At 43.5% G+C, this 576,716-nt stretch overlaps 6 protein-coding genes across 12 annotated transcripts; all 6 read left to right on the top strand.

Moving 5' to 3' along the window:
- The first annotated feature begins 111,050 nt into the window (after nucleotides 1-111,050).
- On the top strand, nucleotides 111,051-338,126 carry MYRIP (myosin VIIA and Rab interacting protein). Of its 4 annotated transcripts, none has more exons than XM_027522735.1 (17): nucleotides 111,051-111,509; nucleotides 142,922-143,066; nucleotides 219,365-219,586; nucleotides 257,417-257,553; nucleotides 263,866-263,946; nucleotides 268,731-268,828; nucleotides 269,049-269,129; nucleotides 270,175-270,318; nucleotides 277,111-277,258; nucleotides 279,165-279,793; nucleotides 293,941-294,180; nucleotides 317,337-317,531; nucleotides 326,014-326,175; nucleotides 330,934-331,038; nucleotides 331,151-331,211; nucleotides 332,841-332,959; nucleotides 335,969-338,126. In XM_027522735.1, exons 2-17 carry the CDS (start codon nucleotides 142,957-142,959, stop codon nucleotides 335,999-336,001), a joined length of 2,565 nt encoding a protein of 854 aa, XP_027378536.1. In that variant the 5' UTR covers nucleotides 111,051-111,509; nucleotides 142,922-142,956; the 3' UTR covers nucleotides 336,002-338,126. The 4 variants fall into 4 exon arrangements, with proteins under 4 accessions (XP_027378536.1, XP_027378540.1, XP_027378539.1 ...); XM_027522736.1 differs by lacking the exon at nucleotides 111,051-111,509 and adding an exon at nucleotides 111,578-111,850; XM_027522739.1 differs by lacking the exon at nucleotides 317,337-317,531 and having other exon boundaries at nucleotides 111,290-111,509.
- Nucleotides 338,127-358,064: 19,938 nt separating this feature from the next.
- On the top strand, nucleotides 358,065-360,546 carry EIF1B (eukaryotic translation initiation factor 1B). Its single transcript, XM_027523143.1, has 4 exons — nucleotides 358,065-358,369; nucleotides 359,294-359,457; nucleotides 359,673-359,774; nucleotides 360,142-360,546. Exons 1-4 carry the CDS (start codon nucleotides 358,339-358,341, stop codon nucleotides 360,184-360,186), a joined length of 342 nt encoding a protein of 113 aa, XP_027378944.1. The 5' UTR covers nucleotides 358,065-358,338; the 3' UTR covers nucleotides 360,187-360,546.
- A 54,761-nt stretch (nucleotides 360,547-415,307) lies between these two features.
- On the top strand, nucleotides 415,308-449,780 carry ENTPD3 (ectonucleoside triphosphate diphosphohydrolase 3). 4 transcript variants are annotated; one of them, XM_027523234.1, is made up of 11 exons: nucleotides 415,308-415,389; nucleotides 416,186-416,237; nucleotides 420,318-420,445; nucleotides 428,336-428,453; nucleotides 436,493-436,643; nucleotides 438,974-439,133; nucleotides 440,079-440,312; nucleotides 445,047-445,319; nucleotides 445,482-445,592; nucleotides 446,443-446,580; nucleotides 448,422-449,780. In XM_027523234.1, exons 2-11 carry the CDS (start codon nucleotides 416,198-416,200, stop codon nucleotides 448,656-448,658), a joined length of 1,590 nt encoding a protein of 529 aa, XP_027379035.1. In that variant the 5' UTR covers nucleotides 415,308-415,389; nucleotides 416,186-416,197; the 3' UTR covers nucleotides 448,659-449,780. The 4 variants fall into 4 exon arrangements, with proteins under 4 accessions (XP_027379035.1, XP_027379037.1, XP_027379038.1 ...); XM_027523236.1 differs by lacking the exon at nucleotides 446,443-446,580; XM_027523237.1 differs by lacking the exons at nucleotides 446,443-446,580; nucleotides 448,422-449,780 and adding an exon at nucleotides 446,116-446,316.
- Nucleotides 449,781-480,495: 30,715 nt separating this feature from the next.
- Nucleotides 480,496-483,987, top strand: RPL14 (ribosomal protein L14). The gene is made up of 6 exons (XM_027523696.1): nucleotides 480,496-480,592; nucleotides 481,124-481,225; nucleotides 481,766-481,860; nucleotides 483,182-483,281; nucleotides 483,377-483,430; nucleotides 483,639-483,987. Exons 1-6 carry the CDS (start codon nucleotides 480,590-480,592, stop codon nucleotides 483,927-483,929), a joined length of 645 nt encoding a protein of 214 aa, XP_027379497.1. The 5' UTR covers nucleotides 480,496-480,589; the 3' UTR covers nucleotides 483,930-483,987.
- A 6,781-nt stretch (nucleotides 483,988-490,768) lies between these two features.
- Nucleotides 490,769-507,496, top strand: ZNF619 (zinc finger protein 619). The gene is given in 5 exon segments (XM_027523697.1): nucleotides 490,769-490,848; nucleotides 491,539-491,655; nucleotides 494,659-494,675; nucleotides 496,918-498,496; nucleotides 505,231-507,496. Coding segments are annotated over 4 exon segments (1,698 nt in total). The 3' UTR covers nucleotides 498,402-498,496; nucleotides 505,231-507,496.
- Nucleotides 507,497-512,960: 5,464 nt separating this feature from the next.
- ZNF621 (zinc finger protein 621) lies at nucleotides 512,961-561,303 on the top strand. The gene is made up of 10 exons (XM_027522645.1): nucleotides 512,961-513,336; nucleotides 513,802-513,885; nucleotides 521,144-521,270; nucleotides 521,813-521,917; nucleotides 523,264-524,261; nucleotides 548,142-548,297; nucleotides 548,762-548,845; nucleotides 556,141-556,267; nucleotides 556,809-556,913; nucleotides 558,045-561,303. The coding sequence occupies exons 2-10, from the start codon at nucleotides 513,862-513,864 to the stop codon at nucleotides 559,136-559,138; spliced, it is 2,820 nt and encodes a 939-aa protein (XP_027378446.1). The 5' UTR covers nucleotides 512,961-513,336; nucleotides 513,802-513,861; the 3' UTR covers nucleotides 559,139-561,303.
- Nucleotides 561,304-576,716: the final 15,413 nt, after the last annotated feature.

Genomic DNA, 576,716 nt, shown 5'->3' with positions numbered 1-576,716 from the left:
TGATGCATTATTAATAAAATTTCTTAAGACACAGAGAAAAATGAAATCACTCCTTATTAAAATTGAATTGCTGAAGTGAAATATGGAAAGTTTCATTATTAAACATAGATCTTTGGAGATTAGTTTATACTTTATAATCTAGTAAAATGGTTTACAAAGTTCATACATTCTCTGTCTGTCAATAACTCAGTCTTGGGAATATAGCATATTTGTGTTTTAAAAGACTCACACTCCTATAAATTTAATCAACTATAAACACCTTAAACTTTTAATGTTCAAAACAAATACATTGCAAACCATATATCTAATAAGGGAATTATATCCAGAACATAAAAAGGACTCCTGCACTCAACAGTTAAAAGAAAAAAAGATAACCCATTCAAAAATGGGCAAATAACTATTCTAGATAGCCAAGACATGGAAGCAACCTAAATGTGCATACACAGATGAATGGGTAAAGAAGATGTGCTGTATTACACACACAATGGGATATTACCCAGCCATAAAAGGAATGAAATAATGCCATTTTCAGCAACGGGGATGGACCTAGAGATGATCATACGAAGTGAAGTAAGTCACAAAGAGAGAGACAAATATATCATATCACTTATATGTGGCATCAAAAATACAACACAGGTGAACCTATGTATGAAACAGACTCACAGACGCAGAGAACAGAGTCGTGGTTCCTAAGGGGGAGTGGGAGAGGAAAGGACTGGGGGTTGGGATCAGCAGGTGCAAACTAGGATAGATAGGGTGGATAAACAACAGGGTCCTGCTGAATAGCACAGGAAGTATACTCAATGTTCTGTGATACACCATAATGAAATAGAATATATACATATAGAACTCAGTCACTTCTCTGTGCAGTAAAAATGAACACAACAGTGTAAATCAACTATACTTCAATAAAATTCTTTAAGTGGGCAAAGCATTTGAACAGATATTTCTTAAAAAAAAGCTATAAAAATGTCCAATAAGCACATGAAAAGATGTTCAACATTATTAGCCATCGGGAAAATGAAATAAAAACGACAGTGAGATACTCTCTTCATACACACTTGGATGGTTATAACCAAAAAGACAGATAATAATAAGTGTTGGTGACAATGTGAAGAAATTGGGATCCTCATACACTGTTGGTGGGAATGTAAAATGGTGCCCAACAACTGCACACCACAGTTTGGCAGTTCCTCAAACAGTTAAACAGTGATCATATTTTCTAGCAATTTCACTCCTAGATATACACTCAAGAGAAATGAAAATACGTGACCACATAAAACCTTTCCCAGGATGCTCCTAGCAGTATTAGTCACAATAGTAACAAAGTGGGAACAACCCAACGTCCATCAGCTGACGAATGAATACGTGCAACATGGCTTTATGTCCATGCAATGGAGTACCATCAGCAAGAGAAAGGAATGAAGGGCTGAAACATGCCACGAAGTGAATGAGCCTTGGAAGCACGATGCTCAGTGAAGAAGCCAAGACCCATTTGTATTGCTATTGTAGGATTCTATTTATATGAAATGTCCAGAACGGACAGATGTGTAGTGACAGAAAGTATATTAGCGGTTGCCGGGGGCTAGGATTGGGGAGGATTAGGAGTGACTTCCAGTGGATACGGCACCATGAAAACTAGGGCAGTTTCCAGAAATCCAGACAGATGAGGGTGGGCAGGGGTCCCAGACAGCAGAGTTTCTGTCACACCGTCACATATAACAATTTCTTATTTTCAGCTTTATTACTGCATTTATCACTATGTTTAGTCATCACCAAAATCTATTTCTTATACGACTGTTACCATCATAGGTAACACTTACTGGCTACTCACTATGTTCTGGGAGTACCTCTTCGTAGCTAATAGGATAGACTCTGGGGCAACATAAACTGGGTGAACGCCCAGCCGCCCAGCCCCATCACTTTCTATGTGACTCTCTGCAAGTTTTGTGAGTTGGGTGAATTATCCAAACTTGCTCTGGCTGTTTCTTCGATTGTAAAATGGGAACAGTAATAGCACTGATGTCTTAGGACTGTTGTGTTGGTGTGTGATAAGTGTTAGCTATTTTCCTTTGTTAATTGTTAACAGATTTTAGTCTTGTTTATTATTGATTCCCCAGCCCCCGGGGAAACCAGTGCATAACCTAATTCATCAGTTATATCTTATTATTTTCAATTAAAAATTGATAGGCTTTATATTTTATAGCATTGTAGTCTTACAGAAAAATTTAATAGTAAGTATAGAGTTTCCATACCTGTCCCTCCTTCCAACAAACAAGTTTTTCCCTTTAATAAACATCTTGCATTAGTGTGGTGCATCTGATACAGTTGATGAGCCTATACTAATAAATTATTCACTGAAGTCCACTGTTTATATTAGAATTCACTTTTAATATTATAGAGTTATGGGTTTTGACAAATGATAATGCCAGACATCCACCTTTACAATATCATATGGAACAGCTTCACTGCCCTAAGAATCTCCCACACTTCCTCTAGTCATTCCTTCCTCCCTGCCCCGATCCACTAGCAACCACTGATCTTTTTAGTGTCTCCAGAGTTTTACCTTTTCTGGGATGTTGGCACAGAGCTGGAATCATTCCGTACTTAAATGTTTTCAGAATGTCTTCTTTCACTTTCCCTTAGTAGTAACCATTCAACTTTTCTCTATGTCTTTTTGTGCTTTGATAGCTCCTTTCCTTTCATCATTGAATAATATTCTATTTTTTTGGATGTACCAGTTCGTCCATTCTCCTAAAAAAGTGCATCTTGGTTGTTTCCCAGTTCTGGAAATTACAAATAAATCTACTATATACCTTCATGTACAAGTGATTGTGTGTACATACATTTTCAGCTTATTTAGGTAAACGCCAAGGAACATGATTGCTGGATTGTATGGTAACTGAATTCTGCTTAGAGAATGCACCAGTCATAGCAAACACCCTTTTTCAACAACACACGAAATGACTTTACACATGGACATCACCAAATGGTCAATGCTGAAATCAAATTGATTACATTCTTTGTAGACAAAGATGGAGAAGCTGTACACAGGCAGCAAAATAAAGAGCTGGAGCTGACTGTGGCTCAGACCATCAGCTTCTCATAGCAAAATTCAGGCTTAAACTAAAGAAAGTGGGGGAAACTTTCTTTCAGGTACAGCCAGGTACCACTTAAATCAAATCTCCTATGAATATGCTGCAGAGGAGACAGACTGAAGGGATTAGATCCAGGAAACAGTGTGCCTGAAGAGCTATGGGTGGCGGGTGGTCTGTAATATTGTACAGGAAGCAGAGAAAAAGACCATCTCGAAGAAAAAGAAGAGCAGGAAGGCAGAGTGGTTGTTTGAGGAGGCCTTACAAATAGCTGAAGAAAAAGAGAAGCAAAAAGCAAGGAAGAGAGGGAAAGGTACATCCAACTAAATGCAGAGTTCCAGAGAATAGGAAGGAGAGACGAGAAGGGCTTCTTCAATGAACAGCACATAAAACTAGAAGGAAACAACAGAAGGGGAAAGAGCAGAGACCTCTTCAGGAAAATTGGAAATATCAAGGGAACATTTCACCCGAAGACGGGCCTAATAAAGTACAGAAAGGATAGAGATCTAGTAGACGCAGAATAGATCAAGAAGGGATGGAAAGAATACATGGAAGAACTGTACAAAAAGATCTTAATGAACTGGATAACCACGATGGTGTGGTCAGTCACCCAAAGCCAGACATTCTGGAGTGTGAAGTCAGGTGGGCCTTAGGAAGCCCTGCTGTCAATAAAGCTAGGGGATATGATGGAATTCCAGTGGAGATATTCAAAACCCGAAAGGATGATGCTATCAAAGTGTTGCACTCAATATGTCAGCAAATCTGGAAGACCCAGCAGTGGCCACAGGACTGGAAAAGGTCAATCCTCATCCCAATTCCCAAGAAGGTTAGTACTAAAGGTTAGTTCAAACCATAGGACAATTGCATTCATCTCCCGTGCTAGTAAGGACATGCTTAAAATCTTGCACGCTAGGCTTCAGCATTATGCAAACCAAGAACTTCCAGATGTTCTAGGTGGGTTTAGAAAAGTCAGAGGAACCAGAGATCAAATTGCCAGCAGTCACTGGATCATAGAGAAAGCAAGGGAATTTCAGAAAAAGATGACATCTACCTCTGCTTCATCAGCTGCACTAAAACCTTTGACTATGTGGATCATAACAAACTGTGAAAAGCTCTTAAAGAGATGGGAACACCAGACCATCTTACTTGTCTCCTAAGAAACCTGCAGATCAAGAAGCAACAGTTAGAATCCTGTATGAAACACTGATTGTTTCAGGATTGAGAAAGGAGAACGACAGGGCTGTCTGCTGTCACCCTGTTTATTTAACCTATACGCTGAGCACATCATGGGAAATGCTGGGCTGGTTGAGTTACAAGCTGGAATCAAGATAGGTAGGAGAAACATCAGCAGCCTCAGATATGTGGATGATACCACTGATGGCAGAAAGTGAAGAGGAACTAAAGAGCCTCTTAATAAGGGCGAAGGAGGAGACTGAAAGAGCTAGCTTAAAACTAAATATTAAAAAAACTAAGATCATGGCATCTGGCCCCATTGCTGCTAAGTCGCTTTAGTCGTGTCCGACTCTGTGCGACCCCATAGATGGCAGCCTACCAGGCTCCCCCGTCCCTGGGATCCTCCAGGCAAGAACACTTGAGTGGGTTGCCATTTCCTTCTCCAATTCATGAAAGTGAAAAGTGAAAGTGAAGTCGCTCAGTCGTGTCCCACTCCTAGCGACCCCATGGACTGCAGCCTACCAGGCTCCTCCATCCATGGGATTTTCCAGGCAAGAGTACTGGAGTGGGGTGCCATTGCCTTCTCTGGCGTCTGGCCCCATTACTTCATGGCAAACAGAAGGGGAAAATTTGGAAGTAGTGACAGATTTCCTCTTCTTGGGCTCTAAAGTCACTGTGGATGGTGGCTGCAGCCATGAAATCAGAAGACGATTGCTTCTTGGCAGGAAAGCTATGACAAACCTAGACAGCGTGTTGAAAAACAGAGACATTACACTGCCAATAAAGATTCATATAGTGAAGGCTATAATCTTCCCAGTGGTCACGCACAGTTGTGAGAGCTGGACCATAAAGAAGGCAGAGCACCAGAGAACTGATGCCTGCGAACTGTGGTGCTGGAGTAGACTCCTGAGAGTTCCTTGGACAGCAAGGAGATCAAACCTGTCAATCTTAAGGGAAATCAACCCTGAATACTCATTGGAAGGACTGATGCTGCAGCTGAAGCTCCAGTATTTTGGTCACCTGATGAGAAAAGCTGACTCATGGAAAAGTCCCTGATGCTAGGAAAGATTGAGGGCAGAAAGAGAAGAGGGTGTCACAGGATGAGATGGCTGGATGGCATCACCAATGCAATGGACATGAACTTGGGCAAACTTTGGGAGATGGTGAGGTACAGGGAGGCCTGGTGTGCTGCAGTCCATGGGCACAAAGAGTCGGACATAAGTGGGCGACTAAACAACAATAATGGTAAGAATCTGTTTAGTTTTCTAAGAAACTGCCAAACTGCTTTCCACAGTGGCTGTACCAGTTTGTATTCCTACCAGCAATGAATGAGAGTTCTTCTTGGTCCGCATCCTTACCACCATTTGGTGTTGTCAATGGTTTGGATTTTGGCCATTCTAATATGTGTGTAGTGGTACCTAATTATAGTCTTAATTTGCAATTCTCTGATAATATATAATATTGAATATCTTTTCATGTGCTTATTTGTCACCTGTATGTCTTCTCTGGTGAGGTGTCTGTTCAGATTTCTTTCCCATTTTTGAATTGGGTTGTTAATTTTTTTTTTTTTTTATTGTTGAGTCTTAAGAATTTCTGTATTTGGATATCAGTCCTCACTAGACATGTGTTTTGCAAAGACTCTCACCCTGTCTCTGGCTTGTCTTTTCATTCTCTTTATTTATTTGTTTTGTCAAATTCTTTAACATCTTCTTTAACCTTGATGTAATCTTCCTGTTCTTTTTCAGATTTGTTTTGTGTATTCTAACTTTGCAAGTTAAATGTTCACTAACAATGTTTTTATTTGCTTTTGTTTGAACATGAAAATATGCATCTTCTGTAGTTTCTTCTTGGTGCACGTTGGCTGAATTCCATATTTTTTTCATAAATAAGGTTTTTAAAATAATAATGAAAAGTGATAGATACATGGTAATTTTAAAAATAGTAAAATAACAAATGAAAGGAAAATATGTGCTATATGATGAAAAGTTATTCAAATTAACTGATAGGGAATGTCTACTTCCAGATATGATGCAGTCACTTGCAACAGACTGATGCTGTCCTAGGACTGACCAGAGAAGCCAGGGAAAATACGAAATTTCTTCTGTTTGGAGGCCACAGAGCACAGCTGAGCAAACAGAGCAGCTCTGGGCTGGATTTCGGAGGAACAGAACTGCAGATTGGTGAGCAGGCATTCTAGAATTGTTCTGCCTTCAGGGAACAGGCCAGCTCTTGGCACTGACCAAGGTAGAAGGAAAAGAAAGCTAGAGAGTCATTGTTTTTTAATTAAGTTTTGTTGGAGTATAATTGACTTACAATGTTGTGTTAGTTCCTGTTGTATAGCAAAGTGAATCAGTTATACATGAACATATATTCACTCTTTTTTAGATTCTTTTCCCATATAGTTCATTACAGAGTATTGAGTAGAGTTCCCAGTAGGTTCTTGTTATGAGTTTTACATACAGTAATGCATATATGTAAATCCCAATCTACCAATTTATCCCTCCCCCCCCACCCCCTTTAGAGAACCATTGTTTACAGAGAATCAAGCAGAAATTCTAACAGTATCACAGACGTGGGGAGGAAAAGTGGGGTGTGGGGGTGCCTAAACCGGCCCAAGACCCCGGTGAGAGAAGCCAGTACTTAGAAGTGAGTCTGATGCTGTCAGCTTTCCTGGAGGCATTTGTCAAATTCTTAAACTGCAAGGAAGAAAGACACTGGGAAGAAAGAAAAAGGGCAAAGCAGCATCTTCTGCACTGCTGTAGTACTAAGAAAATTAAAAACTGAAGTTAGAACTAATCATGAGAGAGAAGGCCAACTAACAGCCCAGGAGCTCAATCAGAAACCCCAAAGGACCACAGAGCAGAAGCAGGAGGGACCAGAGGTGGGCGAACTCATGCCCCAAGTGCAACCGAAGCCTGAACTGGCTCATTCCCTGCCTGGATTAAGGGGATCCACCACGTCACAATCTGCTTACCAGAGGAGACGTTGAGGGTTCTTAGTGAAAGAAATCATCATTCAGGGTTTCTACCCTCTGGCCCAATACACAGTGGTCAACAAGAGATCATAAAGCCTTCCGAAGAAACTGGACGGGAGAGAAACATGCAACAGCAGATTCACGGGTGTGATGTCACTGGATCTGTCAGAGAGGGACATTAAAATCTACATAAACGAACAGTATGTGCAGGACAAGACAACGCCACAAGAGAACTGGAATATACAAGCAACAGTCAAATAGTAATGCTGGAATTAAAAATTACCGAAATTGCCCCATGGCCCAAGAATTCTATTCCTAAATATATGTTGAGCAGAAATTTGTTCACATAGTCACTAAAGATCTGTATAAGAATATGTTTGTAAGCTTTAGTTCATAATAGTCCCAAACTGGAAACCACCCAAGTGTCCACAGTCAGTGAGTGAATAGACAAGCCATGCTGCAGCAGTATGATGAGACACTACTCAGCAGTGTAAAGGGAAGAACTATTGATACACCCCAAACTAAACCTTCCTTTCCACATGCCCTCTTATTCTCTATCAAGGTGCCCCTTCCCCTTTTTTTGGTCAGAGCAAAACTCATGTAGTCAATCTTGGCTACTTTGGTTCTTGCACAAATAGCAAATAAAGTTGACTCTGCTTTCACATCATGCTTTTTCAAAGTATCAGTTTCTTTCCTGACTGCCAGCCCTACCACACCTACATAAACTCTGACCATTTCTCTCCTAGAGCCTTCGGGTGAGCTGTAGGCACCAGTACTTGCTTCTCTACCACCCCTAGCTGTGGGCCTTCTGAAATGTGCATCTCGTCATTTACCCCACCCGCTCACGACCACCAGTGATGATAGAATTGCATCCTGACTTACAAGGCTCCACAGCATCTCTCTTCTCCCCCTGCCAAGCTTCAGATACACAGGCCTCCTTACCCCCAAACTTGCTCTCAGGAATTGTCTTTGCTCTCTATGACCTTCTTCTCAGAGTTGTTCTTGTTGAGAGTCTCCTCACCTGGAGATGCCCAGGAGGTTAATCCTCACTCTGGGGGCCCAACGATTGATATGGGACTACAAAACACTGTCTCCTTGCCTTAAGGTGGGGCAATGCTGGGGTGAGACACACACCCCAGAGCTGTGGATCAGGCTGGACTTGACCTGAGATCATGTTCCAGCTCAGCCACTTTCCCTGCCTCTTCTTGCTTCCCTCCATCCCCCTCTCCTAAGATCACTCCCCCAGTAAACCAATCAAATACCTATCGCTGACTCTGCTTCTAGTTAGCCTAACCTAAGCCACAGGGCTACCGCAGAAGAAAGTATAGTCATGTGGCTAAAGAAAAAGGCTTCAACAGCCAACTTCCTGTCCCACAGGAGTGGACGTTGCCCGTGCCATACAAAGTGTCCAGTTGGGGCTCACAGGTTTTGGAAATCCCAACCCCCAAATCTGCAACAAGTCTACTAGTTAATTAACAACTTTAAAAAAGAAATCAGCGTATGATAAGTAAGAGATAGACTCTCGGAAGTCACTGCAGTCAGGACAAAAGCCTCGGCCAACTGTTGATTTGGAGAGTTAACAATTCTAGAAACTTAAGCCAAAAGAGACAATACCAAGGTAAAAGGTTCATAAATCTAAGAGCAGAAGTTCTACCGAAAGGGTAAGGAGTAGTTTTTAAAAACAGCCTCCTTTGAGTAAGTCTACATTGAAAGTGGCTTAATGGAAAAATTCTAGGGAAAAAGGCCAAATGTTCTCAAGAGGAAAGGCACACAGCCTTGTCTAGATCCCATCCCTGGGGAGTGGGGGTTTTACCTCTCAGGCCACTGCTTGGTGAGGAAGTTTCCACCAGCCGAGGCTAATGTGGGGAGCTCACCCATGTAAGCCAGTGGCTGCAGCCCCGCAGTCACTGGTGGCAGGGGTGCCAGGTGGAAAAGGGAATTCAGGAGGCCAGTCACAGGGCCTCCATTAGAATCTGTTCAGACACTGGGACAGGCTTCCCAGGTGGCTTAGTGGCAAAGAGTCAGTTTGTCAAACAGGAGACATGGAGGGTTCGATCCCTGGGTCAGGAAGATCCCCTGGAGAAGGATATGGCAACCCACTGCAGTATTCTTGCCTGAGAAATCCCAGGGACAGAGGAGCCTGGTGGACTACACTCCATGGAGTTGCAAAAGATTGAGACATGACTCAGTGAATAAATGACAGCAACAAAGAAGGCAGTGGGACATGACTCTCTGGGGAAGCCAACTTCTTGCACGTCACTAAAAAATAAAGTAAATCAAGCAGGTCATCCAGGACCCCTGCCCTTGACCTCTCAGGGGGGTAGAGCTGGGAGATGAAGATGTGTTTGGAGACTTTTCCTTACAAATAGCCAATTCTTCCTTCTTGGGTTTCCCATGACCAGATTTGTTCCCCATCACCCTGTAACTGGGGCTATCATAAACTCCTTACTCTTCTCACCCGAAGTATTAATTCAGAGTAAGTTCAAGTTCTCACAGAAGCATATTCAGAGAAGTGTCTCCAGGCGAAGCTGACTGTCCTCCCCTGCTCATCTCACGACCTTCTCGGCCACATGACATACACTATCCCAGAGGTCTGCTATAAATCACAACTTCCTGGTGACTCACATATCAGCTCCTCCACTCTCTTTCTTACAGTTTAATTTTGTTTGACTCCAAGTAATACACTTAACACAGATTTAAAGATCAGAGCCCCCAGAGAAGAGTCTTCCAGTCTTTTCCCAAGATGTACAGGTTTGACACCAGAGCTCCCATACCAGCAGGAACTCAGTCCAAGAAGCGTCATCACCCAGAGTGCAAGCTTGACTCCTCTGTGCAACACCTCCCCCCATCCTCAGCGGGGCAGCCCTCCAGAGGGTTAATCTCCCTCCTTCTGCTAGCAGGCCCCTGGGCTGCTTGGGCTAAGGGGGCTGATCTGAGGTAGTGGGTTCTATCAGCTTCCTATTCAAACTAGCAGCAAATCCTTGTCAGCTTTACCCTACAGACCCCCCTCCTCACTTAGAGGTAACTGCTGTCCCTAATTCCCGCATCGTCCCTGGATTCTGTGCTGGCAGCTCATCACTTACTTCTTGTGACCGTCATCACTGGCAGCACCAGGTTTAAGATTTACCTGGTTAGCTAAGGCAGTTACCAGGTAACCATTTTATTTTCAGCCTTTCAAACTTCATAGAAATTTGTGTAATCTCTGGTTTTATGTGACCTAACTCCTGTTGTCTTTGTTCTTCTGAACTGAAGACCTTTTTATTCCTTAACTCTCACTTGAATGGAAATAGATATGGTCCTACTTCCAATTGAAAGTGAAAGTGAAGTCGCTCAGTCGTGTCCGACTCTTTGCGACCCCATGGACTGTAGCTTACCAGGCTCCTCCGTCCGTGGGATTCTCCAGGCAAGAATACTGGAGTGGGTTGCCGTTTCCTTCTCCAGGAGATCTTCCCAACCCAGGGATCGAACCCGGGTCTCCTGCATTGCAGGCAGATGCTTTACCATCTGAGCCACCAGGGAAGACTTCCAATTAGGTTACTTTCTAATTCTGAAGTGTAATCCCAGGGATAACCATTAGGGGGTGCAAAAATTTTAATGTAAGGTCCTCCGAAAGGCTACTTCTCAGAACTTTTTCATTTAATAAGCAAAGTGGACTTTTTCTTACGATTCTTAGAAAAAAACTTTTCAAACCACCACACATGTAAATATTTTTTGTTGGATTACCAAATGCAAAGAAAGAAAAACTAGTAATTAGACTGCCAGTCCATGTTTCAACATCAAACTTATTCATTCATCCGTTTAGCAAATATTTATTAAGCACCTACTACATACCAGGCACTGAACCAGATATTGGGAATTCAGCAATGAACATGTATTCATGCATGCCTCAACTTGCTTTCTCTCTTTCATATTTCTTACCTATAAGAATTCTTTAGTCATTCACAGACTTCTTACAGATGACATCAGAATATTTTAGGAGAAACTCTGTCTAAGGATCAGAGAAGAATCATTTTTCTTAGCTAGGTATCAAATGAACTAACAGGTACCTTTAAAAAGGTCATAAGGAGAAGATTTAGAACTTTAGAAACATCAGAAGATGTTTTTTGGACAAAATTCAATACTTTTCCTACTCTAGATACATTGGGTAAAAATTTGAAGATACCCTCCATTTTTTTCTCCACTTTCTGCTGGTGACACATCCACCCATCCTTTAATTGTTTCAAAGAGCAATTGTATCTAGGGATCACTCTACTCCCCATCTTAGGAGGAGACAAGTAAAAAGTTCCTTTACCATGAAGCATCACATACATGAACTAGTCAGCGCTTCTCCCCCAAGATACTCTGCATCCTTCTTTTATGTTCAGGATCACTGATGGTGACGATATCTTATTCTAGGTTCTCTTTATATTTGAGGCTTTGTATACTCTCTAAAAGGGGCTTTCCTAGTGGCTCAGATGGTAAAGAATCCGCCTGCAATGTGGGAAACCTGGGTTCAATCCTGGGTTGGGAAGATCCCCTGGAGAAGGGAATGGCAACCCACTCCAGTACTCTTGCATGGAGAATCCCCATGGACAGAGGAGCCTGGTGGGATACAGTCCATGGGGTTGAAAAGAGTCAGATATGACTGAGTGACTAAGCACAGCTTTGAAATACCTCTAACGGGGTATTTCAAAGCAGCAAGCCAGCAAAAATGTTATGTGATGGTGCAAGAACATGGCATTTATTCATTAATTCTCTGCCTTTGTCCTAACATAAAACTAATCTCAGGGTGGGAGGTAGGAGGGAGGTTCAAGAGGGAGGGGACATGTATGCCTACGGCTGTTTCATGTTGATGTATGGCAGAAACCAATACAATATTGCAAAGCAATTATCCTCCAATTAAAAACAAATTTTAAAAAAAATAAGCAGAAATCACAACTGTGCATAGCTTCAAATCAATCATACTATTGAAAAAAAAAAAAAAGAATCTCAAGGAAACAGACCAACCTATGCATTGCTGTATCCTGCTCTCCTGTTGAGAATTTATCATCTCATATGTTCCCAGATTAGGAAAGTCTTGCTGCTGCTGCTGCTGCTGCTAAGTCACTTCAGTCGTGTCCGACTCTGTGTGACCCCATAGACGGCAGCCCACCAGGCTCCCCCGTCCCTGGGATTCTCCAGGCAAGAACACTGGAGTGGGTTGCCATTTCCTCCTCCAATGCATCAAAGTGAAAAGTGAAAGTGAAATCGCTCAGTCGTGTCCGACCCTTAGCGACTCCATGGACTGCAGCCCACCAGGCTCCTCCGTCCATGGGGTTTTCCAGGCAAGAGTACTGGAGTGGGGTGCCATAAGTCTTAGCCTATGGCAAATGGTCCAGAAGCACTCTGGGCCTGACCAGGAAGGGCTGTGCTGGGATCCCAGACATATGCTCATTTTTGTATTGGCTTTGGTGGGAAATAGGGCAATGCTTATTAATTCTACCACTGGGAAGAAACTGATTAGCTTTCTCAGTTCCAATGAAAAATTAACTATAAATAAATAGATAAATGATCAGATGCTAGTGCTGGAATCAGCAATTGTGACTAGGGAGTGGAGCTGTGGTGGGATCTTGGATGGCAACACCTTGGCAGTGATGGAGGAGCAGTTCCCAGAAACAGGGACGTGTTCTCAGAATGGGCATGCTCTAAAGACCAGGTGATAAGTTTCCACTGTGGCAAAGTTCACTATCCCTTTTTATTGGGAAATTAATTCTGGCTTTTGAATACAGAGCTATTTTAGGCATAACTGATATGGAAAAAAACCTTGAACTTTTTTTCCAATTCAACAGAAATAGGCAAAACTTTCCAAGAATCAGTACAAATTTAAAATTATTTAGAATTACACTGGGAAATATTTGGAATCATCCTGTATAGCACACAAAAAGGTAAAATACCATCAAATATCACTGATTCCAGCAAACCTCAAAAATCAGTCTTTCATCTGGCAAAAACGAAACCTTGTACAATTCCTGGTGAAAGACACACTTCCTCTGACCCCATTTAATATCTTGTTTCCAAACCCCTTACATTCTCCACTTTGATATCTGAGGACTAGCGGCAGCTAGAACTGAAGGTCAGTTTTAATTGCCCCATCTATAGAAAGAAGGGTGATCTCTAGAGAGGCACAGGGCTTGAATGTATCTGAATTTAGCACCTTTAAATTATCAGGGCCCAACAGGCAGATCCCACATCTGGCAGGGGAAAGATTTTCAAATATGAAATTGAGTTCTTACAGTCTTTAAGAACTTTAAGTATAGCACTTTGAGAGAGACATGAAAGATCTGTGGCTGCTTTGTTTGCTGGAATTGGCTTTTGCTTTGTTTTTAAGAAAAGATTCATCCTTCAATTAACAAATGTTAAAAGGAATTTTAAAACAATTTAATTTCACATTCAATTTACCTTTGAATGTGAAATTAAAATGGCTTAATTCATATACCCAAAGATTAGAGCTAGATTTTATTTCTCAAAGACTGTTGCATAATACTTTACTTATAAATTTCTTTGAGGCTTAACATACATCTCAAGTATGCAGCTGGATGAATGTGTGCGTGTGTATATATATCTGTGTATGTATATATATTAATATATATCTGTGTGTATGTATGTATGTATAGGCATATATATATATGTATGTGTGTATATTTATTTATATAAATGGTCTTCCTGACCGAGGGATCAAACCCTAGTCTCCTGCATTGCAGTCAGGTTCTTTATCGTATGAGCCACCAGGAAGCCCGTGTATCAGTGTACATGTGTGTATATATGTGTGTCTGTGTATATATACATATCTCCATGTGGCACTACCCAGATCAAGCTCTATATCATCTCCAGCAACACAGAAGGCCTCTTCATGTCCCTATATGGTCCCGCGTCTACCCGTGATCCCAGAAGTAACTATTATCCAATCTTTATGACCATCTGAATTTCATTAAAATGCTAAAATTCAGTATAGATCCTTTTGTGTCTGGCTCCTTTCACTCAGTATTATTTCTCTGAGAGTCATCAGTGTTGTTTCATGTAGCAATGGTTCGTTTGTTCTCATTACTCGATATTATTTCATTGTATAAATAGCCCACAACTTCATTACCATCTATTGTCCTTGGTAGATGTATGTACTCCTTTATCTTAGATATACACTAGCAGTGAACTTGCTGAGTCACTGGGTAGGTAGCCAGTTAGCTTGACTAGATAATGCCAATTAGTTAGTTACCCAATATGATTGCACCAGTCACACTGCAGCAAGAAAGGAGAGTTGTGATTGTCTCACATTCTTAACACGTCTTGGGTGTAATCAGTCTCTGTCACTTTTGCTATTCTGGTGCTTGCTCATTCTGAGCATTTGGAAACAAAGCATCCTTGAATGGCAAACAGGTAAACCATGGTAGTGCTCAACCATGGAATACTACTTAGTGGTCAAGGGGACAAACAGAGCGATATCTTACTGTGGTTTTACTTCATATTTCTCTGAACCCAACTGATGCTATTATTCTTTCCCCATGCTCCCATAGTTATACAAAAGTCTCAGAGGGCTAAAAAGTCAAAGGTAATGCAAATCTCAACTACGTTATAGCCGCAACAGAAAATTTTGAGACATACAAAAAGCCATGCAAATGTAAGCGATAACCAGGAGGGAAAAAGTCAACTGAAACACACCCATACCAAATATATGTCCTGGAATTAACTGACAAGGATTTTTAAAGTTTATAAAAAAGCATTCAGGGATATAAAGAAAAAAAGAATGAGTGAACAGATGGGAGACTCAGTAAAGATATGGAAATTTCTTTGAAGAAGAACTAAATGGAAATTCAAGAACTGAAAATAAAATATTTAAAATTAAAAATTCACTAGGTGAGCTTATCATAGAGTGGACACTGGAAGAGAAACGATCAGTGAACTTGAAAATAGATCAATAGACACTATGCAAATTGAACAGAAAGAAAAGATATTTTAAAAAGAAATAATCTTTAGCAACTTAAGAGACAACATCCAGTGGTCTGATATATATCTAATTGGAATCCTAGAAAGATAGCAAGGAGGTTGGGCAGAAAAAAATGCTTGAAAATTTTCTAATTTTGATTAAAAAAATCATTTCAGAGATTCAAGAAGCTTAACAAATCTGAGAAGCTTACACACAAAGAAAATCACACCCAGACACATCATATTCAAATTGATAAAAACAAGAAAAAGACTAAATTTTGAAAGAAGCAGAGGAAAAACACACATTATATGTATGGAATAATGATAAGAATCTCTACTTATTTCTTATTAAACTCAAAGACAATGTAATAGCATCTTTTAAACTGCTGAAAGAATAAAATGCTCAACTTAAAACTATATATCGAGCATAAGGATCTTTTAAAAGTGAAGTACAAACCTTTCAGATCAACAAAAGCTAAGGGAATTTATTGCCAGCAGATTTGCACTGAAGGAAGACCTTCAGACAGAGGGGAAAATATTAAATAATACCAAATAGAAACCTCGATTTACATAAAGGAACAAAGATTGCTAGAAATGGTAAATATGTGGGTAAATAGAATTTTTTTCTCAATCATAATACGAAAAAGAAAAGAATCACAGTAATGTCTTGCAGGGTATACAGCTTATGTAGAAATAAAATGAGTGACTGGAAAGGGGGTCAATGAAAACATTTTGTTGTAAAATTCTTAGATTGGATGTGAAGGATTATAATATTAAAGCAAGATATACTGTGAATGGGATTTTCAGAGGCTCAGTGGTTAAAAAAAAAAAAAAAATCCCACCTGCAATGCAGGAGACGTGGGTTCAATCCCTCAGTTGGGAAGCCCCCTGGAGGAGCTCATGGCAACCCACTCCAGTGTTCTTGCCTAGGAAATCCCATGGACAGAAGGCCTGGTGGGCTACAGTCCATGGATTTGCAGAGGGTTGGACACGACTAAACAACAACAGTAATACTGTTAAGTAGCTACAGATATGGAGAAGGCAATGGCAACCCACTGCAGTACTCTTGCCTGGAAAATCCCATGGACTGAGGAGCCTGGTAGGCTGCAGACCCTGGGGTTGCTAAGAGTTGGACACGACTGAGCGACTTCACTTTCATTTTTCACTTTCATGCATTGGAGCAGGAAATGGCAACCCACTCCAGTGTTCCTGCCTGGAGAATCCCAAGGACGGGGGAGCCTGGTGGGCTGCCGTCTATGGGGTCGCACAGAGTCGGACACGACCGAAGTGACTTAGCAGCAGCAGCAGCTACAGATATGCAAACAGCACCATAAGAAAGGCAAAGTCTCTATATTCATATTAAAGTAGATTTCAAAACAAGAGTGATATTTCAGTTTATAAAGGGCATAACAACCCTAAATCATTATGCATCTATGATAAAGCAATTTGAAATACAGGAAACAAAAACCGACAGGGCTAAAAAAAAGAAATAAACGAGTCCGTAATTATAGTTGTAGACTTGACTCCTGTCTAGTTACTGTTAGAACAATTAAAACAGAAAGTAACGTATAGAGAACTTGCAATGCTCTCAAAAAATTTAGCACACTTGGTATTTAGAGAAAACTTCACCTAACAACTAAAGCATACCCCACCTTTCAAAGGGCACAGGGATCATTCACTAAGATACACCACTTGCTGGGCCCCGGAAAAGTCTCAATAAATTTAAAGGGATTGAAATCACATAGAATATGTTCTCTGACCACAATAGAATTAAAAACTGGTAAAAAAAAATAAATCAGTGAAAAGTATCCAAGTGTTTGGAAAATAAACAACACATTTTCATATGATCCATGTGTGTGCGTGTGAAGTCACTTCAGTCGTGCCCGACTCTGTGTGACCCCATGGAGTGTAGCCCCCCAGGTTCCTCTGTCCCAGGGGATTTCCCAGGCAAGAATACTGGAGTGGGTTGCCATGCCTTCCTCCGGGGGATCTTTCCAACCCAGGGATTGAACCCGTATCTCTCAGGTCTTCTGCATCGGCAGGCACGTTCTTTACCACTAGTACCACCTGGGAAGCCCATCTGATCCACAGGTCAAAGAAATAATCTAAAAGAAAACTGTGAAAGAGTTGAACTAATGACAATTTTAACAACTATATCAGATAAACAGCAAGGATTTACTGTATAGCACAATATCTGGTAATAAACTATCATGGAAAAGACTATAAAAAAGAAAATATATACATACATGTCTATATAACTGAATCACTTCGCTGTACCCATGAAACTAATACAATATTGCAGATCGACTATACTTCAAAACCAAAACAAAACAAAACCCTGCAATATATCAGCTGAAGAAGTCCTTAGGTGGGAATTTATAGCTTGAAATGCTTATATGAGAGAAAGTGAAAGTGAGAGTTGCTCAGTCGTGCCTAACTCTGCAACCCCATGGACTATGGAGTCCATGGAATTCTCCAGGCCAGAATACTAGAGGGGGAGCCTTTCCCTTCTCCAGGGGATCTTCCCAACCCAGGGATCGAATCCAGGTCTCCCACATTGCGAGTGGATTCTTTACCAGCTGAGCCACAAGGGAAGCCCAAGAATACCGGAGTGGGTAACCTATTCCTTCTCCAGTGGATCTTCCCAACCCAGGAATCAAACCGGGGTCTCCTGCATTGCAGGCAGATTCTTTACCAACTGAGCTATCAGGGAGGCCCCAGAATGTTATAAAATCAAGCATGTATATTCCTTCATGGCTGGAGTCGGGGGGTACTCTCAGCTCCAGGGGCCACCCCACATTTCTTGCCACATGGCCCTCTGTGTCTTCAATAGGAATCTCCCTCGAATTGAACCCCCATCATGCTTTGACTCTTTCTGACTTCTCAAACTCCTATCTCTAGATTCAGACTCGAAGGGTTCATGCGATTAGGTCAGGCCCACCTGGAAAATCTTCCCTTCTTAAAGACACATAAATAGGACCGAGCTGTGGAGTGAAATCCATCCTATTCACAGTCCTGGGGATTATAAAGGTTATGCACACTAGGGAGCAGGAAGCTTGGGCCCATCTTCAAATTCTACCCACTGCAATATCTACATCGATATGTAATCTTGGGCTTCCCTGGTGGCCCAGATGGTAAAGAATCCGCCTGCAAGGTGGGAGAGCTTAGATCGATTCTGGGTTAGGAAGATCCCCTGGAGAAGGAAAAGGCTACCCACTCCAGTATTCTTGCCTGGAGAAATCCATGGACAGAGAGACCTGGCATAATGTAGATAGGTAGATGGACAGGTAGATAGACACACAGAGTGTTTATTTCTGCAGCGTGTCTATGTTCACATATGGTCTACTAGAAATGACCAAATTCCCAAGTTTAGGCTAGGCATCCCATGGTATGTCAGGTAACAGAAAACTATCATTTCTCTGAGACACATTTCCTTATGTTCTGTGACATCCTTGCCCGTTTGCCACCTCTAATGTCACTGTCAGTGGAAAATGCCACAGGGAAGGAGGCATGCGCAGTGACAATAGGAATTGCAAGACGAGAATTACTACGAGGATCCGGTTGAAAATGAGGAAGACAGGGTTTTATTATTGTGTTGTTGTTGCAGGTGAGAAACAACAGACATCTTCAGATAAATAAATGGGCCTCTACTGTCTTTATCCTTTGGGGATTTCTGCCCACAACAGGCAAAATTTTCAAAATAATTGGGAGGAACTGGAATTAATTTGGCAAACGCATGCCATCTGTTGAAGCCAGACTCCCAGATCATTTCAAGGCTCTGTGAAGCTGCTTACAGAGGCAGGACTGCTGGGGGGCCGCGTTCCACAAGGAGGGGTACAGGGTCACCTCTCCAGGGCTCCCTCTAATGCAGCTCTTGTTCTGTTCATCTCTGCATCACCGATTGTGAGTGACAGCTGGAGTAAACACAAAATTCTTCTCTTTTCTCTTTAGGGTCCACCGTCCAAATTCCTTTCTCCTCCAGCTTCCAGGCCTGGGTCCTAGTTGCTGATTGATCCTTCCAGGCTTTAGGCGACCTTCCTTCACACTTCAGGCAGCGGTCTTCACTCCGCCTGCTTCACCCAACAGGCCTCCCTGTTGGAGGGCGAGTGGGGGAGTGAGGCCCGAAGCTCGCCTTCACACTTCACAGAGTTTGGTAAATGAGTTTTTCTTCCCAGCGGGAAAAACACCGGGATAAAGGGACTATGTTTGTTTGAAGCTTGTAATTCAGACATCCATCTTCTTGGTGAATTTGTGTTCTAAATTTTCTCAGAAACAACAGAATAAACTAAACTTCTCAGGAGACCCCCAGACTGCTTTCAAACAGCACAAGCTGGGAAACCGAGGTTCTGTGATGTTTACTCCTCAGCAACCTGCCAGCTCCTGCTCCCCACGGTTCCCCAGTTCATCCGATAACTCTTATAGCTCTTTTTCCCATTTCATAAGAATATTTTTAAGCTTAAAAAAAAAACTCTCCCTGTTCTTCCTACATGTCAGAAAGGGCTCTGAGAAGCAAAATCAATTTTCCTGCTCTGACATCTCAAGTACTTGAAATAAATGTGAGTGGGGTGAGAAGATCTTAATGAAACTGAAAGGCATAGAGATTTTTTGTTTTGATTTTTTTTCCACTCCAAAGTCTGGTTGCTGGCTTTCAATCAACACTGTTCTGCAGCTGTTCATAAATGTAGGCAGTGTGTTTAGGTCCACCACAATTGAGGTATTTTGTTTGAAAACTTCCTGGAATCTCCATTAATCTTCACAGCAAGTCTCTGGGGCAAATGCAACATCTCTGAACCTGAGATTCTCCAGGTTGGTGACTTACCCCATTTTTACAAATGAGAAGCAAGCCAGTAGAAGGGCCGGAACATAATTACTGAAAAAAAAAAAAGTTCTCCAAAATAAGACTTACGACATTTCCTCAAGAACATAAGAGAAAAAAAATGCAAAGACGGTTTGATGTTTAAGTGTAAAATGGAAAAGCTTTCTTTCCATTTGTTCAAAATGAAATGAAAAAACAGAATATGTCTTTATTGCATCCAGTCTAGAAAACAGTTCAGTAGTTTCTTCAAATATTAACCATATGCTTACCATATAATCCAACCAATCCTGGATGTTTACCCAAAATAAACAAAAGCATATGTCCACAGAGGGACTTGAAGATGAAGGTTCACAGTGGCTTTATTTGTAAGAGCCACAGACTGGAAACAGTCCAAATGTCCAGCAACAAGTGAATGAATAAGCAAACTGTGGTTCATAATACAATGGAAAGCTGCTCAGTAATAAAAAAAGATGAACAACTGACATACACAATGACATGGATGAGTAAAAAAAAAAAAAAGGATGTATGCTGAATGAAAGAAACCAAACAAAAAATACAAACTGAATGATACCATTTTTATGAAACATAAACTAATCTATAATGCAAATGACTTCTTGCTGGGGAAAGAAGTACGAGTTACTAGGTTCAAGGGAACTTTGAGGACAATTATCTTGATTGTGATGAGTGTTTTATGAATGTTATCAAATGGTACATTTTAAATATATGTCCTTCATTGTATCAACTATACCTCAATAAAGCCATAAAAACATAACAAGGATTCTTTTCTTCAATTTGATATGAAAAGAAAAAAAAAGAATATACCTGTGTGCTCAAGAATTCTGAGATAATTATGAAGCTTGTAATGAACAGCAGCATGCACTCTCTTCATCTGAATGTTTGGAGCTGGTTAGAAAAATAATTTCCACTGTTCAGGCTCTCAGATAATACTTAATTATCTGATTGGATGGTATTGAGCTGGGAATGAATTTTATGGCTTCAAGTGCTATGGTTTCTCATGGATGATGTGCTTAAAGAACAGGAGATATCTTTCAATTCCTGCTGCATATCTTCCTGACTTGGTCCATGGAACAGGATTTGTCAACATTTCTACTGCTCAGGAAGAGCTGGGGCAAAGCTTCTGCTCTTACCCCCTCTCCATAACAGGAGAAGTAACTTATCTCCTGGATGAGATGAAAAAAAGTGTCCCTCTCTCTGACCAGCATGGAGGCAGGCTATTTTCTTCCCTCTCCCTCTCCTTCTAGCTGCTAAGTACACCTATAAGGTGGGGCCTCTTGTCCATTTGACTTGATGCGGCTTAAGATACACTCAGATCCTTCATCCATGTGACTGGAGGAGTCACCTCTGAAGTCAGAACTCCCCCACTGTGTGGTGGCAAGGTTTAGATTTGAGTTGAGTTGGAAAGAGGTCACTGAAAGCTGAGTTTTGGCTCAGGTCTGACTCATATTCTATAATCTGGCTAATAATAAAGTGGATACTATGATTTAAGTCCAAGCTCTAAATTGGTTCAGAATCATAGAGGAGGGAGCTGTGATTAAACAGATGATGGGACCCTGCTTGGAGAAGGCAATGGCAACCCACTCTAGTACTCTTCCCTGCAAAATCCCATGGGCGGAGGAGCCTGGTAGGCTGCAGTCTATGGGGTTGCTGAGGGTTGGACACGACTGAGTGACTTCACTTTACTAGGTGGTGCTCTCCTATAGATAACATAAAAAGCAAGACTTCCAGTTATAAATATGTAATGGGGATGTCATGTACAGCATCATGACTACAGTAAACAATATTGGATATTTGAAAGCTCCTAAAAGCATAGATTTTAGAAGTTGACATCACAAGAAAAAGAATTTGTAACTGTATAAGTGCTGAGCAAGGGAGCACAAAAATTGGTAGCTACGTATGGTGATGGATACTAACTAGACTTACTGCGGTGATTATTTTGCAATATATACAAATATTGAATTGTTATGTTGTACCCATGAAACTAACATAATGCTCTATGTCAATTATATCTCAGTTTTTAAAAAGAATAAAAAAAGAGCCACTAAAAAAAGTAAGGGAAGACACAGGTGAATTTTTTGGTCACATACCTAAGTTAAAGTTTCTCTCATCTGGCATTTTGAAATGTCAATTATAAAAAGCGTTATACCTTTAAATCAATAGATACAAGGAAGAGATTAATCACACTTCTAAGATTAGAATGTCAAGGCTACTTGAGGGTATGCTATAAAATTTTAATATGTGAAGGTATTATTTTTTGTCATTCAGTTGCTAAATTGTCTAAGAATAATGTGGAAGAGGGAGTTGAAGATTTGGGGGAAGCATTCTTACATAATATTTAAATGATTAAACAACTTATTAGATGATTTTTTCCCCCTGAATTCTTCATGGTTTCAGTTCTTTAAAATGGAAAAACCCAAGGTCCAAAAAAAGGAGAGGGGTGATATGTAAAGCTACCAAGAGATTCTTTTTAGTTTATCACACATCTCCCCATTACTTTCTGAACGTGTCATGGTTGAGGAAGGGTTGGGAGATTTTTGCTCAGGTAGAGCCATAGAACAGAGATGTCACGTGCAGAGACAGAAATGAGAAATGATACTGAAGGGAATGACTTGTAGTATCAAATAAGAACTGACTGTTAGGATGCAGGCTCAGAGTACAGAAAAGACAGGTGTGACGGCCCCATGGAATGCTATACCCTCCCATCACACTATTTCTCACGTCATGGTGCATTCATGAGGAAGTTGAGGGACTAACAGTCTCAGTCAACGAGCTGCCCTCAGTTCTGCGAGCAGGTTTCATCACATACTTGCTGGAGTTCTCTCGTCATCTCCTGTCATCTGCCACTGAGCCTAGAACTGCCACAAGAGACTTCATGTCCCACAGCTTCGTGGATTCTCCATCCCTTTAACCATCTTTATTTTTAAACCAGCTCATCCAGTACCTTGGGCTTCCCACATGGCGCTAATGGTAAAGAATATGCCTGACAGGGCAGGAGACGTAAGAGACATGGGTTCAATCACTCAGGTGGGAAGATCCCCTGGAGGAGGGCATGGCAACCCACTCCAGTATTCTTGCCTGGGAAAATCCCATGGACAGAGGAGCCTGTAGGCTACAGTCGATAGGGTCGCACAGTGTTGGACATGACTGAAGTGACTTAGTACATGCATCCCATACCCAAGTTTGTTTGTTTGTTCTAAAGGGATTTGGGAAGGTCTCTCCAGGTGCAGTGGGGAGGGATTCCAAATTCTTGGGTTGGACAGGTGCCATCAAAATGTTTTACAATGCAATAGTCTATACTTCATGCTTTCCTGTATACTTCTAGTAAAACTGCTGTCCTAGAGCAAAGAGCCTGAAGAGGTTATTGGACTTACTCAAAAGCAACAGAGTTAGGATAACAGAGCCTTCATAAGAAAAATGAGGTTAACTTAGGTGCCTTTTCTTAAAGAGAGAAAGCTAGAGCCAGCCAAGGTTCGATCCCAGCTGTGTCTGAGTCCAGAACCACACTCTTTAACCACTGCTTTAAAGGATCTCCATTCTGAGGAAGAGTTTGCCATTACCAACCCTAAGTAGGTCAATACATGTAAGCATTTGTTTCTTACAGCTCTTTGTGAGCCTGGCTATCCATGACACTCTTTAGTCCTTCTCTTTTAGGAGTGATTCCTAGGGCCAAAGCCCTTCTAGTCTTCTAGGTACTATACTTATCTCAGGTATATCTGATAATTCAAGAAAGACTCCACGAGGCTTGCACTTCGATTCTTAGCGTAACTTATGGCTGCTCCTCCCATGTCCATTTGCCATGGGTACCCAGCCTTTGGTCTCACCCTAGACCAATCTTGCAACAGTATTTGTTTCTTTGTTTGTATCATTTCCAATACCAAATCTCATCCACAAATGTAGATTTAACTAAAGATTTTGTGAGAGAGGCAGAAGGGTATAGTTTATGTTGCACGACAGATAGCATTTCACTCAAAAACTCCAGGGTATCTCTTAATTCTCTCTTCTTGGACTTGCAGCCACCTGCCTTCCAGGCTTCTTATCATCTCTTCTTGGTTCATTTGTGGAGCAATTTAGCTCTCTCCATGTTTCCATATCCAAGTTTATACACCTCTTCAAAACCACTGAGAATATTGTCAAGTGGATCAAATGCTACTGTTTCTGAGCATAAGGGTTTTGTTTGAACTGAGCCAAGCAAGTTATTCTTAATGAACAGCAAACCATTTTAAAGACAGTGAAATATTGTAAATATTTAATGTAGAAAGAAGCAAGGTAACAGAACCAGTTAAAACTCGTCTTGTTCAGGAGAGATGGTTAGGTTTTTTCAAGAGTCACCTCTGAAGTCTTTACAAAGAATAAGCCTTTTGTTCTCATAGAAACATTGGTTCCTGGAGAGACTTCCTCACCTGAAAAATGAGGAAGATCTTCTCGGACAAATCATTCATCTGCATGAGGTATGATAGGGACCAATGGGGTTGAAATTCACGTGTCCGATGCCAGAAACCTAGTGGGAGAGTCAGTACTTCCCGAAGAGAGGACTCAAACTCGGTACAAACTTAGGTATAAAAGCCAATATCACATTTGCTTTTGAAATAGTTTTTAAGCAGCTAAGATTTTATGTCCAGCAAGGCAGAACAATGATAATGATAATGTGATAGAAGTCCATCCACGTGGACACACATGCTGGTGTCTTTTGTATTTATCAATACTGTCTCCTGCCATGCTGATGAGCCTTTGCACAACACTACACAGAGTACAGTAGCCTCTTAATACCTGGCTGTCTCCCTTTAGGGTCTCTCCCAGACTCCAAGTTCCTCATCCACTTTTCTTTCTAGCCTGAGTGAATTACAGAGGAGGCTCAGTGCTCTGATTGTAATGATTCAAGATTTGGTGTTCCTATTGGATAAGCAACTATAATGGAGGAATCTATTTGCTTCCAGCCATTCTAGGTCCAAATGTTGACCATTTTCTTCTCCCAACCACTGAAGATTCTTGGCTTGAGCTATATAAGTAAGAGCAAGCTCTCCCCATTCTGACCCAGGATAAGAACCTGAGAATCTGCATTACTCACAAACTCCAATAGCTGATTTTTATGCATATTAAAATGTGATAACTCCTCTGATATAGAAAATGATTGTAGATGGAAGCTAACAGAACGTATTGGGAAGGGTGCCGGGGTGGTGTTGGTATGTATGGGTCAGTGGTGGTTTGACAGCCTAGGATGCCTTTTCAGAACTGAGAAAGTTAGTCATCAATTTTTGGTGGTTCTTCCAGCACTTCTGTATCCCTTGTCCCCACTCTTCAACCTCAGGTTTGGGTTGACATAGGTTTGACTGGCTGCAAAGCAAGACCAGCTAAATTCAATTACTGCCCCCTTGCCTCCCTCTTGGCCCTAGACCCAGAGCTGCTGAGATGAGCTGGTTCACAGCCCTCTGAGGGTAGTGATGACACGTTTGTATTAACTTCTGTCCATCTGTCTCCAGACACAGTCTGAGTGGCCTCATTTAAGTAGAGGCTGCAGACTGGTGGCCTCCTAATTATCTCCTGCATCTGTGTGTGTGGTCTTGACAGCTGTTCTGGGGTCACAGGGGGCTGCCACAGGCCCTCACGGGTTCCCTGCCCATCTGTCAGCCTCTCCATCCCTACTCGACAGAGGAACTCAGCTGCAGCCAGAGCACTGAGATCAGGGCTTGAATTGGCCTCTATGAGCTCCATGATCATAGCCAGAAATGGAGAACAGCATCTTGAGTGAGTGTGCCTGGCTTTGCTGAGGCTCCCTACCTAGGAATCCTGAAAGCTCTTCCCTGGGAAGAAGAGACAAGATGCAGAGATAGCTGATGAACTCTTCAAAGTAGAGCAAAGTCAGAACTTTGAGTGGTGTGGCTCCTGGGGTCTGAGCCAATGAAAACTCAGACTAGACTTGGCAGCTATGGGGAAGGGGGCTTTAACTTCTGTTCCAAGGATATCTCCTGTCTTGTTAACTTTGTATATCAACCTCTTTTCAAGTTGAAGTGGGGAATGGTTTTCATTTTGTGGTAAACTCCCCTGGGAGCAAATTCTGCATTCGCTGGACTCCTATTGGCGGGGGCTGGGGTGGGGCGTTGGGGGGTGGGGGTGTGTGTGTGTGGGGGGGTGTTTGTCCTCAGGAAAGAGGAAAAGCATGTTCACTTTAGGGAACAAGGTTGGGCTCTGTGACCACAATCATTCCCAAGATCTTAGACTCAAAGATAAGCTTCTCTGATTCCTACTAATAGGATTCGTGAAAGACTGATGGATGTAGGGGGAAGGGAAGGGGAGAACAAAGGGCTTAGGCTCTTGGCCAGCAGAGGAGTGAAAAGTGCTAGAAAACTGTCCATAGTAAGAGTGGCATTGTGCTCTCAGATATGGGTTCATATGTCTCGAGCTGGGTTTCCTAGAACACAGCCTGTGAGAGACTCAAGATTATAGGATTACTGGGACATTAAGGGAATGTTCTTCATGAAAAACCTGTAAGTGTGGGAGGGAGCTAGGAAAGGGAGGGAGAAAGAGGTGAGGAAGGATGATGTCTCGGCCTGATCCATGGCAAGAAATACCTGCAATGCCCCGGGTTTGACTTCATTCCCCGAAGGCGCTCAACCCCTGCCTGACCTCAGCTCCACAGCCCTCACTGCGTGTGGAGGTGGACCAGCCCTGGAGATGGACAAGGCCCGTCTTGAAGGGCTCACAGTGGTCACCAATGCAGATAGGCAGGCAAGTATCTACGTTATCACACTTCTCGCTATCATGGTACTATTTCCATATCTTATCCCAGGAAGTGAGTTATTTCTAATCAATCCATCTTTGCTCTTCGGCACACCAATTTACAAATACATTTCACACCTAGTTTTCTAATGGTTCTCAAATCATTATTCCCCCAAGTTTTGCTCTGGGCTACAGTGATGAGTCATTACTCCCATTAAAAAGAACTGTAAGTTTTTTCCATTTAAATACCGACTTATGTTTATAAGCGGATTTCTTTTAATTTGATGTTTTAAAAATGATTAACACATTAAGGGTTTTGCTTTTGTAACTGAAGGTTAACTTCACTTCAATTAAGATGATAAAATCAATGTGTTTATGTCATAATTCAGAACATGGTAGTAAAATTAATTTTACTTTAAAATTAAAGATGAAAGCTTTAAATGTCATCTAACTTTTATACATATATGTCTAAGTGTATGTATAAACATATATTATAATTAATGAACATAGGAAGTTTATGGATAAGGAAGAAGAGAGAATTAGTAGCTTAAAACTGATGTTTGGTGTATTCAGTTGGGTCTTACTAAGAGGCGGTAAAGAGTTGTTCTCCACGTATTGTATGACCTGCCCAGAGGACATAGGTTCCTCATCTTCTAAAAAAAAAAAAAAACCCTCACTTGAGAGCTGAATAACTCCGGGTCTTGGTGATGACACCTGTCAAGCTTTGTACTTATTTTATAAGTAAACAATATAAGTTCCTTGCTTCTAAAAGAACTAGAGCTTCCAGATTACCTTCTACTATGTCTGTTTGAAACTCTTTTATTGCCATTCTGGTTAATAAAGGAGCCAGGCTACAAGCATTTTTTATCCTCAGGACCCTGTGCTCCTACCATAATCAAGTGGCCAATCTCTTGCAATAACTCTTTTTAACATTATGCTTACTTAACGAGTTGGATTGGAAGGCCCTGGGAGATTTGTTAAGGCTCTCTGTGGCAAAAATATGTTCTTACCTTCAGGGTACTAATTTGACCTGATCTGTATAAAATAGTCATGTGTACATGTTTTAACTGTGAAAGTATTCTATCATCCTCCACTCTTGTTCATCACTGGAACAACGTAGAGTCATTTTGTTTTGTCACCAACAAGTTGATCCTCTGCCATTCTCTTATTTTGCCTGAAGGTCTGTTATAAGCTACAGATTAGAAACTAGGTCTTCCTAGTCAGTTCAGTTCAGTTCAGTCACTCAGTCATGTCTGACTCTTTGTGACCCCATGAATCGCAGCACCGCAGGCCTCCCTGTCCATCACCAACTCCTGGAGTTCACGCAGACTCACGTCCATTGAGTCCGTGATGCCATCCAGCCATCTCATCCTCTGTCGTCCCCTTCTCCTCCTGCCCCCAATCCCTCCCAGCATCAGAGTCTTTTCCAATGAGTCAACTCTTCGCATGAGGTGGCCAAAGTACTGGAGTTTCAGCTTCAGCATCATTCCTTCCAAAGAAATCCCAGGGCTGATCTCCTTCAGAATGGACTGGTTGGATCTCCTTGCAGTCCAAGGGACTCTCAAGAGTCTTCTCCAACAGTTCAAAAGCAACAATTCTTCAGCACTCAGCTTTCTTCACAGTCCAACTCTCACATCCATACCTGACCACAGGAAAAACCATAGCCTTGACTAGACGGACCTTTGTTGGCAAAGTAATGTCTCTGCTTTTGAATATGCTATCTAGGTTGGTCATAACTTTCCTTCCAAGGAGTAAGCGTCTTTTAATTTCATGGCTGCAATCACCATCTGCAGTGATTTTGGAGCCCAAAATTATAAAGTCTGACACTGTTTCCATGTTTCCCCATCTATTTCCCATGAAGTGATGGGACCAGATGCCATGATCTTCGTTTTCTGAATGTTGAGCTTTAAGCCAACTTTTTCACTCTCTTCTTTCACTTTCATCAAGAGGCTTTTGAGTTCCTCTTCACTTTCTGCCATAAGGATGGTGTCATCTGCATATCTGAGGTTATTGATATTTCTCCTGGCAATCTTGATTCCAGCTTGTGCTTCTTCCAGTCCAGCATTTCTCATGATATACTCTGCATAGAAGTTAAACAAGCAGGGTGACAATATACAGCCTTGACGCACTCCTTTTCCTATTTGGAACCAGTCTATTGTTCCATGTCCAGTTCTAACTATTGCTTCCTGACCTGCATACAGATTTCTCAAGAGGCAGGTCAGGTATTCCCATCTCTTTCAGAATTTTCCACAGTTTATTGTGATCCACACAGTCAAAGGCTTTGGCATAGTCAATAAAACAGAAATAGATGTTTTTCTGGAACTCTCTTGCTTTTTCCATGATCCAGCGGATGTTGGCAATTTGATCTCTGGTTCCTCTGCCTTTTCTAAAACCAGCTTGAACATCAGAAAGTTCACAGTTCACATATTTCTGAAGCCTGGTTTGGAGAATTTTGAGCACGACTTTACTAGCATGTGAGATGAGTGCAATTGTGCGGTAGTTTGAGCATTCTTTGGCATTGCCTTTCTTTGGGATTGGAATGAAAACTGACCTTTTCCAGTCCTGTGGCCACTACTGAGTTTTCCAAATTTGCTGGCATATTGAGTGTAGCCCTTTCACAGCGTCATCTTTCAGGATTTGAAATAGCTCAACTGGAATTCCATCACTTCCACTAGCTTTGTTCACAGTGATGCTTTCTAAGGGCCACTTGACTTCACATTCCAGGATGTCTGGCTCTAGGTGAGTGATCACACCATTGTGATTATCTGGGTCGTGAAGATCTTTTTTGTACAGTTCTTCTGTGTATTTTTGCCACCTCTTCTTGATATCTTCTGCTTCTATTAGGTCCATACCTGTTCTGTCCTTTATTGAGCCCATCTTTGCATGAACTGTTCCCTTGGTATCTCTAATTTTCTTGAAGAGATCTCTAGTCTTTCCCTTTCTGTTGTTTTCCTCTATTTCTTTGCATTGATCGCTGAGGAAGGCTTTCTTATCTCTCCTTGATATTCTTTGGAACTCTGCATTCAGATGCTTATATCTTTCCTTTTCTCCTTTGCTTTTTGCTTCTCTTCTTTTCACAGCTATTTGTAAGGCCTCCCCAGACAGCCATTTTGCTTTTTTGCATTTCTTTTCCATGGGGATGGTCTTGATCCCTGTCTCCTGTACAATGTCACGAACCTCAGTCCATAGTTCATCAGGCATTCTGTCTATCAGATCGAGGCCCTTACATCTATTTCTCACTTCCACTGTATAATCATAAGGGATTTGATTTAGGTCATACCTGAATGGTCTAGTGGTTTTCCCTACTTTCTTCAATTTAAGTCTGAATTTGGCAATAAGGAGTTCATGATCTGAGCCACAGTCAGCTCCTGGTCTTGTTTTTGTTGACTGTATAGAGCTTCTCCATCTTTGGCTGCAAAGAATATAATCAATCTGATTTCGGTGTTGACCATCTGATGATGTCCATGTATAGAGTCTTCTCTTGTGTTGTTGGAAGAGGGTGGTTTGCTATGACCAGTGCATTTTCTTGGCAAAACTCTATTAGTCTTTGCCGTGCTTCATTCTGTATTGCGAGGCCAAATTTGCCTGTTACTTCAGGTGTTTCTTGACTTCCTACTTTTGCATTCCCGTCCCCTATAATGAAAAGGACATCTTTTTTGGGTGTTAGTTCTAAAAGGTCTTGTAGGTTTTCAAAGAACCGTTCAACTTCAGCTTCTTCAGCATTACTGGTTGGGGCACAGACTTGGATTACTATGATATTGAATGGTTTGCCTTGGAAACAAACAGAGATCATTCTGTCGTTTTTGAGATTGCATCCAAGTATTGCATTACAGACTCTTTTGTTGACCATGATGGCTACTCCATTTCTTCTGAGGGATTCCTGTTCACAGTAGTAGATGTAATGATCATCTGAGTTAAATTCACCCATTCCAGTCCATTTTAGTTTGCTGATTCCTAGAATGTCGACATTCACTCTTGCCATCTCTTGTCTGACCACTTCCAATTTGCCTTGATTCATGGACCTGACATTCCAGGTTCCTATGCAATATTGCTCTTTACAGCATCGGACCTTGCTTCTATCACCAGTCACATCCACAGCTGGGGTAACAACAAAAAAGGACAGGCTATAAGCACTGGCAGGAAGGACCAAACCAAATATGATAATCAGATAACTATCGATACTTCCAGGGATCTGCTCATGGCCACAGGTCTCCCAGAGAAGCTGACCTCGCTCCTGTGAGCAGACCTGTCAGACCATGCCAGGACATCAGGCAGAGCTTCCAGGACTCCTAAAACCCAGAATTAGATACATTATGAGAGCAGACAGCTGAACCATAGTTTGACGAAACAAAACCTGATTATGTAGACAGATGAAACAGATGACAGAAATACTATTGTATTTGTTTCTACTGTTCTATTTCTGAGGTGCATAAAAAGAAGCCCCTTTCCTGTATTCTTATTATGCCTTTAACCTTCAAAATAGCTAGCTGGAGTTGTGCAAACTGGAGTGAAACTGAGTGATGTCTTATCCCAACTGTCTCCTCAGAATTCACGAGAGACATTCTAAGGGAAATCTTAACACAGGTACAAGCTAAAGAATCACAGAAGACTGTAAGATGATGATGGTGCTGGTAATTGGAATGCAGATGAATGTTTTTACAATGGGCTATGCTTAGCGGCAATAATAGCACCTGTCTTTAACAGTGTTCTTGTGAGGATAAGACCACTAAACTCAAAAGGGTTTACTACAGTACTTGGCCTGAAGCAATTGCTCAATAAATGTTATTTCCTAAGGTTACTATCACTGATACAATTGCTTAATCCTCATGGTAACTCTGTGAGAAAGGAGTGTAAAATTGAGGTGAAAACCAGCCCACGGGAGTAAAAGGGATCTTCCCTCCATAAGCACGCTGCTGGTCCTATCTCAGTCACGAGCTGCTTCTGGGCCACAAGGGGATAAGTGCCCTCTGTGCTTAGGCAGGGCACAGCAGGCACAACTGTACCAATGTTTGTGTTCCTAGTTTAGAAGCTGACATTGGGTAAAAGTCTGATGCAAAAGCAAGTCTTGTGGGTATTTTAGAGAAGAGCATTCCAGGCAGAGGGAACAGCGTGGGCAAAGACCTCAGACAGGAACGTGCCTGGTGAGACCGAGAAGTGGCCAGGAGGCCAGTTTGGTAAGGGCGCTTGGGTGAGAGGCAGGGTAGATGGTGCTGAGAACCCGAGTCATAGGATGTTCTGACCATTTGTCTCCCTTGGTCCTGGTGGGGGTCTTTGGCTTTTACCTCGAGTAAGATGAGAGCCACTGGAGGTTTTGATCAGAAGGGTGTGAGTGTGAAGTTGCTCAGTCGTGTTTGACTCTTTGCGACCTGATGGACTGTAGCCTACCAGGCTCCTCCATCCATGGGATTCTCCAGGCAAGAATACTAGAGTGGGTTGCCATTTCCTTCTCCAGGGAATCTTCCCGACCCAGGGATCAAACCTGGGTCTCCTGCACTGTAGGCAGACACTTTACCATCTGGATCAGAGGGGTAAGTAACACTAAAAGCTCACTCAGGCTATTGTGGTAATGGCTCATTTTGTAATAAGGAGTCAGTATAGAAGCAGAGAAACCAGTTAGAAGGTTGGTGCAAAGGCCATCTTGAAGTTATAGGCACAGGATACAGCAACAAATAAAATCAGGCCAGACTTTATGTTTGCAGAGATGGACAGTAAGACAAAGGAGCCGGCTGAAATACAGCATGTCATGAAGACGAGTATGTAGAGGGTGATGGAAGGTGTCTGCCTCCAGCTGAGTTAGAACAGTGGCAGGTCAATGCTCCTACTATTAACTACCAAAATGGCCAGAAATGAACACTAGAAAGATGTTTTTGAACATAATCAAAATAGGGGGCAGAATCCTGTAGCTGGAATCACAGAGATATATTCATCAGCTGCTTTTATCTTTGGGCATTGGCCCAAGTGTCAGACAAGAGGTTCCATTAAAATATAAGCCAGATCACATCATTACTTTGGCTTTACACGAAGTGATATGCATCTCATTTCATGTAAAGCTAACATCTTTTAAATAACTACAGAGCCTTTTGGTGAAGGAGAAAGAGGAGAATGAAAAACCTGGATTAAAACTCAACATTAAAAAAACTAAGATCATGGCACCCAGTCCCATCACTTCATGGCAAATAGATGAGGAAACAATGGAAACAGTGACAGACTTTATTTCCTTGGGCTCCAAAATCACTGCAGATGGTGACTGGAGCTATAAAATTAAAAGATGCTTGCTACATGGAAGAAAAGCTATGACAAACCTAGATAGCATATTAAAAGCAGAGACATGACTTTGTGGACAAAGGTCCATATAGTCAAAACTATGGTTTTTCCAGTAGTCATGTATGGATGTGAGAGTTGGACCATAAAGAAGGCTGAAGAAGAAGTGAGAAGTGAGTCGCTCAGTTGTGTCTGACACTTTGCAACCCCATGGATCATACAGTTCAAGGAATTCTCTAGGCCAGAATTCTGGAGTGCGTAGCCTTTCCCTTCTCCAGGAGATCTTCCCAACCCAGGGATCAAACCCAGATCTCCCACGTTGCAGGTGGATTCTTTATCAGCTGAGCCACAAGGGAAGCCCAAAGAAGGCTGAGTGATGAAGAATTAATGCTTTCAAACTGTGGTGTTGGAGAAGACTTTTGAGAGTCCCTTGGACTCCAAAGAGATCAAACCAGTTAATCCTAAAGGAGATCAATCCTGAATATTCACTGGAAGGACTGATGCTGAAGCTGAGGCTCCAGTACTTTGGCCATCTGATGCGAAGACCCTGATGCTGGGAAAGATTGAAGGCAGGAGGAGAAGGGGATGACAGAGGATGAGATGGTTGGATGGCATCACCGACCATGGACATGAGTTTGGGCAAGCTCCAGGAGTTAGTGATGGACGGGGAAGCCTGGTGTGCTGCCGTCTTCGGGGTCACAAAGAGTCGGACACCACTGGGCAACTGAACAGCAACAACAGACCCTTCAGTTGGACCTCCTTATTAGCTCTCTAACCATTTCCTAGTATGATTTCCCTTTGCTCCTTCTGCTTCAGCCACCCTCAACATTTTGCTCCTCCTCAAAGCTGCCAAGCCATGGATGACTCAAAGCCTTTGCTTGCTGTGCATTTCATTTTAAAATTAATTTTTATTGGAGTATAGTTGTTGTACAATGCTGTGTTAGTTCTGCTGTACAGGAAAGTAAATCAACTGTATGTACACATATATCCCCTTTATGCTATGCATTATAGCTGGAATGCACTTCTTCCAGTGATTAGCACCCCCACCTCCCTTGTCCTCCTTTACTCACTGCTATCTTTTCAATGATTCCTTCCCTGACACACTATTCAAAAATTACAACAACATTCCCAGAGTTCCTTATACCCTTTCCTTGCTTTATTTTTCCTCCAGATCACTAATCACCATAGTCTTTATTACATACTTATTGCTGTTGATTACTCTTTCCTTCCCCTCCCTATGCTAAAGAGGGAATTTACTTTTATGTTTTGTTCACATTACTTAAAATAGGGACTGGCCCATTGTAGTGCCATGATAAATATATGTTGAAAATAAATGACTGACTGAATAAATGAATGATCCACATACCTGATAAGTTTCAATACTTATCTGAACAACAGTGATAAGTTTCAACCATATAGAGTTAAATTAACTTGAAATTGAAGGGGATGACAGAAGTTGATGCAAAACTGTCCTTTCTAGAAAGCTCAGAGTTATGGGAGAAGGTTCCAGCAAGCCTCACTAATAATCTCTTAAAATTTACAGTGAAAGCCTGAAGACATGGATGAACTGTTGGAAAGTCAGCAATAATCTTTGCCTGCTATAGATCAATCCAAAAGGGCTCAGAAGGAAAAGAATGTGGTCAGGCTATTTTTTTCTGACTTGTTTTCCAAAGGACAACTTGATCTAAGTTCAGTATCAGAGAAAGTCTCCTACCCTGGGTAGGAGAAATAATCTGCAGAAAGAAGTCTCAGTAAACAACCTCTCAGGAGTCATTTGCACACATGTGGAAAAACAAAAAGGTGATGAAAAATGTAAAATTTTCTGCAGTCTCATCAAATTGTCCACAAGACTTTTGAGTTCCTTTGTCATTCTTTTCCCACGTGCTCTGTTCACCTAAAAGTAGGGTATCTATCGTCAGTCCTAAATCACACCCCCCTCTACTGGATACAGTATTTCAACAACATACACTAAGTGTTCACTGAATTTTAGTTGAATGAGACTAAATGTACAGCACAGAGAACAAATGCATGTGCCCATGGTGATACTCACAATATTTAACAATACACACGGCTCAGAAAGAACAACTCCCATAAACAACCAGTACAGCTATACCAGAGAATATTGCCTGAAAGACACCCGTACATTTATCACCTCCCTCTCCCACCCCCAACACAGATTCAAACATCACTGTATGAGACGCTGTATCTAATCGTGACAATGTCTCTGACCCCTTGGTCTTCAGCCTTTCTTATCTCCTAATGTATTCATTCACTTAGAGAAAGTAAATTGAGTCACCTAAAAAGACCTACCTTTCTAGGATATAGGCTTCTTAATGTTTTGCTGACTTCTGAGTCCAAATTTTTCATCACCAGATATTAATTGTTTAGCACAAACATATCCAGGTTCTAGGCCAATAAGCCGATGGTGATGTGCATGCCTACCTAGTCTGATCTTTTTATTGTCTTAGGAAAAGTAATTTCTCATACATGTAACTTACTAATAATTTCTACTTTCATTATTCAAAGAGCTCTTATAAGTACAAGTGTCTCTTCAATGATATAAAACTTCCTTTACTTCAAGATTAAATGTAAAATTTTAATTAAAATACTCAAGGCAATAAAGTCAAATTCTAATTCCTTTATGTAGTCAATGAGATGGAATTAAAAGAGAGAAGAGTAGTGGATTTTTCTCAATGGTCCATTCAATCTTTCAAAAATTTTCATTATCTTCCAAAAAGTAAGTTATCTGAGATAATATGTTTCTTATTTATAGGAGGCAAAATTTTCCAATGAAATTGTTGTTATTCACTCAATCAGTATTAAAATAATCAGCTACAGGGAATGCTATGTCTACAAAATAAATTCCTGCTATTGGACACATTTCTTCTTTTTGCAGACTGCTTCTGTGCAGTTTCCTTTTATGTATGTCTATCTGATCTCAGTATTTATTATGGAAGCAGAGGCAATTTTCTACTTTTACTGACTACAAATATACCAGCAGTAAAGCAACCATGTAGATGTACAATTCAGCATTTGTTCTACAATATTTTAACACACACACATATCCCCAATTTCCCTCCCTACATCATAAAAAGTTGTCTGACCCAGCTGTCATGAAAAGTGCTAAAGTTCATTTGAAACTATGCACACATACACACACACACACACACACAATGGTAGGTTTTTCTCCATTGCCACAATTATGCTATTACTCATCTTGTGTCCTGTGAATAATAAATCAAACAATTGTAAGTTTCTCTTTGTGCATAAAGTTGCCAGTTCTCTCCTTTATAAGATAAGATTTTTAAAAACTAATATGTGGCTATGAAAAATTATAGCTAACAGAAGAACCATTATTCTGAAGATTAGAAGATAGAATAGTCTTTGAAAAAATGACTTACTGGAGACAATAAAACAAAACTTAAAAAACTGTCATGCTTTATGGAACAAAAAGAGAAAGCTAGCATCGTGAAATGGAGATAACAGTAACTTATTAATGAACACGTAATGGAGTATTTGCCTAATGCATGCCAAGTTGCTTCAGTTGTGTCCAACTCCTTGTGACCGCATGGACTGTAGCCTGCCAGGCTCCTCTGTCAATGGGATTCTCCAGGCAAGAATGCTGGAGTGGATCCAGGGGATCTTCCTGATCCAGGGATTGAACTTGTGTCTTTTATGTCTCCGGCATTGACAAGTGAGTTCTTTACCTCTAGCACCACCTGGGAAGCCCGTTTGCCACATAAGACTCACTAAATAAATATTTGTCAATTTAATAGTTAAAGAAAAAATTTCTGAAGTTACCCCAGGACATGCATATCAACATGAGACACTTCCTGGTAATTTTTTTTTTTTGTATTTAAAGAATGTATTTTTTGTATTTAAAGAATGAAAGGTAGATAGATAAATAAATGAAAAAGAGGAAGAAAGTTTTAAAGCACTGAGTAAAGGAAAAATAGTAGGAATAGAAATCAGAGTAGGCTCAGATTTCTCTGGAAATACCAAATTCCAAAGGACAATGAGGAAACTTCTAAAGAATTTAGGGAAAAGTTGTAACTTCCCCCAAATGTGTATCCTGCCAAACTTCTATGTATAACAGCAATAGAAAAATATTACATGCATTCTATTCTTAAAATCATCTTGAAATATTACATAAATATTTTACACCAGCAGTCTTCAGTATAAGGTACACTTACAGAATATACTAACTTTTTTCAAGGAGATGAATGGGCACAGATGGTTTTATGGGAATTGATTCCTAGAATCTGAACATATGTATTGCTTTTCAAAACTAGGTCACTTGGTTCTTCTTTCTAAACTCCCATTTAAAAATCATGCCTTTCCTACTTGACAAAAGTAAGATCAATCTCTCACCTGCCCAGGAAATCACCATTCTACATGAGTGCCTTTCGTGTAAATATCTCTGGGACAATTTAGAGCAATAGTATCAGGATTGAGAAAGTGAATGACTCTAAAGACTTAGCAAAAAACACGTTTGCAGATAAGGGAGGTAGCATCTGCTGTCTCTAAAAAATTGAATGTTAAGCTGATGATCGTTTAAAAAATTGTTTCATACCAGTGAATGTGATTTTTGGCTTCTAACACTGGAGTTCTAAAGAACTGAGTAGCATTGTTATAGAAAATACTTTCTATTCCTATCTGCTTAAACATTAGTTTGCATTTCCTTGAGTTTTATATAAATGTACTCTTTTCAGTCCAACTTCTTTAACTCAGCACAATACCTGGGAAACTCATGTGTGTTGTTACTTATATCAAATCATTCCTTTTCATTAATGAATGGTCTTCAATTATGTGGATATACTACAATTTCTTATCCACTCAGCTACTGTTGTACACTTAGGTTGTTCTTGGATATTACAAATAAAGTTGCTATGAACATTTGTGTACAAGTCTTTGTACGAACACATGTTCTAATAAGTATATAAGATGTAATAATGATTTTCTTTTGCATGAATATCTAGGAGTAGAATGGTTAGGTCATATGGTAGGTGTATATTTAATGTTTTAAGAAGCTGACAAACTATTTTCCAAAGAGGCTGTGCTGTTTTTTATTCTACCAGCATTGTGAATTCCAATGAGAATTCCAGTTCTGCCACGTTCTCATCAATATACTGTAAACAGAAGCTAAAGCAGTGCTTAGAGAAATTTTTATAGCTTAAATGCTTACTCTAGAAAAAGAAAGTTCTAAAATCAATAATCTACCCTTCCAATGTAAGAAACTAGAAGCCAAAGAGAAACTCATATCCAAAGCAAGCAGAAGGGAGTTAATACAGAGCAGAAACCAGTGAAATTAAAAACAGAAATACAGTAGGAGAAAAATCAATAAAATCAATGGCTGGTACTTGAAAAGCATTAATAAAATTGATAAATCAGATGTACTATGGAAATAAAGGGTACAAATTAACAAGATAAGGGGAAAAAAAGAGAGGCCATCACTACAGATCTGACAGACACTAAATAGACAGTAAATTCATCTGTGATAAAGATAATTAGATAATAGGGAATGAAAAATAAAATAAGGGAATATTACAAAAAAACAGTGTCCACAAATTTGACAATTTAGATGAAATGGATCAATTCCTTCAAAGACAAACTTCAACATTTGCTCAAGAAGTGTAGATAATTTGAATATTGCTATTCTTTAAAGAGATTGAATTCATGGCTATTGTTTTAAAGCAATAAAGAAGACTCCAGGCCTAGAAGAGTTCACTGGCAAATTCTATCAAACATTTAAGGAAGAAATAACACTGTTTCTACACAATTACTTTACAAAAGTAATAAAACACTTCTCAAAGACATGAGAAAACTACAGACCAATATCATTCATGAATACAGATACACCACCAACCCTAAATTAGCAAGTTAAATCCAGCTATATATAAAAAGGATAACACATCACAACCAAGTGGAATATATCATGGGAATGCAAGGTTGGCTAAACATTTTAAGAATAATCAATATTATTTACCATAATAATAGACTAAACAGAAAACTAATATGATCATCTTAACAGATGCAGAAAAAGAATTCTGTGCTTCCATCTCAATAATATCCAGCAGTAGCCTCAGGTCATCTGGCTGATATTTACATGGCCAGAGGTGAGTTGTGTTTGCTTATGTGTTATAAGCAACAAGTACTGCATGGGTATAAAGATATCACCCAGGTAATAATCTTTCCAAATAAAGCTCCTTGAGCCCTCTGTTACAGATGGAGGTAAGGAGACGGAAAAGTGGAACAGCATTTTACAAAGATCCAAGCATTAGACGAAAGGGAAAAAAAAGAGAGAGAGAGGAAAAGACTGGTATACCTCAGGGGCCTTTAAACTTTTGATAATATGTTAATGAGATTTATCAAACCCATTTTGTGACTTAGATAAGTCTTTCTGCTGAGAAGTTGAACAATACTTGTTTAGACTTCCTTATCTGTTACAAGACTGTTACAAGAGGGCATTGATAGGTTCCAAACATTTGCCTTGGTGAAATCCTTCTCTTTTCTTTGGAATGTTTTCCCCTCTAGCCTCAGGACCACAGGCTCTTATTCTGGCCTTTGAGAATAGTAGCAGAGTGTCTTCCAGTAATATCTGAAGCAGGGCTCACAGTGGATCCATTCTAATAACATGAAATGAAGTCGCTCAGTCATGTCCAGCCCTTTGCGACCCCATGGACCGTAGCCTACCAAGCTCCTCCATCCATGGGATTTTCCAGGCAAGAGTACTGGACTGGGTTGCCATTTCCTTCTCCAGGGATCTTCCTGATCCAGGGATTGAACCCAGGTCTCCCGCATTGCAGGCAGATGCTTTACCGTCTGAGCCACCAGGGAAGTTCCCCATTCTAATAATAATGGCTTGCAATTAACTGTAGTCCGTCTTTCACTACTCATGACTTCCACCAAAATGCGAGCACAGCCTGGCACTCTGTGACGACCTAGAGGGGTGGGATGGTGGGTAGGAGGGAGGCTTAAGAGGGAAGGGATACACACACACACACACACACACGCTTATGGCTGACTCACATTGTTGTACAGCAGCAATCCACACAACATTGTAAAGCAATTAATCTCCGATTAAAAAACAACAACAAAGTCACTAGGGTCCACAGGGCCCTAAGACTCTAATTCCTTCTCCTGTGATTCTGCCCCTTGCTCTCTAAGCTCCAGTCACAATTTCGGTTTCTTGAATTCATGCATGCATGCTTAGTTGCTCAGTCGTGTCCAACTCTCTGCAACCTCATGGACTGCGGGCAGCCAGGCTCCTCTGTCCATGGGGAGTCTCCAGGGAAGAATACTGGAGTGGGTTGCCATGTCCTCCTCCAGGGGATCATCCCAACCCAGGGATCAAACCAGTTCTCCCACATCGCAGGTGGATTCTTTACCATCTGAGCCACCAGGGAGGCCGAAGAGTACTGGAATGGGTAGCCTGTCCCTTCTCCAGGGGATCTTCCCAATCCAGGAATCGAGCCGGGGTCTCTTGCATTATAGGTGGATTCTTTACCAGCTGAGCTACCTCGAATTCATAAATCCTTCATAAAACTTACGCCTTCAGACACATTGTTCCCTCTATTTGAAATGTTCTTCTACTCACTCACTACCTGGTTAACCCCTATTCATACTTCAGTTCAGCTTAAGTGCCTTTCTTAGAGATATCTGTTCTGAAAACATCCCACTCCATCTAGGAATTATTCTCCATTACACTTTCTCTGAACACCTCATACTATTTCTTTATTGCTTGCAGCATGATGTGTTGTTTCATATCCACTTGTGTTCTTTTCCTTGGCATCCTACTCTTGCTAGGTTGTAAATTCTGTGAAGGCAGGAAAAATATTTCATATACTCAACTTCACATACTATTGTGTCTCCAATGCATAAACAATTCCTACCACATAGTAAATGCTCAGTAAATCTGTATTGAATACATGTTGAATATATGATCACTATCCTTCTGGACTCTAATATTTGATCCAAAGTGAGTGAACACCCCAGTTTTTAAGCCTTCTCAAAATATGTTACTATAATTAATTTTTAACAGCATAGCTTACCTATTAAAATTACATGGCATTACTAGAATGCTAATAAAAATATTGTTGCCTAAAAGAACAACACACAGTTTTGAATCTGAAGATAGATTGAAGCATTAGAGACTCAAGCAGCTTTACCACCTGTTTCATCCAGCATTATCACCATGGGTTGTGACCACATGTGATCAGATAGCTTAGAATAAAAACAGTTCTGTAACAATTTCCAATGAATTCCTTTTTTTTTTTTTTTTGTACTTTCCCCAAATGTTCCTTGATAAATGCTTGTGAAACAGAAAATAGTTAATAATTTTTTATTTTTTTAGTGGACTAACACGTGCTTGACTCAGTAATAATGATCAGCAAAGAGAATCTAAGAAGTGTGTAACAGGGACTGTCTCCTCAGTCACTAAATAGCGGATCATATATTTGTGTTCATTTGTTATCTCAGCATTTTTCATTTGGAATAGCATCCCAAAGCTAGGGTAACAAGGTTGAAATAACCAGTCTAACCTGGTATGGCAGCCCAGTCACACATTGCTACCTTCCATTTTTTAGTTGCTAGACATCTATTGTGTCTAGCTACAGTGTGACAATGATTAAAAAATAATAAGAATGTTGGCCACTTTTCTCCTAGCCTAATGCTTTAATTAATTTGTTGCCAGGCATAGCAAATACTATTTCAATGCTCTAAGACATCCACAATAGGGACAGAAATCTCTAAGAGACTCAGACTTCGTGAGCTAAATGGGATTTTATTTGAGATCAGCCTAAACTGTAACGACAGCATTATATCCTCAATATAAAGATAGAGAATTTGATAAACAATTTGGGGAACATTTATTCACAATTTTAAATTAGAATGGGTCCAGGAACTCTGGGAATCAAATTATCCTAGCTAAAATGTATAGAAGAGTCTTTTTCTCTTCTTTTAAGAAACCAGCAGCATAATGAATATTTCCAGCATCCAAAGCATCTTCCTGAGCAATAAAAAGTAAAGAAACAGGGAAATGAGTTAAGTTCATCTCCAGACCACTGGGGAATCAGGAAGAGGTCTGGCACAAGACCACAAGTAGAAGAAAAACCATCAAAAGCTTGCATGATGCCAGGATTCATAGAACTGGAAAAATTAGCAACCATGGCTAAGAATGATATGGCCACAGGTGGAAAAGATAGTCATGAAAAGGCGTCTGGTCATAGGGAGGATCAGAGGGATGCAGTACAATTCTCTGCCTGCTGGTGGGGGCGGGGGGGAGGTGAGCTTCTGCACGGGGCCCCTACATGTGAGGTGAGTTTTGTAAGCTTTCACCCAGAAATTCTAGTGGCTCCGTCAGTCAGTCAGTTCAGTCACTCAGTCGTGTCTGACTCTTTGTGACCCCATGAACCGCAGCACGCCAGGCCTCCCTGTCCATCACCAACTTCTGGAGTCTATCCAAACTCATGTCCATCAAGTCGGTGATGCCATCCAACCATCTCATCCTCTGTCATCCCCTTCTCCTCCTGACCTCAATCTTTCCCAGCATCAGGGTCTTTTCAAATGAGTCAGCTCTTCACCTACACATACATAGATAGATAAAAGACATTTTCACATATTGAGGTATGGGGAAGTCATACTAACTTACACATAAGTTGAATTTTAAGCTAACTAAAACCACCTGTTTGTGGCCTGTCAAACATACATTGTACATCTTCTTTCATTGTTAAGAAGAGGGCACACAGACCAGAATTAAAGAATGTCCATATTAAAAATAAAGTTTGTAAATGCCTCCTTTCTTGGGATGACAATGCGGATACTCCTTCAGTGATAAGACCCCCTTTCCAGGTGCCAAGCTCACAGTAACTCACTGTGTGCATGCTGCCTTCTGGGCTATAAAAAATCTGTTAGCTTCAATAAACTTCTGTTCTATTCCTATTGTAGATTGTTTATTGATTATTTCCACTGACTATACATACATATATATTTATGTGTGTGTGTATATACACACATACATACACACATTCTCTGCTACGTATTTATACATACATATATATATGATATTGTGTACATATATGGAGAGAGAGGGAGAGAAAGGGAAGTGTTTTCTGTTGTTTAAACACTGTTTCCTCATGTTTCAAATAATCTTCAAAGTGTTGGGAAAGAGGTTTGTAGTACCTGACAAATATCTATGAAAGTCATTGTTTTCTCTTCCACTCTCTCCTTTACTAGAGTAACATCAAATTTATTCACTTATTAACATAGCACCATTCTGCCCACACCCCTAATCCCTGAGTCTCCCTATTTTCAGATCCAGCTCCCTAAGTGGAGTTCCAGAAATCACTGTAGTTATAATTGTTGTAAATTATACAGTTGAGTTGGAGAAGGAAATGGCAACCCACTCCAGTAGTCTTGCCTGGAAAATCCCATGGACAGAGGAGCCTGGTGGGCTGCCATCTATGGGGTCGCACAGAGTCGGACACAACTGAAGCGACTTAGCAGCAGCAGCAGCAGCATACAGTTGAGTTACATTACTTCCAACAAATGACACTGAGGAATAGTTAGAGTTCCTTATGCTCATTCTTGGGGGAAAGAAAGCCATGCATTAGGCTGGCATAGTTGGTTTTGGGGTTGCCTGTCCCAGATCCCCTTTGTGGAGAAAGTGGCCCCACCTCCCAGCTCCTGTGAATGTTGGCCACAAGAAGAAGTGCTTTTGGCCAAAGGGACCTTGCTTTGGAATTTCCTGGAAGGCTGTGTTCTCTTCTCTCTCTAGGGATAGGCACCACTTCCTTACCATTGATGGGTGGTTAAATGAAGTTGTTGAAACTAGGGGAGAAAGCTGAGCAGGAGGATATACGAACTATCAAAAAGAGGATATTTCTTTCCCAGAGATCATCCTTCATGGCTTAACTGCCAGGAAGTTAAGCATGAAGTGTAACATTTATACCAACCCCACCCTCCACCATGGGGAGAGCGCATGCAACTGGCTAAGCAGGAAGCACAGAATTTAAAAGCTAAAAGAAAACCCTGAATGGCAAGAAAAGCCATTCCTGGGGGAAATAAATAGCCAGCAGCCAGAACTTTGGAGACAGCACTGAAGGATGCAATCCTCCTTAGGAAGAGAAAGGATGAAGACTCTGAGCTTAAAAATGCATTTGGAACAACTGTAGAAGCAGAACTAAAATTAGCTGCAATTGGTAATAAGAACCTTAACAGAAAAATAACAGCAATAAAAAGTAACAATAGCTACTGTTGATGGAGCACCTGCCAAGTGTGGGCTCAGTGCCAGGCTCTTTACATTTATTCGTCATAATCCCTGCAACAAAATCTGTAAGACTGGAATAAGTCCATCACCCATCTCCGCACAAGGCTTTGTTGCCTCTTATTCCATTACAAACTCACAGTAGGAAAGAATAGCCTGGAACAGGCAGGAAAAGAGAAATGGAACCCTTAGTGTAATAGGGCAGAACAAATCTAACTCTATATTGCATGTTTTTCTTTAACCCTTGTATTACAAAAATGTTGCCTATAGCCTGAAATGTACAAGACAGCCCAGCTCTCAAGGCTCTGACCTTTAAAGGTATAACACTTTTCCATTAATATAGAGATGAAAAGTTGCAGAACAGAGAATACCACTTGTCTTGTTGGAGGTTTACAGCAATGCTGTGATGGGACCTACATGGGTAGCCACGAGAGCAAAGGATTCCTATACCAGGAAGTTTGCAAGAACCATTCACACCACTCCTCTTTTAGTATAAAAGAAGCCCGAATTTGAACTCAGGGAAAATGGTTCATTGGGACACTAGTCCACAATCTTCTCAGCTGGCTAGCTTTCTGAATAAAGTTGCTAATCCTTACTCCAACAACTTATCTCTCAATTTGTTTCTCCTTAGCACACAGCACTGGAGAAGGCAATGGCACCCCACTCCAGTACTCTTGCCTGGCAAATCCCATGGACGTAGGAGCCTGGTAGGCTGCAGTCCCTGGGGTCGTGAAGAGTCGGACACGACTGAGCAACTTCCCTTTCACTTTTCACTTTCATGCATTGGAGAAGGAAATGGCAACCCACTCCAGTGTTCTTGCCTGGAGAATCCCAGGGACGGGGGAGCCTGGTGGGCTGCCGTCTATGGGGTCACACAGAGTCGGACACAACTGAAGTGACTTAGCAGCAGCAGCAGCACACAGCACAGTGCCTGGCACACAGTAGTCACTCAATAAATATTTGTGGCATGAATGGAAGAACAGAAATTTACATGCCAAAATTTTAACAAAGGTTAATTTGTGGGGGTGGGACCAGGAGACACATTTTCCTTTTTGTTTCCCCAAGATTTCTGAATTAAATTTATAGTCTCATAAATTGGAAAATTAAGAGTATATTTTAATATAACTATGCAATGTTTAAATATTTTGAAAATCATGATCAATTTAGTTCTTAAATGAAGAGGGCTTTTTTCCTGTATATAGAAAACCTTATTTAGATTTCCCATAGATCACTTTAGGCTGTAATTTATTGGTACACATAAATTCAAGGTTGCATAAATGCCTCTTAGAAATTGACTGCATTTCAGCATCTGCAGAATGCTACTGTGAAGGTGGCTCTGAATCCCAAATAGAGAGAAGGCTGCTGCAGCTTTTCACAAGGGAAGGGAGATGCTGTTTAGGGCACCTCTTCTGTTCTCTGAAAAGAGAACTTCTTTCATCTACACCCATACAGATATCTTAAAAAAAAAAAAAAAAGAGTCTTAAACATGTTCCTTAAATCACAGGCCTGTGCTTCATGTTGGGGAATGGAAAATTTTTGCCTCTACCTTTTCTAGGTTCTTCTGGCTGGTCTAAGAATTAAATTGACACAAGATAGACTAACAGGAGAAAATAAAATTTAGTTACACACTTACAGGGACCCCACAAGAAAAAAAAAAAAGGACAAGTCAGTTAATTGAGACTTATATGCCATCTGGGAGAAAAAGAGGGGATAGGGGCTTAGACTTCAAAGGGGAGGAAGGCAGTTCTACATGGAGATGGAAAAACAAATGTTTGGTAAACAAATGTTTGCTGTGCTATGCAGAGAGGACCCAGAGAGGACTTTGGCCTCCACACCCTGTTAAACTGCCCCTACCACACCTAAGTCCACATTCTTTGTCGATTTCTCTGGTTGCCGTGCTTTCCCGGACCAGACCCTTTATCTAAATTCTTTCAGGTAGTTAAGGGGGAGGGGGGAGAGTAAAAAGAAAGACTTCCTGTGTTTTTTGTTTCCTAAAAACAATCAGCCTAGAATAATCTTCATGCCCAAAAGACACATTTTGGGCTTCCCCTACTCAAGGCTTAGATGGTAGAGAATCCATCTGCAATGCAGAAGACCTGGGTTCCATCCCTGGGTCGGGAAGATCCCCCAGAGAAAGGAATGGCTACCCACTCCAGTATTCCTGCCTGGAGAGTTCCATGGACAGAGGAGCCTGGCGGGCTACAGTCCATGGGGTCTCAAAGAGTCGGACACGCCTGAGTGACTGACACTTACACTACATTCATAATAGCCAGCAGGGAACAAAGGAAACCCCAGCAAACACAGTGGCGCCCACATACAAACATTAGGACACTAAGAAATCTATTTAACATATGCTTCCATGTTGACTTAGTTTCTGGAATTATGCCCTAAAATTCTATCCTTAGGCGGGATAACAAAAATGCTCAGGAACATCAATATCTTTCCCCCAGTGAACCAATTTCTGATAAGTAATCTGGTCCTCTGCTAGCTGACCTTGACCCAGAAACTGTCTGAACTGCACTCTTATTTTACAGATGAAGAAATTGAGGCTCAGAGAACTCGAGCCGTCTGCCAAGGAGCACAGCTAGTTGAAAGCAAGTCTGAAATAGACAGCAGGTTTCCTGATTGTCTGAAGATATTTCTGGGGTACCCACTGCAGAAGAGAGTTTTCCAAGTCACTCCACACTCCCCTCTCATCCAGGTCCTCTTCAATCACACCATTACCACTCGCTCGCTAGGTTCTTCCTTCCTGGGCCTCCTGGGGAAGGGGTTCCTGCCTCTTAACTCCCTCTGCTGGTTCAGTTCAGTTCGGTTCAGTCATGTTCAACTCTTTGCAACCCTGTGGATAGCAATGCGCCAGGCTTCTCTGTCCATCACCAACACCCAGAGCTTGCTCAAACTCATGTTGAAGTCCCTTTCTCCTCCTGCCTTCAATCTTTCCCAGCACCAGGGTCTTTTCTAATGAGCCAGTTCTTCGATCAGGTGGCCAAAGTATTGGAGCTTCAGCTTCAGCATCAGTCCTTCCAATGAATATTCAGGATTGATTTCCTTTAGGATTGACTGGTTGGATCTCTTTGCAGTCCAAGGGACTCTCAAAAGTCCTCTCCTACACCACAGTTTAAAAGCATCAATTCTTCGGCACTCAGCTTTCATTATGGTCCAAATCACACCCATACATGACTACTGGAAAAACCGTATTTGACTATATGAACCTTTGTTGGCAAAGTAATGTCTCTACTTTTTAATATGCTGTCTAGGTTTGTCATAGCTTTTCTTCCAAGGAGCAAGTGTCTTTTAAATTTCATGGCTGCAGTCACCATCTGCAGTGATTTTGGAGCCCAAGAAAATAGTCTCTCACTGTTTCCATTTTTTCCCTGTCTATTGGCCATGAAGTGATGAGACCGGATGCCATGATCTTAATTTTTTGAATGTTGAGTTTTAAGCCAGGTTTTTCACTCTCCTCTTTCACTTTCATCAAGAGTCTCTTTAGCTCTTCTTTGGTTTCTGCCATAAGGGTAGTGTCATCTGCATATCTGAGGTTATTGATATTTCTCCCAGCAATCTTGATTCCAGCTTGTGCTTTATCTAGCCTGGCATTCCGCATGATGTACTCTGCATATAAGTTAAATAAGCAGGATGACAATATACAGCCTTGAGGTACTCCTTTCCCAACTTGGAGCCAGTCTGTTGTTCCATGTCCGCTTCTAACTGTTGCTTCTTGACCTGCATACCGATTTCTCAGGAGGCAGGTAAGGTGATCTGGTATTCTCATCTCTTAAAGAATTTTCCACAGTTCCAACGTGTGGATCACAGTTGTGATCCACACAGTCAAAGGCTTTAGTGTAGTCAATGAAGCAGAAGTACAAGTTTTTCTGGAACTCTCTTGCTTTTTCTGTGATCCAATGGATGCTGGCAAATTGACCTCTGGTTCTTTTGCCTTTTCTAAAACCAGCTTAAATATCTGGAAGTTCTCGGTTCACATACTGTTGAAATCTCACTTGGAGAATCTTGGCATTACTTTGCAATAATGTCAGATGAGTGCAACTGTGCATTAGTTTGAACATTCTTTGGCATTGCCTTTCTTTGGGATTGGAATGAAAACTGACCTTTTCCAGTCCTGTGGCCACTGCTGAGTTTTCCAGATATGCTGGCATATTGAGTGTAGCACTTTCACAGCATTACCTTTTAGGACTTGAAATAGCTCAGCTGGAATTCCATCACCTCCACTAGCTTTGTTCATAGTGATGCTTCCTAAGGCCCACTTGACTTCACACTCCAGGATGTCTGGCTCTAGGCGAGTGATCACACCATCGTGGTTGTCTGGGTCATGAAGATTTTTTTTTGGTAATAGTTCTTCTGTGTACTCTTGCCACCTCTTAATGTCTTCTGCTTCTGTTAGGTCCATACTGTTTCTGTCCTTTATTGTGCTCATCTGTGCATGAAATGTTCCCTTGGTATCTCTAATTTTCCTGAAGAAAGAAAAGCCCTGCTGGTTGCTGATTACATATTCGGTTAAACCACATGATCTTATTTGTGACTTACAAAAATGTCAATTTCACTTGATTTAACTTAATACAGGAAAGTCCTACATGAACACTTTTGAAGACACTCAACACTGTTGAATTATAACTGAGTGAAATCTGGAAGCAAGCTTGTCTTCCTGGAGTTGTACTTTCATTTATGGAGGACACGACTGGAAAGCAATAGAGTAATGTTGTACACTCTCAAGTATACATGTGACTGTGAGGGTGTGTGTGTGAGTGTGCATAAACACATATGTCTTAATACCTGCTCATGTTATTTTCACTGACTACCCTTTAATATGAGAACATACTTGGTTCTAATTAAAAACAAAGCTAAGGACCTAGATGTTGCACTCTCAGCAGACATGGAGGGCTCCTCTTCACAGCTCTGTCCTCAGTGGGCAGATTCCAGCAGGGACCACACTATTCAGAAGTCCTGAAGTGGACATGGCAGTCTTGTTCTGCCATAGGCTTGGTTCCCGGCCAAGGGAACAGCTAAGCTCCAGAACACAGAAGCCAGCACATGTGTGCTTGGGAGGAAGTGTTGGCTCAGTCAACGCAGAAGGTCTCAAAGTAAGGCTGGAGCAATTTGCAATTAGTTCTCATTTGCATTTTTCTGACTAACAGCTATTTAGAGAACTTTAGATATACTGGCTGATGATTCTGTGAGCTGGGCTTGCTTTTAGCGACAGAAGGCGGAAGGGATTTCAGCAGCCTTATCAACTTAAATACTTAAGGGAAAACACATAAAAAGCAGCTATTCCACCTCCTTCTTGTTAGTGATGGTGTATCTCTTCTCAGGACTATTTACTATGGCAGTCTCTGGATTCCTCTACATTATCTGGGTGATCTTATACAATGCACTCAACCTTTCTAAATTTCAGGTTCCTTATCTGTAAAAAGCGATAATAATGTGTTCCTTATAGGATTATTGTGAGGACTGTCTGAGATAATGTTCACTTTCTAATAGGGGAAGCAGACAACAAGAAATGATTCTACTAGTAAGTGGCAAGTCATTGTGATGCTGATGAAAAGGAAATATTCAAGGTACCAGAGAAGAGGGATCAGGGTTGGTCAGGAGCATCAGAGCAGGTTTCACATGTTAGGGAGGAGGTATTGAAGAATGAGGTCATTATTAGGTCATTATTCTATCTAGTTAGGAAAACACGAAATAAGCATCCTGAGATTATTGTACAAGTTCAGGTCCGGAATCCATGGTCTGGGGTAAGAATCAGTGGCTATCAATAGATACTTCCTTATTCTCTTATTGTTTCTATATGTGCTAGATTAAGCAAAATAAAGGAACTGAATAAATTAGAAGCAGGCTCTTACATCTGGTGCAGGGTTCTTAACTGTGGCCCTATCGACATTTTGGGTGGGATGTGTCTTTGTTGTGGGGGCCTGCCCTGTGCGTTTGTTTGTTCGTTTGTTTAATTGGAAGATAATTACTTTACAATATCGTGATGGTTTTTGCCATCCATCAACATGTACCTTTGTAGAATGTTTAGCAGCAGCCCTGGCATCTACGCACCGCCACCCTCCCTCTCCAGTTATGACATCCCCAAACGTCTCCAGACACTGCCAAATGTCCTCTGGTGAGCAAAATCACCCCTAGTTGAGAATTTCTGTTCTAGTGAATTCATCTGAGAATTACATAGCATTTGGAGTAGATAAATTATTAACAAATAGCCCCCCACCTTTAAGGACAGGTGGAGAATATATAAAAACAAAAACAAAGTCAGCCTGAGCCTTGGTCAGAGTCTGGGTGGGTCATTTGGGAAGATGAATTCTGCCCAAGATCTGACTGTACAGTCCTGCTGCCAGTGTCATTACTGGAACTAGCTTGCCCAGAAGCCCAATCCTGGGTGGCTCCAGTAAGGCTGGTCAAAAGATGGACCCTGGCACTTCCCTGGTGGTCCAGAGGCTGAGACGCCACCCACCCAATGCAGGGGGTGCGGGTTCAATCCCTGTTCAAAAAACTAGACCCTACACGCCACAACTAAGAGTTTGCATGCCACAACTAAAGATCCCACGTGCTGCAGCTAAAACCAGAGCAGCCAAATAAAAATACACATTAAAAAATAAGAGGGACCTGCACGAAATCCAGGAGGGGGGTGAAGCGCTGGTCATTACTCTCAGGACTTTGGTGTCTGATATGGTGATGGACAGTTGCACTGCTGACTCCAGCTAATTCTCATTCTCCTCTACTCCTTGTGCAGCTCTTCGCAACAGCAGGTCCTGCTGACCACCAGCAACGCCAGCTCCCCAGCAGAAACGTGACTGCAGAGTGCAGAGATGGGAGCCTCACAGTGACAGCTCTCCGTGACAGCTCTCTTTGGCTAACTCATTGGGTGTTCTCGGCTTCTCAGAGTTCACTGAAAGCTTGGACTTGTCCACCCATGATCCCTCTTTCAGAATCTCACTTTCCCATGAGAGAGTCATTTCCTAGGCAGGTTGATAGGGAGTCTAGGGGTCCCCAAGGAGAGAGGGGTCTGGAATTCTCAAGGAGGAAGAAAGGACAAACTTTTTTTCTTTCTCCACATTCCTTAGGATTATATAACAATAATGTATCCTGCCTGAGGACAGTCTCTGGATTAAGGACAGACTTTGGATTAAACCTTCTGGCTAATTCTGTTATCTTAAAATGTAAATTATGGGAGTAGGTCTGATGAAGTCTTTACAACCTCCAGACATTCTTTGGATTCACTGGAGAGTATATAACTTCATTGTTAACACTAGCAAGCGGGTACTCTTTCTGCCCCCTTCTGATGCCTATGTCAGAAGCTTTCTCTATCTCCTTTATACTTCAATAAAACTTTATTACACAAAAGCTCTGAGCGATCAAGCCTCGTCTCTGGCCCCGGATTGAATTCTTCTCCTCCGGGGGCCAAGAATCCTGGTGTATTCGCGTGATTCAACAACAACCTTTCATCTTGGGGGCTCGTCCGGGATCCTTCAGGACAAAGTAAGGAGGCTTGGAGCTTTAGTTCTTTGTTCTCTTAGCGAACACGTTTTCTGCCGTGCTTTACTAACTCTACCGTGTGCTTGTGTGAATGAATGGCATGCCCTGCGTGAAGCAAGTAAGGGGCCCTGCTCTGCGGTTCCATGGTGATCTCATATGGCTTATGGCAGAAACCTGTCGGGGCGTTATACCGACCTGCCAATGCCAAGAGGCACCCAATGTCTCCTTCGGGAACCGACCAGAAATGGGCAAAGCGTGTGGACCGAACTCTCCTTTCTCGGTCAAACTTTTCGGTCTCTTTGACCATTTCATAACGCCTTGGGAATTAGAAGTACTAACCTAATCTATCGGATCATAGACTTTCAAGGGACTTGTGATCTATACTGTTACTGTGTACTGTGGCTTAGGTCCCAAACTTGGATTGGTAGTCAAGAAAGTGTCTAGCCTCACTAGGAATCGAAAGTTCGGAAGCTAGATGGAGCTCTAGCTCCCAGAACATCTCTGAGGTTAAAGGTTACTCAGATTGGGACTGCGATGGGTTTTTTTTTCTTTGGTAATGCTAGCTCTTAGTGGATCAGAAGAGGCTGTTATACTGGTGTGGTGATGCTTGGAAAGAACATCTCAGTTTTATGTTCGTGTCGGTCTTATTGTGGTCAGGAAATACTCAGGGTCGTGCACAGGCACTCAGGTGACGAATGTTTCCCCTAGTAGTCTTAGCTTGGGAGGCATTCCGGAAGGTTACTCTGACTCACCCCGGGTGACATCAGAGGTAAGCAAGGTTAAGGGTGAAGAGCTGGACGTCAAGTAGGATGCTATCAAGTCTACCCCTGGTACATCCCCACCCCATCTCGGTGGTAGAACCGGGAGGGACGCGGACTGCGCCTGCGTCGGTAAGGGACAGACTAAGTCCGACCAGGAAGGAAAAGCTTTTGGTGTAACGTCTGTCTACACCCCCATCTAGAGCAGGGAGGGACGCCTCCGGTAGAAAAATGGCCTTGGTCGCTTTTTTTTCTCTCCTACAGATGGGAGTTAACAATTCCAGCCTCACTCCTTTGAACTGTATCCTGAAAAACTGGGATAGATTTGATCCCCAGGGCTTAAAAAAGACACACCTGGTCTTCCTATGTGATACTGCATGGCCACGGTATCCATTGGAGGACGGCGAACGGTGGCCAGTTGGAGGGTCTCTTAAGTATAATACTGTTCTACAATTAGACCGGTTCTGTAAGGAACAAGGGAAATGGGTAGAAGTAGCATATGTGTTGCCCTTTTTCTCTCTGCGAAATATGCCAGACTTATGTCCTAAGGGTATAGATTTGGGCGTGAAACCTTCAGCTCCCTCCTGTCCTCTTACTTTGCCCCCATACTTGGGACTCCAAACTGGGATTCAAACTGCCCACGTGGAGGTCCAAACAACTCCTGTCTCAGTACGACCTCAGACTACTCTGGTTTCAGTAGAAACTCAGACCATCGAAGTAAGAGATGAGATGGAGGACAGGAGACAAAGAGAAGAGGAAAAACAGGTTTCTCCAATCTATCCCTGGGATCATATGCGCAGAGCAGCCAGAGAGACTGAGGAACAGCCACACAAGCTGTTGCCTCTTTATGAAACACCCACCGGGAGAAATAGTCTGTGAGAGTTAATAAGCCTTTCTCTTATTAAGAAATACAAAGAATCAAGGAGGATCTGGGAGACTATTTAGAGGACCCAGAAAAATATATCAGAGCTTTTAAAGGTGTTACTCTGCCTTATGACCTCACTTGGAAGGATGTGATGTATATCTTGGGACAAACGCTGACTCCTGAGTCAAAGACTCGAGTTTTGGGAAAAGCGGTTGCTTATGGAGATGAGTGGCTTGGTAATGAATCAGTAGGGAAGAGGGAGAACGAGATAGCGGCCCTCCCCACTGGGAATCAGGCTGTCCCAACTATAGAACCAGACTGGGACTACAACACAGCTAAAGGAAGATGGGATCAGAGTCATTTTGTTAGATGTATTCTTGAAGGACTTAGGCAGGCGCGTTCTAAGCCTTTAAACTATGGCAAATTGGCAGATATAGAACAGGAAGAGAAAGAAGCTCCTGGTAAATTCCTAGATAGACTGAGAGAAGGCCTTCGCAGATTCACTGAGATTGATCCCGAAAGTGAAGAGGGAAAAGTGATCTTAAAAGATAGATTTCTCACTCAGTCGGCTCCAGATATCCGCCGTAAGCTATTAAAACAGGCGTATGGACCAAATCAGTCTTTAGATACTCTGTTACAACTGGCTCAGACAGTCTATTATGGTAGGGAATATGAGGAAAAGAAAGAAAGGCAAAAAAAGACAAAGGAAAAGGTGGAAGCCTTCGCCATGGCTATGAAAAACGTTCTTAAACAGCCTGAGAAAAATGCCCAGAGGGGCCCAGGTGAAAAGGGATGGGCTTGCTACTGCTGTGGAAAGGAGGGGCACCTCAAGCGGGATTGCCCTCAGGCATCTAAGCCTCCCCCGGCTCCATGTCCGGTCTGCAAAGGACCACACTGGAAGAGAGACTGCCCCCAGAGGTGTAGGTCTCCGGGTCAGACTCTCAAGACAATCAGGACTGAAGGTGCCCGGGGGTCCCCACACAAGCTCCCGTCCTAATTGCATCTGAAGAACCCCGGGTATTAATAGTTGTGGGGGGCCAATCCGTCAATTTCCTTTTAGATACTGGGGCAACTTATTCTGTGCTTACTGAAGCCCCTGGCCCACTTTCTTCCCGATCCGCTTCCGTAATGGGACTGTCTGGACGAGCCAAAAGGTATTATTTCAGTTATTCTTTATCTTGCAACTGGGATTCTGTGCTGTTTTCACACGAGTTTCTGATCATGCCAGAATCTCCCTCACCCCTTTTGGGAAGGGATATACTGAGCAAGGTCCATGCCTCTGTTTTCATGAATATGGAGCCCTCTCTTTCTCTCCCTTTAGTTGAACAAAATATAAATCCTAGAGTATGGGCTGATGGAAAATCTGTGGGTCGAGCACAAAATGCTATTCCTGTAGTTGTTAAGCTCAAAGACCCACACGTATTTCCACATAAGAAGCAGTATCCACTGAAACCTGAAGTTAAAGAAGGGTTAAAACCCATCATCAAAAATTTAAAAGAACAGGGACTATTAATTCCCTGTAACAGTCCTTGCAACACTCCTATTTTGGGTATAAAGAAATCAAATGGTAAATGGAGACTAGTTCAAGATTTACGAATAATAAATGAGGCTGTAGTTCCTTTACACCCCGTGGTGCCCAATCCTTATACTCTATTGTCTGAAATTCCTGAACGGGCCAAATATTTCTCAGTAATTGATTTAAAGGATGCCTTCTATTCAGTGCCTTTGGCGGAAGAAAGTCAATTCCTATTTGCCTTTGAAGACCCTACACAGCCAGCTTCTCAGTTAACCTGGACAGTTTTGCCCCAGGGATTTCGTGACAGTCCTCACTTATTCGGACAAAGTTTGTCACGGGATCTACAAAATTTTAATAGCTCTGAAGCAGTGGTGTTACAATATGTAGATGATATTTTGCTCTGTGCTGAGACAGAGGAAGCTGGTTCGTGAGCCTCAGAAGATTTCTTAAACTTTCTGGCAGACTGTGGTTACAAGGCATCAAAAGAAAAGGCTCAGCTTTGTCAACAATCTGGGCCTAATCATATCAGAAGGGACTAGGGCCATAGGCCCTGAGAAAATTAAACCTATACTAAATCACCCCCTACCTATGACTTTAAGACAATTGAGAGGATTTTTGGGAATCACAGGTTACTATCGCATTTGGATTCCGGGTTACGGGGAACTTGCCCGGCCTTTATATAAACTTATAGCTGAAACTCAGCAGGCCCAAACCGACAAACTGGTTTGGTCTCCAGAAGGTCTCAAAAGGCTTTTAAGGTTCTTCAGACTGCTCTCCTGCAAGCTCCAGCTCTGAGCTTGCCCACAGGGTCAAAATTTAATTTGTTTGTCACTGAAAGAAAAGGTGTGGCATTGGGAGTTCGGACACAACCCCGAGGGCCTCACCAGCAACCTATTGCTTATCTAAACAGAAAACTAGATGTAGTTTCACGTGGGTGGCCCCACTGCCTAAGAGTAATTGGGGCAGCGGCTTTATTAGCACCTGAAGCTTTAAAAATAATTAATGGACGAAACCTTACTGTACTGACTTCTCATGATGTGAGTGGAATCTTAAATTCTAAGGTTAATATTTGGATGACAGACAGTAGGCTTCTTAAGTATCAGTCATTGTTGTTAGAAGGACCAGAAGCTAAGCTTAAAGTTTGTGGAAATTTAAATCCTGGCACTTTCCTTCCTGAGAAGGAAAATGAAACACCTGATCACGATTGTTCTCAGTTCCTAACTTTAAACTATGCAGCTCGGGAGTATCTAAAGGATATCCCATTAGACAATCCTGACATGGAAATATTTACAGATGGCAGTTCTTTTGTTCAGGATGGAAAACGTAAAGCAGGTTACGCCGTGGTGACTGCTGAACAGGTTTTAGAAGCAAAATCTCTCCCCCAGGGAACCAGTGCTCAGTTAGCGGAGCTTGTGGCTCTGACCCGAACTCTAGAGTTAAGCAAAGGGCAGCGGATGGGCCTGATAATCTATGTGAGTCTACTTCTGCTGACTCCAAAAATCGTGAGTCTGCTGTTGGATCCTCAAGACAATGTCTTCCTGTCCTGGGCTCACTCTTATGCTGCATTCCACAATCGGTCTAACTGCTGGGTCTGCGGAGTGCTCCCCTCTTCGTCAGTGGAAGGCTTCCCGTGGTGGACATCCCCACTTCAAGGAAAAGACTTTCTCCAAGTCTGTGAATACCTTCGACAACAATCACATGCGATGCCTCTTCTTCATCTGATGACATCTACCAACCCTAAAATGGACTGGTGCAACACTTTGTACTTTAACTATGGACATAATGTGACTTTTAATTTTGATTCTGGTTGTTTTGTTCTTGCTGTTTGCTCCCTGCATCTGTAATTGTATAACTGAATTTATTTCTAGCCGCATGAAAGCTTTTAAGTTACAGATGGTTGCTCAAACTCCTGCCACTGCTGTAGCTTCCTCCAGCTACTATTTGGGGCCCCTGGATCAGATATCCTCAATATGAGGATTAGGAGAATATGTTGCCTCACCAATTTAGGGACAACGCCCCTTGTCAGCTCGGAAGTAGTTATGGAATGAGAACGACACCCCTTTTCCCTAGGCAACATACTTCTCCTAAAAGAAAAGGGGGGAATGAGAGAGTCATTTCCTAGGCAGGTTGATAGGGAGTCTAGGGGTCCCCAAGGAGAGAGGGGTCTGGAATTCTCAAGGAGGAAGAAAGGACAAACTTTTTTTCTTTCTCCACATTCCTTAGGATTATATAACAATAATGTATCCTGCCTGAGGACAGTCTCTGGATTAAGGACAGACTTTGGATTAAACCTTCTGGCTAATTCTGTTATCTTAAAATGTAAATTATGGGAGTAGGTCTGATGAAGTCTTTACAACCTCCAGACATTCTTTGGATTCACTGGAGAGTATATAACTTCATTGTTAACACTAGCAAGCGGGTACTCTTTCTGCCCCCTTCTGATGCCTATGTCAGAAGCTTTCTCTATCTCCTTTATACTTCAATAAAGCTTTATTACACAAAAGCTCTGAGCGATCAAGCCTCGTCTCTGGCCCCGGATTGAATTCTTCTCCTCTGGGGGCCAAGAATCCTGGTGTATTCGCGTGATTCAACAACAACCTTTCACCCATGTCCTCCCACAACTGAATAACATGCAATTTCTATCATGGCTTCCCTGGTGATTCAGACGGTAAAGAATCTGCCTGCAATGTAGGAGACCGGGGTTCGATCCCGGGGTTGGGAAGATCCCCTGGAGAAGGGAATAGCTACCCACTCCAGTATTCTTGCCTGGGGAATCCCATGGACAGAGGATCCTGGAGGGCTACAGTCCATGGGGTCACAAAGAGCAACTAACACAATTTCTATCATAAATCCAACCCCTTATTCTATAACACTCAGAGTAGCTGAGTGACTGACCCTTGATAACATCTCTCCATCCTTAAGGTCTTCCTCAGAACTGGAGTTTCAGAAGCCACCGACATCTAAGCCACTGTTAGTCACGTTCATCCCTAGGAAGGAAGCTCAGGACATGAATCATCACCCAGAACGGAGGCGGAGAGAAGCAGGACAAGCAGTCAACTTCCTTCCTAATTCAATGGGTCCTAATACATTTATCTTTACTATGCCTGTTCCAGGAGCTCAATTTGTTTTGTCTGCACTGGAATATTGTAGGCTAGAAGAAAATTAACTCATTGTAGGCTGAAAGAAGAAGGCTATCCCATGAGCATCCTCAAGTTTAGGATTTGAGCTGGGGTCGTAAGCTCAACCTGGTGGGTACAGTCCCCGGGGTCGCATGGAGTCGGACATGACCACGCGACTCACACACACACAAGTTCAGCAGAGCAGGGCCTCCACGTTGCCTGGAAGCAGTGAGCACAGCGCACCCCTGACGTTCCCCGTGCTTTACTTCAGGTTCCCCAGGAGCAGACCCAGAGACAAGGACATAAGACAACTTAAGAGATGTAGCTAGGAGACCCTGAGCAAGATGTGGGGCAGTGAGGCAGGGCAGGGCAGCCAGCTAATAAAAGGTCTGTTATCCAGCTGGTGACCACATGGGTTACCGAAAGTCATTTCCACTGGGGGTAGGGGTGGGCTCTGGAAACCAGGGTAGAATGCACTGAGTTATCCCACCTGGGGTTGATGACTCCTGGGAAGGAATTCTTGACATATTCTTCTGACCTGCCCTGCACATAGGCAGAAGACCTGAGCTACTAGAAGTGCAGATGCTGGCAGCTGGCCATTGGCCAGTGTGCACTAAAATGGTGAAGCCCAGGGGAGCACTCAAGGAGGCACTGACAGCATCTGTTACTCCCTGCAACACCAGATTCTGTGCTTAAGACTCAATACTCAGATAGAAACCAGATTTTAGAAAAGATGAACAGCAAAATATTGAAAAGGGTGTGTCCTGGGTCTTGCCTCTGGTCTCAGGAAGAGGTTGATAGCATTGTCTTTGAATCTTAAGTCCTGCAAAAGTCTGGAGTCTTCCCTCTTCACATTCAGGGTCAGTTTAGAACAATCTGGAACATATTCCATTTATTTGCCCGGCTCATTTATTTCCTATGCCTCCTCCTGTTTTTCCATCATTTTCAGACCTGAGGGTCACCCTGTTTTCTCTTTCATTGGCCCCACTAAACCAAATAGAGGAAAGGGGTCCAAGTTTGTTATTGGAAACTTCACAAGGTAACATCTGACCGGCGGTGCCCTTTGTATGCAGAATTAAGCTTCTTAGGGAAACGGATCCCACAACCTTCTGATCTACAGGAGGGCCTGCCTTAACATGTATGATGCTCAAAAGGGAACACCATAGAGATATGGCGCCCTACTTCCCTTCTCCACGCTGTGAGCTGACCATCTGACAGAAAAGACATAGAGATGGAAAGGACATAGAGATGGCAGGAGCATCATTGCACAGTCTTCTGCAGGAAGTGCCTTTTGCCTTTGAGGGTCGTCGGTACTAAATGGTTGAGGTGGACCAGGGCACAGCTCTGGAGAGCCGACTGTTGACTCTGGCACCTGAGGATTTGCTCAGGTAGAGACTTTCATGGAGGAGGGCCAAGGGTCTTGGAGGTTCCTATGTGGCCCAGGGTCACTCCAGAGCAGAACAATGTATAAAGGGATCCACAGGGAGAACCAAACTCAGCATGAAATGTACCTACAACTTCAGTGTCACTTGTCATAGAATTCAAAGGAGAGCGAGGGAGGTATGAAAGAAGGAAGAAGGGAAAAGAAAAGAGGAAGAAAGAAAGGATGGAGCGTGGAATGATAGTGTTTCCTGCTGCCCGGCCCATGAGATGGTGTCATCTTAATTTTGAGATAACATCCCTAAGCTCAGGGAGGTCAAGTGACTCTCCTAAGGTGACTGAGCTCATCAGTGAAAAAACTCAGATTCAAACCTGCTCTGACTTACTCCCAAACCAATATGTGCTCCACTTTGCTACTTGGCTGGCGGCTGGGTGGGGTGCAGCACTAACAGGAGTGAGGAGAACCCTATAAATGTGGCTATCCAAGAGTCACTCACTGCCTATTCTTTCACATTATTAACAATAACTGAGAAACAAATAACATTTGAGTAATTTTGTACACTATAATACTCTGCATGCCACTTAATCTTCAGAACAAGTCTGACAGCATATTAGAGAATGACTTAGGGAGCTTTTAAACATATGAACACTGGCTGGCCCCACCTGAAATTATATTAGACTTGCCTGGGGTTGAAACAGTACATTAGTATATTTTTAAAAGTCACCAGATACTTGTAATGACCAATCAGGGTAAAGAACCACTGCTTAGAACAGTGGTTTCTGGACTCTAACATGCATCAGAATGCCCTGGATGGTTGATTAAACAGATTTCTGGACGTCACTTTCAGAATTTATGATTCACCGAGGTAGGGACTACAGTTTCACATTTCAAACAAATCCCCAAGCAACACAGATGCTGCTGGTCTGGGGACCTCCCTTTGAGGACCAGTGATTTAGAACAGGGGCTTCCCAGGTGGCTCAGTGGTAAAGGATATGTCTGCCAATGTGAGAGACACGGAAGACGCTGGTTTCATCCCTGGGTTTTGGAAGATTACCTGGAGCAGGAAACGGCAACCTACTCCAGTATTCTTGCCTGCAGAATCCCACGGACAGAGGAGCCTGGCGGGCTACAGTCCATGGGGTTGTAGAGTCAGATGTGACTGAGTGACTGAGCATGCATAATTTAGAACAACACTGAGGATGGTGTTAGAGTGATTTCCACTTTTCACATTAATCAACTGAGGGCTGGTGATGACCAGGCCAGAACCTGCCCTCAGCTCTGTGACTCACATTCTTAAAATTGAGGCCCCATTTGCCTCGTCTTGTACACAAGTTGACCAGGCCTGACTTTACCAAACGTTTCACTGTAGATGAACCCCAGCACTGTAAAAGTCTGTCTGGTGGGCTGCATTAAATCAGTTCTAAATTCTTGCATGCTAGCTGTTAGGAAGAAGTATTAGAGATTACAAAGCTAATTTAGCTTCATTAATCAACATAACACTAATTGCTCCAGTCTTCTTAATGAAGGACAGCTAATGCATGCAAAAACACTTCATCGAAGACAGCTTCCAAGTACCTCCTCCAGGGCCTGTGCTCAGAGACCAAACTCTTCTGCATAAACGTTCTCTCCTGAATGGACTCAGCAACCTGTACTGCTCGCCTCAGCAGCTAGAATGTCCCTTGGAAAGTAAAACTCCTGTTCCAGGTAATCCCTGGGGCAAGCTTCAGGTGTCTCAGGAATGGATGACTTTGGCCTGTGTGGCACTCAGGATGGTCTCCCAGGTTGATTTAAATCCTTTGCAAATATCAGGAGGTACAGCCAAAGAGAACCATAAGTAAAATGATTACAAATTCAGTCTTCTCCAGCACTTTTTATTGCCATAAAGGTGAATGTCACAACCTCAAGAATTCAAGTGACTGCACTTTCAACTTGAATCAATTTCTAGGGACTTCCCTGTTGGCCTGGGAACAGTGGCTAAGACTCCAAGCTCCCAATACAGGGGCCCGAACTCAATCCCTTGTCAGGGAACTGGATCCCACATACCGTAACTAAGAGTTTGCATGCCGCAAGTAAAGCGCCGCAAGTAAAGCTCCTGCATGCCACGACTGAGATAGAAGATCCATGAGCCCCAATTAAGACCCAGAGGGCCAAATAAATAAACAATAAATAAAAAAAAATTTTTTTTAAATAAAAGCTATCAGAGGAAAAAGACATTATAATAAAACAAAGAAATGAGATTATCAGCAACACTAGAGTTCAGCAATGTGCTAAAGAAAAATAATTTAAAAAAAATTTTTTTTTTCTATTTAGCATCTAATGTAGACTGAGGGCCTCCAACATTCTTGGAGGAGGCCAGCCTTCTGTTTATACGCTCTCCCTCCCACACCCTCCCTCCATGCAGACTTTCTTTCTCCTTAGATAGTGGTCTTCTCACCGAGAAAAGGGGGATAGAGCTGAGAAATGCCTTGATAAGATTATTCCCTGACACTACTCTCTCCCTTCCATTTCTTCTGGCTCCATGATTTTTTCTGAGAGCCATACAATAAAGAAGCTGAGAATAAACACAGGAAATGGTCTTGCGTAGGTTCTCTAAAAGCAGAGCCTGAGATGGATTGCTGACCAAATGACTGAGGGACCCCTTTCAATTCAGCTCAGAAAAAAGGAAATCAGACAGAAGGGAAAGAAATGAACCAAAGTGTGAATTCAGCTGAAGTCTAACCTCAGCCTGATTCCACGAGGAGCTCCGGAGTGTGAGTTATATCAGGGTGTTCCTTTCTTGAGGCAAGGGGTCAGCCTTCTTTACCTTATATGATCAGTCAGAGATGGACTGTGGGTCACTGATGAGAAGGGCAGAATATCCCAGGCATTTCCAAAAAGTGGCCCCCAGCAGACCAAGGGCAAGTCTTAGAATAAAGGGATAGTTGTCTAATACTCACAGAAGCTGGTGACAGATAAATGGCATCTGGGCCCCAATGGCATCTACTGCAGGAGCCCTGCAGAGTCAAGGAGCCTCTTCCTCATGTGTATGTGTAGAAAGTGCAGCTCAGAGGTAGGTGATGGACTTGCTGGAGCCCTTGGGCGGCTTTTCCTCTCCCTGTACTCATACCTCTGCTGCAGCCCTTAGGTGTGTTAGCATGTTTTATGGTCAGTGCCTGTTTCCACATTGAGAGCAAGAGCTCCTTGTGAGCTGGGGCCCTGACCCACTCATCTTGTATCCTGAGAACTAGGGCAGCATCAGGCACAGGCAGGAACCCTCTAGTTTGCTAATGGCACAATGCAAAGATTTCCTGCCCCTCCTCTTCATTAATACCCCTCAGTTCAGTTCCGTCAAGGCCACTTTCAATGAAATGGACAACAATCAAGACCTTAAGAATGCCCATATCTGGAGCCTGGGAAGTGTCTCAATGTAATTGCAATTTTTGTTGATATAAAATAAAGACAGATGGTCTCTGTAAATAGATGACAATGCACACAGGGTTTAGTTCTTCTTGAACTCACTCTGGTCCAAAGAAAGACCCACTAATGATTCTGTAAAGCTAGAGACAACAACCTGTAAACAAGAAGGAATGTGTACCATTCTCCCAGGTATTAACTGCCACATTCAGAGACACTATTTTGCATAGCGGAGGTAGTTGTAAGGAATAAAGGCAGGACTACTTAGGAAAAGAAGCTCATTATGCAAAGCTAGTAACCTGTAAGTAGGCATCCCCCCAGCCATCATTACAATAAGTAGAAACTGTTTTCTTCAAATATATTACAAAACAATATCCTCTAGTTAAACTAAAGCTCTTTCCATTTATAAGCACGAAAAAGATCACTGCAATACAATATTCATAAGCAAAAAATAGCTTGCACAAAAGTGATGCAAATATTATTTCAAAAGAAAAGGTTGTATCATGATGGCAGACTGAATATATGGTTTTGCTTAAAATCCTCCAAGCTACACAAAAATAACAAAATCAAGTTCTTGATGTTGAGCAAGAAATGCTCCATCTAGACACAGTGTTTCTAAAAAGATCACGTGAATGCTGGAGGGGCTTCTCTCATTATGGAAGCCACTTAGCCACTGTGTTCTCTTCTAAGATATACGATTAATTGAAGCTGGGTGATGTGCCTGAACCTAGTACCATTTTTGTGGTCTTGGATGTCTCCACTGAAAGGTGATTCCCCTGAACCAAAGGCAGATCCTCTTGGCCTCCCCTGACCAGGTGCCACAGCCTCCTGAACAGGTAGAACACTGTACCAGAAGGAAAACTCTCCCTAGCACTCACGGCTCCCAGGGCTCTTTCAATAGGGTTCCACTCTCGCCCAGAATTCCTGGACTCCATTCCCTCTTTGGTTGTTGGTGGTGAGTTGGGGGAGGGAGTTTGGAGGGATTTATGGAGAATTGCTAAGGGATAGTATGGGGATGGGGCTGGGGAACTCTGAATACCACAATAAGCCATGGAAGGGTGATTCCTGGTTTTTTGGTTGTTAGGATTCCTGGGGTTCTAACCCAAGGACTGATCCTGGGAAGAAAGCATGTGTTTGCATCACTTCCCTCAATACAACCAGGGCCTGATGTGGGTGGTGTGTGGCATCAGTTGCTATTCCAGAGTCTGCTGCAGAGCTTTGGAATTAGCGAAAAACCTCATGGATCCTGGCAATCTGTCTAGTTTGTGGTATGTTACAGGGAATATGTGAAAGGTTGAGTCAGAAACTGCATGCTAGATGTCCTTTTTACACCAGAAACTAACTTTTTAGTGGAACGTAATTAATGTGCCTGCTTCCACCTCCAGCTTCTCATGACTAAGCCACTTGCATGCCTTACTATCTGATATCTTCCTTGCATATACTTGTGAAACATGAACAGTGCTCACCAACATTTTTTGGTCTGCTTTTAAAATGGTTTTCCAAAAAAAAAAAAAAAAATGGTTTTCCATAGGAGTTACTTTACCACACAAGAAAAATCTAAATGACCTGAAAAATACTTTTAATATTAATTTTTCTAGTTAATTTCAAATTTCCCCCCTATTTTAATAATTTTAGAAATTGAGCTCTAATTCACATATAATAAAATGCACAGTATTAAGTATACAGTTTGATTAGCTTCAACATATGTGCATATCAACCTAGGAAGTTTCCTCATGCCCCTCCCACACATTCCTTAAATCCCCCTCCTCCACAGGTAACCACAGTTCTCATTACTTTCACCACAGACTACCTTGGTCTTGAACTTCATATAAATGGATTCTATTTTGTGTCTAGTTTTTCTCATTTAACACTATTTACGGAGATTTATCCTTGGTTCTGCATGTATCATTAGCACAGCCTTTTTATTGCTGGGTGGTATTCTACTGTATTCTTTGAGATGAGTGCAATTGTGCAGTAGTTTGAACATTCTTTGGCATTGCCTTTCTTTGGGATTGGAATGAAAACTGACCTTTTCCAGTCCCTGTGGCCACTGCTGAGTTTTCCAAATTTGCTGGCATATTGAGTGCAGCACTTTCACAGCATCATCTTTCAGGATTTGGAATAGCTCCACTGGAATTCTAACACCTCCACTAGCTTTGTTCATAGTGATGCTTTCTAAGGCCCACTTGACTTCACATTCCAGGATGTCTGGCTCTAGGTGAGTGATCACAGCATCGTGATTATCTGGGTCGTGAAGATCTTTTTTGTACAGTTCTTCTGTGTATTCTTGCCATCTCTTCTTAATATCTTCTGCTTCTGTTAGGTCCATACCATTTCTGTCCTTTATCGAGCCCATCTTTGCATGAAATGTTCCCTTGGTATCTCTAATTTTCTTGAAGAGATCTCTAGTCTTTCCCATTCTGTTGTTTTCCTTTATTTCTTTGCACTGATCACTGAGGAAGGCTTTCTAATCTCTCCTTGCTATTTTTTGGAATTCTGCATTCAGAAAGCCGAGTGCTGAAGAATTGATGCTTTTGAACTGTGGTGTTGGAGAAGACTCTTGAGAGTCCCTTGGACTGCAAGGAGATCCAACCAGTCCATCCTAAAGGAGATCAGTCCTGGGTGTTCATTGGAAGGACTGATGCTACAGCTGAAACTCCAATACTTTGGCCACCTCATGTGAAGAGTTGACTCATTGGAAAAGACCCTGATGCTGGGAGGGACTGGGGGCAGGAGGAGAAGGGGATGACAGAGGATGAGATGGCTGGATGGCATCACCGACTTGATAGACATGAGTTTGAGTAAACTCCGGGAGTTGGTGATGGACAGGGAGGCCTGGCGTGCTGTGATTCATGGGGTCGCAAAGAGTCAGACACAACTGAGCGACTGAACTGAACTGATTCTATTGTATGAAAATCCCTGTCCTTTTGAGCATAAGCATTTCTGTTTTTCTTGAATAAATATTTAGGCGTGGAATTGTTGGATAATATAACAGGTGCGTGGAAATTACTTCCTGTTCCAAACGAAAGATGGTGTCACTGACAGTGGTAACAATAACTGATATCGAAAGCCACATGTTACAGAAACCTTACTTAGCCCCTCCTCATAATTGAGTTTAACTGTGGGCATGAACCAAAACGAACAGTGGCCAGCACATCCCTGTTCAACAGTAATAGTAGCTATGTAAGGAGAGCAATCAGAAATAGCCAACGGCCACCTCCAGACAGAGATTCCCTGGCGTTGGTATGCCTTTAGAACATGAAGAATTAGAAAAGAGGATTGAGGGAGTAAGGCTTGCTCTAGGCTACTGAAAATGGCATTCTGGATGAAACAATGTCGTGTGCGGTGTAGCTCTTTGCTGGGTGGGTTAGGGAATTTCCTGTGGTCCAGCCTGCCTCAGCCATAGGCGGGATGGCGCTAGATCACAAGGACTCTCATTTGTCAAGCCAAACAACTTGAATTTCAAGTTGAAGGCAACAGAAAACCATTGATGGCTCATAGGCTAGAAAGTTACCGTTTCAAATTTAGGTTACAGAATTATCTTTCTTATCCTGGTACGGACAACAGATTTACAAAGACACGCACTTGGAGGCAAGGAGATTAGCTGAGAAGATGAGGATGGCTATTATCCACATGAGAGCCAGGAGTGTCTGACACCAAGGCAGATGTAGGGAAAATGGGGAAGAGAAGACCAAATCTCCCCTGAAAACTGCGCTGGCAAAGCTGAGCAAAACAAGGCGGTAAGGATGACACTCGATTTCTGCCTTGGAAATGCCATTTGCTGCTTCCCAAGACAAAAGAGGAGGAGGACTTTTGGAGTGATGGAGACATAGATATGAGTTGAGTTTGCACATGTTGAGTTGGATATGTGCCCTGTGGGTCATCCAAGTAGAAGTAGCCAGGAGATGGTTAATATTCTGGTCTTTATGTCAGTAGCAGACCAGGCCTTATGGGTTTGCGACCTCTGCAGTCCCACAGGGACCCATGCGCTGAAGAATCCCTTGCTGGGCTTAATGACAGCTCAAGATGCTGTCACCATCTTGAAATTCATGATAATTTTAAAGCAAAGGACCAACATTGATAATTTTCACTGGGTCCCACCAATTCTGTAGCTGGTCCTACTGAGTAAATGATCCATTCTGGAGATGAGTTTGTGAGTAACTACAGTATACAGCCAATGGAGTAAAGAAGAGGAGCCACAGAAATTTACACAGGAAGAAAGTATAGAGTGAGAAGAGAAGAATCTAGGGGTGTCCTCTGAAGAAAGAAGCATTTAAAGGATGAATGAAAAAATTCCACAAAGGAGATGGAAAGGAGCATCCAGAGATATCAGAGAAGAAAGATGCCATAGACCCATGGACACAGCATCCAGCAAGGTGGACAAGTATAGGTACATTCCAGAATCCAGAGAAAATTATCAACAGCTTCTTACTTTTTCAGAATGCTATATACTGGTCTGTATGCAGACCTTGTCAACCATGTGTGAGTCCCTTTTCTCTGTTTTTCCTCCCTCTTCTTGCCCCAGGACCCACCTGTCTCTTCCACACCTCTGCTCTTCCTCCAGGGAGCTTGACTGTGAAGCAGACACGAGGTTCTGCAATTGGGACAGCAGGTCTTGATGACGAAAACCTAGGGTGGTGGGGAAGTGAGAGGCAGGGATGAAGGGGAAATTATAGCTCTAGGACATTTAGATTCTCGAGACTTGTATAATGATGCATTTGTTACTCAGGTCAAAAACAACTGATACCTGGAATTGACATCTAATCATATTCCATCATAGCTAATATTGGCTCAGTGGTTGTTACATGCTAGCCTAAGATCTTTATGTGCATTATTGCATTTAGCTCTCATTCACACAGGGGAGGTACTATTAGACCCCAAGTAAACCACTCTGAGGAGAAGGCGATGGCACCCCACTCCAGTACTCTTGCCTGGAAAATCCCATGGATGGAGGAGCCTGGTGGGCTGCAGTCCATGGGGTTGCAAAGAGTCGAACACGACCGAGTGACTTCACTTTCACTTTTCACTTTCACGCATTGGAGAAGGAAATGGTAACCCACTCCAGTGTTCTTGCCTGGAGAATCCCAAGGACAGGGGGTGCCTAGTGGGCTGCCATCTATGGGGTCGCACAGAGTTGGACACGACTTAAGCGACTTAGCAGCAGCAGCAAACCACTCTGAATCACAAAAAAGTGATGACTTCCAAACTTTCTGAAACCATTATCACTCAGATACAACACCCTCACAAAGAGCACATGCAAGAAGGAAGGAAGGAAGGAAGAAAGGTGGGAGGGGGGCAAGAAGGGACAGACCAATCTCACTTACAGTGGCAAAATATTACAGGCAGGAAAAATACAGGAATCCTTATTATCACTGTAGTTATACAACAAATACATGTAATATAACTAATACCCAATACAATTAGACAAGAGAAAGAACAAGAGATATAAATATCAGGATATCAAAAAGGCATAGGCAAAAATTACTATGTGTCAATGATATAATCTTATATCTGAAAGTTTAAGAGAATCCATTGTATTTTACAATGCAATAATATTTTTTTCCTTGAAGGCATTTTTTTTTCTAATCTAGATTTCTTTTCACTTTCCTTCATTTAAGCTTTACAGTCACAGTGGCTTTATATTGTTGCATCCGGATCTTCTGAGCTAGATGGTGAAAAAAACCAGTGAGTTCTCAGATGAAGGCTGCATGGCAGGACCACTGGTGAATGTTCTCAGAGGTGGGTTCCTGGGGCCTTCTCAGAGGTGGGTTCCTGGGGCCTGAGGTTAACTGAGCCACCCTTCCCTTTTCAAACTACTTCTGTGATTGATGGATATTTTAGATTTATCTGCGTATTAGTAAAATACAGCGTTGCCATCTGTGTCCCTTTCTATAACCAGGGCAAGCAATACATCTCCTCTGTTATGAGGGGGAAAAAAAGAGAGAGAAACATATAATAGCTTCCTTTTCTATGATTTGGGTGGTAATGTCAACTCCCTAATACATTAAACTGTAAAGATTTTGAAGGCAATATGCATCTCAGCTGGGAAATCTAAAGTAGGAATAAACAGAAGGAGTGTGGGATGGAAAGGAAGCAAATAATCATGCAGAGTATTTTCACCTCTCAAGAAAAATTTTTTTGAAAGTAAGCTTTGCCACAACAGGAACTATTAAGAGTTATTCCAAAGACCCATTAAACGTATCATCGACCTGTTTGAACAAAGCTGAGATTGCTTCCAGGAAGCAGTAATATTACCAGAAAATAAAAAGGTAAATATTCTTTTTGCCAGTTACTGCTAATATTGAGAAATAGCAATACAAACTAATTACAAACAAAAAGAAAAGATCATAAGAAAGATGGAAGGTATCAGGGTGCAAGTGTATTTTCCTAGTTTCTCCACTTGTTGAACCTAGAAAAGTTCAACTTCTCTGAGCTTTGACCTTTTAAAATGAAATTACTATGTATAATGTAATGATAGAATCTTATTAAAGCAAAAAAGCAAATGAAACAAAAGGCTATATATAGTACACTTCTTTGGGTGAGAGAAATAGTGAAATAAGACTCTACATATACACCTGTTTATTTTTGCAAAATGAAACACAAGAAAGATCAACTGAAAATGAATGCGGTAGCTTACCTAAAGGAGACGTGTGGAAAGAGGGGGGAAGGTTGGGGCACATGAACTGACGCTCCTCTGAGCATCTGGTTTTATGGAGTTTTGAATCTCGGAACTACGGTCCTGTTTTATATAAACAAAAAGAAAAAAACAACAAAAACTAACAAGGATGAGAAGGGAAGCCTTAATTGAAATATAAACAAAACCAAATACATTTAACTATACTTCAAATATTAATAACATAACCAATCTGAAAGGGAAAATAAAAAGAACTCATGTAACTTTGAACACAGTATTTTGACAATACTTCCTTAGACTAAACTAAAAAAGAACTTTAAACAAATATTGAGCTCTAGTCAATAGGAACCCTACCCCCCACAGTGGGGTGTGCTAGCAATTCTAAAGCAGCTCTTCATACATTCTAAGATTGAGAAAATAAGTAAATATATTAAAGATGGGGAAGCTAAAGTCAAATCTGTGGTTTTGGGGATTGAAACTGAAAATACCAGCATAAACTCATGGTTTCTAACATAGTAATAGGTAGGTAATAGATAGATGTGTGTATATGTAGGTTTTTATACATATATTTCCCAGTTCTGTGCACTGGGAGTCTAGAACCACATTATAAGAGCAGTGAGTGTATCCGATGCCCAGATTTTAGTTTCTAAATATCATCCTCTAATAAAAGAAACCAGAACTCCTTGGAGAAATGGCTGATTCCATGACTGGCACTAGGAGAGTACAAAATGAGCCTTGAACATTATGTTGTGCCAGAAAGCAAGAAAGTGCTCAAAGACGGATAGTCATGCTAAAATTACATAAGCGCTAACTCTAAGGTGTGCACCCGGTCAAATACGGGACAATTTGAGGACCAAATAGAATTATGACAGTACATGATGGATTGGAACACTGAATTAGAAAAGAACCTGTAACTCCACGTGTTAGCCAAAAATAGAGACATGAGGAGAAATCTCTTGTTTACCAATGTATGCTGGCTCACAGACGTAGAAGGAATAATCAAATTGGGGGAAGGGGAAATACCATTTTGCAACCTCAGTGTAATAATGGATTCACGCAAGAGTCACCAGTGAATACAAACATTATTCAGAGGAAAGTTCCTGGGAAACAGAACATTCAAACGGTTTTAAATTATCTCCCTGCAAACTACTCAGTTGCAAAGGGAAAAAATTATCTTTAGAATGGGGGATAGACAGAAACTACTTTTGTTTAAGGAAGTACCTTGATCAAACAGCATGTGTAAAGGAGAAGCTATCTTATTTAACACACAAGATTATAACATAGACCTCTATCACTGCGATAATAACAGAGATAGGGATATGAGATGTAAACATTTTTCTGAAAAGATTAAACTCTGTATGTTGATGATATGACTATGAGACTAGAAATTCAAGAGAATCAAATGAAAAACTGTTTTAACCACTAAGAGAATAATGTAGCCAGAAACAATCAACAGTCTAAAAATTTAATCACTTTCTACATATCAGAAAATGTAATAGAGAAAGAGATTGATTCACAAGGAAATAAAAACTTACAAATGACACTTAGAATATGTGCAAGACTCATACGGAGGAAACTATTCAATTATTCAGAAAGACACAGCCCATCAGGACGCTGATGGGACAACTCAATAATGTAGAGCTAACTATTCTTTCCAAACTAATCCATGATTTAATTCATTGCAAAGCAAAATCGATGTTAGTCAAAATCCTCAAAGTATTTATTTTAATTTTCCAAGTTTATCAGATGACAAAATCAGCAAAAGTTACCTACATATTTTTGGACAGCTTTATTGCTATGAAATTTACAAACGTAAATTTTACCTATTAAAGCATACATTTCAGGAGGTTTTTGGTAAATTTACTGAGCTATGAAACCATGGGAATATAAACTGGTGCATTTTTGGATAGCACTTTGGCAGCATCTATCAAAACTTTAACTTGGGATATTCTTTGGGACTCCCCAGGTGGCGCTAGCGGCAGAGAACCTGCATGTCAATGCAGGAGACAAAAAATGCAGTTTCCATCCCTGGGTCGGGAAGATCCCCTGGAGGGGGAAATGGCAACCCACTGCAGTATTCTTGCCTGGAGAATCCCATGGACAGAGGAGCCTGGCAGGCTACAGTCCACAGGGTCGCAAAAGAGTTGGACACGCAGAAGAGTTGGACACGACTGAGTGACTGAGCATACAGCACACGGGCATTCTTCATTGAACAATTCGACAACTGGGAAAACAGAGAGATGCTCTCACTCATGCACAAGGGTGTGTGTACAGGGACGCTAATCGTAAGTTTGGTTCAGAAAACTGTAAGCAATCTAAATGCCCACAAAAAGGGAAAATTTATTCAGAAAATTGAAAACAATCTTTCTAAAAAGAGGACATTTAAAAAAAAATAAATAAATAAAAAGAGGACATTTAAAATAAATAAGTGAATGAATATATGAAATAGCACACAAGTCTTAAAAGTAGGGAAGAGATAATAGATGGAAGATATAGATAGGTAGACAGATGGGGGGGATGTGCTTATTGTCTTCTCTTCCTTTAACATGATTATTATCCTTGTAATTTTAGAAATATAAGCAACTACCAAGAAAGATGAATGATGCAAATAATGAACTTTTTTCCTAACGACTTATTTGGCCAAGGTTTCTATATTTTGAGATCCTTTGTTCAGAAAACTAATTCTTTATAAATATCTGGACTTCATTAACCCCAAAAAGACCAGTATCTTCTTGTCCTTAACAATCTAGAAACAGAAAGAATATATCATTATTATTTTTATCTTAAATGAAATCAAGATACTCTGCATTCTGCATGAGCAATGCTTTCATGTGTTTCTTTGGAGGTTTGCATAGGTGTGTCTCTGTATGTATCTGGGGTTTTGTCTGTGTGCCTATGAGTGTCTGTGTGTCTGTGTGTGTTTTAAAGAGGTGCTGGCTCTCACTAGTCCAGGAATCGTACCATCCTCTGCTATCGTCTCTTTCTGGTCCCCTGTCTCATATGCTGCATTGGCATATGAACATATTTGTTCTGGGCAACCAATTCTGTCCAAGTGGCAACATTGATTGTTTTGAGCAGATGTGTCAAACTCTATCAGGGGCAAGGGAGAAAGCCTGCTTTCAAACCATACCAGACTAGTCTCTGTTCAAAATATTTCATTCCCCTTACAAATCAGAAAAACAAGCTTTGTCAGATAATATATCTCACTTAGAGGTTCAATAAATATGGCTGCTCAAACCATATGAGGGGATACTGTTCAGCATAAAATGGACCCATCTTCTAATACCGGCTGCCTCATGAATAAACCTAAAATAAATTCTGTTCAGTGAAAGAAAGCAAATAGAAAAGACCACATATTCTGTTCCCGTTTACATGAAATGTTCAGAAATGACTTTATGGAGACAGAAAGCAGATTAGTATTGCTAGAGGCTAGGTTGGGAGAACAGGTTTGCAAATGAGCAGGATAGACTTCTGGGGTGATAGGAATATTTTAAGATTATTGTGATGTTTGCACAACTCTGTAAATTTGTTAAAAATAACTGTACAGGTAAAACGAGTGACTGATGGTATGCAAATTATACCTCAATAAAGCTGTTAAAAATATTAATACAATATTGAAAAGACCAAACAATCAGACTGTCCTATATTCACATTGCTGGGGTCTGTATGGTAATGGATGCCTCACTGAAGTCTAAGACTAAATTACAACTGTATTCACCAAAAGAGAGTTGCTTCTCATTTGATGGCTTACTCATTTCCATAGGCATGTGGGAGCACTCACCAGGTAGAAATCCTTCCCTTTACACACTCCCTCTCCAATCCCGTATACTCACCAATCCATACACAACAAAATAACTGGAAAGAGAGTCCCAACCATTAATATCAATATACAAAGAGGTTTGGACAAGGTAGGCAAAAACATGATTAAGAAGAATCTGTTCACGTTATTACTGGACAAACAGCAAGCCCAGTTAGAACCATCCAACTTCTACTTTTTTTTTTTTTTGAGTAACAAGCAGTACCTTCTACAACAAAACTAAGGACAAAATAGCTTGCAAAAGAAAGGAGGAGAAAGTGTATGGGTTATTATAACAGACCCCACATCCCTGATCACAGAGACAGAGCTGTGGCCCACGGTGGGCTAATCCGTTATCGTTTGGGGACACTCCTTGGTGTAGGGGTGGCAATGTAACCAAGCTGTTTCCACAAAAAGTGTTTGACTGCAGCTAGAGGGAAATTGTTTTATCTTCTGTGATAACGGAGTGTTTGGCTGAGAGCCTGTAGGGACCAGGTCTGCAGTGAGAGAGAGGGACACTAACACAATGGCAGAAGGACAGGCAAGAGCCAGAGAGGGTTCTGATGGGACTGTACCCCCAGCTCCACACGCTCCTAGAGCTAGCTGCAATCTTGCTTCTCGGAGAGTTTGGTTACATCCCCCAGTTATCTTTAAACTACTCTGAGCTGGAGTTCCATCAGGTGCAACCAGAACCTTTTCTAATAGAAACTCACTTTGGAAAAAGAAGTCAAAGAGATCTGGGACTCGATGAAACAGAAATTAAAGAGACACAACACTTCAAATAAACAATAAAGCAACAGAATGGGATGTAAAGGTAATTGGAATAAAATAAAGGGAGGGCAGAGAAACTTTAAACTGTCTCAAAACGAAAACTTCAAAATAGAAGCAGCAAGAAGTAGCATTGACAGTACAGGGAACTATATCAGGGACATAGAGTACAGGCTTGATGGTGAAAATCACAGAGCATTCAGAAGGAAGGGATGAATAAAGCAAACTTGCTGAGATAAAAGGACAGTTTGTGCCTGCAGAGTGAACGGATCTATAGGTTCCAAGAGAACAAGGGGGAGCAACCTTGGAGCCGTCACCAACCTTTATATGCTCATGGGTAGCTTTGCAGAGGAAAATGAACTAGAGTAGCCTCAGAAGAGAACAGAGCAACACGTGCAGAGGGCAGAAGAGACGAGAGAAGATGACCAAGAATTCTACAGCCAGCGTCAGCCACACACCAAGAAGCTATAATGGAATTTAAAATGACACAGGGAGTATTGAGCACACGCTCTATTTTTTGTGTGTCCTGCGTTTATGACGTGTTAAATTCTGATATATTTGAAGGTGGATGCACACCTACCGGTTGTAACCCCGCACTAATTTGCCTTGTGTAACCAGGACTGGAATGTCCTCTGGTATGTAAATGGATTCAGAGATCTCTGCTGAAAAGGAACAAGTGAGAGTCACGCAAATGTGTATGGATGTGAGTCAAAAATAATCTAAAACTCAAATTTAGAGTGAGACAAATATGAAGAACAAAGAAATTCCAAAGGCATTAGGTCACAGGATTTACCAACTGATCTATCTCTGCTCAGGGGTTATTCAAGAACCTGCTCTAGGTAACCCTGTAAAGTGAAGGAATTAAAGACTTAAAGCCCTATTCCAATTCAAATGTATCCTTTGCTGTCTGTCTGTTGTGGTCTGATAGTTTTAGGACACACAACTGATGATCGAAATCGGCCTTCAGTGCCTTCCTAGATGAAAAATTATGGGATCCAGCAATGCCTGGGTGCCAAGATCAGATTGGAAAAGACACAGTTCTTCAAGATCGTGGAACTTCAACCAAAGGACCACTCTGTCTTGAAAAACGGGAAGGGGAAACAATGGAAACAGTGAGAAATTTTATTTTCTTGGGCTCCAAAACCACTGCAGTCATGAAATTAAAAGAAGCTTGCTACTTGGAAGAAAAGCTATGACAAACTTAGCATATTAAAAAGCAGAGACATCACTTTGCTGACAAAGGTCCATCTAGTCAAAGCTATGGCTTTTCCAGTAGTCATGTGTGGATGTGAGAGTTGGACCATAAAGAAAGCTGAGCACTGAAGAATTGATGCTTTTGAACTGTGGTGTTGGAGAAGGCTCTTGAGAGCCCCTTGGACTGCAAGGAGATCCAACCAGTCCATCCTAAAGGAGATCAGTCCTGAATATTCATTGGAAGGACTGATGTTGAGGCTGAAACTCCAATACTTCGGCCACCTGATGCGAAGAACTGACTCATTGGAAAAGACCCTGACGCTGGGAAAGATTGAAGGCAGGAGGAGAAGGGGACGACAGAGGATGAGATGGTTGGATGGCATCACTGACTTGATGGACATAAGTTTGAGTAGGCTCGAGGAGTTGGTGATGGACAGGGAGGCCTGGTGTTCTGCAGACCATGGGGTTGCAAAGAGTTGGACACAACTGAGCGACTGAACTGAGGAAAGAAACAGTAGGTGAGGTTGTATTATGATTTCAATAAATGTGTTGGTGCCCCAAAAGCCTGGGTGTCCACACAGCTCCATTCTATATATTTAAGGCTGACTGGGAAGGAAACATGAAATCTGTGACTCCACTCTGACCAAGGTCATCCACTAAAGAAGACCTGAGGAAGATGTGATCACACATGACAGGAAACCTAAAATCAATGCTCCCTAAATAAAGAATCTGCTTCCAGATACAACCCAGCTGTCTCAGGATGAGGGAGAAAGACAAGAAAGCAACAAATGGGTAAGAACTCACAATTGGAGAAGCTTGACATTAAAGGGCACAGGAGTTCTTGGCTCCATTTGAATATTATATAAAAATAGATATCTATGTATGATACATAGATATATTAATACACAAAGATATAATTATATATTATATAATTCAATATACACTTCAAGTCTAGAGTCACATTGATTATAAACATAATATATGTGTATAGTTCTTAAGTAAAAAGATGAATAAAATGAAAAACAACTTATCTTTAAGTTAAGAAACATAGCTCAGAGGATTCTGGCAAATCATGGTAAACGGACAAAGGTGGGAAGAAGAGCAAGTTGCTAATTTTCCCATCTTAATTGTGAGGCAACAGAAACGTCTTGGTTTCTGAAGTTGTTCCACTGGTGTTGGTGCTGAGGTTATTGACTTTAATAACCAAACTCCGGTCCAGTAATATCAAAGGCTCTCATGAAACGCCCGTTGGAGTATACCGTCACCACTTTTCTGGAGAGTAAAACGGCATAATGTAACAAAGGCCCCAAATGCCTTCATAACCTTTGACTCAGGAATTTTCCCTTTTGGAATCGATCCTATGGTAATCAGATGTACACACAACAATTTGTGTACAGTCCCAATCCTGTACCATCAGGAGGGTGGCAATGTAAGTCCCCGTTCAAACAAGACAATTTCTGAGAATGAAAGGCAGAGCTATTAAAAATACACCAGGATCATAGGTGCGAACGGGATGGGTGCCAAAAAACCCGGCACATATTATGAGACCATAAAAATGTATCATGTTTGTAATTAGGAAAAGAGGGTTACTTTAAAATCTACTAAATCGTAAAAGAAAACAAAAAGGTAGTGAACAGGAGTTGTGAAGGCTTCCAGCTCACACAGGCTGACATGCTGCCATTCTAGAATTGAAGGGACAGAGTAGCTTGGAAGACAGCGCGCCTGGCTCCCTCTCACGACTCTTCTTGCCCACACTCTGCTGTTGGACATGACACTTTTGTGACTCTCCGCTGTACACCTAGTTTTCTTAACTTTTAAGTCATTGGAGCAATCTAACACTATCTTAACTACATAATTCATCAAACATCCCATAAAAGAAAAGTTACTCAATAATAGGAAGCCACTCACATATGTCTGTTGATGCAGAAAGAAATGACCACACACAGAAGCTGCTGTAGAGTTTTGTCTCAGGTGTCATGAAGACGCAGAGGGTTGTTTCATTTGGCCAAACTTCCCTGAAAAAGACAAGATGAAGGAGGCTCTCCATGAGGAGGAAGACAGACTGAGGCAGAAGCTTAAAGGAAGCCTTCATGTTCATGGACAGCAAGGAATCTTAGTGTAGCTGGTGTATGAGATATGAGTTGAGAACCCAAAGGGAAGATTCCAGGAAGGGAAGATTGAGAAGGGTGCATGGGTCCTTCCACTCCCCCATCTCCCATGATAGCTCACAGATCTCAAGCTTGGTACCTGAAAAATCACCTCTGATTGTGTTAGGGTTGCAAGTGCTTTGCAGTGGTGAGAACTGATTTGATCTCCATATTGATGGCTTCCTTGGGCACAGATAACAATACAAGACATACAACTGCTCCAAGTCTCCTTTGTCCTAACTCTAATGTGTGTAGGATATGAAAACCCTATTGGTGTTTGTAGCTGCTAGGAGACTGGGGTGGCTGCTCTCTCAACTGCCATTGTCTATCCAAAGAGAAGCAGAATTAGTGGAATTAGCAAGTCTCTTACAAATGGGAGCTCTTTCAACTCTGCTCAGTACGTGCAGACACAGTGGGGCTAATCTATAAGAGTAGCGTTAACAGCAACAGGGCTGTCCAAGATCTCTGAGTTCAGCACTTAGAAGATAATCTCATTGTGGGTGGTGGTGTCATACAAAGGAGCTCAAGGGCGACATGATTAAAGGGTATCTTGTAGCTGATATAGGGGGCTTCCCTGTGGCTCAGAGGTTAAAGCATCTGCCTGCAATGCGGGAGACCTGGGTTCGATCCCTGGGTTGGGAAGATTCCCTGGAGAAGGAAATGGCAACCCACTCCAGTATTCTTGCCTGGAGAATCCCATGGATAGAGGAGCCTGGTGGGCTACAGTCCACGGGGTCAGAAAGAGTCAGACACGACTGAGCGACTTCACTTTCACTTTCACTTGTAGCTGCTGTGCAGATCCAAGGCTGACTTGCCTCCTCTCCCTGAAACCCTCTTATCATCAGAACACTGAAGGAGCATAACTCATGGGCATCTGGGCATCGCCATAAGCCAATTTTACTTTCTTTCCCACTGTCTCTTTAAAGTTTGCTCCATGGGAGAAATTCTCCACCCTGAGATAAAAACTAACTCAGAAAGTGCTCCATGGGAGAAATTCTCCACCCTGAGATAAAAACTAACTCAGAAAGCGCCCTCTTACCACAATTACCGAAGCCTGCAGGCCCTAGAGTCTGCTCTGAAACAGGAGAAGCCACCAAAGAAGCCTGAGCACCTCAACCAGAGAGTACCCCTCACTTACTACAACTAGAGAAAAAGCCCGCATAGCGACGAAGACCCAGCACAAATAATCAATAAATATTTTAAAAAACTAGCTCAGAAAGTTACTTTCAGGCCACTCATACATAATAAAAGATCCTATGAACATTTGACAGTTCTATGAAGACCTACAAGACCTTTTAGAACTAACACTCAAAAAAGATATCCTTTTCATTATAGGGGACTGGAATGCAAAAGTAGGAAGTCAAGAAACACCTGGAGTAACAGGCAAATTTGGCCTTGGAATACGGAATGAAGCAGGGCAAAGGCTAATAGAGTTTTGCCAAGAGAATGCACTGGTCATAGCAAATACCCTCTTCCAACAACACAAGAGAAGACTCTATACATGGACATCACCAGATGGTCAACACTGAAATCAGATTGATTATATTCTTTGCAGCCAAAGATGGAGAAGCTCTATACAGTCAGCAAAAACAAGACTGGGAGCTGACTGTGGCTCAGACCATGAACTCCTTATTGCCAAATTCAGACTTAAATTGAAGAAAGTGGGGAAAATCACTATACCATTCAGGTATGACCTAAATCAAATCCCTTATGATTATACAGTGGAAGTGACAAATAGATTTAAGGGACTAGATCTGATAGAGTGCCTGATGAACTATGGACAGAGGTTCACGACATTGTACAGGAGACAGGGATCAAGACCATCCCCATGGAAAAGAAATGCAAAAAAGCAAAATGGCTGTCTGGGGAGGCCTTACAAATAGCTGTGAAAAGAAGAGAAGCAAAAAGCAAAGGAGAAAAGGAAAGGTATAAGTATCTGAATGCAGAGTTCCAAAGAATAGCAAGGAGAGATAAGAAAGCCTTCCTCAGAGATCAGTGCAAAGAAATAGAGGAAAACAACAGAATGGGAAAGACTAGAGATCTCTTCAAGAAAATTAGAGATACCAAGGGAACATTTCATGCAAAGATGAGCTCGATAAAGGACAGAAATGGTATGGACCTAACAGAAGCAGAAGATATTAAGAAAAGGTGGCAAGAATACACAGAAAAACTGTACAAAAAAGATCTTCACCACCCAGATAATCACGATGCTGTGATCACTCACACTCACATTCCAGGATGTCTGGACATCCTGGAATGTGAAGTCAAGTGGGCCTTAGAAAGCATCACTATGAACAAAGCTAGTGGAGGTGATGGAATTCCAGTCAAGCTATTTCAAATCCTGACAGAGATGCTGTGAAAGTGCTGCCCTCAATATGCCAGCAAATTTGGAAAACTCAGCAGTGGCCACAGGACTGGAAAAGGTCAGTTTTCATTCCAATCCCAAAGGAAGGCAATGCCAAAGAATGCTCAACTGCTACTGCTGCTAAGTCACTTCAGTCGTGTCCGACTCTGTGTGACCCCATAAACGGCAGCCCACCAGGCTTCCCCGTCCCTGGGATTCTCCAGGCAAGAACACTGGAGTGGGTTGCCATTTTCTGCTCCAATGCATGAAAGTGAAAAGTGAAAGTGAAGTCACTCAGTGGTGCCCGACTCTTAGCGACCCCATGGACTGCAGCCTACCAGGCTCCTCCATCCATGGGATTTTCCAGGCAAGAGTACTGGAGTGGGGTGCCATTGCCTTCTCTGAAAGAATGCTCAAACTATCGAACAATTGCACTCATCTCACATGCTAGTAAAGTAATGCTCAAAATTCTCCAAGCCAGGCTTCAGCAATATGTGAACCGTGAACTTCCTGATGTTCAAGCTGGTTTTAGAAAAGGCAGAGGAACCAGAGATTAAATTTCCAATATCCCCTGGATCATGGAAAAAACAAGAGAGTTCCAGGAAAACATCTATTTCTGCTTTATTGACTATGCCAAAGCCTTTGACTGTGTAGATCACAATAAACTGTGGAAAATTCTGAAAGAGATGGGAATACCAGACCACCTGACCTGCCTCTTGAGAAACCTATATGCAGGTCAGGAAGCAACAATTAGAACTGGACATGGAACAACAGACTGGTTCCAAATAGGAAAAGGAGTTCGTCAAGGCTGTATATTGTCACCCTGCTTGTTTAACTTCTATGCAGAGTACATCATGAGATACGCTGGGCTGGAAGAAGCACAAGCTGGAATCAAGATTGCCAGGAGAAGTATCAATAACCTCAGATATGCAGATGACACCACCCTTATGGCAGAAAGTGAAGAGAAATTAAAAAGCCTCTTGATGAAAGTGAAAGTGGAGAGTGAAAAAGTTGGCTTAAAGCTCAACATTCAGAAAACTAAGATCATGGCATCCAGTCCCATCACTTCATGGGAAATAGATGGGGAAACAATGGAAACAGTGTCAGATTTTATTTATTTGGGCTCCAAAATCACTGCAGATGGTGATTGCAGCCATGAAATTAAAAGAAGGAAGGAAAGTTATGACCAACCTAGATAGCATATTCAAAAGCAGAGATATTACTGTGCCAACAAAGGTCCGTCTAGTCAAGGCTATGGTTTTTCCAGTGGTCATGTGTGGATGTGAGGGTTGGACTGTGAAGAAAGCTGAGTGCTGAAGAATTGATGCTTTTGAACTGTGGTGTTGGAGAAGACTCTTGAGAGTCCCTTGGACTGCAAGGTGGTCCAACTAGTCCATTCTGAAGGAGATCAGCCCTGGGTGTTCATTGGAAGGACTGATGCTAAAGCTGAAACTCCAGTATTTTGGCCACCTCATGTGAAGAGTTGACTCACTGGAAAAGACCCTGATGCTGGGAGGGATTGGGGGCAGGAGGAGAAGGGGATGACAGAGGATGAGATGGCTAGATGGCATCACCGACTCGATTAACATGAGTTTGAGTTAACTCCGGGAGTTGGTGTGGACAGGAAGGCCTGGCGTGCTGCGATTCATGGGGTTGCAAACAGTCGGACACGACTGAGGGACTGAACTGAACTGATGAACATTTAAAAGTAAAACAGAGTCTCAATTTAGAAATTCAAATTCTCATCCCATGTAATCATCCAGATTCCAGACTTGATTCAAAGTGAAATCTTGTGGACTTTCCTAATGAGGACCTTCTGTGATTGTTCCCTTCTATCTCTCCTTCTGCCCAGTAATCTGATTTCTGACCTATTCCATTTCCTTTGCCCTGACAAATTGCATTCAGAGCCTGATTACTAAGCAGCCACTTCAACCTGTCAGACAGCAGCCAGCCAGGCCTGTGTCTCATCCTTTGCTTTTTTGGGGGTCAGGCTCAGTCCATTTTTTGTCTCTCTAACAGTAGGCAACCCAGTGCTGTTGGAGAGTCCAGTGAAATTCTCTCTCTCGATTTGAGATTAAGAGGGACATAACCTCTGCACCTGACCCTTGCTCGTACTCAGTAACCTAACTCCCTGCAAATAAGTTCTATCCAAAATAAGCTTCTTCTGATGCCCAGAGACTCAATCCTTTTATACTCTCTGTGTCTATGCAGAGATGAAGAGTCATGCATTAATAACGGGTTTTTATTTATTTCCTTTGAAAATGTTCCTTTTGCCTTCACAGGTCACTTAAGTACCTCACTATTTAAATGTGGTCGAAGGACTGGAGGCATCAGCATCAGCGGGGAGCTTATTACTAACAGAGACGCTCAGGCCCCATCTCCCATCTACAAAATCAAAATCTGAATTTTAGCAAGATTTCCAGGTGATTTTGTATGCACATTAAATTTTGAAAAGCGTTGCCTTCTTTCAATTTTCTTGATGTCTCAAAATTTCCTACTTAATTTCTTGTTACCACATTTATAGATCAATATTCTACTGTAATTGTGTGGGTTCTAATTTCAGAAAGGAGGAGGGCCCATGTCTGACCTTTGCAAGTCCAGATCTCAAGCTGTTTAGAGAACTAACTTAAATGCCTTTCTGTCAAATTCAGATGTTCCTCTGTTACTTCAAATTCAACATAACCAATGTCATCAGTTTCCTCTTCTTGACTTATCTTACCTATAAAGCTTAAGGTTTTTTAAGACCTGATAAAGATCAAGCTTCTCCATGACTTGTTTTCTTGATCATTACAGCCCACACACTGATCACGGAGCCAGTCTCAACTCACATACCACGTCACTCTTCAGCACTTATTATGTCCTGCTATTTTTCATTTACCTTATACTGTCCTGAACTGACGGAGAAGGCAATGGCAACCCACTCCAGTACTCTTGCCTGGAAAATCCCATGGATGGAGGAGCCTGGAATGCTGCAGTCCATGGGGTCGCTGAGGGTCAGACACGACTGAGCGACTTCACTTTCACTTTTCACTTTCATGCACTGGAGAAGGAAATGGCAACCCACTCCAGTGTTCTTGCCTGGAGAATCCCAGAGACGGGGGAGCTGGTGGGCTGCCGTCTATGGAGTCGCACAGAGTCGGACATGACTGAAGTGACTTAGCAACAGCAAGCAACAGTCCTGAACTGAATTTTTCATTCATTCAATAATATTTATTGGACAATATCTATGTGCTTATCAATGTTCCAGGGGTTGGGGACACAGTAAAGAACAAAACAGATTAATTTTCTGACCTCATGAAACTCATATTCTTGGGGGAGAATGAGACAAAAACATAAACAGATAAAATATATAATCTCATATCATAGCAATGACTATCAAATTGAAATCAGCAGTCCAAACCTCTCCCTTTAATTGCAGCTCATGTATTCAACTCTCTGCTCAATATCTTTACTTGGATATATAAAATGCACCTGAAGTTTAACATAGCCCAAACTGAACTCTTGATTTTCCCTCAAACACCCTCTTTTTCCATCTCAGCAAATAGCATCCCCACCCCCACAATCTTCCCCTTTTCTCACACCTGACTTCCACTGCATCGGCAGATCCTGGTAACTCTATTTCTAAAATATTGCCACGTCTCTCCGCCTCCTCTGCTACAGCTCTGACCAGATCACCAACAGCTTACGTGGAGCACTGCTTCCAATTCCATCCCTCTACCACAGTACAGTAAGTGCTCTACATGGCAACCTGAGTAATCCACCCTTTTAGACAGTAAATCTGAGCATCCCTAATTCAAAACCCTCCAGTGGTTTCCACTGCTTGGCTTCCACTGTAAGAAGTAAATCCAGAAACCCTACAGACTCTGGAATCCTTGCTATAGCTCTGACTTCAACCCCCATCATTCTCTCTTTCCTGTCCCACCCTAACAACTTTGGTCCACTTTATGTTCTTTGAACTGCACAGTAGTCTCCCTCCTCAAGGTCTCTGCAATTGCTGGGACCATTTCCCCTTCCTCCCCCACCACAGGTTGCCTTCTCACTTCCTTCTGAACTCTCTCCACTCAAATACCACCTCCTCAGAGAGGTCTTTCCTGACTGATCTATTGAACAAAGCACTCTCTCATCTTCTCCTTTTATTCATGACATTTACCTGTAAACACTTCACCCTCACACACACTTGTAGATTCATCTGTTTACTGTCTCTTAACTAATATGTAATTACCCCTAAAATGTAATATCTATGTAGAGCAAGAACTCTTCATGTCCAGCATCTAGATCAATGTCCAGCATCTAGATCAATGTCCAGAGAGAGTAAACATTCAGTACATAGTTGTTGAGTGAATGCACAGCAACTCAAGTATCTAAGTTTGCAAATTTTTACTTGGTTTAATAACAGCCCAAACTGTCCCTGTAATTATGTCACTGCCACTAACTTGCATTTTAAAATACATCCTTAAATAGAATCACAGCTCGGAATTGACCCTCATCTGTCACAGCAGGAGAGTGTCATGCCCGTGAATACCATCCATCACACGTGTGGCAATAGAAGAAAAATGTGAGAACTATTGCTCTGAAACACAGTCTGCAGCCTCACTGGGCAGAAGTCTCTTTCTGGAGGCATTTGGTGACACTGTGTGGGGCACAGCCTCAGCAAGCTGTCCACTGACCCTTCTTGGAGAAGGTGAGAGGTGTTGCTGCCTATGTTCCATGAGGAATGTATATGCAAGCACCTTACGGGCAGCAGAGCAAACATATGGACATGTCTGACGGGGATGTCCTTTCTCTATGGCACTAGTTGTTAACCTTGACCGCATCTGAGATCCACACAAGAGCTTTTTTAAAATAGCACTGTATCGCCACTTCCCCAGAGATTCTGACTTCATTGCTCTGGGGGCACTTAAGCATTGGTAAAGCTTCCCTGGTGATTTTGATGTTCAGCTAGGTGACCAACTGCTGGTGTATAACCTAGTAGGGCCAGGGAAACACTGAACGAATGGACATTCTGGGCAGAGGCAATTACAAGGCACTTGGAGATGAGATTTCAATCCCTCTTGAAGGACTCACAGCCCTGGAGAGGGGGTCACAGTTACAGGATCACATCCCAGTTAGAATATAACATGAATACTGGTGTTTGATGATGACTCTAGAGGTGTGAAAAACTCAGGAAGGCTCAAGAATGAATGAAAAGATGTGAGGAGTTTGGAATACAAAATATGTGAGGCAAAGTCAAAAGTTATATTGATTTGACCCGGGAAAGTACAGTCGGTAGAAGTTCAGTTCAGTTGCTCAGTTGTGTCCAACTCGTTGTGACCCCATGGATTGCAGCACACCAGGCCTCCCTGTCCATCACTAACTCCCGGAGTTTACTCAAACTCATGTCTATTGAGTCGGTGATGCCATCTATCTCATCCTCTGTCATCCCCTTCTCCTCCTGCCCTCAATCTTTCCCAACATCAGGGTCTTTTCTAGTGAGTTGGCTCTTCGAATCAGGTGGCCAAAGTATTGGAGTTTCAGCTTCAGCATCAGTCCTTCCAATGAATATTCAGGACTGATTTCCTTTAGGATGGACTGGTTTGATCTCCTTGTTGTCAAAGGGACTCTCAAGACTCTTTTCCAACAACACAGTTCAAAAGCATCAATTCTTTGGCGCTCAGCTTTCTTTACAGTCCAACTCTCACATCCATACATGACTACTGGAAAAACCATAGCTTTGACTAGATGGACCTTTGTTGGCAAAGCAATGTCTCTGCTTTTTAATATGCTATCTAGGTTGGTCATAACTTTTCTTCCAAGTAGCAAGCTTCTTTTAATTTCATGGCTGCAGTCACCATCTGCCGTGATTTTGGAGCCCAGAAAAATAAAGTCTCTCACTGTTTCCCCATCTATTTTCCATGAAGTGATGGGACCAGATGCTGTGATCTTAGTTTTCTGAAAAAGGTAGAAGAGTTAGTAGTAAAATTTCTGACTGTCTTTAAGCAAATACATATATTCCACGTGAAGAAAAACCTGGTATGCAAAAAATTTTAATGTGTGAAATAGACACAAGAGGGGGTGATTATTTATACATGAACTACATTCACAAATTCATGCAGATTAGTGACAGGTTTACATATAATTTTCCATGGGCTGGATACTGTTCTAAGTTCTGTGTGAGGCTGTGCGTATATTGACTCATTTAGCCTTTATATTAATCCTATGAAATTGATATAAATATTATTCTTGTTTTAGAGTAAGAATTTGAGGCACTCAAAGGTTAAGTAACTTGCCTTTGTTACCATATAGATCTGGAATTTAAATCTAACTACACTGGTTGCAAAATGCCGGGCTGGATGAAGCACAAGCTGGAATCAAGATTGCCGGGAGAAATACCAATAACCTCAGATACACAGATGACATCACCCTTATGGCAGAAAGCGAAGAAGAACTAAAGAGCCTCTTGATGAAAGTGAAAGAGGAGAGTGAAAAAGCTGGCTTAAATTTAATATTAAAAAAACTAAGATCATGGCATCTGGTCCCATCACGTCATGGAAAATAGATGGGGAAACAATAGAAACATGAGAAACTTTATTTTCTTGGGCTCCAAAATCACTGCAGATGGTGACTGGACCTATGAAATTAAAAGACGCTTACTCCTTGGAAGAAAAGTTATGACCAATCTAGACAGCCAACAAAGGTCCATCTAGTCAAAGCTATGGTTTTTCCAGTAGTCATGTATGGATGTGAGAGTTGGACTGTAAAGAAAGCTGAGCGCCAAAGAATTGATGCTTTTGAACTGTGTTGTTGGAAAAGATTCTTGAGAGTCCCTTTGACAACAAGGAGATCAAACCAGTCCATCCTAAAGGAAGTCAGTCCTGAATATTCATTGGAAGGACTGATGCTGAAGCTGAGACTCCAGTACTTTGGCCACCTGATTCGAAGAGCCAACTCACTAGAAAAGACCCTGATGTTGGGAAAGATTGAGGGCAGGAGGAGAAGGGGATGACAGAGGATGAGATGGTTGGATGGCGTCACTGACTCAATAGACAGGAGTTTGAGCAAATTCCAGGAGATGGTGATGGACAGGGAAGTCTGGCGGTGCTGCAGTCCATGGGGTCACAAAGAGCTGGGCATGACTGAGTGACTGAATAACATTGGCTGCAAAGTCCATTCTCTGAACCATTCCTTTGTACTGTACTCATTGAATATATGTGTGCATGTGTGCACATATATGTACATGTTACACACGCTGTGCATGAGCACATGTGTGCCTAACATACTAGATAGGTACATATGTACTACATATGACTACACACACACAATATGTATATATGTATACATATAACAATATATATGTGTGTGTAGATTGTTACAATGACCATATATACACATTTTGCTTTACAAAAATATGCAGCTTCCTTTAAATAATAAATATACATATTTATATGATAATTTATAATATTGGAACTTACAAATAAGGAAGCAAGAAATTTAAAGAGAAAAACATTTGTTACCCTGTGATAACCCATCACAAATCCCTTGCAGTGACAGTTTTTTGAGACAGATTAACAGGAAGGCACAAGAAGTTCACTGAAAGGTCTCATATTTGTTCTGGGTCATTTTAGCATGTGATGAATAAATACAGTGAAAAATGTATTCATTTGGGATTTTGCTGCTGGACAAGAAACAAAAATAAGTCTGCCTTTTGAATATCAAGGCTGCAGTTCAGTGACTGAATGACTCATTGTACTTCTAATTGGCTAACTGGCCTTAGGGGGTTGGGGGTGGCGCTGGGGAGGCTGGCAGGTTCCAGCCTGCACAACAGGACCATTAAAAAGCTTGCGTGAGTTTGGGTTTGTTTTCTTTTGCTTTGACTGTTGTTTTTTTTTAATGAATTAGGCAAGATGCTTAAAGGATTGTCCAGTAAAGTAGCTGAAATATCATTTTCACAAATGCCATCTAAAATTTTCCTGGAAATAAGGCCTGGAATATTGCATGATCTACTCAACAATGAGGTAATAAAAGTGAACATATTCTTCCATTTCCTATTGATTTACTTAAGAGAAAATTTAGAAACTTTACTCTGTTGGATTGAAATTCTTTAATCTTTTTTGTATTTACAATTTGGTAATGATAATGAGACCTTAATTGAAAGGTTAATCCTAAATAAACTCAACATAATCTTCTGGTTGACTTAATTAAATGGTACTGAGTTTAAAGTGAAGTTAGTAATAATGAAGAAACAGAAATTGAGGAAGAGAAGTGCAAGTGTCAGAAGCGTGAGAAGAATTGTGAAATAAAATTCATATTTATGGCAACACAAGAAAAATTTAAACATAAAAGTTTTTCTCTGCCCATTGCCCTCCCCTATCCCACACCGTACATCGTGTGTTCACATTATGCATGGACCACCCCAGCCCCACCAACAGGAATACTTGCTCAGCCATAAACGGCAACATTCTCCCAGCACCAGCAAGACAACTCCTTAAATGATAACATTCCTGCTAGATGTTGACGCTCCAGTCTGGATGAAAGAAACTGTCAATAAGACGTCATCTAATGTAGAGCCCTCTGTCTCAAAAAACTTACATAAACCATGTCTTGACTTCTCATGGGTGGAACAGAGCTTTCTGAGATGCTCTTCCTGGGTTATAATCCTCAAATTTGGCTTGAATAAAATTTTCCCATTCTTTCTTAGATGGACTGACTAATTTTTGTTGACAGGACAAATAAGTAGGAAGGATGACACCTGTTCCACTGGCCTTAGTTTTCACTGTATTGAATTTGTAGATAGGAAAATAATTGAGCAGTAAAGATGAGACAGAGACACTTTACAGAATATTGATGATCAAACTCCTCTTGTAAAAGGACAGTTGCTTAACTTGGTTAAAACCTATTAAAGACCAAATTAGACTTTTTTTTTTTAAGAAGCCCTGCAGAGTCATTCTTTCTCTAGGATCACATTTCCTTTGTCTAGAAGGATGCATGCTATGAATGTAAATGAACATGTTAGACTTAGTTACGAATGGTTCCAGCCCCCTCTGTTAGCTGGGTTTCCTGGGGACTGTGTTGATCATTACTCCTCCCGTGCCCGTCCAGTCTCCCCTGTGACTAGAGCTGCTGGAAGACAGGGCACAGGTGTGCCTGCAGCCTGCACCCTGCCTAGTCTTGGCTAAAGTTTCTGTTCAAAACCTCTCCCTGTTTCCTTTCCCTGGTGAGAGGGACTATAACTCTAGGAACCCTGCTTTTAACCTTCTTGACGGAAACCTAAAGCAGGTACAGCTCCTGGCACTACTCACATCTTCTCGACCGAGGCAAACTTCCAAACAGGAAGTGCCATTAGATCATATCAGTCCTGGGAGAGAAACAGTGGCCAGCAATAGGAGGAAAGGGCTGACACACTTCTCAAAGGCACGGAACTTGTCTGCTCATCTTTACATCTCCAGAGCCACCAACGGTGCCTTCTAGTCATAGGTGTCCAGCAAACACCCGTTGCCCTGAACATGGGCTCCTCTTCCCCACCTCAATTTCATCTTCAGGATCAGTGGCCAATTGTGAGCTTCTTTATGAAGCTACCATTAAAAAAATACTTTATTCCAATGCCTAGCATGTGATTTAATACAGGTTAGCAAAATTTCCAAACCGTAGATGCCTTAACTGCAAATAAATAAATAAATAAATTTTAGATGGTATGCTATGTAATTCAGGATATAAAGTATGATAAGAAATAAATGGAGACTCCTTAAAAAACTGGAAATAGAACTGCCTTATGATCCAGCAATCCCACTGCTGGGCATACACACTGAGGAAACCAGAAGAGAAAGAGACACGTGTACCCCAGTGTTCATCGCAGCACTGTTTATAATAGCCAGGACATGGAAGCAACCTAGATGTCCATCAGCAGATGAATGGATAAGAAAGCTGTGGTACATATACACAATGGAGTATTACTCAGCCATTAAAAAGAATACATTTGAATCAGTTCTAATGAGGTGGATGAAACTGGAGCGTATTATACAGAGTGAAGTAAGCCAGAAGGAAAAACACCAATACAGTATACTAACGCATATATATGGAATTTAGAAAGATGGTAACAATAACCCTGTGTACGAGACAGCAAAAGAGACACTGATGTATAGAACAGTCTTATGGACTCTGTGGGAGAGGGAGAGGGTGGGAAGATTTGGGAGAATGGCATTGAAACATGTAAAATATCATGTATGAAACGAGATGCCAGTCCAGGTTCGATGCACGATACTGGATGCTTGGGGCTAGTGCACTGGGACGACCCAGAGGGATGGTATGGGGAGGGAGGAGGGAGGAGGGTTCAGGATGGGGAACACATGTATACCTGTGGAGGATTCATTTTGATATTTGGCAAAACTAATACAATTATGTAAAGTTTAAAAATAAAATAAAATTAAAAAAAAAGAAATAAATGAGTTTAAAAATAATATAATTAGTTTGAAACTAGCAGGGGGCTTCTCTGGCTACTCAGTGATAAAAAATCCACCTGCCAATGCAGGAGTCATGAGTTTGATCCCTGATCCGAGAAGATCCCACATGCCTCAGAGCGACTAAGCTCGTGCCCCACGACTATGAGCCTGTGCTCTAGAGCCATGTGCCGCAACTACCGAAGCCCGCACCTCCTAGAGCCAGTGCTCTGCAACAAGAGAAGCCATCACGATGAGAAGCTTGCACATTGCAACCAGAGAAAAGCCCCCAACAGCAACGAAGACCCAATACAGCCAAAATAAATAAATAGATACATATTATGTAAAAACAAAAACTAGCAGTTACCAAAATGCCCTTCAGTAGTTGAATGCATAAATAAATTGTGATATATTCCTGTCATGGAGTATTACATAGCAACAAGAATAAACAGTCTGCAGCTACACACAAAAATATGAGTGGCTATCACAAAGATAATAGTCACGGAGTGAAGCCAAATACAAGTGGAGTATTTATAGAAAGTAAAAAACAGGCTAAATTAATGTATGCTATTAGAAGTCATAATAATGGTTACCCTAGACACAGTGATTTTCAACAGGGTATAATTTGACTCACAAGGGATATCTGGCAATGTCTGGAAAGACACTTTTGGGTGTCTTACTGGGAAGGAGGGTTGCTACTGGCAGCTAGTGGGTAGAGCCCAGGGGTGGGGCTAAACATCCTGCAAGGCACAGGACAGCTCCCCACAGCAAGAACTGTCCAGCCTGAAACCTCAGTAATACTGAGGCTGGGAAGCCCTACCAACTATAGGGATAGTGGTAACATCCTGGTTTTTGATCTGCATGCTGTTCACACAAATGTGTGCAATTGGAAAACTCATCAAGTTACACACGTATGGTATGTGTACTTGTCTACAGGTATACTGTCTCTTAACAAAAAGCTTTCTGCTGCTGCTAAGTCGCTTCATTCGTGTCCGACTCTGTGCGACCCCATAGACGGCAGCCCACCAGGCTCCCCCGTCCCTGGGATTCTCCAGACAAGAACACTGGAGTGGGTTGCCATTTCCTTCTCCAATCAATTAATACTAGGACTCTACTAAATCTAGATTTAGTAGAAAACAAAAAAACCCTGACATTTTACAGAAAACCTTAAATTTTAATGATAAAACAGTGTGACTATTTCACTCATCAAATCTTGTACTAAACATCAAGATTTAGAATGTACTCTAAAATGGCAACCACAACTTCAAAAAAAAGCATCATGCACTAATAAAAAATGCATGAATGTTTTATTTACCAGAAAATCCTGGTGATCTGCAGATAGGAATCTGGCCAAGTCACTTAGAATCAGGATTTGTATTGTCAGCACCTGCAGAGACCAAAGAAGAAAACAGCTTCTTAAAGAATGCCTCCGTGCCTCTTGCTTGGACTGTCTCTGCAGCTTGCACATGTACGGACTCTCCTGCTCTGTGATGGTTTGCAAACTGGGCCCTGCATACAAAGGGCAAGGAGGGACTCAAAAAAGAGGAGGACCATTCTAGATCAGTAGTTGGCAGGTTCAACGAGCAAGGGAACTTACATAGGAGGCTTGTTTTGCCAGCTCAAGACGAGTAGATCTCAGATCTCATCTGCTTGCCAGAATGTTGAAAGTTTATATAGAAGCCTTAACTGGGCTCAATCACGTCAACTATCCAGATGGTCTCAACACCTTATGCTCTTAAGGCTGTATCCCTGAAACAGCTCCTGGTGTGGGAATGCTGGGCAGAACAAATATTCTAAGGTCAGGCCCAACTTGAGGCTCAACGCCACATCCTCTCAATGGCCTTCTCCAACAAGGATGGAGTCTTTTGCTCCTTGAAATTTACAAAGTTTTTCACAGCATGGTATACCTTGACATAGTATTTTGGATGAGAAAGTCCATTTTGGTCATTTTGTCCACATTTCTCATTTGTGTGTTGGGCGTGTCTTTTTATTCAATGGCCTCCAATCAAGGGAGGCCTCATGGCAGAATGTAGGTCCCCAGACTGTGGATCCCAATCCAGAGGGAAGGAGGTATAGGGAGGAGGTAAGGGTACTTTGCACAGGAAAAGGACATGAAAATTGTGGCCAGATGATGGACACATGGATGGAGATTATTCATAAGATGGCCATAACAATTTCCCTCCCTCTATCTAGGCCTCCATGTGATGTGACTTGATAGCTATTTCTACACAGAGATGAAGCTGATTTCTCCACTGCTCTAAATCTGGACTAGACTTGAGACTTATTTTGACAACTAGAATGCAGCGGGGAGCCTGAGGCCATCCCAGTTGACAATCTAGTCTTCAAGAGGCCCTGCATGGTACTGGTCACTTTTCTGGAACCATACCTCTGCCGTGTGAATAAGCCTGGGCTAGTTCACTGGATGGTGAGAGGCCACATGGACTAGACACAAGCCATCCCCAGTGAGGCCATCCTAGCCCAGCCAGGCCCCCTCATCTAGGGGCTGCCCATTCGTGTATGGGGCGAGTCCAGTCAAGGCCAGAAAAACCATGTAGCTGAGCCCAGCTCACGTTGTTGTTCAATCACTAAGTCGTGTCCGACTCTTGTGACCCCATGAACTGCAGCAAGCCAGGCTTCCCTGTCCTTCACTATCTCCCAAAGTTTGCTCCAACCCCTCCATTGAGTCGGTGATGCCATCCAACCATCTCATCCTCTGTTGCCCCCTTCTCCTCCTTCCCTGAATCTTTCCCAGAAACCCTGATGGGGTTTTTCCAGTGAGTTGGCTCTTTGCATCAGGTGGCCATGGTATTGGAGCTTTAGCACCAGTCCTTCCAATGAATATTCAGACTTGATTTCTTTTAGGGTTGACTGGTATGCTGCAGTCCATGGGGTCACAAAGAGTCGGACACAACTGAGCGACTGAACTGAACTGAGGGTTGACTGGTTTGATCTCTTTGCTGTTCAAGGGACTCTGAAGAGTCTTATGCAGCACCAAAGTTCGAAAGTATCAATTCTTTGGTGCTCAGCCTTCTTTTGGAGAAGGCAATGGCAACCCACTCCAGTACACTTGCCTGGAAAATCCCATGGACGGAGGAGCCTGGTGGGCTGCAGTCCATGGGGTTGCTAAGTGTCAGACATGACTGAGCAACTTCACTTTCACTTTTCACTTTCATGCATTGGAGAAGGAAATGGCAGCCCACTCCAGTGTTCTTGCCTGGAGAATCCCAGGGATGGTGGAGCCTGGTGGGCTGCCGTCTGTGGGGTGGCACAGAGTCGGACACGACTGAATCGATTTAGCAGCAGCAGCAGCAGCCTTCTTTATGGTCCAACTCTCATATCTGTACATGACTACTGGAAAAACCATAGCTTTGACTACATGGACTTTTCTCAGAAAAGTGATGTCTCTGCTTTTTAATACTCTGTCTAGGTTTGTCATAGCTTTCCTTCCAAGGACCTCACAATGGCAGCCCACAGAATCATGAACTAAGGAAGTTGGAATGATTTCTTATGCAGCACATGCCTTTGTTCTCAGAAAGATGGCTGTAAGCAGCTCTGGCATCTATTCTATTCATGTCAGGTCTGGTTTTATTAATAGTCTCTCTTTTTTAATAGTGGAGTGAAAGTCCCTCAACTGAATATCAGTGATCTTGCTTGGGTAATTAGCTCTACCACTGTGGCCAGGGGGTGAAACATGTGGTGGCCATACCTGGGTCCTTCCTAGAGGACTTGAGAAAGTGACAGTTGGCAAAATGTAAAAAATAATAATGTTCAATGCATGACACGCTCTGTATCTCACTGCCTCTAATGTGAGAATTTGGTTGCTGTGATGTTTCCAACTGATTGATCATTCATTGCTTTGTAGATTCTGCCATTATCACAGCACCAGAGCAAATTCACTCATTACTTTATTCTACTTGCATAATTTGAAACATAGAAGACCATGAGAAAAAAAATCCATTAAGAGCAAATTGTGTATTTTGGATGCTTTAGTATTTGTATTTCTGGATATCTTATCTCCTACCATATATTAGCCCTGAAACATACCAGAGCCCTTCATGATTTCTCCCCAGAGTAAAGGAGGGATGTGTTGGCCAATATTTTGCCCTCACATGTTATGGAATGAGATGCATCCATTTTTATATAAAGTAGAAGGACACTAAGCAAAATGTGAAGAAAGAAATGTTGCTAATCCTTGAATAAGTGTAGAAAGAATCAACAGTGGCCAAAAGAACACTAGTTCCTTTAATCTTACTTAATAAGCCTTGTCTTCAAGCGTTTTGATTTTCTCTAGCTGACTTGAGGACGTGCTTGACTTGAATTCATTTGCCTTCAAAAATAATGAAGACTGGGAGGTTGACATGGTATGTGAGTGGAAAATCCAATGGACAGAACTAACAGGGTTTAATAATTTTTCAGCAGAGGAAGACTGTTTGGGTTCCTTCTGCTAAAACACTGGTCTTATGATGGGTAAATAATGGGCTAGCCTGCAACTGTTAAAGTAGTGTTTCTAAGGAATATTAATTGACATGGATAAGTGTACACGATTCTTTGCCAAGTGAAAAATATTTCTAGACGTATATTATGTCATAGGTATGTATATGTGTATGAAACGAAATATGACCACTGGAGTTTCTAAAGACAGACAATTTGAGCACATTTCTCCCTTTAATGTCTCTTTATGTTTTACAGCCTCCCAATGTTATGAAGTGTCACTTCTGTAGTTATGAAACATAAAAATGAAAATGAAAAATACGTCAATTAACTATTGTAGTACTACATAGAAAATCATGCTGTCAAAATATTTGCAACCAGAATAAAACAGTTCTCTAGCTCCTCAAGATGTGTCCCTCTTGTGTGAGTTTTGAAATCAGCATTGCAGTCTGATGGCGATATTCTTCTGTGGACTGCCAGATCTAAGTGAAACTAACTAATTACTGACATCTACAGAATATCCCCTATATGCCAGGCCTTGTTCTAAATAGTTCACATGCTTAAATCCACGTGATACTTATAACATCCTATGAGGTAGTTACTATTATTACCACTTTATACATGAGAAAACTGAAGCACAGAGATTTCAGTTAAGATGGGGTGAAGTCAGACTCCAGAGTTCTTGCTCATGACTATTCTACAATTCTCTCCTGTCTTGTGAGAGAGGACATTCCAGGTACTACTCATCTTGAAAAGGAAGGGCTTCTCAGAGAGAAAAGCAGAACTGTGAGTGCAGAGTTCAGGTAGTCATGAGAAGGCCTTGAACTCCTTCCCTTTGTCTAATCAAAGAGTTCACCTTGAATTTTAAGGATAGCTGAAGGGGGATGTGGAAAAGAAGAGACTCCAGCACAATCTCTGCCTTATAGGATCCCATTTGTAATAGTTGAGATACAGTGTGTGTGTTAGTTGCTCAGTCATCTGACTCTTTGCGAGTGCAGCCCGCCAGGCTCCTCTGTCCATGGAGTTCTCCAGGCAAGAATACTGGAGTGGGTAGCTATTCCCTTCTCCAGGGGATCTTCCCGACTCAGGGATCGAAGCCAGGTCTCCTTCATGGTTGGCAGATTCTTTACCATCTGAGCCATTAGGGAAGAACATACAGTACAAGTGTCCAAACTGATATCACAAGACATGCTGTCCACAGAACACTGGTTATATACTAAAATAAAAGATTCTATGCTTTTGTAAACTTGAGAATCAGTGGATGAGGAAAAGCTAGAGGTCTGTTATAGGACTTCTCAGAGCCTTTGTTAGGCTCATGTTATGTTTTAGTATCTATGGAATATGTATAGTATATATCATTTTCCAACTTTGTTCAACCAAAAAGCATCTTTCTCATGGAACATCCTCTAATAGTTCCCCAAGTTAATATTCTGTGGAACAAAATTTGGGAAACATTGGTCTCAGATAATAGTACTCTCTTTATGATAGTTTCCACTTTCCTCTGATCTTTAATTTTTTTTTTTTAATCTTATCTCAAGTGTCCTCTGGAGGTAAGGAAAGGATTTGTATCCCTGTTTGGATATGTTTATTAGAGGAAGGGTAGCAATCTGTTGAGGTCAACATAATAGACAGAGCCACGAGCACCTACAGGAAATACATTTTGGTGACAGAATAGAATGATGTCTAAAATGTCACCCAGTCCTCCAGGATCTCTCTCTCTCCTTGTATAGTAAACCCTGGGAGCCTTTTTGTTAATGAAGCAGTGTTTCCTTCCAGTAATCTTAATTGAATTTGGTTCACTGAATTGTAGGACTTCCTTAATGATACACGCAGTTACCATATGGAAGAGCTCATCATTAGAGATTTAAGTCAAAAGACTTGATGGCCAAGTATTCTTTATCCATTCCTCTGTTGATGGACATTTAGGTTGCTTCCATGTCTGGCTATTGAAAATACTGTTGCAATAAACATTGGGATGCATGTATCTTTTAGAATTATGTTTTTTCCCAGGTATATGCTGAAGAGTGGAATTGCTGCTGCTGCTGCTGCTAAGTCACTTCATTCGTGTCCGACTCTGTGCGACCCCATAGATGGCAGCCCACCAGGCTCCCCCGTCCCTGGGATTCTCCAGGCAAGAATTCTGGAGTGGGTTGCCATTTCCTCCTCCAATGTATGAAAGTGAAAAGTGAAAGTGAAGTCGCTCAGTTGTGTCTGACTCGTAGCTACCCCATGGACTGCAGCCTACCAGACTTCTCCATCCATGGGATTTTCCAGGCAAGAGTACTGGAGTGGGGTGCCATTCCATCATCTATTACTTGTATGTGTAGCTTTTAAGAAGCCTCTGCACTGTTCTCTATAGTGGCTGTACCAATCCATATTCCCACCAACAGTGCAAGAGGGTTCCCTTTTCTCCACACCCTCTCCAGTATTTATTGCTCATAAGTTTTTTGAAAATGGCTAGCCATGAAATTAAAAGAGGCTTACTCCTTGGAAGGAAAGTTATGACCAACCTAGATAGCATATTCAAAAGCAGAGACATTACTTTGCCAACTAAGGTTCGTCTAGTCAAGGCTATGGTTTTTCCAGTAGTCATGTATGGATGTGAGAGTTGGACTGTGAAGAAAGCTGAGTGCCAAAGAATTGATGCCTTTGAACTGTGGTGTTAGAGAAGACTCTTGAGAGTCCCTTGGACTGCAAGGAGATCCAACCAGTCCATTCCAAAGGAAATCAGTCCTGGGTGTTCTTTGGAAGGACTGATGCTAAAGCTGAAACTCCAGTACTTTGGCCACCTCATGTGAAGAGTTGACTCATTCGAAAAGACTCTGATGCTGGGAGGGATTGGGGGCAGGAGGAGAAGGGGATGACAGAGGATGAGATGGCTGGATGGCATCATGGACTTGATGGACGTGAGTTTGGATAGACTCCAGAAGTTGGTGATGGACAGGGAGGCCTGGTGTGCTGCGATTCATGGGGTCACAATGAGTCAGACACTACTGAGCGATGGAACTGAGCTGAACTGATTCTGACTGATGTGTTGTAAAGCAACTATACTGCAATAAAACTTTTAAAACAGACATGATGGCCATTACATTCTCATTTATCATATGGCAAAGAAATAAGAGAACTTCAAATAACTCAAACGTCAGTGTGGACAGCCCTTCCCAGAGCCTGTTTCCTGCTCATCTTAAAAAATGTTGTAGAGTCTGTAGTGTGTTTCAGTTTTACGGTCATGCATGGAAAGATGTTGAAAATTCATGTTAGAAGGGGACGGCCAGGTAAGTTACAACTAGGAGCATCACTGTTATTAGCTGATAAATATTCAAAAAAGATTTATAATTGCCTTAAAATTGCAATCATGGTTTATTTTCAGAATAGTGGAGACAGAACAAAAATAGCAAAGGGAAAGCACAGAAAATCACTAAAATAACTGCCAGGTGAGCTTAGTGAGATCAGATCAGATGAGTCGCTCAGTCGTGTCTGACTCTTTGAGACCCCATGAACCGCAGCACACCAGGCCTCCCTGTCCTTCACCAACTCCCGGAGTTCACCCAGACTCATGTCCATCGAGTCCGTGATGCCATCCAGCCATCTCATCCTCTGTCATCCCCTTCTCCTCCTGCCCCCAATCCCTCCCAGCATCAGAGTCTTTTCCAATGAGTCAACTCTTCACATGAGGTGGCCAAAGTACTGGAGTTTCAGCTTTAGCATCATTCCCTCCAAAGAAATCCCAGGGCCGATCTCCTTCAGAATGGACTGGTTGGATCTCCTTGCAGTCCAAGGGACTCTCAAGAGTCTTCTCTAACACCACAGTTCAAAAGCATCAATTCTTCGGCGCTCACCCTTCTTCACAGTCCAACTCTCACATCCATACATGACCACAGGAAAAACCATAGCCTTGACTAGATGGACTTTTGTTGGCAAAGTAATGTCTCTGCTTTTGAATATGCTATCTAGGTTGGTCATAACTTTCCTTCCAAGGAGTAAGCATCTTTTAATTTCATGGCTGCAGTCACCATCTGCTTAGTGAGATAGGTCACCCTAGATCATCCAGCCACCAGTCAACCTGCTTCCTGAATGGACCTAGCAATACAAGTTGAGCCAGCCCAATTCAAAGAACCACTCAGCCAACGCATAGAATGATGAGCTAAATAAATGCTTACTGTTTTAAGTTGCTAAATTCTGAGATGATTTGTTATACAACAACTAATCAGTATTTGTGGCATGGTGAGGATCTGGGGTCTTTCCCTTGATGATTGAACCCCACTCTGGCTCTTAAGGTCATCATTGATCCTCCCTGCATCAGGTCCTGTGGCAAACCACCTCATATCTGCTACAGCAGTATTGTCCAGTCCCTCTCAGCAGTGGCCTCTACAAGCTTACTAGCTCTCAACTCCTGGTACCTTCCATACTCTTTCACAGGGAGTATATAGAGATTTATGAATTCCTTCTCTCCTGGATAAGAGCCAAGGGAGTACCAGGGTGCCACCTCCTGCTCTTTCTCACCTTCAGTCTGCCACAACTCCATTTCTATTTGGCAGCAGCTGCTCTGTGTTGCCAGATGGGATCCAAGTGAGGCCGTCTCTTTCTAGAATTCCAGATGGGGCTGTGGAAATAAGTTGAGACCATGTAAATAAGAATCCACCATAACCAGTGTTTGGTAGAATCAAGGCAGGCAGGAGTATAGAAAAGCTTCATACTAAAAGAAAAAAGGAAAGCTTTAAGAATGTGCTGACTGAAGGTTTTACTGGCATAGGAAATCTGGCTGCAGGCTAACTAGAAGTGGGAAGTCGATGTGGTTGGTTTGGAAAGCATATTTGGCTTTCTCTGGTTGGTCCTCGGTTGGAAGCTCGAGCAAAAAATAGAAAAGTTGGCAATTATTAGCTTAGTGCTAATTGTTCTATACCATTTGCTATAGAGTTTGTGTTTTCACTCCCTGAACTGGCTGCTGCAGAGGTTATGAGTCAATATTCTCCTGTCCTATTTCCTGCACCAGTCATTGTCTATTTGTATATTCAGCCTCTCAGTCCCCTTTTCGGTCATCCTTTCACTGCATGCTGTTCAGACCAATTTCAGGAAAGGCTACGTATCCAGAGTGTCACTGTTTAACGATTGTTCGATTATCTCCATGGTCAACTGTATTGTAAGATCATCCTGACCTTTTTGTTGTTGTAGCATCTTGGTGATTTGCTGGCAAGAGAGCAATTTATCCAGTTATGATCCTGGATAAAATGCCTTAGGCCAGTATTGTGATCTCTGACAAAGAAAAGAATAATTAACAGTCCCTATAAGATAAGATGGCTTAGAACCAAGAACCCAACTGCCCAATCTAGGCCAAGTGAATGAATCCCACTGGCCATGAAAAAAGCCAAGTAGTTTTTTTCTGAAGGCACTGTATCGCCTGTTCTACTTTGCCTGTTTCATTAATCTAAGTAGAGCAAGAAGTGTTAGCAATGGCACAGATGCCTCCATGACTAGCCAACAAGAAATCTAGAGCTGTGCAACTGTTCATCACTAACTTGTGCCAATGAGTTAAGATCAGTCTGTATTTCATTTAGGATGGAGATGGTGATGCTAATAACTTCTGCCAAAGTTAATAAGCTTCTTAGAGTACTTTCTACTTGAATGATTCACATCATTGGGAACACTGCTCTGATTGTTCACATAAACAATTAGTCAGTAATCTCCCCAGTTGGAATGCTTGAATCATCAAGGGTAGGCTCATTTGGGAACTTGCATCTGAGCTGGAATTTTCTAAATTGGTGATATATCAAATTAGGGTCTTCCTGTATAGGCAAGTCCTGAAGTGCTTGAGGTATTAGTCTGGGGAAAACAAGATCAGACATTCTGGTTGCAAGGGAAGTGGTACCCAGTAGGGGACACGTGGAAATCCAGGAGAAAAGGAGCTGTTGGCAACAGGAGATCAGTGACTGAGTTACAGGTTTAGATCTCTATGAATCTTTTCCAGGTGACAAATAGCTGACTCATCATTCCATAAAGGTTGTTGAATGCAAATGTAGAACCAACTGTAATAATTGGTCTTTTTCTTCGAGAGAGAACACTACCAAATTCACATGTTGATTTATTTAAGTTCATTTCATTATGTAGACGCAAAGGCCATTGGCCATGATTCCCTATAATCTTGCTCGATGAGACTGGAATTGTCCAAAGGTTTTTATCATGATGATCATGGTGATGGATGAAATATACAGCAGCCAGTAAGATTCAGGTTAGTGGCGACTATTTGGGTATTAGAAAGTGTGCTTTGATCTAAAAATTGTAATAAAGAAGAGAGAAAAGGGGCCAGGAGGGATGGACAACAATCAGGTAGAAAATGAGAAGACTAAACAAGTAGATGAATAACAAAATAGGAATTAGTTTGGGGTCTTAGCACCATACCTTGGTCAGAAGCTGTCTACTATCCTAAGTCATCCGCATATTCCAAAGGTCCTACGTCAACTATTTACTTCCAAAGGTTGGCTGTGAGTAGAGGATTTCTGAGAATCCTAAATGTAAGGTCCCTTATTGGAACAGCTTGCCAGCTTGTCAGCTATCTGGAATTCTGAATTAGGACCGACTCCCTGGAGTTTCACTGCCGTATTTGTTGTTACAGTACCTGATTAGGTCCTTTCCAATGAAGTTCAAGAGTAGGTTTTCTCTGATGTCTCTTCTAATACATGAAATCTCCTGGTTTCAGATCATGAGGAGGCTGAGGCTGTGTAGGAAGAAGATGCAGAAAGGTAGGTTTAACCTGTTGATGATAAGATTGAATGCATGAGTCCCTTGCAACATTTTGCCATCTCTGCACACAGCAGGGTAGAATACCAGAGATGAAATTTTGAAAGGCACGGGTCTTCCGGTTACTAGATCGTAGGGGGATAACTGGCGTGTCCCCGAGGGAGTAGATTGTATGGCCATAATCTTACAGTTTCATATTTTCTCTGTGTGCATGACTAAATTATCATCTAATTGAATTTTATTGAGAATGCTTTGGGTATGACTCTGAAATGGCGACCCACTCCAGTACTCTTGCCTGGAAAATCCCATGGATGGAGGAGCCTGGTAGGATACAGTCCATGGGGTCACAAAGAGTCGGACATGACTGAGTGACTTCACTTTCTTTTGACTCTTGAGTTTATTGTCAACAGAGGGACTCTGCAAATCCCTTTCTGCATTAGTTCAATCAGGTTTTGCCATCCAGGATCGAGCATATGAGATTTTAACCAACATGTGTACAAGTTAGCATAGTTCAAGTAACCCTGAGACATACGTATCCAAAGGAAGTCTAAATTCTACAAATAGCAGCTGGCCTTGTCTGGGTTAGGGCAATTCTGAATTACAACTGTTAATTCAGCTCAGGTCCAAGGCATACCTGACTCATGGGAGGGATGAATTTCATAAGCAATAGGTATATGGGGTTTTAGGAGAGTTGGTAGGAAAAGGGAGGGGGTCTGGACAAGGGAATGAAGAAGGAGGAGTTGACAGACTTGTGGAGATCAGAAGGATAAGGGGGAGGCGAGAGAGCTGGATACAAGGAAGCAACTGCAGGACAGAGTGGGAGATTTTATTCAGGAAACAAGTCTAGTTTGTTGTTGCTTAAGTCTGTCAGATCGCTTTTAGCTTTGGTCAAAGCACCTTTCAGTGAGGCAACTTTTAGATCAGAATTTCATTTGGAGGCCTCTGCATGAAAAAATACTGCCCATTAAAACTGAGAAATCTTAGTCCTTTATTTTCTAAGATGTCTCTCAAATGAACAATTTTGTTCAAGCCAAGTGTTCCCAGGGTGGCTACTGAAGATTCAAATCATCATGAAGTCACGCTACTTAGAACAATAGGTACAAAAATTAGGACTGTAACAAGAGCTCAGCAGAAAGGAGGAGCATCTTCTGGAAGAGGGGGAGAGGACTGAGACTTAAGTGATCCTTTGAGAGCAGGCAACAGTGAATCCAAGCAATGCATGCACACCTGTGTGTTAGACCCCCGGCCCCAACCCCCACCTGATGGTTGGCTGCCTTTGATCACAGGTGGAAAACCAAAGAGAACATTCTCTTGGGATAAATGCCAAGAACAAGCAAATGCTACAGAAGAAGAAGCACAACTAGTTTTATTTGCAACTTGGCAAAATTTGTTTAACTGGACTCTGGGTTGCTGAGAACCACAAATTTAAGTTTATAGGTCCTATGAGTGTGTTCTACACTGTGATTCTTCTTCATGCACTTGGGACACTTTTAGACGACACAATGCAAAATAGAACCACAAAAGAGAGCAATATGGGTTGGAAAAGAATGACCTGATTCCACCTAGGAAGCCAAACAAACGGGGACCACTAACAAAACCTAGGCACCAATGAACAAACATCTTCAGGAATTCAACACAGAGACAGCAGGATTCAGACGCAGGGCTGTCTTGCAATTGGTGAGAACGTGACAAGCCACAAGCAGCCCCTGTGGGTATTGAGCCTGGCTGAAGGTTGGGGTCCGTACTGATGAGCAATGCAGAATGTCTGGGTGGGAGCTTTAGGAAAACTGTGGAAATAAACGAAGACCACCAAATGAGAACAAATAGAAGTTTTTTATTTAGAGCTTGTGGTTGGGAGAAATTTAAAGACAAGTAGGGGACTAGGAAAGCTTTATAATGAGAAAAAGGGAAGTCTTCACTCTGATTAGTGGCTGTTGGCATGGGGAAGCTGAAAGTGGGTTAACTAGGAGCAGGGCAGACTGTATGATTCGTTTGGGTGCATATTTGGGTTTCTCTTAATTGGAAAGGTCAGTTTTCATTCCAATCCCAAGAAAGGCAATCCAAAGAATGCTCAAACTACTGCACAATTGCACTCATCTCACATGCTAGCAAAGTAATGCTCAAAATTCTTGAAACTAGTCTTCCAGATGTTCAAGCTGGAATATAAAAGGTAAAGGAACCAGAGATCAAATTGCCAACATCTGTCGGATCATAGAAAAAGCAAGAGAATTCCAGAAAAACATCTGCTTCTGCTTCATTGACTACGCTAAAGTCTTTGACTGTGTGGATCACAACAAACTGGAAAATTCTTCAAGAGATGGTATTACCAGACCACCTTGCCTCCCTCCTGAGAAATCTGTATGCAGTTCAAGAAGCAATAGTTAGAGGCAGACATGGGACAACAGACTGGTTCCAAATTGGAAAACGAGTACTTCAAGGCTGTATATTGTCATCCTGCTTATTTACCTTAGGTGCAGAATACCTCATGTTAATTGCTGGGCTGGATGAAGCACAAGCTGGAATCAAAATTGCTGGGAAAAATATCAATAATCTCAGATATGCAGAAGACACCATCCTTATGGCAGAAAGCGAAGAGGAATTAAAGAACCTCTTGATGAAAGTGAAAGAGGAGAGTGAAAAAGCTAGCTTAAAATTCAACATTCAAAAAGCTAAGATCATAGCATCTGGTCCCATCACTTCATGGCAAATAGATGGGCAAACGATGGAAACAGTGAGAGACTTTATTTTTTTGGACTCCAAAATCACTGCAGATGGTGACTGCAGCCATGAAATTAAAAGACACCTGCTCCTTGGGAAAAAGTTATGACAAACTTATACAGCATATTAAAAAGCAGAGACATCACCTTGCTGACAAAGGTCCATCTAGTCAAAGTTATGGTTTTTCCAGTAGTCATGTATGGATGTGAAAGTCGGACCGTAAACAAAGCTGAGCGCCGAAGAATTGATGCTTTTAAACTGTGGTGTTGGAGAAGACTCTTGAGAGTCCCTTGGACTGCAAGGAGATCCAACCAGTCCATCCTAAAGGAAATCAATCCCGAATATTCACTGAAAGGACTGACACTGAAGCAAAAGTTCCAATTCTTTGGCCACCTGATGTGAAGAACTGACTCATTGGAAAAGACCCAGATGCTGGGAAGGATTGAAGGCAGGAGGAGAAGGGGATGACAGAGGATGAGATGGTTGGATGGCATCACCAACTTGATGGACATGAGTCTGAGCTCGTTTCAGGAGTTGGTGATGGACAAGGAGGCCTGGCGTGCTGCAGTCCATGGGGTCTCAAAGAGTCAGACACGACTGAGTGACTGAATTGATGTAATTGGAAACAGGGGCTAAAAAATAAGAAAGCTGGTAGCCACTGACCAAGTTCACTGAGGACTGATTGCTACAGATGACATGGTCTGTCTTCCTGCGCTGGCTGCTGGAGAAGTCAAGGGTCAGAGTCCTGTTATCATATACGGTCTGGCTGTTGTCCATTTGTATTCAGTCTCTCAGCGGTTCAGCTCTACTAGCTCCTTCCGCAGCAGGGTCCATCTCAAATGTACTTTCATTTCCATTTTCTCACCACCCTCCCACATTTCTGAAAGCACCAAGAAAAGATTTAGCCTGAGATCCTTGGGAGAGTCAAATAGTGTTTTCCCAGGGTATTCATGTTCCTTCCAAATTACTCTCTTCCCCTTCTGCAAGAGAGAGTGCTTCTTTTTTTCCTCTCTTCCTACAGAGTAGGAGCTCCCCCTACATTAAGTCCTCTTTTCCCTCACCCTTAGAAATGTTTCTGTTCAGAACAGGATCCACGTTTCTGTCTCCTGGAGCCAGAAGCCTCTGGGCTCTTTCTTAAAGGTGGTGGTGATGCTGGTGGAAGGGGGAGTGCCGAGACCAGAAACATCTTCCAGCACAGCAATCAGCCTACAGATTCTTCACTTCTGGAAGGAACTTTAAAATACATGAAAACTCAGGTCATCTGCTTAACACACATCGGTATGAATATTCAGCATGCATAGAAGTCTCTGAACAGTTTTGAATTGTGAATGTGGTGTAAATTTTCCCTGACATCTTCGTTCATTCAGTACATATTTATCCAGCACTTTCTTTGTGCTCAGCTCCGTCCAGGGCACTTGGAGATATTTGAGAACAGAGCAAAGAGCCCTGTCCTCCTGTAGCTTACATTCCAGAAGGGGGAGGCAAACAATAAACAGGAAACAGAAAAAGAAAGTTAATAGTGTGTTAAAGGGTGACAAGGCCTATGGAATAAAGAAAATGCAGAGCAGGGTAGGGAGGATCAGGCAGAGGGAAAGAGGGCGCCTTCATCTATCTCCCTTTCTTTGGTGAGGCCTGCCTTTGCCATGTCAATAGCAACCTTATTGCTAAGTCTCAGTGAATAAGATCAAGACAATTAAACCAACCCTCAGGGTTTGAGTATTGTTATGAAGGAGATGCACGCTCACACAGAGAGGGCCCAGGCTAAGTTTGTGGGTATTACTGCTAATTTTATTAATCCTTAGCTTAGCTGCAGGCTGAGTCAGCTGCCAAGGATCTGAACTGATTCGGGATTCAGAGAAACAGTGTATCTGATTTGGCTGTAGAAGTTATAACCAACTCTGGGCTTCCTCTTAGGGACCCAATTTATAGTAAGAAAAATCCTAACAGGAGAGAATCACAAATCAAGACTTTGTAAGTCAGTAATCATCATATATGCCTGTAAAATAACACTGTTATTATCAGTACCTATCAGCAGCATCAGGATCCCTTATTAGATGCCCTAGTCAGTGAATGACAAATTTTCTATTATTACATCTACATTGTCCTTCCAAGATAGAATCAACTTGACTACAGAAAGCAGCAAAGCCTTTTAAAAGCTGTTATTTAGTAGCAAACAAATAGCTGTATAATAAAACATTAACTGTTCTTAAAAAATGGAAATAGTTCTAAAAAAAGAAAAATACTGTACTAGAAACAAATTCTTTTCTCTGCATTTCTATTTCTGTTTAGTCCAGTATGGAGCTGTTTCATAACTCAAGATATACATTTGGTCATATGGTTTTTATTTTTCTAATTCATCACTGAAGAGCAGAAAATTCAATATTTCCAGTTTGAAGTTTTTCACCTGCCTTGAGTTGTCAAAAGATGTCAGTGTATCCTTAGCCCAGTCAGGTCCATCTTGTTCCCTCATTCAACAAACAAACTAGATATGTGTCATGGTACTCTCCACTCTTGATATCTCAGGGTGGGGCTGTTGAGGGCTGGTCCTGTGTGACTTGGTTTGTGTAAACTTCTGTGTGAATATAAGTTTTCACTTCTTTAGGATAAATGCCCAAGGTGAAGGTACTGGGTTGTATGATAAGTCTGATTTTAGGTTAGTTTTTTCTTTGATAGGCAAGATGCAGATTTATTAATATAGGATGATTGTGAGAGATGCAAGCCAGCAGGCAAGGGGGGCTCCGCCCCAAGATTAAGTTGGCTTTGTGTGTGCATGGGTGATCAGTCGTGTCTGACTCTTTGTGACTCCATGGACTGACGCCCTCCTGGCTCCTCTGTCCATGGGATTTCCCAGGCAAGAATACTAGAGTGGGTTGCCATTTCCTCCTCCACTGATTTTAGTTTTAAAGCAAATAGCCAGACTCTTTTCCAGAGTGGTTGCACCATGTTACATTCCAACCAGCAATGCCTGAGTGATATGATTTATCTGTCTTTTCCCCCAGCATTAGGTGTCACTGGTTTTTATCTTACCCATTCTGATAGGTGGGGCTTCCCTCACCGCTCAGTTGGTAAAGAATCCGCCTGCAACGCAGGAGACTCTGGTTTGATTCCTGGGTTGGGAAGATCCGCTGGAGAAGGGATAGACTACCCACTCCAGTATTCTTGGTCTTCCCTTATGGCTCAGCTGGTAAAGAATCCGCCTGCAATGTGGGAGACCTGGGTTCGATCCCTGGGTTGGGAAGATCCCCTGGAGAAGGGAAAGGCTATCCACTCCAGGATTCTGGCCTGGAGAATTCCACGGACTATGCAAAGAGTCGGACATGACTGAGTAACTTCCACTTTCACTATTCTGATAGGTATGTAGTGATATCTTACAGTTCTACTTTACAGTTTCCTAATTGCTAATGATGTCGAGCATCTCTTCATGTGCTTATTTGCCAACTACATATACTAATATCTTGATGTCTTTTGCCCATTTTAAAATTGGCTTATTTGGGGGTTTATATTGCCAAATGTTGAGAGCTCTTTACATATTCTAGATACAAGTCCGGTGTCAAATGTTGTATGTCAAATGTTCCAGGTGCCCAGAGGAAACAAAGATGTGACGTGGTCCCAATCTCAATGCATTTCCAGTCTAGTTGGGAAGACTGGAGATATATCCAGATAACTCATATTATATAACAAGGGCTAAATGGCATTGAAGAGGGAGAGATACATTTTTTGGAAAATCAGATAGCATGCTTTAGCTGATAGGGAAGTAGTAGGTGATGGGCTCTCCATTTGTATGCCAGAGAATACCACAAAACAGCATAGAAATTTCCCTTATAAGCTAATTTTTACCCAGGTTAAAAATTACAATTTTTAGATAACTAACATATATTAAATCTCATCAGGTGCAATTTCATATACACTGTGTCAATTAATAACAATCTTATATTAATTAATTACAATTAAGGGCACTGGAGAGGATTACACTATACTTTACAGGTAGAAATCTGGGATTCAGCAAAGTTAAGTAACTTGCCCAAGCTCACAGATAGCAAGTGGTAAGGTCAGACTGGCACCCTGGTCTTGTGATTCTTTTAATTCTACCCAGAATCTTCCTGAGATATGTCCTTTCTGCCAGTATAAACTCATCAAACTTATGGCTAAGAAATGGACTGTCTGATTCACATTTTAAAAGAAGATGCAACACATTTCCTTGGAGCACAAAAGTCAACGAGCTCTTCTTGATAAAGGAAGGATCCATTAAAACTCTTACAGTGGTCAAGATCATGCAGAAAATGGAAAAGCAAGCATGGCTGCTGAGCCATGAGGGGCAAAAGAAGAGTCAGACATTGCTGGAACTCAGTAAAGTTTTGCTGGATAACAGCTCAGGATGGAGTCATCAAGGAGGTAGTATTTCAGGTCCTCTTGTTATCAGTTCATTGTAGCCAAATCATCTTCAAATGCCAAACCTTTCCTGGGGAATGCTTTTAAAAGATCAACAAGAGCTCGGCTCTGGAGAAGAACTAAAGCCATGCCTGTTTCTGACCTGAAAGTGAAAGTGTTAGTCACTCAGTCCTGTCTGACTCTTTGCCTCTCCATGGACCGTAGCCCACCAGGCTCCTCTGTCGATGGAACTCTCCAGGTAAGAATACTGGAGTGGATTGCTGTTCCCTTCTCCAGGGGATATTCCTGACCCAGAGATCAAACCTGGGTCTCCTGAATTGTGAGCAGATTGCTTTCCTTGTGGCTCAGCTGGTAAAGAATCCTCCTGCAGTGTGGAGACCTGGGTTTGATCCCTGGGTTGGGAAGATCTCCTGGAGAAGGGAAAGGCTACCCACTCCAGTATTCTGGCCTGGAGAATTCCATGGACTGTATAGTCCACGGAGTCACAAAGAGTCGGACACGACTGAGCGACTTTCACTATTTACTGTCTGAGCCACCAGGGAAGCCCCAAAGGACAACAAATAGGGAACTGGGGCTCTTTCTCACTCATAGTGTCTCTGGATATCCATCTGTACTTTCTTCCTATTTTATTTGTGCCCTTGCCCAAATCACTGAACTATTCCATACTTATTTGTCTTTCTTTTAAAATGTTTATAACTTAGGGAAGATGTTAGGACCTTGATTCTGAAACAGTCTATAAAGAGGTGAATTTACATATTAGGTCAGTTTTGCAAACACCTGTATGACATCAAATAACCTTTGAAGCCAGCTCCCATTCTGTCATGACGCAGCCACTGGCAGGCCATATGTGGAGAGTAATGCTTTCACATTCTACATGCTAAACTTTATCCTGCTGGCCTGGGATCCAGCTGCAGAAGCAGAGGTCTTCACAATGTCTGCACATAAATGAACATGAGCATTAACATGCAGCTGACTAGTGACCAGTCATGAACCGCCTGCAAACATATGGGCGAATTTACTCCCAACACAGTGTCCATCTCATTGTCGCTGCCGACAGTCAGAACCCCCCAGGCAAAGAAGCAGAATACCCAAGTCCCGGACTATTCAAGGGGTAAAGCATGACTGAAACAGGGCAAATGAGTCTTCGTGGGTGGTTTGAATGTGCATTCTGGGAAAGAAAAGACTGCGTCCTTCTTGAATTCTGACCACTGAGAGAAAAGACAAGCTGTCAGGGGCCACCATGGAGTAAGTCAGCTTAACAATGAAGCCCACAGTGGAAAGCAGACAGAAAAGGAGGGAGAGAGGAATTAAGAGTAGGGGCTGAGATCCCAGTTCTACTTCTGGCATCACTTGAGAGCTCCTGAATTCATCTGCATCTGTAGTTAGACCTACTATTTTGTATAACAAAAGGTAAAAATAAGAACATTAGAGAAATACATTTGGTTGTAGATTATCTCTAGGAGGGTACTCACGAAGGTGACAGCAATGGCTGTCACCAGGAAGAGAAATTGAGAGGCTGGGAGATAAGGGTAACAGCGAGTCTTGAGTCTTGTTAACTTTGTATTCATTTGCACCGTTAAATTCTCGTACCACTCCCAATGCTAATTAAGCACAGATAAGTAAAATTATAATTGAATGTAAATAAAATAGAAACAAAACACAAACTTTCTTTCACTTTACTAGTTTGTGGGTAAATAAAATCGGTTTGAGAGAGGAAACCCGATCTTTAGAGAAAACAACTCCTTTACCTTCCAAGTTCCCTTGTGTTTTTGGGGGGCTGCTGGACACAGGTCAGCAAATGAGCCGTCCATTTCTACTGCGCAAATTTACACGGAGAGAACAGGCTCAATCCACGGTCCTGAGAAAAGATTCCCAGGGTTTTAGGAATCACCCATGTAGCTTTACTCTGATAAAACTACTTCGTCAGAATAAAGATCTTTCGCTGCGACTTCCGTCCTGCAGCGAAAATTCATAAAGTAACAGCCGAGTTGTTGGGGCTGAGGCAGTCCGTCTTAGAAAGATTCCGGGTCCTGTGCCCTAATGGATGCAAAAGCAACGAAGCCCTGGCCTGGACGGGAACCTTTCAACTCCCAGTTTCTTCCGGCATCTGGAACTCCAGGCAAGAGCCCAAATGCAGTCCTCACTGGCAGCAATCGCTGGGCATCCTTCGACAGTGCGAGCTCACTAACCCTGCGGTGCGGCAGCTAAGGGGCTTTGGGGCATTTGGGAACACAAAAGCCTTGGCTCAGAGAGCCCAGCGTCAGACCAGTCAATGCGTGTTGAACGAAGGAGCGTCGCTAGCGCAGTAAATTCAGGAAATAACGAAAGGAACCCAGACCAGGGGATGGGTCACCACGGTGACTTTCAACACCCGGGCACTGTGAAGTGAGGAAGAGCTGTGTTTGGAGACCCGCCGGCTTCGGTGAGGCTGGGAAGGGAGGGTGCCCACACTCTGGAAGCCACGCCGGGCCGGGATTCGGGTGACCAGTCACTGGGAGGTCAGGGAGGGACTGGTCGCCCGGGCTGTAGGGGCAGGAAAACTCTTATTTCACGGTTGGGAATGACCTGGGGTCTGTCTGGGAACTCTGTGGCCGAGGCCCCAGCATCGCTCTAGGCTGGTGAGCAACGGGCAAGCGACTCCGTCCCCAGCGCGCAACCCGAGCCCCGCCTCCTGCTGCGCCCCGCCCCGCCCCTCCGGCGCGTGCCGTCTGCGTGCAGGGAGGAGGGCCTGAGCAGCCCGCTGGGCAGGCACCCTGGCCCCAGCGCAGGCGCGAGCACGCGCCCCCCTCCCGCCCGGTGCCCCGCACGCGCCCCCGCTCCCAGCGCCTCTGATTGGCCATCGGCCCGGCCAGCAGGTGTCGGCTGGGGCTGCGGGCCGCTGGTCCTCGCTGCCTGCGGCGCGGGCGCCTCCCTCGCACCCGCTACCGCCGCCGCGCTCCCGCCTCCCGCCCCTGCTCTGGGCTCCCGCTGCGGCTGCGGTTCTGGCGGCCGAGCCCCCGCGGCGGCGCTGCAGCTCAGATCACGCCGACAGACCCGCGCCCCTGCCTTGCTGCTCGCAGCTTCCTAATCCACGCGGTGCGCTGCGGCAGGTGCCCCAGGCATCCCAAAGCGCCGTGGCCGGAGCCCGGAGGCCATCGATGACCCCGGTCACGTATCTACTCTAGCCCGGCCACCCCGTGTGAGTACCGTCCCCTCCTCTCTGGCAGCTTTGCGCCATTCTGCTCCTTATGTTGCCGCAACTTCGGGGGTGGGTGTATGGAGGTGTTTCTCATGTCCCCGTAGTACACCCCGTGCGTGTCCTGAGCCAGGGCCCCCGGGCACGGCCAGTCAACCTCTGCGGAGGGGCATGGGCGGGGGCATCAAACTTGCTAGGGGGTCGTCACAGAATCGGGACCACCTTTTTCCTGCTGCCGGGTTGGAGCTCAGCTCTGCATTTCCTTCGAGGTTTGCGATTCCACTGGCCACGTAGCTCTCGGGCTGCGGTTCACCGCTCACCCACTACGCTTCTTAAACCGTCAGGTAAGCGCCGGGAGCAGCCCAGCGTGGCCGACTTGATTCTTTCCACTCTTAATTTCTGTAAAATGGGACTAATCGGGGACTTGCTCAAGGTCATGGCCAGTGCACAGTCTAAGAACCGGAGTCGATAGGAGTCTGGCAGCGTTCTCGGACTGCTTGGGGAGGGTTGGCTGTTGCAGGTCTGGGGGTGCTCACTTCAGCTTCACCCCCCACCCGCGTCTCCTTCCTGCTCCCTCCCCTCCAACTCCGCCGCTTTTGGAGAAGTCAGAAGCCAATTCTAAGGTATCCTTCAGAGGTTAGGAGGTAGCCGAGGAGGGCCTATGGGGAGTGCAGAGCGGTCCCGTGTTGGAAACCCAGGGACCTGCAGCATTAGCAGCATCCCCTCCGTTCCCTGTAACTTAATTTACTAACGACCCCGCAGAGTAGGGGAATTTGCTGGGTGCCTGAAAATTCCCCTGCTAGCGTCAGCCCTGTTCCGTTTCCTTCTCCCAAATAAACCCTATCCCCAGGGTAAGTATCTGAGAGACTCGAACTGCACACACCAGTCTGGGTCCCGGGACTTCCTAAGAGAAGCTGTAAGCTCTGCGCTGGGCTCCCATCTGCTCTTGGAAAATGCTTTATGTCTGGATTATTTCTGCCGGCTTCACTCCCTACCCCTTGATCTGGATGTTTCCCACTTTCCCAGGGGAAGGCGGAGCCTAGTCTCAGAATGTAAATATCGCTACACAGCTCCGGTGGGGCTGTGTGGGCGGTTCTCAGAGCTTTGGGTGGAGGAAAGGGTCGCCACTTCTCTTTGACATTATCACCCTGTCCCTCCAACTCAGTCTCCCTTGCCCCACCTCAGGGATAAAATGACCACGTAGGTAGCTTTGTGATATCTGACAAACATCTTGGCGCCTCAACTTTTAAAATCTAATTCTGCCCCCCCCCACCCCTTTTCCCAAAGCCTCTGGGGTTCAGGGTACCTGATAGATGTGAAAGTAAAAGGAAGACAGTCCAAGAGGATCTGAGCTGTAGATGGAAATGGGGGTGATTTAAATATATTTCCCAGCAACTTTGGGACTGTATTCATAGGTCTAAAAATCCTTGTTTCCCGACAAATTTCAGTTTAAGACTTTGAAAATATTACTTTCCATCTTCCTGTTGCTAATTCCTTGTCTGGCCATGGACAGCCCCCTCTTGCCTCATTAACCACCCTCCCCTCCCCTCCCCTCTATCCACCACATCTGTGGTTTGTCTCTATGGGCTGAAAGCTGGCTGCCCTCTGTGGGTCTGGGGCATGTGTCTGGAGTTGGGAGTTGAGTCTGGTGGTGGGGCGAAGCATGTGTGTGTGTGGAGGGGTGCTGTTTCTGTGGAGATGGTGTGTATCTCTGCGGCAGGATTCTCTTCGTGGTCTAGGTGTTGTGTGTGGAGGTGGAGGGGGAATGGTCTGCTCCAGGATCTGAGAAAGTCAACTGTTAACCACCCTCAGCAATTAAAGCTAACAGTGGTATTGATTGTGTCCTGTCTCCTTCCTCCCTGTCCAGAGGGACAGAAGGAGAGCTCGTCTGTGGCCACGGGCCTTAGAGCAATTGATACACAGACTGAAGTGCCTGGTGGAGAACTAGGCATGCCCTTCATTTTGCCTTCCTGGTTATTATTATGTTTGTCTCAAAGGCAAGGTAAGGAGTGTTGACTGAATGGTCAGATACTATCATCTCAGAAAACTGCACAGATCTGAAGATTTTCACAAACTGAACCCACCTGTGTGACAAGTGCCCAGATTAAGACCTAGAATATTCCCAGCTTCCAGATTATCCCCTGCAGAAACTATCAGTTCCCTTCCCCTGAAGGTAAACCACCAACCTGCTTAGTTTTGTCAGATCAGTTTTGTTTCTTATTTCTATTAGTTACCATTTTAGTTTCAAAGCCATCATTTTAGTTTCAAAACCCCTCGATGGTTTTCACCTCCTTTTTTTAAATATATGCAAACCAAAGGTAATTATACCTAAGCTAGTCCAAAAAACTCGAAGGAAGAATTTGGTCTTAAGATCTGGGTGGAATCTGATCTGGTTGCCCTCCGACAATCTGATCATCAGTTCTTGGGTGATGTAACAATCCCAACCTCACATATAACGGTGCTGACGCTGAGGATGGTTTATTCATAGAGCGTATTTGACTAATGCAAATCCAAAATAGTGATAATAAAATATGAAATGAAGAAAAGATATGAGTGAACTCATTTGACATATGAAAATAGAAGTATTTTGAATTCCTCAAAGTTAAAAGTTGGTAAAGAAGCACCGAATTTCAAGACTGAGTGAAATCATGAGCTGTTTGTGCTGTTGCCGCATGGTGGCGCCACATTGGCGGGGTAACTGACACATCCACCATCCTTTCGGAAATCCTCAGGAAAGAATCCCAGGAATAAAATTCCTCAGGATCTCCAAAAGTATCTCCAAAAGTGACTTACAAATACTGTGGTTTTTCCTGTATCTGGCAGACAGGCCTCCTCTCTGGTGCCTGCTACTAAGTCCTTGAATAGACCCCTATGCCAGCTTTTGAGAAGGGTGACTTGTGGGTTGGAGGCAGCTGTGTGTTGGAGGTGAGTGGACCTGAGACACTATTGCCTTCTAATACTGTGAAGCTGCAGTATGTCCTTGGAATTCTAAAGGGGTCAACCAAAAAGCTAACTTAGGTGTGTTGTGATCCTTCTGGTCTCATTTCACCCCAGAATTCTTCCAAGGGTGTGAGATAAGGAGTTCTTTATCTTGAGTCAGGTAGCTCTCTTGACAGAGCACTGTCTGTGGCGAACTCGGACGAATCAATAGGCCTGAGTGTAGCCAAACTGCTGCTAGAAAAAATGCCCTGTGTTCCACAGGGAGGGGGCCAAGTCACAGGGGAAACCCCTGGGGCTGGGCTGTTGGGTCCAGCTGTGGAGAGGGCTAAGTGGACCGGTTTAGCTCCCTCCTCCCATCCACTGCCTTTTCACCATCAGTGTGACTGAGACTCTGCTCAGAAGACCTTGTTCATGTGATGGCTGCTGTGCCTTTGACGGCTGAGCTGTTGAGTGCTTGTGTATGCTGGACACAGTCTATGTATTCACTTACTGTTCCAAACAGGAGGAGAGTGATGTTCTCACTTTAATGATGAGGGTACTGGGCCTTGGCAATTAAGCACTCTTGAGTTTTCACACTGTGTGAGCCAGAGTGAGGACTGAGAGCCAGTCTCTCAGACAGCTTCCCTAGCTGAGTGGTACCCTCTGCAGGGTGAGAGGAGTCTTGCATAATTCTCCTGTCCTCTCTGGCACCTGGTATAGCAGGTTGTAACTTCTTGTTACAGCTTCTTGTAGTAGCTTCTTGAGTCCAAGTGTGGGATTGCCATAAATAGAAACTTCTCTGCTGAGTGAGGGGGAAATCCACACAGTGAAGGATGGGGATTTGGAGCTGAGTCCATGCAGCCTGTAACACTGAGGCTAAGTGTGTGCCGGTCAGAATGTGTAGCCTTATTTTGTGTTTAAATTTTATGTACACGGAAATAAGACTCACAGATGTAAAAACCCAAACTTACAGTTACCAAAAGGGAAACTGTGAGGGAAGATAAATTAGGAATTTATGATTAACAGATACATACTACTATATATAAAATAGATAAACAGCAAGGACCTACTACTGTATAGCCCAGGGAACTATGTTCAATACCTGTAATAACCTATAATGGAAAAGAATCTGAAAAAGAATATATATATATTTGTGTGTGTGTATGTGTCTGTATAACTGAATCACTCTGCTATACACCTGAAATGAATATGACATTGTAAATCTACTATACTTCATTTATAAAAAAAGATGCTCTCAGAAGAACTCCATGTTTACCTGGAGGATTGAAGGTGGAAGGGAGAAATACATAGAGGACTATTTGTGCCCGTCCTTTAATAAAATGATGTATTAAAAATTAAAACAATAAACAGGGACTTTCTTGGTGGTCCAGTGGTTAAGACCCGGTGCTCCCAATGCAGCAGTCCTGGATTCAATCTCTGGTCAGGGAACTAGATCCTACATGCCACAGCTAAAGATCCTGCATGCCACAATTAAAGACCCCGTGTGCCAGAGCTAAGGCCTGGTGCAGCCAAACAAATAATAAAAATAAATATAAAAAGCCACAAACAGATACATTATAAAAAATTATAGGTTTCCTTGGTGGCTCAGTGGTAAAGAATCTGCTTGCCAATACAGGAGACACAGGTTCAATCCCTGATCCCAGAAGCTCCCACATGCCACAGAGCAACTAAGCCCGTGCCCCACAGCTACTGAGCCTGTGCTCTAGAGCCATGTGCCGCAACTGTTGAAGCCCATGCAGCCTGAAGCCCATGTTCTGCAACAAGAGAAGCCACCTCAATGAGAAGCCTGCGTACCACGCCTAGAGACTAGCCCCTGCTTACCACAACTTGAGAAAATCCCTTTTGCTATTGTCAAAAGTATTGCAGGGAATATTCTTGATAGGCTCTTGTAGAATGTACAGGAGTGTGTCTAAGGTATATATCCCTAGGAGTTGAGTAACTGGGTGATAGGATATCCTTTATAAGTGTCTTGCTGTTACTTCAGCCCTTTGAGGTTTTGCAAGTTGCCCTTTAGAGCTGCTGTATCACTTTACACTCCCACCAACACTGTCCTGGAGTTCTTTGTATGCCTGTATGTTTGAATACACAGAAGAACTGTACAAAAAAGATCTTCACGACCCAGATAATCACGATGGTGTGATCACTGACCTAGAGCCAGACATCCTGGAATGTGATGTCAAGTGGGCCTTAGAAAGCATCACTACGAACAAAGCTAGTGGAGGTGATGGAATTCCAGTTGAGCTATTCCAAATCCTGAAAGATGATGCTGTGAAAGTGCTGCACTCAATATGCCAGCAAATTTGGAAAACTCAGCAGTGGCCACAGGACTGGAAAAAGTCAGTTTTCATTCCAATCTCAAAGAAAGGCAATGCCAAAGAATGCTCAAACTACCGCACAATTGCACTCATCTCACACGCTAGTAAAGTCATGCTCAAAATTCTCCAAACCAGGCTTCAGGAATATGTGAACCGTGAACTTCCTGATGTTCAAGCTGGTTTTAGAAAAGGCAGAGGAACCAGAGATCAAATTGCCAACATCCGCTGGATCATGGAAAAAGCAAGAGAGTTCCAGAAAAACATCTATTTCTGTTTTATTGACTATGCCAAAGCCTTTGACTGCGTGGATCACAATAAACTGTGGAAAATTCTGAAAGAGATGGGAATACCAGACCACCTGATCTGCCTCTTGAGAAATTTGTATGCAGGTCAGGAAGCAACAGTTAGAACTGGACATGGAACAACAAACTGGTTCCAAAAAGGAAAAGGAGTTCATCAAGGCTGTATATTGTCACCCTCTTTATTTAACTTATATGCAGAGTACATCATGAGAAACGCTGGACTGGAATCAAGATTTCCGGGAGAAATATCAATAACCTTAGATATGCAGATGACACCACCCTTATAGCAGAAAGTGAAGAGGAACTCAAAAGCCTCTTGATGAAAGTGAAAGAGGAGAGTGAAAAAGTTGGCTTAAAGCTCAACATTTCAGAAAACGAAGATCTTGGCATCCGGTCCCATCACTTCATGGGAAATAGATGGGGAAACAGTGGAAACAGTGTCAGACTTTATTTTTCTGGGCTCCAAAATCACTACAGATGGTGACTGCAGCCATGAAATTAAAACACGCTTAGTCCTTGGAAGGAAAGTTATGACCAACCTAGATAGCATATTCAAAGCAGAGACATTACTTTGCCAACAAAGGTTCATCTAGTCAAGGCTATGGTTTTTCCTGTGGTCATGTATGGATGTGAGAGTTGGACTGTGAAGAAGGCTGAGCACCAAAGAATTGATGCTTTTGAACTGTGGTGTTGGAGAAGACTCTTGAGAGTCCCTTGGACTGCAAGGAGATCCAACCAGTCCATTCTGAAGGAGATCAGCCCTGGGATTTCTTTGGAAGGAATGATGCTGAAGCTGAAACTCCAGTACTTTGGCCACCTCATTCGAAGAGTTGACTCATTGGAAAAGACTCTGATGCTGGGAGGGATTGTGGGCAGGAGGAGAAGGGGACGACAGAGGATGAGATGGCTGGATGGCCTCACTGACTTGATGGACGTGAGTCTGAGTGAACTCTGGGAGTTGGTGAGGGACAGGGAGGCCTGGTGTGCTGTGATTCATGGGGTCGCAAAGAGTCGGACACGACTGAGTGACTGATCTGATCTGATCTGATCTGATATTTGGCTATGCCTGACATTAATTAGATGTTTTAATTTTGGTTATTTTGATAAGCCTGAAATGTATTTCACTGCTTTTCTTTTGCATTTCCCTTAGGGAGCTTTTAAAAATGTTTTGATTTCCAAGTTTCTTTTCTATACCTCACCATTTTTTAGTAAATAAAACTTTTAGATCTTAAAACTCATTTGACAATTATATTTCTGTACTGTGTGAGGCAGGGATCTAATGTTTTCCTTGTTGAAAACCATTACCACATTATCACTGAATATTTAACTATTTTCTCATTTATTCTGTTGCCACCTCTGCCATATACCAACTTTGGTTATTTTTTTTTTCTGGATCTTTTTCTTAACTCTGTTCTGTTCTGTTCTATTAATCTTTCTGTGATTCCTGAGCTAATATCACTTTCATTTAATTATTAAAGTTTTACAATAAATCTTCCTTTCTTAGCCTTTTTCTTCAAAATTGTCTTGGCTATTCTCGATCCTCTAGGCTTCAAATGAGTTTTAGGATCTATCCTAAATATCATTTCCTATGAAAAATCCTATTATCACAATTTGGTAAAATAGAAAATGAAAATGCGTTCTTTTGTTTCTTTTTCTTCAAATATGGTGCTAATCAAGCTTTTTTATTTCCCATTATTTAGTCTGAAATTTTGGTCCCCATCTTAAGAGGGTTTACTCTAAGTAACTCCTCTGTGGTACCAAAGATCCTTGAATAATAAGGATCAGATGAATATAATTGTTTTAAACACAAATGCAAAATTTCTTAACTCAACAAAATGTGAGCAGCATTAATGTCAATGATTATTCTTCTCTGTCATTATTTTTATTCTCTTAATAATCCATTTCATCTGTGTACTGTGATTTATTCAACAAAATCATTCTTTTAAAATATTAAGCACTTTATACTTTTTAATTATAGCCTAATCTTTGCACGTAATCTTTGCACGCATTTTTGTTTTCTTAGGATGAATTATTTTGTCAAAATTTACTTACTTTTCTTTAAATATTTGATACATATTGCCGAATGACTCTCCAGGAAAGTGTATAAATTTGTGTTGCCACTGCTGGTGTCTGAGTGGGCCAGATCCCCAGGCCTTGTTAGTAAGAGACATAATTATTCATCAGCTTTGTTAATTTCATAGGCAAAGGGAAAAAAAGAATCTTATTTTTACTTTGCTTTTCTTTTCTAGTGGGACAGAATATACTTGCACGTTTATTCATGGCCCACTTTGCTACAGAATTTTCCATAAGGGTGGTTTCTCTTTTACTTTCTGTGAAAGAATCTTGCATTATCACTTAGTGTTTTTGAGAGAACAATTGGATTGTTTTATACAGATTATATTTATATTTTTTAACTGTTAAACATCATTCCATCTTATGAAAATACTGTATTTTACCAATCTGTCTCCTCTATGATGGGTTTTAGCTTGTTTCTGTATTTCTTCTGTGGCTATGACACAGATGTGTGCAGTAAATGTCTTTGAAATGTATTCATGCACACCGAAAGAAATTCTTGAGAATGTATGCCCAAAAGTAGAAGAGAGGGGTCATATTTATAATATAAACTTACATATTCACATATGTAATATATGCATATTACATATTTATATATAAACTTGACTATCTGGTGCCAAATTGCTCCCCAAATGGTTATACTCACTTAAACATCCCTAGCAGTGTGTATGATAGTATCTGTCACTTTAAGGAAATAATAATAATACCAGAGAAGTAGAAACAAAGATGCTAAACTGAAAAGTATGCATATGTGTTTATAGTATATATAAATATCAAGTTCATTTAGAAATCTCAGAGTTCTTTTTTACCTTTTCATTTTGAATCCTGGTCATATAAATGATTAAGTATATAAGTCATAAACATCATGTAAATATTTACTTGGTTTAGGAGACGAGTTTAAAGGTGAGTGATTTTTACAGTGCCATTATTCGGGGCAGTCTATAAAATGGGGTGAGCACTTGACAACCAGAAAAGCACCTCCGCCCAGCTCTTTGCCTCTCCACCCAGGGCAGGCGCTCTAGCCTTCATCTCCTCTTTTAAAATTTCGAAGACCTTGGTTGGTAAGCCTGAGATAATAATGTACCATTAACACCATGTTGCTAATGACCTTATGTGATCAGTTACTAGTGACCATAAGACCAGAACAGCCTGAAACCACCAGATGGTTCTTGAGGAAAAGGCTCGAAGACAGATTTATTTGGGGACGGGCTGGTTACTTTATTGCCGGAAACCTCGCTCACTTCAGACTTAACTCTGAGAATCGATTCTGTGTTTGTGTAGAGAGAGTCCAAAGAGTTTGATGAAACTGCCTAAAATAAATGCTGTTTGGAAACCGCTTTTGGTGTCGTATTCAACCACGTGTTATTTGCCCCCATTACCTTCCCTAGGTAAATATGAGTTAAATTTTTTGGTGTATGTTTATATATCATCAGCTGAGAAAAGAAACCCACTCCAGGGAAAGTCCTTTTGTGGCTATGATTTACAGCGTAATGCCACCGATGTGACAGATATGTGATCTGCAGCTGGGATGCACAAATGCATCCTGTGGGCTGACAGTTTAATCTCACTGAGCAGACACTTGGGAGAAGAACACAAGAAGGTGAGAGAGGGGAAGGGGGTTGCCTACAAGACAGAGGTCATGGCCCCCTCTAGATCCATGTTCCCAGGATCTAGTGTGGCTATTTGCCAGAGTCTCCAAATAATCCCATACTGACTCATGGTTCAGATCATTGTTATCCTATATAGTTCTCCCTTTTTGGTATGAAATTTAACTACCAAAAGTATAGCGGGTCATTTCCTAGGCTTGGAAGCCTGGATATTCCTGGAGAAAAGGAAAATGACCCAAGCCGCTTTACATACTTTTTTTTTTTTCCTGAAGATAGTCCAATCTGCATAAGCAGTGCTTCCAGCCCCAAAGCTCTTCCTAACCTCCCCATGAAAACCTTTGTCTCAATCATCATTTTACTTTATCTGTGTAGCTCAGCCTCTGAGAATCTGGCAGGTTTTGTGTTTGTGTTATATAAATGTGGTTTTGTTGTTTTGCTTTCTTTGAAAAGCAATTTATTGATCATTAGGGACTTTGATTTACTAGAATGACATGTAAGCAGAGTATCTGAGATTCATCTCCTTCTTTTATGGCTAATTAGAAGAAAAATTTTAAATGCTGTTTTAATGGAATCCTTGTTGAAAACCTACTAGAAATCTGTCAGTGGGTCTTTCAGCTCCACCCACGGTTCAGTGAAGGTTGGGTACCTCTCCCAGGACTACAGATCTTGCAGTCTGGGTGCCTGCCACCCCCACCCCCCATCCTCTGTGCTCCCAGATCTGAATCCTTCCTCCCACAGCTTCCAGGTACCTGATGCTTGTTCTTTCCACTGCCACCACCCCGGCTTTCTGCCTCAGTTCCCCTCCCCTCAGACTGGTGCTGGTGGTGGATGCTGAAGTAATGCTAGTATTTCCCCTTCTCTTCCATAAATGATCCAAAAGCAACAAAGAGAATGAGAGAACCAAATATCACTTTTGGCAAATTTGGGAGATGGTTGGAAGATGGAAGAGGTGCCAGAAAAAGTGAGATCAAGTTGGGGTGCATGGGGAGAGGCATGGAGATGTGCCCTGCATGCTGTCACGAGCACTTCCCGGGAAGGCGGGGGCTCTCCTGGGGCACCACACTCAAGTGCCTTCTAAGCCCCGGTGGGGTGATGCCACCTGGTTCATCTCACCAGGGTTCTTACAGGCTCTTTTCAGACTTTACAAAGAAGGAACTTCTCACCTGTGTCATTATTTTTCATTTTATTTATTCTCTGTCCTCATCCTTATTACCTTCCTTATACTTTGTTTGCTTTATTCTTTTTCTCATCTCTTAAATGTACATGCTGCTGCTGCTAAGTCCAACTCTTAGCAACCCCATGGGCTGCAGCCCACCAGGCTCCTCAGTCCATGGGATTTTCCAGGCAAGAGTACTGGAGTGGGTTGCCATTTCCTTCTCCAATGCATGAAAGTGAAAAGTGAAGGTGAAGTCGCTCAGTAGTGTCCGACTCTGTGTGACCCCATAGACAGCAGCCCACCAGGCTCCCCCAGCCCTGGGATCCTGGGAACACTGGAGTGGGTTGCCATTTCCTTCTCCAATGCATGAAAGTGAAAAATGAAAGTGAAGTTGCTCAGTCGTGCCCCACTCTTAGCAACCCCATGGACTGCAGCCCATCAGGCTCCTCAGTCCATGGGATTTTCCAGGCAAGAGTACTGGAGTAGGGTGCCACTGCCTTCCCCGTAAATGTACATGGTTACTCATTTAATTCCAACTTTTCTTCTTTTACATGTATGCATTTAGCACAATAAATTTCCAAGTATTGCTTTAGCCATATTTGTATTCCACATGTTTTGTTACTGCTCACATATAGATTTTTAACATTTTCATGATGATTTTTTCTTTGGGTTATGACTTTTTGTAAGCTTTTATTTCAATTTATCTTTTAATTTCCAGAACCTGTTAACAATTATTTTTTCTTTAATTCTATCTTATTCTAGTTTAACATTTTTAATAATATCTACTTTAATTTTTTTATTTTAGATAACATTTTAAATTTTTTCCTATTTTTTATCTAAAATTTTTTTCTAGTTTAAATATTTTCTGTTTTAATAATGATTAGAGAATATGATCTACATGATTCCACTTCTTTGAAATTTGTTGAGACTTGTTTTGTGGCCTGGTACATAGTTTTCACAAATGTTCTATATTTCCATGAGGTTATTAGTTTGCAGTAATCCATATATTTTCATTAGCTTAAACTAGTTTTAATTGTGGTATTCAAATCTTCCATCTTCATTACTCATTTTTTTGAAGTTTGATTAGTCAGTTACTGAGGGAGAAATATAGAGAATTTCTCAGTTTAATCTTATGCTTTTTCAGTTTTTGCTTTGTAGTTTTTGAAGTGTTATGTTATTAGATACATTATAGTTTAACTTTTTCCTGGTCAGTTATGAAGCAACCCTCTTAATCTCTAGCAATGTTCTTGTTTTTAGATCTGAGAACAACTATCATATAATATCACTTATACGTGGAATCTAAAAAACAATGAAACAAATGAACTTATTTACAGAACAGAAATAGACTCATAGACATAGAAAACAAACTTATGGTGACCAAAGGGGATACTTGCAGCGGGAGGATGAATTAGGACCTTTGGGATTAACAGATACACACTACCAAAATAAGAGTCTGCTGTATATCACAGGGAACCATACTCAGTATCTTGTAATAAACCAGAACCCGAAAAAATATATATGTGTGTGTAAGACTGAATCACTTTCCTCTTTACCTGAAACCCTGTAAATCAACTATACTTCAATAAAAAATAAATCATTAAAAATAGACCTGTTTCTAATAGAGGTATACCAACTTTCTTTTACTTAGTACTTGCCTTTCTTATCATTTTCTTATCCTTTCACCATCAACAGTTCTGTACATTTTTATTTCACTTATATAAACAGAAACAGTTGTAAAGAGCATAAAGCAATAAAATTTGCTTTATTTTTCCAATCTGTAAGTTTTAATGTGAAAGTTATGTTCATTTACAATGCTGCTATTAATATGTTTGGATTTACCATTTTACTTTGTTCTCTTGACCTCTTTCATTGTCCCACTTTTAATATACTTGGTTATTTTATCTAATAGCTTCTTGTATTAATTTAGATTCTCTTTCCTACCCCACATCACATTTCCCTCGTCTCTACAGTCAAAAGCTTTACACTCTATTTCTATTTACTTGTATTTATTATATGGTAATTTTAGCGTATATATTCACCTTAACAAAATAGAAACTAAATCAGTCATTCTGTCCTCCTGAGCAAGTCAAGGACTTTATACTTAAAACTCTGATCACTCTGCACAATTTATATATTAACATTGTCTGGTGTTTTAGTCAGACTTTTAAAAAACTCCATCTATTTATTTTTTCCACATGGTAAGCAATTTGTTGACAATATGATTCCACTTGTCTTCCAGTTTTCATTGGTTCATTTTAAGAATTTATCTAGTGGTCTGATTATTGTTATTTTGCAGTAATCTATCTTTTCATTATGGGTGATTCGAGTTCCCTTTCTGTGTATTCGTTGTTCTGAGTTTCATGCTTCTCTTTAATTATCTCCCTCAGGATTTTCTGGACTTCATTCATGTGAGAATTGATGTCTAATTCATGTTCTGGAAAGTTCTCAGTCATTATTTCTTTGAATATTGCTTTTCCTCATTCTCTGCTCCTGGAACTCTAATTAGATATGCGGAATCTTTCTCCTACATCATCTGTGTCTTTTAATCTCTGTTCCACGTTTTTCTTCCTTTCTCAGCGCTGCGTTTGAGTTGTTATTTTAGCCCTGTCTGCCAGTTCCCCTCTCTTCTCTGTTCTGAGGAATAGACAGAATTTTACCATAGAGTGGTGCCCCATTGAGCCTACACAAAAAGACTGTTCAGTGGCCGGCCTGTTGGCATCTGTGCCGATTTTGCCATTCACGTGGCCTCACTATTTTGTTGTTGTTCTTCAACTAGATGCCTGCAAATGTGTCTCAGGGGCCTTAATATTATTAACCTTAAACGTAGTTATTTTATTTCTGGGGATCTGCCTGAAGGGGGAAAAATCCTTAATGTGGAAAACCCTTTATGCACAAAGATGTTTATCATAGTTTTCTATGAAGTAGTCCAGAATTGAAGTTAACCCAGAGGTTCACCACTAGGAACAGGTCAACAGGTATATCCACTTGATACAATATAATGGAGCCATTAGGAGTGAGACTTGAAAGTGATCTTGCTAACATGAAAAAACAAATACTGGAGATAAGAGTTTAGCAGAAATGAATGTATAGCGTACTTCTCTGTATAATAAGATATAAATGACAACAGTCCTTACAAAGAGTGGGGGAAATGAGACCTAAATGAACCAATGGGTTAGCACTAGTTGAACTTGTTTGATGATGTCAGGTGATTAATTTTCTTCTGTGATATTATCATATCTTTCCAATGTCCATAAATGGGAATTTGAGGTACTGAAAATGACACAAAAGCTCTAGAGGAAAAAGAATGAGGTGGGCAGACAGCAGTTAGAGGTTCTTACTGATGAGTGCCTGACTGGGATTATTCCCCTTCAGTAAGTGTTTTGCAGAATCGAGGGTCCAGAAGCAAGAGACAGTAAAGAGATGGCTCAGGAAAAGGGCCCTGGCCAGACCAGGTCGAAGGAGTACGTTGTTGGAGGCCCCGTGTCCCATCCCTGGCTGTGGAAATTTAGAGCAGGGCCACGTGCTTTATTTCTGGTTTCTCCTTTGGCATTGCTCTGGGTCCATATAGGGACCAAGCCGTGTTTGCTGACTTTAGAATCAGTGGGCAGAGACTATAGCAAATTCCACTGGCCACATTATAGAATATTTCCACTGTACTTTTAGTGTGTAAGTTACCTTTGGAGTTTTGAGAAAAAAAATGAAGACAATTTGGCTGGGAGGGTGTGGAGAAAAGGGAACCCTCTTATACTGTTGGTGGGAATGTAAATTGGTGCATCCACTATGAAGAACGGCATGGAGGTTTCTCAAAAAACTAGAGCTGGCATATGATCCAGCAGTCCCACTCCTGGGCAAATATCCAGACAGAACTATAAATCAGAAAGATACATGCACCTCTATGTTTGTATCAGCACTATTTACAATGGCCAGGACACAGAAACAACCTAAATGTCCATCAACAGATGAACGGATGAAGGTGTGTGTGTGTGTGTGTGTGTGTGTGTGTGTGGTAAAATATTACTTGGCCATGAAAAAGAATGAAATAATGCCATTTGCAGCAACCTGGATGCACCTAGAGATTATCATACTAAGAAAAGGAAGTCAGAAAGACAGATACCATATCACTTATATGAGGAATCTAAAATATGACACAAATAAATTTATCTATGACACAGACTCATAGACATGGAGAATAGATTTGTGACTGCCAAGGGCGAGATGGGTAGAGAAGCGAAGGATTGGGAGTTTGTGACTAGCAAATGCAAACTATGATGTATAGAATGGACAAACAAGGTCCTACTACATATACAGGGAAATATATTCACTGTCTTGTGATAAACCATAATGGAAAAGAATATGAAAAAGAAGATAAGTATAACTGAGCCACTTTGCTATACAACAGAAATTAATACAACATTGTAAATCAACTATACTTCAATAAAATTTTTAAAAATGAAGACAATTCGTTTTCCATTTCTATTCAATTTGAGTTAAATACCCATGGGCATTACTAGTCAATGCTCAACTACCTTCCCTGACATCCTTCTCAAATGCTGAACCACTTTATTTAAAATAAAGCAGTCGCTTTTTGGTTATCTTCTGCTTTAGAGTTCTGGAATCTTGTCTATAGATTTCTAAAACACACCTTTAATTATCTTTGAAGTATCTAACTTTAATTAAAAAGAAGTATATGTCTCTGAACCTCCTGCGGATGGGAAGACGTATTACTGAAGTATAGCTGGGTTGGTGAAACTTGCTGTGGAGCAGGCTAATGTTAAAGATCATTAAACAGTTTCCCTCCTGCCATGGTGTTGAATTGTAGATTTCTTTTTTTTTTTTTTTGCCTAGAGCAACTTTGCTGTCCTCTTTTTTTAATCTATCCAATAGGACATTATCTAGGATCAAATCTCTTTTTAATGTTATTGCTTATTTATCTTTGACTGTAACCACAGTTTGAAAGGCCTACTAGCTGAGCACAATATTTCATTGTAAGTGTTTCTTTTTGAAACTATTTTCATTTTGAAAAATGTACACTGCAGTCCAGTTCAAACATTTATTTCAACTTTCACTATATTGAGGCTTCAAAAAAGAAGAAAGAAACCTATTTATTCCACTTGGGCCTTGGGTCATTGTAGACACCACAGCATTCAAAAAGATCAGATCAGAGAGGTGTTTTGAAGATCACCTGGTTCAGAGGTAGAAAACTGGTGGATCAAAAGTCATCGGTAGATCTTCCCTCAAGCTCACCAGGTGATGTGGTACATCAGTGAGATGAGTGAATTCCATGGATGGAAGTCCATGGCCAAACTTCATTTGCTGTAAATGAGTTTCTTGGTCAATCACAACGTGCTGGGGGGGGAGCTGTGACCCCCAAGTATTCTGTAAGTGATGGGTAGAGGTGGAAGCAGAGATAGGAAGAGCATACATATGTGGTCCAGGAAGGACCCGCTCCATGACGGAAGGCCTAGTGAATCACTGCCAGCAGGTGGGTGACTAGATTCCTCCCCTCCACATCCAGGCGAGGCGCTCAGCACTGGTCTTTGCTGTCAGGAAGATGTGTCCCCAGACATTGGCGACAGGCAGATTAGGCCTGCAAAGAGGAAGTCTGTGAAACTGTACCCACGGGTAGCCACGTTGTTGGATCCATGTTCATTGCGTACAAGGACTCACTGAATAAACACAGGGGAATAGCCTTCCTCACCTGTGACTGAGAACTTCTGTAGAGATATTCAAATGACATCACACTCAGGTCCTCAGAAAGGTCTCCACACCCCTCTTCCTCAGACCTCCTTCTCACTGATCTCCCAACTCTGTTCTCTCCTATGCTGCCGTTCTGTTGGTTACTATCCGTGAATTGACGTCAGGCCCATTCTTCCAGACACCTCGTGGTCCAGACAAAGTGGAAGATCAATACCAGGCTTGAAATCCTGCCCACCAGCAGGATGACCCTCACTGCTATCTTTCAGAGCCACCGAGAGTGGGGCTGTAACACTACAGCTGTCCACTTCTGGTTGGTGTCAGTGATTCTTTACAGACTCATCCATGAATCCAGACTGAGGCTTTTCCTCTTACGTTGGTTGATCATCAAGGACTTCCTATAAGGATGTAGGTGTGCACTGAGGGAGTGGCGACAGAGCAGCAGACACAGATGCGGAGAAGTCCGAGTTACCTGCTCATGCAACTTAAACCTTCTGGAACTGATTGGGTCTGATTTCTTATATAGCATTTCCTCTTGACAGTGGGTCCATACTGTTCATGCAGAGCCTAACAAGAGGATCAAAGCTAGCTTCTCCTGGGCACATGGTCACTTGATGTCCTGTAGTTAGGCATTCAATACCAGGGCCTGGTAGCCAGCAGGAGCTAATTCTCAAACGGAGACCAGTTACCTGTGGAGGAGGGTGGCGCTCTGCTCTGACACCCTTGAAAGCCTTTGTGGTATTCCTCCTAGAGCTTCCCTGAGGCCCTGGATGGCATCTCTGTTTGCTGTAGGCACTTTGATGCCATTGGATCTGTTGGGTCCTGCATAAACCAAGAGACAGCCTCTGGCAGTACTGCCTGGCCTTGCAACAGAGCCATCTCTTGCTCTGGGCCCCTTTTGAAACTGGATGATGACAGTAAATGGCTGAGAGCAGCATACACGTATGTTTCCACATGTCATCTTCAAAATCCAAATTCTTTAAGATGTTATCTCCATTTCTTTGTCTTCCTTTCGCCTATTGAGGCCATTGTTCATTCATGTATAGACTATATCTTTGAGTTTCAAAGTCCTTTATCGAGTTTTAGACACTGAGTAGGCATTTTGGATAATCTTAATCGGGCACAGAGTAGCTGGCACTTACTAGCACCCCTTGTGGCAGGACCTGGTGAAATTTGGCAAGGGTTCTTTTTGATAGGCTGCTCTCAAATCAATCTGAATGTTGAGTTTTAAGCCAACTAAGATCATGGCTTCTGGTCCTATCACTTCATGGCAAATAGATGGGAAAAAGTGGATACAGTGGCATATTTTATTTTCTTGGGCTCCAAAATCACTGCGGATGGTGAATGCAGCCACAAAATTAAAAGACGCTTGCTCCTTGGAAGAGAACCTATGACAAACCTAGACAGTATATTTATAAGTGGCGACATTACTTTGCCAACAAAGGTCCTTATAGTCAAAGCAATGGTTTTTTCCAATAGTCATGTATGGATGTAAGAGTTGGACCATAAAAAAGGCTGAACGCCAAAGAAGTGATGCTTTCAAATTGTGCTGGAGAAGACTCTTTGGACTGTAAGGAGATCAAACCAGTCAGTCCTAAAGGAAATCAACCCTAAATATTCATTGGAAAGATTGATTTTGAAGCTGAAGCTCCAATACTTTGGCCTCCTGATAGAAGGAGGTAAAGGCCCTGATGCTGGGAAAGATGGAAAGCAGGAGGAGAAGGGGGCGACAGAGGATGAGATGGTTAGATAGCACCACCGACTCAATGGACATGAGTTTGAGCAAATTCCGGGAGACAGTGAAAGACAGGGAAGCCTGGTGTGCTGCAGTTCATGGGGTCACAAAGAGTCGGATGTGACTTAGCAACTGAACAACAACAGATCAATCAACAAACCAAGGCCATCAACTCATAAGTAACCACTGAGCATGCCACTTGTGACAAAGGACAGAGAAGACTGGTCTCCCTTTAGAGAGTTATAGTCCAGATGCCCGATGAACCCCATGGCAGGGCCCAGCCTGGAAAGGCTGTGTGTACTCGTCTTTATTGCCAAGAACAGTAAAGCCTTCCAGATCTTGGGAAGGAGGGAGAGGGAAGGAGCTGCCCACCGGGAGTTGAACTTTGACCTGCCTGAATATTTTCCAAGAGGAAAAAGTTTAACCTAGGAATAAATAGGCAGCTTTGAGTCATCGTCTCTGTTTTCTTCTCAATTTGGAGCTCCCACCTAGACCACGATAGTGGCTTCAGTTGCCTGCCTCTGTGCCTGTCCATCTCCACCCCAGCTTCCCATCACTACCTAAGTGACCCTGCTGCTGCTGCTTAGCCACTTCAGTCGTGTCTGACTCCGTGTGACCCCATGGACTCTAGCCCACCAGGCTCCTCTGTCCATGGGATTCTCCATGCAAAAGTACTGCAGTGGGTTGCCATGCTTTCCTCCACGTGATCTTCCTGGTCCAGGGATCGAACTGGGTCTCCTGCATTGCAGACAGATTCTTTACTGCTGAGCCCAAATGCTGGATCTCGGGTTGCTTGCTTATTTAGAACTCTGCAGTGACTCCCAGGGCCCTCAGGAGAAGTCGACGCTCTTTAACATGACTTCGCAGATGCCATCTGCAACCCTGCAGCAGACACGCTGAACCAATGCATGCATGTCGCCAAGGGAAGCCTCCCTCAGCCTGGATACCTACCAACCCTTGCCCGTCATGGCCAGGGCCCAGACAAGACCAACGCCAGGAAGCCTCTCCATCTCTGGCTCCTGCCCTCTCTCTTTCACCCAATCGAGGGGCAATGGCTCCCGGCTCACTCCTGAGGCAGACCTCACCACTGTGTGTCTGATTGTCCTTTATCTCTAGTTGTCCCAGCCTCTACTCAGTGAAGGTGTACACAGTGCTCAACCCAGGTCCTGAGATTAAGTTCCAGTGTAACCCTCTGAGGTTTGCATACTACAAACCCAGGCTCTACAGCTGTTATTTGCTTTCGCTGTAATTGTGCTATTTAGATATAAATTGATACTTCTCAGTAAGTACCTGATAATAATTTGCTCTCTTTAGAAGGTAAATATTCTCCTTTTCTCCCCTACTATTATTTTGTCTTAATCCCTTTGTTTTGAGAATAGTACATTTTAGCGTACTGTGTGATCACAAATTTGGAATTGATGAAGTCTGAATTAGTGAAGCTTTAATGTCCATTTTTTCATAGTCTTATGTGCTCAAGTTTGAAATGCAGCCAGTTGCCAACTCCTATCTTGACACACTTTTATTACAGTCAGAAGAAATCTACCAGATTTTATATAACAGAGGAAGCAGAGAGCATCATTATCTAGTTGAAACTGAAGAGGAAATTCTTAGTGGGTGAAGAGCTGTGTATTTTTGTCGAGTGTTCATTAGCTGTCGTCTGTGCAGGGGATCAACATGAAAACCCCCAAAGGATGGGAAGCAGTCAGATGAAAAAGTCCAAAAGGCAAGAGAGACATCACAGGGCTGCCACTGTGACCAAAGGCTCAGGAAACAAAAGTAGGGGGTTGTAGGCAGTGCTGTAACTCAAGATGGCAGAGAAATGCACTGAGCTCTTCTACAGACCTGTTAGTTTGGTCATTGCAGATGAGGACAGAAAAATGCAATCAAGGTATATAAACCAGGTCATTTTATTTGCCAATAACATGTAATGTGTTTCTGTGTCTATATTCACCAGAGTTTCCAGAAAAACAGAACCAACAGTATATGTGTGTCTATGTGTGTGTGTGTGTGTGTACATATGTATCAAACAAAAAGATTTATTATAAGAAATTGGATCACCTGATTATGTAGGCTCACAAATCCAAAGATAGGGAGCTGGAGACCCGGAGAGGCAGTGATTTAGTTTCTGTCTGAGCCCGAAGCCTGAGAACCAATGGTGTAATTTCAGTGTGCAGGCAATAGTGAAGTCCCCTTTGTGAACTCGTGGAGCCATACCTGGGGCTACTGGGAAGCACACAGGAAGAATCTGACCGCTGTGCAGCTTTCAGTTTAGATCAGGTTTTCTCAACCTTGGCATTGTTGACATTTTGGAATAGATAATTCTTTGTTGCCAAGAGCTGTCCTGTGCATTATTGGTGGCAACCCACTCCAGTACTCTTGCCTGGAAAATCCCATGGACAGAGGAGCCTGGTAGGCTGCAGTCCATGGGGTCGCTAAGAGTCGGGCACGACTGAGCTACTTCACTTTCACTTTTCACTTTCATGCATTGGAGAAGGAAATGGCAATCCACTCCAGTGTTCTTGCCTGGAGAACCCCAGGCAAGGGAGCCTCGTGGGCTGCCATCTATGGGGTCACACAGAGTCGGACACGACTGAAGCGACTTAGCAGCAGCAGCAGCACCTGGCCACTACCCAGTAGATGCCAGTAGCATACTCCCATTAGAAACAACTAAAAATCTGCCCAGACCTTGTTAATTATCTCCTGGGAGGCAATATAGGGTATTCAGTTGAGTACTGCTGATTTAGACTTCCATTTTATGTCCCCTCCACCCTTCTCTCCTGCTAACTCCATCTACTCTGTGATCAGCGGATGGGTGGGTATGTGTGTCCATCTAATACCATCTGAAATATCTCCCAATACCTGCTTTCACCATACTTAACTTCTGAAGAAGTTTCCATCAAGATCCAATAGGTAGAAAATAACATCAAATCTCAAATGGAGGGGGATAATGAGATCTCCCGACCTCCCACTAATTTTCAACTTCTAGAACTGCTCTCATTTGTCAGAAATAAAATTACAGTGTTAATTCTGTTTGGTGGGGGAGAAAGTTTTGCCTAAAATAGCATCAACTTGGAGCCTCCATGAGGTATCAGGAGGGTCAGTGGTTCAGATGGAGCTCATCGGGCTTATAGGAGCTGGTGCCTGGCAGTCTCAGAGTGATGGCATTCAGACTACAGGAAGTCATGGGTTCCCTCTTACACTGTTGGTGGGAACGTAAACTGGTACAGCCACTGTGGAGAACAGTACGCAGGTTCCTTAGAAAACTAAACGTAGAACTACCGTATGATCTGGCAATCCCATTCCTGGGAATGTATCTGGAGAAAACCATAATTTGAAAAGATACAGGTTGATTTGTGTATATTAATCTTGTATCTTGCAAATTTGCTGATCTCAGTTTTTTGGTTTTAATTGGTTTTGTGTATATGTATTCCTTTGAATTTTCTATATGGGACTATGTTTTCTCTGAATAGATGTGATCCCAATTTCCTTCCCAATTTAGATGCTTTTTAGTCCTCTTTCTTGCCTAATTGACCTGGCTAGAACCTCTAGTCAGAGAAGGCAATGGCACCCCACTCCAGTACTCTTGCCTGGAAAATCCCATGGGCAGAAGATCCTGGAAGGCTGCAGTCCATGGGGTCGCTGAGAGTCGGACACGACTGAGCGACTTCACTTTCACTTTTCACTTTCATGCATTGGAAAAGGAACTGGCAACCCACTCCAGTGTTCTTGCCTGGAGAATCCCAGGGATGGGGGAGCCTGGTGGGCTTCCGTCTATGGGGTCACACACAGTTGGACATGACTGAAGCGACTTAGCAGCAGCAGCAGAACCTCTAGTACTATACTGAATAGAAGTGGTAAGAGTGACAATCTTGTATTCATGACATTTGAGGGGAAGCATCTATTCATTCACATGAAGTATGATGTTGGCTGTGAGTTTTTGTAGACAGCCTTAATCCAAGAAAGTTCCCTTCTATGAAGCAACTGGCAAGGGATTACTCTCCAAAATATACAGACAGTTCATGCAGTTCAGTATAAAAAAAACAATCCAATCCAAAAAACGGGTGGAAGATCTACATGGACATTTCTCCAAAGACATGCAGATGGCTACGAAGCACAGGGAAAGACGCTCAACATCACTAATTATTAGAGAAATGGACGTCAAAACTACACTGCATTACCTCGCACCAGTCAGAATGGCCATCATCTAAAACCTAAGAACAATAAACACTGAAGGGGATGCAGGAAAAGGGGTACAGGGAAAAAGGATCCTGTACACTTGGTGGGAATATAAATTGGTGCAGACGCTATGAAGGACATATGGAGGCTCCCTAGAAAACTAAACAGAACTACGATACGATCCAGCAACCCCACTCCTAGGCTTATATCTAGAGAAAACCGTAATTCAAAAAGATACATGTACCCCAATGTTCACTGAAGCACTGTTTACAATAGCCAGGTCATAGAAGCAATCTAAATGTCTGTTGATGGAGGAGTGAATACAGAAGATGTGGTAATATATGCAATGGAATATTACTCACCTATAAAAAAGAATGAAATAATGCCATTTGCAGCAACATGGATGAACCTAGAGATTGTCATACTGAGTGAAGTAAGTCAGACAGGGAGAGCCAAATATCATATGATGTAGGTTATATGTGGAATCTAGGATAATGGTGCAAATGAGCTTACTTACAGAACAGAAATAAGAGTCACAGATGGAGAAAACATACATATTGTTACCAAGGGGGAAAGAGGATGGAGGAATAAATTGGGAGATTGGGATTTACATATACACACTACTATACATAAAATAGATAACTAATAAGAACACACCATGTATCATGGGGAACTCTACTCAATACTCTGTAATGACCTATATAGGAAAAGAATCTAAAAAAGAATGGATATAGGTATATGTATAATTGATTCACCTTACTCTACAGCAGAAACACAACATTGTAACTCATCTATTTTCCAATGAAACTTAATTTAAAAAAGAAAGCTCCCATCTATTCCTATATCAGAAAGTGTATTGGATATTATCAAACACGTTTCTGTATTTATTAAGAAGATTATGGGATCTTTGCCCTTTATATTCTATTCACATGCTACATTACATTGATTGATTTTCACATGTTCAACCAACCTTGCATTTGTGCCATAAATCCTTCTTTGTTAGCTGTACCTAATCCTTTTTTGTATGTGCTGGATTTTTGTTTGCTAATATGTTGTTGAGGATTTTTTCATCTGTATTCATAAGGGATATTGGTTTATAGGTTTATTTTATTGTGATATCCTTGTTTGCTTTTCATATCAGGATAATACTGGCTTCTTAAAATGGATTAAGAAGTATTTCCTCCTAGTCTACTTTTGGGGGAAGGGTTGGTGTTAATTTTTCTTTTTTTAATGTTTGATTTTCTTTGTGGAAGCTTTTATTATTAATTCATTATCTTTACTAGTTATAGTTCTATACATAATTTCTATTTCTTCTTGAGTCAGTTTTGGTGAGCTGTCTAGGATTTTTTTTTTCATTTCATCTAGGTTATCTAAATTTCTGGCATACAACTGTTCACAGTATTCCTTTATAATCCTTCTTATTTTTGTAAGGTCAGTATTGACGGCCCTCTTTCATTCTTGGTTTTAGTAATTTGAATCTTATGTTTTTTTTCTTGGTCAGTCTTGCCAAAGATTTGTCAATTTTGTTGATCTTTTCAAAGAACTGACTTTGGATTTTATTTTCTCTGTATTGTTTTTCCATTCCATTGGTTTCCTCTCTGGTCTTTATTATTTGCTTCCTTCTGCTTACTTGGGTTCAGTTTGCTTTCCTTTTTTTTAAAAATCTTTTAACGTAGAAGGTGAGGTTATAGATTTGTCATGGTTCCTTTTTAATATAGGTGTTTATATCTATAAATTTACCCTTAACACTACTTAGCTGCATTCCATAAGTTTTGGTATATGTGTTTTCATTTTATTTATCTCAAAGTGTTTTCTTATTTCTCTTGACCCCTTGGTTATTTATTTTTGTACATTGTTTAATTTCCATATATATGTAAATATACCAAATTTCTTTGTTATTAATTTCTAATTTCCTTCCATTGTAATTAGAGAATATATTTTATATTATTCAATTCCTTTAAATGTATTGAGATTTATTTTACAGCCTAATGTATGGTCTACCTGGAGAATATTCCATGTGTACTTAAGAGTGTATGTTCTGCCGTCATGTAGAGTGTTCTGTAGACGTCTGTAAGAGATATGTAGATTATAATATGGGTTAACTTTTCTATATCCTTGCTGATGTTTTGCTAATTGCTCTATTATTGAAAGTTGATATAGAAATCTCTATTATTGCTGAATTGTCCATTTCTTTTTTAAAATTCTGTCAGTCTTTGCTAAATAGACTTCTTTTAGTATTTCTTGTAAAGCAGGTCAGTTGGTGGTAAAATCTCTCCATTTTTGCTTATCTGGAATGTCTTGTCTTAATTTATCCTTAATTTTTGAAGGATACTTTTCTGGATACAGAATTCTTGGATAATAATCCTTTTCTTTCAGTTCTTTGAATATATCATCTCTCTGCCTTTTGACGTCAATGATTCCTGATAAGAAGTCAACAGTTGATCTTACTGAAGATCCTTGGTGTGTCATGAATCATTTTTCTCTTGTTACCATCAAGATTCTGTATTTTATTTGACTTTTGATTGACTATGATGTGTCTAGATGTGCATTCTTTGAATTTTTCCTACATAGAATTTGTTGGAGTTTCCCAGTTGGCTCAGTGGTAAAGAATCCACTTGCCAGTGCAGGAGACACAGGTTTGACCCCTGGGTCGGGAAGAGCCCCTGGAGAAGGAAATGGCAACCTACTCCAGCATTCTTGCCTGAGAAATCCCATAGACAGAGGAGCCTGACAGGCTCCAGTTCATGGGGTTGCAAGAGAGTCTGACACGACTTAGCAACTAAACAGCAATGAAGAGTTAGTGGAGCTTCCTGAATGAGAAGACTAACAGCACTTTTCATCACATTTGGAAAGTTATCTACCATAATTTATTCGCTATTTTTCTATTCCTTTTTCTCCCTCCTGTTAATATCATTCCCAAGAGAGAGATGTAACACCCCTGATCCAATCAACTATGCCCTGTTGGTATGACCATGTCTTCTCTGGGCCTTTCCTGTGTACAGGTAAAGAATGAGTCTCAGAGAGGGGGCTATTCGTGGCAGGGCTAACACCCTCGAAGGCGAAGGAATGAAAGTGAGTTCTACAGCACCACTTACCCCAAAGAAGTTGCAATGCAAGTACATCTCAGACCACTTGTGCTTTTCTTTCTTTCCTTCCCAAGCCAAGTTCTTTTCTTTCTTTTTTTTTTTACCACCAAATAACAAGAGTCTTAAATGGGACAGCCCTAACATTTTGATTCCTTTGTAGGAGAAATTTCTCTTCAGCTCTAGTCAAGATCTAGCGATGGCCAAAGAGGGAAGCCCCAGCAGTATTCACCCTTTATTGTTTTTAGGACTTTGGATATTCCAAGTTAATCTCTTTACCTCTCTCTGTGTATCAGGTGCATCACACACACAGTGGATTTGTAAAGATCCCAGTAATGCATTTGTCCTTTATCCATCTGTTCTAGGTTCCTTTCTAGAATGTCACTTGTGTAAACACTGACCCTTCATGATGAACTTCCTGTTGTGTGTGTATTGCATATTCTTGGAATGTCTGTTTTGTTTTTTTCATTTGCAAGGTCTGTGCTACCTAGTTTCCTATAGAATTATCTGTATTCTCCCTGTAGTTGTTCTGTTCAAGAACAGTGTAGACAATTCTACCTTTATTTTGGTTTTCTATGTGTAAAGTTGTATCCATCTGCTTTCCTTTTTAAGTCCTCAGCTTCTTCTAAAGCTCATATAACTCTGTAGTTTCCTATGATAATTGCATTTTAAAAACCCCAGCTAAATCAATTCAGTAATTATATTACAGTAGCTGCTGTAGTTTGTCATCATGGGATGGACTTACAGCAATAATTCTCAAATAGTCATTTCTTTGGATGTGAAGAGGCAGTTGTTATTAAAGAAAGAGGTGTCTGCAGACACATGCATTTGACGAATATAGAGTTAAACACAGACTGGCTGTTTAGTGACAGACTTCTTAGAGACTCTGATAAGCTTATATGCACTGTGCATCCCCAAGAGGGCATACAGTGTGAGGCATTCTTCTCTACTTTATTTCATCTCTGAGCTCCTTTCTCAGAACACTCAGAACAGGAACAGTGACCTGAGAAATACATGTTAGGGAAATGGTGATGTAATTAAATCTTGAAGTTTATTAATTTTCTCATTACTAAATCTTAAAATGTATTCTCTCTGCTACCTTCTTATTTGAGTATAAACCAGAGAAATCCAGGAGTGGGAGGACCAGGTCTAAAAGTCAGAGCATCTGAACCAGTTTTGTGTCTGGGAAATCATTTCCCTCTGGGCTTACACTCTCCCATCTGTAAATGAGAGAGTCAAACCTATGTGACCTCTGACTCATGGACGTTGAGGCTTTTCCAGCCCTACTGATGTTCTTTCTCCTATGATGCAGGAAATCTAATTGTGTTTACTGTAAAAAAGGGAAGACGCTTTTGCTATTTCCCCCAAAGGGTTTCTCATTATTCTCTGTCTTATCCATTTACAGCTACTTTGTTTATTTCTCTACAGAAACCATTTATGCCTCTTGAGTCCTGATCACTTAGATTTGATATGATCAAAGTTGCCACTTCTGTCCTGTCCAAACTGGGCATCTTAGAATCTCACTGTGAATTCTCAGAACCCAAAAGCCAGTGAAGTGAAGGGGGCAGACATATCACCTTCTGGGAGACTCCAAAGTGCCGTTATCACCTTTAATGAGGTGTTTTAAAGGGAGACGTCAGTCTGCATTTTCCCTGTGCTCCCTGATGTGTTTCTTCCTGCTCGTGGGGAGACTAGAAGATGGCAACTAAGAAGCCTCCCCTTTCTTGAGCAGCCCAGTGGTGGGGTCTTCTTCCTGATTCACTTCCTCAGACCAGCAGGTACTCCAGGCTCTCTTCCCACCCACATGTGATATGCCCAGCCAGATCTTCTCTCTCCTTCACAGAGGGCCCATTTTGTTCTGTATTGTTTTATCACATTCATTCTTAAAAATAAATATATGTGTTCTTGGCTTTCTGTGCTTTTGAACTTGATATAAAAATGAGTCATACAGTTTGCATGCTGTACATGCATATACATGTGGCTTGCCCCGATGCTGGGAGAGATTGGGGGCAGGAGGAGAAGGGGACGACAGAAGATGAGGTGGCTGGATGGCATCACTGACTCGATGGACGTGAGTCTGGGTGAACTCCGGGAGTTGGTGATGGATAGGGAGGCCTGGCGTGCTGCGATTCATGGGGTCGCAAAGAGTCGGACACGACTGAGCGACTGATCTGATCTGATCTGATCTGATCTGTCTGTCTCAACAGCACGTTTTATTAGAGATTCATGGATGTGGAATATACCTTTAGGATGTTCTTCTTCACTGCAGTGGAGTATTTCATTGGTATGAAACAAGCATATACACTATTTGTTTATCCTTCTTCCTGTTTATGATTGTTTGAGATGGTTTACAGGTTTTACTTATTTATATTTTTTGCTCTTTTGCGTGTTACTGTTACTAATGTTCTTCTGTTAGGATGAGCTATGTGAAATAGGAGTTTTTATAGGTTTTATTTCATATGATTCAACCCAATTCCTGTCTGTTGGTGCATATTTGCAAGATGATGTCTGAGAAATATACCTACAGAAATGCTGAGGTGACTGCATTTTCAGTTTTGAAAATGAGGCCTAATTGTGTTACAAAGAGACTGTACCAGTTTGTAGTCACTGTATCAAAATTGTCCCACCTCCTGGCAACACTGGATAAAGACAGTTTTGGTCTGTATGAAATACACATGTATTTCATACACATGTATGGTTTTAACTGCAATTCTATAACTACCAATGAAATTAGCATCTTTGTATGTGTATCTGCCATGTCTGTTTCTTCTTGTGTATAAAAATGTGGAAGTGACTTCAGAACTGGATGAGGGTAGAGCATGGAAGAGTTTTGAGTTGTATGTTAGAAAAAGTCTAGATTTCCCTTAGGAGACTGTTGGTAGAAAGAAAGAAAAAAAGAAAGAAAGAAAGAGAAGTAGCTCAGTCATGTCCGACTCTTTGCGACCCCGTGGACTGTAGCCTACCAGGCTCTTCCCTCCACGGGATTCTCCAGGCAAGAGTACTGGAGTGGGTTGCCATTTCCTTCTCCAGGGGATCTTCCCAACCCAGGGATCAAACCCGGGTCTCCCGCATGGCAGGCAGACGCTTTAATCTCTGACTCAGCAGCTCACAATTGATCTGCTGTTAGTAGAAATATGAATGTTAAAGGTGATTATAGTGAGGACTTGGGAAGAAAAGAGGAGAGATGGAGAGAAAGCTTCTCTTATATTAGAGAACGCATATATCATCATGAACAAAAAGTTGATAGAAATACGAATCTTCGCGGTGCCTACTGAGGTTTCAGAAAGTAATGAGAGATACATAATTGGAAACTGAAGGAAAGGCATTCTTGGTTATAAAGTGGCAGAGAATTTGGTCTAATGGCGTTCCAGTGTTTTATGTAAAGTAGAACTTGTCAGTGACTATGGACTTGGATAGTTACCTGAGAATTCTAAAATAAGTATTAAAGACTGGTTTATGCTTGCTGCTATAATGAGACGTGAGAGGAGAGAAGTAAACTGAAGACAGAATTGTTCCACAAAAGGAAGCAGAACTTGCAGATTTGGAAAATTCTCAGTATACTCATACTGCAAAAATGAGAAAGTCCGTCTATAGACAGCAAGCGGGGTGTGACTGGACAACCATTTGCTTATGAGATTAGACTGTGGCTCACAGATCCAGTCAACCATTGCAGCAGAAGCCGGAAACAGAGACGCTGTTACCCAGGACAGATCTGTAGATGGTCCTCCTGTCTGATGGCTTGGCCCCCTGAGAACTGTATGGGAAGCTGACAAAGTTTTGGAGAATTTACATCGACAGAAACACTGCCAGCTTAAACTAAATAGAGACAGGATAACTGAGGGAAGGCTGCTGGACTTCTGAGAGGCTACAGGATGGGCCAGTAGAGCTATTTGGCTACCAACATGCATCATCCATCGGGAAAAGGGAAGAATGATCCTGAAGATAAAATAGAGGTCTGCAGGGGTGTCAGTGTCCCCATGGCCTGGGGAGGGCACTGTCCCTCCTCAGTTACTGAGAGTGGGCCACGCTGCTGCGGCTACACCCAGGGCCAAGGGGGTGAGCCCGCCGCCCTGCTGCACTCGGAGGACAGAGCACGGAGCCAAAGAGAGCTATCCTTGAGCCTTAAACAAATGAAACAGAAGGAGACTCATCAATACAGGGAACAAACTGGTGGTTGCTGAAGGAGAGGGGGTGGAGGGAACAGATGAAATCGGCAAAGGGAATTATGAGGCACAAACCTCCAATTATAAAATAAGTCACAGAGATGTAAAGTACACATAGGTATAAAAATATTAAAAATAAACAAATAGTAGATTATGCATGAAAAAATGACAAATGGGGAATACAGTCAATAATATTGTAACAACTTTGGATGGTAACCGGACTTGTGGTGATTATCTCATAATGTATAAAAATATCGAATCACTGTGTGTTACAGCTGAAACTAATATAGTATAGTATGTCAAGTATAACTTAATTAAAAAAAAAACCTAATGGAATTTTCCCTGCTTTCAGACTTACTTGAGATCTAAGCCTTCTTTCTCCTTTCCAACCTCTCCCTGCTAGAATGGAATGTCTCTCCAAATGCCTGCCCTACTACTCTACTCCGATAGCAAATAACTTGTCTGCTTCCACAGGTTCACAAGGGGGAAGGATTTTTGCCTCAGGATGAATCACCTATACCTAATGGAGATGATAATGAGATGAGATTTTGGACTTCGAATTGATGCTGGAATAGGTTAAGACTTTTGTGGCTGTTGGGATGAAGTGATTGTAATGTACATGTGAGAAGGACGTGCTCTCTGGGGGAGGGGGGTGCAAAGGGTGAAGAGTTACAGGCTGAGACAAATTCATATGTTGGAGTCCTAACCTGAGCACCTCAGATTTTTACTGTATTTGGAGATAGAATATTTAAAGTGGCAGTTAAGTTAAAATGATGGTATTAGAGTGGACTCTACTCCAATGCAATTGGTAATCCTTATAAGAAGGAAAAATTAAGACATAGTTGTGCACAGAGGGAACTCCATGGGAAGATACGGGCAGAAGATGACCATCTGTAAATCATGGAGAGGGACTTCAGGAGAAGTCAGCTCTGCCAACATCCTGATCTCAGACTTCTAGCCTTTAAAACTGGGAGAAAATACATCTCTGTTATCTCAGCCAGCTCATCTGTGATGCTGTTACTAGACAGCTGTTACACCTACGTGTATGCCAATGCCACTCAGTCTTGATTAATGTAGCTGTATAATAAAGACATTCAGTATTGAGTGGAGGTGCTAAGAGTGGTCATTCTTGCCTTTTTCCGGATCTTAGGGGGAAACAGTCAGTCTTTCATCACTGAATTTGATGCTAATTGTAGGTTTTTGTTGTTTTTCTTTTTAAAACGCCTTTTATATGATGGAGGGAATATTCTCTAGTCTTAGTTTTCAGAGGGTTTCTATCATGAATGGGCACTGAAGTTTGTCAAATGCTTCTTCTGTATCTCTTGAAATGATTGGATGATTTTTCCCTTTTTTTTCTACGAACGTAGTGGATTACTCTGATTTTTTTACATTGCTTAGATAAAACTCACTTGGTTATGGTATGTAATAATGCTTTTGAAATCTTGCTGCATTGGTTCCACAGATATTTTTGTGGAGAATGTTTGAATTTATGTTTGTGATGCCCTTCAATTCTGGGCACTTTTCTGGAATTATTTAATTTTACCACTGGGTGCAACCATTCACTAAAAATTTTTTTTTTTTTTTAATGTGGTTTCCCATAATTTTTAGATATTCACCTCTGGGGAGGTGTTTCTTTGAAATATATTTTCTGGTGCTAAGAAAATGTCTAAAAGTATTATTTTACTTCTTTTTTTGCAGAAGAGAGTTTATCAATTTCTAGTTTGTATTTTAGTCATGTGATAAAAGCTTCAGGAGATATAGAGGATATTTTTTAAAGTATGATTTTTTTATCGTGCAATTATGTGTAATTACAATTTGAGACTTCAAATCACAGAACTTGAGAAGTTTTGGATATTGTCTTTTGGCGTTTTGCAGAAATTTACAGCAGATCTCATGTACACCTCATTTTATTGAAAAGAATAATTTATCGTTTTTTTTTTTCTAATTTAAGAACTGGGATAAATAGCAGTGTTGATGATCAGTTACTGTCACTTTTTCTCTGCAGCCTTGCTGAAGTTGTCTCTAAATATTTGCTGAGTATGAGAGCAGAGCAGGAAACCACCTTATATAAACACTGTGTTTAATTCTGTTTAATAACAACATTGGTTGATCTTACCCATGGAGAACTATTTTCTTGCCCTCAATTTGTGGTCTTTCCTTTGATTTCTCAGGTCTTGTCTCATCCGTCTGTGTTTGGTATTAAATCATGGGGAGGAAGCTGGACCTGTCTGGTCTGACGGACGATGAAACGGAGCATGTTCTCCAGGTGGTCCAGCGAGACTTCAATCTCCGAAAAAGAGAGGAAGAGCGTCTCAGGTGAGATGCTGTTTTGCGCCTGGGTACATTGAACCACGTGTGGACAAGTGAAACAGGCTTCCTGATGCTCCTTGCTGTCAGCCCTGTGTTCAAAGTGTTTATATCATGTAAACACATGTAAAAAGAATGCCCTTCCCTCCATAGTCACACTGACTGGCTTCACTGCTGGACATCACAATGTCAGCTCAGGAATGTGACTGTTCACACTGGCAGTCAACATTGTTGTTTGGCTGCCTACCTGATACATTATTAGCTGTGGAATGGATGGAGTTTGTGATGACAAGAGCTGCTTTGAGCTTGCTCCTGGCTTTTATTTTCTTGTCCAGGTACTCTTGAAGAATAACCCAAGTGTTATATAAATGGGAGAATTAGACTTATAGCTGTATACTCTTCTGTTAGAGCTCTTGGCTACTATGGCACAGAAAGAGAGCTCTGAACACCTGATTCAAGGAGAATGATCTCCAGGCTGGGATGGGAATACCTGACTCAACCTTGCCCCCTCATTTTATAGAAGGGAAAACTGAGACCCAGAGAGGGGGGCTTCTGACTCCTCTGCAGTTGATATTTTCTTGTGGGATGTTCTTGGAAGTACTGTGCTGCCTAAATTTGGAAGAAGTCACAATGATGGAAATGCGGTCATGTGCTGGGGTTTGTGTGTTAGAACCTGATGGCAAGTCCTCATGAGCTCCTGTCCTCCATAAACTTGTTTTTATGTTTGAATTTTTTTAAGGTTTCTTTTTTCTTTTTTATGTGGACCATTTTTTTTTAAGTCTTTATTGAATTTGTTACAATATTATTTCTGTTTTATGTTTTGGGTTTCTTATTTTTTGGCTACAAGGCATGTGGGATCTTCGTTCCCCAACCAGGGATCAAACTCATATACCCTGCCTTAGAAGATGAAGTCTTCAATACTAGCCTGCCAGGGAGACCCCCACAAACCTGTTATCTCTCAGGATCTCACAGGTTTGTCATGGTACTGTCTCCTTCCTTGGCCATTGAGTTCAAAACCTGTCTTTATAATTCCTCCCTGACTTGGTTCTCACGCAGGCTAGGGCCCGGCCTTGTTACTTCTGCCTCCTCCACATCTCTCCCAACCTGCTTCCAGTCCAGCTTTCATGACTCTCCATCCCAGTCACTGCAGTGACTTCTCCATGATCCTGTCTCTACTTCTCCAGAGTGGTGCCCCAGTTCAGTTCGAATCATGCCCTTTCCCACCCTGCTTAAAACTGACATGGGTTGTTTCCTTTTGCCCTTGGAGTTTCTCAGTCTTTCTGTTTCTGTAGAAGAGTAACCCCCATTTCTTGTAAGCACCCTCGTGTAATTAACTTTATTTCTACCATGTTTTTTCCCATATTGTATATATTCAATACGTGCTTGTTAGATGGAAGACAAGAAATATGTTAAATAGTTGATTTAAAAACCATGTGCCACGATGCTGGATGCTTGGGGCTGGTGCACTGGGATGGCCCAGAGGGATGGTATGGGGAGGGAGGAGGGAGGAGGGTTCGGGATGGGGAACACATGTATACCTGTGGCGGATTCATTTTGATATTTGGCAAAACTAATACAATTATGTAAAGTTTAAAAATAAAATAAAATTAGAAAAAAAAAAAAAACCATGTGCCATAGAAACAGACTATGAATCAATGGAACAGAATAGAGAGCCAAGAAATAAACCCACAGACCTCTGGTTAATCAATCTTCAACAAAGGAAGCAAGAGTATACAATGGGAAAAAAACAGTCTCTTCAGCAAGTAGAGTTGGGAAAATTGGGTGGGCACGTGTAAACTGAAATGAGAACATACCCTCACACTATACACAAAATAAACTCAAAATGACTTAAAGACTTAAATATAAGGTATGGTATCCTGAGATTCCTAGAAGAGATCATACGCAAAACATTCTCTGATATAAATCATACCAATGTTTTCTTAGGTCATTCTTCCAAGGCAATAGAAATAAAAACAAAACTAAGCAAATGGGACCTAATCAAACTTCCAAGCTTTTCCACAGCAAAGGAAACTATAAACAAAATGAAGACAACCTACAGAATAGGAGAAAATATTTGCCAGTGGTGTGACTGACAGGTGTATATTTCCAAAATATACAAATAGCTCATACAACTCAACAACAAAAAAACAAACAACTCAGTTGAAAAACGAGCAGAAGGCATTAATAGACATTTCTCCAAAGAAATAATATAAATGGCCAATAGGCACTTGAAAAGATGCTCAACATTGCTAATTATTCAGTTCAGTTCAGTTCAGTTCAGTCGCTCAGTCGTGTCTGACTCTTTGCGACCCCATGAACCGCAGCATGCCAGGCCTCTCTGTCCATCACCAACTCCCGGAGTTCACTCAGACTCACGTCCATCGAGTCAGTGATGCCATCCAGCCATCTCATCCTCTGTCGTCCCCTTCTCCTCCTGCCCCCAATCCCTCCCAGCATCAGAGTCTTTTCCAATGACTCAACTCTTTGCATGAGGTGGCCAAAGTACTGGAGTTTCAGAGAAACGCAAATCAAAACTACAGTGTGTATGACCTCACACTGGTCAGCATGACCATCATTAGAAAGTCTACAGATGACAAATGCTGGAGAGGATGTGGAAGAAAGGGAACTCTCTTGCACTGTTGGAGAATGTAAGTTGTTCCAGGCACTGTGGAAAGTAGTATTCTCAGAAAACTAAGAATAGAATTACCGTATGTCCAGCAATCCCACTCCTGGAATATATCTAGACAAAACTCAATCCAAAATGATACAAGCACCCCTGTGTTCCTAGAAATGCTATTCAAAATAGCCAAGACATGCAAACAAGTGGAGTGTCTGTTGACAGATGAGTGGATAACACAATGCAGTGCATATATATAATGAAATATAAGAAATGAAATGATGCCGTTTGCAGCAACATGGATGCGACTAGAAGTTAGCGTACTAGGTGAAGGAAGTCAGAAAGACAAGCACCGTATGATATCGCGTATACGTGGAATCTGAAATATGAGACAAACGAACCTATCTACAGAACAGAAACAGACTCTCAAACTTACAGAACAGACTTGTGGTTGCCCAGGGGGAGGGGGGTTGGGCGGGATGGTGTGGATGGGAGGTTGGGGTTAGCAGGTGTAAACTCTTGTATATGGAATGGATAAACAAGGTCCTACTATATAGCACAGAGAATTATATTCAATATACTATGATAAACCATAATGGAAAAGAATAGTTAAAAAGGAAAGTGTGTGTGTGTGTATGTGTGTGTGTATGTATAACTGAAGTCACTTTGCTATGCAGCGGAAATTAACACAACATTGTAAATCAACTACACTTAAAAAATCCCATGTGCCAGACACTGTTCTAGCTATTGGGTACATAACAGTGAGCCAAACGAGCCTTCACCCCATGGAGTTTATATTTCAGAGCTATACTACCCACACTATAGCCATCGACCACACATGGCTTTGTGCGCTTATAATGGGGTGAGTCTGCATTGACTTGCATTATAACTGTAACATACACACCAGATCTCCAAATTTTAGTACCAAAAAATGTAAGCTACCTCATTAATAATTTTTATGTTGACTACATTTTGAAACACCAATTTTTGGATACATGAGGTTAAAGAAGAAACATTAAAATTAATTTTCCCTGCTTGTGTTTACTTCTTTTTTAGTTTGGGTACTAGAAAATTTAAAATTAAACATGTCTCACATTATATTTCAATTGGCTAGTGCTGCCCTAGAGGGAGGGCAGAGAGAGAGGATGTAAATAAATAAAAATATACTTGTATGTATTAGGTGATGAGAGCCACGAAAAAGAATGAAGCGGACAAATGGGGGCAGAGATTGGCTGGGGATGGGCAGGGGGCTCTTTAGTGCATGGGCTGCTCAGGGAAGACCTCTGTGGTCTTGAAGGAGGTGAGGGAGTGCTGGGCTGTTCTCTGGGGTGACATCAAGCAGGGCGGAGGCAACAACAGATGTCGGCTTCTGATTCAGGAATGCCCTCTGTGTTTCCAGAGAAGCTAGAAGGGAGGGAGCTGGGGAGAGTGCAGTGGTGGAACAAAGTCCAAGCAGTATCCTAAGTTTGCACCACACGTAGGAAATCCAGACTCAAAACCACTGCAGTGGGCAAACCTTTCCTTGCCTCTCTGCATTGCCTGGGTTTAGGAGACGTGGAAGAGTCTTGGAAGCTATGATACAGAAGGTGTCTTGGAATTCTTTAATTTTTGCGGCAATGAGCATAAGATTCAGAATAGAATATTTTTCTTCTAAGATTTCAAATTGAATTGTGTTTCTTTTCTCCTGGACAGCTGCTCTTTATTTACCTAATTTCTCCGGTTAGGTTTTTGTGAGGGTAGGTGTCAGGTGTAGAGGTTACACAGTGTTTCTAATGATCTGTTCTTCAGTGCTGACATTAAGTGTGCTGAATATATAGGTGGTGAAAGTGTGAATTAAATGCCCTCAGAACACATGATGGTGAGACAGAGCGGGCAGGGGCTGAAGAGTTCAACACAATTAGGTCACTGAAATAAACTAATGGAAAGACAACTAGAAGACATGAAGCAGTCTGGGTGCACTGCAGTTTCCAGTATTATTATCCATCATTATTTCATTATTACTGATTCCTCATAGAAGTTCCCATAAGGAGGGTCCCCATGTACATGAAGGCACCAAAGCACAGAGAGGTTACAGAGCTTTCTCAGCATCACACAGTTAACTGGGATAAAGCCAATTCTGTTTCCCACATTCTCTGAATTATATAGATGGGATCAAGCCTTTTCAAAACTGTTCTTCAGTGCAAGTAGGAGACTCCTGTCTCCCACTCTCCACCGCACCCTCTAATGAGCAGAGTCACACCACCATTGGGTACATCAGCTCCTGCGCATATACACAGTCAGAGGTCTTCCTATATAACGTGACTCTGTGGGCCCCGTATCACTGAAACTATATGCTGAAGCACTGGGGATGTGGTATATCAAACATCTAATCCCATTAAAGACTATATGTATAGTAGGACAAGTTAGGGGGAAGGCAGAGGACTGGGCAGGCCTGAGAACTGTGGACGTGCAGCAGCAGCAGAGTACGGGGTACTTATGTACAACTTCAATACAGTGTTGATTTCCTTTTCTAGGACACACCATAGTATTAAAGCTATGGATGGAGCACATCAGAGAACAAAAGACATGTTGACCCTGCTCCTTCCTCCAGGTGCTTGGGGTCTAGATGAATCAGGTAAATGTGTAGAAAATACATATTATACTTGATTCATTTTATTCCTTGTCTTTCATCAGATGATTTCATGCAAATAGTAAAAAACAAAATGGTAAAGAACACTGAGATGAAAAGCGCCAGTCCTCTGCTCCATGTTTGATTAGTTTTATCCTTAATCCTGTAGTCCTCCTAGCCTTAAATTTAAATCTGTAAATTTAAAATATGTGGGTATGTTGCTATTTCTTGATGTATCAATTTTAGGTAGTCTTTCATTTTTCTGCTCTGAATAGTGGGGACTTTGCTTACTTACTTAGAGTACTTTACCTTTGGTTTCTTGCTTGTTATTATCTGTGGTTTGGTTTTCTATTGGTCATCTTTCAAATGTACATTTGAAACCTGTCCCGTTCCATGCATGTTCATGCTCCTTTCTTGGTCTGGCAGCACGAGGATTCATATGATGTTCCTACCTTCTGTCTACCACCCCTTCCAGTTTCTTCATCTCACATCTGTCCACGCGGTACCTTTATTCTTATGTATTCAAGGTTGAGGCCATTTGGGTGCTGTTCTGCAAACATAAATGTGAGCCTTTCTTGTTTTATTCAGAGGTTGACACTACTGTTGAAAATCAATAGTCATTATGATTGAAAATGGAGTTCGCTGCTTCCTCTTTCATAACTGCACTGAAATCTGTAGGTGGCTGATTGGTCTCCTCCTTTTCTGTTTACTTTTATGAATCAATTGCATTTGTATTTCCTTGCTGTCATTTTAAATAAGTCTTGGGAAGGCAGAAAGGCCACCAAGTGTTAAGTCTGCCATCTGGAACTCACTGGCCACAGCAACTTCCTTGCTGGTCAGGGCCACAGAGGAGCCTGGGGAGGTGCAGACATAAAGGGCTCCCTGTGTGCAGCCAGAGCATGGGGAGGTGCAGACATAAAGGGCTCCCTGTGTGACCAGAGCATGCTCGGGTCACACAGATGTGGACCTTAAAGGTCCTTCTACTGCTGTTTACCTCGTCGTTAGCTGGAGGGAGCCTGACCTCCAAAACACTGGATGGAGGGGAGTTTCTGATGACCAGCAGGGAACTTTGTGCTAGAAAGAAAAACTCTTGGTGAGATAAGTCACTGAGGCCTTGGGGTTTATTTGTTACAGCAGCATAGTCTAGTATGACTTTGACTAATACAGTTTCTGGGAGCTGAAAGGGACCTTGACTTTATGCCCCGACCCTTAACTTTATAGCTGTACAAGGAGGCTTGTGGGGTGAACACGTTGTTAGTGGGTAGAGCCTGGCCTGGACCCTCGGCTCCTGGTCTTCTGCCATCTCATATACTATAAGACACCTGTGGAAATATCTCCTGACTTACAGTAGGATCATAATTTATACTCTGTGATTTTATATTGTCAGGCACGTTTACAAAGTGGTTTTAAAAATGAGTGTTAATTGCATGGCACTCTGGTGTTCAGACTGAGATGTTTATGAGATAGCCACAGCGTTTAAAATTTCTCATTTAAAATGTGCTGGCCAGAAGCTAGTTAGCATCTGGATAACTTCCAAGGATTTGCTGCTGCTCTAATGGACTTGGTCTGTGGGGGAGCAGGGGTTAGATTTGATGAAATGGTTTCCCGTAATGCGACTGGCCATTAATTCTCAGGGTTTGCTGAACTGAGAGTGTTCTTCTGCCTGCCAAGGACTGCTGGGCTCAGGCAAGGCCAGGCCAGGGGAAGGAAGGGAGGGGAGGATGGAGCGTGAGTGGCAGGGCACTTCCCGTCTAGTCTTTCTCTGAGAGGCTCAGTGCCTGCAACCCAGCAGCTACAGTATGTAAATTCCTCCTCCTTTGGCCTGTGTTAAGAAGAGGATTAATGCACTTGGAGACCTGTTTCTGTCATTCACTTGCTGACATAGCCTGCACCCTCTCTGCACCTCGGTGACAGGGTGTGAGGGCAATCATCCATCCCCCAAGAGTCAGATCTAAGTGTTGTGAGAAAGTAACTAAAAGCTGCCAGGGCGTGTGGAAGGCCCACTGCAGGAAAGCAGAGCATCTCCCTCAATTAGAAAAGCTTTGTGTTTCTAGTCTGTTATACAGAAACCCCTTTAAGGTTCAGTTATGATTTTATTAAATAGAAAGAACACAGAGCTTTTAATGAAATGAGTTAGTGATCTTTCTTCATTCAAAATTCATTTTAAACAAATTAAAATTTTATCACACGAATTTAATTTTTCAAGAAGTTTCTTTTTCAAAAAGTAAAATGCCCTTGCTTTCAGGGTCCCTAGTCTGGACATTTACATTTATGGAATGAATTAACAAACACTCCTAGTCATGTCCTTCTTTGAAGCTGGAGGTCAGATTGCCTTGTCTTCACTCAGTTGGAATACATAGGCCCCGTGGTTTATGAAATTACCATGCATTCACAGAGTGCATCTGTCCTGCACTTCCTCACTGCCCTGGGTAGCCCCGGAGATGCTGCAGGAATGCTGTGGCATTCACCTATCCAGGTGATGCATCTGCTGCAGAGAGGGGGTGCTGCAAGGCAGGATTCCTTCCTCTGCACTGCTGGATCAGGTTGACTGGCCAGTCACCTGGCGGGGCTCCGAAATGACAGAGCCGAAAGCGGGTGCACTCTGTGGTCGAGTGGAAGGGCAGACACAGCTCTGTTTGAGTCACCTTTTGACGGGGAAGGCCCAGCAACGAAGAGACACTGGGAGCAGTCCCGGAGGCTTGTGTAGGGCAGGTGTGGGGACCTCAGAGTGGGACGTGAGTAGGATAAAGAGTATCAATCTCAAGCTATAAGGGACTGCACAGATTTTTTAAATCGCCTTTTTACTTAGTACTGATACTTTTAATAATGAAAAGGTCACATATATTAAATCAAAGCTATTGAATATCCATTCATTTGCTTCAAAATCATATACTGAATGTCAGGAGCCTCCTGGGGAAATGGGAGGGGGATGAAAGGGTAGGGGAGGGAGAGAAAGGTTCACAAAATTAGTAAGTGCCTTAACCCCTGGGGAAAAGTCCAGAAAGTGAACTAAGTCTGATATGAATAATTAGGATGCTATGCAGAGTGAGAAAAACAGACCCAAGGGAATACTTTCATCTTGGAGGTGGGAGGTAGGAGAAAGGAAGGACTTCCTCAAGGAGAGGTGCATTTGATTTGATCCTGGAAAACAGACAGGATTTTTAAAGTGGATTGAAACAAAGGTCTGGGCGGCAGGGAGCACCCTGTGTGTTACTCACTCTGTCGTGTCTGACTCTTTGCAACCCCACGGACTGTAGCCCACCAGGCTCCTCTGTCCATGGGATTCTGGAGAATACTAGAGTGGGTTGCCAGGCCCTCCTCCCGGGGATCTTCCTGACTCAGGGATCGAACCCAGGTCTCCCTCATTGCAGGCAGGTTTTTTTTGTTGTTGTTGTTGTTTTTTTTTTTTTTTTTTTTGCCATCTGAGCCTATTCCCTCTGCCAGGAATGCCAACAGGATAGAAAAAAGGACATGTTTCCTCAACCCAATCAGGACCTGTGGTGGGGGGCAATGGGCGAAGTGACTTGCCAACAGTTCTTTCTGCACCACAGCTAATCATGTGGAATAGAGTGTGGTGTTCCAGGAATATGACCTCTTCTCATTCCCAGCAAACTCTGGGAGAAGCACTGCTGCTGCTGCTGCTGCTAAGTCGCTTCAGTTGTGTCCGACTCTGTGCGACCCCATAGACGGCAGCCCACCAGGCTGCCCCGTCCCTGGGATTCTGCAGGCAAGAACGCTGGAGCGCGTTGCCATTTCCTGGGAGGAGCACTACGTCTACCCATTTCCAAAATGGGGAAAGTGAGTGTCTAAAAAGAAATTAAAAACTGGCCCAGGTTGTACACAGTGAAAGGTAGGATCAAACCTAGATAGTGCCACCCCAGAACTAGGACAGCACACTGCCTTGGTACTGAAAAAAAGGTGACCCAGGCGCCACGGGGACAGAATGGGTGAAATTAGGGCTGTCTTAGAAAATCTGGTACCTGTGCTTCCTAGAACCTGGGGTAAAATTCCCAAGGATGGGAACCTAGTAGGGTTTAAGTCAGGATACGGGGAAGTGTAGCTGGGGCATTACAGTAGTTATTAGCCACTTAATGTTTTGGCTTATCCAAATGTTAAGTGTAGTCTAGATGTGAAATACACTCTGGATTTCAAAGCTCTAGTTTGGAAAAGAATGTAAACTGTCACATCAATAATTTTATATTGAAAACACATTGCAATGAATCTAAAATTACATTTTAAGTAAAATGTATTGTTGTTATTCAGTCATTAAGTCATGTCCGACTCTTTGCAACCCCATGGACTGCAGTATGCCAGGCTTCCCTGTCCTTTACTATCTATTGGAGTTTGCTCAAATTCAGGTCCATTGAATCAGTGATGTTATCCAACCATGTCATTCTCTGCCACCCTCTTCTCCTTTTGCTTTCGATCTTTCCTAGCATCAGGGTCTTTTCCAATGAGTCAACTCTTTGCATCAGGTAGCCAAAGTATTGGAGCTTCAGCATCAGTCCTTCCAATGAACATTCAGGATTGATTTCCTTTAGGATTGACTGGTTTGATCTCCTTGCTGTCCAAGGGACTCTCACGAGTTTTCTCCAGCACCACAGTTCAAAAGCATCGGTTCTTCAGCACTCAGCCTATTTTATGGTCCAGCTCTCACATTCGTACGTGACTGCTGGAAAAACCACAGCTTTGACTATATGGACCTTTGTTAGCAAAGTGATGTCGCTGCCTTTATTTTTTTCCCCAAACTTTAAAGTTTTTGTTTCTGCTCTTTAATATGTTGTCTAGGTTTATCATAGCTTTCCTTCCAAGGAGCAAGTGCCTTTTAATTTCATGGCTGCAGTCACCATCTGCAGTGATTTTGGAGCCCAAGTCAGATGTAAAATAAAATTAAGTTCACCTGTTTCTTTTCTACTTTTTAAAACTATGACTACTAGAAGACCGTATATATATATATATATCTATATATATCTATATATATCTCACATTATATTTTTATTGGCCAACGCTAGTTTGGAATGCTGTGTTAAGCAATTTGGAATTTATAGGAGTAGAAAGTAAGCTTTCTTCCCCAATTTTGTTTAAGGCTAGTCCTTTCCTTTATGAGGTTCATAGGTATCTGAAAGATCCAGTGGAAGTCTTCACTACCTAACTGTGCACTGGCCTTTGCTCTGGAGAATTGTCATATCTGCCATGTGAAGGTGATCTCAGAATGATCGCCTGGTATTGGCTTTATTGTGCAGTTTGAAAGGACAGCACATTATGATCATGCCACATTCACCACGGAGAGTTTGCACATCTCAGCCTCACATCTCAGCCTCACATCTCACATCTCAGGAGAGAATAAATCCTTTAATACTTCTTTGGAATTAATGCTTGACGAAGTAAGTCTGTCAAGACTTTTGAAATAATGAAGTGGCCTTAGGATGGCCTCATATTCATAATTCATATAATGTCTCTGGCACCATAAAACCATAAGTTATCACATATTTGCCTGTGGGGGCCTGCTTTTAAGAATGGCCAAGAGAGTTAAAGGAATCTTAAATTCGCTAGATGCTGCAGATGTGCTTATAACATAGAAAAAGAATCATACTGATGCTCTTTTTAATTTGTCACCCTTCAAGATGTACAGTTACTAATTTGTCAGTTCTGGATACTTCCTCCCTATAATCCCATGTTCTTTAATAACAATAGTCTAGATTGCTTTTGTAGCTCAAATTTCCTGATATTATTTACTTTCCCACTCCCAATGTTAGAGGCTCAGCGCTGCTGGGCTCTGATAAAGCTTTTGTGGTGCGAATTCTTGGCTGGACTTTCATGCCTCAGATCTCTGGCTCCAGAAAGCATTTGTTTGGCGTTTGGTGTGCACAGAATTCAGGACTTGGAAGAGAGTAAGAAGGAATGTTTCTGCAGCTATTGTGAAGGCAGCTTCCTTCAGCCACAGTAATTCAGGCATAGCCACAAGCACTTAGCCAGAAATGGCCTGAAATGCAGAGTTGGTGAACACAAATGGGCCATATAGAAATCAGAGTTTCACCTTCCCCCTGTGCTACTGGAATGACAACTTCCTTGTCCCCATGACCTTCTTCAGTTCCTGGAAACAGGCCCCTGCCTTGGGGGCCCTGTCCCTTGCCTTCATCTCCTTACTCAGCTCCTGAAGAAAATAGGTCCATCTCAAACCCTCCTGTACTGTTGGTAGAAATGTTGAGTTGGTGCAGCTACTATGGAAAACAGTATGGAGGTTCCTCAGAAAACTACAAGTAGAATTACCGTATGACCCAGCATCCCCACTCCTGGGCATATCCCCAGACAAAACTATAATTAAAAGAGATACATGCACCCCTATGTTCAAGGCAGCACTATTCACGATAGCCAAGACACGGAAGCCACCTAAATGTCCATCAGCATATGAATAGATAAAGGAGATGTGATACAAGTCTCCAGTGAAATGCTGCTGCTGCTGCTGCTAAATCGCTTCAGTCATGTATGACTCTGTGCAACCCCATAGATGGCAGCCCACCAGGCTCCCCCGTCCCTGGGATTCTCCAGGCAAGAACACCAGAGTGGGTTGCCATTTCCTCCTCCAATGCATGAAAGTGAAAAGTGAAAGTGAAGTCGCTCAGTCGTGTCTGACTCTTAGCGACTCCATGGACTGCTCAGCCATAAAAAAGAATGAAATAATGCCATTTGCAGCAATATGGATGGACCTAGAGATCATCATATTAAGCGAAGCAAGACACGGAGAAACACAGGTATCGTGATATTGCCTGCATGTGGAAAAAATACGGCACAAATGAACTTATGTACAGGACAGAAACACTCTTGGATGTAGAGAACAGATTTGTGGTTGTCAAGGGATTGGGAGGCTGGGGCTAGCAGATGCAAACCATTATATATAGAATGGATAAATAGCAAGGTCCTACTGTATAGCACAGGGAACCATATTCAATATCCTGTGATAAACTATAGTGGGAAAGAATATTAAAAAAGAGTATATATGTATGTGCCTGTGTATGTGTGTGTGTGTGTATATATATCTGAATCACTTTACTGTTCAGCAGAAATTAACACAGCATTGTAAATCAACTATACTTCCAAAACATAAATGTCAGTGAAGATAGAGGGAAAAAAGAAAGTAGGCCCATCTCCTGGACCAGTTTCTAAGCTGATATCATAGTGAAGGAAATTTGTGAACCACTTTCTCTCTCAGAATAACTCTTTGAGTGCCTTCTTTGAGATGGGAGATTTCTGCTCCAGCCTTGAGATTCCTTTGCTGGATATCTGACTGATGCCTTAAAGTCCCAGAAGAGCTGGGGCCCAGAGGAAGTCCTAGTCCTCTGCAGTTCACCGGCCCCTGCTGGCCTGACTCATGGGCTCCCATCATGCATCAGCTATGCATGTGTGTGGGCCTAGGACCCAAGCCTCCTCTTCCGATTGATTCTTATCCCCTAGGCCTGAGGCTACTCAGAGTACTGGTTCCTATATATCTAGCTGGATCCTGGGTTTCCAGGTGTGGTGATCTTAGGAGGTTGGCGGGATCTGTGATTCCAGCCACCTCTGGAGTTAATACTAGAATGATGTATCCCTGGCCTCTCCCAGGTTCCCCCCAAAGTTCCTGTGTGTGTGGTCAGCCCCTGTATCTGTGACAGTTATCCATAGTCAGCTCCCACCTTGCCCTGCTCAGTTTACCTTTCCCATCTTCCTGGCTAAGCATCACACATCCACCAGGGTCCGTTCCCTGCACAGCCTGGGCTGTGATTTTGCCCCATTCCATGTCAGGTATGTACACGCCCGGAGCTCCGTCACTTCCCAAGGTGGCCTCGTTGGAGGGACAAGGTTTTGTGTTGCCTCCCAGATCCTACCTGCATGTTCCCCTGCCCCACTGCCCTCCTTCCCAGGGCTGGAGCCTACCTGAGTGCTCCTGCCAGATCTCCTCCCTGCCTGGAATCAGACCTCCCATGGCTGTGGGTTGTCTACGTCCCTGCACTACATCTCTGAGTCCCATTTCTGCAGGTCCTGGGCTTTCTCTTCTTCTTCCTCTTCCTAACCCAGGGATCGAATCCAAGTCTTCTGAGTTGGCAGGTGGATTCTTTACCAGCTGAGCCACAAGGGAAGCACATATCTATCTGCCTGGAATGTGGGGAGGTTAAATGAATCAGTAGATGTGAAGCCCCATGGACAAACCCGGGGAACATGGTAAAGACTCATGAGAACTCAGGTGAGGTCTGTTCTTGCCTTATTCTAGGCTGGTGTATCTGGTTCATCAATTAAATAAAGTTCTCTTTAAATATTCATATCTATTTGGTAAATTCAAATGGTTTTTATGGTTTAGCTTTTCCTAAAGCAAGACACTTTCCCCCTTTTTTGCTATCAGATGATTTTCTACAGGCAGAATAGAAATGCTTGTGTTTGTTTTGTAGCTGATGCTTAATTATTTAGACCTTTGATGTCTCTTTTCATTTGTACCTTCATTTGTGTGTTGACCTGCTGTGGCCAGAGAAGACTCTTGGCTGACAGGATGGTTTTGTTTTGTTTTTTCTTTAGACTCAGAAACTCTGATGCCTTTTATTTGGGATGGTGGTTCTGTGTATTTGTTTCCCCGCAGGCTTTCTGGTTTCTTTCTGATTATAGAAACAAAGCATTTCTGTATGAAATAGAAAATGGGCCAGTGGGCAGAGGAGTGAGTTTTGTGAAAATCACACTTTTCTTTTTTGACAGAATAAACACAAAGGGGAAACTTTTAAATAGAGGTAGAAGTTCTGAATATACACAGCCACCCTAGCAGGACTAACTGGCCTTAGATGCAGCCACTCAGAGTGTTTGCTTTCTCCTGGAGACATTTTTCTGCCATGAAAGTGGTTTCCAAAGTCTTGCATGTCGCAGACCCATAGTATGGCGGGCCTCCCTCCTGGGCTGCTGCTTCATGAATCACATAGGCCAGTCCCTACCCCTGAGCCCCTTCACTCTGCTCTAATCTGCCATGAAAGGCCGTAGTGTTGCTGATGTGCTTACCGTATCACCTGACACAGAGGAGATTCTGCTGAACTGCTGTCGTTATTGAGAATGGCGGAGGATGCCTCTGGTCAGAAAAACTTGACCTGTTCTTCATGCCTCCCCTTTAACTATTGGAACCCTGTCCTAGAACTGACAGTATCAAACTTTGAAGTTGAGAAAGAATATCCCAGGATAGATGATGGAATTTTAGAGCTAACATGAAACTTAAAAATCAGTCCTGAATTCAAGTATAACCTGCTTTATCAACGAAGCATCAAGTCTTTAGGAGTTAAGCATGTTACATAAAGCAACACAGCGAATGAACACTGGCAGTCTCATCCCGTTTCCTCAGCCGTGACAGTGTGTCTCTTGTTTAGGTTTTGTTTTCCAGTGTAGTTAAATATTCAGTTAAATGTCAGGAGATCTGCACCTTCCCTCCCCTCCACAATTAGTAGGAATATTTAAACTCACTGTATTGCTTAAATGCAACTCATCATCATTTAAAATAATCCAGATGACATGATATTATACATTGAAAAATCCAAAGACGCTACCAGAAAACTACTAGAGCTCATCAATGAATTCAGGAAAGTTGCAGGATACAAAATTAATACACAAAAATCTCTTGCATTTCTATACACTAACAACAAAAGACCAGAAAGAGGAATTAAGGAAGCAATCACATTTATCATCACATAGAAAAAGAATACCCAGGAATACACCTACCTAAGGAGACCAGTACTCTTGCCTGGAAAATCCCATGGATGGAGGAGCCTGGTAGGCTGCAGTCCATGGGGTCGCCAAGAGTCGGACACGACTGATCGACTTCACTTTCACTTTTCACTTTCATGCATTGGAGATGGAAATGGCAACCCACTCCAGTGTTCTTGCCTGGAGAATCCCAGGGATGGGGGAGCCTGGTGGGCTGCTGTCTATGTGGTCACACAGAGTCAGACACGACTGAAGTGACTTAGCAGCAGCAAGGAGACAATGGACTTGTCCTCTGAAAATTGTAAGACACTGATGGAAGAAATTGAAGATGACACAGATGGAAAGATATACCATGTTCTTGGATTAGAAGAATCACTACTGTCAAAATGACTATACTACCCAAGGAAACCTACAGATTCTATGTAATCCCTATTCCCCATGAACAGTATGAAAAGGCAAAATGATAGGATACTGAAAGAGAAACTCCCCAGGTCAGTAGGTGCCCAATATGCTACTGGTGATCAGTGGAGAAATAACTCCAGAAAGAATGAAGGGATGGAGCCAAAGCAAAAACAATACCCAGCTGTGGATGTGACTGGTGACAGAAGCAAGGTCTGATGCTGTAAAGAGCAATATTGCATAGGAACCTGGAATGTCAGGTCCATGAATCAAGGCAAATTGGAAGTGGTCAACAAGAGATGGCAAGAGTGAATGTCGACATTCTAGGAATCAGTGAACTGAAATGGACTGGAATGGGTGAATTTAACTCAGATGACCATTATATCTACTACTGCGGGCAGGAATCCCTCCGAAGAAATGGAGTAGCCATCATGGTCAACAAAAGAGTCTGTAATGCAGTACTTGGATGCAGTCTCAAAAACGACAGAATGATCTCTGTTTGTTTCCAAGGCAAACCATTCAATATCACAGTAATCCAAGTCTATGCCCCAACCAGTAACGCTGAAGAAGCTGAAGTTGAACGGTTCTATGAAGACCTACAAAACCTTTTAGAACTAACACCCAAAAAAGATGTCCTTTTCATTATAGGGGACTGGAATGCAAAAGTAGGAAGTCAAGAAACACCTGGAGTAACAGGCAAATTTGGCCTTGGAATACGGAATGAAGCAGGGCAAAGACTAATAGAGTTTTGCCAAGAAAATGCACTGGTCATAACAAACACCCTCTTCCAACAACACAAGAGAAGACTCTATACATGGACATCACCAGATGGTCAACACCGAAATCAGATTGATTATATTCTTTGCAGCCAAAGATGGAGAAGCTCTATACAGTCAGCAAAAACAAGACCAGGAGCTGACTGTGGCTCAGACCATGAACTCCTTATTGCCAAATTCAGACTTAAATTGAAGAAAGTAGGGAAAACCACTAGACCATTCAGGTATGACCTAAATCAAATCCCTTATGATTATACAGTGGAAGTGAGAAATAGATTTAAGGGCCTAGATCTGATAGATAGAGTGCCTGATGAACTATGGAATGAGGTTCGTGACATTGTACAGGAGACAGGGATCAAGACCATTCCCATAGAAAAGAAATGCAAAAAAGCAAAATGGCTGTCTGGGGAGGCCTTATAAATAGCTGTGAAAAGAAGAGAAGCAAAAAGCAAAGGAGAAAAGGAAAGATATAAACATCTGAATGCAGAGTTCCAAAGAATAGCAAGGAGACATAAGAAAGCCTTCTTCAGTGATCAATGCAAAGAAACAGAGGAAAACAACAGAATGGGAAAGACTAGGGATCTCTTCAAGAAAATCAGAGATACCAAAGGAACATTTCATGGAAAGATGAGCTCAATAAAGGACAGAAATGGTATGGACCTAACAGAAGCAGAAGATATTAAGAAGAGATGGCAATAATACACAGAAGAACTGTACAAAAAAGATCTTCACGACCCAGATAATCACGATGCTGTGATCACTCACCTAGAGCCAGACATCCTGGAATGTGAAGTCAAGTGGGCCTTAGAAAGCATCACTATGAACAAAGCTAGTGGAGGTGATGGAATTCCAGTTGAGCTATTCCAAATCCTGAAAGATGATGCTATGAAAGTGCTGCACTCAATATGCCAGCAAATTTGGAAAACTCAGCAGTGGCCACAGGACTGGAAAAGGTCAGTTTTCATTCCAATCCCAAAGAAAGGCAATGCCAAAGAATGCTCAAACTACCGCACAATTGCACTCATCTCACACGCTAGTAAAGTCATGCTCAAAATTCTCCAAGCCAGGCTTCAGGAATATGTGAACCGTGAACTTCCTGATGTTCAAGCTGGTTTTAGAAAAGGCAGAGGAACCAGAGATCAAATTGCCAACATCCGCTGGATCATAGAAAAAGCAAGAGAGTTCCAGAAAAACATCTATTTCTGTTTTATTGACTATGCCAAAGCCTTTGACTGCGTGGATCACAATAAACTGTGGAAAATTCTGAAAGAGATGGGAATACCAGACCACCTGACCAGAAATTTGTATGCAGGTCAGGAAGCAACAGTTAGAACTGGACATGGAACAACAGACTGGTTCCAAATAGGAAAAGGAGTTCATCAAGGCTGTATATTGTCACCCTCTTTATTTAACTTATATGCAGAGTACATCATGAGAAATGCTGGGCTGGAAGAAACACAAGCTGGAATCAAGACTGCTGGGAGAAATATCAATAACCTCAGATATGCAGATGATACCACCCTTATGGCAGAAAGTGAAGAGGAACTCAAAAGCCTCTTGATGAAAGTGAAAGTGGAGAGTGAAAAAGTTGGCTTAAAGCTCAACATTCAGAAAACAAAGATCATGGCATCCGGTCCCACCACTTCATGGGAAATAGATGGGGAAACAGTGCAAACAGTGTCAGATTTTATTTTTCTGGGCTCTAAAATCACTACAGATGGTGACTGCAGCCATGAAATTAAAAAGACGCTTACTCCTTGGAGGGAAAGTTATGATCAACCTAGATAGCATATTCAAAAGCAGAGACATTACTTTGCCAACAAATGTTCGTCTAGTCAAGGCTATGGTTTTTCCAGTGGTCATGTATGGATGTGAGAGTTGGACTGTGAAGAAGGCTGAGGGCTGAAGAGTTGATGCTTTTGAACTGTGGTGTTGGAGAAGACTCTTGAGAGTCCCTTGGACTGCAAGGAGATCCAACCAGTCCATTCTAAAGGAGATTAGCCCTGGGAATTTTTTGGAGGGAATGATGCTAAAGCTGAAACTCCAGTACTTTGGCCACCTCATGCAAAGAGCTGACTCATTGGAAAAGACTCTGATGCTGGGAGGGATTGAGGGCAGGAGGAGAAGGGGACGACAGAGGATGAGATGGCTGGTTGGCGTCACTGACTCGATGGATGTGAGTCTGAGTGAACTCCAGGAGTTGGTGATGGACAGGGAGGCCTGGCGTGCTGCGATTCATGGGGTCAAAAAGAGTCAGACACGACTGAGCGACTGATCTGATCTGATCTGATTAAATTATCAATGGCATTTTTCACAGAACTAGTACAAAAAATTTTCTTAATTTGTATGGAAACACAAACGACCCTGAATAGGCAAAGCAATCCTGAGAAAAAATCAGGAATCAGTTGTAGGAATCAGGGCCCCTGACTTTAGAATATACTGCAAAACTCCAATCATCGAAACACTATGGTACTGGCACAAAAACAGAAATATGCATCAGTGGAACAGGATAGAAAGCCCAGAAATAAACCAGTGTACCTATGGTCAGTTAATCTACAATGAAGGGGCAAGAATATACAGTGGAGAAAATACACTCTCGTCAGTAAGCGGTGCTGGGAAAACTGAACAGGTACATGTAAAAGAATGAAATTAGAACATTCTCCAACACAACACGCAGAAATAAACGCAAAATGAGTTAAAGATTTAAGTGTAAGACTAGAATCTATAAAACTCTTAGAGGAAAACATAGGCAGAACACCGACAAACTGCAGCATCTTTTTGGATCTCCCTCCCAGAGTCATGAATGAAAACAAAAATAAACAGGACCTCATTAAACTTAAAAACTTTTGCACAGCAAAGTAAACCATAAACTGAAAAGACAACCCACAGAATGGGAGAAAATATTTGTAAGTGAAGCAACTGACAAGGGATTAATCTTCAAAATATATAAGCAGCTTATGCAGCTCAGTATACACAGAAAACCAGTCAAAAATGGGCGGAAGATCTAAATAGGTTTTTCTCCAAAGATGACATACAGATGACAAAAAAAAAAAAGCACATGAAAAGATGCTTAATATCACTAATTATTAGAGAAATGCAAATCAAAATTACAGTGAGGTATCAATTCATAGTCAGAGTGGCCATCATCCAAAAGTCTACAAACAATAAATGCTGGAGAGGGTGTGGAGAAAAGGTGGTGGGAATGTAGAGTGTTATGGCCACAATGGAGAACACTATAGAGCTTCCTTAAAAAACTGAATCTAGAACTGCCATATGATCCAACAATCCCACTCTTGGGCATACATCTAGAGAAAACCACAATTCAAAAAGATTAAGATGTCAGCATTTTGCACAAGGCCAAAGAGTAAAATGTAAAGGAGAAACTAGTCTTGCAGTTCCTTCTGTCAAATTTTCTTGACTTTCACCATTAAGAAGGAACAGTGCAGCAGCTTAATGGATCAACATATAATTTGAAAAGGTCATCACAGATCAGACTGTTCTTTGTTCTTGCCCTTTCCTTTGCCGGTCACTGCTTGGCATGACAACCATGGCTGGGTTCTGGTCTACTCATCCTGAAGCTTCCTTATTCAGCCACAGTTTAAATCTGATGCATGAACCTATCCACTTCCCTAATAACAACAATGTGACTCTGGTGTGTTAGTCTTCCACAGACAGAGCTGCCTTCAGCATTCTTGGGGCAAGATGTTTGTTTGCCAGGACAACAGAAAGGGTGTTCCTTATGACTGGAATATTATCCCTATTGAAAAACAATCTTCTTTTCTTATAAGTCAGGGTCTTAGACATTCTCTCTTCACCGGGGTTTCTAGGCAGGGATCCAATGCATTTTGCTCACATCTTTGTCTCCAAACTTTCAAGAAGGAAGGGTGTGTGAACATCCAGAGTGCCTTTTCTGTGCCAGGCATCCCCTTGATAGCATCTCAGGCCCAGGGTGAAGCCCCTGGATTGGGGTTCAGACACACTCCTACTCTTTATCCGCAGAGACACACCTGTGGTCTTCTGTGTTCCAGGTCTGCCAACAATCAGAGGAATCGGAGGTACACAAGAACCAGGGGAGAGAAGGATGGAAAACAAAACAGAAAAGTACTCTGGCAGTTTAGTGTGAGAGGTGCTGTTATGAGGGAAATGCAGCCTTATAAAAATGTCTGCATGTGTACATCCAGTAGACAGATTTTTATAAAGCAAACTGGCATTCTGTGTACATAGTTTCCTCCTGCTTAATATTATATTAAGCAACATCCTGTGTCATTATATAAGGCTATCTTATACCATGAAGTGAAAGTCACTTAGTCATGTCCGATTCTTTGCAACCCCATGGACTGTAGCCCACCAGGCTCCTCTGTCCATGGAATTCTCCAGGCAGGAATACTGGAGAGGGTGGCCATTCCCTTCTCCAGGGGATCTTCCTAACTCAAGGATCGAACCCAGGTCTCCCACACTGCAGGCGGGGGATTCTTTATCATCTGAGACACCAGGGAAGCCCAACTATATGGTGATATCACATCATTTCATATCACATCATGTAAAATCATATGAATGTGTCTTAATCTAGTTAACCATGCCTTGATCACTGGATATTTGGGTTGTTTATGATTTTTATAATATAAAGAATGGCACAGGGAGCATCTCTGTATTTTGTGAAATTTTGTCATCTTCTCCAGTCTTTATCCTTAAAACCTATCCCTAAAAATAGGATGGCCAACTTAAATACGTGAAAGAAAAACTTCCCAGGCCACTGAGCCACACCACTGAGCTGGTTTCCAGAGGGTCGTGCCAGTTTTGTTTGCTCACTTGTGGTACGTTTCATGTTTGCTCCTGAAACTTGTGGACAGCATCCAAGCGCCTCGTGTTGAGTTCTTTATGGCAAGCACTATTTGGCAAAGGATCTCTGTTTATAGTCAATTAAGCAAATAGACAGCCGAGTTCCACGTCAGACCTAACAATGTTAACAGCCCAGTGGACTTAGTACCTCTCTGGTGCTTTCAGAATAGGAAACCTGTGTTAAGTACTGGTCAGAGTAACAGAAGAGAGCCACGCCACTCGAGTTTCCTTTGAATTCACTGAGTGTCAGGACTGAAAGGCAGAGGGGACCACCACAGACCTTCTCAGAAACAATGAGCCCTTGAGACTTGGTGCCAGAATAAAAAGTGTGCTCTCTGAACCCTGCTGAAAGCCTCGTGTGTTACATATCTCCTAGGAATTAGTGTTGTTCATTTCAGGCCCCACATGCCAGATGTCTGGATTTTATAGAAATGGGAATTAGATAATTTGTTTTGTATCTTAGGTATACAAAGGCAAAGACAAATCATCTTTTGAAAATTAAATGAGGCGCTTGTTTGCTCTGGAGCAGGTTTCCTGCTGTGGATATGGTGACGGAGCTGGTGTGAACAGACTTTTTGTTCTAATGACCTTGACTCTTGCATTCTAGGAGGTATCTAGGGCACCCTTGGCTGAGACTGTGTTTAAAGATAATGCTCTAGGAATATGGATGGGATTTATTCAGATTTGGATGACATAAACTTATTAAACTTGGGACATAATTGTTTGATGGCTGACTACAATATATGACATCCTCCTTTGGTCTACATTTTATTTTTTTATAAATCCTGTCCTTCTGTTTAATATTATAAAAGTTTTGAGGCCCCATCCGGTGAGGAAAAACAAATGGAAATGCCTCATCATGGTTTCATGTCCTTTTCACCAGGTGGAGGTCCTATTCTCGGAGCAGGTCTTTAGGGTTGGAGTGGAAGTGAGCGTCCTTTCCATGTGGGAGGAAGTCCTCAGCTAAGGATGGCTGCCCTGGGGGTGGGCTCTGGCCAGCATGACTCTGTGTGTTGTGGGGCTTCTGCCTAGTGCTCGGAGTCCAGTAGCTGGTCTCCTGGCTCCTTTCCTTAAGTTACCCGGTAGAAGACCATTGCCCTCGGAGATCTGTACATTCCCCTGGAATTACCTCTTAATTAACTTTTCTGGTGCTTAATCATCATAAGCCCTATTTAATATCTAGGCAGTGTAGGAAAGTGCCAGATGGGATTTCTTTTATTAGCAATAAGATAAGGTCCCCCGGAGCCTGTTAAATCAATTCTCATTAGACATTGATTCGTAGGGCCAAGAGTTTACCCGTTCTCTCTTGCTGTTACAATGCAGCTTAGCATTTAGATGGGCTTTGTAGAGACACTCAAATGTAATGGATCCTGGTCATTAGTATGGTCATAGATCATTTAGTATGTCTAAATTTGTGAATCTTTATAGCAACAGTGTGTGTTTGTCGTATTCATGTGCTTTGGGGAAAAGAAAGTGAAAGTTGCTCAGTCATGTCTGACTCTTTGCAACCCGATGAAATTCTCCAGGAAAAGAGAACCAGTATCATTTGGGACAAAAACCAGAACTCATCTGACTCATACTCCCATTCCAAATAATCCCACAAAACTAAAACAAAACAAATTGGGAATAGGAATTTGAAAGTCCCATGTAACATGCTTCGGAACTATTAAAAATCTTGCTCTAAGAGGCTCATATATTCCTGGGTTGGAGCATAAATTATTTCCTTTATGGAGAGCAACATGGCTGTAACTCTCATAATTACAAATGTGTATAGCCTGTGACCTAGTGATTTCATTTCTAAGATTTATCCTAGAGATATACTTCATACACGTTTGAAGTGATGTATGTTTGGGGTTATAACTGTAACATTGCTTAAAATATACACCAATAAGTTACTGAGAAAATAAATCATGGTATATCCAGACAATGGAATGCTAGTAGTTATTGAAAAAAAAAAAAACTGAGGAAGCATTTATACTGATTTACAAAGATCTCCAAGATACATTAAGTGAAAAATAAGCCTCAGGAAAATGGAATAATACAATTTCAATACAATAATACAATTTAAAAGGGACCAAAATTTTTTAAAAAGAAAAAACCAGAGAATAGAGACAGAGAAAAATAGGGAAACAAGGGAAAGGGAGGGGAAGGGAAGGAGAGATACTCTGTATATGTATGAAATATCTTTGGAAGGATACAGAACTTTGAGAGGATGGAAATTGGGTAGCAAAAAACAGAATTGAGAGTAAATTTTTCTATATTTTCTAAATTTTGAACCATATCAATATAAAACCTAGTGAAACATTTTTAAGTGGATCCTAAAAACCATTCATAAGTATCATAATTGCTTATTTGATGCTGCTAAATGAATACTGAGGGTTCATTAAAAGTATATTTCCTTTTCCCAACACTCGAAAATAATGTGGTTGTACATATATGTGAATGAAATATTATTTATGAGTTTCTACTTTTTCTTCTAAACAGGGCACTGAGAGAAATATTTGTTTTTTTATTTATTGTCCATCATTATGTAACCCTGAAACTTTAAACACGTCGTAGACTTCATTAATATTTTGCTGGAAATTAATTCTTCTGCTTTTATGGTGTCCATTAAATATTGGTATTTCTATGAGCTTCATAGAATCTTGACTAGAACACCTGGAAGAGTATCTGAACAAGCCTCCTTCCTATCTGTAAGGAAGGAGAGCTCAGAGAAGTTAAAGGATGTGTGTCAGGGCTGCAGCTAGGCAGGGATCACTGGGGGTTTTTATGTTTTCTTTGGCTACCTTAAGAATATGTCTTTGGCTCAAGAAATCACGAGTATCCATATGCATTTAACCTCCTTCCAAATGCCTGTTGAAATAATAGCTATTCCATCAACAAACCTGAAGCTCAGGGGTGGCGGGGGGCACTTTCCACTCTCAAACCAAAGGACTTCTCTGACATTCCAGAACTCAGAATTACTTAAAATTGTTCAGACAATGAAGAAATTCATCAAACCTCAGATTAAAGGAAAATGAAATATAAAATGATGAGTAATTAAACCTTTAAAATTTGAGTTAATGTTAAAAAATTGTTATGATTGTACAACTTAATGTGATATAAGAAATAATTCTTAAGCAAGAAAAAAGTATATCAAGCATTAATAATCAGAATTATAATGGTTACAATTCTTTTACTTGATGGGGGGCAAAAAGAGGAGAGAAAGTCACATGGACATATCTTTAGATTCTGTTTTTTTCTTTATGGGAATAGGGAGAGGAATATTAAATGTTTTAAAAATATGCAAGTCATTGCTTAAAAGTTTTAAGAGACTACATATTACTTCTGGATGACCACAGAAAGAGAAAAATAAAATCAAAGGAAGTTTTGATCCCTAAAGAAAAAGATATTGGGGTGGAGGGGTAGGAAGGACAATGGAGCAGCAAGAAGCACTAGATAAAATGACATAAGAAGACGAAATTTATTATTCCAGTCAATGTGAATTTGTTAAACTCATTTATTGAAACGTAAAGACCCTCAAATTTAATCATAATAAAAAAAATTAAGTGCAATCACTTTGAGAATACAGCTGACCAGCACTTTGCTTTCAGCCTTATGAGACCCTGAGCAGAGGCCTCAGCTAAAACATTCAGATTCCTGACCCACAGAAACCGAGATAATAAATTTAGCAGCAAAGCAGTATTGTTATAAGGTTAAAGAATGGGTTAGAGGCAACATTGGAAGAGATGAAAAGCTCCAATCAAGATTTTCAGGACACCAAAAATAAATCTATACCTAGACTCATTTAGTGAAGCTGTAGACCAGCAAAGACCAACAGAAGATCTCAAAAGTAGCCAGAGATAAAAGGTATGCTTCAGAAGACTAACAACCAAACTGACTCTTGATTGTCAGCAGCAGTGGAATGATGCCTTACATGTGTGGAGAGCTATTTTAATATAAAATTGGCAGGTTTTGGTGAGAGGTCATGGAGGAAACTTTTCAAGAGTAACTTTCAAGTTCCCAGAATGCACACAATACCTTCACTGAGAAAGGGAATAAAGAAAGTCAGGTTTGTAATGGAGACATTCATGAATTTGCTTTTGGATGAGTTTGAGATGCTTTGAGACATCCAAAAGAAGATACAGTTCCTTTCTGTCCATCTAGCTTGTCTAAAAACATATGATTGGACTTCCCTGGTGCCTCAGTGGTTAAGAATCTGCCTGCCAATGCAGAGGACATGGGTTCGATCCCTGGTCTGCGAAGATCCCCCATGCCATGGGGCAACTAAGCCCATGCACCACGGCTGCCGAGCCCATAATCTAGAGCCCGTGAGCTGCAGCTCCTGAGCCTGTGCACCCTAGAGCCCACGCTCTGCAACAAGAGAAGCCACCATAATGAGAAGTCCTCACACCACAAATAGAGAGTTGCCCCACTCACTGCAACCAGAGAAAGCCCGCATGCAGCAACGAAGACCCAGTGCAGCCAAAAAGAAAACAAATAAATATGAAAATAACATATGAAGAAGGACTTGGTCGAATGTCTTTGACCTTTTATTCCCAATGCTCTTTAGCCACCTATTTCATTAGCTGTCTTTCTAGAATGTTAGCAGGCATTGGTTTCAGGCTTTATATTTAAACAGAATCCACCTTCTTCTCTTATTTGAAAAGTAGAGTCATATTAACCTGATTCACAGCTTTGGATGCCTGTCCTCAGAGACTATTGACAGTGGTTGATTTGCAAGTTCTTTCTGGACCCTGGGATGTGATTTGGCTCCTGAAGGTGGGCAACTTGAAGTCAGTGTAAATAAGGCACCTGTGTGATTTTTTTTTTTTTCCATTTTAACTAATTCTGTCTCTTGTCTGGGGTTCCAGTTTCTTATTTTAACTGGAAAATAGTATCTTCAGTGGAGAAGATGGAAGAAAAAAAGATGTTGAAGAGTTCTGAATTTCCCACTAGCATCTGCTAAATAGCAATATACCATCTGTCCCAAGAAATACCACATTTTGTTTCTTATTTCTATTGCCCTGGAACATAATTTTAGACACCACTTCTTTTGAATGTCTTAGCTCATTCTGAACTTTTCTGTAAATATTCTTATAATCCTTGGCCATTAAAAAGCTTTTAGTATATACTTTTCAAAAATATGGGGTTTTCCACTTTTAGCTTGTACTTTTAAAAATATGACCTCATTAAGAGTATAACACTTTGCCCGTGACCAATTTTCCATGTTTGTTTGTGTGTGTGAATGAATTCAGTTCAGTTGCTTAGTCATGACCAACTCTTTGCAATCCCATGGACTGCAACACGCCAGGCTTCCCTATCCATCACCAATGCCTGGAGCTTACTCAAACTCAGGTCCATCGAGTCGGTGATGCCATCCAACCGTCTCATCCTCTGTCATCCCCTTCTCCTCCTGCCTTCAATCTTTTCCAGCATCAGGGTCTTTCCCAATGAGTCAGTTCTTCGCATCAGGTGGCCAAAATATTTTAGCTTCAGCTTCAACATCAGTCCTTCTAATGAATATTCAGGACTGATTTCCTTTAGGATTGACTGGTTTGATCTTGCAGTCCATGGGACTTTCAAGAGTCTTCTCCAACACCACAGAAGCATCAATTCAGAAGCATCAATTCTTCAGTGCTCAGTTTTATAATCCAACTCTTAGATCCATACATGACTATTGGAAAAACCATAGCTTTGACTAGATGGACCTTTGTCAGCAATGTGTGTGTGTGAATGAGTAGATGAAAGAATGAACCAGAGAATTTTTCATAGAGCCACATTGGTTAAGATTTCTTCCCCTTTCTTCCTTATAAAGGTTATTCACAATTATCAGTTTTCATTTCTATATTCTGTTCCTTTTTGAGTTGTATTCATTCCATCATGGGCTTGACCTTTTGATAATACACATTTTCCCACAGTGTTTTAGAAAAAAACGCACTTTCCTGAGGTCCTTTTATGCATTTAACTATTCCCAGATTTTCATTTCTTCGGGCTTCCCCGGTGGCTCAGATGGTAAAGAATCTGCATGCAATGCAGGAGACCTGGGTTCAGTCCCTGGGTTGAGAAGATCTCCTGAAGAAGAGACCAGCTACCCACTCCAGTATTCTTGCCTGGAGAATTCCATGGGCAGAGGAGCTGGCAGGTTACAGTCCACGGAGTCTCAAAGAGTTGGACACGACGAAGTAACTGTCACTTTCACTTTTCATTTCTTCACTGTTACGAATTCCAGGAGGACACAGTTCTTTTACTTCACCTTTCTGTCACTTCAGTATCATGGCTGGTTTCGGCTGGGATGCCTAGGCTTCTTATTCCTATTTGGTCTTTCATCCTGAGCTTCTTTACAGTGGGGGAGTCTCAGGATTTCAAGGAGGGCATGAGCAGAAGCTGCAAGAGCTCTTGAAATAAAAGATCAGGGTTAGACGAATAGACCCCCAACTCTTTTTCTTGGTTTAATTTTTTAATTGAAGTACAGTTGATTCACAGTGTTGTGTTAGTTTCTGGTGTGCAGCAAAGCGATTCAGTTATATACATATGTGTGTTTATACACATATATTATTTTTCATATTCTTTCCCATTATGGTTTATTACAGGATACTGAATATAGTTCCCTGTGCTCTATAGTAGGGCCTTGTTGTTTATTTTATATATAGTAGTTTGTATCTGCTAATTCCAAATTGCGAATTTATCCCTCCTCCACCCCCTTTTCCCTTTGGAACCATAACTTTGTTTTTAGAGTCTGAGTCTGTTTGTTTTGTAAATAAGCTCATTTATGTCTTTTTTTAGGCTTCACTTGTAAGTGGTATCATACGGTGTTCGTCTTCCTCTGATTTACTTCACTTAGTATGATAATCTCTATGCCCATATATGTTGTTGCAAAAGCTATTACTTCATTCTTTTTATGGCTGAGCAGTATTCCATTGTGTCTGTGGTGGGTATACACACACATATCTTCTTTATCCAGCCATCTGTAGATGGACACTTAGGTTGCCTCCACGTTCTGGCCATTGTGAATAGTGCGGCTATGAACACTGGGGTGCATGCCTCTTTTCAAATTAGAGTTTTCTCCTGATATGTGTCCAGGAGTGGAATTGCTGAATTACATGCTAACTCCAATAGACTCAACTCTTAATGAAAGTACATGCAGAAAACTGGTGGCCATATTTAATTTACCATATATGCCATTTGTCACCCATTTTCCCTCATTTTCTCAGTAGCTGTTGATTATATTGGGCTATATAACATAAACCTAAAATGAGTAAGAGCAGTGGAGTCATCAAAATCTTGCCATTCTACTAGACCATTTCCAATTATACCTTTAGTTTTCAGGTTTAGTGCTCTTAGCAGAAATCCTCCTTCTGGAAATGCTTTGCAGAGACAGACTGGTTATTAATGATAACCTTTTAATGTACTTTGGAAATATTGATTGAGGAACAGTGACCATATGGGTCTCCTTTCTTCAGGTGACAGAAGAACAAGGTAGTTTTGTCACAGATAGCCCCATTTAATCTGCCAGTGGTTTAGATTTATATCCCTGGTCTAAAGCTCTTTTGTTTACTAACTTTAAAACCTTGATGTGATTTCCGTGTGCATGTGTGCTAAGTTGCTTCAGTCGTGTCTGACTCTGTGTGACCCTATGGACTGTAGCCCGCCAGGCTCCTCTGTCCATGGGATTCTCCAGGCAACAATCCTGGAGTGGGTCTCCAAGGGATCTTTCTGACCCAGGGATCAAACCCGGGTCTCTCACGTCTCCTGCATTGGCAAGCAGGTTCTTTACCACTAGGGCCACCCGAGAAGTCCAGTGTATTAAAACTCCAGCGCCCTCATCTTAGCTCTATGGATGACCTAGAAGAGTAATCTTGAGTCCCAGTGAAACATTAAAATCACCTAGAGAGCTTTGCAAAAACCACACTGTCCCAAGATTGTCATGTAATTGGTCGCGGGAAGGGAGGGAAGTTGGTGGATGGTCAATCTGTTTACAGTGCTCCTCTCCTGCCTCTGCTCTTTCCTGCACACCCCATCTTGCTACCAAAAGTCCATCATATCAAAAGTGGGAGTCGGTTCTCACTGAGCGCTTATTCCTGCAACCCTCTTGTAACAGGCATGAACCCTGATAATAAAGCAATTATTTACTGTTACTTAGGGAGGCCAAGTTTAGTGATAGCATTTCCTTTATTTCCCTAATCATATGTAGTTCACTAAGTGGTTGACTTGCTTTCCTTCCTTCGTCCATCAAACAGAATTTTTAAGAAATCCGTCCAGCTTTGCAGAGGAGCAATAGCTTATGTCTCAGTGTATGTATTGGCACCACACGCACTTGTGTTTCTTTTGGCAAAATTATAACTTAAAAAAATTGAGTATTCTGGGCTACCATGTGGTGGTTTAGCCATAACAGGCTGCTAGCGAGGGAATCAAGACAGAGGCTGACGTTGCCTTAAATGTGAGCTTACATAAGTCACGTTCGTCAGCACTGGTTTCAAACAATTGTATTTCTTAGGAAGCCAGTGGTGGACTGTATCTTCCTCCTGGAAAGCGATGCCTTCCTCCTTGTGAGGGGTAGGCTGTGCAGGCAGGAGCCTCCTGGGGAGGGGAGGTGTCACTTTGATTGTTGCTGTGCTTTTAATGTCACGCTGAGTGCAATCTCTCATCCACAGCAGTTTCCCCTTCTCATTCAAATACAAGCATACAAACATTTCCCTAACTACTGTTTCAGACCATAATGTTTATCTGGCAGACCTGTGCATGTTGAATTCTGGAAGGAAACCTAGCTTAAAAAAAAAAAAAAAAAAAACCTTAGAACATTGTGTTCAGGACTGAAATCAAGGATCTAGTTTCCCGCATGTGTTGTTTTCCAGACAGTTTTTCTCAAGGTTTTTTTTTTTTTTTTTCTATTCCCTGAAGAACCTAGAATGGTTCTTGTAGGTAGAGGGGAAATGATACCAGGAGACCCAGAGAGCAAAGGAATCCACACACATCTCCCTGACTATTCTGTTCATTTACACTTCAGTCTCACTTCAGGAAGGATTTGAAGTGGCTTAGTGATGTTACCACAGTCCCTCCAGAAGAGCTGGCAAAGGGAAATAACAGTGGAAACGCAAGAGGGGCTCAGCTGACATTACTCTCAAGGGAGTCACTGGAGATTCCTGCCTCTCCAGCCCATGTTCCTCTGGGCTTCTGGGAGTCCAGGCAGGAAAGGAAAGTGTTGCATCTGGACAGTCGAGGGTCCAAGGGTCAGACACTGGCACGGGAGGACAAGACCAGCCACAACGCCCTCGTTTCCTGGCCTCACTCTCTGGAGGATTACAGAGGTGGGCTTTGAATGAATCCTTCCATTTCTAGCAGAGGTGTGTAGTGTCAGAGGGTCACAAAGCTCTATCTTTCAGTCCTATTGCATCATGCCTAGTTTTTGAATTAGCTCCTTCAGTCAGGCACACTTTCCTATTCTGCTGGGAGACACTTAATTCTCCTATAGCAGTCAGCCACATGTCTTGTAGTAGGCCTGTTAGATCAGAAAGTGGGGCATTAAAAGGAACTAAAGGCAAACGTTTCAGATAGGCCCAAGGCCTAAGGGCATTTGGATGGAGTATCAGGGTTTAAATGTTCATTGTGTGATTCTGTTTCATGAACGGAGAATGCACAGACTTTCGTGGAAGATTTCATGAGGCTAGTCATGAGCAGGGTAGTAGAGCATGCCCATGATGTCTAAGCTCCTTATTCATCGGGGTTCAAACTCTCAACTCACCATTTTTTAGTTATATGGCCCTAAACAAGTAACTTCATTTCTCAGAGCCTCAGTTTACCCATCTGTAAGATGACTGTAATAATGCCAATCTCAGAGTGGTTATGAGAGTCAAGCAGGCCTATGCACATGAAAACTTTGGGTATCATTGACGTGTGGTCATCCCCGGTTAATGCCAGTGGTTACTGTATGTAAAGTCCTGAACCTCTGGTTGTTGTTGTCACAGTGTAACTCTTCATTTTCATTGTTTGAAGAACTGACTAGTAAAAGGAATAAAATTGCCTGTCAGTCTGCTGGAAAACAGAGGTGGGAAGAACCCAGAAACACTAATTGTGTTTGTGTTCTCTGAGTGAGAGCTTTTTCACTTGTTCAGTGAAGGGATGGGAATGGAGCCCCTGTAAAGCCCTTTCTAACGTGGGTGAAGGGATGCTGTGTGCTTATCAGGAGACACATCTTCTCTAAGAAGGGCCTCAACTGCCCTCCAAAAGGAGGGGTCAGGGGGTCAGGTGGTCAGATGCAGGTACCTCTGCAGGAGACACTGTCCCAGAGCACTCCCCTACCCAGGACATCCCCGTCCCGGGAGGACGGACCAAAAGCATTCCTAAGTCTTGGATCAGGCCTCATGTTTTAAAACCCTAAAATTGTTGACTGTAGCCGTGACTTAGACTCACTGTGTAGGAAGATGGAAGAGTGTCTGCCAGCCATTTCTGGCTAAGATGCTCAGTTATAGAAGCCAAAATCATTTGCCTTAGAAACAACTTCTGTGTTAGAATGGTAGAATTATGGAGGATTGATTTTTTTCAATTTAGTTTCATATTATAAAGTTATACTTCAGTCTTCTAAGAAGACATATGCATAAGATGAGCCAAGGTAAATTAATACAGTTATGTGCAAATACTTAGATAAACCCTTATAGAAAGAGACCTCATAGCAACTAAATGCTGTACAAATGTGAACAGATAAAGCACATACTTTGTGTCAGAAAAGGCGTGGATTTGAACTCAGTTTCAGCACATTCTTAGCACCCAGTGCCCAGGTATGTCACTCCTGAGAACCTCAGTCTCTTTATCTGTTAAAGGCATGGTATTTGCCTGATTCACCAGTTGTGCAGACTAAATGAGACCACACATATGAACTGCCTGGCAATGTCAGTTTTCACCCCTTCCCTCCAGCCACGGTTGGAAAGGTGTAGGGGTTGCTTGATGTGAGGGGTGAGCTTTGGACAATTCATCAAGACTACTGAGGAAGTATGAGAGTGGAAAATGGGGGGAGAATTTTCACTTCATTTTCAGTTAGGCACGACAGGTCTCTTTTTATCCATCCACCTTATTTATTCATACATTTGTGCATTAATTCACTCATCCAGCCATTTTTCTATTGAGTATCTTGCAGTGTGCAAGATACTGTTGAGACAGAGATGAAGGAAAGAGCTGCGGGTTTTGGGGGAACTTTTTGGAATTGATTACATGAATGCAGAGATGGCACCCTGCTTCCTTAAGCACTATCTTGTGTGTTGGTGTTTAGGTATAAAAACATGACAACATTAAAAACATAAAGCTTAGCTGTAGAATCAAAGATACGAGAAGTTTGGTGTCCTACATATGTCCATAATTTAGTGTGTGTGTGTGTGTGTAAAAGACCTTGATGCTGGGAAAGAGAGGGCAGAAGGAAGAGGGGTTGACAGAGAATTAGATGGTTGGATAACATCACGGATGCAATGGACATGAGTTTGAGCAAACTCCAGGAGATAGGAAAGGACAGAGGAGCCTGACGCATTGCAGTTTATGGGATAGCAAAGAGTCAGACACGACTTAGTGACTGAACAACGAATATTAAAATTAAAAAGTACTGTTTTCCCATGTGGTCTCATTTGTTCATTGTTAACTGCTTATTTTACCAATCAGTCTTCATATTGTGTACTGGAAACCTACATCTTCATATTATGTACTAGAAATATACATCTTCAAAGATCAGTTATTTTATGCTTATGTTTAAGATTGAGACGAAGTCCAGAAAGATTGTATGTCTAGGCAATTACATGCTATTCCTAATTTTAAAATGTGCTATTAAAATGCTTTACTATCTTCCATCTGGAGCAGTATGTGGTGCTGAGCAGCTCTCATTGTTATAGATTTCTTCTTTAGCTGTGCATTTAAATTCCCTTCTTGTGCCAGAGCCTGACATTTCACCCGAGTGTGCCACCTGGCACGTTCAAGATGACAAAATATTCATTTCATCCTCCTATAGCTGGCTTCTCCCTGATGAATCTGTAGCTCTTAACTACCATTATGAACAACTTGGGTTCTGTTCTGTTCGTTTCACTTTAGAGAAAAAACTTAAAAACCAAACAGTTTCCAGAGTATTTCAAGTAGTATGAAGAGTTTTTCAGTGGTATACGTAAGATGGGTGCAGGTGGTTTAGTTGCTAAGTTGTGTCCAGCTCTTTGTGACCACATGGACTATAGCCCACCAGGCTCCTCTGTCCATGGCATTTCCCAGGCAAAAATACTGGAGTGGCTTGCCATTTCCTTCTCCAGGGGATCTTCCTGACCCCCCAGGGATTGAATTTGTATCTCCTGCATTGGCAAGTGGATTTTTTTTTTTTTTTTTACCACTGAACCACCATAGCAGCTAAGAAATTGCTGGTGTGAATTCCAGATGAAACGATAAAAGATCTTATGCAGTGGACCATTTAACAAAGACTTTGCAGCATGGGGCTCCTCACAACTGCATTTGTTATTCTAGCTTGAAAGTGAGAAGAGACAACTTCTCTATTCTCTGAGTCTTTTCTGTTATTAACAACTATTAAGTTGTAGATAATTCACAGTCTTCGGCGCCCCCCACTTTAAAGCTGGACGCAGGTTGAATTTTGCTCATGGCAAAATCTTGTTTGGATGTTAAACTGATGACAGGATCACTCTGAGGCCTGACTGGGGCGCTGCTTATGAAACCTTTCTTCAGGGTAAGGCTGCAGGTGAAAAACATCATCCAGAAGAACTTCTGTTTTTTCAAGAAATTGTCATGAAACTGATCCAAGAATAACTTGCAATTGTATACTGCTTTGGAGGACACTTTAGACTGCTGTAGACTTTCATCATAGTTTTTATGGGAGATGACAATGTGTGAATAAGCTTAAATTTTTCTTATCATCTTCATTTACTCTGTATATATCTGATCAGTGTAACTGCTTGGAGAATCATGCCAAGAATGAGTATTTTCAAGTCATTTTGATACAGAGATATTTTTAGTTTTGCAAAAAGAGGACTGGTATACTTGCTAGATATGGTAATAGAAAGTCAGTTTGCAAACTCACAATGTTTTAATACCATATCCTTTGAGACACTCTAGCTTTATAATAAAACTCATATTTTCAGCTACTTTGAGGTACAGGGTAACAATTTGTTATTTTATATATGAGTTTAGTGGAAATTATTCTTCATAATATTTTCTTCATGTCTTCCCATAAGTCCCTCAAGTGAACATGTTGCATATTAAATTTTGTTCTTTTGAATTGATTAGTATTATGACTCAATTGGATTTAACCCGCTTTATATACATAGTTTGGATTCCAGAAGCCTCTCAGTTCAGTTCAGTTTAGTCGCTCAGTCGTGTCCGACTCTTCTCAACCCCATGAATCGCAACACGCCAGGCCTCCCTGTCCATCACCAACTCCCGGAGTTCACTCAGACTCACGTCCATTGAGTCAGTGATACCATCCAGCCATCTCATCCTCTGTCGTCCCCTTCTCCTCCTGCCCCCAATCCCTCCCAACATCAGGGTCTTTTTCAATGAGTCAGCTCTTTGCATCAGGTGGCCAAAGTATTGGAGTTTCAACTTTAACATCAGTCCTTCCAATGAACACCCAGGACTGATCTTTAGGATAGACTGGTTGGATCTCCTTGCAGTCCAAGGGACTCTTCAAGAGTCTTCTCCAACACCACAGTTCAAAAGCATCAATTCTTCGGCGCTCAGCCTTCTTCACAGTCCAACTCTCACATCCATACATGACTACTGGAAAAACCATAGCCTTGACTAGACGGACCTTTGTTGGCAAAGTAATGTCTCTGCTTTTTAATATGCTGTCAGATTGGTCATAACTCTCCTTCCAAGGAGTAAGCGTCTTTTAATTTCATGGCTGCAGTCACCATCTGCAGTGATTTTGGAGCCCAGAAAAATAAAGTCAGCCACTGTTTCCCCGTCTATTTGCCATGAAGTGATGGGACTGGGTGCCATGATCTTCGTTTTCTGAATGTTGAGCTTTAAGCCAACTTTTTCACTCTCCTCTTTCACTTTCATCAAGAGGCTCTTTAGTTCTTCACTTTCTGCCATAAGGGTGGTGTCATCTGCATATCTGAGGTTACTGATATTTCTCCTGGCAATCTTGATTCCAGCTTGTGCTTCTTCCAGCCCAGTGTTTCTCATGATGTACTCTGAATATAAGTTAAATAAGCAGGGTGACAATATACAGCCTTGACATACTCCTTTTCCTATTTGGAACCAGTCTGTTGTTCCATGTCCAGTTCTAACTGTTGCTTCCTGACCTACATATAGGTTTCTCAAGAGGAAGGTCAGGTGGTCTGATATTCCCATCTCTTTCAGAATTTTCCACAGTTTATTGTGATCCATACAGTCAAAGGCTTGGCATAGTCAATAAAGCAGAAATAGATGTTTTTCTGGAACTCTCTTGCTTTTTCGATGATCCAGCAGATGTTGGAAATTTGATCTCTGGTTCCTCTGCCTTTTCTAAAGCCAGCTTGAACATCTGGAAGTTCACGGTTCATGTATTGCTGAAGCCTTGCTTGGAGGATTTTGAGCATTACTTTGCTAGCGTGTGAGATGAGTGCAATTGTGTCATAGTTTGAGCATTCTTTGGCATTGCCTTTCTTTGGGATAGGAATGAACTTATTTTGAAAGAATTCTTATACATTCCTTAAGACCATTTTATAAATGCCACATAACTCTGAATTGCATTAAAGTACATAAAGCATTTTATGAACTAAATGTGATTTCTGTTCATTTAAACTTTGCAATTTTCCCATTTGGAACACTTAATGATTTGCTGTTTTGTCCCCTCTTCCCTGGAATCAACTTTTTGTTTACTTAATTATAGCAATTAAGAATAGTTTTAGAATCTCAACTCTTTACTCTTTCTAGTAGATATTTGTATCAGCCAGCGTCAATTGGAGAGACAGTAACAATAGGGGATATATATTTATTGCAAAGACCTAGAACATGATTGCAAGAGCTGGATAGGCAAGTCCAAAACCCATATGGTGGATCATCATGAAGGGCAGGCTGAAACTCTCAGGCCTGAGCTGAACCTCCTGTCCACAGGCAGAATTTCTCCTTTCTTAGGGAAGCTTCAGTTCTGTTGCTAAGGCCTTTTAACTGATTAAGTCCACCCCAGATTATCTAAGATAATCTCCCTTACTTAAAGTCAACTGATTACTGGACTTACATCTACAAAATACCTTCACAGTGACAGCTAGATTAATGTTTGAATAACTAGAGACTGTTGCCTCACCAAGTTGACATGTAATTAACATGGACCATCATAACATGTAAAAACAAAACATTTCAAATTCAAGAAGACTGATACAGATTTGTGTGCTATTGTATTTCTTTGACATCAGTCGAATCCAGTTTTGTTCTTTTAGTGTTGCAGTGAAATGCACACTTGTAAACCTAAAAATTCAAGTCCCTCCTGTGTTGGCTGAGAGAATAGGGCAGTAGAGAGGTGACGTGGGTGGTTATCACAGAGACTCTCTGCCCTGCACACACAGCAGGCAGGCAGTTGGACAGTTACAGGATTTCAAGGTAAGTTCACCCCAGTGTGTTCTGTCTTCTCTCTAGCTCCTCAGAACTAGCCTTTCTGAAGAACTCTGTCTAATAAGAGAGCTTTCTTTGGCTGTTCAGAGTGTGTCTGTTGCTGACTGATTATCCAAAACTACCAGGCTTAAGCCTAGAAGCTTTGGAAATCAGGGGAAGGCACTCTGAGTTTTAGCAAGAATACCTGTGAAGTTGCCCCAAAAAGGGGGGATACAGGTACTGGGCTTTTGAAAACACTGAATGACTAGTAAATTTGTTTTCTTCTGCTCTACCTCTTTCCCTGAAGAAGAAAATGGTGACCCACTGCAGTATTCTTGCCTGGGAAATCCCATGGACAGAGAAGCCCGGCGGGCTGCAGCCTATGGGGTTGCGAAGAGTCAGACATGACTGAGTGACTGAGCATGCTCTAACTCTCAGAAAAAAAGTTTCTTGAAGACACAGACTCTACATCCTTAGAGCATGTGAATAGTATAGGTGTCACTTTGGATCCCAGCAGGAAACAAACAGGGCCCTCAAATTCGAGCAGTTTGAGGAAGGGTTAACAAAAAGGCCTATTTATAAAGGACTGAGCTCTAGGGAAACCCCCAGTGACATTATATAGTACCCAGTCACCACTGTGGGTGGTACCCAGTCTAGGATTAAGGGAGGAGAGATACTCGAAGTCTGAAGGCAAGGCTGGGATGAGGGGATACCCTCGTAGGTACTGTGACTCCTGCTTAGGTGATGAAACCAGTCCTCAGGAGAAGGAGCTGGGGGGACAGGAATGTCCTGACCCTGAAAATACAACTCCCTGTCTCCCTCTGTCACCTGTGTGGGTTCCCCAACGACTGAACCCATCAAAAGTCAGAGGGCCACAGAGTCTTCTAATGTGGTCCCTCCAAATTAGTTACCTGGTGGTTACAGTGAAGGGTAGGTCCGCAGGGGCAAGCCCTCCGTTAATGTTATAAACAGCTTCGAGTGCATGAACTTGAACTAGAGGTATAATTTCTCTGAGGCTCAGTTTTCTCATTTTAAATAGGGTAATTATAATTAGCTGGCTAAGTTAGTTTAGAGACAGATAGTACATGTAAATTTCCTTTAACAATAGGTGGCATTTAATGTAATAGCTGCTATTGTTTATTATAATTGACACCATTACTGTAATTGTTATAGATAGGAGGTTCACATGCCAGTAGGGAAAGAGAGAAGATATTCAAGAAGCATTTTAAACTGTTTTAGAGTAACTATAGCATCTTACATATAGTATATATTTATATATACTGTGTACTTTAACCTGGGCTTCCCTGGTGGCTCAGACAGTGAAGAATCTGCCTGCAATGCAGGACACCTGAGTCTGACCTAAACTCCAATAAGACAAAACTCCCATCTCCTCTTGGTGCTCCTGATGACCATACATTTTCACTTTTCCCTACCTATCTGCCTGAATAAAAAAGAACATTGGTAAACTACCCCGATTTGAATTCCTTTCCCCTCCTACCTACCTCATGGTGGAGAATTTAGGGACAAAGCAAATGGCTCCCAAATTTGGCATCAGTGGGGAGAAACTGAGACTCACGCACACTATCTGACTTTGCTGTTGCTGTCTTTTGAAGTGATGTCATAACACTGTGAGTATTAGGCAGGTAATAGTAGCACTGGGATATAATAAGTGTGCCCACATATGTAATTTCTCTTCTCTGTGGTATTTAGGATTATAAAAGAGGATATATAGATATAATAGCACAGACAGTAGCGCATCTATAGATAGTATAGATTACTACGCTTTGTGTGTCAGGATGATTCAGATCATATGTCACATGGAAACATCTCAGAAATTCATCTCAGAGGAAGTTCAAAGGGAATCCATCGTCTTTACAAGAAAAATCTGGACCATCAAGGTTCTGGGGACACCAGCAAGAGCATGCTGGTTGTGAAAAGAAATTCTTACTCATTCCTTATGGCAAGCATTCTGTGCTGTCTGCACGGATGAAGCTCCTGGCTTTGAATAAAACCAGGTCGGAGGTTTAGCAACAGTTTATCATATTGCACCTATGAATAATTCACAAGTCATCTGTTGACCATAAAGCCCGCTAAGGAATTCTAATAAATGCATGATTTCTACTTCCTGGGGTAAAGCAGCACTGGCATTTACAACCTTTCTGAACAATAAAATGCTGGTAAAAATATGACTGACAGTTATGGGTCTTTGCTATTCCTAAGCATTAATCACCTCGAAGGACAGTATCAGCTATCTGCATTTCTAGGACTGTTAGTTACAAAATGCTAGCAACATGTTAAAATCAGTTACTTCTTATAGTATCTCATGTTCACATGAGCAAGACTTAATGACTCACAAGACAGTTTGAAATAAATGTGGATATACACCCTGGAATTTTCTCTTTCAATGGCAATAATTATTAACAACACTAGTTTCAGAGGTAGTAATTTTTGGCAGTTTAGTTCTTATTCAGAGTGTACTGAAGATGTGATTATTATTAGTACCGCTGTCTTTCCCAGCATATAATTATTCCCATATTAACTTCTTTGTTATTGGGTGAAAATAGCACCATATTGGCAGAGGGAAATGATGTTAAAGGATCACTGATACAAAATGATTTTAACATAGAGTTAAACTTTGTGATGATTCTGAGTTACCTCACAAAATCATGAGTGTTGCCTTTTATGACATCCTTATCATGCTGGGAAAAAGAAAAAAAAAGAAAAGAAATACATTTTTAAAAAGTATCAAACCTGAATCAGACTTTTGCTATTCTGATATTTTAGTTTTGAATATCCTGTCTACTTTTTGGACATAGGCGTGTGTTCTGATTACCCTTTCACAGAAGAAAGTGAAGCTCACCTGAATGGATTAGGAAACAGAGGTGTGTGTAGTGCAGACCTCAGGGCTTGTCACTAGCCTTCCAGTCACTTCTCTTTCCTCCCGTGTTTTTCCTTCAGAAATGGCAGAATGGTATATTTAAAATGGATAACCAACAAGGACGTATTGTCTAGCACAGGGAACTCTGCTCAATGTTGTGTGGCAGCCTGGATGGGAGGGCAGTTTGCAGGAGAATGGATACATGTCTATGTATATGACTGAGTCACTCTGCTGTCCATCTGAAACTGTCACAACACTGTTAATTGGCTATACTTCAATATAAAATAAAAGGTTAAAAAAAAACAAAACAGAAAGAAGGAAAGAAATGGAAGAATGGACCCTTCCCTTCACAGCAGCAGTAAAGCTCTATTGCACTGGTGAGACATCTCCTTTGGACCAGAAGAAAAAAGTTCATGCTCTGCAAGTCTTGATTTTCTCTCTCATTTCAACTAAGGAGTGATGTGACTCTGTTGGACTGTCTTGATATTTTGAAAGTAAAGATAATCAAATACATATATAGCAAGACTTTGGTTTTGTAAATAGAGAATGTCTATATGTGTGTGTGTGTGATTTTTGTGTTGATTTTAGAAGTTCGGAGGGAGTATTGCTAAATATTGATAATGATTATCTCTAGGTTTGATTTTGCCTAGATAAGGGTGCTGGTGTAAAGGCACTGAATAGGCAGCTTTTAGTTTGATGCAATGTTCTAAGTGGATGATGTGCTCTGTGGCTTTGGGGTGCCTGCACTGTGAGGCTTGGCTGAAGTCTGGCGCAGCAGTCTGTCTTATCTGCCTGCCATTAGGGCTTTGCAAAGTGAGTTGCAGCCCTCTCTGACTAAATAGATCTCGTCTCTCTTAGTTTGTAAAAATTACTGTGGACTCTGTGTTCCACCCAGGATTTATGATTTCTCGATACTATATATTTGTTTTTGACATAAATAGTCTTCCCAGAAATTTGTCACAAGCCTGGCCATGTGCTGATTCTTAGAGATCACCAAGAAATCAATTCCAGCTCCAGCTTGATCACATCATTGTATTTGAGTTTAGCCTCTAATCTTTAAGTGGGTACTCCATAATCTTGTCAAAGGCATTAATTTGAAAGAAAAAAATGCTTTATAGCTTATCTTCGTGTTTTATTGAACTTTATTGATTTTTTTAAAATGTTATCAGAATCCTCACATATGTTACCTAAATCTCCAGCCTCTTTTATGTCCTAAGTTGTGGCATTTTGGGCTTCCCTGGTAGCTCAGCTGGTAAAGAATCCTCCTGCAATGCGGGAGACCTGGGTTCGATCCCTGGGTTGGGAAGATTCCCTGGAGAAGGGAAGGGCTACCCACTCCAGTATTCTGGCCTGGAGAATTCCATGGACTATATAGTCCATAGGGTTGCAAAGAGTCGGACGCGACTGAGTGACTTTCACTTTTAACTTTGTAGCATTTCCCCACTTTTGACCTGAGGTTTGATGCAGGAGTTGCTTATTACCCCCATTTTTTTAAAAAGGTGTAAAACAGGAGGAAATTACACAGGGGCAGAGAAAGGCTCTTCGTAGAAACGGCCTATGGGCCCATTTGACATTAGTGTCGACTGCTGTACGAAAACAAACTCAATAGCTATCCAGTACTTAAAGTCTAAATTTTTCATATACCGTTTGTGGGGAACTCAACCCAGATTTTTAATGAGTTTGTCCCTTTGGGGATTTGCAGGATGTAGTAATTAATACTAAGTACCTAGCTTGCCCAATATGGTCAGATGAAAAACCTTTTGCCACACATTCTACTGGAAGATGAAGGCAACATTTGATTTCATGGCATTTAACAGGTAATTTTTAAATGGCAAGTAAACGGGCAATGGACTATATTTTTCCAGTGAACACAACCACCACTTGTCTCCTCTAATTAGCATCAGTGCCATATTTTCATAATGAAAATCAATGTCAGTGGTGAAGAAGATTTTCACAAGATCTGTAAAGCTTTTGGTGGATGAAGATCACTGTGGCTGGTGCTGAGGAAACCAAAGTGAACAAAGATCTCTGATTAAAAATAAAATTAAAATAAGATGTAGTCTTAATTTCCAGTATTTTGACTAAATCGCAAATAAATTTTCTAGAAAAATAGAGACAAAAACATTTGACAGAAGAGATGAATAACTTCAAACCTGTGAACAGTGTTCAACTCACCACACAAAATAAACATAAGTTGTCTGTGAAGTCGCTTATCGTGTCCGACTCTTTGTGACCCACGGACTGTAGCCTACCAGGCTCTTCTGTCCATGGGAAATATAAGTTAAAACAGAAAAAAAAAAAGTGAACACAGGAGTTCACAGTCCGGTGGGAAGGCAAAAATCAGGCAAAGAAGCACAGAAGGAAGTGTAAAATTACAACTGTGGCACAGATTATGGAGGAGAAAGGTCATTATGCTGCTTAAGACCAGTTCTCTAGAAGCAGAGCCTGAGGCAGGGATTTCAGTGCCCATGATTTGTTGGGGGGAAGGGGTGCTCTTGGAAGAAGCCGATGTCCAGCTCAGGCTGAGGCATGGAGGAGTGAGGACTCAGCTGGACTGGATGTCAGCCTGATCCCATGGGGGCTCTGGGGCATGAGTTGTACCAGAGTTGCCTCATTTTAAGGCACAAGGCTGGCATCTTGCAATCTCCTCGACTTCATGCTAGTCAGACATGAGCCAGGGTCTGACCTGGGTTCAGTGAGTACAGCTCCTGGGCAAAGGGACTTCTGTAAGGCCAAGGGCAATGTTCCAGAGAAGAAAGGCAGTGACTAGGAGAATGAGTACACTGAGTCATGGGCGGGGGCCTGGGGGGCACCATAGACTCTGAGAGAACATATGATACCATGTTCTTCTTTGTTCAGAACCCACTGGTGGCCTCCCATCTCAAGCAGAAAATCTCTTGACAAAGACTCTCAAGACCCATGGGCACTGGTGCCCACTCTGACCTCACCTTATGAATGTCCTTGAGTCAATACTTGTTGTTGGACATGACACTCACTGTTACTCTAGTTAACCTGGCTCTGGCTGGGTTTTTGGTTATCTTTTTTTTTAAATTAATTTTTAAATTTTAATTGGAAGCTAATTACAATATTGTGGTGATTTTTGCCATACATTGACATGAATCAGCCACAGGTGTTAAAACAGCAATGTATATTTTGGGCATTACTTTGCACTTCATTACTCTGTGTTGAGGCTCCCAGGTGGGTGGTCACACATTTTTATTCCAAAGACTATACATGCCCTAGAATTTAAAGTTAAAACTTTTAACATACAATATGGCTTTTCTGGCTCCAGAGAAATCTCTTCTCCTAAACCAAACATGATCACATTACTATCTCCGTTTGAAATTGGCCCGGGATTGAGGATAGAAAAATAGAGAATCTTTAAGGTCAAATTCTGTGTATACATGTGGCGGGGGAAGGAGGGATGGGAAGGGATGTCTTAGTTCCCCAACCAGGGGTTGAACCTGGGCCTCCCACAGTGAAGTGTCAAGTCCTAACCACTGGACCATCAGGGAGTTTCCTCAAAACTTGCTTTTGATTTCACACAAAACGATGACTGGATACTGTGGGATTCCTTATCTGGGACCTAACTTCTGCCTTTGTCTGTCTCTAACATCTCTGCTGTCTTGGCTTTTTTCAGAACCTTGTCCAACATTCATATTTCATTATTTGGTATCAATTTTTTCCTCCTTGCATTCTTCACTTTTCTGAGTTCTATTTTTAGTTTCCATAATCAAGGGAGGTTTGGGGAACCTGGTTCTTTGTCAAAATAAGATGCTGCCTCCTAGCTGTTTCTGTTGTTGGGGTCAGGGTGCAGAGATTCCTCTCTTGATGACACTGTGATCTGATCCTCTGAGATGTTCTGAATCATTTTCAGGAACAGCCCAGAGGCTAGGTCTGAAACACTGCCAAGTTCCTGAAGAGACGATTTTATCTGACAATCTTTCCTCAATCACAGGAATGTATATTGCTTACAAAACATACATCAATGACTGATTTGACACTGGATGCTACCACATATCAGCAAATGGATGTGTTCTACTTGTGGGAAGACTTTGGCACATAGGAGGAGCTTGGGAAAATATACCTAGGTTAACTAAAAGTGAACTAGCTAGGATGGAGAACACAAGGATAAAAAAAAAACACATGACTATACTTCAGTTAACTCATCTATAAACTAGGGGCCAGACCTATCTTTGGAGAGTGTTAAATGAAAGGTTGCATATAAAATACTTAACAGAACGACAGACTTAATGATATCAGAACACTACTTAGTAAAGTTATATATAGCACAGGGTGAAAGTAATCAATTCTGTAGAGAGTAGTGTGGACAAGAGTATCTGAGAAAACTTAGTAGGTTGGTCTTGAGAATTGAACCAGATGTTGTGGGTCTATCACGTCCATCACAATCTGTGTTGGCAGCAACACCCGTGTCTGTTGGTGGTGTCATATACATTTGCGTAGGATGAGAAACTGGACCCTGGACCCTATAGATAGGGTTGGGGCTTCCCAGGTGACTCAGTGGGTAAAGAATCTGCCTGCAGTGCAGGAGATGCGAGTTTGACCCCTGGGTTGGGAAGAGCCCCCTGGAAGAGAGCATGGCAGCCCATTCTAGTTTTCTTGCCTGGAGAATCCCATGGACAGAGGAGCCTGGTGGGCTACAGTCCATGGGGTTGCCAAGAGTCAGACACAACTGAAGCGACTGAGCCCACAGATAGGTTTGATCCCCTAATATTGCTTGACATTTTTGTGAATCGAATAGACAGTTTTATTACCAAAGGAAATTATGAAAGGAACCACTTACAGCTTCAGTTAAGTATTACATTGAGTATTATAAACACTCGATGGCCTCTATTGTGTTAAACAACAATAATTGCTAATCATTGCATTTCAGAAATCCGGGGACTGCCAAGTCTCTTGGGAGTGACACAAAACATTTTCATTAAAATTTAGTAATTTCAACATCATAAAATACCTACTGGTGACATATAACCAGTAAACATTATTAATCTTTAAAAAAATATATTTTAAAGAAAGAGAGGTGTGTCGTTTTAGGATCTGCTCTAGAGACTACATTTTTTCAGTTTTTCAGTAACTTCAGCTCCACTTTTTTGTTGCTTAAATGATGATCCTAATTACTAGACCTTGTTTCCTCTGAAAATGGAATCTTAAAACCATTTTCTAACTTTTGAAAGAAAAATAGAAAGTGGTGTATTTGCAAAACCTCCTCAGGATTATTTACCCAGTAATGTCAAACTCACAGCTCCATTTTCCATAAGTCTGAGTCGTCTAGAGTAGTATGGAAGAGCGCTTACTGTGATGATGAATGGGTAGCAAGTGTTTAGCCAAAGATTAGAAATATTTAAAATCTAAAGCAATCACAGAAACTTATTTGTTCAGCAATCCTTTTGAAATTTTACTTCAGACAAGGCTTAATCCATAACCAAATAACATTGCTAAATATAAACCTGAAATACAGGTTTCTGATATTTGAAAAGGTGGGCCTGGGTTACATTTCAGTCTTTACATGATCCAGTTTCTTTATCCCTCCCAGTGCCCATGCAGTATATGGTGCACTTAACTAAACATCGTCAGGAAGCTGTGAAGTAGTCCTGCCACAGAAGAAAATCGAAAACAAACAGAAGGTAGTATTGGTTTCCTTGGTCAAAAATGTCTCCTTCGGCATATGTGTATATATTTATACTTCTTTGCTGTATAACATGATTTTTAATCCTAAAGTTTAAGTAATATGAGTTACTGATTAGGAATATTTTCTGTCACAAAGTATTCAGTTTATTATGCTTGACTATTTTGACTCTACTAATTTTAGTTCCTAAGGCCTCTCCTGCTATGATCACCATGACGCTTGACTCCTTCCAATTATCTATTTATTCAACAAATAGCCAACAGCCTTCTACTGGACTCTGTGGGAGGGCTGGGCCCTGCCCTTCTGGAGGTTATGTTCTAGTGGAGCAGACAATTAGCAAGTAAACACAGGAATAGATATGTAAAGTCATTTGTTACAGATTGTGATAAAGGATGGGAAAGAAAGAAACAGAGCTCCCTGATGGACATGAATGAGGATATGTTCTTTACAAAATGTTTGAGAACATGAACCTTTATGGCCCTTGATTCCCCAATATAAACAACCCATGAGAAATTTAACTGGGGTCTCCCACATTGTAGACAGACACTTTACCGTCTGAGCCACCAGGGAAGTCCAATTTAGAATTAGGTGCCAGGAAATGCTGCCTTTTGGTATGTCTATGATATAAGGCCACGTCCCGTGACCAAAGAAACGTTGAAAAACTGAAACATTGCTGAAAGCTTTCAGAGTGTCTTGTTATTCATTCTGATTGTTCTAGTCATCATGGCCCAATAGATGACACAGTCAGATTGCTAGGTGGCAGACCTTTTCCCATTTCTAAGTGCAGGGCTGCCCTCTAGTGGACTCTGAATAAATGTTACTTGAGGATAATAGGTTATAAAATACAAAACTTGCAGCCTAATGGCAAACTGTATGACGACTGGTCTGTCTAAGCTTCATTCTCGGCAAGCTTCTAAAGACAAACTCCTGTAACCAGTTGTCCTCAGGATATATGTCCCTATTGCCTTGAGGCTTGGGTTTTAGAACCAGACGGAAACTTAGTTCTCTGCTCCTACTTCTCATTTCTAGAGAAGAAACTCAGAATTCAGAGAGGTAAGATGACTTGGTCACTGTCCCAAGGTGAATGAGAACTAAACTGTAAACGTGATTCTTTCTCTGTAAATATCTCTCATTTATTTGATCAAATTTATTTAACTATTTGACTATCTTCCTGCCTCTCTCCCCTTCACTCACTTTTCCCTAGGCACCTTGTTCTCTTCTTGTTCCTCCAGCACACCGTGCAACGCTTCCCTGCCTGCCATGTTCTTCCCTGTACTGCCTTCAAGTCTTTGCTCAGATGTCACCTTTTCACTCTGACCATCCTATTTAATACACAGGCTCCCACCAGATTCTCTCTTTTCCCTGGTCTACTTTTTTTCTTTTTTTTCCATAGCGACTATCACCTGCTGCTGCTAAGTCGCTTCAGTCGTGTCCGACTCTGTGCGACGCCATAGACAGCAGCCCACCAGGCTCCTCCGTCCCTGGGATTCTCCAGGCAAGAACACTGGAGTGGGTTGCCATTTCCTTCTCCAGTGCATGAAAGTGAAAAGTGAAAGGGAAGTCACTCAGTCGGGCCCGACTCGTGCCCAATTCTTAGCGACCCCATGGACTGAAGCCTATCAGGCTCCTCTGTCCATGAGATTTTCCAGGCAAGAGTACTGGAGTGGGGTGCCGTTGCCTTCTCTGGACACACACAATACTGTCTTAGAATTAATTCTGAAATGTCACAGGTTCTGCCGAGCACATGAGAAAGGACAAGAATCCCTCAAGTGAAACTGAACATTAATGAGACCATTGGTTCCGAAAGACTAGTAGCAATTTCTAGTCTGTGGGGACTAACTTGGTATGAACATACTAGATTTTGGAATGCCAGGTGCTAATTTGCAGTGATAACAATTGGAGTATAATCTTTAAAAGCAATGTATGCTAAAAAAAAGTCATTTTACAGTCAGTTGATAATTTTTGGGACACCTAAGGATTTTGAATGGTGTGTTTTAAAACAAATTCCTGGTTTTTAAGTTTTTTTTGATGTGGACCAATTTTAAAGTCTTTATGGAACCTGTTTCAATATTGGTTCTGTTGTTTATACTCTAGATTTTGGCCACGAGGCATGTGGGATCTTAGCTCTCTGGCCAGGGATTGAACCATCTATCTATAATTTATGTATTCATTTTGTAATATAATGAATGTAAGTGCCTGACAGTGGAAATCTTTGTCTCTTTTGCTCTTTTGTCACATGGACATAGTCCATGTGCCTAGGATTGTGTGTAGCACACAAAAGGGACTTAGTAAACGTGTGTCAGATTAACCTTCCAAAATGAATATGTCACCTGATGGAAGGGCCTCTTGCTCCACCAGGGAAAGTCAGCTCTACACAATGGCTGGGAGAAGCTGAGCAGGTTTCCTATGCCTCATGAAAGACCAGGCCACTGTTGCCTAACTCTACCTACCACCCACCGTTGCCATCACCGTGGCCCAAGAGACCAGTTTAGACCTTCTGATTCTCTCTCCCCAAAGAGGTCTCCAGGACCCATCCCATCAAGCCTCTCACCACCCTATATCTGCCTCGTGTTCACGTCCATGTTCGTGTGCAAAGCCTCCTCGGTCTGTGGAATTTCTCCCCATGTGGTGCAGTTCAGTCTCTTTTCTGCCTCCATCTCTACCACCCCAGCTCTGCCCCCATCATCAGCAGAGCCAGCCTGTCCCTCAGCCTCTGAAAGCTGCCATGGCTCTTGCTCTGAAGTCTGCCCCTCCCCCAGAGACACCACTACCCCAGAGCTTTTTTTCAAATTGTGGCTGTTTCTTCCCTTCCCCACTGTAATTCCGGGACTGCTCCAGACCAGAACCTTGGGTCCTCTGAAGCACTTCCATGTGAATGTGATACCCACCACCCATCCTTGTTCCAGCCATCTGTCAGCATTATGGCCAGTCCCCCTCATTCACAGAACCTTTTATTACCTGGACATCCGGCTTAGTCTCACTCAACATTCCTGTGACTCTTCTACTTCTCTTTGGTGATTTCAGCTCCCCTTCAGTGACCCAGACAGCATCTTAGTCTCTCAGTTCTCTGCCTTCCATTCATCTTCCCATCCCTGGCCCTTCTCTAGTCCTCATCATCCTCGTCATTGCCCAGACTTCGAATTCTTGACCTCAAGCATCCTAGTCTCCACCCACTGCTTTCTGTCTTGTCGTGACCCCTCGTCCATAATTCTTCATCCCTGGCATCTAGTGACTTCTACTTTTTCATTGTTGAGGCCCCCTCCTGTCCTGACTTCACCTTTACTTAGCCTGGACTCCACGAGTCCTTTTCTTTGCATTCACCTTCAGTTCTTCTGCTTTTGTTCCTTCACCTGTTCTCACCTGGGTAACCTCCAGTCTCCCTCTGAATCTCCCCCTGCACCTGAGAAGCTGGGAGTGGATGGAGGGAAAGGTGCCACCGTGCTGTGGTTCTTCCATCATTTTCCTAGTCAGTCTCCACTCTCCAAGATGCCAATTATTCATGCCTCGTCCTCACTCTACAGCCCTCGTCACCCATCACCTCCTCACTCTCAGCTAATTAAACCTTTTCTTTTTTGGTCTGATGACAAACAGTATTTATTTATTTTGAACTCAGACATAAAGTTGATGTTTTATTAATAGAGGAGCCCCATCCTCCCAGACATGGTCGCTTCTGCTGCTGCTGCTAAGTCGCTTCAGTCGTGTCCGACTCTCTGCGACCCCAGAGATGGCAGCCCACCAGGCTCCCCCATCCCTGGGATTCTCCAGGCAAGAACACTGGAGTGGGTTGCCATTTCCTTCTCCAATGCATGAAAGTGAAAAGTGAAAGTGAACTCACTCAGTCGTGTCTGACTTAGTGACCCCATGGACTGCAGCCTACCAGGCTCCTCCGTCCATGGGATTTTCCAGGCAAGAGTACTGGAGGCGGGTGCCATTGCCTTCTCCCTAGACATGGTTACTTATTAATAATAATGAACCAATAATTGAAATTTCAACTGGAAGTAAATTGGCCCTAAAAGAAAAATCAGCCAGCCACCACTCAAAGTTTTCCTCCTTTACTGATTGTTTTAATAGAGAAATTAAGGCTTAAGTCACATTACTCTAATCTTTGCCTCTTTTCGGAGATGAGCAACTTCCACTTTAAAGAGAGTAGGGGCTACTTGCTAGCCAAAGAAAAACACTGTTAACATTTTGATCTGTATTATTCTAATGGTTTTTTTAAAATTAAATCTTTTCTTAATCCAGTAAGAAAACAGAAACAATTGAGAGCAAATGACTTCCTCTTTCCACCAAATCTGCTCTATCTTCCCACTAAGAGCAGATGAGCAGACATTAAGTGTGGGGGACAATGAAGCATCTGTAGGCAGATGCAGTAACCCCAGCATTTCAGGGCATGAGAGGGGTGGGTGCAACAGGCCTGGCCCTTTGTGTTATAAGATTTTTATTCTACTTAGTGCTAAATTAACTTAGTCTTCAAAGACTGTCAACCTTTCAGTTACTTCCTTTACCACGATTTCAGTTAAATTATGGCATCATCTTAGGTACTGGGAAAACTGGACAGCTAGATGTAAAAGAATAAAATTAGAACATTCTTTAACATCATACACCAAAATAAACTCAAAATGGATTAAAGACCTAAATGTAAGATCTGATACAATAGAACTCTTAGAGTAAAACATAAGCAGAACACTCTGACATAAATTGCAGCAATATCTTTTTCGATCCATCTCCTAAAGTAATGGAACTAAAAACAAAAATAAACAAATAAGACCCAATTAAACTCAAAAGCCTTTGCACAGCAAAGGAAACCATAGACAAAATGAAAAGACAACTTACAGAATGAGAGAAAATATTTGCAAATGGTGAGACTGACAAGGGATTAATTTTCAAAGTTTACAAACAGCTCATGCAACTCAATATTAAAAAAAAACAATCAAAAAGAAAGAAAACAAGCTGAAGAACTAAATAGACATCTCAACAAAGAAGACATACAGATAGTCAAGAGCACATGCAAAGATGCTCAACATTGCTGACTAGTAGAGAAATGCAAAGGAAAACTACCATGAGATATCACTTAACACCAGTCAGAATGGCCATCATCAAAAGGATAATAAATGCTGGAGAGGATGTGGAGAAGAGGGAACCTTCCTACATTGCTGGTGGGAATGTAAATCGGCACAGCCACTATGAAGAATGGTATGGAGTTTCTTAAAAAGAATTGAACTACCATATGACTGAGCAATCTCAATTCTGTATATAAAATGATCAGATCAGATCAGTTGCTCAGTCATGTCCAACTCTTTGCGACCCCATGAATTGCAGCACGCCAGGCCTCCCTGTCCATCACCAACTCCCAGAGTTCACTCAGACTCATGTCCATTGAGTCGGTGATGCCATCCAGCCATCTCATCCTCTGTTGTCCCCTTCTCCTCCTGCCCCCAATCCCTCCCAGCATCAGAGTCTTTTCCAATGAGTCAACTCTTCGCATGAGGTGGCCAAAATACTGGAGTTTCAGCTTCAGCATCATTCCTTCCAAAGAAATCCCAGGGCTGATCTCCTTCAGAATGGACTCGTTGGATCTCCTTGCAGTCCAAGGGACTCTCAAGAGTCTTCTCCAACACATTTCAAAAGCATCAATTCTTCAGTGCTCAGCTTTCTTCACAGTCCAACTCCCACATCCATACATGACCACAGGAAAAACCATAGCCTTGACTAGACGAACCTTTGTTGGCAAAGTAATGTCTCTGCTTTTGAATATGCTACCTAGGTTGGTCATAACTTTCCCTCCAAGGAGTAAACATCTTTTTAATTTCATGGCTGCAGTCACCATCTGCAGTGATTTTGGAGCCCAGAAAAATAAAGTCTGACACTGTTTCCACTGTTTCCCCATCTATTTCCCATGAAGTGATAGGAGCAGATGCCATGATCTTCGTTTTCTGAATGTTGAGCTTTAAGCCAACTTTTTCACTCTCCTTTTTCACTTTCATCAAGAGGCTCTTTAGTTCTTCTTCACTTTCTGCCATAAGGGTGGTGTCATCTGCATATCTGAGGTTATTGATATTTCTCCTGGCAATCTTGATTCCAGCTTGTGTTTCTTCCAGTCCAGCGTTTCTCATGATGTACTCTGCATATAAGTTAAATAAACAGGGTGACAATATACAGCCTTGATGTACTCCTTTTCCTATTTGGAACCAGTTTGTTGTTCCATGTCCAGTTCTAACTGTTGCTTCCTGACCTGCATACAAGTTCCTAATGTTCATTGCAATAGTCAAGACATGGAAGCAATCTTAAATGTCCATCAACAGACTGAATAAAGATGTGGTTCATATATACAATGGAATACTATTCTGCCATTAAAAAGCATGAAAGCGACATGGATGGACCTAGAGATTATCATGCTAAGTGAAGTAAGTCAGAGAAAAATGAATGTCCTGTGACACAGGACATTCTGCTTATATGCAGAATCTAAAAAAACCAAAATGATACATATGAGCTTATTTACAAAACAGAAACAAACTCACAGACTTAGGAAACAAACTTATGGTTACCAAAGGGGAAAGGGGGAAGAGATAAATTGAGAATTGGGGGTTGACATATATACACTGCTGCTGCTGCTGCTAAGTCGCTTCAGTCGTGTCCGACTCTGTGCGACCCCACAGACGGAAGCCCACCAGGCTACTATATTTAAAGTAGATAACCAACAAGGACCTACTGTATAGCACAGGGAACTCTGCTCAATATTCTGTAACAATTTGAAAAACAGCAGTTACGTGTATATGCATAACTGAAGCACTTTGCTGTACTCCTGCTGATGCTACTAAGTCGCTTCAGTCGTGTCCGACTCTGTGCGACCCCGTAGATGGCAGCCCACTAGGCTCCTCTGTCCCTGGGATTCTCCAGGCAAGAACACTCGAGTGGGTTGCCATTTCCTTCTCCAATGCATGAAAGGAAAAAGTGAAAGTAAAGTCGCTCAGTCATGCCCGACTCTTAGCGACCCCATGGACTGCAACCTACCAGGCTCCTCCGTCCATGGGATTTTCTAGGCAAGAGTACTGGAGTAGGGTGCCATTGCCTTCTCCGGCTGTACTCCTGAAATTAATACAATATTGTTTATCAACTGTACTCCAATATAAAATAATAATGACATAATTTTGAATCCTGAATCTGCCTGCTTTTAGCTTAATAATTGAAAAGATGATTTTGAGTATAACTTAAAGCATAAACACTTCTTTTATAAAAGTATTTTTTTAACAAAGTATAAATTTAACTGACTTGACTTCAAGTATAAACAAAGTGGAATGTCAAAGACAAAGAATTTTAAAAAGCAAAAAGAACTTTCAGGTGTAAACTTATAAATGTTATAAATAACTGTGTACTACTTGCTTACTGCAATCTGAAAAATTATCACCCATAAAGATGATTCTGAGTGTTTCCAAGTAAGTTGCTATTGACATCTCACTGTAGAAGCTATGCCACAAACAACATCTGTGCTTCCCAGAAAAGGCTCCATCCTTCCCAGGGCATGGCTGACTCGTGTCTTAAGTTCCAAAGTCAGAGAGTCAAGTAGAAAACCCATTCAGATGGCCCCTGGATCTCTCCAATCATACATGAAACTGGTCCCCAGGCCACGTCATGGGAAGTCTCAGTGTATCCTTACACACACACTCACCCTGGAGATACCCGTGGGACTTGAACCTGATGGTTTGTGTGTTGCTTTCTTTTCCTTCCTTAATTTTTTGTAAGTCTTCCTTTTGTGAGGTGAAAACCAGATTATAAACCAAGAAACCTGATAAGACTGTCTATTGTCTCCTCGTGTGGCTGGTCACCCCCACAGATGGCCGTGGGCAGGCCATGGCTGTGATGACAGGTATCCTGCAAGGGTTTCCAGGTAGACATGATATACGCTTGTCCGTTTTTTCTAACGGTGCTCTGAGATTAGAAACGTGTCTCCTTCCTCCTACCCTGGTTCTGAACATCTGGGAAACATTAGAAGCTTCTGCATTTCAGTCATATTTTCCATAAATTTCTTGTAGGAGCATTTCCCAAAGTACATAGCGTGTGGACTGTGTCTGGTAGTCCAGATGAATGTGGGTGGTGCAGGGCTAAACACTGTTTATATTAATAGCTATCTTTTTGTTTTAATGTATATTATTTAAAAAATTAAAATACATATCCAGTCCAGTATTTCATGGGTATAAATGCTGAGAATTAGTCAAAATGATGATATTTAAGATTTTGTAGGTGAGGTGCTTAAAAGAAAAATATTAGATAGTAATAAAGTTGATTCAGACTTTTGGCAAACTGTGAAAGTGGTTGCCTGTAGACTCACAATGAGAAAGTGATGTATGCTTAATGGACAGAGGCCTTCAGATAGTTTCTTAAATGCTAAAGGATGTGGAAACTCTTTGAGACAGTTCCATAAAACAGTAATAACTTGGCATAATCCCATATTGAGAGATTTTCGTCTCACTCAAGTTTCTCCCTCTGGAACAGTGCAGCTGCCAGTGATATTATCCACTTAGAGTGGAGGTTACTTTGCTTTTCTTACTGGGTTCTTGTCTCATAAAGAAATGGTAGGAAACATTGAGCTCTTTCACCTTCAGAGTGAGAGAATAAGCCTCATGATAACTACAGCTGAATTCCTCCAGTCAGTCATTCAACAAACACTGCTCAGCACCTTCTTGCGTCAGGCTCTGGGCCAGGTGCTGGGTTTAGAGCAGCGAGAAGGCCTGACATCATAAGATTTTAAGACTGGGAGTGACTTATCGTATCAGCATATCTGAAAGATCATCCTGCTGTCCCCATGACAGGCAGCAGAGCTGGCGTAGACTGACGAGACGTGGCGCGGTAGGTAACTTGCACCAGCATGGTGGCTGTGGCAGTGGAGAGAAATGAGCAGATTCAAGAGGTATTCCAGGGCGGGTCCAAAAGGCGATGGTGGCTGATTGGACATCACGGATCAGAGAAAGAGAGGAGCTGGGGAGAACGCTAGGTTTTTGGCTTCGGGAATCCCACGGAAGGTGATCCCAGGTCCTCGGAGCTCACACAGCACACACGGCTGGGGGTGCAGTAATAAACCATCTAGGAAATACTGCCGTCTGTGGCTAGTGTGCGTGTTCCTCCTCACAGGGACAAGTGGTGCCTTATTCTTCTGGCATGAGGCCAAGCATGTCAAAGGCATTTGATCCATGTTGACAAAAAGACAAGTTGAGAATTTGCAGCATAAGGACATAAGGGTGGTTGACCTATGGTGTAGAGTGCTCCCCTCTGCCCATTTAAAATTTCATTTTAAGGAAATGATTTTGAAACTGGACTCCATTATTACCCTACCACTATAAAGACCTACAAGCAAAGGCAACAGAAGCCATACCCTTCTGCCTCAGTGACATAAGAATGTGCTTCGTGACAGGCAGAGCTGAGACCAGGTGAGCAGAAGGAGTGTGTGTGTGTGAGTGTGAGTGTGAGTGTGTGTGTGTGTGTGTGTGTGTTAGTCACTCGGTCGTGTCCAACTCTGCGACCCCATGGACTGTAGCCTGCCTGGCTCCTCTGTCCATGGGATTCTCCAGGCAAGAATGCTGTAGTGAGTTGCCATTTCCTACTTCAGATAGTCCCTTCCCAGCAGTTGAACCCCTGTCTCCTGAATTGCAGGCAGACTCTACCATCTGAGCCACCAGGGAAGCCCATAGAGGGAAATTAAAGCCACTCCAGGTCATATATTAAAGCCAATCAATAGCCATAAACTATTAAAAGAAATATATATATATATATTTACATGTATATATGTATTTATAGCCATATATCAGTGCAAGCTCAGCCAGTCAGTCGTGTCCGACTCTTAGCGACCCTATGGACAGTAGCCTGCCAGGCTCCTCTGTCCATGGTATTTTCCAGGCAAGAATACTGGAATGGGTTGCCATTCTCTTCTCCAGGGGATCTTCCTGACCCAATGATTAAACCCAGGTCTCCTGCACTGCAGGCAGATTTTTACCACCTGAGCCACCAGGGAAGCCCTTAGATAGGTATTTCTTTCATTAGCACCATGAACGGAGAAGGCAATGGCACCCCACTCCAGTACTCTTGCCTGGAAAATCCCATGGGCAGAAGATCCTGGAAGGCTGCAGTCCATGGGGTTGCTGAGGGTCGGACACGACTGAGCGACTTCACTTTCACTTTTCACTTTCATGCATTGGAGAAGGAAATGGCAACCCACTCCAGTGTTCTTGCCTGGAGAATCCCAGGGATGGGGGAGCCTGGTGGGCTGCCGTCTGTGGGGTTGCACAGAGTCGGACACGACTAACGTGACTCAGCAGCAGCAGCAGCAGCACCATGAAACTAAACTCTAGCAATTACTAGCTGATGAAATGTCACCTCAGTTTCTCAGTTAATCCCTGTAAGTCATCCAACTGACTTACTGACAAGAATCTTAACTGATACATAGTCAGTTCAGGCAGGTAAATGGCATTTGGAAGCTAAAGAATGTGCAGCAAGAGTAGAATCAGACAGAGGATGACAAACTGGAACAAGGCAGAGAAGGTGAGAAAGAAACAATGTGCGAAATAACAGTTGAGAACAACCATTAGGAGAAATAAGGCAGCCGCCAGACCGGCATGTTTGTCCTGCTCTGCGTGGGAACTGGCGATCTCTCTCTTGAGTGGCAGCCCGTGAGGCGTCTTCAAGAACTGTCCAGAGTGTGGACATCTCCAGGTAACAGTGGGACCAAAGGAAGAAAACAGGCTTATGAATGAGAACCTCCTGGGGCATCCCCAGAAATGATAGGGGCACTGAAGACCTGCTTGTGCATAGGTTGAAACTCTTGACTCAGGGTTTCACTGATTCAGAATAGCTTCAGAGCTGGAGACCAGACTTAAGAAATTGGTCTGCTTGAGGCACTGAATATTTAACATACTGACTTACAATGATCGCTGTGGATAACGCATGGTGGCCTGGCTTCCCTAATGCACTTTTCTCCATTCCAACGCTGTTTGGAGAATCTATACCTTTGTGGCTTGCTCTTACATGCTCTTTCTCCTCACATCTTTGGCATACCCTGATGTGAATGAAGATGCCTCCCCAACCAAGACAGTTCAGTCCAGTTCAGTGGCTCAGTCGTGTCCTACTCTTTGCGACCCCATGAATCACAGCACGCCAGGCCTCCCTGTCCATCACCAACTCCTGGAGTTCACCCAAACTCATGTCCATCGAGTCGATGATGCCATCCAGCCATCTCATCCTCTGTTGTCCCCTTCTCCTCCTGCCCCCAACCCCTCCCAGCATCAGAGTCTTTTCCAATGAGTCAACTCTTCGTATGAGGTGGCCAAAGTATTGGAGTTTCAGCTTCAGCATCAGTCCTTCCAATGAACACCCAGGACTGATCTCCTTTAGGATGGACTGGTTGGATCTCCTTGCAGTCCAAGGGACTCTCAAGAGTCTTCTCCAACACCACAGTTCAAAAGCATCAATTCTTCGGTGCTCAGCTCTTTATAGTCCAACTCTCACATCCATACATGACCACTGGAAAAACCATAGCCTTGACTAGACGGACCTTTGTTGGCAAAGTAATGTCTCTGCTTTTGAATATGCTATCTAGGTTGGTCATAACTTTCCTTCCAAAGAGTAAGCATCCTTTAATTTCATGGCTGCAATCACCATCTGCAGTGATTTTGGAGCTCACCAAGACAGGACCGCACTCATTTAGTACTGGGAATCTTGTATTCTTGCTTCTGTTTCTGAAAAGCTCACACCTCTGGCCACATGGTGTAATTCAAACTGCTTTTCTGACCCTCCACAACTAAGGCTTGGAGGGGTTTGTACTTGAATAATTCGCCCAGGGCCAGGTAAGTGCGGCCTAGCTGATGCAGCCAGAGTCTGACTGTGACATTTATGAACTTCGTCCTCTTCCCATCTGCCATCTTTCCCTTTGGACATGTTTTATTATCATGCAAAAATTCCCAGACAATGTCAGAGAGCTTACAGCTGTCCTAGAGCTCTGCCTCTTGGAACCCCTTAGGTGTCCATGAGCATGATTCAGCCCAGTGGATTTCAGAGCAGGCATATCTGGCTCTGAGTTCCTAAACCTTCTGCTGCACCACCCTGATGACTTCTCTTCCAAACTCTTAAAGTACTATCCTCTTTAACCTTTATGTGAGGGTCTGACACTAGTCAAAGGAACCAGCGAAATGTTAAAAAGTGTCTATTTGATAGAACTTTGAGCCACAAAGCAGGAGCCTTGCCAGAAAGAAGTCTACAATGCCCAGGAAGGGTTTCCACCCTCTGTCCCTAATGCTGGGACAAGATGAAAGGGGTCTGTGCTATAGGCAATGGTCCCCAACCTTTTTTGGCACCAGGACTGATTTCATGGAAGACAATTTTTCCATGACTGGGGATGGGGGAGATGGTTTCAGGCACAGTAAATGTAATGTGCTTGCATCATCCTGAAGCCATCCCCTCCACTTTACTTCAAATCTAACGCCACCCCTGACCTGACAGCAGGTACCAGTTTGCAGCCTGGAGGCAGGGGACCCCTGCTGGAGGGTCAGAGCTCCACTGGGGGCTATCCGCCTTGTGTTGGGCTCAAGCCAGGTTGTCCACATCCTGCTTCTTCCCACTCCCCCGCCTTGTTTTGGGTCTTCCCTGTTTGTCTGCTCCTGTACATCGCAGGCTCCTGTCTTACTAAGCCAACTCTGTGACCCATAGTACCTGACCCTGTGCTATGAGAGAGTCAGTATCAAGTCAATACTTATTCAATGCATGAAATAACACTTGTTTATATCTCAGACCTCATTTTAGCATCAGGTGTTATTTCTATAATTAAGTATGTCCATTCTCTGGCCTCATTGGCCAGTACACTCTCTCTTTGTTCATGGCTCCAATGTCAAAGCAGATGCATGAAATTAATAAGTCAGAACGATCATGATTTTCAAAACTATACAGATGAGAGTATTAAAAGGTAGAAAACAGGCTTCATAGGCAAGTGATTTGAAACAATATGATTTGACTTCATGGGCATCCAAATGAAGAATTTTGTGATGGGAGCATAGCGGTGTAGCTCCTCGTGCCTAATGGCCCAGGTTTGAGCGTGCCGCGCGTGTTGGACACACATCATGCTCATCTGCTGAGTATCTCCACTATATTTTACAACATAGTAGGTGTAATATCATGCAATAGTTTGCAAATCTCCTTTGCAATGGAGTCTACAGTGGTGAAACAAACCAAATACACTAAAATGTAATGCACATACATACATTTATAATTAGAAATTGTGAAACGTCTGTCAAGGAGACAAGTGCTATGAGAGAGAATTACAAGAAGACTTAGTTCACTCTGAAGGATAAGGGAAGGCCTTCAGTGGGGAAATGGCGAAGAGCGAATGGACTTGGGCTGAGTGAACACTGGTGAGAGGAGCTTTCAAGATGAGAGATCATATGGAAACGCCTCAGAAAAGGCAAGACCAAGGCGTTTTCAAAGAACAGCCAGAAATTGAACAGGTGGTGTGTTTAGAGCATCAGGGGAGGGGGTGTGTTTGGAGGCAACAGGCCATGTGGGCTCCTAGTATATCTTGAGAAAAACTGAAATCTGTGAACATATGTTAAGCAGGTGGGTGACCCAATCAGATTTTCACTTTTAAAAGGTCCTCCTTTGCTGTAGTTTAGAGATGGAAATCAGGGGAAGATTAGGAAGTGTCTCCAGTTCAGAAAGAGGTTGTTGCCCTGGTCCCAGGGGAGATGAGACTGGATTAGACTGGGCGTGGGTGGTGACGGCAAAGATGGAGACAAGAAGATAGATGTCAGATTATTTTCTACTTAGGATCACGAATGTGTAGAACCTGGGCTGACTATGCTACGTAAGGAGAAGCCAGATCAAGAAGATCTCTGTGGCTTTAGCAGTTGGGGAAGATGGAGGAGGCCTCCACTGAGCTCAGCAAGCCTGGGATGAGAGCAGCTCTGCAGGGACAGAGCAACAATCTGAAACAGGTTAAACCTGAGGCCCCCAGGAGATGACATCCACGAACTCACCTGAGGGAGATGTGACTGAGCACCCACCCTTCCTAGAAGGTTTCCTGGTAGACATGAATCATGCTACCCCATCAGTCTAAAGACTAACAGGGTAACTCCGGAATGTCGTACACGTGCAGCAGGCACTGTCTAGCGTCTGCACTCACTGTGGGTTCTATCTGAGTCATGAGAACAGCCGTGTGCTTGAGTGGAAAATCACCATGGTGGTCTCCCTTACGTACCAGTGGAGTGGGGAACGTGTGCATGCGAGAGCCAGTTTCTCCTCTGCGTGTGTGTATGGCCTCAGCACATGTTTCAGGAAAATCTGTTTGCTTTGGAGAAATAACTCATATTGGTGTACCCTTCTGGGTCACTTGGAGACAGCGGCAGCCTCTATTTTTGGCAGAATTCTGTCTCAAGCTAATGCATCCAGCCATGGAGAAAGCAGTTTCAAAATAGACCTGATCAGCTGTCAGGGGACAATTCATCTTGAGATAATAGCCCTGAGGCCTTGGCCAGCCAGCGTTCCTCTATGAGCTACTGAGCAGGCTGTCCTCTGATTCTGCATTTGTTTAAATGTTTCAAAAATATGCACAGAGAGCCATTTTTAAAACAGGGGATCCTCAAGGGAGGGAAGGTATAGAGAGGCAAAGGTACAGGAACTCTCCCAGCCTAGCCAGGTGTCCTGTTCCCTTTAGTCTTCCTGACCTGGGTTCAAACCCTCTCTCATTCCTTAATTGACTCTGAGATGAGAGAAGGTTAAGTTCAACCTGCATGGACCTTGGTTTCTCCTGCTCATGCTGGTAAGGTGCCTAGGAAGCCTAACATGACTCCTTGCCGTAGGAGGATAGGTTCTCCAGAGAAACAGGACCAGAATGATGTGTAGTGTGTGTTTTGTGTGTGTAGAGAAAGAGAGAGTTTAAGGAAGAGACTCACATAACTATAGATCAGATCAGATCAGTCACTCAGTCATGTCCGACTCTTTGCGACCCCATGAATTGCAGCATGCCATAGAGACTTGGTAAATAGAAAATCTGCAGGGTGGGCTGGCAGGCTGGAGACCCAGGGAAGAGTTACAGCTCAAGTCCAAATTCAGTCTACTAGCAGAACTCCCTCTCCTCCATGGAAGGTCAGTCTTTCTGTTAAAAATCCAACTGATTAATGTATATACACTATTATATATAAAACAGATAATCAACAAGGACCTACTGCTTGGTACAGGGAACTCTACTCAATACTCTGTAATATAGAAGGGAATGAAATATAAGGGAAAAGAATCTGAAGAATAGATATATGTATATGAATAACTGAATCACTTTGCTGGACACTGGAAACACAACATAGTAAATCAACTATATCCCAATATAAAATAAAAATTAAAGATAAACCCAACGAATTGGATGAGGCCTACCCCCCCTACATTATGGAATCTACATTACCCAAAGGCTACTGATTCAGATGTTATAAAAAGTACTTTGATAGTGACATCAAGATGTGTTTTACCAAGTATCTGGGTACCCGGTGACCCAGCAAGTTGCCATCTAAGATTAACCATCACACAGGTCCTCAAAAATGCCATTTTAGACTTTTCCAGCTCTCCTTGCTCAGTTCCACCCTCAGAAGGGCCTTCAAGTAGAGTTCTCTTACTCCCTATTATCTACCTCATGATTCTCTCCTTTTAGGTCTGAATCACCTTGCATTTAGGATATTATATGTCACCAAGTAGCATCTCCATGTATGCTTAATAAAGGGCCACATAAATTATGTAAGATTCATTTATAAAAGCAAAGGATAGAAATGTCAACAGGGAAGAGCTTATTCTGTAAAAATGTTAAAGTAATGGATAAATGTAGATGTAGGCTTCAGGACACACATTTTACCATATTATTGAAACAGAAATCTATACCTGAAGGCTCTGCAGGCCATGAAACTAATACTGTCTTTCTTCCCCAAATGGTCTTTTGTGTATTCAATTTCAGACCCTGTTCTCTGGCTTAGCCAGGCTTTGAGTCCCCACTTTGGCCTCAGTTTTCTCTGTAGATAAACAGGGGAGTGCAGTAGGAAGGTGTGGGTAGGTAGGGAATGGACTGTCACTGTGACTCCAGAATGAAGAGGTGGCTCAGACACAAAGGCGCGTGGGTTGAAAGCAGAGCTGGGAAGAAAGCTCTTCAGCGGTGTTGGTAATTACAGCCGGACCCTGCAGGACAGCTGGCATCACAGCTCTCCATGCGAACACTCAACCTCAGGAGGTCTGACAGTTCCACAGCCAGAAAACACACTTATTCCAGTCAACACCCACAAACCTGCAGTATTATTAAGGGAATGAGCAGTGGACAGAATTTCAGATTCTCTACGGTCGGTTTTGCCTCTCATCTGAGCACAGGGAAACGAGGAGATAGGAGCTGGTGGCCTTCAGGGATGCAGACGTGGGCAGATGTTTCCGGCGGAGACTCCACCCAGTCAGTCTGCTTCCTGAGCCTTTTCTGTCTCCTTGCTGGAAGCTCCTGCTGCCCGTCTTGGCCCCAGGACTGGGAGTGGGGTGGCAGGACTCACTGTAGGGAAGCCAAGGCGATGGAAGGGTGGGATGGAAGGGGAAGAAGTAGCAGCACAGGGGCTCCTTGCTGGGGTGAGGCTTCCAGCAGGGTCACGAGCTGTGGTGTCATGCAGATGGGAGCTCAGAGCTGCACAGCCCCCGTGTGGAGCCAGCTGGACCCTTGTCCTGTGCAAGGTCACCACGGTGGAGGATGCCCCAGGGCTTCCTGAGTAGCCCTGCTGAGATACAGTCTGAGATGGGCTTCAAGGGGACATAGGTCTTCTGGACTGACAGGACTGTCTCCTGAGATCAGAAATCCCTCACATCACTGGAGATGCCATGTCCTAGAAAAACTGCCTTTCTCAGGGGTCCCATTAAAAGGTCATACTGATGCTACAAATATCATTACAGTGATTTTAAAAAATGGCAAGTGATTTTATCACATGCCCATGATGTACAAGTGCTATGAATGTGTATTTCTAGTCCTTGCAACAGTTCTGTGAGGTGAACCTTATTGGCCCCATGTTACAGAGGAGTAAAACTGAGGTCAGAGAACTGAAATACTGGCTCAGGATTCTCTCCTGGGCTTCCTGATGCCAGGCCTGTGCTCTTCACACAGCACTTTCTCAATAAAGATGATTTTCCTTTCTTCATCCAAGGGAGGATGAGCATAGGAAAGGGAACATTATCCTGGCAACTAGGAAGGAAAGATTGCAAAGGAGAAGAGTCCTGGGCAGATTGCCAGCCATTTAAGGGCAAACCAGTCAAGGGAGCTATATGTCCAGGCAGGGAGATGCTAGTGGGAACGGGACGGTGTGGTTGTTTTGAAGAACAGAGACGGAGGCTTTCTGGGAATTCTGCTGGACAGCAAGGCCAAGGAGAAAAAGGAGTGCCGAGACGTGAGGAGTTTGGCCACCAGGGACTCACGGGAAGCTGGCCTCAGGAAGCGGCTGCCAAGGTGATGGTGGAAATACCTCTGGCATCCAGTGCCTGGAGGGGAGGAGAATCAAGGCAGAGGAACTCTGGCCACTCTGCACATTCAAGAAGGAGCGAGTCAGAGAGGTGACAAGTAGCAGTGACCAGTGACAGACCCCAGAGGCCCATGAAGTGATGCTCCTGATGGACAGGCCACCATGCTTCCCTCTGGTTCCAGGAGGAGGACAGAGCAACCCCTTGTGAACGGTGAGCTAGGAGGTATCAGAGGCTCTTGAAAACAAAGCTGCCCATCTGTCTGGGTCACTTTTAGACCATCCTCACATCCAGCCCCACGCGGTGGTGGGTTTGGCCTGTTTCTACATACAACACTGTGCTTTGTCTTGGGCCCCCAGCCCAGTGGGGTGACTTCAAGCTGACATCCTTCCCCTGGGCCTGCCACCACTGTGGCGATACGTGGTCTTCACTATAGACTTGCGTCATCCCGCTTTCCTTTTCATCCCGACGCGCCCAGAGTCCTGCTGCTCTCAGCCTCATCACTCAGCCTCCCCTCCCCGTTTTGGCCCTCACTCTGCTTGACACCTGGCCCTGCCCTCCTTTCTCACAGTCAGGTCAATCTGTCTATAAGGGAAAAACCCAAAAGACCAATAGATACACAGTGATGAAACAGGGTGTTTCTTTCTCACATAGAAGAAATGCAACAGTGGGTTCAGAACTAGTGTGGTGGCTCCTCCACATCATGAGGACCCAAGAGCCTTTGTTTTTGATCCACACAGGTTCCCAAGGTCAAATCACAGATGGAGTTGGTGGCTAGAGCTTGTGCTGTCATGAACTTAGAGTGAGATGGGGAGGAATCGCAGAAAACCAGAGAGACCCCCTCCTGGCTGAGTGAGGTCCCTCTCAGTGCCTTGTGTACCGCACGTCCTTCCACTTTTATCTCACGGGCCAGAACTTAGTCACACAGCCCCATGCAGCTGCCAGGGGTGCTGGGAAGCCCGGTCTTGATTCTAGGAGGCAGTGGCTCAGCTCAAAGTCAGTGTTCTGTCAGTGAAGGACAGAAGACTGAGTGGTTGTCTTCCCTTTCCTCCTTCTGTCCCTCCTTCTCTGCAATGCCCATGCTTGCCATCAATCATGGTTTAGGTTTTTTTTTTTTTTTCCTGGGTTCAGTGTCTTAGACTGCTGAGAATGGGAGAAAATTAACACGTCTGACCTTAATGTAGCCCCAAGATTATAGCCAGGCCGTGAGCTTACCCCCCGCCACCCCCGCTCCTTGCAGTGACAGTGTCACTCCCGCCGTGCATGCCCAGACACCTGCCTGTGATTACGCTCAAGGGAGGCAAAGCGCTGCAGCAGCTGAAGGCAGCTGCAGTTTCTGTCCAGAGTGCTCTCCCTTTTTTGTTTAATGAACCAACCTTTACTGACAGAACTAAAAGCGAGAAAGTAGAAATTCTGGGGCATGGGGAAGATAAACAATCCCCACTCCAATGTTAGAAGCGCTTTTAGGCAAAAAAACAATTAAATACATAAAATGAGAAATCTCAAAAGCTACAGCCTTAAGGCATCCTCATGCAGTGACTTAAAATCTAAGTAAAGGGAACCATCTGAAAAATAAAACCTCAGGCTAGTTCCTAATATGTAAAGATATAAAAGCGGTTTTTTATTTTCATAAACTTACTTCACATTCAGATGTATAAATATTTACTTATGAAGCCCATGAGTTAATGAAATGAAGCCATATTAATGAGTGAAACTACCTGAAATCAGGACTTACAGATGTGGTCTAGTAATGATGTTAACAGCCTATTTACTTTGTATATATTTTCTCATACATAGTTCATAATATGATGAGATCTGGAGGCACATGGATTAGCACTTCTACATGGTCACCCTATTTCCAGGTTGTCTCACTTCAGTTACGCTCCTCTGTCCAGTGTAAACAGCAGGCACAGCTATCTTGTCAATCTGCCCAGCACACAATGGTCAGTGAGCCTGGATAGGTCAGGTTAACCTACCAATGGCTTCAAAATATTAAAATATAGTACATACTGTTACCAAAAGTGGAATTCAACAACTTACCACTCAAAAGCCAATAAAGAGGCAAAGTTGTTGGAAAGGGAAGTTTGCTTTCTTTTGGAGGCCAGCAAACGGATCGGCGGGGGGGTTGGGCCAGGGTGCAGACTCGGTGGCAGCTTATGTCATGGCTACAGTCTGGTCATCATGTACTTAACTTCTTCCACCTGGTGGGGGTTTCAATATTCACAGTACAGCTCCAAGGATATGACTTAGACTATTATCTATAGCCTTTGAGAAGGAACTAAAGGTTCCTAACTTTGCTTAATGACTAGACTATTATTATTGAATCTTGACTGCTTTGCTTTGGCTTTGCATTTTCTCACTTCTCTGATTAAACTTATTCTTTGGCTTAAGTTTTTCCATAGACAAAAGGCAAGTGGAGAACATGGAGGGGAAGGACCATAGGGTCCCACTCCATTTCAAACCCACCCTTTCTTTGATACTCCTCAGTCTTGAGGAGGGACAGGTGCAGAACCAGAAAGGGAATAAAGTGTTGGATAGAGAGGTTAATCATAAACTTTTTACAGGAACTTGGTGTTAGTTCCATGACTGTTCCAAGTTTTCCCCAAATCTTTGAGGGAATAGGGCAAAAACTGCTATGGATCCTTCCTGCCAAAGTGGGGCATAGTCCTGCATAATTTGGGGAATGGACACAGAGTTGGAAATAATCTTGAGTTTCAAGCTTAGCATCAGTATTTTGTATTATGAAAACACCTCTCTCTGTGATTACTTTGTCATAGTACCTGGACAAACATGTGAAAATTAGTAGACATATTACAATGAGGATAATAATCAAGATGCAGTTTTGGATTATTCTCTGAATGTGTTATTTCCCCCAAAATGGTTAAAGCAGATAAACAATTTATGTTTCAGTTCAGTTCAGTCACTCAGTCGTGTCTGACTCTTTGCGACCCCATGACTCACAGCACACCAGGCCTCCCTGTCCATCACCAACTCCCTGTCCATCACTCAAACTCATGTCCATCAAGTCGATGATGCCATCCAGCCATCTCATCCTCTGTCATCCCCTTCTTCTCCTGCCCCCAATCCCTCCCAGCATCAGAGTCTTTTCCAATGAGTCAACTCTTCGCATGAGGTGGCCAAAGTACTGGAGTTTCAGCTTCAGCATTAGTCCTTCCAATGAACACCCAGGACTGATCTCCTTTAGAATGGACTGGTTGGATCTTCTTGCAGTCCAAGGGACTCTCAAGAGTCTTCTCCAACACCACAGTTCAAAAACATCAGTTCTTCAGCACTCAGCTTTCTTCACAGTCCAACTCTCACATCCATACATGACCACTGGAAAAACCATAGCCTTGACTAGATGGACCTTTGTTGGCAAAGTAATGTCTCTGCTTTTGAATATGCTGTCTAGGTTGGTCATAACTTTCCTTCCAAGGAGTAAGCATCTTTTAATTCCATGGCTGCAGTCACCATCTGCAGTGATTTTGGAGCCCCCAAAAATAAAGTCTGACACTGTTTCCCCATCTATTTGCCATGAAGTGACGGGACCAGATGCGGTGATCTTAGTTTTCTGAATGTTGAGCTTTAAGCCAACTTTTTCACTCTCCTCTTTCACCTTCATCAAGAGGCTTTTTAGTTCCTCTTCACTTTCTGCCATAAGGGTGGTGTCATCTGCACATCTGAGGTTACTGATATTTCTCCCAGATCTTGATTCCAGCTTGTGCTTCTTCCAGCCCAGTGTTTCTCCTGATGTACTCTGCATGTAAGTTAAATAAGCGGGGCAACAATATACAGCCTTGACGTACTCCTTTTCCTATTTGGAACCAGTCTGTTGTTCCATGTCCAGTTCTAACTGTTGCTTCCTGACCTGCATATAGGTTTTTCAAGAGGCAGGTCAGGTGGTCTGGTATTCCCACCTCTTTCAGAATTTTCCACAGTTTATTGTGATCCACACAGTCAAAAGCTTTGGCATAGTCAATAAAGCAGAAATAGATGTTTTTCTAATAGGCCACAAACAGCCTGTTTTGGTTAGCCTAAATGTCACATTAAATCATGTATAAGCCAGGATGATTTCCCCATGCCTCAACATGTGAAAATTTCTTTCATCATTTTCCCCCTTTAATAGCACATCTTTCCATAGAAAGCACTGACAATCAATATATTTTTTCAACATTGCCAGAGTGGTTCAGTTGCCTGCTCTGGGTCTGTTCATGTCCCTCAGTGCTAGGCTTACTGTTTGTTTCTATTATGTATTGACTTAGTTATTCACATTGGGAGAAACCTGATCAGATGTAACACACCAGTACAGAGGTGTGCTGACGGGGAAACGTTTGATAGTATACGTTTTATCAGTTATACCCGATTGTCATACACACGTACACGTGCTTCAAGCAGGAGACTTAGAGCCGGCAGTGCTACACATCGTAAGTGGTTAAGTTACACCCTGCGACAACTTCACTAGACAATTTGTGACTAGAAATATGACTGACAACATAGTACCATATTGTACTATGTTGTACATATTCAAACTTTAGAAACATCATACAACTTCTAGAACACTTATATTAATGATATTTACCCATACAATATAACCTAAGAATGTTTATCATTTGACCATGTTTTCCATATAATTTAATACACCAAATAATCCTCATTCATTTAGAAAACCTTTGTTCTCTTAACAGAGAGAAACCCAAACTCAGTCTTGTATCAATTTAGTAATAGTAAAATTGATTTATTTAATTAAATTCAATCTATCTTAAAGTGCAAAGTTCTTTTCTCAGAGTTTCTTTTTTTATATATAAATCTTTTATCACTTTCTCCATATTAATTTGTCCCTTTTTTTCTCATCCAGAACCAGCTGAAGCTAAAATTATTGTTTTATTCCTCAGCAAAAATACTTTAGTTTTTTTATACTTTCTCTCACCAACACATAGCCTACTTGCTTTACACACTGAAATGCTTCCCTTATCATTTTTACATATTACAATTTTTAAACTTTCAAATATCTTAACAAAACCAAGAGACAAGTCATTGAACTATGTGTTATATCAGCATTCTCTGATTGGCAAACTTAAGAACATATTCCGTAATCTATAACATACATTTTTCTCATAACACAATTTCTCTTCAGTGTGGTATAAAATGTGGGTATATGAACCCAAACATCTTTCAAAGTTCTACTGATTAACCCAAGACTGAAGTCTTGGGCAGAGTGGGCTGTGTCTGTTATCTCAAGCACATGGTAAGAGTTAACGTCAAGCTTTCTCCTAGCCAGATTTTTGTTCTCTCGGGTCTCTCAGAAAACCGTATTTTATCAAACTAGCTGTCTCTAACTACATATGTAAAAAGAACCAGTTTTGGAGTTTCAAAAGAGTTTTTATCTTAACCAATTTTCTCTGGAGTCTGAAGAATACTGCTGGCCACACAATGGTTTTTGTTTGTTTGCTTGTTTTAAATCTTTCTTTTTCTTAGTCATAGTTGTGTAGGTAAACTTTTCTTAATGAACTGAACCTGAATTTCCCAGTTTACAAAAGGCAACGAGAATACCAATCACACAAATGGAACACACACACACCAGAAGACAGGACTATCACAAATCCCCCAAAATAATGACCAATAAGGAGTCCCAAATAAACACTTCCCAACACAAAGGGTCCTCCAAGTAGATATGACAGAACCGACTCACAAAAACACCGAGATAGAATCTCATAGTCACAAACCAAGGGTAGACACAGGTCAGAACCAAAGGGCAAAATGCCCAAATAGCAGCCCGTCCTCACAAACGACCCTCAACGTCAAATGCACGTCAGAACCGATGGCAGAAATACCCAAAGGACACTCTGCTCACAGACAGGCTTCAACATCAGACACACGTCGGAACCAGCTGGCAGAAAGCCCAAATAGCACTTCATGCTCAAAAGAGAAGTTAGCCAGGAGCACACCGGTGGACTTGGTCTTGGAGCTCGTCAGCTCGTCCAGAGGCATCTTTCCGTTCCACCAAGGATAAGCTCACATGCCGTTGGCAGTCAGTGCCCAGCATGGAAGAAACAGGGAGAATCCCTGAATCGGTTTCAGCCGCTGCTAGGAATGCCCCCCTAAATCCTTCTCCTGGGGTCAGTGAACCACGAGCAAGGGGCTTCTCACGGCTGCCCCAGGGCATCGTGATGGCAGCAGCTCTACTAAGGAAAACTCGCGGGAGCCAGATATCACGAGAGCGTGGCCTCACGTTGGGAGCCAAACTCTTAGTGAAAGTGGGCCCAGGTGGCTGTAAAGCCAATAAAGAGGCAAGTTTGGTGGAAAGGAGAGGTTGCTTTATTTTCTATTATTTATTTTTTTATTAATATCTAGAACAGTCTCTCTCCGCCTCCCTGATTTGCAGCCCCTGCACCTCCATTCTTCCTGAGAAGAAAAAGAGAGAAGTCATTCATAGCTATTAAGGAGGAGGTGGAAAGTATGATTGCCCTCCCTACTTTCCTGAGCTGTGAAGATAATGAGTGAAAAACTGGCTCTGTGAAGACCCAGGAGGGTCCTGCCCCAAGCCATCATGAGGTTTAGGAAGGCAGACACAGCTGGGGCTGTTTGGAGGTGAGGGGACGATCCTGGAATGTAAGTGAGCTGGGTCAGTAAGCAGCTTCAGGTGGGGATGTTTCTCCTAGACATTGCCCATCTGATCTGACAAGCCTACCACCATGGAGGTGTGACCCCTCTTGCAAGCTAGATGCCCTTTGGTTTTCCTTTTTCACATGCTCCCAGCCAGCCTGGGTTTGTAATGAAACTCTAATATACTGTGATATTGATGTGAGTCCAGAGCGTGAAGGTCTCAGCTTCTCTGGTGACCTGGCCATTCTTCTTTTCGAGAAAAGAATTATAATGCCCCCAGGGTGCCTTCGTTTGTTTTTCAATAACTCTGTCTGCTCAAGGTCAGGACAGATGTGTGTCTGATTTCACCATCTTCCCTCCAGATTGCAAATGAAAGTCAGTAAGCGACTTCCATAGTCTATTTTGAAACTGGGGGGATGTGGGAATTCCCTCATTTTATGAAACATAGAGCTTACTGTCTGTTTCCATTCTTTTTACTTACGTTCATGGATTCCACAGAGATGGTTTATATAAATGTGCATTCATTTTACAACATTTTTTTCTGAACTGTGATGGTAAATCCCTTCATAGATTATAGGCTAAAGATGTTAAATATAAACTATGACTCTCTTCAGTAACCCCACATTTTTCAATATCATTATTTTTTTTATATGGTGACGGTAACCAGCAAAAATGTGTCAAGATACAGGAAGGTTTTAACCATCCCAACCCTCACCACCTTGGGAGACCAAAAAAAAAAAATTAAAAATCACTAGTTCTTTTTAAAAATGACTGGAGACATTAATTTTTGTCTAAACCATACTTTCAATCAAATCATCTAGTTTCCTGACGTGGTATGGGCTAGCTGATTTCTGACAAATGACCTTTAGTCAAATATTCCTGAAGATGGGACTTCCCTGTGGTCCACTGGCTAAGACTCTGCCCTTCCAAATGCAGGAGGCTGGGTTCGATCCCTGGTCAGGGAAGTAGATCCTACATGCCACAACTAAAGATACTGGATGCTACAGTTAAAGAAAGAAAGAAAGAGCCTGAGTGCTGCAGCTAAAACCAGGTGCAACCAAATAAATAAATATATTTTTTTAAAACATCAAATATTCCAGAAGATCCAGTGGGGAAGTGGGAGCCTTTTCTAAGCACCTGCTGTGGGGCAGAAGCTTAGCGGGTTTGAACTGAAATAACATCAGACTTCTGTGGAGGCGCTTTGATTTTTTAGGCACCTACTGGTCTACTCAGTTACATTTTTCTCATTAACTTCTGCAACAGACATTTCAGGATACTGCTGCTATCCTTCTTTGACAAAGAAGAAAGAAAGAAATAGGTTTAGAAGAGCTGAGTAACTTGTAGCCATTAGGAGAAGAGTCAACATACCTCAGCACCCCCAACAGCCACCGTTTACTAAGCTGCCTGCAGAAATTCAGGTTGATGGGGCTCCCACAATTCCTTACAGACAATGCTCATATGAAACCTGATGCTCTGGTTTATGGGGCTAAAGGGACCATCGAAAGTTCTGGTTTAAAATGGTCTGCTTCCTTGCAGAGCTGGTAATCACCATGTACCTGGTGTGTGTCTATTAACTCTACCATCCAGAGGGAATCTTTAAGTGTTTATTTTCCGTACTGTGATATGCTGAACTCTATTAACCTTGAATGAATTTTGATAACACCATCAGGGGGCAGCAGAATGATTCTGCCTGAAATTACACAGTGAGAGGGAGATTACCCATGACATATTAAAAGCAAAACATACTTTTAAATGACCATGACTGTTATTATCCTATCAATTGGGCTCACCCTCTGGAGCCTGGCTCTTAAAAGCATTTATGACATTACTGGCAGAGGTATTCAGTGATTGATTCACTGCTTCACCTCCTGTTCACTCTGCAGCCCATGACAGTGACTCCTGCCCTACCCCCACACACCACCCCGCCACCGCAGTGAAATTGCTTTTGTCGGGGCCGCCCTTGACCTCCGTGTTGCCAGATCCAGTGCACCCTCCTCCACCCTCACGGTAGACACAGTCAGCCATTCCCTCTCTGAAACGTCTTCCTTTGGTGTCTTTCTCAGTCTCTTTGTCTGGCTTCACCTTGTCAATGTTTCAGCCTGAATGTAAACATTTGGGGTATCCGTGACTTGTTTCTAGGCCCTCTTGTTTTCCGCTTGATGCCCTGTCTCCCCTAGGGTGGCTCATCCATTCCCGTATTTATGGAGATGTGTGTGAAGAACACAGCTGGCCCAGATCTGTCCTCTGAGATGCACAAATACCTATCAGTTGTCCACGTGGCAAATCCCTTTAAATGCCTCACAGTTTTCACTAAAACATGCTTCCATCATCGTCATCTCCCCTTGATCCATAACTGGCTTCACTTGCTGCAAAAGCTGGGAACCTGAGACTGGCTCCTGGTTCATCCTTTCCCTCCACCTCTGTATCAGATCCTTCAGCAGGTGTGCCATGCATCTGTCCACCCCTCTCTGTCTCCTATCCTGGCCCAGACCTCACCCATCTACCTAGATGACTGCTCAGCCCTCATGCGAGGTTTCCTCACATGGCTGTCAAGAAGTCCACCTTAAGGTAACAGCAGCTGCTATTACAATGAAGAGTGGATTCTGCTCTGTTCCTGCTCACTAGCCTCATTAACCTCCCACTGCACGTAGGATAAAATCCAGACACTTTTCCAGGGGCTGTGTCTTATCTTCCCTCCCCTTTCTCCAACATTAAGCTCTTTCCTCTGCTGTTTTTTTTTCTCTTGGATTAGCCCCTTCTCAACTAAAATGTCACCTCCCCAGAGAGGACTTCTGTCAGCACACAGTCTAAAGTAGGTTGCCATGTCGTCCTCAGTCCTGCCTGTTCTGTTATTGAATGTCTTACAACTTATAATTGTTGTATAGTTTCTTTAGTTTTTAATCATTTGAATCCCTACTTTAATACATGTTTCATGAAGGGGAGGGACCTATGTCTTTTTATCCCTAGTGCCTAGAACAGTACTATGGGTTTCCCTGGTGGCTGTGCCATAAGGAGTCTGCTTGCAATGTAGGAGACACAGGAGATGCAGGTCCAATCCCTGGGTCGGGAAGATCCCCTGGATAAGGGCATGGCAACCCACTCCAGTATTCCCACCTGGAGAATCCCATGGACAGAGGAGCCTGGCGGGCTACAGTCCACAGGGTCACAAAGAGTCAGAAACACCTGAAGCGACTTGGCATGCACATGCACTAGAATAGTATTATAGCTACTCAGTGAGTGTGAGTTGAGTGAATAGTTGGCAATCTAGATAATAGTGCCTGTAACATGGAGAGTTGTAGCTATGGGCTAGAATTACTGTCTTTCTGATAGCAAACAAGTGACATATATGCCATCACTTCTCCCTGCTATGCCCACGCTAGATGCTGCTGAGTTATGACACTCTAGCCCCACTGAGCCTGCATGCAGTCTCAGCATGTGCTGAGAATCAGAATTGGCATGGCGGTGGACCCAGAAACCATGAAGTGTTGATAGCTTTTCATATATCCATCACAGAGTGATGTATTAAGAAGAGGCTAGGGTCTTCCCTGGCAGTCCTGTGGTTAAGACTCCACATTTTCACTGCAGGGGGTGTGGGTTTGATTCCTAGTTGGGGAACTAAGATCTCAGATGCTAAAAAGTAAAACAAAAAACCCTGAAACCACAGTTAAGATACTACTTCACACCCATACTCAGTGCTCAAGCAACAAGTACACAGTGAGCCTTCCAGCCCAGATACTATCACAAAGCCTTCTTCACACAGAAGCAAGTGTGAGCCTTCCAGCCCAGACACTATCACAAAGCCTTCTTCACACAGAAGCAAGTGTGAGCAAATGTTACGTGCACTGAGACTACTGGATTTCTTGCTGATCCAAATGAATAAGCACTATTTGCTTATTGCCGCTTTGCTCATTTGAAATATCTGGCAACTCCATGAAGTAGGAATTAGTATTGCCGCTCAGAAGGTAGAGGCTCAGAAACGCTGGAAGGGTCTTTGGTAGTAACTGAGCTCAGCTCTGCACCCTCGCCTGTGACGAAACCCATCACTGTTTCCCGCATGGCTGACCATTTGGGGGCCTGCTCCCTCCCAGGACATTTCGGTGCAGGTACCTGGTCTTGTGATTCTTGGTTGATCCTGCAGTCAGTCACTATAGGTTATCCTATACAATTCTCTTTAAGGACTTCTGCCAGGAGGTCCTCTAGGGTAGTATAATCTGAGAAGGGAGAGACGATCCAGAAGAAGGACATTCTTATTTCCTCCTTCAAGTCTGTGATTAAAAATCCTCGATTTGCTTGGGACAAACTTTAGAGGAGTTGGTAAATTTTATTATTAGACTCAGTGATTTTCTTAAAATGCCTTCGGTGTTTTGTATATCAGGAATCAAAACTCATAAAGCTCAAGTGATCTTGTGCGTTGAGTTCACAGAATTTTTTCCTTATTTTTTTTTTTTTTGATCCCCAAGACTTTCTTTCCTGGATGTTTTATCGCATTTAATTTAGTGTCTTTGAAATGTCAATAGAAGAAAGTCAGTTGCTGAGGCTGTTCTTATATTGTTTACAGAGGTCAGAGTGTTGATAACTTAGCTCATCTTCTGTTTTAAATCTGAGGGACTGGATAACAACATCATCATGCCTTAAGGAAAAACCTTCTGTCCTGTTTCCCTATAAATATTTTACTCAGCCAACTATGCATGCTAAGTCGCTTCAGTCGTGTCCGACTCTTTTATGACCCCATGGACTGTAGCCCACCAGGCTCCTCTGTTCTTGGGATTTTCCAGACAAGACTATTGGACTGGGTTGCCATGCCCTCCTCCAGGGGATCTTTCCATCTCAGGGCTTGAACCGAGGTCTCCTGCATCTCCTGCATTGCCACCTGGGAAGCCCCCATTCAGCCAAGTATACATATATCATATTTTACCCTGTAGAATTATCAGCAGGCCTGATATAGTCTCTCTCCCCTTCCAATGCTCAAGCTACAAATGGGTATTGGACACCGCAATGCAGAGTAGTCAGCCTGTGCGTGTACTGGCAGCTGTGGAAGCCAGCCTAGGGCACCTGAAAGCTAAAGCTGTAAATACTCTTTGAATTTTCATGGAAAGATGTTTACGGTGTTTTGTTGTTAAGTGAAAAATTAGATTATAAAACCATACATAGATTTCCAATTCTAGTACCAGGCTGTGATGAGCTAGCCCAGCCCTTCTTTGTACTAAAAACACCTGAAAATCCTAATGAAATCTACAGTTTAATATAATAAAGGGAAAATACTTGCAAATCATATATCTGATAAGGGACTTGTATCCAGGATATATAAAGAACTCTTATAACACAACAATGAAAAAGACAAATATTCTAATTTTTAAATGAGTGAAAGATTTGAATAGACTTTTCTCCAAAGAATATGTGCAAGTGGCCAGTAAGTACATGAAAAGATGCTTAATATTATTCCTCATTGGGGAAATACAAATGAGAAGCACAATCAGATACCACTTCAAACTTCCTCGGATGGCTGTCATAAAAAAGGCAGACAGTAATAAGTATTGATGAGGATGCAGAAAAATCAGAACCCTCATGGGTTGCCAGTAGGATGTAAGGAGGAGTAGCCGAACGACCAAACTGTCTGGTGGTTTCTTGAAAGTTTAATCATTTAACATTTTGACCCAGTAATTCTACTCCTGGGGTTGAAAATATATGTCCACACAAATACTTGCCCATGAATGTTGATAGCAACATTATTCAAAATAGCCAAAAAGTAGAAACAACCCCAATGTCTATTAGTCGATGAATAGAAAAGTAAAATATGGTATATCTGTAAATAGAATATTACTTGACAGTAAAAAAAGGAATGAAATTCTGATACACACTGTAACATGGATGAACTTTGAACATATATGGTATGATTCCATTTATATTAAATAGCCAGAATAGGCAAATTTGTAGAAATAGAAAGTAGATAAGTGGTTGGTAGAGGGTGGGAGAAGTAATAAGCAAGATGTAAAATTTAGAAGCCATAGAAGAAAAGACTGACAGATTTAATTACAGAAAAAATAAACATTTCTAAATGATGAGACACACCGTATGAAAAGTTGAAAAAACAATTGCAAAATGAAGGAAAATATTAGCTACATACATCATATTTCAGGAGGCGCTAGTAATAGAGAACCTGCCTGCCAATGCAGGAGATGTAAGAGACATGGGTTTGATCCCTGGGTCAGGAATATCTCCTGGACGAGGAAATGGCAATCCACTCCAGTATTCTTGCCTGGAGAATCCTATAGACAGAGGAGCTTGAAGGGCTATATTCTGTGGGGTTGCAAAAGAGTCGGACATGACTGAAGCAACTTAGCATGATGCACGTACATTATAGATTCATCAGGGATGAACTGTGTAATCACAAAATGGATATGGAAAAATATAATTATTTTCTGTTCCTGCCTGTGGGTGTCCATCTTTGAACAGAAAAAAAAAAAAAAAATTCAAAACCTTTCAGGTCAGAATAACTTGGTTACTTCCGGTCAGTTTTATCTTGCGTATCTCAGTGTGTTTGGGGGATTCCTTATCTCTCAGGGTTTCTCCTTTGCTTCTCAGAGTATAAAGAAAACAGTGCATGCAGTTTTGCATTAATATAACCAGTTGTGTGCCCAGAATACCCATGAGCTCTTTGGAAAAAGGGAGTTAACTTTTATCCAGCTCTCAAGTCACCAGTGTTTAGGATTAGCCCATCACCCAGAGAATCTTTATTGACTTACATTGATTTGAAAGCTTTTAAAATCCTCGGTGCTTGTTTCCAGGGATATTGAGGGCCAGGATTGCATTTATCATATTCCCAGCAGGGCTGTTGTGAGGATTAATGTTTTAACATAAATGATCTTCTGCTCCTTTAAAAAGGCATTAATTAAGCTAAAGGGTTCTTTTTTAATGTGCTTAGTTTTATAATAACTTATATTTCAATCTGGTGTCTGAAATGTAAGTAGTAAGGTTTTGTGCTTTCTTATAGAAAATATGACATACAGAAGAACATACAATTAATCCACCATTAAGGTTCCTCTCTGGATAATATGTCAAGCCATTGGACTTCCTGAGTTGTACTGTTTTACAGGAAGACCCTACGTGGTAGCTTGGCAGACAGGGGGGCCGGGGTGGGGCGCTTTAGGGAGGGAGCCCCTGAGCTGACGTGCTGTCTCTCTCCTCCTCACCCTCTCCCCCCACCGCCCTCCGGCTCCCAGCGAGATGAAGCAGAGGCTGGACGCGGAAGGCAGCAAGTGCAGCATCCTCTCCAAGCACCAGAAGTTCGTGGAGCACTGCTGCATGCGCTGCTGCGCGCCTTTCACCTTCCTCATCAGCACCAAGCGCCGCTGTGGGGACTGTAAGTTCAACGTCTGCAAGGGCTGCTGCTCCTACCAGAAGCGCGAGAAGGTGTGGGTCTGCTGTGTCTGCCAGCAGGCGAGGTGAGTGGCCGAGTGCACCCTCAGGGTCTCAGCTCCCCGGTGGCACCATCTTCCTTCAAGCGAGTGGGGCCACCAGTGGGTGGTTGGTTGGCATTATTGTGTAAGAAAAGGGAGGGTTACCGAGGAGTTTTCTACATTTGGTGTGTCTGATGCACATAGAACACACCCAAACTTGTTTAATCAGAGCATGAAGGAAGATGATGTTAGGGAGAAGTTGGTAACTTTGCTGGGTTAATCTTGTGATGATGTCTTGTGTGGATATCTCCAGAAGCCTTGGGATGAATATTGTCCCAAATCCAAAAAGATGGAAAAGTTGAGCTCATTTCCTATTTTTCCATATTAGTCAAGTCCATCACTGGAACCAGTCCAGGAAAGAAGTCCAAGATCCATGGGGCAGGTTTTGCTTCTTGAAATTTTTCTAAGGCTCAGTTTGATAGAGAAGTCAGAGTGCCTCAGGTGTGTATGGCCTGTGGGCTGACAGTCTTTTACATTTTGAAGGTTTCCCTAGAAGAGTTTATTTATGTATCAGTAGTAACAAGCTGTATAACCCCTCAGCCTGATACAGGATGCACTGCCAAATTCATCATGGGAAACATTTAGGAATATTTGACTTGAATCAAATGTGAAAAATTTCAGGTAAATAACAGTTTTTAAAACCTGCCCATTTTCTTGAAACAAAAGCAGTTCGTTTACAATGGACTGTTTAGACTTTAAATACCTGGCAAAAGCCGGCGTCTTGCTGGGAGATGGTGTTTGGGGTCACTTTGTGCCGCATCCACTTTGACCATCAGCTTCTCTGCCTCTCATGCAATCTGAAATTCACGTCTTGGTTTAGAAATGATTTACTTAGGGTATTACTGGGACATTCTTTCAGCATATTCATAATTGAGCAATTGGATTTTAAAACACTGTATGTGTCAAATTACTTGACAAACACCTGTATGTATATTGTGTGAAATCCCAATAAAACAGTGGATAGCAGCTCTGTGAAGCTGTGGCGATGACCACTTTTTAGACCCATAGTTTACTCCCCACTGCCCATGACATACTTGTTCTTTCCTGTGTAAATTAAGCCCATTTTGGGTGCATTGGTTTAATTACTAGCTGTTTATCCAGTAGCTACCATAGGCATATGGTTCTTGAGATACTATGGAGCCATGAATAATTATAATAGTAAAAAGTCCTGCTCACAGAAAATTAAGGCACTAGGAGTGGAGAGGAGACCTTTGTGTGGTAATATTAACCGACTGCATCAGAAATGAATGACTGTCAAGCACCCTGGGCCTGTCTATGGTGTGGTTCTACAGGTGTGACTCAAATTAAAATGTAGGTTAGTTTAAAATTTTTAGCTTTGGGACATTAATAATAATGAATGATGGATTACTTACTTTACAAGTTATATAGCTAATAGTGTCAGGCGAGTGTATGCTCCTCGGTTCTGTCTCATCACAACAAAGATTTGCAGTGACGGACATTAAAGCCCTCAGCGTGTCACAGCTCTCGGGTCTTGGACAGACCGTGTTATAGCTCTTAGACAAATCAGTGTTACAGCTCCATGTTACAGCTCTCTTTTATTTAGATAATAACAGGAAAATCCATTCTCATTCTCGAGGCGTGAGGGCTGCTGCTGCTAAGTCGCTTCACTCGTGTCCGACTCTGTGCGTGCGACCCCATAGACTGCAGCCCACCAGGCTCCCCCGTCCCTGGGATTCTCCAGGCAAGAACACTGGAGTGGGTTGCCATTTCCTTCTCCAATGCATGAAAGTGAAAAGTGAAAATGAAGTTGCTAAGTCGTGTCCGACTCTTAGCGACCCCATGGACTGCAGCCCACCAGGCTCCTCCATCCATGGCATTTTCCAGCCAAGAGTGCTGGAGTGGGGTGCCATTAGGGCATGTCGACCCAAAGACGCAAAGAGAAGAGCGCCCCAGCGTGCAGAGGTGGGGGCCGGACAGGGAGAGGGAGAGAGAGCCCTTTGACTCCTCTTTTTATATGTTTTTCCCCCCTGGGCCTGCCCTATGTAAATTGGGTTAGCCAGGAGTGTTGTTTGTCTTTGCCTATTCTAACTACCTAACAGTAGGATACTATGGAATCATTCTCTTTGTCATTTTCTAATTATATATAAATTTCTCTTCTTGATTATTTACTGCAGAGATGCAGTCAAACATTGTAAATAAGGACATATAGTGGTTCCTCTGCAGGGAAACCAAACTTTCTGAGTGAGCCCAGAAACACAGGACAGCCGTTATCATTTGGTGTCGAATTGATTCAGGAATCTCATTCCTACTTTCCTTGGAAACAAGTTGGCCTCTTAGTTCTTTACTTCATTATAAAAAATGCTCTCTCTGATTTTGTTGTTTTGTGCTATTACCTTTAATGCAGACCAACTGGGGAGATTGTTTTCAGAGAATGAGAGAGAAAAATTACCGTTGGAACTGAAATCAAAACATATGTCCTTATTACCCGTGTGGCATTGGCTTTGGTTTTTCTGAGACAACTTAAGCCTTCATTTCTTTTCACCTTCTGTCGAATACCCTTAACTTCTATCTGATCATTTAATGTTTGATGTTCACACAATCCACATGATTCATAAATTAGCATGCTGGCCTTTTAGTATAAAATCCACAGTATGTTTTAGAGATATCCCAATGGGCTTGCAACATCCCTACAGGAGATAAGATATTAAAAAATTACCACTATGAGATAAGGACATTCGCAGGTTAACAATTATATGGAGAAATGTTGAACCTCACTAGAAAGCAAGGGAATAGACATTTATACTTCAAGTAGCTTTTTTTCTTATTAAATTAATGTTTGTTTTTCCGCATTCTCCTCAGTGTTGACAAGGGTAGATTGAAAAAGGCACTCTCATCCATCGCTGGTGAAGTCAAAATGGGCATAACCTTTTACCAACATATAGCAAGAGCCATTAGCATGTTCAAGTCCTTTTACCCTGTAATTTCTAAAACCTTTACCTAAAGAGGCAATGGAATATTTTTAATACAAAAAATTTTTCAGTGAAAAATGAGACGTCCTGGATCACTAAAAATCTACATGTCCAACAATAGAACAGAAGAAGTAAATTAGGATGCATTCTACTTGACAGAGTATGATGAGACATTTAAAATCATGTGGATTAGCATGGGTAAATTCTTCTATTAAAAATTATATATGCGGTGGTTTCTTAGTGAAAGAAGTATTTCGCTTTTTTAAATGGAGAGCATTTATCCGGCACGTACGCTCTGTGGAGTATTTGTGACATAGGAGCCTGGATGCGGTGGAAGTGTTTATGTTAGCAGCACCGTGTGCCAATGTCGTGTAGCTCATTCTGAATAGGGAGCTCTTGCACTGCCATCACACGCTATGATGCAGCAAGTCAAAGAAAGTTACTGTGTACTTGGAAAATCCCATCTTAGCCAGGGCTGTTCAGTGAAAATGTTGTACAATTGACACAGCTCTTGACTAGACTGAAAAAAATTAAAGGAAAAAAAAAATTGAGGCGTGTTGGTGATTAAGTTCCATTCATGTACTGTGAGAGACAGTCTACCCTTCCAGATTTCAGAATAAATCTCGTCTTGAGGAAACACAAAAGGCACACCGAGCGGTATTATGCAAAATAACTGGCCTGAAGTCTTCAAAATGTTGATGTCATGAAAGAAAAAAGAAACTGAGGAAATGTTTAAAGACTAACAAGAAATGATAACCAAGTGGCATGCCTAACCCTTGGTCGACTCTTGAGATGAGGAACGTGGCTGTAGAGGACACTGGGACAGTTGATAATGGATAAGGGTAGAATAGTCCTGCTGCTGCTGCTGCTAAGTCGCTTCAGTCGTGTCCGACTCTGTGAGACCCCATAGACGGCAGCCCACCAGGCTCCCCCGTCCCTGGGATTCTCCAGGCAAGAACACTGGAGTGGGTTGCCATTTCCTTCTCCAATGCATGAAAGGGAAAAGTGGAAGTGAAGTCGCTCAGTTGTATCCGACTCTCTGCGACCCCATGGACTGCAGCCTACCAGGCTCCTCCGTCCATGGGATTTTCCAGGCAAGAGTACTGGAGTGGGGTGCCATCGCCTTCTCCAGAATAGTACTGAGTTCATTTTAAATTTCCTGAAATTTATCATTTTACCTGGTTATGTAAGAGAGCGTCTCCTTGTTCCTGGAAATGTACACAGACACATCTCACGGTAAATGAAGTATTTTTCATTTATTTCCTCCATAAATGCTTACTGGGTTCAGCCCACACAGGAGGCCTGTTCCAAAGCAATCAACTCTTTACCATTCGTCACTGATTTTCTGGAGAACTGTTTGTTCACATGTCCACTTTTAATGTTTGTCGTATAATTTTTTGGTACAAGTTCTTGGTATGCCTTTTGTTTGTAAAGTCCCTTTTTTCTTTTCTTCCTGAAGCCTCCTTGCATAAGTTGCAGGACAGTCATTATGGGGAAGAGGCCAGCCTGAAATTTTGATCTTTTGGCATTTTTCTTTCTTTCTTTCTTTCGACTGCAGCTTGCAGGATCTCAAGTTCCTTGACCAGGGATTGAACCCGGGCCATGATAGGGCAGTGAAAGTGCTGAATCTTAGCCAGAAATTTTTATCTTCCTGAAATTTCTCTGATAAGCAAGCAGAGGCACTGGCTCTTTCCATCAGCAAGCACCCAGGCCTGTGTTAATGGCCAAGGTTAAAGAGTCACACAGATCTCAGTACTACATGAGCAGCCATGAGTGGACAGTGCTCTGCTGGAGGCCGTGAGGTCTTTGGCAGGGTTGGAGAGGGGCACTGTGGTTAGAGCAACAGCAGGACAGGTATCCCAAAGGAAGGGTTGCCTGAGCTGGGTTTTCATGGGGTAGGAGTTTGGCAGGGGAGGACAAGGAAGCAAAGGCAGGTTGGACAAAGGAAAGGGGGAGCAGTGGGCAGACCAGAAAGCTTGGGCAAGGTAAGGCTGAATCTAGGCTGCAGGCAGTAGAGAGTGGATTTCCAGAAAAGAATGTTAATTAGATGCCAGCACTCTCCTCTTTATGGTCCTGGGAGGTGAATAGCACCTCCTGTTAAAATTGTAGATACTGAGCTTACCAAGGCATCTTACTGTTCCAGTAGCGGTGGGAGCAAGATCCAGAACCAAATCTTTGACTCCAGGATATGCATTCTTGACAGGACTATGTCCCCCCAACCATGAGGGAAGAGGGAATCTTGCTCTTTTTATTTATAAAGCACAGACATGCATACAGTACATACACAAGCCTCGGATAAGCCTGCATGCTCATTCAGTCGTGTCTGACTCTTTACAGCCCCATGGACTGTGGCCCATCCTCTGTCCATAGGATTTTTCAGACAAGAATACTGGAGCAGGTTGCCATTTCCTCTTTCAGGGGATCTTCCCTACCCAGGGATCTATCTTCCCCACCTACTCCTGTATCTCCTGCATTGGCAGATGGATTCTTTAACACTCAGCTACCTGGAAAGCCCAGGATAAGCCTAGTGGTTTAAAATTTGAAGTTCCCTCAGAACAGTCCACAGAAAATCAATTTAAGAAATGAAAAGAAGGATTTGATACCGCAGCATAAGAGAGGGATAGAGAGTGAAGAACATCTGTTTCACTTTATAAAAACCTTACAAAATGTAAATTCTTCGAAAGATCCTAGAAAACTAAGCCCTAAAATTTGGACAAAGCAGTATTCAGTATGAAGACAGTTAAGTTTAGCAGGAACCAATATAGAAGATGATGCTGTATTCATTTCTGAAGACTACAAACAGCTCTTAAAATCAAGACGAAAAGCGACTGCTGCTAAATTTCTTGAGTTCTCATTTGAGAGCAGGAACAAGTGGCCTAAGGAAGGCAAACTAATCCAGCCTCGCCTGATGGGAGGGCCAACGCATTTACCATATAAATGGGCTGCTTCACCCTGGAATGTGTAAGCTGTACTGTCATAAGGATTCTTAGGAATCCTGCCTGAGGTGTGAATTGCTCTCGGAATCACTGTAAAAGCATCAGAGAATATTATGGTCTCTGTAATTCAAAGGCAGCCCTGTCAGGGGAGTATTTAGGAATTCATTGGTAAGGAAAGAACTGGAGAGGTTTATAGTTTACACCCGTAGAAGTGAGGATGTGAGATAATTAAGAAAAGAGGATTTCTTTTTTTTTTTTTTTCTAAAGAATTGTTCTGGGGGCAGCATCCCCCAATTCCCCGGTCAAGTAGCTTCCAGAGCCTCATCAGAATTAAATCCCATAAAGACATCTGCATTTTCTGGGACTCTGTGTCCTTCAGGTGATTTGCTTAACCTCTAAGTTGAGATTCTTCAAGAGACATCTAGGAATGGCCTTGTACACTGAGGAAGTGTAACGAATTCTAAATAAACTGAGTACCTTTAAGAAATCTTTGTTGGCTGTGCCTTTTAGTTACAATCATAAAGCACTAACATTTTTGCATTGCTTCTAATCAATTAAGCTTTTATTTCTTAACTTTGGGGAAAAGACTACACCATACAGTAGGTAGCCTATGTCACGGTCATTAGGTCATTATCAAATAGAAGTAATTTGCAAATGTCCTGTGTATTAAATTGTGTCCTGTATGTTTAAAAATTGCCTTCAGGACAAAACAAAATTTGTTGTATATTCTCATATAAATAAAGTGTGTGGACAGTAGGTTTATTTATTTAGAATTTATGTCCCCATCAATTTACAATTCTGTTAGCTTGCCAGAGAGAAAAGGGAAGGCTTCATTTAAGCAGGGATTTGAAGGAAGGATGGAATTTGGCAGAGAGGAAGGGTAAAGCGCTGAAGGGTCATGAAACAGTGCCTTTGGGGACAGCAGAACGGGTATGGCTGAGGCAGAAAGCGCGTTATTTAGGTCAATGAGGGTAGCTGGTGGTTGATGCTGGGAATGTGAATGTGTAAAGCAACAGAGTGTGAAATGACGAAAAGTGTGCGGAGGTATGAGGGTGTATGTGCTTCCTGAAGAGGTAAAACTGATCCCCTCTCACCTCACTTCCAAGGTTTCAACGGGAAGGAATTGTCAGGCGAGTGTATGCTGCTCGGTTCTTTGTCTCGTCACTGAAGATTTGGAGTGACGGACATAAAGCCCTCGGCGTGTCACAGCTCTCGGGTCTTGGACAGACCGTGTTATACCTCTCAGGTCTCGAACGGACCATGTTATAGCTCTTAGACAAATCAGTGTTACAGCTCGATTTTATTTAGAAGATAGCAGGAAAATCCATCTTTGAGGCGTGAGGGCACGTCAATCCAAAGACACGAAGAGAAGAGTGCCTCAGTGTGCAGGGTTGGGGGGAGAGATGTAAAGTTTAAAAATAAAATAAAATTTAAAAAAAAAAAAGAGAGAGAGAGAGCCCTTTGGCTCCTCTTTTTATATGTTTTTTTCTTCCCCCAGGACCTGCCCTATGCAAATTGGGCTTAGTCAGGAGTGCTGTTCTACCTGAAGTCCTCAATCCGGTCCTCAGACCTTCCTTTGACCTTCCTCTGTTCTATTTTCGCGGGCTTTTCCCTTCCTTGTCTTTTAGCCACTGTCATTTTGGATTCCTTATCCCTATTCTAACTACCTAACAGAATTAAAAACTGCTTGGAGAGAACTTTACAAATTTACTCAGACCTCTTCCTATTTAAGTCAGTAAGATTCTTCCTTCCTAAATCACCTATGGCTAAAAATAAGGGAAGCATAATTTCTATAGCAAAAGCGAACAAACAGAACAAAATGGCAGCTTCCTGCCACATGATGGAATTGGGGTGTGTCCGTTGACTTTGTGAGAGTGTGTATGTCCAGAAAACTCAGGCGCAAAGATACAGCAGCTTTCTTGGTAATGCTTCCAAACTAGAAACCACCCCAAAGTCTATCAGCAGAGAATGAATATAAATGTGATGTAGTCATATGATAAAATACTATACAGCGATGAAAAAGAAGAAACTATTGATACACGCAGCACCATGGATGAACACCATGTGATGCTGAGCCAAAGAAGACAGATGCAGGTGGCACGTACTGTATGATTCCATTCGTGTAGACTTCTGAAATGGTCACACTGACCTATGATGGTGATGGCCCCTGGGGGTAGGAGGGCTTACTGAATGGGAGGGGACCCAGCAAGCCATCTGGAGTGATTATTAATACAGTGTTCTGTATGTTGACTAAGTGGTCTTATGTGTGAACACACATATAAACATTCTCTGTGACACTTAAGATTAGTGTACTTTACTACAGGTAAGCCATGCTGCCTAAAATAATTTTTTAAATTTATTGGCACATTTACACTTGCTCTGGCACTTAACAGCTGTGTGGCTATTAGCCAGTTGCTATCAGCATCTTTGAACATCATTTTCCTCATCTGAAAAAATGGGAATTTATGACCCTGGGCTTAGCAGGTTGCTAAAGGATTAGAGAGAGGATGATTTGTGCCCACCATGGTGTCGGTCCCATGGTTAGGAAACTTTTAATTTCTTTTCCTATAACCATCTGCGGTCCACAGCCCCTGGCTCTAATGGCTCCAGCTCTGATGGTTCAGCTGGGAAGCCGAGCTGAGTCCCGGTGGGTGTGCCAGAGAACGGTGCCTCCTGTGACGAGGACATCACTTCTCATCACACTCATAAAAGTATTCCAGCTACACTTTTTATTGCAGTAGAGGATTTTTGTAAGCATGAGTGGAGAAAATTAGAAGCTGCTGGATAAGGCTTGTGGGTGGTACTCAAGGGAAATAAAAACCAAATAAATTCACTGGCTGATTTTGAGGAGAAAAGGTCATTCTCTGAGAATATTGCCAGACGATGTCCTTGAAGCCCCCCAAAAATAAACACATGACTTGGAAAACCAAATACATTCAGATCTACACCAGGACACATAAAAATCAAACTTTCAAAAACTAAAGAAAAAATTTTAAATCTTGAAAACAGTCAGACATAAACAATATATTTTTTATAAGGGAAAATCAATTCAGGTGACCACAAATTTCTCAACGGAAACCATGGAGGTCAGAAAATTTTTAAATAAAAATTAAAAAGGTCCAGTCAAACCAGGGTGTCCACCACAACTCAGAACGGATGAATGTGTTTCCCCAGTTACCTGAACAGAGCTTCCCAGGTGATGCTAGTGGTAAAGAGCCCGCCTGCCAACGCATGAGACTTAAGAGACACAGGTTCCATCATCCTTGGGTCGGGAAGATCCCCTGGAGGAGGTCACGGCAACCCACTCCAGTATTCTTGCCTGGAGAGTCCCATGGACAGAGGAGCCTGGAGAGCTATAGTCCATGGGGTTGCAAAGAGTTGGACATCTTAGCACACACACAGTCACCTGAACTGCCCTTAACTTAGCCACCACCTTTAAGCAGAGTTAACCACTTGCTTCTCACTGAGTGGAGGCCGCCTTTCGAGAGATGAGAACTACGTGGCCGGGGGGATTTCATGCCCTGGGCAGGCCCTCCCCAGCCCGGGAGGGGATATAGCTCAACCCACAGTATGGTCCCACTCACCAGGCCCTGGGATGGGAGAAGGAGCTCCAGGGCCCGCCTAGAGGGTTACCAGGGCAGGGCCTGCACTCTGTGGGCCAGGGGCTGGGAGATGGCAGTGGAAATTGAATCCCCTGGCCATCCAGAGGCCTGTCCCCTGCCTTACGCTCAGGATCTCTGGTGTTACGGAAAGAATGCCAGCCCTAGGGCTTCCCTGTTGGTCTTCCCAGTGGCTAAGACTCCTCACTCCCAATGCAGGGGCCTAGGTTCAATCCCTGGTCAGGGAACCCGATCCTACATGCCACAATGAAGAAATTGCAAGTCACAACACAACTAAAGATCTCACATGCCACCATGGAGGCTCATGTGCCACAACTAAGACCCGACACAGCCAAATAAATAAAATATTTTTTTTAAATGCCATCATGCACACCTGACTGAAACTCTGGCTTGGCCCCTTCTTAGCTCTCCATCCCCTGGTCTGCTATCCATCAAATCAAGCTTTTGTTGGTGTAGGGAAGCGCTGGGAGTAATAAACGAGGCAGCCCTATGCCCACTGCAGTGGACCCCCAGTGAATGTTCCCAAGGCCAGGTTCAGAGAAGTGATGTGGACAGCTGTGGCCCCTGGGAGCCTCAATCCAAAAGGAAGAATGTAGCAGGGTGGGCTCTGAGGCTGGTTGACATTCAGAGGCACCCCTATAGTGGGGACCAGGGAGCCAGCCCCATTCCCCCAGCCAGGGATGAAACTGGCGGCTATTAGGGAAATCATAAGGGGCCACAGAGCATGATCAACAAGATCTCTTCATATCATTGCCACGTGGGTGAAAATAGAACCCCAGTGACTAGTGCTGGACATGCACAGAGACGTGACCATGGGGAGAGGGGCCCATGGGAGGGCAGCAGGGTGAGCGACCCAGTGTGGCTGTGACCGGGGCGGGGGACATGGCCAAGTTGGCTTGGGTTCTGATGCTGGCCCCGCCTGCCCGTGGACAAGGCTCCAAAGCCTCGCTTTCTTCCTGGGTCAGATGAGTGTAACACAGTGCCAACCTCACAGCCTCACAGCCCCGTGGACAGGACTCACTGAGAGGCATCTGCCAGCAGCCAGCCCAGAGTAAGTCCCAGTAGATGTTAGCTCTGATTACGGTGGTTATTGCTGCCACCACTGGGGAACAAGCCAGGCAAGTAGATCATAGAACTGAGAGTACATATGTTTCAAGAAGGGAGGGTGTAGGGACTTCCCTGGTGCTCTGGTGGCTAAGAATCTGTATCTCCAATGCAGGGGGCCCAGGTTCAATCCCTGGTCAGGGAACTAGATCCCACGTGCTGCAACTAAGACCCGACACAGCCAAATAAATAAATACTTTTTTTTTTTTAAGGGAGGGTGTCATGACACACTAGATTTTGGTTCTGTTGTAGAGAGCATTTGTCCAGCATGAATGTGTCAGGTTAAAAGGATGAGGTAAGAGCACTGGCTAGGGGTCAGTAGTATCCTGGTAAGTTTTTGACAGGTGGCTCTCCAGGGATAAAAAGAAAAAGAGCTTGATTTGTAGCATTTGTCGATTTCCATAGTGTAAATATCCCTACCATATGTGTTTTTGAGCTCCCAACAGATTATCACTGAATGATGAGTGAGGGAGAGGTGCCCACAGTCAGCTCCCCACAGCTGGAACAAGCCTGTCCCTCATAGCACTGGCTGGAGTGGAGAAGGGTGTCTCCAAGAACACCAGGAAGAGGCCCTGCCCTGTAGGAGCTCAGAGTCTAACACAGAGGACAGGAAGGTCCCAAACATAACCATACAATGTTGGGACTGGTGCTGAGAGAGCACCCAGAGGCAGTGCAAAGGCCCTGAGGTGTGAGCCAGGGGACCAGAGAGCATCCTGTGGCTCATTCTGTGGCTGAGAGCATCTTGATGCCTGAACCCAAACTAGAGTCTAGGTCATCAAGAAGGATGCAGTCAGACCTTATTAAATTTAAGAAGCATTTTTTGCTTGCATTATGTTGTTTTAACCTCTTAGCCATCCATGAGGTATGTGGAGCCAATATTCCAATTTTGTAGCTGAAGAAATTAATGTTTGCAGAAGTTGTTACAACATGTCCTTTTTCATTGGAAGCTCAATGAAAGCCATCTTTGAGCTTAGTAGCTTTCCATGCAGGTTCTTAAGACTCAGAGATGCTCCCGGGCCTGAGACTAGGTGTCCCACATAGCAGGAAAATTCTGGTCCTCGTTATCCTACTGCATGTGTGCTTAGCTGCTCAGTTGTGTCTGACTCTTTGCGACCTCATGGACTGTAGCCTGCTAGGCTCCTCTGCCCTGGAGATTCTCTGGCAAGAATACTAGAGTGGATAACCATTCCCTTCTCCAGGGGATCTTCCTGACCCAGGGCTCAAACCTAGGTCTCCTGCATTGCAGGCCAATTCTCTACCATCTGAACCACCAGGGAAGCTCTTCAATATACTAGGAGTATGCCAAAATACTAGATGTGGTTATTAGACTTGTTTGTGGCTAAAAAAAAAAAAAAAAGTCAACCCTAACAAGAGCTAAAGAGAAACTAAAAGGAGTTGTGAGACAGAAGTTTTATGAGAGTCTCAGGAATGTATGTGATCATAAAGCTTTTATAACTTAGTTCCAAAGGAAATGCTTCTCTCTTTGTTGGATGTTTCTGGGTTTATTGTATACAGAGACCTTGGCAGCATTGATGCAGACTTGCACTTGCTTTGCTAAAAACCGCTTTCTCTCAATTTCTATTTTCTTCTCTAAAATTATATTCAGAATCTTCAGTCCAAGGAGTGTGTGAGAGCCTGTGAATCTGTTTCCATGGGACAAGGTCAAGGAAAGTCACTTCCGACACCGTGTGCACCTCTGATGATAATATTAAAGTGCTCTCTCCATGCTTTTATTTTTGACCTTGGGACAATCTCTCTCTCTCTCTCTCGGGGCTTTATTAATAACTACCTCGTATGGTGTTACTGGATACTGAAACACGTGCCCTGAATGCTTGTTGCATTCAAAACTTCATCAAGAAAAATCAATATCCTCAGCTTTATTTCTAATCAGACTGTTTTCTTGCTTGGCAAGCCCTGAAACCTTGTGCAAAAATCCCTGATCTTTTCTGGGCCCCTCCTGAGAGGTTGACAGGGATTCAGGACCTCTGCAACACTTCCTCCGAGTGCCCAGGGATGGGTCAGTGAGGAGCTGGCCAGATGCTCGGTGCTGAAATTTGCTAGTGTAGTGAAGGACGGTGATTCAGGCAGCATCTTGGGCCTGGACTCAGAGGGCAGTGTAACTCCCCAAGATGGTTGGGGAAAAGAGGAATCTGCCTTTGCATATGACAAGTCCATACCTGGGTGGGGCATGAGACTGAAGGTGGTGGAGCAAGCCCATTCTCCTTATAGACCAGCCAGACTTGCCCTGTCACCATATCTGCTGAAGGGGGGTTTCTGGTCCCCGAGAGCAAGTCATCTATAAGTATTACAGTGTAGGCTTTCAAGTTTAGGACATGAAAATCTAACTCAGCTGACCAGCTTCATTCATTTTTAACTCATCATCTATCAAACCTGCCAGCGTACACACTTCTCTGCCCAGAGCCATTTCAGAAGTGAACGGCCACAGGGTGACATCTATGTGGCACAGGCACCTACGCCTTCCACTGCTTCGTGGCAGCGTCCCACCTCCCTGATGTAGGCTTCCCGTCTGATGTCTGTGGAGGACGTGCAGTGCTGAGTTGTATTCTAGCATGGTGGGTCTCTGGAGGTTTACGTAGGTGTCACATCAATGCTCAGACACTCAGGTGGAGAAGAGACAAGCCTTCTGGAAGCACTACAGAGGGCTCCTCTTTTTCCTTTCAGTCATGGCTTCCCAGGTGTGAAGTTTAGGTAAGCCAGTGGGCTCCCAAGTAAGCTAGTGCATGTGGCACCTGCCCCACGGAGTCGGCTGGACCTTCACTGGAGCTGATCCAGTCGAAGTTCCCCTCTGTGTTCACCTCCGATTTGCAGCTCTGGAACCTTCATCCAGGTCTTGGTGAGGCCCTCCGGCCAGGTCTCCAGGGGATCTCCCTGGAGATCCTGGGCCAGTGAAGGGGACAGCCACCAACAGAGAGACCAGGTTAGAGGAGGGTCTGTCTATTAAGGTGAGACCCCAGAGTTCAGGCTTCCTAATCCAGATGCTTCATTGTGGTAAAACCTTTCCTTCTGGTGCAAGGCACTTTTTTTGAGTGTGCTGGGTCTTCATCAAGCACATGGGTTTTTCTCTAGTTGTGGTGTATGGGCTTCTCACTGTGGTACACGAGCTTCTCTACTTGGAATGTGCAGGCTTAGATACCCTGCAGCATGTGGGATCTTAGTTCCCCCACCGGGGATCGAACTCATGTCTCCTGCGTTGGAAAGTGGATTCTTAATCACTGGACCACCACAGAAGCCCCCCCAACCCATTAGAGTGAAAGAATATAGTATTTCTCTGCAACTGTGGTTTTCATGGCCATGTGACAATTCAAGGACAACTCAGGCCTCCCCATGTTTGATTTAAGTCACTAGGAGTGTATTTTCACACAGTCGCTAAGTATGTTCTTAGTGAGCATGTATTTTCTCTGAAATAATAGACAGGGATGGTTTAATGAGTATTAGCATCATGGCACGGAGCATTTCGGTTGTCACTTCTAATTCTCACATCCAGTAACACGCTTGACCTACAAATTAGACTGCAGGATTCTGAGAGGCATCGAGGGCTGAGTAGAGGAGAGGGAGTTCAGACAAGATAAAGGCTCTGCTTGATTGTTTCTCCTCTTCCCAGAACCTCCCAGAAGGAAGATTTCATGCTGACATTGCCCAGGGAACGCTGTACCTTCCATCTCACCCTGGTAACAGGCCAAGGACTGAATTTGCCTGGAAAGAGATGGCGTTGCACAAAGACACAGTCAAATGCATTTCCAAAGCTATCAGTGGCTCATCTGAGACTCTGTAGGCCTTGGCGTGGACTCTGTTCTTGCCACGTCTCTTGTGCCCTGTTCACATTGCCTCCCCCCACCTGCTAGTCTCTGCTGTTCTCAGGATGTGGCAGGGCACCGATGACCGCACGGGGGTGCCAGGGGCGCCAGGTCTCCTTTTCTTGAAGTTTTGAAGCTACCGCTAAGTCTTCTGCTGTTGCAGTTGTTGTTTTTATTGATTTACTTATTTTTATTGAACCCCCGATAACTGATTTATTGTGTCAGTTTCAGGCGTACCACAAGGTGATTCAGTTATACATATACGTATGTACTGTTCAGATTCTTTTCCGTTATACATTATTGCGAGATACTGAATGAAGCTCCCTGTGCTATGCAGTAGGTGCTTGTTGCTGATCTATTTTGTATGTAGTAATGTGTATCTTTTTACCACATGAGCCGCCAGGGAAGCCCCTATATATACACACACACGTGTTTGTTGTTTAGTCACTCATTTGCGACCCAATGGACTGTAGCCCACTGGGCTCCATCGTCCATAGGATTGTCCAGGCAAGAATACTGGAGTGCGTAGCCATTTCCTTCTCCATGGGATCTTCCTGGATCTCCTGGATCTTCAACTCAGGGATCGAACAGTGTCTCCTGCATTGGCAGGCAGACTCTTTATCACTGAGCCACGACGGAAGCCCATATACATGGGTGTGTATGTATTCAAAGTAAAAAATCTCTCACACACACACATATATACAACTTTTAGGGGCTTCCTAGGTGGTGCAGCGGTAAATAACCCACTTGCCAATGCAGAAGATACAGGAGATGTAGGTTCAGTCCCTGAGTCGCGAAGACCCCTGGAGTAGGAAATGGCAGCCCACTCCACTATTGTTGCCTGGAGAATCCCATGGACAGAGGAGCCTGGAGGGCTACAGTCCATGGGGTCACAAAGAGTTGGACACGACTGAGCACACGTGCATGGTGTTATCTGTTAATCTCCAAATCCTAAATCATCTCTCCCCCACCTCCCCTTTGGTAACCAGAAGTTTGTTTTCTAAGTCTGTCTGTTTCTGTTTTACACATAAGTTCGTAGTATGATTTCTTAGATTCCACATGCAAGTGATATCACATGATTTGTCTTTCTCCGTCTGACTCACCTCTCTTACTGTGATCACCTTGAGGTCCGTCCACATTGCTGCGAATGCTCACGGCCACTAATTGTTGATTCAGAGAGCCTGAACGGGGCCTTTGCTGCCCGGCCACGTTCAGCACTCCCAAAGCCTCCAAAGGTGTCCTCCCCACCTAGATGCTTTGCACCCCTCCTGGGCTCTCTTTTGTCTCCCCCTTGATCACAGCCAGCTGCCAGGAAAGACTGTGAAAGGAGTTCACCATGTGCCATCTGGGGTGGGCATAGCTCCCGATCCCTCTCCCAGGGGAGTTTTATTTACATAGGTTAAGTCCCTACGGCAACTCAGATGTTCTACCCTGGGATGCTTCCAGCAGCGCCTGGGGCAGTCCTGGATCTGTCTTGTCATATGTGGCTCAGGCTGGTCACCCAGAACCCCAAGAAGGACTGGAGAAGAGAAGTGAAAGTCATGGCCCACTTCCTGAGCAGGAGGCATGTTGTCTGCCTTAAATTCACAGATTTCCCAGAAAGCCTCCAAGGCAGGCCTTAGCCTCAGTTTACAGGGTAGGAAGGACTTCCCTGGGGGGTCAGGTTCAATCCCTGGTCAGGGAAATAGATCTTACATGCTAACTAAGAGTGTGTATGCTGCAACTAAAGATCTCTCATGTCAAAATGAAGATCGAATGTCCCCAGTGCTGAGCTAACACTTGGCATAGCCAAAGAAATAATGAAAATAAATATTCTTTTTTTAAGAAGTCTACACAGGGTAGGAGATGGGCTGAGAGACCTGCTCAAAGTCATGTGATTGACAAGGCACTGAGCCTGGATTAGGAAGCCAGTTTATTTTATTTTGAAGCCCAGCATCTTTCCACTGTCCCACTCCGCTTACCTGGGAGCAGAGGATACCACCTCCAGCTCCCAGAGGCAAGTCTGGGCATCTAAGGATGCCCCGGCAGGAAGCTCAGTCTGCTTAATGGGCTTTGTGTCCCAGGAAGTCCGGGCCCCTTGATGCATCGTTTTGTAGTTAGTGATGACTCCCCATCATGGAATGGAGTCCTGAGCCTGGGCCCTCTGGCCCTCCCAGGGGACAGTGGAAGCAAGTCTGCGGTTCCTCACTGGCAGCTCCTGCCCAGGCTGGGGATAACACTGCTGTTGCTCCCTCTCTTGCCATCACAACACTGATTTAATGCAGGCGAGATGCCCTGAGCTTAGCACAGGTTGCTTCTCTCCTAATCTGTATTCTCAACTTAGCCATAATAGCATTGCATGCATGTGTGCTCAGTCACTTCAGTTGTGTTCGACTTTTTGCAACCGTATGGACTGTAGCCTGCCAGGCTCCTCTGTCCATGGGATTCTCCAGGCAAGAATACTGCAGTGGGTTGCTGCCGGGGTCCAGCCCTGGTGGATCCAGGGAATTCGAAGCGGGGACGGTGTCGGTGAGAATCAGGAAACAACTGCTTAATTAAACGTTAATATAAAGAGTGGTTAAATAAGATAGCTCAGTGAGGAAATTCAGTGGAGAAAAGAGGCTGAAATAAGGATAGCTCAGTGAGGAAATTCAGTGGAGCAAAGAGGCTGAATAATTCAGCCAGAAGGTGAGAGAAAGAACGACATGGGGAGACCAAGTTTCGGTGAACAAGGCCCACACTTTATTTTCCGAAGTAGTTTTTATACCTTAAGTTATGCATAGAGGATAATGGGGGAAGGGGTAGAGTCATGCAGCAAGCCAGGCTTTCTTCCTGCAAACTTACCATATGCAAAAGTTTAGGTGATTTGCATCATCTTCTGGCCCGGAGGCCTGTTAACATTTTAAGACCCTTTCTTCAGAAAACTTATTTTTCTCTAAAGGTGACTAGTCAGGTGCCACCCTCCAAAAGCATTAGATAAAGTTGCATTCCTACAGGGCAAAGGTGTGGTGGGCTATAACAAGACAAAGAATTAACTCAAGGGTCCCAGGTTACAAACACTGCCAGGGACACAGCAGGTAAGGGATATGGAGACTTAGCAGCAAACATTGGCCCAAGAAGTGAAAAACCCTTCACCAATACAATTTCTAATCAATCTTTTAACTGCTCAAAGGAATCTGTATTTAGACAGTTTAGAACATCTCATGCCTCTCACAGTTGGGAGGCTCTGAACAATCACATGTGGCCGGAAAAACCTATTCAGGCAGGCTAGAGGACTTCCAAAGGAGTTTGTAGGTTGAAACACTCTCACACCCAGGAACTTTATTAACTGGAGCTATAAGTTAACTCTTTTTTCAGAGAGAGGTAGTTGGGGACAGCCCCCTGTAAAGTCAGAGGAAATCGGTGGGCTCTTGTTTGGATGCTTCCGCCACTGGAATGTAAGCTCCCTCTCTGTTTGTCACACCGTATTGTCCACAGTTTCTGGCACATAATAGGTGCTCAACAGATATGTCCTGAGTGGCTGATTAAATGTTTTAATTCTTACAACAAAACTAGGAGATAAGACTCCCCCTTTGGCAGGTGAATAAATGGAGATTTGGAGAGGTGGTGTTGGAATTCAGGTCTCAGTCCTTCCATCTCTAAAGCTGGTATTTGTTACCCAGTGACAACCCCATGTCCCGACTCCTCTGTCCCCCACTGGCCTTCCCATCTTGGCTCTGGATTAAGGCTGTCAGCGCCTCTCCTTGGAGGCACGTGGATATGTGTCGCTGGGGTGCTGGCTTGTCCAGACGTCTGCCTTCCGAAGTGACTGAGCGCCCCCAGGGGCAGGGGCCTCGTGCTGCGTCACTTCCTCCCCCAGCACCGGTCACTGTACCTGCCCAGTACATTGTGGATTCTCAGTAGGGGGCTGGGAATCCCATTCCCCTCTGTGTCAGCCACGGGTCACCAGTGATAGAAAACCCAGCCCAACTCAGCTTCAAGAAAAGGGAATGCATCTGCTATGTAGTCAGAGATGTTCAAGGGTAATGTGGCTTCAGGTACTGCTGGACCCAGAGTTTAGACTGTACCTTCAGGACTGTCTCTTTCCTTTCCATTGCTTTCTGCTGGTGGGCTGCACTTTCGCATTTGTCACAATCGCAAGATGACAGCCGAAACTCTGACCCTTCTTGTCTCTCAATCACACATCCTTAGAAATCATCCCTCTTGCAAGTGTTGAACAAAGTCCTAGGCATTGCTCGCACTGGCCTGATGTGTGCTTGCCTGTCCCTCCCTGATCTAATCACTGTGGCTGGGAGCAGGGGAAGATGCCTGATTCAAGCCAGACCCACTCCTGGGGCCAAGGTCAACTCCAGGAAAAGGAGTGGGAGAGGCAGTTCCCCAAATATTTGGGGTACTGTTTTATCAGGAAGAGGATGAATGGATGCCAGACTCTGAAAGGAAGATATCTACTATGGGCTCTTTTCACGATTTCCCAAACTGACCTCGCACCTCCTCCAAAGTGGAGTCGTCCTCACAGGGATAGAGCCTGACTCCTCCTTCCTCACACCCCTTCTGGGATGACGTTGCCAGGCCTGGAGCTGTAAACAGAGCCTGGCACCCTCATTCTCTGCGCAGAGAGGGTGAGCCAGCTTCTAGCTGCTGCCTACACAAGCTGTGCTACTCTGAGGCACCCCAGCACCCAGCGGGGATTGCTTTCCCCAGCGCAGAGCCAGACTTTCGGGTACCCAGATCCAGAAATCAGGCCCTGGGGAGAGGAGCGGGACCCTGGGGGGGCTGAGAGAATCCTCAGACTGAGAGAATCCAGCCTTGCTCTGGAGCCAGCTGGAGAAGAGAATTCCCCAAATACCCCGACAGAGCTTCTCTGGGGAGCTTGGGGAAATTCTTGAGAACTGTGTAGGCAGGAGCTGTGTGTACAGTCCAGCCACAGATCACCGCCCCCCCCACACACACACACACATCTCCTCTCTTCCTTGTTCTCTGTCCCTCCCCATTCCCTTTTCCTCACATGTACTTGCAATATGCTCTTGAATTCTTCACAGGCCCTCCTCCTCTTTCCCCGCCCTCTTCTCTCCCCACCTTCCTTCTCTCACACACAGAAGTGACATCCACAGTGTCTCTCCCTGGGTCTTTGACATGTACACTTTCCCCCTTTTCTCTCACACACATAGAACCTGTACAACACACCACCTCACCCCTCTCCATCTTCCCCAGTCCCCCAACACACACACACACACACACACACACAGACTCAACCCTTGGACAACATCTGTGACCACTGACCCTTCAAAGGTTGGCCTCCACATGTTGTATCCATGTATCCTTTGGATACACCGCACATGGCAGTCAAACCCTAAATGCATGTCCCAACTTGAAGGTTGGGCTCATGTTCCCATGGAGCACCTCAGGTAAGAAAACTAATATCAGAGAAGGGACGTGATCTGAGCCTGGTCACATAGCCACTGCGTGACAGAGGGGAACAGGGAACCTGGCTCTCTGGACCTCAAGGCTGGTGTCTTTCCCATGTCCCTCTTCTGACTTAAGATGTGCCTCTTAGGCCTGAATCCTCCCAGATTTAAGGGGGACTCTGCTAGTGGTAAAGAACTCACCTCTCAATTCAGGAGATGTGAGAGATGTGGGTTTGATCCCTGGGTTGGGACGATCCCCTGGAGGAGGGCATGCTAACCCTCGCCGGTATTTTTGCCTGGAGAATCCCATGCACAGAGGAGCCTGGCAGGTGACAGTCCATGAGGTCACACTGTCCAACACAACTGAAGCATCTTAGCAAGCAGGCAATGTGAGGATAGAGTCACCTTAGGTGACAAAGGTAGTGTGACAAACCAGTGGAAAGATCTCTGTAAGTGCCTCTGACTCTGTAAGTTCCGTTCCCCTCCAACAAAACCCTCAAATAAGTGCCCAACAGAACCAAAGATTGTACTGAATCTGCGTCGCCTCTGGCCACAGGAGTGGCCAGCCTAGGCGAGAACTTCAGTGTGATCTCATGGCAAGACCTGAATAGAGGGCTGTCTGGACCGGCCTGAGGGGAGCTGCTGTGTAGGCAGCCTGGGAAGTGGGGTGCAGCCCAGCAGATTCTCCCCGAGCCCCCACCTCAGAGCAGTGGGGCTGAGAGAACAGGGCAGAAGACATCAATATCTTTGAAAGATAAAAGCTCTCTTTGCCAGGCAAAGCGACAACTGTGAGAAAAACCCAGGCAATCTGAGAGGCGGCATCTGTGCTGCTTGGCAAGGTCCCCTGTGCACTGTTTGGGTAGAGCAAGGCACTCCAGCCATCGTCCTGACTCCTTGTTTGCTGCATGGCTGTGACTTGAAATCAGTGGCCCTGCCAGAACCCAGAGAAAAGGCTCATCTGTTGCCATGGAGGCTCTCAGCTTCTTCAGAGGCTGGGCCTTGAATCACTGCCTCAGGAAACAGATCCCACAAGCACCATCAAAATAAGCCTATGCAAAAGGGAAATTATTTTTCTGTATAAGAGCTAGCATTGAAAGTGAAAGTGAAGTCGCTCAGTCGCGTCCGACTCTTTGTGACCCCATCCACTACAGCCTACCACGCTCCTCCGTCCATGGGATTTTCCAGGCAAGAGTACTAGAGTTGGGTGCCATTGCATTCTCCAGAGGATCTTCCCAACCCAGGGATCAAACCCGGTCTCCCGCATGGTAGACAGATGCCTTACCATCTGAACCACCAGGGAAGCATTATTGAGAGCTTATTCTTTCTTTAAAGATTTTTATTGGTGTATAGCCAGTTAACAATGTGATAGTTTCAGGTGAACAGTGAAGGGACTCTGCCATGCATATACGCGTGTTCATTCTCCCCCAAAGTCCCCTCACATCCAGAGGCCACATAACACTGAGCAGAGTTCCATGTGCTATACAGTAGATCATTGTTGGTTGTCCATTTTAAATAAAGCAGTGTGTACATGCAAGTGTAAGTTCCTTCTCTAAGTCTGTGAGTCTCTTTCTGTTATATACGTTTATTTGTATCATTTTTTTAAAGATTTTTTTTAATGTGGATCATTTTTTTAAAGCATTTATTGAATTTGTTACAGTATTGCCTCTCTTCCACATCCTGACTTTTTTGGCCACGAGACATGTGGCATCCAAGCCCCCAGCCAGGGATCCAACCGGCATCCTCTGCACTGGAAGGCAAAGTCCCAACCGCTGGACCGCCAGGGAAGTCTCAAGAGAGCTTATTCTGTACTCAGTTACTGTGCTGAGCACTCAGTTCTCCTTATAACTCCATAAGGCAGATATATTGCACCCATTTGACTGATGTAGAAACTAGGGAAAGAGAGGGCAGGGAACTTAGCCAGCACTTGCTAGGAAGTGGAGGAGTCAGGAGTTACACCAGGCAGGCTGGCTCCACAGTTCCTCCTCTGTACTATGCTGCTCTCAAGAACTCAAAAATCTGCTGCATTCTGGGGTGCTTAGTTGAATCCTGGTCAGTGGTTTCAATTTTGAGGAGAATTTTGTTGAAAGCCCCCTCAAAAGGCAACTTATGAAAGGTATTCACGGCATCTCTGGAGAGATATTTTTGGCTCTTTGCAGACGGAGGAGCTCTGAAGTCCACCATGGTGGATAATGCTAAAGTAAAATAGCCCCCTCCCCACACCTACACATGCAAGATCTTTGGCCAGGCTCCCACCCTGGAGATGGGGATTGGTAGCAACTGCACATAATTTCCACTCCTGAAGAATACATCCTGCAGCGTGGTGCCTGGAGCCTCCCCGTCGAGAGAAATCTGCAGAGACCTGGGCACACCACAGAACCCACGTGGAGGTCCCTTCTGCTCACACTGGGACACCGGAAAGGGGATTAGGGATGCTATTGACAACATCAACATTGCAGGTGATGCGGACCTTGTCCGAGAGGAGCTTGACAACTCGAGGAGAAGGGAAATGTGGCTGGAGGAACACAGTCTCGATTGTGAGAGAACCCTGCGGTTCCTATCTGCTCTCATCTCTCCCAGCAGCCCTGCCAACTCTGATCTGAGCTCATGATGGTGCTCCCTTCAAGTGGGAGTTCCTCCCACTTTCACCCCCCAACTGACCAGTCTCAACAGCTGGGCGGGTCAGATGGCTTGCATCTGGCCCCGTAGGAAACCACTGTACGGTTTCAACTTACTTTTCAAGTCAAAGGACAACAGCAGCTTTTTTTTTTTTTTTTTGAGATTTACATTTGAATTAACTTGAAGTACATTAACTTCTTTGATTTGCTGAATATAAATGTGTTTCCATTTTCATAAGAGGTGGCCATGGATTTTTGCATGAAAAAGAGTGGGTGAGGGCTTGTGCCTTTTCAAAGTTTGCATTTATGCCCCACGTATATGGAGAGAACCCATTTCTGATGCAGTTCATTCCAGGAGAGTGTAAACAGAATTTTGTGCACCTGCATTTGTCTGGAAGAAAGACACACTTCCAGAGGCTGCAGTTATTTGGCAGTGGGCAAAAAGAAGCAGTTTCTTCCCTTCCTCAGCAGCCTTGGTTTATCTGTAGATCCTTTTCTAAGTAAGTGCTTTATCAACAGTGGTGCGTTGTAAGCAGAGCGCCCTGCATCCTCATGAATATTCTGAAGCATGCACTCACACACACAGATGGGAGCTGGTATGATGATTTGCCCAATACTCTGCCTACCACTTCACAGTAAGGGGGTAGCACATCCTTTAAAATCCTGCGCAGACCCTTTAGAAGGAAGATTCCCCAGTTTTTTCCTAACAAATGTTCTGCTCCCTTCGTGTGTGTCTGTGTGTGTGTGTGTGTGAAGGCCATTCTCTGCCACACTGATGTAAAAGCAAATTAGGAAATATTTTAAATGCCAATCAATTGGGGACAGGTAAAATATACCTCGGAGAAGGCAGTGGCACCCCACTCCAGTACTCTTGCCTGGAAAATCCCATGGATGGAGGAGCCTGGAAGGCTGCAGTCCATGGGGTCACTGAGGGTCAGACACGACTGAGCGACTTCACTTTCACTTTTCACTTTCATGCACTGGGGAAGGAAATGGCAACCCACTCCAGTGTTCTTGCCTGGAGAATCCCAGGGACGGGGGAGCCTGGTGGGCTGCCGTCTATGGCGTTGCACAGAGTTGGACACGACTGAAGTGACTTAGCAGCAAAATATGCCTGCTAAGTTGCTTCAGTTGTGTCCAACTCTGTGCAACCCTATGGACAGTAGCCTGGCATGGACAGTAGCTTCTCTGTCCATGGGGATTCTCCAGGCAAGAATACTAGAGTGGGTTGCCATGCTCTCCTCCAGATGATCTTCCTGACCCAGGGATCAAACCCAGGTCTCACACGTCTCCTGCACTGGCAAGCAGATTTCTTTACCACTAGCACCACCTGGAAAGCCCCAAATAAAATATTGTGAAAGTGAAAGTGGACTCTTTGCCACCCCATGGATATACAGTCCATGGAATTCTCCAGGCCAGAATACTGGAGTGGGTAGCCTTTCCCTTCTCCTGGGGATCTTCCCAGCCCAGGGATTGAACCCAGGTCTCCCGCATTGCAGGTGGATTCTTTACCACTTGAGCCACAAGGGCAGCCCAAGAATACTGGAGTGGGTAACCTATCCCTTCTCCAGCGGATCTTCCCAACCCAGGAATCAAACTGGGGTCTCCTGTATTGCAGGTGGTTTCTTTACCAACTGAGCTATCAGGGAAGCCCAAATAAAATATAGTACACCCCAAAACAGGAATAAGGAGGCTTTATGTTTATGATATGGGATGATCACCAGATGTGTTCCTCTGGAACAGTGCAAAGAGGTACTATACTACCATTTGTACAGAAAAAAAGCAGAGGTGAATATTTTAGGGAGTATTGTCTTGTGTGCCTAGGTGACAAGAAACTGATGGCATCGTCTGCCTCTGAACTGGATGGATGGTGACCATGGGTGAGCAGGAGATACATTTTAAACTCTGTGACACATCTATTAAATTATTTTACTTAAGGAAAATTAACAAGCAAAAAACAAGAGAGCATATTGGCTTCACTGTTGACCAGCTATCTAGCCTTTGTTTTCGCAAAAGAATACTTGTCTCATCATTTAATTTTGAGGACTAAATAGACCTGGCCCCATGCCAGGTGTGTGGTAGGCACTCAACAAGTGACGGATACTGGCAAGTACATGGCAGCCCCAGCAATTATAATCTGCTGTAAACAAACAGTGACGTTTTACATTGTCTTTAACCATCCACTTAATATAACAAAGTCCTTGCCTTTTCATTTTCATAGTAGTACATTGTGTGTTTATTATAGCTAAGTCCAGAATTGGTTAATATAAACAGTAAGAAGATCATCTTCTTGTCCCAACAACCAGCTTGGAACTTAAAGACACCTCACTATATGACATAATGTTACATATGTGGGAAGTCGCTCAGTCGTGTCCGACTCTTTGCGACCCCATGGCCTGTAGCCCACCAAGCTCCTCTGCCCATGGGGATTCTCCAGGCGAGAATACTGGAGTGGGTTGCCACACCCTCCTCCAGGGGATCTTCCTGACCCAGGAATCGAACCCAAGTCTCTAGCATCTCCTGCATTGACAGGCAGATTATTTACCCCTTCACCATGTGGGAAGCTCAAAATAAGTGTGTCATTTCCTTTTTTGGCTTATTCATCAGTTTGAGTAATGCCAACGTTAATGTTAACAATAAGCCAAAAAGGAAATTACATGCTTTTTTTTTTAATACAAATCTGAAGATGTTATCAGAGCAAAGCTGGCATACTTCAGTGTGTCAGGATGTGGGAGGTGAAGCGAGATCCAGCGCAACTGTGCGTCTCTGAAAGTTTGGCTGAAGGAAGCTGTGATCATTTGTATTCTGCGGGTGCGGGAGGTGAGATGCAGAAAGATAAACATGCCTTCCAGACCACACATAGAGTGATGTGACTGGGGCAAGAATCCACGTGTGCTGACTGCCTTTTCTCTGCCGTCTTGGTTCCTAGTTCACGCAAAGTAGCATGGGACGGACGTGAAATTTCCCTTCTGGACCTGCATGGTTCAGAGTGCAGATTTCTGTAGCTAGAGCCAGAGCAGTGGCTCTTCAAATAAATGCAGTTAAATTCTCTTACTTCAGGTTGATTCTGACAAGTGAAAGATGTTTAAGTCCCAATCAGCTTTACAATTAAGAAGGCAAAAGAAAAGCCGTATTCCAATGACATTTATTCCTGCCTGCAAACAGCCAACACTAAAAGAAACCATTTCATTCCCCATCCCCCAGGCTTAATAACTGCCTGGTTGAGTATCATTCCAACTCGCTGAACCAGAGAGGAATGAATCAAGCGTAAGGGTGGAGCTGAGAGCCACGGAGATGCCAGAGAGATGGAAGAGTGCAGGGCCAGGTCAGTGCCAGTGGCATTGAGTCTGGGGAGGGCTTCCTGAGGAACAGGTAGGGACAGACAGCTGGGAGGCCAGAGTGGCTGCAAAGAAGAGCTGCTGTGCCCAAGACCTGTGAATGAGAGCTGGAAAGTCCTGGAGGGACTGAGTCTGCCCTGACACATCTGCCTCCAGACCATCTCAGAAATGTCTTCCCTGGTTCAGATGGTACAGAATCCACCTGCAATGCAGGAGACCTGGGTTGGATCCCTGGGTAAGGAAGATCCCCTGGAGAAGGGAATGACTCCAGTATTCTTGCCTGGAGAATTCCATGGACAGAGGAGTCTGGTGGGCTACATTCCATGGGGTTCCAAAGAGTTGGACACGACTGAGCAACTAACACTTACTTTCTTGGGTGATGGGGCTTCATTGGTTTTTATCCCTAATTACTAATGCAGGACCCCAGCCTCCTCCAAAACTCCTCCCCCCACCCCACACCTATGGATTCATGGGAATCTCTTAAGGGCACAAGTCTCAACAACTAGCCCGTGACATCCATGGATGTTTTTCCACTTTCTCCCCAGCTGTTCCTCATCCTTAGTGTACTCTGGGCGCTGTATTCATCACCACACTCCCCTGGGTACCACCACTGTGCTCTCCGGGCACCACCCTCTCCTCCTGGGGTCATCTGTATGTGGGGGCACAGCTGTGTCCCCCCGGGCACTCATCTGCCACCACAGAACCTACTGTCAAAGTGCCAACGTGGGGCTGCCCTCTCAGGGCCGAGCCAGGGTGCGGTAAGCAAGGCATTCACCTTGGGTGCAGAATTTAAGGGCGTGATCAAAGCCAAGTAATTACGGTAAATATTTAAATGACAGTACATTTAAAAAGCAAAATTAATGCAAAAACTCATAAAGAATAAAATATAAGTGTTTTCACTGAAGTATAGTTGATATACAATATGATAGAAGTTACAGGTGTACCATATAGTAATTCACCATTTTTAAAGGTTTTATACCATTTATAGTTACTACAAAATATTTGCTGTCAAAATGCAAAAATTTTGACTAAAGACAGGGTCTATTAATAGTGAATACCTCTGACTGGAGACTGAGACAAAAGGAAATAATTATCCCCCTATGTAATCTTATGTATTTTAATGATAATTTTTCTGGCATATTAAAATACCTGAAAAAAATGGTGAAAAGTTGAAAAGCATGTATGTTAAACTCACAGTGTTATTTTAAGTTTAAATATTTTATTTAAATAAAAAGCACAACTATTTATAATTTTACTTTCCTGGCCTTAATGGAAGCACTCTCACCAATAATATTTTCAAGGTACCACCTCACAGCAGCCGAATGGCCTAGAAGTCTAGGCCATTTAAAAGTCTAGAGAGAGGACTTGCTGGTGGTACGGTGGACTGGAGTCTGCCTGCTCATGCAGGGGCATGTGGGTTCAATCCCTGGTTTAGGAAGTTTCCTCGTGCCATGGGGCAGCTACGCCTGTATACCACAACTACAGAGCCTGAGTGCCACAACCGCTGAAGCTTGTGCGCCTAGAGCCCGTGCTCCGAGACAAGAGAAGCCACCGCATCGAGAAGCCCACGCATTACAACGAAGAGTCGCCCCTGCTCACCACAACTAGAGAAAGCCCGCAGCAGCAACAAAGACCCAGAGCCACAAAAAAAAACAAACAAGTAAATATTTTTTTAAAAAACAGCTGCGATTAACAAACGCTGGAGAGGGTGTGGAGAAAAGGGAATCTTCCTACACTGTTGTTGGGAATGTGAGTTGGTGCAGCCAATGAGGAAGACAGTATGGAAGTTCCTCAGAAATCAAAAAATAGAATAACCATATGATGCAGCAACCCCACTCCTGCGCACATATTTAGACAAAACTATAAATCAAAACAATACACGCACCCCTACGTTCACAGCAGCGCTATTCACAATAGCCAAGGCATGAAACCAACCTAAATGTCCGTCGACTGCTGCATGGATAAGGAAGATATGGTACATATGCACAGTGGAATGCTATTCTGCCATAAAAAAGAATGAGATAATGCCGTGTACAGCAACATGGATGCAACTATAGATTATGATACTAAATGAGGTAAGTCAGAAAGAGAAAGACCGCACTTCCTTGGTGGCTCATTGGTAAAGAATAATTGTCTGCCAGTGCAGGAGACACAGGTTTGATCCCTGATCCAGGAAGATCCCACATGCCGAGGAGCAGCTAAGCCCGTGCACCGTAAGTATTAAGCCTGTGCTCTAGAGCCTGGGAGCTGCAGCTGTTGAAGCCCCTGTGGCCTAGAGCCTGTGTGCCACGACAAGAGAAGCCACTGCCATGAGAAGCCCGTAAACTGCAACGAGAGAGTAGCCCCGATCACCACAGCACAGCCAAAAATAAATACAATTAAAAAAAAAGACAAATACCATGTGATACCACCTACACGTGGGGTCTAAAATATGACACAAGTGAATGTATTTACAAAACAGAAACGGACTCACAGACATAGATAAACAGACTCACAGAGACTTGTGGTCGCTAAAAGGGAAGGCACTGGGCGAGGGATGGAGTGGGATATCGGGGTTATCAGATGTAAGCTTTTGTGTATAGAATGGATAAAGAGCAAGGCCCTGCTTCATACATAGCACAGAGAACTATATTCAATATCTTATGATAAGCCATAATGGACAAGAATATTTTAAAAAAGAATGTATATAAATGGATCACTGAATTACTTTGCAGAAATTAACACAACATTGTAAGTCAACTATACTTCAATAAAAAATATTAAAACTGAAAAAAAAATCTTCAAAATCCACCCCTTTATTCTCTCCTTCAGCCCATTTCCTCTTCCATCTCCCATTCGCCACTGTGCAACCTGGAAAAGTGCAGAGAGGGCCCAGGAGCACCTGCGGGGGCGTCACACACGGACACGCTTCCTCACTGCTCTCCCAGGCTTTCCCTGCTGCTGTTTGTCGCCTCCAGCTCCCCACCCTTAGCAGGACACTTCACGTTAATGGCAATTGTCATGTATCAACTGAACATGACACTGCCAGCCTCCTGGCTGTGACTGTCTGCAAATTCCCAATGACACGCTCAGGGCTCCCAGTGTGGGGGCTGTTCTCCGTCTAGTCTCTCAGCGTCTCTTGACTTCTTGAAACTGACTGCTCTGACTCCGTGCTCAAGGGCCTTCGTGCTGTCAGGGCTGAAGGAGTCTTATTTTCCAAACACCTGCCTGTCACTCTGTTGTTTTCCCCATGGCTCGGAATCAGTAATATCGTCCTGTGTTCTTTACAACATGCCAGATCTGTCCTCAGGCTCAGTGACTCTCAAAGTGTGGACCTCGGAACAGCAGCCTCGCATCACCTACATGTCGTCAGGGCTCATAGTGGGGGCCTGCCCAGACCAAGCAAATCAGAACCTCTGAAGTCAGGCCCAGCAAGCTCGGTTTTAAGTTTAAAAACTGCTAAAGGTTAAGAACCACCTTAACCCTAAAGTCTAGCCTTTTGCTTAAGATGAAATGTAAAAATTGAATGCATTTCCTGACAAGTCTACTTTTACTCTTTATCTATTGATTATACTCAGATCCTGCCCTCCCCCCCAAAAAAGATGCAGAGGGCTTAAAAGGAAATAATAATATTGATGATAATAAAAAAAAATAGCACATCCTGAAGATGTACACTGGGCTGGGTGCCTCCCATGTATTATATCATTTAATCTTTAGAAAAACCTGATGAAATATTTATTCTCTCCTCTGCATCTGGGAGGGGAAAAAACCTCTGTTAGATAAAATAGCCAAGACTTGGGGGAGAAAAAAGGTTTGTTTGTTCAGTGGGGGTTTTTGTTTGGCTTTTCTAGTAAGTTGAGTTTATTATACTTTGAATTTATTTTAGGGACATTGTATCCAAGGAGTTTACTTAGAAATCATGATTCCTAAGAGTTGAGTCTCACTCAGCAGAGAAGAGGGGCTTCCCTTGTGGCTCAGTGAACACAGGAGACCCGGGTTTGATCCCTGGGTTGAGAATATCACCCGGAGAAGGGGAATGGCCACCCTCTCCAGTATTCTTGCCTGGAGAATCCAATGGACAAAGGAGCCTGGCGGTCTACAGTTGATGGGGACGCAAAGAGTTGGTCATGACTGAGCGACACACACACAGCAGAGGAGGTCTGAGTGATTCTGGCGGCAAGACTTTCTCTTGTCCTTTCCTCAGTACAAGTGCTCCCTGTGGGGAGCTGCCATCAGCAGGGTGACAGGCCTGGCTGCACAGTCCTGGGCTCCCCGGGCCTCCACTGGCAGGAGTAAGAGTGCACACTGCCACTCAGGGGAGTCTCCCTGGACAGCTGCAGTCTTAGAAGACATGTGACAAGCAGCCCAGGTCCACATTGATGTCAGTTACTGGTCCTGATCCTATATTGTGGTCTACATAGGAGGAGGGGTGGCTCTTCGATTTTTACTTCCTTAGAGTTTTCTCTAACGGTCTTTTTAAATAGAATTTAGTTTAATGACTATTTCCTCACTCCCTGAAAGGGTGGGAGGGAGAGAGAAGATAGTGCATCAGTTTCTCTGCCTCGGGCAGCATCTCTGCAGCAGCCGCATCTCTGCAGCAGCCGCATCTCCTTTGTGGCCCCATCTCCTGGCTCCAGGATGCTCCTCCCAGCAATGCCACCACCTCCCTGGCCCCTCTCGCCCTGGGGTGGTGGCAGCTTCCCCGCTGCTAGCCTCTGGCATGCCTCACCATCCTTTCTTGGGAGTCTCGGTGATTTCGTCATCTATGTAACCAATTGCCTGTGTTAGAGTCTGTCTGTTTGAAAGACCTAGAGTTTTCTCTCTTTTATGTCCATTCAATGTGTTGTTGGTGCTGAATCTTCTCAGTCTGTATTTTGTGAGGCAGAGCTCACAGATCATGGTTGTGCTTACAGTTTTTAGGAGAGATGCTTTGTTATCCACACATCATCAGGGTCCTCTTGAGTTGGTCATGGATTTTAATTGCTGTGCTTCTTAATTCTTACCAACAAGGTAATGTTAGTTCTTCATTATCAATTTAGACTGTTGTAGTCAGTTTGGGCAACTTTGCTTTATATAATGATTTGAACTTGGCTCATCAGGATTTTTGGCATTTTATTGATTTAGTTATTTCTGTAGTGAAAGCACCTGAAATTGGGAGTACCATTGTAATTATTCCATTCCTCTTCCAAACTTTTTATCACCTGGTTTAGTTCTTTTTCCTTGGAAAGCAGGAAAAGCAAGTGTTAGTCACTCAGTCATGTCTGACTCTTTGTGATCCCATGGACTGTAACCCACCAGGTTCCTCTGTCCACGGAATTCTCCAGGAAAGAACACTGGAGTGGGTTGCCTTGCCTTCCTCCAGGGGATCTCCCCAACTCCGGGATCAAACCTGGGTCTCCTGCATTGCAGGTGGATTCTTTACTGTCTGAACCACCAGGGAAGCCCAGGAAAATAGGAAGGAGGGAGGCAAGTCAGCTGTTGAGAGAGACAACTTGTCCTACCTAAGTGGATTGTGGTCAAGAGTAACAACAAAACAAAAACCATATGTGGACTCAGAAAACACCCAGCTAATTTCACTGGGCCAGTGCTTATTAAGCTTTGATGGACCTAGTAACCACCTGGGAATCTTTCTAAAGTGCCATTTGATTCCACCGGTCTCGGGGTGAGAGCAGAGGGCTGGGATTGCCAATTTTATCGAGGCTCCGTACGGTGCCCACATGGCTGGTCTGAGGACTGCACAGGAGGTAGGGGGATCCACAGACTCTCCCCCATCAGTGTGCACAGCACCTGCTGTGCCGGACCTGTGGGCCAAGGCGGCCTTGCTTCACCACCAGCAGCAGGATCCGAGCAGTTCTGGCGTAGGCAGTTCCTTCCTCTTCACAATCCTGTTATTTTGTCTAATGAGCTGAAATCAGTCTGGCATTCCTGGAGTTGTAATTTCAGTGCTGCTTTTGTGATGCAATTTCCAGTCTGTCTTCTGATGAGAATGCACCATGTTTATAAGTTTATTCATGTCACAGAAAAAAATTAGCAAACTGCTTATACAAACAAGTGACTTGAAGCGTTTAGTATCCACAGAATGATAAGTAGGTTGTTTGGGGGGAAATGATACAATGATTTTACATTTCCTTCTGAACTCTTGATCCCTGGGGCTTTCTGTTTGCTTAAACTTTGAAGCAAAAGCCATCATTTGCAGTAAGAACACTAACTAGAGGTTCTGGAAGGAAAATAAGCCGAGCAGATGTCAAGGCGCTGACCCAAGGATGAGGTCTACAGTCTGTTCCCTGATTTGCTCTTAGTTCAGCCAGTGACTAGCAAGTTACTTGTTTCCATTTTTTCTGTAAAATAGAGATAATGATTATATATACCTCCCTTAACCCCAATTTTTGGTTTCAGGGCTACCTGTGGACCAAAGACCACCAAATCCATTTTTCTAGTCCAGATTTCCATCTACAGACTAGTACTGAGCACCAGGCATTGCCACCTGGGCATGTGGGGGGCACCCCACATACAGGTGTCCTGACTAAACTTACCACCTTCCCTCCAAACCTGATCCTCTTCCTGTCTTCCCTAGTTGGGTGACCATCATTTTACAGACAAACCATCTGTAGTTCCAAGGACTAAATGTCATCAATTCCGACTATTCTGTGATTGGTGAATTTCAAAGGCTTGGCTGTTGACTTCTTTAAAGCTTTAGTGTTGAGAGAAATTATCAGGGTTAGATTGTGAAACTGCGCAGGACTAAGAACCTTTGTATGGGCATCCTTAGGGACAAATTGGGATCATTTTAAAAATAAGCCAAAGAAATAAACTTGGAAAGTTTTTCACTGTAAGTCTCATCATCACCGTAAGTCTCATCATCAGCACTGTGGCTCCCTGTCCAGCACTAAGGCGCCTCTCCTGTGTTTACTGCAGTGAGAAAGGGCGGTTTGGGTGTCATTAAAGAAAATGCCTGGTATACCTGGAAAAGATGAAAACTCTAATTCAAAAAGATACATGCACCCCAGCGTTCACAGCAGCCCTATCCACAATAGGCAAGACATGGAAGCAACCTAAATGCCCATCAACAGACGTATGGATAAAAAAGATGTGGTCTGTGTCGGAAGGTGTGGAACAATGGAATACTGCTTAGTCACACAAAAGAATGAAGCCATGCCATTAGGAGCAACATGCAGATTATCCTATGCAACCGAGAGATTATCCTACTAAGTGAAGTAAGTCAGAACAAGACAACTATCGTATGATATAGCGTATGTGTGGAATCTAAAATGTGATACAAATGAACTTATTTACAAAACAGAAACAGACCATAGACATAGAAAGCAAACTTACGGCTACCAAAGGCGAAAGGAGAGGGTGCGGAATATATCAGGAATTTGGGCTTAACAGATACTCACTAATACATGTAAAATAGATAAACAACAAGGATCTACTGTACAGCACAGGAAGCTGTTCTGAATATTTTTGTAATAAATCATAATGAAAAAGAATTTAAAAAATAATATACATATATACATATTTATGTGTGTGTGTGTTACCACTGAAACACTTTGCTGTACACCTGAAACGAACACACTGTTGTTCATCAACTATACTTCAATGTTTTAAGTCCAGAAAAAAAGGCCTGAGCCACGAAGCAAGACGGACTCTGTTCTCACACCTCTGTGGGAATGATACCGAACCCAGTGCCTGTCAGCCGTTCTGGAGATGCCTTTGGCTTGACTTTTGGTTCCATGGCATGATGCCTCTGGCACTCACGGAAGAGACTAGTCTGACAGCACTGTTGGGTACGAGCTCGATCGGTTTTGTCGCTTCCCATACCCGGCAGCATATGGCAGGATAGTGCCTGCACGTAAAGGACTCAATAAACAGTGAAGAGTGAGAGAACGAGAGAGTGAACACATGAAGGAATTCGTGCACAGATGCCTCTGGTTCCAGTGGGACCCTGACACTGGGCTCTTTCCTTCTCATCTACACTTGCCCGAAGCTGCCTCTATTCAGGAGGCAGCTGGAGATGTGAGGGTGGGCTGGGGCCCTGCAGCACTCAGCCAGTCCATCCTGGGCACGGGTGTCCCCACAGCCTTCTCCCCTCACCTCTGCCCTGTGAACCGTGCGTATCCTGTGAGTTTCCTCTGAGCTGTGAATTTTAAAATAACTGAAGTAGAAGCAGTAATAGCAAATGAAGGTAATCATGACTGAGCATTCCCTGGGGCTTCCAGAGACGCTCTCCACATTAACTCGAAGTCAAAACATAATCTAAAATGCATCAGTTCTATGGAAAAGCTTTCTAGTCTCCAAATGAGGCTGTAGGTTTGCTGGTCATTCTCTAAGGATTCAGTGCCTCTCATCCTCCCACCTTCCAGCAGCCCAGGCAGTGCCCTGATTCCCCTCTCTGACTTGAGCAAGCAGAGGCATTCTGGTTTCCGTGTCATCAAAGTGTTTCTAAATGCTATAGAGTTTTGGTATAACCAGAGAACGGAGAGCTCATCCTATGATGCACTTGAAGCACAGTAAATCCCCTATGTAAGAACAAGTTCCATCAGAGAGTGTGTTTGTAAGTCCAGTTTGTTCCAAGTCCGACAAAGTTAGCTTAGGTACAACTAACACGATTGGCTGTAATAGTACTGTACTGTAATAGCTTTATAATACTTTTCACACAAGGGACTTCCCTGGCGGGCCGATGGTTAAGAATCTGCCTTGCAGTGCAGGGGACGCAGGTTTGATCCCTGGTCTGGGAACTAAGATCCCATGTGCCATGAAGCAACAAAGCCTGCGTGCCACAACTACTGAGCCTGTGTGCCATAGCTAGAGAGTCTATGCAGCGCAATGAAACATCTTCCAGGACGCAATGAAGATTACACATGCCGCAACTAAGACCCAATGCAGCCAAATGAATTTTTAATCAAAAAAGAAAAAAAAATACTTTTAATACAAATAATACATTAAAAAAAATAAGCGCAGAAAATAAAGAAAATATTGTTAGTATTACTGTATAGGGCATCGTCGACTCAATGGACATGAGTTTGAGCAAACTCCGGGAGATGGTGAAGGACAGGGAAGCCTGGCGCGCTGCAGTCCAGGGGGTCACAAAGAGTCGGACATGACTGAATGACATCAACAACCTTGACAAGTACGGTAGTCCAGCACAACAGCTGGCAGACGGGCTGGCATCCAGTGAACAGGCAAGAAGTTACTGACTGGAGGAGGGAGAGGAGGTGGGAGATGGTGGAGCTGAAGGACCCATGAGGCTTAGGGGATTAAGGAATTGGCTTATAACCAATGGGCAATAAATGTTGGGGTCTGGGCCAGTCCAGCCTGCTCCAGCGCCCATGAGAATTTCATAGTGATTCAAGGGAAGCTTTTGGCACGGTGCCCAACATAGAGCAAGCTCTCACATAATGGTGTTCATTTTGTTAGTAGTAATGACACTGATGATATAGTGCAGTTTTACGTAAAAGGATGACACCTTTGGTACATTCTGCCATTGACAGCTGCCTCCCCCGCTCAGGGAAGACGAACCTGTTTGCTATCTTGTCCACCAAGCCAGGACGTGATGATGCTTGTTCTCTGCCCTTTTGCCTTGCTTCCTGTGCTTTACTTGGGCTTCAGACATGGGCTTTTCCATGGAGAAACTGGCCACTCCATAGGGGGTTTCTTGGGGTTCACCTCACCCCAAATTGAGGACTTCAAAATCTCACACTGCGAATGAAGAGTGACATTGGTACAAACTTTCTGAAAGACCGATGTGTTTGAACCCAGCAGTTCTACTTCGAGAACCCACAACTGTAGACATGTTGATCATTTAGCTGCCAACATATGCATCACAGAATTGCTTTTGATAGCAAATGAAATGGGCAAATTCAATGCCAAGAGGCTAGAGACATAAAACATGCTATGTTCATACTATGGTGAATTCTGGGGCTACTAAAAATGCTGTGGGGAAGACTGTTCAACAACATTAAAGTCCATCAGGAATATTAAGTGAAAAAAATACATTTAAAACTGTCCATCCATCACAAGATTTTATTGAGCGTCTATTATGTACACTGCAGTGGGAAAAAAGCCCATTTTCCATGAGCATATATTCCACTGGAAATAGAAAATAGATAATAAACAATTTAATAATTATTAATTAGCATATCAATGTACTGATTGTCTTACAAATAATAATTATATAAAATTAAACATCAGGTACAGAGAAGCACCCTAGAAATTTGGGGAGAGAAAATGGGAGGAAGAGGACAGATGTGTTGGCACGGTGGTGGTGGTTTTTAGGGAGGTCAGGGAGGGCCTCCCAAGGAGGGGACATTGGTGCAGAGCGCTCCGAGTTTGTGGAGCTGGCAGGCTTGGCTCTGGGGTACATGGACAGTGTCTGGTAGGCCAGCAGGTGGGGCTCCCGGAGTGCTGAACTAGGAGGGCTTTACCGCCAGGTGGTAACCCCCTCCAGCAGATTGTTCAATTTTATTAGAGAACTGCTTTCTATTTTTGACTAGAGCCAGCGTCTTTGGGCCAACTGTCAGTCTGGGAACAAGGGTGGGGGCCCAGAGCCCTCGCTGTCATCAACACAGTGACTAAACTAGCTTTGTGAGTACCGTCTCATCATCCAGTCCTGCTCTCTGCACCAACCAACCATGTTTTTTCTATGAGTCAGCTAGCTTCTTTTTTGTTTCATTTGCGAGTTAGTTGTCTTCTTTTTGCTTCCACATATAAGTGATATCACGCAGCATTTGTCTTTCTCCGTCTGACTTATTTCCCTCAGCATGATGCCCTCCAAGTCCGCCCATATTGCTGTGTGCATGTGGGCTTAGTCGCTCAGTCTTGTCTGCCGCTTTGCGACCATATAAACTGTAGACCGCCAGGCTCCGCTGTCTATGGGATTCCCCAGGCAAGAATGCTGGAGTGGGTTGCCATGCCCTCCTCCAGGGGATCTTTCTGACCCAGAGATTGAACTTGTATCTCTTATGTCTCCTGTATTGGCAGGCCATATTGTGCAGATTTCATTCTTTTTTACCAATGAATATTCCACCAATCAACATTAACTTTGACTTCCCGGTCTGTGAGTCCCAGTCCTTCTGACTGTTTTGCAGGACAACATTCTCTGTTACCTTTATGCTATCGCTCACTTAGAACTTTCCAGAAATCTGTCAGAATCTCTGATTCTCCTCCATGCTCTTCATTTCTACAAATTTCTCTCCCTTTGGACATCTTCTCACGTTTCACTGGCATCTAGGGAAGAAGGGCAGCTAAACATGTGCTTGTTCCTCCACTGAATTAGAAGCATTTATATTCATCTTGCTTCTCTGAACTTTTAAAATGAGTTTATGCATTATTTCCATTCATAATAAGAAAAATAACAAAAGCTATTCTTAAAACGGGAGGGGTTTAGCAACTTGTTCTCGTCAGGCAATAAGGAGAAGAATCGCGTCAGCGTTTCATACCAAGTGTGATAGCGCTGACCAGGAAACCTCTTTCCCATGGTGCTTCAGGCTGAATGAGTAAGAGGCTGCAGAATTTTGCCATAGAGCCCAGGGTCTCACTTGCGCTCTGTTATCTTCCCAAGCTGAACTAGAAATGTTGTTAATGCAGTAAGAATACCAGATATAAAGCCTGCTAGCTACTAAACAGATGTGTCAGCTAGTGGCTTCAAATAGCAAGTATTTATCAGCTTGCTCTTCGGATGGACTCAGATGCATGGTTCTCCTGCTTGTCTTACTTAGGCTCACTCATGCGTCTCCAGTCAGCCAGTAGTCAGTGGCCTCGCTCTCCTGTCCAGGCTATTGGCTGGGGCAAGAAGGGTGATCAGGCCGAGTGTCTCTCGTCATCCCAAAGGCTATTTTGGGCTTGTTCACATGGCAGAGAGTTGCAGGGCGTCCAGGAGCAGCCAGAGAGGAAGCTGGCAGGCTCTGGACTTGCACAGCATTGCTTCCACCAGTCCCTGTGGTCAGAGCAAGTCACAGGGCCAGCCCAGATCCATGGAGCAGAGAAAAAAGCTCTACGTCTTGACGGAAGGAGCTTGCAAAGTATTGTGGCAGCTTTTGCAAGTCCTTGTTTCCTAATTCTCTCCTTTAATTCCGATTTTCTGTGTTGTCCTCAGGGTTCTCAGGACCCAGTCTCTGGAATGGTTCTACAATAACGTGAAGAGTCGCTTCAAACGCTTTGGCAGCGCCAAGGTCTTGAAGAACTTGTACAGGAAACACCGGCTGGAGAGCGGAGTGTGCTTTGACATCGTGGGTACGCTGGCTGCCTGCCACCCTGGGGGTCCTTGGGGGGCTGGTGGGATAGAAGGAGGCCTGGCTCGGAGGCCCCATACACTATGACCTACTCACTCGGGACACAGAAAGTGGCTTAAATACCTGACTCTAGTCAGGAGCAGAAATACCAGGGCATATTCCAAAGATTCTAAGGTTTTAAAAAACATTTAGTTGTTTGACTGTGTTGGTCTCAGTTGTGGCATGCTTTCAGCCCTCATGCCCCAGAGCGCATGGACGCATAGTTCAGGCACATGGTCTTTGTTCCCCAACCAGGTATTGAACCCATGTACCCTGCACTGGAAGGTGGATTCTTTTTTTAATTAATTAATGAATTTTAATCGGAGGATAATTACTTTACAATATTGTGGTGGTTTGGAAGGCTGATTCTTAATCACTGGACCACCAGGGAAGTCCCATAGTTTCTAAGTTTTAAGTCCTGTGATCTGGCATCTCCACTGGGCTGGCTATGTTAACAGTTGGGAGGGCCACAGTGTTTCTGCATACTGCGGACATTTTAATTCCAAATCCCTAGAAATGAAAGATCCCTGGCCATTTCCCCCTAAAGATTAAAACACTGGAAAGTCATCTTTGCTTGGTCATGTAGACTAGGGCTGCTCTCAGAGGATATGTGCCCCCCCGCTTCCTTCCTACCCCAAAATTTTGTACCAACCAGGCCCAGAGTTTGATGTCATGGGACAGTCAGAAATGTCTCAGCTTCCTCCCAGGAAGGAGGGACACCTTGGAAGGAAGGATAAATAGGATAAACAGACAGATAGGATTTATTTACTCCTAATAGACCAGCCAGTGGAAAGAAATGGTTGTCAGAATATGAACAGCATGTCTTCCCCACAGAAGGCTGTTTTTTCTGTCTTGAAGCGGATTTTTCCATAACTTTGCTGACACAGGTAAATGGTTTTTATCCATGAGAAAGAGGGAAGAAAAATATTGCATCCATCTCATTTGGAGCTTTTTCATCATCGTTATTTTACATTGCTGTGCTGTCAATAAAGTCTTTGGTTGTGTCTTATCTAAAAATATGCAAGCCACTGAGATGCACGGGAAATAGAGTGGAAGCATTAAACACGGAGAATCATTAGGGCCTTTGTGGTAGCTGTTAGAATCTCTGTCTTTCAAACCACTCAGGAAGCCTGTAGCTAAGAGAGCAGGGCTGAAGACTTCCACATATTATTTTTAATCTTCTCTTTGCTGATTTTTCTAAAAACATTTCTCAAGGAACAAAGACCAAAAGCAAAGAAAAGAAACGAAGCTTACAAGTAATCATGTTAACAGTAGGTTTTCAGCCCAAAGAGATATGTCAAGAAAGTTCGAGTTGCATTGGCTCATCATTTGTATCCCATTTTTCTTCCTTGTTCATCCTCAGGTCTGCTTCATGTTCTGTCTTACATGCCACCACATTCAAATCTCAAGGGTGTTCTCTACTGCTTCATACAAAATGAGCAGGAGGGGCGGAGCCAACACATTTGGAGAATCCTATAAACAGAGCACAACCGCGATCTCTTCCTGTTTCTCCCTTGGGCCCCACAGATGCAGCAGGGGCACGTGAATTCCAAGTGGGCCAGCCAGAGGCTTTGAAATGTTCAAGTGTTATTTTCAAAGGCAAATCATTTGCTGGGAATAACTCTGCCACTATTGAAGCAGATTTAGGTCCTGGAGCCTCTGTGATTCGCCACTTCTTTCATCTGGGCCTTAATCACCCCAGTTAGCACGTTGCATTCAGGGGATGGTTTACAAAGCTGCTCTCCTGCTGCACCTGGCAGAGGCTACAGCTTCTTTATCTCTGTGTTTCAAAAGTGTGGTCCAGTGGCTGATACTTTTTAGGTCCTCAGTATTACACAATTCAGGCTTAAAAGCACTTTGTAGGTACCAGGACACTTCACAGAAGTACTAGAATCAGTTACTTTGATTTGATCTGTATCTTCATTTGAACTAAGATTTCCTTTTGATCAATATGAAGACAAGCAGGCAGGAGATAGTTTACAAGACGGTACTCAAATCTGTAAAGTCGTGATCATAAAACAGTGAGATTGGTTCTACCAACCACCTAGAAAATTGAGTTACATATACCTCAAGTTTGGAGAAATCTCCCAGTGTGTGAGTGGCTTCCTGGTTATATTAGATGACTGTGGAGTCATCAGCATTAGCTCCTACCTACCACCCAACACCTTAATGTGCTTGTCATCTGCCATCCTCAAGCCTGACTACACTTTAGAATCACCTCAGGAACTGGAAAAAAAAAAAAAACTCGCAGCACCACAGTCATTTTCCACCCCCAGCCAATTACTTCCAAATCTCTGGAGGTGGGCCCAGTACAGATACTTTTTAAAAAGCTCTCCGGGTTATTTTAAGATGCAGCCAAGACTTGAGAACCTCAGCTGGAGGTTCTGAATAAGATGGTTCCATCTTCAACTCCACCTGAGGGTATTTAGAATATCGATTGTCAGAACATAATCTACAGGGTGTAAGACCGACCCTCTGTTCCAGGACTCTCAGCAGAAAATTCCTTTCATCTATGGAACAGCTCCACTGTATGGACCCGTGTAGTTTTCCATAAAACCAATCAGTCCATTGAAAATTCATTGAGTTCACAGAATCTTACGGATCACCCATCACATGCACCCTTGCATGACCATCTGTCCCAAGCCCTGGTGACCAGATTAGGCATAACTGACAACACATTTGTTTTATCAGATAAATCCTAGATGTATTCATATCTTCAGTAAACATTTTTAGAAGGCCGCAAGGCATGTGGGACCTTAGTTCTCCGACCAGGGATGAAACCTGTGTCCTCTACATTGAAAGCATGGAGTCTTAATCACCGGACCTAAAGGGAAGTCCAGTAAACATTTAGTGAGTGCCTGGTTTAAAACCTGGGGGTGACAAGATAAGCAAAACCTGGCCATCTTAGAGCCAACTTTGCAGTGGAGAAGTCAGAGAAATAAGTAAATAGATTTATAAAAAATATAATGTCCAATGGGAATGCATGCTCAATGTGATTTATCTGATAGATTAAGCATGACTTTTTTCAAAGTTTTTTTTAATGTGGACCATTTTTAAAGTCTTTATAGGATTGTTAAAATACTGTTTCTGTTTTATGTTTTGGTGTTTTGTCCATGAGGCATGTGAGGTCTTAGCTCCCCAACCAGGGATCAAACCCATACCCCCTGCATTGGAAGACAGTCTAACCCACTGGGCCACCAGGGAGGTCCCTCAGCATGATATCTTTAACATTTATTCTTGAGAGTTCCCCAGGGGTCGACTGCACACTCTCACTGCCAAGGAGATCAGGCATGCCCAAGATCCTGCATGCCGTGCAACCAAAAGGGGAAAAAAAAACAAAACAGCTATTCTAAGATGAAAGTAGCCCTTATTAATATACTCAATCCCTAGACAATTTGATAAATATATATGTGTATTTAGTTGTTGTTGTTTAGTGGCTAAGTTGTGTCTGACTCTTTTGCGGCCCCATGGACTATAGCTCACCAGGCTCTTCTGTCCGTGGAATTTCCCAGGCAAGAATACTGGAGTGGGTTGCTATTTCCTCCTCCAGGGGATCTTCTTGATCCAGGAATCGAACCCATGTCTCCTGCGTCTCCTGCACGGGCAGACAGATTCTTTACCACTGAACTACCAGGGAAGCTCGTTTATTTAGTTTTAGATAAATAAAATGGGGAAAACAAATCCTACTTCTATTTATTAGTATGATATATCTATTTTTGATATGATTCTGGGAAGGGTCTATGACATCCTTCACCTGGGATTTGACGGACAAAACACTGACCCTTAAAAACACTGTACTGTGTCAAGTCGGAGGTTCCTCCAGCTCATGAAAGCTCTGACTTGGTGCCTGGCTGCTGCATTCAGTTTCCAGAACAGTTCAGTCGCTTTCTGCCCTTGGAAAAATCCCATCATCCTAAACGACACACAGAAGCTCCCACCTATGAATGTAAAGGGACCCAGGGAGGGTCGTTGTGTGAGAAGGTTTATAATAACACAAACCCAGAGCCTGTCCTGGTCGGCGCAGTCTCCCAAGGATGTTTTCAGGTCTCCCCCTTCCTCACACTCCCCTCCGCCCTCCGTGTTGTCTCAGGACACAGCCTCGCCACCTCCTTCACAGGGCAGACCATGTACCATACACCTCCACATCTAATCTCTGTCACTTTCCACGAAGGGCTCAAGGTCACTCAGCCCTTCCATCTTGCCTTTCAGCCTCTCCCTTAACTGGTTCCTCCCTGTTGATCTGAGATCACGCCAGTCTCTCCTGTCTCCTAAGCCCTTCCTGGGCTGCACCTTCTCCTCTGCTTCTGCCCTGTCACCCCCTTTCTCATCATAGGGACACTCAGAGGGTGGACTGCACTCCCCACTTCCTCTCTAGACACCCACCCTCTCCCTCTTCCAAGCTGCCTCCACACAGCAGCCGGCGTGCACCTTTAGAAGCATACCCCTGACCAGATCATGCCTCTGCAGCCTTTACTGGCTTCAGGTGGTTTCAAGTTGGGACAAAGATCAGAACACTGATGTTGGCACCATGATCTGCATGGTCTGCCTCCAGCGCATCTCACTCCAGGCTGCCACACAGCCTCTGCTTTAGGTCTTCAGGTGCACCCTGCCATCCCACCACCTGTCCCCATGCAAGCTGTTTGCTCTGCCCTGGAACTCCTCCCGCCCCCCACCCCACCGCTTTGACTGGTCACTCACCAACTAGGTCAATCTTCCCTGCTGAACACTTGCCCTATTCTGTGAACCACCCAGTCACAGCATTCAACATATCTATAGCTTTATATTTATTTATATAAATCTTTGGTTATTGAATTCTCATCTACTGCTTGTCAGGGCAGTGAGGTTTTCTGCTTTGCTCACCAATCACTCTAACATCCAGCCCAGGGCCAAGCATCTACTAGGTCCCCATGGAATATTTGCTTGATGAATGAATGAATGCTGGATGCAGCCAAGCCAAAGTGAAATATTTGCACTTAGCTGTGTGGTCTGAGAACTGAGGTGATGACTTATCCTAAAGGCCTATTTTATAAATGAGGAGATGGAGACACAGGAAGATAAAGTCACTTCCTACGGTCACAGAGCTAGAATAAGTGACTTCGGCTCTTTTGAAAGGCTGGTCAAAAAAACACAAACACAGACAGTGGTACATGGTCGGACAGTCACTGGCAGGCCGCACACTAACGCCCTGTCTCACAAAGGTCACATCCCACTGACCCTGCGGCAGGGACCTATGGCAGTCACCCTCAGAGATTCCGCACCAGAGCCCCATGCAGCCCATGCAGGGAAGCACAGGCTGTGTTATTTGTATCAAAGATCCACGGCTTAGTCTGACTTGGAATCAATAGCATTTCCCCCTTTGAGCTAAGACACGTAGACCCACGTTTATCTCTTCCTTCTATCAGTGCTTTCCACCAGCATCCAATTCAAGACTTTTTTTGAGCCCCTGCTATCTCCATGCTGCCTTGGGCACTGGGGATACAATATAGTAATTTTAAAAGGAAAGAGCCATGACACACACCTCATACCTTCAAAGATCTCATTTGATGAGTTAATATGTGAATACAGATGGTAAATCCCCAACTGAAAAAGGGCTTAGCCAACTGCACTTTCCAGCCTGGAACTAAGACACTAGAGCGTGCATTCAACAGACAGAAGACCAGCGAAGAGGCAGTGGGCCTGAAAAGAGCAAATGCTGAGGCTTACTTCGTTTGGTCTGGGCTTGTTTCCCCTAAGTGCTAATGAAAGTTAACTCACTGGCTGAAGGCAACTGTGTGGATTGGTGCCATGGACAGGAGCTGAAGACCAGGCATTCAGTGTCTCATCACTCATCATGAGGAGAATTCTGTCATTACCACAGTTTTTCTAGTAAGGAGACCAAGTGTTTGGGTGGTTAAGTAACTTGATCAAGGTTATACAACTAGTCCCTTGCAGATCCAGGAAATGACCTCATATCTCTCAGACTTCAATCTTTTGTTCCATGTTTGATTCCACACTGCCTCCAAAGAAGGCTCTGGAAGAGAGTTAGGGGTGGAAGCGATGCTACATGAGGAATTAATATGAGAAAGAAAAAATGTGACTGGTCAAAATCTGTAGCTTATTGTGGAGCCCAGTAATTCCTTAAATTTATTGCCTAAAAACCCAGGGATTCCCTAAACCTATTTGCAAGGCAAACAATCACAGTGGGTAACGGTGGCCTGCCAATTCGGTAGCACAGGGCACCAGGCCCACTGAACACCTTGGGTAATCTTATATCCTCTCTCTCTTTCTCTCTCAGGAGGAAACTTTTTTGAGGCAAACCTGGAGAATGAAGGAAGTGTTTCAGGCAGCGACTCAACATTTTATCGGCAGTCAGAAGGTAAGGTTGCTTATGGGTTTACACCTAACGGGAGGTTGGAGGACTGGAAACGCCTTCAGATCGTCAGGGCCCTCGTCGCGCTGGGACCACTGACGGAACTCTGTTATTGTGTGTGAGCATCTCCCTGGGGCTTCTTCTATTGCCATTTGTGTGAATCCATCATCAGAATAGTTGACTATATCTAAGGTGTACCCTAGAGAAGTGCATTCCCTTCCAACCACAAGATAATGATCAACAAGGTGTGTTTTGGGCTTCTCTGGTGGCCCAGACAGTAAAGCATCTGCCTGCAATGCAAGAGACCTGAGTTCAGTCCCTGGGTTGGGAAGATCCCGTCAAGAAGGGAGTGGCAACCCACCCCAATATTCTTGTCTGGAGAATTCCATGAACAGAAGAGGCTGGCTGGCTACAATCTGTGGGGGTTGCAAAGAGTTGGACATGACCAAGCAACTTTCACTTCACTTTTAGAGTGTGTGTTTTTCTGGAGTTAGGATATAACAATCGACAAACTCACTTGTGCAATTCATACTGAAATATTCTTAGAAGAGTATACCATTTATGGATTGACTTTGACTTTTTATACCAATATAATCGTTCCCTTAGAACAGAGATTAAAAGCAAAACAAACTTCTTCTAATTACAAATAAAACCTCCTCCAACACTGCAGCTCCTTCCCTGAAGTGCTGGGTGTTGGGAACAGGTGCCTCCTAGTCCCCCTGGTTCTGTGGTGTGCCCCCCACAGCTTCTGCACTCACCCTGTTCTCTCCTCGGGCACTTTCTCATGAAGGTCTGGTCCTCTCTCATCCTTCCTGCTTGGATCTTTCTCCCCGGGTTGACACGTGACTGTGGCGCACCTCCGTCTGAATGCCTAGCTCTCACTTCAGCCCAGAGTTCTAGACTCAGAGTTCTGACGCTTGACCATCAGGAGCTCCGCCAGGGATCCTGAGTAGCTGTAGCCCCTCAGCGGTCCTAATCAAGCTCCTCAGCCAGTTAAGCCCACCATCAAGACTTAACCTTTCCCTCAATCCCTGTCCCCACTTCCACCCAGTTACCCAAGTTCTGTTTGCAGTCCTGTTCTTTTCTTTCTATTCCAAGGTCTATGGCCTGAGCACCTTCCTGCCCTCAACATTCCTATATAAATATTAATTTCAGTGACCATTTAAATCAGCCAGGGTTCTCCAGAGTAACAAAACCAATAAGATATGTACACATAACACACATGCACACATACAAAAGTTCATTTCAGGACTTGGGTCACACAGTTGTGGGGCTGGCAAGCCCAAAATCTAGAGAATAGGTCAGCAGGCTGGAAACTCTATTAGGAGTTGATCCTCAAGTGTTAAGGCAGGATTTCTTCTCTGGGAAACCTCTGTTTTTGCTCTTAAGGCCTTCCATGTTATTAGATGGGACCTACTGATATTTTCAAGGGTAATATCCTTTACCTAAAGTCAACTACTGTAACCACAATGTGAACCACACCTAAGAAACCTTCATAGCAACACCTGGGTTAGTGTTTGATTAAACAGCTGATGCAAATGGCAGCCCACTGCAGTGTTCTTGCCTGGAGAATCCCAGGGATGGGGGAGCCTGGTGGGCTGCCGTCTATGGGGTCGCACAGAGTCGGACACGATTGAAGCGACTTAGCAGCAGCAGCAGCTATAGCTTTACCAAGTTGACACACAGAAGTAACCATCTCTCTCCCTAACTGGTCCTCTAAACTTCGGCCACTCTGCCTCTGCCCTCTTATCCTCCCTCCACACCCCGCCAGTTATCTCTGAAACTGACGCGAGCCTTCACTTTCTGACCAAACATCTTCAGTGCTCCACTCCACCTCGTGCCAAAATCTTAAATGTGGCCTCCAGAGCCTTTCTAACGTCTCCAAGCTCCTTCTTTCCAGGGCTCTATGGAAGCTGGTGACTGTCCCCATCACAGGATCGCCACTCGATTCTTAGCTGTTACATATGTGTCTGATCAGAGAGTGTGGACTCAGCTGGGGTTTACTGGGGCATCACTGGGGCCCTCGGAGCCTAGTGCTGGGGAGGTCATGGTGCACTTTGAATCAACAAGAATTTGTAGGGCACCACTTCTATTAAAAATACATTGCCTGGTATCTTAAAGAAGAGAGACGGGAGATACGGTGTCTGTCTCCAGGGAGCACTGAGTGTGGTGACAACTTAAATTTAATACTCTTCTTATAGAAACTCTGGGGAAACCATGTCCTCACTCAGCCACACTGAGGGGTGCTGAACCCTAGGCGTGTCTCTGCCAGGACTCACAGCCAGCCTGCGCTGTCCTCATCAGCTGCCTGGCTGGACGGCTTTGACTTTAACTGGGTTGGTTTGGGCTCCCCAGGTGGCGCTAGTGGTAAAGAACCTGCCTGCTAATGGAGGAGACGTAAGAGATGCTGGTTCAATCCCTGGGTTGGGAAGATGCCCAGGAGTTTAAGGGAATGGCAACCCACTCCAGTACTCTTGCCTGGAGAATCCCATGGACAGAGGAGCCTGGTGGACTATAATCTATGGGGTCGCAAAGAGTTGGACACGACTGAAGTGACTTAGTATGCATAGCACATATGCTCGGGTTGGTTTGGGAGATTTATTATGTGTGCTGAATGCCACTTTCTGTCCACATGTGTGTCTTCAGGAGCCTAAGAAGCTTGAATTAAGTATTTTAATTTAGGGATTGATTAATTAATGAATTGATATATTTACACCTTATCTCATTCTACAAAGCATCTGAGGCAGCTTTCAGGAGATTTGCATGTGTTCAATAATGCCTGACTAGCAGATTATAGATGGAAACAGGAGGTTGAGAAAGGGAAGAGGAGACGTAGGCAACCAGCCGCTGCAGACCTCTGATCTTGTGCCTGATGTGAGTTGGGCTTCTGGGGTGAACTAAGAGGAGTGATAGAAATTCTCACTTTCAAGTAAGAGGTAAAAATCTAGTACCTCCAGGAAGCAGAACTCTTCCAAGTACTTGACTCCAAAGAGAATTCTGTCACCTGTGGAAGTCCTTTGGCTTAAGGACACTTCCTCCTGTTTGTTGCCATATGCAAAAAATACATTCACTAGATATATGATAGCCTTAGTTTTAAAAATCATGTTAGTTTGTATCTATCTCATTTTTGTGGTTAAAAATCACAGGATTTGGAGACAGACTCCTGAATTCAAATCTCAGCTCTAAAATGTTATGTGGCAGCCTGGATGGTGCACGTATGGCTAAGTCCCTTTGCTGTTCATTGCAACACAACATTGTTAAGCCGAGATACGTGGTCTGTGGCCCAGCAAGTGGTTGAGCTGGGCAAGGTTGGCCAATGCTATTGATAACATCTATTTCTGCTTTATTGACTATGCCAAAGCCTTTGACTGTGTAGATCACAATAAACTGTGGAAAATTCTGAAAGAGATGGGAATACCAGACCACCTGACCTGCCTCTTGAGAAACCTATATGCAGATCAGGAAGCAACAGTTAGAACTGGACATGGAACAACAGACTGGTTCCAAATAGGAAAAGGAGTATGTCAAGGCTGTATATTGTCACCCTGCTTATTTAACTTCCATGCAAAGTACATCATGAGAAACTCTGGGCTGGAAGAAGCACAAGCTGGAATCAAGATTGCCGGAAGAAATACCAATAACCTCAGATATGCAGATGACACCATCCCTATGGCAAAAAGTGAAAAGGAACTAAAAAGCCTCTTGATGAAAGTGAAAGAGGAGAGTGAAAAAGTTGGCTTAAAGCTCTACATTCAGAAAACTAAGATCATGGCATCTGGTCCCATCACTTCATGGGAAATAGATGGGGAAACAGTGGAAACAGTGTCAGACTTTATAATTTTGGGTTCCAAAATCACTGCAGATGGTGATTGCAGCCATGAAATTAAGACGCTTACTCCTTGGAAGGAAAGTTATGTCCAACCTAGATAGCGTATTGAAAATCAGAGACATTACTTTGCCAACAAAGGTCTGTCTAGTCAAGGCTATGGTTTTTCCAGTGGTCATGTATGGATGCGAGAGTTGGACTGTGAAGAAAGCTGAACGCCAAAGAACTGATGCTTTTGAACTGTGGTGTTGGAGAAGACCCTTCAGAGTCCCTTGGACTGCAAGGAGATCCAACCAGTCCATTCTAAAGGAAATCAGTCCTGGGTGTTCTTTGGAAGGACTGATGCTGAAGCTGAAACTCCAATAGTTTGGCCACCTCATGCGAAGAGTTGACTCACTGGAAAAGACCCTGATGCTGGGAGGGATTGGGGGCAGGAGGAGAAGGGGACAACAGAGGATGAGAAGGCTGGATGGCATCACCGACTCGATGGACATGAGTCTGAGTGAACTCCAGGAGTTGGTGATGGACAGGGAGGCCTGGCGTGCTGCGATTCATGGGGTTGCAAGGAGTTGGACACAACTGAGCAACTGAACTGAACTGAACTGAACTGATTGGTAGTATGGGCTTAGAATCTAAAAAATTCTTTTGTGGATTTTGTATTTGCATTAAACCATGAGCACAGCCCTTAGAAGATTTCACAGTTTTCCTGCCTATCATTACAAATGATACAGTACATGCACAAAATAAAGCATAATCTTTATCCGAGAAGGTAGATGAAGAACTGCTGTATTAAGTCCCTTTGTCCGTCGTCTTTAAGCCACTTTGTATGTTTGGGGCTGTCCTTAGTGCCAGGCACAAGAGGACTATTGCCTAGCCTCGTCCTAGTCAGCTCATGACTCTGACACAAGGACCTTTCACTTGTCCTTGCCTTTTAGAAGTGGTCTCTGTTCTGTTTCCTGTCCAGGACACAGCATGATGGACACATTGGCTGTCGCCCTACGGGTGGCTGAAGAGGCCATCGAGGAAGCCATCTCCAAAGCAGAAGCCTATGGGGACAGTCTGGTATGCCCCCCACCCCCCACAATGTCTGTCTGGAAGGTGGTGCGGGTGGGGTCCTGGCTGCCAAGAGAAAGCACAGCTTGTGGGGACACCATCATCATATAACCATCCTTGAACTGAGCCCGTCCTCCCCCTGCATTTGTGGTCAGGACTCCCAAGAAATCGATTGCCAAGTCCCCCAAACACACCCACAGCTCACACCCTTCCCTTCTTCCCTCTGCAGGACAAGCAGAATGAGGCCAGTTACCTGCGGGACCACAAGGAGGAGCTGACCGAGGAGCTGGCCACAACCATCCTGCAGAAGGTAGGCGCGCCCTGGCAACCACACGGCTGCAGTGGGCCACCTGGTCCAGACCAGGGCCTTCGGTGAGCGGAAGAGCCGCCGAGGGTACCGCTGTTGTCTTGGGCATCGTTTGCCTTGTTCCTTCTCACTTTTGCCCTTGTACTCCGGGGCTAAGGCAGAGGGGTTGCATTGCACTGCGACAAATAAGCAGTGTGAACGTGCTTGCCCTTAGGGATTGAGCTAGTGGGTGAGGAGCCAGGACCTTGGCCCAGAGACCTCTGTACAAATGGACTTATTAAATCTAAGTGACCATGCCCAACATAGCAAGCGGTGCAGACAAGCTGAAGCCTTCCTTCGTGACACTTGGTATCTGCCCCCTCCTTAGGGCTTTCAGACCCTTCCTAAAGTCAGGGTGTACAGCCGGAGACTCTGGGTTTGAGATCCAGCTCCACTGTTGATGAGCTGTGTGTCCTTAACTGATGACCTCTGAGATTAACTCTGCATCTGTAAAATAGGGGGAGTTATAGTAGGTAGCTCTTAGAGTTATTCTGAGAATTCAATGACGTAAAGCATATATGGTGTCAAGCACAGGGCATACATGATGTCAAGCGACCCCAGGGACTGCAGCCGGCCAGTCTCCTCCGTCCATGGAACTCTCTAGGCAAGAACATTGGAGTGGCTTTCTATTTTCCTCTCCAGCGGATCTTCCCGACCCAGGGATTGAACCTGCCCTCCTGCACTGCAGGCAAATTCTTTACCATCTGAGCCACCAGGGAAGCCCTTGTACTACATGGTGTCAAGCACAGAGACTGGCACACAGTAGGCCCTTAATAGAAAAGGCTGTCAGCATCATAAGAGGACTACTTTTAAACTGTAAAGTGCTGTAGAATGTTCAAAGCTTTGGTTGTGCTGTTTTATCACAAGGCGGGTCTGAAACTGGCTGGTATTCCGTTGAAGCTAAGCTCTTCCGTGGCTAAAAATTTCCCAAAGATGATCCCCATGACACCACATAGCGCTGGAAGTCTCTCCAATAATGTGTGCCCTTTGTCACCTGCCTCCTCCCCAGATCATAAGGAAACAGAAGAGCAAAAGTGAGCAGCGCGCGGAAGACGAGCCGGAGTGGCCGCAGCCCCAGAGCTGCGGTGCAGAGGCAGCTGATGCGGGGACCACAGCCGCCCCGGGAGGCCCCCAGGCTTCCACCACCTTCTGGGTGAGCCCCTATGCCGCCCCGGCCCACCCCTACAGGGGCCCTGCTGCGTGCAGCTCAGAACCGTTCTCCCCATAGAAATGGGGCTGCCATGCCTAACATCTGTAGTCAGCACATGTGCCCGCCAGACAGTGTGGATTGGGGGCCAGGAGGCCTGTTCTGTTACACGTGGAGGTGGGTTTTTACACAGAGACCAATTTAGGAAAAATAACACTGTCAATAAGCTTTTTACAATTCATTCTGAAAAGAGCTGCACTGAGTCCCGTGGGGAGAATGGCTTTCTCAGGGCCGTGTGTGTTCTCACAACCTGAGCACTTGCTGTACGGAAACCGAGGACTGTGAGAGAGTGACCGCTGCCTTCTGAGGCCGCGGCGGCCCGTGGGTGGGGCATCAGGATGTGGGCAGACCTTTTTGTTCCTTCTCCCCAGTCACGAAGCACAGCGTCCATCCAGTGACCCAAGGGTCTGGGCCCGTTGCGGCTGGGGAGGGTCCCCAAGCCCGTAAAGTCCTTCGGTGTGTGTTCCTCCTTCCCCAGCGAGGGCGCGTGTGGGGCAGAGGATAGAGGCTGGGTCCTGGGGGTGGAGATTCAGCAAGAAAAGAAGCAGGGCTGGCCGGCAGGGCTTGTGCTCCGTCAGCTGCAGGGACCCAAGTCATAGCATGGGGGAGAGGATGGGGCAACACACAGGGGCAATTTAAAACTGGAAAGGCAGGATAGAGGAGAATGAAATCATGCCATCTGCAGCAGTGGGGATGGTGGGGTGGGGGGCGGTGGGCACAGGCTGGGGGCTGAAGGGTGACCCTTTCGTGGCATCTTGAGGAGGGACCCTGAGCTGCAGACCCTGGAGGGCCCTGAGCCACTGGCCTCCCGGCAGTGCTCCCACCTGAGCCACTGGCCTCCCGGCAGTGCTCCCTCCTGAGCCACGAGCCTCCCGGCAGTGCTCCCTCCTGTGTCCTCAGTTCTCCACGGATGTGGATGCTGTGGCTCCAGGGGTAACTGCAGAACCCCATAACACTGTAGGACTCGGTCCTTGGGCTTAACTGCAAAACCCAAACTTAATCCATCCCCAGTGACAGGATTTCTCATCTGTTCTCTTGAAAGAAAATTCAGTGTGATCGTCCCTCTTTTTAATTTCCTCTCTGATTGTGTGGCTCTCCGCCAGGAAGGGGGTCAGTGCAGTCTTGATTTTCAAAGCCTTAAGATGCAATATCCTAACAGGCACCAGGGCGGGGGTTATCATTCATTTAGTGCCGGTCTCCTTGGGCACCTGTATGTAAAAAGTCATCTCTGTATTCATATGGTGGTCCTAGTGATAACAATGATGAGAGCAGAGGCTGGGCATGCAGCATGCCCAGCGACTGAGCTGTGTCTCTGTCTAACTTTCTCTGTCTCTTCTCCATCCTTTTCTATTTTCTTCAGCCATTTCTCTTTGTGTTTGTCATTTTCCTCCCTCACATTTTGCTCTCTCCTTTAATGACTATAGGGCAGACCTGAAGTATTTTTCATGACTGTTATAATTATTGGATTGAATTTAATGGCTGTGCCTGACCCCAGAAATACAAAGCAATGTCTCAGCTGTTATTCATTCGAATATTGTTGACCCCTTTGCCCACAAACCCTTGCTACTAAAAACTTTCACTCTGTTCACCCCTGATGTGGGCTCCTTGAGAGCAGAGACTATTTTGAAGCCCCAGGGAGTCTGCCCTGTTGGTGATGATGATAATCATTGCAGTCATAGCAACCATATACCATCGCAAGAGATACAGGGAGGGCAGGATGCTGCTGCCCACTCAGGGGACCAGTGACTGCAGAGGAAGCTTTAACAAAAGTAACTGATGATCACCCTGCAAGTTTTGTCTAAAGCTTCAGAACCAGCTGGATTGGATGGCACATCCTGCTGGGTTGAGGTTTGATAGACAGGAGTGCGTCGTCCCCGGGCTTTCAGGAAAGGGTGTCAGGCACAGCACCAAGAGGGCACAGCAGAGCATCACCTTGGAGCCAGACAGGCCCAAGGTCAAGCCCTGCCTCTGCCCCTCACCAACCCTGTTCGTGGGCAAGTGGTCCAAGCTGCTGCAGGTCACTCATGTGTCCCCAGTCGGACAGAGTGAGGGGATGGAGGTGTGGCCCTGGCTCAGTGGCGGAGCGTAATAAAGGCTGTCATTTTGACGGATGCTTACTGAGTGCACTCTGTGTGCTTGGCACGGCACTGATCCCTGAGGCTTAGAATGAAAGTGAAAGTGTTAGTCGCTCAGTCGTGTCCAACTCTGTGTGACCCCATGGACTGTAGCCCACCAGGCTCCTCTGTCCTTGGAATTCTCCAGGTAAGAATACTGGAGTGGGTTGTCATTTCCTCCTCCAGGGGATCTTCCCAATCCAGGGATCAAACCCGAGTCTCCAACACTGCAGGTGAATTATTTACCTTCTGAGCCACCAGGGAAGCCCAGGAGGAGGAGCTGGCATGGACCCCTTACCCAACCTACTACACTTTCATGCCCCAAGAGTTAAGAGGTGGGGCCGATTTGAAGTTCTCAGTCCATCTTTGCAAGGCCTCCTGGACCCGTGGACTCCACCCACCACGCCCAGCCTCCCAGCATAGATGTGCAGACACAGTAACTCAGGCCTGCCCTTGCTGACATCGCCAGCCTTGTTTCTTCCATGGACCCTAGGGTGGGTAAGAGGAAGGAAAACAGACGCCGTGGGTGGGAGTGAAAGGATGGGCACAGGGTGCCCAGCCAGGATAATAAAGCAAATAAATTAACCAAGTGATCCCATCACTTTCCTCTAGGTTGATCCAACTGGCAAGTAAAAGTGTCGTGGTGGCGCCATCTTCTGGGCCATATGTTTATTGCAATGAACTTGTGGCAAAACTGGGTCTAGGTCTCAGAACTGGGGCTTTTCCACCCTGGCTGGAGACAGCAGACCAGCAGTGTCCTGAGATGCGCTGGAGGCAGCTCTCTAGGGATTTTCGTGATTGTCAGGGTGTAGTTTTTTTTCCCTAGTGTGAAACAATGGCTTGCCTGAAATAGATTATGAAAGCCTGGCATCCTTAACTCATGAAAAACATAGATCTCATCTTCCCTGTTGGGACCAGAGAAGGACTTTTCTTGTTTTGATCTTGGCTTTTGTAAGTAAGGGAGCATTTTTGTCCTATAGAAGTGGAACCCAGCCACCTCTTACTGACACACACATACAGAAATAAAATACTGTTTGAGCCACTGCAAAATGAAACACTATCATTTCCTCTCTCTTTTAAACATGTATTTTGTGATTTATAGTGTGAAGTTTGAAGATAGAAAAATAAAGGCCAGGGTATAGAAAACAGCTCAGGGGAGGCTACAGGAATAACTGCGCCTGGCAACAGGCCATCAGCGCCTTAGAGTCAGGCCGTGTTATAATCCTACAAAATCAGGCACAAACGTGGGACTGAGGGTCACACCCAGAAGACCATTTTCAAGGAGCTCACAGTCCGTGGAAGAGACAACAAGTTGGAATATGACTGGAGCAGAGACAGGAAGATCTGTGTGATTACACGGAAGGTGGGGGGGGGTCTTGCCAGTCCAAGGTGGGAGGCATGTCAAGGGTATGTCCCTCTGGGACTTCCCTGGTAGTCCAGTGGCCAAGACTCCACGCTCCCCATGCAGGGTACAGGGTTCGATCCCTGGCCAGGGATTTAGATCCTACATGCCCCAACTAAGACATGGCACAGCCAGATTTTAAAAAGAAGGGTGTATCCCCCTGAATAGATGGCAGTTTGACATGGAAGGACTTTTTGCTTCATTTTTAATAACTTCACCTGCCAACAGACTGTCAGCCTTGATCTCTCCTCTATGATCGCCACTCATCATCTGTCAAGGATTTCCCAAAATTATAGATGGCTCCCGAATACCCAGCCCCAAGAAAACCTTTGTTGTTGTCAAGTATCAGAGCTGTTCAGGGCACCAGAGACAGGATCAGTGCTTGCCATGCCCTGGGAATAATGGAACTGACACTGGGCCAAAAACCACTTGATGAGTGTGTTAGGCTGGCTCTCCTCCAAGTAAGACCTTCCTGTCCATGATATAAGTGAGGATGACAGGGGGCTTCTTCTTTGTTTCTCTTGCTACCCAGTGTCATCCAAGAAGTTAGTAAGATCATCACCATCAACAGGCATTTCTAAAAACCTACCCTGTGGCCTGCCTCGAGTTATTCACTCCACAGTAAACATTCACTGATTCCCAATTCTGAAGGCAATGGCAACCCACTGCAGTACTCTTGCCTGGAAAATCCCATGGGCGGAGGAGCCTGGTAGGCTGCAGTCCATGGGGTCGCTAAGAGTCGGACACGACTGAGAGACTTCACTTTCACTTTTCACTTTCATGCACTGGAGAAGGAAATGGCAACCTACCCCAGTGTTCTTGCCTGGAGAATCCCAGGGACGGGGGAGCCTGGTGGGCTGCCATCTCTGGGGTCACACAGAGTTGGACACGACTGAAGCGACTTAGCAGCAGTGCCAGGAGCTATCACCATTAACTGTCCTTTAACTGCCCTCAGTTGCTTGCAGTCTAGTGGGGACCCCAGCAGAAAAACAGATGTTGCAATACAGTGTCATATAACACAGTATTAAAGCATCAGGACTCTCAGCCCAGCTTGAGGAACAGGGTTTCAAACCACAGGCCACGGCCTGTTTGAACTGAATGCACACAGAATCTTACCTGATCAATAAGAGTGGGAGAGCTCCTCCACGCCTGGGCTGCATTAACCTGTGACTGCTGCATCGAACAGCAGACCTGGAGGCCCGTGGTCCTCTCTTCTGTAATCAGAGAGGAGTCAGGTCGTGACCCTTGGCACACAGCTTAAAGGGCTCTGTATTTGTTCTGCAAATGCATCTTCCTCCTGGATCAGCCTCAAGGTCTTGTGAGGGGAAGTAGAAGAAGCTTCCTACGACTCTCTGGGCCAGAACTGGCTGTACCGCCCTCTCCAGGAGAGTGTGCAGATGCGCGTATCTGAGGGCCGTGGGCCCCAGGCTGGCCTGTGGTTACGGGGATACTGGGCCCCAGTCCTCAGCCCTCTTTTCTCAGACTGTTAGCCATCCTTCTGGGTGAGGCTACAGAGTGCACTGTCCTCTCCCCAAACCCTAGTCATGATGCTCAGTTTTTTCACCCGGATATCCCTCAGCTGGTGTTTGCTATTCTCCTTTGTTATTCTCAAACGGGTTTTTAAAGCTCCCACTTAGTATTCGTTTACTGTGCGCAGAGCAAAATTGTGTGTGTGTGTGTGCGCGCGCGTGCGCGCGTGTGTGTGTGTGCGCGCGCGTGTGTGTGTGCGCGCGTGTGCGTGTGTGTGCGTGCGTGCGTGTGCACTTAGTTGCTCACTCAGTCATGTCCGACTCTTTGCGACCCCATGGACTGCAGCCCACCAGGCTCCTCTGTCCATGGAATTTCCCAGGCAAGAATACTGGAGTGGGGTGCCATTCCCTTCTCCAGGGGATCCTCCCAACCCAAAGATCAAATCCGCGTCTCCTGCATTGGCACTGCAGCACCTGGGAAGCTAGAGCAAAGATTAGGTTTCTGCTTCTCAGGAAATTAAGTCACTCAGTCAAGGTGTTGCACCAGAAGTAATCTTGGATCCCAGGTACTGATGAGTCCCCAGTCCAGCCTCAGCTGCCTGGGGGCCCTGCCCACAACTCTCCAAACACGCTCCCCGTTTGTCTCCTACTCTCAGCATCTGTGGTGGGAGAGGAGGAAAGCCCATTCGTTTCTCCCGAGGACAGAAGGCAGTAGGCTTGTTAGTATTGATGTTGGCCAGCAGGTGGCGCCAAACTGCCTAAGGCCGGAGTCAGAGATACTACTTTGCTTCACATCACAGTCAGAGATGCTTTCTGTGGCTTGGCCCTTTCTTTCCTCCGTTTCGCCCATATAAAAAGAGCAAAGTAAATCCCCAAGAGAAGAGAATTCTCTCATTAAATGACAATGGAAAAAATTGGTCTCTTTCTGTTTGATGAAATTCCCTGTATACAACATCTGAGCTACAAATTCTAGAAATTACATTTGTAACATACAGAAATGATACAGTTCTAACATGTTTCTTGTCAGTCCTTTCTACCACTTGTCCTTAGGTTAGAGTTTATTTTAACTAAATGGGAATGTGCTGCAAAGTCTCTGGGACTGTGGGCTGACCATCTTGGTTCACTTACCTATCACAGCACTTACACTGTACTACAGTTTTCTACTTACACTGCTGAAACGCTCAGGTTTGGAGGTCTCTGAAGGGAATATGCTCTTATTTTCATCACACACAATTGGCCCTGAGAAATCTCAGCTGGAAGAATGGGTAAGTAGGAGCGTTGTAAGAACCAGCTCTGTTGGATTCTGCTACATCTCTGATGCTTTCTGGGAGGCCTGGCCACTTGCAGTGGAATAAATGCGGAACCATTTGTGCCATTATATGGCATGATGTAGCATCCCTGGTAGCTGAGATGGTAAAGAATCTGCCTCCAACGCAGGAGACCTGGGTTCAACCCCTGGGTCAGAAAGATCCCCTTGAGAAGGACCTGGCTACCCACTCCAGTATTCTTGCCTGGAGAATTCCATGTACAGAGAAGCCTGGCGGGCTACAGTCCATGGGATTGTAGACAGACACAGCTGAGCAGCTAATACTTTCACAGCAGGATGTACTGATTTGAAGCTTCTGAATCTCGAGAAAAGCCATTACCATCAGCTGTGTCATCTCCATGCGGTGGGGTGCCTGCGGATTGGAAGGCAGTCCCCCTGGGAACTGTGCCTGATGAGGTCACGCCTTCCCCTCTTTTCTTTGCACAGCGGTCGCAGTCTGCATTCTCACTCAGCAGAGAAGATGCCCTGAGGACCCCTTCGCTGGAGGCTGCATCAAGGGAGCCAAGGGAGCAGCACCCGAGGGAGGAGGAGGCGTTGCCCAGCTGGAAGAGCGTGGACAGGCTGGACCAGACAAGTAACTGTTCTGCGGGGTTCAGAAATGCTGCTGGGAGGCTGCTTGGCTGTCGTGAGGTTGCTCAGCCCCTCCTACCATCAGTCTGAGTGGGGGTGTGCCCATCTGGGACAGTCTGGCCACTAAGTCACGGGGTCTCTCACGCAGCACACTGTATATAAGGTGGGCATGTTTCCCATGTGGGCAGTTTGCTTGCTGAGACCTGTGAGACAGTGGGCAGGTGGGTTCGGATCACTTGGCTGCACAGCCCCACTTCAGCTGCCTGTTCTGTGTGGACTAGGAGCCAGTGTCTTATTATATGTAGGCCAGGAACACCAGGGCTTCCCAGAGAGCTCAGTTGGTAAAGAATCCACCTGCAATGCAAGAGACCCCAGTTCAATTCCTGGGTCGGGAAGATCCCCTTGAGTTGGGATAGGCTACCCACTCCAGTATTCTTGGATTTCCCCGGTGGCTCAGCTGGAAAAGAATCCACCTGCAATGTGGGAAACCTGGGTTCGATCCCTGGGCTGGGAAGATCCCCTGGAGAAGGGAAAGGCTACCCACTCCAGTATTCTGGCCTGGAGAATTCTATGGACTGTATAGTCCATGGAGTCACAATGAGTCAGACACGACTGAACAACTTTCACTTTCACAGGAACACCAATCCAAACTAGCAGGGCATTCATTTCAGCGTCCAAGATACCACAGCTAATGTGGTCCCCAGACCCAAGCATCAGGACTCTTCAGCTACTCATGTTAACAAGTGTCTCCACAGCAAACAAATAACAAAGCAAGAGCATTTCAAAATTTAGACTAAGAAATGGACAGACTTAGGAAGTTTGATAAGCACTTCTAGCAGACAGTCCATTTCACAAAACAGTTCCTGCTGGGTTATGAGCATTCCAAATAAATTTGTGAAGGATCTTGGTTTTCAAAACATGTTTTGTGCATAAATTTCTCTAAACTAAGGCACCTACGTGTAATTTTATCATTGCATAGAAACAAAAACTTAGCTTGACAACACCACACACAAAAAAAGATTTCATATGCAGCTCAAAACTCCATGCACCCTTCAGGATGAAGACTTAAAGAACAGAAAGCACTTGCGTAGAAAACTGCTGGTTTTTCTGAGGACCACTCGGCCCTTGACATGCTAAGCTGTCCAGACTAACTCCAGAAGTCTTGAAAGATGTCTGATCTGTTTCGCAGGAAGCAGGTTACTCCTCGGGGGCACTGCTCCATCTCAGCAGAGCAGAAATGTAGAACAGAGGAGGTACAGAGGTCATCCCAGAAGGTTAATGTCCATGGACTAGTTTCAGAGGTTCTGTTTATGCCTCAGGGAAAGGGCCAGGTCTGGAGCCTGTTGGTCCACGGCTGAGGTCAACTGTAGGGACGCTGAGTAAACCCACTTTCAGTCTTGACAGTGTCTTTGACAAATTCGTATCCCCCCGGACACTTTCTGACTTCCCAGACCTTGACTGAGCATCTGCTGTTTACACCACGTGTGCTCAGTGCGGGGAAATAACGGTCTGAGGACAGTCCCTGCTCTTGAGTTTCTCAGTGTGAGTTGGAGGTGGGTTTACTCAGCCCACAGCATCCCTACAGTTGACTTCCCAGCCTCTGCTCTTTCCTCCGCACGAGCTGTCTTCGGGACAGTGCAGGATGACTGAGACCCAGCCCCTGCCGCAGGGCCCCTCTCACCAGGGAGGAGGGCCCAGCCCTCTGCATGGTCAGCCAGAAGCCAGGATGGATACTGGAGTGAACCAGAAAGGCTATCACAGCAACTCAGGGAAGGAGGAGCCCACTCTGGGCGGGGAGACCAGAAAGAGCTCTAGGAAGAGGGGGGCAGAGGAGGAGGGCTGTCTGAGGGGCCCCTCGCTCTGAGGCGCTGACAGTCCCTCTCTGGCTTCTCTCTCCCTCCTGCCCGCAGTGGTGGCCCCAGTTCTACAGAGCCCCGATGGGAACTGGATAGCCCTGAAGGATGGGGCTCTGCCCCCAGCCCGCCTGCTGGCCAAACCTAAGAGCGACGCGTTTCAGGCCCTGGAGGCGGCCTCCAGCGTGGCGTCCGCCTACGATGAGCTGGGCTCCGACAGCGAGGAGGACTTTGACTGGAGGGAGGCCTTGAGCACGCTGTGCCTGCAGCCCCGGGCTCTGCCCGGGGAACCCCAGACTCAGCCCACACAGGCTCCAGGATCAGACCAAGGCCCCTCTGCCTCCTCTGGGCCCTCACCCAACCCCGAGGCCATGTGGTCCGACTCAGAGACCTCCTCGGTGGGCTCATCCCGAGAAGCTGGGCACCGGGCCAGGCTGTCTTGGTTGCAGAGGAAGGCCCCCCGGAACCCTGCAGCCGAGAAGATGCGCCTACAGGGAGAACTGGATGTGAACTTCAACCTTCAGGCAGCTGGCAGGGAGACCTCAGACAGCAGCGAGCCTGAGGAGGCCCCCCACGCCGCAGATCGGAGGGCCAGAAGGTGGAGGAGGGCCCGGGGGTGCTCCGAGGAGCTAAGCAAGGAATTGCCTTCCCCCAGCGGCCATCCCCCAGAGCTGGACACACATCAGGTAATAAAGCAGGGTGCACATAAGCACCCACTCATTTTTAAGTAGGCTGTGCCCCTCTCCAAGCAAGAGTGGCATGGATAGTCCTGGATTCTGAATCCACACACCCAGGTTCTTATCTTGGTTTTGCTGCTGACACAGGTCACAACTCTTGGAGGTGTACCCTCCTCTCTGGAGATGAGAGCTTAGAGTTCAAAGTGGGCTTGCAAAGTGTGGCCCCCAGATCAGCAGCAACCATAGCACCTAGGAACTTACTAGAAATGCAGATCCTTGGTCCCTGCCCCAGAGCTGCTGAACCCAACATTCTGGGGATGGAGCCCAAGCTGTCTTGGTGATTCTGCTGTGTGTTAAAGTCTGAGGGCCCCTGGCATGGAGTTAGGGGATGGGGTCTAGAATCAGCCTGCCCATGTTCAAATCCAGCAGTGTGACTTTGGACAAGGCATCTTCTTAGGTCTCAGTTTCCTCATCTGTCAAATGGGGATAATATTAGAACCCACTTCAGAGGATGGTTGTGATGAGTGGATAAGATAACTTTGTAAAGAGCTGAGCTCTCTCCTAGAACACAAACAAGGGCACAGGCAGTGTTGTTTTGATCTCATAACTGAGGGCGCAGTTTACTAACATCTGTGATTCTTGGTTCCCATCACAAGCTATCTCGAGAGTTCTCAGTGCCTCCTCCCTCATGGTTTAGCTCATGAACCCCCTTAGAGAATCTGATTAAAGCTACAGAATCTCTCCCTAGAAAAACACTCCTCTATGCACTCTCTCAGAGAAGGCGATGGCACCCCACTCCAGTACTCTTGCCTGGAAAATCCTGTGGATGGAGGAACCTGGTGGGCTGCAGTCCATGGGGTTGCTAAGAGTCAGACACGACTGAGCGACTTCACTTTCACCTTTCATTTTCATGCATTGGAGAAGGAAATGGCAACCCACTCCAGTGTTCTTGCCTAGAGAATCCCAGGGATGGTGGAGCCTGGCGGGCTGCCGTCTGTGGGGTCGCACAGAGTCGGACACGACTGAAGTGACTTAGCGGCAGCAGCAGCAAGCACTCTCTCTCTCTCTCTTTTTACTTACAGTGTCAGGTAGTTCGTGGACCCGCATCCAGATTAACTTGCTATTCCCTGGAAACACCCCGCTCATCCCCAGCTCTGGGTCTATGAACATGCTGTGACCTTGCCCTCACCTCTCCCTGGCCATCCATGGTGGTCTCTTCCACAGTGATCACCGTGGACTGAGTATTAAACTCTGTGATGCCAACGGGGGCCTTCCCACAGCAATGTTTTCTAAAGTGATGCCAGTGAAGCCTGGAAAGTTCAAATGCCCTTTTGAACTGTTTGAAACCGCGAGCCTGTGGAAGAGCTTATCAGGTTGCCTCTGTCTTCTGTAGGCACATCATCACTGCCACTCACATTACACAGGTCACAGGTCACATTACTATTGTGACGTTTTATGCCCCTAGGGAAACCACACCCACTCTCTGAACATCATTGCGTCTCCCACAGTGCCCAGCTACCGTGCCCTGCATTCTCAGTTGGGGTTCCACAAAAAGCAGGTCTGGAATTAAAAATTTGGTTGTAGATTTTGAGAGAAGCAATCCCAGGAAACCCAAGAGTGAAACCAAGAAATGAGAAAGGCCGGTGAAGATACAACATAGGCCACTGGGGCTCCATCCCACCAGGGACCTGTGGAGAAGCCAAGTGGGTCACAGCTCAGAATTCTGCCCCTAGAAGATGGGCAGCAGTTACCCAGTCTCCTATCTCCCACTGGTAGAGAGAGGTCCCATCCAGGGTGGGCCTAAACTTTATATACAGGTTTGCATGAATGGTGCCTGAGAAATCCCTCAGATGGAGAGAGACTAGATCTGAGGTAGAAAACCATCAGTGGGTCAGAAACTGTCCCCCATGGCTGTGGGCAACTCATGTAGGTCCAGGGGGATACAGCCCAGGACATCACCAGCATCTGCTACAGTAAATGTATCAGCTTCTATGAATGTCAGCCAGGTCCCCGATCCTGGGGCCCCCTTTAAGGTAGTCGTGACCTCAGAGGACTTCAGGTCACAGGATTTAGCATCAGTGCTACCTGATCTGCTAATATATTACTTAGAAATTTGGTCTAGGCTCTCACTTTCTCCTCTGTAAAATAAGATCATTACAAATCTGCCATGTGAGTTTGTCGTGATCGTAAATGAAAAATTTATAAAATTCTGTTCAACTGTGATTCAGTATCATCTAGCTCAAGTGGAGACAGTTTTCCAGGGACTCTGGGTGACTTGCCTCAAGGGATATTCTTGGGGGTTGTCTGCGTGATTGAAATGCAAGTATAAAATGCCACCTATCCATCATCACTAGGTGCCTGAAGTTCCCTATTTATTCTAAGATGACTTGTAAGTTGTCTTCTGCTGATGAGTCTTAGGAGGCATCAACAGGGAGAAGGCGAGGGCCAGCAGAAAGGACCCAGGACCGAGGCTATCTGCCTCCCTGGCAGTGTCCTCTCCTCCCCACTAGGTGGCGATGGCATTGAACTTCTGGGGACCTCAAAACCCTGGCCCTCCTCTCCATCCTCCCTTCTGCTTAATTTCCTAGGGCAGTTCTCCCCTCAAAAAAGAAAAGGTATATAAATGTATATCTTTAACTATTTGTGTACTTATAAGGGCTTTCCAGATGGCATGGTGATAAAGAACCCTCCTGCTAATGCAGGAGACACATGAGACGCAGGTTCGGTCCCTGAGTTGGGGAGCTCCCCTGGAAGAGGGCATGGCAACCCACTCCAGTATTCTTGCCTGGAGAATCCGCATGGACACAGGAGCCTGGCGGGCTACAGTCCACGGGGTCGCAAAGAGTCAGACACGACTGAAGTGACTTAGTACGCACACACGCATACTTATAAGTATATGTATATATGCAAATATATAAATAACATAGACGTTATTAAAACATACAGATATAGTCAGGCTTCCCTGGTAGCTCAGTCAGTAAAGAATCTGCCTGCAGTGCAGGAGACCCCGGTTCGATCCCTGGGTTGGGAGGATCCCCTGGAGAAGGAAATGGCAAACCACTCCAGTATTCTTGCCTAGAAAATCCCATGGAAAGAGAAGTCTGGCTGGCAATAGTACATGGGATTCCAAGAGTCGCATACAACTTAGTGACTAAACCACCACAGATGTAGTCTGCTTGACCACAACCCTACATCCCTGCTCTCTCCCGCCAAATGACTACAGCTGTATTTGTGCATCATATATGTACAGCACATTTAGAAATAGTATTCTGTAAATGTACCTGTGTTTCAGCAAAATTGGCATGCTACTCCCTCTATTCTTCCACCCCTTCTTCCTAACAGTAAGTGATGGAGAGGTCAGAGCACACAGATCTCAGCATCCCAGTGGTCCCCAGGGGGGGAAGTATGGGAGTGGGAGCCATTTGCCCAGGATGCAAGCAATATGCAGGCATTGCCTGATGAGAATTTTAAAACAATAATAAATCAGATCCAAGTCAGGCTTTTTATTATCACCTTGCACCAGGCACAGGACTTTACCAGTGTCGCTCCAAACATCCAACCCCCTCAGTTCCCCAGTGTTCCAGGAGGGGAGGGACCCACAATCAATAGTTCCTGTAACGATGGACATTCAGGGCTTTTCCAGTGTTTGGGGTTTTAAACAATACCGCAGAAAGTACCAGTGTGCAAACCTCTTTCTACAAGTACAGGAGTAAACGTGCTGACTTGAGGCATAAATGGATCTTTAATTTTAATGAGTACTCCCCAAATTAAACTCTCCAAACTTCCCAGCAGCCTGCGTAGCCACACACTGTGGGGCACATTTTCTCATGCTGTCAACAGTGCTTGGTGTTGTCAGTCTGTTACATTGTTGCCAACTTTATGTGAGGAAAAAAATATATTTCTTTTTAGTTGACATAGTTACTACTGAAATTGAATATTTTTCCCTATATTTACAGCTATTTGCATTTTTTTCCTCTGTGAAAGACACATTTATATGTTCCTTCTATTATTTTGTCAGACTTTTTCTTCTTGATTTTTAGTAATTTATTTTCGAATTACACTGTAGATCTTACTTCTTTGATGGCGACACACTGAAAATACTCTCCCCTGGTCTATCACTTTCACCTTAACTTTAAGTATATTTTACATGCAAAACATTTCGTTACTAATAACTTATCAGTTACTTTCATTTCCTTTAAATTTTGTGTCTTGTTTGAGAAAGTTTTAAATCGCCAAGGTTTTAAGAATGTTTTCCTGTTCTTTTCTAATACTTTATAGATTTGAATTTTGCATTTAGCTCTTCAGTCCATCTGTACTTTACTTTTGGGGATAATGGGAGGTAAGAAGTGCTTCTCTGGTGGCTCAGTGGTAAAGAGTCTGCCTGCAATGCAGGAGACTCAAGAAATGCGGATTTGATCCCTGGGTTGGGAAGATTCCAACATGGAAGTGTCATGTTGGAATGTCACAACATGTCAACCCACTCCAGTATTTTTGCCTAAAAAATCCCAGAGGAGCCTGGCAGGCTATAGTCCAAAGGGTCACAAAAGAGTCAGACAGGACTTAGCAACTAAGCACAGCACGCACACAGCATGAGGTAAGATCTAACATTGTTGTCATCAAATCATTATTGGATAATTAAACTTATATCTGCAGGAAACTATGAGCAGTTTTCTGAGTCATGGAAGCCATATTAGAATCATAAATCCATTCCTTAAAAGATGCTGCTCCTGGAGCTGAGATCCCAGAGAAATTTATCCCACGGGTCCTCATGGAGAGAACACAGAATAAATACAGCCCCCTCCATGAACTGCTTCAAATGACACACACTTTGGAGGCCGCTTCTCACAGTGCCACTCAGTGTGCGCCAGTACATGACTCTAGGGACAGCCCAGTCAGCTTGGGCCTACGAGGGGCCAAAATAACCTGACCTCTACCGGTCCGAGCTGCTCCTGGATCGGGTTGTGAGATCTGTCAAGGAGTGGATGGCTGCCTCCCCCAGGCCCTGGTCCATGAGTGCTGTACAGCTCTGAATTCAAAGAGAGGCACTCTGCGATGTCTTGCAAGACCACGCAAGGTGGTTGTGGAGTGACAACACCCCCCACACCTGCGAACAGTGAGCCACCTGTCGGATCCACCTACCTCTGAGGTGTGTTAAGAGAACACTCCCAAGCAAGGCCTTCAGTCTAATTCAAACTGTATCTGAATTCCCTCCAATGCACAGACTAAAGGGTGAGAGTCCCCACTTCTCCACCCCAATTCCTCACCGTTGATTTTCATAGCTTGTTAGCATGGAACCTTCCTTTACATGAAAACTTAAAGAGCTGCTCTGAGATAAGGCTGCCGGTTCCTCATGCCTCTCACTCCCACCTCCACGGCAGCCTCCGCAAGTACAGATCGTAACTTGGAAACAGTTGAGAGCATGTTTGATCAAATACCCCCTGCACAGAAGAAAAATCTTAGACAATGACCTGTCAAGTCATTCCCCTTGTTAGTGAGAATTTCTGGGTGCCTCCATGACTAGCTGGTTGCAGAGAACAAGTCTAGAAAGCAATGAGATGTTTACTGTACATAACAGTTTTTCTTTAACATTCTTGTGTCATAGGCCCTGATGAATTATTAAGTTTTCTCCCCAGTGGGGAAGAGAAATGTGCATGAATACAAGTGCTCAGAGCTTTACATTTTTAACCAGGACTCTGTTGGATATTAAGGAAATGACAACCCACTCCAGTATTCTTGCCTGTAGAATCCCACGGACAGAGGAGCCTGGTGGGCTACAGTCCATACGGTCACAAAGACTTGGACACAACTGAAGGGACTTAGGATGGATGGGCCAAAAATGATGACTTTTGTTTTGCTGTACTTAAATTGTGGCCCTACTTTGGGCGGATATTAAATAGCGGGGCTACCTGTCAGTTAAAGCCTTTACTTCCTGTGGCAGTAAAGGCGTGTTCACCCCATGAGGGAAATGTTGAGCTCTCTCTAGAGTAGGGATTGCTTTCCAGGTGGCTCAGTGGTAAAGAATCTGCCTGCCAATGCAGGAAACACAGGTTCTATCCCTGGGTCGGGAAGATCCCCTGGAGGAGGGCGTGGCAACCCACTCCAGTGTTCTTGCCTGGAGAATCCCATGGACAGAGGAGCCTGGAGGGCTATAGTCTATGGGGTCACAAAGAGTCAGACATGATGAGTGACTAAGTAACAACATTACAGCAGGGACTGGAACCCAGCCCACTCACAGCAGGTAGCAGGTCGTTGGCAATGAAAAGAAGGGGATCGGGAACAGCCCTCAGCCCCACTATCCCAGCCCCTGACCTGAAGTTCAGCACATGATTCTTTAGGAGCCTCTTTGTGCCCCTTCTAAGATTCTGACCCTCATGCTGGCACTACAGTCCAGGTACTGAACACTATCAAAATCCAAGGATCATGTGACTGAATCTACACCCAGTTCCAATGCTGAGTCAGAGAGAGAAAAAAAAAAGATGAAGTTCACTGTTAATGCTGCTTCCTTCCTAAAAGATGTTTCCACAAAGTGACAGGCCAACCGTAGTCAGTATGAAAATAACTGTGACTTAAATGCGTATTCCTCATATAAATACTGACCTGGGAAGTCCAGGCTAATGGTTTTCTGGGTATTTTGCACAGATTGCCATAATTCCAAAAATGGCTGCTGTTTCAACAAATGGCGTAGTTAATTCTGCCAGACAGGAGATTCCAGAGGGAAAACAGACCAGGGGCACAGCCCACCCATCAGAGGGATTTGGGCTCTGGAAGAGGGATCTGCGTCCCAGATTTCATTGAGGTTTCCTGGTGCCTCAGACGGTAAAGAATCTGCGTGTAATGCAGGAGGCCCGGGTTCAATCCTTGCATCTGAAAAATCTCCTGGAGGAGGAAAAGATGACCCACTCCAGTGTTCTTGCCTGGAGAATCCCATGGACAGAGGAGCCTGGTGGGCTACAGTCCATGGGGTCACACAGAGACAGACACGACTGGATGACTAGTACTTGCACTTTTCTTGTTTATTTTTAAGTCAATTTTATAATACGAAGGACTCAGAGAACAGCTTGGGAATCACACCAGAACAACCGACCTGTAACTATAAAAGTTAAAATTGAGCCTTTCAGCTGACATCCAGTTGTTGAGCTCCCATAACCCCCTTCACCAGACTGGTCCCCAAGGCCTGGGCCCCCCTGTGCAGCTCCACTGGCCCAACTCAGACCCTCGCACCGGGAGGCGTGCTCCTCAAGGCAGGCAGATGTATTTCAGCATTAAGTCTGATAAAATTCCAGGTTCCACCTTCCCATTTCCACCCTGTTAAGCTGACCAAGGATTTGACGTATATTTTTGTAGGTATGACTGTTCTTATCACACCGGTTATTTTTTAAATGCCTTATTCACCAGAGTACAGCATGTGAATACATCTAGTTTGGGGTTAACATCAATACATCGGGAGAGGATAAACCTCCACCTGAAGGCACCAGAGACAGAGCTTTCCCAGGCCCGCAGAAGAAATGGGACATCGGTGGAGTCGGCCAGCCCCAGGCTCTTTCTGCTCTTCTCCAATTCGGGATCACTGTGTATGCCAAGGGATTTGCACGTAGAACCACGGCCATTTGCTGTGTAAAGAGTGTCTAGGGTTAGTTAGCCTTTTGGGGCTTTCCTCTGTAGTCGACTGAAATAATACCTAAAAGCAAGCTGCCGAAATTCTGATTTTTAGGTCAGGATCAGAATCTTTCATCACTGGGGCTGACGAGGGCCACCAGGACACCCGGGTATATTCAGAGGTCTGACGTGTGACCTCTGAGAGTAATCCTTTAGTGGGCCTCCTTTGGAGAGGATGGAGGAGACTAGAGGCTCCCACCGCCCCACCTCGAGTGGCCTGATGGTTGGAAGGCGAGCTCTGGGAAAGCAATTCGAGGACTGGGGTTGTCCAGCCTGGAAGACGTTGACTTTCCTCCCTTAAAACATGCGGAGAATCTGGATGATGGTGGTGATGAGGCTGAGGTGGAGAAAAGCTGCTCTGAATTAAAGCAGGCAGGATTCCAAGGTCTATAAAGACAGACCACCAGGCTGACTGAAGGAAAGGGGGACTGAGAAAATCTGAGTACCCATTGCCAGCGTGCCGCTAGAAAAAGGATCTCCTCACCCCTTTATAATTTCCCCTTGTGAAACAAGAGGTTTCCTTTGCATCTCGGGTTCTTCCCCTGCTCTGCGGTTCTGCAATCTGGTCTCCCTCCAGGGAGTGTGGTTTAGTGTGGAGCTTCTAGCTTTATCTTGGAAGAATGCAAAGAGCTTGGCCTTTAGGGTCAGGCCATCTTCAGCTCAGCCACACTCTAGCCACGTGACCTTGGACAGCCTACTCATGTTAGTGTCCTCAGGGATACAGAGGGGACGACTGGGCCTCTTGAATGAGATTCTGTGTGTGCAGCACCCGGAGCAGTGTTCACCCACACCACACGGCCATGCTCAGCCACAGGAACCCTGCAGTTCCTTCCTCCACCCTTCACGTCCCCATCGCCTCCATTTATGTCTACCTTTGTATTTCTCAATCTTGGGAATTCATGGATTACCCAAGAATTTTCAGACGGTATCCGGTTTGAGAATGGCTGCATTAAAACTTAAATACTGTCAATATAAGAGACCTGTTAGCACCACCAGAAGCATAAATCAAACAAAGGAATGGCAATCCCCTGGCAGCACTCAGTGGCAAGGTGGTTGGCCTGTCACCCACAATGTGCTTTTTTTAGGGTATCAATGAAACAAAAACGAAAAATTAAAGATTAGTATAAAGGACTTGGAAGAACTGATGCTTTTGAACTGTGGTGTTGGAGAAGACTCTTGAGAGTCCCTTGGACTGCAAGGAGATCCAACCAGTCCATTCTGAAGGAGATCAGCCCTGGGATTTCTTTGGAAGGAATGACACTAAAGCTGAAACTCCAGTACTTTGGCCACCTCATGCGAAGAGTTGACTCATTGGAAAAGACTCTGATGCTGGGAGGGATTGGGGGCAGGAGGAGAAGGGGACGACAGAGGATGAGATGGCTGGATGGCATCACCGACTCGATGGACGTGAGTCTGAGTGAACTCCGGGAGTTGGTGATGGACAGGGAGGACTGGTGTGCTGCAATTCATGGGGTCGCAAAGAGTCGGACATGACTGAGCAACTGAACTGAACAGATAAAGAACTTGCAGAGAATCTCTTGGAAAAGAAGATATGTTAGTTTATCTGAAGGAGTATTCTGTCATCAGGTATTTAAACTTTTACCATACAATTGTACTCATTTCACATGCTAGCAAGGTAATGCTCAAAATCCTTCAAGCTAGGCTTAGTACATGAACCGAGAACTTCTAGATGAACAAGCTGGGTTTGGAAGAGGCTGAGGAACCAGAGATCAAATTGCAAACATTCATTGGATAATAGAGAAAGCAAGGGAGTTCCAGAGAAACATCTACTTCTGCTTCACTGACTACACTCTGACTGTGTGGATCACAACAAACTGTGGAGAATTCTTTAAGAGATGAGAGTACCAGACCACCTTACCTGTCTCCTGAGAAACCAGTATGCAGGTCAAGAAGCAAGAGTTAGAACCAGACATAGAACAGCTGACTCATTCAAAATTGGGAAAGGAGTACAACAAGGCTGTATATTGTCACCCTGCTTATTTAATTTGTATGCAGAGAACATCATGAGAAATGCCGGGCTGGATGAATCACAAGCTGGAATCAAGATTTCCAGGAGAAATATCAATAATCTCAGATATGAAGATGATACCATCTAATGGCAGAAAGTGAAGGGGAACTAAAGAGCCTCTTGATGAGGGTGAAAGAGGAGAGTGAAAAGATGGCTTGAAACTCAACATTCAAAACACTAAGATCATGGCATCTGGTCCCATCAGTTCATGGCAAATATAAGGGGAAAAAATGGAAGCAGTGACAGATTTTGTTTTCTTGGGCTCCAAAATCACTGGGGACAGTGACTGCAGCCACGAAATTAAAAGACGCTTGCTCCTTGGAAGAAAAGCTATGACCAACCTAGACAGAATATTAAAAAGCAGAGACATCAACTTTTCCAACAAAGTTCCATATAGCCAAAGCTATGGTTTTCCCAGTAGTCATGTACGAAGGTGAGAGTTGGACCATAAAGAGGGATGAGCGCTGAAGAATTGATGCTTTTGAATTGTGGTGCTGAACAAGACTCTTGAAACTCCCTTGGACTGCAAGGAGATCAAACCAGTGATCAAATATTAAAGGAAATCAGTCCCAAATATTTATTGGAAGGACTCATGCTGAAGCTGAAACTCTAGTACTTTGGCCACTTAATATGAAGAGCCAACTCACTGGAAAAGACGCTGATGCAGGGGAAGGCTGACAGCAAAAGGAGAAGGGGGTGGCAGAGGATTAGATAACATCACCAACTCAATGGACATAAATTTGAGCCAACTCTGGAAGATAGTGGAGGACAGAGGAACCTGGCTATAGTCCATGAGGTCGAAAAGAGTCAGACACGACTTAGCAACTGAACAACAATAACATCATCCTTATTTAGCCAGAATCACCACATTAGGCAGAGAAGGCAATGGCACCCCACTCCAGTACTCTTGCCTGGAAAATCCCATGGACAGCGGAGCCTGGTAGGCTGCAGTCTATGGGGTCATGAAGAGTCAGACACAACTGAAGCAACTTAGCAGCAACAGCAGCCACATTAGGGGCTTCTCAGGTGGTTCAGTGGTAAAGAATCCACCTGCCAATGCAGGATTCTTGGGTTTGATCCCGGGTCGGGAAGATCTCCTGGAGAAGAGAATGGCTACCCACTCCAGTATTCTTGCCTGGAGAATCCCATGGACGGAGGAGCCTGGTGGGCTACAGAGCATGAGGTCACAAAGAGTCAGACACAGCTGAGCATGTACGCACGCACTCCACACACTAAATAGAAATGTGCAAAGAAAAGGCAACTTTTTTTCCTTAAATTTCCTCATCAGTCTCCCCACTCTGAAGAGCCAGGAATGTAAAACCAGCCAATCCAACAGACACTTAGCCGCTTGCAACTTTCTGTTTAAAACTGTATTTTTAAAGTAAATAACCAGTCATCCAACCCCTCCACTTTCTCCAGCTTCACCATCTTGGGTTGTGAGGGGCCTTCTGGCGTCCTCTGAGAGCCGAGCAGTGTTCCTGGTCCCTGCAGATCTCTCAGTGATGGGGCCCCTGTTCATCAAGTCATCCTCTGCACTGGCCCCCAGCCTGGGCATCCCACCAGTGTCTAAGGCTCCGCCCCTGTGTGCTCAGTTAGAACCCTGGATCTCTCCCTCAGGCCCCACCTCGGCTCTCACTTTCATCCACTTCCAACCCTGTCGTGCAGCTCCTGGTCAGCTACCTAATTTCTACTCTAGGGAGCTCCTGGGTGCTCAACCTTCCAGGAACACCCAAGATCTTCCATGAGCCAGCTTCTGAGTGCCCTTGGTGCCACCAGCAGCCTGGGGAGACCCAAGAGCCCAGAGATACTTGACAGGTAAAGCTCACTCCTTAGACAGACGCCTGCTGTGCTGTGCCAGGTTGCTTCATTTATGTCCGACTCTGGGAGCCCATGGAGTGTAGCCTGCCAGACTCCTCTGTCCATGGGATTCTCCAGGCAAGAATACTGGAGTGGGTTGCCATGCCCTCCTCCAGGGGATCTTCCCAACCCAGGGATCAAACCCTCATCTCTTAGGTATCCTACATTGGCAGGTGGGTTCTTTACCACTAGCTCCACCTGGCGGACGCTTACTCCTCTGCAGTCTGACCCAGGCCTGTTTTCTCCACACCCCGAAGCTCCCCATGCTCTCCACCTCTGAGCCTTATTCCTCTAACTGTGCCGAGCAGCTTCATGCACCCTGGGTCTTAACCGTCCTGCTGCTTCCTCACCAACAATGCCTATCCCATGTCAACATATTAAAATGCTCCTCATCTCTCAAGAACCTGCTCAGAGACCATTCTTCCTGTGGAGCTCCCCCCAAGTCCTAAGACCATAGGCCTCCTTCTCAAGCATCCTGGGGGCATCGGCCACCTTTCCTGAGGTCCTCACCATTGATTCTTATTCAGGGCCAGAAAAAAAAAATCACCATCCAAGGGACCCTGTTTATCAGTCCGGTGATTTTTTTTTTCACTTCTATCATCTGTCTCCTTTTAATTGCCTTTATATAAACAGCTCCCTTTTAAGCATCTGTCCAATTATAAACTGAATCAAGCGAATTTGAAACATGAACTTCATAAAGAATCTGCCACACCTTTTTAGCAGAACAGGATGGTCTAGATTCTTGTTGCGAAATGTTGTGTGATGAAGCCATTCCTGTCGAATGACAAACTGAATGAAAACACCATCTTTTCTCTTATCCTGATAGATGCATTGTTTACTCATTGATTCTTTGTTTACTCATCGATTCTTTGTTTACTTATTGATTCTTGGGTTTGAGAAAATTCACTTAGGCCACTGTCATCTGAAGACTCTTGGTCTGAGATTTTACTTAAACAACCAATTTCATCCATCATCGTTCGAGTCTGTGGAGCTGCTCTCCAACTTCATCTTCTGAGTCATCTAATAATTGTGAAATGTTGTTCTCTCAGTTTTTTTTCCTTTGCCATTATGAAAAATTTGAATTCCCAACTGTATACAGTGAGCTAAAAGCAGACTCAAAATGACGATGATTTATTTCCATGTTGAATCATCCTTCTAAGTAATTCCATTTTTCTCTTTTGTTATTCTAGTCTCTTTTTTAGCATAATTGGAAGTATTTGATGAGTAATGATGAAAGATAATTCCCAGGATAATAAAACAGCAAAATATTTCCAAAGATAAGGAAAATGAGATCATGAAAATCTTGTCATGTGTCTTAGATTTATAAAAGGATCCAATGAACCCAGATAATAATTGCAAGATGGAAGGAGTTTTATTTACAGAATTAGTACATTTTCTCTTTGTTCTTCGGGAGTTCTTCAATAAAGAATAAAAGTCATGAAAGACCAAGCCTTTTAAACAGATAGAACAACTCAAAGAGGAAATTCAAAAGCTAATATTGTGTGCAGTGGACCCTGATGGTACTCTGGGGGTTATCTTGTTAAAATTCCATACACATCTGTCCAACATGAGGTGAAGAATAGAGTGAGACTTAACGATTTCCATGTCTTCCTGGAGTTTCCCAGGCCCGGTCAGGGCTCTACTCATAGAGGGAGCTCTAGGAGACGGTAGGAGCCAGAGATGTAATTGTGTGACTATCAAGGGAAGGTGGCATAATATTCCTTAACTGTGCACAAGAACCTCACACCATCTCAAAATCTTTGTGATCTGCCCAGAATACGGTTCTTTCCTCTCTCCCTTTTAGCTGGGTAACTGCTGCACTTTGAATCTCAACTCAAACACCACTTCCACAAGCCAGCTTTCCCTAACTCCCAGCCCTCCCATCAGGCGCCCCTTAGCAGGGCTGTCAGAGCCTCCATCCCCACCCCTGCTTCTCTGCACTTAGCAGGGTTTTAGTGTCTCCTCCACTGGGAGCTGGTGGAGGTTTGCTCAGACTTGCATCCTCAGTACCAGCACAGTGATGCCCCTAGTAGCCACTGGATAAGTATTCTGCAAATGAAAAACACTGAATTCACTTTTCTGACTACAGATGCTCACCTGCCTAAAGTTTTGTTTTGTTTTTTTTTTTTTAGTTGAAGGATAATTGCTTTACAGTATTGCATTGGTTCTGCCTAAAGTTCTAACAAAGTGTTAAGATGCATATGTTTGAGAAAGTAAGAATAAAAAGTAAGAGCTCATCCATAGGGAAAGCAGATCAAGCAAGAGCCTCATTTTCTGGTTTAGTTTACCTTCATTTTCATTGACCTTTGGTGGTTTAGTCGCTAAATCATGTCTGATTCTTCAACCCCATGGACTGGAGCCCACAAGGCTCCTCTGTTCATGGGATTTCCCAGGCAAGAATACTGGAGTGGGTTGTCATTTCTTTCTCCTGGGGATCTTCCCAACTCAGGGACTGAACCCCCATTTCCTATGTCTCCTGCCTTGCAGGCAGATTCTTTATCCGCTGAGCCATCAGGGAAGCCTCATGTAAAGGACTGACCTTTACCTGGCAATTATCGGGAACAACAGGGCTGTAGCAGAGGGTCTTCAGCTCATGATTCTGGCTTTCCTTCAGGTGCCAGGTGGTTTATCAGAGACTGACACCAGCAGTGAGGCTCGGCACCCCCGGGCCAGCACAGACACCACAGAAGAGAAACGGAGGAACAGGCTGTACGAGCTAGCAAGGAAAATGAGTGAGAAGGAGACTTCTTCTGGGGAGGATCAGGAATCCGAGCCCAAGACCGAGTCCGAGAACCGGAAGGAAAGTCTGTCCTCTGAAGACAACAGCCAGAGTGTCCAGGAAGAGCTGAAGAAGGTAAGGGCTGTGAAGTCACAGCAGACAGCCCAGTCTCTGCCCGGTCTCTTGACGCTGGGGCGAGGCTCTGTATTTGTGCTGAGATGTGCTGAGACCCCAAAGAGCACTCTCTAAGATGCCCATCCCTGTGCACTTGGGAGAGCCCAGGAAAACTTGACTTGATTAATGCAGAGTTATTCAATCAGGAAAATATCCCCGCATGTCCTTGGATATCTCCCAAGACCTGTCATATCCCATCTTTCATCAAGACAGCCCTTGCCTTTCGAGTCTGTAATGTAGTACCCACAGTCTTTCTTACTGGTAAGAGCTGTGTTATTTCGCACCACCCTCCCCCCGAGGAATGTTTCCTGTGGATTGAGGGCATCTAGCCAGCCCTCTTTTAGCCAGTGCTAAAGCTTCATCTCATAGTATAAAGTCTTCACACTGAAAGTTGCCTTCTAGGTCACTATCTCTGCAGTTTTCAGATTTGGGCTTGACTTACTTAGAACCTTTCCCAAACAAACCTTATATGGAATCCCAGGGTTCTAATCAGATACAAACACTGCTGGTCCGAGGGGTCTCCCAAACCCCAATCACTTGATCTTCAGTCCCACTGTCCTCTCTTCCTTCCAAGCCCAAGTAGGCCACCGAGTTCCAAGGGACGTGGTGTGAAAACCACAGAAAACAGACCCTGCCTCTGGCAGAAGGGGATCCCAGCCTCTCTCCCACCATCCTCCATGACCTGCCTGGGTTCCCCCCACAGCTCCTCCCTAAGTACGTCCACCCTAGACTCGACCCCGCTGCCTCCTGGCAGGGGAGAAGCCAGCATTTGTTCAGCGTCTCCTATGTGTCTGGTGCTTTGCATGTGTCAGTTCATTTAATGTAAAACCTCTGAGGCAGACACAGCCCCATGTGCAGAGGAAGAAACTGAGACCAGTCGTGAAGGTCCTTGCTCAAGGCCTACAGCTAGTAGGTTTCGGAGGCTGCATCACAAACCTCTTGGCCTCAAGTCACAGGCTCCTTCCTCTATAAGCTGCTGCTTCTGAAACTCAGATTACATCTTATCTGGTAATATCTCAAATTCTTTGTACTTAGGATCCATTTTTTCCCTATTCTGAGAGTAGGCTCTCTAAGCTAATGACTGCTGGTAACCCATATATATAGTCTATGAGCCCCCTTCATCTGCTCAGCAGCCAAGCTGGGGTGCTAAGCAGGGGGCTGGCCAGCCCAAGCAGTCTGCACCGTCCTTCATGGCTGAGCCCCTGAACCTTCCAACACCTCACACTCTGCCTTTCACTCATTCCCAGCCCATCCTCCACAACCATTGAATCCTCCCTCATAAACCAGCCGGTTCCTGTGCCTGGGGATGGTATATCCCTCTTTCCCCTGGCATGTCTGTGGGTGGAGAGCAGATTCTGGCCTTCACAGGCAGCCCTTCCCTGGGATGTGGGCTCCAACCCCTTGCCTCGTCTCCAGTTATGAGCTTTGATCCTCTCTGCTGCTTGAACCGATGCCCCATTACAGTCACATTTTGTCTGCTAGGGCTGAGAGCCAGAGGGCAACTGAAGCATAGTGTGTTATTTCTTACTATGACTCCACATCCTACTGACTTTGCTGCCTCGTGGTCCCAACTCACGCTGTACCGGTGGGGTGCTGGGCTGGGATGAGTCCAGCACATTCAACCCCCATTCACCTGCGAGCCTCACCTTCTGGAGGCACAGCCACCCATCTGTACTGGGCTCTGCTGGGTGGAATGTGAACAGGAAATGGAGGCAAGTCCTGGGCACTTTGACCCTTCCTGCCTCCACCCTGCCCTGTGCCCTCGCTGAGTAGGAAATTAGGGGCATCGCTTTTATCCAAACTCCCAAATGTGCCAGTTTCCCAAAGTTAAAGTTTTTCCCACCACCAACCATGAATCAGTGTATATAAAAACGCAGATAGCAAACCAAAAGAGAAAATTAATATATCTTTCTCCATCAAGAATGGGTTACTCTGATTAAAGGAAAACAGAAATAGAGGTTCATCTATGGAAGGTTGTTTAGAATCAGAAGAGTGTAGAGAGAGGCTTCAGAGCTACACAGAGTGTGAAACACAGCCATGCAGTTTGCAAACTCTGGACTTTGGTTCTAAGTCCAGGCCTTTTCTTGTCTGCTCACTACACCTGCTCCTAGCTGCCCTCTGTGGCCCCTCCGGTCCTTTGTCCACTCAGCGGCTGGAGCTGCCTGTGGCCCTTGAACTTGCTCCCAGCATGTCAACAAGCCCACGTGCACCTTGTTTTTATATCTATCCCTAGGACCCTGTCTGGGTCTTCATGGTTGATTGGACAAATGCACGTTGGCCTCATCTGTACAATGGGTATAACCATGCCCCTTTATAGAGTTGAGACAACTGAAGTTTACAGCATAGGTGTAACACAAAGCCAGAGCCCAGCAAATAGTAATAACCTCAGAGCCCCTTTAACAACCTCAAGGAGAAGAAACTTCGCTGTTGTGAAATGACACCCCTGTGCTAGCACTGAAGGAAGAGCTTAGTACCTATTTCCCATCCATGCATGCAGTGTCAAGCCAGAGGTCTCTAACCACATGTGGTGCTTTGTCATGCTCTGAAGAATGGGATGGGGAAAATACTGCATCAGAACCTCCCAGGTCCCCACCTTCAGGACCAGAGTGAATATGACTGCCCTTGTAATATGACCACAACCAGTCTGTGCAGTGCACACACGCAGACACACACACACCTTGGTTGGGGAGTGGGTCTGGGCTAAAGAGACTGTTCCAGAAACTGTTGATGCTCGCCTTATCTCTTTACTGTGCTGCTGCACACTGGCCCAAGGTCCACCTGCCCGGGGTCCCTGACACAGCAGGAGCGCCCCTTCCTGTGCAGAAGGTAGGCCGGGAGTGTCTAGACTCTAGACACTGGTCTAGAAGCACAGTCTAGGCAGTGCTCCCCTCCCTGAAAAGAGCCCTATCCAGTGACTGATAGAGTATAAATCCTCCAGCTCCTTTGCCTGTGCTGGGGCAATGACCTTGGGATGTATGCTGCCCACTGATGCCCAGTAGATCTTGCTCTGGGCACCTGCAGTGAGGACCGGCTCAAGCAGGCTGTCTTCCCTTCCCTGCCTCTCTTCTCCACTCCTCCACTGGTTCCTGGGACCACTTCTCAAATAAACTCCAAGCACTCGAAGCCATGTTTTGGGGTCTGCTTTTGGGGAAACCAGACTGAGGCAGTAACCAAACCAGAGAACACATGGAGTCCCAGATCACAAACACTCACTGCAGTGTTTGTGACTGAGCAGTGGGGAAATCTAAAAGCCTAGCTGACTGTTAGCAGCCTCTGCCTGACCTGGAGGATCCCTCATACAGACAGAGCCTCATCCAGACTTCACATCCCTCCTGCCTCTACCGTGGATTCTGCAATCTGGGGTCCATAGCAGAATAATGTGCATATTCCCATCAACACAGGGACATCAGCGGCAGGTCAGTGTCCTTAGTATGACAACCCATGTAGAAATTAGGGCTTCACAGTCTTGTCCAGCAGCAGAAGAACCATTTTAGAAATAGGCTTTTTCTGGACGGGAGTCAGCCCTTGGCTGTAGACAGAACTGGTCCCTACAGCTGATTCACTTTGGCTGGGTGAGTTAAGGATGATCACTGCCATTTGAGTTTTAACTACCTGAAGAACCAGCTTGTAAAGCTTGGGGCTAGTCCAGAAACCTGAACTCCTAGAGGGTTATATTTTTAACTGAAGCCATCTTGGTTCCATTGAACCTCAGTGGTCAACCTTCCATACCTTGGGATCCTTCAAGCCCCGAAATGAGCCTTTGCTTCTCCTCCACCACTAGGCAGGTGACTGTGCCAATGGTTATGGGAGAAAGGGCTGGCTAAAGTGCTTCCTAGAGCCATCTGCCTCTAGATATGTAGGTGCTGCGTTCCTGAGGGCAGGATGCAAAGAAGGACCAGGAACTCCTGGCCAAAGTTTGGAGGCTACCTGTAGGGGCTGGATCTCCCACAAACCCCTTATCTCCCAGGCTTACAGCAGAGACCCCCAAGGTCCTTTCTGGCTCCAAAGAGTCATGGCTCTAGACGTGTCATGAATTAAATACATTTTTGTTTCCTGAAATAAGTGTCATTTATTACACTATTTATATGACAGAAGATGTCCTGTGTGTCAATCTTTTGGAAAATGAGTGTTTGTTGAAGACCCAGATTAGTGAATTCTTGCATTATAGTCAAATCCGTACACGTGATGTCTTAAAGGCATTATTTAAATGTCTTTGTTTATTAATTATCACAGGTAACTGAATCATTGTGTTTTATTTTCACAAGGGAGTCACAGACCAGCAGGTATCTCCCCTATCCACAGTTTCATGAAATAGTTCTCAACAAAGTACTGAGCAAAAAGTAGTAAGTGCCTTTCTCTGCAAATAAGAGGCAAATCTGTACATTTTCTCACAGCCACTCCTCATTAATTAGTATCAAGTCACATAGAAACACAGTCCTGGTCAATGGTCAAGCAGACAGATTGACTGTTGTCCGAGAAAGCCCAGAGCTGTAGGTCTCTGCAGCGTAACGTGCTGTGAAACACGTGTTGCTGTCACATAAAGTCAAGTCCTGTCCGCACGTGTCTCACCCTTGTAAAACGGCTCACCATCCACATGAGGATTCAGTGTCTCTCACTCGAGGTAGCGTGATTTGAGAAGCGTGTCTCTGTCTTCGGTTGGTGCTAATTTGAATATAAGGTTCAATCCTAACTTGTATCTTTCAAGCTGTCCTGATCTCAGGAGGCCTTATGCCTGTTGAGGAATCAACACTTCTTTTCTAAGATTCTATTAAACAACTGGCTGTAGGGAAAAATAGAAACTTCACCACTTAGAGCTACAGCTCTTATCCACAGCACTTGAACAGGTGAGGTCCCACCTCACCGTGTTGTCACGGGCATCCCTCATCCCCACACTCTTGTCCTCCATGTGTGGGGGAGGGGCCTTTGAGGTTGGGAAGAGAGTTCGGGGTTCTCTCCTGGATCATGAGGACTTCAGCAGAACATCTTCCTCTCTAGGCAAAAGATGAGCTAAGCCCTTGAGAATTAATATTCTCATAATGCTAGTAGATAAAAGGGCAGTCTACATAAGCAGACAGTTGACCAAAAACAAAAAAGAATAAGGTGAATGACCAATAAGCATATGAAAAAATATTCAATTTTCATTGTATCTCAACTGTATTCAATGCAACACCCAGCCCATACTTGGCATATGTTTTGTACATTCATTCATTTTTTTTCCATTCAGCAGAAGCACACTGAGGCAATGGGAAGACAGCCATGAACAGGGCAAAGTTTAGCATTTGTTCAGACAAGCAATAAAAATGCAAATTGAAATAATGAAATGCCACTTGCCTAACAAATTAATGGTTAAAAAGGACAATAATTTATGTTGGTAAGAGTTCAGAGGACCAGGCAGTCTAACATACACAAAGTAGCACATATTAGCATGGGTGACTTGGTGACTCAAAGCAATCCAAGTGTGCATACCCTTTGACCCAGCAAATATACTTTCGATCATTTATCCTGAGGAATAACTAGACAAGCAGCCAAGGGTATATCACAATGCAGATCATTAAGTGTTATACTCTTATATTAGGAAAACCTTGAAACAACCTAAGTGTCCAACAATAGGGAGTTTTGGGAAAATGGAGAGGATGAGGTCCAGAAAACAGGTGGGGTGTCAACAATGGAACAGCAAAGACAGAATGGTCCAGATATAAGTAAGTGGGTAAATTTGATTTTTAGGAAGATGAACAAAATTTGTTTTGTGTTCTAAGCCTCCCCGAACCCCTTGCCCCACTTACTGAAGCAAAGTGCACAGTAAAGCCAACGCACTGACACTGGGTTGTGAAGGAAAGTTTATTGCAGGGCGCTAAGCAAGAGTGGGGATGGCTAATGCTCAAAAGGTGGGAACTCCCCGATGGCTTTCAGGGAAAGGTTTTTAAAGACAGAGTGAGGGAGAGGGTTGCAGGGTGCGTGATCGGCTTGTATACATTCTTCTGATTGGTTGGTGGTGAGGTAATCGGGAATCAACATCATTGACCCTCTGATTCCGTCCTGTCTGGGACCTTCATGATGGTGGTCAGCATGCAGTAAACATGGTCCACCTGATGGGGGTTTTGGTGTCTGCAAACAGCTCAAAGGACATGGTTCAGAAACGTATCTATAGCCCTTGAGAGGAAATAAAGGTCTTTGACTTTGTTTAATGGCTAAACTATTATTTTGTCTCGCTTGACTGTTTTTCTTTGTTTCTGCATTTTCTCACTTCTAAATGTATTAAATTTACTCTTTAGAACTCAGGTTTGGCTTAGGAAGGTAAAGTCTTTCTATAAACAAGAGGCAGGCCGAGGACATGGGAGAGTCTGTCCTGGGAATTCCCCATAGGGTCCTGCTTGGTTACATCTCTAGCCCCCTGAACTAGAAGGCAAGTTTGCCTTCTGAAAGTGAGGGGATGGTGAAATTGGATTGTCAGGATTGTGGACAGGGTTTGAAATAGCTATTGCATAGAATGGGAGAAAAATGTGTGGAGAAATATAAAGGATCCCCAGGGTAAAATCAGAGATCAAAAACATTTACCGGAGTTACAAAGAACCTGTAAAAGAAAACAGCAACTCTGCGCTCTAAATATAAAACAGATAAACAATTCAGACCTACAGTATAGCACAAGGACCTATATCCAATATCTTGTAATAACCTACAATGAAGAAGAACCCGAGAAAGGATAGATAGTTATGTTTAACTGAAGCACTGTGCTGTATACATGAAACTCACACAACATTGTAAATCAACTTCAATTAAAAAAAATAGAATATAGCAAATTTGATGCAAATGAATGCAAAATAAAAATTCAACCTATTCAAAGAAAAGGTCTAGTAGGAGCAGGTCTATTCATGAATCCAGATCATTCAGCACAATACACAGTACAGCTCAAGGAAGGGGTTCCGGGGTTTCCATGAGAACTCCCCATTTCATAACCAAGATTTACAGATATGAATCTCAAACCAGATTGGAGGGGTGGGGAGATAAAACAGAAATTCCCTGGTGGCTCAGTGGTAAAGAATCTGCCTGCCAATGCAGGAGACATAGATTTGATCCCTGAGTCGGAAAGATCCCCTGGAGAAGGAAATGGCAACCCACTCTAGTATTCTTGCTTGGAAATTCTCCTGGACAGAGGAGCCTGGAGGGCCACAGCCTATGGGGTCACAAAAGAGTTGGACACGACTTAGCAACTAAACAACAATCCATCCATAATAGGAAAAAAAAATGTGAAGTTAAAACTTAACAAGAAAACTGCAAATCTCTAAGAAACCTACCAGTTTGCTGGTAGGAAGGACCATGCAAAGAAGAATTCTTCCAAAATGAGGATAGACATTTAGTATAATTCAAATAAAAATCTGAACCAGAAGTTTTTTAACTTTTCAAAAGGATTAAAAAAAATCATCTGATAAAATAAAGAATAATCTAGAAATTTTTAGAAAAATAAAGAGGACCTATTAAGATAGTACATTGTTTTAAAGACAGAGTAATTAAACTTATGAGATATTAGTAAAGGATGCAATGAAATAGTTCAGAAGTATGGTCTAGAATATTCTTAATTTAACTCATGATTTATCTCATATTTACCACCCACCCACCTCTTACCCCTGGTCAGCAGAGATCAATTTTTAAGAAATGTGTTGAGACATACGTGCACTTGTTCTTTGGGAGGGAGTGATGTGGCCGGAGAGGAAGGTCCTTAGTGTTCACCCAAACGAAGGAATTAATGGCCATCCCTGGTTGGCAGGCCCAGCATTAGGTACAGGAGACACTAACAGAAAAGATGCCAACTTCCTGTGAGAAGTGGTAGCACAAGTTCTAGAGTTTGAATCCCTATTCATTTACCATTTGTTCAACAAATAATTGTTGAACTATTCTAAGAGCTAGAATAATACAGTAGGGACTGGCGAGGAAAGGTCCCTGCTCTGCTCTGGTGGGATTTCCCTGCTGTTGAGGGGTGACAGCTGAGAAGTGTGTAAACACACGCAGTGGAAGGTGTGCACAGTTACCAGTGCCCAAGAAAAGATTCAGCAGGAGAGTCATGGATGCAGCTGGGAGGAGGACGTGTCCTGGATGGTCCTGACTTTTCTGACTGACTGTGCTTTCCACTGAAACCCAAAGGACAAGAAGAAAAACGTCAGGCAAAGATCTAAAGGAAGGGCTTTCCAGGCAAATACATGCAAGGCCTTAAGGTGGAAATGACCTTGACAAGTTCAAGGAACCGCCTAAAGATGTAGAGTGGCTGGGGCAACATAGCCATGGAAAGAGAGATGAGGAGCCAGAGCAAGCCAGCCATGTGGGCCGTGCAGAGAACATCAGCTTCTGTTCTGTGTGAGACGGGAAGAACCTGGAAAGATTTCAGCAGGAGGATCCTATATTTATGAAGATCGCCTTGGTTGCCAGGTGCACCTCCTTTCCAAGTGAACGTGGAAGGTGGTTTCCTGTGTCACTAGGCTGTTTCAGAGCCAAGCACGTGCCCTCGCAGAACCCTGTTTACCGACAGCCATGGGGAAGTGTTTCCAGTGAGTATCAGGAACTGATTTTCTGAACAGCCAGAGTGCAAAAAGCAAAAGAGATCGACGACCATGAGTACCATGGTCAGGGAGGGAGTCCTGCCTGCTGAAGACTTGCCCGGGCAGGTTTGGTCACAGGTAGTGGCCCCAGCGTTCCCTTCCTCTCTCATCGTTACCAGGTCCTGGAGCAGCCATGCTCAGGTGCCTACATCAGACTACGGGGACTCCACCCAGGAAGGGAGAGAAAATGACCTCAGAGAGACATACAGACCAGTGGGTTTAACTCCATAACTAAACTAAATGTGCAAATAGCAGACTTTTAAAATTCATTTCAATCATCACCATCAAAAATAATCTTATTTTTTTCATGTATAACTTTGATCATCAAAATCTAGATGATTTCAGAACCCAAACATCCCCAGAGGTCCATTCTCTAATCTCTGTTACATTTCATGTCGCAGTTTATTACACATGCTAATTTATTAGGTCCATGCTCCAATTTCTTTCCACAATTCTGTGCCACCTTCTTACATCAAGTCACTCTCTGGGGACATGAGTCTGTTCATGGAGAATGTATTTTGACGGGTGGTAGAGGCATCGCTGGAGCGCCTTATGTTTCATGAGAACTGAAACATATTTGCACTGAATTTTTCTAACAGATTTCTGTCATCTATTTAGGATGACATATGGAGTTTCTTTTCTTACCTTTGAGGAAGAAAAAAATACATGAAATCAGGGCATTTGGACAAATTTCCTTGCTTGCTCTGGTGGTTTGATAGGAGCATTTCATAGAGCCAAGGCAGCACCTGTGATGTGGGACAGAATAGTAATGAGCAGGCTGGGAAGTCTGGATCACATTTGGAGCAGGTTTCCTCAGACACCACATTCTCATTCACTCTGGTTGCCCTGGTGGCTCCACCTCAGGTAGGCTCAGCAAGGCTCAGAACAGGAGCTGGTCCCTCGGGAGATCTCAGGTTTTGGTGTGTGGCTTGCTCATTGGTGTACAAATCAACATGGGCTTCCCTTGTGGCTCAGCTGGAAAAGAATCTGCCTGCAGTGTGGGAGACCTGGGTCTGATCCCTGGATTGGGAAGATCCCTGGAGAAGGGAAAGGGTACCCACTCCAGTATTCTGGCCTGGAGAAATTCCACGGACTGTATAGTCCATGGGGTCGCAAAGAGTCAGACACCACTGAGCGACTTTCACTTTCACTTTTTTCCTGATGGTGCTAGTGGTAAAGAACCTGTCTGCCAATGCAGGAGACGTAAGAGACTCAGGTTCGATCCCTGGGTCAGGAAGATCCCCTGGAGGAAGGCATGACAACCCACTCCAGTATTCTTGCCTGGAGAATCCCATGGATGGAGGAGCCTGGTGGGCTACAATAGGGTCGCAAAGAGTTGGACAAGACTGAAGCAACTTAGCACACAGCACATACAAATCGACAAGCTCATTCTGATTGGTGTCACTTGGTGGAGGCTGCAGGCCCTTCTCTCTGTTGTTCATGGATTTGATTATTCAGTTAGATTCTGTTCTTCCATCACTTTCTGCAGTATGTTACGTCCCGGGAATGGTGCTGGTGGAGGAGGTGGTGTGGCTGGTGGGAAGGAGCGTGGGCTTCAGAGACCAGAGACTCTGGGCTCCAGTCCCAGCCATGCATCTTCTTCCCTGAGCCACGGTTTCTTCCTCTCTCGAGATGGGATGAAAACAGCCTCCACGTAAGGTTGTTGTGAGGGTTACATGAAACCTTGAACAATCTGTGCCGGTCAGACAACCAGTGCCGGTCAGACCCAGCACAGCGGGGACATACATTAATGCTGAGCTGGAAGGAAGGAAGGAAGAAATCCTTCCTTCCTTCTCGCTTCCCCTCAAAGGGCTTTCTCAGGAGCAAGATATCCCAGGAGAGAAGGTGAGGTCCTGTATGCATTTTACGCAACTTGATCACTGAAGACTTTTCTCCTCTGCCTGTAATTCCTTCATGGGAGCCAACATGTCTTTAGAAGGTTCTGTTAAAGTTTTTTCTGTTACTTGGGATGTCCACAGTCCCCTGCTCGCCCCTTAAAGAACATCCATTTGTCACAGGGCTGAAAGGAAAACTGGAGAGCCCCGCCTGTGTACCCTGTTCTTGTTTTTAAATAAAGCCAACTACGAAGATTGTTCCCCTACCCCAAAACCTGCACAGAAGCCTTGACATCAGAATTACTGGATTCAGGGACTTCCCTGGTGGTCCAGTGGCTAAGACTTTACACTTCCAATGTAGGGGCTGTGGGTCTGATCCGTGGCCAGGGAACCAGGATCCCGCATGCCCTACAGGCAGAGAGAAAAATAGCTAGATTCAAAATATAGACTGAATCAGTGATTTGGGGGTTATTCCAGTTTGACATTTGGCAATCACTCTGTCTCCTGGACTGTGAGAAAGGAGCTTTGGAATCTTATGTTTTTTTCCTTATTTCAAAAATCTAATGAGATTTTCTCTCCCTCGATGTTTAAATCTCCTTGAATGGCATGAGTTTTTTCCAGATCCCTCAGCTGGAACGCACAGCAGCATCTTGCCCTCTCCCTGTTCGCTCCATGGCCACAGCATTCTTCCCGTTCTCCTACCAGAACAGTGTACCTTTCATCCATTTGTCCCCACTGCAGCTGCCCCACCTCAGCCCTTGCGACCTGGGAGTCAAGCTGCACCAATCATGACCTACACTCATCTCTGCCTCTGATTCTCCCAGGCCCTAAGTCTGTCCTTCCTTTAGCACTCAGAATTTCCTTCCTAAGGCCTCAGCCTCTCAAGCTGGCATGTTAAGAACCTAGGCTTTGAAATGGGGCAGACCTGGGTGTGGGTCTTGGCTCCTTCAGGGCAAACCACGTCACCTCTCTAAGCACAGTTCCTTACCTGTAAGATAGAGTAGTCATAGTTCCTACATTATAGGGAGGTTCCTAGATTAAATGAGGCTCTCAGATCCTGGCACGCAGTAAGCACTCAGTAAATGACAGCTCTTCGTTCTTCAGTTCTGATGCAAAGAGCTGACTCATTGGAAAAGGCCCTGATGCTGGGAAAGATAGAAAGCAGGAGGAGAAGGGGATGACAGAGGACAAGATGGTTGGATAGCATCACCGACTCAACGGATGAGTTTGAGTAAACTCCAGGAGATGGTGAAGGACAGGGAAGCCTGGTGTGCTGCAGTCCATGGGGTCACCGAGTCGGACACGACTGAGCAACTAAACAACAAAAAATGCCAGCTCTGGATAACAGCAGTGGAAACCTGAGATGGCACCGAATCACCAGCTGTTCAAGATGCAGACCCCTGAGCCTGGCCTTCAGGGTGCTGTGGGACCCAGGCCGCCCTCTCTTTTCCCATCTGTCATCCTCTGCACACCCTGGACTGCAGTGCCATTCCCCGTATGCATCATGCCGCCTCATCTCCAAGGCCGATGTCTTTACTCCCTTCAGCCGCAAGTATCCTGCTCATCCTTCTTGTGCTTCCAGACACACTCCAAAGTCACATGCTAATGGAACCTGCTTGTCTCTCTACAGGTCTCAGCCTGTAGCTCCCAGGGTAGAGTAGGACTTATCTCCTGCTGTTTGCTGGGGGTCTTCCTACCCTTATCCTGTCTCTGCCCTCTGAGGACAGGGGCCATGCTTACTCACTCTGCATCCCCTGCAGGACCCAGGGCAGTGCCTGGCAGAAAGCAGATGCCTCCTGAAGGCTGGAATTAAATTAGTGATGATAGGAAACAGCAGATGATGTTTGAGTGCCTGGCTTGTTCAGTTGCCCAGCTAGGCAATGACGTGCCTGTTTTTTCTTGCCTGTCAGCATACATGGTTCAGTGTGCTCACTACCAGGAAACAAAGGGTCCTATGCACATGTGTGTGTCAGTGGCAGGTTGCCTCCTGTTGCTTCTTAGGACAGACTGTTCTGTATTCTGATATTACGTCTTCCACTTTGGGGTGTTAAGGTATCTCTTCTTTATGAAATTATGATGAGGGCAGACAATAGTACAGCATGCTGTTGCTGCTGCTAAGTCACTTCATGGTAGCTTTTTAAAGAAATATTCTTACTTAGCAAGAGAAAAAAATTGGGAAACAGCAGCAAAGTGTAACTTTTTTTGGTTAAAAAACAGTTTTAAAAAGCATTTTTTTGAAACACCAAGTAAAGGTTTCTGTGGTGGTCCAGTGGTTAAGAATCTGCATGCTAATGCAGGAGGCACTGGTTTGATGCCTGGTTGGGAAGATCCCACGTGCTGCAGGGCAACTAAGCCTGTGTGCCACAACCACTGAGCCTGTGCTCTCGAGCCTGGGAGCCACAGCAAGAGAAGCCAGCGCAACGGGAAGCCAGCACACTGCAACTAGAGAGCAGCCCCCACTCGTCGCAACTGGAGAAAGCCCGCGCACCAGCGAAGACCCAGCACAGCTAAAACAAACAAATAAAGCATGTTTAAAAGTACTGAAAAAAAGAAAACAAGTAATCAAGGCAAGTTGTTTCAAGAACACAGTACATAATAAAAGGTGTCTAAGCCACTAGCCTTTACCGGTAACGTGCCCACCTTGAGCCAGCGGGGCAGGTGGGAGAGGTTTGAGTAGACGTGGACAGCTCTGTGTTCTGACTGATTCCATCTTCTCAAAAACCCCTTGAGCTGGATGGTGTTATCTCCATTTCACAGCTGAGCCTCAGCAAGATTATATCCCCAAAGTCATACAGTGTAACCTGAATTTCCTAAGCCTCATGGTCTGGTGTGTGCACAGTGAGGGGGTCACCTTAGGATCCATCTCCACTAGGAAACCACAAGACCAGCGCACCCACTCATTCCCACTATCTCTCTCCATTATGTGGGGGAATCTAGGGCGAGGGTCTCCCAAGTGTTCATGATCCTCCTCTAGGGGCCCACCTGCTCAGGGCCTTCACCAGGCTGTTGCTGCCCACATCCACCCCAGGAACCGGCCCTGCTAGACACCTCCACAGAGGCTCCAGATCAGCAGGACCAGGGCCAGCTGATGACTTCTGTGGGCCTGAGCACTTCTGCCTTTGTGAACACTTTCCTCCACAAAAAAACATTGAAAACCATATTTTACAACTATGTTGGTATAAAGATCAATACTATGTATTATGCATGCTGGCCTGGATGAATCACAAGCTGGAATCAGTATTGCCAGGAGAAATATTAATGACCTCAGATATGTAGATGACACCACCCTTATGGCAGAAAGCGAAGAGGAATTAAAGAGCCTCTTGATGAAGGTGGAAGAAGAGAGTGAAAAAGCTGACTTAAAACTCAACATTCAAAAAATGAAGATCATGGCATCCGGTCCCATCACTTCATGGAAAATAGATGGGGAAACAATGGAAACAGTGTCAGACTTTATTTTCTGGGGCTCCAAAATCACTGCAGATGGTGATTGCAGCCATGAAATTAAAAGATGCTTGCTCCTCAGAAGAAAAGCTATGACAAACCTAGATAGCATATTAAAAAGCAGAGACATTGCTTTGCCAACAAAGGTCCATCTAGTCAAAGCTATAGTTTTTCCAGTAGTCATGTACAGATGTAAGAGCTAGACAATAAAAAACACTTAGCATTGAAGAGTTGATGCCTTTGAACTGTGGTGTTGGAGAAAACTCTTGAGAGTCCCTTGGGCAGCAAGGAGATCAAACCAGTCAATCCTAAAAGAAATCAACCCTGAATATTCATTGGAAGGACTGATGATGAAGCTAAAGCTCCAATACTTTGGCCACCTGATGCAAAGAACTGACTTCACTGGAAAAGACCCTGATGCTGGGCAAGATTCAAGGCAGGAAGAGAAGGGGACTACAGAGGATAAGATGGTTGGATCACCGGTTGGATCATCACCGACTCAATGGATATGAGTTTGGGCAAAGTCCGGGAGATGTGAAGGGCAGGGAAGCCTGGCGTGCTGCAGTCACCATGAGGTCACAAAGAATCAGACATGACTGAGCAATTGAACAACAACAAAATGTATTTAAGACACGTGCCAAGACCTAAGAACTCATTTTTCCTTCCGATTTTCAAAGAAGTTAAGACATTTTCATGGGCCCCCTAAAAGAATGATGGGCCCTAGGTGCCATATCTGCTGACCCCAATGGGTAAAGGAGGCCCGTTGCAAGACCTTGTCAATGTGTCATGGATCCATGGACATCAAAGCATTTTGCCTGCTTCTAAATCCCTGCCTCTTGAGAAACCTATATGCAGGTCAGGAAGCAACAGTTAGAACTGGACATGGAACAACAGACTGGTTCCAAATAGGAAAAGGAGTTCGTCAAGGCTGTATATTGTCACCCTGTTTATTTAACTTATATGCAGAGTACATCATGAGAAACGCTGGACTGGAAGAAACACAAGCTGGAATCAAGATTGCTGGTAGAAATATCAATAACCTCAGATATGCAGATGACACCACCCTTACAGCAGAAAGTGAAGAGGAACTCAAAAGCCTCTTGATGAAAGTGAAAGTGGAGAGTGAAAAAGTTGGCTTAAAGCTCAACATTCAGAAAACGAAGATCATGGCATCTGGTCCCATCACTTCATGGGAAATAGATGGGGAACAGTGGAAACAGTGTCAGACTTTATTTTTCTGGGCTCCAAAATCACTGCAGATGGTGATTGCAGCCATGAAATTAAAAGACGCTTACTCCTTGGAAGGAAAGTTATGACCAACCTAGATAGCATGTTCAAAAGCAGAGACATTACTTTTCCAACAAAGGTTCGTCTAGTCCAGGCTATGGTTTTTCCAGTGGTCATGTATGGATGTGAGAGTTGGACTGTGAAGAAGGCTGAGCGCTGAAGAATTGATGCTTTTGAAGTGTGGTGTTGGAGAAGACTCTTGAGAGTCCCTTGGACTGCAAGAAGATCCAACCAGTCCATCCTAAAGGAGATCAGTCCTGGGTGTTCTTTGGAAGGAATGATGCTAAAGCTGAAACTCCGGTACTTTGGCCACCTCATGCAAAGAGTTGACTCATTGGAAAAGACTCTGATGCTGGGAGGGATTGGGGGCAGGAGGAAAATTGGACGACAGAGGATGAGATGGCTGGATGGCATCACCGACTCGATGGACATGAGTTTGAGTGAACTCCGGGAGTTGGTGATGGACAGGGAGGCCTGGCGTGCTACAATTCATGGGGTTGCAAAGAGTCGGACATGACTGAGCAACTGAACTGAACTGAACTGAAATCTCACAAAAACCCTAATATCAATGCCCCTTCAACTTCTACATGTTTAGGGCCTATTATAGGTGTCGGAACCATCCCTGAGGTGGAACTAGGAAATTCCCTCTTCTGCCCCAGAAATCTGAACATATCATTTAATCCTCAAAGCTTTTTTTCCCCACATTGTATTAAGCTGTTATGTCAAGGCTTATGTCAGGTCACATGAATAGATGGCCCGGGTCTTTGTCACAATCCCAGTTCACCACACAGCCAGACACTGGATCTGATTTGGCGCAGCTGAGACTGGCAGACACATGTGCACGCATACACCCAAGGGTGGAGCTGGTCCTGGGATCAGCCCTCTGACATTCCACCCTATTCTCTTCCTATTAAGCCAGGCACCTAAGGAGCCTGCCCACATGTTCACAAGCTTGAGCCACTCTGGCAAGGAGCATGCATGCTTATTCCAGCTTGGAATGAGTTTGTAGTTCTTTGTCCAACACAAAGCTTTGAGATGAATGATGACACTGGAATATTCTTAGGAGAATTTGCAAGGGTTGCAAATAAGCAGGGATATCTAGTGTTTAGGATGGAGATATTTTCTTCTTTTGAATTCTAAAGACTCAGAATCTCCGCCTGGTGACACTTTACATACTGCGAGTCTTTGGAAAACAGTTTATAAGGAAGAGTAAAAGGAGGGAGAATTTGTTCCTAAAAACATGTTTTTATAGGAAGAAAAAGGGCATGAGCTTCAGCATCAGTCCTTCCAGTGAATATTCAGGGTTGATTTCCTTTAGGATTGAGTGGTTTGCTCCCCTCGGACTCCAAGAGTCTTCTCTGACAAAAGATAGTCCACTGGAGAAGCGGAATGGCAAACTACTTCTATATTCTTGCCTTGAGGACCCCATGAACAGTATGGAAAGGCAAAAATAAGTTTGTGGGTAGTGAGACAAAAAGTAAAGGCAGAGTCTGCTCTGCACTGTGGTCCTCAGAGAGAAGAGAAAAGATCCAGGTGGGATTTATGACTGAGTCCTGACATGGTCTTCTTCCTCCAGTCCACTGACATGGCCATTGGGTCAGGCTCCCGCCTCAGAGTGGTACATCACCTCCTTAAAGGTCTGAACTGGTCCTGTTGTTGGTTACGGTCAAGCAGGAAGCTGCGTCTTTGTTGAGATGGACACTTGTTTCATTGCCTCACTGGTGAGTGATGGAGGAAACAGGAGAGGTTTTTCATCACCTTCTGTACCCCAAGCATGCTTCTATTTGTTACAGTTCGGTGATTGTGAAGTTGATATTATGGATTCAGTGTCCCACAAAGGGCTGTGACACAAACCAGACCCTAGAGGTGGACAGCCAGGCTCTCAGTGGTGACCACATGTGGTCAAGAGACTGGGGTGTGTCGGTGCATCACAAGAAATACATATCTTCCAGGTCAACACCTGAAAGCCCCTGTTCCACCCTGGAAAAGCAGTATCTGCTACCCTGAGCATTTTGAAAAGGAATTGTGCATCTACCTGGCACTTAGTAAATTTGTTGTTTGTGTTTCTTTGATTGCTAGAAGGTTGAATTTGGTTACTACTTCCACGCACTGGCCGTTTTCATTCTGTCATCTGTGGGGCCCTTGGCCATGAGTGTCTTTGCATCCAGCCTTCCTGTTCTGCAGTGGCCCCTGTTCTGTCAGCTGATTTTCTCCACACTTTCACCTCTCCCTTATCTGATACCATGGACCTGTCACATTTGATCCATCTTACAATGAAAGTGCGGAGTAATGTCAGCTGCCATTGTAGAAAGCCCTCTCTGGCTCTGGGATCATGCTTTGTTTGTGCCATTCAGCTCGTGTCTCTGGGGCTGTAAGCAATAAAGCAGGAAGGCTGCTTTAGATTTTCGTTTCTCCCCCATACAGGGCTCCCTGCCAGCACCTCTGAATCCTCACCAGCTTTTTCATCTGAACAAAACCCTGTCCGGCGCTAAATATAGCTTTATTTCACACAATTGTAGACGGTGCTTTTCGACTTTTAAATCTAGACTGGGCAGGGAACAGGACATTTACATAACAAGACAGTGTGAGCCTTGTGACAAATCTAATCTCTTCTTGGGCTAGTGAGTTAACTAAGGAATGGGGAGGTTGGGCGCCCTGCTCCTATCACACAGCTAATTAAATCCCACTTATCTGCACTCCCAGTAGTTGCCCTGTCCACTCCTGTGCTCACGTCCAAGCAAGTCAGGAACACTCCTGTAGAACAGGCAAACATCCGATTTCCTAGAGATGGGATAAATTCCCTCCAAGTGCCCATGGGTTCCAGTTTGTGTTTCCCAGTAGAGAGCTGAACTGGGACACCAACCAACCAGAGTGATCTTGTCCAGTTTCCATGTAGTTTTTTTCTTTCAGTCCCTTCCCCAGCTGGAGGCTGGTTGCCTTCTGAATGGGACCACAGACCTGGTGAGCGAAACTCTGGTGCTCTCCACAGACCAGCTGCCAGTGACTGCTCACTCTCAGTTAATGACAAATGCAAATACTTTCAGGGGGTCAGGAAAGTATGTCACCATGTCAAGTTACCTGGGTGGAGCTGAAGGCACACCATGAGAGCAGGGACTTTACCCACTGTTCACTGCTTCTTCCCAGCACCTGGGGTAGAGTCAGCACATCACCAACCCCCAATAAAAGATGTAGACGAATTAGTGGCAGGGACTGCAGAGAACTGGGAGGTGCTTATCTCACAGAAAGCATTCTTGTCAGGGGAAAAAAAAAAAACCCACATGCCTCTAGGCACTATTTGGCTTCCAGCTGGCAACTCCTATGATTGAATAAACAAGGCTATTTATGGATGGAAAGTAAAAATGCCTACCAAGCAACACTGATGTCCAGCTCATCACTTTGATATTGTGTATTCTGTGGGCGTCAAGATGCAGATAACTCTTTCTGTTTAAGCACCTCTTATGTCCTTCCCATTTAGGTGCTTGGCCCTTTAATGACCCTGGACCAATGGGAGGTGTGTGTTAATGTTCATACTTGCCCTTCTGTCATGCTACCATCTAACCTTTTTTTCTGAATCCCTTAGTTACCATCTTTCTTCTCAAAAGATGTACAGAGGCACCTCTTCTACCAAATAAAGGGCAAACTTTGTAAATGCAAACCTTATCTATTAAGAGAAGGGTAACAAGTGTGTTTTCATATGTACAGTGTTGCCTTTTCTAAAATGGACTTCAGCAAACAATGGTGGTTACTTCATGCCAAAACATTTTGAGTCCAGGTCATCTCTAAAACATTGAGTTACAGGATTCTGGATAATAGAGTACAGCCTCTGCATGTTTTTCCTAAGGTGAAAGGTTGGCTTGGTCTCCACTACCCTTCGTCTGGCAGATATGCATTGCCTTCCCTCCCTCTCATTTTTCTGATAACTCCGACTGGTTTTTTGGTATGTGATGAAGTCCCTTGAACCAAAAGAAGCATAACTCTTGGATGAGTCAAGCAGCTATTATAGAACAGACTGACTGGAGAGCGGCCCTCTGAGCACATGTGCCTTAACCCTAGGATGACTGATAGATGCCAGGGTGAGACTCTAGTATGAGACCACGTGCCAGAGCCCAGAGCCAGCTTCTAGACTGTGAACTCAGCCAGACTTGTCACTTAGACACTTTGATTTCCTAGTGAAGTTGCAGGGCCACTGAAAACCTCCTTTAGTGAGATAAAACCTGTAGTAGAATTTACTTGGACAAAGAAGCTTTGCAAGATCAACCCAGAGCTATCATGAATATTTGGTTATATATATTAGATTATATGAATCAGATTTCTCAAGAGGCAGATCAGGTGGTCTGGTATTCCCATCTCTTTCAGAATTTTCCAGTTTATTGTGATCCACTCAAAGGCTTTGACATAGTCAATAAAGCAGAAATAGATGTTTTTCCGGAACTCTCTTGCTTTTTCCATGATCCAGTGGATGTTGGCAATTTTGTCTCTGCTTCCTCTGCCTTTTCTAAAACCAGCTTGAACATCAGGAAGTTCACGGTTCACATATTGCTGAAGCCTGGCTTGGAGAATTTTGAGCATTACTTTACTAGCGTGTGAGAGATGAGTGCAATTGTGCGGTAGTTTGAGCATTCTTTGGCATTGCCTTTCTTTGGGATTGGAATGAAAACTGACCTTTTCCAGTCCTGTGGCCACTGCTGAGTTTTCCAAATTTGCTGGCATATTGAGTGCAGCACTTTCACAGCATCATCTTTCAGGATTTGGAATAGCTCAACTGAAATTCCATCACCTCCACTAGCTTTGTTCATAGTGATGCTTTCTAAGGCCCACTTGACTTCACATTCCAGGATGTCTGGCTCTAGGTCAGTGAGCACACCATCGTGATTATCTGGGTCGTGAAGATCTTTTTTGTACAGTTCTTCTGTGTATTCTTGCCATCTCTTCTTAATATCTTCTGCTTCTGTTAGGTCCATACCATTTCTGTCCTTTATCGAGCCCATCTTTGCATGAAATGTTCCTTTGGTATCTCTGATTTTCTTGAAGAGATCCCTAGTCTTTCCCATTCTGTTGTTTTCCACTATTTCTTTCCATTGATTGCTGAGGAAGGCTTTCTTATCTCTTCTTGCTATTCTTTGGAACTCTGCATTCAGATGTTTATATCTTTCCTTTTCTCCTTTGCTTTTTGCTTCTCTTCTTTTCACAGCTATTTGTAAGGCCTCCCCAGACAGCCATTTTGCTTTTTTGCATTTCTTTTCCATGGGGATGGTCTTGATCCCTGTCTCCTGTACAATGTCACGAACCTCATTCCATAGTTCATCAGGCATTCTATCTATCAGATCTAGTCCCTTAAATCTATTTCTCACTTCCACTGTATAATCATAAGGGATTTGATTTGGTCATACCTGAATGGTCTAGTGGTTTTCCTTAATTTATTCAATTTCAGTCTGAATTTGGCAATAAGGAGTTCATGGTCTGAGCCACAGTCAGCTCCTGGTCTTGTTTTTGTTGACTGTATAGAGCTTCTCCATCTTTGGCTGCAAGGAATATAATCAATCTGATTTCGGTGTTGACCATCTGGTGATGTCCATGTATAGAGTCTTCTCTTGTGTTGTTGGAAGAGGGTGTTTGTTATGACCAGTGCATTTTCTTGGCAAAACTCTTGATAAATTTGTGTGCAGGTCAGGAAGCAACAGTTAGAACTGGACATGGAACAACAGATTGGTTCCAAATAGGAAAAGGAGTTCGTCAAGGCTGTATATTGTCACCCTGTTTATTTAACTTATATGCAGAGTACATTATGAGAAACGCTGGACTGGAAGAAACACAAGCTGGAATCAAGATTGCTGGGAGAAATATCAATAACCTCAGATATGCAGATGACACCACCCTTATGGCAGAAAGTGAAGAGGAACTCAAAAGCCTCTTGATGAACGTGAAAGTGGAGAGTGAAAAAGTTGGCTTAAAGCTCAACATTCAGAAAACGAAGATCATGGCATCCGGTCCCATCACTTCATGGGAAATAGATGGGGAAACAGTGGAAACAGTGTCAGACTTTATTTTTCTGGGCTCCAAAATCACTACAGATGGTGACTGCAGCCATGAAATTAAAAGACGCTTACTCCTTGGAAGGAAAGTTATGACCAACCTAGATAGCATATTCAAAAGCAGAGACATTACTTTGCCAACAAAGGTTCGTCTAGTCAAGGCTATGGTTTTTCCTGTGGTCATGTATGAATGTGAAAGTTGGACTGTGAAGAAGGCTGAGCACTGAAGAATTGATGCTTTTGAACTGTGGTGTTGGAGAAGACTCTTGAGAGTCCCTTGGACTGCAAGGAGATCCAGCCTGTCCATTCTGAAGGAGACCAGCCCTGGGATTTCTTTGGAAGGACTGATGCTAAAGCTGAAACTCCAGTATTTTGGCCACCTCATGCAAAGAGTTGACTCATTGGAAAAGACTCTGATGCTGGGAGGGATTGTGGGCAGGAGGAGAAGGGGACGACAGAGGATGAGATGGCCGGATGGCATCACTGACTCGATGGACGTGAGTCTCAGTGAACTCCGGGAGTTGGTGATGGACAGGGAGGCCTGGCGTGCTGTGATTCATGGGGTTGCAAAGAGTCGGACACGACTGAGCAACTGATGTGATCTGATATGAATCAGATAGATACCTTGAGAGGTACCAAAGGCATTAAAATTCCAGGCTTTCCTGCAAATGGGCAGTGTTTGAATTTCCAGTTTGCAAACCCTGTGATGGGCTAAGTAAAATTGATTATAGATGGATACCATTACTGCCAAGCAACATTGATCTCCTTCTTATTTCTTGGTGCTAAATGTTCAGATGAACTCAAAGATGCAGATGATTCTTTGTGGCTGAAGCACGTCCACTCCATCAAAGACCTTGGCCCAGATCTGGACTGATTATAACTTTGAGTCACGAATACAAAAACTGGAAGTGAATTGTGTCGGTCAGAAATGTGTTCAACCATAAATAATGGAAAATCTGGCCCACAAGGGTTCCAACAGGCAGGGAATTCTTTTTCTCATGCATTTTCAGAGGCAGGGAGAGTCGCAGCAGTACAGCTGATCCAGGGTCTATGTGGGCCAGGCTCTTTCAGTCTTTTTGATCCACCTGACTCAGCATTTTCATATCATCCTCACTCATGTTGACCTCCTAACTGCACACCTATGATCAAGGCAGGAGCAGGAGAGCATCTGCATCTGTTCATCTGATTAGGAAAACAAAAGCTTTGCTAGAAACCCCAGTGGGCTTTCCCTGCAGGCTCACTGGGCAGAACCATGTCACATGACTGCCCCTGGCTCCAGGGGAGGCTGGGAAATGGAGTGTATTTCTTGTTCAGCCTCAGTGGTGAAGGAAGGCAAGGAGGAATGGGCTTGAGGATGGATGTGAGTGAGCTAACAACACAGTGGCTACCAAGTGGCTGCAGAGAAACTCTTTCCGATCCTCTCAATGAACAGATGACAAAACTGAGTTCCAGAAATGGGAAGTAGCCTGACCAAGGTCCCATGTCTGGGTGAAATTACAGCCAGATCTAGAGCCCAGGCCTCCTCACTCACCGTCCAGAAAGCGACCCATTGGACCACATCATGAATGTAGTTTGACAGAGTCTGTGACTGCAGGTCTGCTGAGGAAAGAATATTATCCAGAAAACGAGGTGATGAATATGAAACTATCAGCAGTGGGCAAAGGACCTAGTAACTTCCCCCTGGGCTCCTCTTCCTCTCTCCCTAAGAATCTGAAATAATTCGCTGTGAGCCACAGTAGTTCATCAGGCCTCCTCTCAGTCCCCTCAGACTGGATAGATATTTTAGAGATTCTCATTCCTTCAGCACATTGATGTTTGTGTGTGTTATGACAGAATCAGTCTCATGATGAGCACCATGATGATGTAGAATTTCCATGTCATTGTTAATGTTGTTCTTGTCTTCTGTCCCCTTCTGTTATTGGACCAAACAGAAGTATTCTGCTGTTTCTCTCTGCAACATCTCCACAGAAGTCCTGAAAGTCATCAACGCCACGGAGGAGTTGATCGCTGAGTCTGCAGGGCCCTGGGAGTTCCCGCCTGTCCCTCCTGATAGAGAGAAGGGGACATTTCCTCTTGGGACAGACCAAGCGAGACTGGATGAGCAGCTGACTTCCCTGGAGGAAAATGTAAGACAATGTGGATGTGCTCTGCTTAGGGCACACATACGTGAAGGAGGAGCTGATGATGTAACTCATCACAGAGGCCGAGGACACAAACACACCACTGCCGTAGCATGTATATTCTCAGAAGGGTCTTAGACTGGGTTCCCCAGAAGCAGACTCCAAGATGAGGATTCCTATGCAACTGATTTATTAGGGAAGTGCTCCCAGGGAAGACTTATTTATAAGGGATTAGGGAGAGGGAAGAAGTCAAGCAAAGCTATGACCTTAGAGAGTAAGCCCAAAGCTGCAGGCAACTCCCGGGAGTGTGAGTTGCATCTCAGAGTTGTCCTGACCGGAGGCAAAGAAACCAGCCCTTCCTACAGCCAGCAGGCACCTCAGTCTCTCTGCATGCAGGCAAAGTGTCTGCTTCCCTGGTGACTCGGACAGTGAAGAATCTTCCTGCAATGCGGGAGACCCAGGTTCAATCCCTGAGTAAGGAAGATCCCCTGGAGGAGGGCATGGCAACCCACTCCAGTACTCTTGCCTGGAGAATCCCATGGACAGCGGAGCCTGGCGGGCTACGGTCCAAAGGGTCCCAAAGAGTAGGACACGACTGAGTGACAAACACTTTCACTTTCAAAGTGTCTACAGTAGCTCAAAGGTAGTCTTCTGCAGAGGTTTGGGTTATTAGAACCAAAAGCACACCCCAGCTTGGGAGTGGGGAGGGCAGTGAGCAGAAATTATATAAGGGATCCGTGGGGATCCATGTGGAATGTTGCCAGTGCCACTACAGAGAGTAAGAGTGGTTGCCAACAGAGCTTGCTGCTGCTGCTGCTGCTAAGTCGCTTCAGTCGTGTCTGACTCTGTGCGACCCCATAGACGGCAGCCCACCAGGCTCCCCCGTCCCTGGGATTCTCCAGGCAAGAACACTGGAGTGGGTTGCCATTTCCTTCTCCAATGCATGAAAGTGAAAAGTGAAAGTGAAGTTGCTCAGTCATGTCCGACTCTTTGCGACCCCATGGACTGCAGCCTACCAGGCTCCTCTGTCCATGGGATTTTCCAGGCAAGAGTACTGGAGTGGTAGGTTACTGCAACTGGTCTGCCGTGCTTCACAGATAGGTCTGCTTGTAATGGATTTTTCTGTCCTTCCAACTAGTGAGGAAAGAAAGAAATAGATTCTTACATACAGATATGTACAGTCACTTTTAAGACCTCACTGAAGATTCAGTGAGAATTTTCCAACAACGCATCGCAGCCAGGGATGACACAGAGAAATCTGGACGTGACCACTCAGGTCATCATTACCATCACAGTTGGCATAGTCCCACTAGCAGAGCCAGTCAGGTGATTCTATCTTTCCTCCAGCAGAATCAACCCTAATTTGGAGATGCTCTAATGAATGGCATTCTCAGAAACCAGGAAATGTTATTAGAAAGATTTTTTTTTTTTTTGCCGGAAGTTGAAACAACAAATCTAAATGACTCAAAGTTAAAAAAAAACAAACAAACAGATTAGTTTTGCTTGAAAAGTGGAAGACTCTCTCCCTTTGGATTCCCATAAAACCCACACGTGTGTCTGCCTCACTTCATGTCGCTTTCGGTTCACTCATATATCTCCCATTAGATCAGCACCAATGACACTCTGCATCAGATAATCCTTTGTTGTGGGGCCTGTCCTGTACTTTGTAGGACAGGATGTTTGGCGGCATCCAATGGTCTCTGCCCATTCAATGCTGGAAGCTGCACCCTCCCAGATTTGACAGTCGAAAGTGTCTCCAGACATTGTCAAATCTTAGCGGGGGCATGAGAGAAGACTATGGCACGGTCATGCCCACGTTGGAAACCAGATATATAAATTCCCACAGAACCGGACCTGCTGCCTTTCCTATCGATAGCCCTCGCCCTTGGTCCTGAGCCTGACACAGAGGAGGTGCCCCAGAGATGTTTATCTGATGCATGGTTGCATGCGTGCGTGTGTGCTCAGTCACTTCAATCATGTCCAACTCTTGGCGCCCTATGGACTGTAGTCTGCCAGGCTCCTCTATCCATGGGATTCTCCAGGCAAGAATACTGGAGTGGGTTGCCAAGCCCTTCTCCAGGGGATCTTCCCAACCCAGGGACCAAACCTGAGGCCCTTATGTTTCCTGCATGGGCCTCTCCCATGGTCTCTACCACTAGCACCACCTGGGAAGCCCAATACATGATTACATCAGATGAATATGGTACATTTTTTAAAAACACTGTTTTACTCCTAACGTGCAGGTCTCTGTTCTTTAAACATGCCTGTAACTTTCAGGTGCTGTTAGTCCTCAAGTAGCCCTAATCCTGCACACACAGAGTTGAAAAGATTAAAGATGTGGTTAACCAGGAAGGGATGAATTTTCTTTTTACAAAGTATGGTGTCAAAAAACTTACAATGCATGAAATAATCCAGATTTAAACAACAACGGCCAGTCCCCATGGCACATTGAAAGCAAAGACAGCATGCCTTTTTCTTTTTCTCTAAGGAGTGTATTGAAAAATACAATGGCCTTGGCAGAGTTTTCATATGTAAGATCCTTTTATTGTACATCATGTTTCTTTTCGTGGGTGCATTAACACTTTGAGTCCGAAATTCATCCTCTTAGCCACTGATTCAGGATGTCAGAAAGGCCAACAGTGGAAGGCTGGAAGTTACAGCTCCCTGCTCCCTGTACGGACCCTCTAAAATGCCTCTCTTGTTCACAAAGAGTTAACTGCCTACTTCCACCTTCTTCCCTACCCCGTCCAGCTTTTCAAATTTCACCTCTAAAGAGATTATTACATCTGTGTTCCTTTGAATTCTGTGGGTCTTTGAGTCATGGAAGGGATGATTTTTTTCTTTATCTCTTCAGTTCCCCAGATCACAGAGCCGTGGGCAGGTTGCTTGCTCTGCTGTTTCCAGGATGGAATTCAGTTGAGCAGCAGGAGAAGGGCAGAGCTGATTCTTAAACTGGCCTCTGGGTGCAGCTGATTTAATTAAACCAGGGCTTGTGTCTGTCTGTGTTCTAAAGAGCGCTCCTGCTCTCATTCCTCTGCTGCCTTTCTCCTTTGTGCCAAGGAGCCCAGGGACAAGCAGAAATAGAAATGGCAACACTTAGTCTGCTTTCTGAACACTGGCTTCTGCAGACCAAGACTCAGATAAAAGAGAAGATTTGCAAGAGAATGTCCACCTTTATGTAGACTTAGGAAGATTTCAGAGCTACATAAAATGAAATATGTCACATCCACATGTCAAATCTGTTTCATGAACTGCCTTGTTAATCCACTTAATTGGGGAAAGGGGGGCACGGGTTCATTGGAAAAGACCCTGATGCTGGGAAAGATTGAAGACAAAAGGAGACGGGGTGGCAAAGGATGAGATGGTTAGCTGGCATCACCAACTCAATGGACATGAATCTGAGCAAACTCCAGGAGGTGGTGAAAGACAGGGGAGCCTGGCGTGCTTCAGTCTGTGAAGTTGCAAAGAGCTGGACACGACTGAACAACAACAAACAGGGGATTTGAGAATCTCCTTTGTCTCTTAACTTTGACACTTCTGACCTGCTGCCTGGTTGTAAAGTCAGCTCTGTCTCACCTAAAGGTGGGAGGAACCTCAGCCTTCCCTGCACACACACAGTGGAGACTCAGTTTCTCGGATTAAATGCCTAGGGACCTCTGAAGCACAGGGTCCTACTGTACCTGTAGGGGTCTGGCTGGGAGAGGAGAGTTTCGGGAAAAGAGTATTGGCTCAGGTCTGGGCAAGGTTAAGGGATGCTGCAGTGCCCAGAGAGTAGGAGGAGGAGGAAGTAGCCACCACCCCCAGGCCATTATAGCCCAGGGAGAGCTGGAGCCTGGAAGAGCATCCCCTAGTGGGAGCTGCTGCCATGTAATCCAGGAAGGAAAGGGGATGGGGGGAGGCTCCAACTTCTTTCTCCTCCTGCCTTTGATCTTCTCATTGGCGAAACCCATCCCTGCCAGCAAGGGATCCTTGATGGTAAAGTTTGTATCGGTCAGCTTCGCAGAGAACAGAACAGAGCAGAGAAGAATGGAAAATGGATCTAGGGATCAACAGAGAATAACCAGCTTAACCATTCTGAAACCTGTAGTGTGAATGGGGGAACCCACCATGGCCACCTTGTGGGATTATGCAGGGTTGTGAGGGGGCAGCATGAGTGGGCTCCCTCACCATTACACCCCCATCTAAAGATCTTCTGAAAGAGACCATCAGGGGTACCCCATAATTCCCAGCCACAGAGCCAGTGGAGGAACAGTCTCAACATCCTTTTCAGTTCAGTTCAGTCACTCAGTCATGTCGGATTCTTTGTGACCCCATGGACTGCAGCATGCCAGACTTCCTTGTCCATCAGCAACTCCCGGAGCTTGCTCAAACTCATGTCCATTGAGTCGGTGATGCCATCCAACCATCTCATCTTCTGTTGTCCCTTCTCCTCCTGCCTTCAATCTTTCCCAGAATCAGGGTCTTTCCCAATGAAGTCAGTTCTTTGCATCAGATGGCCAAAGTATTGGAGCTTCAGCTTCAGCCTCAGTCCTTCTAGTGACTATTCAGCATTCAGGGTTGATTTCCTTTAGGATTGACTGGCTTGATCTCCCGGCTGTCCAAAGGACTCTCAAGAGTCTTCTCCAACACCACAGTTCAAAAGCATCAATTCTTTGGTGCTCAGCTTTCTTTATGGTCCAACTCTCACATCCATACATGACTACTGGAAAAACCATAGCCTTGACGAGATGGACCTTTGTTGACAAAGTAATGTCTCTGCTTTTTAATATGCTGTCTAGGTTGGCCATAGCTTTTCTTCCAAGGAGCACCCATCTTTTAATTTCATGGCTGCAGTCACCATCTGCAGTGATTTTGGAGCCCAAGAAAATAGTCTGTCATTGTTTCCATTGTTTCCCCATCTATTTGCCATGAAGTGATGGGACTGGGTGCCATGACCTTAGTTTTTTACTTCTGCCCTAAAACTTTCGGCGATGCCAAGTACTCTGTAGTATGCAGTTAGTGGTAGCAGGCACAGTGGGACAGCCACGGGGGCACCCACCTCTGACCCACAATCTAAGACCAGGCAGAGGAGGTTGACCTTCCTTCTCAAAGCCTTTGAACAGCCCCCACAGCACAGGTGAGGTAGAACTTCTGGAAGTGATCATAGCTCTTTGCTGTCAGAGACAAGAAAAGAAATCCTATCTGCTGCTGTCTAACCTTAGTCCCTTGACATGTATTTCATGGAAGCCAAGTCCAACGAGATGCTCTAAGATCAAACAGGCTTGAGAAACCCATAAACTCTTTCTAGGAAAATTGAGATACATGTTAGCACATTAAAGACTCTGAGAAGTTCTACAATAAGAAATCTGTTTAATATTCTGTATCCTAGGGGCTTTGACCATAATGTCCTTCCTTAATGAAACACTTATTCTCATTCATTGAACAGTTTAAGAAAGGCTTGTTGAACCAGGAGCCAAGCAGTGGGGTCACAGGCATCAGTAACTAGAGTTTGGAGGGGACGTAGATTGCTCAGATGTGGTAACCATATTTCTTGCCAAAAGTGCACTGTAATTAAGCAAGCAATACCAAGTTGACAGTTTTCAAATGGGTTATTTTTAAGACTAGAATAACATTTTCATTATATAGCATGTTAATTTTTGTTATTTCAGCCTGGCCACAGAGCCAGTATCACGTCCATCTGTAACCACAGTGACTCTAGTACCTTTATGCCGAAGTTTGAACTATAAATCGTCATAACATTCCAATTGAGATTAAGTGTCATGGTAATCATAGATTGGGCTTCCCCGGTGGTACAGCAGTAAAGAATCCACCTGCAATGCAGGAGATGTGGGAAACGGGGGATCGATCCCTGGGTTGGGAAGATCCCCTAGAGGAGGAAATGGCAACCCACTCCAGTATCCTTGCCTGGGAAATCCCAGGGACAGAGGAGCCTGGTGGGTTCCAGTTCATGGGGTCCCAAAGAGCTGGACACGACTGAGCACACCGTCTAGGGCAGGGTGGCTAAAGGCATGAAATCTGGCACCAGCCCTCTGGCTCAATAAATACCTATCATGACCATCATCACCCTCCTCTAATCCTTTGGGTGCTTGTAAGTTCCTGTGGAATGGGTGTCAGTGCCAAACCTCTGAACCTCCCCGCCCCGCTAGTGCCGGGAAAGCATGCTTTCAGGGAACACAGAGTAAAAGATGAACATTCTGGCCTTGCTGAGGACTTGGAGCGATTTCATACTGCTTTGTCTTGGCAGAGAAAATAAGGAATGTTGGTGGATGACTATGCTGGCGAGAGAACAAGATGCTATTGAGTTGATATGGCCATAGGGTATGACGACATTTAGTTTTCCATATTTCTGGAAATATCAAGGTTATGAGACCTTATGTCATGTTTAACCACTGATACACTTAAATTATTCATTTTATTTAAATCATAATTACAAATTTTGGTTCATTGTGTAAAGCTCTCAGTTTATGTTTTAAATGATCATATCAAAATAAATTCACCATTTTGGGTGTGGCTACCAAAAATATAATACCCAAACTCAAACTGTCATGGCCATCTCTCTAATCTTTTCTCCCCTCTCCCCCTCCCTCCTCCTCCTCTTCCTCTTCTCCTACTCTTCTTTCCTCTTTCTCTGTCTGCAATTTTTCTCCCTTTCTGAAGATAAATTTTTCAACCTCACAGCTTTTTCTCCCCTCAAATAGCTTTGAAATATTCATCATTTTCTTCATCGGACAAAAAAAAAGTTTTTCTTATTTTGAAGATGAAGAACATATGGCTGTATTAAACTGTGAAGATCTTTAGAAACAGAAGTTCTCTAATACTCGCCTGTGATAAGGAAATATAACACTAAGGGCAAACTGCAATAGGGCGATGGCCAGCAGACATGCGATGTATGACCCCGGCGTGAGCGATGAATCACCCGGCGTGACGCCAGACATGGCGGTCGCCGCTGGAAGCTCCCACAGCCCAGCTAGTCCTGTCTGGTAATACACGGTCAAATTTGCTTTCATCACACCTGCGCCTGCTTTTGTTCCACACTGAAAAGCTTTGTCAAATTGCCAGTTTTCACACAGATGTATGAAGCATGCCAAGGAACTGACCGAGTTGGAGTATCTCAGGGGTCTTCGCCCTCCTCGTCCACACTCAGCATCACTCGGCACAAGTGATCTGTGTGCACGGCTCTTGGACTGCCTAACTCTGTTGTATTTTTACCTCAAGTTAAAAGAACAGTTAAAGAAGGGGCGGTGCGCATCGTTCAGATCAACTCAAAATGATTGTGATTACGTGTTAAACCTCATGAATCTCTCTTTAATTAATTACTTCTCTAGATACATCTGGTTCCTGTGTTGTCCATTGTTTCATTACATTGTTAATTAGGCTGAAGGGGCATTTGTTTCATTCACCCTGTCCGGCATCCCTCGGCCTGAATTATTTCAACGATTTACTTTCTGTTTGCCCATGTTTTTGTTTTTTGGCTTTGCCACATGGTATGCAGGATTCAGGATCTTAGATCCCTCGGCCAGAATCAACCCCGTGCCCCCTGCAGCGGAAGCTTGGAGTCCTAAGCGCTGGACCACCAGGAATCTCCTTGTTTGCCCGCTTTTATGAGAATCACAGTATAAACTCATAAGCCAAAGTAATTTTTCCTTTAATTTTCCCTCAAATTACTTCTATCTTATTTTCTCTTTAGTTTTCAGTCAAAGTGAAAGTGGAAATCACTCAGTCATGTTCGACTCTTTGTGACCTCATGGACTATACAATCCATGGAATTCTTCAGGCCAGAATACTGGAGTGGGCAGCCTTTCCCTTCTCCAGGGGATCTTCCCAACCCAGAGATCAAACCCAGGTCTCCGGCATTGCAGGCAGATTCTTTACCAGCTGTCTTACATTAAACAGATTTCACATGCTTCTCCACATCATACTATTTTCTCAGAAATAAAGTATTACAAATATCAGGTTCCTTTTCATTCCCTTAATCTGATTCAAGCAAGCTAACATACCTGTTCAGAGATAATTCACTCAGAATTTGTAATTGTTTTAAATTAATTTCACCTCTTTCGTGTTCTCTGAATTTTTCCCAGTTACTAAATGCCAACCAAAAATTTTATTGGAAAAACTGCATCATGAGTTTTCCTCCTTGTTTCTTCTGTCCTGATACTATGGTTGTTATAGTTGCTGGACAAATTCACAGTTTATGTAGCTTATCTCATGTATTTTTATACTATTTTATCATATTTTTAGAATTTGCAAACTATTTTTTCTTCCAGGAAAGGCTGGGGGAAAAGGAGGTGTGTCTGACAGTGAGGGGGTGGGAAGACCTTATGTTACCACTTACGTGTAAAGAATGTTTATAAATGGGGGATTCCCTGTCTCTTTTTCCCAATGTTGAGTCTAACTCTTTCTCACTCCCCTGAATTGTAGCATCCCCTGAAAGGGCCCCACCAGCCCCGGGCCCACAGGCCTGAGCTCAAAGGCCATGCCTCCTCTGCAGGTGTACCTGGCTGCAGGCACTGTGTACGGACTTGAGGGCCAGCTGAGCGAGCTAGAGGATGCCGCCCGGTGCATCCACAGCGGCACGGATGAGACCGAGCTGGCAGATCTGGAGGACCAAGTGGCCACGGCAGCAGCCCAGGTCCACCACGCCGAGATCCAGGTAAGAGCTCTCCCCTATGCCCAGGTGGAGGCAAAAAGAGGGGGTACCTCATCTCCCACGAGAGTCGTCTCTAAGCCTTTGTATCTGTCCGTTCCTGCCGTCTCCAGCAGACTTCGTGGACATGGTCCTCCCAGGATGCCACCAAATCCTCCTTTTCAAAGTGCAGCCCTCCTCTCCCCGAATTATAGCCTTGATAATATACGTCTTCCAAACCTATGCCATCTTCCTTTGACAAATTCTCTGACCCTTGCTATAGAGGCTCCCACCCCACCCCAAGACCAGCTTCCCTAACCTTTAGCACGCTGTTGATTACCTATTTAATGCCAGTGTTCCCCATGATAGACTGAAAGTTTCTTGAGAACAGGACTCTAGCTGTCTAGCTTAACACCGTAAGTCCAGTGCCTAACATAACACCAGACATGGGTTTGGGGCCCAATAACATTGAGAGGAATAAATGAATGAAAAATGAAGTGTAGAATTCTTAGACCAGTATTTTGCATGATTTTCAATGTGGCTGTTTTAGAACTAACTACTATATTTTCTGTAACTTTCTGAAGATGCTTGTTTGCAGTTTTCATGGATAGCCTCTTAGCCTCTGATTCTGGATCAGAATTGACTGTGGACTAAGTAACTGATTCTCAGACTGGGGTCTGTGGACATATGCATATTCAGGGACCCACGAAAAATGCTGGTCTCTGCAGCATAAGCTCAGTGTAGATCCCTGGTTCACTGATATTTCTGTAGACCCTGCATCTCAAAACTTGCCTCGTTTGGAGAATGGACATCAGTAGAAACCATCTCTGGACAGAGAAGATGACAGTCTTGGGTGATAATTATTTTTTTTTTGATAATTATTTTTAAATAAATATTTCTATTTTAAAGAGTCAAAAATCACAACAACTGCTGATACCGTTAAGCATTCTTAAGAATGGGAGGGCACCAGTTCTGTGCTAGGAATGGCCTGGGAATGGGCTCATCACATATGACCCTGTTGACTGTTTATTACCAGCAAGAATGGCTGAAGAGCAACTCTCCTCAAATAAAAATCATTTCCCACAAATGCCCCTCAACATTTAATCAATTCATAGTCAGTGTGATATAAAATAGAATCAAATCATTTGTTTTCTGGGGGTGTAGTTTGCAGCAAATATTTCTCAAATGGCTTGGCAGGAAGTAATATTGTTTATGGATGACTGGGAGGGTTTTATTGGATAATCAGTTATTTGTGATTCCAAATTTTTCTAGGCTTAAATTACTGCAGCCATGTTTTATGGAAGAAAATCCTGGCATCCAAAATATCTATTTTCCTTGTGTTTGCATGTGCCTTGTTGTTGTCGTTTAGTAGCTCTGCTGCTGCTGCTGTCGCTTCAGTCGTGTCCGACTCTGTGCGACCCCATAGACGGCAGCCCACCAGGCTCCCCCGTCCCTGGGATTCTCCAGGCTAGAACACTGGAGTGGGTTGCCATTTCCTTCTCCAATGCATGAAAGTGAAAAGTGAAGTCGCTGAGTCATGTCTGACTCTTAGCAACCCCATGGACTGCAGCCCACCAGGCTCCTCCGTCCATGGGATTTTCCAGGCAAGAATACTGGAGTGGGTTGCTATTAGTAGCTCAGTTGTGTCCAACTCTTTGCAACCCCATGGACTGTAGCCCACCAGGCTCCTCTGTCCATGGGGCTTGCCTGGAGGCAAGAATACTGGAGTGGGTTGCCATTTCCTTCTCCAGGGGATCTTCCCAACCCAGGGATCGAACCCAGGACTCCCGCATTACAGGCAGACACTTTAACCTCTGAGCCACCAGGGAAGCCCGCCTGGAGGGTAGATGTGCTGAATTATGTTCTTAGCTTAGGTCAGATTCCGGGGACGCCTTCACTTTGGAGTTTACCTTTGGGACAGGCTTGCCGGGTGCTCAAGGAGAGTGCAGGACCATCCACGGGGCAGCGTGCTAAGAACAGCTGGCCACTGTGTCCTGCAGGGTCACCTCTGTGAGCATTCCTGGGAAATGTCTCTCTTAACTCTTAATATCAGGAAAAGCTGTTCTCCTAAATACTTGGTCTTTATCTGTGAACACAGAGTCCTACACTGATCTTTTTGCTTTGGCTCCCAGAAAACTCAGAACTGAACTGGTCATCCCCTTCTATTAAGAGCGAGGGTAAGGGTCCCTGGGTATTTGGTCTTAGGAATTAATGGAACACAATTAGACAGAAAAATGATAGATAGGCAGATAGACAGATAGATAAAATGCAGGCAAAACCAACCCTCAGCAATCTTTGCTCTTTCTTCATCCTTTGCCCGTGGACTAAAGCAGGAAAAATTAACCCTTCTTATTCCAGAGCCTGGCAGTCAGCAAATCAGATCAGCAACTTGCTGTCTTCAAGGGGATGAGCCCTCTGAGCAGAGCCCTCTGAGCAAATCCATCCATCAAAATTGCTTCCAGGAGAGAGTGTGGGCGTCTCACTCACACAAGTTGCTAATGACTGACAACAGTTTATCAGCAATCTGTTTGTCTCTAAACCAAGGGAATGCCCTCCTCAGTGTGAAATTTGAGGAATCAGAATAGACAGGCCTCTGGCGGGCAGGGAGGGACGAGGGCTGCACAGTGGCCCCTGCTGGGGACTGGCTGCTGGGCAGCTCACTAGTGTTCTTTGACCAGCTGCCACATCCTGGCCTTTACCTGCTTCCTCCTCCTTCTCTGAGCAAGACTGCGGGATAGGGGAAGCATCTCCCATATCTGCTGCCCTTTCAGACCTTCTCTCTGCATCTCCTAGAGCAGCTCTCTCCATGGGCTTCATCCAAAGAAGCCCTCAGTAAATGACAGCGGAATTAGAATTCGTCTTGCGCAGCACAAAATAGCTTAGGGACAGGGGAGGCAATGGGCTTTCCAAGTGGCTCAGATGGTAGAATCTGCTTGCAATGCAAGAGACCCAGGTTCAATCCCTGGGTTAGGAAGGTCCCCTGGAGAAAGAAATGGCAACCTACTCCAGTATTCTTTTTTTTCTTTCTTTATTTATTTTAATTGGAGGACCATTACTTTACAATATTGTGGTGGTTTTTGCCATACATCGACATGAATCAGCCATGGTGCACATGTGTCCCCCATCCTGAATCCCCCTCTCACCTTCCTCCTCACCCCCTCCCTCAGGGTTGTCCCAGAGCACTGGCTTTGAGTGCCCTGCTTCATGCATCGAACTTGCACTGGTCATCTATTTCACATATGGTAATATACATGTTTCAATGCTGTTCTCTCAAATCATCCCACCCTCGCCTTCTCCCAGAGTCCAAAAGTCTGTTCTTTACATCTGTGTCTCTTTTGCTGCCTTGCATATAGGATCATCATTACCGTTTTTCTAAATTCCATGTATATGCATTAATACACTGCATTGGTGTTTTTCTTTCTGACTTACTTCACTCTGTATAATAGGCTCCAGTTTCATCTACCTCATTAGAACTGACTCAAATGCATTCTTTTTTATGGCTGAGTAATACTCCATTGTGTATAGGTACCACGGCTTCCTTACCCATTCGTCTGCCGATGGACCTCTAGGCTGCTTCCATGTGCTAGCTATCACTCCAGTACCCTTGCCTGGAGAATTCTATGGACAGAGGAGCCTGGCCGGGTACAGTCCATGGGGTCACAGAGAGTCGGACACGACTGAGCAGCTGACACAGGGAAGGCAGTGAAGACGTCGGGGTGGAGGGCACACACGTTGGGCTGGGCCTGCTTTCAGGTCTCCCGTCTGATGCCCCAGCACACCCAGGCTGCGTCATAGCCCCCTCACTCAGCTCTGCCAGCTTCCTCCTGCCTCCTCCAGTGTCCCCCATGCCAGGTCTTGGCAAGAGGCCTCTGAGGATGCAGCAGCATGGTGCGGGCATGGGCACTGGCATTAATTCTGAGCTCTGCTGTGAGATGTTGGGTGCATCACTCATCCCTCTGAGCCACAGTTTCCTCGTCTGTAAAACCAAGAGGACGGTGCCTGCGTCACAGGATTATGACCGAAGCATGAATGAGTTCATTTATTTAAAGCACTCAGCATGGTGATGGCACACAGTGATGCCCTTTTCTAAGAGCAGGGACCATGTCTTCTTCACCCCTGGGGACATGGACCAACGGGGATTCTTTCCTAGCACTGAGTGGACTGTTGTTCTCCGTATCTACCTTAAGACATTGTTGGAAAAGAAATCTGAGCTCCTTCTCACCTTCCGATGTTATAGTGAAGGAAACCAATGCCCAGAGGCTGGAGGGAGTTTCTCAAAGCCACTTGGCCTCTTCATAGAGGAAACGGACTTGAATCAGGTGCTGCTGGGCCTCCCATCTAAGACCTGGAGCTGTGATTTTGGATTCTCGGAGTCATGGAAGAAGGAAGGTGGATCTCCAGCTCCTAATTGCCTTTCAAAACTCACAGCGTGTTGCCTCCCAGGGAAGCCTTCCTGGACCCCACCCCCACCCCTATGCTGAGCCCAGTGGCCCTGGGCCAGGGTTCCCATCATGCCCCAGGCTTCCATTTATCCCTCAGGGACCTCTGACAGGGGTGACATGCTCTAGAGCTAACAACTGGAAAATTGAGTTTACAAAGAGGGATCCGTGGTTTATTTTCTTCACTACAGTACCAGGTAGAGACATGCCTGGTGGAAGTTGAATGAATGAATGAATGAGCATATATCAAAGCAAATTTGTTTTCTATAGGTTCATAACACTTTTAATAAAGATTCTCTCCTCCTGGACTTTGTGCCTACTGATTCTGTCTTTCTCTTGCATTAAGATTTCTGATATTGAGAGCCGGATTTCAGCCCTGACCAATGCAGGGTTGAACATAGCACCCTGTGGGCGCCTCACCAGAAAACGAAACCAGAAGCAAAGGAACCAGGTGAGTTTGTCCCTCCCTCCATCTGCTGGAATACCGCATGACCTGGAAAACGCAGAAGATAAAACACCTGTGGCTTCACGAAGGAGTGCTGATGCCTGTGTTCTGTTTGTAGGTACAAACCATAGACACGTCGAGGCATCAGAGGAGGAAACTGCCTGCTCCACCGGTGAAAGGTACGCTTACATCAGACCACAGAGCCACCCAAGAATCAAGCCTGACTCATTCACTTAGAGTAACTCAGAGATCTGAGTTTGAGGACCAGATCTAATGAGGTGTTCTCATCCAGAATTACCCTTGTGGAGAGTCTGTCTTGCTTTGGATTCCTCCAAGAGGCAGACCCTGGGACAAGGATGTGATATGGGAGGTAACTCCCAAGAAACACGGATATGGGAAGAGAGAAATGATTCAGGGAAGGAAGTTAAGCCAATACAGTGTACTTTGATCAGTATTAATAGTTTGCTTCTTTGTGCAAATGATGCTAAACCCTGATGGGGACTTCTGGGAGACAGTATTAACCGTATCTCACACTTTCCTGCTCAAAGAATTAGGAAGATGAGGTTTTTCAACTCTCATCTTTGCTTGAAGGTTATTTTGGGCAGGGACATTAACTCCCTGGTACTTCTGACCCGCCCCATCACTCATGGGCTAAGAGAGAGTGGTGGTGCCTGCAGCAGGATGCTGTCAGAGTGGACTGGGATGGTGACTGTCAGGGAGATGTGAGCACACGCCGAAAGCATCTAACTCAGGGCCCGACTTAGAGGGATTCCAGTAATGCCAGTCCCATCGCCCGTATCTACTGGTCATTTTCAACCATCTCCCTGGATTCAGAAGCCACAGAGTGAGGATGCCAAACTAAAAATTTAGACCTACAAAGTAAAAGAGTAGAAAGTCAGTGGATACATGTTTGAGTCCTGGGTCTACCCTTCACTGTTCAACAAACATTTACTGAATGCCTACTTTATATTCCACGGAGCCCTAAACAATGAAAATATACTGCAGATCCATGAGCTCTTATTTTGAAAGCCTTGGGTCTGTATGTGTTTCAGAATCATTTGGACATTAGAAAGGCAATGCGGCCTGTGTGCTGTGTGCTTCCTGACAGCCCCCTCCCTGTGGTGTCTGGTGTAGCGTCTGATAAACACATCAGTACCCTGTAGCCAAGTGTGAAAATGCTCATGCTCTGTGGGCGGGACAAGGACCTGAAACGGCCACTTGTCAGCTTACGTCAGGTTTTGCCATTAGGCAGTTTTGACTCCAAAGTCATAAAGATTTGCCTTTTTTTTTTTTTTTTTGAGCCTTTTATATTTCAGAATTGCAAATAAGAGTTAGTAGACTGTATTGGATTATCTCCAAGCTACCTTTTTGCCAGAAAGCCACCAATGAATGATGCCTTGGTTTATCTGATCTACCTCAAAATAAATAAGGACTCCCCTGGTGGCTCAGAGGGTAAAAGCGTCTGCTTACGATGCGGGAGACCTGGGTTTGGTCCCTATGTTGGGAAGATCCCCTGGAGAAGGAAATGGCAACCCACTCCAGTACTCTTGCCTGGAAAATCCCATGGACAGAGGAGCCTGGTAGGCTACAGTCCATGGGGTCGCAAAGAGTCAGACACAACTGAGTGACTTCACTAGTCACTAGTCAAAATAAATAAACAGGACAAAACGTTCCCACAGTCAGACCTAGGGACCCAGAATGAGATGCCAAGTCTAGAGCAAAAATCTGGGTAGAATGGACAGCTGCTCCTTCTTCCTTAACCATCAGTCCAGCTTCCACATGATACTCATTCCTGTGTTTCCTTTTAGCTGAAAAAATTGAGGCGTCTTCAACAGCCACCATTAAAACATTTAACCGCAACTTCATTCTCCAAGACTCCTCGACAAACGGGACTAAAGAAAGGAATAGCACCCCCAAGGATTTGATAGTAAGTCATCTCTGTCTTAATGCCAGTTACTTTCACTATTGATGGCACCTCCATTCTGCAGCCATTCTTTCTGTGGATCCCCAGTCAGAACTTCCTGCATGATCTCATGGTCTGTTGGTTAAATGACAGGGTTCCTTATATTGCTAAACTCCTGGGTATGTGAATACATTCTCTCAGCTATATCTCCAGCTCCTTTTAGGAACCAGGTTTAATATAAGAGAAATAAAAACATGTAGACAAAATGTAAGGTCTAATTGAGGTGTACAAGTTTTTATTCTGCTTTTGGTTCATATTCACTCTTCCTTAAATTTCTTGTTAGCCATTAATTACTTGTGTTCCTACAAAAAAGTCAGCAGCTGCCCATAAATGTGGCAAAGGAAGGGATAATGGATAATTTGCATAAACCTGGAGATCACGTAAGAGGGCTAAGGGATTACACCAACATATGCTTCAGAATTTTACAAATGCTCGATGCTGCTTACGTGGGAGGTAAAGATCCAGCTGAACTGCCCCGGGGATACTGATAATGCTGAGGGGGCAGAAGATGGCTGGTGACAAGACTGAAGCACAGGCAGACCTTTTATGCATCACCTGTTGCTCCCTTCCCTTCCCCCCCGCACTGCCCCTGTGTCCTGAGCACACAGACACCAGGAAATGGCACAATGGAGGGCACGCTCTTTTGAACTACAAGTTACTACATCTCTCAGGCACCATATGGCAACTGTGCGGCCCACTGCCTTTGCTTCACTGGTGAGCCAGTACCCCGACCTTCCAAAGTCCAACCACCTGGCTCCTGGCCATTATTGCAAAGACCTAAAAAGATGCATTATTACTCTAAAAGGGCAGACCACTAGGGCCAGGGAAGGAATCTGTTATAAATAAGACAGTTAAAAATAAATTACCTTAGGGGAAAGTGGGAGGGTGGGGAAGAGGGATAAATTAGGAGTTTGAGATTAACATATGCACATTAGTATATATAAAAATAGACAACCAAGAAGGACCTACTGTATAGCACAGGGAGCCGTACTCAACCTATAAGGGAAAAGAATCTGAAATATATATACATACATACAGCTGGGCTGCCAAGGTGGTACTAGTGGTAAGAACCCACCTGCCAATTCAGGAGACATGACTTGGGTTCAATCCCTGGGTCAGGAAGATCCACAGGAGGAGGGCATGGCAACCCACTCCAGTATTCTTGCCTGGAGAATCCCATGGACAGAAGAGCTTGGCGAGCTACAATCCATAGGGTTTCACAGAGTCAGACACGACTGAAGCAACTGAGCACGAAGCTCGCATATATACCTGACTCACTTTGCTATACTCCTGAAACTAATACAACATTGCAAATCAACTATACTTCAATATTATTTAAAAAAAAATAAAGAGAATAAAGCTCCAGGTCCCCCCTCTCTTAAAATTAAAAGAAAACAAAACCAATAAATAAATTACCTTCCATAGAGATAGAACATAGATAAGTGGTTGCCAGGGGTTCTGAGGAGGGAGCATAGAAAGAAATGCTTAAGGATAAGAGGTTTTACTATAGAGTGAGGGTATGTTTTGAAACTTGACTGAGCTGGTGGCTATGTAACATTGACAATGTACTAAATGCTGCTGAATTGTTCATTTTTAAATGGTTAATTTTATGTTTGTGAATTTCACCTCAGTAAATTTTTTTTTAATAAGTTAACTTTAAATAACACAGAAAGGTTAAAAATGAAAGGATAGACGATGTTTGCTAAATAAATGGAAAGAAAAAACAAAGGGCAGGAATGCTACTTTCAAACAAAGTAGAATCCAAGGCAGGAAGCACACAGAAGAAACAGGAGGGGGCATGTTTAGATATTGATAAAATAAAGGAAATTATGAGCCTTTCTTGAACTGGAAAACAGAGCAATTTAATGTGCCATGGTTAATGACTTTAAAATTCTCCTATCAGCCCTTGGAAGCCCAGTACACCAGAAATACATACAAATTAGATAATTTGGAATAGTGTAATGACTAAGCTTTAATTAAGAAATATATCTAAAAAACATATCTAACTTTACACTTAACAGAGAGTTCACTTTCTTTCCAAACATCAGTGGACCACTTATAAAAACTGATTTTATACCAACTACAAAGAAAGCCTCAATAAATTCCCACAGGTAGAAAGTATAAAACTACCCTCTGTGACCCCAATCCTCAAAATAATCTCACATGTTCTGAAACTGTTGAAACCCCAACAACCAAAGCCTGATGGGGCTGGTAAGTGTGTACACATCTCCATGCTCACTTACACACACAGACACATACAAATCACACACCAGTAGTGCTTCTTCAGAAAGGTGAGGCATGCTAAATAAAATATTAGCAAATTAAATGCAGGGGTACTTTAAATAATAAATTACCAGATAAATCTTACAGAATGCAACAAGACCTTTAATACTGAGATAATGATTAATAAATCCCACAAAAAATTCATTCTTTCCAAATTAACTTATAATCTAATTCTCGTAAAATTCTTAGTGAGATTTTCTTAGAACTAAAGTTCATGTAGGAATAAATATGAACGAATAGACAAGGGCAATTTGCAAAGTTAAAATGGTTTTCCTGCCAGATTTTTAAATAAATTAAAAACTGTAAAGAAATTGATGATTAATGAAATAGAATAGAAAGCTCAGAAATAGATACAGGCACATATGAAAGTCTGTTTTATGAATTTTTTAAGCCTTAGGAACCAGTAGAGAAGGTATAGATAATTAAAAAAAAACAACAACTGTGCTTGGCAAATTAGCCAATGGGATGTAGTCAGAAGGGAATCAGTTTGTCTCACTCCATATACCAGAATGAATTTCAGATGGATTAAGAAGTACATGTAGAAATGCATCACTTTTTGAGTGCTGTGAACTGTTCCACTGGGCAATGGGCATGAATACCTTTCATGACATAAAAAAGCAGCAGACGTTGTAAATGGCCTCGCCTGCTTTCACCGAGTGGCTGATTGCACCTGCTCATTTTCCACCTCAGGAGCCCACCCTGGAGTCTGCTGTGATGTGTTAGCCCCGTGGAGCCCCACTGCCAGTGACCCACTGCCTCCGGCGTACACGACAGTGCCTTGCCCCAACAGCCATCGAATTGCTGCACGGATTTCCACCTGAGGAGAGGGCCTGGGGAGGCCACAGCACACCCCTGCACAGGGCTGTCCTGACACCTCAGCCAGAAAGCAGACCCAGACTTCAGCATCAAGGTCTTGCCTACTCTCTGCCTTAGGCTCCCAGGGGAATCCAAGACAGAACCCCAGACGCTGGCTTCCAACAGCAGAGCTCCATGTTCAAAAGATGCGTCCTCTCCCTGTTCACTTTGCTCTGTGTGTGGTCTTTAAGACTTCATTTTATTTTATTTTTTTTACGCTTTTGATTCAACTAGAATTACATGTCAACAATTTGTCCCAAAATACAGTGCTGGGGTCAGGGGATAGTGGAGGGAAGGGTGTTAACATTTAAGTCATCAGTTCTTATTAATCTCTCACAGGCATGTCTGTCCTACAAATGCTTAGGAGAAAAGTGAAATGCCCCTGTAGTGAGCACTAGGGACTGTCTAACTTGGGAGCCCTCAACTATCAAAGTCTCCCTCTAGCCACCTTGTTCCTGCTGGCTTCTCGCCCACCACACCACCAATTCCTCCCATCACTTTGAAGTCGGAAGCCACAGGACAGAAAGCTCTCACTCACCAATGCCATGCCCGAGTCTATCTGAAACAATGTCTCATCAAGAATTCAGGGCTCTTCCTTGGACTTGCTGAGAGTCTCCCCGCTCTGAAGGGGAGAGGGGCCTGAGAAAGCCCACCATTGGCTTAACTTTAGTGCATTGTCCAGAATCAGTAAGATGTGGTTTAGCAATGACCGCGTCTAAATGAGGTTTTAGGTAACTGGATGATTGCGGAATTCAACCACACAAGGAAATGCTGTACTCCAAAATTTACCTCCCAATAAAAATTCAGCCGAAGTAGTAAGAAGACCCTAAAGATAAAAATGGTTAAGGACCAGCCTGAGAAAACTTGCATGTCTGAATAAAGCAAGGACCAACTATGAACTCAACAGACGCAAGAGTTGATGCTAACTCCCCTTGTGTGGTCTCAAATGCATGACTGTTCAGTGTGTTTATAAAAGCAAATGGAGTTGGAATTTCACTCAATTAATTGAGTACTAGCAACCTTTTTAAAAATTTTCCCCTTGTGTATTTTGAATCCAAGGAAGAAGGTACAAGATGGAAAGTAAAGGAATAGCATGATTGATGTTTATTAAGGGACTGCTCTGAAGGAGGTGATGGACTTACCATTCTAATCCTTATAGCAACCCTATTCAGTAGGTATCCCCATTTTTCAGATGAGGAGACTGAGGGCCAGAGTGATTAATTTGCCAAAATCAGACCTTTAAGCTAAGTGTAATTTGAACGCCTGACAAAGCCTCATTCTGTGTTGTTTTCAACTTCTCTGTTCTTTTGCTGCTGTGCACATTTCCAGACCTGACTTGCTGCTGAAATGTGTGTTATGATCCATTCCTGATGGGGGTCTACCTATCCTCCAGTAATATTCCTTGCTGATGCTGTATATGTGTTATCCAACAGAAATGAGTCCTTTGAAATAAAGTAAATCTTTGGCTTTTTGTTCTGTTGGCGTGGTTAAAAGCAAACAAATACACAATTTTAAAACACAACAAAAAAGATCTGAGTTCCAAATAGAGCGTTTTCTTTAAGAGGCATGAAAAGCAACTACTGTTGTGTTACAGTGTTAAAATATTCAGTTTTCCTTGACAAAAATGTGTACTGTGTAAGCCTTGCAAAAAAAAAAAGAAGAAGAAGCCTGCTCTATGGCATTTGAATTTTTATAAAGGTTTCCTTGTGCCAAATAAGTGCAAAGATTTAATTTACTATTAAAATCCATACACATATGTTATAGTTCCAGAAGAATTATTTTGTCATCAAGTGATTTTGATCTTCAGTGTCAATATTTATATTTAGATTAATTTTTATAAATGAAAATATTTTAATGGTTTAAGAAAATGAGGCCAATAGGACCATATCTTTGATGACTTCTGAAAGTATGCTTGCCTTCATGTTATATGCACATTGCCAAGAATTACTGTCAAGAAAAATGATCAAGAAGTAAAAGTCATTTATGAAAATAATGTTTGTGGGTGTGTGATTTTTTCGGTTTTGGTTTTATTGGTTACAGAAGACTGGGAATGAAGAAGGGGTAGGGAAGTCAATGGCTAGTCATTGGCAGGGCCAAGATGCAAAGCCATGGTTGCCCCATACCCCATGTTCCTTCTGGTTATACCACTCACCTCTCCACTGCTTGTCTTCCTGAGAACAGAATCGCCCAGGACCACCTCTACTGAGGGGTCACTCAGGTAAGACTAGCAGTTCTCAAAGCAGGAGGAGGGGCAGTGTGATTTTTGTGCCTCAGGGGACATTGTCACAACTTGCTGGGGGCAGGACGCGCACAAACAGCATCCAGGGATGCTGCTAAACACCCTCCAGCGCACAGGACAGTACCACCCAAAACAAAGAATTACCCAACCGAAGACGTCAGTGGTGCCGGGTATGAGAACCCTGGGTTAGACCCTGGAGGGAAGCCTGGACACCTGTGGAAAAGCCGCTCCCACCTCCGCGGGGACTGTGTGGCTGAGTGGGAAGCAGGGCAGTGACTCTCTCAGAGCCTTTCACAGGCTCAGAGGCAGTTGTTGGTCCTGTGAGGCTGGCCTGCTCACACACTGGCCCTTCCATCCCCGGATGGGAGTAGGAACCCACAACAAAACTGCAATGAATGAGGGAATAAAACAGCAGCAAAGAGCAGATGGACCGAGAGATGGTCATACTGAGTGAAGTAAATCAGACAAAGAAAGACAAACATCATATGATGTCACTTATATGTGGAATCAAAAGAAAATGATGCAAATCAACTAAGTAACGAAACAGATTCACAGACATAGAAGCCAAATTTATGGTTACCGAAGGGGAAGGTGGGGAGGGATAAATTAGGAGTTTGGGATTAACAGGCGCAAATCACTGTATATAAAATAAACAACAAGGATTTATTGTATAGCACAGGGAACTATATTCAATATCTTGTAATCTATAATGGAAAAGAATCTGAAGCTGCACACCTGAAACTAACACAATATTGCAAATCAACTATGGCTTAAACAAAAAGAAGCAGCTGAGAGCCTTCTCTGCCTGAGAGGCTGACAGTAGTACTCAAGCTTGAGTGGGCATCATAATCCCCTGCAAAAACACAGATTCAGGGAATAAATCCAGTCACCTCCCATCCTCAGTTTACCTTCCTCTATGCTCCCATGGACGGCAAGGATATCAAACCAGTCAATCCTAAAGGAAATCAACACTGAATACTCGTTGGAAGGACTGATGCTGAAGCTGAAACTCCAGTCATCTGATGTGAACAGATGACTCATTGGAAAAGTCCCTGATGCTGGGAAAGATTGGGGGCAGAGGGAGAGGAGGGCATCAAAGGATGGGACGGCTGGATGGCATCACTGATGCAATGGACATGGACTTGGGCAAACTTCAGGAAAAGGTGAGGGAAAGGGAGGGCTGGCGTGCTGTACTCCATGGGGTCGCAAAGAGTGGACACGACTAGGTGAGTGAACAATAACAACGCTCCCATTAATGTGCATGGCACAATATTCGCTAAACATTCACAACCAGTTAACACTTAGGTTGGTGGGGCATTTCGGATGGGGCCAGCGGGGAGAATGACACCAGGAGACCCTCTGAGATATTCTCTGGGCAGCATTTCCAGACCAGAATTCCTGACTTCTCTACACTGCCTCCCGTCCCCAAGCACATTCCCATAGGACAGCAAGACATGGAAACAGCTAAGAGGGTTCAGACGCACTCCAGTTACCCAAGCATTTGTCTACCCTAACCCAGAAGCCCAGAAAACTTGTATTGAGCAGCCAATGTGTGCTGACACTCCAAGTATTCAAGAGAACCAGTTTGAGTCAATAATTTGAGTGTCAAGAGCGATAGGCAACTAAACTTGTAGAAAATGTACAGCTCTTCTTGTTCCCAGGATAAATAGGAACAGAGTAAAGATAGTATTTTCCCCTAAGAAATAAGAGCTTGATTTGCCATGCCAAAAAAAAATAATAAAGTGACCCAGTATTCATAGCATTTGAAGGCTGCCAGAAAACACTGAGCTCTACTCTTGGACATCCCAAATGCCAGGTTGGTGACCTAGCACCTCATCTGTAAAATGGAGTTAAAATAGCTTCCTCATGGCGTTGTTAAAAGGTTCACTGAAGGGCTTCCCTGGTGGTCCAGTGGTTAAGAATCCACCTTGCAACATTGGCTTGATCCCTGCTCCAGGAAGATCCCGCATGCCATGGAGCAACTAAGCCATCTATGCGCCACAACCACTGAGCCCACGCCTATAGCCCGTGCTCCGCAGCAAGCAAAACCACCGCAATGAGAAGCCCATGCTCTGCAGCAAAGAGCAGCCCCCGCTCACTGAACCTAGAGAAAGCTGGTGTGTAGCAACAAAGACCCACCAAGACAAATAAATAAATAGTTTTTGAAAGATAAAAGTTCAATGAATAAATAAATAGTTTTTGAAAGATAAAAGTTCAATGAAGTAACACACAAGGAAATTCTCAGCAGAATGCTTGGTAACTATAGGTCCTCAATGTCTTCCTTTTTCTCTTGGAATACGAAAAGCATTTGCATATCAGCACCAATGATTTATTTTGCAAAATGCTGTGCCTCAATTTTTCTACTCATGGTAGAAGAGATCATTTTTCTGCAAATATTCACTCCCTTATCCCCCTAACTCTGGGAGGAGTGCACTGCCTCACCCCACTGGAGTTGGGCTTGGTCATGTCACTTGCCTTATGGTTGGTGGAGCACACTTCTCTGTCTCTGGCTACTATAACAAAAATACCAAAGACTGGGAAGTTTATAAACAACAGAAATGTATTTCCCACAGCTCTGGAGACCGAGAGTCCAAGATCAGAGTGCCAGCATAGTTGGTTGTGGGGAAGGCTGCTGCAGACTTCTCACGTGTCCTCACATGGAGAGGGTTCACTGGAGCCTCCTTTAAAAGGGCACTAATCCCAACCAAGAGAGTGGAGCCTTTCTGACCTAATTGCCTCCCAGAGGCCTTACCTCCTCATATTACCACCTCAGGGGTCAGGTTTCAGAACATGAATTTTGAGAGGGCACAACATCCAGACAATAGCATTACTGAACCCTTGGTTTGGACTTGGCCATGTAACTTGCTTTGACTCATGACATGTTATTAATAGAAGAAGAGCTACATAAGGGACTTGAAATATGTTTATGGAGTTGGGTTGGCCCATTTATATTTGCCATTCACTATGAGAACATGACATGGAACAACAGATCGGTTCCAAATAGGAAAAGGAGTACATCAAGGCTGTATATTGTCACCCTGCTTATTTAACTTATATGCAGAGTACATCAGGAGAAATGCTGGGCTGGAGGAAGCACAAGCTGGAATCAAGATTTCCAGGAGAAATATCAACAACCTCAGATATGCAGATGACACCACCCTTATGGCGGAAAGTGAAGAGGAACTAAAAAGCCTCTTGATGAAAGTGAAAGAGGAGAGTGAAAACGTTGGCTTAAAGCTCTACATTCAGAAAACTAAGATCATGGCATCTGGTCCCATCACTTCATGGGAAATAGATGGGGAAACAGTGGAAACAGTGTTAGACTTTATTTTGGGGGGCTCCAAAATCACTGCAGATGGTGACTGCAGCCATGAAATTAAAAGACGCTTACTCCCTGGAAGAAAAGCTATGACCAACCTAGATAGCATATTGAAAATCAGAGACATTACTTTGCCAACAAAGGTCCGTCTAGTCAAGGCTATGGTTTTTCCTGTGGTCATGTGTGGATGCGAGAGTTGGACTATGAAGAAAGCTGAGTGCCGAAGAATTGATGCTTTTGAACTGTGGTGTTGGAGAAGACTCTTGAGAGTCCCTTGGACTGCAAGAAGATCCAACCAGTCCATCCTACAGGAGATCAGTCCTGGATGTTCATTGGAAAGACTGACACTGAAGCTGAAACTCCAATACTTTGGCCACCTCGTGCAAAGAGTTGACTCATTGGAAAAGACTGATGCTGGAAGGGATTGGGGGAAGGAGGAGTAGGGTATGACAGAGGATGAGATGGCTGGATGGTATCACGGACTCGATGGACATGAGTTTGGGTAAACTCCGGGAGTTGGTGATAGACAGGGAGGCCTGGTGTGCTGCTGTCCATGGGGTCACAAAGAGTTGGACACGACTGAGCGACTGAACTGAAATGAACTGAATGAGAACATGCCACAGGCAGCCCACTGACCTGAGGAACAGATTCAGATCCAACCTTTAGCCAAGTCTATTGAGCCCAGGAGGTCATCAAAGCCACCCCAGGCAACATGTAGACATACGAACAAGAATAAATCATTGCTTCTTCAAAGCACTGAGCTTGGGAGTTGTTTATTATGGAGTAATAGGTAACTGATACACTATGTGAAAAATTAGTTTTATAACCTTAGATTAATCCTTGTGTTAGTGATGAAATGAAGATGAGTGGATGCCAAAAGTAAAATCACATGCCAATATAAAAGATATATAAGCAACTATTGAACTACTTGTCTTTGACATTTTGTTAAATATGGAACTTCTGTTACATTTTTGAAGTATCTTTCTGTGTACATGTTGATCTTTCACAAAGGGTCCTTTATTCCTTGAAATTTTTGACAAAACTTTAAAGTACAGGAGGCACTAGGTACATTCCTTTAAAAATAACTTTTCGAATGACAGCCACTTTATTTTCTCCCAGGGGAAGTATTTCCCATACAAAATTTGCATTTTACAGAACAGTAGGTTTCGTGAGCCTTCTGTCACTACAATTGAGTTGTAATTACGATAAAGTGCAGGTAAATGGCGTTGCATTTTAAAGAGCTTTCAAGGGACCAGAAAAACTTTAATATGCACTTCAAACATTGGAAATCCCAAAGAAGTTATTCAGAAGGATCAGATTTGGTAGAATCAAGTCCTCAAATATAGAAATATATGTTTTATATCAAAGTTATCATGTTTGATAAAGATGAAAGATTAAAGGCAGTGCTTCTCAAACTTTAATGTGCAAATTCTGATTCAGCAGGCCTGGTGGGACCCATGACGCTACATTTCTAACAAGCTCCCGAGTGCTGCTGCTGCTGCTGGTTATACTTTGAGTTGTTGTCGTTCAGACCCTAAGTCATGTCCAGCTCTTTGTGACCCCATGGACCGCAGTATGCCACGCTTTTCTGTCCTCCACTATCTCCCAGAATTTCCTCAAATTTATATCCACTGAGTCGGTGATGCTATCTAACTATCTCTTCCTTCGTCACCCCCTTCTCCTTTTGCCTTCTATCTTCCCAAGCATCAGGGTCTTTTCCAGTGAGTCAGCTCTTTGCATCAGGTGGCCAAGGTACTGGAACTTCAGCTTCAGCACCAGTCCTTCCGATGAATATTCAGGGTTGATTTCCTTTAGGATTGATTGGGTTGATTTCCTTTAGGATTGATTGGTTTGATCTCCTTGCAGTCCAGGGACTCTCAAGAATCTTCTCCAGCACCACAATTCAAAAGCATCAATTCTTCAGCACTGAGCCTTTTTTATAGACCAGCTCTCATATCCATAAGTGACTACTAGAAAAACCGTAGTTTTAACAATACAGACCTTTGTTGGCAAAGTGATGTCTCTGCTTTTTGATATGCTGTCTAGGTTTGTCATAGCTTTTCTTCCAAGGAGCAAGCATCTTTTAAAAATTCCATGACTGCAGTCACTGTCCACAGTGATTCTGGACTCCAAGAAAAGAAAACCTGTCACTGATTCCACCTTTTCTCCGTATATTTGCCGCGAAGTGACGGGTGTGGATGCCATGATCTTAGTTTTTTGAATGTTGAGTTTCAAGTCAGCTTTTTCACTCTCCTCTTTCACCCTCATCAAGAGACTCTTTAGCTCCTCTTCACTTTCTGCCATTAGAGTGGTATTATCTGCATATCTGAGGTTGTTGATATTTCTCCCAGAAATCTTGATTCTAGCTTGTGATTTATCTAGCCTGGCATTTCACATGATGTACTCTGCATGTAAGTTAAATAAGCAAGGTGACAATATACAACCTTGACGCACTCCTTTCCCAATTTGGAACCAGTCAGCTGTTTCATATTCAGTTCTATGACCTTCATTCAGCTTCTTGACCTTCATATAGGTTTCTCAGGAGACAGGTAAGGTGGTCTGGTATTCCCATCTCTTTAAGAATTTTCCACAGTTTGTTATGATCCACACAGTCAAAGGCTTTATTTAGGGTAGTCAATGAAGCAGAAGTAAATGTTTTTCTGGAATCCCCTTGTTTTTCCCATGATCCAGCAAAAGTTGGCAATTTGATCCCTGGTTCTTCTGACTTTTCTAAACCCAGTTTGTACATGCGGAAGTTCTCAGTTCACATTCTTTGGCATTGCCCTTCTTTGAGACTGGAATGAAAATTGACCTTTTTCAGCCCTGTGGCCCACTTTGAGTAGCAGTACTCAATAGAGTCCCTCAGAGAGTCCCCTGCAGGGCTGAGGTCCAGGTGCCCACAGTGGTAACCTGTTCATTGATGCTTTCTTGTGACTTTTTCTCCCTTCACTCTCTCACATTCTCCCTCCCTCAGCATATACCCTGGGGGTCACTTCCCAAATTAACCACTTAATGCAGAATCTCCTTTGAGGAAACTTCAAACTAAGACATTCCCTGCACTGCATTTACATGTGTGATTATCTTTCTCCTGCACTGACCTGAAAGCCCCTTGAGGAAGTGGGTTCCGTTCATAATCACACAGAGCTTGGCACAGAGCAGGTGCTTGAAACAAATCTGGTTCACCTATTGTGGCCATGGTGGTCCTACCTCCAGCCTGTGGTTACCCCGTGACCAATCAACAACTGAAGATGGTGCCCCACAGGCACCTTCAGGCCCATCCAAGGCTGGGGGTGAGCACCCTTCTGACACTGAAGTGTATAGAAGGGATCTCAACACCAAGGTGGAGAAGCAAGAGGCTCCCCCTAACCTCTACTTCACTCCCTCCCTTTTCTAAAGACTGTGGAGCAACTTCAGGGGGCAGTGAAACGGTCCAGGCTGCGCAGAATCCCAAAGCACAAGCTCCTGTATCCACAGATGCTCACAGTCTGTAGGCCCCAGTGAGACACCAGTAACTTTGAGTGGGCCTCTTAAAGCACCATCTCTAAGCTGGTCAAGAGCTACCACAGAGTTCTTGGGTGCCATCACTCCTTCCTGCCATCCATGATGAGGCAGGGAAGACATTGAAAAGTTATTTTTTTCACTGACTTCTGAACAAAACCCGTGTTCCCAGCCATGACCCATCTTTTCTCTGAGTGGATTTCTCTCCTTCATTCTTTGCCCATAAAAACCAGAACTTGGGGGGAACTCTAAAGTTAGAAAGCAGTTTCCAAAGTGGGGTACAGACTGCATAAAGGATACAGAAGATGGTCCACTGGGGTCAGGTGAAAGAACATATTCATCCTTGAACTCACTTTTTATGTGGAAGTAAGCTTTACCAAGATTAAATATGTGGATAGATGCAAGTGCATGTAATAATTTATAAATGAACATACATATTTCAGGGATGCACTGTCAAACAGTTTTTACTGATGGGATGTGTGGCCCAAAACGTTTGGAGACCACCCACTAGTTAGAAAACCTTGTAAGCTTTTCTTTTTTTGGTGCATTGTGCAGTTGGCGGGATCTTAGTTCCCCGACCAGGGATCGAACCTGTGCCCCCTACATTGGGAGTGCAGAGTCTTAACCAATGGACTGCCAGGGAAGTCCCCCTTGTAAACTTCTGATGACTCAAATTTCCCCTCCAACCAGTCCCCATCACCATCCCTGTCAAGGACAGTGCTACGCTCAAAATGTAAGCCAGTGCTTAAAGAGCAGCTGAAAGAAGGGCAGAGGGGAGGGGATAATACAGAGAGCCCCAGTCTATGGGTTGAGCCCTGGGATGAGCGCTGTTCCATCCCTCTAGGGAAAAGCTTTGTGTCTGTCTCATCTGTTTCCTTTGCTCTCCCCAGCCCAGGAAAAAAATGTCAATTCACTATCCAGCCGTCTTAACTGAACTTCCTGGAGACTTTGGATTACTGTTGCCTCAAAACAACCCAATGGGCAGCCTTGAGGAAGGGGGATTCCAGTCACATATTCCTGGGGCTCTCTGAAGTGGACAAAGTTAAATCTCTGCTTGGAGGGCCAGGTGAGCTGGGATGGAGCCAGGTGGACCAGGTAACAGCCCCCTCCTCTACCCATCCCTGCCTTTCTTCATAGCACAGTGCCCAGAGCCAGCCAGGCAGGCAGGGGCCGCAGAGTTTACAAGACCAGCAACCTGAGCGCCTCCAGGAAGTCTGCTTGTGCAGGAAACATCCTCTGCCCACCTGCCCACTCTCAAGATCTTCCATGAGTCCAGGAGACTCTGTCCTCTGCTGTCATCGGAGCAATCTGGGGAGTATGCCTTTGGCGACTCCTACACAGCACCACCAAGTTTGCAAGTTCTCAGCTTTGTACCTGCTCAGGGAGAAACGGGGCTGGGCGCCTGGGAACCTTCTCCTCAGTGTGCTGTGTATCAAAAAGACAAGAAGCAACGCTGGCCCAGAGACAGGATGTGCCCCAAGCATGAGGTGCTGGGTGCCAAGGTGACAGGATGAAACGGTATGCAACTGCTGTCCTCATTCATTGAGCAATGTGGTAATCACCTAACGGAAGATGCAAGCGCGATCTGCAGGCAGCGGTGGTGGTCAGTGTTTCCTATGGCACTTCTACCTTCAACGTGCCCTTTCCTGCTTCCTGGTAATGACAATAATTTGCACTTTCAAGCATGTCCTTTCTGATTTATTCTTCTCTATTATTTCATTGATTTCGTAACAAACCCACTGGGAAGTCAGAAAAAAAAAAGATTTTTTATCTTTAAAAGGGAAAATCTGGACAAGTATTCTTTGTCCTGATAAAGGCAGACCATGTGTCATGAATGCTCTGCTGCTGAAAACAGACTGTGAATCAGCGCTTCCACCCTGTTTGTAATTTGGGTCTTTGTAGAACCATCCTGGCAATGAATGAGTTCCTGTCATCGGTCTGGCAGAACTGAGGTTCTTCTTTGTCTTTAAATGACACTGTTATTGTTTTATCTGTGCCCAGTAGCAATTCTTCTCAGTGACCCTGGCCTGTTGAAACGCTGACTGTCTGTGGCACAACAGCTCTGCTGATGCCACTTGGCTAGATGTCAGCTTGGTGCCCATTGATTGTTAAACTGTCTGATGACAAAGGAATAAGTTACCACTTCTTGATTTGAGGCAGTTGGGATTCTGCTCCCCTGGCCTCCACTTTGTCTTTGATTGCCGGGGAAAATGGTTATCTTGGCTAATGTTAAAAGACAGATCTAAGTGTGGTTGGAAAGTCTGTTCCAGGCATTGTCAGAGCTGGACTGTAATAGTGTATGTAACTCTGGACCACAGCTCCTGGTAGGGCCCTATTTACCCTTTGTGGCTCACAAACCACTCAAGCTAGGACCCTTCTCAACTCTGCATCTTCCCACATTACATTCAATCTTCTGAAATGCCTCCCTCTGACTTTGAAAACCCTTACCTATCCTTTGAGAAGGCTCGGTTCAAAAGTCCCCTCTGATGGTTCCTGACCCTCCCCAGCTCAGGAGAAGCCTAGTGTAGCCCAGATGTTTGGAGGTAAGAGTAAGCTCCGTGCCAGGAAAAATTTACATTCCAGTCTATACTGCTTCAAACCCCCAATTCTATTTCCCTTAAAGCCCAAAGCTTTTCCCAAAAGCCTGTGAATTTGGGCTTATGTAGATCAATGGTTTTGCATCCCTGTTGCAGCCTCTGTTTTTTCCTTAATTGATTTATTTTTCATTAGAGGATAATTGCTTTACAATACTGTGTTGGTTTCTGCCATACATCAGTATGAATCAGCCATAGGTATACATATGTCCCCTCTCTCTTGAACCTCCCTCACATCTCCATCAACAGATGAATGGATAAAGAAATTGTGGTACATATATACAATGGAATATTACTCAGCAATGAAAAGGAACACATTTGAGACGGTTCTAACGAGGAGGATGAACCCAAAGCATATTGTACAGAGTGAAGTAAGTCAGAAAGAGAAAAGAAGCCTCTGTTTTATACTGTATCGATCCAGAAGGGAAATGTAACCTCTCCAACAATTTGCACTTAAAACAACAGCAACAACAAAGAGATCAACCAGCCCTGTAGCAGACCTCACTGAAGGACGAGGATGGGGGATGGGGGAGAAGTCGGGGGGCAGGGGCACACGGTATATCGCGTCATATGTGACAATCTAATTTAGACACTCCTGTTCCTCAAAAGCCTTTTTTCCAACCAATAGCAGTCTCTCCACATGGCACCAGTCTCCTACTGTGCCCTGACTTCCTGTCTGACTAGAGAATTGCTTGGCCAACTCCTAGGGCCTCTCTGATGCCTTGGCCCCACTGAAAACTCAGGGTTTAAGTGGGATTATACTAGTATAGACAGCACTAGTATATATAAACTAGTTAACCAGCAAGGACCTACTGTATAGCACAGGGAACTATACTCAATTTCTTATAATAATGTATAAGGGAAAAGAATCTGAGAAAGTATATTGTACACACACATATGTGTGTGCGTGAACCACTCTGAATCACTGAATTACTTTGTTGTACACTTGAATCTAACACAACATTGTAAATCAACTATACTTCAGTTTTAAAAAGTAAAGAATACATATGCCAATCCCCACTCCCCCTACAAAATCTAAACATTTCACAAAATTCTAGTCCCTAATCAAAATTCTAGATGATGTTCAAAGTAGGTGTTGCTGCGTTGGAGGCCGACTCAGAGACCAAGCAGACAGAGTGGAGAGAAGGAAAGAAGTGGCAGGGTCCCCAGGCTTCCCGCCAAGGCTGCTGGGTCAGTGGCAGTTTCAGTAGCTGAGAATGTGAAAATAGACTTGGGGAGTTTGCTCACATTTTCACATGAACTGATTTTGCAGTAATCCGCCACCATGAAAGACGTCTAAAATGGTCATCCTGAGTAACTGAAAGAGGTCCTTCATGGACTGCTTGTACCACTTCCTCCACTGTTTTTAACTGAGCATTCTAGCTCTGCAACATGGTGACTGAGTTTATGGCTAACAATTTCTAATATTTTCACTATATCCTAGCCCATGCATGAAGACAAATCTCATCCCATCTGTTTTTCCTGCTAATGGGTCAGTGATGTCCCTACAGCTAATTACAGCAATTACATACAAAATAACATGTTTACTTTGGAAAGCCAGACTCAGTGTTTGTGACTGGGTAGATCTGACAGATGCACAGCTGTTTCTAAGAGGGTGAAGGTCTTTACTCTTTTTCATCTGTAAGCAAAAGCCACATGGAACCCCTTTTGTCAATTACCAGGAAAAAAATGCTATTGAGGATGCTGTCTGTTACACAGACAGCCTGGGGTCCTTTATTTATTTTGGAATTATACTCCAAGAAACAATGACACTGCCCTCCCAACTCATTGCTTCACTGACAGCTCTGCAAATTCTCAAGTTTCTGTAAAAAAGAATTCTTATTAAAGATGCCTAATATTCCAAGTGAATTGAGGTGAGCTGAACTCAGGAGTAGATTTTCTTTCACTTAGTCTGTTTCCTCACCCTCTCTCCATGTCCTATCCATTTCTCAAAGCAGAATGGCTTTGTTTACATAACTGTCCATGTTTGTTTCCCTTCTTTACAGATGCTTTTGATGCAGAATAACTTCCTCTCCATGTTTGTTTTTCTTGAGCTCAAGGGGAAGTTCTAATGCATTCCCTCCTTGCCGGTTGCTTATGATAACCAGTATAACCTAAGTGGAGGGGATCTGAGATCCTCCCTGGTCGCATGAATGTTTGGAAGTAGTCAGCTCGTCTACTTCAGCTCTGTCCCCTAACCCTGACACCATGATGCCACTGAATGCAGCTAGAAGGTTGCCAGTCTACCGGGCTCAGCTGTCCTCAGCTTGTGATAACCACTCATAACCCAGCCTTTGGGATGCACACTTCCTTTCCTTGACTTCCAACATACCATCTCCTGATTTTTCCTCTTATCTTAATAAACACACTGACACAGTTTGAACAAAGAAGGAGTCAGCAAAGCAGTTGAAAATAGCATGACCAATGAGATGGAAGAAAAGCAAGAGACGATGAAGTCGCAGCAGCCAAGAGAAGAAAAGAGTAGTTCATGCTGTCAAATGCTGCCAAGTCAGAAACAGTGAGACAGCATTGGGTTGGCAACATAGGGTCAAGCACACTTGGGCATGGATGATCTCAGCATAGCAGCGGAGATGGAAGCCTGTACGGAGGAGTTAAGGAGAGATGAATCGTGAACAAGCAGAGACAGTGACCTTAGACAACTTTTTGGAAGAGAAGAGAAATGGGTCCTGGAAGAAAAGAACATGTGTCAAAGGAATTTTTGTTTTTGTCTATTAAGACGTATGATTCTAGAGCATATTTGCATCCTGGTGGAAGTAAGTCTATAGAGAAAGAGACATTATAGATGCAAGAGGGAGAGGTGGATACTTCCAGGAGCAACATCCTTGAAAGTGCAAAAGAGGAAAACAGGGATGCTCAACCAGGGTAACAAGCTGGCAAGGCAAAGAGCACAGGGACAAATGCAGTGAGATTTGGAGATTTGGTGGCTGGAGTTTGTTTCCATTTGATTGCTTCTATAGTCTCAGTGAAATGCAACCAAGGTCATCAGCTGAGAAGGAACACAGGGGAAGGAATTTGGGTTTGAGAAGACCGATGTATGAAATCATCATTGGAGAGAGTGAGAAAGAGGAAAACATCTGAGTAAGTGCCGTAAGAACTGTGACGCTGAATGCCCATTTGGGATTTGTGGTCCAGAATTTAAAATGAAGCTAAGGAAAATACAAGTATTGTGTGGAAAGCACTTAGCCCGGACCTGGTACATATGGCACACTTAGTAGGTGCAAGCTAGTACTATATTACCACATGAATATTTCTGTTTTCTTTGCTTAGATGAGACACAATCCTATTAAAAAGAAAAAGAAAAAGGAATAAAGAAAGAAACTGAATCTTGGCTGAGATTGTTTTACCAGCCTTGTAAATTCACTAAATGAAGAAAATGTTTCCAATAAAGGTGATTAAACTCAAAAGTCTTGAAACCCTAGACCCGAGAAACTGACAAAATATGAACAGCATGATATCAATTAAATACGATTTTATAAGGACATGGCACCACAGGTTGATATCTCAGTGTAGCTGTTACCAGAGCTTTAGGCAGACCCATGACATAAGGACATGGTTGTTCTAGGATTACATAGCATGATGGGCAGATTGTGATATGGGAACATTGAATATTAAAAAAATAACCGATGGCTCAGTTAAAAGAGTAATACAATCGATTAAGTCGCCCTCATATTAAAGTGAACTAAGAAAAGAATTCATGCAAGCTATTATTACAATGAAAGCATCAGCATAAATTTGAGACTTGGAAAGGTCACTGGTCTATCCTTGAAAGAAGCAACAACCTGTGTCATGCCACTTCCAGAAATTGAATGAGCTCATATAACATGCAGCCTTAACTCCCACGCTGTGGTCCTGGCTTTCCCCTCATTGAGTGGCAGAAGGGGGCAGTGTCTTTGGCGAATAGAGCCAGGTAATCAACTAAAATCTTTTTTTTCATCTTCACACGACCATTGAGCTCATGTCCTTTCATTGGTCAGTGTGTTGAGAAAGGGAGAGATCAGTCTCTTCTCAGTGTGGTAGTTCAGATCGGGCCTGTACCTACAAGTTAAAGCTCAATGAAATGATACCGTGCACCTTTCCAAAGAGGCTTTTTTGAAGCTAGCTGACTTACCACTATGGTGTCCATTTTTCTTTCCCATGCTGTTAAGGGGTTTCATCTCCTCTGAAAGACAGGAAGTCTCTATCAATTCTATTTGAGTACCACCAGATCTCCAATCCCCTTCTCCATGTCCCAAGCCCCCTCCGACCCTACTGACTAAAATGCGACTCTTGGGAATGGTTTTGGGTGAGTCTGTTTTGTAAGTCTGTCATTTTGATTGGTTAATGACTTGAGGTATGGAGAATTCTTCAGCTCCTGGCTGGTGAACATTTCTCTGTGCTCCTACAGGATGGCAAAACTCTCTATTTAAAGTTTTGTATATTAAATTCTGAAGTATATTATTAAAATATACTTACTTATGATTGGTCATCTTGGCATATCTGGGTTAATACTATTCTTTTGGGTATAGTGCTGACTTGATTTGCTAATATTTTACTTACTATGTTGAAAATGAATCAGAGAAACTTTTTTTTTACTTTTTTGTATCCTGTTTTTTTACCACTACTTTATTGAGATATAATTCACATCCCATACAATCTACCCATCATCATAATCAACTGGGCGCTGAAGAACGGATGCTTTCCATCTGTGGTGCTGGAGAAGACTCTTGAGAGTCCCTTAGACAACAAGGAGATCAAACCAGTCAATTCTAAAGGAAATCAACCCTGGATATTCATTGGAAGGACTGATGCTTTGGCCACCTGATTCAAAGAGCCAATTCATTGTAAAACACTCTAATTCTGGGAAAGATTAAGGGCAGGAGGAGAAGGCAGGCAGCAGAGGATGAGATGGTTGGATAGCGTCACTGACTCAATGGACAGGAGTTTGAGCAAACTCCAGGAGACGGTGAAAGACAAGGAAACCGGGTGTGCTGCAGTCCATGGGTTGCAGAGTCAGACACGACTCAGCGACTAAACAATAATCAATTTTAGAACATTCTCATTAACTCAAAAAAGAAACTACATATTCAGTAGCTGCAACTACCCATTTCCCCTCAAACACATCCCCAGTCCTAGGCAACAACTCATCTACTTTCTGTCTCTATAGCTTGGCCAATTTTAGACAACTCACCTAAGAGGGGTCACACAGTATGTGGTCTTCTGTGACTGGGTTCTTTCATTTGGCCTCATGTTTTCAAAGTTCATCCACACCGCAGCATGTATCATTCCTTTTTTGGATGAATATATTCCATTTATGGATATACCCAATGTTGCTTATTCATTCATCAGTTGATGGACATTTGGGTGTCCTGGGTGTTTTTACACAATTGGTATGCTTTGCACTGGGTACCAAGTTTTACATGTTATCTATTGTGCCAATATTATAATTATAATAATATAATAACATCTATATTATTAAATGTATCTATATCTTAATTTTTGTTTACCATACATAAGTTTCTGAAACAAATGTGTTACTGTATTCCATTATGACTGCAAATTCATCAATTTCTCAATATTTTTCTTTTTTTTGCCTCATACGCATTTTGCCAAGTTGTAAGGAATATAAAAGTCTGTGACTCATATCCTTGGTCCAACATAACTATGATCCAGATAAACCGTTCTTCTTTGTCCTGCTTAATGTAATTCTTGAATTCATTTTTCCCAATAGTCATATTGTTATACGCTGCTTTTCAACTAGCAGTTGCTTGCAATAACTTTTTCGGTCTCTGTCATTCGACCTTAAATGTATCATAAATAGCACCTAGGTAAAGTTTTGCAGCCATTTTAGTTAACAGAAATATATAACATTCATGCTTGGATAGCTGGTAATTATGTACTTTTAACATCTTTATTATGATTTAGTGTTTTAAATTTACTGTATGATTTCTTGCTGCTCTTTTCTACATTTTCTTACCTTTTGTTGGATTGAAAAAAGCATGAAATTTCTATTCTTCTAAAAGTCACCCATAAAATATTTCACCCTCATTACATACCAATGTGATTTAGGCATAACCATAATCTTTACTGAGTTCTCTATGTACCTATGTTCTTTTATTTGTATCTTTCTCTTCTTTGAGTTTTAATTTTTCTGGAGTGTGTCATCAATATTGTGCATGGGAGTAAACTTTCTGAGTTTTTAAACATTTTGAAAAATGCCTTTGTCTTCCTCTTGCATATTATTTTGCCAAAATATAGGATTTCAGGCCCATAATATCAGAATTTTAAAGATGTTTTGTAATCTTTAATAATCCAGTGAAGCTAGTGTTTCAGCATTTCCTCCATTAACTGATTTGTTTTTCTTTCCTTTAGGAGGAAAGAAATGTCTAATCTGTTGATGACATACCCGTATTGTTCAGTGCTAAATTTATTCTTCCCCAAAACATGTATTTTCTGACATTATTAGGGATCTTTGGATAGTGAAGATAACAAGCTAGCCATTTTGAGCGAATTACTATTCCCTTCTCTTTAATGATAGCATAACCCTTGATTATTATTATTAATTTCAATGATCTATCATTCAAGTTCCCACTGCAGGTTTCTGGAGATGTGATTTTACTTTTGGCCTATGCAAATACTCATAATAGTGAGTTCTGCTCTAACACAATTCTACTATCTTCAATGACAAAAAAAGAATTAAATGTCTTAACTGATAATGTTTTCAAGCATTTCCTTTGTATCACACATTGCTAATATAACAATCAAGTGTTCACGATAATAAGCTGAGGTTGTAAAGTGACTTTTTCTGACCTAGACACTAGGTCTAGGTCCTCCTACATAAGGAGTCCCACATCTCTCAAGAACCGGCCTGGATTAGGATTCTTGTTGAGTCACCAGGAACAGCTGGTGGGAGGGGTGACCTCAGTGATGCTGAATTCAGAGCACAGCAGCTGAGACAGATGGTGAGCTACACTCACTGAAGCAGAAAACCTGAGCGCCACATCCTCACGAGGCCTCTGCAATCAGTAACCTCTGGATGGACAAAGACCCGAGTCCTCACCTGTTAGCATCTCTTCATGACTGGCTGATATGCGAAGCAGCTGCATAAAACCCACCATTGTCTCCATGGTAGGCAGACTACTGGGGACACTGTCCACTACCTCACAGTGTCCCCTTTTTGAGAGCCCAAGAAAAACACCGCCTGTGGCTCAGAGCCAGGCAAAGTCATTCCTCCTGCACAACTGGTATGTTTTCATCCTGGTAGGCGTACGGATTTTCTAGCTGATTTTCTCTTTGTCTTAACCATTAGGAAGTTAAGAGCCAGATCTGAGGTTTCTCTCTAGCTTCGGGGGCTTTTATTTCTCAACTAGTCTAACATTTTTTTTTTAAATCTTCCCTGATTCCTTTAGTCACTACTACTGTTTTCTGCAAGTGATCTACACTCCCTTTGGAAATAAGGCAGAAAATAATCACCTTAAACTAGGCTGATATGGTTTAGAGATATTAATAAAAATAATAGATTTTAAGTGCTTAAATTTGTCCCTTTTATAACTTTACATAGAGGTCAAATCCTTTCACTCTAAACCAGTGCTGTCCAATAGAAATAGTATGTGAGCCATATGCGGTATTACATTTTCTAGTAGCCACATTCTAAAAAGAAACAGGTGAACTGAGACAATTTAAGTCTTCCAAATGTGCACTTTGGAGTGAGAGCATGTCACAGTTTGCAGTAGCTACGCTGCAAGGCTTCAATAGCCACACGTCGTTAGTGGCTCCTGTATTGGACAGGTCAGGTCTAAATACAAAGTCAGAATGATGACTAGAGTCAGAAGGGTTTTCCAGACTATCATCACAATTGTATTTGACCTGTATTCATAGTTGGCTTTGATTTCTGAGCTCCTGGGGATCTCTGATGTAAACAGTAGGTCCAAGAAAGTATGTGCTCTCCTGACACAGGTAATGACCATGAATACCCCAAGATTTCTGGATCTTTTTTAACGTCTCTATGTTTTTTTTTTTCCTTGACTGGACCACTTTTGGCTCCTTCTAAGAAAAAACACAAAACAGTTTGAGATGTCTAGTAACAAAGAAAACAGAAATGGTTATGCATTTTGTTTATTCTTAAATTTCATCCAAATAAGTATTAAAAATTACTTTAAAGCACACTGATAAAGCTTCAAAACTAGAAAGCCATTGTAGGAATAATCAACAAATGAACAACAAAAAATGTTTGCTTCTCCTTCTTGTTTTTGAACCAGTTCTAACACTTTACACTTTAGTTTGGATAATAAAAGTGTCATTCATTTAAGTCAGGACTAAAAGCCCCAAAATGTAGTTCAGATTTCTGAGAGTTGCCAATTTGATTCTTCAGGCAAATAATTTAACCCATGAAAGCCTCCATTTCTACATGAGTATAAACAGAGGAATAACTATATTATAGAATGGCTATGAAGATTAATATACTGTGTATAAAGCTTACAACAGGCAAATAGTATGTACTCAATAAATTATCCATTTATTATTTTTTATAATAGTAAATTATTTATAATAGTAAATTATTCACTTACTATTATCATAGTTAATCACAAAAGATTATTAAATCCAGGATTGGGAAGACTCTGATGCTGGGAGGGATTAGGGGCAGGAGAAGCGGACGACAGAGGATGAGATGGCTGGATGGCATCACCGACTCGATGGACGTGAGTCTGGGTTAACTCTGGGAGTTGGTGATGGACAGGGAGGCCTGGCGTGCTGCGATTCATGGGGTCGCAAAGAGTCGGACACGACTGAGCAACTGAACTGAACTGAAACTGGGGCCTGCACATTGTCAATCCACAGCTAAAACTGTGGGTGGGTGGGGAGGAGAGTGGATTCCTAAAACCGGATGGAAAATAAGAGTCCACCTACATTTTCACTAATCTCTAAACAAAAGTTAGCTTTTGTTTCATTATGAATGCTGGCAACATCAAAGTAGTATCTGAAGGATCTGTAACTTTGCACCAGTATAAGTCACTGATATTTTCATATTACATTTCTGATGCTTACAGACATCTCAAAATATTTGTCACCTTTTCGAAATTCCAGCCTTTGTGAGATCTGCTGCTAGATCTTCTCAATTAAGGCATTAGTAAAGAAGCAATACTATGTTATCAATGTATTGGTTTTAATTTCAATAGTTTCCTTTGTAATCCAACATTCATTTCAGGCACTTAAAAGGATTATTCTGAGAATGGATCCATAGGTTTCACAAGACTGCCATGGCACAAAACAAGGTTAAGAATCCCTTTCAGTCTATCTCTTTGCTTCCAGAAGGCCAACCAAGTTTTACAATTGAGCACCTGACTGGGTGAGCCCATTCCCATAGTCTCAGGTTTGTTTTTCTGTTTATAGCTTGATAGGAAGATATTACTGTTCTGGTGTCTGACTCTGTCAATTAACCTTCGTGTTCAAGGTTCTGTGTTAAGCTGACAGGTTGATTTTCTGGAGCATTCGATCGACTTGGGGAATATATGTTACTCCCACTGGATGCCAGGCCTTTGGTGAAGCTGGGCAATGGTTTCGAAGCGGAGGTTCCAGATCAGTAGAATTAGCGTCTCCTGTCAGCTTGTTAGATATGCAAATTCTCGGGTCACATCCCAGACGTCCTAAAACTGAAGCTCCGGGGTGTCCATCAGTCTGTATTTTAAGCCCTCGGGGAGATGTTCGCTAGAGTTTGAGAACCACCGTGATAGACACACTCGGAGGACAGCACAATCCTGGGTAGGAGGCCCCCACCTCGACCCTTGGTAGGAACTAACAGGGCTCCTGCAACCGGACGAGGCGGGAGATTGGGAAGGGAGATGATGAGGGGCGTCCATCGAGTCGAAAGCCGGGACTTAGGGCCTTGTTCTGCTCCTGTACCCCGATTTTACTTACATTACCCAGGGCCTCGAGGGTGACTGACGGAGATTATCCGCCTACCCTCCCCTGACCCCGCCAGCACCGACCCCTCCGGGCTGCCACCCTACGGCGAGAAAAGACGAGTCAAGGGAGAGTGTGCTAGAGACCGGGAAGGACAGGGCTAGACAACGAGGGTTCTAGCCAGACAGATCGGCGGCCCGCTAAACCCTTCCCTGCCCAAGCCACCCCGTGCTGGGGGGCGCACACCCTGCTGGGAATTGAGGTCCCGGAAGCCCACCCTTTCCAGGCTTTCCGGACTGTCTTGCCTCGAGAAAACCACAAGTCCCAGAGTGCTTGGCGAGGGCGGGTCACGTGGGAGGGGCGGCGGGCGCGGCTAAATAGTCTCCGTCGGCCATTTTGTGGGAGAAGCCGCAGCGCCGCCTCTTCTTTCGCGTCTTCGCATCCGTTGCCGCCGCCTCTTCCTCCGCCTCCTCCTTCGCCTCTTCCTGCCTCCTCCCGGCTTCCGCCGCCGCCGCCGCCGCTCAAGCCGCATCCCAGCCCCGGGGCCAAGCGTCTCCGTATTTGTTTCCGTTTTTTCGCCACTACAGCCTCCTGACACGGTGATCCGGGCGGGCCCCGCAGGAATTTTATCCCCACACCGGCCTCACACTAGTATCGCATGTCCACTATCCAGAACCTCCAATCTTTCGGTAAGAGCGGGTCGCCCCGCCGCCTCCTCCCGCCCACCGCGTCCTCCGCGCGCCTCTCGGCTGTCCAGCCGCCGCTGCCAGCCCCCGGCGGGGCCGCTCTTCCGCCCCCTGCCTCGCAGGGCCCCCGGTCGCCCTCCCCGCACCCCGAGTGGGGCTTTGTCTCGGCGCCCAGAAGATGGCGACTGGGCCCCTGGCGACCCCCTCCCTGAAGACGGCCCCCGGAGCCCCGGCCGCGGACCCTGTGCCGCCCCCCCTGCCCGCTCCCAGACCGGCCTGCGCCTCGCTTCTGCCTCCTGCCGCCTCTGCGGCCCTGGGCCGCCCCCAGACCTGCCCTGCTGCTGGCCAGGGAGACGCCGGCCCGGGCCGGGGTATCGGCGTCCATTAGCGGTCGGGGCTGTTCTGTGAGCGGCTCTCGGGGGCATTTAGTAGAAGATGCGGCGGATCAGGCCTCTGATCTGTTATAGGGTAGTGGTCCAGTTCTTTACGTGTAGTACTGTGTATTGAGATATGTGCATCTTTTTCCCAGGCAGTTACTGTTAAATGATTAGGAGGTTATCTGTGAATCTTTCTGTTGTCATCAGAATGTAATCGAGATGACGCACATTTTTTATAGTGGCTATAAAATTAAGGTCTTAAAATCTAAGGATTATGTTCAACGGTAATATTATCTATCTGTAAGCGTTTTTCTCTTCCGGTATTGGTGGGCATACCTGTTTAAAGTCTCATTTTGTGAGAGTACCTTAGCGGTTTCATCAATAACCTAAGCTTATGACTGCCCCCCCCCCCCCATCCCCACCTGCAGAAAAAAAGCAGAGGCACTAGAACCTTCTTTGCTGAGTGTCTAGATTGTAGCGAACCATATATCTGGAAATTACTAACTAAAAGATATTTTCCTGCTTTGGATTTTTTGTATTCCCTTTGCAGACCCCTTTGCTGATGCAACTAAGGGTGACGACTTACTCCCGGCAGGGACTGAGGATTACATTCATATAAGAATCCAGCAACGGAACGGCAGGAAGACACTGACTACTGTTCAGGGCATTGCGGATGATTATGACAAAAAGAAACTTGTGAAAGCTTTCAAAAAGGTAAAGGTGTTAGGAAGAAGAGATTAAAATGTAGTTATTGAAGCACACCTCTAAGTAGGATTATGGTCCACACCTTACTTGACTGTCAGTGTGTGTGAAGATGATTTGACCCAAGGAAACTATGTTCATACTTTTAATTAACATCTAGGTAATCTTAGGGTGAAAATAAAATATCATTGTTATTTGATTCAGTTATGTTGAATCTACTTCTTCAGAAATTTGCCTGTAATGGTACTGTGATTGAACATCCGGAATACGGAGAGGTTATTCAGCTTCAAGGTGACCAAAGGAAAAACATTTGCCAGTTTCTCTTGGAGGTGAGTGATTGGGTGCTTTATGTACAGCCTTGAGATTGCTTCTGACATTGTACTTAAGGGTGACATGAATTATAACTTTATCCTCTTTAGTAAGAAGTCATGTGGATGAAGCACATTAATTGTACTTATTTTGAAGACAGGAGTACCAGTTTATTTTGTCATTAGAATGACCTGATTATTCCTGGGTCCACTGAGGATGTTTTGCGGCATGTCATGATATTCAAATGTGTGTTGAATTTTTATTAACAGTTCATGCCACAAATAATAGTGTTGCATTGACCTGTTAACAGTGATACTTTTTAATGACTGCTCTGTTTTCTTAGGAATGAATTTATATGTAGTGATTCTGCTAAATTTTATTTTGTAGGTTGGCATTGTCAAGGAGGAACAGCTTAAGGTTCATGGATTCTAAAATGAACCTAAATACGTGGAGGATTTCTTGAATAATTTTGTTCTCTGACCTAGTTTGGCTGCCTTGTGAAATGATTCTCTGCAGTAAATGGACTTTTCATTTATTTAATCATTCAAACTTCCATTCACACCTGCATGATTACAGAAAACATGGGGTATGTAGGCTAGTAACACATAAGAAAATTGCAGTAAGATGGTAATGAAACCCCGTATTCATCTTAACATGTTTCCAATGGAAAAGATTTTGTTTTGAGTGTTTATTTGTTTATTGTTCAGTTTATTACTTTTCACTTGATTAAATTTTTTTTTGTTGTATTAAACCATGTATGTTGCAGCTTAACAATAAAAAAAATATCTATGAGTGCTTTTGTGATCAGTTAGGCTCCCAAATCTAAGCAGGTAATGTACACCTATAGTTTGTCTTTCATAACTGGCGTTCTCATTTTGTTTATTCTTTCTGATTAATTTCAGATGCTGTTAAAGCTAGAGGAGAACCTTTGTTATATGTAATTTTTGTTCTTTACTCACTGACTTAAAAATAAGAGTAGAAAAAACATAAACTCAGTCAAAACCAAGAATTTATCAGAAAGTACTGTTAAATTGTTGAGAAGAAAATGACATAGTTTAAACTTAAGTATTAGCACATAGAATTCTTTTGGTTCTTTTATTGGTTATATTATTGGGATGCCAACATAAGTCTGTCTCTAAGTGCCAGACAAAGTAGGTTCCTGACATAAATTTAGTCAGAGGTGCTGCCTTGCAAATGTGGGTGGGTGGGTGGCTGGTACTACTGTTCTACAGATGGAAGAAAGACATTGCTTGGGGTTGGGCTTAACTTCCCTGGAGTGCTAGAAAGTGACAGTTGGGGTGCCAGCCAGGGGCTTCCAACCAGAGAAGTCATATTCTTTCACTAAATCCTGGTTTGTATTTGTTTCACCAGAAGTAAGAACCACAGGTAATAGTGCATGGGGACTGGGAGTAGTGTGAGAAATAAGAGAATTAACGGTTCTTAGGAGATTGCTGCTGCTTATCCTCTTTGATTTCCAGACTTCTGCTTTTTTATTGAGCCATCGTCATTTGCTTAGTTATACAAGGCTTCCTTTGTGGCTCAGATGGTAAAGAATCTGCCTGCAAGGCAGGAGACCTGGGTTCACTCCCTGGGTTGGGAAGATGCCCTGGAGAAGGGAATGGATACCTACTCCAGTATTCTTGCCTGGAGAATTCCACAGACAGACGGCCTGGCAGGCAGTCCAGAGAGTCGCAAAGAGTTCGAAGGACTAAGCAACTAACACTTTGACAAACTGTCCTTAAAACCATTTAGCCAAGACAGAAAAATGCATCTACAGTAGTCACCCCTGTATCCAAGGAGTACCTATTCCAAGAGCCTGAGTGGACATCTGAAACTGCAGGTAGTATCAAACCCAGGAAATAGCATATACTGTGTAGATATGCCCGAGAAAGGGATGAATCGGGTCTTGCCCAGATGGAGCAGATTGAGATTCCGTCTCATGGTACCCAGTATTAAACCTATGAATTGTTTATCCCTAGAATTTACCATCTAGTTTTGTTTTGGACCACAGGTAACAAACTGCAGAAAGTGAAATCTCAGACAAGGAGGGAACTGTTGGATGGACACGTGCTTTTAAGCTAAATGCAGTGGGATAATGATGTGGAAAATGTCACTACATTCTGTTCCCGCTGAATTCTCGCTTCTGTTTTGATGGTACTGCTTTTGGAAAATAAAATCAGCCCCCACAGTTTACCTCTGGAGGATACTTGATAGGTTTTGTGACTTTCTCACCCCATTCTACCTCTTAAGCGAGAGAGACTGGGAGTATTGAGAAGTGAGAACACCAGGAAACGGTGCCAAATTTGGTAAGCTCATTCCCGAAAAACAGCAGTTTGACCAGGAAGGTCAAGAGACATGGGAGAAATCTTCTAATTTGAGAAATCTTCACTTTTCTACCTGTAACATTTTGTAACCATCCCATCTCACATTGAGAGGTGCTGGGGAAACAAAAAACAATACAGCAGACACATTAACACACTGAAGTGTTGCTTCATCTAGGGAGATCCGAGGTAGTGCAGGGAAAAGAATTGTCTGTTGAGATTGATTGAACAGGGACATAGGCGGATAAGGGAAAGCTTGTTAAACTGTTTCCCCAGAGATAAGCTCTTGGCCTGATCCTTCGGCCTGTGAGCCCCAGATACATGCTTGGACTTGTCACCTATAGGGCAGTCCTCATCCTTAGAGCAAGAACAGTATCGTGTACCTTTCTTGTCTTTGAGTAATACAATAAAAATAGCTACACGTTTGTACAATTTTACTGAAACCAGTCAAAGTCAATGTCCCCCCCAAGTGGGAAAGCTGACAGGGAGCCTTAGAGATACCTAGGAGCAAAGCTCAGTGTTCTTGTCTGCTTTAAGGGCTGCAACACTTGTCTGCAAAAGTGACGAGGTGGTATTGTGGAACAGGTGGGAGAGTACGTCCTACAGACGCAGCTACGCAGCTAAAATGCGAGCCAAGTGGTATCTCCTTGTGCCTCTGTGGGAAGGTTGTGATCTGCAGATTTTTAGTGATCTGTACTTTGAACTATCGAGTAGAGGACTAGTAGATTGTCCCTGAACCTCTATGCTCCGTAGAGGTTTTGGTGAAGCCAATGGGAAATTGACCTTTGGTTGATTGAGGCAAAGCCTGAGTAGACTGCTGCTATAGCAACAATGCCCTCTGCACTTGGATCTTGGCCCCACAGGAGGCAGAGGAAAACCTAGGGGTTGGGGGTGCCCCCTTCCTGTTTAGGAACTCAAGAGCTGTTCTCTGAACCACCCTAGAGAGCGGGTGGCTCTCATCTTAGGGAAGCAACAGTCCTAGTCCCAATCAGATACAGTTAACCAAAATAACTTTAGACGCACAGAATGGTAACAGCCGTCTGTGTACCTTCTGTCACCAGCTGGGCTCCAGCGAAAGGAATGGGCAGTTAGGGCTTAGGCAGAATCAAGCTCATTAGATTGCCTACACAGACTTGTTCAGTGAGCCTGTGAGGTTTCCCCACATCAAGCCAGAATTGGGCGTGGGAAGGAAAGGAAGCAGGCAAGGCCCTGCTATATCTAAAACCAAAGAAAAGTCTCACTCGCAGCGGACAGCAACCAGCTACCCTTGCTTGACATGCAACATTGTGCTTGTCTGGGATCGTGGGGGCCAAGTGAACTAAGCAGGAGTAAGTACATGTAAGGGTGCCTTCAGTACTGATGGCTCATTTCACATGGCTATGTGGGCATTTAACTCCCTTTTCATCTAGATAGTGGAAGCTTGGAAAAAGAAAAGCCCTAAGCTGGAGGAATGGCTGTATTTCTTCACTCCTGGAAAACCATTCATGGGGGCACGAGTGCCAGCAGAGGAGGGAACTCACACTGTCCCTGGATGTTCCTAATCCAGGCCTGTTGTGTCAGATGACAGGTGGCCTGTGGGGTTCTCTGGTCTATTGTTTGTCACTTAAGTCATATCCAACTCTTTTGTGACCCCATGGTCTGTAGCCTGCCAGGCTCCTCTGTCCATGGGATTTCCCAGGCAAAAATACTGGAGTGGATTGTCATTTCTTTCTCCAGGGGCTCTTCCTGATCTAGGGATCAAACCCACGTCTCCTGCATCTCCTGCATTGGCAGGCAGGTTCTTTACCACTGAGCCACCAGGGAAGCCCTCTCTGGTCTTTATGGAGAACTTAAAGGGGAATTTAAACTGGGCATTGGCGGTGAGAATGCCAGTGTGAGGTGGCCTGGTAGCTCATCAGCCGGATTTTGAATCTAGCAGGGGGAGCAGTAGATCTGTGAGTGAACTGAGGGCAGGATCTGAATCATGGTGCTTTCATCTCAAACCAGTGAACAACCTGCAGACTTCTTTTCATGCAAAAAACAATTACATAGAGATAAACACCATTCATGCAGTGCACAAAGGGGACTGAAGCTCAAAGCTAAATTCCTCTACTAGAAATCTAAGTAATCTTGATCCTCCAAGCTGGGCTTCTGCTGCAGTCCTCTGCTTTAGCCTGGAGGGTCTCTGGGCCTAGAGGATGATCCAGAAGGAAGCTAGCTAACCACTAAGTTTGTCTCCATGCGTCTTTCATCCATCATCAGGACCCCAGGCCCACCTCCTCAGTTACTGGGCAAGGACCCACATACAGTCTGGAGAGTGGAGATACATCAGAAAGTACTTTAATCCACATCACCCATGACAGATTCCATGGGGAAAACATCACCAAGGATTTAGAGAATGGTATAATCTCTTGAGGGATTCTGGGTCGATTCCCCCGGAGTAGGAAATGGCAACCCACTCCAGTATTCTTGCCTGGGAAATCCCATGCACCAAGGAGCCTGGCGGGTTATAGTCCTTAGGGTCGCAGAGAGTCAAGTTGAATGCGACTGAGCACACACACATAACCCCTGGAAGTAGGGAAAAGGCCCATCTACTCCTTGGTCACTAATGTCTACTCTAGGTGCCTAATTGCTATTAACTTGTTAAAAATACAGGAAACCTTAACCTGATACTCAGAACTATGAGAACCACCAGCAACCTACTCAATGGATTAAGATTGTTGAAATGAAACACCATAGGGTACCAAGGGAATGATTTTACATAAGTAAGGACATGGAGCAACACAACTGGTTCCAAATCGGGAAAGGAGTCCATCAGGCTGTATGCTGTCACCCTGCTTATTTGACTTATATACAGAGTACATCATGAGAAACGTTGGGCTGGATGAAGCACAAGCTGGAATCAAGATTGACAGGAGAAATATCAATAACCTCAGATATGCAAATGACGCCACCCTTATGGCAGAAAGTGAAGAGGAACTAAAGAGCCTCTTGATGAAAGTGAAAGAAGAGAGTGAAAAAGTTGGCTTAAAGCTCAGCATTCAGAAAACTAAGATCATGGCATCCAGGTCCATCACTTCATGGCAAATAGATGGGGAGACTGTGGAAACAGTGACAGACTTTATTTTGGGGGACCTCCAAAATCACTGCAGATGGTGATTGCAGCCATGAAATCACTTGCTCCTTGGAAGAAAAGCTATGACCAACTTAGACAACATGTTAAAAAGCAAAGACATTACTTTGCCAACAAAGGTCTGTCTAGTCAAAGCTTTGGTTTTTCCAGTAGTCATGTATGGATGTGAGAGTTGGACTATAAACAAAGCTGAGTGCTGACGAATTGATGCTTTTGAACTGTGGTGTTGGAGAAGACTTGAGAGTCCCTTGGACTGCAAGGAGATCAAACTAGTCCATCCTAAAGGAAATCAGTCCTGAATATTCACTGGAAGGACTGATGCTGAAGCTGAAACTCCAATACTTTGGCCATCTGATGCAAAGAACTGGGAAAGACCCTGATGCTGGGAAAGATTGAAGAGGGGAGGAGAAGGGGACAACAGAGGATGAGATAGTTGGATGTCATCACTGATGGACATGAGTTTCAGTAAACTCTGGGAGTTGGTGATGGACAGGGAGGCCTGGCATGCTGCTGTCCATAGGGTCACAAAGAGTTGGACACGACTGAGTGACTGAACTGCTGCTGCTGCTGCTAAGTCGCTTCAGTCGTGTCCGACTCTGTGCGACCCCATAGACAGCAGCCCACCAGGCTCCCCCGTCCCTGGGATTCTCCAGGCAAGAACACTGGAGTGGGCTGCCATTTCCTTCTCCAGTGCATGAAAGTGAAAAGTGAAAGTGAATTTGCTCAGTCGTGTCTGACTCCTAGCAACCCCATGGACTGCAGCCCACCAGGCTCCTCCGTCCATGGGATTTTCCAGGCAAGAGTATTGGAGTGGGGTGCCATTGCCTTCTGAACTGAACTCAAAGAGGAAGATGGGTTAGGGTCAGGGTAAGAGCAAGTATGTAGTCCTTTGCCACCCCCTTGTGGCCACTTGTGTTCGCTCTTGACGGCTTGTAAATTACAGAAGCTTTAAGTTGCAGACATCACTAAAGCATCAGCTGACAGATTTAATTTGTCATCCCTCAAATGTTATGCAGAAATTGATCTAGCCAACAATCTTTTATCATTGCAATCCATAGAAATATATTTCGGTTTGCTTTTACCTGGGAGAGATAAGAAAATGCCTTCATAGTCTTGCCCTGGGGATGTATAAAGCCACCTTACCTATTATCTATCCCAGTGTTAATAGAAGGAATTTAATTCAAATGTAAACAGAGACATCTGTTTATAGCCTCCAGAGAATGGATGATTAAGCTAGAAAACAACCAAGGCCTCTGCTAAATTGTCACCCGTTGGGAAACAATCTGGAGTTTTACACACACAAGAGACTGACCCAGACTTGCTCGTGAGTGTCCAGGAGTCTCTGGTGGAGGCGTGGGTCGGCGGTGGCCTGCTGCAGGGTTGGGGGCACTGAGTGCAGTGCGTGCGTGGGATGTTTTGAAGGAGGTCGCCATTATCTTCATTACCTCCACCATAGTTTGGCCTCAGGTCAAACAACAGGGAGGGAACACAGTTTTGCCCATCAACAGAAAATCAGATTAAAGATTTACTGAGCATGGCCCCAACCATCAGAGCAAGACCCAGTTTCCCCCTCAGTCAGTCTCTCCCATCAGGAAGCTTCCATAAGCCTCTTATCCAGAATGAAAACCACAATCACAGAAAACTAACCAAACTGATCACATGGACCACAGCCTTGTCTAACTCAGTGAAACTATGAGCCATGCCATGCAGGGCCACCCAAGACGGACAGGTCATGGTGGAGAGTTCTGACAAAACTGGAGAAGGGAATGGCAAACCACTTCAGTATTCTTGCCTTGAAAACCCCATGAACAGTATGAAAAGGCAAAAAGATAGGACTGAAAGATTAATTCCCCAGGTCGGTAGGTGCCCAATATGCTACTGGAGATCAGTGGAGAAATAACTCCAGAAAGAATGAAGAGACAGAGCCAAAGCAGAAGCAACACCCAGTTATGGGTGTGACTGGTGATGGAAGTAAAGGCCGATGCTGTAAAGACCAATATTGCATAGGAACCTGGAATGGTAGGTCTATGTGAAATGAAGTGAAGTCGCTCAGTCGTGTCCTACTCTTTGCGATCCCATGGACTGTAGCCTACCAGGCTCCTTCGTCCATGGAATTTTCCAGGCAAGAGTACTGGAGTGGGTTGCCATTTCCTTCTCCAGGGTTAGTTCCATGAGTCAAGGCAAATTGGAAGTGGTCAAACAGGAGATGGCAAGAGTGAACATCGACATTTTAGGAATCAGTGAACTAAAATGGACTGGAATGGGTGAATTTCACTCAGATGACCATTACATCTACTTTACACAAACACACACGCCATAAGTACATAGTGCCCTCAGTTTAAACCCCTATCTTGGACCAGTACACGGGTGAGTGTGACTTTCTGGCCACTGGAGTCACACCCACTTAGAGGGTCACTTGAACACTAGCAACCTTTGTCTGGGAAAAGTAGTGATTGGGCTCCCTTAAAGGCCTGACATCTTCAGCGATGCCACTGCCTTAGGCCTAAAGAACCCAGGACACGACTCACTTGGCAGATTAACCATTAGTAATATGCTCGCTTGGAGAGCCTCTGGTAGATCTCACCTTCACAAGTGAGGGAAGCCTAATGGGAGCTCAGTGGTAGCCTGGAAATTGTTCAGGGATTTGATTCTATGTGAGTAGAGGACGGCATCACAAGAGGGCTTCTGACCAGAGAATCTCCCCAGGGAGGTGTTGGGAGGTTTAACTTCAGAAAATGTACTATGTCTAACAGTAGATCCTTTGACACTTCCACATTTTAACCAAGCATTGTCCCTCATTCTCTCACTTCCCTTGCAACAAAAGTCAAAAATGGCTAACCTCTTTTCAACACTTGTAGCCTAGAGTTCTGAGCACCTTTTGTACATCTGCTCATGTAATTCTCACAGACTTCATGACGCGGCATAGCTTCCCTGGCTTACCATTATAATTATCTCCCCGCAAATACCCTCGTCTCCTTTGATCTTGTCTCCTTCCTTTGCACTCATCTGTCAAAATGCTGCCCTTGTTAAACTCACCTCCCGGCTCCGTACCTGCACAGGACAGCTGGCGGCGGCTGAGGGAACAACGGTTCCCCGCCCTTTCCCTTCATCCCCATCCTCCATCTTACACAGGCGAAGCCTTTGCCTCATCCTTCACTGAGGTATCTGAAGCTCCTGCATTTTTCCATCTTCAAATCTTCTCATCTAAGGCAATGGTGTATACTCTCTGTCTTCTTTTCTGTTTATAATGGATGAAGGGTACTTGCTCCCGTTAAAACTAAGCCCTCATTTTGCATCCTCTTCTCAATGAATTATCACTGTCATTACCCTCCTTTTTCTGAATCATCAATTTCTCCCTCCCTACTTGATCCTCTTTTTTTTTTTTTTTGCTTTTAAAACAAAATATTTATTTTTAATTGGAGGATAATTGCTTTAAAACATTGTGTTGGTTTCTGCCACACAGCAACATGAATTGGCCAGAGGCATATGTGTGCCCCCGCTCTCTCTGAACCTCCCTGCCACCTCCCACCCCGTCCCACTCCTCTATGTTGTCACAGAGCGCTAGTTTGAGCTCCCTACATCACAGCAAATTCCCACTGGCTATTTTATATATGGCAATTAAATCTCTATGCTGCTCTCTCAATTTACCCCACCCTCTCCTTCCCCCACTATGCTCACAAGTCTGTTCTGCCTGCGTCTCCACTGCTGCCCTGCAAATAGGTTCATCAGTGCCGTGTTTCTAGATTCCATAGAGATGCATTAATACGTGACGTTTGTTTTCCTCTTTCTGACTTACTTCCTTCTGTATAATAGGCTCTAGTGTCATCCACCTCATTAGAACTGACTCAAATGTGTCCCCTTTTATGCCTGAGTAATATTCCATTGTAAATATGTACCACCCAACTGTATCCTTTTCATCAGATACAAATATCCCCTAATATTTCCCATCTTTCAAATGCAGGCATACCTCCAGAGATAGTGTGGTTCTGTTCCAACCCACTGCAATAAAGTGAATATTGTAATAAAGAGAGCATCACCATGCAGCCGCTATGAAAAACAGTATGGAGGTTCCTCAAAAAGCTAAAACTAGGGTTGCCATATGATCCAGCAATCCCACTCCTGGGCAAATATCCAGACAAAACGAATTCAAAAAGATGCATGCACCCCTAAGTTCATAGCAGCACTATTTACAACAGCCAAGACATGGAGACAACCCACATATCCATCAGCAGATTAGTGGATAAAGAAGATGTGATGGTTAACATACACAATGGAATATTAGCTGGTTATAAAAGGAGTGAAATAATGCCATTTGCAGCAACATGGATGGAGATGATTATACTAAGCGAAGTCAGAGAGAGAAAAAAACCATTTGATATCACTTATATACGGAATCTAAAATACAATGCAAATAAATCTATTTATGAAACAGAAACAGACTCACAGAATTTTTGGATCTGTCCCGAAAAGCAAAGGCAACAAAAGTGAATATAAACAAGTGGGAATGCACCAAATTAAAAGCTTCTGTGCAGAAAAGAAAGCCATCTACAACATGCAAAGGCGGCCTACTGAGTGAGGGAAGGTATTTGCAAATCATATATCAAATAAGGAGTTAATATCCAAAATATATTAAGAATTTAAACAATAGCAAAAACAAACAATGTAATTTTTAAAATGGGCAGAAGTGAAGTGAGTTGCTCAGTCGTGTCCGACTCTTTGTGACCCGGTGGACTGTAGCCTACCAGGCTCCTCCGTCTCTGGGATTCTCCAGGCAGGAATACTGGAGTGGGTTGCCATTTCCTTCTCCAGGAGATCTTCCCAACCCAGGGAAATGGGCAGAGGATCTAGATATTTCCCAAAGACATAGAGATGGTCAACAGACACGTGCAAAGATGTTTAGAACCACTAATTATCAGGGAAATGCAAATCAAAATCACAATGGGATATAACATCATACCTGTTAGAATGGCTATTATCATAAAGACAAGAAATAACAATGTTGGAGCGGGTATGGAGAAAAGGGAACCCTCATACACTGTTTGTGGGAATGTAAATTTGTACAGCCACTATGGAAAACAGTATGCAGTTTCCTCAAAAAATTAAAAATAGAGCTACCATTGAATCTAGCAATTTCATTCCTGGATATTTATCCAAAGAAAATGAAAATAGTAATTTGAAAAGATATACGCACCTATGTTTGCTGCAGCTGAGTTTACAGCAGCCAAGATATGGAAGTACCCTAAGTGTTCATCAGTAGATGAACGAACAAAGCTGCTGCTTTTTAGTCACTAAGTCATGTCCGACTCTTTGCAACCTCATGGACTGTAGCCCGCCAGGCTCCTCTGTCCATGGGATTTCCCAAGCAAGAATACTGGAGCGGGTTGCCATTTCCTTCTGCAGAATGGGTAAAGAAGATGTGATAAATATATACACGATGGCATCCTCCTCAAGCTACATCGCTGTCACTGCATGTGTCCCTCTCCTCAACTAGTGTATTTGGAGATAATCAGGTGTTAATGTAATTCTCTGAAGACAGCGCTGCTTTTTCGTTTTCTAATTCTCTGTTATAGTGTGGCAGAGATACCTTTTGTAAAGTAAGTTGGAAAAGAATAGTAGCTGCAGTACCTGCATATGGCCAATAGATGATGCTATTGACCTATTTAAATCCTGCCCTCGCAGCCCCTGGAGAAGGGCATGGCCACCCACTCCAGGATTCTTGCCTAGAGAACCTCACGGACAGGGGAGCCTGGTGGGCTACGGTCCATGGGGTCGCAAAGAGTGGGACACGACTGAAACGCCTTAGCACACATAGCACACATCGGTGGTAGTGTTAGCCGCTCAGTCGTGTCTGACTCTTTGTAACCCCGTGGACTGTAGCCCACCAGGCTCCCTGGTCCATGGGATTTCCCAGGCAAGAATCCTGGAGTGGGTTGCCATTCCCTTCTCCAGGGGATCTTCCTGACCTAGGGATGGAACCTGGGTTTCCTGCATTGCAGGTGGATTCTTCACCGTCTAACACAAGGGAATCCCTTTGCTTGTCTTTAAGTTTGTTTTAGAGAAAAGACCTGAAAGTCAGAAGAAATGGAGGGGTTATACAAAACTGGCTAAACTCTCAAATGCTCCAGGCACTCAAGGGGGGGGAAAAAAAACTTTGGTTTAAAAAGTACAGAAAAATGTCCCTCCTGGGACTTATTCCCCTTTGTCATGATGTCTAAGTGACCTGCTCGCCATTCCCTGGAGACGCCTCCCTTGGCACAGTCACCTGGCTGGCTTGTTTTGGACTGCAGATGAGCAGGCCTCCTGGAACTCACTTTGAAGGATTAAAAAAGGGGCTTTAGTTGGGAATAATTTTCCACCAGAGTGACATTGAACTTGGGAGTCATGATTTCCGAGGGAGATGTATCCTCTTTGGAGCAAGTGTAAATCACTATAACTTTTTGGAATGAAACTTGAATGAATTTCATTTTAACAAAATTACATGTTGAGGGCTTTAAATTGTTCAGATCTTCCACCTTCATGCACTTTTTTAAAGGAAATCACCAGAGGGAAGTGTTAGGAACAATGGAAAGGTTTTGATAGTTTTTTAAAAAGGTGATATGGCAATGGGCCCATGAGCCCCGTAAGTGCCCCCAAATTTGCAGATCTAGCCATTCCTTATCCCCATGAGATCCCTGAGAGAGCCATGTACCTAAGGCATGAGGCACATGGAATTACTGCTTGGTCACTGCACCCCAGGCCTGCATCTCCCCTCGCAGGTCTCCAGGGAGCCTGGCTCTTAGTTCCTAGCCCCCATTTCCCTCTCTCAGGTCCAACTTCTGAATGAAGAACAGAGGGACACAGGAGACAAAGAGATGGCCAGGTGCCCCCTGAGACCAGTTTTCTCTGATTGAGATGAAACCGATGGGGAGAGAGGCTGTGCTCAAAGGCATCACCTTTTAATAGCCATGTTCGGTACCACGGAATGTCACCCCCCACCCAACCACCAAAAAAACATCACTAGGCTAGAGCAGAGGCTGAGTCCCCCTGAAACACAAGCACTGAAGCCTCGGGGCCCTCACCTGCCCAGGCCTTCTCTAGGTCCCTGAGCCCGGATCTGCATATGTGTGCTTTATTTTTCCTTTCTTAAAGAATGTCTCTAAAGCTGTACAAGCATCAGGTCCCTGCAGACTGGGGATGTTCCTGCTTTAAGAAATTTGAGTTGGGAAACTGGGAAATGATCAAGCAGTGAGTATCAGGCACTGTGGCTTTCTGAAAGGAGTCATGTTAGAAGTCCTGAGAGGGGCAGGAGCAACGGGCAAGCAAAGCTTTGTCTACACAGAAATGATGAGCCTCATTAGGCAGGGGAGGGGCTACAGGGAAAGTGAAAGTGTCTCCCGGGGTTGTGATGGGGAGAAAATGAGCAAATGAGATGATTCCATAAAGGTCTGAGCATGTGCTCTGCAGAATCAATGGTTGCTAAACTTTATTTTTTTTTATTATCAGTGTAATTACGAATTATTTGCATCATTACAATGTCATGGTGAAGATCTGCTAACTCCACTTGTTGGGGGTCCCTGAAGCTTCCATGGGTCCAGTTTTAATCATTTCTAAGTCCTGGTACAATTAAGGTTTCTTTTTCTAATTTCCATCAAAGTCTGTCTCCTTCATTGCTCTATCGTATTCTCACAATACACTCCCATCTTTCCGAGGACAAGGACTAACTCTGGCAGGCATCATCTCACTGGCACCTCCAACAAGGTAAGGCAGGTGAGCTGAGCCCCATTTCACAGGTGAGGAGACTGTGGCTCCACGAGCTGCTGGGCCTCACGGAGAGTTCCAGAGCCAGCGTGTGACCAGAACAACCCTTGCCCTAAAAGGTGCCTTTCTGAGCAGTTAGTTCAGCTTGGCAGTGGACCTTGGAATAGCATCTCTGTGGCGCCTTCCATACTGGGTACCGTGTACATATCAAAGCGCCTTTCCTTCTTTCTTGATTTTGTTTCCCAACTATGTAGCCCATCCTGTTGGTCCTCTTAGTCAGCTTTAGGCGGTTTGTGAGAACTGGACCAGTCCACCCTGTCTCTGCTCTGCACGGAAACCCAAAGCCACCGAACTGGGTGCACCCCCTCCACTCCATGCCCACACCCACAGCAGGGGTGTTATCCGGCTAAGTGCTCCTTGATACCCATGAGAGGCAGGTCTGGCCCCAAGAAACCCCTTCCATCTGGTCTTTCAAAGATGGCTGTTTGAGGGGCCCAGGACAGGGAGTCTGCAAGGCATGGGGACAAATTCGATTATAAACCTGAGAACTATTCTGCATTTGCCACCCCAGACTCTGTCCACGCTGGTTCTCTGCGTTTTCATTACCATACTTTTCAACATCTTTTCATCCCCTTTGCAAAAGAAAAAGAAAGGTGTCCCACAGAAGTGCAGGGGAAACTGATTACACACAAGCCCAGGAGGGAGGTTCGTTATTACCCACCTGCACTAACGACCCGAGAGGAAACAGGCAGCCCCATCTACACTGGAGTTTTACCTTTAATTAAACTTTAATTCACTCATGCCTTGTCCTTGGGGCCACATGCTGCTGGGAATCAGTGCCAGGTAAACTGGACTCAGGCCAGGGCCTCCTGGAAGAACACCCAGAGGCATCCCTGAGTAAAAATAGCTTTTCCTGACTATTAAATCCAATGATCTACTCAGGGGGCCAAAGAGAACTCTTCCAAAGGAAGCCCCTGGAGCTGCCTACGGGCAAAAAAGACAGATGCTTTCAGTAAACAGCCCTACCCCAACACACACACACACACACACACACACACACTTGAACAAACAGCTTATACAATTACCCATTTAAATTCATCTCATCTCTGGTGGAAGCCATTGTTCATACCTTGCATCTATACAGATTTCCTTCACAGTGGGATTATACTGTGCATACTGTCTTTGAATCTGATCTTTTTAACTTCACAGCATATCGTGAACATTACCCTATGCCATTAGACATTAAGATGTGATTGGTTACAGTCACACTGTATTTTCCATAGATGCCAGCACCAGCATACTATATATCCCATCCCACGTGCTCTTTCTACAATGCGACACTGACATGACTCTATCAAGAGGCGGGGTCTGTGTTTTCTTCTTCTCAACCCCACCAGGCTTTTGTATTGCTGCGGTAAATAGAATGTGTCATAGATGACACTGTGTGATTTGCACAGCAGGTCATAAAAGGCAATATGGCTTCTGCCTGGCTCTCCTTCTTTCTTTTCAACCTTGGAACCAAGATTCCACATTGTGAGGAAGTCTAAGCTGCATGGAAAAGCCACACAAAACTGTTCCAGCTGACATACCCATTTGGGCTCTGGCTGATTATCAGCATCCGCCAATGTGAGAGCAAACAAACCTTCATATCATTCCAGCCTTTAATTATCCAGCTGAGGGCCCAGACATGGACATGGAGCAGAGATAAGCCATTTCCACTCTGCCCACAAAAAACCATGAGTGATGATAACGGATATGGTTAGATAACTAAATAGTGTTGTGTTGCATGAATACACAATAATTCCCCTTTTGGGGCTCCTGATTGTCTCCAGTTTTTTGTTGTTGTTGTTATAAATAACACTGAAATGGGTCTCCATATAGCTGATTTTTTGCCTAATTAATCATCTAGTATCTTAAAAATAAATTTAGAGACGTGCAATAACCAGGTCAAAAGCTATGATCATTTTGCCAGGAAGCAATGACTGAATCCATTTACACTCCCACCAGTTGTACATGAGAATACGTGAAAGCTCCAGTGAGTTATTCTTAGTCACCATCCTCCGGCAACGTCACATTTCCTCTCCTCAGACGGACACCCCCAACCTCTGTTGGACACGTTTTTAAGTCTATAATTCTGGGGTTCAGAAACAAATGACTGGATGTCATCTTGGGAGTTGCTCAAGTCCAGGAGTAGATGGGAACTGCTGGTGGTGGGAACGTGGGGCCCAGCAGCTTTGTTCAGAACAAAGGGTCCCAGGGGCTGTCAAGGCTGATCACACTACAGACCAGAGGCTTTTTCTGCCCAGATGAAGCATGAATTGTATTGCAGTCAGTCCCAGCTTGAGGCAAGAGGGCTGGCCTTTTATACCCATGTCAATCACTCATCGGCTGTGGGCTGCCCTGGGCAGGCTGGGGGTATAATAGTTCAGGCCAGACAGCTCCTGTCTGCCAGAGCGACTCTCTGAAGGGAGCAGTTGTGAACAATTAATCTTCAACACTCCCAGCTTCTGGGGTTGTGTCCAGTGGCTAGGTGGAGGCATCTGGGTGTGACACGGACAATGTCCACTACAGAGAGGATGATGCTGACGACATTTTTCATTATGAAAAGTGTAATGCCTATCTATGCGTTGGACAGTATGTTTTATTCAATTAGTATTTAATTATTCAATTAGTTAAATGATAAGACCAAAGAGCAAAATAATATCAAGATTAATATAATATGGGGAGATGAATTAAAACCATCTTTAAGCCTTTTGTAGGACCTTGGTGATTCTTTTAGAGAAAATAATAAGAAAATTAAATCCACGGTGTTAAGCTGAGTCTTTCTCAGCAATGCCCAGGGTAGTGAGGCAATCTAAGGGAATGAGGTTGAATACTGTAAATTGTGCTCGGTAGCTGAAGAGTGACATATTTACCAGGAAATCTTTGCTTCCTAAAAATGGAATGTCTGGACAATTACGGCCATTAATCACGTGTAACTGAAAGCTCATAAGAGAACAAAATGGAGTTGAAAATTCCAAATCTAATTTGTCATTAATGGACAAAAGATTATGTCCTTTGGGACATCCACTGCAGATAAACAACGAGCACTATCGGTCCAAACCTTATTCAATTTAAATTGACTTTGCTCATTAGGAATCACAGTCCCACTGATGGCAAAAACTTTACAAGCATTAAGGAGACGTTGAACCATTAACTGCTTGCTTAGAAAGACAACTCAAAGCCTTGGAGCCCAGAGTGAGCAGTGCTACTGTGGTCAGGGCAGAGGGTTGGAGGTCTGCACCACAGGGAGAGATGACCCAGCTCGGTTTTTGTGTCGAGGAGCTGAAACAAACACACGCCCATGTCCCCTATGCACACAGAGCTTACTGTCTTCTCCAACACAACTTTAGTATTCCATCGTATGCATTAGTATAACTGCTGTGCCAGGAGACTTCTCAGGAAAGGAACGTGAAAGTTCATTCACTACGTGAACCTCTCAAAAGACACAGCAATGCCTCTGTAAGAACCATCAACAGACCGCTTACTCCCTAAGATTCTTTGAATCTCTCACCTCAAAGTCCTCACCTTGCTGTTGCCACCAATTCTAAACCATTAGTCATGTGTGAAACAGATCTCCAGTCCAGGTTTGATGCATGAGACAGGGTGCTCAGGGCTGGTGCACTGGGATGACCCTGAGGGATGAGATAGGGAGGGAGGTGGGAGGGGGGGTCAGGATGGGGAACACATGTACACCCATGGCTGATTCGTGTCAATATTTATGTGACAAAACTTTACAACACTGTAAAGTAATTAGCCTCCAATTAAAATAAATAAATTTTAAAAAATAAACCATTAGTCGCAATTTTTACCCAATCCTGATCAAGCATCACACCTGAAGACCAGCTTTGATCAAACTTGCAGTTCTCACTGAGATCCAGCTTTGCCTTTGCCCCTGAGTCAGAGCCAAAGTCCCGTGCAGTGGTGCCGGTGTTCTCCCTCCCACAGCGAGCAACCAGCTTAGCACTGTCCTCGCAATAGGCGGTGCTGGCGATATTTGGGGAGCTTGCATTTGACGGTTTTTAATCGCTATAGGCTTTCTCAGGCACAAATCTATTCTTTGCTTATCTCTCATCTTCCGTCTCTTACTCTCATTTCTTTCCCTGCCCTTAATATTGTGGTGTTTTCTATTTTACTCTAAGTCCCCTCAAAGAAAACAACATGGAGATAAATAAATTTTAAAAGTAGAGGACAGAGAAAGACAAATATCATATGATAGCACTCATATGTGGAATTTAATTTTTAAAAAATTACATACGTGAACTTATTTACCAAACAGAAACAGAATCACAGATTTTGAAAACAAACTGATGAATACCAAAGGGAAAACATGGAGAGAGGTATAAATTAGGAGTCTGGGATTAACATACACACACTATTGCTGCTGCTGCTAAATCGCTTCAGTCATGTCCGCCTCTGTGCGACCCCATAGACGGCAGCCCATCAGGCTCCCCCGTTCCTGGGATTCTCCAGGCAAGAACACTGGAGTGGGTTGCCATTTCCTTCTCCAATGCATGAAAGTGAAAAGTGAAAGTGAAGTCGCTCAGTCGTGCCCGACTCTTCGTGACCCCATGGACTGCAGCCCACCAGGCTCCTCCGCCCATGGGATTCTCCAGGCAAGAGTGCTGGAGTGGGGTGCCATTGCTTGCCTTCTCCGGCACACACTACTAGACAGCACAGAAAGAGATAAGCAGCAAGGACCTACTGTATAGCACAGGGAACTCTACTCAATATTCTGTGATAATCTATATGGGAAAATAATTCAAAAGGGATGAACACATGCGTCTGTGTAACTGGATCACTATGTTGCACACCGAAACTGGCACAACATTGTAAATCAACTATATACGCCAATAAATTTTTTAAATGAAGATCAAACCTATACACAAATTTTGTAAATTTTAAACCAAAAAAATAATAGGTAGAAAAATTATAGAAGTGAGTCATTATGCATCTAGCATTAAAGCTTTGAAATATATAAAACAAAAATGGTAGATATACATGGGCAAATGGAGAAATCCACAATCTCTATGACAAAATTTAAAATATCAGAAATTGACAGAGTGGATACAAATGAAGAATATAGAATATTTGAATAACAATGAACAAAATACAGTAAATATTATAACCTCAAACAAATAATACCTCCCCTTGATTCACTTTCTACACTTGGCCTCCATGACCCCCTCCTCTGTTTCCTCATCCTTCACTGGCGCCTCTTTCTCAGTCCTTTGCCTGTTCCTCCACCTCCCAGATTTACCACGTGTGTGTTACATGGTTTAGTCCTTTGGCTCTTCTTCCCTCCAACCACACTCATTCCCTAAGTGCCCTCATCTAGTCTCTTGGTTGTAAATACCAACCACCTACTGACAGTTCTGAGGGCTTTCCTGGTGGCTCAGACCCTAAAGAGTCTGCCTGCAATGCGGGAGACCTGGGTTCAATCCCTGAATAGGGAAGCTCCCCTGGAAAAAGAAGTGGCAACCCACTCCAGTATTCTTGCCTAGAGAATTTCATGGACAGAGTTAGCCTGGTGGGCTACACTCCATGGGGTCGTGAAGGGCCAGACACGACTGAGCGACTAACACTTTCACTTCATTGACATTTCCTAAATTTATATCTCATTCCCAGCCCTCTCTCCCAAATCGCATATTCATGGATCCAATTAGCTACTCAAAACATCTCAAATTTAGCATTTCAGAAATTGAGTTCCAGATCTCCAGCTCCCAACCTGATCCATCTACAGTCTTCTGCATCTCAATGAATGGCAGCTCTAGAAAGCCACTCAAGCCAAAACCCTGGCACAGTCCTGGACTTCTCTCTACAATTAACCATCACCAAACTGTCAGGAAACCACATTGACTCTACTTTCAAAACATATCGTCAATCCAACTAGCTCTCTTCATCTCCACTGCTGTCACCCTGATCCAAGCCACCACCATCTCCCACCTGAACAATGACAATAACCTCCTAACCACCTCCTGGCCTCCACTCTTGTTCCCCGACAGTCAGATCTACATAAAGTAATCATTGTTACTCCTGAAAAACTGGGATTGTGGCATCTTTCTATCCAAACCCACTTCACTAAGGGTCCAAGCCCTGCAAAACCCTGCAAAGCCCTGCAAAGCCTTTCAGGAAGTGTGCACACCTGCAGGCACACACATACAGGCACACCTCCTCTCCCTCACGTTTCAAGTAGGCCTTCCCTGACCACCCTACATTCAATTGTGATCTGTGCCACCACCCTGCATTCCCCATCCTACTTTACTATTTTGGAAAACATTTGTCACTTTCCATAGCACACATAATATTTCTTTATAACTTGTTTATTCTATGTGAATATTGCTTATCACTTGTGTCTTCTCACTTAAATGAAAACTCCACAAGGGTAAGGATCTTTACTTTGTTCACTGATAACATCCTAAGATTCTGAAACAGTGGGTGGCCGCTTAGGCTCTCACTAAATATTTGTTGAATGAATATGCACTTTTTTCATGCTAGGATGAAACATTCCCAATTTTTGACCATTAGGTCACACAGGGAATGTTGACAAATTTCAAAAAGTGGAAATTATAATGACCAAAGTGCAATACAATCATAAGTTAATAACTAAATAGTGCTTTAAAAATCTTTCCACTTGGATATTTTAAAATACTTTTGATGTCTTTCTTTTCTTCTTCATTTCTCTCTCCCTACCTTAGCTGCCCTGTGACCTCCTAACAAATGTGTGACTCCCCAAGGACACTCTGTGTTTTGTTCTACCAATAGCCACTCACACCCTAACACAGACCATAGCCTGTTCATGAACTCATCGGCTCAATGATTGAGAAAATTGCCGAGGAGGTGATGCACAGGTTCTGCACAGAGACAGTGAGTACTTTGATACAATCTAAGATGTGATGTGTCCTGCAGCAGGGAGTCAGGCAAAGAGCCCACACCTGGAGACTGGACTGGGCTTTTCACAATGGCTCATGAGCACTGGTCCATCTCTGTAAGATGGTTATGTGGTCCCTGTGTCTCCAAGAGCAGCTGTGAGCATGTGACTTCTGATCCTCTTCATGTTCTCATTCATTTTACGTTACTGAATACACTTTTAAAATTAAAGTATAACATACATTAAGAGAAATGTATGAATCATAAAATAGATAGCTCTGCTATGGACCAAATTGTATTCTCCTCACAGAAAATTCATATCTTGAAGCCCTAATTTCCAGTGTGACTGTATTTGGACATAGGGCCTATGAGGAGATGATAAAGGTTAAATGAAGTCATAAGGGTGGGGCCCTAATCCTATTGGACTGGCACCCTTATAAGAAGGGGAAGACCTGGGCATCTATCCAGAGGGAGTGAGTGAAAGTTGCTCAGTCGTGTTTGACTCTTGGTGACCCCATGGACTATACAGTCCACGGAATTCTCTAGGCCAGAATACTGGAGTGGGTAGCCATTCCCTTCTCCAGGGGATCTTCCGAACCCAGGGATTGAACCTAGGTTTCCCACATTGTAGGTGGATTCTTTATCAATTGAGCTACCAGGGAAGCCCTGGGCATGTATCCGGAGAAAACCATAATCTGAAAGGATACATGCACCCCAGCGGTCACTGAAGCACTGTTTACAATAGTCAAGACAAGGAAGCAACCTAAATGTCCGTCAACAGGAGGGATGGGTAAAGAAGATGTGGTACACATATACAATGAAACATTACTCAGCCATAAAAAAGAATGGGTGCCAGTTGCAGCAACATGCATGGACCTAGAGGTTATCATACTAAGTGAAGTGAGTCAGACAGAGAAGGACACATACATGATATTACTTGTATGTGGAATCTTAAAAAATGGTACCAATGAAATTATTTACAAAACAGAAATTGAGTCACAGATGTAGAAAACAAACTTATGGTTACCAGGGAATATTGGGGGAAGGAATAAATTGGGAGATTGGGACTGACATATATACACTACTAGACATGGCATTCCACGCCAGTACTGTCGCCTGGAAAATCCCATGGACAGAGGAGCCCGGTAGGCTACAGCCCCTGGGGTCGCAAAGAGCTGGACACAACTGGGCAACTTCACTTTCACTTTCAGACATAAAATAGATAACTAATAAGGACCCAGAACGGCTTCCCAGGTGGCACTAGTGGTAAAGAACCCACCAATGTAGGAGACATAAGAGATGTGGGTTTGATCCCTTGGTTGGGAAGATCCCCTGAAGGAGGGCATGGCAACCCACTCCAGTATACTTGCCTGGAGAATCCTATGGACAGAGGAACCTGGTGGGCTACCATCCATAGACTCACAAACAGTCAGATACAACTGAAGCAACTTAGCACGCATGCAAGCAAGGATCCAGAAGCCTTCATTATCTCCCCTCCCAATCCTCTTCCTTCCAAAAGTTAGCCAGTATACTAATGTCTAACATCATAGATCAGTTTTGCCTATTTGGAGTTTTTAAATAAACAGAACCATATAGGGATTATGTAATTTTCATATTACATAAATTATTCTACAGCACAGAAAAAGATGGACATCTCCCCATTTATGAACCTTGCATAAATCTGATACCAAAATCAGTGAATTAGAAGAAGGAGATCTGTTGATTTTACTTAGGAATATGGATGAAAAAGTATCCTAATAAAATATTAGCAAATTAAACTCAGCAGTGGATTGAAAGAACAATATATTGTGGGTTTATTCTAGAAATAGATGATTGAACATTAAGATATCCATTACTGCAATTCAGTACAGAGATTAAAGGGGGAAAATATCATTATCTCACTATATGCTCATAAAATTCAATACAATTCTTACATTAATTTTTTAAAAAGCATCTCCTAACAAAACAGATATTAAAGGAAACTTCCATAACTTGATGATGGATGTCTTCCAGAAATTTGCAGCCAGCAAAAAAGGGAGGAGGAGTCAGCCACAGCTGAATGCAAAGAAGAAGGATTTTTGGTTTTTATTTTTAAATTTTAAGTATTTATTAGTAGATAATGTCTCATGCTTAAAATTCAAAAGACATTAAAGGATATAGAGTCAAAACCTCTCTCCCAGCCCATTCTCTAGTCACCCATTTACCTGCTTTAGTATTACATTCTTGGTTATCTTTCCAGAGATATCTTTCTGTGCATTTGCAAAAAAAAAAAAAGTGTAAGTACTTTTTATATTGACAGAAAACACCAGCTCCCTTTAGCAGTATATAGGTGGCTTCATATCAATACATAAAATGCTTCTTCATTCTTTTTTTCTGACTAAAAATTCTTACCTTGGGTAAATATATCTTAAATTGGTTCAACTAGCACTCTGCTGAGAAACAGTTAGGTTGTTCCAAATCTCTGCTATGACAAACATGCTGTGGTTAATCAGCTTTGTATGTGCGTCATTTTGTACATGTGTGAATGTGTATGTAGGACTGTGTACTAAAAAATTTGCCTCTGTCCAAAGAGATGGTGTGGCTTTTGCCTTCAGCTTCTGGAGGGTTTGGGATGTGGGAGAGGTGAGACTTTTCACGGTAAGTTAGAAGAAGGAGAACCGGAAGATCGCAAGCTTCCTCTTCAGACAAATTTACATCAGAAAGCAACACACAAAGAAGTGGAGGATCCCGAATCCTTTCTTCTCTCAGGAATCCCTGGGTTCCGCCCAGGAGCATGAGTGCCCGGTTGTGAAGATGGCACTCTATTGCCCCATGAGTCTGTCACGCCCTGTTCCACTTCGCTCTTGATGCGGCCACCGTTTGTCTCCACTTCCTCAACCCCTGCTCATCTCTTGCCTCGAACACCTCTGAGAACACTCCCCCCAGTTCCTTGCCTTAACCCCCTGGTGTCTACCAGGGTGCTCCCCGCCATGACTTTTTATTCTCTCACAATCCATGGTAGGGTTATTTTTTTCTCCCCACACTCTTACCAAAAAACTCTGCTCTGTTCCTGGTGGGAATATAATTTGGGACAATCTCTATGGGGCCATCTTATTCATCTTGGCCAAATTTGCAAATGCACATATTTCTGACCCAGAAATTCTACTTTCAGAGTCTTATATTTGTGAGGAGTTTAGGGCCAACTACAAGCTTAGAGGATATAGTCTCCACAAAGACCACCCTCACTTCTGACACCAACTGCAAGTTCAGAGGTTTCCCAAATCACCAGGGATTGTGACAATTCACTAGAAAAACTCACAAAATTCATAGAAAGTCATTATACTCATGGTTACAGTTTACTGCAGTGAAAAGATGCAGACTAAGATGAGCCGAAGGAAGAGAAGCATAGGGCGGAGCCCAGGAGGACTACAGACTTGAGTTTCCACCATCCTATCCCGCATGGAGTTAGGGCACGCTCCCTCCAAACATCGCTGTGTGACAACACACTTCGAGTACCATCAACTAGGGAAGCCCACTGTTCAAAGCTCTTGTAAGTTTATACAGGCATGCTTGATTGTGTCATTGCCTGTATGGCTGAACTTAGTCCCCAGGTCAACTGATAATGCAAGACCCATAAGGTTAGTCTTTCTGGCGTGGCCAGCCCTACCCTAGGACTGTTGGGGGTGGCCAGCCTCCACTCTGAACAAAGACATTCTTACTACTGAAGCCCACATGCCTAGAGCCCATGCTCCACAACAAGAGAAACCACCACAATGAGAAGCCCAGGTACCGCTTCTAGAGAGTAGCTCCCCCTCACTGCAACTAGAGAAAGCACGTATATGCAACAGCAAAGACCCCGTGCAGCCAAAATGAATACATAAATCTTTTTTTTTTTTAAAGATAAGTCTGCAACAACAACATTTTGATAAAAATATATTTAAGGCTCACACATGTATGTTGGGAGACTTTATCCTTTGCAGTTATTTAATCTTAAGATGAAAAAGAACAGGTGTTAACTTAGAAATGTGTGAAGGGTAGGCAGTTTTACAATATTCTTTAGGCACAAGAGCTAAAAGAAAGCTTCAGTAGAAGTCTGGTAATGTGGACACTAAAGAAAATAGAGATTTTAATGATTTCATGGGGGTGGAGGTGGTGGTGGGGTGGATGCTAGGTTGGAGAGCTTGATTCACCTGAGTGGGAAATGGCAGAACCAGAAATCTTGGACTCGCCAGCTATTGGGGATGGGGCAGGGAGGTTTAGCAGCAGATGAGGAATCTTCATGCTCTTCCTTTGAAATCGCACTTGTCTCTCTTGAGAGTGTGTTCCTTTCTGTCCTCCTCTTTCTCTGTGGGTCTCTATCCACCACCCTTGTTCTTCGCATTTATTTATGTCTTAACCCTATCCTTCTCCCTTCAGATTTGCTTCTCTTCCGTTTGAGCCCCTCACACTACTCCCACTCTTGTTCATTCCAGCGACTGAACCAGCAACAGTGCTAAACAAATGACTACGTTCTAGCCAACTGCATGTGCTAGAGTTTCAGGTTCCTAATCCTTACTTCTGAAAAGTGAGTGAGATGTACTTTCTCTCTCTTTCAAAAATGTAATTTGTCTACCATTTACTTCTGAAGGGTGCATGCTCACTTTATTCCCTGTGGATCAGAAGCTCTTGAGGAGGTAGGAGAAAGCTTCTCATCCTCATCTGTAGTATATAAAATGACGTGCTTTTCCTTTGGGGACTATGCTTTCCTTTCTCATAGGGACCTGTGAACACAGCAGTTCCAATAGAGTTCCTCCTTAGTGCGTGACAAACTTAAGGGCTCCCATCCCGTCTTTCCACATGCTTTTCCTTCTTTCCTCCACATTCCATGAATGTTACTAGAGGCTTTTTATCTCTGGTTTTTGCACTTCCTGATTCTCCCTTCACAGTTTCTGTTGTCCAGCCATCACTTTCTGGGGCTCTTACTGCCATGGCTATGCAGCTGGCCTAGAGGGTCAGGGAGGTTCCTGATCCCTGAGGGTAATTCCCTTCCCCTTGACATAGATGTTCAGTGAGTTGTTCAGTCTGAAAAAGTCAAGAAGCCCACTCAGTCATGTTTCCAGAAACTTACTATGAAGAGAGTTATAGAATGTCATTGTCTACAGATCTTTCGCACCTTTGATAATCTATCACATGGAGCCAACCAGGTTGGAAGGTGGTCTTTATCTCAGTTCAGCAAATACCAGTGAGGCTCTGGGTCAGTTGTTTAATTTCACTGGGCCCTAGCTGGAAAGATAATGTCTGAAGAAGCTTCCTGCTCCAGAATTTATGATTTCATCAAGACCTTTGGTTAGCTGGCATCACAAAAAATAAAGAATATCTTGCCAACCAGCCCTTGTCTGCCTCACTCCTCCTCTGTCTAGTTCCTAAATGTAACCCAGCATTGGCACAAGGTAGGAACTCCCCAGGTCGGTAGGTGCCCAATATGCTACTGGAGATCAGTAGAGAAATAACTCCAGAAAGAATGGATGGAGCCAAAGCGAAAAAAACACACCCACTTGTGGATGGGACTGGTGATGGAAGCAAGGTCTAATGCTGTAAAGAGCAATATTGCATAGGAACCTGGAATGTTAGTTCCACGAATCAAGGCAAATTGGAAGTGGTCAAACAGGAGATGGCAAGAGTGAACATCGACATTCTAGGAATCAGCAAACTAAGATGGACTGGAATGGGTGAATTTAACTCAGATGACCATTATATCTATTACTGTGGGGAGAATCCCTTAGAAGAAATGGAGTAGCCATCATAGTCAACAAGAGTCCAAAATGCAGTACTTGGATGCAATCTCAAAAATGACAGAATGATTTCTGTTCATTTCCAAGGCAAACCATTCAATATCACAGTAATCCAAGTCTATGCCCTGACCAGTAATGCTGAAGAAGCTGAAGTTGAATGGTTCTATGAAGACCTACAAGACTTTCTAGAACTAACAGCCCCAAAAGATGTCCTTTTCATTATAGAGACTGGAATGAAAAAGTAGGAAGTCAAGAAACACCTGGAGTAACGGGCAAATTTGGCCTTGGAATACGGAATGAAGCAGGGCAAAGACTAATAGAGTTCTGCCAAAAAAATGCACTGGTTATAGCAAACACCCTCTTCCAACAACACAAGAGAAGACTCTACACATGGACATCACCAGATGGTCAACACCGAAATCAGACTGACTATATTCTTTGCAGCCAAAGATGGAGAAGCTCTATACAGTCAGCAAAACAAGACTGGGAGCTGACTGTGGTTCAGATCATGAACTCCTTATTGCCAAATTCAGACTTAAATTGAAGAAAGTAGGGAAAACCACTAGACCATTCAGGTATGACCTAAATCAAATCCCTTATGATTATACAATGGAAGTGAGAAATAGATTTAAGGGACTAGATCTGATAGATAGGGTGCCTGATGAACTATGGACAGAGGTTCATGACACTGTACAGGAGACAGGGATCAAGACCATCCCCATAGAAAAGAAATGCAAAAAAGCAAAATGGTTGTCTGGGGTGGCCTTACAAACAGCTGTGAAAAGAAGAGAAGCGAAAAGCAAAGGAGAAAAGGAAAGATATAAGCATCTGAATGCAGAGTTCCAAAAAATAGCAAGGAGAGATAAGAAAGCCTTCCTCAGTGATCAATGCAGAGAAATAGAGGAAAACAACAGAATGGGAAAGACTAGGGATCTCTTCAAGACAATTAGAGATACCAAGGGAGCATTTCATGCAAAGATGGGCTCGATTAAGGACAAAAATGGTATGGACCTAACAGAAGCAGAAGATATTAAGAAGAGGTGGAAAGAATACACAGAAGAACTGTAGAAAAAAGATCTTCATGAGCAAGATAATCATGATGTTGTGATCACTCACCTAGAGCCAGACATCCTCGAATGTGAAGTCAAGTGGCCCTTAGGAAGCATCACTATGAACAAAGCTAGTGGAGGTGATAGAATTCCAGTTGAGCTATTTCAAATCCTAAAAGATGATGCTGTGAAAGTGCTGCACTCAATATGCCAGCAAATTTGGAAAACTCAGCAGTGGCCATGGGACTGGAAAAGGTCAGTTTTCAAGCCAATCCCAAAGAAAGGCAATGCCAAAGAATGCTCAAACTACCACACAATTGCACTCATTTCACACACTAGTAAAGTAATGCTCAAAATTCTCCAAGCCAGGCTTCAGCAATACATGAACTGCAAACTTCCAGATGTTCAAGCTGGTTTTAGAAAAGGCAGGGGAACCAGAGATCAAATTGCCAACATCTGCTGGATTATCGAAAAACCAAGAGAATTTCAGAAAAACATCTATTTCTGCTTTATTGACTATGCCAAAGCCTTTGATTGTGTGGATCAAAATAAAATTTTGAAGGAGATGGGAATGCCAGACCACCTGGCCTGCCTCTTGAGAAACCTATATGCAGGTCAGGAAGCAACAGTTAGAACTGGACATGGACCAACAGACTGGTTCCAAATAGGAAAAGGAGTATGTCAAGGGTGTATATTGTCACCCTGCTTATTTAACTTCTATGCAGAGTACATCACGAGAAATGCTGGGCTGGAGGAAGCACAAGCTGGAATCAAGATTGCTGGGAGAAATATCAATAACCTCAGATATGCAGATGACACCACCCTCATGGCAGAAAGTGAAGAATAACTAAAAAGCGTCTTGATGAAAGTGAAAGTGGAGAGTGAAAAAGTTGGCTTAAAGCTCAACATTCAGAAAACGAAGATTATGGCATCCAGTCCCATCACTTCATGGGAAATAGATGGCGAAACAGTGGAAACAGTGGCTGACTTTATTTTCTTGGGCTCCAAAATCACTGCAGATGGTGATTGCAGCCGTGAAATTAAAAGACGCTTACTCCTTGGAAGGAAAGTTATGACCAATCTAGACAGCATATTAAAAAGCAGAGACATTACTTTGTCAACAAAGGTCTGTCTAGTCAAGGCTAAGGTTTTTCCAGTAGTCATGTATGGATGTGAGAGTTGGACTATAAAGAAAGCTGAGTACCGAGGAATTGATGCTTTTGAACTGTGGTATTGGTGAAGACTCTTGAGAGTCCCTTGAACTGCATGGAGATCGAACCCAGTTCATCCTAAAGAAGATCAGTGTTCAATGGAAGGACTGATGTTGAAGCTGAAACTCCAATACTTTGACCACCTGATGCAAAGAGCTGACTCATTTGAAAAGACCCTGATGCTGGGGAAGATTCAGGCAGGAGGAGAAGGGGACGACAGAGGATGAGACGGTTGGATGGCATCACCCACTCAATGGACATGGGTTTGGGTAAACTCCAGCAGTTGGTGATGGACAGGGAGGCCTGGCGTGCTGTGGTTCACGGGGTTGCCAAGAGTCAGACACAACTGAGGGACTGAACTGAACTGAACTGAGGCAATCAATACAAGGCGATGTTTGAATGAATGAATAAAAGAACACACAGGATTTTAACAGACTATTGGAGCTTCCTTTGTTGTGGATGTGGTAAATGATGCGATGGTCACAGAGTTATAAGGACTGGGCTTCTCTCACCTCCTCTACAGTTAAACAGGGCAGTCTTTGAGATGTTTTCCCACCCCATCTCCACCTCAGCCTCCTCTACCTGCTATACATCATGTTTGGGAATGAATCCTTAGAGCCCTGTGGAAAGTGTTTAACAAGACTGGATAAAACACCTTGTACTTAATAACAAGTTAGGCTGCCCGCAAATTGCATCTTGTCTTTACCAATATTTGTAATTGACTTTTAGGTAAACCTGCAGCTAAACTTACCATTAGCTCTGGGAAAGGGATCTATTATCAAGTGTAAGATACAGAATATTTGGCTTGAAGTGAGCATCTTTCCCTTTTAAAAGTGGCAGCAAATATAAGACACTTAAAATCTGAGGCCCATGCCTCTAAGAAGGAAAGAGAAGTTGTCATTGCTACATATTTGTTGATTTTTAATGTAATGACAGAATTATTTCTTTAAAAAATGTTATTAAAGCGATGGTATGAATTACTATTGATGATGCCAAGGAATTAGGACATTCTATTAATTTTCTGCAAAAGTCACTTCACTGCACTTAGATAAAATTTATTTTATTGGACCATGTCAACTACATACCTCAGTAGATTTTCTTTTTGCCTTAGCTCCTTTTAAACTAATATTCACTTTAATAAAATGAATATTAAATACAATTAAATTATTTTTGGAACAATACACAAGGGGAAGATATTGGATGCTTTTGCAGAGGAAAGCCAGGTAGGAAAGAGTGAGAGAAAAGGCAGACTTTTTACTGTACCATTCGAATTTTGAAACATGTGAAAACACTTCCTATTGTAAAAAAAAAAAAAAAAAAAGATTAAAAGAATAATACAGGCACATAATTTAAAAATAAATAGTGTTAAAAGAAAGTTCTCTGCCCCACTGATCTCCACCCCCACCCTCGCTCTGTCCTTCTTCAGAAGTGTCCACTTTTCCACTCTTTGAGCTGCTTCTTCTCATACTTGGTCTCACATTTCTAAGAAGGATGTTCCTGTTGCTCCTTCTAGGTCTATCTGTTTTGGAGCATGTCAATTTACTTCCAGTTATGGTATTTGAGAGTTTCATGCTGTTACATGTCATGACTACCTGCTTCCTCTTCTTAATATTTGCAATATGGTTAAATCACAACTTTTTTAGTGGAACAAATAGCCAACGTAAGTATTATTCACTGGTGAGCCACATGGCTTTATGATTTGCTTCCTTCTCTTTACAGTTTTTTATTTTCCCCTAGTTTTTATTTGTTTCATTTTCTATGGTATTTTTTTCAAGTGATATAAAAGATCACAAGTCTAACAATAATTTTCCCAAATGCCCAAATGCATCAGATTTCCCCTAAAATGTTTTTTATTTTGCCTATCTTGAAGATTATCAAAGATGGTTATCAGCTACAGTAACCAAGGTGATTCACTCTCTTCCTGAAAGCCTTCTTTGCTCACACTGACTTTTCACCAAGACTCTGTTACCAACACAGTCCTACTTGGAGAAAGGTAAATTAAATTCTGTTTCCTCAAGGGACACACCCTACCTCTCCAGGGACTGCCAAAACACCCTGCCTGAATGCTTTCACCTTGAACTGCCTCTCCTGCTTCACAAGGTAAGTGGGGCTCAAGGTGCCAATATGCTTCATTCACAGCAGATTGCATGTGGATATAAGCTGGCTTCATCAAGTTGAGTATTTCTTTTGGTGCCCAGTATCACAGCGGATGCAAAGGATCACACATTCCCCAGCAGCAAAAACTTTGCAATACGACTCATTAGCACAGGGGTAAAACAGTTACTTAGTGCTACAAAACTTTTTTCCCTTTTCCTTCTTGATTGATAATTCTTTTGCACCTAAAATGGAGGAATCTTTGTCAAATTCTTTTTATTCTTTTCTTCTCTTTATTCTCTTACCCTGTGTGACAGATATAACATTAACATCTTACTGCCTGATCCAAGTATTTTCATAATTTTTTGGAAACTCATTTTGCCTCCAAAGTTTACTCTCTGCTTGACCTTTAGTAAGTTAGTTAACCATGTTGCACTTCAGCTTCTTCATATGTAAAATGGGAATAATAATAAAACATAACTTTGTTGGGAGCATTAAACATGAAGGTCGATGTGAAGAATTTAGCTTACTTCCTGACACTTTGTAAAGAGTCAATAGAAATTAGCTATTGTTTGTATATTGGAAATAATTTTTACCATCATCATCATTTTATTTGATCATAGAAGGGAATCTTAAAGCATAATTTCACCATCTTTTAGTACTGAGTGTTATTATTAAGAAGCCTAATATCTCTATCTGATTTTCATTCCTTTGCAAGTGAACGATTCTCTTTCTCCCTTTCTCTCTCTCCAATCTTCTTGCCATCATCAGTGTTTTGAAAATAACATGACTTCTTTGCCTGTTTTTTCATCCATTGTGCTGGGCACTTAATTTAGCATTTCAGTCTGGACATTATTTTTCTCCAATTCTGAGGGTTCTCTTGTATTACGTCTTTAATAATCTCTCCCCCTCCATTTTCTCTGCTCTACTTCTGGAACTTTTATTGAATGCTGTACTTCCAGAATTGATCCTCTTTTTCTTATAATTTCTCTCCCATTTTATCTTTTTATAATACATGTATATATTAATCCTAATATATTTCCCCATGTTTATTTTCCAAACAGTCAACTGGACTCTTCCCTTCATCTTCTGTCATATTTTAAATGCCCAACAGAACATTGCATGCACTCTAAATGTTCCTGTTTCGTTGTGTTTCCTTTCTTCTTATAGATACAGTATCTTCAAGTCTCTCAGCAGTTTAATGATTCTGGGGTTTGCTGTTTATCTTTTCTTTTGCTACTCCAGGTCCACTGTCTTATTTGTTCTCTGAGTTCCTATTTCTGACCTGTTTTTGTTATTGCTGTTGTTTTGTTTTCTCTCCCTCTATTGTGCATGTTGGCAGCTTTGTTTTGTCTTGGCTATTGGTTCATACTTAAGATTCACCATTCAGCCCAGGGCAGAGCTCTTCAGTCACCACCAGGCACCAAATAAGTCATCTAAGCCAGTCTCCTAGAATCCGGACTGTTTCTAGGAGAACCTCAAAACACCCAGCTATAATCTCCTGTGATGAAGCCGTAAAATGCTCTGGCCATAAGAAAATAAATGAACCAGCCTGAAGCTTTTCAGATGGCTCCTCCAGATAAGGCTTTTTCTACAAAACGTCCCCAAACACTCCTTTATGACCTTCAAGTAAAGTCCATGTCAAAGCCCAGAGGAGAAATATGATCACTACTGGCCATCTTTTCTTGAACTTCTCTACATCCTAGGGCAGTTTTCCTTCCTAAATAGACATCACAATTTACTCCAATTTTTCATTTAAAAAATTACAGTTCACTAAACTCAAAAATAGTAAAGCAAGTGAAGACATGCTTTCTGCAGAGAAAAAGACTTTAAATACTAAGTAAAAAAAGAAAGACAGAAATAGTGAATTCTTGGCAAAATCTGAAGTTTTTTCAAAACAACATTCCTATTTTTTTGTCTTTTGTGGGGTTTTCTTAACTGCATCATGCAGCTTGCAGATCTTAGCTCCCTGACCAGGAATTGAACCTGTGCCCTCTACAGAGAACGTGCAGAGTCCTAACCACTGGACTGCCAGGGAATTTCCAATATTCCATTTTTAAAATTTATTTTCTATTTTTAATTTATTTTTAATTGGGGGATAATTGCTTTACAATGTTGTGTCGGTTTCTGCTATACAACAATATGAATCAGCCATAAGTATACATATAACCCCTCTTCGAAGGGCGGCGGCCAAGAGGAGTTACCCCACGACCGAGGTCAGGGGCAGCGGCCGAGAGTACCAGACTGCGACGGCGCAGGAACGGCTGGCCGAGAGGAGCTACCCCGTGTCTGAGGTCGGGGGCGGCGGCCGGGAGGACCAACCCCACATCCAAGAAGCTGTGGCTGCACGGGCGCAGGAGGGCCTAGAGGCGCTATCCCACATTGAAGGTCAGGAAGGGCTGCGGTGAGGAGATACCCCTCGTCCAAGGTAAGGAGCAATGGCTGAGCTTTGCTGGAGCAGCCGTGAAGAGATACCCCACGCCCAAGGTAAAAGAAACCCAAGTAAGACGGTAGGTGTTGCAAGAGGGCATCAGAGGGCAAACACACTGAAACCATACTCACAGAAAACTAGTCAATCTAATCACACTAGGACCACAGCCTTGTCTAACTCAATGAAACTAAGCCATGCCCGTGGGGCAACCCAAGACTGGCGGGTCATGGTGGAGAGATTTGACAGAATGTGGTCTGCTGGAGAAGGGAATGGCAAACCACTTTAGTATTCTTGCCTTGAGAACCCCATGAACAGTATGAGAAGGCAAAATGATAGGATACTGAAAGAGGAACTCTCCAGGTCAGTAGGTGCCCAATATGCTACTGGAGATCAGTGGAGAAATAACTCCAGAAAGAATGAAGGGATGGAGCCAAAGCAAAAACAATACCCAGCTGTGGATGTGACTGGTGATAGAAGCAAGGTCTGATGCTGTAAAGAGCAATATTGCATAGGAACCTGGAATGTCAGGTCCATGAATCAAGGCAAATTGGAAGTGATCAAACAGATGGCAAGAGTGAATGTCGACATTCTAGGAATCAGTGAACTGAAATGGACTGGAATGGGTGAATTTAACTCAGATGACCATTATATCTACTACTGCAGGCAGGAATCCCTCAGAAGAAATGGAGTGGCCATCATGGTCAACAAGAGAGTCCGAAATACAGTACTTGGATGCAATCTCAAAAACGACAGAATGATCCCTGTTCGTTTCCAAGGCAAACCATTCAATATCACAGTAATCCAAGTCTATGCCCCAACCAGTAATGCTGAAGAAGCTGAAGTTGAACAGTTCTATGAAGACCTACAAGACCTTTTAGAACTAACGCCCAAAAAAGATGTCCTTTTCATTATAGGGGACTGGAATGCAAAAGTAGGAAGTCAAGAAACACCTGGAGTAACAGGCAAATTTGGCCTTGGAATACGGAATGAAGCAGGGCAAAGGCTAATAGAGTTTTTCCAAGAGAATGCACTAGTCATAGCAAACACCCTCTTCCAACAACACAAGAGAAGACTCTATACATGGACATCACCAGATGGTCAACACTGAAATCAGATTGATTATATACTTTGCAGCCAAAGATGGAGAAGCTCTATACAGTCAGCAAAAACAAGACCAGGAGCTGACTGTGGCTCAGACCATGAACTCCTTATTGCCAAATTCAGACTTAAATTGAAGAAACTAGGGAAAACCACTAGACCATTCAGATATGACCTAAATCAAATCCCTTATGATTATACAGTGGAAGTGAGAAATAGATTTAAGGGCCTAGATCTGATAGATAGAGTGCCTGATGAACTATGGAATGAGGTTTGTGACATTGTACAGGAGACAGGGATCAAGACCATCCCCATAGAAAAGAAATGCAAAAAAGCAAAATGGTTGTCTGGGGAGGCCTTACAAATAGCTGTGAAAAGAAGAGAAGCGAAAAGCAAAGGAGAAAAGGAAAGATATAAACATCTGAATGCAGAGTTCCAAAGAATAGCAAGAAGAGATAAGAAAGCCTTCTTCAGCAATCAATGCAAAGAAATAGAGGAAAACAACAGAATGGGAAAGACTAGGGATCTCTTCAAGAAAATTAGAGATACCAAGGGAACATTTCATGCAAAGATGGGCTCGATAAAGGACAGAAATGGTATGGACCTAACAGAAGCAGAAGATATTAAGAAGAGATGGCAAGAATACACAGAAGAACTGTACAAAAAAGATCTTCACGGCCCAGATAATCACGATGGTGTGATCACTGACCTAGAGCCAGACATCCTGGAATGTGAAGTCAAGTGGCCCTTAGAAAGCATCACTAGGAACAAAGCTAGTGGAGGTGATGGAATTCCAGTTGAGCTATTCCAAATCCTGAAAGATGATGCTGTGAAAGTACTGCACTCAACATGCCAGCAAATTTGGAAAACTCAGCAGTGGCCACAGGACTGGAAAAGGTCAGTTTTCATTCCAATCACAAAGAAAGGCAATGCCAAAGAATGCTCAAACTACCACACAATTGCACTCATCTCACATGCTAGTAAAGTAATGCTCAAAATTCTCCAAGCCAGGTAAATGGTGAAAATAGAAAAATGGTACTGATGAACCTATGTGCAGGGCAGGAATAGAGACACAGATGTAGAGAATGGACTTATGCACACAGTGAGGGAATGAGAGGGTGGGATGAATTGGGAGAGTAGTATTACATATTTAGACTACCATATGTAAAATAGATAACTAGTAGGAAGCTGCTGTGTAATAGGGGGAGCTCAGCTCAGTGCTCTGTGATGAACTAGAGGGGTGGGAGGGAGGCTCCAGAGGAGGGGTTCAGATCAGATCAGCAGGGGTTCAGCAATATGTGAACCGTGAACTTCCTGATGTTCAAGCTGGTTTTAGAAAAGGCAGAGGAACCAGAGATCAAATTGCCAACATGGAAAAAGCAAGAGAGTTCCAGAAAAACATCCATTTCTGCTCTATTGACTATGCCAGAGCCTTTGACTGTGTGGATCACAATAAACTGTGGAAAATTCTGAAAGAGATGGGAATACCAGACCATCTGATCTGCCTCTTGAGAAATTTGTATGCAGGTCAGGAAGCAACAGTTAGAACTGGACATGGAACAACAGACTGGTTCCAAATAGGAAAAGGAGTTCGTCAAGGCTGTATATTGTCACCCTGCTTATTTAACTTACATGCAGAGTACATCATGAGAAACACTGGACTGGAAGAAACACAAACTGGAATCAAGATTGCTGGGAGAAATATCAATAACCTCAGATATGCAGATGACACCACCCTTATGGCAGAAAGTGAAGAGGAACTCAAAAGCCTCTTGATGAAAGTGAAAGTGGAGAGTGAAAAAGTTGGCTTAAAGCTCAACATTCAGAAAACGAAGATCATGGCATCCGGTCCCACCACTTCATGGGAAATAGATGGGGAAACAGTGGAAACGGTGTCAGAATTTATTTTTCTGGGCTCCAAAATCACTACAGATGGTGACTGCAGCCATGAAATTAAAAGACACTTACTCCTTGGAAGGAAAGTTAGGACCAACCTAGATAGCATATTCAAAAGCAGAGACATTATTTTGCCAACAAAGGTTCGTCTAGTCAAGGCTATGGTTTTTCCTGTGGTCATGTATGGATGTGAGAGTTGGACTGTGAAGAAGGCTGAGCACCGAAGAATGGATGCTTTTGAACTGTGGTGTTGGAGAAGACTCTTGAGAGTCCCTTGGACTGCAAGGAGATCCAACCAGTCCATTCTGAAGGAGATCAGCCCTGGGATTTCTTTGGAAGGAATGATGCTAAAGCTGAAACTCCAGTACTTTGGCCACCTCATGTGAAGAGTTGACTCGTTGGAAAAGACTCTGATGCTGGGAGGGATTGGGGGCAGGAGGAGAAGGGGACGACAGAGGATGAGATGGCTGGATGGCATCACTGACTCAATGGACGTGAGTGTGAGTGAACTCTGGGAGTTGGTGATGGACAGGGAGGCCTGGCGTGCTGTGATTCATGGGGTCGCAAAGAGTCAGACACGACTGAGCGACTGATCTGATCTGAACCCCTCCTCTGGAGCCTCCCTCCCACCCTTCTAGTTCATCACAGAGCACTGAGCTGAGCTCCCCCTATTACACAGCAGCTTCCTACTAGTTATCTATTTTACATACGGTAGTCTAAATATGTAATACTACTCTCCCAATTCATCCCACCCTCTCATTCCCTCACTGTGTGCGTAAGTCCATTCTCTACATCTGTGTCTCTATTCCTGCCCTGCAAATAGGTTCATCAGTACCATTTTTCAAGAGTCCATACATATGCACAAATGTACTATATTTATTTTTCTCTTTCTGACTTTTTTCACTCTGTGTGACAGACTCTAGGTCCATCCACCCCACTACAACTGACTCAGTTCCATTTGTTTTTATGGCTAATATTCCACTGTATATTTGAACCACAACTTCTTTATCCATTCATCTGTTGATGGACATCTAGGTTCCATCCATGTCCTGGCTATTATAAATAGTGCTGCAATGAACTTTGGGGTATGTGTATGGTTTTCTCATCCCATTTTTATAAGAACCGATTAAATCAGTTGTCACAGGAGGGAGGATTACTTTCCATCGTATATCCTTTTGCAAGACTTCTGTGTGAGTGACAAGGGTGTCTATTTATTTAAATTGGCTGCCAGAGACCCCACGACTGAGCAGAGACTGAGGGTGTGGGTGCTGTGGGGCTGAACAAGTTGGGATGTCCAGGCAGGAGATGGTAGAAATAGCTCATCTGAGCACCATCAGGGGTAGAGTGAGCAGGAGATGCCAGCCCCACAGGGCACAGCCCCAGTGCAATGTCATAGTGTAGAACCTCCTCCGTGGGGCTCCCTGGGCCAGAACAAACCACATCTGGGTGCAGCGACCTCTCCCTTGGCTGCAGTTGGCTTACAGTGTAGGAGCCACTTTTGAGTTCATTGTAGAATGGAAGGTGTGGGAAGTACTTGAAGTCGAAGGGGTGACAGGAAGCCCCACGGGACACTGGTTACATTGTGTGGTACACTTCCGGAGGAAGCAGGTGCAGCAATTTTCCCACGAGGGCTGACAGCTGTCTTTGCAGAGGGGCAGGTCCAAGGCAGCCCTCTGTGCCCACTCTGGTCCAGCTTCTGGATCCAGGCCCCAGGTTGAGGAAGCATCATAGAGGCAAGTGTCCTGGATGAAGGGGCACTTGCCATCTCTCCATGGTGGCTCAAGTGACTCTGTCAGGGCAGAACATGTCCTTGTGGGCTTCCTGGAGCAGCCAGAATTCATCTTCCATGAATGGCAGTGTTCATGCAGCTTGTCCTCAGAGCCTGGACCTTCCTTCTGGTGCACTGGCATCCATAGGAAACCAAGCAGGACCCTTCAGGGCCTTTCCTGGGGACACACTCCCCCCACCATGTCCCCCACCTCTTATTTGTAGAGAGGCTTTAACTTCAAATTCCAAAGAGCAATTTTAATTTTAAATTAAAATTAATTTCTCAGAGAAGTTAGAAAATGCATAAATAAAGGAAAACAGCCAATCAAGCAAAATAATAACAGTTTAGCCATAAAACAAACTCAAGGACTTTTCATTCCTCCTCACGGCCTTTAGATAATATTCTGACCTATATCCTTCCATTGTTTTGCAGATACTAAAACCTCTACCAGGTGGAAGAAGCTAACTGCATGCTGACCACCAGTAGGTAGACATCGGACTAGTCGGAACCAGAAGGTTGATAACTGAGATTCCCAAAACATCATGCCATTATCTCACTACCAACCAGTCAGAAGGATGTGCCCAAGCTGATCATGCACCTTGCAACTCACTTTGTCTTTAAAAAACCTTGCCCGAAAACCATCAGGGAGTTCAGATCTTTGGAGCAAGAGCTGCCCATTCTCCTTGCTTGGCCCCCGGTCGGGTACTTTGCAAGGAGTTTCCCCACAACCCCACATCAGTAGATTGGCTTTGCTGTACATCAGGTGAACTGACTCAAGTTCGGTTCTGTAACACGCAGACACTGAGAGGGTCAGCCCTTGCCTGTAAAGTCTGTGGTTGGGTGCCCCACAACACAGACAGCAAGACTAAAAGGAGTTACAGCCGTGTTGTCATTGCCAGGCCATCTAACCCTGGATCCTGCAACCAGTAACATGATGTTGTCAAGTCCTCTAAAACCCCAGCAAGTGGAGGGTCTCTGGATACAAAATTTATTTTTAATCTTCTACCTTTTCAAAAAAAATTATTTAAAATGTGAGCAACCTAATAGAAAAAAAAATGAATAAAATACATGTACACCCAGTTCGCCAAAACAAAAACTGCAATGGTCAATAAAATATGAAAAAATACTAAAAATACTATCAATGTTTGGATATGGTTGCAACATTCTATCTTTGCTATAAAAATAAAGGGTGGAAAACTTTTAATTTCCCCATATCTCATATTTTCATCCATTTTGCAAAAGCCAGAAAACACCTTTGCTTGGCTCATCATATTTTTTCTTATACCAGAAGAGCAATTTCTGGCTTACAATTTCAAAATAAAAACTAACTCAAAGAAAAAATAGGCAAAACATATTCATTTATTTAGTCCTACTGCTTGTCTTCTTTGATTCCCATTATCCATAGTCTGATTTATTTTGGTACTGAGTTCATGCTAATATCTGTGGCCATCAGTATAATTACTGATGCCATCTAAACTGTGATGACTTTAGAGTTTGACATTTGTATACTTAAAAACAACATAAAACTTCACAGTTAAAACTAAGAATTAAATTTAATTAACTAAATTTTAAAATCAAAATTAAAATTTTAAGTTGAGTATAGTTTAGCAGACTACTACTTCTTGGCTTTGCTCCAGAATCATTTTTAAATTACATTATTCAAATGAATGCATTTAGCTCTCTTGTCTAAAAATAACAATAGGAGGCAGAGGAATTTTAAAATAGAAGAACATGAGAAAGGCTTTGATGGAATGTGGTTCATTCACCTCTGAATTTTGTTGCCTTCATGTCATCAGCTGGAGCCCAAAGAATCTATCAAAGTTCTCTCATCAACATGTAACATAACCAGCACCCCGATCATATCCAAAAACTCATCTGAGCTATTTTAAGACATTTTTAGGTCCTGAACGTTCTTACTTTTGAAAGCACCACCCGTATTCTTATCAAATCTTTTAAATTGCACCCATATCGTAAATATTTATTGAATATATACATTGTCCTAGGCATTGTTCTTGGTTTACATTAGTGAACAAAACTAAAATTCCTACCTTTGGAGAGCCTATATCCTATAGTATTTATATACAGTTGACTCTGAATAACATGGGGGTTAAGGACGACAACCGTCACACAGTCAAAAATCTGCATGTAACTTTTGACCCTCAAAACTTAACTTCTAATAGCCTACTGTTGACCAGAAGCCTTACCAATAATACAAACAGTTGATTAACACATGTTTTGTATATTATATGTATTATACATTGTATTCTTACAATAAAGTAAACTGGAGAAAAGAAAACATTATTAACAAATTCTGGAGAACATTTGGAGGAAAGGGTACCCTCCTTCATTGTAGGTGGGAATGTAAACTTGTAACAGCCACTATGGAGAACAGTAAGGAGGTTCCTTTTAAAACTAAGAATAGAGCTACCATACGATCCAGTAATTACACTCCTGGGCCATGGGCATATATCCGGAAAAGGTGAAAACTCTAATTCAAAAAGATATCTGCACCCCAATGTTCATCACAGTTCCTCGCTGAGTAACTGGAGGCACGGAAAGGGTGTCACCTGCCCAAAGTCACACAAGTAGGAAATAGCAATGCCTGAATCAGTATCACCTAGTTACGCTGCCTGTAAGAGACAAAAGAGATGACTTGCAGGACATGAAGCCTTTCTCTTTTCTGCCTGTACCAACGCTTATGGTAACACTAATGAAAGAGGAGAGAAAAGAAAGGGGAAAAGCAAGACTCTCCCTGCCCAGTTCAAGGCCAGTAGCTAGCAGTTCTCCTTTTCCTTTGGGTGTGTTTCTACCCAGCACAGTGCTGTAAGGAAACGGAAGAAACAGAGGATGGCCCCCAGCCCTTAAAAACTTGAGATTTCAGTACTCATTACTGTCTGCATTATGATCAAGTGGGATAAAGCATTTTCTCAAGCAGTGCTTTTCCAATGGAATTCATTTTGTTTCCAAATGAACATCTAATGCAATCAAAGAATGGAAGTTATTAAACACAGATAAACCTTACCCAGGCACTGATTTTCATTATTGTGCTTGAAACAAATATAAATGTAGCCAATTCACTTGAGATGTTGCCTCACCCCAAACTCAGATATTAAAAATCTACAGAACACCCGTGACTCAGCTCATCCATTCACAGTGTGTGTTGTTCACTTCTGGCTTTATATTTAATGTGTCACAAGAAGGGCAAACAAGACTCAGCAGCCCACGAGCATGCACTAGCACACACACACCCATCACCTAGAGTAAGAAGCCACGCTTGGAATCCTGTACGTACTGTGCCATTTCTTTTATACGAAGTTCAAACATGCAAAATGTATTCATGATGACAAACATCAGAACAGTGATGACCCCTGGGAGGAGGTATGATGAAACATTCTGGAGTGATGAATATTTTCTGTATCTTGAACTCTGAGGTGTTTACACATTCCAAATTCATTGAACTAAACATTTAAGACTTGTGCATTTTACTGTATATAAAGTGTACTTCAATAAGCTCATTTTACTCTCCTCCCTCACTAGAAATCACTAATCACGCAGAACAGTTTCACCATAATGGGGTCAGACAAGCTAGGAATTACCTTTATCACACATTAGGGGGCTCTTGGCCAAATCATTATATCTCTCTAAGCTGTAATGTTTATAAAAAGAGACTAGTCAAAAAAAAAAAGAGAGAGAAAGAGAGACAGACCTACCCTTGGGCGTTCCTACCTATGCCTCTCTTAGCCCTAGACACAAACTCTAGGCTTATATTCATGAATTCATATATGTACACATATTATATGTGTATTATAATATACACATATTACTGCGCTGTGCTTCGTTACTCAGTCGTGTCCAACTCTTTGCAACCCCAGGGACTGTAGCCTGCCAGGCTCCTCTGTCCATGGGGATTCTCCAGGCAAGAATAGGGGAATAGGTAACCATTCCCTTCTCCAGGGGATCTTCCCAACCCAGAGATTGAACCCAGGTCTTCTGCATTGCAGGCAGATTCTTTACCATCTGAGCCACCCATAGATATTTTCTATATTTATATATGTGTTTAAATACACATATTTATACAATAATTTTAAAAAATGATTTCCTCCATCCTTTCTTATAATTGTATTTTATTTATTCATTTTTGGCCATGCTGGCTCTTCATGGCCGTGCAGGTTTTTTCTCTCGTTGTGATGAACAAGGGCTGCCTTCTCATTGGGTGCATGGGCTTCTTGTGCGGTGGCCTCCCTTGCTGTAGAGCACAGGCTCGAGGTGCAGGGGCTTCAGCGGTTGTGGCACATGGGCTCAGCAGTTGCAGTTCCTGGGCTCTAGAGCACGGGTGCAATAGCTGTGGCAAATGGGCTCAGCTGCTCCACGGCATGTGGGATCCTCTCGGACCAGGGATCAAACCCGTGTCTCCTGCATTGCAAGGGGGATTCTTTACCACTGAGTCACCAGGGATGCCCCTAAGCAACAATCTTGACAGCCCATCATTACGGAGACAGAATCATTAGCATCCAAAACCTGTTCACAGTTCCTAAAGGCATGAAGAATTGTGTCTTCCAACAGTCCCACAAGGACTGTTTGAGCAGCTCAAGAAGGTAGACATGCAGATTTCCAAGCTTGGAAGTTGACCCTGTAGAAGTTCTGGACATAAACAGGAAAGAAGTAGGGACTGAGGGGAAGCCTGCGCGTCCAGTCAAGCCCAGGTCACTGCGTTTGGTTGTGTAGGTTGCATGCTGCATGACGTCAAGGCTGAAGTCCATGTGAATGGCATGCCATGCAGCTGTGCTGGGCAGGACCGTTGTGAAAGGCACCATCAGAAGTCTGAGGTCTCACCGGCTGAACCAGTTTTCCTTTTTTTGCATCAGAATCTCACCTTGGATGCCTCAGCTCTTCACCTGGTGATTTCTCAAAGAAGCAAAACCCAAAACTGCAATGGGACTTGGTTCTGTCCCTATCTGAGTGCCCTGTCACATTCAACTCCACCCAGGAATACCCCAGGAAGACGTAAACCTGGCTGAGATCCTGGACACCCACAGTGGTGGAAACCCTATAATTGTACCTGAGGAGGTGGGAACTCCTGAGCTGAGTCATGCTAGTGACACACATCCTCATCATATCTAGTAGTACCAGTAACACTGATAAAACCTTTAGCTGTGCTTATTTGGGCCTCTGATAGAGAGTGCCCAGAAAGGTCAGGGACACAGGGCTTCAGACTTAGCATACAAGAATTAATCAATTATTTGCATTCTTCAAATTTGTAAAACCTCAGGGAAAGAAAATCTTGTGCATAACATTTTTGCAAATTTCCCCATTCCCTCACTACCCAAAGAGGCTAGAAAGATGTTTAAAAATGGTGAACCAAAACAAAAACAAAACTATTTTCTCCAAAAGAGCAATAATGAGTTTTATTGTCTCCCCTTAATGTTACAGCAAAAAGAGTACATTCAAGGGCTTAGAGCACCCCCTGGGGAGTTACTCTGAGGGGTGCAAGGTGAGGAAGCCAGGCTTTGAGGAGCAAGCAGAAGAGATTGCTTTATTCTTCCATTAAAATCTGTTTTCTTCCTTACAGAAATATGTTCATTTTAGAAAGAAGAAAACAATTGACAGAAATGAATTCAATGGGGCAATTTATCCATTCCAGTCTCTCTTTTTTTTTTTTTTTTTGGTCCTTTGGTTTTTGTTTTCTGACCATGTCGCTCAGCTTGGAGGATCTTAGTTCCCCAAACAGGGACTGAATCTGGGCCACAAGGATGAAAGCGTCAAGTCCTAACCACTGAACCATCAGGGAACTCCCAATTTATCTTATTCTTTTATTTTTCCTTTCCTTTATTCAGTTCAGTTCATTCGCTCAGTCATGTCTGACTCTTTGCAACCCCATGGATTGCAGCACACCAGGCTTCCCTGTCCATCACCAACTCCCTGAACATACTCAAACTCATGTCCATTGAGTAGGTGATGCCACCCAACCATCTCATCTTCTGTCGTCCCCTTCTCCTCCTGCCTTCAATCTTTCCCAGCATCAGGGTCTTTTCCAATGAGTTGGTTCTTCGAATCAGGTGGCCAAAGTATTGGAGTTTCAGCTTCAGCATCAGTCCTTTCAGTGAATATTCAGGACTGATTTCCTTTAGGATGGACTGGTTGGATCTCCTTGCAGTCCAAGGGACTCTCAAGGTCTTCTCCAACACCACAGTTCAAAAGCATCAATTCTTCAGTGCTCAGCTTTCTTTATGGTCCAACTCTCACATCCATACATGACTACTAGAAAAACAATAGCCTTGACTAGATGGACCTTTGTTGGTAAAGTAATTTCTCTGCTTTTTAATATACTGTCTAGGTTTGTCATACCTTTTCTTCCAAGGAGCAAGTGTCTTTTAATTTCATTGCTGTAGTCACCATCTGCAGTGATTTTGGAGACCCAAAAATAAAGTCTCTCACTGTTTCCATTGTTTCCCTATCTATTTACCATGAAGTGATGGGACTGGATGCCATGATCTTAGTTTTCTGAATGTTGAGTTTTAAGCCAACTTTTTCACTCTCCTCTTTCACTTTCATCAAGAGGCTCTTTAGTTCTTTGCTTTTTGCCATACGGGTGGTGTCATTTGCATATCTGAGGTTATTGATATTTCTCCCAGCAATCTTGATTCCAGCTTGTGCTTCACCCAGCCCAGCATTTCACATTTTCATAAACCTCCACATGGATCCCAGACTCACCCTGGGAAAACTGGACTAATAGCTTCTCGGGAATATGTGGATATGCGGCTAACGGGGAAAATTCTTCCTTGACAGGTTCTGCTTTTGTATTTTTAAAGTGCATGTGCTAGAGTATATGTGTGTATACATTTCATGGTTATTATTATTTGGGGACTATTTCATGAAATCAAGTGAGACCAGATCTCTCCATAGAAATGTTCATTTCAGTCACCTCTCAGTTGCCTTAAAAAATTCATTTACCAAGTGATAAACTATCCAAATGTATATTATAAGAAGAGGAAGAGACACCAGACCCCCCCCTTCTCTCTCGCTCTCTCTCTTTCTCTCTCTCATCCATGCAGGGAAGGCCATGAGAGGACACAGAGAGAAGGTGACCATCTGTAAGCCAGGAAGCAGGTTCTCACCAGAAACTAACCCTGACGGCACCTTGATCTTGGACTTCTTGCCTCCAAAACTGTGAGAAAATAAATTCCTATTGTTTAAACCACTGAATTTGGGGCTTTCCCGGTGGTCCAGTGGTTAAGACTCCATGCTTCCATTGCAAGAGTCACGAGTTCATTCCCTGGTTGGGGAACTAAGATCCCACATGCCGTGTAGCCAAAAAAAAAAAAAAGAATGTGCTTAGGTTTGATCCATGGTTCAGGAGGATCGCCTGTAGAAGGAAATGGCTACCCACTCTGGTATTCTTGCCTGGAGAATCCCATGGACAGAGGAGGCTGGCAGACCACAGTCCATGGAGTCGCAGAGTCAGACACGACTGAGTGATTAAGCATGACAACAAGCCATCCAATGTGTCCTGTTTTGTTATGGTAACCTGAGTAAACTAATACAACGGATAAATCGCAACAAAAGTGGTGGATGGGAGAGGGGATCAGAGTGACTGCATTTTATAGATTGTGTACTCTTTGGGAGTAAAATAAAGACACAGATTATCTTCATCAAGCATATATTTTACATAGCAGAGCATACATGTTAAAGACAAAAGAGTAGCTGAAAGGAAGGAAAGAACATTTTTCCTCTGATCTCAACACTTCTGACCCCAAATGTGTGCAAGTTTTTTCTCCACACTAATTCTCGGTATTGTCTGGATGCCCCAGAATTCAATTATGATACTAACTACCTGGAGTTAGTGCAGACTACATAGATTAAGGGCTCAGTTCTACAAGACTGCCTCTGCTTCAGATGCCAATCACAGTCTCAGGTTGTCACCCAAAGCTCTCTGATTTGCTTGGCTACTAATTGGGGGTTCCCACAACCTTCTCAGGTTTAATAATTTGCTATAGGGAAACACATTTATCAATTTATTATGAAGGATATAATAGTGGATACAGATGATCAGTTGGATAAATAAGTACATAAGATGAGAACCAGAAATGTTGCAGGGGCAGTGGAATTGGGATGAGCCACCCTCTTGGCACATGGATATGTTTCCCAACTCACTCCTTTTTTAATTAATTAATTTTGGCTGTGCTAGGTCTTCACTGCTGTGTGGGCTTTTCTCTAGTTATGGCAAGTTGGGGCTATTCTAGTTGCAATGTCCCGGATCCTGGACCAGGGATCAAACCTGTGTCTCCTGCAGTGGCAGGTGGATTCTTTACCAATGAGCCACCAGAGAAGTCCCTATGATTGATGATTAACTCAATCTGCAGTCCCTCTCCTCCCAGGAGGATGGCAGGGGCTGAAAGTTCCAAGCTTCTAGTCAAGTTTGACTTTCGTGGTGACCAGCCATCCATGAGTCTAGCAAGACTTGTCTCATTAGAACAAAAGATGTTTCTATCACCTAGGAACTTCCAATGGATTTAGGAACTCTGTGTCAGGAACCAAGAGCAGGGACCAAGTATATATTTCTTACTACATCACAGTAACCAACAAATGAATAAAAATATAATGTATATATTCAAAACTGGTGAATGGAAAATAAGGGAATAAAGAAAACTCAATTTGGAAAGGCAGGAAAGAGGGGAAAAAGAAGCAAAGACAGAGATAAAGCACAGAAAATGAAGATCACTAAATAAGATGATAGAAAATAAATAAACATGTATCAGCAGTTACAAATTTACCTTAAACATGGAGTGGTTTTAAAAAAGTACATAAAACCTGCATCCCAGCAGAATCCAGATAAGATGGCTTAGGGACAAACCACGTAGGGAGGTGGAATTCAGGAAATAAATAGGCAAGAAAAACAGAGAGACAAGCTGTTGCTACTCTCAGGCTGGAAATGACAGGAGGAATAAGCTTTGTCAGACCTCAGAGTATGCTTGAACCCCGAGGAGAGATCTCCATCAGCCATGGAGGAACATGGCTTCCACCAGATAATGTAGCTTAGATGGAGGAGGGCGGAACAAGAAATACTTGACCTCTTTCTCCTCCATTCTACAACTCCTGCCTCCCACTGGCGACCTAACTACAAGGCAGCTGGCAAGAGAGCTTGGCTGATGCAGTCTGTGGGCCAGAGCAGGGAAGAGAAGGCGGGGAATGTATCTGGGGTCGGGGCAAATGGCATGGCAATCTTCATAAAGATTATTAGGAATAAACATTCCTAGTAAACATTATTAGGAATAAAGAGGAATTTTGCTTAATGGTAACAGGAACACGTCACCTGGAAGATATAACAATCCTGTACCTGTATGAAACTAACAGCATAGGCTTCTCATATAAAAATAAAACACCACAGGGGTTATAAGGAGACAACAGCAAATATACTTTCATGGTGGGAGGTTTTAAAATATCTCTCCCAGAAAGTGATAGACCCAACAGATGACATTTTTCTAAGTCTATAGAGAATTTGAACAACACAAAAAGCTTCATATAATGGATGTATATCATCTTCTACTCCCAGTAATTTAAAACATACAGTGTTATTTAAAATCTTACAAATGTCCTTCAGCTGGTGAATGGATAGACAGACTGTGGTATATCCATACAATGAAATACAATCCGGCAATAAAGATGAATGAATTATTGACACATGCAACCATGTGGATGAACTTCAAATGCATTATGCTAAATAAAAGTAGTCGGACTTAACAAGTCACATAGTTTATGGTTTTATTTACATGACATTCTAGAGAAAGCAAAATGAAAGGAGCAGAAAACAGATTATGTGCTTTGGCGGTGAGGGAAGAGGTTGACTACAAAAGAGCAGTAGAGGTTGCTAGAATGGTTTTGGCTCTATTGTGGTAGGCAGTCACTGGACTCTGCTCATTTGCTGAAACTTAAAAACTATACTCCAACACCAGGAACGTTATGCATATAAACATTTTCCAGCTGAATCCTAAAAGCATTAGTCTATTCATGCTTAGTTGCTTCAGTCACGTCTGACTCTTTGCAACCCTATGGACTGTAGTCTGCCAGGCTCCTCTGTCCATGGAACTCTCCAAGCAAGAACACTGGAGTGGATTGCCATGCTCTGTTCCAGGGGATCCACCTGACCCAGGGATCAAACCTGCGTCTCTGATGTCTCCTGCATTGGCAGGCAGGTTCCTTACACTAGTGCCATTGGGAGTCCAATAAATTATCTACACTTTTGACAAAGTACATGACCACAAAGGCAATATTAAAACTATCATACACACTAAATTCACTAACTGTAGTATAATATAACTCTAAAGCAATTATAAAAATTTTGCTCCCAGGGAATTTGGGGGAGAAGGGATACATGTATATGTATGGCTGAGTCCCTTTGCTCTTCACCTGAAACTATCACAGCATTGTTAAGCTGCTATACCCCAAAACAAAATAAAAAGTTTAAAAAAAGAAAAATTTTGTTCCCAAACCTCATACTTTTGGAAACTAAGAAAAGACATTTTAAAAAAATCAGTGGGTCAAAGAATATCATAATATAAATCACAAAATATTTAGAGCTGAATTATAACAAAAATGTTCTTTATGAAAACTTGTGGAACGTAGCTGAAGTGGCATTTGAAGTAAAGAGTGTAGCCTTGGAATGTAATCTCAGGTATATATATATATATATAGAAGACAGGAATTTTACAAGATAATAAGCTAACCATTTTGCTCAAGAAGTTAAAAAGGACAACAAAAATTTTTAAGTAGAAAGGAGGAATTCGTTTTTAAAAATTAGCTGTAATTATAAACAAAGTCACCTTGTAGAGAAGACTGTTAATAAACTAACAATAGAGCTGTGGCTATAGCCAAACAAGAAAACTATGAGAATAATGTAGGAGCCGATCAGGCAGAAAAAAAGATAATTTAAAGCCAGTCAAGCGAAGAAGGAAGTTAGGCATATTCCAACAAGGAGTGTAGAATTCCATCCCCCTAAATCAGGTGATAACAAATGGAAGGAGATTGCAATCGAAATTGGTGCCCAAAGGGACAAGTGAGGCACCTGTTTGTAAATCTTACCCCGCCTGAAAGGCTTTGACTGGGCTGCGCATGCCTGCCCGGTCCCTGCATGGACAGGGCCCAAGTCTAAGGGAGGTTTAGTACATGTCAGTCTATGACTCAGGTAGAATTGGCCTAGAACACACGTTCCTCAGACCCCAGAGAGGTTTTATTTTTCAGGGGTTTTAACTACCATGGTTATACTCAATGGATATAAATTTGAGCAAACCCCAGGAGATAGTGGAGAACAAAGGAGCCTGGCGTGCTACAGTGTACGGGGTCACAAAGAGTCAGACATGACTTATCCATAAACAACAGCAACAAAATAGATAACAACATGGATAAATCTCAGGGGGGAAAAACTTTTGAATGAAAAAGGCAAGTGGCAAAAGAATAGTATACACAATATCAGTAAATTTTTTAAGGCAGAAAAGAAATTAATTGGCAGAAGCAGATCTTTGAATGCCAGGATGATAGACATTTCAGTAGGCAGTGAGAATTGATTGTTGAATGAATGAGTCGTCAAAAGATTTTGAGCCAGAAACCCACAGTTGTGCTATAAGAATCATTCAGCAGGTTCTTAAACTGGAGTCCACAGACAAAACTCAGAGGGGCTTACGTCCTTGCATGGGGCAGGGGGGTATACTTTTTTATCTTCAGGAAAGATAAAAAGTGCTTCCTTCAATTATGAATATAGTCAACAAAGCATAATGGTATTGGCAAGACCTGTGATTTTGTCACCAAGAGAAATCACAGATATTTTCATGTCACATTACCTCATCACACTTTGAAATTAAACCAGGCATTAGAGCTGCTACTGGACCTCATGACTTAATGAGTTAATAAAGAAATACATACAACACAAATCTGATTTTTAAAACATTTTTAAAATGCATTTCAACATAAAGATTTCTTTGCAATTTTTTAATTTATACATTAAAAAAAAAAAAAGATTCTGAGAATGTCCATCAGTTCACCAGACTGCAGAAAGGGTCCATGATTGAAAAAAAAAAAAGTGAAAACTAAGTAAGATGGCTAAGAGGGGAAGGTGGGGCAGATCCTTGGAGGCTGGGAAAAAGTCTGAACCAGTGATCAGAGAGCTGGAATGAGAGGGTGAAGGACAGGAGTGAACTCAATCCCCCAGGTGTCACTCATTTCCTGCCCAGACCCGGAACCTAGAACACGTGGTTTGGAACACGAGACCACTAAGTCAGATTTTTTAAGTGAATGGAAAATGGAAGTGGGGTGGAGGCAATTGTGAGGTGGAATATACTGGGCTGGTCCACTGAGTGGGCTTATGAGTCTAGAAAGAAAGAAGGGTCAAAGGGGTGGAAGGTGCTGCATGAAAGCTGGGGCATTCAGTGAGGTCTGGCACTGGAGTAGGTGCAGGAGGTTGGAGACTCGCAGTGAGCTACCACAGGGGAAGGATTTATTCATCTTCTGAGCCTCCACATCACCTGGAATCATGCACTGATCTAGGGTTTTTTTGTTTTTTGGTTTTTTTTGATCTAGGGTTTTAATGTCACCCATCTGGTTCTAAATTGCTTTTCTCCTTTATATATGAGACTCTAGAGCCATTGTCCCAAAGCACATTTGTCAATCTTCCTGAATGTCTTCCACAAAAGCATGTTAGAACGAGGTTTTTCAAGCCCAGAACACTTAATGCAAGGCACGACTTGCCCTATATGATACCACCCAGGCAAGTCTTGGATCTGGGACCAGAATCATAAAATTCAAGAAGAGGCAATTGGATTTCATAATGGTTAATTTTGTGTGTTAGCTTGACTGGATCTTCAAATGCTCAGCTGGTTAAACAAATACTGGCAGAATGGGGACAGTGTACTTTCTGCCTGACTGTTTTAGAGCTGGGACATTAGTCTTCTCCTATCTTCAGACATGGACTCAAACTGAAACATTGAAATTATACCATCAGCTCTCCTGGTTCTCAGGCCTTCAGCCTCAGACTAGAAGTACAGCATTGGTTCTCCTGGGTTTCTAGTTTGTCAAAAACAGCAGATCCTGGGACTTCTCAGCCTTCATAACCACATGAGCCAATTCCTCACAATAACTCCAACTCCATATATATATGTATATTTATATATTTATATATATATATATATATATGCTCTAAATCATCCACATAAAAATGTTACATACCATAAGTTCAGAGAAAACTGTTTCTTTTGCTTCACTTAATTCATTAGAGCAGCAAAAGAACATTAAGAAACATGAGGTGATGAATTACAGTGGGATTTAAGTTTGGTTCTAACAGTGAAGGTGAGGACTGCTTTAGAAGAGAGCAGGAATTAAGGTCATCTGGGGCATATGCTCACACACACACACACACACACACACACACACACACACACCTGCTCCACTTCCTCCTTAACCACTCTTCATGACCTCTGGCAATTTGGCTTCCATCTTGAGGCTCCATTACTCCTGGTCATCTCTAGTCTCTGTCCAAACTCCAACCATTCCCATCCACTAATGATGTATATATCTCTAGCCTCAAGCTTTCAAAAATAATGGAATCATAGACAGATGCTAACTACTGTCTCCATTTCACAGGTAAAAAAAAAAACAAACAAACAAAACACCAACAACCTGAGGATCCAGAAAGTCTAGAGATGTGTTCAGGGCCATCTACCTGCTGGTAATTAGAGCTGAGACTGAGAAGTCGGGTTTCCTAAATATTAGTTTAACACTCCTTTGGATAACCCAGTTGTCCCTCTGGTCTATGAGCAGCTATGAACTATCTCCAATTAGATATGCTTTGTTCAACTCGAAGACTTCAAGCTGCAACATGCAGTCAGAAAGACAGCAGTAGCTTATAAAAATGCTGAGTCTTAAATGGAAAACTGGGAGAAAGTATGTGTCACATAAGATAGTAAAAGGGTTAATATCCTCCATTTGTGAGACACCATCCTGTCCATTTGACTTATATTTATTGAAATCTTACTAGCTGCTTGACTGTGGTAGACACTAAGAATATCATGGTGAGTAAAAATGGCATGGTTTTTACTTGCATGGGATTTACCATCTAGTAGGCAGAGACAGACTCATCAGAAATCATTGTTGGGAAAGGCAGTCACACGCAGCTTCCTGCCTCCTGCCTGGAAGGGTTGCCCTGGGCCTGGAACACTTCCTTACAAAAAGAGAAAAAGCCCTACAGCCTGTACCAGCCATACTTCTTTGTTTTGGAACATCTTCCCCTGTTCCAGGTTTGATGTGTACTTTTTTTGTTCTGCTTGAGCATGTGGCTCAGGCATGTCCCCACCTTTTTGAATTTCAAACCCATATGCGGGAAGGGGTGTCCTTCACCTGCAGCAGAAAAGGGGTTCATGCACCATCTCCCTGTCTTACTCTGGGCTGTGGAGTGAGACCCGCTGACCACAGGGGATGGATGCTGGCTGTTGAAGCTGCTCTTGCTCTGTCTCTTTATGGGGGGGAAAGCGTTGTTCCATCCAGAGCCTGTGTAAGTTCCCTCTTTCTTGGTGACCCTGACACCTGCAAACCATGTGGTGGGTTGACACCCTGGTACTGCTGCTCCTGGTGGGAGGCAATACGTGTCACTTGCTCCACAACTACCATAATGAAACCACAGCGGAAGGAAAGAAAAGCCCACTGAGGGAGCATGTAACTGAAGGGTGGATGTGACTGAGCTGAGAATGAAAGTATAAACCAGAGTTAGTTAGGGAAAAATAAAAGAAGAGGCAGACACTACCCTGTCCCTTAGGCAAAGGCAAAGGAAATTATGTGCAACTGGCCTATGGCAGGAGGAAATATATTTGAAAAACTGGAGACTTCCCTGGTGGGCCAATGGCTAAAACTCCACATTCCCAATGCAGCGGGTCCAGGTTCAATCCCTGGGCAGGGAACTAGATCCCACATGCCACAACTAAACATTTGCACACCGCAACTAAAGATCTCATATGCCACAACTAAGACCCTGCACAGCCAAATTAACAAATTTTAAAAATTCAAAGAAAGCTGGCGTGCCCTCGGGGCATAAAGTAAGAAGAAGGATGAGACTAAAAGAGTCAGAGAAAGGATGATTGGGACCAGACAGAGCAGGACCTTCTAGGTTATACTGAGGATTTGAGTCTGTATCGGTTGAGAAATGGCTGGCACAGAAGTGTCTGTTAAGGACAGGGCTGACACAGTGAGATTTGTCTTTTGAAAAGAGGAGGGTGGCAGCGATGGGAAAATGGATCAGAAAGGAAGAAAGTGAGACCACTGCCCACGTCCAGGAGAGAGACAAGGGTAGCTTAGACCAGTGGTTCTCAAACTGAGAAATTTCACCCCTTAGAAAACACTTGGCAATGTCTGGAGACATTTTTGGTGGTTCCACTATGTGTGGAGGGATGTCACTGGCATTTAGTGGGTGAAGATCAGGGATGTTACTAAATTATGATACACAGAACTGACCCCACAACAAAGGATTATCTGGCCTGAAATACAAATAGCGCCAAAGACCACGAAACCCTTGCTCAGACTGTGGTGGTGGTGAAGATAGAGTACATATTGCAGAGATAATTAAGAGGTTAATATCCACAGTAATTAGTGGCTGATTATGAGGAATGAGGCAAAGATTATCTAAGATAACCCTCAGGTTGCTGGCTTGCCCAAGTGGATGAGCAGGGGCATCCACTGAAATGAGAAAATTTTGGAGGCGGTGATGATCTGGTGGGGGAAGATAAGGAATTCAGCTTGAAGCCTCATAAACTGAGATGCCTTTTAAGACATCCAAAGAAGTCAAACCTCCAGTTCTCTAAGTTTACAGCTCAAGGGGGGAATCCTGAGCAGGAGACATGTTTTGGAGGGGCTTTTGTGAATAGAAGGTGTGGGCATGGATGAGATTACCTAAGAAGAGAGGACAGAGCGAGGAGAAAAGAGGGCCCAGGACTACTTGTTGAGAAACTCCTGGGAGAAGAGCACAAACTAGCAAAAAGCTTTGAGGAGGTGGGAACAAACCAGGGCATGTCACATCCCAGAAGCTTCAGAAAGGCCTGTTTCCCCCACAGCTTCTCCAACATGGAGTATCATAGATCTTTTTTGATGGTGGTGTTATAGTCACTAGTTTGTTGTATGTTTAGATTTCATATATAAGTGATATCAAACAGTGCTTTGTTTCTCTCTGACTTATTTCACTAACCACAATGCTCTCCAAGTCCATCCATGTTGCTGCAAATGGCAAAATTTTGTTCTTTTTATGGGTAATATTATACACACACACATACACATCACAGTTTCCTTAACCATTCATCTGCCGATGGACACTGAGGTAGCTTCCATATCTTGGTTATTATAAGTAGTGCTGCTATGAACATTGGGCTGCATGTATCCTTTCCAGCTTAGGGGAACTGCTGCATCTTATGGTAGCTTTATGTTTAGCTTTTTTGAAGAATCTCCATACTGTTTTCCACAGTAGCTTTACCAGTTTACCTTCCTATCAACAATGTATGAGGGCTCCCCTTTCTCCACATCCTCACCAACATTTGTTTTTGTGCTCTTTTTGACAATAGTCATTCACAGATAGTTTTAGCTTTGCTATTGCTTGGTTTAAAAAGTCCAATTTAAAGATATCAAAGTTTTAGGCCCAGGAAACTCTTCTCAGCTGCTGGGAAACCCTAGGGGATGTTAAGGTCAGTTATTCATCCCTTCGAGCCAGTGTTGACCCCAGGTCTAGGGGCAGCGTCAGCAGCTGTTTGTGGGTTTATGACCCCCTGGGTGCAGAGAGTCCTTCATCTTTCAGTCCTAAGCCTTGAGTTTCATCGACGCACCGCTTTCAATGAAAAGAAGCCTTGCAATTCAGCAAGTATTTACTGAATGCCCCACTCTAGACTCTGTACAAATCCTGTTCAACAGTCCATGTCCATCAGACTTAGGGTGAATGACTGGTGCCCTTGCATGCTTGTGTGTGTGCGCACCCACATACACACACCCAGCTTGGGACCCTCCTCTTTGGGCTCAAAAGTCTCAAAAAACAAGGGCACTGTTCTCTGAAGGCCCTTTTGTCTCGTGAAGGGTTTGGCCCTACCTGCACAGGACAGAAAACCAGTGGCATACAGGCCTAGCTCCCAAGGACATAGTCGAGGTCTCAGCAACTCCTTTCAGAAATTCAGGAGCCACAAAGAGGGATGATTCAACAGAAGCCTGCTTATTATGCATCTTGCTGGGATCACTCCAAGAGTCCTTGGGGTCACTCAGAGGGGCCACAAGGCAGCCTGCTGGTGCATTAAAAACAGACTCCTGGGGCATGTGAATGGCTGCATCTTTGTCACTTTTCCTATTTGGCCTCTTCTAAGAAGTGCTTGGACTGAATTTTGGCCTATAAAAATGCAGTGAAGGAGAGCATTGCTCAGTAACTAGTGAGAATGTCCCTGGGCATAGTGAAGGCAGTTCTGCTAAGCTAAGAGGGACTTCCCTGGTGGCTCCGACGGTAAAGCGTCTGTCTACAATGCGGGAGACCCAGGTTCGATCCCTGGGTTGGGAAGATCCCCTGGAGAAGGCAATGGCAATCCATTCCAGTACTATTGCCTGGAAAATCCCATGTGCAGAGAGGAGCCTGGTAGACTACAGTCCATGGGGTCGCAAAGAGTCAGACACGACTGAGCGACTTCACTCACTCACTCAAGAGGGAAGGACTCAAGAGGGAAGGATTCTGTACTACTTTGCTCTCCTGGTCCAAGTGACCCAGGGACCAGTCTGCTTACCTGTCTCACCCCCAACATTACAGGTGTTTACAGGTGTCCTCGACGTCACGGAAAGATGGAGCACACCCACAGAGTGCCTAGTCTCTACCCTGCCCTGACCCCACTTCCCCTCTACTGAGGCTTGGGGTAACAGTGAAGGAAACTAACAGATAAGTCAAAAGGCTCTTGGCTTTGACATCAAAGAGGGCAGCACGTAGAAGACATCACCCCCGCCCCACTTTGCCCAGGTAGGCCCTGGCGGGATCGCTAGTGAAGAGCCAAGGCCCCGCTGCGGTTCCCAAACCTCCCCGCCCCCATTCCGCATGATAGTGAACTGTAAGAGGGAAGGTGAAGAGGTGCTTGGCCAGGACCAGGGGGCGGGCCCAGGACACGGAAGCCCCGCCCCGCCCCGCCCCAGCCCCGCCTCCGCAGGAGCCCCTGGCGCTCTGTCTGCCGGCTAGCACTGCGGCAGCGCCAGTAGCCTTCCTCCGGTCGTCTGCGCACAGGTGAGGAGAGGACCCCGCGTCTGAGCCGCTGCAGAAGGAGTGGGAAGCTTCGTGGGGCTGAAATCTGGGAGGGAAGGAAACGGAATCGAATTCCTCAGGGGGCCGGAGGGAGGGACAGAAGTACGCGAGCCCCACGTCCTCGGGCCGTGGGGAGGTGATCCATGCGGCCCCCGGAGAGGTGGATGCGTCTTTAACCGAGCGCTTCTTCGGGTCCAAAGGAGCGCCGGGAGCTTGGATGCCTTGACTCTTGTGGGGATTCAGTCCAGAGTGGGGCCTCCTAGATCCTGGGGCGCTGGATGCCGGGGGCCCGACATCCTCTTGCAATGGTCGCCAGCCAGCAGCGACAGATACTCGTCCTGGATCTTGAAAGGGCGACCTCGGGCTCGCAAGCCGCGAACACACAAAGAAACCTCCCTTGCTGGCGTGCTTTGAAAAACAGCCCTGCCTCAGACTGTGAATGTTGATAATAGGTTGAAGATTTGTTCTGCCCCAGGAGGTGTGTACAGGTGGAAAAATCTGCAGGAGAAGCTCGACTTCTTAGAAAAATATTTTAATTTAAAATTTCAGCAAGTCCGTTCTTCCTTTTTGCATGGAGGGAGGTGGGGGTTGGCGAGAGATAACTCTAGAATATAAGCCCAGCTTTGGGTCTGCCTGGGAAGTTCTAGGTTCATCTGGCCCTCAGAAGGCTTTCCTTTGGAAAAAGTGAAGTGGGTTTGTGCTTTAACGCGGTGCAAGTTTTCGGAACTTAAGTCAGGGACCAAGTTCGCGCCGTCATTCTATGTTCTCTCACCTGCAGCTGGAAGGAGAGATGTTCACGGTGCTGACCCGCCAACCTTGTGAGCAAGCAGGTCAGTATCACTCAGCAGGCAGCGAGTATGATTTTGTCACATCACCCAAGAATCCCAGCTTCAGCCCACAGGCTCTTTCATCCACGTCCCCCAGCAAATGACGGTTTAACTTCTTTGGTGGGAGACTTAGTCTCCACCGGGCTTTCACCACCGGCATTCCACAGATAAAAGTAATTCTTTTCGTCAAAGCGACACAAAACCAGGACTAGCATGCTTGTTTCGCTTAAATGGTTTTTCCGGTTTGCATAATCCATTAATTTGGCCCTTGTGGTTTCCCTTACCCAGCTGTGTGTAAGGTCTGCTTTAGAATATTGTTGATTTTGTGATGACCTGTAAAGTACTTGGAGCTTGCCTCTCTCTCCATCCAAGTTACTGCTGGCCTCGCGCCTACTGCATCCCTTCCCCCTGCGCTCGCCCCCTCCCCCCGCCCCGCGCCCAACCCCCGCCCCCGTGGTCAGCGTTGTTACCACCTTTTACTGCAGGCACATGGGTAGAATTTGCACACATATGCACACACACATACACACACACTTCTGAGCTTGTCCTGCCTGCCTCTGGAGCACATTTTGCAGTTGCTCTGTGTGGAAGCCTAGAAGGGTCTGGCCTTTCCACTCTTGGGAGGTACCTGGTAATTACAGTGTTTGTCCAGCCCTAATGACAGCACAGCTCTAGGCTGCAGTTCCCTAAATGAATGAGACCTGGTCTAGTCCATTTTGGTCTACGATAGGCTTTTCTGCTGGAGCAAGGGTTTGCTTAAAGTAATCACAGCTTTTTACCTGAAAACTGCTGAAGCACAGAAGACTTAGGAGGCTAGGCTCGTGGCTGTGGTCAGGAGACTGCTTACGTATCACCCCCAGTTCCGCCCCATGGACAGATGTTCTTTAGTGGTGCCCCTAAACTGGTATTCAAAACACTTTGATAGTTTAACACATATACTGTTACATCACACATGCAAACTAACTTGTTACATTCCTTCCAAAGGACAAGTTTAACTTGGCAGATTAAACTTCTACCTTGTCTTGTATATAACTGACCTGGCATATGCACTGTTTAACAGTTGATGCAAAAATTTGCCTCTGTGGATAAAACGGTTTCTGTCTGGGTCATATCCTTTGATCTGGAATCACAGAAAAGTGAGCCAAGACCCCTTCAGAGGCCCTGAAGGTTAACTCCACAGTGGCTGGCCTCCTTTCAGGTGCTATGACAAACGATTCTGCAGTGAGTAACTTGGTGGACAAGTCATTTAACACACTTGGGACCAGTTCTGTGGAATAAATTGCCAGAAGTGGGATTGGGAGGCAGATGGTATACACACTTGCAATTTTTTTTTTCACACTTGCAATTTTGGTACATGCTGACAAATTCCCCTCCAGTTCACTCCCAGTGACAAGGTAGGAAAATTAAGGCACCTTGGACATCAGGATGTGTGTGTGGCAGTATTTATACTGCAGGGGAATCAGGTGAGGTAGTTAAGAGTTGGCTCTTCTGAGATATTGAGACCCACTGCATGACTGACCTCCCCAAGTAATGAGCACTGTGATGTGACTGGATATTGAGGCTGAATCTAACTCTATATGGTAGTAAATACATGCTCTTTTTTTTTCTTCCAAGAAAATAATCTCCTAGAAATAATGTAAAGAATAGCTTATGATGATCTAAAGGTAGATGTTCTAGAATAGGACAGGTTCTACCCTACTGCTGTTCAATAGAACTTTCTGTGATGATAGAAATGTTCTGTAATTACACTGTCCAATATGGTAGCCACTTTTGATTATTGAACACTTAGAAAGAGCCCAGTGGGCTGCCGTCTATAGGGTCACACAGAGTCGGACACGACTGACGTGACTTAGCAGCAGCAGCAGCAGCAGAAAGTGGCTAGTGCAACTGAGAAACTGAATTTTTAAATTTCATTTACTTTTAGTTAATTTAAATACTCGACTGGTGAGACATATTTGGATTCTCAGAATTCAGTGATCTTCCTGTTACGCTAGTATTTATCATAGTTCAGCCATTTGAGTGTCACCACTTAGGTTTATGCTATAATAGTTCTACCAAGACTATTATTTAGTCAATATTTTACTTTAATGTCTTTTTATCTTTAAAAATTTAGATATAAGTTATATATAGTGATAGGTAGTGATGGTGGTGGTGGTTTAGTCGCTCAGTCGTGTCCTACTCTTTGCAACCCCATGGACTGTAGCCCACCAGGCTCCTCTGTCCATGGGATTTCCCAGGCAAGAATACTGGGGTGGGTTGCCATGCCCTCTTCCAGGGGATCTTGCGACCCAGGGATTGAACTCGGGTCTCCTACTTTGCAGGTGGATTCTTTATGCTGGTAAATGCAGGAGACCCACGTTCGATTCCTGGGTCAGGAAAATCCCCTGGAAAAGGGATAGGTTACCCACACCAGTATTCTTGGGCTTCCCTTGTGGCTCAGACGGTAAAGAAGCTGCCTGCAATGTGGGAGACCTGGGTCTGACACGACTGAGTGACTTTCACTTCCTTCATATATAGTGAAATGGATAGATCTTAAGTTGTGTCCCTAAATTTGGTATTCTCGCCTTCTGGAAGGATTATGTTTTTAGAAAATGGACAATTTATAAGAATATTTTTTAAGGGAAATTGTATCTAAAGGAGCTGGTTTGCTGTGATTTTCAGTTTTTTTCCAAAGGACTTGGGAAAGTTTGATAAATTTTGAAAAATGAATAAACACATATACCCCACAATCCTATTTAGATATAAGAGCATTTTCATTTCCCTAGAAAGTGCCTGCCCCAAACCCCTGTGCAATTACTGTTCTGAATTCTATCACCCGCCTGTTTTAGAGCTTAACATAAATGCAATCATTTCAGAAAGTTTCTTTCCTTCTTTTCTTTTTTTTAAAATAAATATATTTGCTACTTTATTTATGAAATTTTCATTAGCCTGCACTGGTATGTTAGGCCCAAGTAAATATTTGCTCATAATCATCTAATTAGGAAATATTAGCTTAAATTTAATAAGTAGAAATAAGCCATTATGATACATTATATATTATCATATAATGCATATAATTATATAATTATCTTTACTTAGAGGCTATATATTTAGTTGAAGACAATTCATATGCTACATTTTTTTTTCTTTTGCATTTACATGTTATGATTAAAATATAAAATATAAATACCAGAGATTACATGACCCCTTTGGGAGGGAACATGTGGATTGGGGTCTAGTCACTCTTCATTTGTAAAGATGTCTATGTCTTTACTATAGACACAGGGAAAATGACTGAGATTGAATTCTTACTGGGCACTCACACATCTTAGGAATTCAGACACATTACCATTTGTTTGACAGTGTCACCACGTACTAAACTTTATAATCATTGACTGTATTTGAAATACAATAGGAATGTCTTCTTATTTATCTTAGATTATTTTTAATTGAAATATTATATCACCTGCTTTAATAGAAAACTCATAATTTTCAAATATACATTGAAATAAATGTTATTGGAAATCATCTCAGGGACAACCAGTAACATGCATAACACACTTTGGGAAATACCAGAGAGCTAGACTATGCACCGGAGAAGGCAATGGCACCCCACTCCAGTATTCTTGCCTGGAAAATCCCATGGACGGAGGAGCCTGGTGGGCTGCAGTCCATGGGGTCGCGAAGAGTCGGACACGACTGAGCAACTTCACTTTCACTTTCCACTTTCATGCATTAGAGAAGGAAATGGCAACCCACTCCAGTGTTCTTGCCTGGAGAATCCCAGGGATGGAGAAGCCTGGTAGGCTGCCGTCTATGGGGTCGCACAGAGTCGGACATGACTGAAGTGACTTAGCAGTAGCAGACTATGCACACTCTCCTTGCAAATGCTGTTTTATTCCACTCTTTGGAGGAAAGATACTCAAATGGGTATTTGAGCCCAGTTGTAGTTCTAAATGTTTGGGTCTCAAAAAAAGCCAGAGGAAGTGACTTATGCATGCAGCTAAGCACCCAGTTAAGCACCCAATTCACAGATTCTACGAAGAAGGGCAGGGCCCTGTTCCTGATTCCCCCTCATGTGTCTTCTGGGTTTCCTCATTTTAGGCCTCAAGGTCCTCTCCCGAACTCCAGCCATCATCGCCTTGGTGGTCTTGTTTTTGAGCATTGTGGTACTTATGGCTATCACACTCATCCAGACACACCAGAAAGAGGTCCTTTTTCCAGGACCAAAGGTAGGTGTGAAGGGGTTGGCACTGAAGGGAAGAAATGGGCTCTGACATCAGTGATTCTCAAGCTATGAGTTAGAAGGAAATTCTTGCCCTTCCTCACCTCCAGCTGGAGCCAGGGAAAGGTGGGGTAAGGCCCAGGGAGAAAGACTGGACATGCTAGGTTTGTGGTGTCTGAGGTGACAGATTGATAGTGGTGACACCTTCTCCTAGGATGATGTGGTCTTGCTTTGACTCCTGACTGTTGGAACCAAAGCCAGACTTTGTTGCCAAGAATTATGGATGGCTACCAAAGATTTACCAGCTTGTCAGTCTCCCCAGATGACCCAACCCTGCTCATGAGCGGAGACCAGGAAACTCAGGCTCTTCTTCTGGCCTAGCCTGGGTAAACAAAATCAAGGACCTGGAAAGTCTCCTTGATCTGTGCTGTGCTACCTCTCTTGAGTCTAGAAGTATGCCGTGGTCCCTCTGACTCCTCCCCCAACCGAAATTACTCAGGACCTTATGCTAAGTTCCAGAGACCTCTGTCAGCCCTTGATAAAAACCATCTGGTAGACAGAATTGTATGTAGCCCTCTGCCTTGGCTGTCAGGGTGACAGGAGGTGATCCCCTGAGGGACTGTCAAGTGAAAGGTGAAGAGAATCAGTGAGTCCTTCAATTATTTTGAGTAGAAGTCAGCAAACTTCCTCCACAAAGAGCCAGACAGTACATATTTCAGGTTTTGAGAACCATTTATAGTCTCTATTGCATAGCTTCTTTTCTTTTTCTCTTCTTATGACTCTTTAAAGCTATGAAAACCACTCTTAGATGGAGGGCCATAGGAACCATGTTATTTGAATCTCATTTAGTATTTATCTTTGACCTTGGGTCTTTTCTATATCTTCCTGCTGTTAGGGACTGTTCATAGGCTATATTTGATATAGAGGTTTTTAAAAGATAAAAAGAACCGTTTTTGCCTTGACTCTGTGGTTGAGTTTGATCTACCATCCAGAGTCCACTTTGCTAAAGGAATAGAGGAAAATCTGTTTCTTTCTTTCTGTCTGCCTTTAAATTAATTAATTAAATTTTTTCTGGCTGCAAAAAGAAGCTTGTGGGATCTTAATTCCCCAGCTAGGGCTCCAACCCAGGGTCCCAGCAGTAAGAATGCTGAGTCCTAACCACTGGACTGCCAGAGAATTTCCTAAAATCTTTTCTAGATAATGGAACTTTGTTCTTTTATATTTTACTTAAGAATCTCAGCCTCCCATGAATAACATGAATAAAAAAGAAAAAGAAAAGCCTCATGCAGCTGTCCAGTGGTGAGAGGAAAACAAATTATCTGGCTGTCCAAAGACATTAGCTAAGGCCTAGAGAAGCTGTTTTCCCAAGCTCCAGGCACTGCCTTCTTCTATAAACTGTATAAAATCAGGAGTGCAACTAGAGGAAATACCATCTCCTTACTCTTTGTAAATTGCTAGTCAGTTGAGTGAGCATTTTCCCCTGAATTATCTCACTGAAATCTTGTGCCAGCTATGGAAGATGGACAAACCCTGTCACCACCATTTTGCTCAGTGGATGGTGGGACCAGAACTGAAACCTGAACACTCCTTTGCCACCGCCAGGGCTCTCTTCATTTACTTCCAACTGTTCCTTGATCCTAGGTTCTGAACAGGGAGCCCAGGAGGAGATGCTGGCCTCTGATAGGAAAACATGTCCTCCTTTGCACAGGAAGGGAGGATGGGCACAGAGACAGGAAGGTGCTGAATTGCAGGAGTGACTTGGGGGGCAAGGAACCATTCTTAGACCCTAGTGCCACCCTGAGCGTGTGTGCTCAGTCGCTTTAGTCGTGTCTGACCCTGCCACCCTATGGGCCATACCCTGCCAGGCTCCTCTGTCCATGGGATTTCCCAGGCAAGAATACTGGAGAGGGGTTCCATTTCCTCCTTCAGGGGATCTTCCCAACCCAGAGACTGAACCCATGTCTCTCACATCTCCTGCATTGGCAGGCAGGTTCTTTACCACTAATGCCACCTGGGAAGCCCAGTACCGCCCCTAGACCCCATAAATCAAAGGAACCAGCCCTAGCTGCACTCCAGGTACACCTCTCTATGGGACAAGGGAATGTGCCCACCAAGGGCCATGCTTCCCCTTCTAGAACATGCTGGGGACCCCAGAACCCAGGGTCTGTGTGGGCCTTCCCCTGAGAGCAGACCTCGCCACTGATCTGAGGGGTGGCAAAGGGGCAGCTGCTTGCAGGGAGAGTAGACAGAGCATGGGTATAGTGTACAGTCTGAGCTAGCCCACCTTCTACAGTCAACATACAGGTGCATGAGGCTGTTCACACTGTGGATTTGCCTGTGGATGAGAAGAAGACAGGTGGGGCCGCCGGGGGGCAGGACAGGGCAGAAGTCTTCCTTCATAAAAAAGTGTCCCTTGGGCCCTTCAAATGCGAGGGATAGGCTGGTTAAGACAGTTGTTTGGGGAGATGAGAGGTAAGTTCAAACTGGAGGGACATGGAGGAGTTAGAAGACCTGAAGAGTAAACTGGGTAGAGAAAAGTGGGCCCCCGAGCAGTGTGGAGGGTGCTGTTGAAGGAGACCATGTTTAGTTCCACTGTTCAGAGGGGTTTCCCTAGTCAAAGATGCCTGTGCAAGACAGTTATCTGGGGGTGACCCCAGGAAGCACTGTTGGGGGTAGAAGTGAGACAGAAGGGAAGGGGCTTCTGTCCCAATGGAGGGGCTGATACCCAGCAGTTTACCACTGTGGGCAGCTGGGACTGCCCTGGGAGCCAGTGCAGAACTCACCTCAGGGATGAAATCTGTCCCAGGCATGCAGAACACCTGCCTCGGTCATCCGAGTCCAGGGCGTATTTCCACACCAGCTTCCATTAGTCATCGGTTGCAGGCTGCTCCCTGGGGGACATAAGCTCTCTAGTATTTCTGGCATAGTGTGAGCTTAGGTAGGCTGGGCCAAGGAGACAGCCTTCAGGCAGGTAGAAAGTGCATACATAAGTGGACATCACAGGGGTGAGGGAACCCTCAGTGACTGTCACCCCGTAGGTAAATTATTTTCATTCCAACTTTGAAAACGAGAAAACAGAGGAACAGAAAGGGCAAATAGCTTCCTGCGATTACACAGATTAGAAGTAACATAATTGGCATAGAAGGAAGGAAAAAGCAGAGAACAAAGGCCTTAGGCAAGAGTTTGGAAGGATCGGTATGTATATCCTCATTAGCAGACACAGTTCAGAGAGGGGATTTTTAATTTCTTCAGCCCCGGCTGTAGGAGAATGACTTGTATGACATCGGAATATTGGCTCAGGGGCTCATCCTGTTTCACTGAGAGAGTTAGGTGTGAGAAAAGACAGATGTTGTGGGCCAGCTGAAGTCGAGTGGAATGACAGGTTGGAAGGGGGCCCTTCACATGCAGCTTTTCTCAGGCTGTCCAGAGACCTGTCCTTCTGTTGTGCAATGTGTGCTGGAGGTGGGAAGGGCAGTGTGGAGGTGGAGGCAGTGAATATAAAACAAAAAATGAAAAAAATATATAAATTTTTCATTGTCTATGTTTTCATACCTTGCCTTATCTTGCTTTTGTGTGCAGCTGGTGGTTCTGAGGGGCCAGCTCCAGGTGGTCTGCCTATATAGGGGGCCCTGGAATGTTCCTCAAGACCCATATGAGGGGTCAAGATATCTGGCTATTAAATCCAATGTTGGCCCACCTGACCTCGTTTTATCTAAGTGTTCCATTCAGTTCAGTTCAGTTGCTCAGTCATGTCCAACTCTGCGACCCCATGGACTGCAGCACGCCAGGCCTCCCTGTCTATCACTAACTCCCAGAGTTCACCCAAACTCATGTCCATTGAGTCGGTGATGCCATCCAACCATCTCTTCCTCTGTCGTCCCCTTCTCCTCCTGCCTTCAATCTTTCCCAGCATCAGGGTCTTTTCAAATGAGTCATCTCTTCGCATCAGGTGGCCAAAGTACTGGAGTTTCAGCTTCAACATCAGTCCTTCCAATGAACACTCAGGACTGATCTCATACAGTGGAACTATTAAATTAGGCAGTGAGGGAAATATCCCCAGTCCCTTTATCATTGTTACTGGTTTGACCTGCTCTATCCGCTTGAGGAAGAGACATGACAATGTTGCCTTTGTTTTTCACCTACCCTGCCACTTTATTATCATTAAGTCTGATATCTGCCTCTTGAGGCTTTCCCCTCCCAACCCTGTCACAGTTGCTTAGAAGCCCTGAAGCCTCTCAGTCCCATCTGATCAATATCCCAGTGCCACTGCCACTGCCGCTTGCACCCACATGGTGTCACTGTTGAAGAAGGGCATGCAGAGTCCCAGGTTTCAGGGACACTGCTTTTCTGCCATGACCTGCTCAGGTCACATCAGAGCCCAGGTTGGGTCACACAACTCTCCAAAGCACAACAACTGGACCGGGCTGTGTTAAAACCATTTCCTTCTAACCCTCATCCATTCTCAGTCGTCAGCCTGGGTATCAGATGCCCTGTGGCCCACCCTGGTTTACCTCTTGGAAAACAAGAGTTGGGTAATTGGTTTCTTCCTTTCTAGAAAGCCCTGGCTCCTTATTCACATTGGTCATTCTCCTCTCCACCCAGATCTGCACACCACTTAACTAAGAGTTTGCTTTCAAGGGTCTTTTGTCTGAACAAAGTCTGCCATACCATACCAGGCACCTTCTTACTAATCAGTCACCCTGTTAAGACTTGCTTTTCTTCAACAAATATCATATATTAATGCATCTCTATGAAATCTAGAAAAACGGTACTGATGAACCTATTTGCAGGGCAGCAATGGAGATGCAGACCCAAAGAACAGATTTGTGAGCACAGAGTGGGAAGGAGAGGGTGGGACAAATGGAGAGAGCAGCATGGAAACATACACATTACCATAGGTAAAGTAGATAGCCAGCCGGAATTGGCTATATGACTCAGGGAACTCAACTGGGGCTCTGTGACAACCTAGAGGTGGGATGGGGTGGGAGGTGGGAAGGAGGTTCAAGAGGGATAGGACATATATATATATATATACCTATGGGTGATTCATGCTGATGTATGGCAGAAACCAATACAATACTGTAAAGCAATTATCCTTCAATTAGAAATACATTTTAAAAAGGACTTGTTTTTCTTGGAACTCAGGGAAAGTACAGGGGCTATGGGTACAGGTTTGAGAGTCAGACCCCAGCTTGATCCCAAGTCTGTGACCTTGGCTAATTATTTACCTCTGTGAGCCTCAGTTTTCCCATCTGTCAAGTGGGGATGATGATAACACCTGCCTTATAAATGCGACACTAAGGCCCTTTCTGCACTGCCTGACATATTATAAGGGTTCAGCAAATGTTTATTACTATCCCTATTCTTATTATTATAGTAAGAGTAATGATGATGATGATGATGATAAACACATCTAAGAAAGCTGATCATGTGATCTTTGCTTTTGCTTTTCCTAGAAGCTCACACAGTCCATGACCATGGGTTAATATGGAAGACTGTTTCTTTTCGGTTGACCCACTGAGTGTGTCTTCAGTTCTGCATCAGGCCATGTTTTTTTTTCTGACAGTGCATTAAACAGAGGGTGACTTGCTGCTTTTCACCCAAACATCACCCACTTCATTGAACTGAATGAAATTCATTCTCCTCTTACACCTTCCTCCATGGAACCACATTGAGTTGCACTGATCTAGGCAGATGAACTCTGAAAACTGGTTAAAGACCAATTTTTGCACTTTTGAAAATGCCAGTGAAAGATGGTGGGGTGGGGGTGGATTGTGTTAGTGAGAAGTAGCCCTGGGCCTCAAGGCTGCTGTCAGTACATCAGCAGGTACCCAAGGGGCTGCCATTTCTCCTGCAAATCTCAGAGCAAAGTCTCTGGCGGCACCCACTGTGGTGAAAACTAAATCCCATTTTTCTGGAGTTACAAATGAAAATGGACATTCTTCTTTCTTTCTGATCTTGGCCCAGGAACCCTAAGCGTTCTTCATGAAGGGTTGGAATAAAGAAGCTTTGGGGGTAGACAGTGTGGTATCCTCTTGAGTGGCTGCCTTCTTATGCTCGCGCTCCTATCAGTACCTGGCCTGGAGGGGCCGGTGGAGGGGTAGGGAGCAGGTTGGCAGCAGAGGGAAGGAAAGCAAGCACTGACACAGAGGCTCAGACCTCTGGAGTGCCTGATTTCCTTCCATTTCAACCTGTGCTTTAATCTCATGGGGAGCCTCTGCCTGGAACAGATTGTGAACAATGCCTCCCTTGTTTGCCATTATGTCAGGATCCCAAGCAACACGCGTCATCAGACTGAAGAGCCCAGTTGAAGAGGCTGTTCAAGTTCAAATACCAGTGTACACAGGGTGTTCTCAATCTTCATAGAACGGAGGAGCTGGAGTAACACTTTTTTGTTTGCTCCTATTTCAAATGAAGCAAGTGTTCATGGCAGAGTTTAGAATCAGGGGACTGGTTAAATGAATTACTGTATGTCTCACAGTCAATGTGATGACTGTCTTAAAAATCATGATGTCAGTATTTTTACTGATAGGGAGAGATGTTCTTGATATACTGTTTTAGTAAGAAAAGAGCATTGGAGAAGCTTCTGTGTAGTATAATCCTGTGTTGATTTTAAAAATTATGAAGCATAGGTGTATATGTAGTTGTATGCACAGAAGACCATTGGAAAAGATATATAACAAGGTGTTAAAACAGTAGTTGGGTTTGAGGAGTGTTACTCACTTTTCCTTCCTTTTTTTCTTGCTTTGTAATTTTATTTATTTTGCTTACTGGGTTTTCTATGTAGCTTGTACTTATTGAACAGCCAGTAAGCATCAGCCAGATGGTCTCCTATTTACTTCCGAAAGGAAGTTGTCTGAAAATGATGGAATCCAGAGAGGTTAGGTCTCTTACACAACATCGGAAAAGTAGGAATCCATCCGATTTGACCTGCCTCCAGAACCCAACGTCATCTTCCTCTCTGAGACAGGCTAGGCTAACTCAGTGGCAGAGGAATTGGGGAAAAGCTGCCACCCAGAAGTCTCTGATGCCCTGGGCTGACTCCAGCCCAACCAGATACTGACCTAGGTCAGCATAACTCGTTCCTGTGCCCCTTGGCTGCTACTGCATGCTGTGTTCTGGGCAGGTCTGGTCCAGGGCCTGGGCTGGGCCTCACCTTCAAGCAAAGCTTTCTGGTAACTGCCTCAAGCTGGGTGAGATGGCTGGCAATACCCTCCTGTCCATTCTTCCACACATGAGTCACCAAAGTGAGGTGATATATCAATAATCTTTCATATTTTGTTTTTCTCCTCTTTAAGTACTTCCTACCATGGTTTCCTATTGATTGCTTATTCCCAGGCAGATAGTCCTGGAAATTTGGACAAGAAACGGTAGCAAGGTGACTGACGATTCATTTTCCTCCTGAGACCCAGGTGGCTTCTGACCTCCCCCACCTCCACCCTGCAGAATCTGGATGAAGAGAAATCAGGAGATTGTCTTTGCATGCACAATCTTTGGGGTACTCATCTTTAACCTTGGCTGCATATCGGAATCACCACGGGAGCTTTAAGAACTGTTTGTGCCTGGGTCGACTGACAAAGATTCTGATTTAATGAGTCTCGGGTATAGCCTTGGCATTGCGAGCTTCAAAAGCTCCCTAAGTGATTCCACTGTGAACCAAGGCTGAGAACTGTGGCCTAGAACACCTGACCCACCTCCGCCCCACCCCTCCCTCCAGTCTACAGAAACAAAGTTGGTTTGGAGAAAATAGTTTTTTCTTCTTGGTCAGGTTCTATATAAAGGAAGCAGTGTGGGTTAAACTCTTGGGATGACTCAGGGTTCTCAGTGGTTCTCTGGGAAAAGGGGTCCTCAGAGAGGCTGAGCCTGTAATTAACTCTCCATCCCCCCTTTTATTCAGTATGGAATTGTACTTGATGCCGGGTCTTCCAGAACCACAATCTACGTGTATCAATGGCCAGCAGAGAAGGCGAATAATACTGGAGTGGTCAGTCAAAGCTTCAAATGCAACGTGAAAGGTAAGACCCAAGGGAAGAAGGGAGAGTCCTAATGTCCTTAGAGGCCTGCAGGGGTCCTGAAATACTGCCTGGAGGCGAGGAGTGAGCACTGGGCTGGGTGTCAGGGAAATATGAGGCCTCTTGTTAGCGCTGCTACTCTTCAGTACAGTGACCTTAGGCTAGCCCCTTCCCTTCTCTGGATTTCAGATTTCTCATCTGTAAAACGGGAAGTGGGGTGTCAAGAACTGTGACTGGTGTGATACGGATGCTGGTGAAAGACCCAAAACTCCTGTGAGAAACACAGGAGAGTTTATTGCTCACACAAACGCCCGAGGATCAGCGTTTTCTTGTCCTGGTTCTCTGAGCTCCAATTTGCACAGGGTGATGTGTAGAGAGTGCCAGATGGTACCTGCTTGCACTGTGGGTTGTATTACCAAAAAGGAACCCTGAGATTAGAGAACCTGAAAGATTTATAATGGGCACCTGCCCTGCTCTGGAGGGAAACACTATGTGTATCTTCTTAGCCTGTTCATTATGCAAATATCCCTGAACAGATAGTCCAGAACAACAGCAGTGAGTGCCTCTGCTCATAAGACATACAGAAACGTGAGAAACTCATGAAAGCAATGGCACCCCACTCCAGTACTCTTGCCTGGAAAATCCCATGGACGGAGGGCCTGGTGGGCTGTAGTCCATGGGGTCGCTAAGACTCGGACACGACTGAGCGACTTCACTTTCACTTTTCACTTCCATGCATTGGAGAAGGAAATGGCAACCCACTCCAGTGTTCTTGCCTGGAGAATCCCAGGGACGGGGGAGCCTGGTGGGCTGCCGTCTATGGGGTCGCACAGAGTCAGACATGACTGAAGCGACTTAGCAGCAGCAGCAGCAGGAAAATTATATTCCAGTTGTCTGTGTATGGTGGGAGGGGAGGGTAAAAAGAGAGAGAGAGATGGACCATCTGTAAACAAACAGGCTTGTGTGGCTCTGTTCCAGTAAAGCTTTCTTTATGGACCCTGAAATTCTGAATTTAAAATAATTCTCAAATGTCACAAAATATTATTTAAAAAAATGTTCAACACCATCTAAAAATAATGCACAAATATCTCAGTTCATAGACTGTATAAAAGAAGGTGGCAAACTGTATATGGCTAGGGAGCTGCCAACTCTGAAACAGAACGTTATCAGTGTCTTTAATGACCCTCCATGCGCTTCCTGCTTCCTCCACAATATATCCTGAATGTTATGTTGACTATTTACTTGTTCTTTTTTATAGTTTTGTCCTTATGCATTTAGTTTTTCCTGGTTTTGGAAAAGGAATCAAGCGTATATTTATACAATTGGAAGCAAACATTTATTCTGTAATTTGCTTTGTTCACTACCACTTGGTTTTTAAAATCCATCTCTGTTGCTATGAGTACCTGGTTCATTTTTCCCTGTTGAGGGATATTTGTATTTCCCTGGTTACTAATAAGGTTAAGTTTCTTTTTATATATTTATGACTATTTCTGTTTCTGTGAAATGCCTGTTCATGTCTTTTGCTCATTTTTCTACTGAATTGCTTGACATTTTCCTATTGAGTTGTGGAATCCTTTGTCTTTATTCCGAATATGAATGCTTTGCTATATTATTATTATATTGTTGCTAATCTCTCTCACAGTTTATGGTTTATCTTTTTAGTTTTTCATGATGCCCTTTGACAAATAAAAGTTCTCAATTTTTACGAAGGTACAGTTATCAGTCTTCTCCCTTTTCATTTGCTCTTTTGTATGTTTTATTTAAGAAATCCTTCCCTAACTTGAAGTCATAAAGATATTTTTCTATCAAAAGTTTGGGACTCCCCTGGCAGTCCAGTGGTTAAGGCTCCACGCTTCCACTGCAGGGGTCACGGGTTTAGGCCATGTGGCACAATCAAAACAAAAAAGTTTTATAAATTTGCCTTTTACAATTAAGTCTTTAGGCCACATAATCAAACCCAGTTAGTGAATGTATATGTATGTGCCACCCTCTTTAGAGCACTATGATATGTGACTTGCCCTGGATCTTCCCAACAAGTGTACAGGATAGGTTGTAACCTGTAGGGATACCCTCAGCCTAGAGGATGAGTTAGACTCTGGGCCAGTCACCCCAAGCAACTTCCTTCATTTCCCTCAATAAGCTGCTCAAATAGAATACTTTCTTGCAGATCGTGGTATAGAAAATGTTGGGAAGCAGAATTAGCCTTTCCCGTAGAGAGACCAGGAGTTGTCTCTGGATAACCAGGGTGCATTCTGATCATCTGCCCTTCCATGGAGGGCAGCCAGGAGCTTGCTGACCCCAGGACATAGGTGTCACTTAGGGTCTTAAGAAGCAGATGCGCAGACAGAGGCTGGGGTGCAAGGGAGTGATGAGTGATCCACATCCGTGGAAAGGAGGCAGAAAGAGGAGGATTGCACAGAAAGAGAAGTCAGATTGCAACTCAGGCGTTGCAGAGCTCCAGCCGATTAGAGGTGTCCTGCACTGGGTATAAATGGTCGGAAATGACTGGATGTGATTCCTCCTGTCACTGTCAGTTATTGGATGTTGCCAGCTTGGGAAGAAAGTATTGACCAAGGCAGTTTTCTGCAGCTAAAGAAAACCCCGAAGGAACTAACATCTGGACACTAAGCCTTTATTTGAAGGGGCATCTGTGTGGCACTTCTCTGGGCTCCTCACAATAGGGGACTTCCATGTCGTCTGAGCACTGCTTGCATCATTACCTGCAGCTCACCAGCAGCAGCAGCCTTTCTGAAACTTCAGCCAGAGATCCCATCTCTGTTCTCCTAATTTCTGAGCTATTTCTTCACTCTGAAGCATGCAACAGGATGCTTTTTTAGGAAAGACAGACCAGCCACTCCAAGCACAGATGATAATGTAGGACAGTGATTAAGACTTCACCCTCATCCCTACTGTGAAAGCTCTGGAAACTCATCTGAGCTCTCTGCATCTTGACTCCCTCACCTCTAAAATAAAAAGCATAGTAACAGTAATACCCACCCCACAGGAATGATTTGGATTAAATGACATAATATGTATAAAGCAGGTCCATGGGGTTTTTCAGGCAAGAATACTGGAGTGGGTTGCCATTTCTTCCTTCAGGGGATCTTCCCGAGAGCCTGGCGGGCTACAGTCCATGAGGTCACAAAGAGTCAGACACAACTCAGCAACTAAGCACCAGCACATATAAAGCAGGTAGCAAAGACCTGGCATACAGTAGGCACTCAATAATTGTTAGCTATTAATTATGTGGCACCACACTTTAGAATTCCCAGTGGATATTCTTGCTAAAAGGCTGTTCTAACATAGTTGTAAGATCTGCCTCTAGCCCCGGGAGGGCAGTTCAGCCAAGTCAGTTGTGATGGCCTCAAACTGCAGGAAGAGGTGGCACTTTCGTGGGGAGGGACCCAGGCAGTCTCTCAGGGGCAGGGGCCCTTGGCCCACCCTGGATGTGATTTAGGGGAGGGGCAGGGTCATGGAGCCCACACCACATCCATAAATGGATCTTCTCTCTTTGATCACAGTAGCCTCAGGGATCCATATATACTTGGAATGACCAGAAGACCACAAACTACAGCTCAAATAACAGAGCTGAAGTTTGGCAAGTGTCATCCACTGGAAGATAAGTGGCTTCGCCAAGCATAATTTGGGTTTCTAGTTTCTCGGTTGCAGATTTCCCCAGGACTTCCCTGCCTCGGCCAGTGTGAGGGAGTGGTGAATGTTTGCTTGCCTAGCAGTATTTCCTGAATGCCCAGGGCCTTAGAAATACCTTTCTCAGGGCATTCTTGGTGGGCGTCCGCCCTCCGGCGCTGCTGTTTCCTGTGAGCTCAGTGGGTGCTGCCTTAGCTCCTGGGCGCCATGCTGGGGTCTGTTGCTCTGGCTGCTTATGTTAAAGCCATTCTCTGAGGGTCACTGGTCCCTTGCCTGTCCCTCATCTCTTGTGTAGGATGCACTGCTCAGGCTTCCTGCGCCCTTCTCTCAGAGGTGACAGTCATGTTTTCCCTTTACACCAGCAGTTAAAAAATTTTCAACTCCACTGAGACTAGACTTAACCATCTCCATTGAAATACCTTAAAAAGTTGCTCTAGGGACCAGGTCACTATAGTGTTGAAAACAATCTTTTGCTCAGAACATATCTTTTGCTCCTGTCCCACCTCAAGTAAGTCTTATGCCAGCTGTCCAACCCTCTCTTCTCAGATTGGAATAGCAGTTTTAGCTCTTTCGTTGGAGTGTCCCAGTATTCCATGAGCCTGTGAACCCAATCTCCTTTTCCCTCTGGGAAGCTTAAGGGAACCTTATGAAAATAGGTCCCTGAGGGATATGCTCAAATACCCCACATTTCAACATTCTAGCAAGGCTCCTAACCAGTTCCTGTCCAGAGATCAGCTCTTGCAGAAATATATTTCGTTTGGTCCAGACTGAACTACACAATCCCCTTCCTCTAGTGTGGTGGGCTGATCTGAAAATCTCACTGATTGATTGATTCATATACTTAATAAGTATTTATTTGGGTACTTGCTATTTGCCAATAACTGTTCTTGACACTGGGAATTCTAAAATAACCAAAATGTACAAAGTCTCTACTGTTACAGAACTTACAGTCTAATGAAGGAGAGACAGCAAATAAATGGGTATCGATGTCAATCAGAAATGCTGTGAAGAGAAAGTAAGCCAGCTAGGTGGATAGAGAGTAATCATGCGATTTCATGGGACAGCAAAGAAGGTGACAGCTAAGCAGAGACCAAAGTGAGATGAGGGGTGAGCCATGCATATGTTTGAGGGAAGAACGTGCTAGCAGAGGGCATGGCAAGAGAAAAGACCACGGGTGGCAGCGGCTCAGCATTTTCTAGGAAAAGCAAAGGGGCCAGTGTGACTGGAGCAGAACGAGGAAGAGATTCAAGTGGGAAATGAGGCTGGAGCTGTCGCAGAGGCCAGCTCAGGGAGGACCTTGAGATGCAGTAAGGGCTTTGACTTCTACTCAAATGAGTTTTGTTCAAAGTATATTGGGAACCCATTAGGAGATTCTGACCAGGGAGCTAACATGAGATGACATCACTTTAACAGATCACTCTGTCAATGTAGAACATGTAGTCAAGAGACTAAGATTAGAGGCAGGGAAACCAGGGTTACTAGAGCAGTGCAAGTGGGAGGTGATGTTTGGGTGGTCTAGCCTAGACATGTGCTTCTCAACGTGGGGCAATTTTGCCCCCCAGGGAACATTTGTTGATATCTGGGGACATTATTTTTTAATTATTTTTATTTATTTAATGAATTTATTTGGCTGCACCAGGTCTTAGTTGTGCATATGGGAATCTTAGTTCCCTGACTAGGGATCGAACCCAGGCCCCCTGCGTTGGGAGCATGGAGTTTTAGCCACTGGACCACCAGGGAAGTCCCTGTGGGGACATTTTTAGTTTTCACAGCTGGGGTTTGTGGTGCTGCTGGCGTCTAGTGGTAGAGAACAAGGATGCTGCTAACCATTGCATGACTTGCAGAACAGTCCCCACAACAAAGAAAGATCCAGCCCAAAAAGTCAGTAGCGCGGAGGCTGAGAAACGCTGATTGACAATGGTTCTGGGGAAGGAGTGAGAAGTGCTGAGATTGGAGCCATATTTTGGAAGTAGAGCCAACATTTTACGATCATTTTAATGTACGGCATCCTGGCTGATGGTACCTGACCATCAGTTCTGACCTGAGTGACTGTGTGCATGACAGTACTGTCTCCTGAGAGGGGGCAACACTGGGGCTTGGGGCTGTGGCATGGATTAAGGAATCTGGTTTTGAATATATTAAGTTGGAGGTGCCAATAAAGCATCTAAGTCAGGGGACTTTTCAGCATACGTTCAGAAAAAGCAAACTTTTTCTGTAAAGAGCTAGAGGATAAATATTTTTCATTTGTTGGCCACGTGATCTCTGTTCCAACCATTTAACTCTCCTACTTTAGCATGAAAGCAGCCATAGACCATCTGGAGACAAATTAGTATGTATGTATTTCAAGAAGACTTGGTTTATGGACACTTGTATATGCCTAACAGGATATACCCTAAGGACAAAAAGAACTTCAAAAAAATTTAAACTGTTTTCAATAATCCTACAACTGGTGGTAGTGCTGGTACTGCCATTGAATATACTCATATTCATTTGCTTTATGAGTCTCATACTGAGACTCATAAAGCAAATGAGTTATTAAGTTGGAGGGTCTAGGGAACAGGATTTTTAGCATAGGAAAAGGAAGATAAAGATACAAGATTAGTGAATTCAAGAGAAAAATTGAAGTTTTGAATTAGAAATACCACTAAGAATTCATGACATCTTTTCTCTTGAAATAAAGTTTTCTCTAGGTCTGTCTTCTGAAAAGGCTTGAAATGAGCACCCTAACTTCTAAATTTTGGATACTAGATACCATTACTCAATAAAAGAAATCAGGATTTCTTGGAGAAAAGGCAGATTCCAGATCTGGGGCAGGAAGTATATAGGTCATTGATACATCTCATCATATCATAAAGCAAAGAAGTTCTTAAAGGTTTCTGGGATCATGTCAAAAGGACGCAGCTGCCAAACTGAAGAAAGCACCACTGGATAAAGATGGGCCATCAATAAGAATAATAACTGCAATATTACATATCAAACATATCTGTAGATTCATAAGCCCTTAAAGATATTAAACAAACAAGTAAAATCCCTCATTGGTTAAGTTAAGAAGATACTGGAGGTGCAATATACTATATATATATATATATATATATATATATATATATATGGCATATATATAAATTTTTAAAATTTATTTGGTCACGTGGCATGTGGGATATTAGCTCCCCAACCAGGGATTGAACCTCTGCCACCTACGTTGGAAGTGTGGAGTCAACCACTGGACTGCCAGGGAAGTCTACAATCAATATTTTTTATGCTGGTAAATAAAGGGAAAGAATCAAGCACATATCTATCCAGCCTTCCCTGTACAAACTGTATTATAGGGTAACCAAGCAGTTAATGATGGGGAAGTTTTCTTCTCTTAAAAGCATTTTAGATAAAAAGTGAAACAAGAATGATGGAAATAAAATATCACCATTTCACAAACCCTAATAGGCTAATGGATCTAAGCAATGATCATTGATGCCTATTAACAGCACAGAGAGAAACAACCAGATGCTTGTGCCTCTTATTGGAAATGCACATCCCTACAAATTACTCTTTCTGAAAAAGTTCAGACCTGAATCTGATTAAGCCTCTGTGTTCAGTTACCAATTTATAGAAAACACTGAAACCAAATAACATATTAAATGAACCATGGAGATGCGGTTAGCAAATTCTAGACTTTAGGAAACTATAGGACAAATGAAATTGCAAGGGAAAAAGTGTTTAATTACAAAGAAAAATTAGAAAGAGAGGGCAGAATCTATATATTAAAGGAGACTTAAATGACATGGCAACCAATTATAATGGATGGAATTTATTGGGGCCCTAATTCAAACAAATTAGAGAGAGGTAGAGGGAGAGAAAAAATGTGAATATGGAGGAAATGTGAATCTTAATTAGATATTTAATTATATTAAGTGATTATTTTTTAAACTTTTAGATAGACTAATGAGACTATGGTTATGTTTCTTTAAAAGACGTCTTATCTTTTAATGATATATACTGAAATATTTATAGAATGAAATGATACCATGTCTGCAGTTTGCTTCATGAGGAGAGACTGGGAGAGTGCAGATGGGGCAAGATTGATCACTGTTAAAACTGGAAGATGGGTGCATGGGTTTGTTGTACTCTTCTCTCTACTTTTATTTATATTTGAAATTTCCGTAATGAGAACCTTTTTTCAAAGCAGGTCTCAGCTCATTTTTTTTCACCTTTGTAATTCTTTCCTTCTACATTTTGGGAATTGACTCATCTATGTGGCCACGTGGAACTTAGCACATACACTGTTTTCAATCCCCTACAAAAACCCATTAATTTCCAGAGCTGATTTGCATTATTTAAAAGTTGTATGGCTCTTGTTGGTTCCTGGGAATGCTAAGAAGTGATGAATGCTTGCTCTTCAGGCTCTGGGATCTCCAACTATGCGGAAAACCCCCAAGATGCCCCCAAAGCCTTTGAGGATTGCATGCAAAAAGTCAAGGGGCACATTCCAGTCAGTCTCCATGGATCCACCTGCGTTTACCTGGGGGCCACAGCTGGGATGCGATTACTGAGGTGAGAGCTCGAATGGCACAGAGGAGCCCGTTGGACCAACACAGCCAGGAATGTGTTGAACCTTTCCAAGAATATAACTGTATTTCTGGGAAATAATCCCATATTCTGCCATAAATTTAGGCTTTAAAAGTTGGGAAACTTTTAGTCTTAATACTCAGAAAGAAACAATTCTATATTTGATTCCCTTCCCCATGGTGATTTTATTGAGAACTCTGAAAAAAAAGGAAAGTAACATGAAATCTAGTCATGGGATGTACCTCTAGTTTTCTTGAAAAGTAGAAACTGTTTTTGACCATCAGGGATTTCCCTGGTGGCTCAGTGGTAAAGAATCGGCCTGCCAGTGGGGAGACTCAGGTTTGATCCCTGATCTGGGGAGGTCCCCTGGAGAAGGGCATAGTAACCCCCTCCAGTGTTCTTGCCTGGGAAATTCCACAGACAGAGGAGCATGGCAGGCTACAGTCCATTGGGTCATAAAAGAGTAGAACACAACTGAGCGACTAAATAACAATTTTAATACCTGTGCACAACCAGTTCCACTAAATGTAAGCCACTATACTACTAAGCTATTTAGCTTCTATCCACATACAAAATGTCACCAAAATATCTGCTTTCAAATAATGGGAATTCTGCTCCTCGCCCCAAGGCCTTTGGAGTTACTATAAAAAATAAACATTTCATTCAATTAAGCAGTTCCTTCTAAATTTTCAGCCATGACTTTTAGCCCCATTGTATTGTTTTTGAATGTCCTTTCTCATTTTTTTTCTCCATGATAATATTTCCTTGACCTTGAAATAAAAGAAAAACAGTTTTTTAAAAACCCATCAAACTTAAAACTACCGAAATTAAAGGGCAGATGCTGCCCTAAACTTTGAAAATAAGGCTTTCTCCCCAAATGATGACACTCATTTGGTTGCAAAGTCACTTTGTCTATGATCCTAGGAATGTAAAATTACATGTATTTTCTTCACCACATGCAGAAACTTCAAGGGAACAAACAGAGTCGCTTTCAGATGATAAATCAAAAAGATCATGAAGCACTTTCAGTTGGATTGAGCCTTTTCCCTGTAGTTTTTCTCTCGTTTTTTTCTATTCCTATGTCCTGGTTGATCAAGTAGAATGTGGAAGGAAGTCAGGTTTCTTTCCTTACTCTTGGATTCTGCAGTGTGTTTTCAAGATTGCTGTGTTTCCCTGAAATAGAAATGATATAGAAATCCCTTCCTTCTGTCTTTTCTTTCTAATGGAAGCAAAGAACTCAACTTTGTCAACTTTGTCTTGGTTGCTTTCTTCTCCCAGTCCTCTCAGTGAGAAATCATTCAAGGCTCTGTGATTTATAGCCATGAAAAAAGAAACATGAAATAGAAAGTCTTCCCCTTAGCCAGAAGGTGAATGTTACATTTGAATAGATATTGACACTTCTTTGTGAACTCTTTCACAACTTCCTGATGGTGATCCATTTCTTCTGAGGAACTAGTTGATATTTTAATTGCAAGAAAAGTCAAATATAGAAAAAACAATCATTTGAGTCTCTGGGATGAGAACTAATTAAACTAAGAAAATTATTCATTATTTTCCAAGCAGTGATAAATTGCTACTGAACTGGAATGGACTTCAGCTTGTAGCATTGCTCTTTCTTCTTCTTTAGCCGAGAGTGAGCCAGTGCCCCCCGAATTTCTTTAACCCTGATGAAAGGGAAAAGAGTATCCCAAGCGAGCCTTCTTCCATAAAATGGCACAGATAAATGATACAAATACACGATGTCACGGGTGATATGAATGCTACGTCACCACTCCTCCATGGGTCAGCACACTAAAGGATTTCAATTCCGTGGCAGCCATGATGGCCATCATATCCCCTCATGCCAAAGCCCTCCCAAAAAGCAAAGCGGGGACAGCGAAAAACCCCTCTTCCTTTCCACCTCCCTCCTAAGCTCCCCATCCTTCTGGCCTGATGAGGGTTTCTTTGTATAGTGCCCCAAGTGAATACTTACGCTACTCCTATGCCTTCACTAATCTCCTTTCTTCTGCTGATCTGAGACAGAGCAACAGTGATTGAGTAGGAGGCTCTTTAGCTGGTTGCTAGACAGCAGAATAGAAACAGGTAAGGGAGGAGAGGACAAGTGATATTTTTACTGGTAGCTATTTCCCTGCTTGGCAGTTTGACAGGTAACAAGTGCAGCCTGCCTTCATGGTCGCCTGGGAAGCTTCAATTTGCAGAGGGGGTTCCTGTATCTTACCTACATCTGGAAAACGGTCCCTGCCTGAGGGAGTGGGGAGGTTATTTTAAGATTGTTGTCTGGGCACTCAGCCTTTTGTGTTCTGTGCCTTGCATAGGTTGCAAAACGAAACAGCAGCTAATGAAGTCCTTGAGAGCATTGAAAACTACTTCAAGTCTCAGCCCTTTGATTTTAGGGATGCTCAAATCATTTCTGGGCAAGAGGAAGGGATATATGGATGGATTACAGCCAACTATTTAATGGGAAATTTCCTGGAGGTGTGTGAAAACAAATGCATGGTTTTTAATCTTGCTGTTTATTCTGTCCCCTGGGGTTGGTAGCTTAAGCAGAGGTGCATGCTGACAGGGCCATCTGTCCTGCGTCATTTCTTTAGGGAAACAGCAGTGATACAATAGCCAAGAAAAGACATGTATAGCTGGGACAAAGCCTTGGATACTAAGTAAGACAAATGCATGGGGGAGGGGAATATCATTTTACCAACCAACAAGAAATTTGAGGAGGGAGGGAGGATCTAAATCTTGCAGTAGGCCATGAGTCTTTTGAAATACAACTAGAGAATGACACTTCCAAGAAGCCCTGTAGCCGTCAGGAATTTACAAAGCCCTCACGCGGCCTTCTTCCTACTCACTCTGTGTCCTCAGGTCTCACACTCCGGTCTCCACACTCCCTGCTCCTTTGGTGCAGAGGAAAGCTGACTCAGAAAGATAATCACCGTGTCACAGAGGGTATAAACTGAGGGTACCTACCATGTCCAGCCTAAGACCTGTTTTCTTCTCCCTTGAATATATTTTTAGTTAATTAATTTAGTTAATATTTTGGAAATTCCCGTAGATATCCATGATTCTAGCCTCTTCTGGACTCCCTCACTCCCCAAAAGTTGGAAGAGCTGGTCACAGCAGACTCACATTCCTGCATGCCAACAACCAACTGGAACAGAGTCTATATCTCATGCATTCCCCAGATGGCCACAGTCCTCACCATTCCCGGTTGTGTACACCTAATCTACTCACTCATTTATGTTGCCTGTCCAGTCCCTGAAAGCATTTGAGTTCACCACCCATGAAACAAAGGAGAGATTTGGCCCTGAATGCACCCCGTGTCATACTTCTTAGCAATAGGAGATGGATCCTGGGTGATGAACCCTGGCCAATCAGAGATGGCACCTTTGGTCTTTTTTCTTGTTTCTTTTTCCAACTGTGTAGAAGAGCCTGTGGCATATGTGGGTGCATCCGAGTGGAAAGGAGACCACAGGGGCCCTGGATTTGGGTGGTGCCTCCACCCAAATATCCTTCGCAGCAGAAGAGAAGGTGGGGCTGAACACCAGTGACATCATGAAGGTGACCCTGTATGGCTACGAATACACGCTGTACACACACAGCTTCCAGTGCTATGGCCGGAACGAGGCTGAGAAGAGGTTTCTGGCAACCCTCCTTCAGGTACCTGAGCCACGGGGCGACAGGTGTTCCCTCGGGGGTCTTGGCTGAGGGGAAGATGCCTTGCCTTCTGGGGTCTGTCCTTTCCATTCCAATTAGAAGGTGGATGGAAACAGCAGCATTTTCCTGTTAACTTGTAGGGGTCCAAGCATTCTCTTTCTCTCTCTCTTTCTCTCTCTCTCTCTGATACGTTGACCATTTCCAGTGTATTTGAGTCAGAAGTCCGGGGCAATTCCAGAGCCCCAGAGGTTTTATAAATGATTCAGGACTTGGGATCCCTTTACGGACACAAACTGCTTTAAACTAGTAGCTAAAGAAGCTGGAGATTGCAGAGACTCCCCTGAGTGCAGACAAAATAATAAACCTGGTCACAGGAGAAATGCTTGCTGACAACAGAGAGGGTAGAGGACCTCCCCAGGCTCAGGCTTCTTTTAGATGAGCCTGTATTAGGCGGATTTTAATGTGCTTTATATGGTGGGATCTTAGAGCAACCAAACTCCATCACATTGATCAGTAATTTATACGGTATGGCTACTTCAGACATCAGTTAGGCTGTCACTAATATAAAGTTGACATGAGTACTGTTTGTGGCAGCGAGAGCACTAGCACCATGGATGTGACCCTGGGCCCCAAACTCCAGTGCTCAGGGGACATCCACCTCGACCATGGCTGAAAAGGGACGATGAAGATGAAAGGAGAATGAAGGGAAGGAATCTTGATCTCCTGGAAGGGCATGAGGCCAACTGGAGGCCACAGATCCTGACTTCTGAGGGGACCTGGGGCAGGGCACAGGGGCTGAGTCAGCCTCTGAATGTAGTGGACACAGCATCAGTAGGTTAACCCCCACCACTGCAGCTTACTCTTGTCATGAGGAAGGAAGCAGTATTTCCCAGCCACTAGCTGTAGAAAAATTGGATTGGTTTACAAAGAGTCATCAGTAGAACTCACATCTTCAGATCCCTGCATTTACTGAGTATTCATGCAGGGTGGATTGTGAGAATTCACCCTCCAGGTCTGGCCCTCTTCCCAAAACTTCTCTTTCAGCCTCACAGGAAAGGCTGGAGCCCCAGCACACATGTATGCCACATGTATTTTGGGGAGGGGCTGGGCACTCCTGGGGAAGACAGAGCAGGGGCCCTGCAGGCAGCCCTGAGCTACTTCTCCATGGCTCAGGAGACTTGGTGCCCAGGCCAGACTCCTAAATACACACCCCCACTCGGCCAAACCAAACCCCGCAGGGAGCTTAGTCAACCCTCTCTAACTGGGCTCCTCTTTTCTCTCTCCTTTTATTTCTAGCAATACTTAAGGCCCCTTCCTCTAGCTCTGGCCCTAGAAGGGGTGCAGGGTGAGTCAGGGAGGGCAGGGCTCCTCTGGACTTCAGATGGGAGAAGGGAGGCAGGGGAAATCACCCTTTTCCCAGGGTGAATCTAGGTTTGAGAAGCTAATCTCTTAAATTTGGCTGGCCATGAGGGTGTGTGTATGTATATTTGTGCACACTCCTACGAGATTTATTAAAGAATGACTGTCTATGTACCTAACAGTCTACAGTAGAGAAGTGAATACTCCACCTGGGTGAGGTCTCATTTGAACTTGAGAATGCAGGTCTCAAGGTGTGAGCCCAGGTCTGGGGGCAGAGGTGGGACACCCCTGCTTCTCACTGTATATAGTCAACTCACAGGGACAGGGGGCATCATCAACTTGCCTGGTAACATGTGGATGCCTGAGAGAGTGGCTTTGCCCTCTAAGCCTTCTGACTCATGTGTGGGGCAGGATCCAGGTGTGATGAGGATCACCCACAAATGCATGTCCCGACCTGCCTAGCCAATTTTTCATGTTCCAAAGACGTGTTGCCAAACCTCAGCTTAAAGGTTCCCAAAGCCTATTGCATCATGAACGCTGCCTGAGTAATTGCTTCCAGTCCAGGTCTCAGTTCCTGGACTGAAATATAAAGGGCTACAGAGTGTGGTGAGAGTGACACCTAGATACATGAAAAGTCAAAGTGTCAATCAGTTGTGGCCAACTCTTTGCAACCCCATGGACTGTAGCCTGCAAGACTCCTCTGTCCATGGAATCCTCCTGGCAAGAATATTGGAATGGGTTGCCATTTCCTACTCCAGGGGGTCTTTCTGATCCAGGAATCGAACTCAGGTCTCATGCATTGCAGGCAAATTCTTTACCATCTGAGCTACCAATATATACTTTGCAAATTATTTTCTTAATTAAGGGGTCTCCAGTGACCCCAAGGCTCAAGTCTCACTCTGATAGCATGTTAGACATTAGGGACATGCATTCACTTTCTCTTCCTTGTTAAGTAAGATTTTTTTCTTCTGGTTTTAAAGTAACCCATATTCGGTGGGGGGGTGGGGGGCGGGGCGGAGAGAAAATACAGACATAAAGAATATAAATAATAAACAACAAAACTTGGAATTACCATCATCAACATATTATTGCATTTTATTCCAGTTCTTTTTAATGCAAGAATATGTGTATTTACAAATTTGGCTTCATATGGTATATATATGGGCTTGCCAAGTGGTGCTAGTGGTAAAGAACCCGCCTGCCAATGCAAGAGACGTAAGAGACACAGGTTTGATCTCTGGGTTGGGAAGATCCTCTAGAGGAGGAAATGACAACCCACTCCAGTATTCTTGCCTGGAAAATCCCATGGATGGAGGAGCCAGGCCAGCTACAGTCCATGGGGGTTGCAAAGGGTCGAACATGACTGAGCAACTGAGCACAAGCACAGGCAGTATTCCAAACACATTATTTAAAAAGAAAAACTATGTTGGTCGTGTAGTTACAAAGGAAGTACATGACCCTTTCATGATAATGCCCTGCAAAGACTAAATTCAGGGAAGATTTATTAAATGTTGAGGGACTAAGTAACTTGGCACATTGGCAAGTTACATTTCAGGAATGCTCTAACAAATAATTCATGATCCAAAAAGAGAACTGAATTAATCTTTACTAAGCTTCTTCTTGGAAAAGGCAATGGCACCCCACTCCAGTACTCTTGCCTGGAAAATCCCATGGACGGAGGAGCCTGGTAGGCTGCAGACCATGGGGTCGTGAAGAGTCGGACACGACTGAGCGACTTCACTTTCACTTTTCCCTTTCATGCATTGGAGAAGGAAATGGCAACCCACTCCAGTGTTCTTGCCTGGAGAATCCCAGGGACGGGGGAGCCTGGTGGGCCACTGTCTATGGGGTCACACAGAGTCAGACACGACTGAAGCGACTTAGCAGCAGCAGCAGCAAGCTTCTTCTAGCCAAAAATAATTTACATTATTTTGCTTCTTCTCCAAGCCAGGCCAGAAATGACTTATTTTAATTATTAAAAAAGTATAAGTCAGATTTGGAGGGGGAAACTAAATGATTAGTTGTTGGTTTTATTTTTTTTTCTTTCAATGATTATTTCAGCCATAGGGTGACCATGACGTGATATGTTACAAATGAGACATAACAACTTTTGAACACCATAGACTTTTTCACACCACTGAAGCAGAAGGGGCCCATTTGCTGCCTCCACCGTCATATTAAGATCTTTCTGTAGGACACTCATATCAGATGAGTGTTGGACTTTTGTAGGATTCTGCATAGAATCCTACGACTGCCTTTCATTAAATGATTACATTATTTTGATGTGTACCTCAGGTTCCTCAGCAGTAAAATAAGAGAGCTGAGCTAAGTGTTTTCTGAGCCAAGATTATACTGTAGAGGATTAAAATACATTTTAGTAGCTTTGAAATTACACAGAGTTCAAATCCAATTCCTTGGAAAAGAGAGCCCATAAATTGAACCAAACACATTTTGGAATTTAGCATTAAATAAAGGGAACATTTTTCGCTATAGATAGAAGACTAGATAATCATCTGGAGAAAGTAAAATCAAATCCCTACCACAATCTTAACACCAAATAAATTACAAACAGATGGAAGATTTCTATGTAACAGGGTATTTATTACATCATTGTTTTATAATGGCACGTGATTGGAAACCAGCTAAATTTTCCTCTAGATGGGATTCCCTAAATAAAGTACAGTTTATTTGTACAGTGGAGTTCTAGGTAGCTAGCATGAAAGAAGCTAGTGTAAAAAGAAGAGGTCACTCGTACATGGACAATGAAAGGAAAATATCAAAGATATATTCTTAAGTAAGAAATGCAAGGGACAGAACAGTGTGTATAGAGCACTGCCATTTATGATTTAAAATTTAAAGAAAGAAAACGAGGGGAAAAGAAAATGTAATCACACATGCATAGAAGAAGTATACACAGAACCTCTGTCAGAATGCACTATAACTGGCAACAGTGGTTACTTCCAGGGAGGGAAGCTGGGTGGATAAAGTGGGTGGGAATGAGCCTTAATTTTCACAATACGTTTATTTGTACCTTTTTAATTGTTATTTTTAGATGGATAGATAACATGCTCTTCAAAATGGTCGATTAACCTAAACATATCTTGCTTTCTCATCCAAATGTAGTTCATAAACCCTGCTTCATGCAGCTGTGCTAAGTGCTGGAGCACAGCCTGGTATTGTGCCTGGTGCAGGGTGATAATCCCCCCTCCCCAAGTAGAGTTATTTAGGCAACCTGGGACTCCCCTTCCACCGCACGTATAATGGCCTTTTTTCCATTTCTCTCTTGGCACTGGAGGGGAACAACAGTGAGGACTTGCAAAAGGAAAGTACTTGGACCTCCACAAGAGTGATTTCTAACATCTTACTCTTTACCTACAGGATTATACCACTGAAACCACGCTCACCAACCCTTGTTACCCTCAGAATTACATCACCACCTTCACTGAGGCACAGGTGTTTGGCAGCCTGTGTACAGAGGACCTGAGACCTGAAAGATATAATCCCAACAACACCATCACTTTTGAAGGAACCGGGGACCCATCACTGTGTAGGGAAAAGGTGGCTTCCCTATTCAACTTCAGCGCTTGCCATGATCACGAAGCTTGTTCCTTTGATGGGGTGTATCAGCCAAGAGTTAAAGGGTCATTTGTGGTAAGAGCAAAACAACAGAGATTCCTTTTCCCCCTACTGATTATTTCTCACCTTCCTGTCTTTCCTCTGCTGAGGTGTTTCCCGCTTTCTTATTCCCTGCCCTGAAACCTTCATTATATCGCATTCTGAGAAATGATTTCCTTCTGTACAACTTCCTTACAGGCTTTTGCAGGATTCTACTATACAGCCAATGCTTTCAACCTTTCAGGTAGCTTTTCTCTGCACGCCTTCAACTTGAGCACCTGGAATTTCTGCTCAAAGAATTGGAATCAGGTCAGTATTTAAAGAAAAAGGACCCATATTGGTACAAAACAGTATAGCAGAGCAGATTTCATTTGTGCCTCTGTGTGTGTGTACGTGTGTGTATGTATGTTCTGAATCTGACTTTTATGCTGTTCTCCTTCACCACATCTGTAAGATTAATAAGGAACCCCAGCTCACAGCTGTGTTGTGATTAGATTACAGCAGTAATTAGATTAAATGTTCTGTACATGGGCACAATGTTTGTAACAGTGTCTGGCATGTAACAAGCACTCTATAAACTTACGATTGCTGTTCCATGATATTGTATGCGTGCTAAGTCGCTTCAGTCCAACTCTTTGTGACCCTATGAACTGTCCAGGCTCCTCTAGCCATGGGATTCTCCAGGCAAGAATACTGGAGTGGGTTGCCATTTCCTTCTCCAGGGGATCTTCCCAACCCAGGGATCAAACCTGCATCTGTTATGTCTCCTGCATTGGCAGGCGCATTCTTTACCACTCGGTTATGTTGTAAAGGGATTTTTTTTTTAATATAGGAGATGTGGTGTATATATACAATGGAATATCACTCAGCCATTAAGAAGAATGAAATTGTGCCATTTTTAGCAACATGAGTGGACCTGGAGGGTATTATGCTTAGTGAAATAAGTCAGATGGAGGAAGACAGATACTGTACTTTATCACGTATATGTGGAATCTAAAAAATGAAACAAATAAACAGATTTTTTGTCATTGTATTATTTTATAGTAATTTTAATGATTAAATTCTCTGATAAGATTCTTTAAAATATAACTGTGACCTAAGCTGTTCTGAAATGCGCATTTTAAAACCTGCCTCCTCCCTGTTTTGAACTTGCCTTCAGCTCCCACTGCTGCTGCCTCAGTTTGATGAGCAGTATGCACGCTCCTACTGCTTCTCGGCCCACTATATCTACCATTTGCTTGTAAGTGGATACAAATTCACCGAGGAGAGCTGGCCCCAAATACATTTTAAAAAGGAAGTAAGTCAAAGCACAAATTGTTTTCCTCTTCTTCCTCCCAAAAATAGATGTTTGGTTGTACGTGTGTGAAAGAAATGTAGGAGATAAGTGGGAATTGGGGATTTAAACTTGCTGAATGGGAGCCAATGAGGCTTGATCCCTGGTGAGCTTATGAGAAGAGATAATGGAGAATTTAGAGGAAGTGGTCTTCCTTCTATGTGAAACCTTCTATGTGAGCTGAGGAAGCCAAGAACTGTGGACTCTGAGCTCTGTGGGGGTAGCTTTCACATAGAAGAAACCTTCTATGTGAGCTGAGGAAGTCAAGAACTGTGGACTCTGAGCTCTGTGGGGACAGGACTTGCTTGATCATCCTCACATTCCTAGCACTCACACACGGCTGAGAACATAGAAGGCTCTTGGTAAATATTGTTGCGTGAATCCATAAATATGTTAAGGAACTGAAACTTTTTATCCTGACAAGAAGCTTCAAATACAATTTTGTTAAGAGGATAGTAACTAACTGATCTCCACTTTACACAGATGTCAGAGGGAGATCTATTCTTTAGAGCACAGGGATTAAGTTAGCAGCCGTTAAGTAAGGATTTGATCTTGGAATGAGTCTGAGGTCACTGTATTCACTTTCAAGTGTCCAGAATGGTCTGACTCTGGAATGACAGCCAACTGGTGAGGCGCCTCTGTACTTTGCTTTCAGGACTCAGCCTTGCTGTTGTGTTGATCCAGCACTCTGTTCCCCAGGTTCTTGGAGGGTTTTCTCATTTCAGGAATAGCAGATGTAAAGCCTGAAGTATGTCTGGAGTCAGTCTGTACAATATGAGCTTCAGCAGTAATTAGATTAAAGCAAGCAACATCCAGTATTAGGCTTGTGACTGTTTTACATAGATAAAATTGAGTCAGCCATAAAAAATAAGGATGTCTGGAGACAGATAAGGACTGCTGGTGGCATGTACTCTCCAAGCTTTGTTTCTAATTAATCTAATTACCAGAAAAGCACATTATGATTTTCCATTAAATACCAATTTGGGGGGATACATAATTCTAGGTTTCAAGTTCCTTTCTTTTATTTATAAAGAATTTAATATCAGTCAAATCAGTATTCAAATGTGAGGATATAAAAAGACTTCAGGAGATTTGCCAAACAAAGATTTATATCCCAAATATGTGGGGGATTTCCTCGGTGGCTCAGTAGATGAGAATCCACCTGCCACTGCAGGGGACATGGGTTCAATCCCTGGTCTGGGAAGATTCCACATGCCAGGGAGCAACTAAATCCACGCACCACAACTACTGAGCCTGTGCACCTTCGAGTCTGTGCTCTGCAACAAGAGAAGACACCGCAGTGAGAGAGAGCGGATGGAAGATTACAAATGTGAAACGTTTATACATCTCAAAAATGACCTAAAACCATGCAAGCAAAAATTGATGGAACAACCAGATGGAACTGACACAGTCTGCTTCCCACTTAGACTGACCTTCTTTTCCTAGAAACTGGTCCTGGGTTTGGTAAAACATGCATCACCTCTTTCTTTAGCTGTAGACTCTAATGTACCCAGTGATCGAAAAATTTCCACTGCTGTTAACTGTGCCCTCTTCACGCCGGCTGTGATGAGGCTGTGAGGATTAGTTCTCTGCAGTGTGGGAGGTTTGGCACTCAAGCCTTTGTGGTCATGATGACCAGAGTTCTAGACCAGTCTCTGCAGTTTCTGAACTTAGGCAAGTCTGTTGACCTCCTTAGGCCACAGTTCCTGGGGGTGTCTCAGGAGGGTGACCGTGGTGTGTCCTGGGGATATAATCTGTGCCTCAAGCCCAGTCCTGAGAACTGAGCCATCTCCTCTACTCCACAGGTGGGGAACAGCAGCATAGCCTGGTCTCTTGGCTACATGCTCAGCCTGACCAACCAGATCCCAGCCGAAAGCCCCCTCATCCGCCTGCCTATCAAGCCATCTGCCTTCGTGGGCACCCTCGCCTTCTTTGCAGCAGTGGCCTTGCTGTGTCTGACATATCTCGTATACTTGTGTGTGTTGTCCAGGAATCAGAGGCGCTCCCAGCATGCCTTGGACAACATGGTGGACTCTGAGTGAGCCTCACAGAGTGGTTCCTAGAGCCTGAGAGCTGCCCATAACCAGCTTGGGGGGCACCAGACAATGCAAGCAAAATGTCCATCTTCGGGAAACACAGCTAAAGTCCAATGCCTAGGTCCTGTGCCTCTCAGATACTGATTTATGTCAAAACACCTCTTGGGAAGTCCCTCAACTGTTCTGTGCACATTCCTCTGCCAGAGACCCCGCCACCCACTAGCTGACCTATTGGGGAACAGAGGAGAGACAGGCCATCAAGGTCAGCCTCCTTATTCCAAGTGTCCCACAGGAAGAGTAAGTTGAGAAGATGACAGATGAAATGTGGACGAGTTGACCTCAGGGCTCAGTTTGCATTTTCCCTCCTTCAAAAATGCCATAGTCCTCCCAGTAGGATTGGAAATTGGCAGGTGTCTAGTAAGCATCTGGTCCAATCAAATATCTCATTTTATGGCTTCCTCTCATTGGTCCTTAACTAAGAATTTCCTTGACAACCATTAATAACATTGAGCTCCCTCAGCTTGGCAGAATATTGTGTCTAGGGGAAAATCCTCCTTCACCCCCAAGGACAGTGGCCACAGCCAAGCTTCTGTCATGCAGGCAGAACCTGAAGGGCAGAGCCACACAGGACATCCACCAGAACACTACAGGCCATTCCTGAAGTAGGGTTCCCTCTCAGGGCTCTGGTCATTAGATCGCCACCTGCGTGTGTTATCATCCTCGTTGCCTCCCCTTCCCACTGCTCTGTGCCCTTGTGAACTGTCTATTCCTAGCAAGGCTATCATGCTCCAGATCATTTTGTCTTTGCTAGGCTTTTGCTTAGGGTTGTCTTTCCATCATTAGCACCCTGTGTATATTTCACCCACCATTCCCACAGGGCCACCTGATGCTGTCACAGGACATCCTCTTCTCTGATTTGCTTACCAATCACTTTCCTAGATGGTAGGCCTTTGCACACAGTAGCCATAGTTCCTGACTTTGAGGGCAGAAAGGAAGCTGCAGGGATATTTAACTCCAAAGTGGGAAGGGACTCTAGCAAGTCCAATGGCTGCAAAGTAAAAATCAACATTCTCTCAGATTATAGCTTGTTCACTGAGTACAGAATAAAGGAGACTTATTTTATTGTGACTTGCAGTGTGTGTTTGTTACCATGCAAACAGTACTCTTTCTCTTCAGGACCCAAGGTGGCATCTATGAAAAGAAGCTAAACAACTAAAAAAGTTTTGAGCAAACTTTCCTAGTGTATTAAGAAAGTCACACATCAATATCACCTTTATTCCAAAGAGCTCAAAGTGTTTCACTTTAATAAACCTTCAGTTCCTTGAGATAACTGAGTCCAACATTTCCTTACCTTATCTGACATTGCAAAGCTTCTGTGAGGCTACAACCTGCCACTCACATCTTGATTCCCAACCAGAATGGCTGCTCCCATCCCAAAGTGCACCACTGTTCACAGTTTTCCCTACCTAGACTGTGGGTCATCCTCCCACTCATCCAAACCACCATATTTCTCAAGGTTCAATCCCAGCTCTACTTCTTTCACAAAGCATTCCTTGCACACACTCATGCACGCGTGCACACACACATCATGATCTCTCTCTTGGATTACTTTTTTTTTTTTTTTTGATTACTTTTTAAAAACTACACAAATTCTCATATTGTTGCTAGTCATGCAACTGGACTACAAAATTCTAATCTAATCTCAACTCACAATTTCCATGACTTCTTTAAAGGCAGAGTGTTCTCTCCAGGCTTCCCTGATAGTTTAGTTAATGAAAAATCCACCTGCAATGCAGGAGACCCCACTTCAATTCCTGGGTCGGGAAGATCCACTGGAGAAGGGATAGGCTACCCACTCCACTATTCCTGGGCTTTCCTGGTGACTCTAATGGTAAAGAATCCTCCTGCAATGCAGGAGATCTGGGTTCAATCCTTGGATTGGGAAGATCCCCTGGAGAAGGGAAAGGCTACCCACTCCAGTATTCTAGCCTGGAGAATTCCATGGACGGCATAGTCTATAAGGTCACAAAGAGTTGGACACAAGTGAGTGACTTTCACTTTCATTTTCATTTTCTCCAAGAAAGAAAGTCATATTCAAAGCATTAGGAGGATTTGTGTAGATATCCTCCTTAGGGCAGAAAGGGCCCTAGGGCAGCCCCTAGGAACTAAGAGTAACCCCTAGCTGACAGCCAGCATGGAAGAAGGATCTCAGTCCTACAACTGCAAGGAGTTGAACTCAGCCACCAACCTAAGTGAACTTGAAGGCAGATCTCCTCAGAGCCTCCAGTCATTTCAGCCTTGTGAGTCTCTAAGCAGAGAACCCACCCAGACTTCTGACCTCCAGAATTGTGAGGTCAGAAATGGGTGCTGTAATAGGGCACTGAGTTTGTGGCCACTTGTTACACAGCCATAAAAAATTAACACAACTACAGAACTCCAAGCTCCTAAGCTCCAAACAGGGCAAGTGCTTACATGTGAAATATGTACTGATGATAAATCACTAACTATGATTAGGTGTCACAAATTATGCCTACTCCTTTTAATAACCATGCAAGAAAAACATGGGCTCAAAGGTAAAATAACACACCAGCATTACCAGCTAGTAAGCATTTTTGGAGATGGAGATTGTGAGTTGAGAGTCTGGTTAAGTCTAAAATACATTTGGAAAAAACAAATTTTTTTTTAAAAATTGGGGAATTCCCTGGATTCCCATTGGTTAGGACTCCACACTTTGACTACAAGGAAACCACATTATGTCCATCATATTTCCCTTCACAAAGTCAACATCATGACAGTTGGGCATCTGACTTTAGAATTTTGTAGTCCAACATACCCATTCATATAGTTGTGTGATTTATGACAGAGGTATCTCATCAGAGCGGTAGTGAAAAAAGTGGGACAATTGGATTTCCACATGGAGAAATAAAGGAAATTCAACCCTTCCTCTCACATTTTCAAAAATCATTCCCAGGGACTTTCCTCGTGGTCCAGGGGGTAAGACTCCGCCTTGCAATGCAGGGAACATGGGTTCAATCCCTGGTTGGGGAACTGAGATGCCACGTGCTGCACAGCAAGTAACTGACGCCCCACAACCAGTGAGTCTGTGAACCTCAACAAAAGATCCTGCATGATACAACGAAGATCCTGTGTGCCAAACTAAGACCTGATGCAGCCAAATAAACAAACAAGGATTTAAAAATATCATCCCCAGGTAGTAAGTGTGAAAGATAAACCTACAAAGGTTTTAGAATAGAATGTAGGGTGGAAAATGAAAGATCTTAAATAAGGAAAGGGTTTCTTAAACACTACACAAAAAGCATTAACCATAAAAGAATACTGGATATGATGGATCACATTAGATTAATGTGATTAATCTACTGGTCAAAAAACAGCATTAAGAATGAAAAAATAAGCCATAGCATGGGAAGAGGTATCTGCAAAGTATATAGCTGATTAATTGTATGAAGAACCACAAATCAGTGAGAAGGCAGATGACCCAGTTTTTCTCAGTGGGCAAAAGGTTTGAAAAGACGTTTTACAAAAGAAGAAATTTAAATGTCCAATAAATATAAAAAGGTGCTCAATTTCATTAAACAGGTCAGGGCAATACAAATTAATACTATAAGATAGCACAATATACCCATTATTCTGGCAGATTTAAAAGTCTGACAATACCAAGTGTTAATGAAAGTATAGAAAAATGGAATTCTCATTTACTGATGGTGGGAATGAAAGTTAGTGCAACCACTCTGAGAACCTGTGCTATTATCTAATAATGCTGAAGACATGCATACCAGATGGCCGGGAAATTCCAGGCCAAGGTATTTATCTTTGAGATATGTGTTCTAATGTATATCAGGATACATGTTTAGGAATGTTCTTACCAGCAACCAAGACTCCCATCTCATAAAATGGAAGAATAAATAGTAACATGTTGGTACTAGAAAATACCATACAGCATTAAAACAAAAGAACTACACATATATACTCAGTATGGATGGATCTTAGAAACATAATGTTGAGGTTAAAAAACAAGTCATTAAGTAGGTAGGTAGAATAATTCCATTAAAATAAAGCTCAAAAACAGGTAAAACTAAACAAAGAAGGTAAAATTGATACCTTTTGTATGGAAAGAGATAAACAGGTATTTCAGTCTGCTAGGGCTGCCACTGGAGAAAGCAATGGCATCCCACTCCAGTACTCTTCCTGGAAAACCCCATGGATGGAGGAGCCTGGTAGGCTGCAGTCCATGGGGTCATGAAGAGTCAGACACAACTGAGCGACTTCACTTTCACTTTTCACTTTCATGCATTGGAGAAGGAAATGGCAACTCACTCCAGTGTTCTTGCCTGGAGAATCTCAGGGACGGTGGAGCCTGGTGGGCTGCCCTCTTTGGGGTCGCACAGAGTCAGACATGACTGAAGTGACTTAGCAGCAGCAGTAGCAGGGCTGCCATAATAAAATACCACAGACTGGGTGGCTTAAACAATAGAAGTTTATTTTCTCACTCTTCTGGAAGCTAAGAAGTCTGAGATTAAGGTGCTGGTCAGTTCAGTGCCTGTGGTGAGAGCTCTCTGCTTTGTAGATGGCTACCCTTTCACTGACCTTTCCTCTGTGCTTATGCAGAAAAGGTGAGCTCTCTCTTTTTATAATCATCTCATTATGATTAGTGAACCCCCCTCATAACCTCATCTAACCTTAATTACCTCCCAAAGGTCCCATACCCAAACACCACCACACTGGGGATGATGGTTTCTACATATGACTATTGGGGGCACACAAGCAGACAGTCCGTAAAAACAGGACTTATGGAGTGACAGTTCAGTTCAGTTCAGTCACTCAGTCATGTCTGACTCTTTGTGACCCCATGGACTGCAGCATGCCAGGCTTCCCTGTCCATCAGCGACTCCCAGCATCTGCTCAAACTCATGTCCGTCGAGTCAGTGATGCTACCCAACCATCTCAGCCTCTGTCATCCCCTTCTCCTCCTGCCTTCAATCTTGCTCAGCATCAGGATCTTTTCAAATGAGTCAGTTCTTCGCATCCTGTGGCCAAAGAATTGGAATTTCAGCTTCAATATCAGTCTTTCCAATGAATATTCAAGACTGATTTCCTTTAGGATGAACTGGTTGGATCTCCTTGCAGTCTAAGGGACTCTCAAGAGTCTTCTCCAACACCACAGTTCAAAAGCATCAGTTCTTCGGCACTCAGCTTTCTTTATAGTCCAACTCTCACATCCATACATGACTACTGGAAAAACCATAGCCTTGACCAGACGGACCTTTGTTGGCAAAATAACGTCTCTGCTTTTTAATATGCTGTCTAGGTTGATCATAGCTTTTCTTCCAAGGAGCAAGCGTCTTTTAATTTCATGGCTGCAGTTACCATCTACAGTGATTTTGGAGCCCTAAAAATTAAAGTCTCTCACTGTTTCCATTGTTTCCCCATCTATTTGCCATGAAGTGATGGGACCGGATGCCATGATCTTAGTTTTCTGAACGTTGAGTTTTAAGCCAGGTTTTTCACTCTCCTCTTTCACTTTCATCAAGAGGCTCTTTAGTTCTTCTTTGCTTTCTACCATAAGGGTGGTGTCATCTTCATATCTGAGGTTATTGATATTTATCCCAGCAATCTTGATTCCAGCTTGTGCTTCATCCAAGCCAGCATTTCACATGATGTACTCTGCATATAAGTTAAATAAGCAGGGTGACAATATGCAGCCTTGACATACTCCTTTCCCAATTTGGAAGCAGTCTGTTGTTCCATGTTTGACAGTGAGGTTCTACAAATGGGTAGTAGTTACAGGTATTCCCTTTTTCAACCATTCATACACTTACTGTATGTCCTACGTGACTGAAAAATAAAATTATAGATCTGGGCTAACTCAGGATTTGCTACCTCCATGATGTTCATACAGTCTTTCAATCTCTTTGACCATTAGATTTTCTCATGTATAAGATGGAGATAATATCTGCCTCCTGTTACAAATTTTAAAAAGAGAAAATGTAGCACTCAGCTAGTACCTGGCACAGAGTATAGCCAATGAATAAAAGTATAAAAAAGTATTTCTTTCACCCATTTATTTATTCACTCATCATACATTTACCAAGGGCTTCCCAGGTGACTCAGTGGTAAAAGAATCCACCTGCCAATGCAGGAGATGCAGGAGACTCAGAAGACATCAGTTTGATACGTGGGTCGGAAAAATCCCCTGGAGAAGAAAATGGCAACTTACTCCAGTATTCTTGCCTGGAGAATCCCACAGATAGAGAAGCCTGACAGGCTACAGTCCAGTGGGTCGCAAAAAGTCAGATATGACTAAGCACGAATGCACTAACATTTTCCAAAAGTCTATCAGGTGCTAAATCTCTCACTGGGCTGGAAGACTAAGGTTGGAAGAGAAAAGAATCAACTTTCCTCTTGAAACATGTGAGACACTAACACCCCCTACTGGAGCTATGGAGAAAACTCTTTCTGGTTATGCACTTTTTTCCTCCCTAATTAAAGATGCTGAAAAAAAAAAATTAGAGTTTAAAAATATTTTTAATTTTATAACATAATGAGATAATTGGAAATTTAAACATTTGGTAATATCAAGGAATTTCTGTTAATTTTTGTTTAGGTGAAATAATGGTATTGTGGATTTCTTTTTCAAGAATAATCCTTACTGTTTGCCTACCGCTTATGAAAATAAAAATAAACAAACGGGACCTAATCAAACTCAAAATCTTTTGCACAGCAAAGGAAACCATAAACAAATGAAAAGACAACCCTAAGAATTGGATAAAATATTTGCTAATGAAACAATTGACAACAGATTTATATACAAACAGCTCAGACAGCTCAATATCAAAAAAACAACACAATTAAAAAATGGGCAAAAGACTTAAATAGACATTTCACCAAATAAGATATATAGATGGCCAACAAACACATGAAAAGATACTCAACATCACTGCTGCTGCTGCTGCTGCTAAGTCGCTTCAGTCGTGTCCGACTCTGTGCGACCCCAGAGACAGCAGCCCACCAGGCTCCCCTGTCCCTGGGATTCTCCAGGCAAGAACACTGGAGTGGCTTGCCATTTCCTTTTCCAATGCATGAAAGTGAAAAGTGAAAGTGAAGTCGCTCAGGGTGTCTACTTAAAAGTTACACAGTCATGTCCAACTCCTAGCGACCCCATGGACTGCGGTCTACCAGGCTCCTCCGTCCATGGGATTTTCCAGGCAAGAGTACTGGAGTGGGGTGCCATTGCTTTCTCCGACTCAACATCATTAATTATTACCAAAATGCAAATCAAAACTACAGTGAAAAAAGAAACTGCAGTGAAGTATCACCTCACACCAGTCAGAATGGCCATCATCGAAAAAATCTACAAACAATAAATGCTGGAGAGGGTGTGAAGAAAAGGGAACCCTCTTACACTGATGGGAAGGTAAACTAATAAAGCCACTATGGAAAAGAGTATGGAGGTTCCTTAAACAATTAAAAATATGACCCAGCAATCACACTCCCGGGCTATACCCAGGGAAAACTGTAATTCAAGAGACACATGTACTCCAGTGTTCATTGCAGCACGATTTACAATAGCAAGGACTCATGTCAAGCAACCTAAATGTCCACTGACAGAGGCAAATGGATAAAGACGCAGTACACATATAGAATAGAATATTACTCTGCCATAAAAAGGAAGGAAATAGTGCCATTTGCAGAGATATGGAAGGACCTAGAGATTGTCATGGACTTCGCAGGTGGCGCTAGTGAAGCTAGCTCCTGCCTGCCAATGTAGGAGACATGAGACTCAGATTCGATCCCTAAGTGGGGAAGATCCCCTGGAGGAGGGCATGGCAACCCATTCCTGGACAATCTTGCCTGGACAATCCCCAAGCTCCACAGAGGAGCTTGGCAAACTACAGTCCACAGGGTCACACAGAATCAGACATGACTGAAACGACTTAGCACGCACACAGAGATTGTCAAAAAGAGTGAAGTAAGTTGGAAAAAGAAAAACAAATATCCTATAATATCACTTATATGTGGAATATAGAAAAATGATACAGATAAACTTATTTGCAAAGCAGAAAGAGAGTCACAATGTAGAGAACAAACTTATAGTTATCAAGGGGAAAGAGGAGTTGGAGGAATTGGGAGATTGGGATTGACATATATACATTTCTACGTACACGATAGATAACCAGTGAGAACCTCCATAGCACAGGGAACTCTACTCAATAATCTGTGGTGACCTAAATGGGAAGGAAATCTTAAAAAGAGAGAATATATGTATACATATAACTGATTTACTTTGGTGTACAGCAGAAACTAATACAACATTGTAAAACAGCTATATTCCAATAAAAAGTGAAAGAAAAAAGAATCACCATTTAGAAACTTTTTAAACCATTTAAGATGAACTGATACGTCTATTATAGCAGTTAGGATTTAACCCATGAAATAGAACAAGTAGGAGATACACTGATACATACAATTTCAATTTCACGAGAAATTGCTTTTGTTAGTAACTGATGTGACTGTAGGGGTTATCGAGGAGAGTCAGAAACCCACAGGACAGCCTCAGCTAGATTACCTAGGATAATTTCCCATACTTAAAAACAACTGATTATGGTTTTAGTCACTTTAGATTAATAAATAATACAGGACTGTAACCTAGCCACGGTGACACGTAAAACTGACCATCACATTTGTGAACTGATTCAAAACAACACAGAAGGGAGAATGCAGACGGAATAGGACTGGCCTGTGGTTTGATTGTCCTTGAGGCTGGGTGATGGGTACATGGAGGTTTGCTATAGTTCTGTCTGCTTTGTGTATCTCACAATTTTCTACAATAAGAGAGTTTTAAAATATACTTTAAATCACTCAGAAACCCACTGCTTTATATTTGGTATTTTTATTTCTGGATATTTTTCTCTACATTTTTTCACATAGTTAAGATCATACTGGAGTTACAACTTTATATCTACTTCTTTTATAGCATTTCATTACTTATTTCATTAGCACTTTCATACCTCATTAAAAATTCTTCCCAAATATCAAACAAAAGGATTAATAATTCAGGCACTGACATCACACAAACCTGGTTTGAATCCCGGTTCTTCTATTCGCTGCTGAGTGACCCTGGTCTACACTTCTTAGGTGCTCTCTATACCTCAGTTTCTTTTAATATAGTCATCCATTCATTCAGCTAATACTGTGAGTATCCTCTGAACCAGATCCTGTTCTTTTTTTTTTTTTTTATTGAAAGATAATTGCTTTATAGAATTTTGTTGTTTTGAACCAGATCCTGTTCTTGATGCTGTGGCTACACCAATTAAAAAAAAAGACAAAGTCTCTGCTCTCATGGAACTGACATTACTGGAGGAAACAGACATTAAGTGCATATTGCTCAGGGGATTACAACTAATCCAGAGAAAAATGAGACATAGTAACGGGATAGGGAGTGCAGGGATTGCTACTTCACACAAGTCAGCAAAGTCTTGTCTGATGACATTTGAACAAAGACTTGAAGGAAGTGAAGGAGTCAGCCATTTGAAAGTATTTGGTAGAAGAGCACACTAAGCAAAGGAAATAGCATATGCAAGTAGGAGGCATTCAAGGTCCAGAAAGAAGCTAGAGTGATTGGAGGAGAACAAATAACTAGAAGACGTGGGAAATGGGGTCAGAGAGTTAACAGGAAACAGACTGTGCAAGACAGAGTCATTAGGTGGTTTTAAACAAAGGAGGGGCATCTGGCTTCTGGTTTAGAGGGTTTGCTCTCTAGCTGCAGTGATAAAAATAAAGCAAAAGGGGCAAGGGCAGAAACAGGAAAATCAACTGGTAATCAGTTAGAAACCTACAGACAAAAAATGCTAGTGGCGAGGACCAGGCTGGTAGTGCTAGAGACGCTGAGCAATAGTCAGAGCACCAAGATTTGCTGTTGCATTTATTAATATGCGGGGTGAGAGAGAGGAGGAGTCTAGGATTATTATTATTCTAAAATTTTAGCCTAAGGAACTAGAAATATGGAGTTGCCATTAACTGAGCAGTGAATGCATCAGAGAGAGTTAACTCTACATTGCACCAGCACAAATCCACAAGTATGGAAAAGAGGAGGAAAGAAAATGGCAACAACAGCTTTGGCACCTGAAAAGCTGATGGACCAGGGTTAATGGCTTAGCTATCCAAGAAAGCCTAATCCTAACTCAATGAGGAAATTGAGAATCAACCTGTTTAAACAGTAGCATCTTTAAAAAGTTCAGGGGTTCATGGTATCATGTACAGCTGGAAGCTGAGTTCGTGGATATAAAATAAAGATGGTTACAAGATTAAAACAGTTTAAAGCTGTTTAAGAATGTAGCTCCCTAATCCCTTCTCCTACTCTGCTAAAGAATGATTATCTCTCCCCAACACAGGCAGAGGACTGGACAGCACAAGTCACAGCTGAAGTTGGAGGTATCATACCCAGAACAGCAGGATTTAGAGAACCAGACAGAGCACACACACTGTTTAGATCTCAAGTCCATCCCTCGGGTTCTGTGTAACTCTCCCTCTAGACAGGACTTTGGAAAAGTTTTCCATTATGGGAAACCCAAACAGCCCAGGAAAAAGGACAAAATGTGCTGACATTTGGAGTTCCCCAGTCAGATCACTCTGTAGTGAAACTTGAGTCAAGAACTTAGAACTTACATCAGCTTTTCATCCTATTCACCAACACCCACGCTCAAAAATGAGATGATAAACAAGGACTGCCAAGTATCTAGGCAGAGCCTCATTGTACTTTTACTGGAGTGTGAGGAAGGAACACAATTAGATGTTGGTGTTCTATCAGACATCTTTACCCAGAGTCTGTCTGTTTTATTTCTACCTCCCCACTATCTTTTTTCCTTTGCCCCATTCTTTCCTTAAAAAAAGAAAAGAAAAACAAAGTAATATTCCAAGAGGCCCCTGGTTTTGTTGCTTTGTTCTTATCTGCCTAAAACTCACCTCCGAATCATCTTAGAACTTGACCTTTCTTCAGGATGAAAGTCTCATTGCCTTTCTCTGGATTTCAGAAACCTAGTCAGGAATAAAAATACACTGTATGGAGTGATGTGGGCCCCATCAAGCACTCCTGATGGTGTGTAAATTGGTGTCAACTTTCTGGAAAATTATTGGTAATAGGCTGCAAGATTTTAAATGAGCAATCCAACAATCTAATTTCTAGAAATTTATACTAAGGAAAAATTTTAATGTGAATACTATTAGTAGTAATACAAACTGAACTGCTTATGAATATACTGATACAATGTCTAAAACTTGCTTCAGAATAATCATATTTAGTGGGTATATTTATATTTTCTCATATGAAAGCCACTATGTACATAGTCCCATTATAGTGTGCTGTAAATGTATAATACACACTGGATTTTGAAGACTTAATGTCAAAAAGAAAAAGTGAAATATGTCATTATAACTTGCATATGGGACATCTATTAAAATAATATTTTGGATATATTGAAAAAAAGAAAATGTATCATTAAAATTAATTTCACCTATTTCTTTTCTCTTTGTGACATGGATGACTAGAAAAGTTTAAATCACATTTAAGTAACATTTTTAATTATAAAGGTGGCTTGTATTAGTACTTGTGGTTTACATTATGTTTCTATTGGACAGCACTGGTATAGAGTCTATATACCATCAGTCCGACATATCTGCAGGCTTCACATTCTTCGGATTCAACCAATCTCAGATCAAAAATATCCAGGGAAAACAAAATTCTAGAAAGTTCCAAAAGGAAAAAACTTGAATTTGCCATATGCTATAAACTATTTAGAGCAGTTGACCCAGTTGGCCCTTCAACAACACTACGGTTAGGGATCCCAACTCTCTGAACAGCAAAAACAGAAAGAGCTGGCCCTCCATATCCATGAGTCTTCTATATTCAAGGTCACCAGTTATAGATTCAACCAACTATGGATCATGTAGTATTGCAGTATTTACTATTAAAAAAATCTGAATATAAATGGATGCTTGCAGTTCAAACCCAGGTCAACTGTATTTATAACTATTTATATAGCTTTTATATTGTATTATGTATTATGAGTAATCTAGGGATAACTTAAAGTATACATACAGGAAGATGTGTGTAGGTTACATGTAAACAGTAAGTCGTTTTATATAAGGTATTGAGCCTTTGCAGATTTTGGTATCTATGTAGATCCTGGAACCAATCCTCCATGGATACCAAGGGATGACTGTATTCCTATTAATAAAACAAAATTTTGCATTAAACATAAATATGTTTGAATGATTGACCATAAATGGGTAATTATTAAAACACGCTAGTAAAGTAATGCTCAAAATTCTCCAAGCCAGGCTTCAGCAATATGTGAACCGTGAACTTCCTGATGTTCAAGCTGGTTTTAGAAAAGGCAGAGGAACCAGAGATCAAATTGCCAACATCTGCTGGATCATGGAAAAAGCAAGAGAGTTCCAGAAAAACATCTATTTCTGCTTTATTGACTATGCCAAAGCCTTTGACTGTGTGGATCACAATAAACTGTGGAAAATTCTTCAAGAGATGGGAATACCAGACCACCTGATCTGCCTCTTGAGAAATTTGTATGCAGGTCAGGAAGCAACAGTTAGAACTGGACATGGAACAACAGACTGGTTCCAAATAGGAAAAGGAGTTCGTCAAGGCTGTATATTGTCACCCTGTTTATTTAACTTCTATGCAGAGTACATCATGAGAAACGCTGGACTGAAAGAAACACAAGCTGGAATCAAGATTGCCGGGAGAAATATCAATAACCTCAGATATGCAGATGACACCACCCTTATGGCAGAAAGTGAAGAGGAACTCAAAAGCCTCTTGATGAAAGTGAAAGTGGAGAGTGAAAAAGTTGGCTTAAAGCTCAACATTCAGAAAACAAAGATCATGGCATCCGGTCCCACCACTTCATGGGAAATAGACGGGGAAACAGTGGAAACAGTGTCAGACTTTATTTTTCTGGGCTCCAAAATTACTACAGATGGTGACTGCAGCCATGAAATTAAAAGATGCTTACTCCTTGGAAGGAAAGTTATGATCAACCTAGACAGCATATTAAAAAGCAGAGACATTACTTTGCCAACAAAGGTCCGTCTAGTCAAGGCTATGGTTTTTCCTGTGGTCATGTATGGATGTGAGAGTTGGACTGTGAAGAAGGCTGAGCGCCGAAGAATTGATGCTTTTGAGCTGTGGTGTTGGAGAAGACTCTTGAGAGTCCCTTGGACTGCAAGGAGATCCAACCAGTCCATTCTGAAGGAGATCAGCCCTGGGATTTATTTGGAAGGAATGATGCTAAAGCTGAAACTCCAGTACTTTGGCCACCTCGTGCGAAGAGTTGACTCACTGGAAAAGACTCTGATGCTGGGAGGGATTGGGGGCAGGAGAAGAAGGGGACGACCGAGGATGAGATGGCTGGATGGCATCACTGACTCGATAGACGTGAGTCTCAGTGAACTCCAGGAGTTGGTGACGGACAGGGAGGCCTGGCGTGCTGTGATTCATGGGGTGGCAAAGAGTCGGACACGACTGAGCGACTGATCTGATCTTATCTGATGGGTACATAGGAATTCATTATATCACATTCTCTACTTTTGTAATTTTCCATTAAAAAATATTTTAAATATATGAATAAAGCTGTTTTCAAGAAGGTGTTCATTCCTGTTTATACAATAGTAAAAAGTGAGAAAAATTGTCCAGTACTTATAACAGTAAGATCAGTTCAGTCACTCAGTCGTGTCCGACTCTTTGCGACCCCATGGACTGAAGCACGCCAGGCTTCCCTGTCCTTCACCATCTCCCAGAGCTTGCTCAGACTCATGTCCATTGAGTCGGGAATGCCATCCAACCATCTCATTCTCTGTCATCCCCTTATCCTCCTGACTTCAATCTTGCCCAGCATCAGGGTCTTTTCAAATGAGTCAGTTCTTCACATCAGGTGGCCAAAGTATTGGAGTTTCAGCTTCAGCATCAGTCTGTCCAATGAATATTTGGGACTGATTTCCTTTAGGATGGACTGGTTGGATCTCCTTGCTGCCCAAGGAACTCTCAAGAGTCTTCTCCAACATCACAGTTCAAAACCATCAATTCTTCAGCTCTCAGCTTTCTTTACAGTCTAACTCTCACATCCATACATGACTACTGGAAAAACCAAAGCTTTGACTAGACAGACTTTTGTTGGCAAAGTAATATGCTATCTAGGTTTGTCATAACTTTTCTTCCAAGGAGTAAGCATCTTTTAATTTCATGGCTGCAGTCACCATCTGCAGTGATTTTGGAGCCCAAGAAAATGAAGTCTGTCACTGTTTCCATTGTTTCCCCATCTATTTGCCATGAAGTGATGGGACTGGATGCCATGATCTTAGTTTTCTGAATGTTGAGTTTTAAGCCAACTTTTTCACTCTCCTTTTTCACTTTCACTAAGAGACACTTTGGAAACAGTGTCAGACTTTATTTTGGGGGGGCTCCAAAATCACTGCAGATGGTGACTGTAGCCATGAAATTAAAAAACACTTACTCCTTGGAAGGAAAGTTATGACCAACCTAGACAGCATATTAAAAAGCAGAGACATTACTTTGCCAACAAAGGTCCGTCTAGTCAAGGCTATGGTTTTTCCAGTGGTCATGTATGGATCTGAGAGTTGGACTGTGAAGAAGGCTGAGCGCCGAAGAATTGATGCTTTTGAACAGTGGTGTTGGAGAAGACTCTTGAGAGTCCCTTGGACTGCAAGGAGATCCAACCAGTCCATTCTGAAGGAGATCAGTCCTGGGTGTTCATTGGAAGGACTGATGTTGAAGCTGAAACTCCAGTACTTTGGCCACCTCATGCAAAGAGTTGACTCATTGGAAAAGACCCTGATGCTGGGAAGGATTGGGGGCAGGAGAAGAAGGGGACGACAGAGGATGAGATGGCTAGATGGCATCACTGACTCGATGGACATGAGTTTGGGTGAACTCCGGGAGCTGGTGATGGACAGGGAGGCCTGGCGTGCTGTGATTCATGGGGTCACAAAGGTTGGACATGACTGAGTGACTGAACTGAACTGAACTGAAGAGACACTTTAGTTCTTCATAACAATAAAAGAATGGTTAAATTAATTATGTTCACCCATGTGCTGCATGCAATCACTAAATAGTAAAAGTAACATCTAACATTTGAATTCTAATTATATTCCCGGCTTTGTGCTAAACAAATTATATCATTATATCATTTCATAGTCACATAGTCACAATAAGGTAGACAAACTTCATATTCTCTGACCTCTTTCCTTCACTCCAGATTTATATATCTAATATCCTGCCAACTGACATCTATTAGCTGGAATATAAGGGTAAAGAACAAAACAAATCAATAGGAAAAAGTGAATTGGAAAAAACAGAAACTATCCACAGAGAAGAAAAAAAATTTTTTAAAGGAAGTTTTGATTAATTAATTTAGTTAAAACTACAGGCCCATATCACTGATGAACATGGATGCAAGAATCCTCAACAAAATTCTAGCAAACAGAATTCAACAACATATTAAAAAACTCATACACTATGATCAAGCTCAGTTTATTTCAGGGATGCAAGGATTCTTCAATATATGCAAATCAATCAATCAGTGTGATACAACATATTAATAAACTGAAAGATAAAAACCATATGATCATCTCAATAGATGCAGAAAAAGCCTTTGACAAAATTCAGCACCCATTTATGATTAAACCTCTTCAAAAAATGGGCATAAAAGGGACTTACCTCAACATAGTAAAGGCCATATATGATAAGCCCACAGCAAACATTATTCTCAATGGTGAAAAACTGAAAGCATTCCCCCTAAGATCAGGAAGAAGACAAGGGTATCCACTCTCAACACTATTATTCAATGTAGTTTTGGAAGTCTTATCTACAGCAATCAGAGAAGAAAAGTAAATGAAAGGAATTCAAATTGGAAGAGAAGAAGCAAAACACTCACTGTTTGCAGATGACATGATACTTTACATAGAAAACCCTAAAGATACTATCAGAAAATTACTAGAGCTAATCAGTGAATTTAGCAAAGTCATAGGATACAAAATCAATACACAGAAATCACTTGCATTCCTATATACTAACAATGAAAAATCAGAAAGAGAAATTACGGAATCAATCCTTTACTACTGCACCAAAAGAATAAAATATCTGGGAATAAACCTACATAAGGAGACAAAAGAACTGTATACAGAAAATTATAAGACACTGAGGAAAGAAAGCAAAGATGACATAAACAGATGGAGAGATATTCCATGTTCCTGGGCAGGAAGAATCAATATTGTGAAAAATGACTATACTACCAAATGCAATCTAAAGATTCAATGCGATCCCTATCAAATTACCAATGGCATTTTTCACAGAACTAGAACAAAAAAATTTCACAATTCATATGGGAAAACAAAAGACTCCAAATAGCGAAAGCAGTCTTGAGAAAGAAGAATGGAGCTGGAGGAATCAACCTTCCTGACTTCAGACTATACTACAAAGCTACAGTCATCAAGACTGTATGGTACTGGCACAAAAACAGAAATTTAGACCAATGGAACAAGATAGAAAGCCCAGAGATACCTTGTTTTTGACAAAGGAGGCAAGAATATACAATGGGGCAAGGACAGTCTTTTCAATAAGTGCTGCTGGGAAAACTGGATAGCTACATGCAAAAGAATGAAATTATACACTTCCTAACACCATATATGAAGAGAAATTCAAAATCAATTAAAGACCTAAATGTAAGACCAGAAACTATAAAACTCTTAGAGGAAAACATAGGCAGAATACTCTATGACATAAATCAAAGCAAGATCGTTTATGACTCACCTCCTAGAGTAATGGAAATAAAAACAAAAGTATACAAATGGGACCTGTCTGGTTAAACTTAAAAGCTTTTGCATAGCAAAGCAAACTATAAGCAAGGTGAAAAGACAGCCCTCAGAATGGGAGAAAATAATGGCAAATGAAACAACTGACAAAGGATTAATTTCCAAAATATACTGTCAGTGGATATCTCAGACATCTATTGTTCATCTGTCAATGGACATCTAGGTTGCTTCCATGTTCTAGCTATTGTAAATAGTGCTGCAATGAACATTGTGGTACATGTGTCTTTTTCAATTTTGGTTTCCTCAGGGTATATGCCTAGGAGTGGCATTGCTGGCTCATATGGTGGTTTTATTCCTAGTTTTTTAAGAAATCTCCATACTGTCTTCCATAATGGCTGTATCCATTTATTGAGCTTATACCACTCAATACCAGAAAAACAAACAACCCAATCAAAAAGTGTGGAAAACATACAGATGGCTAACAAACACATGAAAAGATGCTCAACACTGCTCATTATTAGAGAAATGCAAATCAAAACTACAATATCACCTCACACCAATCAGAATGGCCATCATCAGAAAGTCTACCAAAAAAAAAAAAAAAAAGTCTACAAACAAAAACTGCTGGAGAGGGTGTGGAGAAGAGGGAGCCCTCTTGCACTATTGGTGGGAACATAAATTGATACAGCCATTATGGAAGACAGTATAGAGATTCCTTTAAAAAGTAGGAATAAAACCACCATATGACCCAGCAATCCCACTCACAGGCATGCCGGGAGCCGGCGAGAGACATTCCGCTCGTGACAAAGGTCATGAGGAAGGAGGCTCGGCATAGGCAAAGGCGGGATCGAGCCTCAGAAGTCTCCCTGGATATTCTCGAGTATCTTCCCCCAAAAAACCAGAGTCTGCCTACTTTATTGCTTTGTGCTCTCACCTCTGACTTTACTGGGGGCTGTCCCCTACCACCATCTCGCTCTCTCTGTCAAAGATTTAACTTACAGCTCCAATTAATAAAGTTCCTGGGCAATCAGGAGTGTTTAAATCCAAACCCCTCAGATGGCTCTCTAACTCGCCTGACAAGTTTACCCGGACTCCTGCAGCTATGCATACGATTGGTTACAGTCTCCCAGCCTCCAGAGGCACGGGAAGCTTAAGATATTCAAATAGCTTAGAGCCTCTCAGAGAGTTAGAAACTGTCAGAATAAGACTAGTAAAGGATTTCATTGATGAGCCAATGCTTGCTGCCAAGTTTTCACATCCCCTGAATTGTATCCTTGAATATGTATTAATTAATATAGTTGGTATATAGAAAAAATAAGTAGTGGCCTTGGTGTTAGTAACTTTAGACCCTTAAGGTAATAAATTCTTTGCTTTGTTGTAAACCCATTACACATCCACCCTATAGGAATGCAATTTTATCTTTGGAAGATGGCGCCAAACCTTAAAATAATTACTCTTAGAGAAAATAAGTCTTTGTTGATAAGTCCTTGTCAAGAGTCATAAAATGTTAATAAGCCTTCTGGCCAGAAGATGATGTAAATCACCTAAACCATTTGTATACGATAAATTTGCAGGAAAGAAACCCTGGGTTTTGATAAGAATCAAAGACTGCTGACTTTGCATCCCCTATTATCCTCTATGTGTAACTTAGGGTATATAAGCCCCTGTTGAAAATAAAGCTACGGGCCTTGCTCACCAGCGCTTGGTCTCCCCATGTCATTCTTTTCACGTTCTGGCTGAAGTCTCCATCTGGAGCGTGGAACCCACCACGCTTACTAATTATGCCTGGGCTTCTAAGACCCACTCGAGAAGGTGTCTAGGGTGAGGCACCTTCCGCTATTCGAGAGGGCGCCTGCAGCCTACGTAAGTGGTGCAAACTTCTTGTCTTGAAGTTTTATTGGTCTCCCGCGTAAACCAAGCTACTCAGCCTCTTTTCTCCACTGAATTTTCCTACTGAGCTATCCTCATTCTTCTATTCTTTATATCTCTAATTAGCATATAAATAGTCGCCTAGGCCGTCTCTCCTTCGAATACCCTGGATCAGCTGGGGCTGGTCCCCTGGCACAGGCATATATCCTGAGGAAACCAAATTGAAAAAGACACATGTACCCCAATGTTCATTGCAGCACTATTTACAATAGCTAGAACATGGAAGCAACCTAGATGTCCATTGACAGACAGATGGATAAAGAAGTTGTGTTACATATACACAATGGAAAATTACTCAGCCATAAAAAGAAATGCATTTGAGTCAGTTCTAATGAGGTGGATGAACCTAGAGCCTATTATACAGAGTGAAGTAAGTCAGAAAGAAAAAGATAAATATTGAATACTAACACACATATATAGAATCTAGAAAGATGGTACCAAAGAGTTTATTTTCAGGGCAGCAATGGAGAAACAGACATAAACAGACCTATGGACATAGGGAGAGGGGAGGAGAGGGTAAGATGTATGGAGAGAGTAATGTGCAAACTTACACTACCATATATAAAATAGATAGCCAATGGGAATTTGCTGTATGTCTCAGGGAACTCAAACAGGGGGTCTGAATCAACTTAGAGGGTAGGATGGGGAGAGAGATGAGAGGGAGGTCCTGGGGCGGGCATATATGTGTACCTATGGCTGATTCATGTTGAGGTTTGACAGAAAACAACAAAATTCTGTAAAGCAATTATCCTTCAATTAAAAAAGAAATACATTTTTAAAAGGAAGTTTTGATTAATATCCAAGAGAGATAATAGAAGATATTGCTTCTATGAGATAGCAACAATTTTTTTAATGCAGGTGGGATTAAGAAGAAATAACTCTTAAAAATTAATAACCTAATAACAGACATTAAAAACTAACTAGAAGGTTAGAAGATGCCATTTCATCAAACCCTTAGAAAGTAGTGAAAAGACAAAGGAATGGGGTCACATTGGTCAGAATCAGTTATGTTCAGTCACTCAGTCATGTCCGACTCTTTGCGACCCCATGAACCACAGCACACCAGGCCTCCCTGTCCATCACCAACTCCCAGAGTTTACCCAAACTTAGGTCCATTGAGTCAGTGATGCCATCTAACCATCTCATCCTCTGTTGTCCCCTTCTCCTCCTGCCTTCAATCTTTCCCAACATCAGAGTCTTTTCAAATGAGTCAGCTCTTTGCATCAGGTGGCCAAAGTATTGGAGTTTCAGCTTCAACATCAGTCCTTCCAATGAATACCCAGGACTGATCCCCTTTAGCATGGACTGGTTGGATCTCCTTGCAGTCCAAGGGACTCTCAAGAGTCTTCTCCAACACCACAGTTCAAAAGCACCAATTCTTCAGTGCTCAGCTTTCTTTATAATCCAACTCTCACATCCATACCTGACTACTGGAAAAACCATAGCCTTGACTAGACAGACCTTTGTTGACAAAGTAATGTCTCTGCTTTTTAATATGCTGTCTAGGTTGGTCATAACTTTCCTTCCAAGGAGTAAACGTCTTTTAATTTCACAGCTGCAATCACCATCTGCAGTGATTTTGGAGCCCAAGAAAATAAAGTCAGCCACTGTTTCCACTGTTTCCCCATCTGTTTCCCATGAAGTGATGGGACCGGATGCCATGATCTTAGTTTTCTGAATGTTGATTTTTAAGCCAACTTTTTCACTCTCCTCTTTCACTTTCATCAAGAGGCTTTTTAGTTATTCTTCACTTTCTGCCACGAGGGTGGTGTCATCTGCATATCTGAGGTTATTGATATTTCTCCCAGCAATCTTGATTCCAGCTTGTGCTTCATCTAGCCCAACGTTTCTCATGATGTATTCTGCATAGAAGTTAAATAAGCAGGGTGACAATATACAGCCTTGACGTACTTCTTTTCCTATTTGGAACCAGTCTGTTGTTCCATGTCCAGTTCTAACTGTTGCTTCCTGACCTGCATATAGGCTTCTCAAGAGGCAGGTCAGGTGGTCTGGTATTCCCATCTCTTTCAGAATTTTCCACAGTTTATTATGATCCATACAGTCAAAATGATCATCATTAAAAACTCTACAAATAACAAATGCTGGGGATGATGTGGAACAAAGGGAATCCTCCTACACTGTTGGTGGGAATGTAACTTGGTAAAGTCACTATGGAAAACAGTATGGAGGTTCCTCAGAAAACCAAAAACAGAATTATCATATGATCCAGCAATCCCACTCCTGGGCATATATCCAGACAAAACTCTAAGCCAAAAAGATACATGTACCCATATGTTCACAGTAGCACTATTCACTATAGCCAAAACATGGAAACAATCTATATGTTCATGGAGAGATGAAGGGATAAAGAAGATGTGGTACATATATACAATGGAACACTACTCAGCCATAAAAAAATAATCCCATTTGCAGCACATGGAAGCATCTAGAGATTACCATACTAAGTGAAGTAAGCCATACAGAGAAAGACAAATATCATATGATATCACTTATTTATGGAATCTAAAAATGTTACACAAAGGAACCTGTCTATGAAACAGAAACAGACTCATGGACATAGACAATAGACTTGTGGTTGCCAAGGGGATGGGAGTTGGGAGTGACAGAGTGGATGCTGGGGTTAGCAGATGTAAGCAATTATATACAGAATGAATAAACAACAAGGTCCTACTGTATAGCACAGAGAATTATATTCAATATCCTATGATAAGCCATAATGGAAAAGAATATTTTAAGAAGAATGTACATGTATGTATAACAAAACCACTTTGCTGTACAGCAGAAATCAACACAACATTGTAAATCAAACTATATTTCAATTAAAAAAAAAAGGAGGGGGGAAACAAAGGAATGAAGAAAAGGAAAAGATTTTAAAGTCAAAAGAATTCTAAAACCAGTCCTCAAAGGTCCTCATTTGCATAACACAAAATCAAGGAAGACTTCCTACTAGTTTGCTAATCCTCCCATCCAGCATCCAGCAAGAATCTGGCCTCTTTTTTGTTTACCTGAAGACAAGGAAGCCCACAGCTCTTAGAACATCCACCTACCACACACTTAAATATTGAGTACATTATTACAGAGACTAACTGAAGATGGATTCTGTGATAGATTAAGGACTTTATCTACACAAACGGGTTGGCAAAGGATGGTCAATTCTAGCTACTGCCTGTTTTGGTAAATAAAGTTTAGTGGAGCTGAAGGCCATCCCATGTGCCTCTGTCCTTTTACTTTTTCAGACGTGACCCTGTCCACTGATGTAGGAGCACCAGCCTTGTTGTAGTATCCCAACCAACCCTCTACTTTTGTTGTTTTTCAATCACTAAGTCATGTCCGACTCTTTGTGACCCCGTGGACCATAGCACGCCAGGCTTCCTTGTCCTTCACAATCTCCCAGTTTGCTCAAATTCTTGTCCATTGAGTCTGTGATGCTAACTATCTCATCATCTGTGGCCTACTTCTTCTTCTGCCCTCAGTCTTTCCCTGCATCAGAACCTTTTCCAATGAGTTGGCTCTTCACATCAGATTGCCAAAATATTTGAGCTTAAACTTCAGCATCAATCCTTCCAATGAATATTCAGGATTGATTTTCTTTAGAATTGACTGGTTTGATCTCCTTATTGTCCAAGGAACTTTCAAGAGTCTTCTCCAACACCATAGTTCAAAAGCATCAATTCTTCAGTGCTCAGCTTTCTTTACAGTCCAACTCTCACATCCATACATGATAATTCGAAAAACCATAGCTTTGATTATATGGACTTTTGTCCGTAAAGTGATGTCTCTGCTTTTTAATATGCTGTCTAAGTTTGTTATAAATTTTCTTCCAAGGAGCAAGCGTCTTTTAATTTCATGGCTGCAGTCACCATCTGCAGTGATTTTGAAGCCCAAGAAAATAAAGTCTGTCACTGTTTCCATTGTTTCCCCATCTATTTGCCATGAAGTGATAGGACCGGATGCCATGATCTTCATTTTTTGAATGTTGAGTTTTAAGTCAACTTTTTCACTCTCCTCTTTCACTTTCATCAAGAGGCTCTTAAGCTCTTCTTCACTTTATACCATGAGGGTGGTGTCATCTTCGTATCTGAGGTTATTGATATTTCTCCCAGCAATCTTGATTCCAGCTTGTGCTTCATTCAGCCCAGCATTTCTCATGATGTACTCTGCATATAAGTTAAATAAGCAGGGTAATAAAATACAACCTGACGTACTCCTTTCCCAATTTGGAACCAGTTCGTTGTTCCATGTCCAGTTCTAATTGTTGCTTCTTGACCTGCATACAGATTTCTCAGGAGGCAGGTAAGGTGGTCTGGTATTCCCATCTCTTGAAGAATTTTACAGTCTGTTGTGATCTGCACACTCAAAGGCTTTAGCGTAGTCAATGAGCAGAAGTAGATGTTTTTCTAAAATTCTCTTGCTTTTTCAATGATCCAGTGGATGTTGGCAATTTGATCTCTGGTTCCTCTGCCTTTTCTAAATCCAGCTTGAACATGTGAAAGTTCTCAGTTTACATGCTACTGAAGCCTCGCTTGGAGAATTTTGAGCATTACTTTGCTAGCGTGTGGGATGAGTGCAATGTGCAGTAGTTTGAACATTCTTTGGCATTGCTTTTCTTTGAATGAAAACTGACTTTTTCCAGTCCTGTGGCCACTGCTGAGCCTTCCAAATTTACTGGCATATTGAGTGCAGCATTTCAATAGCATCATCTTTTAGGATTTGAAATAGCTCAGCTGGAGTTCCATCACCTCCACTAGGTTTGTTCATAGTGATGCATCCTAAGGCCCATTTGACTTCCCATTCCAGGATGTCTGGCTCTAGGTTAGTGATCACACCATGTGGTTATCTGGGTCATATTTGTATAGTTCTTCTGTGTATTCTTGTCACCTCTTCTTAGTATCTTCTGCTTCTGTTAGGTCCATACCATTTCTGTCCTTTATTGTGCCCATTTTTGCATGAAATGTTCCCTTGGTATCTGTAATTTTCTTGAAGAGATCTCTAGTCTTTCCTGTTCTATTGTTTTCCTCTATTTCTTTGCAAATGGGTCTTACTTGGGTGCTTATGGGTAAGCGCCTGCACACTAAGAGAAAAGTTATATAACCAAAAGCTGTCAATCAACTTGTTAAATAACACAGGACACAGGGAGGGATCACCACTGTAAAAAACTCAACACTATCCAATGTAGTCCTGCTTCTGGTTTCCATTTGGCCTGCTCTCCTTTTCTGAAAGCATACTTTTGCTTTTTTAAAACTAAAACTCTGGCTGTTTAAAACTGCGCTAAGTCTGTTGATTGAATTATTTTCTTTGAGAGCGTAAGAACAAAGGTATTGCCATTTTGCTGGTAACACTACTTCCTCTGGTACAAGTACAAACTCCATTTGCACTGGAAATTCTTTTTAAAACAAATTTTTTTCTTCTGGTTGCGCCATGCAGCTTGTGAGATTTTAGATCTCTGACCAGGGATTGAACTCAGCCACCGTAGTGAAAGTGCCGAGTTCTAGCTAACCACTAGACCACAGGGAATTTCCTAAAACTATCTTATAAAACAGAGAGCAAATCTCAGAAACATGCTCAGCAGACACATTTGCCCTGAGGCAAGTTTCAAGTACTCATATAGTTCAGCAACTCAGAAAACATTCCAGCCACTGTCAGTGTCCATAAAGCAGAAGTAAATGTTTTTCTGGCACTCTCTTGCTTTTTCAATGTGTGGATCACAACAAACTGCGGAAAATTCTTCAAGAGATGGGAATACCAGACCACCTGACCTGCCTCCTGAGAAATCTGTATGCAGGTCAAGAAGCAACAATTAGAACTGGACATGGAACAACAGACTGTTTCTAAATCGAAAGGAATACTTCAAGGTTGTATATTGTCACCCTGCTTACTTACTTATATGTAGAGTACATCATGTGAAATGCTGGGCTGGAGGAAGCACAAACTGGAATCAAGATTGCCAGGAGAAATATCAATAACCTCAGATATGCAGATGACACCACCCTGATGGCAGAAAGCAAAGAAGAACTAAAGAGCCTTTTGATGAAAGTTAAAGAGGAGAGTGAAAAAGTTGGCTTAAAATTCAACATTCAGAAAACTAAGATCGTGGCATCTGGTCCCATTACTTCATGGCAAATAGATGGGGAAACAGTAGAAACAGACTTTATTTTCTTGGGCTCCAAAATCACTGCAGATGGTGACTGCATCCATGTAATTAAAAGACGCTTGCTCCTCAGAAGAAAAGTTATGACCAACCTAGACAACATATTAAAAAGCAGAGACATTACTTTGCCAACAAAAATATGTCTAGTCAAAGCTCTGGTTTTTCCAGTAGTCATGTATGGATGTGAGAGTTGGACTATAAAGAAAGCTGAGCGCCAAAGAACTGATTCTTTTGAACTGTGGTGTTGGAGAAAACTCTTGAGAGTCCCTTGGACAGCAAGGAGATCCAACCAGTCCATCCGAAAGGAAAGCAGTCCTGAATAACCATTGGACGGACTGATGCTGAAGCTGAAACTCCAATATTTTGGCCACCTGATGCAAAGAGCTGACTTATTTGAAAAGACCCTGATGCTGGACAAGATTGAAGTCAGGAGAATGAGATGACAGAGGATGAGACAGTTGGATGGCATCACCGACTCAACAGACATGAGTTTGAGTAAACTCCAGGAGTTGGTGATGGACAGGGAGGCCTGGTGTGCTTCAGTCCATGGGGTCGCAAAGAGTTGGACATGACTGAGCAACCGAAGTGAACTGAACTGGTCAGTGTAAATATAGGTCAAAGTCATTCAAGACCTTATGCATATTAGGTGTCCTGAGGAATACCCGTTAGGGGCAGCCAAAGCTCTTGCTTCCTTCCAGAATGCCTCTGACAGATTCTGATCCTTTCCACCACCAGGTGGGACATGGACAGGTATGAGAAAAAGTGAAAGTTAGTCACAAAGTCGTGTCCAACTCTTTGCAATTCCATGAACTGCAGCCTGTCCCGCTTCTCTGTCCATGGAATTCTCCAGGCAAGAGTACTGGAGTGGGTTGCCATTTCCTTCTCCAGGTGATCTTCCTGACCCAGGGATCAAACCTGGGTCTCCTGCATTGCAGGCAGATTCTTTACCAACTGAGCCACTAGGAAAGCCCACAGACGGGTATAGTGGCTAAAATAGTGACCATAATGAAGAAGGTTGTTTATTAATGCTGGCATAGGAAACAATGGCAACTAATTCAATCTCAGACCCTTTTCCCCTCTTCCTGAAAATCAAAGGATGGAACTGAAAGTTCCAACCCTCTAATCACAGAGTTGGTTCTCCAGGCAACCGGCTCCCATACTACTTTTAAAAGTCACCTTATTAACATAACAAGAGACACCTTTAAAAGCTGTAACAAATACAGCTGAGTTAAAAAAAAAAAAAGACACCTTTATCACTCTCAACATTTAGGAAATTCCAAGTTTTAGCCATCTGAATGACAAAATAAATATTCTCCTTATAAATCACAATGTCCCACTTCTCTTCCTCCTCCCAGTACTCACCCCATTCATTCAAGGATGCCTGCATCAAACCTAGGTGAGATGCAAAGTGCTTTGAGAATGCTTTTAGTGGTACATGACCAAATTGGTGACTGTCTCCACTGCACAGGACCAAATAATAGCTGAGTCCAGCTTCTGTAGCTTAGAAGCCAAGAACGAGATCACCCTCTGATCATCAAAACCCCACAGTAATTCCTTTGCGAAACCCCAGGCTGCTATTCTCTACAAGAAATATTAGGTTGGGAAATTCTGTCATGTCAACAGCCTCTACAAAGTCAATTAGATATTAACAAAACTCCACTTACCTTCCTTACTCTGGTAAAAACAGCACACAAAGAGGGGAAGATTTTCTTTGGAAGAGATTTTGATCACACTCAAGAATTCAGCTGCTTTTACCTGCTCCAGGAGCTTGTTCTGGATTTGAAGGCTTATTAGCTTATCGGTTCATTCTGTATTTATTCAGTTATTCCCAGAGCACTGTGCAGTACATAGCTAATGTTCTCTTTCAATACTGGGTCCAATCCTGTAATATAACATGAGAGTGCATATTTAATCCTGGTGTTAGTGAGCCTTCTATGTGACAGAATATTCTATCTCCCACAGAAAGTGAGTTTAATGGTCTAAACTTCTAATACTCAGGGGCAACAAAAGCCTCCAGCTTTGCTGTGGCCTTACTATGTTCTGATGTTTCCCCAAGTATAGATCTGATATGTTTCCCAAGTATTTTTTTGAAATTTATTTTACTGAAGTATAGTTGATTTAGTGTTAATTTCTGCTGCACAGCAAAGCAATTCAGTTACACGTGTGTGTGTGTGTGTGTGTGCGTGTGTGTATGTATAATAGTAAGGTCCTACTGTAGCAAACTATAATGAAAAAGAATACATATATTTTTTCAATATCCTGTGGTAAACTATGACATATACATAAACTATACTAAAATATAGTATAAATGAAGGAATATATATATATCATTATAGACTATAGCTTACCACAGGATATTGAATGTAGTTCCCTGTGCTATACAGTAGGAGCTTATTATTTATCCATTCTATGTATAATAGTTTGCAAATACCAACCCCCTTGATCTATCAATCACCATATTTTCCCAAGTAATTTCTTTACACTGGAGCAGTCTGTAGTGGCACAGAAACCAATACTACCTCCTTGGTTGTTAAACAGAACAGACAGACCAAAAATACTCCATCCAGACATTTGGAGTATTGGAGGAACTTGTAGTACTAAAAAACAAAACAAAACTGGGCATTACAGCCCAAGAGTCCTGACCCACTTCAGAGCCTGTTAGTTTCTTTGTGAACTGGAAGTCAGAAGTGAGGAACCACTGGGTTAGTAAGTAAGCTTCATTTGATACTACTTAGGTTCTTGTGATTTAATAAGCCAATGTCCTCCTCATGATGGACATTTTATTCATCCATGGGTGTGTAATTTCCTGTGGTTTGTGAGTTTACCTCCTGTTTTGCAACACAAAGATTTAAAACTTCCCCATGGATGAAACCCTCAGGATATCTTCCTGTATATCATCAACATTTCTGTTAATTAAAAATTAGCTCTGTCTCAGAAAGTAAAATCTGCATGACTATTCACTGTGCAGGAAAATCAGATAGAAATAAAGTAAATAGGAAAACAATATTTCTGCAAATGAATGCTACATCTGTGAAGAGTCATGTTAACTTTCTTCTTTAAGTGACTACTGCTCTCTCACTGGACATGACTGAAGTGACTTAGCAGCAGCAGCAGCTCTCTCATTGAGAAACTTTGTTGTCTAAAATTAAAGCCTCTGGAAAACCTTGTGCTTTACATTTTATCAGTAAGAATGAAACAATTTCAATTTACTTTTCAGGGATAAAGCTTCAGAAAGGGTGCTTCTGGACAACATTTTAATAAAAACAGGATCATGGGTCCGTTTTGTTGTCTTAGGGCTGATGTTGATCACTTTAGAAAATTCTGCTCTGCTTTGTCAAAGCAATATTTCATGTGCATTTCATCTAAACTTCATATCCCCACAATCCTATAACCCTACCTCATTCTTTCACTCAGTTATATGTCCCATAACGTCTCTGGTGTGCAGTGTCCTTCATTATAATTTTATCAAGAGATTTGACTTTGCTGTACTACGGGTTTATTCCAGGTGGTCTTAGGTTGATGGGGCTTGGATCCTGTCTTGTTCAGCTTCCAGGGTTCAAACACGAAAAAATTTTAAACAGTTGTGTGAATGAAAAATGCTGCTATATCAGTAACAAAGGATGTTGCAGCCATCAATTACTGTAACCACCCCAACTATGCACCCAGAGGGCAATCACAACGGAAAAAAGAATACCATATTGTTTCTAGACAGCCCTAGAAGGACTACAGCTATAATACACTATAGCTATAATAGCTAAATTATTGCTCAGTCATGTCCAATTCTTTGCAGTCCATGGAATTGCAGCCCACCAGGTTCCTCTACCCACAGAATTTTCCAGGTAAGAATACTAGAGAGGGGTGCCATTCCCTTCTCCAGAGGATCTTTCCAACCCAAGGATCGAACCCGGTCTTCCACATTGCAGGCAGATTCTCCATGGTCTGAGACACGATGGGAGCCCATTATCAAAGAGATAATTTCAAACAGCCCACACTCTTGCATTTTCCCACACATAAAAAAGCACTAAATTCATGAACTTCACAGGTGTTATTACAAAACTCCTGTGTATCCTGGCTCCTCCTTTACCTCTTCAGTAGTCCCTCAGAGAGATCTGAGAGGCAATCTTCCAATCTTAAGTCCTCAGAAAAGCCACCAAATACAACATAATTCTCAACTGTTAGGTGGTATAGTTTTTTCACTTGACTGTAATATGCATTTTTCATCCCTAAATATAATATGCCAGGTAAGCATACTGTCTACCATGCCAGTTTCACTATAATTGGGATGAGTTCATATCCCAGAAAGGGTACAGGAACAAGGTTGTCATGGTACTCGGTGGCTTTTACTTCACTTCTTGGAACAGACTTAGATTTTCTTTTCCTCTTTTTAGTCCCAAATATTTTCCTCTCCTAAACTGATGCTTCCATCCCTCATGACTGAGGGGAATAAAAAAACTCGAGAGACATTTACTCAGCTGAAGCTGTACAGGTAGACAGCTCTGGCCACATTGACATTCGCGGGTATTGTGGAAACTGGGGGGAAGAGGTCAGCTGCTGCCCACCCCCGCAATCCGTGGCCTAGATCCAGGACCAGCGTGCTCCTATGCTCTCAGCCTCAAACTGAAACCCGAAGCAGGGCGCCCGCCTCGCCTTTAACATTCACTTCTTGTCACAAATAGGTACTAGGGCGCGCGGCTTAAAAGGAAACATAGTTTCCAAGACACTTCACGCTCACGAAACACCTGAGCTCTACCACGCTCTGCGGTCGCCATGTTTCTCGCTGGCGCCGGCTTTGATCCGCCTTTCAGTGATTGGACGAGAAGCAACGGCGTACGGCAGGGGCGTGGCCCCGCAGAAAGAGGCTGAGGAAACTACCGGATGACGCCATCTTGGATCCTGGCATCCTCCTCGAGTTGCCCTCCCTCCTGGTGATTGGACGAGCCGGTTTTGTGTCCCGGAAGGGACGTAATCAGCCAACCAGACCTGGGAGAGTGCGTTTTCTTTTCTCTTGTTTCAAGGGTGTAACTGTATGAAATGCTCTTGCTCATTCTTGGACGACCCTGACCTTTTCGCGAGGCAGAAAGGCTTGCTTGGAGATTTATCTTGCATTTTAATGGAGCTTTGAAAAACCTGAAAACTGCCTGGGGCTGCTTGGGAAGGCGTCTTATCCTTGTCATTTTTCAAAGAAAGAAGGGGAGCACATTCTAGGAAGAGGCGGCTGATTACATGGAAAGTCCCGAAACTTGTACCTATTGCGATGTTAGGGGTAAAGGAGGCAGAATGCCCAGACAGAAAAAATTTAGGAAGGGGTTAGGATTAGACTATGGAGGCCTTGAATTGCTGGGGAGTTAGGACTTTATCCTGTAGACTGGGTCAGCGGTCCCCAGTCTTTTTGGCACCAGGGACCAGTTTCGGGGAGGATAACTGCTCCCCTCCTGCTGTGAGTGCTGGTTGCAGGGAATTGGGGACCCCAGGATTATGTGGTGAAAAATGGACTTTTGGAGTACTTCAAACAAGTGTGACATAATCATTTAGTGAACTCTAGAAAAATAACTGGGGAATCCCAAAGTCTTTCCCAAAGTATTCAGTGAACGACTTGGGGAGCTTGTTTATTAAATGCAAATTCTTGCTCCTCTGCAGACCTGCAGATCAAGATTCTCTGGTTGTAGAGCTAGGAAACGTGTTTGGGGGAAAGAAATGCACAAATCATAAAGGCAGAGATTTGAATGTTCACAAGCTGAACACACTGGTGTAACCACCAACACCCAGATGAAGAAACTCACCAGCAGCTCAAAAACCCCGCTTCCCCCTCCAAGCCACTGCTGCCTGCACCAGGGGTAAAAGTGACTACTAACATAGATTAGTTTGCCTGATTTGAATTTTCTATAAATGAAATTACAGAGCATATACTTGAGACCTATAGAACAACTAGCCTGTATTTTTAAATGTCAGTAATATGAACGACAAGGATAGGTTTATTACAAATTTTTTAAAAGACCAGACATAACTAAATGCAGGCTGTAACCCTTCACAAGATCATAGGCCAGGAAGGCTTTTTCATTTGCTGGGAATAACATAAATGGAACAGTTGCTGATAGTTAAATAAGGAGTGCAAATTAATAAATTAGGTGGGAATTCCCTGGTGATCCAGTGGTGAGGATTCTGGGCTTTCATTCTGGGTCAAGCGTCTGGACCCTTGGTCTGGGAACTAGGATCCTGCAAGCCTTGAGGCACAGCCAAAATAATACATACATACATGTATATACATAAGTGTGTGTGTGTATATATGCATACACATATACACACAGATATATGACTATTATTAACTTACTGAATTTGAGTATTGTACTGATTATGTAAAGTCATGCCCTTGTTTCTAGGAAACATCACATTTAAGTGTAAAGGAACATCATGTCTGCAGTTTCCTCTCAAATGGGTCAAAAAAATTAAGCAATAGGAAAATATTAACATTTGGGAACTCGAAGTGAAATGTTTACGGGAATTACTTATACTTGTTTTGTAACTTTTCTGTAAAGTTTGAATCTTTTAAGAAGAAAAGTTAATAAAATTAATGGGGTCACTTACGGAGAGGAAAAAAAAATTGTACTAAGACACCAGTAACATTTAGACGAGCAGTGAAAAATAAAAGGAAGAACGTTAAAAGATGAAGTCGAAAGGACTGCAAATAGTCACAAAGGAAAGCACAGCTTCTGTGCTCTTCTGCACCGTGAAGTTTTAAGAGACAGCTGCTCACGCGCGGCATCGACTAAGCCAAGCCCACGAAACCCAATAGCGAAAGCATAGCCGAGCTCCCGCCGACTCCGCCATGTTTTCCCAGTGAGCATGTGTGCGCATACGTGCATACGTCCCAACCAATCGGTGCCCACGTCGGCGACTCGTTCACTACCGGGGCGGGGCGGCCTTCTACACAGGCGCGGGGTTGGGCGGGCCTTCTTCCTTCTCGCCGAACGCCGCCAACATGGTGAGTATCGCCGGTGCGGGCTCCATGTCTGACCCCTATGCCGCTCCAGCTTTGCCTGGGCTGGGGGCCGGAGGCGAGCAGCGGCGCTCAGTGGATGTTAGGTATCGTGCAGTGAGGTTCCCCGGGTGGGCAAGACACAAGAGTTGGGAGCTTTCAGGATGCGCGCCCGAGGAGCGCGTGGAGGACCGGGCCGGGCGCTCGCTGGGCCACGCGAGCGCGCTCTGGCCGCCTCCGCCGTATCGTTGCGGCGGCCAGTCGCCTAGCCCGCCCGCCGGGGCCGAAGCAGGGCAGGGCATGGTGGTCTGGCCGTGCTGGCTTCGTAGACGGGGAGGCCAGCGGGAGACTGACTTGCCACCGTTCCCTCTGTGGATTTCGTCCATCCTGGTTGTTCCATGGCACTTAGGCGTGTTCTCCTCAACATTCTTTTTTCCTGTTTTTAGCCGCACTATCTTTAAATTGCAAAGACTGGCAAACTGGATCGTATTTTTAATCAATCTCGCTGTTCTCTCTCCTCCCGCCTCCCAATTTTAGGTGTTCAGGCGCTTCGTAGAGGTTGGCCGGGTGGCCTACGTCTCCTTTGGGCCTCATGCCGGGAAGCTGGTCGCGATTGTAGATGTTATTGATCAGAATAGGGTAAGTGTAAGGAAAAGTGTCACGGCTTCACATGGCAGTGTAGACGACAATGGTAATGGTTTCAGCGGCCCTTTTAAGATAGGAGTACTATGGGTGGTAGTTTTAATTAAACAGCCAGCGCAGATAGGGGTTACAGAGCAGAGGCCTGAATTGACCTGTATTACTGGGTTTGAGTAATACTTCTGTCTCTTAAACTAGGCAGTTTTAGACTAAAGGTGAGCTAAAACAGGCGAGATGTAAATCACTATGTTCAAAGCGAGTTTGGAACAAAGCCATAGAAAGCCCTGTTTCCTGTTGTCACTTATTGAGCACCACAAACTTAGGAATTGAGCAGATAGTTTTTTGTGGGAAATGGAAATATTAAATACAAAATTATATGTTGGGTTCTGTGCTTAACTATTACTGCTAAATCTTTTTAACCTTTAAGAAAGCATTTAAATATAAGAATTTGATGATTCTGAAAAGACTAATATGTAGGATATCTGCATTTTGAATACTGTTACATTTTTATACTGAGGTCATTGATCATATGTCTTCTAGGCTTTGGTGGATGGACCTTGCACTCAAGTAAGGAGACAGGCTATGCCTTTCAAATGCATGCAGCTCACTGACTTCATCCTCAAGTTCCCACACAGGTAACTATCCAACTATCACCCCTCCCATAGTTTTGTTAATACTAGTAAAAATTTGCTTAATTTCATTTAAAAATGTTGTTGGTTGTTTTGTTTTTCTCTTGAGAATATAGTAAGCAGTGTGAAAGTGAGAGCCATTTAGAAGAGAGATTTGCATTCTAAAAGTAGACAGACATTATTTACTTCTAAAATGCCCTGGGATCCGGTGGTTCTCTGGCTTTCCCTTTGTTCAAATTTCCCATTCTTTTTCTCTTGTACCCCTTTCTTTCAGGATTTGCACAACAAAGAACTTTCTATATGTGTAGTTCCCTGAACATGTGTTTGTCAATTTTAGCTTTAGAACAAAAAATACTAACATCGGTTGAACTTTTCATATGTGTTGGCTAATATTTAACTTATCATCTCCTTATGACAGCCACCAAAGAGGTTCTCTTCCTGGCTATTCATGAGCAATTAAGGCAGTCATTCTGTGATTCTTGACATGATGTAGGTCATGGAAGTTAAAAACCGATGTGTTGCTGTGTGGTGACAATTGTTTGCAATGTAACCTGTGCTATGACTGGTTTACTTTCTAAGCATACTGGATTTTGATGTTTGAAACAAATACCAAAGTGGTTACAATTCCATTTTACGGCATTTGAACACAAATCTTTAAGCATTACTGTACAGGATAAAACAAGGCATAAGGGACAACTACATTATTCTTTATGAAAAGGAAATTGCTTTTTGCTGCTGCTGCTGCTAAGTCACTCTATGTGACCCCAGAGACAGACGGCAGCCCACCAGGCTCCCCCGTCCCTGGGATTCTCCAGGCAAGAACACTGGAGTGGGCTGCCATTTCCTTCTCCAATGCATGAAAGTGAAAAGTGAAAGTGAAGTTGCTCAGTCGTGTCCGACTCTTCGCGACCCCATGGACTGCAGCCCCCCAGGCTCCTCCATCCATGGGATTTTCCAGGCAAGAGTACTGGAGTGGGGTGCCATTGCCTTCTCCAATTGCTTTCTACTCATCCACTATTTGAGTGATATATGCATATTATTGGAGGTGATTTTTAAGCCCAGAAAGTGGAGTGGTTGGCATATTTTTATTAAAAAGTTGTGTGTTTTGAGGATATAAGACATCCTGGCTTAGTGAACACTGTTGGAACAAGTAGAAGATAACATTGTGCCTTGTGCTGTTTTCTGTGGAGACACTACAACTGGAAGTAGAAAAAACAAGGGTTCTTGTGGCATTTTTCTTGTGCTTTTTCAGAGGATGAAAAGCTGTCCTTGAATCTGTGTGACCTCAGAGCTGATTTCTTAAATCTTTGTTCTTGTTTCTTTCTAGTGCCCGCCAGAAGTATGTCCGGAAAGCCTGGGAGAAGGCAGATATCAATGCAAAGTGGGCAGCCACAAGGTGGGCCAAGAAGATTGAAGCCAGAGAGAAGGTAATGATTTAGAGTTATTTGAAGTTGGACATGTTCTGATTTTGGAGGATTAGAAGGTGGTTTGACAGAGTTCTTTTTTTTTTTTTTTAACACAGAAAGCCAAGATGACAGACTTTGATCGTTACAAAGTCATGAAGGCAAGGAAAATGGTAAGTTTTTGTGATTGTTGTATTCCAGCCCTGAATTTATTTGTCTGGTAATTCTGTTTGCCTAAGTTTCTAGACCACAAAGTTGACATCATAGAAGTCTTAGATGGTATAAGGGTGGTCTCCTGTACCTACCTACATATCCATACATATAGGATGGGTAAGAGTTTTGTGTGCATATATAATGAACATTTTTATTGAAATTTTTCAGAGGAACAGACTAATCAAGATTGAAGTTAAGAAACTTCAAAAGGCAGCTCTCCTGAAAGCTTCTCCCAAGAAAGCCCTTGCTGCTAAGGGGGCAGCTGCAGTAGCTGCTGCTGCTGCTGCCAAGGTTCCAGCAAAAAAGATCACCACTGAGGGTAAGAAGGCTCCAGCCCAGAAGGCTCCTGCCCAGAAAGCTGCAGGCCAGAAGGCAGCACCTCCTCCTAAAACTCAGAAGGGTCAGAAAGCTCCATCCCAGAAAGCACCTGCTCCAAAGGCATCTGGCAAGAAAGCATGAGTGCATAAGAGGCTATTCGAATCAGAATAAAAGTTCTTTTTGACATGTTGGCAAATTATTTAATCTGTGGATTAAAGTCTTCTTGCTGGGGCTGGGTTTATGAGGCTGATTGATGGTAGGATTGTTACTGTCCTCATTGGAGAAGGAATTCCCGAGTCCCACTCTGTCCAGACTCAGATACTATCAAGTCATCACACAAAGTCCTAAGTAATGTTCTTAGGGAAATCATAATTAGACCACTGGGTTAATTTTCTTTCCCTGTACAAATATACATCTCATAAATAACTAAAATCCCAGATGCTTCTGATGCTCAAGAGTAAATTTTCTTACAAAAATACACTGTAGGTAAACAAATACTACATTTTGATAGGTCGGTTACTTAGTTTCCAGTTCCCGGTCATTTCTTAGTTTTGTTTAGTGGCATTAATAGGCAAGTGATACAGTGTAATAGTTGCCGTGATAGAGGAAATACAGGCAATTTTGGGTTACTTGTCCTTCTGACAAGGACAAGGGGGGTTGTCTAAAGTGGAGTCTTCAGCTTCCACCCAGAACAGGGGTTGTGGGGAAGGGGGGTATGAATTTCTCTGGCATGTAGAAGACTTGCCAGAGACCACAGGACTAGGAAGCCAGGTGTTGGCTCTGTGGTGGGTGGATAGTGTGTATAAAGCCATAGAGTGTTTTTTAAATAGAGTGATGTCTAAAATTTACATTGTGTCCTGTTGAACGAACTGAAACATGGGACAGAAGAGTTGGGAAGGTCAGGTGGTTTCAAGTTTGGCAGTACTCTTTACTCTGTAAAGGTCCAAAGCCCAAAGTGGCACTGATGAAATTGTATTGAGGTTCATGAACTGCATCTTCTAGTATTCCTAGAATTGCATATTCTAGTTAGCATTCATGAGTATAATAATTTCTGAATGCTTTTTTGTCTGAAATCTTCCCTGGTAGTTCAGTTTGTAAAGAGTCCATCTGCAATGCAGGAGACTCTAGTTCGATCCTGGGTTGGGAAGATCTGCTGGAGAAGGGATAGGCTACCCACTCCAGTGTTGTGGCCTGGAGAATTCCATGGATTGTATGGTCCATGGACATGTATATTTTGGGCTTCCTGGTGTCTCAGATGGTAAAGCGCCTGCCTGCAATGCAGGAGACCCAGTTTCAAGCCCTGGGTCGGGAAGATCCCTGGAGAAGGAAATGGCAACCCACGCCAGCATTCTTACCTGGAGAATCCCATGATTGGAGGAGCTTGATAGGTTACAGTCCACGGGGTCACAAAGAGTCGGACACAGTTAAGCAACATCACTTTCAGTTTTCATTTTGCTTGTCTGAAAGTAGTTATTTCCCCCTTAAGAATTTTTACTTAGCACATCTGATAGAAACTGCCCAGGTGAGCCACAGACCACACAGGTGAATGGGTGTGTGCCTGGTCATTCACTTAAGTCGTGTCTGACTGTGACCCCATGGACTGTAACCTGCCAGGCTTCTCTGTCCATGGGATTCTCCAAGGCATGAATACTGGAAAGGGTTCCCATACCCTCCTTCAGGGGATCTTACTGACCCAGGGATTGAACCCATGGTGTCTTCTGCCTCTTCTGCATTGCAGTTGGATTCTTTACAGCTGAGCCACCAGGGAAGCCCCAGAGGGATTTGCCGTGACTTCAAATGCCAATTGCAAGGCTCTCGGGCCTCTTGCAGCTGTAACTGGAGTTCACATGACTCCCTCCTTTGTTAATAGAACTAAGGCATGTTGCAGGCTTCCCAGGTGGCTCAGTGTTAATGTGCCTGCCAAGCAGGAGACTATCCCTGGTTCCAGAAGATCTGGAGAAGGAACTCGAACATTTGTTACAGGCCTGTCACAAAAGGTAACTCGGAACAGCCAAATGGAAATGCATGAGTTAAGGTGTGAGGGAAGGGGCACACAACTTACACGCCCTCTCTAGCTTGCTACCCTCCCAGCACCTTTATATTCATCCTGGGAACTGCCTTGCCTTTAGACTTTTTATGAAATTTCATTAGGTAGGCATGTTTGATTAAGTCATTGGCTATTGGTGATTAGTTAGATCCCCAGCCTTTCTGCTCCAGGCAGTTCGGGAGGTGGTGGTGGTGGTGGTGACCAGGTCACCCACGATGGATGACTATGAAGTTGTGGTTCCTCTGCTGAGCAGCCTCCCCCCACCCATCCCCATCTTAAGTTAGGAGACCCTAGCCACCGGTCATCTCAGTCAAAAAGGACAGTCCTACCACTCTGGAGACTCCCCAAGAATTTTAGAAGCTTCTTGTGTCAAGAACTGGACACAAATACCAAATACGTATTTCTTAAGTCATAGTATTACACCCTGTATCTCTGTGATAATTTGCAGTTTATGAATTGACTCAGTTAATCTGTTCAGTTTATGAGTTTGAAACTACTTCCATTCTCAATTAGAAACTGAGGAAGAGTTTAGTAATTTGCCAAGGCCATACAGTGAAGACAATTTGAACCTAGTCAGATCTCAGATTTCATGATTTTAGGTCACAGTCCAGACCATCAGCCACTAAGCAGGGGAGACGGGCTATATTCATTAGGTTAAGTTGCTGCTAGCAAGTGTGGGGCTTCCTTGGTGGCTCAGACGGTAAGAATCCGCCTGCAACGTGGAAAATTGTGTGCTCGATCCTTGGGTTAGGAAGATCCCCTGCAGGAAGGCATGGCAACCCATTCCAGTATTCTTGCCTGGAGAATCCGCATGAACAGAGGAGCCTGGCAGGCTACAGTCCGTGGGGTCGCAAAGAGTTGGACAGGACTGAGCGACTAAGCACACAGCAAGTGTTAGCGCCATAACTTAAAGCATCACAAGTATAATGTGGAATCTCGGTCCTTGACGAAGTGTCAACTTGGCGTAAGCAGCCACAGGTACGAGCTAATGCGCCTGCAGTCATCAGGTATCTGGCTTGGGGGGAACCATGGAGAAAGGCCAGCCTCCGGGCTTCCTAGAGAGGCGCTGAGAGCGCCTGTTGGGAGCGCTTCCGCCTTGGCTACGGTCGGTGCTGGCACTCGCGATCACCAAGCTGCAGGGAATTCCGCGATCCCATTCCCTGGTGGCGCAGTCCTCTTCATCCTGGAGCTCGCCGAGCAGAGGCCTCCGAAGCTCCGCGAGCCTGAGCCCAGCCCTCTGCTGGAGAGGAGCAATCGACCTTTCTGCCCTGAAGGGCCGGCCCGACCTCCTTCCTCTGACTGAGGTACTCAGGGTGGGGACCGGTCACATTTGGAGTCACCTCTTTCCCAGGGTGGAGTGTTCAGATCAGGATGCGGGCTTCCCTTTTTCCCTTTCCTCCCGGGGTCAGAACTCCACTTGCATTTTGTTCTGCAGCCCTTGCAGAGGTCCAGAGGCCTGTATTACTCTATTTTCTCTACAAAAGCTTGTTTGGGATCTTGGCCAACCATGGTCAGGAGAAGCATTCAGTGCAGACTACATAGTAATGCATTCAAAGTGGGCCAGGGATTTTCTTAAAAGTCAAATGTTCTGCAGTCCTTGACTCTTGCTTCAGATTCTTTCTAGGAATTTCTATCCTCATCAGGCAAATTTGTAGAGTGTACAAAGGAGCAGTGGCAGCATGCAGTGAATCCCTAGTGGGGGTGCAATGAACATCCAGAGTGTCCTAAGAGTATCTTTCCTAGGATAGTGGTGAGGAGACTGAGGGAGGAAGAGGTGGTGAGTGTGAGAAACAAGATAGGGTTAGTCTCACTGTGGTTCTTTCTCCTCTTAGCTCTCCAGGTTTTTGCTTTTCCAAACAGGGCAGGGCATGAAGCTAGGGGTCATCAGCCATTCTCCAGACATGGTCCCAGGTGAGCTGAGTGTTTTTCCAGATTTCCACATTCAGAACAGATATGAAAGGGCATTACAGGACATGCCTTGGCCAGTCCTGTGCTTAGCTTTGCATCCATCAAAGAGTATGGCAAAGGAGTGTGTTAGGGGAGTTGATGAGGGAGAGTAGAATAAATTCGGAAGGATCAGGTATGAAAAGAGGGAAGCACCAGCCTAGAAATTCTAGAAAATGAGAATCTACATCCAGGCAGACCGCGAGGACAGTGCACAGATGAACATGTTTGGCCTGACCAGGGGGCTTATTAGAAAGGCAGAACCTCATCTACTGAATCAGAATCTGCATTTGTACAATATCTGGGGAATTAGTGGGCAAGTTAAAATTTGGGGAGCACTAGTCTGTGTGGCAATACACAGAGGAAGGCCACCTCCTGAGATTAAACAGGCATGCCCACAGGAGGAGTTTGCTCTGCAGACCATGGAGTCAGGGTGCAATGAAACCCAAATTGGGAGCATTGGAGGGTGTGGATTGATGAGAGAGGTGAATTCTTGGAGGAGTGCTGAGTTTGGCGCTGAAGCCAGTACCTCTAAGTCCACTGCAAAAACTGCAGCTTAATCTGTGTTAAAAGGCTGTATTCATTGTTGGCACAAATTCATGCAGCATTAAAGGAAGTGTTCCCTCTCAAGTTTTCTTACTGATAGAGGATGATTTCAGTGAATTTCTCTCCAGAGTCCTAGACCATGCAATGAGAAAGCTGGTGTGTCATGTAATGGATGTATTATAAAATGAGAAAGCTCCATCCCAGAAACTTCAGAGCAGTGTATATTTGGTTTATTTTTTTGGACCTTGGACCATCCACTTCTGTTTCAGCACTTAAGCCAACATCAGTTCCATGTTAGGAAACATTTTAATATCTTTGGGGTCAGTCTTTCCTCTCCAGGGGCTTTGCCTAAAGTATGGTAGTCATGGGGGATTATGTTCCACTAAGAAACCCCCCAATTGAGGAATTCCCTGGCAGTCCAGTGGTTAAGACTCGAGGCTTCCACTGCAGTGGGTGTGGGTTTTATCCCTGGTCAGGGAACTAAGATCCTCCATGCTCTGTGGTGTGGCCAAACAAACCCCAAGTGACAGTGGCTTAAACGTGGCTTAAACAGGAAAAAACCTTCTCTCTCACACCAGAGAAGTCTGGGAGAGGCAGTCTAGGGCGAGTGTGATGGCTCCACTATCGTCACACATGCAGGTTCTTTCTGTCTTTCTGCTCCACCATCCTAGCACTGGCTGTCCTGCCCAGGGTTACTTCACAGTCTAAGGCGGCTGCCTGATCTCCAGCATTCATGTACATTCCACCTAGAAGAGGAGATGCTAAAAATGCAAACCTCTCAGCTCTTCTCTTTTAGAAACCTCTTAGAAGTGAGATAGATGGATGGATAGATATATTAATAACTGTCAGTCTTTGCTACAGTCTCTTATGAGAAACACTTGTTATTTGGAATCATCTAGGAAGTTCCCCCAGTCTCATCTGTTGTTGTAATAAGTGCTCAGATTTATATATTATCATGTGCCAGGTGATGTTTGCTTTACACATACTAATTCATTCCATCCTTACAAGATCCTCGTCAGCTTGGGATTGCTAGGATCACAGTTTTTTAGATGAAGAAATTGAGGCACAAAACGTTAAGTGGCTCATCTAAGTTCATACAGCTAATGGCTATAGTGGTGGAATTTGAACCTCGGGAGTGTGACTGTAGAGCTGCGTTCGTCAACCTCAGCACTGTTGCTGTTTCGGGCCAGGTAATCCTTTGCTGTGGGGGACCCTCCTGTGTACTGTAGGATGTTAAGTAACATGCACCCGTGGCCTCTAACCACTAGGTGCCAGTAGCATCACCACCCTCCGGAGGTGGTGGCAACGGAAACCCTCTCCAGACACCACCACATATTCCCTGATGAGCACAATTGCCCCCCACTGAGAACCACAGCTCTAAAGTCTATGCTGTTTGTCATGAATCTGTGCCGCCTCTGAAACCCACTTCCCATGTAGGGGAATCAACAGCCCCATTGATTTTTTTAAATGTATTTGTTTTATTTTTGGCTTTGCTGGGTCTTCGTTGCTGCACACAGGTTTTCCCTAGTTGCAGGGGCAGGGGCTGCTCCCTAGTGGTGTGGGCTTCTCACTGTTGTGGCTTCTCTTGTTGCAGAGCACGGGCTCTAGAGCACAGGCTCAGTAGTTGTGGTGTACGGGGTTAGTTCCACCATGCCATGTGAAATCTTTCTGGACCAGGGCTTGAACCCCAGTCCCCTGTATTAGCCGGCAGATTCTTAACCGCTGGACCACGAGGGAAGTCCCCTGTTAATTTAATAATGGAGAGGGAAGAAGTGTCAGCAAGGGAATGAAGCAGAATGATGAGAGATGGAGCTGGATGTTGAGAATCTGCATGTTGCAGAGAACAAAGAACAAAGGATACATAAGTAATTAGAGAGGTGTGGAGGGTGGAAGCCCTAATGTGAGGGAAGATGGTCAGGACTGTGCTTTCAGCTGCTGACTTTCAAGGAAGTAGAGGCAGAATATTAACATTCAGGGTCAGCAAAGTGTCTGTTCTCCACTGTTCAGTAAGGGAGCCACTAGCTACCTAGGTGCCTATTTAGATTAAAATGAATTAAAATTATAAATCCAGTTCATCAGTCACACTAGCCAACTTTAGATTTCCTGGTCAAGGTGTTATCTGATTTCTTCACTGTATAGTTATTATTTTTTCCCCCTGCAACTGATTAGAAATCTATTGGGAATCATTTAAAATCATGCAGATATCCTGCTTATCAACATTTCCTCCTAGATTTTGCATCTAGCAGTGGTTTTTGTCTAAACGGGTCTTTACAGTGATGGCTACAAGTCCTCTGCTTCTTTTTTGGTGGCTCTTTATTCCAGGACTCGCCCTCCCTGAAGTTCAGGCCCCTCCCTTTGCCTCCGTCCGGGGCTTGAGAAGAAGCCTGTTGTTTCAGGAGCCAGTGACCTTTGAGGACGTGGCCGTGTACTTCACCCAGAACCAATGGGCCAGCCTGGACTCTGCGCAGAGGGCCCTGTACAGGGAGGTGATGCTGGAGAATTACCCAAACATAACTTCCTTGAGTGAGTCCTTCTTCCTAAAACTCAGCTTCTGCCCTTGGGGGCTCCTGGCTTCCTCTATAATGTATGTGGGATCTCTAATACCATCAGAATTGATGCTCCATGAGCTGAGCTCCCTGATCCTCAGTTGCAGGAGTAACTAACTACTGGAGAAAGATCTGGGTTCATTTCAGTTTTAAACAAGACTTCCCTGAAATTCCGTGGCAGTCCAGTGGTTAGGACTCCACACTGCCAAGGGTGTGGGTTCAATCCTTGATTGGGGAACTTAGATCCCACAGGTTGAGCAGTGTGGCCAAAAGAAAAAAAAAAAAACTTCCTTCTTTCCCCTTGGGAATTCTCCTGGGAGGGGCAAAGCCCCTGGGGTCAGAGCACTGAGAAGGTTCCATATTCGTTCCTTCACTCTTTCAGTTCCCTGGAGGAGACTGTGACCCCATCTCCTCTGTGTGAGAGTCTCCTAAGGCCTTCTATACACACTTCCAGTGACAGTGTGGACTTCCTGTGCTTTCAGAGCCAGAATAAGCTTCCTGGGCAAAACAGTTTGAGCCCTCCTTTCATCCCCAGAGTCTCTCCACTCTGGCCTCCCTTCGTCTCCTGGGACGTCATTGCTCTTTCCACCTGGCAAAGCGGAGGGTAGACTGAGAGGGGTCCGAGGAGACTCTCCTCAACTTTCTATTCCTTTTCTGTGTCCTTCAGCAGCATTTCCATTCCCCAAACCAGATCTGATCTTCTGGCTGGAGCGAGGGGAAGAACCAGGGCGCCTGGATCCCTGGACACTGGTCAGGGGAGAGGACCCGAGAGGCACCTGCGGAGGTAAGCAGGAAAACCTGCCATTCTCTTCTCCATAGAGCTTCAGCCCCAAACTGGAAAAGACGAGTCCAGACCTTTCATTTTCTGTCATTCTTCTTTGTAAAGCTAAAGGATTTCAAACCTTTACTAGTGCAGATAGACTTCTGTTGATTAACTTAAGAATATATACAAAACAGAGAACTTGTTTCTGTAAGGACATTTTGTATGTGTTTGTGTGTCTGTGAGAGAGAAACTGTAGCAGAAGAATGGACTTTTTATAAATCCCTAAACACTAAATTGGGAAGTAGCTTTTGAAAGAAACCATATTTATTTTGGGGAGTGTTTTTCTACTTTTGTTAAAAAAAAATGCCGTTGGCAACTTGATAGAGATTGCATAGACTCTATAGATGACTTTCAGCAGTACTGACTTTTGTTTTTTAAGATTTATTTATTTATGGCTGTGCTGGGTCTTCCTTGATGTGTTCAGGTTTTCTCTTTACAATGAGCAGAGGCTCCTCTTCTTGTGGCGCAAGGCTTTTTTGTTGCAGTGGCTTCTCTCGTCGTGGAGCACAGGGTCTGGAGCACAGGCTTAGTCATTGTGGTGTACAGGCTTAGTTGCTCCAAGGCATGTGGGATCTTCCTGGAACAAGGATTGAACCCATGTTCCTGGCATTGGCAGGTGGATTCTTAACCACTGGACTACCAGAGAAGTCCAGTTTTGACATTTGAACAGTATTAATTCTCCCAGTTCACAAACATGGAGTATTTTTCCATTTATTTGTGTCTTCTTTGGTCGTTTTCATCCATGTCTTGTAGTTTTCAGAGTAGAGATCTTTCAGCCCCTTGGTTAAATTTATTCCTAAGTATTTTAGTGTTTTCAATGCTGTTATAAATGAGATCAATTTCTTTATTTCTCAGAAAACTCATTGTTAGTGTATAGAAAGTATTCAGATTTCTATATGTTAATTGTATATCCTGCAGCTTTACTGAATTCACTGATTAGATTTAACTATTCTTTTTGTTGAGTCTGAAGGATTTTCTATATTTTAAATCTTGTTATGTGCAAATAGAACAAATTGTATCTCTTCCTTCCCAATTCTGGTACCTTTTATTTCTTTTCTTTCTTTCTTCTTCTTTTTTTTTTGTCTGTTTGCTTTAGCTAGGATTTTCAGCATTGTGTTAAATTGGAGTGGTGAAAGTGGATGCTCTTGTACCTAATCTTGGAGGAAAAACTTTCAACCTTCCACTCTTGAGTATGATGTTAGCTGTGGGCATTTCATTTATGGCCTTTTTTATGTTGACATATGTTCCTTCCCTGTGGCGGTGGTTTAGTTGCTAAGTCGTGTCCAACTCTTGTGACCCCATGGACAATAGCCTGCCTGGCTCCTCTGTCCATGGGCTTCTCCAGGGTTAGAATACTGGAATGGGTTGCCATTTCCTTCTCCAGGGGATCTTCTCAACTTCAGAATCAAACTAGTAACTCCTGCATTGTAGGCAGATTCTTTACCAACTGAGCTACAAGGGAAGCCCATGTTCCTTCTCTACCTAATTTGTTAAGAGTTTTTATGGTGAATGTTGAATTTTGTCAAGTTCTTTTCCTTTACCTATTGAAAGTGAAAGTCGCTCAGTTGTGTCAACTCTTTGCAACCCCATGGACTGTACAGTCCATGAAATTCTCTAGGCCAGAATACTGGAGTGGGTAGCCTTTCCCTTCTCCAGTGGATCTTCCTGACCCAGGAATCGAACTGGGGTCTCTTGCATTGCAGGCACATTCTTTACCAACTGACCTTTCAGGGTAGCCTTTAACTGTTGAGATGATTGTATGATTCTTTTCTTTCATTCTATTCATGTGAAGTTTCACATCAGTTGATTTGTAGAACACATGTTTATTTATTGGGAATGAGTGGTTTCCTTTTTTGTCTTTTGGGTGAGGGATCTTCGTTCCTCAACCAGGGAGTAGAAGAACCCCTGCCCTGCTGCAGTGGAAGCACAGAGTCATAGCCACTGGGCTGCCAGGGAATTCCCCTTTTTTGAAAGCTAATGAATTGAAGTTAAATGTAAAGAACTATCCACAGATTTGGTGGATAGTCTTTCTCATTTGGTCGCCCCTGTTCTTAAACTCCCTCAATTCCTAATGCTATTCAGAACCTCTGTAAACCAAATGCCCTTTCTTACTCACCCCAGTTCTGTCTTCATCTAGTGCCTTTAGATTGACTCCAACACTTGAGCCCACCTTGATGTAAAAAGCTTTCCCAGGGGCCCACCTGCAGTTGTCAGTGTCTCTCTTTGCCACAGCTGCACATTGTCCATTAGCCTGTCAACAGCTTTGTCCAGTAGCACTTTTCTACAGTGATGGAAATGTTATGTATCTGCACTGTCCAATATGGGAGCCATTAGCCACATGAGCACTTGAGATGTTGGTCATACAACTGAGGAACTGAATTTTTAACTTGGTTCCATTTTAATTAATAGCCACATGTGGTTAATGGCCCTAATCAGACAATGCAACCTAAAACAATTTAAAACACAGCCTCCAGCTGCCTCTTTTAGTTTCTAGATCAGATCAGATCAGATCAGTCGCTCAGTCGTGTCCGACTCTTTGCGACCCCATGAATCGCAGCATGCCAGGCCTCCCTGTCCATCACCAACTCCTGGAGTTCACCCAGACTCACGTCCATCGAGTCAGTGATGCCATCCAGCCATCTCATCCTCTGGCGTCCCCTTCTCCTCCTGCCCCCAGTCCCTCCCAGCATCAGAGTCTTTTCCAATGAGTCAACTCTTCGCATGAGGTGGCCAAAGTACTGGAGTTTCAGCTTTAGCATCATTCCTTCCAAAGAAATCCCAGGGCTGATCTCCTTCAGAATGGACTGGTTGGATCTCCTTGCAGTCAAAGGGACTCCCAAGAGTCTTCTCCAACACCACAGTTCAAAAGCATCAATTCTTCGGTGCTCAGCCTTCTTCACAGTCCAACTCTCACATCTATACATGACCACAGGAAAAACCATATCAAACCCTAGTGTGCGTCAGAATCACTTGCAACGCTTGTTAAACTCAGACTGCTGGACGCCACCTCCAGAAATTCTAGTTTGGTAGACTGGGGTAGGGCCTGGGAATCTGCATTTCTAATGAGTTCCCAGACCATGATGGTCCTGGGACCACACTTTGAAGACCTCTGTTCTTGAGAATCTTGAACTGTGTTTTTAAAATTCTGGGTTGCAACTCCTTAGTGAGTTGTGCTCACCATTTAAAAAGTAGACTAGATTGGGCTAGACTTAAATAAAATAGACCAAACTAGTATAAAATCCGTCATATATTCATCATTCTTATTAAGGGTAGTGTTCTTCAAAACTCTTGTTTCCATGGGATCTAAACGGTGAGTCATGGTCAGAAACACTTGAGAAACACTAAGCCACAAGTTTCATTTGTCAAATCCTTGGTGCCTGGAAAGGCAAACATGGCTTCTCTGTTGTAGCGCCACCAGTAAGAGTGTGGGTCCCCCTTCCCCACCAATGGCCGTCTGCAGTCCTAGAAGGGTCTGAACCAGCCATGTCTTTTTTCCTTCTGAAAGGTTGTTGTTGAATCACGCGAATACACCAGGATTCTTGGCCCCCGGAGGAGAAGAATTCAATCCGGAGCCAGAGACGAGGCTTGATCGCTCAGAGCTTTTGTGTAATAAAGTTTTATTAAAGTATAAAGGAGATAGAGAAAGCTTCTGACATAGGCATCAGAAGGGGGCAGAAAGAGTACCCCCCTGCTAGTCTTTAGCTGGATGTTATATAGTCACTAGCAGTCTGTTAATGAAAGAAAGGAATGTCTTAAAATTCAGAATGGCACCAGGCCCCTCACCCATAAGATGCATTTTGGGATAATCTTGGCACCAAATGGTTTATCCTGGGCCATAAAATGATTAACTTGAATCTTGAAGAAGGGCAGACCACCATACAAATAGTTTCATTTACATAGATTAGGGGAACAATATCCATACTGGTTTGTCAAGTAGGTTCTGGGCCAAGAGGCGGAACCGACTTGGAGACAGAGTTTGGGGTAAAGGCATAGTACATTAGCATAGCTTAAGATGAACATTTCCATAAGAAAAAGGCATTGGTTATTTCTAGGCTCGAGAATAGCTAACCTCAGGCGAAACCGGTGTCATTATGGCAACACAGTATTTTAAGAGAAACCTCCCTTTAAATTTGTATAGAGAAGGAAAAAATATTGCTAGTTTGTTTCTTCCTGCCGCTTAAGAGAGATAAAAATGTCTGACACTTGCAGGCTATTTCCTCCATTTGGAGACCCCTGGCCTTCCTGCCTGTTACCCTCTCACTTCCACAGTTAAGTCTCTCTCCCACTGGACAGCACACAGGTTTTGCAATTACGTTCCTTTTATGAACCCCTCACAACCTGCAGTATTACAAACCGTCCTTTCCCCAGTCAGGCTTGCAATATAAAACATTTCTTTAAACATTACAAAATATTCTAAAGCATTCGGACAGTTTCTTGCCTTCACGGGGGGCCTTGAGATCCACTGTTGCAGACAGCATCTTCCAGCCCTCTGGATGCTGTGTGCTGTGAGAGCTGCTTACCCAGCTCTTTTTGCTCCAGTGTAAAGATCTTCTTCAACCTCAGCTCCATCTGCTTTCTTTTCTTTTGGCCACGCGTTGTGATTTGTGGGATCTTAGTTCTCGACCAGGGATTGAACCCAGGGCCGCAGAAGTGAGAATGCTAAATCCTAACCACTGGATTGCCAGGGAATTCCCTCCCTCTGCTTTTTTAATTGCTTCCCATTCAGCATTTTCTCCACCCTATTCCTGTTTTTTCTTTTTCCATTTGTCTCCATTAATAGTTTTTGCTGTCTGTACTGATTTTGTTGTCCTAATGGCATTGCTTGCTTTCTTTACCTCCAATATTTTTACTTTTCCCTCAGGGTATCATCAGGAGGCTATGTCTCTCTCCAGAAGTACACATGTCCTGGTCATGGCATTAATAGTACTGCTTAATCCCTTTCTCCTTTCAGCATAACTAGGTGACTGTTATGTTTTCTTTTCTTTTTTTGAATACCTTTATCATTATATAATACCCTTTTTTTTGTTACAGTCTTTGTTTTAAACTGTATTGTGTCTGGTATGAGTATTGCTACTCCAGCTTTCTTTTTATTTCCATTTCCATGGAATATCTTTTTCCATCCCTTCACTTTCAGTGTTTGTGTGTCTTTATTACTTATTTAGAATTTTTATTTCATATTAGAATACAGTTGATTAACAGTGTTGTGTTTCAGATGTACAGCAGAGTGATTCAGTGATATCATGTTATGTTTTCATCATGCTAGGTGGTAAAACAAGACTGAGAATGGAAGGCAGACTGCAGAGCTGAGGATTTCAAAGGGACCAGAGTCTCACAAGTTGATAACGGAGGTGCTGCTGGTGGATGTTCCCAGGCACCCTCTCTTTGAGAACAGCTTAGAGAAGCTGCAGCTGTATGACCCAGGGAAGAAAAAACACTCAAAGAACGGCGATTTCACAGATTTGCCAGTCCAGGATCATCCATCCTCCACTGTTGAAAGAGAAGAGATAGCCAGACAATTGCAAGGAAGCCGTGGTGTCTGCATGCATCTCATTACTAAGCAGGGCCTCCCTAGAGAACAGGTATTTTATAATTGTGGTGAGTGTGGCAGATATTTCAACCAACATTCAGACCTTCACCAGCATCAGAGAATTCACATGGACAAGAAGCCCTACAAATGCAAAGAACGTGGCAAAGCCTTCAGATATAACTCAAAACTGTCACGGCACCAGAAGATCCACATTGGGGAGAAACCGTACTCTTGCCAGGAATGTGGACAAGCTTTCAATCAAAACTCGCACCTCCTTCAGCATCAGAAACTCCACGGGGGAGAGAAGCCCTACGAATGTAAGGACTGTGGGAAAACCTTCAGCTACAACTCAAAACTTATCTGGCATCAGCGAATCCACACTGGGGAGAAACCCTTTAAGTGTAAGGAATGTGGGAAGGCCTTTAAGTGTAACTATGACCGTGTCATCCATGAGCGAATTCACACTGGGGAGAAGCCGTACGAATGTAAGGAGTGTGGGAAAAGCTTCAGTTCAAATTCAGTCCTGATTCAGCATCAGAGGATCCACACTGGAGAGAAACCTTACAAATGTAAGGAGTGCAGCAAGGCTTTCCACCGGAGTTCACTGTTTCTCCAGCACCAGAGGTTCCACACTGGGGAAAAGCTCTATAAATGTAACGAATGTTGGAAAACTTTCAGTTGTAGCTCACGCTTTATAGTACATCAGAGGATCCACACTGGGGAGAAACCTTATGAATGCCAGGAGTGTGGGAAGGCGTTCAATCAGAAAATCACCCTGGTTCAGCATCAGCGAGTTCACACTGGGGAGAAACCTTATGAGTGTAAAGTGTGTGGGAAATCCTTCAGATGGAGCACAAGTTTCATTCACCATCAGAAACTGCACACCAGGAAGAAACCCGACCGAGTTACAAGGCCATCCCCAGTGAAGCCCTGCCGCCCCACTTCAGTCCTATCCCCTCTGTCTCCCCAACATGCGCGACCTGCCCCAGCCACGCCAGGGGCGCCCCTGTCTTGTCCACGGGCACCGCTGCTTCCTCCTTCTGTGCCTCTCTTCCTGCTGCTCCCCTCATCGGAAATGGCCATGTCTTCACCTGTCCAAGTTGTGCATTTCTTTCAGAATCATGCTTCTCCTTGGAAGTCAACTACTCATAGCCTGAACCCTTTACCTCATTCCCTGTGAGCTCCTGCATGTCCCCAACTCTGTCATCCCTAGAGTGGCAGACTCTTCTGGGCTTCTGCTCATGTCTTTAAAGATACTCTTCTGGTCTCCTATAAGTAAGTCATTATTGTTTTCCCAGCTCCACTTAAGTTCTAATACTTAAGGACCAAGTTTGATTCCCCTCTTCTGTCCCCTGGTAGGGCTTCCCTGGTGGCTCAAATGATGAAGAATCTGCCTGCAGTGCAGGATACCTGAGTTCAATCCCTGGGTCGGGAACATTCCCTGGAGAAGGGAATGGCTACCCACTCTAGTATTCTTGCCTGGATAATTCCATGGCCAGAGGACTCTAGTGGCCTACAGTCCATCAGTTCAGTTCAGTTGCTCAGTCGTGTCCAGCTATTTGCAACCCTGTGGACTGAAGCACGCCAGGCTTCCCTGTCCATCTCCAACTCCCAGAGCTTACTGAAACCCATGTCCATTGAGCCAGTGATGCCATCCAACCATTTCATCCTCTGTCATCCCCTTCTCCTCCCGCCTTCAATATTTTCCAACATCAGGGTCTTTTCTAGTGAGTCAGTTCTTCACATCAGGTAGCCAAAGTATTGGAGTTTCAGCTTCAGCATCAGTCCTTCCAATAAATATTCAGGACTGATTTCCTTTAGGATGGACTGGTTGGATCTCCTTGCTGCCCAAGGGACTCTCAAGAGTCTTCTCCAACACCACAGTTCAAAAGCATCAATTCTTTTTTTTTTTAATATAAATTTATTTATTTTAATTGGAGGCTAATTACTTTACAATATTGTATTGCTTTTGCCATACATTGACATGAATCCGCCACTGGTGTACATGTGTTCCCCATCCTGAACCCCTCTCCCACCTTCCTCCCCATCGCATCCCTCTGGGTCATCCCAGTGCGCCAGCCCTGAGCAACCTGTGTCATGCATCGAACCTGGACTGGCGATTCATTTCACATATGATAATATACATGTTTCAATGCCATTCTCCCAAACCACCCCACCCTCGCCCTCTCCCATAGAGTCCAAATTACTGTTCTATACATCTGTGTCTCTTTTGCTGTCTCGCATACAGGGTCATTGTTACCATCTTTCTAAATTCCATATATATGTGTTAGAATACTGTATTGGTGTTTTTCTTTCTGGCTTACTTCACTCTGTACAATAGGCTGCAGTTTCATCCACCTCATTAGAACTGATTCAAATGTATTCTTTTTAATGGCTGAGTAATATTCCATTGTGTATATGTACCACAGCTTTCTTATCCATTCGTCTGCTGATGGACATCTAGGTTGCTTCCATGTCCTGGCTATTATAAACAGTGCTGCGATGAACATTGGGGTACACATGTCTCTTTCAATTCTGGTTTCGTTGGTGTGTTTGCCCTGTAGTGGGATTGCTGGGTCATATGGCAGTTCTATTTCGTTTTTTAAGGAATCTCCACACTGTTCTCCATAGTGGCTGTACTGGTTTGCATTCCCACCAATAGTGTAAGAGGGTTCCCTTTTCTCCACACCCTCTCCAGCATTTATTGCTTGTAGACTTTTGGATCACCGCCATTCTGACTGGTGTGAAATGGTACCTCATTATGGTTTTGATTTGCATTTCCCTGATAATGAGTGATGTTGAGCATCTTTTCATGTGTTTGTTAGCCATCTGTATGTCTTCTTTGGAGAAATGTCTGTTTAGTTCTTTGGCCCATTTTTTGATTGGGTCGTTTATTTTTCTGGAATTGAGCTGGAGGAGTTGCTTGTATATTTTTGAGATTAATTCTTTGTCAGTTGCTTCATTTGCTATTATTTTCTCCCATTCTGAAGGCTATCTTTTCACCTTGCTTATAGTTTCCTTTGTTGTGCAAAAATTTTTAATTTTGATTAGGCCCCATTTGTTTATTTTTCAAAAGCATCAATTCTTATGCACTCAGCTTTCTTTATGGTCCAACTCTTATGTGCATACATGACTACTGAAAAAATTATAGCTTTGACTAGACAGACAATTGTTGGCAAAGTAATGTTTCTGCTTTTTAATATGCTGTCTAGGTTTGTCATAGCTTTTCTTCCAAAGAGCAAGTGTCTTTTAATTTCATGGCTGCAGTCACCATCTGCAGTGATATTGGAGCCCAAAAAAATAAAGTCTCTCACTGTTGTCTTCGTATCTGAGGTTATTGATATTTCTCCTGGCAATCTTGATTCCAGCTTATGCTTCATCCAGTCCAACATTCCTCACAATGTACTCTGCATATAAGTTAAATAAGCAGGGTGACAATATACTGCCTTGACATACTCCTTTCCCGATTTGAACCAGTCTGTTGTTCCATGTCCAGTTCTAACTGTTACTTCTTTACCTGCATAGATTTCTCAGGAGGAAGGTCAGGTGGTCTGGTATTCCCATCTCTTTAAAAATTTTCCACAGTTTCTTGTGATCCACACAGTCAAAGGCTTTGGCATAATCAATAAAGTAGATGTTTTTCTGTAATTCTCTTGCTTTTTCAATGATCCAACAGATGTTGGCAATTTGATCTCCAGTTCTTCTGCCTTTTCTAAATCCAACTTGAACATCTGGAAGTTCTTGGTTCACATGCTGTTGAAGCCTAGCTAGGAGCATTTTGAGCATTACTTTGGTAGCATGTGAGATGAGTGCACTTGTGTGGTAGTTTGAAAATTCTTTGGCATTGCCTTTCTTTAGGATTGGAATAAAAACTGACCTTTTCCAGTCCTGTGGTCACTGCTGCATTTTCCAAATTTACTGGCATATTGAGTGCAGCACTTTCACAGCATTGTCATTTACGATTTGAAATAGCTCAATTGGAATTTCATCACCTCCATTAGCTTTGTTTGTAGTGATGCTTTCTAAGGCCCACTTGACTTCACATTCCAAAATGTCTGGCTCTAGGTGAGTGATCACACCATCGTGATTGGGTCATGAAGATCTTTTTTGTATAGTTCTTCTGTGTATTCTTGCTACCTCTTAATATCTTCTGCTTCTCTTAGGTTCATCCCATTTCTGTCCTTTATTGTGCCCATCTTTGCATGAAATGTTCCCTTGGTATCTGTAATTTTCTTGAACAGACCTCTAGTCTTTCCCATTCTACTGTTTTCCTTTATTTCTTTGCATTGATCCCTGAGGAAGGCTTTCTTATCTCTCCTTGCTATTCTTTGGAACTCTGCATTCAAATGGACACATCTTTCCTTTTCTCCTTGCCTTTGACATCTCTTCTTTTCTCAGCTATTTGTAAGACCTCCTCAGACAACCATTTTGCCTTTTTGCATTTCTTTTTCTTGGGTATGGTCTTGATCACTGCCTCCTATACAATGTCACAAACCTCCATCCATAGTTCTTAAGGCATTCTGTCTATCAGATCTAATCCCTTGAATCTGTTTGTCATTTCCACTGTATAATCATAAGGTATTTGCTTTAGGTCATACCTGAATGGTCTAGTGGCTTTCCCTCTTTCTTCAATTTTAAGTCTGAATTTGGCAATATGGAGTTCATGATCTGAGCCATAGTTAGCTCCTGGTCTTGTTTTTGCTGACTGTAAAGAGCTTCTCCATTTTTGGCTGCAAAGAGTATAATCCACCTGATTTTGGTATTGACCATCTGCTGATGTCCATGTATAGATTCTTGGGGTTGCACAAAGAGTTGGACACGACTGAGCAAGTAACAGCTTCACTTTCCCCTGGTACGAAATGGTAGTGTTTGTTCCTTTTTCTTTTTCTTTTTTTGACTGCACCATGGTGCTTGCTGGATCTCAGTTCCCTGACCAGGGACTGAACACAGGCCAAGGTAGTAAAAGCCTAGAATCATAACCATTGGGCCACCCGGGAACTCCCAGTAGTATTTGTTCCTTTTTTTTTTTTTTTTTGGCTGCTTCGAGTCTTTGTTGCAGCATATGAACTCTCAGTTGCAGCATGTGAGATCTAGCTCCCTTACCAAGGATTGAACCTGGGCCTTCTGCGTTGGGAGCACAGAGTCTTAGCCACTGGACCACCAGGGAGGTTCCAGTATTTGTTCTTTATCATGCCCAGTTTTGGCCTACCGTCAGTCCACTTCTGCCTTCTAATACTAGAGTTGGAAGAGTTCATAGAACATTTTGGGTTTTGGGAGGATGGCATTACAACTGAGAAGGGCTATTGTAATTCACCAAGTAGAGGAAATGCAGTCTGTGGGAGGAAGTAACCATAAAAACTATCCAGAATTTCAGGAGGGCCCTTTGGTGGGGCCAGTAGCAAAGTTCACTGTGGGGCATCTAGCCTTGGATTTCTATTACCTTGATAATGACCATTATCAGGATCTTGTGTAACCAAGCTATAGAGCAGGAAAATAATCAGTGACAAGAATATGATTGAAAAAGGATGTGGTTTTTCTGTTTGGGTTTCTTTGCTACTCCCATCCATGCCACTATTTAACTTTAGTGCCTATTCAAGTATGTAGGTACAAAAGTGACTTGTGCCATTGAGGGCAGGCCTCTGGGTGTGTCTCTAAATTAGACACGGGGTGATCTTGTTGGCATCACACTGGGAAACACCGGAGGGAAGAGAAGCCCAGCTGTGACTTGCTGCTGCTCCTGTCTTAGAGGAGAGCCTGCTCCTGGTCAGTTACCATGCCTGCCCTCACATGTTCACATCTGCTCCACGGCCCCTATCAGTCGTTTGTGAGGGGTGGTACTTTTTATATTTAATTTGATTATTGTTATTGTCATCTTATGTTTTGGCCAAGCTGGGCACCATATGGGATCTTAGTTTCCCGACCAGTGATTGAACCTGAGCCTCCTTCATTGGCAGTGCAGAGACTTAACCACTGGACCACCAGGGAAGTCCTGGAGGTGGGGTGCTTTTGAATTAATTTTCTAATTAACGATTTTGATAACACAAGAGTTTAAAGGATGCTGATCTGACCAGATGTTATGATCTCACTGGCTTGATCACACTTTTCACCCAGTGGTTAGATGCCCTGTCCTTTCTCAGAATGACAGCTTCAGACAGTGTAGTGACATAGAAGTTACTTTTAAATAATTAGATGGGGATGGATACTAAGAAAATGATATGTACGTTGGGCATAAAGATTGGGTTTGGATTTTGGTTAGGTTTATTGAGATATACTTTATAGACAGTTACTTCATCCTTTTAAATATACAGTTTGGCGAGTTTTGACAAATGAATATAGTTATATAATTGAGACATAGAAAATTTTTATTAGCCCCCAAAATTCCCTCAGCATAGGGAGAAATTTAAAAGATTGGTAGGGTGTTAAGGATTTTTTCCTTTATTCTCATTTCTTGATAAGGTTTATGTAATACAAGAGACTGCTGCTGCTGCTGCTGCTGCTGCTGCTAAGTCACTTCAGTCATGTCCGACTCTGTGCGACCCCATAGACGGCAGCCCACCAGGCTCCCCCATCCCTGGGATTCTCCAGGCAAGAACACTGGAGTGGGTTGCCATTTCCTTCTCCAATGCATGAAAGTGAAAAGTGAAAGTGAAGTTGCTCAGTCGTGTCCGACTCCCAGTGACCCCATGGACTGCAGCCTACCAGGCTCCTCCATCCATGGGATTTTCCAGGCAAGAGTACTGGAGTGGGGTGCCATTGCCTTCTCCGATACAAGAGACTAACAGGCACAAATCAAACTTATTTACCCAACTGTGGTCAGAGCTTCCACAGTATGCAAAGATGCCTTATCCAGAATCATTGTAAAGAAAAAGTCAAAATGTAGGGGAAATGACAGTAACTATGGTTTCATTATCATATTTCTGACACATGTGTTGCAGAAATCAGTACTCAAGAAACCAGGCACCACACTTGGAGAGTTGGAGAACTCAGGGTTATTATTCCCGCGGGCCCACGGGAGTTAACACTCCGAGCTCTGAGCCCCGAACAAAGTGGTTACAGAGATATTATAGACAGACTATAGTGGGCAACACTAGCTGTTAATAGGCTGGTTTAAACTAAGGGGTTTTGCACACGGGAATAGCAGTCAAGATGGGGAGGGGGGTGCCTCACCTTTACATGGACAGGCATGATTAAGCAGCTGTGCAGGGGCTGGGCATTTGCAAAGAGCAGGACAAGGATGAGAGTTAAGCTCCAGTTCCTAGTATTGTAAGTCCCCACTTTCTGAGACTACGTGACCTACGTGATCCAGATTTTGCAAGGAGCAAGCTGAGTTATAGAGGTGCGAAGGAGCAGGAGGTTATGTAAAATTTTAACTTTTTCTCTTCACATGCACACCTATAGAGATGTGTGTGTGTGTTGGAAATAATATATATTTATATGTAATATGTGTATGTGTGTGTGTATATATGTATATAAATTTTGTCCTATTTACTTCCCCAAAACACCGTTTAACAAGAAGGGGCTCAAGGCACCTGAGAGGATTATAACGAGGAAGGGCGGGACTAAGGACTCTTGCAGAAAAGAGGAACTTCTAAACAGATTATACCAAGAGAGGAAAGCAAGAAGTGTAGATGAAGTAAACAGATCTCCTCTGGGCTGGAAGTGGCTTTTGAGTCTTCCCAGCCAAGAGAGTTATCATTTTCTGACTTTTGGTAACTTCTGTTTTCCCATTTAGTTCTTCCTTTACTCATTAATTCAACAGGCATTTAGGGTTTCCCCCTGTTGTTAATTGAACATTATTAATCAGTCTCCACAGCACCTACTAGGTGAAGGGTGAGTAATGGGCCATTCTTTCTAACTCAGGGCTCAGGGTTGTCAGGTGTCTGGCACTTCATTAGATGTTCTGGAGTTTTTTTGAAAAGGGCCATAATGTAGCTCACAGAAAGGATAGATGTGTAAAAATAAACTTACACATAGTGTTCTTTCACAACTTTCTACTTTTTTTCTGAAAGTGAAATAACAGTATAACCAGTTGACCTCCCCCACCCCTGCCGATTTGCTTGAGGACTGCCTGCTTCCCTCCAGAAAGGTATGTGGGTGTCATTTTACCTGAGTTCAGTTCTGAGACATTTGCATTGACTGATGACTTGCTAAATATATTATTTAGGATCTGTTTAAGAATAGCAGAGACCCACTTGAATTAACTCAGATATACTTAATTTATTATGACTCCTGTGTGTATCCTGGCACCCAAGGGTGAGGTTACAGCAGAGGGGTCTGGAGGCTAGAAACCCAGTCAGAACTTCATGCAACACTCAGGCTCAGTCTAAGCAGGCTTTGCACCTTCCACCTCTTCTCCCCTCTTTGAATTCCTGTTTTCTTCATCTCCAGGCACAGGGCAGAATTTGCTACAGGTCCCACGTTTACAACTCCATTCTAGGGACCAACCCAAGCATAATCTCCCAGGCTTGAGTCCATATTCTTAGGAAAAACAATCTGAATTGTCCAGTTTAAGTGCTTACTTCTGGCCTGCTCTCCTCTGAGGGTAGGGTGGTTCACACAATGCAATGAGCTTCTGGGGCCCCGCCCTGTGGAAAGGGAGCAAGTACCCAAAAGATATCTGTGGCCGACTTCTTTGATGGCTATCTGTTGTTTTTTTTCTTCTTTTGCTGTGCCACACAACTTGTGGGATCTTAGTTCCAACCAGGGATTGAACCCAGGCCTGGGAAAGCATGGACTCCTAACCACTGGACCACCAGGAATTCCCTACAATCTTCCTGTCATTCCTGTAGTCCATGTCTCCTTGCAACAAAGATAACTTTAGGGAAGCTTTGGGCAATTTATCTTTGACAATCTTCCACCAGATACACTGACTATCCTCCATTAACATTTCCTGGCTCATAGTGAGCTCAGTCTGTGCATTCAGATTCTCCTTTTTGATGGCTTGTGGCTGACCAGGATTGGGGTAGATTTGCTGGTGGGCTTTTGTGAAGTGACTTCCCTTATGGCTTAGCTGGTAAAGAATCTGTCCGCAAGGCGGGAGACCTGGGTTTGATCCCTGGGTTGGGAAGATCCCCTGGAGAAGGGAAAGGCTACCCACTCCAGTATTCTGGCCTGGAGAATTCCATGGACTGTATAGTTCATGGGGTTGCAAAGAGTCAGACATGACTGAGCGACTTTCACTTATGTGAAGTGGGGATATGCCGCCAATGATTTCTTCTGTGCTCTATGTTCGGGGTAAACAGGTACTTCTGGTCATGGACTGAGGGAGGCTCTGTGGCTCTTGGATCTTTTTCTTTGGGATGTATGTGTGTAATTAACTCAGCAGTGGCAAGGCTGACTCTCTAGTTATAGCTCTCCATCTTGTTCATTTCTGTTTATAGTTCTCCTGCTTTTCCTTCTCTTTTCACAGTCATTCCAGTGTGGAAGCTGGGTTGCTGATAAGAACAAATAGTGGCATGATTTCTCCCCTACAGCAGCTTCCACTGCCTTGCCTCTGAAAAGAATAGGCCTCTGGGAGAGTATTTCCGGTGAGTAACATTCGTCTGGTAGAGATTTACAGGAACATCTTTACCTGATCATGACCTGCCCTCTAGAACAAAGGATTTGACATCAAGAAGTCTGCAGCAACTAACCACACCCCTCCCTTAACCTTTCCTATAAAAGGGCTTTGCTGAGAACTTTTGGGGAGCTTGGGGTTTTTAAGGCATGGGCCACCCATCTCCTTGCTTGGCTGTGCAATAAACCTTTCTCTGTTCCAGACTCTGAGATTTTGGTATTGTTTGGCCTTACAATGCGCTGGGCACATGGACTTGTGGTTCCCTAACATTTATAGGTGAAGGTTCAAAAGCCTAGCCAAGAAAGGGCTTACAGGAGCCTGGCTAGAGTTTGGTCAAGGACAGAATCTTTATCAATGGTTATGGTCACTGGACACTGATAGGGCCCACATGGCACCTCATTGTTAAGATGGCTCATTATGTTGAGCTCAAAAACAAAGAATAAAATCCCAGTGATCCTTGAGACTAAGCAAATTGCCCAAACGACATTCTGTTTTCTCACTGGCGCCTACCTTCTCAAAGCTACGAGACCACCAGATTCCAGACCTCCTGCTACGTGACCACAGGACTCAACTACAGGCTAAAAATTAACCATCCCTTCAGAGAATTTTTCATTGGTGGGGTATAAGAAAGACCCTGTAAGAAAGGGAGGACGCTGGTTCTCCTTAAGGGCCAGTCACCCTCCCATTTCCCTCTAATAAATTTCCCTTTTCTTGCCTGATTGCCCGATTTGCTCTCTTTTTCTTTGCACTCGCCTTTACTGACACATTCAGTAAAAATAACTTTCTACTCCAACCCAAGCAGTCACTGAGGCTAGGACCCTCCTTTAGCCGAGACTCAGTTCTGGATAATGGAGTGTTGTAGTAAATTTTTAGAAGCCTTGTGCCCTGCCAGTAAGTGGACAGAGCAGTTAAAACTCCATGGGTGAGGCGCAGGCTGCCATGGAGTCGTAGAACAGTCATTGTTCTAAGAGTTAGGGGAGTCCAGGGATGGTGGTGAGAGATGTGAAGGGGAGTAATGCTCACATGGACTGCAAGAGAGGGGCGGTTTCACTCAGAGCTCTTTTCTCCTTAGATCTGAGACTCTTCCTTTTCTCAAATCTGAGAGCCGTGCAGAAAGCCAGGGGACCATGGCCTTGCTTCAGAAGGCATGCTCAGAGGGCATCTGGCTTCCTGACAGCTTTTCTTAAATTAGCGTTTGGAGAAGTAGGTGCCAGACTCAGGCCTGCCTTTGACAAGCAGTTATGGCAGGTGCGGATGAGTGTCCACCCAGGTGGGGTTGTGTTTGGGGAAATGTGGTTTAAAATGAGATGAGATTATCCCAGTGGCAGATACCTTTGTCTGCAGTTCAGTTGCTCAGTTGTGTCTGACTCTTTGTGACCCCATGGACTGCAGCATGCCAGGCTTCCCTTGTCCATCTCCAGCTCCTGGAGCCTGCTCAAACTCATGTCCATTGAGTCGGTGATGCCATCCAGCCATCTCATCCTCTGTCATCCCCTTCTCCTCCTGCCTTCAATCTTTCCCAGCATCAGGGTCTTTTCAAATGAGTCACTTCTTTGCATCAGGTGGCCAAAATATTGGAGTTTCAGCTTCAGCATCAGTCCTTCCAATGAATATTCAGGACTGATTTCCTTTAGGATTGACTGGTTGGATCTCCTTGCTGCCCAAGGGACTCTCAAGAGTCTTCTCCAACACCCCTATTCAAAAGCATCAGTTCTTCAGTGCTAAGCTTTCTTTATGGTCCAACTCTCATCCATACATGACTACTGGAAAAACCATAGCTTTGACAAAATGGACTTCTTTTGGCACAATAATGTCTATGCTTTTTAATATGCTGTCTAGGTTTGTTACAGCTTTTCTTCCAAGGAGCAAGCATCTTTTAATTTCACGGCTACAGTTACCATCTGCAGTGATTTTGGAGTCCAAGAAAATAAAGTCTGTCACTGTTTCCATTGTTTCCCCATCTATTTGCCATGAAGTGATGGGACCAGATGCCATGAACTTAGTTTTTTGAATGTTGAGTTTTAAGCCAGCTTTTTCACTCTCTTTCACTATCAGGAGGCTCTTTAGCTCCTCTTCGCTTTTTGCCATAAGGTGGTGTCATCTGCATATCTGAGGTTATTGATATTTCTCCTGGCAATCTTGATTCCAGCTTGTACTTCATCCAGCCCAGCATTTCACATGATATACTCTGCATATAAGTTAAATGAGCAGGGTGACAATATACAGCCTTGATGTACTCCCTTCCCAGTTTTGAACCAGTCTATTGTTCCATGTCGAATTCTAACTGCTGCTTCTTGACCTGCATACAGATTTCTCAGGAGGCATGTCAGGTGGTCTGCTATTCCCATCTCTTTAAAAATTTTCCAAAGTTTGTTGTGATCCACACAGTCAAAGGCTTTGGCATAATCAATAAAGTAGATGTTTTTCTGGAATTCTTTCGCTTTTTCAGTGATCCGATGGATGTTGGCAATTTGATCTCCAGTTCCTCTGCCTTTTCTAAATTCAGCTTGAACATCTGGAAGTTCTTGGTCCACGTGCTGTTGAAGGTTAGCTTGGAGAATTTTGAGCATTACTTTGGTAGCGTGTGAGATGAGTGCACTTGTGTGGTAGTTTGAACATTTTTTGGCATTGCCTTTCTTTAGGATTGGAATGAAAACTGACCTTTTCCAATCCTGTGGCCACTGCTGAGTTTTCCAAATTTTCTGGCATATTGAGTGCAGCACTTTCACAGCATCATCTTTTAGGATTTGAAATAGCTCAGCTGGAATTCCAACACCTCCATTAGCTTTGTTCATAGTGATGCTTCCTAAGGCCCACTTGACTTTGCATTCCAGGATGTCTGGCTCTAGGTGAGTGATCACACTGTTGTGGTTATCTGGGTCATTAAGACCTTTTTTGTACTGTTCTGTGAATTCTTGCCACCTCTTCTTAATATCTTCTGCTTCTGTTAGGTCTATACCATTTCTGTCCTTTATTGTGCCCATCTTTGCATGAGATGTTCCCTTGGTATCTGTAATTTTCTTGAAGAGATCTCTAGCCTTTCCCATTCTATTGTTTCCCTCTATTTCTTTGCTGAGGAAGGCTTTCTTATCTCTCCTTGCTATTCTTTGGAACTCTGCATTCAGATGGGTGTATCTTCCCTTTTCTCCTTTGCCTTTCGCTTCTCTTATCTTCTCAGCTATTTGTAAGGCCTCCTTAGACAACCAGTTTCCCTTTTTGCTTTCTTTTTCTTGGGGATGGTTTTGATTGCCACCTCCTATACAGTGTCACGAACCTCCTTCCAAAGTTCTTCAGGCACTCTATCAGATCTAATCCCTTGAATCTATTTGTCACTTCCACTGTATAATTATATGGGATTTGATTTAGGTCATACCTGAATGGTCTAGTGGTTTGTTTTCCCTACTTTCTTCAATTTAAGTCTGAATTTTGCAATAAGGAGTGCATGATCTGAGCCACAGTCAGCTCCCGGTCTTGTTTTTGCTGACTGTATAGAGTGTCTCCATCTTCGGCTACAAAGAATATAATCAATCTGATTTCGGTATTGACCACCTGGTGATGTCCATGTGTAGAATCGTCTTTTGTGTTGTTGGAAGAGGGTGTTTGCTATGACCAGTGTGTTCTCTTGGCAAAATTTGTTAACCTTTCTCCAGCTTCATTTTTTACTCCAAGGCCAAACTTGCCTGCTACTCCATGTATCTCTTGACTTCCTATTTTTGTATTCCAGTCCCCTATGATGAAAAGGACATCTTTTTTTGGTGTTAGTTCTACAATGTCTTGTAGGTCATCATAGAACTGTTCAATTTCAGCTTCTTTGGCATTAGTGGTTGGGGCATAGACTTGGACCTCCTTCAAAAAGACTTATTCCAGCCCTGATGTATTCAGTGCCTCTGACCCAGCAGTAGGCCACCGTCAATCCACGCCTCCACCACAGATTCCTGGATACTCACAGGCAAGTCTGGCTCAGTCTCTTGTGGGGTCGCTGCCCTATCTCCTAGGTCCTGGTGTGCACAAGGTTTTGTTTGTTCCCTCCAAGAGTCTGTTTCTCCAGTCCTGTGGAAGTTCTGTAATCAAATCCCACTGGCCTCCAAGGTCAAATTCCCTGGGGGTTCTTAGTCCCTTTGCCGCATCCCCAGGTTAGGAAATCTGTGGTGGGTCCTAGAACTTTCGTAACAATGTGAAAACTTCTTTGGCATAATTGTTCTCCTGTTCCACAGAGAGAACATGATTTTCAGAAGATCCATGTAATTGCTTGAGGTGGAAGCATCTACCAGTAAAATTTTCTGGGAGCTAGAAATCCACATTAGTTTCTACAGAGGAAGTCTACCCACAGACAGGCCGCCTGTGCCAATGGTTCACTCCTGTCTTTGGCGGCCGTGAAATTTAGATTGAGTAGAGCATGAATCTAGGAGGGACAGGAGGAAGACTGCAAATAACATGACATCAGGCACTTCAGACAATTGTTGGGGAAATACAGGAGGACTGAGTAGTGCAGCAGAGGCAGTGGGCTGCGGAGCCAGGCAAATTACAAAAGGGAGCTGGGCTGGAGCAATGTGCAGCAGATACTTAATTGCAGGAGAATCTGAGTATACAGTGTGTGAAAGGCCCCCATCATAGGGCTTCCTAGATGGCAATAGTGGTAAAGAATCTGCCTGCCAATTCAGGAGACATAAGAGACATGGGTTTGATCCCTGGGTTGGGAAGATTCCCTGGAGGAGGAAACGGCAGCCCCTTCTAGTATTCTTGCCTGGAGAATCCCATGGACAGAGGAACCTGGCGGGCTACAGTCCAAGAGTCACAAAGAGTCAGACATGACTGAGCAACTGAGCACAAAAGGTCCCATTGTGTGGCATTTGAAACAGCAGAGGAGAAGTCCCTGATACTGCAATGCCTGTGGTCACAGAAGAGAAGCCATTCCTGGTTCAGTTTCTATTCAGGGCCTCTGTCATGTAGTTGCACTAACTACAAGATGCCTTTGTAATTAAACTCTTCTGGATAGTGATGCTGAATTTCTCCAAGTTGGGCCTGGAACACACATACAGTTATATGGTGGGAAAGGGCTCTAAGAATAAATGCTAATCGCTGTTTCCCTAAACTGTGCCACAGGTTGGAGCCCCAGCAGGACTTGTATCTCTAAAAACAACGGTTACAAAACAGAACAGACTCTCAAGGACTTATTTTGTGCCAGGCACCACTGTAAATACTTTGCCAATCTGTGAATTCATTTAATTATTAACCTTCATTTATTATTAATAGCCCTTTGTGGGGGGTGCCCCCATCATACCCATATAACAGACAATGAAACGGGCAAAGCAATTTGCTGCTGATCCCCCAGTTATTAAGTGCTACAGCCAGGTTTCTGGAACTAGCTAGTTGATGCTGTCAACCCACACACATTTGGCCGCTGAAATGGTGGGCACTACTCTTCCCATTTCCAATTCTCCCACAGTGGTATGGACACAGGACCCAGGTCGCCTGGGCACATTTGGAGCAATGTATGTACCTCAGTTATCTTGAATGGCAACAACTGGCATAGACCAGAGAACCCAGGGTAGTCCTCAGGACTGAAACCATTCAGCAGTTGGAACCGGATTCCCAGGCAGATCAGTGGTGAAGAATCAGCCTGCAAATGCAGGAGATGCGGGTTTGATCCCTGGGTCTGGAAGATCTCCCTTGAGGAGGAAACGGCTACTCACTTCAGTATTCTTGCCTGGAGAATCCCATGGACAGAGGAGCCTGGTGGACTGGTACACCGTTGTCCAAATATGAGTAGGTCTAGTTCTATCTTAAACGTCCCACACGCGTCTAGGTCCTAGGAAGGGAGAGGGCTTTAAAAAGGTAGATGGAAACCATGGTTTTCCTAAGGGCTGCCCGGCCTAGGACACAAGCACGATCCCTGGCGTGGGCCTCTGAGACATGACACAGCAGGAGTCCCTCTCCCTAAACTGCACAGCCCAGACTCCAGATGACCCAAGGAGAAAATGAGGCAAACAGCTGATGAAGCTGTCCGTTAACTGCGGCCCCACCTGCGCCCTGAGGCCGAGATCTGAGTAGATTAAGGCGTCAACAGTGCCGCGACACGCCACCCCTAGTCGGCTCAGCGGTTGGAGCACAAGGGCGGAGGGACCAGCCCCTAGCGCTGCGTTACGGCGCCCACCAGTGACGTCACGGGCAAGTGCCGGCCAGAAGCCCGCCCCTTCGGGTCACGTGAGGTCGCGCCGCCGGGACCACCGAAATGCTCTGCCCAGAAGTGCGCTGGGTGCCCGCGCTCGCTTCTGTGTGGGCTGTGAGAGTGCTTCTTGGGGTTCGGAGGGGAAGAGGGTAGGTTCTGGCGAGTTTTTCGTGCCAGTCTCGTCCGGCGCCGGCTTCCTCGTTTTCCTTAGCGCCTCGTCAGCACGCTACCCTGAACTCGCTTCTCTCTGACCGGATGCCCCGGCGTCTCGGCCTCACAGAAGCCGCAGAGATGGCTGCTGGGCCTCCTAGAGCCCCGGTCCAGACCTTTGCCACCGAGGCGTGATCCTCTTTGTTTGAAAGAAGTTGGCCCAACAGTTCCCCGTGGCCGGTACTGAAGTTTCTGATGTTTGGGGTCTCCTGCTTGCTTGGGTGGAGAGCCTCTTGGGGTCTCCCGTCCCCTGATAGCTCTTGTGACCCTGAATATTTTACTCAATCCAAATCCAGCCACCCTTGTTTCCTCTCCATAGGCACTTTTGGGAGTCAGTGACGTGGTCCCCATAAGCACTTTTTTAGGTTTTTAAATTTGTTCAGACCCAGCACTGTAGGGGCCGAATTCGCCATGTGTGTCTCGGTCCACTCGGTGTGAATGGTCCCAGGAGCGCTCTTGGGCAGAGGAGGCAGGTGGTGGATTGTCCCGAATACCAGCTAGAGCAATTCATGAGGAGGTGGGGGCCATCAGCCAGTGGAGGGCTGGTAGAGACTCCTGCCAATGCTGGAAATGAGACCGAAGACCGTGGGCGGTGTTGGTGATGTAGAAAAGGGACCATTGCGCTCATGGCTCTTCTTGTCTTAGTTTTTAAGGTTCTTGCTTTTCCAAACCGGGAAGAGTGCACAGAGCCAGGGGACATCAGCCATGCTCCAAACCACTTGGCCTCAGGTGAGCCTACCTTCATTTCAGTCTTAAAGGTCACGTTAGCTATCAGGTCATTAGGAAGGGACCGAAAAGGCCTAAGTTGGAGAGGCTGTGGTTTCCCCCTTGAATCCATCCCCAGGGCTAAGGTTGTAAATATGTTGTGGGGGAGGTAAGAGTCTTGTGTGTAGAGTGGAGAGTTTGGATATATAGGTTTAAGTAGAAAGGGGGGGACCCATGTCAAGAAATTCCCCCAGAACATGAAAATAGAGATAATTTGAGGTATTATATAAATAAAAGTTGTGTGCAGAGATATAGAAAACAACTTTGCCTAAAGGGAAGCATGTGGGGGTGGAGTATAAATTAGGAATATGGATTAGCAACAACAAAAAAATAAGGTTGCTAGGTGAGAAACCGCTTGAGAAAAATTCTCAATTGAAGAGATTGCTTCACAAATACTAGATGTATCCCAGAGAGACCTGCATTGTTCTTTCCATATGTGCTTTCAGACTAGGCACATAATGCTGAATAATGCAGACAGGTTCTCCTTTCTCATGGAGGGTACTTTTACCAAAAACAAGTTGATATCATAAGTACCTGTTGCTCAAGTACCGTGCTTCCTAACAGTGAGGGCCGCAGGTGGGCAGCATCAGGATCGCTTGAGTGCTTATTAAAATCGCCAGTTGCTAGGTGCCACCCTAGATCAGTAATCATCCTGGGTAGGAGGGTAGGTCGGTGTCAGGAATCTGTTGTAGCAGGTTCTGTGGGTGATTCTTATGCACCCTCTCAAATTTGAGAAGCCTCAAAGAAGCTCCCTTTGAAGGTGGTCGTCAGGGAAGCCCTCATGGAGGTGGTCACATGAGCTTGAGACCTCCTGAAAGAAGTAAAAATAGGCTGGAGAACTACTGGAGAGAGAGCCAAAGCTGAGCTTTCCAGGGAGTATAGCAAATGTGTCAGCCCTGAGGTAGGGGAGAAAGCTGGGTGTATTCTAGAGACAGAAGTTAGAGGAGGTAGTTCATTGTGAGGTGGGACAGTTAGGCACGTGTTTTGGAGGTCACTGTGAAGACTCTGGTCTCACTTCTGAGTTCAGTAGGAAGACCGTAAAGGATTTTAATCAGGACATGTGAAAGGGATGGATTTACATATCAAAAAGATTTTTGGCCCATAGTGGTGACTTGCTTGCAAGAGTGTGAGTCACTTAGGAGGATGTTGCAGTCCGGGTAAGAGGTTAAGTATTGGTGTCCCTGCTCTCTCATCTTTCTTTTTTTAGTAGACTCTTTTTTTTTCCCCAGTGAGAAATTTTAGGTTCATTGTATAATGGCGCAAAAACCACAGAGTCCCCAAATGCTTTCTGGCCCCATACGTGGATAGCCCATTATCAGAGTGGTACATGAATTCAACTGATGAACCTACATTGACATAGTCACCCAGAGTCCATAGCTTGCACTAGGGTTCATTCTTGGTGTTGTACATTCTGTGGGTAACGTGTATAAATGATGTGTATTTACTATTATATCATACAGTGTCTTTTCACAGGCTCTAAAAATCCTGTGTCCTGCCCTCCCTTCCTGGCAACTGTTGATCTTTTTGCTTTTTCCAAAATATTGTGTAGTTGGTATCCTACCTTTTCATGTTGGTTTCATTCACTTAGTAGTATTCATTTCAGGTTCCTGTGTGACTTTTCATGGCTTGATAGCTTGTTTTCTTTTTAGTGCTCTATAATACTCCATTGATTATACCACAATTTATTCACCTACTGAAGGACCATTTGTTTGCTTCCAAGTTTTGGCAATTGTGAATAAAGCTGCAGTAAACATCTTTGTGTTTGTTTTTGTGTGGCCATAAGTTTTTAGCTCATTGGGTAGATACCAAGGAGTATGATTGCTGGATTGTATGGTTAGAATGTGTTTATTCTAGTTTTATAAGGAGCTGTTAAACTGTCTTCCAAAGTTTGTATTTGGAAAAGAATGAGAGTTCGTGTTGCTCCACATCCTCACCAGTGTTTGGTGGTGTCAGTGTTTCGGATTTTGGTCATTCTACTAGGTGTGTTGTGGTATCTCATTGTTTTAATTTGCATTTTCCTGAACACATAAGTTGTAGAGTATCTTGTATACCTGTTTGCCATCTGTATAACTTCTTTGGTGACATTTCTGTTCGGGTCTTTTGCCCACTTTTTCATTGGGTTCATTTTCCTGTTGAGTTTTTAAGAGTTCTTTATGTACTTGGGGTAATAGTCCTTTGTTATGTGTGTCTCTTTAAATGTTTTCTCACTATCTGTGACTTGTATTCTCATTTCCTTGAAGTATTGTCCTTTTAAGGTACTGTTTAATTCCCCGTCATCTTTTCTTTCAAAAATGTATTTCCTTCAAAACCTTCTCAGCTCTATGATGAGTTACTTTTTTTCAGATGACTTTAAATGAACCTCAACTGCTGCATAAATCTCATTGATTTTTTTTTTTTTGGTGAAGAAGTTGATTTTATTGGAATCATAGGCAAAATTGGGGATTGACTTCTTTACAAGTTTGATTCTTCCCATTTAGAAACACTGTATAATTTATTCAGTTCCTCTTGTATTTATTTTAATAGACATATAGTTTTCTTCATCTTGGTTTTACAGGTTTTTGTTGGGTCTGTTCTTAGCTCTTTTCATATGAATGGCATCTTATTTTCTACCATTTTGTCTTTTAGCTGATTATGATGATACTTAGGAAAACTAATCATTTTGGTTCATTTATCCTATATCTAGGTAACTTAATGAATTATTCTGTCAGTTTTAAATGTTTTTCATTGTCTTGGGTCTTGGATATTTTTTTAAAAAGATAGCTATTTCATCTGCAAGCAAAGATATTTATGTTGCTTTTCTATATTTATGTGCCTTCTCCAATCTTTTTTAAAAAATTATTTATTTTTAATTGAAGGATAATTGCTTTACAGTATTGCATTGGTTTCTACCAAACATCAACATGAGTCAGCCATAGGTTTACCTATGTTCCCTCCCACTTGACCATCCCTCCCACCTCCCTCCTCATCCCACCCCTCTAGGTTGTTACAGAGCCGCAGTGTGAGTTCTCTGAGTCATACAGCAAATTCCCGTTGGCTATATGTTTTACATATGGTAGTGTATGTTTCCATATTACTCCCTCCATACCTCCCAATCTCTCCTCCTCCTCTACCCCTAGCCATGTCCATAAGTCTGTTCTCAATGTCTGTGTCTTCATTGCTTCTCTGCAAATAGTTTCATCAGTACCATCTTTCTAGATTCCAGTTTTAAGCGTTCAGTTCAGTCGCTCAGTTGTGTCCGACTCTTTGTGACCCCATGAATCGCAGCACGTGAGGCGTCCCTGTCCATCACCAACTCCCAGAGTTCACCCAGACTCATGTCCATCGAGTCAGTGATGCCATCCAGCCATCTCATCCTCTGTCGTCCCCTTCTCCTCCTGCCCCCAATCCCTCCCAGCATCAAAGTCTTTTCCAATAAGTCAACTCTTCGCATGAGGTGGCCAAAGTACTGGAGTTTCAGCTTTAGCGTCATTCCTTCCAAAGAAATCCAAGGGCTGATCTCCTTCAGAATGGACTGGTTGGATCTCTTTGCAGTCCAAGGGACTCTCAAGAGTCTTCTCCAACACCACAGTTCAAAAGCATCAATTCTCAGCTTTCTTCACAGTCCAACTCTCACATCCATACATGACCACTGGAAAAACCATAGCCTTGACTAGACGGACCTTTGTTGGCAAAGTAATGTCTCTGCTTTTGAATATGCTATCTAGGTTGGTCGTAACTTTCCTTCCAAGGAGTAAGCGTCTTTTAATTTCATGGCTGCAGTCACCATCTGCAGTGATTTTGGAGCCCCAAAAAATAAAGTCTGACACTGTTTCCACTATTTCCTCATCTATTTCCCATGAAGTGATGGGACCAGATACTATGATCTTCGTTTTCTGAATGTTGAGTTTTAAGCCAACTTTTCCACTCTCCTCTTTCACCTTCATCAAGAGGCTTTTTAGTTCCTCTTCACTTTCTGCCATAAGGGTGGTGTCATCTGCATATGTGAGGTTATTGATATTTCTCCTGGCAATCTTGATTCCAGCTTGTGCTTCTTCCAGCCCAGCATTTCTCATGATGTACTCTGCATATAAGTTAAGCAGGGTTACAATATACAGCCTTGACGTATTCCTTTTCCTATTTGGAACCAGTCTGTTGTTCCATGTCCAGTTCTAACTGTTGCTTCCTGACCTGCATACACGTTTCTCAAGAGGCAGGTCAGGTGGTCTGCTTTCCCACCTCTTTCAGAATTTTCCAGTTTATTGTGATCCACACAGTCAAAGGCTTTGGCATAGTCAATAAAGCAGAAATGGATGTTTTTCTGGAACTCTCTTGCTTTTTCGATGATCCAGCGGATGTTGGCAATTTGATCTCTGGTTCCTCTGACTTTCCTAAAAGCAGTTTGAACATGTGTAAGTTCACGGTTCATATATTGCTGAAGCCTGGCTTGGAGAATTTTGAGCATTACTTTACTAGCGTGTGAGATGAGTGCAATTGTGCGGTAGTTTGAGCATTCTTTGGCATTGCCTTTCTTTGGGATTGGAATGAAAACTGACCTTTTCCAGTCCTGTGGCCACTGCTGAGTTTTCCAAATTTTCTGGCATATTGAGTGTAGCACTTTCACAGCATCATCTTTCAGGATTTGAAATAGCTCAACTGGAATTCCATCACCTCCACTAGCTTTGTTCGTAGTGATGCTTTCTAAGGGCCACTTGACTTCACATTCCAGGATGTCTGGCTCTAGGTCAGTGATCACACCATCGTGATTATCTGGGTCGTGAAGATCTTTTTTGTACACTTCCCATCACTTCATGGCAAATAGATGGGGAAACAATGGATACAGTGACAGACTTTATTTTGGGGGGCTCCAAAATCACTGCAGATTATGACTGCAGCCATGGAATTAAAAGACACTTGCTCCTTGGAAGAAAAGCTATGACCAACCTAAACAGCATATTAAGAAGCAGACACATTCATTACTTTGCTGACAAAGGTCCATCTAGTCAAAGCTATGATTTTTCCAATTGTCATGTATGGAGGTGAGAGTTGGACCATAAAGAAAGGTGAGCACTGAAGAATTGATGCTTTTGAACTGTGGTTTTGGAAAAGACTCTTGAGAGTTCCTTGGACTTCAAGCAGATCCATCCAGTCCATCCTAAAGGAAATCAGTCCTGAAAGTTCATTTGAAGGACTGATGCTCAAGCTGAGGCTCCAGTACTTTGGCCACCTGATGGGAAGAACTGACCCATTGGAAAAGACCCTGATGCTAGGAAAGATTGAAGGCAGGAGGAGAAGGGGACAACAGAGGATGAGATGGTTGGATGGCTCACCAACTTGATGGATATGAGTTTGAGTAAGCTCCGGGAGTTGGTGATGGATGGGGAAGCCTGGCGTGCTGCAGATCATGGGGTTGCAAAAATTTGGATTAACTGAGCCACTGAAATTATATAGTATCCCTGTTCAGGGTACATATGGCTGCAGCAAGGATTGCCTATGTGATTATCATTCCATTCAGACTCACAGATCAGTTGCCTCACTGTCCCAACAGCCTCAAATGTTTCTCCTCTGTCCTAAACGGTTGCCTCAATGTGGGATCTCACCCCTCCTTCAGTTCACCCCCAGGTGCAGTCCTCCTCACACTCCTCTTTTCCCCCCTACTTCTTTTGTCCTACAGAGTTTGCATGGTTTTATATATTCTTTTCTGGTGATCAGGTACTCCTGCTCGCTCTCAGCTGCTGTTCTATAAGATCGTCTGTGTCTGAAGGTGTATTCCTGATGAATCCATGGAGAGAGAAGTACTCCTTTTCTACTTATGCCTCCACCATCTTGGATCTCCTGAACATTCCTATTTTTAGTTTTTTAAGGAACCTCTGTACTCTTCTCCAGAGTCTGTATCAATTTACTTTCCCATCATCAGTGTAGGGAGGCTCTCTTTTCGCCACACCCTCTCTAGCATTTATTGTTGGTAGATTTTTAGATGATGGCTCTTCTGATCAGTGTGATACTTCATTGTAGTTTTGATTTGCATCTTTTCATGTGCTTCCTGGCCACTTGTATGTCTTCCTTGGAGATGTCTGTCTAGATCTTCTGCTCATTTGTGATTCGGGTTTTTTTTTTTTTTTTTTTATTGAATACATGAGCTGTTTGTAAATTTGGGAGATTAATCCCTTATTGGTAATATTGCTTGCAGATATTTTCTCCCATTCTGTGGGTTTTTTCTGTGCAAAGGCTTTTGAGTGTAATTAGGTCTCATTTTCTTCTTTCCATTACTCTGGGAGATGAATTGAAAAAGATATTGACACGATTTATTTCAGAGTGTTCTGCCTATGTTTTCCTCTTAAGAGTTTATAGTATCTGGTCTTATATTTATTTAATCTATTTTGAATTTATTTTTGTAGATGGTGTTAAAGAAAGTTCTAATTTCAGTTTTTTAAATGTGTAGCTGTAGTGGGACCATTTCAAAGGAGTGGCTTCTCTGCATGTAGTGTAAGCTGGTGGAGAAGGCTAGAGAGAAACTAGGGCGGGGAACATACGTGGTTGTACACATGTATTTTTGCTGAGCAGAGATAGGGAGAGTAGTTGGTGTACAGAGAATAAGGTGACAGGTTATGGGTACCCCAGACTTCCCTGGTAACTCAGCTGGTAAAGAATCTGCCTGCAATGCAGGAGACCCTGGTTCGATTCCTGGGTCAGGAAGATCTGATGGAGAAAGAATAGACTACCCCCTCCAGTTTTCTTGGGCTTCCCTGGGGGCTCAGATGGTAAACAATCCGCCTACAATGCAGGAAACATGGCCTTGATCTCTGAGTTGGGAAGATCCCCTGGAGAAGGGAATGGCTAGGACTCCAGTATTCTGGCTTGGAGAATTCCATGGACAGAGGAGCCTGGCAGCCTACAGTCCTGCCAGGGGTTGCAAAGACACAACTGAACAACTTTTAGTATGGTATGTCAGGGCAGCTGATGCTAGAGAGACAGCTCCATGGAGACAGGAACATAAGAGGTTGATACAGTTACAGCCCCTGATGAGCCCCTGATGCCAGGCTTTGAGGTTTAGAGCTGCAGAGCTGAGCAGGTAGGAAGCCTTGGTGATCCACATTTGAAGGTGGGAACCAGTGCTCTTGTCCATAGAACAGACCTTCCACGGGGCTCAGAGTCACAGACCTTGGCACGTCTGTTTCTTCCCTGAAGCTCATACTGGCCCCCTCTGGCCCTCACTCAGAGCCTGAGCAGGAACCTGTTGTTTCAGGAGCCAGTGACCTTTGAGGACGTGGCCGTGTACTTCACCCAGAACCAATGGGCCAGCCTGGACTCTGCGCAGAGGGCCCTGTATAGGGAGGTGATGCTGGAGAATTACAAAAATGTGGCTTCCCTTGGTAAGATCTCTCAGTGGCCCTCTGATAGTTGGTCTTCCTCAGATGTCTTGGGAGTTCTAGTAGTCCTCAGGGTTCTGTGGAGATGCTGGGTGGGGAAATCCCAGGTTCCCCTTGGCTTTGAAGTTGGACTTTATTCCTTCCCAGGGAAGAGCGTGGTTTTGGACCCTGAGGGAAAGGACTCTTGGGGTGCCCCCAGGAGACCTCAGTTCCTCCGTCCTTGCAGTGTGGTGGATGTGGGCCCTCTCCTGTGTGCAGGAGCCTCCCAGGATATCGGTACATTCATCCTTCCTGAGGGGATGTCCTTTCTTCTGAGTCAGGGCGAGCTTGCACTTCCTCCCTGGGGAGAATCACTGTCTCCCTGATCTTTGCATGGAGTCAGTTTGGACCCCTTCCTCAGAACCCCTGTGTGGCTCATTGGTCCCCCAGGCAGTCCCCTTCTCCCCCCAGCTCAACTCGCCTGCCTTGGGGTGGGCAGAGGGATCTCAGTAACAGCTCTGGATGTCTCCCCTCAACTTGTCTGTCTCTCTGTCTTGTTGGAGTAGTGTCTCCATTCCCCAGACCTGATCTGATCTCCCAGCTGGAGAGAGGGGAAGCTCCATGGGACCCCGATCCCTGGGAAGCAGAGGATTTGAGAGGCATCTGTCCAGGTGAGTAAGGGGACTTAGCACCTTCTGGTTTTGCCTTCCTGGTTTACTGGAAATGTTTCTTCTGCAGTGGAGAGCAAAGCTCCCTGTAGCTGACCCTCTGACCTGTATTGAGTTCCTGTCCCAAACCTGTAAGGACAGTTTTCATGGCAGGGTGGTAGGGTTTCAGCTATACTTTAAAGAAGGTGTGATTCTGTGCATCAAACTGATTGATTTGTACCATAGCTATGATTTTATTTGCCTTTTTAGTGTTTATATAATTTTTAGTATTTTAAAGTTCCTGATGCCATAACGTTGTGGTTTACAATGAATTTGTTTTAAATGGGGCCATAGAGGAAAGGGCAAGAATACTACCCCACTGAACACACACACCCACTTACCCTAAAATTTCCTAGAATCTTTGCTGATGAGTTAGTCCTGGGAGGTTTTAATTATTTGGGTTTTCTTTACTCATTCCCAGGTAGCTCAGATGGTAAAGAATCTTCCTGCAATGTGGGAGACCTAGGTTCAATCCCTTGGTTGGGAAGATCCCCTAGAGAAGGAAATGGCAACCCACTCCAGTATTCTTGCCTGCAAAGTCCCATGGTTGGAGGAGCCTGGCAGGCTACAGTCCATGGGGTCGCAAAGAGTTGGACGTGACTGAGCGAATTCACTTTTCTTTGCTTTAGGAAGAAACTTTCCAGGCCTCACTTCTCACACATATTGTGATACTGTAAAAAGTGGTTTCTTCAGCAGTAAAACCGCGGTGGCCTACAGTTCTCCAATCAACTTGTATTCCCACTGACTTGCTGAAATAATCTTTTATCCCAGAATGTTATATGAAATATTTAAAAGTAGAATTGTCAGGCTGTTATTTAGAATTCAAAATTGGGGGTGGTTTCCTGGCTTCCAGGTGGGGCATTGGGGTCCATCGTTTCTCTGTTTGTGTTGCTGGGCTACTCAGCTGCTCCCCTTCATCTCACCGATGTCTTATCCCTCCCTGAGGGTCTCCCTCTCTCTCTCTTTTGAAGCCTGTTTGCATTTCGTGCTGGTCCATCTTACCTCACCCATTCTTTTTTCCCCTCCTGCTTCCTTTCCTTCCCACTCTTGAAATTCTCATTTGCCCACCTCGCCTGCCCTGGTTCATTGCCCAGCCCTTCCTTATAAGAGGCACTTCCTGGACTGCAGTGTCATCTTTTGTCCAGTTTATGCTGTTGTTTTCCTTTTTCTCTCTTATCCTCTCTTATGGAGGCTCATAACCATCTCATGGGATATTTTTGGAATATCGCATCCTACGAGAGAAAACCAGGACCACTGCATCCCATTCCTTCCAGTTCAGTAACGAGGAAACTTGTGGTTTCTTTGGTCAGGTGGTGAGAGGGGCATCAAGACAGAAGAGCCAGCGGTAGCGCAGCAAGCCTCCGAGGGCACAGAGGCCCACAGCAGGCCCGTGGGAGGGCTTCTCACAAACGTGTCTCAGCACTTGGATTTTGAAAACAAGGCAATGTGGCAGACTTTCAGTCTGAATCCCAATCTGATACTTCGAGGTGGCATGAAGTTCTACAAATGCAAAGAATGTGGGAAGATCTTCCGATATAACTCACAGCTCCTTCGGCATCAGAGTAGGCACACTGGGGAAAAGCCCTTCAAGTGCAAGGAGTGTGGCAAAGCTTTCAAGTCCAGCCAGAACTGTATCGTACATGAGAAAAATCACATTGGCAAAGGACCCTATGAATGTAAGGAGTGTGGCAAAGGTCTGAGTTCCAAAACCGCCTTGACCCAGCATCAGAGGATCCACACGGGGGAGAAGCTCTATAAATGTAAGGAGTGTGGCAAAGGTCTGAGTTCCAACACTGCCTTGACCCAGCACCAGAGACTACACACTGGGGAGAAGCTCTATAAGTGTAAGGAGTGTGGGAAGGCGTTCACCCAGAAGATCACCTCCATTCAGCATCAGAGAGTTCACACCGGAGAGAAGCCCTATGAGTGTAAGGTGTGTCGGAAAGCCTTCAAGTGGTACCCCAGCTTTCTTCAGCATCAGAAAAGGCACCGTGTGGAGAGGCCCATCAAGGCTTTTGGGCCGCCCCTGCTGCGTCCCCAAGGCCCCTCTGCATCCTTAGCTCCTGGGTGTCTCCCGGGCCCGGGCTCTACTCCTGTGGCTGTGGCCTTGCCACACACCGTCCTCATTCCTGCCTCCGGGCCCATGTTCATGCTGCTGCCCGCCTCTGGGGTTCTTTCTTCCCCTGTCCAAGTAGTTCGTGTCTTCCAGGGTCTTCCTCCTGCTGTGAAGCCTTCCCCAGTTATTCTGACCCCTTCTCCTCACCCCCGTGACCTCTCTCTTGGCACTTCTCTGGCTGTTACAGCAGATGTCTAACCTACTTCAGCTTGAACTGTAGCTTTTACACTGTACTTGTGTTCCAGCTATTTGAGCATAAACCCCATTGTAATCGAGATACATCTAAAGACTGTGTTATATACAATATATTCTCTTCTGGGTAGAAAATGGAAACACTTGACTTTCATATTGGTCCCTTTCAGACTTGAACAGTAATGACCGTATCTGCATCATGGGGCTGCTCGTGGGTGAAGTGCTGGTAGGACGCTGTGGTGAATTAGGGATGTTTGAGAGAAGATATCCCCATGTCAGGCCCCTGTGATGTGAGAGAAGCTGCCTGGGAGAAACAGGAGGCATGTGAGATCTGTCAGAGTTTAGAATTGGCCTGAGTTTCCAACCAGGGCCTTTAGAAATGAATGCAGGTGGTTCAGTGGTTGAAGGTTCATGGTGTCTTCATGCAGTGGAAGTTGGGTTGCCTTTGACACAGATCATTGAGGATCTCGTACGTCTCTGCAAAAAATCATGCGGAATAACCAGTTAAAAAACATGTATTGGGCTTCAAGGGTGGCTCAGGGATAAAGAATTCACCCTCAATGCAAGAGAAATGGGTTCAGTCCCTGGTCCAGGAGATCCCACATGCTATGGAGGAAGTGAGCCCCTGTGTTGCAGCTACTGAGCCCACCTGCCTCAGCTACTGAAGCCCGAGAGCCCTAGAGCCTATGCTCTGCAACAAGAGAAGCCACTGCTGTGAGAACCCTGTGTACTGCAACCAGAGAGTAGCCCCTAATTGCTGCAGGTAGAGAACAGCCTGTGCAGTAAGAAGACCCAGCACAGTCAAAAAAAATACATGTACACAGTGATAGCAATTATTTATATGATTGATAGGAATCATGTCTTGAAACATGAAAGGTTTTTTATTTTTTAATCTTTAGTTTTGCTCTTGATATGTAGTTTCCTTTTACCTTTGGTTTCCTAAGCGCACACACACCAAAGCATTCATCTTTGCTCCACCCATTGGGTACATTTTTCTTGGTGGGCGTTCTGGTTTGCTGTTTGCAAGCATTGGTTTCTGCATTTCCTTTTCTCCAGATAGCATAAATTATGAGTTTGGCAAACTACTAAAGAAATAGGAGCAGAAGATTTGGGGGAAATCTGAATATGCCTGTGTAATGTTTTTAAAATAATTTTTACTTATTTATTTTTGTTGGCACTGGGTCTTCACTGCTGCCCTGGGCTTTCTCTACTCGTGGTGTGCGGGCTTCTCGTTGCAGTGGCTTCTCTTGTTGTGGAGCACGGGCTCTAAGTGTGTGGGCTCAGTAGTTGTGGCACGTAGCCTTAGTTGCCCCACATTGTGTGAGATCTTCCCAGACCTGGGGTCAAACCTGCAGTCCACCAGGCTCCTCTGTCCTCCACTGTCTCCTGGAGTTAGCTCAAATTCTTATCCATTGATCGGTGAGGCTATTTAACCATCTAATCCTCCACCTTCTTCTGCCTTCAGTCTTTCCTAGCATCAGGGTCTTTTCAGTGAGTTAACTTGGTGTCAGATAGCTAAATTATTGGAGCTTCAGCTTTAGCATCAGTCCCTCCAATGAATACTCAGGGTTGATATCCTTTAGATTGACTGGTTTGATCTCCTTGCAGGTCAAGGGACTCTCAAGAGGTTGTGACAGGTTAGTGAAGTAGAACTTTGGATCGTTCTTGCTTTTGACTTTAGATGAGGTCTTTTATAACTATGCAAAAGACTATGTGAAGTAATTCCTGGGAAAAGAACTGAGTTATGCATTACAGGCACACCTTATTTTATTGCACTTCATTATATCTGTTTTGCATATACTGTGTTTTTTACAAATTGAAGGTTGTGACAACACTGCATTATTGGAAAATGGCTAAGATATTTTAGCAATAAAGTAATTTTTAATTAATGCTGTTCCTCTTTTTTTTTTGACATAATACTATTACACACTTCACAGATTGTAGCGTAAACAACTTTTATATGCACTGGGAAACCAAAAAATTCACGTGACTTGCTTTCTTGCTGTATTTGCTATATCATGGTCCTCTGGAACCAAACCCACAATATCTCCAACATATGCCTTACTAGCACTGTTGTGCTGTGCTTAGTCACTCAGTGGTGTCCAACTCTGTACCCGCCAGGCTCCTCTGTCCATGGGGATTCTCCAGGCAAGAATACTGGAATGGGTTGCCATGTCCTCCTCCAGGGGATCTTCCCAACTCAGGGATCAAACCTAAATCTCCTGCATTGCAGGCGGATTCTTTACCATCTGAGCAACCGGGGAGCCCAAGAACACTGGAGTAGGTAGCCTTTCCCTTCTGCAGGGGATCTTCCCAATCCAGGAATTGGAACTGGGGTCTCCTGCATTGCAAGCGGATTCTTTCCCAGCTGAGCTACCGTGGAAGCTGGTAAAGTATTACCACAGATTTAAAGTAAATCCTTAAATGTTTATGGAAGGGGCCATACATTTTTTAAAGTTGTTTTTCTATCTACATGTTTCTCCATTGTCATTAGTGCTTCTTAAACTTTACCATGTGTCTCAATAACCTGGTATAGAAAGAGTAATTTTCTGGCCTAACTCTCAGAGATTCTGATTTTTAAAACATGTTTTATGAGAGTATAGTTGATTTACAATGTTGTGTTAGTTTCTGTTCTACAGCAAAGTGTCTGTGGATATCCATGGTGATGCCCAGACCTTTAGTGTGGACCATGCTTTGAGAGAGCTGCCTTGAGCAGAAGATGTCTGGGGCTGTACATTGATAAAGGGCTTGCCCTGTTAACTCAGTGGTCTTCAGGAAAGAGACCTCTAAAAATAGTTTGGGTGGTGTCACTTTAGAAGGAGAGAGAAAAGCAAGTGGAATTGGTCCATAAGGAAGAAGAGGGAAGGGGAAAGAGATCTGATGTGGCCTGTGGAGAGTCCTTGAGTTCTCACCTGCCAGGAAGTTCCTGAGGTGGACAGTGGCTACTTTTTGCTGTTTTTGTGGCTTACTTGCATGTTCACTGAAAGAGTGAGAAAATATTTTTTCTTATATAAAGTTAATACACTTTAAAAATAGCTCTTGGGTTAAAGAGAACACAGAGTGGATGCTGCAGATGAGTGGGACCGAACAGCAGAAGGATGAGATGTAGCATGGTCTATGGCATGTGGCAGAAGGTGGGGCTTGGAATAAGCTTTACAGTCTTGGATGCATTCTTTGTGTGAAAAGTCACTCAGTCGTGTTCTGACTCTTTGCAGCCCCGTGAACTGTAGCCCGCCAGGCTCCTTTGTCCATGGGATTTTCCACCAAGAATACTGGAGTGGGTTGCCATTTCCTTGTCCAGGGGACCTTCCTGACCCAGGGATCGAACCCAGGTCTCCTGCATTGCAGGCAGATTCTTTACCACTGATCCACCTGGGAAGTTTGAAGGCTTGCAGTTCAGAGTTGGGGATGGTGGTAGTCGTGGGAACCAAAATAATTACCCCAAAACTAAAACCAAATATAGACCTTTTCCCCCAGTAAACTTAGCAGAAATAAGATACAACAGACTTTGTTAAGATGGCCATTGAACATAGCATTCACACCCTCCTGAAACCCCATTGAGAAAGAGATTAAAAATTAAAAAGCATAAACTCAGAAGGACAGTGAAAATAAGCTAATTATAACATTTTGGAAACTCGAAATTAGGTGAAGGAGTTATGACTAAGTACAGCTAAGAAAAGTAAATCCTAAACCATGTTGCGGGAAGCTGAGCAGTGCCTCCATGTGGCAGAAAAGGTTAAAGATTTGGGTAACTTCTGAAAGTCTGCTGGCAACACAGGAGACCTGGGTTGGATCCCAGGGTGGGGAAGATCCCCTGGAGAAGGCAATGGCTACCGACTCCAGTGTTCTTGCCTGGACATCCTATGGACAGAGAAGCCTGGAGGACTGTACAGTTCATGGGGCTGCAAAGAACTGGACATGACTTTGCGACTAACACTTTCTCTTTTCTGGAAGTGTAGGTGATGCTGGTGGGGTGAAGAACAGGAAAATCAACTAAAAGTCTTTAAGAAACACTGAGATTCCATGTCACTTCCCCACCCCTCCCTGGGAGCAGTGTAGCAGGAATTTTTGGTGTCGGGGAACAACAATAAATATTAAGTCCTTCCCCTTGTAACCAAAACCTGCTCATCTCTTGAGGATGCTGCTTCCCCAGCACCATCCCTCACATCACATATTCTGGGTCCTCTTTCTCTGTGAAAGTTTCAGGCCACTCTTCACCTCTCACTTTGCCCCAAAACCTCCACCTTTGAATCCTGTCATCAGGCTGGAACCTCTGGGTCACATGCCCTTTGTTCCTTGAAGATGTTAGCTCATCACCTGCTGTCACTCTGCTCAACATTAATCTTAATTCTTGGTGTTTTCAGTGGATGAGCCTTCCAACAGCTCACCTCTCATTTTCTTTCTTACCCTTTCATTTTTCCTGAACCACTCCTTGATCATATCCTAGACCTCTTCATGATATAAAACTTCACCCCTCTGTAACCTCAGCACTTTAAATATCTTGACCTGTCTTTCTAATTTCTTCCTTTTAGAATCCTGATGCTAACAGTCCTTCAGCTCCCACTGTTCCCCTCTTTCACTGCTCTTCACTTTCTTCATGCCTGTTCTTTCTTTATCCTGCTTAAAGTCCATGGTCAGTTATTAGAACAGTTCCTCTACATTCTCCTTTAATGGCCTTGCCCTTTTCTGGCTTTGGTATAGACACAGTTGGCAGGACCCCATCTCTGACTAAATGCAGTTCTTTGCCTTCTTTGTGCCTGCGTCCATTCTACCGAAAGTAGTCAGGGAAAAGCACATTGTCATGTGGAATTATCCTGCTTGAGGTTCATGATAAGTAACTTCAAGTAGGCCCTTAATGCCTCCTACATCATACCGTATCTCCAGGCTTCCCTTCATTTTCCTGGTCTGCTGCTCTGTACCTCCTCTCACAAACCTTCCAGACCCTCCTGCCCGGTCGTCACCAGCCTCAGCTGATAGATTGTGCTCTCTGCTGGGATAACTGAGCTCCAGGGAGTGGCTGTGCCTTCAGCCCTGGTGCCAGAGTGAGGAGACACAGGTGGGACCCTTCCTCATTTCTTCTCCTTTTCAATTTCTAACATCTGACCTTCTCCCACCCACTTCTCATCTCATGTCCTAAGGCAGCTCTGTCACGTTCAGCAGCCCGCTTCTACTTCCTAATTCCCGGTCAGTGTGCGGTTGCAGACATTTTTTTTTTTTTTTTTGGTCATATTGTGTGGTTTATAGGATCTTAGTTCCCCAACCAGGAATTGAACCTGGGCCCACAGCAGTGAAAGTGCAAAGTCCTGTCCACAGGACCATCAGTGAATTCCCCAGAATCTATTTTAACATGTTTAAGCAGAAAGGGATTTGCTACAAACCACTAGGTAGCTTACAGAATTCCCAAAAAGGAACCAAGCTGGGCTGTCACATAGGCATGCTCAGAAAAGGGACCAAGGACAGCACCAAGAGGCTCCAGTGGAAACCCAGCAGCTGCTGGTGCCTGCTGCTGGACTGGCACCCTCACCACACCGAAGAGAGGGGCTAGACCTCCAGGAGGCTTGCTACATGCGCTGAGAAAAACCAGGTGCATCCACATCCGTTTAAGGATCCTGACTATAGGGTCTCATGACCTTTATTTCCATCTTCCAAGTTGTACCTGCTCAATGGAAATTGGTTGTATGTGTACATCTAAGGAGCAAGGGCTTCTGGGAAATAGTTTTGAATTCTGCCTCATAAGTGAGATTTATAAGGTGGAGCAGTCCTAAAAAAAAAAGGGAAAGGATTTTCAAAACATTTGGGGCAGCTTTTATAAAATATCAAATATTCATTTCAGGCATAGAAAATGACCAAAATCTCTGAAGAATACACTATATTCATGGGTAGGGAAGGTCAATATCCAGATTTCAGTTTTTGCCAAGTGAATTTTTATGTTAAAAGTAATTCCAATCAAAATTTACAAGGGAAGTTGTCTGTGTGTGCGTGCATGTGTGTACGTGTGGAACCTCACAAATTGATTCTAGAATTTATACAGAAGAGCAAAGGACAAAGAATAGCTAAGACATTTTTGAAGAAGTTGGCTGATTTTGTGCTACCAGATATTAAATATATTGATAATGAAAAACAACAAAAGCAAAAACAAAGCTGACCTAAACTTAACATACACTGTAATATGATTTATGTGAGTTAAAAGAGCAATAGAGTGTTTAGAAATAGACACATTTTATACACAGTTACACACATTTATACAAAGTACAGAATTATAGAGAAAGTATAGAGTGATCAGCATCAGTGGCACAGGCTGAGGAAACATACTTCCTCTCCTCTTCTTCCTCCTCTCTTCTCCTCTTACTACTTCTTTCGTTCTGTCCCACATTCCAGGAACCCAGTCCCAAATGCTGCCCCTCAGTGGTCCAGCACTCCCCACCTTTGCCCTATTTGTTTTCTGAAAGCAATAGTAGATGTTTTGTTTCTAAAATATCTTGAATTAAAGATTCTCAAAGTGCTTTACAAAATGTGGTCTTTTTACACTTCTATAAGTAGATCAGTACAAAAAGCTTATTTTATGGCTGTTCAGAAAGAAGTTATATGATTTGCTTTAAGGTAAAAATCATATTGTCTTATTAACTTTTTTAAGATTTGTTTATAGCTGTGCTAGGTCTCCATTACTGTACTCTGGCTTTTCTCTAGTTGCAGCGAGTGGAGGCTACTCTTGTTGCGGCACACAGGCTTCTCATTGCAGCGGCCTCACTGGGGTGGAGCAGGGGCTATAGGCTCTCAGACTTCAGTAGCTCCATCTCGCAGGCTCTAGAGCGCTGGCTCTGTAACTGTGATGTATGGGCTTGGTTGCCATGCGGCATCTGTGATCTTCCCAGTTCAGTTCAGTTCAGTCGCTCAATCGTGTCCGACTCTTTGTGACCCCATGAATCATAGCATTCCAGGCCTCCCTGTCCATCACAAACTCCCGGAGTTCACTCAGACTCAAGTCCATCGAGTCAGTGATGCCATCCAGCCATCTCATCCTCTGTCGTCCCCTTCTCCTCCTGCCCCCAATCCCTCCCAGCATCAGAGTCTTTTCCAGTGAGTCAGCTCTTCACATGAGGTGGCCAAAGTACTGGAGTTTCAGCTTCAGCATCATTCCTTCCAAAGAAATCCCAGGGCTGATCTCCTTCAGAATGGATTGGTTGGATCTCCTGGCAGTCCAAGGGACTCTCAAGAGCCTTCTCCAACACCACAGTTCAAAAGCATCAATTCTTCGGCGCTCAGCTTTCTTCACAGTCCAACTCTCACATCCATACATGACCACAGGAAAAACCATAGCATTGACTAGACGGACCTTTGTTGGCAAAGTAGTGTCTCTGCTTTTGAATATGCTATCTAGGTTGGTCATAACTTTCCTTCCAAGGAGTAAGCGTCTTTTAATTTCATGGCTGCAGTCACCATCTGCAGTGATTTTGGAGCCCCAAAAAATAAAGTCTGACACTGTTTCCACTGTTTCCCCATCTATTTCCCATGAAGTGATGGGACCGGATGCAGGGATCAAACCTGTGTCCTCTTCATTAGCAGGTAGATGCTTAACCATTGTGCCACCAAGGAAGGCCCCAAGTCATATTATCTTAAAAGCTAGCTAATATATAAAAGAATATCTTGCTTAAAGAAAATATTTTGAAACTTCTATTACAAGAAGCCCAGTTGTAGGGCTGGCTCATCTATTTCTCATAAATGAATCAGTAATGATTGTTATTTCTACCAAAATATTTCGCCTCACTAGTTACAATGTGTGTTAGTTGCTCAGTCCTGTCGGACTCTTTGTGATCCCGCAGGGTGTAACCTGCCAGACTCCTCCGTCCATGAGATTTTCCAGGCAAGAATACTGGAGTGGGTTTCCATTTCCTTCCCCAGGGGATCTACCTGACCCAGGGATTGAACCCAGGTCTCCTGCATTGCAGGCAGACTCTTTACTGTCTGAGCTACCAGGACTGTTACAGGAAATTTCAGTTGGCCACAATTTTCAATTTACCCCATTACCACCTTCTGAAGGACACCTTGAATTGTTTTAGTCATGACCTGTGGCTTATGGGATTCAGTTTCCCAACCTGGGACCGAACCCTGGCCCCTAGCAGTGGAAGTGGAGAGTCCTAACTACCAGACCACCAGGGAATTCCCCTTGGATTTTAATAATGAGAAAAATATCTACTTTACTGGTGCTGTTTACCATTTAACATTTAAGCACAATGCACTGAAAGTTAGATTTTTCTATATCAGGTTTGTATTTTAAAAAACTCCAGAAATTGTAAATGGCCTTGCTTCAGGACAGTGACTAGAGACAGAACTGAAATGTATCAATGCCCACTTTCAGCTGTAATCTTTACTCTGTAAGAAAAGCAGTCTCAGGTATAGCAGTTCTCAGTGTATCAAATAAATACATGGGATAGATGAATTTTCTTCTTGCCCTTGTTTTGCCAGCAATCTTAGCAGTTTAGTTATAATTTGTTCTTCAGTGACTGTTGGCAAATTGGTTATCTAAGAAACGAGTGAAGTTCATTAGATTCTGTCAATAAAAGTGCAAATAATGAGTCTCAAAGGTATAGGCAGCAAAAATATGAAGCCAATTGTGTCTGTTCCTAAGAAGGTTTTCTTCATAGCCACTGTTCTGGGAACAGGGCAGTTTTCTTGTACCTTTTCAGCTGTCTAATTTTCCATAAACAAGATGCCTAATTATTATTTTTTTAATATTTATTTATTTGACTGCATTGAGTCTTAGTCGAGGCATGCTATACCAATCTTCATTGCTTCAAGTGGGATCTTTCACTGTGGTGCACAGAATCTCTACTTGCAGCTGGAGGGCTTAGTTAGTCTGAGACATGTGGGATCACAGTTCCCCAACCAGGGACTGAACCTGTGAAGCAGTGCAAGACAGACTCTTAACCACTGGACCAGCAGGCAAGTCCAGATGCCTAATGATTTTATGAGCAGTTAAGAAGAGGTGCCTACATTATCTCCACTTTTAAGCTCTTGACCATATAAAGTGGCTTTTAAATTTCTTTTTTTTTTTTCCTAATTAGAAATACATGCTTTGGAGCAAAAATCTTGTCTGGAAAAACACCTAGGCCTGAATTTCACCACTTTTAATGCTTTGGTGAATATACACACACACACACAGTGAATGTGCATGCATGCATGAATTATAGTTATGCATACTCTGTCACAGAGTTCTTTTCAGTTAGCAGAACACAATGTATGTGTCCTAGTAAACAAATCATCTGTAGTATCACGTGATATTGCACTGCATGGATTTCTCTTCTTCCTGGAACTAATATCTTATTATTGAATGTTTAGGATATTTCCATTTTGAATCTCTCTAAATACTTAGATGAACATCTAGTACATATGTGATTGACACAATTATGATTTATTATTTTTTACCTCATTCCATTTCAAAGGAGTGGAATATTTCTGTTAAACTAAAGGCCTCTTTGATACCCAGCCCAAGCTTGTCCTGCTCACTGTACAACAGGCCGATAAATTGAAAGGTGAGTCGTTGGGGCAAGGAATAATGACTTTAACTGGAAAGCCGGCAGGCCAGGAGTGATAGACTAATGCCTTGTCGCAAAGAACCCTCTTCCTTCAGCCAGAATTTGGGCTTCTGTTGCACAGGGAAGGGGAGGGCTCACTGCAATGCCAGTGGGCCAGGGGGACCTGACCCTATTATACCTTCTGTTCTTCTGTTTCGCTCTTATTATTTTCCCAGAGCTGCTCTATAAATCATAAATGGCCCTGCTTTTCACGTTGAGAAAGCCAGCATTGGTGCTGCTGTCCGAGGGACGCTGGAGACAGTCATGCCGTGGGCAGCCTCGTGCACAGGTTCTCTGTCTCTGTGGGTTATTTAGTCTCTCCCCGGTTACTCAGCAACATGTTCCCTCATTACCATTGTGCTTGAGGTATGTTACTAGAGGATTCAGGAAAGTAAGGGAGTAAACCAAAAAGAGAAATATTTAGAGCTCAGGAAATGGAGGATCCAATATTCACAGAGTAGTGAAGGGATGGGAAGAGAGTTGTACGCCTGTCCTAGGCAACAGCCCGTTTGAATTGAGTAGGACGATTAAATACTGTGGGGGTTAGGCCTCCAGGAAAAAAGGACAACAATATTCTAATTCCAGGCACATCATTATGCACTGTCAGAACACCAAGGAGTAAAAGAACCTAATTAAGAGCTTCTGCGGGTGTGTGGGAGTGGGGAATAGATCACATACATCGAGGAAGTGGAATCGAAATGGCGCGAGACTTCTCAGTAGCATCATGGGATGCTCCAAGAGAGTGGACAGTGCCTTAAAAATTCTGAAGAAAATTATTTTCAACCTAGAATTCCATCCCTAGCCAAACTATCCATCAAAAGTAAATTAATGCAAGTAGAAAAAGTGCTAACTATAAATGTACTGAGAGTACTGAAGCTGTAAATCACTTTCTGACCATTATAATAAAGATTGGTTCAGGTAAGAATCAATGGATGCTCAGTCTAGAGGGAAATTTAATGAGGATCAGAATATTTGTTTAATCTTCAATGTTTCCCCATGGAAGCTTATTAGTTGCAAGAGAAATCACAAAGTATCTACAAATTGCACAGCACCTTGACTGTATTATCAAAATTAACACCACCAAAGAGGGGAATTTGGAGATTGTATCCTTCATATGTGATGCCCTGAGAAAAGCACATCACTTGTGAGTATCCTCGTAAGGGATGATTATCCCAAATCTAATCATGGGGAATAACCAGGCAAACCCAGTATGGTGTATTTCTATTCAAAAAGGTGATTCTGTGTTCTTTTAAAATGTGTCATAAAAGACAAAGGCTGAGCAGGTATTCCAGATTAAGTGTGACTAAAGAGATATGATGCTAAATGCAATACCTGAGTGGATGGTCTATTGAAGGAAAAATAAACTGCTATAAAGGACATTATTGCAACATTAAAATATAGACAATAGATCCAAACTGGATCAATATTAAATTTACTAAAGGTTAACAGTATTGTTATTATGTAAGAATATTCTAAGGAAATATACACACTGAAATATTTATGGATAAAGGGCCATGATGTATGAATATTACTTTTTAAAATTATTTAATTAGAGGCTAATTACTTTACAACATTGTAGTGGTTTTTGCCATACATTGACATGAATCAGCCATGGGTGTACATGTGTCCCCCATCCTGAACCCCCCTCCCTCCTCCCTCCCCATCCCATCCCTCTGGGTTGCCCCAGTGCACCGGCTTTGAGTGCCCAGTTTCTTGCATCAAACTTGGGCTGGTGATCTATTTCACATGTGGTAGTATACATGTTTCAATGTTATTTTCTCAAATCATCCCACCCTCACCTTCATCTATTTCACATGTGGTAATATACATGTTTCAATGTTATTCTCTCAAATCATCCCACCCTCGCCTTCTCCCAGAGTCCGAAAGTTTGTTATTTATATCTGTGTCTCTTTTGCTGTCTCTATAGGGTCATTGTTACCATCTTTCTAAATTCCATATATATGCATTAATATACTGTAATTGGTCTTTTTCTTTCTGAATTACTTCACTCTGTATAATAGGCTCCAGTTTCATCCACCTCATGAGGACTACTGATTCAAATGTGTTCTTTTTAATAGCTGAGTAATATTCCATTGTGTATATGTACCACAGCTTTCTTATCCATTTGTCTGCTCATGGACATCTAGGTTGCTTCCATGTCCCAGCTATTGTAAACAGTGCTGCAGTGAACATTGGGGTACACGTGTCTCTTTCAATTCTGGTTTCCTCGGTGTGTATGCCCAGCAGTGGTATTTCTGGGTCATATGGCAGTTCTATTTCCAGTTTTTTAAGGAATCTTCACACTGTATGAACATTACTCTTAAATATTTCAGAGAAAATGATCATCTCTCTCCATCCATCTACCCCTCCCTCCCTCCCTCCCTCCATCCATCCATGAGAGAGAAAGAGGAGAGACAGAAAAAGAAAAAGCAGATATTAAAGAATATGGAACAAAATGCTAGTAACAGGTCAATGTGCATAAAAGGTAACACAAGTTTCATGTAACTATTCTTATTCTTAGAACTATTCTATAAGTTAGAAATATAAAGAAAGTAATATAAACGTGTTTTCAGACATCCAAGGACCAAATAGTTTAACCATCATGTTACAAGATGTGCTTCAGAAAAATAAGGAAGCAATGTAGAAAAAAACTACAGATGATCTAGGAAATTGGAAATCCAGCACAGGAGAAGGAGAAAAGGAAGCCCCAAGAAGGCAACAGTAATCAGTCCAGACTGGAACAGAAGGATGAAGCATGCCGGGAGATAGATCTGAAAAAAAAACAAAAACAAAAAAAACAAATGGGGACTGATAGATTACTGGGAAGTGTTTGAGTGTTCATAAAATTATTGTTTCACAAATCTGTAGGAGAATTTGGGAAAAAAAAAAATAAGGGGCAATACAAAACAAAGCAAATTTCAAAACAAAAAAAATCCAGGCAACTATGAAGTACAGGAAAAGCCAAAAATTTAAGAAAGAAAGAAAAGATAATCATAAAACACACCATGACTTATCAGGTAATGATATTTAGTCATGATAAGTAAACACTGCATTTTTATAGTCAAAATTTGTGATATATTGGGAAAACAATGGAGTATAGTGAGATGTAAAAATTACATCCTCAATGATCACCATCAGAACTCAACAGATTCTAAAAACAACCCTGTGAAGAGCAATGTAAACGTACGTGGCAGCTGCTGTCGTTTGCCCACGAAACAGCCAATCCATTTGTTCCTCTTCTGGATTTTGTTCAGCATTTCCCTCCTTCCACTGGCCATGTGTAGCAGGGGCATCCCCAAAGGGGAAATGCTGCTTGGTCCAAGCTGATCATGCTGGGCTTACACCCCTCTTTTTACCAGCCAGGGCATGGCAGTGTGCTTTGGTTCTAGCTGATGACACACTAGGGAGGGCTTCTCAGGGGTTTCAAGGAGTCCACTTTACATAGCAAGTGGCCTTTAGGCACTGTCATTTCTGGATGTGGTGTTCAGAGCTCCTGAGTCATCTTGTGAGCCCCATTCACAGCACCTTCTCTGTGGTGCTCCTTATCAGGAGGAGCTGTGCTGTAGAAGACAGCACAACTGTCTTCCTTCTGGGTTTCCGTCCCAACCAGAAAAGCACAAAGCCTACACTGCATCTTCTCCCCGTCTAGTTAATGTCCTCCTCGTTTGACTTTCTACCTACTTTGAAACCCAGGTACGTTATGGAGACATTGAGAAACAAGCTGGCAGAGACCTTCAGGGAACACCAGCCGACCCGAATTGAAAAGGCTGTTTTTTAGAGACAGTCCTCAATACCATTCAATGCAGGAGGGCCCCCAAGTGGTATATTAATAGCAAATGCCTATTTAAAATGATTTTTATAATGATAAGATAATTATATCACTGCTGTGCTGTGCTGAGTTGTGTTCAACTCTTTGCAACCCCATGGACTGTAGCCCACCAGGCTCCTCTATCCATGGAATTCTCCAGGCAAGAATAGGAGTGAGTTGCCATTTGCTCCTCCGGGAGTCTTCCCAATCCAGAGATCGAACCCGAGTCTCCTGAGTCTCCTGTGGTGCAGGTGGGTTCTTTATCACCAAGCCTCCTGGGAAACCTCTTTGTATCATTAGTAGTTCCTTTTAATTTCTTGGGCAAAGTTTAGTGGGTGAAGAATTGAGATAAACTTGTATTTCCTCTTGGAGGTACTTCACATGGGTAAATGAGGCCACATATTTGAAGGTTAAGGCCTGGCTCTCAGCAAAGAGCCCATGGATGGCTCTGTCTGGCAAGGCCACTGCTGGTATATAGACAACTGGAGGTCCATAGCTCAGGTTAAATATGCTCATTGGTCCATCTTATTGGGAGAGTATCAGTTTAGTTCAGTTGCTCAGTCGTGTCTGACTCTTTGTGACCCCATGGACTGCAGCACATCAGGCCTCCCTGTCCATCACCAACTCCTGGAGTCTACTCAAACTCATGTCCATTGAGTCGGTGATGCCATCCAACCATCTCATCCTCTGTCGTCCCCTTCTCCCGCCTTCAATCTTTCCCAGCATCAGGGTCTTTTCAAATGAGTCAGTTCTTCCCATCAGGTGGTCAAAGTATTGGAGTTTCAGCTTCAGCATCAGTCCTTCCAATGACTGTTCAGGACTGATTTCCTTTAGGATGGACTGGTTGGATCTCCTTGCTGTCCAAGGGACTCTCAAGAGTTTTATCCAACACCACAGTTCAAATACATCAATTCTTTGGTGCTCAGCTTTCTATATAGTCCAGCTCTCACATCCATACATGACTACTGGAAAAGCCATAGCTTTGACTGTATGGACCTTTGTTGGCAAAGTGATGTCTCTGCTTTTTAATACCCTGTCTAGGTTTGTCATAGTTTTTCTTCCAAGGAGCAAATGTCTTTTAATTTCATGGCTGCAGTCACTATCCACAATGATTCTGGAGCCCAAGAAAATAAAGTCTGTCACTGTTTGCATTTTTCCCCCATCTGTTTGCCATGAAGTGATCTGTGGTAGTTAAGTTCCATAAAGTCACTGTGAACACTGAATTAGTAAATATAGAAGAACCCTTCTCTCAGGGGAAATACAGGAGTAGGTTTCTGTGAGACTCTGGCCATAGTTTCATCAGCTAATAAAAACATGACCTTATTTTATGTGTGTTTTATTTTAGAGACAAGTTATTTCATATACATCATTGATTCATTAATACTGAACTCATGGCCAACAGTATCATAACTCATGCCTGAATTAAGTTTATCTAACAGATGTATTTTCTCCATAAGGCGCATCACAGCCTTCTTGCTTTTAGGAACACTGGATTGCATTTCAGGACATAAATGCAATGAGCCATCCTAAGTGGTGAAATTACTAACAAAAAGTGGCACAAAAGTGTGAACAGAGTGACATTAAATAAAACTACAGAAAAGGCATTTGTGTATAGCCTAAAGGATGAATGAAGGCAGAGTCCCCTTGATCAACCTCATCTAGGAATATGCAGAGTGGGTGACTCAAGGCTTTTGCCAGTCTTCACACGTCTGTGAATGACCACAAAAACACCCAGGGTATTGATTTTGGGGTTACTAATGAATTTTCTGAGTATAGAAATCCACAAATATAGAACCTGTGAATATTAAGAATTGGCTGTATGCATCTTTTAAATATAAGAATTATTTTAAAACGTAGCTTCAATTACCATTTTTGCTCCTAGATTCCTTAACATTATGGAGTAGCCATCACAATTCACGTTTTCCCAACTGTCTTATTAAAGCATCTTTATGAATCCATGGATTTAATCATAGCTGACATGTTTGAATTCATTTGCAAAGATTATCATGATTCATTTTATTACTTATCTTTACTATTATTATTACCCATGCTCAGACTGTCCCATCTTTGGCCACTGGGAGTTCTATTTGTTCAGGCAGCACTGGTTCCTTTTCATGAGAAATGGCCCATAGAGAGCCTGCTACGGGTGCTCATGCGATCAGCACTGTCAGTTTCCAGTGGACAGAACTGGGGAACAGGAAGTACCTGTCTGTCTATGTATCTGTCTACCTATCTAGCTAGCTATCTAATCAATCATGAAATAACATCATAAATTTGAACCTATGCTTCCTTTTAAGGTTCTGGATTATATGATTTTTACTCAGTTCTTCTAATACTTGTATTTCCTTCTTCCCACAGCCAGAATCTTCGTTCTCAAAAACAACATGAATGATAAAATATCATGTAATTTTTCAGTAGTTTTATCTGACATTGCATTACCCAAATGACAAGTCTAAAATAGCAGAACCACAGTAATATCATTACTGAAAAGTTACTCTGTTGCTGTTTTTTAAAGTTGGCGGATAGCTGCTTTACAATATTGTATTGGTCTCTGCCACACATCAACATGATCAGCCACAGGCATACATATGTCCCCTCTCTCTTGAACCTTCCTCCCGCCTCCCACCCATCCCATCCTTCTAGGTTGTCACAGAGCACCTGATGTGAGCTCTCTGTGTCATACAACAAATTCCCCCTGGCTCTGTTTTACATACGGTTATGTATATGTTTCCATGCTGCTCTCTCAATCCGTCCCTCCTCCCCCACTGTGTCCACAATTCTGTTCTCCGTCTGTGTCTCCACTGCTGGCCTGCAGATAGGTTCATCGGTACCATCTACAGTCCTTTTTGTACTTAGGATGCATCCCACTAGGGGAGCACAAATTCTTATAGCTTCTCTTTGTGTAGTTTTGCTACCAAAATGGATACACAGTTAGGTTCATTTATTTTTTTATATTTTGGGATTAATATTTTAAAATTGAATCACACAGTATCAAAGACATACATAGAAACCAAAATATATGCAAGTCTAGTTTGTATCTATCCTTGTCTCATACGCTCTATACCTTTCTTTATCCTATAGAGAACCCTTAAAACCTTTTTGTGGTTTATTTGTCCATGGAAAAAGAGAATTAAATCTGTATATATTTATATCCTTTATTATAGAAATAGTAGTATACACATTTTTATGCACTTAAAATCACTTTAACAATGTATCTTGGAAATTACTCCATAGTAGATGGAGATACTCATTATTACAATATAGTTATATACTACTCTGTCATAAGGATGTGCATAATTTATTCAGCCAGTCCCAGACTGTGGCATTTTAGTTGTTTTATGGCTTAGCTTTTATAGAGTGTCCTTGTACACCTCTCTCTTTTTAAAGAAAGATTTATCTATGACTGCAGTGTGATTTTTTAAGATTTATTTACGGCTGCGCTGGCTCTTTGTTGCTGTGCGTGGGCTTTCTCTAGTTGCAGTGAGCAGGCGCTACTCTTTAGTTATGGTGTCCAGACTTCTCATTGCAGTGGTTTCTCTTGTTGCAGAGCACGGGCTCTAGGGACCGTGGGCTTCAGTAATTGCAGCTCACGGCTCTAGAGCACTGGGTCAGTAGCTGTGGTGCACAGGCTTAGATGTTCCTTGGGATGTGGGATCCTCCTGGACCAGGGATCAAACCCATGTCCCCTGCATTGGCAGGCGGATTCTTTACCTTTGAGCCACCAGGGAAGCTCCATATATCTCTTTTATATTTGCCAGTATATATTTGAAATAGATTACAAGAAGTATGATTACTGAATCAAAGGGTAAAAGAATATATAATTTTGCTAAATATCTTCAAATTCTCTTCCGTACAGGTTATTCCATTTGCATTCCTTCTGTGTGCAAGCCTGTGTGTTCGGTCACTTTGTCTCTGACTCTTTGCCACCCTAGGGACTGTAGTCTACCAGGCTCCTCTGTCTCTGGGATTCTCCAGGCAAAAACACTGGCATGGGTTGCCATGCCCTCCTCCAGGGGATTTTCCTGACCCAGGAATCAAACTGGTGTCTCCTGCATTGCAGGCAGATTGCTTACCCACTGAGTCATCTGGGAAACCCCTGTATTCCTTCTAGCAATATGTAAAGGTACTGGTTCTTCCAAAGTTTCATTAACTTTGGAAGTTAGTTTCAAGAGTGTACTTTTGAGCTTTTTTAATTTTGCTAATCTTTTGGAAAGGCAAGAAATATCAGTATAATTTGCATTTCTGTTATTATTGCCCAACTTTTGGAGGAAAATACAATGTATTGGTAACATATAAAATAATACATTTCACAGAAACCTTAATCTCCTTTCTTAAAAAGTTAATGTAGCTGCACCAAATCAACATTTCCAGCTGGGGTGACTGGCTGGGACTGAGTCCAGCTGTTCACGTTAGATGGGCGTGTGGTTCCTAGTTTAATACAAACTCCACTCTGCCTCTCACTGGATTATAGGACCTGCCTTTCCCTGTCAGTGTTCTATCTGTCAGCCCATCCCTTGACTTGGAAAGTAGGTGTAACAGTTTGTTGCCAGAAAATGCGGCATCATGAGCATCACAGTCACAGAACTGTGGTGGCCTCTATCACACTGAGCATTTGTTGCCCTGCCTCTGGGGTGGTTGGCTGGGTGGCTGTGCTGACATTAGCTGGGCTCACTCACATGTCTGAGGGTTGGTTAGCTGTCAACTGATCCAGATGATTTTTGACTGTATGGTTATACAGCCACACACAGAGTGTGATCCCATAAATGTAGAGCACAGCATGTACTGGGTGATGTGCTCTTTGTCCAGATGCCACTCACGCAGGTGCCCTCACTGCTAGGTTTCTGGGGGGCTATGTCCCCCTTAGAGCCATGTGTCCTGTTGTTCTTGGGGTGCTTCATCCCCTGACGACCCACCCCCAGCGCTCTAGTCTCAGACATCTGCTCGCTGTCAGCAAGGACTTTTGCTTCTACCAGGTCCCTTGGCTCTGTCAGAGATGGGAACATGGTCTCATCTGCTGAACCATGCGGTAGGGCAGAAGGACGGCAGTAGCAATGTTGAGTTGATGAGAAGAAGGCGGAGCGCCTGGGGAGAGGGATTCCTATCAGCTGACCACGTCTGGACTCAGACCGCAGCTCTTCCCTGGCTCTTCAGCTGTGGGCCCGCCCTGCAGATTCTGGACTTTCCAAGCCTCCACAATTGCATGCACCAATTTCTTTCTTTCTTTTTATTATTGGAATATAATTGCTTTACAACGTTGTGTTAGTTTCTGCTGTACAGTGACGTGAATCAGCCATACGTATACACATATTCCACCCCACCCGTTTAGGTCATCACAGAGCTCCGAGATGAGCTTCCTGTGCTTTATGTTAATAGCAAGTTCCCACTAGCTATTTATTTAACACATGGTAGTGTATATATATGTCAATCCTAATCTCTCAATTCATCTCAGTCACCCTCCTCACTCCCGCCCCGTGTCCAAATGTCTATTCTCTACGTCTGCATCTCTATCCCTGCCTTGAAAATAAGTTAATCTGTACCATGTTTTTAGATTCCACATAAAAGCAATAATATGCAATATTTGTTTTTCTCTTTCCGACTTACTTCACTCTGTATGAGTGACTCTAGGTTCATCCACATATCTACAAATGACCTTATTTCATTCCTTTCAGTGGCTGTGTAATATTCCATTGGCTTCCCTAGTAGCTCAGCTGGTAAAGAATCCGCCTGCAATGTGGGACACCTGGGTTCAATCCCTGGGTTGGGAAGACCCCTGGAGAAGGGAACAGCTACCCACTCCAGTATTCTGGCCTGGAGAATTCCACGGACTGTATAGTCCATGGGGCTGCAAAGAATCAGACACGACTGAGCAACTTTCACACACACACACATATGCATGAGCTCATTTCTTTAAAACTTTTTTAAGATGCAGTTTATATTTATTTATTTTGGGCTGCACTGCGTCTTTGTTGCTAGTTGTGGCTAATGGGGGCTACTCTTTGTTATGAGAGGGCTCTCACTGCAGTGGTTTCTCTTGTTGTGAAGCACGGGCTCCAGGTTGAGGATGGACTTCTGAAATTGTGGTGCAAAGGCTTAGTTGCTCTGCAGCATGTGAAATCTTCCAGACCAGGGATTGAACCTGTGTCCCCTGCATTGGCAGGCACATGGTTATACACTGGGCCGCTAGGGAAGTCCCTGCATGAGCTAATTTCTTAGACTCTCTGTACACACACACCCTGTTCGTTCTGTTTCTCTAATACAGAATGTTAGCGAAGGAAGGGCTTCAGCCTGCATTTTTGCTTGTTTCCTTCTAAGGCAGTTTAAGAACAAATATGCTTCACCATGGTGAGAATTCATTTCCTGCAGTTTTACACAAACAGATGACTATTCCTTACATAAACAAAATGCTGCCTTCATTTCTTGTCTCTTATAACTCTGTTCTTAGGATTCCATCCCTTCTCGTTCCGTGTTGCACTCTGGAGATTTCTGGAATTAACTGACAATGTGTGGTCTCAGTGCCAGATAAGTGTTCTGTAATTCCCAGGGTTTCTCCTGGTGGGTTGAATGGGGTGGTGAGAGAGTAGGACTGATGTAAGAGAAGCCTTTTCACCCTGCCACAAACCTTTAGAGGCTCTTTGTAGTTACACGCCTCAAAGATTTAGACCTTCCCTAAGCACTATTTGTTTTCAGAAACTGTCCTGGGTTCCAAGGCAGGTTCCATTCAGGCCAAACCCAACAAAAGAGATGGTGCAGCCATAAGAATACATTGAGCCATTTTGTCTCATTGAACCTACTAGAATTTGGTTACTTATTTTTGGCTGTGTGGCATGTAGGATCTTAGTTCCCTTTCAAGGACTGAACCCACCCCCTGTGCATTGGAAACCCAGCGTTTTAACCACTGGACCACCAGGGAAATCCCACTGAACCTAGGAGGATTTATACTCAAGTCTTAAAATTGGAAGGCTCTGTGTGTCTTGGATATTCTGAGTTTTGTACCAATGGCACCACTGACACATGGGCCTGACTCATCCTCCAGGATCCCTGAGCGCACACGAGAAAGATCTCAGTAGCCAGACTCGGAAAAGGAGAGGAAGAGAGGGCACAGCAGGCACACTAGACTCTGCGTTCAGCGGCAGAGGCTGGGCTGCTCCTCTTCCTATCACATTATTCTGCAGATATTCCATGGAGTGTTTGTTCTAAACGTCCTCTGATTTGGCAGAGGCACCTTGGCATCACGGGGAACTGGCATCTGGGAGAAGCACTGAAGGTGCTTTGCAATGGGCGCTGATTTCTAAATGCTCATAAATTCTGCACGCTGTGCATACAACCAAACACATCACAAACACACGCTCTGAAAACCCTCTTATGAATTCTTTTCGATCTGTGCCTCTGCAGAGAACACGGGTGTCATCTGATAAATAATCACATGGCCTCCCAAACCCACAGTGGGATGAACGAGGGAATGATGGGCTTGACTCCCCATATCTAGAACCTCTCAATCCCCACGTTCCAACATTAAAACTCACTAGTGGAGGTGGAACCCACTCCAGTGTTCTTGCCTGGAGAATCCCAGGGGCAGCAGAGCCTGGTGGGCTGCCGTCTGTGGGGTCGCACACGACTGAAGCGACTTAGCAGCAGCAGCAGGGGGGGTGGAGGGGTGAAGGGAAGAAGGGGAGAGAAGGGAGAGAAAAGGGAAATAGCCAGGCACCAGTGGAGCCACAGTTCTTCTCTGGGGAGAGACTGATGTGAGGAAGATGAGGAAATATATCTACCACAGCATACAGGTTTTTGAGTCAAATATATCTGGGTTCAAATCCAATTCCTACTGCTTACCAGCTGCATGACCAGAGGCAAGTCACCGAAAGCCCTGAGCCTTAGTTCCCTTATGTGTACAAAGAGGGTAAGAGCTAACTACCTTGGAGAGTTGCTGGCAGGCTAAGGTCATGATTGTGAAGAACACGGCACACAGTGGGGCTTCAGGAATGCTAGCTTCCTGACAGCTTTTCTTAGATGAGCGCTCTGAGAAGTCAGTGCCAGACTCTGGCCTGACTTGGCTTCCCCTTTGACAAGCAGTTATGGCAGGCATGGATGTGTGTCCACCCAGGTGGGGGTGTGCTTGAGGAAACGTGGTTTGAGGTGAGATGAGATTATCCCAGCGGGAGATACCTTTGTCTACAGAGAGGACATGATTTTCAGAAGATCCGTTTAATTGCATGAAGTGGAAGCACCTGTCAGTACAATTTTCTGGGGGCTAGAAACCCACATCAGTTTCTAAAGTCAAAGTCTACCAACAGGTAGGTCTCCTGTGCCACTTATTCACACCTGTCTTTGGGGGCCATAGAATTTAGAAGATTTTGGAAGACGCTGTTGGGATAGTAGATGAGTAGAGCATGAATCTAGGGGGAACAGGAGGAGGACTGCAAATACCATGACATCAGGCAGTTCAGACAATTGCTGGGGAAACACAGGAGGGCTGAGTAGTGCAGCAGAGGCAGTGGGCTGTTGAGGCAGGGATTCTCTGTAATGTTTCCATGGTATTTAAAGTGCTTTTCAGCTCCCAGGAGAAACTGTACAGATGTTGGTTAATAAGCTTTCCTAGCTCTGTGGCCTCTTATTACATCTAAACTTCTTTAGGTTCAGTATTCTCACTTGTAAAACGGGGAACGTAACAGTACTAACCTAAGAAATGAAGATGAAAAGCAATGATGCTTATAAAGCCTTAGCATAGTTTCTAGCACATATTAAGGTCTCATAAATCTTAGTTATTATACAAAGACCGTTTAAGTGACTAGTGCAACACAACAATGAATATGAATTGATTGCAACAAATTTATTAGTTTTTCCTTTTGGATTGCTGTTGCCATCTAGCTGTTTCTGTTTGGTTTCAGTATCTATTTATATGTGTAACTACAAAAGGGAGCTGGGCTGGAGCAATGTGAAGCAGATGCTTAATTGCAAGAGAATCTGCGTATACAGTGTGTGAAAGGCCCCCATCATAGGGCTTCCTAGGTGGCAACAGTAAAGAATCTGCCTGCCAATGCAGGAGACATAAGAGACATGGGTTTGATCCCTGGGTTGCGAAGATTCCCTGGAGGAGGAAACAGCAACCCACTCCAGTATTCTTGCCTAGAAAATCCCATGGACAGAGGAGCCTGGCAGGCTACAGTACATGGGGTCGCAAAGAGTCAGACATGACTGAGCAACTGAGCGCTAAAGGTTCCATCATAGGGCATCTGAAACAGCAAAGGAGAAGTCCCTGGACACCACAGTACCTGCGGCCACAGGAGAGAAGCCATTCCTAGTTCAGTTACTATCCTGGCCCTCTGTCATGTAGTTGCACGAATTGAAGATGCCTTTGTAATTAAAACCTTTCTGGACAGAGGTGCTGAATTTCTCCAAGTTGGGCCTGGAACATACATACAGATACATGGTGGGAAGGGGCTCTAAGAATAAATGCTAATGGCTGTTTCCTAAACTGTGTTACAGATTCGAGTCCCAGCAGGACTTGTATCTCTAAAAACAACACAGTTACAAAACAGAACAGACTCACAAGCACTTATTTCGTGCCAGACACCACCGTAAACACTGTACCAATCTGTGAATTCATTTAATTATTAAACTTCAGCAGCCCTTTGTGGGGGGTACCCCCATCATACCCATATAACAGACAATGAAATAGGCAAACCCAGTTAGTGAGTGGTTCAGCCAGGTTTCTGGAACTAGCTGGCTGAAGTTCTCAACCCGTACACATTTGGCCACTGAAATAGTGGGCACTACTCTTCCCATTTCCAATTCTCCCACAGCGGTGTAGACACAGGGCCCAGGCCGCGTGGGCACATCTGGAGCAACGTCCCTGTTATCTGGAATGGCAACTACAAGTAGTGTACACCTCCTGGGAAATCCTCAGGACTGGAACCATCCAGCCGCTTGCACCGGATTCCCAGGTGGGCCAGTGGTGAATTCGCCTGCAAATGCAGGAGACGCGGGTTCGATTCTTGGGTCTGGACGATCCCCCGGAGGAGGAAATGGCTACTCCAGTATTCTTATCTGGGAAATTCCATGGACAGAGGAGCCATAGGGTCGCAGAGTCGGACACTACTGAAGCGACTTAGCACACAGCACATACCTGGGCCCAGAGGCCGAGATATGAGTAGATTAAGGGGTGCCGCGACACCCAACCTCTAGTCCCCTGAGCGGCTGGAGCACAAGGGCGGAGGGACCAGCCCCTAGTTCTGTGTTACCGCGCCCACCAATGACGTCACGGGCAAGCGCCTGTCCGAAGCCCAGCCCTTTCGGGTTACGTGAGGTCGCGCCGCCGGAACCACCGAGATGGGCGGCCTAGAGGGATGGTGGACACCTGCGCTGGGTTCTGCATGATCTTTGAGAGAACCGTTTCTAGGGGTTATGAGGGAAAGGGTAAATTCTGGCTAGCTCTTCTTGCCAGTCCCGTTAGGCGCCGGCTTCCTCGTTTTACTTAGCGCCTCGTCAGCACGCTGCCCCTGAACTCGCCTCCCTCTGACCGGATGCCCCGGCGTCTCGGCCTCACAGAAGCCGCCGAGGTGGCTGCGGGCCTCTAGAGTCCTGGTCCAGTCCCTTGCCCACCGAGGCGTGATCCTTTTTTTGTCTAAAAGAAGTTGGCCTAACAGCCCCCTGTGGCCGGTACTGAAGTTTCTGATGTTTGGGGTCTCCTGCTTGCTTGGGTGGAGAGCCTCTTGGGGTCTCCCGTCACCTGATAGCTAATATGACCATGAATATTTCACTCAGTCCAAATCCACTTATCTTTGTCTCCTCCATAGGCACTTTTGGGAGTCAGTGACGTGGTCCCCATAAGCACTTTTTTAGGTTTTTAAATTTGTTCAGACCCAGCACTGTAGGGGCCGAATTGGTCATGTGTGTCTCGGTCCACTCGGTGTGAATGGTCCCAGGAGCGCTCTTGGGCAGAGGAGGCAGGTGGTGGATTGTCCCGAATACCAGCTAGAGCAATTCATGAGGAGGTGGGAGCGATCAGCCAGTGGAGGGCTGGTAGAGACTCCTGCCAATGCTGGAAATGAGATGGAAGACTGTGGGCGGTTGTTGGTGATGTAGAAAAGGGACCATTACGCTCATGGCTCTTCTTGTCTTAGCTTTTAAGGTTCTTGCTTTTCCAAACCGGGAAGAGTGCACAGAGCCAGGAGACATCAGCCATGCTCCAAACCACTTGGCCTCAGGTGAGCCTACCTTCATTTCAGTCTTAAAAGTCACATTAGTTATCAGGTCATTAGGAAGGGACCTAAAAGGCCTAAGTTGGCGAGGCTGTGGTTTCCCCCTTGAGTCCATCCCCAGGGCTAAGGTTGTAAATACGTGGTGGGGGAGGTAAGAGTCTTGTGTGTAGTGTGAAGAGTTTGGACATACAGGTTTAAGTAAAAAAGGGGGGACTCACGTCAAGAAATTCCCTCAGAAAGTGAAAATCCAGATCATGTTGTACAAATAAAAGTTGTGTGCACAGATATAGAAAACAACCTTATCTAGAGGGAAACACGTTGGGGGTGGGGGATAAATTAGGAATATGGGATTAGCAAAAAAAATAAGGTTGCTAGGTGAGAAACCGCTTGAGAAAAATTCTCAATTGAAGAGATTCCTCCACAAATACCAGATGTATCCCAGAGAGACCTGCATTGTTCTTTCCATATGTACTTTCAGACTAGGCACGTAGTGCTAGTCTGAATAATGCAGACAAGTTCTCCTTTCTCATGGAGGGTACTTTTACCAAAAACAAGTAAGTTGATATCATAAGTACCTGTTGCTCAAGTACCGTGCTTCCTAACAGTGAGGGCCACAGGTGGGCCGCATCAGGATCACTTGGGTGCTCATTAAAATCACTAGTTGCTAGGTGCCACCCTAGATCAATAATCATCCTGGGGAGGAGGGTAGGTCGGTGTCAGGAATCTGTTGTAGCAAGTTCTGTGGGTGATTTTATGCACCCTCTCAAATTTGAGAAGCCTCAAAGAAGCTCCCTTTGAAGGTGGTCGTCAGGGAAGCCCTCATGGAGCTGGTCACATGAGCTTGAGACCTCATGAAAGAAGTAAAAATAGGCTGGAGAACTACTGGAGAGAGAGCCAAAGCTGAGCTTTCCAGAGAGTATAGCAAATGCATCAGCCCTGAGGTAGGGGAGAAAGCTGGGTGTATTCTAGAGACAAGTAAAGGTTAGAGGAACTAGTTCACTGTGAGGTGGGACAACGAGGCACAGCTAGTATCTCGGAGGTCACTGTGAAGACTCTGGTCTCACTTCTGAGTTCAGTAGGAAGATGCTAAAGGATTTTAAGCAGGGCATGTGAAAGGAATGGATTTATATATTAAAAAGATTTTTGGCCTATACTGGTGAGTTGGTTGCAAAAGAATGTGAGTCATTTTGGAGGATATTACAATCCAGGTAAGAGATTAAGTATTGCTCTCTCTGCTCCCTCCCTTTTCTTTTCTTAGTAGACTTCTTTTTTTTTTTTTTTTAGAGAACTTTTAGGTTCATAGCATAATTAAACAAATAGCACAGAGTCCCCATATGCTTTTTGGCCCCATACATGCATAGCCCATTGTCAGAGTGGTACATTAGTTCAATTGATGAACCTACAGTGACACATCATAGTCACCCAGAGTCCATAGCTTGCACTAGGGTTCATTCTTGGTGTTGTACATTCTGTGGGTTACATGTGTATAATGATGTGCATTTACTATTATCATATCATACAGTGTCTTTTCACAGGCTCTAAAAATCCTGTGTCCTGCCCTCCCTTCCTGGCAACTGTCAATCTTTTTGCTTTTTCCACAATACTGTGTAGTTGGTATCCTACCTTTTCATGTTGGTTTCATTCACTTAGTAGTATTCATTTCAGGTTCCTGTGTGACTTTTCATGGCTTGATAGCTTTTTAAAGCACTGTATAATATTCCATTGACTGTACCACAGTTTATTCACCTACTGAAGGCCCATTTGGTTGCTTCCAAGGATTGGCAATTATGAATAAAACTACTGTAAGCATCCTTGTGCTTGTTTTTGTGTGGACATAAGTTTTTAGCTCATTGTAGCAAGGAGTCTGATTGCTGGATCATATGGTTAGAATGTGTTTATTCTAGTGTTGTAAGGAGCTGTTAAACTGTCTTCCAAAGTGACTGCAGCAGTTTGTATTTTCACCAGCAGTGAATGAGAGTTCGTGTTGCTCCACATCCTCACCAGTGTTTGGTGGTGTCAGTGTTTCCGGATTTTGGTCATTCTGCTAGGTGTGTTGTGGTATCTCATTGTTTTAATTTGCATTTCCCTGAACACATATGCTGTAGAGTATCTTTTTGTATACCTGTTTGTTGTCTGTATAACGTCTTTGGTGAGATTTCTGTTCGGGTCTTTTGCCCATTTTTTAATCAGGTTCTTCATTTTTCTGTTGAGTTTTTAGAGTTCTTTGTGTACTTGGGATAATAGTCCTTTATTATGTATTTCTCTTTATATGTTTTCTCACTATCTATGGCTTATATTCTCATTTCCTCGAAATATTGTCCTTTTCAGGTAGGGTTTGATTCCCTCCCATCTTTTCTTTCAAAAATGTGTTTTCTTCAAAACCTTCTCAGGTAGTCTCTCACACTTACTTTTCTCAGATGACTTTAAATGAGCCCCAGTGTCTGCATTAATCCCATTGATTTTTTTTGGTGGAGAAGTTGATTTTATTGGAATCATAGGCAAAATTGGGGATAATTGGCTTCTTTACAAGTTTGATTCTTCCCATGTAGAAACACTGCATATTCTAATTTATTCAGTTCCTATTTTATTTAATAATCATTTAGTTTTCTTCATCTTGGTTTTGCAGGTTTTTGTTGGGTCTACTCTTAGCATTTTTCATATGAATGGCACCTTATTTTCTCCCATTTTGTCTTTTAATCGTTCATAGTGATACTTAGTAAAGCTAATCATTTTGGTTCATGTATCCTATATCTGGCTAACTTAATGAATTATCTTGTCAGTTTTAAATGTTTTTCATTTATTTTCTTGGGTCTTAGATATTTTTTAGGCAAATAGCCATTTCATCTGCAAGCAAAGATATTTATGTTACTTCATTAGCTATATTTATGCTGCTTATCCAGTCTTTTACCGAAAATAGAACCTCAGCGCATGGTAAATTATCAGCCATCAGCTTTAATGGATGTGCCCTGGCATTTCACTGTGAAAGTGGTATTTGCTGTTCTTTTCTGACCTTCTTCATAAGGGTAAAAATTCTATTTGTGATCGAACCATTTTTGAAATTAATTCTTTCCCCAAATTCATATTAATCACCTTGGATCTGCCAGACATTAGGAAAAGCTACTACTAGCTTTTACCTACTGCCAAGCACTAGGGAAAGCTACTAGGAAAACCTACTGTGCACTAGGAAAGCAATAATGAGGAAAGCAGAATCCTTGCCTCATGGCTTACATTCTGGTGAGAAGGAGATACACGATAAAAGTGTAATTTGTTAGATGATGAAAAAATACAGTGGAGAAAAGTAAGGTGCAGGTACACAGGGACCATCCACAGGAGGAAGAAAATTATATCAATAGCCTAACTGTCTTAAAATAGCGAGTTCCCCTTTATTTAAGAAAACGTGTTTCCCTTAATTTGGTCGCACGGGATCTTTGTTGTCGCCGTGCTTTCTCTAGCTGTGAGTGGGACTACTCTCTAGTTGCAGTTTGAGGGCTTCTGTGTTGCAGCAGCTTCTCTTGTCGTGGAGCACGGTCTCTAGGCACGCAGGCTTCAGTAGCAGCCGAAGAATCCATGGCATGTGGAATCTTCCCAGACCAGGGATCGAACCAGTGTCCCCTGTATTGCAAGGCAGATTCTTAAAAACTAGACCACCAGGGAAGCCCAAGTTCCCCTTTAATAATGGGAATTTTTTTGGACTCATGATGCCTGGGAATATTTGAAAGCAGGTGGGAAGAACAGCCTGTCAAGGAAGATGGTACTGGGTGGGGAAGACTGAAGCAGCTCTGGAGATGTGAGGGAGTGAGACTTGACTTCCGGGAAGCAGAGTGAATTCGGTTTTCCTACCAGGCTGTGGCCTCAGAATCCCTTAATGCCTTGTTGCTGAATCCATGATTACTCACAGGACATCATGGTTCTATCTGATGTTTGGATTTGGGGCTCAAGTATTCCAGGGGCCCTGTGGACTTTGTCAGTGCCCAGTTTAAGGGTCAGCTCTCCTTTGAGAAATTGCTAAATTTGTTCTTTTGTGTTCTTTTTCTTTCACTCTCTCCTTTTGAATTCCGTAGTTCTGGTTTGGAAAGGACCCCCTCGTAACGGCCTGGGTGTAGAGCGAGGAGAGTAGCTAGGAGCAGTTGCAGTGTTTGTCCTGGGGATGTGTTTCTTCCCTGCCTCCTCCAGCAGCCGTTGTGAGAGTGTCCCCTTCTCCCTGTCCCCTGTGCTGTCTCCAGTGCACAGGCTGCTCTGGGGCTGCCGGGAGAGATTGGTGCACTCAGAGAATTAGGGGCTTAGCTGAGCCCCAGTGGGTAGGTGTTTTCATCTTCATTGGCTGAAAAGAATGCTGACTGCATAGGGTAGTGAGAATCCCAGGAGGTAGAATCATCTGTGGGGTCATCAAGGTGAGAAGGTACAGAAGTCAGGAAACCCCTTCCAGGTTGGGAGTGCAGCCTCTGTGGTCTGCATCATTCAGTCTGTCCATAGAAGCAAAGAGAGTAGCCAGTGGATGCTGTTAGAGACTGTTCTTGTGTCTCAGAAAATGCAGAGGCTCTGGCTTCTAGGGTGATGTGTGCTGTTCTGAAATAGCTGATCCCTCAGTCTAGATTGGGGGAGGGGCCTCGTGTTGCCTGGAGGTAGCCTGATAAAGATGGATTGACTGTTGATTTTGGAAGTTGTGGATGTGAAAAGATCTTCTCCAGACAGGGGCGACACCAGGTTAGGAGGAGGTTCAGGGGTTGGCTGTGTGTTTGGAGAAGTTCATGAAGCCTGTGCTGGAGGCAGGTCGCTATGTGGGAGGAGCCCGGGTTTGCTGTTTGACGAGTTTGGGTTGAAGTCCCAGCTCTGTCACTTCCTGGTTGTGTGATTTTGGGCAAAGTAGTGAATTTTTCTGAACTTTAGTTTCATTCTTTGAAAAAGAGGGGTAAATAACTCTGACTTCACATTGTGTTGTTAAGAGTAAATGACAGACAAGATTTAGAAGTACCCACCCAAGAGCCTGGTGCCTAGGGTCTAGTCTATGAATATGAGTTCATGTCGCTCTTGGGATGATGGCCTGGGGAGACAGAGAGGGGTGAACTTTCTCAAGTGGGATGAAGCTCAAGACATGGGGCAGGGGATGTGCCCGTGCTCGGAGACAGCACACAGCCAGCCTTCTTTGAAGATGTGTGGTTCAGAGAAGAGGCCAGAATAGGCAGGCTGCAGGTTTCCTTCAAGAGAGCTGGCTTTCTAATATGGTAAGAAGGAATGAAAAGAAATTTGTGAAATATTGGGAGTGTTTTTTTTTTTTAATTTTTATTTCATATTGTAGTATAGTTGATTAACAATGTGTTAGTTTCAGGTATACAGCACAGCAATTCAGTTATACATATTCAAGTATCTATTCTTTTTCAAATTCTTTTCCTATATAGGTTATTGCAGAATATACAGTAGAGTTCCCTGTGCCATGCAGTGGGCCTTCGTCAGTTATCTCTTTTAACATAGTAGTGTATACATGTCAGTCCCAAACTCCCAATCTTTCCCTCCCCACTGACCTTCCCCTCTGGTAACCACAAATTCATTCTCTAAGTCTGTGAGTCTGTTTCTGTTTAGTTCTTTTGTATCTTGTTTTTTTTTTTTTTTTTTTTAACATTCTACATACAAGCTACATCATATGATTTTCTCTCTCTCCATCTGACTTACTTAACTCAATATGACTATCCCTAGGTCCATCCATGTTACTGCAGATGGCATAATCTTATTCTTTTTTTTATGGCCAAGTATATTCCATTGTGGGTTTCCCAGGTGGCTCAGTGGTAAAGAATCCGCCTGCCAATGCAGGAGACGCAGGAGAACCCCCTGGAGAAGAAAATGGCGACCACTCCAGTATTCTTGCCTGGTGAATCCCATGGACAGAGGAGCCTGGTGGGCTACAGCCCTTGGGGTCGCAAGAGAGTCAGGCACAACTGAATTACTAAACATAAGCAACAGTATTCCATTGTATATATGTGCCACATCTTCTTTATCCACTCCTCCATCGATGGGCATTTAGGCTGCTTCCATGTCCTGGCTGTTGTAAACAGCGCTGCACTATGCTGAACATTGGGGTGCATGTATCTGTTTGAATTATGGTTTTCTCTGGATATATGCCCAGCAGTGGAATTGCTAGATCATGTGGTAGCTCTGTTTTTAGTTTTTAAGGAACCTCTGTACTCTTATCCACAGAGGCCGTGCCAGTGGACATTCCCATCAATGGTGTAGGGAGGTTCACTTTTCTCCACACCCTCTCCAGCATTTATTATTTGTAGATTTTTAGGTGATGGCTGTTCTGAACAGTGTGATACCTCATTGCAGTTTTGACTTGCATTTCTCTAATAGTCTCTCTAAAGATGCTGACATCTTTTCACATGCCTCTTGGCCATATGTATGTCTTTTTTGGAGAAATGTCTGTTTGGATCTTCTGTCCATTTTTGATTGGATTTTTTTTTTTCATATTGAGTGCATAAGCTGTTTGTAAATGTGGAAGATTAATCCTTTGTCAGTCGTATTTACAGATATTTTCTCTCACTTTGGGTTTTTGCTGTGCAAAGGCTTTTGAGTGTAATTAGGTTCCATTTGTTTACTTTTGTTTTTCTTTTCATTACTCTGGGAGACAAACTGAAAAAGATATTACTGTGATTTATGTCAAAAAGTGTTCTGCCTATGTTTTCCTCTAAGAGTTTTATAGTATCCTGTCTTACATTTAGATCTTTAATCTATTTTGATTTTGTTGTTATATATCATGTTAAAGAATGTTCTGATTTCTTTTCTTTTTTTTTTTTTTTAACGTATAGCTGTACTGGGGCTATTTCTAAGGAGTGGCTTCTCTGTGTGTAGTGGAAGCTGGTGGGAAAGGCCAAGGAGAAACTGAGCAGGGAATACGTCCGGTGGTGTACATGTACTTTGGCTGAGAGGAGACGGGGAGAGTAGTTGGTGTACAGAGATAAGGTGACAGGTTATGGGTACCTCAGGTCTGTGGGTCCTAGAGAGACAGCTCCATGGAGACAGGAACATAAGAGGTTAACACAGTTGCAGCCTGGAGAGCCCCAGATGCCAGGCTGTGAGGTTGGGATGACAGTTTGGAGCTGCAGAGCTGAGCAAGTGGGATAGCCTTGGTGTTCCACATTTGAAGGTGGGAGCCCTGGCTGAGGGCTGGGGTACTGAGTGCTCTTGTCCATAGAACAGACCTTCCACGGGGCTCAGAGTCACAGACTTTGGCAGGTCCATTTCTTCCCTGAAGCTCACACTGGCCCCCTCTGGCCCACACTCAGAGCCTGAGCAGGAACCTGTTGTTTCAGGAGCCAGTGACCTTTGAGGACGTGGCCGTGTACTTCACCCAGAACCAATGGGCCAGCCTGGACTCTGCGCAGAGGGCCCTGTACAGGGAGGTGATGCTGGAGAATTACGCAAATGTGGCTTCCCTTGGTAAGGTCTCTCAGTGGCCCTCTGATAGTTGGTCTTCCTCAGATGTCTTGGGAGTTCTAGTAGTCCTCAGGGTTCTGTGGAGATGCTGGGTGGGGAAATCCCAGGTTCCCCTTGGCTTTGAAGTTGGACTTTATTCCTTCCCAGGGAAGAGCGTGGTTTTGGACCCTGAGGGAAAGGACTCTTGGGGTGCCCCAGGAGACCTCAGTTCCTCCGTCCTTGCAGTGTGGTGGATGTGGGCCCTCTCCTGTGTGCAGGAGCCTCCCAGGATATTGGTACATTCATCCTTCCTGAGGGGATGTCCTTTCTTCTGAGTCAGGGCGAGCTTGCACTTCCTCCCTGGGGAGAATCACTGTCTCCCTGATCTTTGCATGGAGTCAGTTTGGACCCCTTCCTCAGAACCCCTGTGTGGCTCATTGGTCCCCCAGGCAGTCCCCTTCTCCCCCCAACTCAACTCGCCTGCCTTGGGGTGGGCAGAGGGCTCTCAGTAACAGCTCTGGATGTCTCCCCTCAACTTGTCTGTCTCTCTGTCTTGTTGGAGTAGTGTCTCCATTCCCCAGACCTGATCTGATCTCCCAGCTGGAGAGAGGGGAAGCTCCATGGGACCCCGATCCCTGGGAAGCAGAGGATTTGAGAGGCATCTGTCCAGGTGAGTAAGGGGACTTAGCACCTTCTGGTTTTGCCTTCCTGGTTTACTGGAAATGTTTCTTCTGCAGTGGAGAGCAAAGCTCCCTGTAGCTGACCCTCTGACCTGTATTGAGTTCCTGTCCCAAACCTGTAAGGACAGTTTTTATGGCAGGGTGGTAGGGTTTCAGCCATACTTTAAAGAAGGTGTGATTCTGTGCATCAAACTGATTGATTTGTACCATAGCTATGATTTTATTTGGCTTTTTAATATTTATATAATTTTTAGTATTTTAAAGTTCCATGATGTTATGGTTTACAATGTATTTGTTTTAAATGGGGCCATAGAGCAAAGGGCAAGAATATTCCTCCAATACCACACTCTCAAGACACACCCACCCATCCTAAAATTTCCAGTCTGCTTACCAGTCAGTCCTGGAAGGTTTTAATTACTTGGATTTTCTTTACTTTAGGAAGAAGCTTTTCAGGCCTCACTTCTCACACATACTGTAATGTTGTGAAAAGTGATTGCTTTAGTGGTAACAGCACAGTGGCCTAAAGTTCTCCAGTCACCTTATGTTCCCTCTGACTTCCTAAAAGAAAGAATCTTTGATCCCAGAATAGTATGTGAAATATTTAAAGTAGAATTATCTGGCTATTACGTAGAATTCAGAGTTGGGGGTGGTTTCCTGGCTTCCAGGTGGGGCACTGGGGTCCATCATTTCACTGTGTGTTTCTGGGCTGCTAGCTGCTCCCCTTCGTCTCACCTATGTCTTTTCCCTCCCTGAGGGTCTCCCTCTCTCTCTCTTTTGAAGTCTGTTTGCATTTCGTGCTGGTCCATCTTACCTCACCCATTCTTTTTTCCCCTCCTGCTTCCTTTCCTTCCCACTCTTGAAGTTCTCATTTGCCCACCTCACCTGCCCTGGTTCATTGCCCAGCCCTTCCTTATAAGAGGCACTTCCTGGACTGCAGTGTCATCTCTTGTCCGGTTTATGCTGTTGTTTTCCTTTTTCTCTCTTATCCTCTCTTATGGAGGCTCATAACCATCTCATGGGTGTATTTTAAAAAATCGCATCCTATAAAAGAAAACCAGGACCGCTGGATCCCGTTTCCCTTCCAGTTCAGTAACGAGGAAACTTGTGGTTTCTTTGGTCAGGTGGTGAGAGGGGCATCAAGACAGAAGAGCCAGCGGTAGCGCAGCAAGCCTCCGAGGGCACAGAGGCCCACAGCAGGCCCGTGGGAGGGCTTCTCACGAACGTGTCTCAGCACTTGGATTTTGAAAGCAAGGCAGTGTGGCAGACTTTCAGTCTGAATCCCAATCTGATACTTCGAGGCGGCATGAAGTTCTACAAATGCAAAGAATGTGGGAAGATCTTCCGATATAACTCAAAGCTCCTTCGGCATCAGAGGAGCCACACTGGGGAAAAGCCCTTCAAGTGCAAGGAGTGTGGCAAAGCTTTCAAGTCCAGCTATGACTGTATCGTACATGAGAAAAATCACATTGGTCAAGGACCCTATGAATGTAAGGAGTGTGGCAAAGGTCTGAGTTCCAACACCGCCTTGACCCAGCATCAGAGGATCCACACGGGGGAGAAGCCCTACGCGTGTAAGGAGTGTGGCAAGGCTTTCCGCCGGAGCGCCGCCTACCTGCAGCACCAGAGGCTGCACACCGGGGAGAAGCTCTATAAATGTAAGGAATGTTGGAAAGGTTTTGGGTGTAGGTCACTTTTTATCGTTCACCAGCGCATCCACACTGGGGAGAAACCCTACCAATGTAAGGAGTGTGGGAAGGCATTCAGCCAGAAGATCGCCTCCATTCAGCATCAGAGAGTTCACACTGGAGAGAAGCCCTATGAGTGTAAGGTGTGTGGGAAAGCCTTCAAGTGGTACGGCAGCTTTGTTCAGCATCAGAAAGTGCACCCTGTGGAGAAGAAGCCCAGCAAGGCTCTCGGGCAACCCTTGCTGCGTCCCCAGGGCCCCTCTGCATCCTTAGCTCCTGGGTGTCTCCCGGGCCCGGGCTCTGCTCCTGCTGTGGCCGTGGCCTTGCCACACGCTGTCCTCATTCCTGTCTCCGGGCCCGTGTTCATGCTGCTGCCCACCTCTGGGGTTCTTTCTTCCCCTGTCCAAGTAGTTCGTGTCTTCCAGGGTCTTCCTCCGGCTGTGAAGTCTTCCCCAGTTATTCTGACCCCTTCTCCTCACCCCTGTGACCTCTCTCTTGGCACTTCTCTGACTGTTACAGCAGATCTCTAACCTGCCTTCAGCTTGATCTGTAGCTTTTACACTGTACCTGTGTTCCTACTATTTCAGCATAAACTCCATTGTAATTGAGATATATTTAAAGATATATTTACCTGTGTTTATATAATATATTCTGTTTTCTTTTGGGTAGATAATGGAAACACATGACTTCTATATTGGTTCCTTTCAGACTTGAACAGTAACGACTGTATCTGCATCATGGGGCTGCTGGTTTGGAAAGTGCTGGTAGGATGCTATGGTGAATTAGGCATCTTTGAGATAGGACGTCCCCATATAAGGCCCCTGTGATGTGACAGAAGCTGCCTGGGAGAAACAGGCATGTAAGATCTGTCAGAGTTTAGAAGTGGCATAAGCTTACAGCCAGGGCCTTTAAAAATAAATGTAGGTGGTTCAGTGGCTGAAGGTGTGTATTCATGCAGGTGAAGTTGGGTTGTCCTTGACATAGATCGTTGAGGATCTTGTACATCTCTGCTAAAAATCATATGAAATAACCAGTTAGAAAACATATATGTGGCTTCCCTGGTGGCTCAGTGGTAAGGAATCTCCCTGCCAACACAGGAGACATGGGTTTGATCCCTGGTCTGGAAAGATCCCATATGTCGTGGGGCAACTAAGCCTGTGTGTGACAACTACTGAGCCTGCGCTCTAGAGCCTGAGAGCCACAACTCCTGAGCCTGCGTGCCCCAACTCCTGAAGCCTGTGAGCCCTAGAGCATGTGCTCTGCAGCAAGAGAAGCCCACTTCTCACTGCAGTGGGAAGCCCACGTACTGCAGCTAGAGTAGCCCCGCTTCCTGCAACTAGAGAAGAGCCCGTGCAGGAATGAAGACCCAGCACAGTAAAAAATAAGTAAATAACAACTAAAAAAATGTTAAAATAGTTTAAAAAATGATAATCATTTATATGATTGAGAGAAATCAGGTCTTGAAACATGAAATTGTTTTTTATCTTTAGTTTTGCTCTTGATACCTGGCTGTTTCTTTCTTTCTTTTTTTTTTTTTAAGCAAATGAACTTTTAAAAAATTTATTTGGCCTTTCCAGGTCTTCACTGTGACCCAGGCGCTTCTCTAGTTGTGACACACGGGCTTAGTTGCCCCGAGGTATGTGGGATCTTAGTTCCATGACCAGAGATCAAACCCAGGCCCCCTTGCATTGGAGCTTGGAGTCTTAGCCACTCAATCACTTTGGAAAGTCCCTGGTTGTTTCCTTTTAAGTTTGGTTTCTTTAGTACATGTACACCAGGACATTCATCTTTGCTCCATGTGTTGTGTAAATTTTTCTTAGTGGGTGTTTTGGCTTCCTATTTGCAAGTGGCGTTGGTTTCTGCACTTTTCTCCAGGTAGCATAAATTATAAATATGAGTTTGGCAAATTACTAAAGAAATAGGAGCAGGCGATCTGGGGAAAATCTGAATATGCCTGTGGAATTTTTTTTTAATAATTTTTGTTTGCATTGGGTCTTTGTTGCTGCACATGGGCTTTCTCTAGTTGTGTGCGGGCTTCTCACTGCAGTGGTTTTTCTTGTTGCAGAACATGGGCTCTAGGGTACTTTGACTCAGCATTTGTGGCACACGGCCTTAGTTGCCCCACGGTATATAGAATCCTCCCAGATCAGGCATCAAACTTGTAACCCACCAGGCTCCTCTATCCCCCACTGTCACAATACATGTTAGCTCAATGCATGTTCATTGATCAGTGATCCTATCTAAACATTTCATCGTCTGCTGTCCCCTTTTCATTTTGCCTTCAGTCTTTTCCAGCATCAGGGTCTTTTCCAGTGAGTCAGCTATTCGCATCAGGTGGCCAAAATATTGGAGTTTCAGCTTCAACATTAGTCCTTCCAATTAATATTCAGGGCTGATTTGGTCACGTTGCAGTCCAAGGGACTGTCAAGAGGTTGTGACAGGTTAGTGAAGTACAATTTTGGATTGGTCATGCTTTTGACCTTAAATGAGGTCTTTTATAACTATGCAAAGAACTATGTGAAGTAATTTCTGGGAAAAGAACTTGAGTTATGCATTATAGACACAGCTTATTTTATTGTGCTTCATTGTATCTGTTTTGCAGATACTGTGTTTTTTACAAATTGAGAATTTGTGGCAGCACTGCATTATCATATTATAGCTAAGATATTTCAGCAATAAAGTATTTTTTAATTAAGGTTTTTCCTTTTTTTTTTCCTGACATGATACTGTTAGACACTTCATACACTATAGTGTAAACAACTTTTATATGCACTGGGAAACCAGAAAATTCATGTGACTTGCTTTCTTGCTGAATTTGCTTTATCATGGTAGTCTGGAACCCAACCCACAGTATCTCCAAGGTTTGCCTTTATTAACACAAATTTAAAGTAAATCCTTATTGCCAAATTCAGACTTAAATTGAAGAAAGTAGGGAAAACCACTAGACCATTCAGGTATGAACTAAATTAAATCCCTTATGATTACACAGTGGAAGTGAGAAATAGATTTAAGGGCCTAGATCTGATAGATAGAGTGCCTGATGAACTATGGACTGAGGTTCATGACATTGTACAGGAGACAGGGATCAAGACCATCCCCATGGAAAAGAAATGCAAAAAGCAAAATGGCTGTCTGGGGAGGCCTTACAAATAGCTGTGAAAAGAAGAGAAGCAAAAAGCAAAGGAGAAAAGGAAAGATATAAGCATCTGAATGCAGAGTTCCAAAGAATAGCAAGGAGAGATAAGAAAGCCTTCTTCAGCAATCAATGCAAAGAAATAGAGGAAAACAACAGAATGGGAAAGACTACAGATCTCTTCAAGGAAATCAGAGATACCAAGGGAACATTTCATGCAAAGATGGGCTCAATAAAGGACAGAAATGGTATGGACCTAACAGAAGCAGAAGATATTAAGAAGAGGTGGCAAGAATACACAGAAGAACTGTACAAAAAAGAGCTTCATGACCCAGATAATCGTAATGGTGTGATCACTCACCTAGAGCCAGACATCCTGGAATGTGAAGTCAAGTGGCCCTTAGAAAGCATCACTATGAACAAAGCTAATGGAGGTGATGGAATTCCAATTGAACTATTTCAAATCCTGAAAGGTGATGCTGTGAAAGTGCTGCACTCAATATGCCAGCAAATTTGGAAAACTCAGCAGTGGCCACAGGACTGGAAAAGGTCAGTTTTCATTCCAATCCCAAAGAAAGGCAATGCCAAAGCATGTTCAAACTACCACACAATTGCACTCATCTCACACGCTAGTAAAGTAATGCTCAAAATTCTCCAAGCCAGACTTTAGCAGTATGTGAACCATGAACTTCCAAATGTTCAAGCTGGATTTAGAAAAGGCAGAGGAACCAGAGATCAAATTGCCAACATCTGCTGGATCATGGAAAAAGCAAGAGAGTTCCAGAAAAACATCTATTTCTGCTTTATTGACTATGCCAAAGCCTTTGTGGATCAGAAAGGATCCTGTGTAGATCACAATAAACTGTGGAAAATTCTGAAAGAGTTGGGAATACCAGAACACCTGACCTGCCTCTTGAGAAACCTATATGCAGGTCAGGAAGCAACAGTTAGAACTGGACATGGAACAACAGACTGGTTCCAAATAGGAAAAGGAATACGTCAAGGCTGTATATTGTCACCCTGCTTATTTAACTTATATGCAGAGTACATCATGAGAAATGCTGGGCTGTAAGAAGCACAAGCTGGAATCAAGATTGCTGGGAGAAATATCAATAACCTCATATACGCAGATGGCACCACCCTTATGGCAGAAAGTGAAGAGGAACTAAAGAACCTCTTGATGAAAGTGAAAGAGGAGAGTGAAAAAGTTGGCTTAAAGCTCAACATTCAGAAAACGAAGATCATGGCATCTGGTCCCATCACTTCATGGGAAATAGATGGGGAAACATTGGAAACAGTGCCAGACTTTATTTTTTGGGGCTCCAAAATCACTGCAGATGGTGATTGCAGCCATGAAATTAAAAGACGGTTACTTCTTGGAAGGAAAGTTATGACCAACCTAGATAGCATATTCAAAAGCAGAGACATTACTTTGCCAACAAAGGTCTGTCTAGTCAAGGCTATGGTTTTTCCAGTGGTCATGTATGGATGTGAGAGTTGGACTGTGAAGAAAGCTGAGCACCAAAGAATTGATGCTTTTGAACTGTGGTGTTGGAGAAGACTCTTGAGAGTCCCTTGGACTGCAAGGAGATCCAACCAGTCCATTCTGAAGGAGACCAGCCCTGGGATTTCTTTGGAAGGAATGATGCTAAAGCTGAAACTCCAGTACTTTGGCCACCTCATGGGAAATGTTAACTCATTGGAAAAGATTCTGATGCTGAGAGGGATTGGGGACAGCAGGAGAAGGGGACGACAGAGGATGAGATGGCTGGATGGCATCACTGACTCGATGGACGTGAGTTTGAGTGAACTCCGGGAGTTGGTGATGGACAGGGAGGCCTGGCGTGCTGCAATTCATGGGGTTGCAAAGAGTTGGACACGACTGAGTGACTGAACTGAACTGAACTGAAAGTAAATCCTTAAATGTTCATGCAAGGGCCATACATTTTTTAAAAGTTGTTTTTCTATCTACATGTTTCTACCTTGCAATTAGTGCTTCTTAAATTTTGCCATGTGTCTGAAGAACCTGGTGTAAAATGAGTAATTTTCTGGCCTAACTCTCAGAGATTGATTTTATAAAAACTTTTTATTGGAATATAGTTGATTTACAATATTGTGTTAGTTTATGCTCTACAGCAAAGTCTGATTGTGGATATCCATGGTGATGCCCAGACCTTTACGTGGACCACGCTTTGAGAGAGCTGCCTTGAGCAGATGTCTGGGGGTGTACATTGATAAAAGGCTTGCCCTATTTCTCAGTGATCTTCAGGAAAGAGACCTCTACACGTAGTTTGGGTGGTGTCAGTTTAGAAGGAGAGAGAAAAGCAAGTGGAATTGGTGCAAAGGGAAGAAAAGGGAAGGGGAAAGGGATATGATGTGGCCTGTGGAGTCCTTGAGCTCTCCAGCACCAGGAAGTTCCTGAGGTGGACAGTGGCTGTTTTTTGCTGGTTTTGTTGTTTACTTGCATGTTGGCTGAAAGTGAGAACATTTTTTTCTTACATGAATTAATACACTTTAAAATAGCTCCTTGGTTAAAGACAGCACACAGTGGATGCTGCAGATGGTTTAGAGATGAACAACAGGAGTCTGGAGACAGCGGGGGTCTATGTGATGTGGCAGAAGGTGGAACAAAGAGCAAGGTTTACAGTCTTGGATGCATTCTTTAGAAAACTAGTTTGAATGCTTGCAGTTCAGAAAATTTGGGCTGGTGGTAGTGGTGGGAGCCAAAAAAATTAACCAGAAACTAAAACCAAACAAATAGACCCCTCCTCCTGCAGTAAACTTTGTGGAAATAGGATGCACAATGTAGTTTTGTAAAGATGGTGGTTGAACATGTTGACATCCACACCCTCCTGAAACCCCATTAAGAAAACTAAATGAAAAATTAAAAGACATAAACTCAGGACAGTGAAAATAAGCTGATGATAACACTTTGGAAGCTTGAAATCAGATGAAAGAGTTGTGACTTGGAGCAGAGCTGAGGAAAGCAAATCCTAAGCCACATTGCAGGGAGCTGAGCAGCGCCCTCATGTGGCAGAAAAGCTTAGGAAAGATTCAGATAACTTCTGAAAGTGTATGGGCATGCTAACGGGGCAAAGAACAGGAAAACTGGCTTAAGTCTTTAAAAAAAACTTAGATTCTGGGTCACTTCCCCACCTTTCTCTCCTCAGTAGCAGTGTAGCAGAATTTTGGGTGTCAGGGAACCACACTGAATGTTAAGTCCTTCCTGCTCTGATCAAAACCTACTCATCTCTTGAGGATGCTGCTTCCCCAGCACCATCCCTCACATCACAATTCTGGGTCCTCTTTCTCTGTGAAAGTTTCAGGCCATTCTTCACCTCTCACTTTGCCCCCAAACCTCCATCTTTGAATCCTGTCATCAGGCTGGAACCTCTGGGTCACATTCCCTTTGTTCCTTGAAGATGTTAGCTCATCACCTGCTGTCACTCTGCTCAACATTAATCTTGTCTTAATTCTTGGTGTTTTCAGTGGATGAGCCTTCCAACAGCTCACCTCTCATTTTCTTTCTTACCTTTTCATTTTACCTGAACCACTCTTTGATCATATCCTAGACCTCATGATATAAAACTTCACCCCTCTGTAACCTCAGCACTTTAAATATCTTGCTCTATGACCTGTCTTTCTAATTTCTTCCTTTTAGAATCTTGATGCTAACAGTCCTTCAGCTCCACTGTTGCCCCTTTTCACTGCTCTTCACTTCCTTCATGCCTGTTCTTTCTTTATCCCACTTAAAATCCATGGTCAGTTATTAGAACAGTTTCTCTACATTCTCCTTTAATGGCCTTGCCCTTTTCTGGCTTTGGTATAGACACAGTTGGCAGGACCCCATCTCTGACTAAATGCAGTTCTTTGCCTTCTTTGTGCCTGCGTCCATGCTACCAAAAGTGGTCAGGGAAAAGCACATTGTCATGTGGAATTATCCTGCTTGAGGTTCATGATAAGTAACTTCAAGTAGGCCCTTAATGCCTCCTACATCATACCGTATCTCCAGGCTTCCCTTCATTTTCCTGGCCTGCTGCTCTGTACCTCCTCTCACAAACCTCCCAGTCCCTCCTGCCCGGTCGTCACCAGCCTCAGCTGATAGATTCTGCTCTCTGCTGGGATAACTGAGCTCCAGGGAGTGGCTGTGCCTTCGGCCCTGGTGCCAGAGTGAGGAGACACAGGTGGGGCCCTCCATTATCTCTTCCCCTTTTCAACTTGCAACATCTGACCTTCTCCCACCCACTTCTCATCTCATGTCCTAAGGCAGCTCTGTCACGTTCAGCAACCCGCTTCTACTTCCTAATTCCTGGTCAGTGTGCCGTTGTAGACAACAGAATCTTTTTGGGTGTTTTTTTTTTTTTGGCCACACCATGTGGCTTATAGGATCTTACTTCCCCAACCAGGAATTGAACCTGGGCCCACAGCAGTGAAAGTGCAAAGTCCTGTCCACAGGACCATCAGTGAATTCCCTAGAATCTATTTTAACATGTTTAAGCAGAAAGGGATTTGCTACAAACCACTAGGTAGCTTACAGAATTCCCCAAAAGGAACCAAGCTGGGCTGTCACATAGGCATGCTCAGAAAAGGGACCAAGGACAGCACCAAGAGGCTCCAGTGGAAACCCAGCAGCTGCTGGTGCCTGCTGCTGGACTGGCACCCTCACCACACCGAAGAGAGGGGCTAGACCTCCAGGAGGCTTGCTACATGCGCTGAGAAAAACCAGGTGCATCCACATCCGTTTGAGAAGGATCCTGACTATAGGGTCTCATGACCTTTATTTCCATCTTCCAAGAAGTTGTAGCCACTCAACTGTATTGGCTGTATGTGTACATCTAAGGAGCAAGGACTCCAAGGAAATAATTTTTGGATTCATTCTCAGAAAGTGAGATTTATAATGTGGAGGAGTCCTGAAAAGGAGAAAGGATTTTCAAAATATTTTGGGCAGCTATAAAATATCAAATACTCTTTACAGGCATAGAAAATTACTGAAATCTCTGATGAATGTGCTATATTCATAGATAGGGAAGGTGAATATCCAGATTTTAGTTTTTACCAAATGAATTTATATGTTAAAAGCAATTTCAATCAAAGTTACTAGAGGAGGGGGTTGTGTGTGTGTTGTGAATGTGCACACATCTGCAGCCTTACAGATTAATTCTAGAATTTATACAGAAGAGCAAAGGACAAAGAACAGCCAAGCCATTTTTGAAGAAGATGGGAGATTTTTTGATATAAGATAGATATTAAATATATTGATAATCAAAAACACAAAAGCAAAAACAAAACCGCACCCCACAACCTAAGATACACTGTAATATGGTTTATATGAGTTAAAACAACAATAGAGTGTTTAGAAATAGATACATTTTATAAAGTAATGAAGTAGTGAATGTCACCCAGTTGTGTCTGACTCTTTGTGACTCCGTGGACTCTACAGTCCATGGAATTCTCCAGGCCAGAATACTGGAGTGCGTAGCCTTTCCCTTCTCCAGTGGATCTTCCTGACCAAGGAATCGAACCAGGATCTCCTGCATTGCAGGTGGATTCTTTACCAACTGAGCCATGAGGGAAGCCCTAGTTATACACATTTATACAAAGTGCAGAATTATAGAGAAATTACTTTTAGAGCAATCAGCATCAGTGGTGCAGCCTGAGAAAATATACTGTTCCTCTCTCCTTCCTCTGTTCTCCTCTTACTAATCCTACTTCTCTTATTCTGTCCTATATTCCAGGAACCCAGTCCCAAATGTTGACCTCTCATGGTCCAGCACTCCCAACCATTGCTCTACTTGTTTCTGAAAACAATAGTGGGCTTTGTTTCCAAAAATATCTTGAATTAATGATTCTCAAAGTACTTTACGAAATGTGGTCTTTTAAAACCCCTGGATCAGTACAAATAGCTATTTCATGGCTGTCCAGAAAGAAGTCATATGATTTGCTTTAACCTAAGAATCATATTGTTTTATTTTAAGATTTGCTTATTTATTCTTAGCTGTGCTGGGTCTTTGTTGCTCTGTTCAGACTTTTGTCTCGTTACAGCAAGCCGGGGTTACTCTTCATTGCAGTGCGTGGGTTCATTGCATTGCGGCAACCTCATTGGGGTGGAGCAGGGGCTATAGGCTCTCAGACTTAAGTAGCTGCAGCTCGCAGGCTCTAGAGTACTGGCTCTGTAACTGTGACGTGTGGGCTTGGTTGCCATGTGGCATGTAGGATCTTCCCAGAGCAGGGATCAAACCTATGTCTTCTTCATTAGCAGGTGGATTTTTAACCACTGCATCATCAGGGAAGCCCCAAAGTCATATTGTGTTAAAAGCTAAATAATATATAAAAAAATGTATTGCTTAAGGAAAACATTTTGATACTTTTATTATATGAAGCCCAATTATAAGATGGGCTCTTGTATTTCTCATAAATAATTCAGTGATGATTGTTATTTCTACCAGTCTCCTCACTAGTTACAATAGATTTGTGCTGTTAAAGGAAATTTCAGTTGGTCACAATTTTCATCTTACACCTTTGCCACCTTCTCAGTTCAGTTCAGTCACTCAGTCATGTCCAACTCTTTGCAACCCCGTGGACTGCCAGGCTTCCCTGTCCATCACCAGCTCCTGGAGATTGCTCAAATTCATGTCTGTCGAGTTGGTGATACCATCCAACCATCTCATCTTCTGTTGTTGCCTTCTCCTCCTGCCTTCAATCTTTCCCAGCATCAGGGTCTTTTCCAGTGAGTCAGTTCTTCCCATCAGGTGGCCAAAGTATTGGAATTTCAGCTTCAGCATCAGTCCTTCCAATGAATATTCAGGACTGATGTCCCTTAGGATTGACTGGTTTGATCTCCTTGCAGTCCAGGGAACTCTAAAAGTCTTCTCCAACACCACAGTTCAAAAGCATCAATTCATTGATGCTCAGCTTTCTTTATAGTCCAACTCTCATATCCATACATAACTACTGGAAAAATCATAGCTCTGACTAGATGGACCTTTGATGAAAAAATAATGTTGCTAGTTTTTAATGTGCTGTCTAGGTTGGTCATAGCTTTTCTTCCAAGGAGCAAGTGTCTTTTGATTTCATGGCTGAAGTCACCTTCTGCAGTGATTTTGGAGCCCCCCAAAATAAAGTCTGTCACTGTTTCCATTGTTTCCCCATCTATTTGCCATGAAGTGATGGGACCGGATGCCGTGATCTTAGTTTTTGGAATGTTGAGTTTTAAGTCAGCTTTTTCACTCTCCTCTTTCACTTTCATCAAGAGGCTCTTCAGTTCTTAGCTTTCTGCCATAAGGGTAGTGTCATCTGCATATCTGAGGCTACTGATATTTCTCCTGGCAATCTTGATTCCTTTCCCAGTTTTGAACCAGTCTATGGTCACCTCATGTGAAGAGTTGACTCATTGGAAAAGACTCTGATTCTGGGAGGGATTGGGGGCTGGAGGAGAAGGGGACGACAGAGGATGAGATGGCTGGATGGCATCACCAACTCGATGGACATGAGTTTGAGTGAACTCTTGGAGTTGGTGATGGACAGGGAGACCTGGCGTGCTGTGATTCATGGGTTCGCAAAGAGTCGGACACGACTGAGTGACTGAACTGAACTGATTCTTCCATGTCTGGTTCTAACTGTTGCTTCTTGACCTGCATACAGATTTCTCATGAGGCAGGTCAGATGGTCTGGTATTCCCATCTCTATAAAAATTTTCCAAAGTTTGTTGTGATCCACACAGTCAACAGCTTTGGTATAGTCAGTAAAGTAGAAGTAGATGTTTTTCTGGAATTATCTTGCTTTTTCTGTCATCCATTGGCAATTTGATCTCTGGTTCCCCTGCCTTTTCTAAATCTAGTTTGAACATCTGGAAGTTCTTGGTTCACGTGCAGTTGAAGCCTAGCTTGGAGAATTTTGAGCATTACTTTGTTAGCATGTGAGATGAGTGCAGTTGTGTGGTAGTTTGCACATTCTTTGCATTGCCTTTCTTTGGGGTTGGAATGAAAACACCTTTTTCAGTCCTGTGGCCACTGCTGAGTTTTCCAAAGTTGCTGGCATATTGAGTGCAGCACTTTCACAGCATCGTCTTTTAGGATTTGAAATAGCTCAGCTGGATTTCCATCACCTCCACTAGCTTTGTTCATGATGATGCTTCCTAAGGCCCGCTTGGCTTCACATTCCAGAAGGTCTGGCTCTAGGTGAGTAATCACACCATTGTGGTCATTTAGGTCTTGAAGATCTTTTTTGTATAGTTCTTCTGTGTATCTTGCCACCTCTTCTTAATATCTTCTGCTTCTGTTAGGACCATTTCTGCCCTTTATTGTGCCCATCTTTGCATGAAATGTTCCTTTGGTATCTCTGCTTTTCTTGAAGAGATCTCTAGTCTTTCCCATTCTATTGTTTTCCTCTATTTCTTTGAATTGATCACTCAGCAAGGCTTTCTTATCTCTCCTGCTATTTTTTGGAACTCTGCATTCAGATGGGTATATCTTTCCTTTTCTCCTTTGCCTTTAGCTTCTGTTCTTTTCTTAGCTATTTGTAAGATCTCCTCAGACAACCATTTTGCCTTTTTCCATTTCTTTTTCTTGGGGATGGTCTTGATCCTATACAAATGGTCTTGCCTCCTATACAGTGTCATGAACCTCCTTCCATAGTTCTTCAGGCACTCTATCAGATCGAATCCCTTAAATCTATTTGTCCCTTTTACTGTATAATCGTTAAGGGATTTGATTTAGGTCATACCTGAATGGTTTAGTGGTTTTCCCTACTTTCTTCAAGAACACCTTTAAGTTTTTCTTTTCCACTGCAGGGGGCCCAGGTGTTTTTTGTTTTTTTTGAAAAACACCTTCTCAAGAGCACCTTTAATTTTTTTTGGCTGTAACACTTGGCTTGTGGGATCTTCGTTCCCCAAGCAGGGCTTGGTCCTGGGCCCCTTGCAGTGGGAGTTGGGATCCCTAACCCCTGGACCATCAGGGCATTCCTCTTGAATTTTAATAATGATAAACGTATCTACTTTCCTGATGCTATTTGCCACGTAATATTTAAGCACAATGCACTGAAAGCTAGATTTCTCTATGTCAGGTTTGTATAAAAAGAAACTCCAGAAATGGTAAGTGACCTTGCTTAAGGACATAGCGACTAGAGACAGAACTGAAGTATTTCTTTTTTTTTAGATTTGAGTTCTTTATTTTTTTAATTAATTTATTTACATTGGAGGATAATTACTTTACAGTACTGTGGTAGTTTTTGCCATACATCGACATGAATCAGCCACGGGTGCACATGTGTCCCCCCACCGTGGACCCCCCTCCCACCTTCCTTCTCACCCCCTCCCTCAGGGTTGTCCCAGAGCAAAGGCTTTGAGTGTCCTGCTGCATGCGTCAAACTTGCACTGGTTATCCATTTTACGTATGTTAATATACATGTTTCAGTGCTCTTCTCTCAAATCATCTCACCCCTGCCTTCTCCCACATAGTCTGTTCTTTACATCTGTGTCTCTTTTTCTCTCTTGCATATAGGGTTGTCATTACCGTCTTTCTAAATTCCATGTATATGCATTAATATGCTATATTGGTGTTTGTCTTTCTGACTTACTTCACTCTGTATAATAGGCTCCAGTTTCATCCACCTCATTAGAACTGACTCAAATGCATTCCTTATTATAGCTGAGTAATATTCCATTGTGTATATGTACCACAGCTTCCTTATGCGTTCATCTGCCGATGGACCAGGTTGCTTCCAGGTCCTGGCTATTGTAAACGCTGCTGCAATGAACACTGGGGTACATGTGTCTCTTTCAGTTCTGGTTTCCTTGGTAGAACTGAAGTATTTCAATGCCCACTTTCAGCTCTAAGTTTTACTTTCTAAGAAAAACAGTCTCCATTATAGGAGGCATTTTCAGTGTATCAAAAATTACTTATATGGGATAGATAAATTTTTTTCTTGCCCTTGTTTTGCATGCAGTCTTAACAGCTTAGTTGTAATCTTTTCTTCAGTGACTACTAGCAAATTGGTTAACTATGGAAGGAGTGACAGTCATTAGATTGTATCAATAAAAGTGCAAATTATGAGTCTCAGATGTATAGGCAGCAAAACCATCTAGCCAAATTGTATCTACTCCTGAGAAGGAGGATCTTTTTATAGCACTGTTGTGCTGGGAACAGGGCAATTTTCTTGTACCTTCTCAGCACTCTCATTTCTACAAACAAGATGCCTAATTATCATATAATTATAAGTAATTAAGAAGAGGTATCTATATTATTTCCACTTTGAGTCTCTTGACCATATAAAGTGGCCTTTAAATTTCTTACGTTTCTTTTTTTCTAATTAGAAATACATGCTTTGGAGCAAAAATCTTGCCTGGAAGTACCTAGGCCTGAATTTCACCACTTTTAACACTTTGGTGACCACACAAACACACAAAGTGAATGTGCATGCATCCGTGAATTATAACTGCACGCACTCTGTCATAAGCTTTATCTAGTTAGCAGAACACCATGGACCTGTCCTAGTCGGCAAATCATCTGTAATATCATGTTTAATAGCTACATATAGTTGCACTGCATGGATTTCTCTTCTTCCTGGAACCAATCTCTTATTATTGAACATTTAGGATATTTCCATTTTGAATCTCCTTAAATGCTTTGATGAATATCTAGTACATACATGATTGACACAGTTATGGTTTATGTATTTATTTTTAGTTCATTTCTACAGTTTTCTTTAAATAAAAGAAATGGAATATTTCTGTTAAACTGAGGGCCCCTTTGATACCCAGCCCAAGCTCATCCTGCTCCCTGTAGGACAGGCCAATAAATTGAAAGATGAGTTGTTGGGGCAAGGAATAATGACTTTAATTGGAAAGCCAGCAGGCCAGGAAGATGGTAGACTAGTGCCTTGTCGAAAAGAACCTTCTTCCTTCAGTCAGAATTCGGGCTCCTTTTACAAAGTAAAGGGGGAGGGCTCACTGCAATGCCAGTAGGCCTTGGGGACCCGCCCTATTACACTTTCTGTTCTTCTGTTTTGCTTTTATTATTTTCCCAGAACTACTCTATAAATAAGTGGCCCTGCTTTTCACGTTGAAAAAGCCAGCATCGGTGCTGCTGTCCGAGGGACGCTGGAGGCAGTCATGCTGTGGGCAGCCTCATGCGCAGGTTCTCTGTTTGTCTCTGTGGGTTATTAGTCTCTCTCCAGTTACTCAGCATCATTTTCCCTCATTACCATTGTGCTTGAGGTATGTTACTAGAGGATTCAGGAAAGTAAGGGAGTAAACCAAAAAAGAGAAATATTTAGAGCTCAGGAAATGAAGGATCCAGTATTCACAGAGTAGTGAAGGGATGGGAAGAGAGTTGTACACCTGTCCTAGGCAACAGCCCGTTTGAATTGAGTAGGACAATGAAATACTGTGGGGGTTCGGCCTCCAGGAAAAAAGGACAATAATATTCTAATTCCAGGCACATCATCATGCACTGTCAGAACACCAAAGATGAAAGAACCTAAGAGCCTCTGCAGGTGTGTGGGAGTGAGGAATAGGTCACATACATCAAGGAAGTGGAATCGGAATGGCACGAGACTTCTCAGTAGCGTCATGAGATGCTCCAGGAGAGTGGGCAGTACCTTAAAAGTTCTGAAGAAAATTATTTTCAAATTTGAATTTAAGTCCTAGGCAAAGTGTTAGTCACTCAGTAGTGTCTGACACTTTGCGACCCCATGGACTGTAGCTCACCAGGCTCCTCTGTCCATGGGATTTTCCATGCAAGAATACTGGAGTAGGTTGCCCTGCTCTCCTCTAGGGAATTTTCCCAACCCAGGGATCGAGCTCAGGTCTCCTGCATTTTAGGCAGATTCTTTACTATCTGAGTAGCCAAGCTATCCATCAAGTAGAATTAATGTGAGTAGATTCTATATTAATGCAAGTAGAATGCCAAGTGCTAACTATATAAAATGTACTGATAGTGCTGGAACTAGAAAATCATCACTTTGTGACCATTATAATAAAGATTGGTTCAGATAAGAGTCATCAATGGATGCTCAGTATAGGGGGAAATTTAATGAGAATTAGAGTATTTGTATAACCTTCAGTGTCTACCCGTGGAAAGCTTATTAGTTGCAAGTGTAATCACAAACTCTACAAATTGTACAGCATCTTGACTGGGTTATCAAACTTAACACCACCAATGGGGGGCGTTTGGAGATTATACCCTTCATACCTGATGACCTGAGAAAAGCACGTCACTTGTGAGTATCCTAGTAAGGGATGATTATCCCGAATCTAATCACAGGGAATCACCAGGCAAACCCAGTATGGTGTATTTCTATTCAAAAAGGAGTTTCCCTGTTCTTTCAAAAATGTAATTGCCATAAAAGACAGACTGAGAAGGTATTCCAGATTAAGTATGACTGTAGAGATATGATGCTAAATGCAATACTTGAGTGGATGCTCTATTGAAGGAAAAATAAACTGCTATAAAGGACATTATTGGGCGGACATACATTAAAATATAGACAATAAGGTAAAAATTGGATAAAAATTAGTTTAAAATTGGTATTAAATTTACTAAAGATAATAGTATTGTCATTACATAAGAGAATATTCTAAGGAAATATACACACTGAAGTATTTATGGATAAAGGGCCATGATGTATGCAAATTACTCTTGAACATTTCAGAAAAAAATGATCATCTGTCTCCTTCCATCTATCCCTCCATCCATCCATGAGAGAGAAAGAGGAGAGAAAGAAAAAGGAAATACTAAAGAAAATGGAGCAAAATGTTAGTAATAGGTGAATGTGGGTAAGAGATAACATGACCTTCATGAAATTATTCTTAGTCTTAGAACTATTCTACAGGTTTGAAATTTAAAAGTAGTATAAAATGTATCCTCAGACATCTAAGGACTAGGTAATTTAATCATCATGTTACAAGAATATGTGTGCTTCAGAAAAAGGAGGATGTTATGTAGAAAAAAATACAGAAGATCTGGGAAATTGGAAATCCAGCACAGGAGAAGAAAGGAAGCTTCAAGATGGCAACAGTAACAAGTCCAGATTGAAATAGGAGGATAGAGATCTGAAAAAACAAAAATGAAACTGATGGATTACCTGAAGTGTTTGATGGTTCAGAAAAAAATATTGTTTCACAGACCTGTGGGAGAATCTGGAAAGGATATTAAGGGGCAGTACAAAACAAAGCAAATTACAAAAGAAAAATCTAGGCAACTCTGAGGTACAGGAAAATCAAAAGTTGAATAAGAAACATGTAATTATAAAACATACCTTGGCTTATGAAGTAACTGTTTACAACCATGATAAGCAAGCACTACATATTCTACAACCAACATTTGTGATATATTGGGAGAATGATGGAGTATGCTGCTGCTGCTGCTAAGTCGCTTCAGTTGTGTCTGATTCAGTGCGATCCCACCAGGCTCCCCTGTCCCTGGGATTCTCCAGGCAAGAACACTGGAGTTGAGATGTAAAAAATTACATCCTTAATGATCACAACCAGAAAATGGATTCTGTCTAAAATTAATAACTGTGAAGAGCAATATAAACATGTGGCAGCTACTGTTGATTGCCTACAGAACAGCCAATCTTTTTCTTCCTTCTACCCAGTTTTCAGCATTTGCGCCTTCCACTGGCCATGTGTAGCAGGGGCACCTCCAAGGGGTAAACCCTGTTTGGTCCAAGCTGATCATGCTGGGCCTACACCCCTCTTTTTACCAGCCAGGGCATGGCAGCGTGCTGTGGTTCTAGCTGATGACACACTAGGGCAACCTCAGGGGTTTCAAGGAGTCCATTTGTTCACTCTTAACCAAAGACACACAGCAAGTGGATCTTTCATCCATCTGTTACTGTGAGTGGAGTTTATGTTATTCTGGCCTTCTTGCATATGTTTATGAACGTGTATGATTTTTAAATATATGTACGTATATATGTGTGTGTGTGTGTATGTACATGTATTCACACACAATTTTTTAAACCCCCAATGGGATCCTTTAAGAGACTAGTCCTCAAGCTTGAACATGCTTAAGAATGATCCAGAGGACTCTGTAAACACAGATTACCTGATGCCCTCCACAGAAATTGCCACACTTCAGGGCTTACAGCTCAGTCCTTCCAGGCACCGGTGGACAAACTCACCTGCAGTCCTGCCACCTCAGACCCTCTGAATACCCCCAATTCGCGTCCACATCTCTCCCATTTCTCTTTCCAATCCTGGGAGCACAACTGTCTTCCTTCTAGGTTCCCCTCCCAACCAGAAAAACACAAAGCCTGCATTGCATCTTCTTCCCAGTCTAGTTAATGTCCTCAAGAAGTTTGTTTCTAATAGCAAATGCCTGGTTTTATTTTTAAAATTTTTTGGCTTCAAAGAGATCTTTATAATGATAATTATATCCTGTGCTCTGCTGTGCCCAGTTGTGTCTGACTCTTTGTGACCCCATGGACTGTAGCCCACCAGACTCCTCTGGCCATGGGATTCCCCAGGCAAGAATACTGGAGTGGGTTGCCATTTCCTCCTCCAGGGGATCTTCCTGACCCTGGAGTCTCCCAAGTGTCCTGTCTTGCAGGTGGATTCTTTACCACTGAGCCACCTGGGAAGCCCAGTTATATCGCTAGTAATCTCTTAATTTCTTGAGAGTTAAGGCCTGATTCTCAGCAAGATCCCATGGATGGATCTCACTAGCAAGGCCATTGCTGGGAAGTAGACAACTGGAGGTCCATAGCTTGGTATTAAATATGCTCATTGGTGCATCTTCATTATGAGAATGTAGCAAATGCCTATTTTTAGATATTGTTTTCACACTAGACTCTGATTTACAGTTCCTTTTTTTTTTTTTAGAAACACAAACCCTTATTAACTGCCCCCTTAAGGAGAGGGAAATCCAGATTTTGTACTTTCTGAGATATCTGGCTACTCTCCTGGGGAGAGGAAAAAAATTGTCATCACTCTTTGATGATTGACAGTAGTAGAATCAAAAAACAAAACAAAAACC

The sequence above is a fragment of the Bos indicus x Bos taurus genome, chromosome 22, assembly GCF_003369695.1.
Source record: "Bos indicus x Bos taurus breed Angus x Brahman F1 hybrid chromosome 22, Bos_hybrid_MaternalHap_v2.0, whole genome shotgun sequence".
In the NCBI taxonomy this organism is placed as follows: domain Eukaryota; kingdom Metazoa; phylum Chordata; class Mammalia; order Artiodactyla; family Bovidae; genus Bos; species Bos indicus x Bos taurus.
The sequence above is the reverse complement of the archived record's forward strand: the minus strand, read 5'-3'. Positions and strand labels throughout refer to the sequence as shown.

Coding starts and splice junctions, on each gene's coding strand:
- MYRIP (XM_027522735.1), top strand. CDS start 142,957: ATGGGGAGGAAGCTGGACCTGTCTGGTCTGACGGACGATGAAACGGAG. Junction 257,554..263,865: donor AGTGTGCTTTGACATCGTGG/GTACGCTGGCTG, acceptor TTTCTCTCTCAG/GAGGAAACTTTTTTGAGGCA. Junction 279,794..293,940: donor CAGAGCTGGACACACATCAG/GTAATAAAGCAG, acceptor GCTTTCCTTCAG/GTGCCAGGTGGTTTATCAGA.
- EIF1B (XM_027523143.1), top strand. CDS start 358,339: ATGTCCACTATCCAGAACCTCCAATCTTTCG. Junction 359,458..359,672: donor TTGTGAAAGCTTTCAAAAAG/GTAAAGGTGTTA, acceptor CTACTTCTTCAG/AAATTTGCCTGTAATGGTAC. Junction 359,775..360,141: donor TTTGCCAGTTTCTCTTGGAG/GTGAGTGATTGG, acceptor TTTATTTTGTAG/GTTGGCATTGTCAAGGAGGA.
- ZNF621 (XM_027522645.1), top strand. CDS start 513,862: ATGCTCCAAACCACTTGGCCTCAG. Junction 521,271..521,812: donor CAAAAATGTGGCTTCCCTTG/GTAAGATCTCTC, acceptor TTGTTGGAGTAG/TGTCTCCATTCCCCAGACCT. Junction 524,262..548,141: donor CTCTGGCTGTTACAGCAGAT/GTCTAACCTACT, acceptor CGCTGCCCCTGA/ACTCGCCTCCCTCTGACCGG.
- RPL14 (XM_027523696.1), top strand. Junction 481,861..483,181: donor ATCCTCAAGTTCCCACACAG/GTAACTATCCAA, acceptor GTTTCTTTCTAG/TGCCCGCCAGAAGTATGTCC. Junction 483,431..483,638: donor TCATGAAGGCAAGGAAAATG/GTAAGTTTTTGT, acceptor GAAATTTTTCAG/AGGAACAGACTAATCAAGAT.
- ENTPD3 (XM_027523234.1), top strand. CDS start 416,198: ATGTTCACGGTGCTGACCCGCCAACCTTGTGAGCAAGCAG. Junction 416,238..420,317: donor CCAACCTTGTGAGCAAGCAG/GTCAGTATCACT, acceptor TCCTCATTTTAG/GCCTCAAGGTCCTCTCCCGA. Junction 420,446..428,335: donor TCCTTTTTCCAGGACCAAAG/GTAGGTGTGAAG, acceptor CCTTTTATTCAG/TATGGAATTGTACTTGATGC.